This window comes from Lepus europaeus, chromosome 15, assembly GCF_033115175.1.
Source record: "Lepus europaeus isolate LE1 chromosome 15, mLepTim1.pri, whole genome shotgun sequence".
Classification (NCBI taxonomy): Eukaryota; Metazoa; Chordata; class Mammalia; order Lagomorpha; family Leporidae; genus Lepus; species Lepus europaeus.
Window position 1 is genome coordinate 52,554,232 of NC_084841.1, and position 576,716 is coordinate 53,130,947.

At 38.6% G+C, this 576,716-nt stretch overlaps 7 protein-coding genes across 28 annotated transcripts in view; 3 read left to right on the forward strand and 4 right to left on the reverse strand.

The window, feature by feature from the left end:
* Positions 1-42,474: 42,474 nt before the first annotated feature.
* On the reverse strand, positions 42,475-371,495 carry ADAMTS6 (ADAM metallopeptidase with thrombospondin type 1 motif 6). 12 transcript variants are annotated; one of them, XM_062212084.1, is made up of 25 exons: positions 371,173-371,495; positions 360,998-361,136; positions 358,091-358,455; positions 345,327-345,495; positions 336,166-336,377; positions 335,229-335,312; positions 334,561-334,706; positions 222,161-222,204; positions 217,186-217,291; positions 188,905-189,051; positions 178,897-179,038; positions 165,082-165,189; positions 153,957-154,102; positions 151,841-151,904; positions 137,538-137,640; positions 115,316-115,449; positions 113,629-113,752; positions 113,017-113,097; positions 103,895-104,058; positions 103,339-103,477; positions 85,569-85,698; positions 73,858-74,062; positions 62,239-62,415; positions 58,572-58,728; positions 42,475-45,671 (listed from the first exon to the last, which is right to left on the reverse strand). In XM_062212084.1, the coding sequence occupies exons 2-25, from the start codon at positions 361,092-361,094 to the stop codon at positions 45,562-45,564; spliced, it is 3,354 nt and encodes a 1,117-aa protein (XP_062068068.1). In that variant the 5' UTR covers positions 361,095-361,136; positions 371,173-371,495; the 3' UTR covers positions 42,475-45,561. The 12 variants fall into 12 exon arrangements, 11 of the variants coding, with proteins under 11 accessions (XP_062068068.1, XP_062068069.1, XP_062068066.1 ...); XM_062212085.1 differs by lacking the exon at positions 371,173-371,495 and adding an exon at positions 370,948-371,037; XM_062212082.1 differs by lacking the exon at positions 371,173-371,495 and adding an exon at positions 370,948-371,037 and having other exon boundaries at positions 360,998-361,376.
* Positions 371,496-399,330: 27,835 nt separating this feature from the next.
* Positions 399,331-446,536, reverse strand: CENPK (centromere protein K). 4 transcript variants are annotated; one of them, XM_062212115.1, is made up of 10 exons: positions 446,429-446,536; positions 437,370-437,510; positions 434,898-434,954; positions 420,133-420,205; positions 418,058-418,104; positions 412,283-412,365; positions 412,086-412,184; positions 411,327-411,453; positions 403,848-403,901; positions 399,331-399,938 (listed from the first exon to the last, which is right to left on the reverse strand). In XM_062212115.1, exons 2-10 carry the CDS (start codon positions 437,484-437,486, stop codon positions 399,780-399,782), a joined length of 816 nt encoding a protein of 271 aa, XP_062068099.1. In that variant the 5' UTR covers positions 437,487-437,510; positions 446,429-446,536; the 3' UTR covers positions 399,331-399,779. The 4 variants fall into 4 exon arrangements, with proteins under 4 accessions (XP_062068099.1, XP_062068100.1, XP_062068102.1 ...); XM_062212116.1 differs by having other exon boundaries at positions 446,445-446,506; XM_062212118.1 differs by lacking the exon at positions 399,331-399,938 and adding an exon at positions 403,375-403,456.
* Positions 446,537-446,623: 87 nt separating this feature from the next.
* Positions 446,624-470,272, forward strand: PPWD1 (peptidylprolyl isomerase domain and WD repeat containing 1). 3 transcript variants are annotated; one of them, XM_062212103.1, is made up of 13 exons: positions 446,788-446,856; positions 447,160-447,183; positions 447,348-447,360; positions 450,489-450,591; positions 452,396-452,496; positions 452,637-452,757; positions 456,341-456,788; positions 460,675-460,865; positions 463,425-463,614; positions 464,597-464,778; positions 466,260-466,341; positions 468,099-468,281; positions 469,600-470,270. In XM_062212103.1, the coding sequence occupies exons 1-13, from the start codon at positions 446,788-446,790 to the stop codon at positions 469,741-469,743; spliced, it is 1,851 nt and encodes a 616-aa protein (XP_062068087.1). In that variant the 3' UTR covers positions 469,744-470,270. The 3 variants fall into 3 exon arrangements, with proteins under 3 accessions (XP_062068086.1, XP_062068087.1, XP_062068088.1); XM_062212102.1 differs by lacking the exons at positions 447,160-447,183; positions 447,348-447,360 and having other exon boundaries at positions 446,624-446,856; positions 469,600-470,269; XM_062212104.1 differs by lacking the exons at positions 446,788-446,856; positions 447,160-447,183; positions 447,348-447,360 and having other exon boundaries at positions 450,540-450,591; positions 452,396-452,421; positions 452,735-452,757; positions 469,600-470,272.
* Positions 470,273-472,063: 1,791 nt separating this feature from the next.
* TRIM23 (tripartite motif containing 23) lies at positions 472,064-503,142 on the reverse strand. Of its 3 annotated transcripts, XM_062212106.1 has the most exons (11): positions 502,992-503,142; positions 498,406-498,568; positions 495,827-495,948; positions 492,966-493,244; positions 492,199-492,381; positions 489,727-489,942; positions 481,914-482,048; positions 478,721-478,850; positions 477,761-477,871; positions 475,762-475,886; positions 472,064-474,271 (listed from the first exon to the last, which is right to left on the reverse strand). In XM_062212106.1, exons 1-11 carry the CDS (start codon positions 503,070-503,072, stop codon positions 474,092-474,094), a joined length of 1,725 nt encoding a protein of 574 aa, XP_062068090.1. In that variant the 5' UTR covers positions 503,073-503,142; the 3' UTR covers positions 472,064-474,091. The 3 variants fall into 3 exon arrangements, with proteins under 3 accessions (XP_062068090.1, XP_062068092.1, XP_062068091.1); XM_062212108.1 differs by lacking the exon at positions 498,406-498,568 and having other exon boundaries at positions 502,992-503,072; XM_062212107.1 differs by lacking the exon at positions 475,762-475,886 and having other exon boundaries at positions 474,145-474,271.
* Positions 503,143-503,735: 593 nt separating this feature from the next.
* Positions 503,736-509,422, forward strand: SHLD3 (shieldin complex subunit 3). The gene is made up of 2 exons (XM_062212119.1): positions 503,736-503,822; positions 507,860-509,422. The coding sequence occupies exon 2, from the start codon at positions 507,975-507,977 to the stop codon at positions 508,719-508,721; it is 747 nt and encodes a 248-aa protein (XP_062068103.1). The 5' UTR covers positions 503,736-503,822; positions 507,860-507,974; the 3' UTR covers positions 508,722-509,422.
* TRAPPC13 (trafficking protein particle complex subunit 13) lies at positions 503,737-549,769 on the forward strand. 4 transcript variants are annotated; one of them, XM_062212109.1, is made up of 13 exons: positions 503,737-503,822; positions 517,152-517,220; positions 518,115-518,214; positions 524,155-524,239; positions 530,989-531,116; positions 534,984-535,056; positions 536,315-536,359; positions 539,425-539,442; positions 541,462-541,595; positions 543,757-543,955; positions 545,491-545,591; positions 549,264-549,414; positions 549,535-549,769. In XM_062212109.1, exons 1-13 carry the CDS (start codon positions 503,777-503,779, stop codon positions 549,640-549,642), a joined length of 1,257 nt encoding a protein of 418 aa, XP_062068093.1. In that variant the 5' UTR covers positions 503,737-503,776; the 3' UTR covers positions 549,643-549,769. The 4 variants fall into 4 exon arrangements, with proteins under 4 accessions (XP_062068093.1, XP_062068094.1, XP_062068095.1 ...); XM_062212110.1 differs by having other exon boundaries at positions 549,267-549,414; XM_062212111.1 differs by lacking the exon at positions 539,425-539,442.
* A 1,193-nt stretch (positions 549,770-550,962) lies between these two features.
* Positions 550,963-576,716, reverse strand: part of SGTB (small glutamine rich tetratricopeptide repeat co-chaperone beta) — a 53,335-nt gene continuing 27,581 nt past the window's right edge. The window contains exons 6-11 of the mRNA XM_062212113.1: positions 565,790-565,894; positions 558,640-558,778; positions 558,477-558,539; positions 555,649-555,686; positions 555,321-555,404; positions 550,963-553,855 (exon numbers count right to left, since the gene is read on the reverse strand). Of these exons, the coding sequence (XP_062068097.1) occupies positions 553,744-553,855; positions 555,321-555,404; positions 555,649-555,686; positions 558,477-558,539; positions 558,640-558,778; positions 565,790-565,894 (541 nt within the window). The 3' untranslated portion in view covers positions 550,963-553,743. The remainder of the gene's footprint in view (positions 553,856-555,320; positions 555,405-555,648; positions 555,687-558,476; positions 558,540-558,639; positions 558,779-565,789; positions 565,895-576,716) is intronic.

Consider the following 576,716-nt stretch of genomic DNA (forward strand, 5'->3'; position numbering starts at 1 on the left):
CTGCAATCCAAACATTTGGCTTTCTCAGAGGCACTTTAACCTCTGCCACCCCATCCTTAGAAGGGCCAAGGAGGGTCCTTTCCCTCCCCCAAAGGTCAAAAAGAAAGCTTTCCGAAGACCCAGGCTTCTGGGAGTTTCTCTTCACGGGGCGATAACACATCTTGAAACAGGATATTTATCATTTGTTTGGTTTTGCATTTATCCTCCCAAAGCCAAACAGTAATGGCTGAGAGCTATGAAAACACTTAGGTAAGGAGAGGGGCTAGCGCAGAGATAAAAAGAGTAATTGGAAACAGACCTGGGGCCTCGTGGTTGCCCCTTCTGGTGCGCTGTCCTGGCCGGGTAGGCCAGCGCATCCTGGGATTCTGGGCACTCCTCAGCCGCTCCTCTTCCAAGGGTGACTTACGCAAGCTTAGCGCAATTTTCCACAGATACTCGCCCTGGTCCTGGGCCACCTTTCCCAGTAAGAGACCTCCTGGGATGGGAGCTTGGGGGAAAACACGTGGTGAGCACAGGCTCCAAGCTTTGGAACAGGCCACCTGGAAACCGGGCGATAACCTGTTGAGATAAGGGATTTGTTTTAGGAGGCTGGGGTGCACTGAGGAGAAGGGAAGAGCTTGGGGTGCGGCTCCACATGTCCAGCCACGGGATGATGAAACTGGGAGGTAATATATGGGTCTGGTGAGACCACACGGGGAATAGTATGTTCCTCGTGGCCTGCCCAGGAAGATGCACAGGAGGAGCTGGCTGCCATTCAGAGAAGAGCAATTAAGATGATTAAGGGGCCAGAGGGAGTGACTCAGGAGGAGAGATTAAAAGAATTAAGCATGTATACCTTGGCTAAGCTCAAAGCAGAGGGAATGTGGAAACTCTATCAGCATCCTCAGAACATAAAGAGAAGTGGAATTGTTTCGCGTGGTCCCCGAGGGATGGAGCTGGAAGTAATAGGATGGAAGAAAAGAAAAACTTAACTACCTGTTAGAGGAAGCTTCTGAACAGTTCCAGACACCCGAGGAGTCAGAGTCACACCTCATGTTTTTTTGAAACAAAATCAACAAAGGGCGGGACGCCATGATAGCAGAGGGGAGAGTTTACACCACAGGGATGGCTCCCAAGGGGGTGCTTTGAAGGGAAGAATACCCGACACGGATGGTTTCTTTTAGGGAGTATTACACCTCCGGAGCTTCCTTACCAACTCCAGTTTATTACCAGCTCTCACGGCTTAGCGTTCCAGGCCCTCCTCCTCCGGCCCTGACCTGAGCGTGTCTCCTGACCTTTCCTATTGTCATTCCTCCTTTGGGCGGGCTGGCCTCCAACCTGTAGTTCCTCCCCCCCACTCCAGTGTCCACCTGTTCACATCGTACCCAGTTGGAGGAACTTACCTAATTCCTGCTTCTGCCCACTTCAGTCCCCCTTGCGCCCTCTTCTCTGCCTCCCTCCTGGAACCCTGTGGTACTCATCGCACGCTACTGTGTTGTTAGCAGATACGTTCTTGTGCTACTCACTTCCTACAGTACTATTCCCTCTGGGTTTCTTCTCCCTCCTGCGTCTTAGTTTCTCTCTCTCTCTCTCTCTTTGGGATGTTAATGCTCCCCAGATTTCCTCCCCAACACCATTTTTGTCATTCTCTATTTTTCCTGGAAAATTACCTCCAGTCCCAGGGCTGCCGTGACCCTGTCGATGCTCATGACTCCCACATCTCTGTCCAGCTCAGCTGCTGCTTCTACACACCAGGCCCTTACTGGGCATCTCGAATTGGATGTCCCACGTACTCTTCAACACTCCCCAGGTACCAATCTGAACTCATTATCTTCTCTTTCAAGCATGCTTCTACGCTCACATTTCCTATTTCAGAGAACGGCCCCAGCATCTCAGCATCCTTCCAGTCACCTAAGCTAGAAATCCACACGTCACGCTTGGCTCACTCCTGCCCCTCCACCACGATCAACGAAGCACCACATAAAGGTCATGCTGCTGCCTGAATATCTGCCACGCCTCTGTGTCTTCCCGGGACTGCCAGCATCTCCCCTCCACCCCGTGCTACCTCCTTGACCGCTGGTGTTGTAAGACCCCTTAAGCAGGCGTCCCACAAACCCACAAACCGGACCCCAGAAACACAAACTCCACTCCAATCGATGCAAAGGCAAAGAGGGAAGTTTATTACATTTGCAAATGGGCCGACTCAGCAGCACCCTCTGGTAGGGTGCAGAGAGAGAGCGGCCCCGAACAATAGCTTACAGAGTATTTAAAGCTTAAAACCACAGCATTAGCATACTTAATTGTGTTACAATCCTATTGGGCAAGCTACAGGTTACTAGCATTTTATTGGGTAAGCTAATGGTTGCTAGGTAAGAGGCTTGGGATGGGGGTCGCGGGCAGTTTCTTTTTATCAGCTAAAGCAAGCAAGGCAGTAGAACAGTAAAACCTTAGTATGTCACAAGATAAGGGGTTGGAGACCTTCCGTTCTTCTTTGTTCTCTAAAAATAACACATGTTTTACAAGCTTAGCCATTATACAGAAGTAAAAATTTGGTTAGTGTTAACCTTAGTTCCCCCATCTTGTCTCTTGATTAGCCCTTTCAGTCACAGAACCTTATTGTAACTCTTTTCCGGACTCCTGCAAGTGTTATCGGGTGAGACAGTTTCACAGACACAGAGCAGCTTCACAAGGCAGTTTCCCAAGGTTATTCTGCAGGCAGGTGGAGACACAGTTATCTTAAGGAATGGCTACTGTCAGCAGCCAAACTTTTTAACCCTTGCTAGAATTATTTTAATATTTACTTTTAGCAGGGGTCTTACTTTTAGCAGGGGTCTTATAGTGTGAGTGTGTCCCTTAGACCATCGAAGCACCTCTCCCCGTGGCCCCGGAGTTGAGTCCAGGCATGAGCACGATGCAAGCCTTGCCAGACATAGCTTTTCCTGGGATCCTATGCTCTGAATCTCTTCTGAATCAGAAGCTGTGAAGGTGTGATTTCAGAGTCACCAACAGGCCATATACCCTACCAGGCTGGAAAGCGTGAACAGCTAGCTTCCAGAGGCAAGCAGAGGAGAGAAGAGAAACAGAAAAAGGGATTTGACAGCACTCTACTCCACACTCCACTGAGCCAGCCACTGCAGGCCCAGCGGCTCCTTTGAGTTCCTCATTTTTAATTGAACTTTTTGGGGTGTTTTCTGTCTCTTTGAAAGAATTTTAAAATTTTGAAAGAATTAATAAAATTAGTCAAATCTTTTGTGTTCATTCCTTTTTTAAAAAAAATTATTTATTTATTTGAAAGTCAGAGTTACACAGAGAAGGAGAGGCAGAGAGAGAGAGAGAGAGGTCTTCCATCTACTGGTTCACTCCCCAATGGCTGGAGCTGCACCAATCCGAAGCCAGGAGCCAGGAGCTTCTTCCAGGTCTCCCACACAGATGCAAGGGCCCAAGGACTTGGCTATTTTATACTACTTTCCCAGGCCATAACAGAGAACTGGATAGGAAGTGGAGCAGCCAAGACTCGAACTGGCACCCATATGGGATGCCAACATTGCAGGTGGCAGCTTTACCCGCTACACCACAGCGCCGGCCCCTAGTGTTCCTTCTGTTCGTACCACCATTAGTTTCATCAAGACCACTGGAGGCCTTCTGATCTCCGCCCCGAGCCTTGCTCCATACTATAGCCTCCTCCTAGTGCAGCCACGTGACTGTTCGAGGACTCAGTCGCATTCTCAATCTAGAAGTCCCAGTTTCTTTCCAAGGGCTGTAAGGCTCCAGACATCTTTGCTCCTTCCTTCTCTCCTGTTCCAACCCTTGCATTCCCGGCTCCAGTATTTTTCCTTCAGGTCCTCCACGGGCAATGCTGTCTCACCTCTGGGCCTTTCTTCAGTGTATTCTTTCTGCCTGCTTTGCTCTTCCACAGCTAACGGCACCCCGCCTTACCGTCAAGGTGCAAAGGTCACATTGTTAAGGAGGCTTCCTCTGCCCTCTAATCCGGATGAAGGGTTCTGCGTTTCGCGGTCATGGCACGACTTATCACACTTACTGTAACTCACTTGTCACATGCCTTACCCTTCCCTACTGGTCTAGAGGTGCGGGACAGCAAGCTCATGTTGTAGCATCTCCAGAACTCAGTGCAGTACGGGATGTCGTGATCCCAGCTCCCACCTACTCAGATGGCTCGCAAGTGTGTATGAGCATCTCTAGAATCTCTCCTTTGGATTCCAACCTGGAATATCCATTAAATCCACAAGGCTTGTCAGTCATTTCTTCTGCTGTCTCTGCCAGCCCAGCCGGAATAAACATGACAGCCTGCTAACTAGTCGCTTTCATTTGTTGCCTCACTCACTTCAACCCCTTCTCCCGATCGACACCAGAGTTATCTTTATAAAAAGGCAAAGCTGAAGCAGTTGTTCCTCTTCTTAAAGTTCCTGCACGTTCTGCCCGGGACAGAGTCCTCCTTGGGAACGATCCAGCCCCTGCTGACATTCCCACCGCATCGCTGGCTCCTCTGGACGTGTGCCGCCCTGATTACCTCGGTACTGTGCTCCTGATCCTTGCTCGTCATGATCTTTCATGCCTCTGTTTGTGTACATGTGGAATTCCCTCTCTTGGCAGCCAGGTCAGTTTAAGGTAACAGATCAGGAAAGTTTGCCACAACTCCCTTTAGCAGACTCAGAGTGGCCTTCTGCTATCTCCCCGTAATGGCCAATATTTATGAGTAGTGATAATAATGCATCACACATCTACGGTGTACGAGTGCCTATGCTACGAGTGTCAAGGATCATCCTCTCGATAAGGAAGTTAGGTGCAAAGAGGTGAAGGGACTTTCCCCAGCCTTCATGGTTTACCTGTTCCATTATCTGGATTCAAAGCCAGGTGTCAGGACTTGAAGGTCTTTGTTCAAGTCCAGTATACCATGTGGCTCTCTGCACCTCTGATATTTGCCCTTATACTTTCCATGACTTGGTTATATTTCTGTCCTGTGGGGGAGCGCCTTGAGAGTGGGGCCCGTGGTTTTTGTTTTGTTTTGTTTTTTTTTGTTTTTGTTTTTTTGTTTTTTGACAGGCAGAGTTAGACAGTGAGAGAGAGAGACAGAGAGAAAGGTCTTCCTTCCGTTGGTTCACCCCCCAAATGGCCACTACAGCCGGCGCACTGCGCCGATCTGAAGCCAGGTGCCAGGTGCCTCCTCCGGGTCTCCCATGCGGGTGCAGGGCCCAAGCACTTGGGCCATCCTCCACTGCCTTCCTGGGCCACAGCAGAGAGCTGGACTGGAAGAGGGGCAACCGGGACAGAATCCGGCGCCCCGACCGGGACTAGAACCCGGAGTGCCGGCACCACAGGCAGAGGATTAGCCAAGTGAGCCGCGGCACAGGCCTCCGTGGTTTTCATATTGGATTCCCATTGCCTGGCACAAAGCAGGCAGTTGGAAATATGAGTTGAACAGATGACATCAGTGACTGTAGACTGAGATGTCAGAGTGCTCTGTGCCTTCTTCATTTGTTAAGACCGGCAACCCTGAGACCTCAGCCAGCTTTCTCTCAGCTCCCTTTGCTTACCTTTGCTTTACCGCAGAGGAATAAAGTAAAAAAATGCCTAAGAGGAGAGAGCAACAGTGCTAAAGACCGCACCCCATACCAGTGCCAGTTTGAGTCCCGGCTGCTCCACTTCCAATCCAGCTCCCTGCTAATGGCCTGGGAAAGTAGCGAAAGATGACCCAAGTGCTTGGACCCCTACCATCCATGTGGGAGACCCGGATGAAGCATGCTGGCTTCTGGCTTCAGCCTGGCCTAGTGCTGGCTGTTGTGGTCATCTGGGGAGTGGACCAACAGATGGAAGATCTCTGTCTCTCCCTCTCCCTGTAACTGCCTTTCAAATAAATAAATAAATCTTAAAGAAAGAACAAACAAAATGGAGGCCATAAAGTAATAGGAGCATATTGAAGACATGCTAGCCAGACTGAACTTTTGAGAAATTGTTCATTTTTAATTAATATTTTCTTCATTCAGAATATTAAAATGATATAATAGCAGTGGATTATTTTAGCTATGTAGAAATGTGTTAGTGCTATTATTCAATGAAAAGCAGAACATCTGATAAAATTTTGGACTTCCCTACCTATAATTTCTTCTCCTAAAGGAATGAGTAAACAGTGGGGAAGTTGCTATTTTGGACTTAATCTTAGCCAAGAAGAATTTGGTTGGTTATGGCAGGAAAAATATAAAAATCTTGAGGAAAAACTTGTAAAGGCACCCATGAAATCATATTACTGAGCATAGTTAAATGTTTACCTTCCTTTAGGAAATTAGTTTTTATTGTTGATTTCTAATTTTATTGCAGTAATTGAGATTATGGGATCAGTTTTCTGTCAATTGTTTTACATTATATTGGGACTCAGTCCTAAATATTTCCCTTTTGCCCCAAAATAATGTATCTTTATCTTTTGTATGCATGATTTAATAGATTAAATTTGTGTAATTCAAATTTTCTCTGTAAGACTAACTTATAGTCTAAGTGACTTTATCAGCTTCTGACTGATGAGTTAATATCGTTCCAATTTTCCTCACGTGTTTGTCAGGCTTTGCTTTTATGCAGCACTGTTACTTATGTATATAGGCTCAGAAATGTTATACCTTCCTAGAAAATTTTTCATAATATAAAAGTAAAATATTCATATTTTTACTGTGAGTAAATTGTATTATCATTAAGTAACTAGCTTATTTATGTCATACCAAAGTATAATATGTTTGTATTTGTTGATAATATGTTCAATAAATAGTTCATACCGTTACTAGTTTATGTTATTACATTCATCTATGTTTTATCTCAAAATCTCTGCTTTTCTAATATAATTCTTAGCACACTAGCTTTCTTTTATTTAATGTGTTCCAGGTAGTTTGTTCCATTTCTTTACTTTTCAAAATTTTTGTGTAATTAACATAATACACTTCTTGGGAACATCAAAGCAAGATTTTATTTTTATATCCATTTTGAGAAATTGCTATCATTTAGCAATCAAATTTAATTCACTTAATCTTATTGGGATTGCCATTGTATTTATTTTTTATTTTTTTATTGCCATATGGAGAAGTGACTTTACTAACTACTATCAGACTAACCCTTGTTTGTTTGGTTTTTAAAGATTTATTTAAACTCTGAAAGGCAGAGTTACACAGAGAGAGAAGGAGAGGCAGAGAGAGAGGTCATCCATCTACTGGTCCACTCCCCAGTTGGCCGCAATGGCCGGAGCTGAGCTGCACCAATCCAAAGCCAGGAGCCAGGAGCTTCCTCAGAGTCTCCCACACAGGTGCAGGGGCCCAAGGACTTGGGCCATCCTCTGCTGCATTCCCAGGCCATAGCAGTATGCTGGCTGGGAAGTGGAGCAGCCAGGACTCAAATTGGCGCCCACATGGGATGACAGCACTGTAGGCAGTGGCTTTACCTACAATACCACAGCGCCAGCCCCTGCCATTATATTTGAATTTATTTTTACCACCTAATTTTATATCATCTCTTTAAAATGATGCTTCTTTCCTTTGTAACATCTTTTTTCCACTTTCTTTTAATTGATCCAGATTTGCTCTATGTTATTTTACATTTTCATTCATCCCTTTTACTTACTTAGATGTTAAAATTCTTTTATTGTTCTTTTAGAGGTTACCTTTATATTTTTAAATCAATATTGTTGAGGGGTGTTAATGTTTACAGAAACTCTGCTAGAATTTTTATTGGGATTGTATTGAATCTACAGATCAATTTTTGGACAATTGACACCTCAACAATATTGAGTCTGTAGGTTTATTTCTCCATATTTAAATATTTAACTTAGCAAGGTTTTATAGTTTTCATTAAGCAAAGTTCATATATATCTTGTTAAATTTATCCATAGGTATTCCACTTTTGATGCAATTGTAAATGCTATTGGATTTTTTCACCACTTCAATTTCCATTTGTTTATATTAAATGTAGAAATGCAATTAACTTTTGCATATCAATATTATATCTGGAAACCTTGCTTAATTTTTTTCTATTGGCTGCTTCACTGATGTTCTGTGAAAGCAATCATATTATCCACAAATAAACAATATATATGACTTGTATTTATTTTTCTTGGCTTATTACACAGGTAGAACCACCGTTTCTGTGCTGAATAAGATTAGTAAAAACAGACATTGTTGGGGCTGACACCTTGCTACTATAGGTGAAGCACCCCCCTGTGGTACTTGAACCCATATGGGCACCAGTTTGAGTGCTAATTGCAATACTTCCAATCTAGCTCCTTGCTGATGCCTGGGAAAGAAGTAGAAGATGGCCCAAGTGCTTGGGCCCCTGCACCACATGGGAGACCGGAAGAAGCTCTTGGCTCCCAGCTTCAGATCAGCCCAACTCCAGCCATTGTGGCCATTTGGGTAGTGAATGAGCAGATGTAGATGTAACTTTCTTTCAACTCTGACTTTCAAAAAATAAATAAATCTTTAACAACAACAAAAAATAGATATTGTTGTCTTGTTGATATTAGGGGGAAAGCTTTTAGTCTTTCACCATTAAATGTAATTTTTTTTAAGATTTATTTATTTTATTTGAAAGGCAGAGTTACAGAGAAGCAGAGGCAGAGAGAGAGAGGTCTTCCGTCTGCTGGTTCACTCCCCAGATAGCCACAATGGCCTGAGCTGCACTGATCCAAAGCCAGGAGCCAGGAGCTTTCTCCAAGTTTCCCATGTGGGTTCAATGGCCCAAGGACATGGGCCATTGTCTATTGCCTTCTCAGGCCATAGCAAAGAACTGGATCAGAAGTGGAACAGCTGGGACTGGAACTGGTACCCATATAGGACAGGTGGCGGCTTTACCTGCTGCTCCACAGAGCTGGCCCCCATTAAATCTAATATTAACTAAGGTTTTTCTAGATTGTCTTTATTCAGGTTGAGAAAGTTCCCTTCTATCCTTGTTTGCTGAGAGATTTTAATCGTGAATGGTTGTAGAATTTTGTCATATACATTTTCTGTATCTATTGAAATGATCACATGATTTTTCTTTTCTAGTTCACTAATGGTGAATTACGCTCATTAATTTTCATATATTAAACAATTTTGCAGTCCTGAGATAAACCTCACTTGGTCATGATGTTTCATCCTTTTTATATATAGCTGTGCTAGATTTGCTACATTTTTTCCATCATGACATTTGTTTTTATGTTCACATATGGGATGTTGGATTTAGTTTTCTTTGCCAGTAATGTTTTTGTGTGGTCTGGTATCATAAAATGAATTTGAAGTGTTACATTAAATTCTTGACCTACTTAATCAGCTCTTAGGCTTTGAGAATAAAGCAAGAGAATCAATACTAGTCTCACTATTTTACATGACCAAGGCCATATCTCCTTGTGGTCATTAGAAACCCAGATCCGCACTTCCAATGGCCCTCAGCGTTATGTTTCATTGGCTGCCCATCCACCAAATACCGTTAATTACTGCTCTGATATTGTATCAACTTTTGTTATATTTTATTTCATTTTGCTTTTATAAAGTGGGAGAGGTCTAATCCATCAGTCTTCTGTGTTAACTAAAGTTAAGGAAAGCATATTTCAAAATGGTCAGAGAAAATATAGGCAAGATTTAATGGTTCTGGTCATAGAGGACTATACATAGCTTAAAAAGCATGAAAAGTTCTTAAGAACTGCATGCATAATAAAAGAAACTTGCATAATTACATCATCTTGATACTGACTCCTATGGTGACAAGGAAGGATGTGTTCCAGCTGCTGGAAGTGCTGTCATTGGACAGACATCAGTTGAGGGCCTCTCCAGTGATTGACTCAGAGGCACGGAGCCACATGGCCCAAGGTCTTGCACTTCTTGGGTGACTTACATCCAATGACTGATTGAGGAAGGCCAAAAGGCCTGTGTGGAAGAATTCTGATGGGTCATTTTAGCTACAAAGCTCCCTGTGGAGCTGGCCAAGGCTATTAGGCCTGCATTGCAGCTCAGCCCCTCTCTCTGGGTCTCTCTCTGTCCTATCCTGCATCCTTCCCTCTCCTTATGGGCATTGATCCCAAGGATGCTTCTTAATAAGTATCACTCTCAGTAGGCACGACAAGCTCTCTCAGTCTGTTTCCTGGAGAAGTTGGATCATCTGGAAGCACAGGTGATAAGATCAAATTTGGAAGTGATGTCACTTTCAGCCTGGTTGGTGGTCAATGGAACACAAATAAGCACCTGGCACAAGGTGGAGGTCCAAATGTTAAAAGCTTCACTATTGGCAAATTGGGATGTTTTACCAGGAAGGAAATCTAAGGGCTCTACTAGTCTATTTTCTGTTGTTAACAGTACATACCACAGACCGGGTAACTTCTAAAGAAAAGAGGCGTATTTTGGCTATGGTTCTTCTCTGAGGTCAAGGGACCACATCCAGCGATGGCCTCCTTGCTGGCAGAGTCTCAAGGTGGCACAGAGCAACACGAGCATGTAAGAGATCTAGCCAAACTGGCTCTTCTATCAGATCCACTCCTTAGATAACCCTCAACCCCAATAATGCATTAATCCATTAATCCCACAAATGGATTGATCCATTCATGAGTGCCTAGCCATATCATCTCTATAGGTCTCATCTCTTAATAATATATAATGGGGATCACACTTCATCATGAGTTTTAGAGGGGCTGAAGGAAAATAACAGATTTTTTTAAAAAAATTGTATCTATTTGCTTGAAAGATAGAGTTACAGATACAGGGAGAGACAAAGAAAGAGGTCTTCTATCCACTGGTTCACTCCCCAAATGGCTGCATCACTCCCCAAATTGTTAGAGATGGGGCAATCTGAAGCCAGAAGTCAAGAGCTTCCTCCGGGTCTCCCATGTGGGTGCAGAGGCCCAAGCACTTGGGCCATCTTCTGCTGCTTTCCCAGGCCATTGGAAGTGGAGCAGCTGGGACATGAACCAGTGCCCATATGGGATGCAGGTGCCACAGATGTATGCTGAATGTACTACACCACAGCACTAGCCCCAATACCAGACTTTTGAAGTATGCAAAGTAAGTAGTAACCATAAGACCAATGAAATTGGATGACCATTGCTAAGCTCCACAGACACAGAGAAAAGATAGTAAAAGACCAAGAGCAAATCACAGTCATCTGAAACGAAATGAGACAGCAGAGCCTTCTAGGTATCATATGAATGGAACCTCAACCCCTGCAGGATGCAGAGAACGCTAAGGACCAGGACTTAACCATCAGAGCAGCCAACTACAAAGAAATTTAGCTCCCTTTGTGGTGGGTATGCTATGCCATTGTCCAGGCCAGGCTTGGAAAACAATGGGACCTTGACACAATGGTGAGGATGGTATGGCTGATGCCTCTGCAAAATCTTGAATGTCTAGATTTCTTGAAAGTTCCTCCTGTTAAGGGAGGAAAAGGCCCATACTACAAAGGAGCTACAGGGCTGAGCTAGCATGGACCAGCAGGAGTGGGGGAGTATATATGGGTCTGGATTCTTTTTTTTTTTAAAGATTTATTTATTTATTTGAAAGTCAGAGTTACATAGAGAGAGGAGAGGCAGAGAGAGAGAGAGAGAGAGAGAGGTCTTCCGTCCGATGGTTCACTCCCCAGATGGCAGCAATGGCTGGAGCTGCGCCAATCCAAAGCCAGGAGCCAGGAGCTTCTTCCAGGTCTTCCCATGTGGATGCAGGGGCCCTAGGACTTGAGCCATCTTCTACTGCTTTCCCAGGCCATAGCAGAGAGCTGGATTGAAAGAGGAGCAGCCGGGACTAGAACCGCCACCCATATGGGATGCCAGCACTTCAAGCCAGGGCGTTAACCTGGCCCCCGGGTCTGGATTCTGAAGGCACTTAAGAAGCTAGAATATAAGCGTCAGTAAAGGGAGAGTTGTTAATTTTGATAAGGAATAACTTATTGACTGGACAAAAGAGTTTATCAATTAAATACATAATTTAATGAATTGCCAGGGACCTGATGTAAATTCACTGCTGGAAAGGCTGCTAGAAGTATGGGAAAGTGAAGGTCATGCTGGTCATGCTAAGCAAGGCTCAGCTGTCAGAAGGACTGCAGCAAATGGTGGGGGAGGGGTTAAAAGGCTCTGGGAGGGCGACGTGTTGGAGTACATATACTGTGTAAGGCTACAAAACCTCCCACATGGCTGTGTTCCATGGGAAGGGCCAGAGTGGATTTAACATTGTTACGGTCTGAATGTTTGTGTTACCCCAAAATATTGAAACCATAACCCCCAAGGGTGATGGTACTAGGGATGGAATCTTTGGGAGGTGACTAGTGACTCTCTAAATGAGGCTCAGTAGATCTTGCTCACCCTCTGCCTCCATCTCACCCTCTCCCTCCGTGTGAGGACGCAGTGAAAATACTGACATCCAGAGTAAGTGGGCCCTCATCAGATAGTGTTTGCCAGAGCATTGATCTTGCCCTTCCCAGCATCCAGAACCATGAGAAATAAATTTCTGTGATTCATAAACTATCCAGTTTGTGAGATTTTGTTACAGTGGCCCAGACCATGATAATCTTTACTAAGTCCAAGAAGAATATGCTAGTGAGGAGGGTGCCAAGAACACTAAGAAATTCAGCGGTGGTTGGTCTTTCTTCAGGCCTGATGGTAGAAGAGGTGATTATAGAACCATGTTCACTAGCAGCAATGAGAATGCTACACCCCGGAGACAAGTGAGAGAGGGGCATGTAACTCTCAGAAGCTTCACAATAATGAGACGCCAATCATTGTAACGAGCGATGGCATTCAAGGGGTTCTGCTTCTCAGATAGTTAGAGAGACAGCTGATTGAACATGAGTACATTAGTGTTCCCAAGAGAAACAGAACCCACAGAGTGTGTCTATAAAGAGGCAAAAAGATTTTAAAAGATGGGGTCACAGCCGACGCTGTGGCTCACTTGGCTAATCTCTCTCTCTCACTCACTGTTTAACTCTGTCAAATAAATAAAAATAAAAAAGATGGGGTCACGTGATTGCTCCAGGGAAGGAGATCAATGTTTGTTCTTGTAAGGCCTTCAGTTGATTGGACGAGGCTCCTCCACATGATGGAAGTTAGTCTGCTTGACTCAAAGTCCATTGACTTAAATGTTAATCACATAAAAAGAGAGTGCTTTCAGAGAAACAACCAGAATAATGTTTGACCAGATTTCTGGGCACTCTGTCCCAGCCCAAGTGACACATAAAATTAATCATCACAATGAAACAAAGTGGATGGGCAGTCAACAAGACTTGTACTACTGGAAGAGCAAAGGACAACGGGTCAGGATCCTGAAGGAAGTTGCTCCTATCAGTTGCGACCTCATCCAATTTCTAGATTTTCTAGGTTTTCTAGGTTTTCAGGTGTGTAGTCATTATAATGGGGAAGAAGTGAAAGATTCTGTAATTTGGAAATCTGTGCATAGTTTTTCCATAATGGATTTTTTTTTTTTTTGACAGGCAGAGTTAATGAGAGAGCGAGAGAGAGAGAAAGGTCTTCCTTCCATTGGTTCACTCCCCAAATGGCCGCCACGATCCGAAGCCTGGAGCCACGTGCTTCCTCCTGGTCTCCCTATGCGGGTGCAGGGCCCAAGCATTTGGGCCATCCTCCACTGCCCCCCCGGGCCACAGCAGAGAACCAGGACAGAACCGGTGCCCCAATCAGGACTAGAACCCAGAGGTGCCACAGGCAGAGGATTAGCCTAGTGAGCCGCGGCACCAGCCCCATAATGGATGTTTTATATGAACTTTTTGAATACTGGCTCCCACATATATATGATTTCAAAGTATCTCGCACCCAAATATATCTTTTTTTTTTAAGATTTATTTATTCATTTGAAAGTCAGAGTTACACAGAGAGGAGAGACAGACAGAGAGAGAGTCAGAGGTCTTCTATCTGCTGGCTCACTCCCCAATTGGCCACAATGGCAGGAGCCGTACCAATCCGAAGTCAGGAGCCAGGTGCTTCTTCTTGGTCTCCAACGCGGGTGCAGGGACCCAAATTCTTGGGCCATCTTCCACTGCTTTCCCAGGCCATAGCAGAGAGCTGAATTGGAAGTGGAGCAGCTAGGACTAGAACTGGTACCTATATGGGATGTTGGCACTTCAGGCCAGGGCATTAACTCACTGCACCACAGCGCTGCCCACCCCACCCCCACATTTACCTTTTAATTCCATGTTTCTACACACTTTCTGAATTACCCTTGTACTTGCTCATAATCCCCACAAGTACATCCTCAAAGGAATCTCCAGAAATTCAGTTTGTGACTGCACACTGGGGGAAAAATGGGATGCCCAACATTTTAGGGACTGTTGGGACATGAGGTCTGAGCTGGCATTGATGCTAGACATCCAAAACATCATCACAGCCCCCTGTTAGTGGAGGATTATGTATTTGTTTCTTAATCCTCTTGTGTGGCTGTAACCAAACCTCATCAACTGGGTAGCTCATTGAAAAACAGAAATTTTTATTACTTATTTATTTATCAGAGTTACACAGAGAGAGAGAGAGTCTTCCATCAGCTAGTTCACTCCCAAGATGGCCGCAATGGCCAGAGCTGCGCCGATCTAAAGCCAGGAGCCAGGAGCTTCTTCCAGGTCTCCCACATGGGTGCAGGGGCCCAAGGACTTGGGCCATCTTCTACTGCTTTCCCAGGCCATAGCAGAGAGCTGGATCAGAAGAGGAGCAGCTGGGACTAGAACCGGCACCCATATGGGATGCCAGCACTTCAGACCAGGGTGTTAACCTGCTGTGCCACAGCGCCGGCCCCGAAAAACAGAATTTATTTCTTGTGGTTCTGGAGGCTGAGAACTCCAACATCAGGGTGCTGGCAGATTGGTGTTGTGAGGGCACCTCATGCTGGGTCCTCGCATAGCAGAATGGACAAACAAGCACTCCCTTGGATCCCTTTTATAAGGGCACAAACCTCATCAATAGAGCTCTGCCTTTACAACCTAACCACCTCCAAAAGGCCCTACCTCTAAGTACCATCACTTGGGGGACTAGGTTTCAACGTATGAATTCAGGGGGAGGAGGTGACACAAACACTCAGGGCATAGCAACAGGGAAAGTGATCAATGGAACGTGGGCCAAGGTCCAGCTCACAGTGGCCCACTGGGTGCATGGACATTGTCCGTGTTGCTGAATGTGTAATTAGGAAAGATTTACTTGGTGGCTGGCACAACCTCAATTAAGCTTGTAGGATAGAGACTGTCTTTATAGGGAAGGCGAAGTAAAAATCTCTGAAACTTCCCCCCAAGTAGTGAATCAAAGTGCATATTGAATCCCAAGAAGATGGGAGAAGTTAGTGCTAGCCTCAAGAATGTAACTGCAAGTGTTATGTTCCCTGTCATATTTTTGATTGATTCTCCAGTCCAGCACCTGCAGAAACCAGACCAATCCTGGAAGAGACTTAGGAAAAGCTACAGCAAACTTGCCCAAGTGGTAGCTCTCAAGTGCAGCCACTGTGGCAGATGTGGTAGACTTGCTAAGACAGATTAGCATGATTCCAAGTATCTGGTGATTTGGCAAATGCATTCTTTTCTACCCCTATAAGAAAATAAGATCAGAAACAGCTTGCATACATGGAATGAATCACAGAATTATTTACAATTTTCCCCCAGGACTCTGGCCACTCATTGTCATATCAAAACCTATCAGGGGGCCGGCGCCGTGGCTCAACAGGCTCCGCCTTGCGGTGCCGGCACCCTGGGTTCTAGTCCTGGTCACGGCGCCGGATTCTGTCCCGGTTGCCCCTCTTCCAGTCCAGCTCTCTGCTATGGCCCGGGAAGGCAGTGGAGGATGGCCCAAGTGCTTGGGCCCTGCACCCCATGGGAGACCAGGAGAAGCACCTGGCTCCTGGCTTCCGATCAGCGCGGTGTGCCAGCCGCAGCGTGCCAGCCGCAGTGGCCATTGGAGGATGAACCAATGGCAAAGGAAGACCTTTCTCTCTGTGTCTCTCTCTCACTGTCCACTCTGTGGCCTGTCAAAAAATAAAATAAAATAAAATAAAATAAAAACCTATCAGGACACCCTGCCAAACCAACTACTGCCTCTGTGACATCATGCTAATCATGCACGAGCAAGAAGTGGCCAAACACCTGCACTGTGGCATGTGAGAGAGAAACACTACAGTGATTCAAGAGACCATGGCTTTAATACAGAAGTTGGAGGTCAAGTGGGAAGGGCGTGGTAGGACATCCAACACAGAGAATGGATAAAATTATTGCATCTTGCATGATGAAGAAGGAAGCAAAGTGCCTGGCAGGACATCCAGCTTCCGGGGACAACATATTCCCACCTCAGGATCATGCTCTGGGCCATGTATTGGGTGTATGAAGGACTGATTGCTCAGCGCAAAGCCTAGAGCAGAAATGTCAAGCTCGTGGTGGCGATAGTCCCGATGCTGGAGTCCAGAAGACCCTGTGGTTTAAGACTCTGCGGCATCAATGGTGGGAAAAACAGCTTTGGAATTTATATCCGACTCTGCAGAAAATCACAACACAGATCCCTGGGAGTCTGGAGCAAGGCCTTGTCATCCCCAGTGGTGCATTTAGTCTCTTTTGAAAAATAACTCCTAGCGTGCTACTGCACCCTGAATGAGTATCTAAACAACGAATACCATGTGCCCAAAACTGCTCATCGTGAGCTGGATTTTGTGACTCCCTGAGTCCAAAGGTCAGAAAAGCTCACAGTTATCCGCTCAGTGGGTGGGACCCACTAGCAGTGGCACCAGGGAGCACAGGAACTACCACCACACCAGCTCCCCCCACTCAGCTCCCGTGCATGGCTGTATGAAACAGCACTCACCCCAGCTCTCGGAGGAGGAAAAAAATAAACTTCCATCACACACAGATCAGCTCAGCCTGTGGGCAAAAGGTAACAATGGATGCACGTCTATCACAGCCTGTCTTAGGCATGGCTTGGGAGACAGTGGTGAGAGGAAATTCATCCAATAGGCATGGATTTGAGTGCTGCACCTGGTCATCCACCTTGTGTAGACAGAGAAGTGGCCTCAAGTTAGGATGTGATCTAACTCCAGCACTGGTGAAAGGCCATCACAGTGCACATGAACAAAGTGATCTCAGTGGAACAGAGGGAGGCTATAAATGGACCCACCAGTGTCGGCAGCCACTTACCAAGACGGATATGACTGTCGCAGCTGCTGCTGACAGTTTAACCTGCCAGTAACAGGGACCAATATTTAGTCACTGATAGGGTCCCATTCCTCGAGGAGACCGACCATCCACTGGGTGGCAAGTTACCTCATTGTGTGCCTTCCACTTTGGGAGGACTGAGGGTTCATTCTGCATGGAACAGATGTATAGTCTGCGTATGGATTTGCACTTTGCGCCCACGTAGCCTGCTCAGCCCCGTTATCTGAGAATTTTTGCAGCACCCAATCTGATGGCATACAAGGTATGCACAATACCACGTGAAGCCAGGGGCCCACTTTGTAGAAAGAAGATGCAGGAGTGGGTCTTTGACTATGGACCCACTGGTCCTGCCACCCACCATAGCACCCAGAAGCCCCCCAGCCCATCAAAACACTGAAAGAGCTTCCTGAATTCTGAGTTAGAAACTCAGCGTGGGGCCCCATCGTCTGTGATGCATATACCCTTTGATCAGAGCCCTTCACATGTATCTGTGGCCCAAGAGGAAAAATACAAGAGTCTGAGAATTGAGAGGTGGAAGCAGGAGTAGCCCGGTGGATCAGTGTTTTTAAAATGTTTACCTACAGCTAAATGTGATATACCAGGTGTTCTACAGGTTACAGAGAAACTCATGTATTCTTTGATTCAAACATTACCATTGTCTTCACAGAACCTGCTCTCATGTTGAGTTCAAGACCCACTTTCTTTCTCATAAAGGGATATTAAGCCATGTAACCTCCATCCTGTACTTATTTTTAATGTAAAATTTATATTTATCCATACTAAATCTCCCCTAGATGTTTCCAGTCCCTCAGTCTCTTCTTTGTATCTGCTTGTTTTGTTTGTTTGTTTGTTTGTTTGTTTGTTTTTAAAAGAGTTCAAGAGAGAGGGAGAGACAGATCTTTCATCCACTGGTTCACCCCCCAGATGGCCCCAACATTTGGGGTTGGGCCATGCCAAAGCCAGGAGCCAGGAGCTTCTTCTAGGTCTCCCACATGGGTAGCAGGGGCCCAAGCACTTAGGCCATCTTCCACTGCTTCTCCCAGGCTATTAGTGTGGAACTGGATCAGAAGTAGAGCAGATAGGACATGAACCAGCACCTATATTGGATGCCAGTGTTCAGGAGGCAGCTTTACTCATAAGGCTACAATGCCAGTTCCTCTTCTTTGTATCTTGATTCTAGTCTATAGCATTTGCTATTCTACTTGGTTTTGTCATTTTTGAATATGATAAACAGGTCTATAGAACAAATACAGAATTTGTTTATCAAAGTTTCAGCAGGGGCTGGCCTTGTGGTGTAAAATGTTAAGCCACCACTTGCAATGCCATCATCACAATCATATATCAGAGAGCTGATTTTTTTCCCAGCTGCTCCACTTCAAATCCAGCTCCCTGCTAACGTGCCTGGGAAGGCAGGAGAGAATGGCTTAAATAGTTGGGCCCCTGTCACTCATGTGGGAGACCTGGATGGGGTTCCTGGCTCCTGATTTTCCCCTGGCCCAGACTCAACTGTTGTGGCCATTTTGGGAGGGAACCAACAGATAGAAAATCTCTCTCTCTCTCTCTCTCTCTACCTTTCAAATAAATGAATAAATCTTTTTTAAAAAGTTATGGATAATAATATTGAAAAAGATATGGGTAATGCCTAATATTTGTGTCATGCCACTGGGAAGCTTCCTCCAGGGGGACTCTGTGCTCCAGATAACATCTGGAACATTGTGCTTAGTTCTGGGCACTACATTTCAAGAACACTGATCCTCTGGAGTGGGCTCAAGAATGGCAGTTAGGACATGATGGGTTTGGAAATGATACCAGGGAATGAAAGATTGAAGGGACATGGACTAAACCCTGGATAACATAGGACTGAAGGCAAAATGTAGTTATTCTTGAATACTGGAAGTATGGGGCAGGCATTTGGCTTACAGGCTACCACACCCACATTCTGTATCAGTTGCCTGACTTCTACAACTGGCTCTAGCTTCCCACTAATGCAGACCCTTGTAGGGAGCAGCAATGACTCAAAGTCATTGAGTTCCTGCCACCCTTGAGGAAAACCTAGATTGAATTCCTGGCTCCTGTCTTTGACCTGCTCCCTGGCCAATGTGGGTGCTTGGGGGTGAACTAGCAGATGGGAGTGCTCTTCCCTGTCTCTGTCTCTGTCTCTCTCCTTCTCAATTAAGTTTTTAAAAAAAATATTGGAAGGCCCTTAGGTGAAAAATAGAATAACCTGTGTTTCATTCTAAACAATAGAATTAGGAACAATATCACTTGGTGAGAGAGTTTGCTGCATTGTGGCACAGCGGATTAGGCCGCCATCTGTGACTCCAGTATCCCATCAGAGCTCTGGCTCGGCTGCTCCACTTCCTAGCCAGCTCCCTGAGAATGAGCCTGGGAAAGCAACAGAAGGCCAGAGGATGACCCAAGTCCTTGGGCCTCTGCCACCCACATGGGAGACCAGGATGGAGTTCCTGGCTCCTGGTCTCAGCCAGGGCTGAGCCAGGCCATTCTGGCCATTTGGGGAGAGAACCAGTGGATAGAAGATCTCCCTTTGTTTCTCCCTTCTTTTTCTGTAACTGCCTCTCAAATAATCTTTGGGGAGGAAAAAAGAGCTTGATGGGTTTAAGAAATAATAGACTAAAATCTGGCCCCTTTGTATATGGATTATTTTTAGCTAAAGGAACAGAAAGCTGCAGAGAGAGAAAGAGCTCTCTGACCTGATCCTGCTGTCCCTTCTCTTCTGAAGACTCGCAGGTGACAGTTGCCCAGCCCCATACATGGAGGGAAGAAATATTACAGAGTGGCCAAAAGACTCAACAAACAGGCCTTGCTGAGTTCCCCCAGCTTATTTCCATGAGGTCATGCCTTCTCTCTGTATAATCAGACTTGGATGTGCCAGTCCACTCCATCCAACCTAAGCATGAAAATAGCTGGAGGCCAGCCCTGAGGCTCAGTGGGTAAAGCCACATTCTGCAGTGCTGGCATCCCATATGGGTGTTGGGTTGAGTCCTGGCTGCTCCACTTCTGATCCGGTCTCTGCTTATGCGCCTGGGAAAGTGGCGGAGGCTGGCCCAAGTGATTGGGCCCCTGCACCTGTGTGGGATGAAGCTACTGGCTCCTGGCTTCGGCCTGGCCCAGCTCTGTCCATGGAGGCCATTTGGGGAGTGAACCAGTGGATGAAAGATCTTTCTCTTTCCCTCTGTCTCTCTCTCTCTCTCTCTCTGTCTCTGTAACTCTGACTTTGACAAAGGAAGGAAGGAAGGAAGGGAGGGAGGGAGGGAGGGAGAGAAAGAAAGAGAGAGAAAGAAAATACAGCTTCCCTGAGTCATTTAACTTTGGTGAAATAGATTTGCTGTACTTTCTCGTGTTCACCTGACTTCTGCTACAGGGCTGTCATCCAGGAACCATGTGCTGGGTGAGAAAAGAGACCACTCTTTCTCCCACAAAATTCCAAAGAACAGCCCCGCCCTGGACCCATCCCCTGGACTGACTGTGGCCCTGAGAAGCTGCCATGGGAGGGTCGGGGGTTGGGTTTGGTTTTCTCTGTGACTCTTGGCCCTAAGGATCTATATGGTTCCCTCTACCAAATTCAGACTGAGGCCTAAATGATGGCTGGTGCAGCTGTCACCTCCCATCACCGGGGTTCCCAGCCTTGAATACAGTTAAAGAGGTATACAGGGTGAGGGTGCCAGCTCTCTGCGGGAGGCAGTTCGGCCTATGGTTGAAATGCACACGGAAGGGAAGGGTCTGGAGTCCTTCCCCCATCAGGCTCAGCTCCCTCCGCTTTCCTGGCACCAGGGAGAAGCCTGCAAGAACACAGTATTTGTTGTTAAATCCTCTCTTCCAGCAAAGGCCGGCATTGCTTCCCAGGGAGCATCTTTACATCACAAAAGCGTCAGTCTCCTTTTCAAATGAATGAATGAACCAAAACGTCAAAGCTTTCATTTCCTTTCATCAAAAGCCATGCTTTACAGTAGTAAAAGACAAACCAGGGTAACTGAGTCTACATGAAAGAGGGAGGAAGTCCCTAGGACCCCTGGCGGTATAAAAGCGCCTTTGGCTGGAGGACACGCCTGTCTGGATACAAAACGGGCGTTTCAGAGCCATAGAATTGATGCACACGGTAGCCCTGGGATATTATATCTTGGTCGTGTGCACAATCTGAAAAGGGCAACCTTGCGATCCTCGAGGAGGACAACTTCCTGCTGCAGCTTTCTGGGCGATTTCTCGAGAGAGACCGCGTGTGAGGTCACCTCCTTAGGTGGCGGACACGCTGGAGCTGGTCACGCCGCCCCCGGCCCGCACCCCGTCTGCGCTCCCGCCCGCTCGCCGAGCTCTGCCGCGGCCTCCTCCCCGGCGATGGGCCTGACAGCTGTCCACACGCCATCCCGCGCCTCCAGCCTGACTGGGAATGATTAGCGCGTCTTGACGGAGCTCTCCCCCCTTGAGACTGCTGGCAAGGCTTCCTTAGGAGACAGCCCGGTGCGCTCCAGGCGCGGCGTTGGCTGTTGTCATAGACGTCTGGGGCGCCCGGCGCGAGCTGGCTGGCGGGCGGTTTACTGCGGGGCTCAGAACAAAGGCGTGGGGGAGGGGGCGCCCGGGAGGGGGTCCGTGCGCACTGGAATGCCGTGCAGGGGTGCACGGCGGCCGAGGAAGCCGAGGGCTGGGCAGAGGAGAGGGAGAGGGGAAACGTGTCCCGAGCAGGGGTAGGGCCCAACGGCCCGAGGCTCATCCCAGGGGCCTGGGGGTCACTTCGGGGAGGTTCAGGCCTTCCCAGGTCGCTCTCTCGGGGCCGGCTTCATCGGAGTTTCCCTGTGGCCTCTTAGTCTGAAAACCAGCTGGGAAGCCAGGACCACCACCGAGACCCAGCCAGGGCCTGCCAGGGCGGGACCCAGCATCCCGCTGTCTCCCTTAGCCCAAGGTGTCCTTGTCTGTCTTATCAGAAGCAACGCACTGAATCCAGGCAGGGGTGCAGCTGACTCAAGAAGGCGTTTGCTTCCCCACTAGATAAGAACCTTGATTTATTTTCTACTATAAATCAGAATAAATCCCGGTGGTTTGTTTAGGGGAATTCCAGGTCCGAAGCAGAATGCAACTCCCACCTGCAGGTCACCCCTAGACAAACTAAGCCCGCAGGGCCATCAGAAAGAAACCCATCAAAGGAAGGCCATGACATTGCTGACCAGACAGGAACTTGGGCTTCTGAGCCCCAACTTCAGGCCACAGGGAGCTTCAGCAGCTCCCGCTCCGGGAGCCTGGGCATGAAGCGAGAGCTACCTGGCTCCTTGGTGTGCATTTCACAATAAACACCTGCTTTCCTCCACCGCCAGATGTCGGCGATTGGTTTTCCACACGTTGGGTGAGCCAACCCAGCACCACCACTGAGAAAGGGTCCAGGTGGCATCCGTGGAGGGGGAGCGGGAACCGTGGGCTGGCCCTGAGGGTCAGACACACGGGGCTGGGAGGGGAGCTGCTGTGGTAATCCCAGCCCGCACTGGCTGAACAGAAGGCGTTTCTGGTTGACACATTGTTGTGGGTTTGGGAAAGTTTTGCCAGAGTTCTTGACAATTCCTTATTTCTAGTGACAGAGTGACCTAAACCACTTATCTGCCTGGCAGTCCTGAGATTCTGTCTGTCGGCTCCGTTTCACACTGCAGGGGAGGCTCCAGCAGTTTCCAGATAGTTATCTGATCTGAGGGCAAAGAAAGAAGCAACCAGAGAGAGTAAGCAATCTGGGAGCAACCTGAGCCTCTCAGAAACCCTGAATCCCTAATGACACGCAGGGCAACTTGTACGCTCATTTATGGATTCCGGAATGGTCTCTTTCTCTTGGATAGTCTTTAAAAAACAAAAAACAAAAAAACATAAATCTCTAAATGTTAGCGACTTCTTTTGAGTGCCCTGTTTTAATTGGTAAAAAACAATCTGTTGCATCATGAGGGATGAGTCATTCCAGAACCCAGACAGCCTCTCAGTGTCCAATTTCCTCCGCAAACACTGAGGTATGAAACTGGGTCAGAGGAGCCGTCACCTCAGTCATATTGTCTCTCGCGTGTTCAAGCCAACATTGTTCTGTACTTATAAGGAATTGTTACGCTAATCATCTTTTTGCCAAATTGGCCACAATATAATCCCACCTACCACTGACCAACTACAGAAGAAAAATTAAACAAACGTTTTGCTGTTGTTATCCTCTTGTTTTCTATGGGGTTAGCTTCCGAAGCCAGGAGGTCACTTGGATTATGTATACAACTTGGGTAATTGCATTCCTAGATTCTGCAAAATGCCACGGCGCTCGCTAAGATCCAAAATAGCTGCTGCAAACAATGACAGTTACTGCCCAGACATTTTCAAACACAGCAGGTTACTGGCTGAGGCTGTGATGGAAACCCTAAAAAATATATAAATATTTTGAAATGCTCTGTAAATCAAATGGATGCCCCAGACAGAGTGGATTGTCTTGAAGCCGCTGAAGTCATTTGGAGGCTGGGAGACTTTGTGGAAGGGTGTTGGAAAACTTTTGACTTGTTAATATTAAGCCCAAATGTCATCATTAAATGATTTTTAAGTTTTCTCTCTCTCCAGGAATAGCGATCGCAGTAGTATCTGGTTACCCTCACTCTGTGAAGGCCCCTACTCTGTAAAAATGAGCTTACACACCCTCTGACTGCCTGCACAGGTTCAGAAACCCCAGCATCTGAAGCATGCTGCTACTGGGGGGTGGCGGTGTGGGCCGCGCCAAGGGCCTAATGACAGGAGATGGAAGGCGCTGCCCGCGGCCATCTGTGCGGCCTTGAGGTTGACCAGTCAGGGGTCAGCGAGCAGCATGAATGGCTGCTAGTGGGGCCAAAGCCACAAGAAATCTTGCTGGAACATTTGAACAGTTCCTGCTGCCCTGGGCAGTCTGTGGAGGGGCAGTTGGCAGCGGAACCGTGGTGCTTTCTGTCTGGGATCTGGTGGGGCTCATTTTCCTGTGGCTGCGCTGGCAGGGCGGCTTCCGACATGGACACAATGGCCCAGCAGCAGGACAACCCGCTGGAAGGCCAATCCTGTCCTGGAATATGAGAGGGCCTTCTTCAGAGAGCCTCCCTGGGCAAGCTGCCCTCGGCCACCGCCCCCGGGGGGATGGGAATAAGAGGCAAGCCGAGAGTTCTTCCAGCCAAGGGCAGGACCTAGGGGATGTGTAAAATGTTCCTTTTCCTGAGTGTTCTTGTTGTGTTCCATCAGTCCCTGAAGTCAGGCAAATCACTGCCTTCAAGTGCTACAGATTATTAAAATAAACTAATTCCAATTCATTAAAAAATGTTTGTGTCAGATCCTGGGATACAGAAAAACACCAGAAAGACCCTGACTCTCAGGGAACATATGGTCTGCGAGGGGAGCCAGATAGTTAAATAAAAACGCGATGAGTAATAAATGTTAATTTAGGTGCCGGTGCTATGGTGCAGCAGATAAAGCCACATCCCATGTGGGCTCCAGTTCAAGTCCCTTCTGCTCCACTTCCTATCCAGCTCCCTGCTAATGTGCTTGGGAAAGCAGTGGATGATGGCTCAAGTGCTTGAGCCCCTGCACCCACGTGGGAGACCCAGAAGAATCTCCTGGCTGCTGGCTCCTGACTCCTGCCTATGGATTGGTCCACCTCCAGCCATTTGGAATGAACCAGCAGATGGAAGATCTGTCTGTCCCTCTCTCTCTCTCTCTCTTTTGAACCCCGCCTTTCAAATACATAAAATAAATCTTTAAAAAAGTAAATTTATTGGCATCATTTCACTACCTTTTTTTTTCCATGGCATTTACTATGCATTATGAGGGTGCTTCCAAAAATCCATGGCAAATAGAAAAATAAATTTATTTTGGTGCAAGAAATTTTTTGAAATTGTATGCAAGACAAGTCTTCAACAAGCTCACAGAAGATGAGGATGAAATGAAAACATGATACATGGGTTTCAAACCTCCTGGCATCAAAATAGACTCATCTTTTAATTCTTTTTTTCCATGAACTAATTTTTGGAGTACCCTCGGATTCTCAGCTTGCCAGTGAATAAACTGTGAAGAGACCAGCAGGTGGGGAGGGAGCAGGCCTGGGCGGAGGACACCATGTTTTTTTATTCCCCACCCCCGCCCTGCCCCGGTGCCCTGGCCAAGTGTGTGTGCTTGCCCCATGATGGGGACTCAATGCTTAGAGACTGCCTGCCCCTTGTCCGGCAGCACTTACAGGTCCTGTGCAGGGGTCTCAGTTGCTTGCAGCATGAATTCAGCTTGGCCTCAACAAAAGGGGCATTCATGGATTCCTGCACCCAACAGCAGAAAAAGCCAACGCTCAAGTTCCATCCTAAGCCCAGCCCTTGGCTTATAGGCCCATTGTTATCAAAAGAAGGAGTAGAAAACCAGACCAACTATGTCATGTTGGGACGACAATGTTGCTTGTCTGGAATGTGAAAGAATGAATTGGAGAGTTTTCTCTCCAGCTTGCAAATATTTGCACTATTTAAAGACAGGTATAAGCACTACAAAGTTGTCTTAATACATTTGGGCTACTAGAACAAAATACCATGAACTGGATGGCTAGTAAACATCAGAAATGTATTTCTCACAATGCTGGAGCCTGGGAAGTCCAACCAGGATGCTGGCAGGATGATGGCAGTCGTTCCACTGAGCCCTCACCTGGTGCAAGGGGCAAACATGCCCTCAGACGTCTCTAAGAGGCACTACTGCCACTCAGGAAAGCAGAGTGCTCATGGTTCGTCACTCCCAAAGAACCCCCTCTGAACACCAACACGCTGCGGGATAGGCTTCAGCACAGAAATCTGGGGAAGGGAGTGATGACACAAACATTCAGACCACAGCAAAGTCACTTCTGCACCAGACATCCTCATTCCTCAGTGCTGGCTCCTTTTTCTGGTATTCCTTTCTGCTCATTCCCTGCGTCTGTTGCTCTGGGGTCCCTAACACAAAGTCTCGAAATACAGAATTAAGAGAGAAGGGCTGGGGCCAGCGCCCTGGTGTAGTAGGCTAAGCCTCTGCCTGCGGCGCCGGCATCCCATATGGATGCCGGTTCATATCCCAACTGCTTCACTTCCAATCCAGTTCTCTGCTATTGCCTGGGAAAGCAGTGGAGGATAGCCCCAGTGCTTCGGCCCCTGCACCCATGTGAGAGACCTGGAGGAAGCTCCTGGCTCCTGGCTTCAGATTGGCACAGCTCCAGCCAATTGGGGAGAGAACCAGCAGATGGAAGACCTTTTTCTCTCTGGGGCCAGTGCTGTGGCGCAGCGGGTTAAAGCCCTGGCCTGAAGTGCCCAGATGAGTGCTGGTTTGTGTCCTGGCTGCTCCTCTTCCCATCCAGCTCTCTGTAGTGGCCTGGGAAAGCAGTAGAAGATGGCCCAAGTCCTTGGGCCCCCACACCCAGGTGGGAAACCCAGAGGAGGCTCCTGGCTCCTGGCTTTGGATCGGCCCTCCTTCGGCTGTTGCGGCCATCTGGGGAGTGAACCAGTGGATGGAAGATCTCTCTCTCTGTCTCTACCCCTCTCTATAACTCTGTCTTTCAAATAAATAAAATAAATCTTTTTTAAAAATTGGATTACTAAAAAAAGACCTTTCTCTCTGTCTCTCCCTCTCTCTGTCTGTAGCTCTCTCTTTCAAATAAATAATAATAAACATCTTTAAAAAATAAGAAAAAAAAAAGAAGCATTGTGAAGTGCTGTGTTGCTGGCAAGGGCATGCCCAGGGTTCCCTCCATAGTGTTTTCCTAGTGTTCGTATGTATTTGGGGACTGTCTTGTCCTGGAAATATTCTGTATCTCCATCTGTCTATAATTGCCATACATGAAAGAAGGCGCTGTTAGCATTGCCATTCCTGTAGCATCTGACACTGCTAGATGCCAGGATATTTGCTGCTACTCTCAGAAAGACACTCTACTTAAAAGAGACAGCGGCCTCCACGCCATCGCTTCCTAAGCAGCAGACCCTCTGATGGTCACGAAGGCCAGGGAGAGGCATCAGCGGTTTATTCTCTTGGCTCTGCTCTCCTTTCTGGAACCGCGGTATAGAGCCCCACACATGACTGAGCCAGGGCAGCCTGGCTTTTCACTCAAGAAGCGTCTGCTGCATGGCTCTGACGTAAAGATGGCACGCCAGATACATTTGATTATGACTTTCAAGTGGCAGCTTGGGAAGCTTCTGCTTGGCTGGGTTTCTTAGGGAATAATAATTTGATCCATGAGCTTCTTGAGTTAGCTGCAGTTCATTAGAATTGCCAACAGAAAAGAACTCAGTTTCATGGAGGTGGGGAAAGGAGAACATTGGTAATGTGGACCCTGGAGAGTCTCAGGGAACAGTAGAAGAGTTGAGTTTCACAAGAGACTGGACTCAGATCCCACGGTGCTCGCTGGAACAGGGGCAGCCAGGCTCTGTGGGGCCACATAGGCCCTCTGGCTGTTTCTGCAAGTCTGCTTTTTCTGCTCTTCCTTGAGATTGGCTTTCTCTGCACCCCTGAGATCAGCCCTCTCTATGTGTCTGCAAGCACGCATGTGGCAGAAGATGCTCATCACACATGCACAGATTTACGTGTCTCGTGGACCCAGACAGACTCAGAGGCTGGCGGCCTCCTTGAATCCAAACCCCACACCCCCAAGGCAATTCCATTGCCTCCTCACTGCCGCACAGCCACCGCAAAGTTCCACCTGACAAGCTGCAACCAAGAAGCAGAGTCACGTGATCTGAGGGCCAGGGAGGCCGTTCCCAGAGGCGAGGGGCTGGGCAGACATCCCCAGATACATTCACTCTAGGCCTTCACAATCTGACTTCGACTCACGATGTCTGTGTGTTCCACGCATTGACTCGGATTCTCTCAAACTCTTTGTCTCATTGAGTACTGCATTTCAGTTTTCAGTCCTGGCTTCTCTCAGTTCCTTGCTAAGTTCTTCGTTTCTTCTGGAGAGGCATTTCAGTTTGTTTCCCTAGCTTTGCTATCTCTTGGTTGTCCTATTTTATATTTGCACTCTTCTGCATTGAATGTATGCCTTTATTAAGCATGTGTGTTCTACAGAACACACATTCATGGAGAATTTTCTTTTCTTCTGTGGATTTTGCTTTCCTGCACACTGGATTCCTTATCTGTCTGGTTCATGCTATAGTCTGCCTCCTCCAACCCCCTGCCTATGGTTTGCATAACTTCTGTGCCATTCTGTTCACCTTACTCCATTGGACCTTTCACACACACACACACACACACTCTCTACTAGACCTCTTCCCACCGCAACAGAGATCTGTCTTCAGTTCTCAGGTGAGACCTGGATGTTGTTTTCTTTGCTTTTCTAAGATAGAGTGAGGAAGGTAAGTAAATTAGTTTCCCAAAAACTTAGCTCAAGAACATGGGCTGTGGTATGTTTTGAAAGCTTTTAAAAATGTTTGCTCCATCTTTGCTGTAGTTAGAAACCTCGGGTTGTGATTATTGCCATATTTCCTCACTGCCTGGATTCCCTTAGCCTCTGCTGAGATGAACTTGCCCTGCTCAGCCCCTCAGTCCACACCTCTCTATCAATATGGACTTAATAGACCCAATTCTTGGAATTTTGTTGCTAGCCTTCTTTAGGATTGATTCTGAGAGTCAGATTTAGGAGACACTCAAAGCCTTGCCAGCATCTTCAGTATTTTTGCTTGAAGTGGAGCAAACATTGGATTCCCACAAATGTGCTCCAGGAATAGGAAAACACCCAGGGGCACTGATGTGCTCACTATATGACAGTCATCCAAAGGGAACAGTGACCCACCCGCAAGACCATCCACAGACACAGCACACACAGGAGGCCGGAGAGTGGTGGGTCAAGTGGAAGTCCACCCTGCTGCATGTGACTAAGTGACAGGGCCACCTTGAGATCTACTGCAAACAAAGGCCCTGGGGGAATAGCCGTGGGACTCCAACAACCAGGAGAACTTACACTTTAGACACAGGATGTCATGTGAACCTCACATCAACCCATGGGGAGGGAAATAAGAGCTCCACTTCACCCAGAGGGAATGAAGCCAGCAATGGGCACCAAGGTGCCAGTGGCCAGAGTAAGAAATTGCTCTTCTGACTCCTCAGCCAGTGCTCTCCTTCTGTCACAAGGCTCACCTTGTGGCCCCTGGTTGACCTCAAAACGGTGGCCTGTGCCTCTGAGGGGATGGCAGCTAGGTTTCTAAGGCACAGCGCTGGGAACACAATGCTGTTTTAATATTCCAGGGAACAGATGTAAACAACTGTGATCAGGCCATGGCAACCCCATCCAAAGCCTGTCTCCCTGGAGGCCTGTACCCATCAACAACAATCTTTTCATGTCAGACAGCTGGTCCACCAGTCAACACGCCATGTCTCTGAGGACTGGCAACTCTTCCTGGCTTTATTGTTGACCCCATTTGGTTACTGCTAGTGAATTTTTAAAAAACGGAGTGTTTTGCCTCTTTGGTTAAACCAGTTGGTTTTCATTTGACACATACACATATTTTTAGGATAATTCAGGGTATTGTTTTTACCTTCACTAATCATTTCCTTGGCAATCTCACCTGCAGAGATGCCATCGAGTTTCCTTGTTTTAAGTCAGTTTGGACATTTCCAGCTCTCTCAGACTAGCTAAATGCAGGCAGCAGCTCCTATGGACACACACAGGAGTTTGGGGCCACAGGAACATTGTCAGAGAGGGGGTGAGCCAGCCCTATGAAGTTCTCTTTTTTTGCCAGCTGTGTTAGTTCGGGTCTCAGATGACGAGAGGGGCCAGACTCTCCCGGGGCCAGGCGTGGTCTGTGAGGGCCACACATCAGAGACGACAGGGGTGGCTGTCCATCAGCTTCTCACAAGCAGAGGACACTGAGAAGTAGAACCACACTCACCTCCTGGTCTGTGGCTCCTGAGCCTTTTTGGGACGGTCTCCATTTCATGCCATCCATCCTTTGCCAACTTGAATTCAAAGCCAAAGTCGTGCTGGGCCTTCGAATGTTTTGGATGTTTGATGGATGACACTTGTATCAGAAGAGTCCTGTGAAAGAGGCGAGAGGTCTGAAAAATGCCTTCCTTGGCTGGGATGCACGAAACCTAACTCGGGGGCTAAATGTGCTCTGGAAAAGCTGACTCATGTCCCCATAACTCAACTTGTCCTCTTCAGAAATGGGGACGATTCTGTCCATCAAATCATCCTAAGGCCACTGCGCAAGTTTGGGCCCCCTGCCTCCAAAGTACCTGGGCCTGTGGGACAAAAAGATTGCTGCTCATAAACCAGCGTGATTGTTTATCATTTTGTCCCAGCCTCTTAACTGGGCCAGACTCTGACGGTTGGCTGAATCCTACTGCTCTCCTCTTGGATGGAGAAGCTTGAACTAGTCCCAAAGCCAGTTTGTCCTTCCCTCCCAACAGTCTGCTGGCTCACCCAATAATATTAATTGGGCAACCTGGTGCCTAGGGCCTACCACTAACAACCTGGACTGTACACCCTCCGAGCTGAGACTGTTTATGACCCCATGTTGCTCGAAATTAGTGATCAACAATAAGTGGAGGTCATCATCAATGGGGGCTATTTTCTGTCTAGCAAGTGTGTAAGCCACGCCTCTCCACAAACCTTCTAGTAAAAGCCTCTGTCATTTCCTCTGTGTGTTCCAGGGCCTGGGGGGCAGAGCCTGCCTGTCGTGGGCAGCAGCAGCTCCCTTGATAGCACCTATTTTGGTCAGACACTGAGGGAACAGGCGAGAATTCCTATAGACTGACATCGGAACTAAACTGGCAAAATGGATCTGCCCAGATTTAGCAACTTCTCCATCTCAAGTGGGAAGAGTAGAAAAACCTCTGAACATTGGAATAGAAAAGAACACCAAGAACAAAGGAAGCATGTGTTTCTGTGGGCTGAAGACCAGAGTTTATGGATCAGGCTATGGTGATGAACACTCCTTCCGCTTGGGATTGGGGATCCTTCATCTCCCTGAATCACTGGCCCTTCCCACCTGGTGCTCTGACAAGACCTCCTGTGTTTTCCCAATAAAATAAGCTCACCGTGGCCTCTTTTCATTCTCCTATCAGGTGATGGGTGCCTCTTTTCTGCCAAGGGCCATTTGGATCATTTCCAGGCCATACAAAATTATCAACTTAAAAATTAGCCTGCTATAGGGTTACTGAATTTCAAGTCTCACCTGCATTGCCTTGGCAGGGCCAGCCCACATGATTTCATGGGCCTTATACGGCCCGCAGGCCAGACCTTCCTCATGCCCAAGAGTCTAGATCAATTCAGAGCAGAGTTCTCAGGATACTTACACACAGTGACCAGCACACAAGGACAAGAAAACACTATCTCCAGGGCACTGCTTTTGGGAAGCATCCCCCACCCAGGGGGATGTGAGGGAGATGGTCACAGAGGGAGGTGTGGAAAGAGGGCCTTTTTTTTTTTTTGCTCCATGGAATCCAAGCACTCAAAAGGTAAAGGTGAACATCTCAACATTTCTCTCCATTATTAGTGTGGATGTGCACTTCCAACGCACTGAAGCAAGCATCCCACATGGAGAGCATCCAAGCAGTGCTTATGTGGGACAAGCCAGTCTCACGGTAGAGGGGGAAAAGAGCCAACTACCCATGGCCAGGATGTCAAGTGATGTAGGGTACATCACAGGGGCTCGCATTCCACTGGCTAAACACAAAAACTCCTATGGCTAAGCCCAATGCCCATGGGGCAAGGAAACAGACTCTTTTCCCTAGTAGGGGTCACCTCAAGTCTTATGGCAATGGGCAAGGCTGAGCAAGGGAGGAAAAGCTAGGAACAGCGTGCATTCTGCCACAGCCCTGTTCCATGACCCACTTAGGTAGCCAGTGCCTGCCCTTCCTAAAGGCTTTGGGACTTTCCCCAAATCTTCACAGTGCGTTAGAAGGTGGCAAGTCCTTGTGGACAGACCTTCCTCCCTCTCTCTCTCTCCTATTTGCACAATATATACTTACAATATACATAACATATATTTTGCCATCTTAAAGCCTAAGTATTTTTGTGTTGTACAATTATCACCACCATCCTTCACCAGGATTTTTTCATCTTCTGGAACTAAAACTCTGTACCCATTAAACACTCACTTCCCATCTTTCCTCCCCTGCCCCCACCCCAGCCTCCGGCAACCACTACCTTACTTTCTGTCTCCATAAATTTGACTGCTCTCAATAACTCATATAAGTAGAAGCATACAACATTTGTCCTTTCCTGTCTGGCTGATTTCATTTGCATTAGGTCATCAAGGTCCATTTACGTTGCAGCATATGTCAGAGTCGCCTTCCTTTCAAAGGCAGAAGTGGGGGCAGGCATTGGGCTCAGCGGTTAAGTCGCTGCTTTGGACACATGCATCCCAGTTCCAAGTGCCTGGGTTTGACCTGAGTTCAAGTCCTTGCTCTGCTTCCAATTCTAGCTTCCTGCTGATGCTTACCTTGGGAGGTGGCAATTGATGGCTCATGTACGTGGGCTTTTGCCACCCACGTGGGAAGCTTGGATTAGGTTTCAGACTCCTGGTTTTCTTCTGGCCCAACCTTGGTCTTTCAGGCATCTGGGGAGTGAACCAATGGAAGGAAGATCTCTTTCAGTCTGCCTTTCCCTGTCTCTCTGCCTTTTGCACATAAAATGAACATAAATAAGCTAATTGATTTTAGGGGCGATGTTGTGGTGCAGCAGGTTAAACCATCATTTGCAACACTGTCATCTCATATCAACGTGCTGATTCAAGTCCAGGCTGCCCCGCTTTTAATCTAGCTCCTGATAATGCCCCTGGGAAGGCAGCAGAAGATGGCCTAAGTGCTTGAGGCTCTGCTACCCACACAGGAGACCTGGATGGATTTCCTGGCTCCAGCCTGGATCAGCCCTGGCCATTGTGGCCAGCTGGGAGAGTGAACCAGCAGACGGAAGATCTCTCTGTCTCTCTGTCTCTGTAATTCTGCCTGTCAAATAAATAAAATAGATATTAAAATTTTTTTTTGTTTAAATATAGCTGAAGTGTCCATTGTATATATGACTACCACATTGTGCTTATTCATTCATCTTTCAATGGATACTTGGGCTACCACTTTTCTGCTGTTGCCATAGAAACACGGATACCCAAATACCTCTCCAAATCTCCTCTTGGAGGTATACATGCAGAGGTGGAATTGCTGGAGCCTGTGGTCATTCTACGTTTAGTGTTTGCAGAAAGGTGCATTCTGTTATTCACAGATTGTGGCCTGTCTTGTTTTTTTTTTGTTTGTTTGTTTTTTGAGATTTATTTTATTTATTTGAAAGAATTTCAGAGAGAGGTAGAGACAGAGAGAGATGTCTTCCATCTGCTGGTTCACTCCCCAGATGGTCACAACGGCCAGAGCTGCATCGATCTGAAGCCAGGAGCCAGGAGCTTCTTCCAGGTCTCCCACATGGGTGCTGAGGCCCAAAGGCTTGGGCCATCTTCTACTGCTTTCTCCAGGCCACAGCAGAGAGCTGGATCGGAAAAGGAGCAGCTGGGACTCGAACCGGTGCCCATATGGGATGTCGGTGCTTCAGGCCAGGGCTTTAACCCGCTGAGCCACAGCCCCGGCCCACTGTCTTGTCTTCGAATTGTGGGTGATCTTTCCCTCTGTTTCTCCAAGGGCTACTTACTCCATCCCCCAGTCAGTTTCTCTCTACATTTGAAAGTATTCAGCAAAATGTTTGGGATTTTGTTAACTTCTTTTCTGGGCCCTGTTTTTCAGTGTTGACAGCAGAAGCTTATTTTTGTCTGTCTTGTTTATTTGCTGCTGGTGATATGTTCTTCCTTCTTATTCTCTTTTTTGTTTTATTTTGATATGTTACAGGAAGAGATCCTATAGTATTGCTTCCTTCTGTTATCTGGGAAATCTTTCTTTGGGTTTTGCCTAAAATTTTAAATCATCTTCTACACAATATCAGTCACTGGATGTGTCATGCTTTTAAAGCGATGGCCACTGCAGGCTACAGTGTTGTTTTAAAGGCTTTTGGGGGTTATGCCTTTTCCCTCAGCTCTTAGCGATCATACGAAGTTCATTCCTATTATATTAACCACTCTCTCCAGGAGCTGTTACGTAACACAGGAAGCCCAGTTCTGAGGGTTTGAATACCTTCGCTGTCATGAATAATTCAATAAGGTAATTAATAAAGATGAGTAACTGTTAATTTGCAATACGGGGTGAATGATGGGAGAGCAGTCAAGCTTCTCTCCACACAGCTATGATATCATTTGGCTATGTTTCCTCAGGCCCCCTTGTGATGCAAGAAGACTTTGTTAGTTCTTTACACAAATCTCTGCTCTGAACTTGGACGAAACCACATAAAGCATTTCTTCGGCTGTGGATGTGCGCTCAGCCACCGCTGCGGGCCTCGGGCTGGGACGCTCTGACCCATCAGCTCCCGGGACTGGGCTTCAGGCTCCTGCTAGTCCCAGCTGAGGCCTTCCAAGACCTGGTGTGGTCTCTTGGTCCGCGGCCATCCCCAGTCCTTGGAAGCCGAGGCTGCTTCCAGTACAGAGGCAAGAACACGGTGGACTGTCCCAGCCTCCCGCCTGTTAGCACACGGTGGTACAGCCAGTGCTGGCTACCGTGTCCTTAGGGTAGATTGGCCAGGGTCTTCTCCCTGACGGAAAGGAACACACCATCCCAAACAGCCGCTCCTTGTTGCTAGCTGCTGTCTTTTCTGCGTGTGTCCCTGGCATGGCTATTGCCACTGTACAGACGCAGGGAGCCGTGGACACATGGGGACAGGCAGTGGGAAAGGAGGCAAGAGGAACATCTGGGGCCTTCACTTGGGAACTGCTTGCCTTTAATGTTTAAGTCACTTGTTCTGTTTTCTATACTTGCCTTCCTATTTGTGAAAGACATTAAGTGGAAAAATTAGGGCAATGTAGTAACTTTCTACTAAAATGAAATATATTCACTTTTTGGTATTAAAATGTTTTAATTAGGAAGGTAACTTTTATGGTGATAGTAAATGATTTTTTTAATATCCTTACTTGGCAAAGTAAAACATTAGCAACCCCTACATCAGTCTCCAAAGTATTTTTGCCATGATACTGGTCCATGAAATCTGGAAGTCTGAGAACCACTGTTCTAACTGGAGAAAAACTCAGTCTTGGCCTAAGAATTGGTTTTAAGCCAGTGCTCTCCTTTCTGGCCACTGGTACATGAAAGACTTGTGGCTAACTCCTGCCCTTCATTTGGTTTCCTGCTCAGAAAGAAGGAAAAGAAAGAGTACTTCATTGAGTTTTAAGTTTTTTATGACCAAGGAATCAATACACCTTTGTGTTCTCTCTCCCCACCCCGGCCCCTCCACGCCTCACACGCATGCTTTCTGGGCAGATGAACTCCTTCTCCCCATGTCCTCGTTCCTATATTCACCAATTAGCAACAATTGCCACATTTGGTCTACTTCTCCATCACCACGCCCCTCCCTCCCACTGCATTGTTAAAGTCCTGGTTCCCCGCTTCTGATCCAGCTTCCTGCTAATGTGCCTAGGAAGGCAGCAGACGATGGCCCAAGTGCTTGGGTCCCTGCCACCCCTATGGGAGATCTGGCTTCTCACTTCAGCCTGGCCCACCTATGGCTCTTGTAGCCATTTGGGGACTGAACCAGAAGATGGAAAATCTCTCTCTGTCTCTCTTTCTCTTCAAATCAGTGACTAAATAATTTTGAAAAAAATGAACGAACACTATGACTGAGCTTCTGTATCAGCAAGTCAATTGCACCAGGGCAATGAAGGGTCAAAGCTGCCAGGATCCACAGGAGCCAAAGGAGGTTTTTTTTTATCAATGAGCTCTGGTGCAAAACAATAAAATATATGCAGGTACCTCAGAAAAGCTCATAGAAAAAGAAATTAATATGTTGGTGCAAAATGTTTGTTGAAATCCATTCACAGGGGCCAGTGCTGTGGCGTAGCAGGTAAAGCTGCCCCCTGCAGTGCTGGCATCCCATATGGGCGCTGGTTCGAGCCAGGTGATCCAGTTCCGATACAGCTCTCTGCTATGGCCTGGGAAAGCAGTAGAAGATGGCCCAAGTGCTTGGGCCCCTGCACCCATGTGGGAGACCAGGAGGTAGCTCCTGGCTCCTAAATTCGGATCAGCACAGCTCTGACTGTTGTAGCTATCTGGGGAGTGAACCAGCGGATGGAAGATGTCTCTCTCTCTCTCTCTCTCTCTCTCTGCCTCTCCTCTCTCTGTGTAACTCTTTCAAATAATCTTTAAAAAAATAGAAATCCATTCACAGCTGTCTCATGATATCTTTTCCATGAATTACTGAAGATCATGTATGCATGGATTTCGGAATTTTTTGCACCAAGATAAACTTATCGTTCACTTCCATTTTCCACGCCATTTTGAAATACCTGCATGTGACTATATGTTAAAACATTAACTTAAATTCCATCAAGACCCTCTGGATGCCACACACCCTGCTTATAACCCTTTCAGAAGCAGCACAAGGACTTCTACAGACTGTCTTCTCCCAAAGCTTCCTGCTTCCCTTAATCCTGCCCCTCTATAACCAATGTAAGTTCAATGTAAACAACTTAGGCGTTCCTTGCCCAAATTTTCATTACAAAAATACTTTTAGTTCTAGGTTCAGCAAACATTTTTCCAAATGCTATCTGCCTTGCTGCTGCTGGCTGCAGGAACGCGTCCCAGGACCTGGCTCTTTGCTGGCTAGCACCTGTAATGGCTCAATAAATCCTTTATTTCACAAAAGCCTCAGTTTTGGCTTAGCAACACAATTACAGTTACTTTCCCCAAGTTTGGTGACAGTTATTTCTAAAAGAGCAAACTCAATTTCACAATGAAAATATGAATATCATATTAATAACATATAGGTTTTTAAAGAATAGTCCTTATCTTTTTGGGTTGCATTGCAAAGTATTTAATAATGAGATCTAAACAAGGTTGGACATACATTGAGGAATTTGGAAACTGGGTAAAGAAGGAGGAGTCATTAAAGTAGTCTCTCTACTTTTCCAAGATTGAAATGCTTGAAAATTTTCAAGATAAATAAAAACAAAGTTGATATTTTCTTCTCTAAAGGGCACTAGTGCCTTCAATAGTGTAGGAAACACTTTTCATTTTTTAACATTCTTTTCCCTTATGAAAGATATTATTTTAACTAAATACATAATCTCTCTTTTCGTCATTAGAACTTCCCCAAGGGACTCCGTCTGTCTTACTAGTTATTGGCAATTGAATGATGAAGTGATGAAAAAGATCAATCTGGATAGAATATTTTGAGGCAGGAAAAGTTAAACAGTAGTTTTAAAGCAAAATTTTTCCTTGATCCAAAAAGACAGTTGACTCCAACAGTGTCTAGGACCTCAGCTGTCACTGCTGACTTGGGTAGAGAGGAATTCTCGGCCACCCACAGGGATTTTTTAAAGCTGTTTAGAGAGAGAGGCTGTGAATTAAAAATGATTCTATTCTTTTTTAGGAGCAGGAGAAGATACTAAAATTGTGAATTTTAAGGTAAGTTCCAGTAAAAATTCGGGAAAAAAATTTTTTTAGATTTAATTAATTGAAAGGCAGAGTTTCAGAGAGAAAGGGAGAGCCAGAGAGAGAAAGGTTTTCCATCTGCTGGTTCACTCCCAAATAGCTACAACATCTGGAACCAGGCCAGGCCGAAGTTAGGAGTCAGCCTAATTTCAGCCCAGTCTCCCACATGGATTCAGGGCCCAAGCACTTAGGCCATCTTCTGCTGCTTTCTCAGGCTATTGGCAGAGCGCTGAATCAGAAGTGGAGTAGCCCAAACTGGGACCCATACGGGATGTTGGCGCTGCAGGCGAGGCTTAACACAGCACTTGTCCCCTGGACAAAATTTCTAATTTGTGTTGAGATGGGTACAAATAAATCATGATGAAAATTCAAAATTAGATGAACAAGGGAGTAATTATCCTCTTCAAAAGATTCATACTTAGAATGCCTTACAATAATCGCATTCTCCTGCATAGGTTTAAGTGTTTGTTTACATGTAACTGACAACTTCCTGGAAAACTTTGGAATAAAGCAGGCGGAGACATCCAATGCTAGAGTGTTCCCTGGGACCCTCAGCCAATTAAGGGCCATCAAGTTAGGCTCATGGTGCAGTTACCAAGTAAGCGAATGGGTCATGCCTCAAGCTACGGAAATTGAACGCATGTAGGTTGCATGAACTGGGGCATGTCCATGTGGCCCCATCTCCCTGCCTCAGGGTGATGAGTATGAATCTTTTGACTCAGGGGTGCAGAAGCAGAACTCTGAGTCTTGCACACTAGCGGGGATGTCATTGATGTGGCCCACAGGCCTTGGTTAGTCAAGCAGTCCCTCTGAAAGGAACGAGACTGGACCCCGATAATGTAATGAAGGACCCGGGCTCTCGTCAGTCTCCCTTAGCCCAAGGTGTCCTTGCCTGTCCTTTGTCAGAGGGTAGTCACCGAACTGAGACCGTTGTGCAGCTGGTCCATCAGAGCTATAGTCACCAGGCTCAAGAAGTCAGTTGCTTCTCCAACAAATAAAACTTTATTGGTGACTATTGTCCAAAGGGGTTTGTTTAGGGGAATTCCAGGTCCAGGCAGGGACATTCCAGGTCTGGGGAAGACATGTAATCCCACCCAGACCAACTGGAGCCCACCTGGCCATCATAAATTCTCTAGGGAGCATGGCGTCCCTGACCAATCAAAGGAAGACCATGAGCACCACTGGCCAACCAGGATCTCAGACACGAGCCGATCAAGCACTTCGCAGTCCCAATTTCAACCTGTAAGAACTCTCACCCCTAACTCTTCGGGGAGCCCGGGGAATTAAGCAATCTCCCCAATAGTGTTCTTCTATGGTGGTGCTATCCAGGCTCCTGGGATGGTCTCCCAGATGGCATTTATTTGAAGTTGGGATATCATTCTTCTTTGCTTTCATATTTATTATGGATACATAACACCAGGAAAATATGTTTATTGTGATAATAATACACATGACAAACAGGAACTAAAATTCCACTGACTTATATCAGATTAATGTGAATGATTGAAAATAAAACCCCAAAGTTGATTCCACTGAAGGAAGGAGGAGACCACAGTGTGTGTTTTGCTTGCCTTGGACCACAGAACAGGTCTTATGAGTGTACATAACACCCTGGGAGTATTTCAGCTTTCCCTTTCCTCCTTAATCCCTCGAGTGACCTGGCTCAGGGAGAAGTCGGGGTAGAGGAGCAGAGGTACACACGGGCCGTCTTGCTGGGCTGAGCTAAGCCAACACAGCTGCTGGCCTGGGCAAGAGCGTGGGCGGCCACCTGTGGCTCCACAAGCAGCTGTTTGGTTGAGGGCCAGCCAAAGCCCCATTCTGGGGTGGAGGCAAGAGGCCAGTTGGGCGGCCAATACACTCTGGCCTGGGCTGAAAGAACACCTGGCTCCCCGGAGGGGAGCCACCACAGAAGGTCAAGCAGCATGCGGGCTGGCGCCAGCTGATGGCCCAAGTTTTCACGTCCCCACGGTCCTGCTGACTGAAACCGAGAAACCCACCTTGCTTCCTCAAAGCCCGCCCTGGAGTCTCCATGGGCTGCTTCTGCTCCAGCTGTCTGAAGCAGGCCTCGAGGCCCACGGGCATATCTGGACAGGGCGTGGGGGACTGTTGGGCAGACACTGCTCAGGGATTTACAATGAGGCATTTCGGGGAGGCGAGAGCCCCCTACATTGAAGAAGTCTGGCTGCTACAGGACTTTGCAGACATCTTCCATTCCAGATGCCTCGGGCCTTCCTTCTCCCTCTCCATCCCAACTCTGACTCCATGCTTAGAAACCATACTAGTCCTCTCCTGCAGCTTTGTCACCAAGCCAGTGTCTGAATGTCCATAGTGAAACACCATCACTCACTAAGGCACTCAAAGCTCACCTTTCGTAACCCTGGTTCTCTGCCAAGCCCTCAGGCCTATCGTCTCCTAGGAAGGAGAACCCCATTTTCTCTGGCAATGGTGAATCAATTTCTCTCTAGCAAAGGAGAATTATTTCTAATGACCCTGTCCCAGATGCTGTGTGCTGAACAAGTGGGTTCTGTGACCCCTGGCAGCTCACTCAACCTCTCTGATCTTCAGTCTTGGCCCTTGTAAGTGGGGATTGATAGTACTGTCCTTACTCTTATTGAAATCCACTCAATGAGCCAGCAGATGTTAAAATGCTTTGCACAGGGCCTGGTGCAGCAGGTACTCAGCAACTATTAGCTGTGGGAATGAGTGACACTCGCTGATGCCACTCTGTAGACACAGGGGCCCATATCTGGCCTGCAGTGGCCCCACACTGGGACTTCCTTCTGCCACCTTTGCTTGGGATTTCAGAGGGCTCATCTCAGAATTGTTGTTCTGCCAGCAAGAATTCCAAAGTGAGCACAGGTATGTGGACCCATAGGTTAACCTGCTACCCACAACTGTCCATGTGGTGAGCACAGACCCCGCTTCGACCTAGAACCACGTCGGCCTTGAGCCAGTAGAAGCCGGCTAGTGTTGCTCCATTGGCCTGAGCAGGGCCTTGCTCTGTGAGGCCTGGAGTTGGTAAGCCAACTTGACCTCTCTTGTGTGAACTTCTCCGGAAGGTAAGGGATCCAAGTCAAGGTCCAGGAAGAGAGCTCCTGAATGATTTTCACAAGCCTTCCGGTCCAGGTAAGAAAATGTGACACACCCAGCAGGACGTGCTGTGCCCCAGAGACATCAGGTAGAACTGGACTGTGTGTAATCACACCATGTCATTCTGTTGAAGGTAAAGCATTACTGTGGAGACTGGCTTCATTACCCACACAGCTCAAGGCTTTCAGGGAGCTAAAGGGAGCCACCAACCCAAAGAGAAAATGAACATAACCCTGGTTTTCCCCTCAAAGCACGGTTTCATTTCTGGCCTCAGACGTCATCTACGGAAGAAACGGGAAACAAAGAATGCTGGAAATACCCTCTGTGGAAGAGGTGGGGGAAAGTCCATTTTCCTTTCAAATTACAGCTTGAGGTTTTGAAGTCTGAGGTGCAAAATCATTGTGAACAGCTGTTCTTTCTAAAAATGCGGTAGTTTACTCTGCACATTCTGATGAAATGAACAAGACAGAATTCCAAGCATGGATTATCTATCACTGCTTACTCAGTGACTGATTGTTCCTCTTTCCTGTGACGACTCGTTTAGAATTTTTCAGTCTTCCTGGCTGTGACTTTTTTCTCCTTGAATTACATTTCTTTTCCCTTTTTTTTAAAAAAATAATGAGCCTTATCCCAGCCCAGCAAATGCACACGTTTGTTACTGAGGTCAACACTGGCCTTTGGGAGCATAAAGTTTTGAGGATGACGCCTCCATGGGGAGTGGCTGACTCTTCGTGGAAGGCAGATTGTTCTTGTTCTTGGAGTTGGTAAGCAGGACAGGGTCCTTTAGGTTTTTCAGAGGGACAAAAATCATTTAATTGAAAACAACTGCAGATGAAAAGAGAGACTTGAATCTAATGAATCCAAGCTAAAGCAAGCCCCTTTTTTGGTATTCCCATCTTGCCAAGTCCTGAAAGAACTATCCTCTGAAAATGGAGAGGCGAAAATGGCTGGTACCCACCGTCTTCTCATTAACTCAATATTCATGATTCTTGAGCCATTTTGGTTACTGGGAGTGACTTTGGGGCAATACTCTCCCAAGAATACCTAATCTCACTTGGTCCAATTAGATTACTGCAGTGGATAAGACTGGGTATGTGTGTATGGAACACGGGAGTGGGTAAAGTACCACCGTGCTTGAACATCCTAATCTTCTTTTATGATGATGATGTTGTCCCTACAAAAGTACTCAAACAACTAAGTATGCATATTCAAAGCTTTTCTGAGTTATCACTGCCTATTATAGTATCCCAGAAAAACTGTGCCATTAGTTTGTCTTCAAAGAGAAAATGTCTGAAGGTGGAAAATGTGCCTACCATGTTTCTATGTCCCACTGAATCTGAGTAGAAAAATCTACCCAATTTGAATTCAGTACCCTTTGCATACTGAAATATTTTGTATTCTCTACAATACTTAAGAATTTACATGGATAGGAAAGGAAGGAGGACAAAAGAGTTGTATACCCAGTGACAGGAGGTAGATGGCAGTGGCCAATCTGGACTTCCTTCCTGGCCTCATAGTAGCTGCCTGGTAAGTAGGTAGCTACTCTGGAAATAGAGTCCCACGAGAAATAGCTTAAGTCCTTGAATGTAGACAAGACTAAAATGTGTACAAATAGATGTACTCTCTGAGAAGGGTAAGAAGGATGTGACAAATTCTCTTGATCCTGATACTTCCTAGATAATTCAGATAATACAGGTATGATATCCCAAAGCATAGATTTCTTATACTGCAAGTTTAACATGAACTTTTCAGGAAACAGACAACTTCCATCTGAATCATTATTATAAGCTGAATTTTTATTTTTACTAAATTGTCTATGTCAAAAAAAAAATCTGTGCCTGGTGTGGAATTTCACTCCATCAAGTGTTACAATGACTTTTTCATTTTCATTACAAGCAGGAGAATGGATGTAGGACAAGTGTTAGGAAACATGGCAATAAATTAGAATATAATTTACAAAAGCAAAAAAAGTAACAGTGTACCACATTAATACTGAGTATAAAATAATAAGCAACAACTAATCACAATAATACAAAAGTAATTTTGTTCTGTATTATTAAGGATACCTATGTGACATTCACTCAAATAAAAAAGTTCCTAATGAAGTGGACTGTTTGGAAGTCATATATATTTCAAGGAGTTTAATCATTTGGGTACATTTTACCTTTTCTGTTTTTGGTAGTCCTTTACACCAGTGGCAGATACTGCTCCCAGGCGTGGGGCACCGTGGGGTACCTGGGGTTCCCTAAGTGGTCTGTACAGTTCCTTACTTTTGGAGAGCCTACCTTGGTGGCCCAGCTTCCATGGAGAATCCTATTGTTATTGCTTAGGAATAAAGCATCATGTAGCCATGCTGGTGGCTAGAGTGGCAATGTAGTGAAATGTGCTGTGCAATATATGTGTGTGTATATATACACACACACGCATGCACACACATACACACATATATTAACCTACTCAGGTCCATGTTCATGGCTTATTTAAAAAGTTTAAGCCTGGTACATTCTGTGCTTGGTTCCCTCTTGAAAGGTAGTCTGAGGTGCCTCAGGGGGAGCTCTTGGCATTCTGCCCTCAGTGCTGGTGCACATCCCAGAGGCTCTGCACAGTACACAAGCCCTTGCAAGGTCAGGCCCCAGGCAAAATGTAGCCTTTAGTCAATAGAGTCAGAAGTCTTTTTGAAATAAAAATATAAGCTGGTAGTTATCTTGGAGAAAATCAGCTCGTGATAGCAAACCTATGCTTAATCTACTACAGAAATCATCTACCCTTTATTTAATTTCACCAGCACATTAGCACCAAGTTAATTTTTTTTTTTAAAGGAGCACAAGAATTCAGGCCCTGCCACCCGTGGGCTGCCTTCCCTTCACTGAATGGCTAAGATGGCACTGGGGCTGGTCTGCTAAGGGAGCATAGATGGGGCTCTGGCAACATGCTTCTTCATCAACAGCTCGCTTGCTCGCTCTCTCTCTCTCTGTAAAGCTCAGGGACGGGAACCATGGTACTGAGAGAGAAGCCAGGTATAGTCGCGACTGAGCGTGGAGGAAGCAGCCCGTGCCAACCATCCGCAGCAAACCTGTGTGAATTTAGGTTGTTTTTTGGTGTCTGAGAGGCTCTCTACCTTTCAGAAAAAAACAAAACAAACGAGTCATCCACATTAGGTTGCAGTGCATATGACACATTTGACACACTGAGGTGTGGTTCAGAGCAGATGAAGGGCTTGAGCAAAACCTTTTCTTTACTGCAGGTATCATCTCTACCAAGCAGCCATTTAGTTTTGAGCTGTAGAGTTGGCGTGTTCACCGAGCGCACATGTGTACAATAAAGGAGGCATGTTGGACACAAAGCACATTCCTCAGGAACCTGCTGCAAGCCACAAGTGTTCTAGTACAAAACATCTATAGAAACAAGTACCCTTTTCAAAACAACACTGTTGTTGAGCCTTCTGATGAGAAGGATGCAAAACTCGAGGATAGGGAAAATATGAGCCAGACATTTTAATTTAGGTGGATGTGACTCTAGAATTTGACTTGCCCAAGACACTGGGTTTCACATTTAGTTGCCATTCAGAGTATCCATAAAAATAATACAAAATTCTTGGTTGAATGACTTAAAATGTATGCTTTCTGATCTCTAGTCTTCACGAGCTTTCTTCTTTGGTTGTTATCCCTTGCCTCCTTTAAAACTCAGAAATAGCACGTTTATGTGGAAGCACACTCATCTTTCCACACACTCAAAAGCGCCCGCACACACACACACTTGCTCTCATATAAATAAATGCCCTTCTACCATATCAAAGAAAGGACATCTGGAACCCATCATAATTGTCATCAAGTTGCAAAAGGGTCTGTCTGGTTGTTACCGAGCCAGTCTAGCTTTTGCATGGTATCATCTTGGTAAGCACAACACGCATGCAACAACACAACAGGGCAGGAGCTGCTCTGTACCTGGTGAGGGTGTAAACACAGCGAGTTGGGGTGACTCAAATAAGAAGTAAGGCATCCTATGTGATGGCAGCAGAGGGCCTGGTGCCTTCATCTCAGCCATGCTCCAGGTCTGGCTTCTGCATGAAATTGAAATGTTTTTCTCTTAAAGTTTTAATGGAAATCTCAGCTTCACTTGCACAATGGCAAGTTGGCCACAGTCTTTTAGCACTGAATTTATAGACTCGCACAGCTGTGGTAACTGATGCACTGCTTTACACTAAGTCCCTCATTGTTGTTCAGTTTAATATAGTTTTATATATGGCTCACAGCAGTGTTCAGAACAGGGGGATTATTCCTAAGGAAATTAGGTGAAATGAAGAAAAAATAATACAAACTCTCATTACTTTTGATTTATAATTGCTCCTTAAGTTACAGTTCAAAGCCCATTTTATAATTTAAGTTTGTGGCGCTGCTGTAGTGAGATAGAGTATAGTAAATATTTTTAAGCTATGACTTAGGAATTCTGAATCTTCTTTACTTCCATAGTTGACCAAGTCATAACAGCTACATTTTAAACAGTTTTAAATACAAATGGATTCAGTGTCATTGCTAAGTCCATAATAAAAATTATCTTAATGGTCCACGGAGGTAAACAGGCTATTGGATTTACTCGAAAGAACACAAACATTCCACAGTAAGCAAGTCTCCCCGTGTTGTTTGGATCTCTCCAATCTGGCATTCCCTCCTAATACCGTGTCCAGCACTTTGGATCAATAAATCCCACTTCACAGAAGTTAAAATAATATTGAAATCCTGTCAGCGAGGGCTGACCAGTGGTTACGTTTTCCACAGGGTAATGCATTTGCAAGGACATCAACCCTCTTCCTCTGGGTGGCTCTCTTTGATGGACGCATTTCCACGATGAAATGACAAGGTTCTCTCTCTGGCTTTCTGTGGGTCAGTGTCCTTGGCAGGTCTTACAACACATCTGTCTGAAGTATGCTCGACTGCAGAACTTGAACTTCAGCACCAGTGGGCAATAAGCCACTTTGTTCACATCTTTGCACTCTAACGAATGGGGGCAAACAATGGAAAACAATTAGAGGCACATAACCAAGTACACAAACAAGCCAATGTGCTTGGGTGTTCAGTGAGGACCCCCCCCCCCCTTCGGAGCCATCCACCTTGGCTTCCAGATCCATGTGGTTTTTGTTTTTGTTTTTAGGCATACCCTGTCTGGTACAGCCTACCAGAAACATTCTTTTGATATATTTTAACACAACATTTTTTTTTAAATGTTTGCAAGGCTTTTTTTTCTTCCAGACTTTTATAAGTATGGTGCATGCCCACTGTGTCTTGAAAGAATTACCATTTGTTGGGATAAGTGATCACTTTAGACAGCTTGGAAACATGAGTCATTTTTCTTACAGCGCTTTTATTGCTTCTTTCTCAAGGGTTATTTTATTCAGCAGTGCAAGGTTATCCAAAATCAAACATGAGTTTCATTGTTTGATACCAAAGTACACATGTCTCTCGAGAACCTCTGCATCTGGGAGGCATGGGGATGGGCCTGCGTGAATGAAAAGGATTGCTGACAGTGGCCTAGATTCAGCGACTACAGTCGATGAAGAGGAAACCTTTGAGGGGTTGGCCTCAAATGGCAGCAGTCTGTGGGTTATGGAAACATGTAGAAATGGCTTTTTTTAATTTGGAAGGGAGACATGGCCTTCTTTTTTCCTATGTGTATTTTCTCTTCCGTGCTGGAATTGCCACAGTTGCAGTCTTACAGTTCTTGCAGCCAGAAGGTGAACAAATGATTGTTTCCCCATCTCCCCTTGAGGCTGTTACAGAGGTGGGACTGAGGGGCCATTGTACAGAAGAGGGACCTGGGGCCTTTGATTCTCAATAACCTTGCCCCTGCCATATAATCCCACTGCTGCTAATAATGATATCCTTCCCCAGTATTCTGGTCACTTTTATCTGGGGATTTTAAAATACTTTGTGTAAACCTAGTAATTAAATTTTCATATGCCTCCCAGAACCAAAGTTCCACTCTCAGTTTTCCAGGTGGTTATGCTGAAGCATTCTGGGTAAATTGCTTTAGGTAATTAGGACAAGTTCAGCATAACACAACTGAGGGTTTGTTGTTGTTTGCTTGTTTTTTTCCTGGCTTCAGTAAAATTCTCAGAGACCAAATATGTAGTACATGATCAATATGATACAAATGGGAAATTACATGCAAAGAATTGGGGAAAATGTCCAATTCTTACAATTGAAAAGTAAGGTAACAGTCTTACAGATCTCATTCATTTTAAAGGCTCTTTCAATGAAAGTCTTAAAATTTGGACATGGAACTCCCAAATCCTCTGAGAACATAAGCTCTGCCACCACCAAACTTTCTCACTCTTGATTTGACTGACAAAGAGAAAAATAGTTAGAAATTGGAATAGAAATTTTTCACAGGCAATTTGATTTTCAGCTGAAAGTAGGAAGGGCAAGAAAAAGTCTTTAAACTTTGCACCAAAAAATAAAAAAGGAATCAGATGGTATTTGGTGGATCACGTTTGAATATGAGTTGAAAAGACATCCATATATTTTAATTTGGAGGTCACCTGGTATTTTTTTTTTCTTTTCAGCTCAAAGAGTCATGACCAATAAAAGTACCACAAAAAGTTTAGACTGAAAATATTTTTGTGAGAAAAAATTGATCATTGTTACCAAGAGGGACACATTGTCAGGATAATATAATCATTAAAATGATGAGAAAAGCATAACTCTGTTCAAGTACTGTCCCTCACCTTTGATTCCAAATCACCTTCCTTGGGCCACATGGGCACTGCGGTGCAGCAGTTAAGCTGATGCTGGGGATGCCTGCACCCCACGTCATAGTGCCTGGGGTGCAGTCTTGCCTCTGCTTCTGATCCAGCTTCCTGATAATGTGCTTGGGAGGTAGCAGGTGATAGCCCAAGTATTTTGGTTCCTGCCACCTTTGTGGGAGAACCAGATGCAGTTTCTTGCTCCTGGCTGTGGTCTGGCTTAACCCTGGCTGTTGCAGGCATTTAGGGGAATGAACCAGTGGATGGAAGATACCTCTCTCTCTCTCTCTTTCCCTGTCACTCTTTCAAATAGATAAATAAATGATTCTTCTACAAAACAAAATAAATTGCCCTCCTTATGGGGCAACCACTCTTGTACTCTGCAACAGGGACTAGCGGTACTGCTTAAAATACAATATAAGATTTAGCTTTGACCTTCTTTGCCAAAACATAAAAATGATTTAGTTGATAAACAGATAGAAGAGGAATGGTTGTTTTAATAGTACAAGGAAATAAAATTAGAAGCCAGACTGCCTGGATTTAATCCTAGCTTTACTGTTTATTAACTTTATGACAATACAAGCACATTCAGATTTTTCTTTTCGATTTAAACTTCAGGATCTGATAAAATAGTAACCTATAGGGAATGAAATAGTGTTTGAAAATTGCTTCTATCTCCACCTACTGCTCCCCTCCCCCCGTCAACCTTCAGGCTATTACAAATAGAGCTGGAGATTGTTTCTTAAGTCGGTGCTAGAAATGAGATTCTCTGCACAGGCCTCATCCACAGGCAGTACTCAGCCTAGCTTAGGGATGGGCTGGAGGCCAGCGGCCAGGGTGACCCTCCCTGACATTCCTCATACCCATAGTGCCCAACAAAGTTGGGTAAAAGCAGGAAGCTGTTTGGGTCCTGGAAGCAGGGTCAGGCTGAGGGAGGGAGACAGATGATGCGTGTCCCCTGGCCTGCGGCAGCAGAGCAGCACAACTCGGTCACTAGAGTGGAGATCTGTCGTCAGGTGGAGCTGGAGAGGCATTCTGGCTCTGCCTCTCCCGGCACCGTTTGTCCTGTGCCGCGTCACTGCACTTCTCTGCCTCAGACTCTTCATCTCTAAAATGGAGACCGCGAAGAGGCCTTCTGATAGGATGCCGTGAGGCTTGCGTGAGGGCACGCGTACGAAGCACGCGCTGTGGCTCTTGGCTCAGTTTATTAACTCTCATTACTCTTCCATCATCAGGGAAAATGTTACCACCGAAACATCTGCCTCTGGGAACAACCAGTCTGTGTTGCTTCTCTGGCATCCCCATTAAAATGAAGAGAGACAAGCCCTCAGAAGGGTGACATGTTTGTATAGAAAGAGCAGGTACATTGTGATAGTGACGGGGTGGGGAAAGATCCAGGACTGACAAAACTCAGAACACAGGCCTTGAGGAGATTCTGAATTAGAGACTCCTAGGCTGTAGAAGGACACTCAGCCTCGATGGACTGTGGGCGCTTCCAAGAAGGATGGGCTGTGTGGAAGAGCCACTTCCTACTCTCTCTGTTTTGCCTTCTAGGAACTGCCCTGACTGGAAGAATCAGTTAAATAAATCTTTTGACTGATAAAAATCTATTCACCAAAGGTCAACCATGGCTTATTTTTAATTCTCTGATTTTTTTTTTAACTCTGTAAGGACTTAACTTAGTAACTGCAGCACTAAAAAAATAATTTGCCAAGCATCCCTCTCTGTGTCAGGTATAATATAGACAGTTTCTATATATTTTTACATTTCATTATTTCAAGTCGGCTGTACATAGAACTTAAGCTCAGAAAGCTGCTGAAACACATACTGGGTCACATAGCTAGTTGGTCTATGAACTGGGATTGGAACTCAGATTTGTCTGACTCCAAAGCCACTCTACTTTGGTAGTATTCCTGGTCTCTAACTGCAAACAGTTTCTGCTTGTCTATGACTTTGTATTCTTGAGGCAACACAGATAAGCCAACTTGTGAGGCATCATAGTCAGGTCTTTTTTTTTTTTTTTTTTTTTTCCTGAATTGGCTCTGCATCCTTAGAGAAGGGGAAAATGTTTTTTTAAAAAAGGAGATTTCTAGATTATAGGCATTTACAATAGCCTGGTGCTGTGGCTGCTGACTGCAGTACCAGCATCTCATGTGGGCAAGGGTTCAATGTTCTTGCTGCGCCACTTCAGATCTAGCTCCCTGCTAGTAAGCCTGAGAAAGCAGTGGAGGATGGTCCAAATCTCTGGGCCCCTGCACCCAGAAGAAGTTCCTGGCTTTGGCCTTGCCCAGCTCTCTGCTGTTGTAGCCATTTGAGGAGTGAACTAGTTGATGGAAGATCTCTCTCTCTTTCTCTCTCTCTCTCTCCCTCTGTAACTGTGGAGTTCAAATAAACAAATAAAACCTTTTTTTAAAAAATTAAAAGTAAAATAAAACAGCCTGAATGACACCTTCTCTGAATTTTCTTTGCTATATCCTTCTATTTGAATTTTATAAAGCTATCTAACTGAAAACATGATTTCAACACAAAGAGTTTTAAATCCCCATTATTATAGGAAGCTGAATGTAATCTTCAAAATATTAGTACAGTTTTAAATTTTATTGGTGCATTCAACCCAACTGCCACTTTCATCTTAACTAGAGAAGATTGGTCTGTTGTGCTCTTGGATTGACTCATTGACATAATACCAATGCAGTTAAGAGGCCTTATTATAAAACTTAATCACTTCATTACTCTGCCTCATCCTCAACATCCATTGAAATTATGAAATAATCTTCTCCCTTCTACTCTTGAGCCAATACAAAATCCAATCTTCTCTTGTGAGAAAAATCATTTTGGGAAATACATGGATTAAACTATATTTTCCAGTTGAAATCAACACTATGGCACAAATGTTGTGTTCTGATTTTTGCATGATCTGCAGTTATCCTTGATTCCTAGCTAATACTTAAAATATTTAAAAATTAAAAGTTTCTCTATATTCAAGCAGTAAATTATCTGCAAATAAACAATAGTAGGAAATCTATATGGAATCTTCTGGTTTAGGAGAAACTTCTTTGTTGTAACATTTTGTTGTAACATAAACACTGTAGATGATGTGTTTCGAGGGTTGGTCTTTACTATCAGATTTTCTTCATGAAGATACACTCATACTGACTGCTCATTAAGTGGTACAATCTAAGCCAGGGGGTCAAGGATTTTAAAGTGAAGCAGCCCGATTTACTCTTCCAACATCATCATGTACCTGCAAGTACTCTCCTGGGAGTAGAACAAGCATGTTTTCTACCTTTTTTCCTCATCAAGATATCAGAAGTAAGAAGTCCTCACTGTGTGGTTTCTAGGAGACATTTTGTGGACCTAACTATTCTCCTTTCTTTTCACGTTTCACATCCCTGAAAAAAATAGTTGTACCTTCCCCAAGGCCAGAGATTTCTAGAAATGACAATTTAAGGAGTATTCCATAATTCTTCTCAGGGAGACTTGGGAACACGTCAAGGGCAAAAGCCAGGCCCTAGGCCCTGGGATGTGGACTGGATCCATTATTAGAATCTTAAGTAACTTGCCAGGTATGCTGTAGTAGTTCTTATGGGTAATTTCAGTTTTGGTAGAGTTGAAAGATAACATTAGGCAGCTTGTTTCATAGACAACACATGAATATACTTATTATTGATACTCCAATGAGCTTTTTCTCCAGGTGCTTTAATCTTTCAAAACCCTAACCTAAAAGACATGTTTTCAAAAATTCACATTGAACATAGGCTTATTAGGATACAACTGGATTCAGATTCATTGTGATTTAGTCCAAGGAATACAAAAACAACTCCTCAGATGCAGTACTCTTTTATTTATTTCATCAAATGTTGCAAAATTTGTCTACATCATATCATTAAAGGGAACTGGGCTACTCAGGGTCAGATCCCTCCACAACCAGAACCAGGCTGGATCCTTCATCTTTTTTGAGAGAATTCATACTCTCTGAGCCTGAAAGCTCTTTATGAGATTCAGAAGAACAGAGTTAAGTGGAGAATTATGACTTAATTACCTCAGAGTCTATCTTTTGGATTAAAAAAGCATAAACAGCTGTGATTCTGACAAAGTACCCTGTAAATACAGAGCCTGGTGAGAAGTGAGATGGCAAAGGCTGTGCATGTGCGTGTGTAGTATAGGAGGTGCACATGTGTGCACTCACTGTACTTTTCCTGATAAAGTTGTACTTCAGCTTAATATGTTACATATTCAGACAAGAAAAGGATGAGATGGTGTTTCGCTTGGGAATTTAACATTATTCATTGCAATGGGAACAGTCTATGGACTTCTTTTCATCCCAGAAACAAGATGATCAGTTATGGAACTTTGTTCTGATTTAATCATTTAAAGCTTTTTTTTTTTTTTTTTTTTTTTTGTATTTTACTTATTTTAAAGGCAGAGGGAGAGAATTATGGGGGGAGGGGGAGACAGAGATGGGGACAGAGGAAAGAAAGAAGGAAGAAAAGGAGGGAGGGAGGTAGGGAGGGAGGAAAAGAGTAGTGAAGAGAGAGAAGGAGACAGGAAGGAAGGAAGGAAGGAAGGAAGGAAGGAAGGAAGGAAGGAAGATATCTTCCATCTGCTGGCTTACTCCCCAGATGGTCACTATGGCCAAAGGCTAGGCTAGGCCAAAGCTGGAAGCCAGAAACTCAGCTCAGTTCTTGCATATGGGTAGCAAGGACCCAACTGCTTGAGCTATCATCTGCTGTGTCCAAGGGTGGGCATTAGCAGGAAGCTGGAATTAGGAGCAGTACCAGAACTCAAACCTAGGCATTCCAATGTGGGATGTGGGTGTTTTAAATGGCACCTTAACCTCTATACCAGACGCCTGCTTCCTGGTTTTCATCTTACCATAGACTAAACCATTCTTTTATCTCTTTGTTTTCTTAGTTTCTTTTTATTCAGTCTTCTCTTATTCTCCAGATGCTACCCCATTCAACCTCAAACTACTGTTGTCCCAACCCAAATCCATGGTTCCCTCCAACCAGACAGCCAGGAATGTGAACCTGAATGCTAAATGGATTATGAACTCTCTGAAGTGGCAAAGGAAAAACTGCCTTCTCACCTCCTGGAAATCAGTCTTCAAATGCCCTCCATTATTCCCTTCCCTGATTTTAATACATAAGATTGCACAATAAAATTTAAATTCTGTAGCTGTTTTGTTCCATTGACCTTGCTATAAGATTTTGGGAGTTGCCTTGGCATTCCCAGAGTTGTTTACATGAGAGAGACTGTGGCCCACCAAAGCTACCATTAGACTTCCTGGGCCAGTAAACCAGTGTACACTAACCACACCTTTCCTGGGTTGGTTACCAGCTCATGGCACACCATGACTCATTACCTCACAGCAATAAATACTAAATGACAGAGTGCCTTGTGCTATTGAGAAACTGAAAAGACTTACCACATAAACTATAAGAGAATTCGAAAGTGCATGAAAGATGAATAAAATGGCATTTTGGATAGAATTTCAGGTGAGCTTGAGAAAGCTAGTCCCAGTTGCCATATGCACCTTGAAAAATTATTCTGTGTAGTATTTCAAATACAGTGGTACCCAGCATATCTATAATTCACTCTGCAGCACCGTAATGTTACTCTCATCAGCGGCAGTCTGTCAAGATCACATATATAATGCTTTAACCCTTTGTTGAAGCTTTCAGACAAAAACAAAGACCAAACAACTGAAAGCAGATGTTGAGTACAGCAAATTGTGTCTCTTCTCCTCTTCCCTCTCATCACTTTAATTTCTTGATGTCCTATCTCTGATTTTCTTTCTCTTACAACTCCCCCCCCCCTTTTTTTTGTTGCCCTAACCTCCATCCATTTCTTCAGTCTCCATTTACTTTATTGTCTGTTATTTTACTTAAATTCTATTTTATTATGGCTTCAGGAGGGACTAAGGTATTTACCTTTTCTACTGATGTATGAATTTCATAGCATGATTACTGGTAATCTTACTTAAATCTGAAACTTTGGAATCATCCTAAACACCTCTGCATCTCTCATTTGCATGACTAACTGTTCATCAGATTAATTTTACTGTTTCCCACTTTAATTTTTCCCATTTCACCATCCTCCATGTCATCATTATAATATTAACCTTAGTTCAAGCCTTCTTCATTTCTGGCCTGGACTCTGAGAACACCTTTCCAGTTCACCTTGCACACAAGGCTGCTCTCTGTCTGCACCTTTACACTCCTGCTATCCTGAACATGTCACTTCCCAAGTTCCTTCACTTGGTCCTTACAATCCATAAAGTTCTAATTTCCTTCTGTTATATATAGGATCATCAAAAATCAAGTTCCTGTCTGTACCTTTGTGGCCCCATCTCCACTGCCTGCTCGTCTGACAACCCACTGCAGCCAGAGTGAGGCACATGCATGCCCCCATGACAGAATATCTTCACCCTCTGCCAGGAATGCCTTCTTGGTAAACTGTTTCCCAGTGCCTAGGTCAAGCTTTCTTTCTCTGTGATGCTTCTGCTGATCACCTACTGCTCTGTGCACTTAGGGTAGCTTCTTCTACCCATCACAATAGTGCCCACATGGTGAAAATTATTAGTTTACATGTTTCCATTTCAACCAAATTATACTCTTCCCTATAAGGATGTAACCTTGTTGTATTATAGTCTCAGTGCCTTGCACACAGTAAGTACGTTTGCTAAGAAAATGAGTTAATGGTTAAATGAATGCAGCATGTTAACTTAAACACCATAACCTTAAGGGATGGGTAAGTGGATAAACATGTGTAAAGCAAATTCAATGAAATGTTAATGACATGAGTGTCCATGGTGAAATTCTTTTCATTTTGCTGCATGTTTGAAACTTTTTGATTATTTCCATAATAAAATGTTAGGTGGAGAAGGTGTTACCAAAACCTTGGTAGTTAAAAAAATCCTCACAATTCTATTTGTGACATATTTCACTCATAGATACTCAACTGAAAGACTCTATTCTAGATCCCAGGCAGTCTCTCTGGATTGCACTGTCTTGGGTTCAGCTGAGCCGGCGTTTCAGTAGCCCTGAACCATGAGTCACAGGAACATGATTCTACTGGGGAAAGGAGAATCCTCTTCTAGTTTCTTTTCCTTCCTTCCTTCCTTCCTTCCTTCCTTCCTTCCTTCCTTCCTTCCTCTCTCTCTCTCTCTCTCTCTCTCTCTTTCTTTCTTTCTTTTATTTGACAGGTAGAGTTATAGACAGTGAGAGAGAGAAACAGAGAGAAAGGTCTTCCTTTCGTTGGTTCACTCCCCAAATGGCCACTGCGGCTGGCACTGCACCGATCCGAAGCCAGAAGCCAGGTGCTTCTTCCTGGTCTCCCATGCGGTGCAGGGCCCAAGCACTTGGGCCACTCTTGCATTATTTTCATGCAAGGGCTTCATCTCTTTTATAACCATGTTATCTGATTATTAAATATCTATATGTTTGGGACTGGCACTATTTCATAATGGGTAAAGCCTCCACAGTGGCACCCTATATGGGTACCGGTTCAAGTCCTAGCTGTTCCACTTGTGATCCAACTCCCTGCTAATGTGCCTAGAAAAGCAGTGGAAGATGATCCAAGTATGTGGGCCCCTCCACTCACGTGGGAGACCTAGATGAAGCTCCTGTCTCCTGGTTTTGGATCGGCCCAGCTCAGGCCATTGCAGCCATTTTGGGAAAGAACCAGGGATGGAAGATCTCTCTCTCTCTCTCTCCCTCTCTCTCTCTCTCTCTCCCTCCCTCTCTCTCTCTCTCTCTCTCTGCCTTTCAAATAAATAAATAAAATCTATGTGGTGGAGGACACTTAGGATTAAGCTCAAATGTTTTCTCTACTTTACCCAGGCTACAAACTGGGCTCTTCCAATGCCATGCTCCAATACAGATCACTTAGTCCATGAAGTTTGCCTTGTTCAAAACTAGTGAAGTCATCAGTCCATCATTTGAAGTCCATTAGCCCTTGCATAAACAGCTCCACATAAACACATTCCATCTTCCACTTTCAAATTAAAAATAATTGTTTTTAATTCTTATGTAAGTGTTTTCTTTGAAAGCTTACGAACTTATTAATGTATTTGAATTTTCCATAAGGAAAAGCAGAGGTTGGCCACAGGAAGAACTCAATAATTAGCTGCCAATTAAATTAACAAGTAACTTCAGGCATTTAAATCAATTTCATATATGCAACTGGGAAGTTAAGGAGAACATTAAATAGTTAGGACAGACATGTTGTTTGTACTTCAAATCCAATTTTGTAGGAGGGTGATTCTCTTCCTTTTCAATGAGTCAACTGCTTTAGGTAATAACAATTCTAACATTAGTCATATTCTGCAGAATTAATAATTTCCTAAAAGTTTCCTTCTTTACTGAGAAGTCTAAAAATATTGTCTTAACTTCTAACTTCAGATTAATATTAACAAATGATTTAGCCCGGCAGATGAAATGACCATGAGATATTTCTACAAATAATCCAAAACTTTCAGATTAACAACTATCAATTTTAAAACAATTTTTTAAGGCAGAAATAAGTACAGTTGCAAATGATGGTCTGCCCACTTTGAAAATAATATTCCATCTTCAGCTACAAAGTTTTATGTACAGTAATTATTCACTATAGAGATGCTTTTGAAGAATTTATTGAAATTATGTAAAATGACATTCTGAACTTCAATATATAAATTGTTGTGGGCATGTCAAAAGTCAATTCTTTCAGGAATGACTAAAGGCTTAATCTATTTAATGAGGCTGACACACATACCAGAGGATCATTACTTCATAACCAGAAGCTCTGTTTTCATCTCAAAATACGCCAGTTTAAAGACTGAATTAAGAATAGAATGTCTCCGGCTGGCGCCGCGGCTCACTAGGCTAATCCTCTGCCTGCGGCGCCGGCATTCTGGGTTCTAGTCCCAGTTGGGGTGCTGGTTCTGTCCTGGTTGCTCCTCTTCCAGTCCAGCTCTCTTCTTTGGCCTGGGAGGGCAGTGGAGGATGGCCCAAGTGCTTGGGCCTTGCACCCGCATGGGAGACCAGGAGGAAGCATCTGGCTCCTGGCTTCCCATCAGTGCAGTGTGCCGGCCGAAGTGGCCATTTGGGGGCTGAACCAACGGAAGGAAGACCCTTTCTCTCTGTCTCTCTCACTGTCTAACTCTGCCTGTCAAAAAAAAAAAAAAAAAAAAGAATAGCATGTCTCTGCTATGGCCTGGGAAAGCAGTGGAAAATGGCCCTAGTCCTTGGGCCCCTGTACCTGCGTGGGAGACCTGAAAGAGGCTCCTGGCTCCTAGCTTCGGATCGGCGCAGCTCCGGCTGTCACAGCCAATTGGGGAGTGAACCAGTGGATGGAAGATCTCTCTCTCTCTCTCTCACTCTCTCTGCCTCTCCTCTCTCTGTGTAACTCTGACTTGCAAATAAATAAATAAATCTTAAAAAAAAAAAAAAGAATAGCATGTAAATGTAGTTGAAATTGACACACCCATGGGCTCTGCCAAGTCTGAGTTCAAATATTGACTCTATTATTTCCTAATAGCTTTGTAATTTAGGCAGGTCACTATCCATATCTATGCTTCAGTAATTCCAACTCTCAGAAGACCATTTTTAGGATTATATAACACACACATACACACAAATATATAGAGAGAAATGAATTATTTATGTATATGAGGGCAATAAGGCAGTATACCTAATGGGTCTAATGTAGCATCCAACATAGATTATTTTAATATGACCATTATATAGCCTCTTTCCCACTTATACCTTTTGTTCCAGCTCTGAAAGAAAAACAGACCTCCAAACCAATGTTGCTAATAATTTATAATGGCTAAAAGGTACTTGTTACAGTCTTATGAAACAGAGATATTTTTAGTTAGATCACTAAGCTCTAAATTTTTTTTTCATTTATTTCATTTAAAAGATATGTCTTTTCTAAAAAAAAAAAAAAATTCCTGTTTGTCATGGATTTTGAGCCCTTCTTAAGAGAGGGAAAGCTGGATTTTCAGAGAGTCCCTTACCAAAGAGGCAAAACAAAAGTAGATGGTATCAGAGACACAGATTTTGCAAATCAAAGTGTGACTTTGAATTAATGTAGGATAAAGCTATGCTTCTTTGGAAGAGTAAAGTACATGGAAACTACATGTATTGTGCTGAGGCTCAGATATAAAAAGCAGGCCAGGTGCAAAGACGCGATGTCTCTGTGCACTAACCTAGGAGATGCTAACCACCGTCCCTAAACAAAATGCCCAAGGAAACATTTAAGAATAGTAAATATAATTTAAACACCCTTCATACTGTATAGATCTGATGAAAATGGAAAAAAAAGCTTTTTGAATTGGTTTACGAGTACATGATTTTCATATGAAAAATATTAACAAATTATTTGAATATTATATTCATTATTTTTTTAAAAGCAGGGCCTTAAAACTGGATTTCTTACATAACTTAAACTCATGGCTTCAGATATACCTCATGTGCATGTATTTCATATAAGAAGGTAGTCTGAACTTGCAGACTGAACCATATTTGTCTTTACATTTCTGATAATTTCTTGTACATACTAACATTCAAGGAATTTTGAATGAATGCCTATGGATTATTTTGTTTAAATATGAAAATTTGGATTTTGGCTGGCATCTGCCATTAATAAAGGAACTTCCCATATGTAAAAAAAAGAAAAAAAATTTTTAAATGTAAAGACTATTTTTCTATAATGAGAAAAATTTGCATTTATGACACAAATAGTTTCAAATATGTATTTTCATTATACATATAATAAGCATGAATTTAATTTTCTCAGTGACTGAAATCCATTATCATATAAAAAAAAACAGAAGTTTTCACTTTTAAGAGTAGTTCATTAGAAATCACATCTAGATTTCTAGTATAAATTAAATACAGAATATTAGGTTAGATGTGACCTTAGAGATTATCCACTTTAATCTCTTATTTTATAGATAGTAAAGTTTCCTCTAGAGAGGATAAGTGACTTTATAAGGTCAGTTATTCAGAATCATGGAAAATATTATAGATGTGTGTAAGCAACTTTCACAAATACTTTATGCAAACTATAATACAACGGGGGTGTTTATGGGACTTTGAAAATGTTGGGAACAGTATAGGTGAGTCTGTAAAAACCACAGTCCCTTTCTCCATGGAAAACTCACCTTCAGTGTTGGAAATGGGGGTACTGTCACATTTGCTTTCACACTGCTGCATCGATGGAGGCCGGGAAGTTTCTGGACAGTCGCTAGACGCCTGTCCAGTGTAGGAGAGACACTGCACAGTTCGCATTTGCTGTCCAAGGCCACACTGAGCAGAACACTAAATCCAAAAAACACAGAGAAACATAATGTGGATCTCAATAATTTTCAGAACGTAAGAGATACTATTTCAAATACCACACATACTAACTTTTAGAGCTTATATGTGGTTCCTCTTTGAGATGTGTATTATTAGGTTTACCATAGAATGGATTTGGAAATTCAAGGATATTATTACCATAGAAAATAGAAGCAATATAGTTCCCAGAAGACAGTAGCTGGGGATTTCTTGGACTATCATTCCAATGATTCCAGGGAAGGTTGGTAAACTCTGGCAGGAGTGTAATAAGAAAAGTCTTGTGATCAAGTAGGATAATTAGAGGTCCTAGAGCTAAAGCTTCACTATTGCTCCTGTTTGTTGTGGGTAAGAAGGTAAATAACCTGATGATCTATGGGGGTATACAGTGTCTGCCCAAAATATTAGTTCAGTACAACAGCTGATACAGTTGTGGGGCCTCCTTATGGGTTCAATTAAAAAAAAAGAGAGAGAGAGAAAGAAAGAGTTTAAGTAACTACTTCAAGCTTTCTTAGGTACTATCAGCCACATAAACTTGAGAAGTGGTCTGATGTTAACCAATTAGCATGTCTCCTCCTCCTTCTTCATCTACTCAGGGTTCCGTTACTTCCAGGCTAAAATTACCCTCTGAGTGGCTTAGTTTTAGCTGGGACTAATCAGATGTCCAGGCTAAAGAAGGGAGCTGGGTCTGTTCTTTGGGCCCAACACTCGCAATACCAGGGAGACTGAAATCTGGGATCAAAGATATGAGGAGCTAACTGGTGCAAAAACCAGGGCTACTGACACTTAAAATGTAAATACATTGAAGACCCATTGGATTGTCGACAAAAACTTTCAAAGCAGAATGGGCTAAAAGTTTAGCCTAGCAGTTAAAACTCTCCTGTCCCATGTCCCACACTGGAGTACCTGGGCTCAATTCCTGGCTCCAGCTCCTGACTTCAGCTTCCTGTGAATGCAGACCCTGGTGGGTAGTGGTGATAGCTTAAGTAACTGGGCTCCTGCCACTCATGTGAGAGACCTGGATAGCGTTCCTGGCTTTCCTGGCTCCTGGCTTTGGCCTTGGCCCAGCCCCACCAGGGCATTTAGGTGTCAACCCGTGGACAGGAGCTCGCTCTTTCTCTCTCTCCTCTCTTTCTCCCTCCCTCTCTCTCCTCTTCTCTCTCTCTCTCTTTTTCTCCTGCTCAGCTTAAAAAAACAGAAGCAAAATTCTGAAAGCACCCACAGAACTCAGATATTCAGAGATTTTTTCTTTTCCCACTTTCTAACAGAAAATGATAAATGCATTATCAAAATGTATTAAGGCATATTTGAAATATATTTCTGGGGCCAGCGCTGTGGAGCAGCATGTTAAGCCACCATCTGCAGTGCCAGCATCCCATATGAGCACCAGTTCTAATCCCAGCTGCTCCACTTTGGATTCCAGCTCCCTGCTAATGCACCTAGGAAAGCAGTGGAAGATGGCCCAAGTCCTTAGGCCCCTGCACACATGTGGGAGACCCAGAGGAGGCTCTTTGCGCCCGGCTTCAGCTTGGCCCAGCCCTGGCCATTGTGGTCTTTTGGGGAGTAAACCAGCAGGTGGGGAAGATCTCTCTCTCTCTCTTTCTCTCTCTCTCTCTCTGTAACTCTGCCTTTCAAGTAAATAAATAATTCCTTTTAAAAAAAAAGAAAATTCATTTTCATTGATTATTTTGAGTTTTAAAAAACTGTGTTGAATCTGTAGTTGGGAGGAAAATTATTTGATATTTAAAAACAATCATCTTGGCCAGTGCCACGGCTCACTAGGCTAATCCTCCACCTGTGGCACCGGCACCCCGGGGTTCTAGTCCCAGTTGGGACACTGATTCTGTCCCAGTTGCTCCTCTTCTAGGCCAGCTCTCTGCTGTGGCCCAGGAAGGCAGTGGAGGATGGCCCAAGTGCTTGGGCCCTGCACCCGCATGGGAGACCAGGAGGAAGCATCTGACTCCTGGCTTCCGATCAGTGCAGCGCGCAGGCTGTAGCAGCCATTTGGGGGGTGAACCATCAGAAGAAAGACCTTTCTCTCTGTCTCTCTCTCTCTCTCACTGTCTAACTCTGCCTCTGTCAAAAAAAAAAAAAAAATCATCTCAGATAGCCAATTGTAAATTTGGTCAAACTACTACTACACAAAACTTTTCTTTGATCTTTATATAATATTGCGTTGCAACAAAGAATATATAAGGAAGCAAATACCTATCTGGCTTAAAATAAAAATCATTAAAGCATGTCAATGCATATTCTTTAATATAGTATTAATTATAATTGTGAAACTATTTAGTATAGAAATAATTATTATTGTGAAACTACAGTCACATTCTACATTTTGACACTTATTGCGTGCAATGTTTAACCTTATCAAGTGGATTCCATATGAGCATTTTGTAAACTAAACCAATTATTGCTATAGAGCTATAAATTATTATTTCATGTTCATCTTCTTTTGTCTCCCCAGGGCTGAACATAGAGCAAGTGTATTTGTTTGCCTAAAGAGGTTTATCGATACTGCTACACTCCAGCAGAATTGCATTTTGGCCAGAATTTTGGTAACTACTTCTAAAATGCCACTTTTAATAGGTCATGGCAGGTCCAGAGAACAAACAACATCATACTGGCATAATTATATGCTATTATTATGATTTATTTGGGTCTCTGATATCAGAAAATGACTAGCTACATGGCCAATTAGGAGAATAATGGCATTGATTGCCTAGAAATTTACTTTTGAGGTCATTAATTTTTCAGTGTAACCTAATGGACTCTTAGAAGGATAATATTTAATTTTTCATCTATGGAAATATGTCAGCTTAGGGTTTTGTAAGTTAAAAATAGTTTTTAATTGATGGTAAAATGTGATTATCATGTACAACATGACTAAGTCTACCAAGTTAACAATATATTACCTCATATTGTTGTTTCTGTGATGAGAATCAATTTGTTTAGTAGAATTTAAAGTGGCCTATAGTAAGATATCACAACTTAAATGTATATGAGAAAGGACAAAGAAAAAAATAGGAATTGAAACATAAAATGGAAATGAACCTAATATAAAAATATATACCAAAAGCTCCATACACACTTGCTTTCTGATTCAATGTTCATCAGAAAAAAATTAGACACTGGATAGAAGGAATTTTTCTCTATTTTCCAAGTGGGCAGACACTGGTGTCAATTGATTTGTTATTGGGGAAAAGCTGGGGCTAGAATCCCAGCTTGTTCAAATCTCTGACCATCTAGACTACTTCTCATGTAAGTTTAACTTTAAATAGGAGGATCCAAAACAGAAGTAAGAGTCTGAAGCTTTTAGGTGTGGGAGAAAACATAACTGTGCATGTGTCCATGTAGCAGCTGCTGCCATTTGTGTATTCCCTCACATTCTTCGATTTCTCTGTGTTAATTGCTGCTCCTCTCTCAAACCCTTCCAGGGAACAAGTCGGGGACCTGAGATTTGTGTCTCAAGACGCTGCCTCTGGACTGCCTCACCTGGCCCCAGTCTCCAGTCACCCATCGCGGAGGAGGGCAGCGCCCCAAACTGCAGCGGATGCGGACAGGAGGCTTGCTCTCCTCTGGACACTGACCGGCTGGGAAGGTTTTAGAAAGGTCACTGCTCTTGCACAGAACAATTCGATGCTTGAATCCTGGGCCACATTTTGGAGTACACTGGAAAAAAAACAAATACTCTTTATAATGACAGCATAAAGACAAAAATTTGAGGAAACTCTTCCTGGAAGTAAATGTGCATTTGGATATACAATAAACATATACACTAAATGCTGGGCAAAATCTCTCAGATATGAAATTCCTTAAAAGTTTTTAAGCAGAAACACTTTTCCCTTTTCCCTAAGGTCTTTAAGAGCTAAATTCATTCAATGTTTGCTTTTCTTGGTTAACTTATTTTCCTCATTTATTAGGACTATGTTTATTCCTCTATTCTTCTTCATCCTTGGCTCATTCAGCTGTGTTAAGATTCTGTTTATTTTGACAATGTGGAATTCCTGATTTCCTACTTGTTGGGTGTAGTCTTATAAAAAGAATTTTTATATTATTAGTAAACCACAAGAACTTATCTCTGTCAAGCAAGTTGGGGGTCATTTAGCTAAGCTAAGAACACATGGTCACAAGGGAAGGTTTACTGCACAGAAAATCTCTGGACCTTTCCTGGCCAGTTACAAACATAATACATTTGACTGTTACTTAAAATTGTGTCTGCCCAGGGGTGGGCATTGTGGGTTAAGGTGCGGCTTGGGACACCTGAATCCCATCTGGGAATGCCTGGTCTGAGTCAAAGCTATTCAATGCTTCTAATTCAGCTGCCTGCTACTGTGCCTGGGAGGCAGATGATAATCAGATACTTGGGTTCCTACCATACAGGTATAAGAACTGGATGGAAGCCCTCTGTCACCCCTTCTCTCTCTGTCACTCTGCTATTTAAATAAATAAATAAAACCTTAAAAGAAAAAAGATTTGCTCCTCTCTGAAAAAAAAATTGTCTATTTTCATCCTAAGAAAAGATGCTTCTTCCTATGTCACAAATCCGATTATTTACTGCATCTCCAGGTGATTCTAGAAGTCATCTATTTAAATGAAGGTTGACTTAAGTCCTCCAGCTTTCTCCTGTGAATGTCTGGACCCTGCCTTAAAATTTGTACTTCCCTTAAGTCAAGTGAGAGTTTTACCAACAACATTTGGGAGCACTGCATCTGTATTTTTATTTTAAAATTTTTTCCAGATCGCCTACAGGAACCACACCAGACTGGGGAGATCTAAAAACAACTAGATAGTCTCTACTCTGAAGGACCCCATAATCTATTTTAGGTGGCAGACATCTGAATACAAAGTTCCTGTTAAGTACCATAACAGTGGATGTGGAATGTGTAGGTTCTTGTATACCTAATCGCCACTGACTTGTTTCACAATTTTTTTTTACTTACAAATCGTATCTCTGTCAGACCATAAGCTCCTTAAAATTATTTAGTTTCTGTTTCATCTTTGTATACACACACACACACACACACTGGGACCACAGGATCTACCTGAGGACTTTGGGTAAGTGTCCAATAAATATATGCTGCACTTTATTCAGAAAGATGGTTTTGATATACCAGTAGTTAAGTCAATATGTACTAGTTGTGGGATGATGATGTCTTAGTGGACATTGTACATACTTGAGTGGGTTTGTTAGAGGGTAATTCTTGAGCTTGGTAAATGCCATAAAAATATTAACATCTTTTTCAGGTGGAATCAAAGGTCCCATGGTAAACTCTTCGCAGTGAATGTAGGAATAGAATACATTTCCTCCAACATAGAGTAAGTTTCATCAGGATGTTTTTTTGTTTGTTTGTTTGTTTGTTTGTTTTGACAGGCAGAGTGGATAGTGAGAGAGAGAGAGAGAGACAGAGAGAAAGGTCTTCCTTTTTGCTGTTGGTTCACTCTCCAATGGCTGCTGCGGCCGGCGCATCGTGCTGATCCGAAGCCAGGAGCCAGGTGCTTCTCCTGGTCTCCCATGTGGGTGCAGGGCCCAAGGACTTGGGCCATCCTCCACTGCCTTCCCGGGCCATAGCAGAGAGCTGGCCTGGAAGAGGGGCAACCAGGACAGAATCCAGCGCCCCAACCGGGACTAGAACCCGGTGTGCCAGTGCCTCAAGGCGGAGGATTAGCCTGTTAAGCTACGGCGCCGGCCAAATCAGGATGTATTTTGAAGAATAACATGAACTTCTTTCCAATATGGCTCCAAAAAAGAGGCTTCATAGGGAGTTAAGATGAAGAGAGAAATTTCCGATGCTTTTCACAGCCGAACCAATATCCTTACCTCCTGCTACCTCACTGTTTCCATAGTCAATCACTACATCTTATTAATCCAACTCCTCAATCTCCTGAACATCTATGGATTCCCCTCCGTCTCTACTGCCACTAACCTTACTTCAAACAAACAAACATTTCCCACAGGAAGCTATGCATTGGCTTTTTAATAGGTCTCATGTTTCTTGTTCTAGCAGGGATCCAATCCACCCTTTAAACTTTAGCCAGAAGGATCTTCCTAAAGCAAAAATCCAATTACATTGTTTTTTGATTTAACAAAAGGGCTCACTGTGGCCTTCAAGATAAATATTTAAGCAATCTGTATGCATGCTAACTACAAAATGATAGTAAGGCTCTATTTACATCTTCAGTTTCATTTCTCTATATCCCAACCCTACTAAAGAATTCCCAGTATTTTCAATGCAAATCCAATGTCAGGTACAAGTTAACACTGTTGCTACTATTCCTACAGCCACAAGGACTATTACTTTTAGTATCACTAATAGCAGCTATCATTTAATAGACACTATATATTGAATACTGTGCTAAGTGCTATAATTTACATAGTCCTCTCCTATGAGGTAGCAAATATTCTGTTTTTATTTATTTTTAATTTTTTACTTATTTATTTGAAAGGCAAAAGAGAGAGATATAGACAAAGAGATCCCATCTGCTGATTCACTTCCCAAATGCCCACAGGCATCATAGCTGGGCCAGTCTGAAGCCAGGAGCTGAAAAAACAATCCAGGTATCCCATGTGGGTGGCAGAGAACCAGTCATCCCCTGCTGCCTGCCAGGGTAAAGGCTGGGATTAGGAGTGCAGCCAAGACCCAAACCCTGGCACTCCAATGCAGGATGCAAGAGTCTCTAGAAGTATCTTAACTGCTGCATCAAGCAGCCCTATTCTGTTTTTAAAATGAGGGAACAGATTAAATGATGGGACATTAGAATATCAACTGCTATGAAGTGTCCCTTGGATATTAGGTGCTACACTCTCTACTTTGTATATATTATGAAATTTAATCCTCACAACAACCTTATTGCTTCTCATTTCAAGAAACCAATACATGAAATAATTTCTATAGGATGAGTAAAGCCCCAATCTGTTTCCTGAGCTTGCTCTGCTTAGGTTCAGTTCACTTCCATCTCTTGAACTTGTTTTATTTGTGCTAGTCCTCTTGACTAGCACACTGAGCCTCCACTGTCCAAGCAAAAGTCAGAGGATTTCTGACACCCTGTTAATGCTTATTATTATCATTAATAATAATTACACTTCTACCTTTACTGGATTTCACAATTCACAAAATGCTTTCAAATACATTATTAAACAAGTTTTTAAAAATTATTACAGATGAGAAAAGCTTCAGTAACTTAAAGATAAAAGCAAATGGCAAAGCTAGAATTAAATGATCCTAGGCCTTGTGACTCAAATTTTAGGGTCTATTAATTATCTATTCCTCCATTATTACTGTATTCCAAGGATTCTCTTAGTATTGGCAGAAAAAGATTTATAAGAATATATAACAAGTATTAATTATTTATTGGAAAAAGTAAATTGAGATGAAATTCAAGAGGAGGGAAGGCCACTTCATACTAGAGATAGGCAGAAACGTACAGGCTCTATATGGAGCTCAGTTACTGTATTTTCAGGGTTTAATGAGTTTTTTAATTTTGGAACATTCATTTAAAAAGCACTGTGCCATTCCTTTTGCCCCATTTACATTTAAAATCATATATATGAATATTAAAGGTGGAAACATCCATCTCTTGCTTATTCTAATATCTTTCTCCAGTAGCAAGAAACTCCTGCTATTATTTTAAGAATATGGTTATACCTAGCAATCTTTCCTAAGAGTATATGCCAAGTTCTGCTTACAATTAGGGGAGGCAGACATTGCAAAGACAGACAATTCACTGATCTGTGTCTGAAAAGTCCCTGGGAAACAAAACAAAACAAATAATAAGAAGCATAATTAAATAGCACTAGTGTTTAGCTAGTGTCAGGCAGTGTTCTTTATCCTTTGCATGTAATAATCTATCTTGGCGGGCGCCACCGATCAATAGGCTAATCCTCCGCCTGCGGGGCTGGCACCCTGGGTTCTAGTCCCGGTCAGGGCGCTGGATTCTGTCTCGGTTGCTCCTCTTCCAGTCCAGCTCTCTGCTGTGGCCTGGGGGTGCAGTGGAGGATGGCCCAAGTCTTTGGGCCCTGCACCCGCATGGGAGACCAGGAGAAGCACCTGGCTCCTGGCTTCAGATCAGCATGGTGCGCCGGCCGTAGCGGCCATTGGGGGTTGAACCAATAGAAAAAGGAAGACCTTTCTCTCTGTCTCTCTCTCTCTCATTGTCCACTCTGCCTGTCAAAAAATAAATAAATAAATGAATAAAATTATCTAATGTTCACAAAAACTATTATCATATCCATTTTGCTGATGAGCAAACTGAAACACTGAGAACTACAGATAAATCCAGGTAGCACTTTAAAATGTACAAATACCCAAACCCTTTGTACGATAATGTATAAAGCTAATCATAGTATATCATCTTCTATTTGGACAAGACAATATTTTAGAAAATTATATCACTGATCCACTAACTAAGCCAAGGGTATTCTATGCTGTAGCAGTATAGGTCAAGAAACAACCAACTGCGTTCTCAAAATAGTAAATGACTGAAAATGATGGTAGTTCCTATTATTCATGATTTTACTTTCTGCAGTTTCAGTTACCCACAGTCAACCAAGGCGGAACATGCTAAATAGGAAGTTCCAAAAATAAATAATTCACCGTTTTGACATTACACACCATTCTGAGTAGTGTGATAGATTTCTGATCCACTCTGCACAGGAGGTGAATCATCCCTTTGTTCAGTGCATCTATACTGTATGTGCTACTTATCCATTAGTCACCTAGTGGCTACTGTGGTTACTGGATTGACTTGTAAGGGTAGAACAGTGCTTCTGTTCAGTAATTCTTATTTCTTATTTTACTTAATAATGGTCCCACAGTGCAAGAGTAGCCATGCTGGTAATCTGGAAGCTGTAAAGCATTTTCTTGAAGTGAAAAGGTGAAAGTACTCACCTTCATAATGAAAGGAAAAAATCATATACTGAGGTCCCTAGAACCTATGGTAGCAATGAATCTTTTATGAGCATCTGTAAAATAACAAAGAAGCAAAAAGGAAATTCCTGCTAGTTTTGCTGTCACAACTTAAACTGCAGAAGACATGGCCACAATGTGTGTTAAGTTCTTAGTTAAGATGGCATAGGCACAACATCTGTGGATGCAAGACATGAACAGAAAACATGTTCTGACTACAACATGTTGCGCCAGAAACTATTGAGCCTATATGAAGACTTCAGCAAGGGATTTCCTGAAATTAGTAACATCAAGCTTTTTATTGCAAGTAAGGGATGGTTACACAGATTCGGGAAGAGGTCTAGACTTAAAAATATAAAAATTAGTAGAGATTGTTTGCTGAAGAAGCAACCGTTATGTTTCTAGTAAAGTTGAATAAGTTGATTAAGGAGAAGAGAAACCATCCAAAGCAAATCTGTAATTATAATAAAACTGTACTCTCCTGGAGAAGATGCCCAATAGAACCTACATTTATAAAAGTGCCAATGAGAAACCAGAGCATACGTACAAGGAATGAGAGTTTAACTCTAGTGCTATGTGTAGGGCATATGATAAAGTCAGTGCAGAGTACTGAGCAAAGAAACCAAGTGCTCACAGAAATAAAAAGAAAAATTACATTTTTAGAGAGAGAGGAAGTACATTCACATGATGTTTATTACAGAATAACTTGTATTTCATTGATTGTTGTTAACATCTTATTGTGTCTACTTTATAAGTTAAAATTTATCCTAGATATGTATGTATAGGAAAAAAAATTACATACAGGGTTGATACTATATGCAGTTTCAGACATCCATTAAGGACCTTGGAACATATACCCTGCAGTTAAGTGGGAACTACCATACATTTCTGCCACATTCTCTTTTTACAAAATTACTTATTTTCATTTTATTTGAAAGAGAGAGAGAGAGGGAGAGAAAATGATCTTCTATCTACTGGGTCACTGGAACTTAACTTGTGTCTCCCACATGGGTGGCAGTGATGCAACTACTTGAACCATCACTGCTATCTCCCAGGGAGGGCATTAATAGGAAGTTGGAAGAAAAAGTGGAGCCAGATCTCAAACTCTGGCTCAAATACAGGATGTGTATATCCCAAATGATGGCTTAACAACTTAAGCCTAATCCCTACAGATCTAACCACAAACACTAAATACTTATGACCAGAATCTCAATTCTGGTAATCTACAAATATTATACTTCTCAAGGGAGTTTATAAAATTAAATGTTAAAAAAATTGCTTCTAAAAAGAAGTAAAGGCACAAGGATATCACTTAGACCAGGTTGAATCTAAGTAGAATTCTATCCAGCAAATCTTCCTGATCTTTCATATGAGATGTTCATGCAGAGATATTGTTTATTTTTATTTTTAATTCTTCTCTCTGTTTTCTTCCGCCTAAATTTCACTTCTGCCTCTTTTCAGACTGTAATAAATAAATGTTGTTGTCCATCGGGCAACCTGAGTTTTATATAATTGTCAAAAAGAATAAGACATTCTAGAAAAGCAAGATGTAGCCATGATTATATACATGAACAACAGACATTAACTTAATTGTGTATACTTCATAGCATTGTCAGATATAATTGTTTGTCTAGTCCCATGAAAAGGGTATGTTTTTGCAAATTTTTGAGTTTACAGTATAATTCATTATTAATAATTAGAAATTTGAATATTTGATTCAGTAATAAAAATGTACCATTTTCAAATTAAGGAATAGTTATATGTACAAATTCTATTCTATTCTTCCTCTAAGTATATTATTTCAGCAGACACCCCATTTTTTAGTGTGATTGTTCTCAATATTTCTCCTTATTGCAGGTAAATACCTATTTTTCATCTACAATTCATACAAATAGAATCCCACTATTATTTAAAATCTGACCAGACCATCTGTTTTTTGTTTTCATCTCCATGGGATATAAAAGATAATTTTTATGACAAATGCGTTTATGTTTTAGCTGAATGCTCCATGATTAAGAAGAAGTAAAGACGTATTTTGCAGAAAAATGTATTTGAAACCACACCAGGGAAAACAATTTGGCTCTCACTTGTAAAGGATACAAACATTAACATTTTGGGTTTAGACAGAGTTCTGTCTGGAGAGGTGAGTTTAATTTACTTAGTCAGAGGATCAGAGTAGAACTCAGGAATATACAAGGTGATGTCACAACTGTATTCTCAAACAGGACAGCATCTTGTAGCAGATTCCTCCCATCCCAATCCTTCTTAAGTAATGCCACCTAAATATAACCCCTATAAAGTCAATTGGGTATGAAGCCAGGTATTTAGTTGTCCAAGATAAAGTTCAAGAAACAGACTTTTTTCAATGGGTACTCTGTGGGAGTCAACGAAACCATTCCGATTCAACAAAAGAATGGGTTAGGACTTCTGGAGCCCATCCATAATATGCAGCAGAGCTTTCAAAACCTGCTGCCAACTGAAGCAAGTCAAAAAAGAAAATCATTTCAAATCTAATATAGCATGGGTGATCCCAAGACTGAAGATAGATGATAGGAAATGGGAAAGCTATGGCTTCACAAAAGGCTGCCAATGAGCCATTTTTCCATCAAGGTAATCTGGCTATTTTTTTTTTTTCATTAGACATAAGCACTGGGTGGGTTTAACTGATGGTGGAATGGTTGCTGGCTTTGCAACAATGGAAATTTTATATCATATTAGAGTAGTCAGCAAAACAAAGGGTCAAAGGGTAAATTCCTCTTACTGCAACATGTTTTCAACAGTTGAACCTCACCCTTGTGATTAGCAAAACTCAAACAGCTGATAGTTGGAAGTGGTGAGGAGGAAGAAAGAGGAGGGAAGTTATGGGTGTGTCTCAAAAGAAAATAGTGTGGGATATTTGCAAAAAATGAAGTGAAAGAGTCTCAACAATGCCTGGTCTGCTGCTGAGAGTTCCCCTTTTCATTAGTGGGAGGTGTTCAGTTCCTCTGGGAAGAACAGGCTCCTTGTTCTCACATTGTTCTCCAAAGCTACTCAGAGATTTATTTCACTTAATGTTATTTATCCTTATTTATTTTTAATCCATTTAGGGTGGAGGTGGGATGCCTTGCAAAGTAGGGAAATGGAAGCATGAGAGTGTGACCCCCAGTAACTGCTACTTCTAAGTTTGATTGTTTGTGCACCTCTATGTTGTTCAAAGTGTTTTATGCCTGTGATGTTTGATGACAATCACTTCCAGTGTCATCCGTGGCACCCGCTCCCCATTTCACAGCTGAGCAACAGCTCCCAGGCGCGAGCAAACACACACTCAATGTTCTTCCACACTGTACTGTCCCAGAAACATTTTCCTCTTGAACAAAGGATGATCATGGTAAAGATAGTATTCAATTATAGTCTCTGAGATGTAAACAGCAGCACCTCTTGTCCAGTGCTTCACCCCAGAATAGTCTGACTCAGTGGTCTGTGGAGACAATAGCAGCTGCCAAGTCTTGGTCAAGGTGGTAGTCCCGAGGTGTACATGCCAGCCCCTTAAACTACCCCTTTTCCCTAAGCTTTGACCTACTTATCGTAACAGAGGGGCAGGCATTTGGCTTAGTAGTCAAGACACCAGCTAAGCATATGTCCCAAAGTGAGGTACTTGGGTTCAATACTCGATTCCAGCTCCTGATTCCAGCTTCCTGCTAAAATGCTAACCCTGCAGGCAGCAGATGATAGTTCAAGTAGTTGGGTCCCTGCCACCCACATAGGAGACCTGTATTGAGCTTCTGGTTCCTGGTTTTGGTCCTGGGCATTTGAGGACTAAATCAGCAGACAGGAGTTCATTATGCCTCTCGAATTGAAAAGAAAAAAAAAAAAAGATAGCCGAAATGTAATTAAAAGCTCTCAGCTTTTATATATTTCTTCAGGCAGCCTCTAGGAATGCCTGATAGCCTTTTGGCACCATTTGAGCAAGTCACTTTGAAGACTGGATAGATAGAGTCAAAATTCTAAGAGCAGGGCAAGCACAACCTTGGTGAAGTTGAATGTAGTAGAAAATCTTAAAATGTTATTTGGAATGGAAGCATATCAATAATATACATTTGTAATTCTCAAGTTTGTTGTTGGTTGTGTTTTATTTTAAGACAAAACCACAATGATACAGACAAGTGTAAGTCAGCAGGCCAATATGAAATGAGTCTGAGTTGGTATTTTGGTAACTGGCAGAAATTCTTAGATTTTGCTTGTAAAGGATGCTGTGGTACAGAATTCTACATTCAAGCCTTCCTATTACTTAGGAACTTTATTTAATTTTATCTGTTTGTTATACCTTAAAACAAACCCTTTTCTCTTACCCTACTTTTATCTTACAATCTTTGTGTTTCTGCTCAGTTGTTTCTCTTACCAGGAATACCTTCTTTTTCAGCTTCTTGATTCTTTTCTCTGCTTCAGATTCTATACCTCAATTCCCATCAACTCAAAAAGCCTCTGATCCTACTCCAGGCTATTCTGACCTTCTCATCTCCAAATTATTACAATTTCACACTTACATCTCAAAATGCATTGTTTCATTAAAACACTGTCTTTATTATTCTCTAGCTGTTTCGTGGATATTTCTTATTTTTCAAACTTGTATAATTCTTTTGTATTATCTCTAGTGCCTATCCTGATGTGTTTATTATGCACTCATTTATACTTACCAACTTGACCTGAAACCCTAAAGCTGCTTCCTGAAAATCATGAGGTTTCCCATTATCATTTTTTAACAACAAACTTGTCATCATTATCAGCAAATATTTATAGATTCCTGTAAGAGTCTCAGGCACTAAAGTATACAATCCTGTGGAATGCCTATTATTTACCAATGGACTTTACCTTTCAAATGAACTTCAGAGTTAGTGTACCCACTGTTAGAGAACCAAAGCATCCATACCATTTTCCATAACCACGGTCTGAATAGTACAAAGAACGTCTCTACATTGGATGGAAACTACAGATAAAAGTAGGTAGGCAGAATGTAATTACTGAAGCTGGAGTATGGCCAGGAAATTTGGGAGAATGCTCCCAATTCCTGTCAGAGATTCCATGGATAACCACAACTGGTCAGAATCTACACTTCCATGTATCATCCTAAATAAAGCCTTGTGCCTATAGCAAAATAAGGCCATTCACAGGGGGAACAGTTACATTCAGAGGTTCTTGAAGAAAAATGTTTAATTTTTTCATTTGTTTTTTGGCAAACTTATGAGGTCTACTGTAAATGCCCAAAGCAAGTACCACAATGTTTCTGGCAGAGCACATTGGAATAGAATCTGAAATGTGTCCTGCTTTGCTAACTTGACAGCATTCTCTCTCTAGTTATATAGCCAGGAACTCATTCTTTTTAACACTAACTTATCCTACAGAAGGATTCAACTCTTCTTTGGGAAACGTGGAGAGTTCCATGGTGTGTTTATGTGTATGCCTCATGCATACTGAGAGGCCAAAAAACTAATTAACTACTGTTTGCCTAAACTTTCATAAAAATCTTTCTGAGTGCCTCTGGATTATATTAAGCTATTCTGTTCACACATATACCAGGAAAACATAATTTTAGTCAGGTCTTCCTCTCTGGTCAAGTAAGTGGAGAAAGTACTGGTGAATTCTGAATTCAACTTTTTGGTATATTATAGAACTCAACATCATGTTTCTTCCTCAGATATAATGGAAGCAATTTAAGCATAAAGATAAAGATATGCCAAAGATTCATACCTATGAGTTATGTAATTAGGCTGTTCCATTACTTGGAAAAAAGTTATAAAAATGTTAGGCTTTCCAACTGAGAATGTAGGTAAGAAAGGTCATTCTGAGTCTTCAAAAAGTTTGGGGGTAAGAAAGGTTCTTCACTCTCCTTGTTTTTTAATCACATACCACCAGTTCTGCGCACGTGACACTTCTCAATAGTAAGAAGGAAAAAAACCCATTTATTTGGTTACTCATTATAGAATGTTATTTCAATTCACTTTAGATTTATTTTTAATCAAATTGATGACTAGATCCTCATGGATTTCCCTAACCCCAAAACCTCCTTACTTCCTGACAAGCAGTAATAACATATAACACGTCCAAATTCACTGTTTTGCAGTCCTTACTTGTTGAGTTCTAAGATGTTCACATGCTCAGGGGTCCTTAATATTAAATGCTTTGGTACTGATATTTAAGAGAGCTCAAAACATATAGCCCCAGATTTCCTTACTTCCGACCAGTCCAAAGTCACCCACTGAGGTGGGCATGACTGGTTGTTGCAGGGCTCTTTTTCGATAGGCCGATGTGTTAAACAACCACTGTAGTCCAGTGTCTCCTCCTCAGAAGGTCCAATCTTCCTGATGCACAGCACTGCCCTTGTGCGCATTCCACCGTCACAAGTCTTGCTGCATTCCAACCAGTCCCCAATGAACCACCTGTGGCAAGTGGAAGAAACACATAAAAGCATTTCCCTCAGTGTACCCAGAGCTGTTCTGCTGAGTGAAGTCACTGTCATGGACTACATCCTTTATTCAGGAGGGTTGACATTTCGATGTTGCTCGATATGACAAATAGCAAATGAAAGAGCTGCTAAGAAAAAGATCTTTCCATGTCAATTGCCTTTTAAAGTGTAGTGTATGGGCTTTGTTGGTTCAAGCAAACAATGCACTGTGTGTTTTTAGACTTTGATTTTTCCCCTTTTTTATTAATTTATTTTTTTTAAAAAAGATTTATTTTATTTATTTGAAAGAGTTACAGAGAGAGGTAGAGACTGAGAAAGAGGTCCTCCAACCACTGGTTTACTCCCCAGATGACTGCAACGGCCAGAGCTGAGCTGATCTAAACCAGAAGCCAGGAGCTTCTTTTGGTCCTCCCATGTGGGTGCAGGGTACCAAGGACTTGGGCCATCCTCTACTGCTTTCCCAGGGCATAGCAGAGAGCTGGATTGGAAGTGGAGCAGCCGGAATTCGAACCGGCGCCCCTATGTTATGTCAGCCCTGCAGGCCGGGGCTTTAACCTGCTGTGGTACAGAAATTTTTATTAATTTCTAAAATGAGGATAACAATGATCAATCTCATAAGATTGTCATGAGGAGTAAATAAGGTAATAAATGCAAATCTCTCAATGTCTTGATAAATGTTTAACAAATGGCTCTCCATGGGAGGAAAGAGTTTTGATTCAAAATGTTTGCCAATTTTTGTAGTGTAAATACCTCACTACATTCAATTTCAAGTAAGCAGCTTGACATACTGAACATGAACAAGAGAAGATATACTAATAATAGAGTCTCATAGACCAGTATCAATTGGCTTCAGAACACAACTGAATGCTTCTAACATAGTATCTGGCATATAAAAAACAACAAGACAAGGTAGCTATTTCCATTCATATTCCACTGAGCCATATTCTCCCATAGTTGAGGATTTTATGCTCAGATAATCTTAAAGGACCTGGGAATTTGTTTTACAGCTACCAAAAATGGAATTCTATGACAATAGAAGACAAAGACAGAGAAGGCTCAAGTATGCAACCTGAAGACCTGGGAGTCTCAAAACACCCTCACCTTCCTCACAAATAGGGCCCTGAGCCAGCCCCTGAGAACATGGGAGATTCTGCTTTTAACCCTTTGCTTCTAAAAACAGATTCTACACAACTAATGTGGGAAGAAATTCAAAGGTCTTAAAAAAATGAACACATCTCACATTTGTAGGTATCTTATTCCTTTTCCCTATTCCAGGAACTTTCATATATATGATTTCAGGGTTTTTCTTGATAATACTCTCAGGACTCTCTTTCTTAGACATATTAATTGGTCCAAGGAATGTGAATCATGATTCAAATCAGGCCAATAAGAATTCTGTGTTAGGGGGCCGGCGCCGTGGCTCTCTTGGTTAATCCTCTGCCTGCGGCACCGGCATCCCATATGGGCGCCGGGTTCTAGTCCCGGTTGCTCCTCTTCCAGTCCAGCTCTCTGCTGTGGCCCAAGAAGGCAGTGGAGGATGGCCCAAGTGCTTGGGCCCTGTACCCGCATGGGAAACCAGGAAGAAGCACCTGGCTCCTGACTTCGGATCGGCGCAGTGCTGGCCGCAGCGGCCATTTGGGGAGTGAACCAACAGAAGGAAGACCTTTCTCTCTGTCCCTCTCTCACTGTCTATAACTCTACCTGTCAAATAAAAAAAAAAAAAAAAAAAGAATTCTGTGTTAGAGGAGCAGGCATTTATCCTTGTAGTTAAGATGCCCATTTCCCACATTGGAGTGTGTGGTTCAATTACTGGTTCAAACTCCTGATTCCAGTTTCCTGCCAGTGCAGACTCTGGGAGGCAGTGGTGATGTTTTATGTACCTGGGTCCTTGCCACCCACATGGGAGACCTGAACTGTGTTTACAGGTCCTGGCTTGGCTCTGCCTGGTTCCACCATTGAGAATTTGGCAGTGAACCAGCAGATGGAAGCTCTCTGTCTCTGTCTCTCTGTTCCTTTGTCTCCTCCACCAGACCCCATCTTTCAAATAAAAAGACTTCTAAGAATTCTGTGTAAGAATTTTTATATGTCAACTGGTGTTTTAAAAAGGATCACTTTTCTTTCCAGTTACAGAAATGTATAAGGAAATGAATGTGGAGATACTGGAGGCCATGTCCCCTGTTAAGTGGAAATAGCTGATTTGAAAGAATGCAGAGGCTTAGGAAATCCTGACAGTGTTTCAAGTCTTTAATTCCAGCCATTCTGCAAGGTAGGCCCACTCTTAGACTTTCTTTAGCCTTCTTACATATGTGGAAGCTAGCATCAGTTCAAGTTTTTGTTATTTGCAACCTTAGTCCTGATGATATATTATTATATTATATTATTGTATTTAATTTAATAAATATTTGCTAACTGCCCACTTTAGTCAAGATTTTGGGCTTTGCTTTTATAGAAGCAAGATCCAGTGTTAGGGAAACAAATAGCAACCATGGAACTAGGACTAGATTTCCCACCAATTGCTATTTCAACTGGATTTCATTTTTAACATTGTTGAATTGTAGAGTGTAGATCATACGCATGGAGTCACAAGACATTTCTTCAATCCATGACTATAAATCCTGCAACTATCCTCAAGGGCATGGACATGCTCAAACTCTTGAGTGAACAACTACCCAGAGAGAACATAAAAGCTTAAGACAATTTCCTCAATATTTCCAGTTTTGTATCTGGAAGATAATATTTCAGTGAAGACGGTGTACTAGTATTCCAAATTTTAGCCTGCATTTGGCCAAGTAAACTACAATGGCCTTTGTTTATTATTATTTGCACTATTTGTAATTATAGAAGAAAGCCGGGGGGCTGGTGCTGTGGCATGGTGGGTAAAGCTGTGGCCTGCAGAGTCGGCCTCCCATATAGATGCCGGTTCGAGTCTGATCCAGCTCTTTGCTATAGTCTGGGAAAGCAGTAAAAGGTGGCCCAAGTCCTTGGGCCCATGCACCTGTTTAGGAGACCCGGAAGAAGCTCCTGGTTCCTGGCTTCGGATTGTCTCAGCTCCAGCCAATGCGGGGATTTAGGGAGTGAACCAGCTGATGAAGACCTCTCTCTCTCTCTCTCGCTCTCTCTCTGTAACTCTGCCTAATAAAATAAACAAATCTTTTAAAAAAAGAAAAGAAAAAGAAAAAGGGCTTTCTCCTAGCAAGATTTTAAAAAAAGAAGAAAGCCTGCATTTAGAAATAAAAATGTCATAGTTGACCATTTTCTCAAACTTAATATATATATAAAATATATATATAAAATGTATAAAATATATAAAAATATATATATATATATATAAAATCTAAAAATTTCAGGGGCCGGCGCTGTAATGCAGCGGGTTAACGCTCTGGCTTGCAGTGCCCGCATCCCAGACCCGGCTGCTCCACTTCTAATCCTGCTCTCTGCTATGGCCTGGGAAAGTAGTGAAGGATGGCCCAAGTCCTTGGGCCCCTGCACCCACGTGGGAGACCTGGAGGAAGCTCCTGGCTCCTGGCTACAGATCAGCACAGTACCGGCCATTGTGGCCAGTTGGGGAGTGAACCAGCAGATGGAAGACCTCTCTGCCTCTCCTTCTCCCTCTTTGTAACTCCAACTTTCAAATAAATAAATAAATCTTTAAAAAAATATATAAAAATTTCAACCCAATATTCATTTAAAAAATGATAATTTAATCCTGAACTTTAAAAACCTGACATTAACTTTTTTTTTCTGTCAAGTCATTCTCCAAGGGAGATTTAAAGTGATTTTCATATTTTTTTCTGTTTTCCACAGATACACATGATCCCAAAATGTTAGTACCATTTTTGGTAAGGAGGAAAATGTATACTGAGAATAATAACTTGCATGCCAGCCATAGTGAAACTCTGATTCAATTTGCAATAGTGATTTCATCATCAAGATTAGGGAATAAAACAGAAATGTGTATAACTCAGCCACAAAAAGTTCAGTCATACCACCTCCAGCCATGATTTCATTAGGACTCATAATGTAAGAGTGATGGAGAAATTCAAATTAAACACAGGTGCCCAGAGTAAAAGCACTGATTTAGAGTTGTTGCTCTTCTTTGTCACACAGGGTCAGGGCCTTCTCTCCCTTTTTATTCTTCAACCTCTCTCTTATCGCCAACTGTCTTGCCTCAGAAACTTAGCCTAGATGTACTGCTCTAGGCTTCAACTTGGAATGTATGAAAGTAGTAGTATTAATCAGCTTCCCAATTTCCTTTCTGACTTTAACTCTGATTTTAGGCTTCATATTCAGTTCCAGTTGCGTCTTTATTGCCCATCATTTCATTCCATCCCATGTTTCTCTGAAGACTTCAATCACACCCTAGTTATCTAAATAGGTTTGCAATTTCCACTGCAACTGCTTGTCTCAGTTTCTCCATTCTCCTGTCTAGTTTAAGAAAAACAGCTTCCTTCATCTTCATTCTCCATTTTTGTAAAACTCTGATGGCATTCTTAGTTTTCTTTCCTTTAGATTCAGTGGTGAAAATATGAATACACAAGTTCTTGCTGTAAACATCAATTGCTGATTTGTTAATAGCCTGAACAATTACTGGGCTGTTTTTTACCCCCAGGCTCTTTCCAACCCCCAGTGATCGAACTGTCTTAACCCTCACCAGTGCCTTTATTTCCATTCACTGCCAATGAATAGTGGGATTCATATTTGAGTGTCTGAAATAAGAGTGTTTGCTGTAGCCTATGTAATCTGATGTCCAGTCTCAGGCTCCTATTACTACAAACAATAATATTAATTGTAGGAGGGAATAAGAGAGACACTATAGAAAAGTTTGCCATAATCTTAGTAAACCAGGATATGTTTGAAAAAGCAATCCATTATAAAACCAGAATGATATCTTTCTCTTTAAAGTGAAATAACAGATTTCCCAGCATTTGACCTGGAGTTAAGGGTATCATCATCAACTCTCTTTACAAACCCAACCCAATAAAATAATTAAAAAATCTTCAGAATTTGACAATAGTCAAAGAGATTCAATTACATAATCTATTGTCTACTTACAAAGACACAAAAAATGTTCTTTTAAAATAAATTTTAGGTAGCTTTTCAAAACAAAAAGTTGATTAAAAAAGAGATTTTGTTCATTCCTCAGCTAAACGGAAAGTGAAACCAATATTAAGGGGAATTCTCTATACCCTAAGCATTCGATAGTCAAACTTTTCTAACATTTTTTTAAAAGAATTATTTTATCTATTTGAAAGAGTTACAGAGAGAGGTCTTCCATCCACTGGTTCACTCCCTAGGTGGCCACAATGGCTGGAGCTGTGCCAATCCGAACCTAGGATCCAGGAGTTTCTTCCAGTCTCCCACGTGAGTGCAGGGGCCCAAGGACTTGGGCCATTGTCTACTGCTATCCCAGGCCATAGCAGAGAGCTAGATAGGAAGAGGATCAGCCAGGACTAGAACCAGCGCTCAAATGGGATGCCGGCGTTTCAGGCCAGGGCGTTAACCTGCTGTGCCACAGTGCTGGCCCCTCTAAATTTTTAAAAAGTAATGTAGAAGTGGGTGTTTAGCCAACTGTTTAAGATGCTTAAGACATTTGTGTCCCACTTCAGAGTGCCTGGATTTGATTCATGGCTCCTGTTTTTTGCCAATGCCCACTCTAGGAATAAGCAGTAATGGCTCAAGTAATTGGGTTCTTGTCACCCATGTGGGAGAAGGTTTGTACTCCCAGCTCCAGGCTCCAACCCTGGCCCAGCCTCAGCTGTTGTGGCATTTGAGTAGTGAACCACCAGTTGGGAGCCGTCACTTTTTCTGCCTCTCAAACAAATAAATAAATAAACAACACTTAAAAATAAAAAGCAATGTAAATAAACTCTGAAGTTGTGATGATTGGGAATATGTCAACAAATCAAGGAAAATTAAAACATTAGAAAATTCTGCCAGACATTTGACTTGTAACTCACAAAGTTAGTGGTGTTTGGGTATAATGGGAAAAACTTCTCAAGAAAGTAGCATATCCTCATGTGTAAAATGATGAGAGTTGGTCTACATGATTTCCATGATTCTTTTCAGGTCTTAAATTTTGGAATTTTTAAGAGGGTTGTGATTAATCTTTTCCTAAATTTAAAGAACTTATTATACTTGTTCATAGGTGAGGTCCAATGACTCAAAATAATTGTTAGACATTTTGCCATAAAAGATACCATTGCATAAAGCTTAGCCCAGATAAAAATTAATCTCTTCCCACTCTGTACTTCCCTCAGCACTTTTTCTTACAGCTCTCATATTGTATATAACCATATTTTGTCTTGTACTATAGTTATTTTTAAATGTATTTGCTTAATTCTGTCCTTAGGAAAAGAAACCATTTTTCCCAAAGTACAGTGCCTTTCACATTACAGTTGATTAATAAATGTTTTTAAATTTCAGCTACAGTATTATTATGATATTTAGTTCTCTACACATTTTTATCTCACTGGTTTTCATAAATTTAAAAACCACAAAATCATATAGAAATAATATTTAGTGTTCAAATATTCTTCATATGAGCTCATATGTAGAAATATTCTTGCTATTAAAACATAGCATAGTAAAAACTGAACTCTTGGCCTTTTTCTTTGGATTCCAACCCAGCATTACTTCCTTTCCTTATGATACAGCATCAGCTTCCTAACAGTCATATCCTTTAATATCAACTCTTCCCTTCCTTTTTTCCAATTATTTAAACCTATGTCATGGATTACAACATTTTCAATTCTAGTCACTTGGATACTGCACTATTTCTCACAAAAAAAGTTGCTGCTATAACGCTAACTTTCCCTACAAAGGCCAACTCTGGCCCTTCAAGGTATGCCAAACAAACACTACTGTTATTTCTTTATCAATGCTTCCTTTGATTAATCTTTCTTTTTTCTTTTTTCTTTTTTTTTTGACAGGCAGAGTTAGACAGTAAGAGAGAGAGAGAGACAGAGAGAAAGGTCTTCCTTCCATTGGTTCACCCCCCAAATGGCCGCTACGGCCGGCTTGCTGCGGCCAGTGCGTTGCGCCAATCCGAAGCCAGGAGCCGGTGTTTCCTCCTGGTCTCCCATGTGGGTACAGGGCCCAAGAACTTGGGCCATCCTCCACTGCCTTCCCGGGCCACAGCAGAGAGCTGGACTGGAAGAGGAGCAACCAGGACAGAATCTGGTGCCCCAACTGGGACTAGAACCTGGGGTGCCGGCGCCACAGGCGGAGGATTAGCCTAGTGAGCCACGGTGCTGGCCTCGACTAATCTTTCTAATCCCTTGCCATTTTATTCACACAAGGAAAATCCTACTGTCTTTTATTTTTCCATACTGCACTTATAAATTCTCTCAATATATATCTTTTCATTATTGAAAATATACTTCTGATAAAAAAAAAGACATTTTGAATTTTAAACTAATGGTATTGGGAGAACAACATTTGAAAATAAATATGGATCCCTTCCACAAATTAGGCAAATATATGAGTATTTCAGAGATATTAAAGTTTACATTAAGACAAAAAAGAAGCTTTGAAAGAATAATATTGGAGTGGGTAAGACATTTCTAAACATTATACCAATAAAAGAAATAGGGGCTAGCATTCCCATATCGAAGTGCTGGTTCAAGTTCTGGCAGCTCTGCTTCCAATTCAGCTCCCTGCCAATGTGCTTGGGAAAGCAGCAGAAGATGGGCCAAGTGCTTGATGCCATTGACATGAAAAACAAAGAGGTAGTTACTGGCTCCTGGTTTTGGCCTGGTCTAGACCTGGCTGCTGTGGCCATCTGGGGAGTAAATCATTGGATGGAAGATCTCTGTCTCTCCCTCTTTCTCTGCCTTTCAAATGAAATAAAAGTTGGATAGATTTCCTAAATAATATTTTTAAATAAGTAAACATAGGGCTGGCGCCGTGGCTCAACAGGCTAATCCTCTGCCTTGCGGCGCCGGCACACCGGGTTCTAGTCCCGGTCAGGGCGCCGGATTCTGTCCCGGTTGCCCCTCTTCCAGGCCAGCTCTTTGCTGTGGCCAGGGAGTGCAGTGGGGGATGGCCCAAGTGCTTGGGCCCTGCACCCCATGGGAGACCAGGAGAAGCACCTGGCTCCTGCCATCAGATCAGCGTGGTGCGCCGGCCGCAGCGCGCCAGCCGCGGTGGCCATTGGAGGGTGAACCAACGGCAAAGGAAGACCTTTCTCTCTGTCTCTCTCTCTCACTGTCCACTCTGCCTGTCAAAAATTAAAAAAAAAAAAAAGTAAAAAAAAAATAAGTAAACATAGATCAAAACATCATAAATAATATGGACGACATGACAAAATAGGGGAAAAATGGAACACAAAGGTTATTATACTTACTGCATCCTAAAGGGTTCTTACAAATCAATAACAAAATTATAAATATTTCAGTTAAAAAATGAGAATAGGCCAGAAAGAAGGAAAGCACAAAAGAAGTAGTATAATATGGCCACTGAACATAATTTTCAAATGGTCAGCTTTATCAGCTGAACATTTTACAACCAAGAAATGAAAAACAGGATAGTAATTAGATATATAAATAAATAAATAAAGACAAATAAAGATTATAAAGATTGGTTTTAAAATAACAATAATCAGTATTATTCAGTTTAGGGAAATGGGATTCTTATATGTTGCTGATGGGAGTGTGTATTTGAACAATCTTTTGGGGCAGCAATTTGACAAGGTGTCTCAAAGACTAACATGTGCTTCCATTTGAACCAGATATTCTATCTTTATTTCATATAAGAGCATAATTATGGACAGAAAGGCTTTAGCAGCAAAAATGATTAATGCTGTGGTATCATAGGGGATCAAAAGCTAGAATACAGCCAAAATTGTTCAATAGTAGAATACCAATTTAAATTTAAAAGTCTACTTACTAAATGCTGTCAAAGATATTTAATGTTCAAAATATGTTGAAAAGTGACTAAAAATCTTCATGAATAATATAACACTATTTTGTTGTATATATATGCCTTTATAGATGTAGAAAAAAACTAGAAATACATACATCAAAGTGTTAAAAGTGATATTATGGGTTTTTAAATTTTTCTTCTTTTTGTTTATCACATCATCATCTTAAACACACTATCACCTTCCTTCTACATTCATTTAAGGTCTTATTGAATTTAAGAGTCTGTCTATGATTTTTATCTCTATAATACCCATGTCTACTAGAAATCTTATCATATATGACAATCATTCTGAAGAACTGATTGCCTTTTTCATAGTCTGAATTTACAGGAATAAAGAAGAATTTTAAAAAGGAACAAAGAAAAATTGAACTAATAATGAGTAATATTTTAAATATGTAACTTCAGATATTTCCAAGAAAACAACCACAACAAATTTTATATCCTTCCCATTATTTATCTCTTTTGAATTCCATCCCCTTTATCTCTAAGCTTAAGTAACTTCATGTCATAGGTACAAAAGGAAAAGGGATATAAACAATTTTAATCATGGATATTACTATATTAATTATTCTTAAATCATTAAAAATGCCCTAATGTAATCATCAAATCTATAGTATATGGGATGGAATGACCAATGATTGAAATCTGTCCAAGGACACTGGACATTTAAACACTTACGATTAGACAAATTAAAAAAAAAAAAAAAAAGCTTCAAACAAAATAGGAGAGGTGTAACCAGGCTGCTCAGATGCCTTAAATGGCTGATCAAACACCAAACATAATTCTTAAAATCCTAAGTGTCAGGGAAGTCACTTGTTGGGTTAATTACATGAAGTTATTAGAAACATACGAAGGCACAAAATTAGCTTGAGGAGTTTGAATATAACTTCATTTACATCATTTGTTGGCAGAAAATAGGAAATGAAAGCAATTAAATAAAGTACCTTTGCAACACATATATAAGTCACATTTCCATACTTTCTCTTTTCTAGATTTTAAGGAATTAGTTACATAGTGATCACATTTTGAAAAGAACAGACATAAAATTACACAAAAGTCTTAGAATAAAAACTTTGGTCATGCTACATTTCTTGTGTTCATTATTTGGTAGCCACTACCCTAATCCTTTTCTGGAGAATAGTAGTGAGTCTTCCTTAAATATTCAACTGTTCTTTTTTCTGTTCCAGGTTTTTGTTACTTCACTTCACTGTGGTCATTTTTCAAAAAGGGGACTACTTCATAATAAAATTTTCCTCTCCAGTTTTACAGTTTGGATTGGGTTAGTAGCTAACCAAGGGGATAATGGTTACTACAACTTTTCAAACACGAATGAAATGCCACTCATACAGGTTTTGTCTCGCAGCTGTCAGGCAGAATCCCTACAAAAATCATTTTTGTCAAGAGGAATTCAGCATTCTGGTCTTTTTTTTTTTTTTTTCACACCTTAGCTTGCCTTTTGCTCAATCAAGAAGCTTTTTTGTTCTTATAGATTATAGTCTAGGCCGGTGCCATGGCTCACTTGGCTAATCCTCCGCCTGTGGCGCCAGCACCCTGGGTTCTAGTCCTGGTTGGGGTGCTGGATTCTGTCCTGGTTGCTCCTCTTCCAGTCCAAGTCTCTGCTGTGGCCCGGGAGGGCAGTGGAGGATAGCCCAAGTGCTTGGGTCCCTGCACCCACGTGGGAGACTGGGAGGAAGTACCTGGCTCCTGGCTTCAAATCTAGCTCCTGGCTTCGGATCGGTGCAGCGCTGGCTGTAGCGGCCATTTGGGGAGTGAACCAATGGAAGGAAGACCTTTCTCTCTGTCTCTCTCTCTCTCTCACTGTCTATAACTCTCTTTCTGTCTCTCTCTCTCACTGGCTAATTCTGTCTGGCAAAAAATAAAAAACAATTAAAAAAAGATTATAGTCTACTTTAAAGTTATCATTAAAATGATTGGGCTCTCTCTATATGCCTTCCCCTAGCAGGAGTTGTAATTGCTACATTAATCAATCCTAAGAGACTGAAATATACCCCTGTGCCTGTGCCTAACACTATGAAGATAGGATGTTTTACAATGACAGAATTAAAACTAGGTCAGCAAATGAAGGTACTAATATTTCGGAATATTTCTAAACCATTTTACAAGTCTTTAGGACTTTAGCATAAACATATAGTAATGACTTCAGTCCAAACAAATCACCATATTTTATTAAATCGAAGACACCATTACTTTACCGTACTAGTAAGAAAGTGGGAAAATGCCACTTACTATCCTAAGACATCACCAGTTCCAAGGTAAATCCTAATTTCAGGTATGTTAAAGTGTGCAGATGTATGCCTTGGAATTGAAGAAATACAACCATCCCCAGCACTGTCCGGATCAAATTCACTGAAGTTCCTGCTTTAATGAGGTTAGTAACTGAAACCTATGGAAAGGGACATAAAAATTCCACTCTCTGTGATGTTTTTTCCTTTTTCTCAGCCTCAATTACTTGTATCATATGAACGTGTTTCCAATATGAAAACTTAGTGTTTCTTTGCACTTGAAACAAGTAATTCCCACTTTTTTCTCTTACTTACTCAGGTGGGCAGGGCTCAGTGTTGCAGGTTCTTTGATTTTCAGGTGGCTTACTGTCAGGGTCACAGTAATTGTTCTGGACAATAGAGTTGTCATCCAATCTTTTACAGACCACCTCTTGTCTTTGGACACCTTGAGAAAAGGAGGATATCATTATTGAAGAGCAGTTTATTGTCCAATAAGTTAGGTCTGCATAGCTTTCCTCTGTGGGGGATCAACCTCACTGGATCGCTGCTGTCTTATTTGTTCCAGATACACTTGCCTGCTTCTCTAAAAAAAGGAGAGAAGTCCTGGTCATTACACTGAAATTTTAGGCAAAATTATTGTTCTCATATTTAGAAACATAACTGCTTTCAAGTGCAGAAAAAAGACTATTGGTAACTTTACACAATTAGTATTTCCATTTCTACATTCTTCTCCATGCTAAAAGAAAACAGGCTTCAATTTCCCAAAATATCATCAGATAAAATGAATGAATATATGTTTCAATACAAAACAATGGCTGTATGTTTATTTAAAATCAAAACAATAGGGACAGATTCACTTTTTGATATTTTATAGGACACACCCCGTCAATTTAGTCTTTGTTAGGAACACATCACATCACATCCACACATTCCATTTTTTCTTCCATGTACATCTCTGAAAGTTTAGTATTTAAAGACTGCAGTGAGCCTTTTTAAGACTGTAACTAACTAGTCTGTTTGCTCTAACAGAGTTGGCCCCTGTTGATTAAATCATTGTCAAACAATACATACATAGTTCATTCATACATTTATTCACAAAATGCTTAACTCATCCTCAGAAATGAGTCTATGTGACCTGTTGGCCACAATGAAAAATAGTCTCATTATAAAATTTTAAGTATATGTTTATTATTTATTGATGAAAATATCCATCACAGCTCTCTCACATTTCACAAAATACAAAGAGACATACAAACACACACTCTTATTTGTAAACATCCCTGGTGAACAGACTTTTTGTATACTCATATTCTCTTTAGTGTCAAAGAACTAAATGAAACAGATGAGCAATGAAACAAGATACCAAAGAGAAATAAATCACACTGTAAGATAAAACTAACCGTTTCAGATCATATAGACTCAAAGGTAACAGGTTACTCCTAGAAATGAAAATAAAAGCGAAAACTAAGCTATTCTCCCCAGTCACTCATACCATCCCTATAAACAGGGAAGTTAAATTACCCAGAAAAAGTTGTAAAAAGCAGCATGATCCAGGAAACCACAGCTTCACACCTAGCTCATCCCACATGATCCTTCAGTTGTTGTTTCTCTTTTTTTCTACTTTGCCTTTTAAAAAGAGTTGTTTTTAAATCATAGTACACTTTAAAAAAATAGTCTGATCACAATTAGAGAAATCCATGTGACATAGGATCATTAAGCAAAGGAAACTGATACCTCAAGAGCTGTACCAAATGCTTCCCCCAAGGTCCCTTAGGAGTCATAATAATTCTGCAGGTGGGGGTGTCCCAGTTATCATGTTATGCACAACTTTAACTAAGCTGTTTGAATGTAAAGATTGGCAGGAAAAACTATTAAATCCACTAACCTCATAAGACTTAAATCCTCCAGTCTCCACATAGTGGTAAATAGTTGAAAAAGATATTTTTCATCCATAAGCTGTACTTTGGAAATTTATATTCATTAAATAAAATTCTTTAAAAAAAAAGAAAAAGATATTTTTCCTTGCTTGCAATGACCCAAGGCTCTTACTGATTACATTTAAGAACAAGTTTTTACATTTTCCTAATTAAGGGGTCTAAAACAAAGACAAACAATTTACTGGTAAAACGTCTTAGAGTATGTATTGTATTCATTTCCTCTCAACTCCTAGAACAGGCCAAACAACTCAGTTTATGTGATGACAACAATTTGGAATTTTTCAGCTATTAAAATTAGATTTTTGAGGGAAGAATGATTCATATTATGCATAGCTATGATCCCTTCACAGATGTTCCATGACATTCGTTAGCTATCTCTCCACTGTGTCATTCCAGTGGGCAGATAAGTACGTTCATGTGGTCCACCTAGACAGATAGCTTTACCCTTAGTCAGGATTCAACTACCAACTGCAACAGTGGCTTAGATTATTCATTCACCCTGGTTCAATATTTTGCTTCTACCAAGGGCAACAAAAGATTGTTTTTATAGGTTACTGTACTTATTTTTTAAAGTAATTCAAATATGACTATATTTGAAACAAGAATATTGGTATCCAATAGAATATATTGGTTGTTTCACAGAAAAGAATAAAATATATTTAAGCCCACAAAATGAAACTAATGTTGTTTTGTTTCAGTGACAGAAATATTCAATTTCTACGGATTAAAATAAAATTCTACTTTCTTGAACTCTGGAAATGCTGTTTGGCTATAATCACTTGTTTTCAAAAGTAGCCTTTAAAGAGGTGATGGTGGTATAGTGGTGAGCACAGCTGCCTTCTAAAAGGAGCCTTTAATGTAAAAACAGGGCCTTTGCAATTTGAATCACAAATGAGATTAGTAGAGGTGAGATTTGCATTTCATTTTTAGATAAATTCTAGTTATATGTGACATCAAAAAATTTTGCTGTAACATTTATTGTTAAAAATTTGGAAAATACACAAAACTGATATGGAATAGTTAGTCTAGGACCATGGAGCTGAAGGTGCCTGCAAGTCACAAGCCCAGTTCCCTGTATAATGCTACCCACCTACTTATCCATCAAATAGCCCCCTTCCAGGCAGGTCTCCCTTACTGGAGACCTGACTGGGGGAGGCACCATGTGAACAGCCATTCCTCTTCTGAACTCATAAAAGAAGCCAGCAATTGGGAGAGGGTGCTTCTTTCTGAAGACCAAGAACTAGAGACAGGCTAAAGGTACCTTCTCTCTAATTACCCTCCCCAACCGCTTTCTGCCTCTGGCCCACTCCATGCCTCATCTATGCCCATACAAGTGTGTTTGCTTTCTCACCTTTTCAATAAACTTTATCACTTTGTGTCTCATATATGTGCCTGTATTTAGAATGCTTCTCTAGGTAGAAGGCAAGGACTTGGAATAAAAATTAGACCCCATTTCCTTTACTTCAAAAACACAAGGAATAAAACCAAGATTACTCATAGTACTATAGCTTTGTTCCTGACCTTTATTTTGAGGACTATTTTGCTATTTGGTAGGGTCCAGTGATTAGTTTAAAATTAAATATATACAAACCCAAACTGCCAGCTAAATGTAGTTGCAGATCATTCATTCATTCACTGATTCATTCATTAAACTGTCCTAAGCACAAGAAACGATGAGGAATTGGGTGAGTGCTAAGAAGTATAAATTGCCTTAATTTTGGTCATGCTTTCCATCATTCTTAACACTTAGGAGGAATTAAGGGTATTTGGGAATATATTTCAGCTTCGTAATTTCAGAATGTTATTTTTTATGAAGTAAAAATTTAAAATTAAAGTTCTCAAGTAGACAGCTGAAATTGTCCTATATTTTATAAAGATGCATTTTCTCTTGCTTTAATCTTTTATCACTTTTCTTCTAGAATGTTATATTATACAGCTTGGTATTTCACACTCAAGAAATAAACCTACTAGTAATCTATTTGGAAAGTAGAAAATACTGATCAACTGGAAATCACCTAAATTAAACCAACAAAAGAAATGTCCGAGTTTAGAATCTTTTTATGTGATCAAATGTCTTGTACATAGCTTCTTTTAAAGTAGTCTGTAAAATATTTCTAAGAAGTTGGTTTTTAAACCTTGTTGGAAATAATTACATCTAGGTACATAAATCCTCCATCTTTTCAAATCTAAAGACTTTCAGGTTATAACCCAAAATAAAAAGAATGTTCACATGATCAGTCAGTGTGGATCTAATAAAAAATAATATTCCAGTGGTCATATCCCTTAGAGATAGGCAGATGTTCTGTAAGATTCAATTGGTCAAACTTAAAACTGTACTATTTATATTTTAAACACCTAAAGTTACTGGCATTTAAATTCTATACTTGTTTTTAATTGCAATAAAAGTAATGGTTTCATATTATAAAAGTAAAATACAAAGATGCCATTGCCACAACATATTTACCTTAAACCCTCTAAAAGGCGAATCTTTTCAAAAGTCTTTTTATTTGCTTGTCTTTTGACTCCTTTGAATCAGACAATATGATTGTCTTATGATTCTTAACATGGAAATGTAACTCTCACTTTTTTGTCTACAAATTTGTCAGATCCTATATTTAATTTTCTGTCAATAGTTAAAAGTTAAAGATCTTTTGTCTGTCAAGGGTTCTCTTACATAGAGAGGAGTAGCAGACTTAAATTGCTCTTCTGCCTGCATATTAAGAAATGGCTTTAATTTTGAAATCATATGGGCCACCAAAAAAGAAATGAATCCTGGCAGGAATCCTTCATCTGCTATTCTTACTCCAGAGAAAGAATGCCTCATGTTCTCATGTGCTCTCATCTTTCTTCTTTTATAGAATGAAGCAATTCTCTAAGTTACATGTAACATGGTATTTGTCAGTATGTTGCTTTTCTCCAGTGGTTCACCATTTTGAGTAGAAGGAGGGCATGCCAAATGTACAGAAATTACCAGTTGAATTTAACTTGAAAGAATAATAGGTGTTAAATCAAGAGAAATGGAAGTGGGTAGTTAAGAGCAGAAGAAAAATCTTCTGGATCTTCCCAGATGTACGTACACAACCCATCATTTCAGTCCTAGACGATTCAATTGTTAAATGGGCAGTCTGTAACCACATATGACTGAGTCATTAAGGAGAAGGAATATAAATATATCCTTGGGATTGAGGAGCTAACTAACCTCTAGATAATTGACTGTAGTGGCATAGCACATCAAGTCTACCCAAGAAACCATTTTTTTTTTTCAAAGAGAAATTGAGGGAAAAATTTTTTTAAAAAGAAGTCATAACTTGTACTAAAAATGTTGCTGGTGGCTAAGGCAACAATTTGCTTAACCACAGCATCCATTCAAAGTAGCTAGCAACCAAGACAACACTATATAACCACAGTATACCCAGCATATGAGCAATAATATCAATTTAATCTAAATATTTGGTACAGATAACATCCAGAGAGTGACAAGTGCCAGGAAAAAAACAATGTCTCTGCTTTGCCTTTCACTGCTGGAATCTGGCTGTTGTGCAGTGTGATTGTTGGCCAGACACAAGTATTTTCAGAGCAGAGCAAAGCCCATCTGCCTTGGATCTAACAGCTGGCACTCAGGGTACTCATCAGCTCCACCCAGATGCTTCCTTCTTCTGAAGAGTCTCCTGTTAGTTTTTATCTTTCAAAAGCTTCCCTTCTCTGCCTTCCCTTCTAAGTAAAACTAGATGTCCTGAGAAAATATAGGATGATCAAAAGGAAAATGTTGCTCAGAAATGTTTGTCTAGAGCAACTGTGCTGAGTGATGGCAAGGCAGGGTGGGGCATACACACACCCTCTAGTTTTTGAAATCACATTATCCCAGGAGGGAATCTCTACTACTCAATAGACACTAAGAGTAATTTATTCCGTGGAAAGTGTCTAACTTAATTTAATTCACTGAGTTCCTACTGTGTCTAAGGCACAGTTTTCATTATCATAAAGGGGAAAGTGAGTAGAACAGTCTTAACCTCAAAGAGATTACATCAAAATGGGAGGTAGGTAGCATAATGCAAGTACCATTATGTTACATGATGGAAGATACCTTACCAAATAAAATTTTCAGTTCTGATATTTTCAGTTCTAATATTTTTAGTTTTATATTCCTCCTATTTTGTTAAATTGTTGTTTGATTTCTCTTTTTCGAAACCTCAATGATCTTAAGAATTCTCTTCAAAGATTATGATATCATTACCTTTTACTTTATCTTATTCTTGTTTTCTTTATCCCAGCTTCTGTCATTTTTAATTACTTCTTTTTGAGATCTAGGCAATTTAAGTAAATGACCTCAGGCAAGTTTTTAATTCTTGTCTTGAGACAATCAAGTTAGATGATTTCTAATGTTTCTTTCAGATCCAAAATTCTGTAAAAGTTGTCTCTTCTCTTCCTTCACATTTCAGTTGCTCACCATTTTTTTCCACCACTTTTCTCTCCCTTTTATGTATGCCTTTCCCCTGTATTCTAAAGAATAATAAGTCTGAAAAACAAACATCTGTTATTTTCCATTTGGTTTTGTTGTCTTGTTTCAGTGTCCGAGTTCTTACCAGTGTGAGGTTCATGTTTTGGGGGCTAGATATGTCAAATGGCAGAATACTAACTAGAAATAGGGATTTTAAAAAAAGGATTTATTTATTTATTTAAAAGGTGAAGTTACAGAGAAGCAGAGGCAGAGATAGGGAGAGAAGTCTTCCATCCTCTGGATCATTCCCCAGATGGTTGCAATGGCCAGAGTTGAGCCAATTGGAAGCCAAGGGCTTCTTCTGGGTCTCCCAGGTGGGTGCAGGGGCCCAAGGACTTGACTCATCTTCTACTGCTTTCCCATCCCATAGCAAAGAGCTGGATTGGAAGTGGAACAGCCAGGACTTGAATTGGTGGCCATGTGGGATGCCGGCACTGCAGGCACCAGCCCCAAAATAGGGATTTGAAAAAAGGCAATTTTCTTCATATAAAGAATGAACCCAGGAGACCCAGAAGAAGTTCCTGGTTCCTGGATTCGGCCTGGAGCAGCCCTGGCTGTTGTAGCCATTTGAGGAGTGAACCAGCAGATGGAAGATCTCTCTCTCTTCCTCTCTCTCACTCTCTGTAACTCAGCCTTTCAAATAAATAAAATAAATCTTAAGAAAGAATTAACTCATATTATACTAGAGAGTAACCTCCATGATCTTTAGTAAAAACTTATTTGTTTCATATATTCCATTTAAAATTTTAGAGGAAAGATGTTGAGAGTACAAGACCTTGAGTTTCTTCCATATGCTATGATGTACTTATTAACAATAGAGAAGTTTTCTATATTATATATATATATATATATATATATATATAATCAATCCCCTTTTTGGGACCAAAGAGTAAATACTTTAGGTATGATTAAGACAAGGATACAATCATAAACAAGTTGTATATCTTTTCAACTAAACTCTTCATCTTGTTTAAGTCAATATCAAAACATCCCACAAGATTAGAATGATGACAGCTACCATTATAAGAAGCTTTACTTTTTCCAAAAGTATTTTATGTATATTATCTTACAAAGATGCATAATGTTATGATTATTAAAAATGTTACTTTAAGCAATTTGGGGGTGAACATTTGGCACGGTGTTTAAGACTTTGGACACCCATATCAGAGTGCCTAGACTTGAGCCAACTCTACTTCCAATTCCAACTGCCTGCTAATGCACACCAGGAAGGCAGCAGGTTCAAATACTTGGATTCCTGCCACCCATGTGAGAAACCTGGACTTAGTTCTGGGCTCTTGGCTTTGGCTTGGTTCAGTCCCAGTTATTTGGGCATTTGGGGAGTGAACTAGAGGATGGAAGATCTCAGCCTGTCTGTGTTTACCTTTCTGCCATTCAAATAAAATGCAAATAAAATTTTTGTGAAATAAAACATCACCTATGATACATAGATTATTAACACAATTGAAATGTACGCAAAACTCTGGTTTCAGCCTTACCAAAGCTTTTCAGTTAGTGATTTTATATCCAAAGTCTGCCTCTGATAATGTTAAGGAAGAATATAATCATTAAAGCAATAGGAACAATGAAAGAGCTGAAGGAAAAGGACATTCTGAGACTGTTAGCAGAGATTTCTTGCCTTTAGCTATAATCTTAATTCTAGAGAAAACAAAAGCCACAATATGCAGAAGTAAACAATAAAAACTGTCAAGATTATCAAAGTAACCTTTCATATGTAAGATTTTTTACAAGATGTATTAAGAGGATTTTATAGGAGAAGCCATATGCTTAGGTAAAAGAATAAATGGACATAATTATTATGGACAAATAAATAAACAAACAAATTAGCTTCTATAATAGTGAGCCAGCCACGAGTATGAGTTTCATGCAAAGGAGCTACTCTTCTCTCAAGGGCCACGTTACATGAGAATAAGTCTAGTGAAGCTGATGGCTACAGAGCCAAGGATTTGGGGAACTGTGATGTTCACAGGTGCCCAGCTAGGATGTTTAGTATAACTAACCCGATACATTAAAGGACACTTTTTCTTCACAACAATGAAAATGATCTGAAAGGAAGAGATGGCAGGAGAGAGTGAATGTGGGAATGCCATGGTCAATGCTGTGATAGGTGATTAGTTCTCCATTTATCATCCTTTTCAAGGAGAAAATTAGGGAGCAATAAAAAAAGCTGAATACAAATCCTTATTCTTTCTAAACTCAAGTCACTTTTTACAGAATATTTATATTATTAAAAATATCCAGTTATCGGTTTTATGCCTAAGTTTGGTAAACACAGGAATCAAATGTAAAAGTTTCAAACAATAGTACATAGTGTAACTTCACACTGAAAATACCTTCCATAGAGAATATTTCCTAAAAACTAATCATATAACTATTTCTTCAAAGAAAAGTAAAGAGCTATGAGTAAGCTGTTTTTAAGTATTTAAAGTTTCCATCTGTAATCTTATATTTAATTTTGAAATTTTAAGATAGTAACTTTTAAGTTAAAGATAAGCAAACTTAGTTATAAGATTCAACCTTTTCATATCCATCACACTTAATTTTAATCAAGTCTATTTTGAATCTCAAAAAAGAAACAATTATATATTGTTTTCCCCTGTCTGCTCCATTTTGAGACACTTGTGCTTTGACTTCCAATGAAAATTACAGTGTATGTGTCTTTTATGAGCTGCAATATAACTGCTACTCATTATTTTTACTATTATAACTATAAAAGTCAAGACTCAAAACCCTTGTTTGTTTGAGGCACATTCTATTAGTTCACTAGTAATGTGAACTGACATCTTAGTGATGCTAAAAGTGTTCAACACAATAGGCAGAGAAATTAAAAAAATGACATTTGTGAAAAATGTAAAGCATTTTTCTCTGTTTTACTGGTACTATGAGAATTGTTCTCTTTTCATCAAGTATTATTTCTGGCCTAAAGATTGTATTATATTTTTTCTAATAATTACTTTTCAAAAATAACTTAGAAATTATTTTAGAATAGCTTTATTGTACTTTTAAGTGAATGTTATGTTTGCATTGTATCATTCTTGAAAACAGTAAAATATATAACATGAACATATGTTTCCATAGAAACAACACAGAAACATCCAAATTTTTCAAGGAACCAAGTCAATCTACTTGATAGTTTCATTAAAAATAATTTAAAAGTTATGTTATTAATAAATGGAATAATGTATATGATTTATGTGAACTTGTTAGTCACAAAGAAGAGACTGCTATCAGAAACTCTTTTAAATATATTCTTCCTTCCTTCTTTTTTGCTTTAATCACTCACCAATCTTATACAGAATTAAGAGACAAAGGAAGGAAACATATTTAGGATGCCATATGAGAAGGAACACTTACTACAGATATGAAGAGGAAATTTATATATATTTCAAGACCTCTAGTTCATTAACTGGCAATACTAAAGAATCTAATTTTTAAATTCTGACCATCACCAGGGCCCTGAATAATCAGTTTATATGCAGTTTTTTCCTCTTATGAAATTCAATATCTAGTAAAACAAAGTGAAGTGTCATTTTTATCTAACTTTACTAATACTCATTTATGGTAAATCAGAGATTCTCAGATGTTTTTGGTTAGTGGTACCCTTAATATCTCAACAGTTTTTTAAAACATTATTTATTGGGGCCAGCATGTGGTGCAGTGGGTTAAGCTTCCACCTATAATGCTGTATCCATATCCACACACAGCTGGAGTCCTTGCTGTTCTGCTTCTGATCCAGCTCCATGCTAACGTACCTGGGAGAGCAGAAGAATATGGCCCAAGTAATTAGGCCCCTGCCACCCACGTGGGAGACCTGGATGAAGTTCAGGCTCCTTGGCTTCTGCCTGGTCCAGCCCTGACTGTTGTGGGAAGTCAATCAGCAATGGAAGGCTCTTTCTCTGTTTCTCCATATCTCTCTCTGTCACTCTGATTTTCAAATAAATAAAATAAATCTAAAAGATTTACTTCCTAAAGAGAAAACAAGTATTGACTTTTGTTTATGAAATAGTTCCAAATACCTAATTGTAATAATTTGTGTGGTATCTGACCAATGTCACTGCATTTCCCTTGATAATGCAAAATCCTTTATTGCTCTGGGCAGGCTGGTGCAGTCTGAAAAATATGTCCCTAATTGAGGAAAATCTAAAATAGTAGTTGAAAATTATATAAAGCTTCTTAAAATCTCAAAGAGTAGATATCAACTCCAATATGTATAAAAATAAAAAAGTAAAATAAAAAATTGTTCTTGCTAGAAAGAAGAAATACATAGTATATCTTCCTTATTTATATGCTATACACATACATACACATGCACACACGCAAACACACACACAACTCACAAATTAGGCTTAAAATGACAGCCAGGGAAGTAAAAGAATACCAGAAGAAACTTTAGATAGGCAAGAAAAATTTAAATAGATAACGTAAATGTAAAAATAATGATATTTCAAATAGTCAATGATAATTGATCAGAAATGTTCCTGTAACAGCACATAGCATATATATATATATATATATATATATATATATAAATACATAAGCAAATATGCACACATGCATATATCACTGCTCTTTATTTCTAAATTAAATCAAAATTGTCTCTAACAGTAGTGTCTCTGTACTTCTCCTCTTCCTCAATCTAAGCATAGCTTTAATTTATATTATTTTTTTCTCTGATATGCAATGTTTAACAAAGAGATGCCTCTGTTTATCAGCAGAAAATTGACCAAACTGAGTTCTTCGGCATGCAAATCTTTTGCTTCTACACAAAGAAAAAGAACTCTAAGAAAAAGATTTTAAGAGATTATTAGAAGAACCAATGAAGTCAATGGCAGAACAAGGATTGTAATATTTAGGGTATAAATTTAAAACTATAATAACTGTAAAATAGCACAAATATTTCTGGCCATTTTTTGAACTGCAAATAAAGTATTAATAAGGTTTCTTTTGTAATAGAACAGGCACAAAGCTAAATACAGTGCTAAAGCATTAACCCTTACTTAGCTTTGGAAGGTCTTATTTTAAAGCCTAAGGGTTATATTAAATAAAAGGAGGGTTAGGGGGTTGGAAAAAGGAAATGGTTTGAACTGTAGGAAATGAGAATGCATCTAGAAAGACAGAGTAGAGAATTATTATGAATATTGATGAATTTTGCAAAGGTTCAACCCATAATGAATCAGCAATGTCCTAAAACTGCAGAAGGCTTTCTTTCATTAGAATAAATCAGACAGAAAAAAGGTGCTTATCAGTTTTCATAAATATTGAGATTAAAAAGGGGATATACACCTCTAACATATAATTTGAGATTAGAATGAAGATGTTTGAAAAATCTGTCATAGCATAATTCCAATCAGGTTTAAAGCATTAATCAGACGCCTATAAATGATGAATCAGGTAAAGAAATCATGAAAGTGAACTGAATTACAAAGAAAGGCTTTCCGTAGGCATGTCCAAGACCAATGGTCCCACTAAAAATTATAAATCAGCATCCCACTTCTAAGTCTTATTAGACTTTGCATTCAATTAGTAGCCAATTAATAACAGAGATGTATATGAGTAATGCTCCCAGAGATATTTGGATCTGAATGTTAATTTTTTGGATACTAAAACTTTCAATGAGTCTCAAAGTCAGTACTTCTTAACTTTGGCTACATATAAATTACAACTTCTTCTTCTTCTTCTTCTTCTTTTGTAAGAGAAACAATTGCTTAGATATTTGCATTTTAAAACAATAGAACTAAGAATCTTTTCAAAATATGATGCCCAAGCCCCACTCCTAACCAACTTAATAAGACTCTGGAGGTGGAGCTCAAGTCTCAGAATTAAAGTTCTCCTAGTGATTCCAATATACAGCCAAAGAACCATTACTCTAGGGAAAGCATTTGAAAAAATAAAATTTCAAGCTAGTGAAGGAGATACAGTTGAATGGGGATATATCAGATTTCTCTGTTGAGGCTGCCAACTAATCCAAAAGCTCTGCTCAAGTTAACAAACCATTTTTATTATTAGAGAAAAATTCTATATTAAATGCATCACTAGAGACTCAACAGCTAGGTCTCGATTTCAGCAAGTTACTTCACTTGAATTATATCTATAAAATAGGAATAAGAGCAGCAATTCTTATCTCATGCAGTTGCTGAGGATGATCAAATAGGCATCAGAAAACGTCTCATAACTGTAAAATTTTATTTATTATTACATAGCTAAGCAGAACCACTTGTCATTAAAAATATCAGTGGTAATGTAGATTACAACTATGCTATGAATTATTACCAAACAGATTTGTCACTTTGTTTTAATAAGTATTTACTTTAGGAAATGTGTCACGGCAGCATCACTTGAAAACTTCTTAGAAATGCAAATTCTTGGAGCCTACTTCAGACCTATTGAATCTAAAACTGAAGGCAGAACCTAAAAGTCTCTGGTTTAACAAGCCCTCCAGGTGATTTTTATGTATGCTAAAATTTGAGGGCCACACATTAGTAAAAAGAGTATGTATGACTAAAATCAAAGGATAAGGATGCCATTTTGTAGGGAGGCTCATTATGCTGCCTTTCCTCCATGCCCAGGTGTGGCTTCTGGGATGGCTCTCACAAATCCTTCCCCAGGTTAACACTCTAAATAAAATCTGTGTGTGGGGGGGTGGCTATCTAAACCTAGGACAGCTGGGGCTTGTGTCTTTGAGTTGATAGCCTGGTTGAACCAATAGTATTTAACATGAGTACTACAGTGAGCAGGCAGATTACAAGATCTACCGCCTGGCCACAATCAGTCACTCCTGGGAGTAAAGGTAAGTGCCTTTCCAACTGGACTTCTGGGTGGTTTTATTTGGAATTAATGAACATTATCTGTGAATCCTCTTGGACTCTGAGCTTCCTTAGTGTGACAAATATTTATTACTTAACCCAGGGGTGAGAAATCTTTTTTCTGCCAAGGGCTAACTGGATATTTATAACATCATTTGTGGGCCATACAAAGCTAGCAACTTAAAAATTAGTCTGCTATAGATTTATTGAATTTTAAGTCCCGCCTGCAGTTGCCTTGGAAAAGCTAGATCAAATGATTTTGTGGACTTTATAAAACCCACATGTGGGATGTTGTCCACCTTTGAATTCTTTAAAAATCACAGTGCAGGGGCCAGCATTGTGGCAAAGCAAGTTAAGCTGCTGCCTGCAATGCCAGCATCATATATGAGTACTGGTTGGGCCCCGGCCACCCATGCGGGAGACACAGATGCTGTTCCAGACTCTTGACTCTGGCCTGGCGGAGCCTGGCCCCTGTTGTTGTGGCTATTTGGGGTGAACCATCAGGCAGAAGATCTCTCTCCCTTTCTCTCCCTAGCTCTCTCCCTTTCTCTGTAACTCTGTCTTTCAGATAAATAAATCATATAAAAAGAAGTCACAGTGCAAAGATACACTGGCATAAATTACTACTAAAACAAAAACCTCCTAAAGCTTTGAATTATCAAGCAATAGGAATTTCACTACGCAGTCAAGCTTTATTAATTCACACATTACAATAGTCCCTAATTTAATGGTAGTACATAAATTTGAGAGTCAGATACATTATATAGTATAAAATGCTTTGGGTATGAAATAAAGAAACTCTAGTAGGAGTAACAATGGTTCTGAAAATAGTCAAGTTTTAATTCACTGGGCTTGGGCTTTTTTCTCAGAGGAATAGTCAAGGCTATATCTTAAAAATCACATTTATCCTGACAACAACACCCCATCGCATATCTCAAATGTTCCTAATCAGCCTAAGGAAGTGTTTCATCACTGACTCAGAAAAAAGACCATGACTTGCACTGAATCACCAACAAGGTTTCCTGCACCATTAGATTTGTCATTGGGTCTTCTAAGCAACAGAAAAACAGTCTCAAAATGCCTTATCTTAAAAGATCTCAAAGTTATTATTGCTCCCAAACTCAGAATGCAAAGGTTTTGACAAGGTAAAACATACGCAGGACCATAACAGGTGCGAACACTGAGGAATCTTGTGAGACGGCTATTGAAAGTTCTTGGAGATTTTTTTTTTTTTTTTTTTGGTTTCTCTTTCCTTTTAAAAACTGTCCTTAGCCTCAGGACACTCACTACCTCCTACGAGAGTTGAAAATAAAGTAACCCAATTAAGAACTGACTAGAATTCATCCTTAGTTTCAGAGTGAAAAGTAGGTAGAAATGACTTTGTCCTGACACCTTTCTTTACCATAGATGAAGTTTCATTTACCAATAACAGAGCAGATGACCCTGCCTCTCTCTTTGATCAAGTTTCATGACCCCTGAAGGATGTCCTTCAGTCATAAGTTTCCTGTATTTAAACAAGCTGGGGTTAAAAAAGGGGATAGATGTAGAAAAAGTAACTTCAGTAATTGATATCTGCACTCTGAATCCTAGGAAATATTTTCTACCTATTCAAAGTAAAGAAAACAGAGAGAAACTTGGTTTTGTTTGTCCACACTAAATTAAAACTATACAGTCTCTCCTTGGTGACTGTTTCATGCCATTTCATAAAATATAGCAATCTGGACTCTCATTGTTCTACACTAGAAACAGCAAGTACAAACACACAGTTAAAAAACTGATTCCTTGGCCGGTGCCGCGGCTCACTCGGCTAATCCTCCACCTGCGGCGCCGGCACCCCGGGGTTCTAGTCCCAGTTGGGGCGCCAGATTCTGTCCCAGTTGCTCCTCTTCCAGTCCAGCTCTCTGCTGTGGCCCAGGAAGGCAGTGGAGGATGGCCCAAGTGCCTGGGCCCTGCACCTGCATGGGAGACCAGGAGGAAGCACCTCGCTCTTGGCTTCGGATTGGCACAGCGTGCTGGGTGCAGCGTGCTGGCTACAGCGGCCATTCAGGGGGTGAACCAATGGCAGGAAGACCTTTCTCTCTGTCTCTCTCTTTCACTGTCTAACTTTACCTGTCCAAAACAACAACAACAACAACAACAACAAAAAAACAAAAAACACTGATTCCTTTAATTCATTCATGTATAAAGCTTTATTGAGCACTTAGTACATTGCAGATATTGTTCTAAGTGCAAAATGAGCCTACAGATACGTACAGACTTCAGTGATGAGTATGAGGATTCTTTGTTCACAGTGCTAAGTTTTAGTTTTCATGTCAGCCAAACCAGTGTACATAAATTGAACAAGCATAAGAATCACCTGGAGACTTTGCTAAAAAATATTGCTGGGCTGCACTCAGCATGTATTTTTTTTTCAGTAGGTCTAAAACAGGGCGCCCACATTAGCATTTCTACCAAGTTCCCAAGTAATGCCGATGCTGCTGTTCTGGGGACTGCACAATGATCACCACTTACCAAGACAAATGGCAGCTCTTCATACCATGACTCCCAGCTTTCAAACACTGACAATCGCTCTTCCAAAGAAGGCAATGAACCCATGAATGCTCATAATCACTCACAACTAAGGAGAACTTGTGTTCTCTACACCACCTCAGACATAGAAGATCAACAGCTCCAGAATCAAAGAAAGAAGCACAAGATACAAATAACAAAGAAGAGAAATCTCTCCTTCCAGGGACTTTTCTCCTTTCTGTTTTACTTTTATTCTCTACCACAAAACAAAACAAAAATCACTTTTTTTCCAGTACAAGTGTTATGGAAAAGAATAATACTCCTTTAGACTTTTCACACTTTCTTACTTCAATGAAATCATAGTTTTTCTTCCAAATTCAGATCTCATGCCTCCCCCCATATTTTTTTTTATTTTTCTGTGGGACTATCTCCTTCCAGAGCAAACAGAATCATAGGGTTAAAGGAACATTAAGAATTTACTTAATCCCTCCTTGGCCTCAGACAAGACTCTGTCTAAACCATCCCCAAATATAGCAATTTCAGCACAAAGAAGAACAGGCACTAAGAATTTGCCATTCAACATTCTGTCTTGAAGATCCTAATGTGCTTTCCCTCAGCCTTTTCTTCTCCAAGCTTATTCACCTCAGTTTTAGACTTTCCCTATTAGATTTGATAAACTTTATTTTGACTCATCTTTGAGTTTTTCTGCCTTACTCGGGGCCTGATTTATACATATATACATATATATACATACACATACGTAGGTGTAAATATATATATATTTCTAATGAGGAATTATTGTTTATATTCAGAAAGGGATAAATTAATTTATAGATGAATAAAAAGGACTTTAATTTTAATAAGGAAAGATGTATGCATAAATGCCAACTAAAATACAATGTGATGGCATTAATGGAACAATTAATTGTAAACATCTTATTAAAAGAAATGGGAATGTCCGATAGTTTTTCAAACTTTCATATACATATATCTTACCATCCATTTCAACATAAAATGGATGGGAATGAGAGAACTTTAAAAAATATGCCACATATTATGTATAATCATGATTCATGATATTTACACAGCACAGAACATTGATTCTTTTTGTTTTTTCCTGTTATGTAGTCTTTGTTATTAAAACAGGAGTCATTGTTAATGACTTAATCCTATACAAGCATTCACATAGTGAACCTATTACATGACAAGCATTTCTCTGATAATAATTTATCCAATTCAAGTCTTGAAAGTCAGAGGTGTTTAGAGATTCAGGACAAGAAAGGATGAAGTCTATGTGAAATCACACATTTCTGTGTAGTTTATAAAAAGAATATAGATAATACATTGGGTAATTCACTGTATTTCAACCTTGCTCATTCTAGATATCACTATTCAAAATTTAATCTTTGCTTTTGGAATGGTGAGGTGCTCTAGTCCAGCCTAGGCCTGAGGGATAAGTTTGTTTTCTTGCCTATTGGGACCAAGGTGTACGGTGGAGGCGATGCATTTAGTCTCCAGAGAGAAGGAAGATGCTGCTTGCACAGCACTTCTACTCACCAGTCCATGCAGCAGCAAGGGTGTTGGCTTTGAAGGAAGCCAACTGTCCTGCTCTCCCAGCCAGAGGTAAAGAATTGCATTGGTGGCCACTAGAGGGAGGAGGATTAGGAATAGAGTAAATTGTGGGGAAAAGGCACCCATGAAAAACGCACATGGGACAACCAACACATCACCAACCACCGCCTAGCAGCTACCTCTACCTCTCTGAGGGACTATAACGGGGTCAGTATACACCATTAACCCAGAGACCCAGACACCAGTAATTATTGTAGCATCCCAGTATACAGCCTCTTAACTTTGATGGCTGGAGAAGGGAGTTTGAATAGGATGGTGGGAAACACACATGCATACACACACAAACACACAAGCACACTGTCATACATTCTCATCCCCCATTACAAGAAGTTGCATCTGTGACGTCTGATTCTTGCTCATTTTCTTATTTAAAACACTTGATGTTCTTTACCAAGAATGTGTTCATGAAAAGCAAACAGCCCACCTTCATGTTAGTCTTGGGAGAACCACCAGCAGAGACACTCATTGTGCCAAGATGTATTTTACCAACAAATCTGTACAAATTACATGAGGTTGAAAACAAATGGAATATAATATAATTAAAGCAAAGTTTCTTTTGCTAAATTACAGTTGAAGCAAACCTGCAAGAAATGTTTCCAATTAGCTTCTTTAGCAAACACAAAACAGAGCTCAGACACGTTTTGTTCTCCATCCTGCCCTCTGCGTGGGCTGCCTAATTGGTGTCTTACCTCCAGCACAAGTAGCTGAGCAGTCTGACCAAGGCTGATAATTCCATGAAAAGCCAACCTCATTATCTCCACTGCCAGTTCGAGTGATGGGAACGTTGAACTTATACCTAATGCCCAAATTCTGTTCCTGAAGCAGAACCTGCCATTGAAAACAACTGGTGAAGACAATTAAAATACAATGAGCCTTCATTCAGATATTTATTATTTCTTTTGAAGAAGAAAATGTCATGAAGTCCTACAATACACTTAAAATACACTTTAAAACAATGGGTTTATATAAAAATTTCTCCTTCCATTTTCACAGGTAGTTTGCAGCCATTTCTGTCTTCTGTGGTTATAAAAATACTATTTAAGAAAGCAGTGAAAAAATCAAATATTCAGATGGAAAGAGCACTATGGCTTTAACTTTGCACAGATTTTATACTCTTGGGCAAATCATTTTGCCTTCCTTTAGCTTAATTTACCATCGGCAGAACAGTGATAATAAAATCTGCCCCTTCTGACTTCATAAAGGGGAATTACAAATAGTAGAAATAAAGTGGCAAAACACATTTACCATAACAATGAGATTTTCTGAGGTGGGACCTAGAGCTTCCAGAGATTCTGGTTCATCAGTTGGTCTCTTGTAGTGAAAAGCTGTCCCAGCAACATCAAACTTTCTAGGCCAGTCAATAGTCCAGGCACCATTAATATAGTAATCATCCCCTTCAGATTTTAAAGCTAAGAAAAAAAAAAGTCACAATTCACCTAAAGATGTAAAATTTCATTTATCAAATCATCACAATCCAAATGTCTACAAACCAATAAAAAACTGTGATATATACAGTACAATGGAACGTTATTCAGTCATAAATATTGTTCAACCATAAAAAGGAATGAAGTAATTATACTTCGTACTCATAGAGATGAACCTCAAAAATAATTAGGTCACAGATTATATACCTCCATTTGCATGAAAAATGCAGAATAGGTAAAAAATCCTCAAAGACAGAAAAGAGATTTGGTGGTTGTCAAGGGTTAGGGTTAAAGAGAATTGGGAGCAACTGCTTAATGAGTATGGGTTGTCCTTTTGGGATGGAATGTATTACAAACCACCGAATTGTTAGCTTTTTAAAAAACTTTCAAAATGTATTTATTTGAGGGACTGAAAGAAAAAGAGTTGTCCCATGATGTGCTGGTTCATTCTCCAAATGCCTAAATTGGCCTGAAAACCAGGAACCAGGAACTTAAACAAAGTCTTCTTTGTGGATGTCAGGAAACCAATTACCTGAACCCCTATCACTGCCTCCCAAGGTCTACTTTAGGAAGAAGCTGGGGTCAGGAGTCATAGATGGGTATCAGGCACTCCAATATGGGATGTAGATATATTAGTCACTAGTCAAATGCCTGCCCCTAAATTGTTAACTTTAAATGCTTAATTTTAAGCAATGTGGGTTTTATCTCAGAAAAAAAAAAAAAAAGGATAAATGCCAGATGGATGAATATTTAAATGAAACTATAATTAAATGATTAAATTTAAAGAGAAAATACAAGAGAACCTTTTTCTTATAATATTGGGGCCATAAAAAGGTCTAAGTATGACAAGAAACTCAGGAACCATGAAGGAAAAGATTAATACATGTGCATGCATAACCTTTTAAAAACTTTATGGGAAAAATATATTTTACAAAGTTTAAGAATATATGAATACAGAAAAGAGTTTTTAGCACTGCCATATAAACTCCTGTAAATAAATAAAACAGTGATAATCATGTCACTTTAATTTTTTATTACCTTTCTAGCTTGCTTAAAAAACTTCAACAGATCAGATAAACAAGATGAATGAGCAGAAGCAGCTCAAAAGGACTTACTGTTAATATTACAGAGCATTTTCATCTTCCCCACCTTATCTGCCTGAAAAATACACTTGCACTTGCCTCAGATATGTTGTAAAGATTTATTTAATTGCCAAAGAAAACAAAAACTAACCTTTTGAGATAGGAATATGTCAAACAAAATAAGGACTATTTGATCTTTAATTTTTCTTATAAAAATTTCCTTTAAAATTTATATTTGCAACCTCTACTTCTAGCCATTTTCTCTCTGATTTACAATATCAAAATTATTTAGGTTTTACAAGAACATCTGAGCCTGTATTATCTGAAATAGTAAAATAAAAAATAAAAACAACTCCTAGCAGCTTTAAATACTTCAATTTGAGCTTTCATCATCTATTTTCGCAAATACTAAGTGAAAGAATCCTAATTCCCTTTTGCTATCAGGAATTCCTAATTCATGGTACCAGTTCAGAAAAACACAAAGCATTAAAAAAAAACAAAAACAAAAACAAACAAACAAACAAAAAAACCAAAACACTGAATGAGAGCTAACTAATGGAGCATTCCAAACAGGAAATGATTTAAGGGAAGAAGCTGATGCTAGGACATTTTTGTTTTCAGCCTAATTGATACAGAAAAGAACTCAAAATTATGATATGAAAACAAAGGGGCTTCTTAAAAAAAGAAATCACTCACTGATACAGGTAATATGTCTGAAGATGAATTATTATTTTAAAAAGCTTTAAAGTGAGGTGGGCCCAATCCCATCTTAAAATTCCTTGGTTCAAAGGCTCCACTCCTGATTCCAGCTTCCTACTAATGTGAATCCTCAGAGGAAGCAGGTGATGGCTCAAATAGTTGGGACCCTGCCACCCATGTGTGGTACCTGAGTTGAGTTCCTAGCTCTTAGCTTCAATCTGGCCCAGCCCCAGAATGGCTCAGCCCTGGCTGTTGTAAGCAGCTGTGGAGCAAACCAGTGGATGGGGGCTCAATCTGTCTCTCAAATAAATAATACTTTTCAAAAAGCTTTAAGAGAGGGCAGGCATTTGGCCTAGCAGTTAGGCTACCAGCTAGGAAGCCTGCATCTCACATGGGAGTGCTTAGGTGTGAGCACCTGGCGCTCCTGGTGCCTGCGCCTAAGTCCAGCTTCCTGTTGATGAGAACCATGGGAGGCAGCAGTGAGGGATAAAATAGTTGAGTGGCTGCCACCCAGGTTGGAGACTTAGACTGAATTCCCACCCCTCAGCTGCAGCCCTCAAGCTGTTGCGGCCATTTGGGGAGTGAACCAGCATATGAGAGCTGTTTCACTCTGTCTGTTTCACTCTCTCACTGATTCACTGTTTCTCAATAAATAGCTTTTTTAAAGTTTTAATGGAAAAGGCGTGATTTTATAAAGAGAATGACAGCACTCGTTCTGGTCACTTACTAGGAGTTTCTAGAGAGACTAGAGGGATTAAAGCTAATTGAAAGGATCTAATATAAAATAAATAGGAACTCCCACTTATTTCCATGTTGAAAAAACTGATACTAGATTTTTCCATGGAACTGTAAGTCCTCCAGGACTCCATACCAGCACTCCCACTACTCCAGACACTGGACTGAGGGCCAACAGCCACAACCCTGGGTTCCCCTTTGTAAGCCAGCATCAAGATTCACATACCTGTTCTAGGACTGAGAGGAGCTGCCCATAACCCCACTGCTGCTGTCATCAACAGAAGAAGATACACAGAAACTGTACTACAGTGTCCAAATGGAACTAAAGACAAGTAGTTGACAAAACCATCACCCAAAGACACATCTTCAGGAAAGAATCTTTTAATATAAGAGCCATTCTTTAAAAGTGATAGTGACAAATGATGTACAAATGTCAATGCAGGGATACTGGAAGTATGAAAATCAAGTGAATGTGATGCCTGCAAAAGAATACAATACTGCTTTAGTAACAGACTCCAAAGAAAATGAAATTGACAAAATGCCTGATAAATTCAAATAATTATAAGAATGCTCAAAGAGATATGAAAGAACACAGAGGGAAAGTTTAACAAAACTAGGAAAACACATTACATGAATTAAAAACATAAGCAAAAACATAAATATTGAAAATAGACAGAAACATTAGAAATGAAGAACCCAATAAATCAAGTTAAAAATACAGATAAAAGCCTCAAAACCAGAATACATCAAGTAGAATAAAGAATACCTAAACTTGAAGACAGGTCTTTTGCAATACCCCAGACAGAACAAGATAAATGTGATAAAAAACAATAAAGTCAGCCTCTGAGATTTTGAGGATCCTATTGTATTAAAAAATATTAAAACTTGGGGAATATCTAAAGGAATAAAGAAATAAAGTCATAGAAACTTATTCAATTAAACATCACTGGAAAATGTCTCCAAGCTTGAGAAAGATATGGGCATCCAAGTATAGGAAGGCCAAAGGCTGTGAAACAGACATTTAGTCATTTAGTCAAACTCTCAAATGTATAATAAAGAGAATTTCAAAATATGTAAGAGAAATTTACTAAGTCACTTTAAAGGAGTCCATATTAGACTAATAGCAAAAACTTTATAGAGTAGGAGGGAATGGAATGATATAGTCTAAGCTCTGAAAGAAAAAACTGCCAACCAACAGTTTTATACCCAGTAACGCTGTCCTTCATAAATTAAATAGAAAGACTTTCCAAGACAAGTAAAAACTAAGGAAATTTATAACCTCCAGACTACCTTACAAAAGATGCTTAAAGAGCATCCTACAAACAAGAGCAAAGGAAACAAAATCCCTATCGTAAAACATACAAAAGTATAAAGCACAATGGAAAAAGAACAAAGGACATTCAAAAGAAATTTTTTAAATGGCAAGACTAAATAATTACTTGCCAATAATAACCTTGAATATAAATGGGCTAAATTACCCCAAATAAAATATATAGACCAGTTGAATGAGTGAAAAAAACCCACTTAACTATATGCTGCCTACAAAAAACTTACTTTAACACTATATATACAGAGACTGAAAGAGAAAGGACAAAAAATATATTCCAGAAAAACAGAAACCAAAAGTAAGCAGGGGTACCTGTTCTTATATCTGACAAAACAGACTTCAAGACAAAAACTAAAAAACTGTAAGAAGAGACTAAGAAGGTCAAGAGATAATGGTCAAGTTAACAAGAAGATATAATGATTGATAAATGTATATGCACCTAATGCTAGAGCACTGAATTTTATAAAACAAACATCGGATCTAAAGGATGAGAAAAGTTTCAATGCAATAATACCAGGAGTATTCTTGAACAAAAAGGGAAATGCAAATCAAAACCACAGTGAAGTATCACTTCACTCCAGTTAGAAAGACAATTATCAAAAAGAAAACATGTAAGTGCCGGTGTGGTGTAGCAGGTAAAGCTGCAGCCTACAACACCAGCATCCCATATGGGCATGTGTTTGAGTCCCAGCTCCTCCACTTCTGATCCAGCTCTCTGCTAATGGCCTGGAAAAATCAGCAAAGATGACCAAAGTATCTGGGCCCCTGCCACCCATGTGGGAAACCCAGAAGAAGGTCCTGGCTCCTGGCTTTGGCCTGATTCAGTTCTGTCTATTTTGGCCATTTGGGGAGTGAATCAGAAGATGGCAGATCTCTCTCTCTCTCTCTCTCCCTCTCTCTCTATCCCTTCCTCTGTAAACTCTTTCAAATAAATCTTTTTTTAAAAAGACAAATAATAGACACTAGGCATGAATGCAGAGTAAAGAGAACATTTGTATATTGTTGGTGGGAATGCAAATTAATATAGACATTATAGAGAACAGTGTGGAATCTCCTTGAAAAACTAAAAATAGATTTACCCTATGACTGAAACATCCTCCTTCTAGAACATGCCTGAAGGATATGAAAGCAGTATATAAAAGAGATGACTACAGTCTCCTATTCATTACAGCACTATTCACAATAGCCATGATATGAAATCAACCTACATGTCTGTCAATGGATGAATCAATAAAGAAAATGTGGTATACAAACACATTGGAATATTATTTAGTCATAAACAGTGAAATCTTGACATTTGCAACAAAATACAAGGAACTGGAGACCATCATGTTAAGTGAAATATGCCGGACTGAGACAAATATTGCATGCTTTCTTTCATGTGTGTAAGATTAAAAAAAGTCAACTTGAACTTAGCTTAGTGACTACTAGTGGTTGGGATGGGCAGGCTTTGGGGTATAGAGGAAGGTTTGATAACAAGTTATAAAACACAATCTGATAGAAGTAATAATTTCCAGTGTTCCACAACACAGTGAAATAGTGGATTATTTACTGTATAAATTCCTGGACGATAGAATCTGGGATACTACAAACCTTAAAAGATAAGAAAATAGATTGGTTTGATTGGTTCAAAATGAGTATATGTGTTGAAATAGTGCACTGAACTCATGAAACTGTACACGTATTATGTGTTGAAAATTTTTTTTAAATTGTTTTTAAAAAACTATGCATGGATTTCAATATTTTTGCAGTTATTTAAATAACTTATCCCTTAATTCAATTTAATCCAAACTTTATCAAGTGTTTTTGTATAAGGATAATATGACAAGATAGTTTTTTTAATCTCAAGAATACTAATGTAGATTTAACATTTGAAATCAAATCAATGCATTTACTATATTAAAAGAAGAAGAAAAGCCCACTGATCATGCAAATAGATTTAGAAAACCTCAATACCCATTCATGAATGAAACTCCAAGAAAACTAGACATAGAAGGCAACATCCACAACCTGATAAAAGGCCATATACATCAATTGTCTAACTAAAATTATGTTTAATGATAAAAATAACACTTTCCCCTTAAGATCAGTAAAAATAAAAGGATATTCAGTTTTCTCACTCCTATTCAACATTGTATTGAAGGCCCTGAACACTATTTTAAGGTACAAAAAAAAGAAAAAAATAGGCATCTAATTTGGAAAGTCGAAGACCAATTGTCTGTGTTAAAGGTTGACATGAAATCTAAATACAAAGTCCAAATTAACTATTACTTCTAATAATTGTTTTATGAGTTTTATCAGGTCTCAGGACTTGAGTGCGATATAAAAAGAGGAAATCCAAATGGCCAACAGACACATGAAAAAATGCTCAGGATCACTAGCCATCAGGGAAATGCAAATCAAAACCACAAGGAGGTTTCACCTCACCCCGGTTAGAATGGCTCACATACAGAAATCTACCAACAACAGATGCTGGCGAGGATGTGGGGAAAAAGGGACACTAACCCACTATTGGTGGGAATGCAAACTAGTAAAGCCACTATGGAAGTCAGTCTGGGGATTCCTCAAAAATCTGAATATAGCCCTACCATACAACCCAGCCATCCACTCCTTGGAATTTACCCAAAGGAAATTAAATTGGCAAATAAAAGAAATGTCTGCACCTCAATGTTTATTGCAGCTCAATTCACAATAGCTAAGCCGTGGAATCAACCTAAATGCCCATCAACAGAAGACTGGATAAAGAAATTATGGGATATGTACTCTAGAGAATACTACACAGCAGTAAAAGAAATGAAATCCGGTCATTTGCAACAAAGTGGAGGAATCTGGGAAACTTCATGCTGAGTGAAATAAGCCAATCCCAAAGGGACAAATATCATATGTTCTCCCTGACCGGTGATAACTAACTGAGCACCAAAAAGGAAACCTGTTGAAGTGAAATGGACACTATGAGAAACAAGGACTTGATCAGCCCTTGCCCTGACTGTCGAGGAACAACTTACTATTTTATCCCGGTTAGTATTTTTTTGTTTTACTTAATACCATTGGTTGAACTCTTTAACACACAATTGGCCGGCGCCGCGGCTCACTAGGCTAATCCTCCGCCTTGCGGCGCCGGCACACCGGGTTCTAGTCCCGGTCGGGGCACCGATCCTGTCCCGGTTGCCCCTCTTCCAGGCCAGCTCTCTGTGTGGCAAGGGAGTGCAGTGGAGGATGGCCCAAGTCCTTGGGCCCTGCACCCCATGGGAGACCAGGAGAAGCACCTGGCTCCTGCCATCGGAACAGCGCGGTGCGCCGGCCGCAGCGCGCTACCGCGCCGGCCATTGGAGGGTGAACCAACGGCAAAAGGAAGACCTTTCTCTCTGTCTCTCTCTCTCACTATCCACTCTGCCTGTCAAAAAAAAAAAAAAAAAAAAAAAAAAAAAAAAAAAAAACACAATTATTCTTAGGTGTTTAAATTTAAAATGAAAAGTGATCCCTGTTAAATATAAGAGTGGGAATAAGAGAGGGAGGAGATGTACAGTTTGGCACATGCTCAATCAGACTTGCCCTAAACGGTAGAGTTAGAAACATGCCAGGGGATTCCAATTCAATCCCATCAAGGTGGCAGGTACCAATGCCATCTCACTAGTCCAAGTGATCAGTTACAGTTCACAATTGATCATAATGATAGGATTAAGAGTCAAATGATCACTTAAACAAGACTAGTGTGCTAATACTAACTGATAGAATTAAAAAGGAGAGAATGATCCAACATGGGAAGCGGGATACACAGCAGACTCATAGAATGGCAGATATCCTAAACAGCACACTGGCCTCAGAATCAGCCCTTAAGGCATTCGGATCTGGCTAAAAAGCCCAGGAGAGTTTTGCAGGCATGGAAAACCAAGACACTCTGGCAAAAAAAACAAAAACAACAAACAAACCAACACCTAAATGAAAGATCTCTGTGAGATCCCAGCAGAAAGAAGGGGCCATCAAAGAAGGACAAAGAAGGAGGTACCTTTCTCTGAAGGGAGGAGAGAACTTCCACTTTGACTATGACCCTGTCTGAATAAGGTTGGAGTTGGCAAACTCAAAAGGCTTCCATAGCCTGGATCAGCCTTGGCTATTGTGGTCATTTGAGATCTCCCTCTGTGTCTCTGTCTCTCTCTCTACCTCTCAGATAATTTAATTAAACAAAAATGTTCTAAAAATTAATACAACTGTGACTGTATTAATGATATGGGAACATATATATTTATAGTCAATAACATATAATGAATTTTTAAAGTAATAAATTGGACTTCATCAGAATTAAAAGAGGTAATTTTAAAATTCATAAGCCAGATATAAGCACATATATAAGATCATTTATATGAAATTATAGAATAAATGAAAGTAATATATAAAATGTCAAAAATTAAATTATTAAGACTGGGACTGAGGGAATTTGACTGAAAAGGGAATGAAAGAGAGTTTTGGAATCATGGAAATGATCTAAATCTTGTTTGTGGATTATGTAATTGTTAGTGCTCTTTGAACTATACTCATAGTAGATGCATTTTATTACCTATAAATTGTACCCAATAAAATTTATATTAAAATTTCAAATAATCAGCCCAGTGAAGAGTCAATGATATATTAATTTTTCCATTTAGCATTTTATATGTGTTCTATAAAACTGAGAATTTCATTCATTTTAGTGTAAAAGTATTTTACCTCAAAGCAGTATGTCTTTTCTTTCATGATACTATACTGATTTTCCTAATTGTTGGAATCTAGCAAAATAGGGTTACTTGCCACAGCAGTTACTTTGCCACTTACGATGTGTCCTTCCTATACTGGAGTGCCTGGTTTGAGTTCCAGCAACTCTGCTTCTGATCCAGTCCCTTGCTAATGCACACCCTGAGAGGAAGCTGGTGATGGCCAAAGTACTTGGGTTTCTGCCACCCACATGGAAGACCAGGATGAAATTCTAGGCACCTGACTTTGGTCTGGCCCAGTCCCAGTTTTGGCAAGCATTTAGGGAGCAAACCAGCAGATGGCAGATCTCTGAGTCTCTGCCTTTTAAATAAAAGTGAAAATGAAAAAAAATTAATTAGCAGAATAACGTACCAATATAGTTCTTTGACATGGAAACTTCTCTGACTTCAATGTGAACGGAGCCTCTTGGTATCTGCACAACTTCCATGTATCCTGCAACACAAAAGACAAGCCAGTAATAAGCAGTCTCTATCATAAAATGAGTAACCATTCCATAACTATACTTTTCTTATTCTTCTATTCTTTCTTTGGCTTTGCACTTCATAAATTATGAAATTTGGGCAAATTTTCCTTTGGGTTCATGAATACATTTTAGAGAAAAAGTATTTTATAATCTTTTGCCTTAGAAATATCTCAAGATATTTTTAAAGCCTCAACATATATAATACAGGTTCTTTTTCTTTTTTTCTCAACATGTTTCTTATATCAATGTTCTGTGGGAACTCACACCTTAAAGAAACATGGCTAAATTACGTCAAGTAGAGAGGGACTATAACACTTTCTTAAAGCATCATACATGAAGCCACATTTGATACTTTAAAAACTGAAGAAAATTTTGGGAAAAAAAAACCATTTTCTGCCCAATAAAGAAATTTTAAAATAAGTGAGGGAGGGGAAATCAAGTGTTTTTGGTTATTCCAAGTACACCAGAGGTGTGAGGAAGAGTTCTCTCTACACACTCACCTCCTCTGGGCAACGAATCATTGAAGAACCCTTCAATGGCATCACATGTGCTTCCATCCCCTCCACAGACTCGACATCTATCTTCCCTAGCATCAGATCCCAAAATATTATCACAACCTACATGCTGAAAACAGAGAAGAATATTCAGTGTGTCAAAACGAGAAACTCTTGGAACCATGACTAACCAGATACATGTAACTTATTTATTTAGTTGTTTTTCCAGTAAAGGAAATAGAACTAGAAAAATACTACTTCCACTCTTCAATAAGTCACAGCTAATATTTCTCAACAGCTAAGATCAAGAAAAAAATCCTATTTCCTGGAATGTACACCTGTATTTTGATCTAAGACTTTGTCTTCACTTTTAGATATCATGCTCTAATCATGAATGAATTCTAATTTGATAGATTCTTAATTATCCCCTCCATGAAGAAATTTAAAAATGCAAGAACTAAGAAAAATGGCATATGGTTCCTATAGAGAGTTATAACAGCAAGAGTTCTGACTGAGAATTACTGTCTGCCCTTTCTAAACCACTGACTGTTTTTGGATATTGTTAGTGTTGAAAATTAGTTTTGGAATTCACATCTTGGTGACTCTTTAAAAAGGAGTATGTATCCACTAGCTGAATACAACTGCCATAAAGAAAACAGGGCTGTATGCATGCAATGTAAGAAGCTGAAATTCCACCTTTCTATTTTGCATTTAATCATAAAAATTAGGATTTTTTACATATATTAGGTACTTATTTGGTGCTTGAATTTGTACAACGGACCTTTAGCTATTGACACCTTAACTCTGAATAGAGCCTATACCTGGGTCTTTGCTATCTGAAAAAAAACTTGAATACTGTCACAAAAATAAATTTTCTTCAAGGAAAGGAAGTATCCTTTCCATATCCATACACATAAACACATATAAATACACAAACTGGATTATTGTATACACATGGAGGCACGTAGACAGAATGATAGAAACTTTCACAAGAAATTATGAGATGAAGTAAAATAGTGTTTTTTTCTCTTCTTTCTCAGTTTCACCACTTTGTTTTGTGTTTTTCTTTAAAGAAAAACAAAACCAAACAAGCAAAAACTTATAAAAACTGATTTTTGTGGCTTTTCTTATTAGATAGCATTCATATACAAGTCAAGGAAAATAATATAAATATATTCCTACAATTCCCAACTAGTCTAACTCCCTAAAGTAAATGCATTAATAAGACAAAGACTAATTCTATAATTAAAACCATTGCAAATGCTTTAAAAGAGATAAAATCGAAGGAGCATAGTTGTTTCACACTTTGGGAAAAATTACGCTATGAAATACATCAAATAGTCTTCCAACAAAAACATATGGCAGCCATACGAATAACAGCTAAATCCTTTTTCCCTTCTTTTTCCTATCATATTTTTTGTAAGCAGAAAAAAAAGATAGAAATTAAAGTCCAAAACATTTTCATACCTTTGGCAATCACTATAAACATAACTAGATCACACACTTGCATGGTGCGTGAATATGAATGGGTCATTCTACCTTTAAGTACATATATTGTATTCTAAATTGGAAACTAACTTTCTCTAAAATGTGGCTCTTTTAAAAAAATCAAAATAGTATTAATTAGGAGACATTATTTGAAAAAAAGACAAAAGTCTCAAAAATTCCAACAAAAAGCAGTAAAATATAGAACCTTGCATTCTCCATTGATACAGATATCCAGTGAATCTGCATTGCACTGGGTCCCATCAATCACCGCAGGGGCACGTTCAGTGTAGAAATTATAACCTTCAGCCAAACAGTTTAATGCACAAGGCTTTACACCACCTGGACAAATATAGTAGAAGAGAAGTAAATGGAATGTTTCTCCTGATGAACAATGCTTCATTATTATTCATAGCAACTTTATAATTCACATAGACATCATTCCCTGACTATATTTTTATTTTTTTAATTTATCTATTTTTATTTATTTGACAAGTAGAGTTATAGACAGTGAGAGAGACAGAAAGATCTTCCTTCCGTTGATTCACTCCCCAAATGGCTGCTATGGCTGGTGCTGCGCCGATCCGAAGCCAAGAGCCAGGTGCTTCCTCCTGGTCTCCCTTGTGGGTGCAGGGGTCCAAGCACTTGGGCCATCCTCCACTGCCCTCCCGAGCCACAGCAGAGAGCTGGACACGAAGAGGAGCAACTGGGACTAGAATCTGGTGCCCATATGAGATGTCGGCGCCACATGCAGAGGATTAACCAAGTGAGCCATGGCGCCGGCCCCTCGTTCCCTGACTATAAACATCTTCCCTGACTATATACCTAAATATGTAGGTTTTTTCCCTTTTCTTTTTCTTATCTAGTTTCATTACTTATATAACTTAAAGGAAGATCTACAGAACAGTTTCAAGGTTTATACTTTTGGGATATTTCCTATATATGTTTACAATATATTTTATAAGTAACAGTGGAGGCAATGGAATGTTTTTAAAAAAATAGATTAAAGAAGAATTGCTTTTGAAATTAACCAAGAAAATAGAGTTTAAGGAGGTTTGAAACACTACATTGCATAACAAATAGAAATGTCTGTTACATATATTATTGAACCAGATTTCGAAACTACCATATCAAACAGAAATATGGCAGTGGCAAAATTAAACTAAATTTGCATGTGCCTTAAATTTAAAACATTCCATAAGCTTGGTTGTAGCATGAAGATAAATTCTTAAGATATTAGGAAATCTAAGATGAAGTAAATTATAACATTAAATCTGAATTATTCTTATGAAATTTATAAATCAAAGATACATGTTAAACATAACATTAAACAAACATTTAAAACAATCTCTATTTTTACTTTGTAAATAAATGCATTTGACTACTTTCATTAGTCATTGACACTTGCATTTTTTAATATTGAAGTGAAAATAGGCATAAATAATAGCAGTGAAGAAAAACAGATTACATATCATAACTATAGTATATTACAAAAACAGCAGTAAACATGAATTTATTATATTGAAAAGCAAAACATGAAAAAGCTACTATTTATAAATATATATTATCAATTGAAATTTTTACTTAAAAACCTTTCTTTTGAATACTTATCATGAGGTTTGAAATATATGCTGACCTTATTCAAATTATGCTGATAAAAATTTCACTTCAAAATAAAGAAGACTATTTCTTTTTAAAAAGTTTTAAATTTTAATTAGTTTTTAACAAATTCAATAAAGTTCATAGTTACAATTCTAAGAATATAATGCTATTTGCTTCCTTCTTCCCTTCCTCTCAGCCTCCCCCAGAATATTATTTCTAATTAAGAAAATAAAACAATCTGATGAAATGACATGCCTAAGTCTCAGTGAAGTTCTCAGAAACCAGGTTTCTGCAGGGTTAATAAAAAGAAAGAAGCAGACAGAGGGATGGAGTCAATGAGAAAGCAGGAAGAGCCATTCCACCAAGGATCACTGTTATGGCTGCATATTGTTTGGTAAGATGATGGCCCAATATATAAGATGTAAAGATGAAAATCTAGATTTTTTTCCAATATAAACCCTTTTTTTTAAATGCTGACAACTCATTAAAGTTTTCAAACTTGTGTAGAGGCTAATATACATACACACACATACACATACACACACATACACACACACATACACACACACAAGTTTAAAATAGTCCCTGAATTACCAATTTACCACCTCTGGCTTGAGTCCATATTTTTTCCTATTTTACATGTTTATAGGCCTTAGGCTTCTATATAACTTACAATGTTATTTTTAGGCTTAAGTTAATGGTACATTTTGCTGTACTGAGAAAAGAAATAATATAATAAATACAATAATTTCTTCCTGAATTAATAATCAAACTATATTTTTATAAGATCTTCATGAATAAAATCACTCTACATTTCCATGAATCTTACAGGAATTATTTTCATTACTACTCAGTATAGTCCTTTTCTCATCTTATTGTAATATTTTAGAATTTAATGTAGCATTTTATGTAGAAAGCCTTAAAAAGAGAACCCGAGTCTTTTGCTTACCCAATTTTAACATTACATTCACCATGTAACATAATATTTGATAGGCAGGACATATACAGGTTATACTCCTCAGCTCACTACACTATATGACAGAAATAGGAATTAATTTCTTTTTTGTTTACTGCTGAAGACATGTTCAGCTTCTCCTGCTCTGATGAACTTTCCAAAGAGAAATATCAGCAAGATGGTAGAAGAGGATCTTTATAGCATTATATCTCCATATTAGTTTTGAGTTTGAAAACTACCCACAGATTAGAGTACCTTTGTGGGAGTCTGAGAGTCCAGCAGATAAGTTCCAGCACACCACTGGAGAAAAAAATATCCAAGAACGGATGCATTGAAGAGGTTTAAGAACAGTTTCATTTTATCTGTATCTTACTTTCTCAAGGCAGCACAGTTCAGTGAAAAGACAGACCTCGCCCTTGGCCTGTGATTTCTCTCACTGGGGAAAGAGCGAACACAGAGACTGAGCACCCAGCTCTCCTACCTGCTTGGGACACTGCTCAACAGGTCCATTTCTTTCATGTCCACCCCAAATACTGAGGTGACAGGCATGGCCGGATGGTTGAGAGCAAAGAAGAAAGGCTGTACACACAACTAATCATTCAGTGGCTTACATTAGGAAGACCAACCATGAGACATTTGGTATGCTTTGTCTGTGGACCCATGGATACCCCCCAAATTCTGTGCATTTCTCCTACCCTTAAACACTCCCCAAGGCATGCAGCCTAAGTGTACTCTCACGGATAACCAGTGCACGTGTCTCCTGTAGACAGCCTGCTTGACCTTTGGAGGGTTGGGAGAAGGCACACAACTTCAGCATTTTAGGGCACCACTCTAAGGAAAATAAATTGAGGCTTTCCATATCTGAACTGGCTTTGCCAGAGAGGGCATACAATCTTAAGGATTCTTCCCCAAGAGAGGACAAGAAGTGTGGAATAGGTGCATCCATAGAAAAGGTCTAAAAGAGCCTCAATTTCCCTACCTGGGCTGTTTCTCTCCAGAAACCAGTTAGCAAAAGCTGGAGGGAATAATTCCTTCTTCAAATGTGAAGATGGTAACAATACTTTAGGAAACATGAAAACATGACACCACTAATTAAATATATAATATTTGAGTAACCAAACCCAAAGAAATGGAGATACACAAATGGTCTGACAAAAATTAAAAATAATTGTTTTAAGGAGGCTATGAGAGCTACACAGGATCACAACCAAATGAGATTAGAAAAATAATACATTAACAAAATGAGTTAAATTAAGAAATAGAAATGCCAAAAAAGTTCTGGAGCCAAACAATCAACAAATAAGATGGCAAAGTACAATAGAAAGCATCAACATGTCAAGCAGAAGAAATAATCTGTAAACAGAAAGAGGAGTCATTTGAAAACATATTAAGTCAGAAGAAAGAAAAGGAAAAAAAATAAAAATGAATGAAGAAAATCTACAGGATTTATGGAATATCATCAATGGAGCCGTAACATTTATATTTTGGGAATGCCAGAAGGAGAAGAGAAAGAAGAAGAAAATTTACTCAAATAATGGCTGAAAACTTCTCAAAGCTTGGGAGAAATACAGACATCTAAGTACATGAAGGGCAAAGGTCTCTGAAAAGATTCAAACCAAAGATGACTTCACAAAGATGTATCATAATAAAACTGTCAAATATCAAAGACAAACAGAATTTTGAAAGCAGCAAGAGAAAAAAAGTTTATCACATATGAAAGAACTCCATAGGTCTATCCACAGATTTCTCAGCAGAAACTTGCAGACCAGGAGAGAACAGGATGATCTATTACAAGTGCTGAAAGAAAATAACTGCCAACCAAGAATACTTTACCTGGCAGAGCTGTCCTTCAGAAATGAAGGAGAGAGAAAGACTTTCCCAGACAAACAAAAGCTGAAGGAGTTCATCACCACTAGACCTGCCATACAAGAAATGCTAAAGGGAATTCTTCAAGCTGAAACGAAAGGATGCTAATTAGTGACATTAAAACATATGAAAGAATAAAACTCACTGGCAAAGGTCAGTATACAGTAAAATCAGAAAACTCTAAATATTGCCCAGTTTAAAGAAAAATATTAAAAATATTTAATTCTAATAATCTATTAATGGATACATAATCTAAAAAGTCATAAAATTGTATCATCAAAAATATAAAATGAGGGCTAGTAAAAGTGCAGAATTTTTGTATGTGATCAAAGATTTTTATTATCAGCTTAAAATAGAGTGCTGTAACTATAAGATGTTTTATGTAAGCCTCTTGGTAACCATAATTTAACGGGCCACCTTCTGCTGCTTTTCCCAGGCCATTAGCAAGGAGCTGGATCACAAGTGCAGCAGCTGGGACAAAACCAGAACCAATATGGGGTGTTGGCATTGCAGGCAACAGCTTTATCTGCTATGCCACAATGCAGAAGAGGAAAACAAAGTAACTAAAGCACACCACTACAGCAAATCATCAAATCACAAAGAAAGACAGCAAGAGAGGAAAAAGAATGAAGGATCTATAACTCAGCCAAAAACAACTGAGAAAATGGAAATATTAAAGTTCTTACCTACCAATAATGACTTTAAAGCTAAATGGATTAAATTTTGTCATCAAAAAACATAGAGTGGCTGAATGGATTAAAAAGACTATATAAAGTCTACTTCAGATTTAAGGGCAGACATATAATCAAAGTGAAGAGATGGAAAAAGGTATTCCATGTAAATGGAAACCGAAAGAAAGTAGGAGTGGCTATATCTATTTCAGACAAAACAGATAATAAGCCAAAAACTGTAACGAGGCAAGGTTATTTAAAAGTAAAATGTGGTCAATTTAACAATTTGTTGCATTTTTGACTTTTATTTAATAAATATAAATTTCCAAAGTACAGCTTTTGGATTACAGTGGCTTTTGCCTCCTCATAACTTCCCTTCCACCTGCAACCCTCCCATCTCCCACTCCCTCTCCCATTCCATTATCTTTATATACAGAAGATCAATTTAGCATATATTAAGTAAAGATTTCAACAGTTTGCACCCACACAGAAACACAAAGTGTAAAGTACTATTTGAGTACTAGTTATAGCATTAATTTACATTATACAACACATTAAGGACAGAGATCCTACATGGGGAGTAAGTGCACAGTGACTCCTGTTGTTGACTTAACAATTGACACTCTTATGGTGTCAGTAATCACCTGAGGCTCTTGTCATGGGTTGCCAAGGCTATGGAAGCCTTTTGAGTTTGCCAACTCCGATCTTATTTAGACAAAGTGGAAGTTCTCTCCTCCCTTCAAAGAAAGGTACCTCCTTCTTTGATGGCCTTTTCTTTCCACTGGGATCTCACTCACAGAGATCCTTCATGTAGGGTTTGTTTGTTTGTTTGTTTGTTTGTTTTTTGTTTTGTTTTGTTTTGTTTTTTTGCCAGAGTTTCTTGGCTTTCCATGCCTAAAATACTCTCATGGGCTTTTTAGCCAGATCCGAATGCCTTAAGGGCTGATTCTGAGGCCAGAGTGTTGTTTAGGACATCTGCCATTCTATGAGTCTGCTGTATATCCCGCTTCCCATGTTGGATTGTTCTTTCCTTTTTAATTCTTTCAGTTAGTATTAACAGGCATTAGTCTTGTTTATGTGATCCCTTTGACTCTTAATCCTTTCATTATGTTCAATTGTGAACTGAAACTGATCACTTTGACTAGTGAGATGGCATTGGTACATGCCACCTTGATGGGATTGCAATTCATTGCATTTTATAATTATAAATACATATACACCCAACATTGGAGTACCTCATTATATAAAGCAAACATTAACAGATCTGATGTAAGAAACAGATAGCTATATAATAGATAAAGACTTCAATATCCCACTTTCAGCAATGGAGAGGCCATTCAGATAGAAAAATCAATAAAGAAACACTGGAGTTGACCTATACAATAGATCAATAGGACCTAACATTCAGAACAGCATCAAATATATGGCTGTTACTTGGTGCAGCAGGTAAGTCACCACTGAGATGCCGGTATCCTGTATCAAAGAGTGCCTGGTTTGAGTCCCAGCTATTCTGTTTTCAATCTAGCTTCCTTTTAATGCATATCCTGGGAGGCAGCAAATGATAGCTGACATGCTTGGGTCCCTCTCCCAAACTTTCTACCCCATATAGAGACCTAGATTGATTTCAGGTTCCTGGCTTCCCCTGATCCAGTCCTGGCTGTTGTTGGCTTTTGGAGAATTAACCAGCAGATGGACGATTACTCTGCCTGTCTCTCTGTCTCTCCTCTTCTACTTTTCAAATAAGAATGGAAATAATTTTTTAAAGATTTATTTATTTATTTGGAAGTTGCGGGGGGGAGACAAAGAAAGAGAGAGAGAGAGAGAGATCTTCCATCCACAGGCTCACTAGCTAGATGGCTGCAATGGTCAGGGATGATCCGGGACAAAGCCAGGAGCCAGGAACCAGTAGCCAGGAGCCTCATTTGCGTCTCCTACATGGGTGGCAGGGGTCCAAGCACTTGGGCCACCTTTTGCTGTTTTTCCCAGGCAATTAGCAAGGAGCTGGATCAGAAGTGCAGCAGCTGGGACACAAACCAGAACCAATATGGGGTGTTGGCATTGCAGTCAGCAGTTTTACCTGCTATGCCACAATGCCAGCCAGGAACAAAAATACAGTTAAAAATATACATTCTTCTCAAGTTCACACAGAACATTCTCCAGGACATATCATATATTAGGCCACAAATAAGTCTTAACAAATTTAAGACTAAAATAATATCAATAATCTTTTCTGATTATGATAGTATGATTCAAAATCAGTAACACAAGGAAAATTAAAGGGACACTGTGTATCTACGTGGAGGGTTGGACATGCACAAATCAGGACCTCAGCTGTCAAGAGCACCAACTTTGGAGAGTGATGTGAGCCCAGACTGCAGCAGCCCAAGCCACTAGTGAGAAAGCTGTGGGAAGACTCTGGAGTGAGTCTGACTTAGAGTTCTGTGGGGGGACAGTGTACCTGCCAACCTAGAGAGAAAAACAAGTGGAGCACCAGCATCCTGTAACTAGCTGAGAGAGGGCAGAAGCCTGATCTGGCTGGGAATATTGACAGGGGGCCGGACGCTAGTGAATGTGGGAGTCTTGTGTGCTGGGACTGTGAAAACACTAAGGCTGTGTGGGAGGACACAGGGTATGGTTGAGTCTTTGGGCAGCCAATGAGGGCAGCTCCACATGCTCAGGGCCTCCTGATTTCCTGCTGAGGGTCACTGCTGTGGGATCTGTGCTTACACTGACTACACGGATCCTTTGTGTGGTTCCTGTGGCAGCATGGATGAATATTATACCCACTGGGGCTAGCGCCAGGGTTTGGTATCCTTGGAGGAGAGCAAGTGAGCTTGAGACTACAAAGAGCTGATCAAACCTTCTATCTGATTTAAAAAAAAAAAAAAAAAGGCCTGCACTGTGGGTCAATAGGCTAATCCTCTGCCTTGCGGCACCGGCACACCAGGTTCTAGTCCCAGTTGGGGCGCCAGATTCTGTCCCGGTTGCCCCTCTTCCAGGCCAGCTCTCTGCTGTGGCCAGGGAGTGCAGTGGAGGATGGCCCAAGTGGTTGTGTCCTGCACCCCATGGGAGACCAGGAGAAGCACCTGGCTCCTGCCTTCGGATCAGCGCAGTGCACCGGCCGCAGTGCGCTGGCCGCGGCGGCCATTGGAGGGTGAACCAACGGCAAAGGAAGACCTTTCTCTCTGTCTCTCTCTCTCTCACTGTCCACTCTGCCTGTCAAAAACAAAAAAAAAGAGAGAGATTTACCATGCCTAATTTGGGTGTCACCTTGGACACTCCCCTCATCCTGGAGCACTGAACAGAGCTCCATGGTCACACCCAGCACACGCCCCTGGGTATTCATTGAAGGGACACTCCACAAAACCACAGAGGCTTAGTCTAAAGATAAAAGCTATCACAGAGGAAAAAAAATGTATCTCCATAAATGTCTAATAATAAACACAGCAACTAAAGATACAAAAATAAGGAAGACAACATGATGCCCCCAAAGGAACACAACACTTCAATACTAGAATGTGAAGATGAGGAGAATGAAGAAATGCCAGAAACAGAATTCAAAAAATTGATCATAGGACTTCTTAGAAGTAATCAGAAAAAAAATCCACAAATTAAAGAAATCATACATGACTTGAATGAAAAATTTTTCACATGAAATTGAGAACCCCAGAGGCACAGGAAATCAAAGTCAAAATTGACAAATGGGATTACATCAAATTTAGAAGCTTCTGTACTGGAAAAGAAACACTCAGCTAAGTGAAGAGGCAACCAACAGAATGGGAGAAATTATGTGCTAACTATGCACCTTATAAAGGATTAATAACCAGACTATATAAAGAGCTCAAGAAACTTAACAACAACAAAACAAACAACTAAGTTAAGAATTGGGAATGGATTTAAACATGCATTTTTCATAAGAGGGACTCTAAATGACCAATAGACATATGAAAAAATGCTCAGGATCACTAGCTGTCAGGGAAACACAAATAAAAACTACAGTGAAGTTTCACTTCACTCACCCCTGTTGGAATGACTTTTTTTTTTTAAAGATTTATTTAATTATTTGAAAGAGTTACACAGAGAGGAGAGGCAGAGAGAGAGAGAAAGAGAGAGGTGCCTTCCATCCGCTGGTTCACTCTCCAATTGAACACAACAGCAGGAGCTGTGCTGATCTAAAACCAGGAGCCAGGAGCTTCTTCCAGCTCTCCCATGTGGATGCAGGGGCTCAAGGACTTGGGCCATCTTCTACTACTTTCCCAGGCCATAGCAGAGAGCTGGATTGGAACAGGAGCAGCTGAGACTAGAACTGGCGCCAATATGGGATGCCGGCGCTTCAGGCCAGGGCGTTAACTACTATATGATCCAGCAATCCTACTTATGGAAACATATCCAAAGGACATACAATTACTATCTTAAAGAGATTAGACTACTACACTCCCATATTCATGGCAACACTAATCACAATAGCCAATATATCTGTCAGTAGATGAATAAATAAATAAAGTGTGAATATATATCACAATGTTATTCTGTCAAAGAAAGAATTCCTATCATTTGAGACAACATGGATAAACCGAAAGAACATGGTGCTACATGAAATAAGTCAAACACAGAAAGACAAACAGCACATGATCTCTCTTATATAAAAGACTGAACAAGTTGACCTTATGAACATATGTAGAACACTATGTCCAATAATTGCAGAAAGTCAATGATTTTCAAGCATACACAGAACATTCCTCAAGAAAATAGAGTATTCTCTGATTTTAATAAAATTACACTACTCAGTAATAGCAAAAAGATATTTAGAATCAATATTTGGATCAAATATTTGGAAAATTAAAACAAGACAGTTATAAGTAATCTGTAAGTCATAGAAAAAAATCACAATGTTGACAAAATATTTTGAATTGAAGGAAATAAAACTTTGGAAATGTCAAAGAGCAAAATAAACTGAAAACCATGAAAAAATAATAAATTTAAAAGCAATAATTATCAAGTATTTTAGAGATGCCAAAATGGCAGATTAGAGAACAATATACTGTGCTAGGATAGGAATGAATGGTAAAAAAAAAAAAAAAAAGTGTGGGCTGGGCGCTGTGGTGCAGGAAGTTAATCCTCAGCCTATGGTGCCCGGCATCCCATGTGGGTGCCAGTTCTAGTCCCGGCTGCCCCTCTTCCAATCTAGCTCTCTGCTATGGCCTGGCAAAGCACTAGAAGATGGCCCAAGTGCTTGGGCCCCTACACCCGCATGGGAGACCAGGAGGAAACTTCTGGCTCCTTGCTTTGGATCGGCACAGCTCCGGCCATTGTGGCCATTTGGGGAGTGAACCAACAGAAGGAATACCGTTCACTCTGTCTCTCCCTCTCACTGTCTGTAACTCTACCTCTCAAATAAATAAGTAAATAAAATCTTTATAAAAAGGTGTAGGAAGTGCACTCTCAGGGTATAATTGGAGAAAAACCATACTGGAAATCCTATAAGAGGAAGAGGAATGCCATGGACATGTGTGTAAGGTGTGGACACACAGCATGAACACAATTACTAGAACAACTGCAGAGCCAAGAGCTGGAGCAGGAGGCATCTTGGAGACGGAGGTGAGATGAGACTGCAGCAACTTGTAGTAATACAGCATCTTTCAAGAGAGGAAATTCAAATGGTCTACAGATACTTGAGAAAATGCTCAGGATCACTAGCCATGAGGAAAATGCAAATTAAAGCCATGGTGTATTTCACCTCACTCCAGTTAGAATTGCTCACATAAAGAAATCAACAAATGACAAATGCTGGCCAGGATATGGGTGAAAAAGTACTCTAATCCACTGTTGGTGGGAATGTAAACTGGTGCAATCACTGTGTAAGACAGAATGGAGATACCTCAGAAAGCTGAATATAGACTTACAATGTGATCCACTCATGGGAATTTACCCAAATCAAAAGAAATCAGTATATGAAAGAATAGTCTATATCTCCACATTCTTTGCAGCACAATTCACAGTACCTAAGATATGGAATCAACCCAGATGTCCATCAACTGTTGACTAGATAAAGAAATTATGGTATGTATATACTCTGGAGTTGTTAAAAAAAATCATGAAATCCTGTTGTTTTCAACAAGATGGATGCAACTCAAAATCATTATACTTAGTGAAATAAGTCAGTCCCCAAAAGACAGATTTCAGGTTTTCCCTGATCCAAGGTAACTAATGAGTACTGAAATGTAATGTGTTGGAGTGAAATAGACATTTTGAGAAATGATGATTGTTTGTTTATAGCCCTTATCTCTTCCATTGAGGCACAGTGTTTTTGTTTGGCTGTGTTTGTTTTCTTTTTTTTTTTTTGTCAGACTATTTGTTGAGCTCTTTTACTAAGTGTAGGGTTAACTATATAATCATTAAGTAAGCTGAAAATATTTCTTGGTAAAAATTAAGAGTGGGAATGTGAGAGGAAGGAGAAGGGAGGGATGTAGCATGGGTGGGAGAGAGAGTGTGGGGGAAGTGTCACTATGCTTCTAAATCTGTATATATGAAACACATGAAACTTGTATACCTTAAATAAAATTAAAATATATATATATATAATGTTAAAATAAAATAAAAATGTTTTAAAAATTTCAGAATAATACATTTGATTATTTTAAAAGGTTAACAAAACTGATAAGCACGATCCAAGGGTGATCAAGAAAAACAGCACAAATTAATTGGTAACTGAAATGAAAGGGTATGTATCACTGCAGAGCAAATAGATAATAAACAGATAATATGAGAATGTTATGATCAGTTTTATGTCCATAAATTTAACAACATGGATATAACACAAATTTCTTAAAGACACAAGTAAAACTGAAACAAGAAATCCTTAAAAAATCTGTTACGAGGATATTATTTCTAGAAGTCAGAGTACTTCTACTACAAAAATCTGTTAAATACATATAAGAAAAAAACTCACAAATCAACATTCCTTACATATGTGTAAATATTCTTAAGAAGACATTAATGGTTAAATTTACTAATTTAATGGTTAAATTTACTAATTTAATACATCATTAATGGGTTTTATTCTGGGAATATAATAAAGTTGGTTTGACAGTGTTAAATCTATTGCATCATTTGGCATATTAAAAAAAATAAAGAAAAAATACAAATATGCACAGATTATACTGGTGGGCTGATCAAGTACACCAAGGCAAGAAAATAAAAGGCATAAAGATTGAAACAGACTGTCTCTATCTCCAGATAACATGACTCTTAAGAAAGAAAATTATAAGCAATCGATATCTTTTAACCTATGTAAATTTAGAAAGGTCACAGAACACAAAGTTAATATAAAAAATCAATTTTATTTTTGTAAACTAGAGCAAACAATTGAAAAACATAAATTACTCAGGGGTGTGTTTTTTTTTTTAAGATTTATTTATTTATTTATTTATTTATTTGAAAGTCAGAGTTAACACAGAGAGAAGGAGAGGCAGAAAGAGAGGTCTTCTATCTGCTGGTCATAGTGCCAGTTCCATATTATTATTATTATTATTATTATTAAAGTTTTGAGGAAAAAATAGCTGGATTCCAAGATGGCCATACAGGGGAAAGACATGCTTATTTTGATCAGGGCAGATAGCAGAGAAGTGTTTTCCTAGGGGAGAATTGGAGAGAAGTTTGCAGTCGAAATTCTACGAAAGAAGAGGGACACTATGGAGCAGCATGGAAAGAGCCAACATGCAACAGCAAGCGGGGACACCACACATGACTAACGTAGCCAGGGGCTGGAGGAGATGCCAACTACTGAGAGAGACAGGTGAGGACAGGCTGCAGCAGCCTGTGCCACTAGGGATATTGCATGAGGGAGAGCCTTGCAAATGACACTGACTTTGAGACTGATCTGGAGCCCTAAAGGGGGCAAGGTACCTACCGGTGAAGGAAAAGCACATTTCTTTCTCTGCATCCACCAGCAAGCACACCCAGCAACCGGCAGAGAGAAGATGCCATCTCTACAACAGTAGAGGCTATGGTGGCTCTTGCATGCATAACCAGGGGATTTTACCAGAGGGAAAATATGTGTTTCCTGTTATCTTGGAGTTTGGATTGGAGGGATGACAGCGGGCTACACATCAACTTAGAATTGTTGAGGTGCCTCCATCCTCTCAACCTATCACAAGCTCTGGAGCTAAAACTGCCAAGGCAGAGCACCCAAGGCAGCTGGTTCTGGAAATGACTCTGTCTTCTCAATGGATGGGGTAGGCTCATGAGGCAGAGAGGGGATCCTCTGTACCCCATGAATGTGAGAGCCTTGTGTCCTAAGACTGTGGGGATTCTGTGACTGCACAGTAGGGCATGGGATATAGCTAGGTTTCAGCAATCACTGTACCCACTTTCAGAGGCTCAGAGCTCCCTGACTGCCTGAGGTGGGTCATTGCAGAGAGTTCCATGCTAACACTGAGGTCTGCACAGATCCTTTGTGCAGTTCATGTACCAGCATGGCTGAAGGTTGTACCCACTATAGGCTAACTCTGGGCATTGATCACCTTGGAAGAGAGGAGGTGAGGTTGTGATTATGCCAACAGGCAAGATCATATACTCCCCCCTGCTGACAAAAGAGGAGATTAACCACACCCAACTTGGGTGTCACCTGGATTCTCACCCCATCCTTGAGTATTACAACAGAATTCCCTGGCCAAACCCAGCATACTCCTCTGGGTATTCACTGAAGGAGCTGATACTCCACTGAGCCACTGAGGCATAGTTCAAAGATAAAAGTCATTGGCGGAGGAAACAAATGTTTCCACAAATGCCTAAAAATAAATGCAAAAATAGAAGAAAAAAGAACAAAGAAGACATAATGATTCTGCTAAAGGAACATAAAAACACTTCAATATTTGAATGTGAAGATGAAGAGATTTAAGAAATTCCTGAAAAGGAATTCACTGGGAACCAAATTCATGAGATATATAAATTCATACATGACATGAAGGAAAAATTTTCCCATGAGAGAGATTTTGAAGGAAAATAAAACTGAAATATTATAAATGAATAATTCAATATGTCAAATAAAAAAAGCACAGTGGAAAGCCTTAACCAATAGACTAGGTGAGGTAGAAGAAAGAATATCCAAGCTAGAAGGCAAATCTCTGGAAAATCTAAGATAATAAAAGAAGAAATTAGAAAAATTAAAAACAATGATCAAGATTTATGGGATACTACCAAATAACCCAACATATAACCCATATGTTGGGTCATAGGAGTTCCTGAAGGTGTGGAAAGAGAGAACAGATTAGAAGGTCTATTCTTTGATTCCTTGAAATAATAACAGAAAACTTCCCCAATTTGGAGAAAGAAAGGAACATCCAAGTACAATAAGCACTGAGAACTCCTAGAAGATATGATCAGAAGAGATCTTCACCATAACACAATGTAGCCAAACTTTCAACACTAAAAGATAATGAAAAGATTCTAAAATATGCATGAGAGAAATGCCAGATTACTTTCAGAGGCTCTCCAATTAGACTGACAGCTGTTTTTCCTCAGAATCACTATAGGCTAGGAGAGAACTGGGAGATGTAGTCCAAGTCTTAAAACCATCAACTGAGAATACTGTACCCTGCAAATCTCTCATTTATGAATGAAGGTGAAATAAAGACCTTCCTTAACAAATGGAAATTGAAGGAATTTGTCACCACTTGTTCAGCCATACAAATGATGCTAAAAGATGTGCTACACACAAAAACACAGAAAGATAGTTATCACTATGAAAGAATGTGAAGGCAGAAAATCTCCTAGTAAAACTACAAAGGAAATTCAGAGGGAACAATAGGAATATTTATGGAAAAATGTAATAGCCAAGTCATTACTTACCAATAAAAACCTTGAATGTAAATGGCCCAAATTCTCCAATTAAGAGATACAGACTTGATGAATGGATTAAAAAAGAAGACCTATCTATTTGCTGACAACAAGAAATACACCTCACCAACAAAGATATACACAGGCTGAAAGTGAAAGGATGGAAAAAGATATTACATGCTAATGGAAAGCAAAAATGAGGTGTAGCCATTTTATATCAAACAAAATAGACTTTAACACAAAAACTTTTAAAAGATACAAAGAAGGGCACTATATAATGATTAAGGGATCAATACAACAGGAAGATGTGACTAGAGTATATGTATATGCACCAAATGCCAGGGTGGCTGGCTATTTAAAAGAAATCTTAATGGATCTAAAGGGAGACAGAGACTTCAAAACAAAGGTAATGGGGGGCTTCAACACTCTATTTTCATCAATGGACAGATCAACTACATAGAAAATCAACAAAAACAACAGAACTAATCTACACTATGGACCAAATGGACTTAACAGATATGTACAGAACGTTTTATCCCACAGTTGAAGAATACACCTTCTTTTCATCAGTGCATAGAACTTTCTCTAGGATAGACAATATGTTAGGCCATAAGGCAAGTCTAAGCATATTCTAAAAAATTGAAATCATACCATACAATTATCTTTTCTTTTTTCACATATTTATTTATTTGAGGGGCAGAGTTACAGAAAGAGAGAGGCAGAGAGAGAGAGAGAGAGAGAGAGAGAGAGAAAGGTCTTCCATCCGCTGTTTCACTCCCCAAATAGCCACAATGGCTAGAGCTGGACTGATCTGAAGTCAGGAGAAAGGAGCTTCTCCTGGGTCTCCCACAAGCATTTGGGTTATCTTCCACTGTTTTCCCACACCATTAGCAGGGAGCTGGATTGGAAGTGTTGCAGCCAGGACTCAATCTGGCCACATATGGGATGCTGGCACCACAGACAGAGGCTTAAATTACTATGCCACAGCGTTGGAGCAATCATGTATCTTTTGTGACAATAATGGAATGGACCTAGAAATTAACAACCCAATAATCTCTAGAGGATATGCAAACACATGGAGACTGAATAACACACTCCTGAATGTACATTGGGTCAAAGGGGAAATAAAAAAATCCCAAAAAGAATGAAGATTACAATACTACATATCAATAATTAAAGAATACAGCAAAAGTAGTGTTAAAAGAGAAAGTTTACAAAAATTAGTGCCTATATCAAAAAATTGGAAAGTTACCCAAAAATGAGCTATCAATGTTTCTGAAGGACCTAGAAACAACAGACTCAACCCAAAATTAGAAGGAAAGAAATAATTAAAATAGAGAAGAAATAAACAAAATTGAAACAAAAAAAAATACAAAAATCGGTGAAATGAAGAGCTGGTTTTTTGAAAAAAAAAAAAAAAAAAACAAAATTGATACACAATTGGTCCATCTAACCAAAAACAAAGCAAAACAAAACAAAAAAACAGAGAGAGAGGGAGAAGGGAGAAGACCCAATCCAAATCAATAAAATCAGAAATGAAAAGGGAGATGTAACAATAGGTACCACAGAAAGAAAAAGAATCATTAGGAATTACAGTGATTTGCCACCAAATTGAAAAATCAAGAAGAAATGGATATATTCCCTCACACATATAATCTACCAAAATTGGGTCATGAAGATACCAAAAACCTAAACAGACCAATAACCAAAGCAGAGACTGAATCAATAATAAAGACCCTTCCAGCAAAGAAAAGTCCAGGACCATATGGCTTCACTGATGAATTCTACCACACTTTTTAAGAACTAATTCCAATTCTACTCAAACTATTCAAAATAATTGAAAAGAAGAGAATACTCCCAAACTCTTTCTAGGAGGCCAACATCACCTTAACTCTGAGCCAGGAAAACAAAAAACAAAAAACAGAGAACCATAGACCAATACCCCTGATGAACATAGATGAAAAAATCCTCAACAAAATAATAGTTAACTGAATGCAACAACACATCAGAAAGATCATTTTTAAAAAATATTTTATTCATCTATTTGAGAAGTAGAGTTACAGACAGTGAGAGGGAGAAACAGAGAGAAATGTCTTCCATCCGCTGGTTCACTCCCCAATGGCCGCAACAGTCGGAGTTGCGCCGATCCGAAGCCAGGAGCCAGGTGCTTCTTCCCAATCTCCCATGCAGTTGCAGGGGCCCAAGCACTTGGGCCACCCTCTACTGCCTTCCCAGGCCACAGCAGAGAGCTGGATTGGAAGAGGAGCAACTGTGACCAGAACTGGCGCCCATATGGGATGCCGGCACCGCAGGTGGAGGATTAACCTACTGTGCCACAGCGCTGGCCTCCAGAAAGATCATTCTTCTGGATCAAGTGGAATTTATCCCTGGAATGCAGGGATGGTTCAAGATATGCAAATCAATAAATGTGACACAACACATGAACAAATTGATGAATAAAATCCATATAATTATTTCAATAGATCCAGAGAAAGCATTTGAATAAATGCTTTCTGTTCATGATAAAAACTTTAGGCAAATTGGGTACAGAAGGAATATTCCTCAACACTATTAAGGCAATTTATGACAAACCAACAGCCAGCATCATATTGAATGGGGAAAAGTTGGAAGGATTTACAGTAAAATCTGGAACCAGACAAGGATTTTCACCATTGCTATTCAGCAAATTCCTGGAAGGTTTAGCCAGAGCCACTAGGTAAGAAAAAGAAATCAAAGTGATACAAATTGGAAAGGAGGATGTCAAATCATCCCTGTTTGCAGATGACATGATTCTATACACAGGTGAACCGAAAGACTCCATTAAGGGACTATTGAACTCTTAAGAGAGTTTGAAAAGTTGCAAGATATAAAATTAACACACAAAAATGAATAGCCTTTGTATACATAATAAATACCATGGCTGAGAAAGAACTCGCATGATCAGTCTCATTCACAGTAACTAAAAAAGATTTTAAATACCTTGGAATAAATTTAACCAAGGTGGTGAAACATCTCTAAAATGAAAATTTAAAGATTCAAGAGATCCCAATCAATTTTTCTCAGATCTAGAAAAGAATGATGCTAAAATTTACTTGGAAACACAAGAGACCCCAAATACCTAAAGCAATCTTAGGTAACAAAAACAAAGCCAGAGGCATCACTATACTAGATTTCCAGACATACTATAGGGTAGTTATAATCAGAACAGCCTGGTACTGGCACAAAATAGACATGTAGACCAATGGAACAGAATAGAATCCCAAGAAATCAATCCACACATCTACAACCCACTAATCTTTGACAAAGGAGCTAACATCAATCCCTGGAGAAAGGATAGTCTCTTCAACAAATGGTGCTTTGAGAATTGGATCTCTACACACAGAAGTATGAAACAAGACCCCTAACCTACACCTTATAAAAAAATCAACTCAGAGTGGATCAAGGATCTAAACCTATGACTTGATACCAGCAAATGACTGGAGAAGAACATTGTAGAAACTCTGCAAGACATTTGTGTAGGCAAAAACTCCTTGGAAAAGACCCCAGAAGCACAGAAAATCAAAGCAAAAATTGACAAACGGGATTACATCAAACCAAGAAGCTTTTGTACTGTAAAGAAAACACTCAGCAAAGTGAAGAGGCAACCAACAGAATGGGAGAAAATATTTGCAACCTATACAACTGATAAATGACTAATACCCAGAATCTATAAAGAGCTCAAGAAACTCAACAACAACAAAACAAACAACCCAGTTGAGAAATGGTTAATGGACTTGAAAAGGCATTTTTCTTTTCTTTTCTCTTTTCTTTTTCTTAAAGATTTTATTTATTTATTTGAGAGGTAGTTACAGACAGTGAGAGGAAGAGACAGAGAGAAAGGTCTTCCATCTGCTGGTTCACTCCCTAAATGGCCGCAACAGCCAGAGCTGAGGTGATCCAAAGCCAGGAGCCAGCAGTTTCTTCTGGGTCTCCCACGTGGAGGCAGAAGCTCAAGGAGTTGGACCATTTTCTACTGCTTTCCCAGGCCATAGCAGAGAGCTGGATCAGAAGAAGAGCAGCTGGGACTCGAACTGGTGCCCATTTGGGATGCTAGTGCTACAGGCGGGGGACTAAGCTACTGCACCACAGCGTCAGCCCCAAACAGGCATTTTTCAAAAGAGGAAATTCAAATGGCCAACAGACATATGAAAAAATGCTCAAGATCACTAGTCATCAGAAAAATGCATATCGAAACCATAATGAGATTTCACCTCACTCCACTTAGAATGGCTCTCATACAGAAATCAACAAACAAGAAATGCTGGCAAGGATGTGGAGAAAAAGATTCTCTAATAACCATTGGTGAGAATGCAAAACAATATAGCTATTGTGGAACAGAGTATGTAGATAACTCAGAAAGCTGAAAATGGATTTACCATATGACTCAGCAATTCCACTTCTGGAACTATACCCAAATGAAATGAAATCAGCATATGGAGTTATCTGTTACCCCCATGTTTACTGAAGCTTAATTCACAATTGCCAAGATATGAAATCAAGCCCAAAAACTGATGACCGGATAAAGAATATGTGGTATATATATACACTATGGAATATTAATTAGTTGTAAAAAAGAATGAAATCTTGTCTTTTGCAACGAAATAGATGCAACTGGAAACCATTATACTTAGTGAAATAAGCCAGTCCCAAAAAGACAAATATTATGTTTTCCCTGATCTGTGGTAACAGGGTACAAAAAAATGTAATATATATGACTGAAATTGATATTTTGGAACAGTGGTTTTTTTCTTCTTACTTTTTGTTGAATTTTTTACTTAGTGGAGGGTTAATCTTATGATTATAAAATAAACTGAAAGTGTGTCATTGTGAAAGTCAATAGAGGGGACAGTGCCTTGGCAAAGTAGGTTAATCCTCAACCTGCAGTACCGGCATCCCATATGGGCATTGGTTCTAGTCCCGGCTGCTCCTGTTCCAATCCAGCTCTCTGCTATGGCCTGGGAAAGCAGTGGAAGATGGCCCAAGTCCTTGGGCCTCAGCACCCATGTGGGAGACCTGGAAGAAGCACCTGGCTCCTGGCTTTGGATTGACCCAGCTCTAGCCGCTGCGGCCATTGGAGAGTGAACCAACAGATGGAAGACCTTTCTCTCTGTCTCTCCCTCTCACGGTCAGTAACTCTATTTCTCAAATAAATAAATAAAAAGTCTTAAAAAAAAGTCAATAGAAAGAATAAGAAAGGAAGGAGGAGGGAGGGTCGGAGTGCTGGTAGGAGGGAGGGTAGAGTGAGAAGTATCACTATGCACCTAAATCTGTATATATGAACTATTTGAAATTTGTTTACCTTATGAAAATTTTAAAAATTATTTAAAAAGATAGGAAAATATCTGAAAAGAGCACAAAAGAAGATATATGAATAGCTAATAAGTATATGAAAAATGTACTCAACATAATTAATCATCAAGAAGTACAAATTAAAACCTCAGTGATACACCACTCTATTTCTATCAAAGGAAGATTGCAAACACCAAATATAATAAGGATGTGGAGCAAATAGGACTCTCATATATTGTTAGTGACAATGTAATACAGTACAATCACTTTGGGAAAATATCTCAGAGTTTCTTTTAAAACTACACTCACATCTATTGTTGGTCAGCAAATTCACCCCTAAGCTTTTACACAAGAGAAATAAAAACACATACTCAGGAAAAGACTTGTACACAATGTTAAAAGCAGCTTATCCATAACAGCTAAAACTAGAAACTACCCAAATGTCTACCAATAATAGCAAAATGGAAAAATAAGCTGGCATTACAATGGAATCCTGCTCAGCAATAAAAGGAATAAACTACTGCTACATACAAAAATAAAGCTAGGCCTCAAAAACATTACTTAAAGGATCCTTACATTAAGAGTGTATATGGCATTTGTTTATTTATATGAGGTTAAGAACAGGCAAAACTAAACTATGATGAGAGGGAAAAAATTCTGTGTCTCAGAAAGAGTTAGTATGGGCAGTTACTGATAATAAAAAAGTATGAGGAGTAATAGGGACTGAATGTGTTACCTCAAAATTCATATTCAATATGATGGTATTAAACAAATGGGACCTTTGAGAATTAATTATAGAAATGGAGCCCTTATGGATAGGATTATCAGCCTTCTAACAAGGATCCCAAAGAACTCTTTCTCCCTATTTCTGCCATGTAAGATACAATGAGAAGATAGTCAGCAACCCAGACAAGGGCCCCCACCAGAATTGAACCATGTTGGCAACTTAATCTTCATCTTCCACATTGTGAGAAATAAATTTAAGAGCCCCCATCTCTGATTTTTTTAAGTTTTAGTTATTTACTTATTTGAAAGTCATAATTACAGAGAGAGAGGGAGGGACACAGGAAGAGAGAGATCTTCCATTTGCTTGTTCATTCCCCAAAGTTCTGCAATGGCTGGGGCTGGTCCAGGCCCAAGGTAGGAGCCAGGAGCTTCCTCCGGGTCTCCCTCATGGATGCAGGGGACCAAGCACTTAAGGTATCCTCTGCTGGTTTTCACAGGCCTGAATCAGACGTGGGGCAGCCAGCAACCATATGGGATGCTGGCATTGTAGACAGCAGCCACTACACCACAACGCTGACCCCTGAATGTACTATTAAAAAAGTTATACTGTTTGTTCTTCCAATATCTTTAAATATTATATGACATACAGTATTAAGAATTTTGCAGTGACAACTGTATGTCTATCTCAAACATCCTATCATGAACATATTACTATACTTGCTCTGAACACATCTATTCATCTCTTTGACCATTTATTAATCCAGTCCATATTTTGGATGTATTTCAAATTAACTTTCATTCATTAGTATAGTTTTCTTTAAGTACTTCAAAATGTTTAACATTAAACACAATGTAAATAAAAATAAACCACAATCAATAAAAATTTAAAGAATGGTACATTCAATTTTTCTGAGAAAATTTAGCTTGAATTTGTGTTTGATATATGCTCAAATTAAAGTGCAAAAAAGGTTTCCTAACTCTGAAAAAATTATAATCATCTGCAGAAAGATCCTTGACCTCTGACTAAAACTGAACATAGATTTTCGTAGTCTCTTTAATTTGGTTTATGTTGTTATCCTTTGTTTTAAGGGTGGTAATTGTAAATATTCACTGATTATAATCTGGCTTGTCTATACCCCAAGGAAGTCTCAAGCAGAACTCAAAAATATGTTTTTAATGTACATCCTATTCTATGAATTTTGACCTTATTACATATAATTTGTTTTAAAAATAATTTCTGATAATTTGTAAAAATATATCATCTTTACTACAGTGAAACTAAAACATGAGAACTTTATAGTATTACAAGCACTTTCCTGCTTTGATTTGCAGGTACTAATTCTAATTAGTGTGAACATGAATGTATATGTGTTTTTGTATGTATTTATATACTCTGATATTTTCAAATCTCTCAAGCATGAATTTTCTGCCAGGTTATACATTACCTCCAGTATAGGGTTTCCAGTTATAATACTTTCCTCGGAAAGGCATATTGTCAAAGTCTGCACACTGTTTCTCTCGAAAATCTCGGGAACCCAAAGGGCATGGCTAAAATAAAATAGAATCATAAATGGTACCATTGTTGGAAAATACCAAACCAAGGAACAATGTCCCTCAAATTAAAATTACCTGAAGCTATCATAATAGCTTGCTACCATATTCCCTGGCAAATATTCCGGCATTTGCTTTACTGCTTTACAATTAATATTTAGTTGAAGTGTCTTAATTATAATTTTAGCTGTAGAATAACTGAAGCAATATAAACAAATATAAGTGTTAATTTCCATATAACTTTACATTCAGATACATGTCAGAGTCCATCTTGTAACCAATCCATCAGGTTATAAACACACAAAAAACTAGAAAGAAATTAAAACACCAAAATCCTTTTCATCACATTATTTGATGTCTAGTTGTCATACCTCCTCTGTTCTTTATTTTAAGGAATCAAGAGGCAGGTTTGTAGCATGACATTTAACACTATTAATTTTGGTTTAGAACCCTTTTGTTATAGCTGTTTACTGTCTAGCCCTGACAAACCCATATTTTAAATTGGAATGAAATGGACAAAATGCTAAGTCTCAAGTCTGAACACTTTCAAATTCAAGGAATTTGGATTTAGGATTTACATTTAATACATTAACACCACAGAAAGTACTAGATTGGTCAAAATAAGTACATGTATTAAGGGTGGCAAGGGCAAGAGTGTTGAGAGGGTAAAGAAAGGATTATTTATTGTTAAAAGCTTCAAATACTTCTTTATCTGAATTTTTAAAAGACAAGTATCTTGTCAATCTAGCTAACTACAGATTCTAAATACCAAAGGGTCATCCTAAATGCAATTGTTAATTTCCTACAGATTTATAACTTCTCATAGTGCCTAAGCAATGTGATTTTATTTTATTTATCTTTTAGAGTTCTGCAGCTGTAACATTTAAAACCCAATATTGCTGATTTTGAAATGCCAAGAAAACATTACTCTTAAATATGGAAAAACAAGAATATGTCATTAGATGTAATTCTTAGTTGTAAATAAATCTCAAGGATTTCAGAGATATTCTCTGAGATAATTTTGAATGCTTTTTTACTACTTTTCCTTGGATCTCTATATTTGTACAATTTTCTAAGGTCAGTACATGGTAAATCATCTTTGAAGCATGTGCAATAAGAGTGGACCACAATTTGTAAATATTTGCATGGTCATCATTACTTCCTAAATACTATACGTCAAATTTTTATACCAAGTCCAAAGCCTCAGATTCTGAAAAGAGTAGCAGCAGGTCCATACTGTGTTATGAGTCCTTAGTTTTAAAATATTCTCAACACATTAAAATAATGATTCTCCATTGCCTAATGATTTTTCTTATCAAAGTACCTTTCTTACTTGCCCTTAAGAAAAGTGAAAAATAACTATTTATCATAGGTTACATACTTCCAAGACCTTTTTTTCATGCTCCTACTAATGTTTGAATCTTTGGAACGCTTTGGATTAAAGGAATGCTTTCCTTTTTCTAGCTATTTTCAGGGAACCTTACAAAAGAAATTCTTCAGTGACTTTGCCATGCATCATGACTACATTTTTAAACAAATAACAATCATTTTTTAAAAAAAATACAAGTAATTTGAACTCTAGCTACAAGCCATCATGTAACACTCGAATATTTTTTAAAAAGTTAACACAAATATGGCTTTTAATCTAGTTGGAGAAGAAAGATATAAATGGAAAAATTATAGAACTATTTTAGGCAATATGAACAGCATTTGACAGCTTGTCATAGGGTAACTATAGTGCTATTTATAGATAAAGGATCAAAGTGTCACGTGATTAGTTAGGGAAATAATGGTTGAGAAAGAAAATCTTAAACTTGTACTAAAGTATTACAAAACTTCAGGGGCCTGCTCTGGCACAGCGGGTTAAGCCACTGTCTGCAGTGTCGGCACCCATATGGGCACTGGTTTGAGTTCCAGTTGCTCTGCTTCTGATCCATCTCCCCGCTTGTGGCCTGGGAAAGCGGTGGAAGATGGCTCAAGTGCTGGGGCCCCTGTACCACGTGGGAGACCTGAGAAGCTCCTGGCCATTTGGGAAGTAAATCAGTGATGGAAGATCTCTGTTTGTCTCTCCTCTCTCTGTAACTCTTTCAATAAATAAATAATCTAAAAAAAAAAAAATTGAGAAGTTAAGAAAGAATAAGGACTTGGTGGATTGTGGGGGACTAGTGAGAATGAAGCCAAGAGAAGCCATGAGGACAGGAAGAAAAAGGCCGTATGTTGAGAGAAAGGTTGGAAAACACCATCCTAGATGAAAGATAGTAACAATTTAGTATATAAAAGCAAATGAGACTTCATATATATAAGCACTAGTATTTACCAAAGGCATCATAGAGGGTGGAAATTATAATTTTTTTAAAGATTTATTTATTTATTTATTTGAAAGGCAGAGTTACAGACAAGCAAAATCAGAGAAAGAGAGAGGTCTTTCATCCGCTGGTTCACTGCCCAGATGGCCATAACGGCCGGAGCAATGCCAATCCAAAATCAGGAGCCAGGAGCTTCTTCCCAGTGTCCCATGCAGGTGCATCTTCTACTGCCACAGCAGAGAGCTGGATCGGAAGTGGAGCAGCTGGGACTCGAAACCTGTGCCCATATGGGGTGCCAGCACTTCAGGCGGCAGCTTTACCCACTATGCCACAGCGCCGGCCCCTTCATTATTTTCTTAAAACTGTATATATGAAATACATGAAATCTCTTCCCTTTATACAAATACATAAATAAATAAAAGTAAAAAATAAATTCAAAAAGAAAAAAGGAAACAAAACAAAATGCTATTTTTTAGTATCTTTTAGTGATTCTTCTAAACAGTAGAAAAGTACAAGACCCAACAACAGGCTATTATTGTTTAATTAAAGTATTTGAAAGCACTGTATAAAATTTCTGATTTACTCTTTTCCTGTGATAACCATTTCTAGGGTCTGCAATAATAAAAATAGTAACAACAACAGCTAGCTACGATTCCTACTCTTTGGCAAATTATTAAGAGATATTTAGATGTAATATCTATTTAATCCCTCTCAACAGTCTTATGAGGTAGTTATAACTACCTTTTAAAATAAAATAAGTTGGAATCAAAAAGTAATTTCAGGACCGGAGCCGTAGCTCACTTGATTAATCCTCTACCTGCGGCGCTGGCATCCCATATGGGCGCCGGTTCTAGTCGAGGTTGCTCCTCTTCCAGTCCAGCTCTCTGCTGTGGCCTGGGAAAGCAGTGGAGGATGGCCCAAGTGCTTGGGCCCCTGCACCTGCATGGGAGACCAGGAAGAAGCACCTGGCTCTTGGCTTTGGATTGGCATAACTCTGGCTGTAGCCATTTGGGGAGGGAACCAATGGAAGGAAGACCTTTCTCTCTCTCTCTCTCACTGTCTATCTGTCAAAAAAAAAAAAAAAAAGAAAAAGAAAAGAAAAGAAATAAAGAAAGAAAGTAATTTCAGGTACAGGAGCACCTCCATCATCCCAATAGGAGCTCCTTTGGACATTTTCTAAATGCTACAATGAACACAAATTTTTAACCCTGTTAAGATGTACAAAAACCTTGGGCCGGCGCCGTGGCTCACTTGGTTAATCCTCTGCCTGCGGTGCCGGCATCCCATATGGGTGCCAGGTTCTAGTCCCGGTTGCTCCTCTTCCAGTCCAGCTCTCTGCTGCGGCCTGGGAGGGCAGTGGAGGATGGCCCAAGTGCTTGGGCTCCTGTACCCGCATGGGAGACCAGGAGGAATCACCTGGCTCCTGACTTCGGATCGGCGCAGCGCCGGCCGTAGCGGCCATTTAGGGAGTGAACCACCGGAGTCAAGACCTTTCTCTCTGTCTCTCTCTCTCACTGTTTATAACTCTACCTGTCAAATAAAAAAAAAAAAAAAAGAGAGAGAGAGAGAGAGAGAGAGAGAGAGAGATATGTTCAAAAACCTTGTAGGAATAATTTCGGTTCTTGGTTCTTGATTTAATCAATAGCCATCTGCAAGGATTTTTATATCATCTCCAAACTACTTTAATTTATTTTGTAAAATCAGAATGCTAAAAGCTAGAGTTTTGGAGTCAAACAGTTTTGGATTCAATTCTAACTTCATCATTTATTTAATTCATAGCATTGAATAATTTACTTAGTTGTCCAGGTAAGTTTCTTCTTTTCACTGGGGATAATACTAGTATTTATGTCCTAGGTGAGGATTCATGCAAAATGTTTAGCTCTGACCTGGCATATGGTAGTACTTAGAAACTATCAGCAGCTGTGCTGGTCTCAGATATGGATGTCCTTACTCTCATTTTCCACGTCTCTGTTCTGCTGTGTATTTTAAGAGAACAAACTCTGCAAGCTGCGTTTCTCAGGCTTATGTGTCAGCTGACATATGGATAGGTTCAGGCCATGCAAGGTACTAGTTGAGAACCCAGGGTATTTTTCTCATTTCTTCTGTCTCAAGCTGCATCTCAAACAAAAGCAGAACATATTTTTTTGTGGCTCCTAATTTGGGCAATAGTTCCATTCAAGCTTCCTCAATTCCAGTCATGGCTTGGACAAAAGAACCCCTCTCTGTGTCCTGCTGATGCTGATCAATGGGTTTAATTCCTTCTTCCACCATCTATGTCACCAATTACCTGCTTTATTTAAACACAGTGGAATAAATAATTATGGTTGAATTTTTGTTGATATATCTATTAACAAAAATAATAAGAAGTACTTGAAAAACTGAATAGAGAAATATCTCTATATATTACTTCTTGCTGTTTATTACATTAGAGCAGAAGTTGAGAAACTTTTTTGTCAAGAGCTACATAGTAAATATTTTAGGCTTCATGGGCCATGCAGTCTCTGTTGCAACTACTCAACTGTGCATTATAGGGTGAAAAAAGCCATAGAAAACATGTAAATGAATAGCCATGGCTGTGTTCCAATCAAAATATTTATAAAAGGAAATGACAGGTCAGATTTGGTCTGGGAAGTACAATTTGCTAACCCATGGCAAATTATGTTAACATAAGACATAGCTGTCTGGCAAAATTTTGGAGAAGAACAAAACTAAATTATTAACTTTTTAGTCAATACAGAGTAAACCTTTTAAAACCTGATGTTAAAAGTGATAGAATCTAATTTGTACAAGATGCTTAGATTTTCTGTACAATTATTCCTGAAGTGGTCTGTATAAACATATACAGAAAGATAGATCAAATACTTTTCAGACAGCTACAACTATTAGGTCTTCCTTACCTTCATCCAACACCTGCCTTCCTATAACCCAATGGTCTTTCTTCTTTCTTCAGAATCTACATTGAACAAATCTAATCCTAAACCGAAAAGACCCTAGACCCTGATGACATTCTTATGGGTGCATCATAATAACTGATCATTAGCCCTATTCAAACAAGGCACCAAGAACTGAGCCTATATATCTTTCTTTAGCTAGGCAGGTATTTATAAAATGCTTAACATGTGCCAGATATGATTTAGGCTCTAAAGTTACAGTGGAAACACAAAGCAGACAAGGTCTCTGTTCTTATGGAGCTTACTTTATTTGGAGATAAGAAAAATGAAAAATAAAGCAGGATAAAGAGATTAACAGTGAGATAGAAGAAGAGTTGTTTTAAATAGTAGAGAAATTCTGATGATGTTGCATACAAGCAGAGCTAGAAGAAACTGAGGGAATTACTTATGCACACATCTGTGAAAAGAGTGTTCCAGGAAGCAGTACATGCATAGGCCCAGAGGCAGGAGTGTATAATGTTATCATTAGTGAAAGTTCTGAATTTGTGTTGTTTAGAAATAGGCCCAGCAGGAGCTGCATGGCATATATTGGTTCAGAGAAATGGGAATGTTCAAAAGAGATAGCGATTTCTTGAGGAAAAATTATTTTTAAAAAATTTTTTTAGTTTAGGAATAGTGGAGAGTTTAAGGACTAATGCTTTTTATATTACCTAAGGATAATGAATGCTGACACCAAACAGAAACTCTAACAGAAAACAGTTGGCATAAGCGACAGATTTTTTTATGTAAAGCTTGACAAATTTTCAGTTGCCTAACGCAAACACCAATCAAGTGTCCTCTCTTTTTAAACACTGACCAGAAGGGACCCACATAAATCCAGTGAGCAAAGCTGCAGTTCTCAGCATCTTTATCTTCTTAGTACTTCAAAGAAATTAAAAAAAAATAGTATTTTTATCACCACTTTTTTTTTCAGAGATCTATGTAGGTCAACACATTTTATAAGCTATCTTGTGCTTCCAGTAATCCTGACCATTTAGAAGCATCTCCTTTAGACTAAATTTAACTTTTTATTATTAAATAAGTTATAAACAGAGTAATTCACAGGGGCATTTAAAAGTTGCTATAGAAAGAAATCTTAGTTTCTGCTGACAAACTTTCCAGTAGCAATTCTATTAGTAGGGTTCTAATCCTGATTTTTTTTTTTTTCCCAAAAATAGGGTGACCTTGGCAAGTCCCAAATCCTTGGCAATTCCTTTCTTTCTTTCATTTACAAACATATCCCAATTGTCCTTATCTTCAAGAGAAATACATCCTAAAATGTCCTGCAAATGAGGAAAATTCTGAAAATACTATATTATGTCTTATGAGTAATAGAAGTAGACCGAGAATGAAAACTATTTTTCTGCTTTGTATTTCCTCTCCTATTCCTAAAGGAAATGGGCAGGCTAGGAAGATTTCTCTGATCTCAAAGAAAATCACAAAATGAGTAAAATTGGCATTCTGTTCTTCTACTTCCTTCCCACCTTCTGCTTCTTCCTTTCTGCTTTCACACCAAATGAACTTCTGCTTCATCCCTGTTACATTAGATCAGCCTTCAACACACCCAAGATTTAATTTTCTTCCTCTCCAGGAAAGCAACATATTCTTAGCAAGTTATATCTTGTTAAATGAGGAAGTTTGAAATCCAAACACTTCCTGCTTAGCAAGCCGTGTTGTTGACAAGGAACTATGAAGGACACATTTTTATTTGTTTACTCAGCTGGACATCTCTCTGTAAGTTATACAAAGATAACACGTGGGCTAACAGAGACCTTGCTTATGCATTCCTTTTTTACAAGGTGCAAATAAAATGCCTGAATCCCAAGTTTTCAGATACTATATGGCTATCTAATTAAAGTAATTGATAAGAAGACATTTCTAAAGCTAAATTTAGTGGTCCAAACATGTAGTGAATCATCTCAATATCAGTTTTGGTTCAACTTTCTGATATTTTTTGGCAGTTTAAGTACACATTTATTTTTAAAGTAAAATAAAATAAAGGACTAGTAATTCAGACTGTCCATACAAAATTGATTCTGGCTGTCAGGCTTGATACCATAATCTTTTATGCATATTCTTAAAATTAAAGTTATTTGTATATGTCTTTCATAACCTGAATTAAAAAAATATTTAAGGGCAGTCACATGGCACAGCAGTTAAGTCACTACTTTGGATGCCAACATCCCGTATCAGAGTGCCTAGTTCCAGTTCTGGCTATTGTACTTCTGATACAGCTTCCTGCTAATGCACACTTTATGAATCAGCAGATGATGGCTCAAGTAGTTAGATCCCTTCCTCCCATATGAGAGATCCAGATTGAATTCTAGGATCCTGGCTTTGGCCTGGTCCAATATTGGCTGTTAAGGACATTTTGGGAGTGAACCTGTGTATGGAAGATTTCTTTCCATGTCTTTCTTTCAAATAAAATAAAAATGAATACATAAAATTTTTTAAAAATGTATTTGTTTGACAATGGAAGGAGAGAGAAAAGGGGAATGCTCTTTTGGTTCACTACTCAAATGCCTGCAAGGGCTAGAGAGGAACAAGGGCCAGAACCAGGAGCCTGAAATTTAATCCAGGTCTCCCATGTGTGAGACAGGAACTCAGTTACTTGAGCCAGCACTGCTGCCTCCCCGGTGACAAGGGGGAACCAAGTAGGAAGTTAGACAGGAGTAAATGAGCCAGGTATCTCCCCACAACTCTGTCTCACAGCCCTGCACTGTGACTTCACTCTTTGTATGACAATCCAGTACACCCAATTTCCCATGATTTAACTGGGCAAGAGGAGACACCATGATGAACACATGGAAGTTATCCACATGGAGACACCAGAAAACTTCATACACACTAACTCCTGCCCAAAGTCCACTCTCTATATTAAAATGAATACCATCCCATAAAAGGAACTGTTGCTGTTGGGAGTGGCTCTTTTTTGGCTTCTTGACCTTGCTGTTGGCCCTTCACTCCCCTTCTCCTGTGTTGTCTTCTAGCAGGCATCTCTCTGGCCCTCTCATGGCAGGTTTCTCTCCCCATGGGATTATCTACACTCACATGTGAATTTATAGTCTCTCTCTTACTTTAAATAAATCTCATTTATGCACCTTACTTATGCCCCTGCTTTGAATTCTTATTTCATGCAGGGGCAAGAAACTGGAATAAAAACCAGGAAACATATTCCCGTAACACGGGGTCTGAATTGGTAGGAACATGGAATCAGCAGTCAGAGGCAAAAATAGAACCCAGGCCCTTTGATGTAGAATGCAGGTATCTTAACTGACGGGCTAAGCAACTTCTTCTACCCTGAATTTAAAATGCCATTTATCTATGGCCTAACCCTTTCTCCTAAGCCTATGAATATGCTAAGAAATAAACTTTTACTCTGTAATTTTTAAAGAAATCTTTTTTAAAACAAGATAAACAAACTCTATTATGTACTTAAAAGCCACTCCTTATTTCTCAAAACATAATATATACTATGAAATTCATAGTAACCTAAGGAAGATTACTGTTTGTGTTCTTTCCTGTAATACATATGCATGTATTGTATTTATGTTTCTAAATATATTTATAAGAACAAAGTGGTTGACACACATTTGTTTTCTAATAATACTTTGGAACAAGGCTGTAACACTCTTAGTTAATGAACAACTCTGTACCTGTTCATCACTTACCTGGCTCCTCTCCCTAGGGGTAAGACCTACAGTTTCAGAATGTTCTTAGATATCTAATTCTGCTTCAGGGCAAGGTTAGACTGGACATAAGACAATGTCAAAGATGATAAAAACTCTCAGAGAAACTGGCTTTGCCATATCTACCTCCCAAGGGCTCTATCTGTTACAAGAATACCATATATATAATCAAAAATTCCATGCCTCACTGAATCCCTTCCATGGTACTAGCCTGTTGCTGAGCCTTTCCTCATTTAAAAAATATTCTTAAAAAGCTTATCCTTCCTCTTCAAAAAAATTACTTAAAGGTTTAATGAGGTTATTTAATGAGTACATTATAACATGCAAACTATTAGATAAAAATAATTATTCTGTATTGAGTGCACATTAAGGACTAAGAATAGCACTAGATGTTTTACTTGTGTTCCTTCTTTTCATTTGCTAATAACTGCAAATCTGATACAATTATGCTCTATGTAGGAGTCAACTGAAGTTATGGTACATGTAAAGAGAGATGAGAAAAAGAGCTGGAGAAATATGTTACCACATCCCATACCAGGGTTGTGTCCGATGGCTGGCAACCAGCGATCACTATTGTGGCAAAGCTGCTGCCCAGAACTGTCACTGGCCGAAAATATCCAACATGGCTGCAGACCTCATCCCCATGATATCGGCCTACAGCCTATTATAATAAAATTATCATGGCTGACACCTCTACTCATATCAGGTACTTGATGCCATGACACTTCTGAGACTTCCTAAAAAGATCAAAAAATGAACATTACCAAATTCCTGGAAATCTCCACCTTCTCATTGCAAACTCCACCCAAAGCACCACACCCTATTTAGCCTCCAGATCACAAAAACAGATGATCCCTAACCTTATGAGGCACAGCTCACTCTCAAGCATGCCCGAACTCCCGCTTCAGTGTGTATTTTAGCTTTACTAATAAATCTTATTCCTCTGCTAACTTTATCTACATCTCATCCTCCAGTTCAGAGACAAGAAGCTGGACTCATCCATTCCATGACAGGGTACTTGCCATGGTACTAAGTATCATAGTTAGGATTCAAACTCAAGTCAATTTGACTTCCAAATGCATGTTTTTTTCATTATAATCTTACTTCCAAATAGAGGCTATAATTTCCCTGTTTACCAAAGCCTAGGTGATAATAACTTAATTACTTTAACCATGCACTGGAAAAAAAAATGCTGAATAGCATGCCTCTTTAGGAAAGTTGACTAAGAACACATACAAGTACCATACAATCTAAACTTAAATTTTAGAACACACTATGATGACTTGGAAAATCCTTTTGTTCTATACATTTTTTATAGCTTTGACACATAAAGGAGAGAAATGAGAGCAGTTCAGATGCAGGAATAACATGACTGTCTATCCCAGCCAAAGTATAGCTTAGGTACCAGAAGTTCTATCATGGTCATATTATTAAGCAGACACATAAGTCACAAATAATATGGAATAGGGGAAAACAAATATTATTTTGATTTTGGAAAGCAACTAAGTACCAGGAAACTTTTTTACAAATGTAAAAAAGTACTTTTCATAGTAGCTAATTGTACTGTACATTATGATATTCAGCTCACATTCTCCTTTTTGCTCATTTTGACCTCATGCTCTGTCACATAAGTCCCTATTATGTGTCTCTGCCTTCCTTGTACATTGAATATGATTACCCTTAGACTTCAACATGAAATATGGTTCAGAATCTCAATATAGCCATATTTTTACTCTTTAAAAAATCAAATTTTCTAGGAAAATATGTACATTGCCAACCTTTAGTTACCAGTACTTAAAAGTGGTTATAATACATATATTATTTTTTAACCTCTTAGATCATTCCACATGATAGTTTTAAGTCAACAGAATGAAAAACAGAAATGCCTATTCTTTTATGCTAGAGAAAAAGAGATTTCATACACATACCAATACTTCACTAAGGAGAAGGAGGAAGACTTCTCTCAGGATAGGAAGAGAATATGATTATAATAATATGTCTTATAAAAGGTAAGTGCTCAATAAATATTATCAGCAGTTACTTTTACTGTTAATTCTATTAGTAAAGAGGGAAATTAAAAGAGCTCTGAGGCAGTCACCTATGCCTTACCCAATATCTATCACTGCCTGCTTTCTTGCTAATAGAACTCAGATTTTTTTTTTTATTAAGAATCTCTCTTAGGAATCCATTTCAGGGACAAATCAGGATCATTCTAAATTAATTATGCCAACAACTTAGGTGGGCATGTGATCTTCTGGCAAATAAAAGGTAAAGGAGGAAATCTAAAGTCTAAAAAATTTAAAATCTAAAATCTAAAGGTAAAGGAGGAAGTCTAAAATCTGCCACTTTTATTTTTCTTTTTCCACTACTTACCATACATTATTTACATTAGATAGTCTATATGCTGTTAGAGCTTAAATGTGTATCTACTCATGCAGTTGTATAATGAAGGAAATAGTTGGGAATTGAGAGGCGGGTCTGAGTTTCTCTCTCCTAACAGTCTGTTAATATAGCATGTATTCTCTTCTTTTATTATTGTATAAAACACATATTCCTCTAAGATTCAAGCTATTATACAAATCACTATCTGGCTTAATCAGTACCTGGCCTAGCAAATGAGAGTCATTTTCCTTCATTTATTAAGGAGTTTGATACCTGGTTCATAGTCTCACTCACGCTCTTAGATTCTAATACCATCCTGAGTGACTTCTGCATCTAAATAGAAGACTCCCTAAACTCATTAACTTCAAAATCCTTTGAATTCCTTCATCTCCACTTAAAGTTGGGCCTGTAATCCCATGGCCACACTACAGATGTACCATCACTGAGAATATTCTCACCGTCATATCTCAAATTCAAATGTGCTTCATTTTCAGATCTTCTCATTTTCTATTTCTCTCAATCTGTTTTTTCCTACTACATGGGTTCTTTGATTTTTATGGTCCTTAATTCTCTCCTTGTTAGTACTCTGTGGACATTAGTTTTTCCCAGTAACTCTCAAATTATAGCCCATTACTCAGCACTTTAATCATTATCACTAATATCCTTAAATTCTTATTGATTTGTTTACTATCATGTGTTAATCATGTAAGAGATGAGTTCATAAAATCAATGAAGGCCAGACTGTGTAGAACTTGCAAACCTTTGTAAGTATTTATATTTAAGTAAAGTGAGTTGCCATTGAAGGGTTTTGAGTAAAATAAAATCTGATTCACTCTGCCTCTTATATTGAGGCTGTAAAGGACAGGAATAGTAACAGGAAATCCTCAGAAGAGACTATTAAAGTAATCCAGTGAAAGACGGTGGTACCTTATACCAGAGTAGTAGCAGTGGAAGTAGTGAGAAGTGGTCATATCTACAACATATTTTGTAGGCAAAACCAAAAGGATTTCCTGAGAGATCATCCTCTTATAAGTCAAAATAAAATTCTAGAAGTTGACATGGGAGAAAACTGTTGGGAACAAGTTTGTGGCAATGTTTTGGAGATAAATATTAGAAGTCTATTAAAAGTCTAATCTAGTAAGATATGGGCCTGCAATCTATGGAAGAAGTTTGAGCTGAATATATAAATTTGAGGATCAAATGGAATATAAATAGCATCATAAGCAACAGAACTGTATTGGATCATCAAAGAAATGAATTATTGTTAGAACAGCGAGGGAGAAAGTCAAGGACTAAGTCCTGGGTACTCTAACATTGAGAGATCAGAGAAAAGAGAAGCAAACAGCAAAGGAGAATGAAGATTGAGGAGTGATGTAAACAAGCAACCAAAAAGTTGTGTCCTGGAAGCCTGGTGAAAGCCATGTAAAATAGAAACTCAGAATTGACTACTGGATTTAGCAACACAGAAGTCATCTACAACTTGACAAGAGCATTTCAATAAAATAACGGATGCAAAAACCAGACAGGAGCAAAATTAGGGGAAAAAAAGAAGAAAGGAAAAAACTAGAAGACAGGAATTGGTTTCAATAAGTATAAGCCAGTTTTCTGAGGAATTTTGTTTCAAAGGAGAACAAAGAAAATAACTAGCAGAGGGGCCTGCATATTGGCATAGCAGGTAAAGCTGCCTCCTGTGATCCTGGCATCCCGTGTGGGTGTTGGTTTGAGTCCCAGCTGCTCAAATTCCGATCCAGCTCCCTGCTAATGGCCTGGGAAAGTAACGGAAAATGGCCCAAGTGTTTGGTCCTCTGCATCCATGTGGGAGACCTGGGAAAAGCTCCTGGCTCCTGGCTTTGGATCAGCCCAGCTCCCAAACTGTAGGCATCTGGGGAGTGAACCAGCAAATGGAAGCTCTCGCTCTCCTCTGTCTCTCCCTCTATCTCTGCAACTTCACCTTTCAAATAAATAAATCTTTTTCTTAAAAAAAGCAAATAACTTGCAGAGTGTTTTTATTAGTTTATTTTCAGACAGGAGCATGTTTGTATGCTTATGTAAAATTCCAGAAGATATGGAATAATAATAATAATATTTATTAAATCATCAAGAATTAAGGTAGGAGAATGGTTGGAGAACACAGGAGTGAGAAATAGTCGGTTAACTCTTTGATGCCATAAAATTTAAAACCATGGTTTTCAAATGGGAGTAATGAAGAATGATACGGAAGGAATAACAACATACATCAGGATAGTCAATCCTTTTCCTGGTCCCCCGTTTGGAACTACAGAAAGAGAGAGAGAGGGAGAGAGAGAGAAGTATCTTACGAGGAGAGACAGTGTCCATTAAAGCAAGAAGATAAAGGGAAGAAAAATCCAAAAAGTCAGAGGGAATAAGCAATTTTGCTGATAATGGATTGTGATTTCCTCAGAGTACACAGTAAAAGACCTTCAGAAGTTGGGCACAGATAGGAATCAGAAGGGCAGTTACACACAATTTTAAATCATTGGGTGGAAAAAAGATGAGGGATAAAAATGTGGGAGTCTGGAGCTTCTTGCAATGGCAAACATAAAGTGGGATAAAGGATAAAATAAGGTTAGTCCTGGCAGACTCAATGAAGATAGGGGTTGTGAAGTTGTAAGTTTTGTGGGGTAAGGCAGTACAGTCTCCCTTGATTGCTGCTGGGGAAGAATGTACTTGCTCCTAGTGCTGGAACTCTCTCTTGACCCTTGATGGAATTGATGAGGTTGTGATCAACTCCATTCATTAGTAGCAATTTAGAAAATTTATGTGACCCAGAGACACATAGAGTTCTGATCGAACAGTTTATAATTTTAAAAATTTCCCTGCTCTAGGGAAAAAGTAAGTTAATTTTTCATAGCAGTTTGGTTTTACTTACATCTGTGTTACAGGAGCGATATCGTTTCCTTTCCCCAAGGCAATATTTTCCACCTCCTGAAGGTCTGAAAAAACATTTTGTTTAACATGTGAATATAATATATCTTCCATTCAAAGAGTACATATATTGTTTGATGGAAACACATTAAAGTTTACTTTAAGAAAAATATTATATTTGACATTTTAATAATTATTAAAATAATAATCATGCTGTGATTGTTAGCAATGATTACAGAGTTGACAAAAAAGTTAAGGCAATATACTATGAGTAATGTACAAGACTCTTCATTGTCATGTTTTACTCTTAAGAAAATGTAATTAAATCAATATTTTTCTCACTATCTTAGTAGTACTGTCATCAGTTTTAGAATCATTTATTTATAATGAAAAGCCACTTAAATTTTTCAATGAAACCCATAGTCTGATGCTGTCTACCAGGTAGGAATGTAGTTTTTGTTTTCTGAAGACAAGAAGTGAAGAGAGGACACTAAATATCTCTGGAAATAAGCTTCAGTTCAGATAAGTAATGCAGAAGTGAATTTCCTTCTCATTTCAAATATTACATGAAGCTAAATCCAAAAATCAGATGGCTTTGCATTATATAAATTTTCATATTACTCAAATTAAATGAAAGAGGAAGATATCAAATATTTGATTTACACAGCTTAATCTTTATAATGTTTCATAGGGAAAACCATCTGCTATTATTTGGGCATGCTAGTATTAAATGTGAAAAGAAAACTTATTTCTATTTTTAAAAGAAGTCCAGGTCATTTCTTTAAATATCTGGGTACATTGTTTATCATAAGGTTTTATACTTTTGGTTTTTAATTTACAGTAGCCTGTAATTGAATTCAGGTTAAGTACTCTGTACTTGTTTAAAAATGATCAAGCCCAAATTATAATTTTGGCTCATTGCTACCAAAGGGATAAGTAAACTACATTTTGAAGATATTTTGAATGCCAGTGGGTCTAAGGAAGAGAGAAAAGTGAGTCAGCTTGAGAGAAATGGGTAGTGGGGATGGTGACAGGATGATGATTCATGAACAGGTAACAGCATGTGTTATTTTGTAGAAGGCTAATAACTGATAGAAAGTGAGAGAACGGAAACACGGAATATAAAGGAAAAACTTTTAAATTAAAAAAAGAATGAAGGAGAAAAAAAGGTACATTTAGAGAGAGGAACCAAAGAATGGAATTGTGAGTTAAAATGAGAGAAAAACAAAATAGTCCATCTTTTAACCTGGCAGGTGGGTGGAGGGTGGAGTAGAGGTGTTATCACATCATTCTTCACCAAAATACTAGCTGGGAAAGAATGCTCTCAAATAGGGTTCTAGACAAAAAAAATGGGCACTTAACGTGTAGCAGCTGAGAAGGAGTTTAGTCTGAGGGAAGACAGTAAAATATAACTAGAGCAACAGTCCACCTGCAATGGGCATTGGTGAGAAGGAGAAGCAATGGAGCTAGAGAAGAATACTGATGGGCCTGGCCTTCCGCCAGGAGAACTCTGGCTGGAGGAAAGTGGTGGGAGAGGAGCAGTCTGACCTGTATAAAACAGTCATTGGGAGAAAAGTGGTGGCAGCTAAGGAAGATGATTAATGGGGGCATGTGAATGGAAACTATTTTAACACATGGGCAATATTCTTTTCATTGTGATTTGTGATGCGAATCAAGGCGTTTCAACCCTTGAAGTGCTCTCATTGGTCCTTTTAATACTAATGTAGCAGTAATAATTTTATGTGACATGTGAAAAGACCTTAGGTTTCCTGGGAATAATGGTAATGTAGCTAAAACCAGACCTGGATTCATCCATAATTCAGTAGTGTTTGGAGGAAGATATATATCTGATTAATACTAGATTAAAAGTATGGCTTATCTGGGACAGAAACAATACTTTTCTATTTTTCATATTTTATTTTTAGTTACACGTTAAGGGGAAAGGAAGAAAAAGCAATTGTCTAACAAAGTTCCTCCACTTTCCTGTGCCTATTGCTTGTTCTGAAGACAAGCATTTGGCTCACTAGAGAAACGTTTTTACAGATAACATGTGAAACCACAGCTTTGAATCATTTCCAACTGTGTCTTTTTGTTGGCTCCGGCTTACTTTAGCTACTTACGCTGGACTGTCACAGTGTCTTAGGGATGAGGAGACGCCTCCCCCGCAGGTCCTGCTGCACTCTCCCCATAGTGACCAGGGACCCCAGCCCCCATCTACGCTCTGGGGCCAAGTGCCAAAAGGAACACAATCTCCCTGATAACACCACTGCAAGATTTCACAGAAAACACAGAATTAGCTTTTAGCAGATAGAGCTATCAGAGTAGAAATACATAAAGGTCAAGTAATGGCCAATTATAGGCATTAGCATTCTCACAATAGATAACACAGATAGCTTTCTTTAATTGTGCATAGACATTGGTGAAGGTGCATGTGGATTGCAAATTATTTTTAGCTAGATGGTGATTTATAGATCTCTACTGTGTACCAGGAGGTCTAAAATCATCGACTTTGCTTCTTTTTCCTTGTTTCTTCTCCTCCAGACTTTTAGTGTTTCTCATTATGAAGCTAGCTATATACCTCCAAATCTTTTTAGATATTTTAGTATTTTGTAAAAAAAGATTTTTATATTCCACTATTATTAGACTCATGAAATGATAACGCAATATGGAAAGTTCCCCAGAAAGGAATTTTTATGATGGTAATTGCTCTTTCTTAAAAAAAAAATAAAAAAGACTAGTTGAAGCTACAATAGTAAAAGAATGTGTTGTGGCATTTCATCTACACGAGCACTGCAGACATAATAAAAATAATGCCAAGACACAAGGGACTGAGTACAAAAAACCCTTATATACACTGACTAGCCATGTGTATGGTCCCTACATGAACATGTGTACTGGAATTCTGCTCAACTTAACTCTCTGTAATAAACCACACATACTGCACCTACACAGAAAGCCAGGAATAAATTATCAAGACACAGACATCGCATAATCAGCTCATAACTTTAGCATGATAAATCTTATTTGTAGAATATGGCAAAATGAAACTCTTAACTTTAACCAACTATTTATAGGCTTTTATTAGTACATTTTTCTGAATTATCAAACTGACAAAAACATACTGATACTATGAAAGTCATCTCCTTATATGAATAGCAATGGGGAACATGCTTATTAAGAGTTGAATAAGTGTCAACAATGTTAAGATTGTTAAATAAAAATTTAACCTTATATTAAAATGTAGAGGAATATGACAGGTGCTGCTCAGAAACTAATTAGCTTAGTAAACTACTTCTATCACCAAACTTCATTGATTTTACCTACACAATGCATCAGTTATTCTTTAACTTTTTACCTTCTTCTCTCTACCACCCTGAACCAAACTGGCAAATGGAGTGGCTTCTTACCTGATCACTCTGCCTTTACCCTTTTCTACTAGAATTTATTTTCCAGAGAACATTCAGAGAGATCTTTTAAAAACATGATATGACATCAAGTCACTTTTTGGCTAAAAGACCTTGGTGGGTTTCTACTCCTCTCAATTCTGCTCAACAGTGGAGTTAGTGGTTTAGCTCTGTTTCCTTTTCAATCATTCTCTCCCTTGCACAGACTGCTCCAAATACGTTGCTTTCTTTTTCTCTAATACCAGTATAGCTCAAAAAGTTTGTAAAAACAAGGAATTAAAAGGTAAGTTTATTTGGTGTCATAGATGTCTGAAATCCATGCACAGTTTTTTCATAATAAACATTGTCTAGGAGCTTTTCAGAGGTTCCCTCCTACACTAATCTTGTTCTTTAGAAGATTTGCATTTGTATTTGCTGGTCCTACTTGTAATGCACTACTCCCAATTCCTCATGTTACCCTCTTACCACTCAATTTCAGGCAAAGTGTCATTTCAACAGACAGGTCTTTCCTTGACCACACACTCTTACTCTGAAGCTCTGTTTCATCAGCCCTTTACTGCCATGTTCCTCCATTGTAACATGCAATAAGGATGAAATCTTCCTGGTTTAGTTCCTCTGACCACTTAAAACTGATTCAGAGGGGCCAGTGCTGTGGTGTAGCGGGCAAAGTCGTCTCCTGCAGCACCTGCATCTCATATGGACGCTGGTTGAAGTCCTGGCTGCTCTATTTCTAATCTTGATCTCTGCTGTGGCCTGGGAAAGCAGTGGACTATGGCCCAAATCCTTGGGCCCCTGCAACCGCGTGGGAGACCCAGAGGAAGCTCCTGGCTTCTGGCTTTGGATCAGCATAGCTATGGCCATTCTGGCCATCTGGGGAGTGGGCCAGTGATGGAAGACCTCTCTCTCTGCCTCAGCCTCTGCAACTGTCTTTCAAACAAAATAAATAAATCTTTAAAAAAAAAAAACTGATTCAGAGTACTTGTTTGCCTCCCCTCCTTAGTATATAAAAGACTAAAGAGCCACATGTGGCTATTTAAATTTAAATTAAAAGGAAATTTTCAGTTTCTCAGACCCACTAGCCGTATTTCAAAGGTTACACAGTCACATGTGGCTAGTGGCTACAATGTTGGACAGAGTAGATATGGAACATTTCCATCATCACAGAATATTGTATTGGAAATGATGAATGCCTAGAATAGCACTTGGCATGCACAAAATTTATTGAGTGAACACATAGTTTTTTGTTGTTTTTGTTTTTTGGGATTTTTTTTTTTTTTTTTTTTTTTTGTAGAATCCTGTATCTTGTTTTGCTTACTACGGGAAGGAACTGGAGATACTGGTGGGTAAACACAGTCAATTCATATTTATTTCCTTGGTGACTGGTACACAAATTGGCACTCAGTAAATGTTTAAGTATTTGTGAAATCATAAAGGACATTTTAGGGAGATGCTGAGCAATTACCAACTGTCTGTAAGAAATTAGTCAAAAGAAAGTCCAAATCTGGTTGGCTATAAGGAAGAACATTCTGATCCTAAACATGATACGCATTAAAGTACAATGCTGTAAGATTATAAGTTATGGATGGTGAAAAGTACCATGAGAAAAAAAGTCATCTGTCCAAAATATTGAAGAGGCAATTGGTAAAGTCAATAGCATATTAAACACTGGAATCTGGGCTGCTAACATAAATATGAAGAAAATCTTCCAGCTGCCACGTTATGACTTGTTTCATTGGTTCTGAAGACAATCCATTTTTAATTATGCTAGATTTTCACCTAAAAAATTACAACATCAGGCCAAATAATCTTGTTTTGTGTTTCAGTTACTAGAAGTGGCTGTGTGTAAGAATATTTATATCTGTATCATTTTTTCTTTGGAAATAACTGAGTAGTAATTACTGACTAGTAATCCTGACTAGTAATTACTGATGTTTTTCCTTGGTTGCAATTAGTGAAAATCGACAGCTTTCAAAAGTCAAATCTTCGGGGCTGGCGCCATGGCTCACTTGGTTAATCCTCTGCCTGTGGCACCGGCATACCATATGGGTGCTGGGTTCTAGTCCCAGTGGCTCATCTTCCAGTCCAGCTCTCTGCTGTGGCCGGGGAGGGCAGTGGAGGATGGCCCAAGTGCTTGGGCCCCTGCACCTACATGGGAGACCAGGAAGAAGCACCTGGCTCCTGGCTTCGGATCGGCGCAGCGCCAGCTGTAGCAGCCATTTGGGGAGTGAACCAAAGGAAAGAAGACCTCTCTCTCTCTCTCTCTCTCTTTCTCATTGTCTATAACTCTGTCAAATTAAAAAAAAATTCAAGTCTTCAAATTTATTTTTTCAAGATATAGATTTAACATTATTAATTTCACATAACATCCAAGCCTAGTTTTATAGTTAGTTCATATAATCACAGAGTTGCATCTAAGGCTTAAAGAAACTTCAGGATTCATGTGGTCTAAGCACTTAATTTTTTCAGATGAGGAAATCAGAACCTGAAGGAGTTGATTTGCCCAAGGTCACTTAGTGGCAGAAAAGGGATTATCTGTCTAAAAATACATAAAATCAATGAGAAAGAAATCAATTGAAGGTGCAGAGTTAGAAATTTGAAGACATTAAAGAATACTATACTGAATTTTTTAGTAAATACTATATAAAATAACACTGAAGATTAAAAACAAAGAGCTGTGCATTCACATAGTATTTCAGATTGCCTTCAGTACATGACTTGCAGAGAAAAAATTTCCTTTTTTCATTGTTCACAAGAGAAAGGGATTGAGAGGGCCACAGCATACTGAGAGATATAGGTTCTAAAATATTTAGTAATATTGGTGACCATGTTTCTAGAATGTTAACAAAATACAGCTCAGTGAGAGAACTCACATAGATCCTATTGCTTTCCTTTTCAAACAAAAAGTAAAAGATAAATATAATATTCAGTTTGTAAAGTGCTGCTTAGTTTTCACTAATATCTACATGGTAGTAGAATTTCATAAATAGTTTATTAGAAGACCTTTTACTGCATAAATTCATGCTTTGGTTATATCTCTTCCCATGGACATATAATATTACAGACAATCACAGAGGTGGGCTCTGAGGGTTAAGGTGCTTCTTGGGACAGCCATATCCTATATCAGAGTGACTTGGACTGAGTACCACCTCTGCCTCCATTCAGTTTCTTGCCATTGTGCCAGGAAGACAGCAGATGATGGTCCAAGTATTTGGGTTCCTGCCACCCATTTGGGAGGCTTGGATTGAGCCCTAGGCTCCTTGTTTCAGCCTGGCTCAACCTTAGCTGTTGCAGGTATCTGGGGAGTGAACCAGTGGATGGAAGACCTCTTTCTCTCACTTTCTCTCTCTGTCACTTCCTCTCTTGCTATTACTCTGCCTTTAGAATAAATAAATAAATCTCTTTTTTAAATAGACAACTATATAAAAAAGTTAAATTGCTTAAAAATTCATAATAATATGGATCAGTCATGCAGCAGTAAAAAAAGACTAGTTTCTAGTTTAATAACTAGTTAACAACTTAGTTGACTAACTTACAAGTTAATCTCAATCTGTATAGCAAACTTTGTTACAAACTTTAGTTATTGTAGCAGTGTCTTCAGTTCAAAGCATGTCATTTGCTTTCTTTTTTCTCCCTAACTACAAAATGGGGACTCATTTTAGCTTTTCAGATTAGGACAACTTTAAAAGTTAGTTCAATGGAGACATGCCTTCCAAGAAGTTAAAACTCTTATCAAACAACTTGTTTGATTTTAATACATGGTGGAAATGTTCTTTTATGTTTTGTTTTTCCACTTTGTATTTATAGGAAAGGATCTTGGGAATTCTTGCTAGTTCTCTCCTTTGGTAGTGAAAATCCTAATGTAGTATATGAGTTCAAGAAAAGAAATTGAGTCCTGCATTGTGCAGTGTGTCAAGCAGCTGCCTACAATGCTGGCATTCCCATATGGGAGTCAGCTCAAGTCCCTACTCTTCCATTCCAGATTTAGCTCCCTGCTAATGCACCTGGGAAAGCAGCAGAAGATAAACCAAGTATCTGGGCTCCTACTACTCAAGTTCCAGTAGAGTTCTCTTCTCTCTTTCCCTCTCCCTTTGTCTTTCCCTTTCACTCTGTAATTCTGCCTTTCAAATAAATAAAATAAATCTTTTTTTAAAAAAAGGAGAAGAAACTTCACTTAATAAAAAGAACTTTAAGAGGTCCATAAAGGAATTCACATAGATCAAGTGATTTGAGCTACTTTTCTGTATGATTGCATTGATCAACAAATGTTGATTTTAATCTGTTTAAATCACAAGTAGAATAATTAGGTTACACCAAATAAAGCAACTTGAAATATACAAATCACAAAGGTGAGTCTTCTTCGGGGCCAGTGCAGTGGCTCAGTAGGTTAATCCTTCGCCTGCAGCCTTGGCATCCCATATGGGTGCCGGTTCTAGTCCCGGTTGCTCCTCTGATCCAGCTCTCTGTTAAGGCCTGGGAAAGCAGCAGAAGATGGCCCAAGTGCTTGGGCCCCTGCACCCATGTGGGAGACTCACAAGAAGCACCTGGCTCGTGGCTTTGGATCGGCGCAGCTCCGGCCATTGCGGCCATTTGGGGAGTGAACCAATGGAAGGAAGACCTTTCTCTCTGTCTCTCTCTCTCTCATTGTCTGTAACTCTACCTCTCAAAAGAATAAAAAACAAAAGAAAAAACAAAGGCAAGTCTTCCCAGTGTTGGATCATTTTTATCCTTTTTCACATGTAGATGCTGAATTTGTAAAAGTTCTATTTCCAAAGACAGAATTCTATGAAGGGAAGTTAAATATGCAGATGGAGGAAAGTTTCTAATTTTGACTCTCAAAGGTTATATCCAACCTAGTGCCTTTGACAGTTCTAAAAATCAGTCTTACTTCTTCAGCCTAAATAATCCAGGTAGACATTAGATAAATTAGGTCTTTCTTTTGTTAATCCAGGTATATACAAACAGATTTGTAAAGATGACAAAAGGTATAAGGTGAAACAATCACATTCCAAAATTAGTAAAATCTCATATTGTTTATTCTTGCTTTTCACATTTTCTTTAAATTACTGTTCTAAACACTATTACACCATCAAGAAAGATGGTATATTCCAAGAGGCTTTAAGAGCCTTTTTATGAAATACTACCCATTATTAAACAACATCTCTTACTATTAGACTAGTTAATTTCATGACTGATAATATAGTATATGAGCAAGATGTATTTTAAATCATTCTATTTGACAACATGTCAGAATTCCACAAAGGAAAATTTCAATGTGTATTGAGCATACACATTGTTTTCAATTAATTTTTCTTATTTATTAGAATGATTTTAGGGTGTTATTATGGTATATCTTGTTAGAAACAGCACTGGGTTCTGTCAGCATTTGGAATGAGAAGATGCTAAGGAAATCCTAAGATTTTAAAGAAATACTGATGATTCAGAACATTTTCCCCAAATCAGAAGAGCTAAGGGTTGGAGCAAAGCACTATTGAAAGTCTTGTATTTTTTTCTGTGCAGGTGTGGGAATGCTAAAGCCACATTTCAGTCCAAATTTTAAATCAGAACTTGTCATCCCATTCCATTTAAAATTTTAGAGCAATTGTAACAATTTCTTTCTTTGCTTTCTATGTTTATAGTTTAGGACTCAGTCAAAACATACCATATTCTACCTTAAGTGAATTAAAAGCTAAAGCTACAAATGTTCTATTACATATCCAGTACTTGAGAAGGGCACATAATAATCCGGTTCTTATCCAGTCCTATGTTTCCCATGCAAAGAAATTAGGGATCAATGTCACTTATATGTAAGCCCAAATGGTGAGCCATATCTCTAATTGAGTCTTATAGAATAAGCAAATCAATCTTTGGCAATAAACCAAGTATTTGAAGCCTTCTTTGTGGTCACCAACAGGGATTATAAGGATTGAGTCTTGATTATCCTTAATATCCTGTTCCGTAACAATGCCAACGCTGAGAACAAAATTTTTATAATCTACATACTTATTTACCATTTCATCAAATATGGCGTCCTTCTGATTCCCATCCAAAGGATTATTTTTGTTGCTATATCTGAGGAAAGTTCTCTGGCTGAAAGTTATATTGATTGATTTGTAGGAGATTGACCCATAGACATAGTGCCAGCGTACCGTCTAGGCTCATCAAATTTCCTCCTTTGGTTAACGCTACTGTCCCTGAGCACATACATCCATTCAGCCCATATGGTTCTTATTCCGTCCTTGAATGGCTTATTCAGGCAAACATCCAATGGCTGTAATAGCGATGTCAGACCCCCCAGGACTCACGCAAAGATCAGTTTTTAATTTTTTGGCTGTATTTCTTACTCCATCTGCTAAATGTACATGGAACAGTTCCCATACTTACATGGAACGTTTGTGGAACTGTGCCCCTGGGCAGGGATCCCATAGCTTTTGCAGCCAGAATTTGACGAGATCATCATGGATCCAATGCTCTGGATATGTCTATGCTATTGCTTGAGCAATATTTCTACCCCTTTCTTTTAAAAAATTTAGTCAGAAGACTATGTGCAGCTTTGATTTTGTACTGCTGGTCAGACAGTGTGTAGGTTCTTTCTTATTTCTTCTAGTGAGAGTAGTTTTTAAGCTCACAGTTAAGATTGTGGATTGTGGTTGTTCCATTCATGTCCCTGAGACACACAAACTCATGCTCAAACTCTCTAATGCTCATTGCTGCCAGTTAAGAGTCTGGTACTAGCATCTCTGTCTACCATCATCTAAGGCTGGCAAATAATAGTGAAAAGTAATGATAATACTCTAGTAATATGTAGCAATATATCCTTAGAGGAAGCTCACAAAAAGATCACTGAGACATTATCTCATTCCATCCTCACAACATCTCTATGAAATATGTAGAAACCAATTTCTACCATTGTAGAAATTCATTTCAGCAATTGGCACACAAACATAAATTCTTAGCTCAATGTTCTACGCATATTGTTGTCTTATTGTGATTCCTGAGCTAAGAAATTGTTATAGGTATATAAATAAAAAATTCATTTAGCATTCATGAGTAAAACACATTGTCACTACCCATCTCAGGTTTTATGACCCACTTTATTCCTGTGACAATGAAAAATGGATTTTTTTCTCTGTAATATTTCCAAGTGAAGCCAAGGTAAAATTAGAGTCAGTATTGAAGGACAAAGATTTAAACTCTGGAATCAGAAAAACCTAGGCTGGAATTTCAGCTATGCCATTAAATTGCTGTGTAATCTTGTGCTCTAAGTCTTATTTTTCTCATCTGTAAAATGGAGTTAAAACAGTTCCCACGTCATAGGATTTTTATTGATATTAAACAGAAGAATGGTTGTAAAGTACCTAATAATATGTGCCTGGCACAGTGTAAGTACTTATAAAATATTCAGTCATCATCATCATTGTTACTGGGAATGTCAACTATTTTTAGATGGCAAGTTTACAGACTAACCACACAAACTTTTACAATTGAAAATTCCACTTTAATTTTGTCACAAGCTCTTTGCATGGCTGTTTTGCTCTTAGTCAAAATTCTTGGTCTGGTTAAATTTCCAAATAGATACAGCCTTAAGGGTAAAATCTGCATTTGGTAATAGTAAACATGCTTCTCTCTTAAGAAAAAAACAAAAACAAAAATGGAAATCAACAACAAATTAGACAAATTAGAAATTCATGTAAAAGATAACATGATGAGTGCATTTAACAGAAAATAAATAAAAGATAAATTAACAAATATTTAGCTTACATGTCTAGTTCTCTGGTTCTTTTGTTTGTTTTTCTTAAAAATGTAGGTTGATTAAGTTCTCTAAAAGCTCCTTCATAGATTCAAAGTTAATAATAGGAATGTTTTGAGGGTCTTCCTTGTTGCTGGAAGAATGGCTAAGATTTGTTTTGTAAATTAATTTTAGGTGGTGACATCCGTTATATTAACCTTATGACAGTATACTCTTATATAAATTACACACACACTTTGCTAGACATCAAAGTCCTTAAATAGTTTTTCATGGAGCCCAAGTTGTTCCTTGGAGGTATGTCAGGAACTGCCAACGATTCAAAGACTAGGTAAGGGGCTTGCAAAGGGCTTTAAATCAGAGTATTTTCATTTTGTCAAATGTGTATATTAGAATTCTTTAGAATTCATTTGAACAAAGAGTTGAAAACTATTAACCTATATTAATAACACTGAGTCTTTAGAAAAAGAATATTTTAATCCCATTTTATTCACTTTCTCTTGCCTGCGCTTATTCTTATTTATGCTAGTAGAGGAGAACTGTATTTCTCCTCTATTTTCTTACCTAAATTTAAATTCAATATTGTCTGCTTTAATATTACTTGAGAGTATTCTCGAAATGTCCTTCAAAACTACAATTCCAAGTAATGTGTTATCTGTATCTCACATATACACATATACTTTAAGATTTGACATTTGAGGGTTCTACTATTAAGCAAAAATGACATATTCAATACGTGATTATCATACAAATAATGGATAGGGCTGAGCTATGTGTTCACAGATAGTCACTATTCAGGGCTTATTTATTTGGAGTGATTACATAATTTATAGAATGCTTCTAGAAGGACTCTTAGGTGTCTTTTTAAAAGAATGAATTCTTTATGCTTCTTGTTTTAAAATAAAGTAAAATAAAAATCCACAGTCTTAGTGGTAGTAGTATTCTAGGTAAATAAAAATTGTGGCTCTTTAACTAGATCACAAGAATAATAATGAATCAATGGCAAATAAAGAAATAGATTCTCATTTATTATATTCCCCTGCTCATGGCAGTGTATTTCTTCTAATTACACACTGATGTAAATTGTTATTTGTCATTGACAAGGATTATTGGTTCCAAAACAAACCTAAACTGTTGTTTCAACAATGTGCTTTCTAATATTTTCTATTATTTCAATTAAAAAAAAAAAAAGAAGGAACTTTTTTGGTAATGCATGAAGGTCACTGTATTTTTATTGGTTACTTGTAAAGTCTTATAAAAATCCTTTTAAAATGACCCTATCAATTCATATATTTAGCACAATTTACCAACATTTCCATACTCAGCTTGGAAAAGCCATCACCATGGCACTAGGTCATGGATTCCAAATGAAGCCGTCAGCAAGGATTAATAAACTGTGACAGCTGCCCAAAGCTTTCATTCCTCTTATCTAAACATCAGATTGCAAGCTGAAATTCAGTGTAATCTTTGTTGAAACTTGCCCAGCTAACATGGAAGAAGTCAGAACTCAGAACAAATGATTGTAGTAGTTGTTATTATAAATTTAGTTCTTAGCAATAAAACCTAGAATTACATATATAGCAATTTTTAGAGAATTTCAGGAGTAGCACACTACTATCTCTAACTGTTTGGAATGTACTCAACAATGATATTTCTGAAAACTAGATTGATGAAACTAAAGTTATTTATTTTAATTTCTATGGTCAATAAATTGTTTACTCTTTCACTATTGATCCCTTCTCTCATATCACAATTTAAAAAGTTTATCTTGGGGTTGCATAATTTTCCTAGGGATTATAAGAAAAAAACTAGACCATCTGATATGACTACAAAACTGTTGCTGAAATTTGTATTGCACAAATACAGCTCATAGATATCTCAACAAAAAGGTGAAACTGGTCTAGAAAATGGTTACTGTAATTTCCTAAACAAGGCAGATTTGCACAGAATAAGATATGACAATCCACTAGGCTAGAATTTATTGTTTTTAAGTGCATATAAATTAATATATAATATTTCTTAGTGTTTAGATATTAGCACCAGAAATTTATCAGTTCATTCTACATGTCAAATAGCTAGCAAATCATTTGAGCTTACCCCCTTTTCAATACTCCCAGTTTGACACAGTGTCCCCTCAGCTGCTGGAATACTGTTGGTAACACAGCGGTTGCTTTTGCTGAGGCACCAGAGCTCTCTACACACTTCCTAGGAAAGAAGGCAAAAGCAAGTTGATCAGAAATACATACGAAATTCATGGCTCGTGCTTCTATAAATTACACTCACAGTCACTCAGCAATATGTTAAAGGTCTCATGCTGCTGCTGAATCCTCAAAGATAAAGATTTTAGAGGAATTCCTTATGGAAAGTGGGTCTCTCATTTTGCAGAATCATTTAAGCAATTGTCTTTATAACTCTTACTAGATAAAATATATATCTTAGCTTTTAAAATTGATTAGGATCATTTTATAATACTATATAGAAATGTCATTAATGTAGAAGAGTTAGAAGAAAATGAATATGTAAAAAGGAAATACAAGTTTATCCACTCAAGAAAATATGACAGACCAAATTTACCAATTAACAATGAAGTTTTGCCAGATAAATGACTTCCTAGATCTACCACAATATTTAAATAAAGACAATTTTAAAATATAAAAGGATGGAGAGAGAGACAGAGATAATTCCACCATAGGAATGAGTGGAGGTTTAATATATGAATTGAAGAAATCTGAAGTATGTTTGGAGTAATTTCTAATGTTCATATAAGCCTAAGAGCAGTCTAGCAGTTGTTGTTTTCAGTTCATCATTGCAGACTACTTCCATGAAAGGGAAACTTGGTTTTGAACAAATGCTAATTTTTATGGATTGTTTCAGACTTTGTTTGGGGCTGTATTACCTCCTTGATTATGAATTTTCATTATCCTACCTTAGCACTTATCAACAGACTATATATTCTGAACCATGACCAGGGTTGCACAGTGGAACAGAATTTTTTTTAACAAAATAATGACTATTACCTACGACCTCAGGCACATTATCAGGGAACTGGATCAATTTGAGCCCCAGCTTTTCTACTTCCAACCCAGCTTCCTGCTAATGTATACCATGGGAGGCAGCAGGTGATGGCTTAAGTAGTTGGGTCCCTGCCACCCACGTGTGGAGGTCTGGATTGAGTTGTGGGTTCCTAGGCTTCAGTCTGGCTGTTGCAGACTAACTCAAGTCTATGCAAACACTGACAAACCTCATAGATAATAAACATTCCTCATATACTAACAAAACTATGATGTCTGTCTCTTGGTCTTTCAGATAAAATTGAAAGTAAATAAATTTTAAAATGTTTTAAAAGGAAAAGACTGTTCATCTACATGTAGATTTAAGGCCTCAAAACCAGTGTAAGCAGCTAAATTGTTCTCATAAACTTCAGATGGCAAAAGGATATGACAACCAGACACAGTGCCTTTCATTTACATGGCACGTGGCAGACATTTCTGTTACATAACACATAAACTTTGAAATGAATGTCTAATTTCATGGGATCGGCTTGTAACTGATTAGGAGAATTGCCTGTCAATGCATAAGGGATATTATTTTCCATGTTTATTTAAAGATATTTATTGAGAATCTACTATGTATGAGGCATTATGTCAGTATTACAAATAAAAATACTATAATGCTATCACTTAGAATTCATAGTAACTTTACAGAAGGAGTTAGGATATCGACAGACACATAGTCCAAATGTCATGGATTGGCACTGCTCTGTGAAAAAGTGTTTAAATGTTCAATGACAAAATTAGAAGAATGATGTCAATTTAGTCACGTTTTAATGAGTCATTGGTACTTCTTAAGTTCATCCTTTTATTTTTTTATGTCATAATAGATTGTAAAATTCCTGAGGGTGGGATCTCTGTGTTAATGGCAGCCTTACCAAATGTTCTCCTTGGTAAAATTGGAAGGTGACATCTCTATCTTGATCTGCCAATTTTTGGAGTGAAATTTTCCTTGCCTGCCAAAATCTAAGTCAGTGAACTAACCTCTGACCAGATTTGTTTGTTTTTTAGATTTATTTATTTTATTTGAGAGAAACTCTTCAAATGCCTGAATCAAAGGACTTTTTGTAGCACTTTCAACTTTTTATAAGAGTTTTTGTATATTGTTGAAGACTTTCTCTTTAGTTGTGAGAAACCTTACCTGATAACTTCAAATCATTAATTATTATGAAATAATTGCATATGATAAAAATAAGACATGGAGTCATTCTCCAATTTGTCACTTGTTCCTATGTCTTCTCATCATAGAAATACATGTTGTAGTCAATGACTAAATATAATTGTTAGTTTTATTTTATTTAGCACCTTTGTTTTTGCACTTAAAGGAATAATTGTGTTTACTGTTTGTCAAGGTTTTGAATTGGATCTCTTTTCCTAGATTTTAGAAATTCAATGTAATTAAAGATTAGGAAAAAATATGCACATCAGCTTAAAGTCAGTTCAACTAACAGGTAAACACTAGACAGAGCAGATTGATATTACTTTAATATATATAGAAGAATCTTCAAAAAGTCAGAGCTGAACAATGATAAACTAAAACTTAATCACTGAAAATACTGTATCACATACTTCATGACAGGGATGTTCAGACAAGGAAGAAAAGAAATAATACTTTTTTAGGATTTACTGTCAACTACTACGCTAAGCATTCTGTATCTCATTTAATCATCATGGCAGTCTTTGTAGAAAGTGTGAGAAATCTGTATATATAAAATGCATTAAATTTGTTCACCTTAAACATTTTTTAAGTAATTTTTTTAAAAAATGTGAGAAACTTTAGGTTCAGAAAAATTTAGCAATTTGCTTCAATTCTAACTGAATCTAAATTTGAATCAGTTCTATCTGAGGTCAGTGCTCAAGATTCTCCACACAACTAAGTTATTTTCCCATTTCTCTCAAATGTATCAGAACTAAATTATGTCACTGGTCAATTAAGGCTTATTAGTAAGGGTTTACTAAAAACATCACTAAATAATCACAAAACCTTACTTTTATTGTAAAGGATTGTATCTCCAAATCAAAATGATTATACACAATTAGTATATATTCACTCAATATATGAGCTTAGACACCAATTTTGTCATTATTATTATTATATTTAAGTTCTGGATTTAGTATAACTACTTGTGTTTGCATTTTTAAAAGATACTGTTAATACACTTAACAATATGGATATACATAACAAAAGTATCCCACAATCCCGAAAAACAAGACAATTAATATTACTACTTATTCAACATTTTAATATGAACTCCCAGATTTCCAATCTATTTGATTTTTCAGATGCATAACACTATTTGCAAACATTAACAGTATAAAATATTATCAAGCATAAGTGATAGTAAAATATATTTAGAAAATGGAATTTTACAATAATTATCTATAAAATAATATACCCAACATACAGAAAACAACTTTGCCAACAACTGCATGAGGGCTCATTTGAGCAGAATAGATAATTATTTTATAGAGATCCTTTAAATATAACAAGAGAAGTGAAAATAACCCTTCTTAACATTACCATGCTTCTTAAGTAACTACATTCGTAAAAACAAACTAATAAAATGAGAAGTTCTTTGATTTACCTAGGAAAATTAAAATTTGTAGCTGACACAAGGGGAAAAGAAACATAAAAGCATAAAATGATTGTATAATTATATTATTAAGATTTTGTAATTATTATATTTTATTATCATATTATATATTTATTATATAAAAATAAAATGGTATACCTATTGCTAATTTTTTTTAATTTCTCTTAACAGCTGTAAAGACCAATAAAAGAAATATTTACAAATCATCTGCCATTGGGAAACCCTAACTCTATGACATCCTGGGTCCTTGACTTCAAATCTAAAACATTCTCTTTGTCCTTATTACCCTATCAGTAACATCTTCCAACAGCTGTTCACAATAAAGAATCCTGACCCTGGAGGAGGTCAGGAAAGAGCACTTGTGGTTAGAAAGGTTACTTATCATATGATCACACAAAGGAAAATTGAAAACCAACATACGGTGACCCATGGCCCAGTACCAGTTGTTCACAAGCCATGTGAAGAAAGAGAATAACGTACTGTCATTTCTGCCTTAAATAGTTTAATCCTGTTACATGGGTAATTTACATATAAGAGATCTTAGAAGGCAAAAAATAACAACAAAACAATCCTAGTCTAGAAATTCAGGTTAAATAAATAACTAACAATTTGAAGGGGTTAAAAATTATTAAATGGTTAAGAAGAAAAATATCTACAAAGCAAACCCAGAGTAAAAAACCATTGATCTTTAAGGATACGAGTGAGATGGATATATGATTTTGGCTTGGAATTTAGGAAAATTAAAATCAAATAAACCTCTTTCTAAGTATATGCCAGATACATATATCTGTATGGACTCCAAAAGAATATTGAGGTGCTAAAATATTTCCATGGTTTTTATTCCCTAAGTCCATATCAAACAGCACTGCAGAGTATTTATACTGCCTTAAAATCTTTCAGGAAAGTGATTCTATAATCTCTCTCAGTGCAACAATCCAGTATTTAATAACCTGGAATTATTTCTAATACCTAATCTACAATCTTTAAATTGTAAAAATTAAGACTACTTTGTGTTTTTAAATGTTCTTGGTAGGAAGGAGATAAATTTATTACCAGAAATCAAACTATTAAGTGTTCTAAAACCTGAGGATGGTTTTGAGGCCAAAACAAGGACATTTAACTTTCTCTTTTATAAGCTACTCTCCCTCATTTTTGTTAAACTTCTTTAATATGTACTTCTCAGTATGTAACTACTATCCTCTCTCAAGTTATCTGCACCTCTTAAAAAAATTGTCTATGTAGCTAACAGTATCTTAAGAAAGAGTAATACGAGTGAGGTCAACATATAATTATATGAAGGAATGATTCTTAATGATAAATAATGACTTGAATCTTAATTAAGTGATGGTGATTTAAAAACAGAAACAAAAGAGAGATAGCAAGAAAATATTAAAAGCTAGAATCTGAGAGACAAAATATGCAAGCCTTTATTAAGTACTCTACAGGGAAGAGTTGATCAGAGATTCAACTATCTTTTCTCTAGTAGTGATCCTGACTACAAAGAGCTAGCTTTCAAGTGGAAAGACTTTAATGGTATTATTACTACAATTATTAATATTGTTTCATGTTTTAATTCTATGCTCATTAAAAATATTTTAATAATGAATTTGCCTACTGGTAGATTTCTATAGATGAGCAATGTGCAGATTTCAGTAGATTTGACTGTTACTATATTTCCTATTATAAATCAATAAATACAATCACATCCCTATTTCTTTGATCTTTCATTTCTAATATGAGATCTAAAAATCTCTCAAATTTTGGAATAAATATGTTGCTCAACTCTTTGTAAAAAGATTGTTCTACTATTAAACATTTAATTGAGGTATGTAAAAATTTTCAAGTTTGATGATCTGTAAGTAAAGTACATTTCTTCTGGAAGGATTCAAAAATAATGTGAAGTCTTAAAGTTTGCAAAGTTATGCCACTTTTTAAATGTGTACTTTTATATTTCTACCTGACACACTGGGATTCTGTTATTTAAAAGTCAAAATTATGGAGCCCAAACAACTTTAAACATGAATTTCTCTCTATTTTATCTCAGAGTTATGCTGCATCACCTTCTAGTATAAAAAGAATGAATTTGCAGTTACCTAGAAAAGTGAGGGCATGCTGCAATGCAGGATCATCAGTGGAACAGCCATTTTAGTGTTTTATGTAGGATGTGTTGGGGTGAGAGAAGAGGGAGGAGAGAAGGGCTTATATCACTTTACAATAGCCTTTAATTTTTTTTTTTTTTTTTTTTTTTTTTTTTTTTTTTTGGACAGGCAGAGTTAGACAGTGAGAGAGAGAGATAGAGAGAAAGGTCTTCCTTTTTCTGTTGGTTCACCCCCCAATGGCCGCTACGGCCAGTGCGTTGCGGCCTGTGCGCTGCGCCGATCCGAAGCCACGAGCCAGGTGCTTCATTCTGGTCTCCCATGCGGGTGCAGGGGCCCAAGCATTTGGTCCACCCTCCATTGCCCTCCCGGGCCACAGCAGAGAGCTGGACTGGAAGAGGAGCAACCAGGACAGAATTTGGCACCCCGACAGGGACTAGAACCCGGGGTGCCGGCGCCACAGGCGGAGGATTAGCCTAGTGAGCCATGGCGCCGGCCAATAACCTTTATTTTCTAATATCATTTTTCCAGATTATTGAATGATATGCTTCCCAAGACCTAAGGTGCCTTAGAAATGTTGTGACTTTCTGAATATCAATAAGCTCCTCCAGTATCATTCATTAAAAACACTTGAATAGTTCCTCATTGCTTTTAATATAAAAATATAGAATTCTTAGCATATCTTATTAGATGCAGCCATATTTGACTTCTCCCACCTGTATATTTATGTAGTGTTTAAGAGAAAAACCACAATGTAATTTTTCAGCACTTCACAGTAGCAAGGTCTTCACAAAGGTCCTCTCCCCATTACCTCATCACCAGATGATTTTCTTCACAGACTTTGGGCTACTCATTATACAAATATCCATGAAATAGTCAGGTAGAATCCTTTTACTCATAGCAAATTACACTCTTACTACAATTATCAGTCTATTCATTCACCAAATATTTGTTGAGCCCCTACCAAGAGCTAGACAATGTGCTAGGAGCTGAGAATACAGCAGTAAATGAAATAGACAAAATATCTGCCTCCCAAGGAAAATAGAATTTGGTGGGGAAGGTAGCAATAAGCAAGATGAGCAAGTAAAATAAACTACTACAAAGTGATAAATGTTAAGGAGAAAAATAAATGACAGGAATTGTGTGTGAGCACATGCAATTTTAAGCAAGGTTGTCATGAAAGATTCATCTAGGAGATCACATCTAAATAAGTAAAAAGCAATCAAATAAGCAAAATAATTATGGACATTAATAAGTGCTATAAAGGAAATAAACAACATAATGTGAAAGAGTAATCAAAGAAGCCTTTCTATAGAAAGTGATCAGAAGGCCAGCGCCGTGGCTCAACAGGCTAATCCTCCGCCTTGCGGTGCCGGCACACCGGGTTCTAGTCCCAGTCGGGGTGCCGGAGTCTATCCCGGTTGCCCCTCTTCCAGGCCAGCTCTCTGCTATGGCCCAGGAAGGCAGTGGAGGATGGCCCAAGTCCTTGGGCCCTGCACCCGCATGGGAGACCAGAAGAAGCACCTGGCTCCTGGCTTCGGATCAGCACAATGCACCGGCCGCAGCGGCCATTGGAGGGTGAACCAACGGCAAAAAGGAAGACCTTTCTCTCTGTCTCTCTCTCTCTCACTATCCACTCTGCCTGTCCAAAAAAAAAAAAAAAAAAGTGATCAGAGAGAAATGCCTCTCTGAAGAGAACTGGAATTTGAGTTGAGATTGAAGAGATTGAGTCAGTAAGTGATTCATGGGATAGGTGTTTGGCACAGCAGTTAAGACACAGCTTGGAACACTGGCATCCCATATCAGAATGCTTGGGTTGTAGTCTTCACTCTGCTCCTGATTCCAGCTTCCTGCCAATGGGACCCTGAGGGACAGCAGATGATGGCTCAAATGCTTAGGTCTCTGACACCCACATGGGAGACCCAGACTGAGTTCCTGGCTCCTGGCTTTGGCCTGGCTTTGCCTTAGCTGCTGTGGGCATTTAAGGAATGATCCAGTGAATGGGAGATCTATCTCTGCTTTTCCAATACATACAAACATTTTTAAAATTAATAACCCTTTGAATATCTGTTTTCAAAAATATAGAAGGCTCCAATTTTCCCAAAGCAGTACCAACATATCAGCAATATAGGAGTGACATTCATAGAGGAAACACAAACAGTTGTTGAATGTCTACCATATGCCAAGTAAATGAAAGGAATTTTGTACGGCTGTTATATCCTTTCATTATTTGAGGTTTTTAAGAACAATCTGACTGCTTTTACTGGAAAAAGTGTTCTAAAACTGAGTAAAATCTATTGATGGTCAATTTGAAGTCATAGTAAATAGTGAAAAGTTGCTTTTATTTAAAAATATTCTGCTAAGACATATTTGGTTCCACTGTGTGTTAGATCATGTGTCCTTATTCATGGTTCAGAATATGTGATCTATTGGTAAGTCATTCAGTTCTACTGTAAAATAAGCTATAATAATATAAGAGGTACTATTATGTATTTTTGTACTAACTCAAGACTATGTAAATGCTGAAAAACTTCAGAGATAATAAAAAGTCCTCATAAATTAAGCAGAGCTATGACATCTATAAAATTTCATGGTTTTTAGGCCTTAAATCTACCTGTAGATAAAGAATCAAACAATCAGCTCCTTTTTAAACATTTTTTTTGGCCGGTGCCACGGCTCACTAGGCTAATCCTCCGCCTGCGGTGCTGGCACACCGGGTTCTAGTCCCGGTCAGGGCGCCGCATTCTATCCCGGTTGCTCGTCTTCCAGGCCAGCTCTCTGTTGTGGCCCGGGAGTGCAGTGGAGGATGGCCCAAGTGCTTGGGCCCTGCACCCACATGGGAGACCAGGAGAAACACCTGGCTCCTGGGACAGAGAGAGAGAGACAAAGAGAAAGGTCTCCCTTCCATTGGTTCATGCCCCCAGTGGCCGCCACGGCTGGAGCTACACCGATCTGAAGCCAGGAGCCAGATGCTTCCTCCTGGTCTCCCATGCAGGAGTGCCATCCTCCACTGCCTTCCCAGGCCACAAATGAGAGCTGGACTGGAGGAGGAGCAACCAAGGACTAGAACCCAGCACCCATATGGGATGCCGGCACCACAGGTGGGGGATTAACCAAGTGAGCCACGGTGCTGGCCCCATCCTTTTTAAACATTTTAAAAGCTTATTTATTTTCATTTTTATTTGAAAGGGAGAGAGAGAGAGAGAGAGAGAGAGAGAGAGAGAGAGAGAGAGAAAATCTTTCATCCACTATTACTCCCCAAATGCCCCAGGCAGGGTTGTGCCAGATTGAAGGCTAGGAGGCCACAATTCAATCCAGGCCTTCATGTAGCTGGCAGAGACCCAAATACTTAAGCCATCACCTGCTACCTCCCATGGCATACACTATTAAGAAGTTGGGGGTTGGAAGTGGAGGTGCTGGGGTTCAAACAGGCACTGTGATATGGGATGTGGGTGTTCCAAGCAACGTCTTAACTACTGCACCAATTATATCTTAATGGTTAACAGTAAATGATGCCCTGGATATTGTTAATCTATTCTGAACCATGAAGTGTACTGAAAACAATGTTTGGTATATGATTTGAAGTAACAGAATAAAGAAATAAGGAGGTAATTCTGAGTTGAGACCTGAATTAATACATATTTTGGGGGAAGCTGTCAAAATCACCCAGATCCCCTACATTACATAGGCCTACCAGTAGTTTCTTTCCTAAATATAAATTGTTGTTATTGAGGTAATATGCTATTTGTTAATCTAATTTTTATAAGTCTTTCCTAATAAATTTGAGAAGACTAATAGAAAGTGTTAGAGAAGTGAGACAATAGAATCTACGAAGCTTTCTAGGCAAAGAAACAGGCACAGAAAGTTTATTGGATATATTGATACTGCTGATCTATTTGCAATGTATTTTCATCCAAGAAACATCATAGGTCCCTTAGAAACCTGGTAACATAACTTAGCAGATATTTTTGAACAGTTTATTAGGGATCTAGCAATGCATGCTGCTTGTCTGTACTTGCATCTTGCTACGAAGAAATCTTATTTTTTTTATACAAGGTAAAAGAAAAAAAATCCATTGAAAGGCAAAACTTAGACATCTGAGAATTTAGGACTCCAAAGAATAATTTCAGAAAAGGTCCTCTTCTGAAGATGTCTCTATCCAAGAAACTAGGACAAGATGAGGGGTTTTGAAATTTCTAGTAACTGATATTACCTGATGTAAATGAAATTACATGGTCTTCTGAAACAAAATACATCTCCTAGTTCTATTTTATTAACATTATTATACCTAGTAGATTTAGACTTTGTTTTTTAACTGTGGAGTAGATATATCACATTCTATATTTTCAGTTTCCTCATACATGAAATATTATAGTATAGTTTTTAAGGCACTCTGAAATATCTTATAAAAAGGTACTTTATAATTCAGAAACTACATTGTACAACTAATATTCTATATATTACATTATACTGTTTTGTTCATTGTATTACCATTAAAATCTCACTATTTCTATTGGAAATTAGGAACATTAGGAAAATAAATAAAAATAGATATGCAAGGATAATAGTAGAAAACGTTGTCTCCAGAAAAGTATCCATGTAAATTCTGAAATGTAACTAACATGTTTATTAATGTGCCAGCTTAATAAGAATTCAGGCAAGATTTTTCATGACTTATAGATATAATCACTGGTAACACAGCGATGACTACATGATGACCAAAAGAGGTGAAAAACTGATCACTGCAATACTTATGGATCATTTGACAGTTTTCTAGAATCTCTGACATCATTAGAGACCTGCTAGTTGAAAAAGGAATGAGTTCATGATTCTTCAACAGTTTCCTGAAAGACCACAGTGTGGTAAGTATACAGCAGAGGGATTTAGTATTGATCTCAGCAGGCCATATTCAGACAATCCACATATTTCTACCTTCACCTGTCACCAGGAGCATAGTTTGTTTATCTGACTAAACTATCATCTTAAAGCCATTATTGCTTTGTTTTGAAAAAATTATTTATTTATTTGAAAGAGAGAGAGAGAATGAATCAATCTTCTATCTGCTGGTTCACTCCTCAAATGGCTGCAATGGACAGGGCTGGGTGAGACTAAAGCCAGAAGCCAGGAGCTCCATCCAAGTCTCCCACATGGGTGCAGGGGCCCAAGTACCTGGGCCATCTTCCACTGCCTTCGCAGGTGCATTAGCAAGGAGCTGGATCAGAATTTGAGCAGCCAGAACTCAAACTGGTGCCCAGGTGGGGTGCTGGCAGCACAGGCAGTAGTTCAAATGGCTAATCCAGGCCCACCACTATTGCTTTCTAAAGCTATTTAGAATTGTTTAAAATATTAAGGATTCACCAGATAAACCACAGTTTAGTTTTGGGTGCTATCAATTATGTAAACCCAATTTTTCAGGCATAAGTTTAGCAAGTAACAGTGATTACAAAGAATCTATTATGATTCAAGAAATTTTATTAGTAATACATATTACTTTTTAAAAATAGCATTTTTATATAGTACACAAATCTAGGGAAACCACCATTTTGCATCAAACCAGAGTGAAAAGGATTCATGATAAAATACATGAAATTGTATAGGTTTGTAAGATGCCACTGTCTTTCCCAACATCTTCCAATTTTCTATTATGACTATCAAAGAAGTTATTAAAAACAGGACCCATGAAGAATCTAAAAGCAGAATGTGAGGAATATAAACTGAAAATACACAATTTCATAATTATTGCTTATTTCATTTTGAATCAAACAATCTGAAATGAATGAGATAGACACAGTGAGGACAATCAAGTCAATTTTTAAAAGGTATGTATGTATGTATGTATTTATGTATGTATGTATTTATGTATGTATGTATGTATTTCAGAGGCAGAGAGAAAGAGTGACAGAGAGATAGAGAGACAAAGAAACAGAGAGGAAGAGCTCCTGTCTTCTGTCTCCTGGTTCATTTCCCAAATGTTCACAATAGCTGGAGCTGGTACAGGCCAAAGCCAGGAGCCTGGAACTCAAGGCAAGGCTGCTGCCTGCGCAGGAGGAACCCAACCACTTGATTCCATTACCTGCTGTCTCTCACAGTGCACATTAGCAGGAAACAGGAAATAGGAGCAGAACCAGGACTTGAACCCAGTTACTCAAATACAGGATGTGTACCGCCTAAGTGGTAACTTAACTTAAATGCCAAGTGCCTGACCCCATTTTTAAATTAATTTATTCAAGAAAGATTTAAAAATCTGTTCAGAGGTCCCATGATATTGATCATCTAAATTATCTAATATGAAAACATATAGGTGGAATTTAAACCCAATTTTCAATAGAAAATTAAAATGTAGATTAACTATTTTACTTGTGAAGAAAGAAATGAGAGACACATAGATAAAAATAATCTTAAAAAAAATCCCTAATGTCATTTGATCATGAATTCTAATTTATTAACCAACAAGTATATACAAAAGCTGTGATTAAAGTCTGACTTATTTACACATGAAGGGTAGAACAATCTAAGGACAAAGGAAACTGGAACCATATAGAAAAACAGAAGACCCTTACAATAATCAAACACCAAAGTTGTATTGAAAGTTCAACCAAGAAGTCCTTTAAAAATCACTTATTTTGTACTAGACCCAAGAAGAATAATTAGGATAGGACAGTGATGTATTGCTTAGTCTGAACTACTTTAAAACTTAATTCTTGGGGCCAGCACTGTGGTGCAGCGGGATAAGCCACTGCCCGCAACTCTGGCATCCCATATGGGCGCTAGTTTGAGTCCTGGCTGCTCTACTTCTGATCTAGCTCCCTTCTAAAGTGCATAGGAAAGCAGCAGAATATGGCCCAAGCGCTTGGGCCCCTGCACTTACATGGGAGACTGCTGGCTCCTGGCTTTGGTCTGGCTCAGCCCTGGTCTTTGGAGCCATTTGGGAAGTAAGCCAGCAGATGGAAGACTTCTCTCTCTCTGCCTCTGCCTCTCCTTCTCTGTAACTCTGTCTCTCAAATTAATAAATCCTTTTTAAAGAAAAAATTTTTTAAAAAATTTGATTCATTTGAGAGGCAGAGTGACAGATACAAAGAAGGAGAGACAGAGAGAGAGATGTGTTCCATCTGCTGGTTCACTCCCCAGATGGCTGTAACGGTTGGAGCTGGGCCGATCCAAAGCCAGGACCTTCTTCTAAGTTTCCCATGAGGATGCAGGGACTCAAGCACTTGGGCTATTTTCACTGCCTTCCCCAACTGTTGGCAAGGAGCTGGATCAGAAATAGAGCAGCCAGAACTGGAACCGGTGCCCATATGGGATGCCAGCAGGGTAGGTGGAGGCTTAAACTACTATGCCACAGCACTCAACTCCACCAAAAATTATTTTTATTGACATTACTTTTAAAAAGGATTTAAAAAATTATTTACATGAAAATAGGAATCAGGCCTTAATTTAAAGCTATTTTTGCATGTTTTTTGGCAAACAATTTGACATTTTAAAATCCATTTTTTGATTTGACATGCTTATTCTGTGATTCTACTATGAACATGTCCTATACCAGACACTGAAATATTTCTCTATGAAACTTTATACATTTTCTGGTATTGGCCCTTTAACTTTTTAAGGCAGATATAAAGAGTAAATTATGATGCCTACTTTTTTTTTTTTTCCAGAGCAATTTTCCTTGTTTCACTACTTGAGCTAATGTCATCTTGTTCCTGCTTGGTTATCATGTTGGAATGTGGGCAGTGGATGAAGCAACTTGAAATGACTCAGTTCTAGCTAGTATGAATTAAAGTGAAGGCACCTAGCCAACTTAAAAATGCCCTTTAGCTCAATGCTAAGACTATCAGAAAAGAGGATTTGGGGAGGGCTTTTAAAACCACAACACTTCAAAAGACAAAATAATGTGGCATCATAAACTCAAAACTTAAAGAATAAATACATTAGAAGTTATTAAAATTCTATTGCATCTTTTCATAAGAAATTTGAAATTTGTTTATTTTAGAACTACTCAAACATTTACAAATAGGTATTATACAAATGACGTCAGAAATACATATTTTAAAAGCCATATTTAAATTAATAATGTTATTGGATATAAATTACTTTCATAATAATTCCATCTTAACATTTGTGTCATGAAAGAACATATAAAAATGGCTAAACAAAAGGATGAAGACTTCTTACCCCATATTTACATTGGCGGGATGTTGCTCCATACTGGAAACGACATTGCTCATCAGCATCATACACCTGACCTGGAGCCACAGCTGGATAAAGAAAGTCACGCTTGGGAGGCTCATTATCAAGGCAAGTACCACGGCCTGAACTGTTCAACATAAAGGATCAAAGGAAATTAGGTACTCTATGGACTATTTCAGTCACAATTATGAAACCATGTGTTGAGCTCTTTATTTTAATAACTTGATGCATGAAAACAAGACATTCTACCAGGAAATAATCACATGGGAAATAGAATAGCTTTATTGAAACCTGAATAAGAGCCCCAGATATTTTTAACACCAAAAACACAATAAAAGCATCTCAGATAATAATGTGAAAATGTCATGCTGGCCTTTAAAAGATTGATTTAAATTAATTTCTGAAGGAAAACAGAACTTCATATTGCTCTAAACGTCTTTTTTTTTTTCCATTGAAAATATAACCACATCTGGTAGTAAAATTAAAAACATGAAATGTGGAAAGTTTTTTAAAAAATTGCGGTTGTAATTCTTAAAGACCTAATTTATATGCTTCCACCTTGGGCAGAACAATAGATGCTGCGGTAAGACATGTCCATAGGTTCTTGAAATATTTCACTAAAAAATAGGCTGAAAGACAGATGAGGCCAAGATCCAAAATCCTCCTCTCAAGTATATTAGAAGTGTTTAGTCTCTTAAAAATTTCATATTTCATCTAGGGTCATCAGAATTGGAAAAGAGAATGTTCTCCTCTCTATAATTTCTGCTTTTCAAAGTATGCCTGTACTCAAACATAATATTTTAATTCACTGGAACAAATAACATGAAGATCGCCAAAAGCCAGACAGAATACCTTAGTTTAAAGAGTTTTAAACTTTGCTAAATATAATTGTTCATTTTTATTTAGTCAGTGTGCATAAAATAGGACAGATGCTTTTTTACTTTCATTTCACATGTGAGTAAGTTAGAATTTTTAAAGAATTCCTATGCCAACATTTAAAAATTTTTTCCAACATTCCTGTTCATTGTGCCAGCACTTGCGTTTTTTTTTCCAAATCTTTTCCATCCACTTTGCCAAAGGAAAATAATTTCACAAGTAGAAGTTCCTCAACTGTTATTTAGGAAAGTACAGCTTTTCATTTATAGATAGGTAATAAAGAAACGTGTAAGAGTAGGCTTTATACTCACTTAAAAGTTTCTCATATTCTTAAAATGGAAAAGCTAAGGTATCATAGAAAAATGTATATTTGCATATCCAGTAATCAATACCTTTTAAAAATTGAACCATTCTATTGCTAAGGTGATATAGATTCAAAGACCAAAGGGATAGAAGACTTTTTTAATCCTTTTTCTTTTCATTTATATTCTTCTTAATTTTTTAATCAATAAAATATATTTAGATGAAATATAAACATGGTACTTACAGAAAAATGTAATTAATGACTATTACAGTCATTTCAGTTGTCACTTCAGAAAGCTATCCAGTTTTTGTACAGAACTTCTAAGTTTCTTTTTATTTTACTTTTAGAAATTGACATGATAATCAGCAAGAAAATCTGTTTCTAGATGAAATTTTTAAATAGTGAGGGCTGGGGCTGGCATTGTGGCACAGCAGGTTAAGCTGCTGCTTGCAACCTGGCATCCCATATGTGAATGACAGTTTGTGGACTGGCTGCTCCACTTCAAATCCAGCTTCCTGCTAATGTGCCTGGGAAGACAGCAGATGGCCCAACTAAAGGAGACCCAGATAGAGTTCCTAGCTCATGGTTTCTGCCTGGTCTTGACATGGATGTTACAGCCATTTGGGAAGTAAACAAGTCTCTCTCTCTCTTTCTCCCTCCCTCCCATCTCTTTCTCTTTTATTTGTATCTGCCTTTTAAAGAAATAAATAATGGGGCCAGCGGCTGTGGCCTAGTGGGTAAAGCTACTGCCTGCAGTGCCAGCATCCCATATGGGTGCCAGTTCGAGTCCCAGCTGCTCTTCTTCCAATCCAGCTCTCTGCTATGGCCTGCGAAAGCAGCAGAAGATGGCCCAAGTCCTTAGGCCCCTGCACCCACATGGGAGACCCGGAAGAAGCTCCTGGCTCCTGGCTTCGGATCGGTGCCGCTCCGGCCATTGTGGCCATTTGGGGAGTGAACCAGCAGATGGAAGACCTCTCTCTCTCTGCCTCTCCTTCTCTCTGTGTGTAACTCTGACTTTCAAATAAATAAAATAAATCTTAAAAAGAAATAAATAAGTGAATCTTTAAATAAGTAAATAGTAAAGACTTTTTATGTGATTATATGTAATCTTTGGGCAAATATAATTCTAGTAAATCAGAAATTATATATTAAGGTTAACAACAAAGAGATTATATTTGAATAGTATAAAGGAAAAAGAACTATTTTGATAATATAGATCATTTGTGAGATGACTGAATGAGTAGTTTAATTTCTCAATTTTCCTTCTAAAATACCAGTTTCTCCTCTATCTATAATACAGTTAAAAATATCCTTATGGAAGGAATTAAATATGTAATAAAAACAAAAGTTAAATACCACTACAAATCAACATAACATATAAAATTGTATACTGAAGTACTTAAGTACAGTATCCTATTGGCAAAAAATATTTAACAGTACCATAACCAAAAAACTAAAGGATATATTTACCTAAGTAGTTTGTCAACTCAAAATCTTTTTAAAATGATAATTTATATATTAAAAAAAATTGGCCGGTGCCGCGGCTCACTTGGCTAACCCTCGGCCTGCGGCGCTGGTACTCCGGGTTCTAGTCCCGGTTGGGGTGCTGGATTCTGTTCCGGTTGCTCCCCTTCCAGTCCAGCTCTCTGCTGTGGCCCAGGAAGGCAGCGGAGGATAGCCCAAGTCCTTGGGCCCTGCACCCACATGGAAGACCAGGAGAAGGCACCTGGCTCCTGGCTTCGGATCAGCACAGTGCGCCGGCCGTAGCGGCCCTTTGGGGAGTGAACCAACGGAAGGAAGACCTTTCTCTCTGTCTCTTTCTCTGTCTAACTCTGCCTGTCAAAAAAAAAAAATGATAATATAATATCAAATTACTTCTAGGAATACAGAAAATTGACCTAAACACTTAAAGAAAGAATTATGTAGACCCCAAAGAATTTAGAATAGACATAATTGGGACCAGTGTTGTGGCATTGTGGGTAAAGCCACAAACTGTGGTACCAGCATCCCATATGGGCACCAGTTCTAGTCCCAGCTGCTCCACTTCTGATCTAGCTCCATGCTAATGTGCTTGGGGAAGCAGCAGAAGATGGCCCAACTGCTTGGGCCCCTGCACCTACATGGGAGCTTCTGGCTCCTGGCTTCTGATGGGCCCAGCTTCAGCCATTGTAGCCATTTGGGGAGTGAACCAGTGGACAGAAGATGTCTCTCTCTCTCTCCTCTCTCTCTCTCTCTCTCTCTCTCTCTCTGTGTCTTTCTCTCTCTCTCTCTGTAACTCTGCCTTTCCAATGAATAAATAAATCTTTTTTACAAAAAGAATAGACATAATAAGGAAAACATTATTTTAAATTGAAAATTGGCTTAACTAAGGAGGAAGCAAGAATAATTATATTCTTATTTCAAGATATTAACGGTCTTCTAATCATGGTTCATATTCTTTAAAATATACTGAATCTAGGGCCTGGCATTGTAGAGTAGCACATTAAGCCAGTGATGCCAGCAACACATATGGGCAATGGTTCTAGTCCTGGTTGCTCCACTTCCCATCCAGTTCCCTGCTAATGCACCTAGGAGTAGCTGAAGATAGCCTGAGTACTTGGATCCTCACAGCCACATGGAAGACCTGGATGAAGCTCTGGCTCCTGGCTTTGGCTTGGCCCAGCCCTGGCTGGTGTGGCCATTTGGAGAGTGAGCCAGCAGATGGCTCTCTCTCTGCCTCTCTTTCTCTAAAACTCATTCAGATAAATGAATAAACAAACTATATATACACACACACACACACACACACATATATATATATATATATATGGAATCTGGGGACCACTGCAAAGCCCTTCAGACAATCAGAATATCATGCATTTGAGGGCACCTGTTGCCCAAACTCTTCTGAAAAAGTTCATTACATCAGTATATTTTTATTTAAGTTCTTTAGATTCACCCACTGCTTTGTGCTAATATGGTCTAATTAAATAGCTCCGCAATTCTTGTTTTCCTTTTCCAGTATATTTCTGCAGAAGAATAAAACATCATGTGAAATAAAATATAGAAGACAGCCATCTGGATCTATTACAAGGAACCTGTATTTAGGAATATCACATCAACAAACCAACAAAGGCCTTTTGAAATGAGTTTGGCTATATTTGTGCAAATTAACAAGGCCTTCTAGTTAAGTTCTTGCAATTCTTATCTGAAGGTTAAACAACAAAAATTTATCTGTCACTTTGCAGCCAGTTCTGTGGATTTTAATTATTATTAATTAACCCTTAGAAAATAATAGTCCTGGATATTTTCATGTCTTTTAGTCACCAATTACTATAATGAAACATCTCAGATATAGGTACAAAAGATAGAGGACATGATCAGAGAGGTGCATACTTAACCCTGGAAGTGTTTTCACTATTATTATTATTATTATTATTATTATTTTTGCTAAGAAAATTCCCAAGTGCATAACTCCAATTACAGTTTTCATTTTCTTACCCAGAGATAACTACTACTCTGGTGCTTTATAATAATAATTCCCTTTTTTTTCTTATAATTTTATGTCCCATTTATTTATCTGCCTGGTTTTAGACTTTGTATAGTAGGAATTCTGATGTAGGCTTTATTTTGTGACTTTTTTAGCTCTAGCATTATAAATGTGAGATCTGTCTATGGTCATGTGCATAACTGTAGCCTGCTAACTTTTATTTTCCTTTAATATTCTAATTAAATTATACCACAATTACTCATACATTCTTCCATTGATAAACATTTGCATTATTTCTAATTTCTGGCAATTGCAAATTATACTGATTTAAATTATACTGATTTTATACATGTTTCCTGGTGCAAATGTGTAAATGTTTTCTTGCCATAAAATATTACATATGAGCTATTGTTTTATACTTTGTAATTGTCTTATTTTTAACAAAATAGAAATTATAGGGAATTTTTATTTAATCTATGGTTCTAGCTAATTGGCATATGGCCATATAATTCTTATGATATTAAACCTAGTATTATTTTTGCTATTGTCAAAAAAATAATAGAAGTGATATTATATTAATCTTCTTGAATTTTGTCATCAATTATCACTTTTAAACATAATTGTTTTATGCCTCGGTGTCATATACAAATTTTTCCACTCAGAAAAAATAAACTTCACACATTAATAAACTAATAGTAAAATACTGTTAGTCACCATTTATGAGATGCTATTAAAAGTTACTATTGTTAGGTAAAGATATACTTTTCCTGAGTAAAACTGTATATACAAAAAGTAAAAATGTGATTATTTTCCTAGCAGCATATATTTCACAACTAAAAACCCAAGCCCAGTTAATTCTACAGCAATATAATTATTGAATACACAGACTAATTTGTGCTTCTAAGACAGAAAAAAAACATGTATTAGTTTAAGTATATGATTCTTCCTTGATTATGAAATTCATAGTACATAAAATGGTATTTACGTTTCCAGAAATCTTTGCAGCATGATGAGAAAGTCATATTTTGTATATTCTATTTCTACCTTAGAGTGGTCTTATTTACATAGTGTACTCCAGGCTTAGATAGCAGAATTGCGTGAGGAATACTCCTAGTTGTCATTTTAGGCTTATTTTTACTAAAACAATTACACTATATAGTATAAACCTTAAGTCTACAGCATAATGGGCCAGTCTGAAAACTAAATTTCTCTATATGACTCTGTATATATCTTAACAACAACAGCAGCAAGCTAACAATCACATGTCCTAGTTTTTTTTCCCCATAAAGTTATGCGGACATACATAAACTAAAGAACAATGAATCAGGCAGATACCATCTATATGGCTAGTCAAGAGTCTTACCTATTACGTTCTCATAAGCTACTTTATCAATCATCATAAAACTTACAATGTTTTACCTAAGTTTAAAGTATGAAAATACAATAATCCATTTAGATAAATGTAAGCCTAAATGTATTATCCTAAGTCACATCTTTTTCTCTCAGTATAATGGAGAACTTGAAAACAAATGAAGTTGAGGCTTCCAAGATACAAATATTCTATGGATAGTTGTTTGCACTTTATATCTGTCATATGTAATTATGATTTATCAAAAACAATGGTTAGAGCAAGGTTCCCAAAACATGTCAGGCAAACGGAAGGAGCAGAAACCTGTTTTGCCAAGCTGTTTCTTGGAATCCACATTTTTAAAAGGTCTCCCATCTATAGATTGTTTTCCATCTAATAGATTAATGTTGACCTTCAAAGTAATTACTATAGAGAAAATGAGTGCCTTGGTCATCTTGTCTATCTTATCCCTTCTTTTGCCGCTCTACTCTCATCTTCTTCACATTCAAACATAACACTGACTCTCTTAATGTGTTCAGCTTCTGCCCTTTCTATAAAAATGGCCAGGTACTTTGGATTTAATTTGGAACTGCAGGAAATTTTGCTATGGACCTTTGACAGTTCAATTTAACAGATTTTAATTTAAGTAGTGCAAAAGTTGATTCATAGATCTCCTATAATTGTTGAAAACTATATGAAAATACTCCATACTATCTTTAAGTAGTGGAGAATGTAATGAAAACTGGGCTAAATTAGTTCTGGCTGCCTTTCACTGCCTGGTAAATTAGCCCATAGTCATCGAAGAGTATGAGCTATAATACCAGGTTCATTTTTCTCTATTTTCCTAAATAAATAAGTAAGTCCCGCAGGCAGATAGGAAGAACACTACCTGCAAAGCCGTCGTCGGAAAACATCAGAAGCTGGCATAACACGTCCATTTTAACGGAAATGGGTTCTTTATTATTTAATCAGGACGGCTTCTGGGCGATTCATGAACCACTTATTGAATCACCGAGTTAAAGAAATCTGAAAAAAAATATTGGGAGTTGGTAAACACCATCTCCTGAATGATCAATAGCACCTAGGGTTTCAGAATGACACCAGAGACTATTCTATTGGCACTTAAAGGCCACGGAATTGTTTTCAGTTGACCATAGTGCGAATCCCTATAAATCATAGAAAGCTCATTGTTAAAATCCACCATAATCTTTGGCTTATACAGTCACTAAGTAGAGAAAGGTATGCATTTTGTTGGCTGGGCTGCAGTTCCTAAACAATTCATCTTTCAAGGTTTCTTTTTCTTGAGAAGAGAAGCTAAAATAAAATGTTATAAACCTTTTTGAGCCAACTATAAAACATAAATGTAACCTCATCCCTGATCAAAATATCATTGGATTTTTAAAAATATCATGCATGGCTGTTAAAGCAATTAAGTTCACTGCCTTAATAAAAAAGAAAAAAGAAACTCAAAGTTACTGTTATGTCTTTGTGCTCCAGTGAACTGACCTTTTTAAAGGTCCTGGAGTTTAAAACCCTTTATTACTTGGTCATATTATAATCAGAATTGTTTAGCTTATTATCAAAGTAAGGAGAAAAAGCCAACTTTTCTCCAAGCCTCTGCTCATTGTCTTTCATATTTATCTTCACTAATGGTCTTAATTTTGTGTGCATTCACAAGAGAAATAACTTTTTTTGCAAGAGAAATAACTTTTACAAAATATTGGATAAATAAGCCTATTAGAATTGCAGTGACACTAATCATGCTTACACATACAAAATGCCAAGAAGCAATAAAAATTAAATACTGCTTTTAATTAATTATTTTAATTAATTCAATGGAACATTTCAATGCAATTAGTAACAATTTATATCTCTCTCAACTGCATTTTACCAACAATTTAGGAATTCCCCTTTGGAGTATCTTAAAAGCCTTAATATGGTTTAATCTAGAAAGGATTTGGCAAGAGGCCAATTTTGGTCCTTGTATTCAGTGTACAGATATGGTCTAGCAAATGAGCTGTGCAATGGTCAATGGGATGGAAACAAGATATAAGAAAAAAGAAAACAATACTCTTAAAAAATAAGAGAAAGGCAAGCAACAAAAAGGTTTAAAAATCCAGAACATGTTGAACAGTTTGTCTTTTGATGATAGTAAGATTTCATTATAAAAATATGAGCCAACTTAAAGGAGAAATTCCAGATTTGGCTTGATATCTGGGGAGAGCAGATATTCAACACTGTTTAAAATTCAGGCAAATTATTTCATTAAAATCATCTTAGAAAATATTACTGATACTTTTTATTAAAACCACCAAAAGATGTCAAACAAATTCTCTGCAGTCTATTTTTATAGAACTTAATACAGCTTTGGCACTGGGCAAACACAGTGTTATAATTATCTATCACTAAGATTAAAATTTGTTTGGCTATATATTATATGATTATTCAGAAGAGCTACTTTCTAAAATGAATCTCTAATTTTTCAATTTTATTATTATATTTATTTAAAAAGATCCCATTCGAAATATTTATCTTTAGGTTTTTGAGTAAAGCTCTGTACTAGGTAATTTCAAAATATCTTGTTTGAGGCTTTTAAAAATACATAATTCTGGGGCTGGCTATGGCACAGAGAATTAAGGTGCTGCCTGTGATGCCAGCATCTCTTATTGGAGCACAGGTTCAAATACTAGATATTCCACTTCTGATCCAGCTCCCTGCCAATGCACCTGGGAAAGCAGTGGAAGATGACTGTCACCCATGTGGGAAACTCAGATAGAGTTCTAGGCTTCTGGCTTCAGCCTTGATTAACTCCAGCCAGTTGCAGCCATTTGAGGAGTGAACCAGTGGGTAGAAGATCCCCTCTCTCTCTATTTCTGTCACTCTGCCTTCCAAATAAATAAAATAAATCCTTAAAAAATAAATTATTACTTATTAGTAGATGTAAAGAACAATTTTAATGAATAATATTATCCTATATAATGTTTCTGAATTTTAAAAACTTTACAACATAATTGTGTTAATATAAACTTTCAACAAAGCCAATTGTTAAAAAGAATTTCCATTGTTCCATGTATCACTTTTTCAGAGTAACGCCTTAACCAAGAAAATAAGGCCACAAAACAGTTAAAGTAACTGTAGAGCAACAGAGCACTGAAACCTTGATACTATTTAAAATAGTAACATTTGCCAATTAATGAATGTTTTATCAAGTGTTTTATATACATCATACATCATACAAAATTTTACACGTACCACCTGATGATGTACATATTATGACTTAAACTCAGGTAACAAATTAGCACACTGAAAATCAGAAACGTTATGTAACGTCCAAGGTCACACAGAAAGTCATACCCAAGCCTAACAACTTCCAAAGTTCAATGCTGAAGCCCTAATCAGGTGAATGGAAGAATATCTCCTTTTCTCAACATAATTATATTTGAGATAATTCATATTCTTCCCATTCAGATAACCAAACTCTTGAAATATAAAGGACAGGAAAAGAAGTTCCCTAACTGTAGAAGAGATGGGTCATTTAATAAATCCTTTTCTGAAAGTGTTCAATACCTGGGTGTTTTGTTGTTGTTGTTGTTTGGTACTGTTAGATAGAATTGCACTTCTATAACACTGTTTTTTAAACTGACAAAATGAAATTTATAATAGCTGAATTAAAGTTTGGCCTTAGTGCTACTAAATCATATATATCTAAATCTTTCTAAAATTGATTTCAATTGATTGAACAATTCTAATTACTCATATCATCAGCCTCACTTACATCCTTGCTACACCTCTTCTCATCTATTCAATAAGATCTATTTGAGTATGAAGGGAAAATTTTGCCATAAAGATATATTAAAACATTTGGGAAACAGCCAGATACCTCACTGGATCCTATAAAAGTTCCTCATTATGCAAAGTTTGAAGCACTACATAGTAGGCTTCTACCAATGGCTCACTTCTGGAACAATTTATCATCACTCTCCAGAGATTACTTACTCTAGAAAGCTGGTGATATAGTCTCTACTGCAGGCAGACCAGGAAAAAGGATTGGTATTTGCAGTAATATGAGCTGCCATAAGTTTTGCTGCTTCATGACCTTTTGTCCCACAAGAATTTCCAATTCCATCATGGTTCATACCAAAACTGTTTTAATGAGAAACATAAAAGACAGAAATAAGAAAAAAATAAAACAATCTATAACATATTCTTTATTTCCTTATCCAATCATTTATTTGTTTTATCAACATTTGCCTTCTGTTAAGATAGACAGATCCTCTTAAAAAATGTAAGATTGTGGTTAAAGAGACTAATGAATAATTTCATTATACAATATATGTCTAATACTATTTAAATTTGCCATATATGCTCACATGTTATCACACATGATTACATCTTTTCTTGAGCAATAAAGGAAACATAGAATATTAATCCTCACTTTAAGAATTAGCAAAGATACATGACCTATTAAAGATCACACAATAAGTGTTGAAAATGATAGAATCTGCCTTTTAACAAAGGACTATTCTTCTTACCTTCCTATGCCCTTCTGGAAAGGGAGCTATAAAAATATGGTTATAATCCACTGAATTCTAGTTTATAGGGCAAACACGTAAGTCCTTTTACTTATTAATACTGATAAAGGAGCATTAAATACATGCGGTTTTCAACTCCTTACTTTCATCAAATTCACATGAAGTGATCCGATTAACAGCTATTAAAGTCATTTTTGATACAATCACCATGTTTTAATTAATTTATTTGAGAGGCAGGCGAAAGAGAGAAAGACAGAGAGAGAGATTGAGAAAGAGAGAGGCCAAACTGAAGCCAGGAGCTGAGAGCTCAATCCAGGTCTCCCACATTGGTGGAAGGGAAACAATTGTACTATCACTCATTGTCTTCCAGAATCTGCATTAGTAGGAAATCGGAATCATGAATGAAGGCAGGTACTGAACTCAGGCACTGCAATGTAGGATGTGGATGCCATATGCTCCAGGCTAGACACCAACCCCACTATGGTTATATTTTGACAAATAATTCAAAAGAGTTCAAAGAATTAAGTGATATTTCTATAATAAACTCCTTAAATCCATGTCTACTCACTTATATAACAAATTTTCTCAGTAGTCACATCTATAGAAACAAAATATAAAAATAAAATACGTGCTAAAATCTTGCCTCATTCTAGCAATATTCTAGCAATATAGAGATAAATGCAGTAGTTGGGAAAAATATATCTAAATAAAAATACATTTCTATAAACACTTTACTTTTACATTTATTTATCATAAAGACAAGGAAATGGAAAAGCCAATTATTTGATTTGATCATTTGTACTATATGCATGCATTGAAATACTGCAATATATTCCATAAAAATGTACAAATATTATTATTACATTAATACAAAAACTCTAAAATAATAAAATTTATAATGTGTACATGTTCTTCCAATTATCACTAATAATTATTGTAATATAGTGAATGTTCAATTCAGAAAATTTCTTTATGAATACAGGTTATGATTTTTATTGTAATTTCAATTTACAAATGTTTTTGTTGTAGAGATACATAACAATACTTTTACAGATACAACTATATTTAAAGTACATTAGGATATATACTAAGATAAAATAATGCAATGGAATGAGCATATTGAGTCAAAAGAAGAAAATAAGGATGTAAATTTTGACTGTAGAAGAACCAGTTCGGATCTGCTGCAGAAGATAGTTCACTAACAGTGACACAAAGTAAAATGGAAGTTTACATTTGACATTCTTGACATCAGCTTCAAAAAGATCTCTCTAATTGGCAGATTAGGTCTTTTACAAAATATACTGTTAAATATATTTCTTTAAAAAAAAATTCCCTCCTGAATATACTGTAACACCAAAGAGTTTGATAAGAGATGTGAAACTCATTAGAGATCAGAGAAAATACAGGAAGATGCCACTTTAAAAACAATTACAATTGTAAAAATTAGAATGTTAGCTGAGACTAAATGTTGGCACTGGTGTAGAGAATCAGCGATCCTTGTGCATCACAGACGTTCTAAGAGCTATTCAGCAGTACTTACTTAAATTTAATGGGTAAATACAATATGACCCAGCAATCCAATTCTTGGATACGTACTTAAGAAATATTCTCAAAGGGAACATTAATAAGAATGCTTATGGCGGAATTACTTTTAACAGCAAGAAGTTAAAAGCAACCTAGGTGTCTGTTACTGGAGAATGGATAAACAAACTTTGGCAGATGTATATTACAGAACACTAAGAACTCAGAAAGAACAAATAAGATTGATATTTATACATAATTACAATGAATCAAAAAAAATCAAGAGAAAAAGGTGTTTAGCACAACGTAAGTACACCAAAATGACATACTCTTAGATGATTAATAAGGGTTGAAGAGCTTTTCCAGATTAAACACTAAAGAGATACAACCAAATGCAATGGAAACTGGATTAAGGAGAAAAAAATGCTATAAATGATATTGCTAGAACAATGGTAAAATTTGCATATAGAATGCATACTACATCATTATAGTATATCAATGCTAAATTTCCAAATTGACAATTTTCCTGTGTTTATATATATAAAAGAATATCCTTTGCTCTTATGAAACATTCAAATATTTAGAACTAAGGAACATAATGTCTAAAACTTACTCTCAAAGAGTTCAAAAAATGTATTTGTACAAATGCATAAAAAGAAAGAAATAAAGTAAATGTTGCAAAATATTAAAATTTTTTGAATCTGGGTGAAGAACATATAAAACTTTCTACAAATCATTCAAAGCTTAATTGAAAATAATTATTTTAACTTACTTGAAACAACTGAAATAATTTCTAACTTGAATAGTAAATACTCATATAAAACAACAGGCAATATTTTATAAGAATATTCATGGATTCAAATGTGCATATTAAATTTCTTAGCAAAGGTATCTATGGGAGAAGATAAATTGGAACACAGTAATTTATAAAGATATACAGATATTAAACAAGAAAGGATCTTGCTGGTACTGATACTGATAATGTTGTTGTGCCATGAACTAAGTATAGAAGTATAGATGGATGGATGGATGGATGGATGGATGGATGGATAGAAAATCAACTCAATTCTCTGCTCTTGAATTTGAAAAATCAAAATTAAATTTAAAACAATAAGAATGGAAGTTTGGCAAAACTGGGGCCAATTCCAATGGGTAATCTGTAGTAATAAGAGAACTTCACCATGGTTGGTTTTATGTATTTAGTAAAACATATCAGAATACATAGGTATAGATTCTTATTTGTAGATGATTTTAGGGACACACACAGAGAGAAAGAGAGAGAGAGAGAGAGAACTTTCTTGAGCCTCCTGTCATCTTCCACATCTTGCTGTATTTTCCAAGACTAGAAGGCCTTTGCTCTTCTACTCAGGTCATTTCAAAGCATAACTTTGAGATGTGATGTAATACCTCCTCTTGAATAAAGTACAGATTAACTTATCTTTTCTTAGTTTTTATTTAATGAATGCATTTTTTCATAGATACAACTTTAGGAATATAGTGGTTCATTCCCCCTTATTCCTCCCCCAGCTCCCATCCCACCTGCCTCTCCCTCTCCCATCTCCTTCTTCATTATGGTTCATTTTAGTAAGACTTTATATACAGAGCACCAACTCCATGCTAAGCATAGACTTTAACAATTTGCACCCACGCACACACACAACACACAGATTACAGTTTGGGGAGAAAATTTGCAGTCGATTTTCATATATAAATTCATTGGGACAGAGGTCCTACATGGGGAGCAAGTGCACAGTGACTACTGTTGTTCCTTTAACAATCAACACTCTTTTTTTATGACATCATTGATCATTCGAGGCTCTTGCCATGGACTGCCAAGCCTATGGAAGCCTTTTAATCTTCATCTAATAGACTCCATCAGTATTTGGACACGCCATAAGCAAAGTGGATGTTCTCTCTTCCCTGCAGATAAGAGTGTATCCTTCTTTGATGACCCTTTTTTTCTTCTGAGGTCTCACAGAGATCGTCGGTGTAGAATATTTTTTGCCACAGAGTCTTGGCTTTCCATGCCTGAAATGCTCTCACAGGCCTTTCAGCTCGACAAGGAAGCCTTAAAGGTTGATTTTGAGGTCAGAATGTTACTTACAGCAAATGTCATTCTAGGAGTCTGCTGTGTGGACTGTTTCCCATGTTGGTCTCCCCTTCCTTTTTAATTCTATTATTTTTACTGGGTACTTGATGTTATTTATATCATCCCTTTTAAACTTAGACTGATCTACATGTTGCCTTTAACTTTTTTTTTTACTTTTTAAAAAAATTTTATTTAATAAATATAAATTTCCAAAGTACAGCTTTAGGATGATAGCAGCTTCCCCCCCCCCCATAACCTCCCTCCCACCCGCAACCATCCCATCTCCCACTCCCTCTCCCATCCCAATCACTTCAAGATTCATTTTCAATTATCTTTATATACAGAAGATTAATTTAGTATATATTAAGTAAAGATTTCAACAGTTTGCACCCACACAGAAGCACAAAGTTTAAAGTACTGTTTGAGTACTAGTCATACGGTTAATTCACATAGTACAATACATTAAGGACAGAGATCCTACATGGGGAGTATGTGCACAGCAACTCCTGTTGTTGATTTAACAACTGACACTCTTGTTTATGGCATCAGTAATCACCCGAGGCTCTTGTTATGAGCTAACAAGGCTATGGAAGCCTCTTGAGTTTGCCAACTCTGATCTTATTTAGACAAGGCCATAGTCAAAGTGGAAGTTCTCTCCTCCCTTCAGAGAAAGGTATCTCCTTCTTTGATAGCCCCTTCTTTCTGCTGGAATCTCACTCACAGAGATCTTTCATTTAGGGTTTTTTTTTTTTTGCCACAGTGTCTTGGCTTTCTATGCCTGTGAAACTCTCATGGGCTTTTTAGCCAGATCCAAATGCCTTAAGGGCTGATTCTGAGGCCAGAGTGCTTTTAGGGCATTTACCATTCTATGAAGAAGACATTGATTCTAAAAGTGACAATTTGGTTTTAACAGCTTTCATTTAGGAGCGTTTTTTTTTTTTTTTCCTGCAAATCAGGGAGAACATATGGTGTTTGTCTCTTTGGGACTGGGTCATTTCACTAAGTATGAGGTTTTCAGCTTGCTCCATTTTGTTGCAAAGGACCAGATTTCATCCTTTTTTATTGCTGTGCAGTATTCCATAGTGTACATATCCCACAATTTCTTTATCCAGTCTTCAGTTGATGGAAATTTAGGTTTCTTCCATGTCTAAGCTATTGTGAATTGAGCTGCAATAAACATGGAGGTGCAGATAGTTCTTTTGTTTACTGATTTCATTTCCCTTGGGTAAATTCTCAGGAGCAGGATGGCTGGGTCATATGGTAGGTCTATATTCAGATTTTTGAAGTATCTACATACTGTTTTGTACAGTGGCTTTACTGGATTACATTCCCATCAACAGTGGGTTAGTGTCCCTTTTTCCCCACATCCTCTCCAGTATTTGTTGTTTGTTGATTTCTTTATGAGGGCCACTGTAACTGGGGCGAGGTGAAACCTCATTGTGGTTTTGATTTGCATATCCCTGATGGCTAGAGATCCTGAGCATTTTTTCATGTGTCTGTTGGCCATTTGGATTTCCTCTTTTGAAAAATGCCTATTAAGGTCCCTGGCCCACCTTTTAATTGGGTTGTTTGTTTTGTTACTGTGGAGTTTCTTGATCTCTTTATAGATTCTTGTTAGTAATCCTTTATCAGTTTTGTAGTTTGCAAATAATTTTTCCCATTCTGTCGGTTGCCTCTTCACTTTCCTGAATGTTTCTTTTGCAGTACAGAAGCTTCTCAATTTGGGGTAATCCCAATTGTTCATTTTGGCTTTGACTACCTGTGCCTCTGGGGTCTTTTCCAGGAATTCTTTGCCTGTGCCAATGTCTTTAAAGGTTTCCCCTATACTCTCGATTAATTTGATGGTGTTGTGGCATAGATTTAGATCTTTAATCCATGTTGAGTGGATTTTTGTATAGGGTGTAAAGGTAGGGGGTCTTGCTTCATACTTAATATGTGGCCATCCAGTTTTCCCAGCACCATTTGTTAAAGAGTCTGTGCCTGTTCCAGGGGTTGGTTTTAGCTCCTCTGTTTAATATGAGTTGGTTGTAGATGCTTGAATTTATTTCCAGTGTTTCTATTCTGTTCCATTTCTCTATCCATCTGTTTTTATACCAGTACCAGGATGTTTTGATTATAACTGCCCTATAGTATGTCTTGAAGTCTGGTATTGTGCTACCTCCGGCTTTGTTTTTATTGCACAAGATTGCTTTAGCTATTTGAGGTCTCCTGTTCCTCCATATGAATTTCAGCATCATTTTTTCTAGATCTGAGAAGAATGTCTTTGGTATTTTAATTTATATAGTGTTGAATCCATAAATTGCTTTTGGAAAAATGGACATTTTGATGATATTAATTCTTCCAATCCATGAACTTGGCAGATGTTTCCATTTTTTTGTGTCTTCTATTTCTTTCTTTAACATTTTGTAATTTTCATCATAGAGATCTTTGACATCTTGGTTAAATTTATTCCAAGGTACTTGATTGTTTTTGTGGCTATTGTGAATGGGATTGATCTTAGAAGTTCTTCCTCGGCCACGGCATTGTCTGTGTATACAAAGGATGTTGATTTCTGTATATTGATTTTTGTATCCTGCTACTTTACCAAACTCTTCTATGAGTTTCAATAGTTTCTTAGTGAAGTCTCTTGGATCCCCTATATATAGAATCATGTCATCTGCAAATAGGGATAGCTTGACTTCCTCCATTCCAATTTGTATCCTTTTGATTTCTTTTTCTTGCATAATGGCTCTGGCTAAAACTTCTAGGACTATATTGAATAGCAGTGGTGAGAGTGGGCATCCCTGTCTGGTGCCACATTTCAGTGGAAATGCCTCCAACTTTTCCTCGTTCAATATAATGCTGGCAATGGGTTTTTCATAAATTGCCTTAACTGTGTTGAGGAATGTTCCTTCTAAACCAAATTTGCTAAGAGTTTTCATCATAAAAAGTTGATGTATTTTCTCAAATGCTTTCTCTGCATCTATTGAGATAATCATGTTTTTTTTTTTTCTCAATTTGTTAATGTGGTGTATCACATTGATTGATTTGCGAACATTGAACCATCCCTGCATACCAGGGATAAATCCCACTTGGTCCGGGTGAATGATCTTTCTGATGAGTAGTTGGATTCAACTGGCAGGATTTTGTTGAGTATTTTTGCATCTATGTTCATCAGGGAGATAGGTCTACAGTTTTCTTTCTCTGTTGCACCTTTTCTGGGTTTAGGAATTAAGGTGATACAGGCTTCATAAAGAATTTGGGAGAATTCCCTCCCTTTCTATTGTTTTGAATAATTTGAGAAGAACTGGTGTTAGTTCTTCTTTACATGTCTGGTAGAATTCAGCAGTGAATCCATCCGGTCTTCAGCTCTTCTTTGTTGGGAGCGCGTTTATTACTGATTCAATTTCTTTCATGATTATGGATCTGTTTAGGTTTTCTATGTTGTCATGGCTCAGTTTCGGTAAGTTGTATGGGTTCAGGAATCTATTCATTTCTTCCGGGTTTCTTTTTATTTCTGCTGTGTTTGTTGTTACATTTCCATTACCATCCTTAATTTTACTGATTTGAGTCTTCTTTTTTTGGTTAGTTGGGCCACTGGTGTGTTGATTTTGTTTATGTTTTCAAAAAAACAGCTCTTCATTTTGCTGAACTTTTATATTGTTTTGGCTTCAATTTTATTGATATCCTCTCTAATTTTAATTATTTCTTTTCTTCTACTGGATTTGAGTTTGGTTTGCTGCTGTTTTTCTAGATCCTTGAGGTGCAAAGCAAGATCGTTTATTTGGTGCCTTTCAAGTTTCTTGATGTAGGCACCAATTGCTCTAAACATTCCTCTTAGCACTGCTTTTGCTGTATCCCACAAATTTTGATATGTTGTATTATCTTCATCTGTTTCCAGAAATTTTTTGATTTCTCTTTTGATTTCTTCTATGAACCACTGTTCATTCTGAATCATGTTGTTCATTCTGTATGTGTTTGCATAAGATGCAGAGATTCTAGAGTTGTTGATTGTGAGCTTCATTGTATTGTGGTCTGAGAAGATGGCATGGTATAATTTCAATTTTTTTGAATTTTCTGAGGCTTCCTTTATGGCCTAGCACATGGTCAATCCTAGAGAAGGTTCCATGTAACAGGGAGAAATATGTGTACTCTGTGGCTGTGGGGTGAAAGGCTCTGTAGATAGCTACTTGGTCTATATGGTCTATAGTGTCAATTAGCTCTGTTGTTTCCTTGTTGGTTTTCTGTCTGGTTAATCTGGCCATTGCTGAAAGTAGGGTTTTGAAGTCCCCTGTTACTATTGTATTTGAGTCTATATTTCCCTTTAAATCCCTTAATAATTCTTTCAAATAGCCAGGTGTTCTGTAATTAGGTACATATACATTTATAATAGTAATTTCTTCGTGTTGAATTGATCCTTTAATCACTATATAGTGTCCTTCTTTTTCTCTTTTAATAGTTATTTGTGTTAAAGTCTATTTTGTCTGATATTAGCATGGCCACCAGCTCTTTTTTGGTTTCTGTTAGCTTGGAATATCTTTTTCCATCCTTTCACTTTCAGTCTGCGTACATCTTGGCTGATGAGGTGTGTTTCCTTAAGGTGACAGATAGATGGGTTTTCTTTTTTAATCAATTCAGCTAGTCTGTGTCTTTTAACTGTAGAGTTGAGACCATTTACATACAGTGTGACTATTTATTAATTACTGTCTTTTTTCTGCCATGTTTCTTTAAGTAGAGCTGTTTATGTATTTTGGCTTTTGTTTGTATTTTAACTGCGTCATTTTTTACATTTGTCTTCTTTTTAATGAAGTTCTTGTTTCTGCATTTCTGCGTGCAGCATATTCTTGAGCCAGTGTTGAAGGGTTAGGTGTGAAGATAGAAATTCTTTCAATTTCTGTTTGTCATGGAAAATCCTTATTTCACCTTGATTTAAAAATGATTGCTTTGTGAGTTACAGTATTCTGGGTTGACAGTGTTTTTCTTTTAAAACTTAGAATATATCTGAATATATCTCATCATTGTCTCCTTGCCTGTAGGGTTAGCGATGAGAATTATGAGGTGAGCCTGATTGGATTACCTCTGAATGTGATTTTTTGTTTTAAGATTTGTTCTTTGTGTTTCACTGAGCTGAGTGTTGCCACAATGTTTCCTGGTGAATTTCTTTTCTGGTTGTGTCTGTTGGGAGTTCTGTGTATTTCTTGTATTTGGACATCTCTTTCAATCTGCCTTTTGTGGAAGTTTTCTGATATTATTTCATTAAGAAGGCCTTCTAATCTGTTCTCTCTTTCCACACTTTCAGGGACTCCTATTATCTGTACATTACAATGGTTGATAGAATCTTGTAAATCTCCAACTGTGATTTTTAATTTTCTAATTTCTTCTTCCTGTGTTTGGTCTGACTTTATTGTTTCTGGAAGTTTGTCTTAGACTTCTGATATTCACTCTTCTATTTCATCTGTTCAATTTCTGAGAGATTCAACGGCATTTTTGGTCAATTGAATTTTTCATTTCCAGTATTTCATTTTGGATTCTCTTTAGAATCTCTAAATCTTGAGTGTGCTTTGCGCTCAGATCTTGAAACTGTTTCTGATTACTTCTAAGTAATCTGATTATTAATTTTCTGAATTCTTTTTCTGGCATGACTTCAATTTCCTCTTCTCCAGCCTCTATTATTGAAGGTTTAGATTGCTCCATTGGCGAGTTCATAGGTTCTTCCATATTCTTATTCAGGATTTTTCCTTTGTTCTTTGGCATTTCTGTTTGGTTTCTGTTTGGTTTAATTTTTAAATTGATTTCCCTCTGCTGCGCGCTGCTATGGGTCTGTGCCAATTGCCAGTGTAAGCAAGCAGCTCCACCTCCTAGAGCTTTGATTATTTCTGGGAGCTTAAGGAGGCATGTACTTAAAGAGGTAGGTACCCGGGCTTTGATGTTCTAAGTCCCGCCTACTGGGGGCCAGTCTCTCTGTCCCTTTGTTCACCCAAAAGCACCTGGGCCTCCATTGTTCAGCCTTTCCATTGCTGTGACCCACTGTGCAAAAAGGGGGAAGTCACTCTGAACTGTTGTGATCCTTGTTCCCGGGTGGGGTGGCCCCTGCAACTGATGTTTGTGTGCAGGAGGCAAAAGCACAACCTGTGCCTGTGCTCAAGAATGTAAACAATCAAGGTGGCTGCTCCCCTCCTGCTGCAGCTCCGGTTGGGTGTGGGGAGGAGACATGAAGGGATCCTGGCATGTTCAACTTCTCTGCTCATCCCCCAGAATCTCACCCTCTTCCCCCTTAGAGCACCAAGCACTGTCCACTATTTTTCCTCACTCATCTGTGTCTGTATCTCCATGGGTTTCCACCCTCTCACCTGGTTTTCCCAGGGTGTGACAATGGCTGCCCCCTCACTGGTTCTCCACTCTGTTCTCTTTATACTGTTTGGGCACCCCTCTATTTTCCCCAGTGTGGTTCCCAGGACTCTCTGGTGAACTCCCAGGCCACTCTGTGCCAACATTAGGTGGTTCTGTCGCCTGTTTGTATCCACTCTATTCCTTAATCACTTATCTTTCTCTGTGCGATTCAGAACATCTTGCTGCTCTACCACCATCTTCCTCTGACCTCCCACATTAACTTATGACTTGCTATAAAAGTATATAGATTCTTCATGTTCAATGTTTCTCACCTGTGATGTAAAATCACTGCATGTGCAGCAGTTATATTCGCCATATTGTATTGATCCTCTGGAATTTTGGATCAAGAACCAAAATAGTTTGCTGAACCTTATGCTCCTTACTCTGCTGTAATAAAATACTCTCAATGGCATAAATATGTCTTTTGCTAGTAGCCAAGCCACAGTAATAGGTTTAGCTTTCAGCAGTGTAAAATACAATCACAAATCCAATGAGAGGATGGGTATGTCACAGTGGATTATGATGCCACTTGGGATGCCCACATCCCATATCAGAGTGCAAGTTAGAGTCCCAGCTACTTCCTGAAAATATATGGTGGAAGGCAGGAGATGAAGGCTCAAGTGCGTGGGCCCCTAAAATGGACATGGAAGACCCAAATAAAATTCTGGGTTCTTGGCTTTTTTTTTTTTTTTTTTTTTTTGACAGGCAGAGTGGACAGTGAGAGAGAGACAGAGAGAAAGGTCTTCCTTTTGCCGTTGGTTCACCCTCCAATGGCCGCCGCGGTAGCGCGCTGCGGCCGGCGGACCGCGCTGTTCCGATGGCAGGAGCCAGGTGCTTCTCCTGGTCTCCCATGGCGTGCAGGGCCCAAGGACTTGGGCCATCCTCCACTGCACTCCCTGGCCACAGCAGAGAGCTGGCCTGGAAGAGGGGCAACCGGGACAGGATCGGTGCCCCAACCGGGACTAGAACCCGGTGTGCCGGCGCCGCAAGGCGGAGGATTAGCCTGTTGAGCCACGGCGCCGGCCGGGTTCTTGGCTTTGGTATGACCCAGCTCTGGCTGTTGTGTGCATTTGGGATGCAAACCAGTGGAAGGAAGACTTCTCTTTCTCTCTCTGCCTTTCAAGTAGATGAAACTCAATAAATAAACATCAAAAGAATCCAATGAGAGAGAGCAAGTGAGAGATAAGATTAGGATAACAAACTCAGTGTACATAAAAAGCTAAGTAAGCCAAAAAGCAAAGTACCCCAAATTAGTCTTGATTTTTTTAGACAATTAAGCCCATACTGTTTACTAAAAGTAGGTTTTTTTGTTTTGTTTCGGGACAGCTAAATTCCCTTTCTCATATCTTAGTATTCCTAGATATATCTCAAAAGTTTAAAGGACATTTTTTATTTCTAAATTGTTAAGTACAAATTTTTCTAGGGGCTGGCATTGTGGTGTAACAGGTAAACCCACCAGCTGTGACACCAGCATCCCCTGTGGGCACTGGGTTCATGTCCTAGCTGCTCCACCTCCAATCCAGCTCCCTGCTAATGTCCCTGGGAAAAGCAGTAGAAGATGGCCAAGTACTTGGGCCCCTGCCACTCACGTGATAGATGCAAATGAAGTTCCTAGGTCCCTGGTTTTATCCTGGCCCAGCCCTGACTGTTGTGACCATCCGAGGAGTGAACCAGCAGATGGAAGATCTCTGTATCTCTGTCTCTTGTCTGTCTGTCTCTCTCTCTCTCTCTCTCTTTCAAATAAATAAATAAATCTTAAAAAGAAAAGTTTTTCTGCAAGATTATCACCCAAACACAAGAACAAAAATAAACACAAACTATATATTTAATGAAAAGTAGACGGGGCTAACGCCGTGGTTCACTTGGTTAATCCTCCGCCTGCGGTGCCGGCATCCCATGTGGGCGCCGGTTCTATTCCCGGTTGCTCCTCTTCCAGTCCAGCTCTCTGCTGTGGCCCTGGAATGCAGTGGAGGGATGGCCCAAGTGCTTGGGCGCCTGTACCCACGTGGGAGACCAGGAAGAAGCACTTGGTTCCTGGCTTCGGATCGGCATAGCTCCAGCTGCAGCGGCCATTTGGGGAGTGAACCAATGGAAGGAAGACCTTTCTTTATCTCTGCCTCTCTCTCTCACTGTCTAACTCTATCTGTCAAATAAATAAATAAATAAATAAAAGTAGAGAAATTATAAAACTATGACAACTATAAACTCTTCTATTGAGATTCCAAGATAGTGGAATAGGAGGGAACAGTATATTATGCTAGGCTAGGGATAAGTAGTTAAAAAAAAAAAAAGTGTAGAAAGTACATTCTCAGGGGTGAGTTAGAGAGAAAACCACAGTGGAAATTTCAAAAGTTTTACAAAAGGAAAAAGAATGGTGTAGATCTGTGTGCAAGGTATGGACATGCAGCACGAACATGGACACAACACACAACTCCAGCAGCTGAGAGCCGGAAAAAGCACCACCTTTGGATACTGAGGTGAGCTCAGACTGCTGCAATCCTTGCCCCTGCTGATATAGCTGGAGCCAGAGCATGGTGTGAGTCTTGTCTGGAGCCCTAAGGAGGAGAGGGTACCCATGGACCCAGTAAGAAAAGGGGGAGAACATTTCTCTCTCCCCATTCCCACCCCTACAATGGTGCCCAGCAGCAGGCTGAGCGAGGGAGAGTGCCGTTGTAGGCACAAGTGGCAATCGTGGAAGCCATTCTGCATGTGACAGCAACTGGCTGAGACAAGATGCCATCTTCTCGGCAGTACTGGTGGGAGTAGCTCTGGTGAACTGGCGAGGAGAAGGCAACATTTGGCCAGAGGCTCTTGTGTACATGTGTGATCAAGAGATTCTAGCAGAGGGAAAAATCTGCATTCTCCACTGACTTGAGTCTGGCTGAGAGAATGGATGGGGGCTCGGCATCCATGTAGGACTGTGAGTTGACCCCGACTTCCCATCATATCATAGGCTCCGGGACTCAAATCACCCAGGCAGAGTACCCACAGGCAGCTGGCTTTGGGAATGTCTGCCTCTCTGTGGACTAGCTAGGCTAGAAGGGCAGACCGGATCATCTCTATGCCATGACTGTGGGAACATTGTGTGCTAAGACTGTGAGACAGCTGTGATTGCACAATAGGTCACAGGGTGTAGCTAGGTCTCTGGGCAATCACGGTATGAGGCTCCACATGGTCAGAGCTCCCTGATTTCCAGGATGGGTCACTGCTGTGGGATCCAGGATCACAGTGAGGATTGCACAGATCCTTTGTGCAGTTCATTAGACAGTATGGATGAGTATAGTACCCACTGAGGCATAACACCTAGGCATTGATTACCTTGGAAGAGAGGAGCTGAAGGTGAAACCACACCAACAGAAGTGACCATACCAGCCCTTCTGTTAACAAGAGAAGATCTACCACGCCCAACTTGGGTTTTACCTGGATACTCACCCTACACTGGAACACTGAGTAGAGCTCCCTGAACACACTGAACACATACCTCTGGCTATTCACTGAAAGTACAAGTTTTCCACTAAGTCACAGAGGCACAGTCCACAGACAAAAAACAGCAAAGAAAAAAACCAACAAGCATCCCCCGAAATGTTTAACAATAAATGTAGAAATTCCAGTGGTGTCAGCACTGTGACATAGTGGGTAAAGTCACTGCCTGCAGTGCCAGATCCCACATGGGTGCTGGTTTGAGTCCTGGCTGCTCCACTTTTGATCCATCTCTCTACTATGGCCTGGGAAACCCAGTGGAAGATGGCTCAAGTCCTTGGGCCCCTGCACCATGCGGGAGAACCAGAAGAAACTCCAGGCTCTTGGCTTTGGATTAGCCCAGCTCCAGCTGTTGTGGCCATTTGGGGACTGAACCAATGGATGGAAGATCTCTCTCTGTCTCTGTCTCTCTCTGTCTCTCTGTCTCTCTCTCTCTCTCTGATTCTGCTTGTCTGTAACTCTGCCTTTCAAATAAATAAATAAATATTTTTAAAAAGAAATTCAAGAAACAATAGCAAAGAAAACATGATGCCCCCAAAGGAACACAATAATACTTAGAATGTGAAGATGAAGAAACTGATGAAATGACTGAAATGGAATTCAAAAGAGTAATCATAGGATTACTCAGAGGCAAAAACCAGAAGAAAATTCATGAATTAAAGAAATACATACATGACATGTATGAATATTTTTCTCATGGAATTGACAGTTTAAAGAGAAATAAAATGAAATATTAGAATTCAAGAATTTAATAGATCAAATAAAAAATATGGTGGAAAGCCTTAACAACAGATTTAGATTTAGGGAGACAGAAGTAAGGATATCTGAGCTAGAAGACAAACCTTCGGAAATTTTTCAGTCAGGCCAAAAAGAAAGAAAAAAATTAGAAAAAATAAAAACAGTGTTGGAGATTTATAGGATACTATCAAATGATCAATGTATAGGTCTTAGGAGTTCCTTAAGGAATAGAAAGAGAGAATAGATTAGAAGGCCTATTTAGTGAAATAATTACAGAAAACTTTCCCAATTTGGAGAAAGAAAGGCATGTCCAAATACATGAAATTCAGAAGGAATAAGAAGTGGACATATAAATATATAAATTGAAAAAAAAACAGAAAATTATAAATAAAAGATAAAAAAGAGTTAACAGAGTTGGGGGTGAGCATTTGTCTCAGTGGATAAGATGCTGCTTGGGACTCCTGCAAAACATATATAGGACTGCCTGGTTCATGTTCTAGCTTCTCTTCCAATACAGCTGCCTGATAATGTACATTCTGGGAGGCAACAGGTAATAGCTCAAGTGTTTGGATCTCTGCCAATCACATAGGAGACCCATATTTGGTCCTGGGCTCCTGGCTTGGGCCTGGCTCAATCTCTGTTGTGAGTTTATGGGGAATAAATCACAGATAAAAGATATTTCTGTGTGTATGTGTGTGTATGTGTGTTTGTGTCTGTGGGTCTGTGTCTCTGCTTTTCAGTAGGTGAAAATAAATAAATTAATTTATAAAAGAACAAAAAAGAGCTGCCACAGAAAAGATAAAAATTGGATACATATTAACATGAAATCCAAACTTAATAAAGTTATCACTTTATAAAAATAGAATATAATGCAAATAAACAAGAAATAAGAGAAGATAAGGCAATATGGGAGATGGAAACAAAAGCTATCAGAAGAAATAGCAGGAAAAGAACAAAATCATCACAGGAAAAAGGCCACAGTGAGGTAACAAAAAAGTAGACAACTGCTAAAAACATTTTTCATAGGAGTGATAAAAACAAATAAAATGAAAGTTAAGAGAGTTTAAAAGTTTCAAAGTAAAGGTATGCAACATTTGTATTACCAATGTCTTCAAAAAAGATAACCAAAACAATTTTTCAAAATATCATGATAAACTGCAAGAAAACAAGCAAGAGATAAAATGGCTAAAGTTTGATCAAACTGATTATTTTATGGGTATGTCCAAGAAAAAAACTGATGCAATACGAATGCATACTGAGCTACATTTCAAAAAACTTATGGGGCTTCAAAAATAAAGTATCTTTTGGGTAATCAGGACCAAAAAATCGCCGGTAAAGTTAAAACAATCAGAGTATCCTCCGATTTCTTTGTGGTGATATTTAATGCCAGCAGATCATGGAGAAATTTGTGTGTCTTGCACCCAATCAAACTCAGATAAAAATCATTTGGGGCAAGAATTCAATGAATAAAAGTTTGCAAGCAATTCTTACAGAAACTTCTGAAAGATAAACTTCAGCTTGTTTTCAAGTAATGTAAATGCTTAATGGTTTACTGACATTATTTGAATTTCATAGCCCCTGAAAAGGGTGCCTGGTGACCAGGAGAGAATTTGCTATTTAAAAAAAAATTATTTATTTATTTATTTGAAAGTCAGAGTTACACAGAGAGAGGAGAGGCAGAGAGAGACAGAGAGAGACAGAGAGAGAGAGGTCTTCCATCTGCTGGGTCACTCCCCAATCGGCCTGAACTGTGCCAATATGAACCCAGAAGCCAGGAGCCTCTTCTGGGTCTCCCACGTGGGTACAGGGGCCCAAGGATTTGGGCCATCTTCCACTGCTTTCCCAGGCCATAGCAGAGAGCTGGATCAGAAGTGGAGTAGCCAGGTCTCGAACTGGCACCCATATAGGATGCAAGGGCTTCAGGCCAGGGCGTTAACCTGGTGCACCACAACTGCATCCCCGAAACTGGTATTTTAACACAAGCAGAAGCTACAGAGTCTCACATCCATTCACCAACCACTAAAGGGGTTTCATTAGAGGAATAAATCTTCATTACCTACTGAATATTTTATATGCTTAGTAATTTCTTTATTTTCTCCTGTTTTTCATTTGTATATATAATTATATATATTTTATTTAAGGTATACAAATTTCATGTATTTCATATATACAGATTTAGGAACATAGTGATTCTTCTCACCCTACCCTCCCTTCTGCCCACACTTACTCCTCTTCTTTCTCCTAATTTTGACAAAGATTTATTTTTTAAGTTTCTTTATACTCATAAGATTAACCCTTTATTAAATAAAGAGTTCAACAAATGGCATGAAGGAAAAAAAACTTTTCCTCAACAGTAGAGACAAGAGTTGCAAACAATCATGGAAAGTCAAAATGTCAATTTCACTACTGTACACTACATTTTAGGTACTCTATTAATTACCAGAAATCAGGGAAAACATGGTACTTGTCTTTTTGGTACTGGCTTATTTCACTAAGTATAATTGATTCCAGTTGCATTTATTTTATAGCAAGAGAGAGGATTTAATTCTTTTAATTTCTGAGTAATATTCCATAATGTATGTGTGTGTATATATATATATACACACATATATATGTATCTCCATCTATCTATCTATCATAATTTGTTTATCCAGTCATAAGTTGATGGCTATATGGGTTGATTCCATGTCTTACCTATTATGAATTCAGCTGCAATGAACATGGGGTTACAGATAACTCTTTCATATGCTGATCATTTCATCTGGGTAAATTCCAAGTGGTAGGATTGCTGGATCATATGGTAGATCTATTTTCAGTTCTCTGAGGAATCTCCATATTGTCTTTCACAGGGGCCGCATCAGTTTACATTCCCACCAACAGTGAATTAGGGTACCTTTTCCCTACATCCTTGCCAGCATTTACTGTTTGTAGATTTCTACATGAAAGCCATTCTAAATGGGGTGAGGTAAAATTTAATAGTGATTTTGATTTGCATTGCTCTGATGGCTAGTGATCCCGAGCATTTTTAAAAAGTGTCTATGGCCATTTGAATTTCTTCTCTTGAAAAATGCCTGTTCAAGTCCTTTGCCCAATTCTTAACTGGGTAGTTTGTTTTGTTGTTGTTGAGTTTCTTGAGCTCTTTATAGCTTCTGGATATTAAACCTTTATCAGTTTCATAGTTTGCAAATATTTTCTCCCATTCTGCCAGCTGCCTCTTAACTTTGCTGAGTTTTCTTTTGCAGTGCAGAAGCTTCTCAGCTTGATGTAATCTCATTTGTCAATACTGGCTTTGATAGTCTGTTCTTCTGGGGTCTTTCCCAATACATCTTTGCCTATGCCAATGTCTTGCATAGTTCTCCCAATTTGTTCTAGGTATTTGCTACTACTGAGTTATAGAATGAGATCCTTGATAGACTTTGAGTTGATTTTTGTATAAAGTATATGGTAGATATCTGGTTTCATACTTTTTACACACTGAGATCCAGTTTTCCAAGCAATATTTGTTGACGAGACTGTCCTCTCTCCAGGGATTGATTTTAGTTCCTTTGTCAAAGACAGCTTGGTTGTAGTTGCATGGACTGATTTCTGGAGTTTCTATTCTGTTCCAAAGGGCTATATGTCTATTTTTTTGCCAGTAGCTGGCAGTTTTGATTATAAATGCCTTCTTGTATGTCTTGAAATCTGGTATTGTGATGCCTTCTGCTTTGTTTTTGTTTGTATAACATTGTTTTTGCTATCCTGGTCTGTGTGTTCACATATGAATTTTCACATCAATATATTTCTAGAACATAGAAAAATGTTATTGGTGTTTTGATTGGGATCATAATGAATCTGTAATTTTCTTTTGGTAGAATGGATATTTTGATGATATTAATTCCTCTGATCCAAGAACATGGAAGTTTCTTACATTTTTTGTGTCTTCCATTTCTTTCTTCAAAGTTTTGTAATTTTCATCATAGAGATCTTTGACCTCCCTGGTTAATTTATGCCCAAGTATATAGTTTTTCTGTGGTTATTATGAATGAGAATGACCTTAGAAGTTCTTTCTTACCCATGGCATTGTTTGTGTATACAAAGACTATTGATTCTTATGTGTTAATTTTATATACTGTCACCTTACCAAACTCTTTAATGAGTTCCAATAGTCTCATAGTGAAGTCTTTCAGTTCCTTTATGTATAGAATCATGTCATTTGCAAATAGGAATATTTTAGCTTCCTCATTTCTAATTTGTATCCTGTTGATTTCTTTTTCTTGCCTGATAACTCTAGTTCCATATCTTTGTGAGAATGCTTCCAACTTTTCCACATTGAATAAGATACTGGCTGTGGTATTGTCATAAATTGCCTTGATTGTGTTGAGGAATGTTCTTTTGAAACACAATTTCCTTACGGTTTTTTATTATGAAAGGATGTTATATTTTGTCAAAAGCCTTCTCTGCCATCTATTGAAATAATTATATGATTTTTGCTTTTCAGTTTGTTAATGTGATGTATCACACTGATTTGCAAACAATGAACCATCCCTGCATAATGGATAAATCCCAAATGCTCCAGGTGAATGATTTTCTGATATGTTTTTGGATTTTATTATAAAGTACTTTGTTGAGGATTTCTGCATCTATTTTCATCATTTACATTGGTAGATAGTTCTCTTTCTCTATTGCTTCTTTTTCTGATTTAGGAATTAAGGTGATTCTGGCTTCATTGAAGGAGTTTGGGAGGATTCTCTCCCTTTCAATTGTTTTGAATAGCTTAAAAAGAATTGCAATTAGTTCTTTAAATATCTGGTAGAATTCAACTGTGAAGCCATCTGGTCCTGGGTTTTTTTTTTGTTGTTGTTGTTGAAAGGGTCTACTACTGACAATCTCCATCTTGGTTATTGGTCTGTTTAGATATATCTATGTATTCATAGTGAAATTTTGGTAGATTGTATGTGTCCAGGAATCTAACCATTTCATCCAGAATTTATGATATGTTCACATAGCTCTTTGTAGTAATTCCTGATGATTCTTTTATTTCTGTGGCATCTGTTACTATATTTCCTTTTTCATCTCTGATTTTATTCTTCCCCTCTTTTTATTTTTGGTTTGTTAGGTCAATGGTATATTACTTTTGTTTAATTTTTCAAAAGCCTGGCTCATCATGTTACTGAAATTTTGTAATTTTTTGTTTCAATTCTGTTTATTTCTTCTTTAATTTTATTTTTTAAAGATTTATCTATTTATTTGAAAGGCACAGTTACAAAAAGGCAGAGGCAGAGGCAGAGAGAGAGAGAGAAAGATCTTCAATTTGCTGCTGGTTCATTCCCCAAGTGGCCGCAATGACCAGTGCTGGGCCCATCTGAAGCCAGGAGCCAGGAGCTTCTTCTGGATCTTCCACACAGGTGCAGGGGCCCAAGGACTTGGGCCATCTTCTACTGCTTTCCCAGGCCATAGCAGAGAACTAGATCAGAAGTGGAGCAGCTGGGTCTCAAACCTGCACCCATATGAGATGTTGGCACTGCAGGCGGCAACTTTACCCACTACGCCACAGCACTGGCCCTCTCTAATTTTAATTAATTCTTTCTACCTACTAATTTTGGGTTTGATTTGTTGTTTTTCTAGATCCTTGAGATACTTGGATAGCTGCTTTATTTGGTGCCTTTTCAATTTCTTGATGTAAGTACCAATTGCTATGTACTTCCCTATTAACACTGCTTTTGCATATCCTATAAGTTTTTGATATAATGTATTATAATCTTCATTCATTTTAAGAAATTTTTTATTTTTCTTTTGATGTTTTTCTATGACCCACTGTTTATTTAGGAGTATGTTCAGTTTCCATGTGTATGCATATCTTCTAGAGATTCTTGAGTGGTTGTTAATTTCCAACTTCATTCCATTGTGGTCAGAAAAGATGGTGGTATGATTTTGAACTTTGTTGGAGAGACATGTTTTATGGCCTAGGATATGGTCTATCCTAGATAAAGTTCCACGCACTGATGAAAAGTATGTGTATTCTGAAACTATGGGATGAAAGGTTCTGTAGATGACAGTTAGGTGCATTTGGTCCATAGTGTCAATTAGTTTTATTGTTTCTTTGTTGATTTTCTGTCTAGTTGATCTGTCCATTGATGAAAGTTTCCCACTGACTTTGACTCTCATCTGGAGGATTGGCACTGGGCTGGGAACCAAGTGCTTCCATCCCCTCACTTTATTAGACTCTGGAACTAAGAACTGACAAGGTGGAGCACTCAAAGGCAGTTGGCTCTGGGAACGCCACTGCTCTCTACATGGACATGCAGCCTTGGAGGGCTGAGAGTGGATCCCTGTACCCTGTGACTGCGGAAGCCTTGCACACTATCACTGTGGGAATTCTGTGACTGCACAATAGGGCATGTGATGTAGCTAGTCTATGTACAATCGCTGTGTCTGGCTTCAGAGGCTCAGAATGCTCTGATTGGCTGGGGTAGGTCATTGCAAAGGGTTCCACGTTCATAATGAGCACCACATAGATCCATTTTGAAAATTATGCTCTTATATGGTTGCAGGTTGTAGCCACTGTGGGCTAACCCCAGGCTTTGATTACCTTGTAAGAGAAGAGGTGAGGGTGAGATTACACCAGTAGAGATGTAATTACATCAGCACACACCAGGTTTGATTACAACGGCATACCCTCCCTCCTGCTGACAACAGAGAATATCTATCACACACAACATGTGTCACCCTGGACTTCTGATCGACCCTTGAGCATTTACTAGAGTTCTTTGGCCCAATATGGCCCACAGCTATGGATATCTACTGAAGAATCACAACCTCCACTAAGTCATAGAGGCAAAGTTCAAATATATAAGCCATCATAGGAGAAAACCAACAAATGTTTCCACAAATCCCTAAAAGTAAATGCAGAAATACAACAAGAACAAGGAAGGTAATATGAATCCCTGAAAGGAACAAAACAATGGTTCAATATTAGAAGATAAAGAGACTGGTGAAATGCCTGAAAAGTAATTCAAAAGAATGACCATAAGATTACTCAAAAACACAGAGTAACAAATTCTTGAAATAAAGAAATTAATATATAATATGGATAAAAAAAATTTTACTGAGATAGAGATATTGAAGAGAAATCAAACAAATATTAAAAATGAAAAATTCAATATGTCAAATAGAAAATACAATGGAAAGCCTTAACAACAGACTTGGTGAAGAAGAAAAGATATCAGAGCAGGAACACAAATTCTTCGAAAAATCTAACTCAGTCCCCCTCCCCAAAAAATGAAGAAACAGAAACACTGAAAACAGTGTTAGAGATTTCTGAGATACTATCAAAAGACAAAACATACATGTCTTAGGAGGTGCTGAAGGTGAGGAAAGACAAAATACATTAGAAGGTGTATTCAGTGAAATAAAAGCAAAAAACTTTCCTAACTTTGAGAAAGAAAGGGACATCCAACTATAGGAAGCACATAGAATTCCTAATAGGCACAATCAGAAAAGATGACACATCATAGTCAAACTTTGAATACAAATAAAGATTCTAAAATATTCACAAGAGAAAGGAGAGCCTACGTTCAGACAATTGCCAATTAGACTAACAGTTGATTTCTCATTAGAAAAACTGCAGGCTACAAGATAATTGAGAGACATAATTCAAATCCTAAAAGAAACTGTCAACCCAGAATACTGTGCCCAGCAAAGCACTCATTTATAAAAGAATATATATAATAATATATATAACATATATTATATTATATTATATTATATTATATATATTATATTATATTATATTCACATATAACATATTCATAAAACAGACTTAAGAATCAGTTGTAAGGCTGGACAAGTGGTGACAAATTCAATTTTTGTGTTTTGGAGATCTTTATTTCTTTTATAAATTCTTTTATATATAATATATATAAATATACATATATAATATATATAAATATAATATATATAACATATATATATGTTATATATATATATATAAATTCTTTTATATATAATATATATAAATATAATATATATAACATATATATATGTTATATATGTTATATATATTATTATATATATTATATATATAAAAGAATTTATAAATATATTTTATATATATAATATTTATTTTATATATATATTTTATATATAATATTTATTTATATATATTTTATATATATAATATATATTATTATATATATTATATATAATAATATATATAACATATATAACATATATATGTTATATATATTATATTTATATATATTATATATATAAAAGAATTTATAAAAGAAATAAAGATCTCCAAAACACAAAAATTGAATTTGTCACCACTTGTCCAGCCTTACAACTGATTCTTAAGTCTGTTTTATGAACAGAGAATGATAGTCATCATTATGAACAAAATAAGGGAAGAAAATCTGCTAGTAAAATTAAAAAGGAAATTCACAGCAAATAAAAAGAATATCTATGAATATCACATTAACAGATTGAAGAATAAAAACCATATGATTATCTCAGCAGATGCAGACAAGGCATTTGATAAACTACAAAAACCTTTCATAATAAAAACCTTAAGCCAAATGGGTTTAGAAGGAACAATCCTCAATTCAATCAAGACAATTTATGACAAACCCATAGCCAGCATCATATTGAATGTGGAAAAGTTGGGAGCATTTCCACTAAAATAAGGAGGCCCAATTTCACCATTGTTGTTCAATATAGTTGTAGAAGTTTTAGCCAGGGCCATTAGGCAAGAAAAATGAACTGAAGAGACATAAATTGGAAGGAGAAAGTCAAATTATCCCTATTTGCAGATGCCATGATCCCACATGTAGAGGAACCAAAAGACTCCACTAAGAGACTATTGGAACTCATAAAAGAGTTTGGTAAAGTGGCAGGATGTAAAATCAACACACAAAAAGTAATAGCCTTTGATTACACAAACAATTCCATGGCTGAGAATGAACTTGTAAGATCAGTCGTATTCACAATTTCTATAACCAAGACAAAATTTAAATGCCTTGGAATAAATTTAACCAAGAATGTGAACTATCTCTATGATGAAAATTATAAAACAATAAGGATAGAAATAGAAAAAGACACCAAAAAAAAGTAAAAATCTTCTATGTTCGTGGATTGGAAGAAGTAAAACCATCAAAATGTCTATACTATAGAAAGCCATTTACAGATTCAATGAAATCCCCTACAAAATACAATCACATTCTTTTCTGATTTAGAAAAAATGATGCTAAAATCCATATGGAAACATAAGATACACGAATTGTTAAAGCAATCTTTTTTGTTTAAGATTTATTTATTTATTTATTTATTTGAAAAGCAGAGTTACAGAGAGGCAGAGGAAGAGAGAGAAGAGAGGTCTTCCATTTGCTGGTTCACGTCTAAGATGGCCACAATGGCCATACCTGCACTGATCTGAGCCAGGGGCCCCGAGCTTCTTCTGGGTCTCATATGGGTACAGGGGCCTAAGGACTTGAGCCATCCTCTACTGCTTTCCCAGGCCATATCAGATAGCTGGATCAGAAGTGGAACAGCCAGTACTTGAACGGGTGCCCATATGGGATGCCGGCATTGCAGGCAGCGGCCCTACCCGCTATGCCACAGAACTGGCCCTGCCAAAGCAATCTTAAGCAACAAATATAAAGCCAGAGTCCAAGACATACTACAAGGCAGGTATAATCAAAACAGCCTGATAGTGGCATGACAGTAGACAAATGGAACATAATAGAAACATAAAAGAAACCCCAGAAATCAACTGATGCATTTACAACCAACTGATCTTTGACAAAAAGCTGAAATCAATCCCTGATTCAGCAAATGGTGCAGGGAAAACTGGATCTGCACATTCCAGTGATATTGGACATGGGAAGACCCGGAAGAAGTTCCTGGCTTCAGGCTTCAGATTGGCGCAGCTCCTGTTGCTGCGGCCAGTTGGGGAGTGAACCAGCAGATGAACGACTTCTTTCTCTGCCTCTCCTTCTCTCTCTGTGTAACTCGGACTTTCAAACAAATAATAAATCTTTAAAAAAAAAAAAACCTAGCCAAACAAAAATTATTCCACAGTTATTTCAAATGGATATTATTCATCTCTACACAAGAATATACTGTGTGTAAAAACATATTGTACACAATTTATAGAAAGATAGAAAATGTTCATAGAGTATAGTATAGGGGTGCTCTGCTCAGGAACTCATTGTCAAATAATCATCAGTGATCAACCAACATAAATCATCACTTTATCCAATCAACTAAACAATAAATGTAACAAAAAATCAGAACCTTTTATCTGAAAAATCTACTTGATATATTTTCTATGATTATTGCATTGTTCCAGGAAGAACAGAGATCACTGTATTTTAATGACAACATGAGTTGTGCCAGGGGTGATCTGCTATGTTCTAAAAGCTGAATCCTAAGATCCCAAATCCAAGTAATGGTATCTTCATCTGTGAAACAGATTTTCCTTGACTGATCAAATAAAACTTTGACATATTAAAAAATAACATATATTGAGGCCGGTGCTGTGGCGTAGTGGGTAAAGCCTCCACCTGCAGTGCCAGCATCCCATATGGGTGCCGGTTCGAGACCCGGCGGCTCCACTGCCCATCCAGCTCTCTACTATGGCTTGAGAAAGCAGTAGAATTGGGCCCTTGTGCCCACATGGGAGAACTGGAAGAAGCTCCTGGCTCCTGGCTTCAGATCAGCACAGCTCCAGCCATTATGGCCAACTGGGGAGTGAACCAGCAGATGAAAGATCTCTCTCTCTCTCTCTCTCTCTCTCTCTCTTTCTCTCTCTCTCTCTCTCTCTCTCTCTCTCTCTCTGCCTCTCCTCTCTCTGTGTAACTCTGACTTTCAAATAAATCAATAAATCTTTAAAAAATAAAATATATTAAACACACCCTGCCTACCTAAGGACAAAGGGATATGTGGAAAACAATATAGTTATCAACTGGACCTCGGTAAAAAGCTATTGGGGAGGGGGAAGTGAACATGAAGGTTTGTCAAATAATATTTTTGAATGAAAGCATTCTTCTAGGTCTTAGTCTAAAGAATCTTGTGGAATTTTCCCCCACTTTTTAACACTCAAACTTCCGAACAAGAATTAACTCTGAAATATTCTATGGAACATAAAATTTCAGAGGTATATTCTACTCCTTTCACAATTTTTGTACATAAGATAAAAAGTATTCACCTATGTTTCCAGCCCAGCTTCATGCTAATATGCTTGGTAAGGCAGTGGATGTTGGTCCAACTATTGTGTTCCTGCTACCTACCTATATGGGAGACCCAGTTGGAGTTCCAGGTTATTGGCTTTAGCCTGGATCAGCCTCAGCTGTTGCAGCCAATTGGGAAATGAATCAGCAAATGGAAGATCATTCTTTGTCTCTCCCTCTCTCTGTATCACTCTGCCTTTCCAATAAGTAAAGAAATAAATCTTTAAGAATTCAAAGGATTGGGGCAGCATTGTGGCACAGCAGATTATGCAATACCAGTATCCCATATGGATGCTGTTGGTGTCCCAGCTGCTCCTCTTCTGATCAGCTCTCTGCTAATGAGCCTCAGAAAACAGTGAAAGATGGACCAAATGCTTGGGCCCAGGATACCCATGAGGAAGACCCAGATGGAGTTCCAGGCTCCTGGTTTCAGTTTGGTCCAGCCCTGGCCATTGTAGCCATGTAGGGGGTTAACCAGTGCATGGAAGATCTCTCTTTCTCTTTCTGCCTCTCCCTCTCTCTTGGTAACTCAGCTTTTCAAGTAAGATACATTTTTAAGGGAATTTTTTAAAAAAAGAATTCAAAGTATTTATACAGAAGGCCAAGAAAAAAAAAAGTTTAGAATCTTTAACAATGAAAAATGGGACTGGGAATGGGAGAGGGAGGAGGTGAACGGGTGGGAGAGCTCGTATGGTGGGAAGAATCACTACATTCCTAAAGTTGTACTTATGAAATGCATGAAGTCTATATTACTTAAAAACAAGGTTTATTTGGGGGGGGGAGGAAATAAATTTTTAAAAAAGATAGAGAGATTAACATTCACCTCAGCTATTTTAAATATATTCTAGAATGTGACATTAACTAACATGAGATAATAGCACATCCATATATACACATTATCCACCCATTGTATGTTACTTGCCCTAGCATTCAATTAAATACAATCTACAAAGCCTATTAAATTCAGTATGGAGGCATAAGATTATGACAGCCATTAGGTTTTTAAGTGAGTTAAAGATAGACTGGTTAGGAGGCCTTTTTCCTTTTGTTTCTCTGCCATTGATTGCAATGGAAACTAGAATACCAATATTTTTAAGATTTCATTAAAAGTGTGATACTGACTTCCTGTGTGTAAGTCACATCAGGTTTGAAACTTGTTGGTTACTTGAATTTACACTTAAAGCAATATCCATTTGATGAAAAGTTTTTAAGAAAAGCAACAGATTGACCCATTTTTCTCTCCACTTAAAAAAGAAAAACTTAACTACAGATTTATTTCAGGAATTACCTCTAAGGCAACTGTATAATAAATATTCATTTTTCTTTTTTCCTTTTCCCCATCTGTTTCTCCACCAAAACAGTATATTGTAAAATTTAAGTCATACAAATGACAGTTCTTGCAAATAGACTGGTGCCCTAGCTTTATTTTTTTAGTTTTCTCTCATTTTCTTGCGACCAGATGTAATTGGTCATTTACTAACTGAAATGTTTCTATTTTACAGGAAAAGGGCTTTTCTGTTTAAAAAATATAATGAATTAGAAGCTGTCTTGTTTGGTTTTACCATTATCATAGCATTTGAATCACATTAAAATTTGACTAATTAAGAATAAGTTATCTTTGAATCTTAGAAATACAAATATTTGAAATAAGGGAAAATATTGTCAAACCTGTCTCCCTTCATATGAATAGGCTTTTACATTTAATATTGCCTGTTGGAAATAAAGAAAGGAATTTATTGCCTTTGAGGGTAGGGAAAGCCAAAAGACAGTTTATCCATTGGCATAGATTTATCTAAAGAAAGTATTAAAAATTCAAGCCCTTCCTAAAAAGGAGTGAGGATGATACCTCACTACACTTTTTAAAAACAATTTTGGTTTTTCAATAACATATAAGTACACCTGAAAATGTAAGTTACATAGCAATGGTTGCACAAATATGCCTAGAAAGGTAAGTGAAAACTAAAAGTACGTTTTGTGGCAGTGGCGTCAACAATTTTAAAGGATGTATATATTGTCACTTGAGGAAGAGCAAGATCATTTGTGAGGATGTTGGGGAGACAGCTAAAGCTACAGCATCTCAGATGTATGTAACAAACTTTACTGGGTTGCATTCACCACTGAGGGTACCCAGTCACTGAATCACAAAGATTATTTCACAAGTCTCCAGTTCTTAAGATGACTTATCCTGTTGCGGAACAACCAAAAATGATAACATTCTCTTTTGAAAACAGACCAAAAGACAGTAAAATATGGTTGAGCCAGGGCTTTCCACACAGTAGTTAGGAGTTGCTCAAAAGAGTGGAGTTCTAAAATTCACTTTGATTTTCTTAAACTTACTCACTTGTGACCAATCTCATGTGCAATGGTAAAAGCTGAACCCAGGCCAATGTCTTCATTAATGCTGCAGCTCCTTTCAGGCTCACACATTCCAGCCACAGAGGCCAAGCCTGAATAAACAGAAAGAGACACAAAGGGTCAAGCCAAGGTGTTTCAGTCTTAAAAAGCCCATACTTATAAATGCCTGGATTCTTTTTAATAACCTCCATGCACAGAAGGAGCAGTTGGCAAAAGGTTAACTTTCTAGTCATTTGCAAAATCACTGGGGGGAATTTCACTTTGCCGGCTAGACATTAATATTTTTTGAACTGCAGTCAGTGCTGGAAAATGTCTAGACTAGGGGTTAGATTTATAAATTTTACTTCTGGTAACTTGGGACCACCTAGTAACTTGAGCCAGAAGAGGGAATTCAAGAAAGCATTTCTATTTTAACATTCTTCAGGCTGTAGAAAGCAAAATATATCCACATTATTTTTCTAAAGAGATCTGTTTAAATTTAGTGGGTTCATAAAAATACATGAGCAACTTTTTAGTTGCAAAACAGGGGGATCCCAAATCATTTTTAAAAATGACATTTTTATAAAAACAAAAAGGAGAACTGCTGAAGATGGGACAATGCATACTTTTAAAAAATCTTTTGAAATCAGTCCTGATAGTGATGCAACAATTTCTCTTCATATTTAAATGGAAGAAAAGTCATTCACACTTTGAGTGTAGTTTCCCTCTCTCCCATTCCCCTAAAATGCATTGGAGTTTTGCTAAAAAGCAACAACTACTGTGTTAATTCACTGACTCCAGTGAAATGCTATGTTACTCCAGGTATTCTCCCCTTGGGAATTTCAGTATGTAAAAACTTCAATATTTACTTCCAAATGAATGTTAGGCTCTGTGAAGTAGTAAAGAACTTTAAAACAGTGCTTAAAAAAAGAATTTTTGTGCAAAAGGACTGTCATCTGTTATAAGGAAACAGATAACAAATCCTACTCCACACATATAGAGACAAGAAGTTACTTAGAAGAAGTTAAAGGAAAAGTAGGAAAAACGTTTTATATATTAGTAGTCTACTACTGTCACCCAAATATTAAGAAATACCTTCTACCAAAAGTGATTTCAATTCAATTCAATGAATATTTACTGCATGCAAGAAACAATGTTCTGTTGTAGGTACAATTTCTCCATGGCACTAGTTTGGAACAGTAAATGCTATTCAATTTGTGTTTTTACTGATGAGAAAGCTCTAGGCATTGTGTTTCTCTATATTTCCTAATATAAAAGTCAAAATAATTACAGTATACTGGAACAGAGGCAAAGTTAGTGCTGGTTTGCTAATAGATTTCTTTGCCTACTGTTTTATATGGGAGGAGACCCAAGTTGGGAAGGGAGTTGAATTCCACCCTGCTGAGTTTTTAGAAATACTGATGATACTCTTGTGCTGCCCTTCCATTCATGTAGAGGTCTTGGGAACAGAAAAAGGAGATGTGAAAATAGGAAATTATTAAGGAGAGATGATTTTTTTTATTAATAGAAAATAATGAATACCACTTCCAATCTCCACGAAAAGAAACACACACACACACACACATACAAAAATCAGAATTAAAAATATTGTAGTTTATCTGATTTTAAGCTATTGGAGTCCATATGGCTCATCACATGGGAAGAAGAAAGCTACACTGAACACTTTCTCTTTTGAGGTCATGAAACGTAGTTTAAAAAAAATTACTAAGAATTATCGTTAAACTAATATTTCTCCTATTTCCCAAAACATATTATTCCATGAGTTAGCTGTTTTAGTTTTGCTGTTGCTGTTGTGCTGTTTTTGGTACATGCCATGTGGCTGTATTTTCAAGTAAGAATTCTCAACAATTCCCTGAGATGTATATAGAAGCACATATTTATTTCTGATATCTGATAAAATGGTTAACTCTCCTAAAATATAAGACAGAATATATTTAGAAATAACTACTAATTATTGAAACACAAATGTAAATCTTAACTAGAATAAGGAAATATTTTAAATGTTAATGTATTTTCACAACCCCCCTCATTTTCTGTATCCCTATAAAATTAAAGCTGTCAAAGTTCTTATGTGTGATTGTGTTAATAGGGGTTTGATTACTATTTGAGTCATTTAGATTTCCTCAGTTTGATGGCCATAGTTTGCACCCTTAAGCCAACTTAATCAATTGATCATAGAGTTACTAAACAAAAAATATGCAAAAATCAGTATAAAAGTCAAAATGAAAGTTACTAGAATGACAACTCAAAAAGTAACAGCCTGATCAATTTTGTACTGATATATATTTTCCACACAGGAAATTAGCACATACATGAAATTTACTCAGCTTTCATTATAAGGGATACTATAAAATAATATATAACTGTTCATATTTTTAAAATAATTTATGCTGCACTTGAAAAATAAAGTATTGATTCCAGAAATTAATAAACTATCAAAGTTGGAACACACTATTTGAAAAAAAAAAAGTAGCAAAGGAAAACTCTTCAATTTCTTGGTAACAATAACAAAAGCACTATATAGTAGTATTACTAATGTCACAATGAAAGATACATTCACTATTAATAATCTATCCTCAAAAAGAAGAATAGACTACACATGCACATACATACATATTCACACACACACAGAGGTATATATGAGTACACTTCAAAAATGTTCATGGAAAGTTGAAGTAAAAGGTAAGTTTCTTTTGGCATAAATTTGGAAATTCATGAACATGAAAGGACTTCAAAAAGTTCATGGAAAATGTATTCCATGAAAAAATTAATGAATTTCAAAAATTTTTACAACTAAAATAAATGTATATGCTAATTATATTTTCTACAAACTTTTTGAAGTACCCTATTGTATATACACATATGCAGTCACATGCTACATAACACTTCAATTCACAATTGACTGCATATACCACAGTGATTCCATCCTGATTATACTGCCTAGTGACACAGCCATCTTAGTGTGTGTCAATACATTATATGATGTTAGCACAACAATGAAATAGCCTAAAGACACATCTTTAAGCAGCATGTGACTATATACATATTATTGAAAAATACCAGCTCTAATTCATATGTGTATTTTCTTTGGAGCTTAGTATTTACTGTATCTAAACCAGATTAAGCACTTAGTAATATTTACGGATACATAGAAATTCAACATTTACAGAATTTGAATGGTAAATACAGGAGTTGAGGTAAATAGTATAGATAATTTCTACATTAAACACTACCAGTTCCTCCTTACAGTACTTCTTTACTAAATATCTTTATATTTTCTTCTTTAAATGACTTTAACAATATCCCTGTAACAAAAAGGCAGGCAATATTTGCACTTTTCAGGTAAGAAAATTGAGAAACAAAGAGCTTAAATAATCTGTAAAAGGCAATGCACTGAAACTGTCAACAGCAGTTGTAGGCTCCCAGTTGGATTATGTTGGTCTTACTAACCTAAACACTATGAAGAAAATCTTTTTGAGGTGCGCTGTCTCAGCAAAAAGAGCACTTTCTGTGTTACAGATTTTAACTAATTTGTCCACCCATAATACTCAGAACTGGCTAATTGGAATTTCCTCTATAGCTATAATTCCTGAGAGCAATGGGATAAGAGAACCTGAGAAGGCAGGTACAATCATCATGAGACGTTTTAATTATGGAAGAGAAGGAAATTGAATAACACTTTTTCTCCTACATCTGGAGGCACATAGGAATTAACTTCATAATTGTATTTACAGGTAAGAAAATTGAAACTTGTCATAGAGACTAGAACATTTACCTCTGGTTGCTTAACTTCTGAGTCTGTAAAAAGCCTCTATGAGACCAAAAAAAAAAAAAAATCTATCATAGGAAAAAAGTTCCTGCTCCTTTAAAGAACCCTAACTGTGTAATAATTTAGTCTATTGGAAAACTAGCATTTTCTCCCTTGTATTTGCAGTTGACTTTCAACCAATATGAAACTGCATTTTATAACAAAACATTATTTTTACAATATAGAATACTACAGAAATGCATTTTAAGAAGCAAATGATACTGGGGTGGGCATTTGGCATAGTGACTTCAGTTGCTGCTTGGAATGCCCATATCCCATATCAGAGTGCTGGGAACAGGCCTAGCTACTTTGCTTTCAATGCAGATTTCTGTTAATGCACAGATGACGGCTCAAGTACTTGGGTCCCCGCCATCCACATGGGAGACCCGGATGGAGTTCCAGGCTTTTGGCTTCAGCCAGGCCCAGCCCTGGCTGTTACAGGCATTTGAAAAGTGGGCAAGCAGATGGAAGCTCTCTCCCCTGCCTCTCCACCCCCTCCGCCTGTCAAATAAAGTGAAAATTAAACAAACAAATAAGAAAATAAATAAAGCAAGTGATTTTTAGGGAGCATAAAAAGAAAATTCTGTTCTATTCCTCTCCTTCTGGTTATATTTTATAAAATTGCTTCCTTTTTTGGTTGGGATACTAAAAATTTACAATAATGTATTTATAAGGCTATATTCTTTCCATAAAATTGCACCAAAGGAAATACTGTACTTGAGAGATCCCTTTTAAAAATCCCCAGATTTTTGTTTTCCTTTTCTTGTCTAGCCTTTGATTTGAAGATGCTGGTTGCTTTCAATTGCTCTCAAATTCCTTGATATTTTATGGAAAATATATGACAGAGATGAATTATATGAAAATGAGTAATAAGTTATAATTTTTATTTGATGATTTTAATCATTTTCTAAGTTGTTTTTAATCATTATTCCAGTTTTCAGGGGAATAAAGCCAGTAAAATTTAGATAGTATTTATTATAAGGATAAATATTTGTTTCCTAGTAAATGGCATACCCAAAAAGGTCAGATTTAACAATTTTAAGGGGTAATTTCAGGTGTGCAAGAGAGGATAATGACCAGGTTAATAATAAAGAGTAAAGTCATTGATCCAAAAAGACAATCTGAACTATCCTTCCTTTATTAAAAAACTTACCCAGTGTTCCACAGGGCTTATTTTTATAAGTGCAGATATCATATCTAAGGAGGAGAAAAAAAGAGAGATGAAATTTGTAATCTGATCAAATTTTGTAAAATAATTTTTGTATATTCATCACATTTCTTTCTTGGAGCTCTGGTTGTCAAACCACAATCAATGCAATTATGAGCAGCCAGCTGGAGTGTCAGCATTGTCAGCACTCTGGGGGACACCGCAGGCTGCACTGCACTCACAGCCTCTGGCTGCAAGCCAATAGGACACCTGCCAGTAAGAAAGAAAGGTTAAAGTGGATTTTTGTAATCGTGAGTTCCATAAAACCATCTACCAGACTGTTTTGAAGCTAGAAGAGCCTGTCTGCAGATTGCTACTGCTTCTACAAGAGCAAATAAGTGGCTTTTTATTTCCAGTCTTTTCTGAATCTGCTGAGATGTTTTCTTGCTATAGCCACTGACTGTATTTTATACGTCTGAGTTATAAGCACTTCTTGGAGTTCCTTCAACCCCAGCACAGATTGTTGTTGTTGTTTTAAACAGTAAAACACAGCACTGATAATAAAATTTCTATATTTTTTCCTAGTTGGATGCTAGCAATTTAATTTAGAATGTTTAAAATACAAATATTTTAAGTGACTTTTACAATCAGCCAAAGGCATGGCTCAATAGAAAGTTTTTCTAATATTGGCCAGATACTCCAATGTTGTACAGCAGTATAAATCAGTAAAAATTGGGTCCATAAAGCATTGTTGCATTTTAAAAATATATGCTATTATATTTAGAATGCTGTCAATATTTATTTGAATGTTTAAATTCAGCATTTTAATGATATCCTTATAAACTAATCTTTTTAAAACCAAAAGTATTTGCCTAAGTTAAGTGTTAGAAATAAAAAGATTTTTAGGTTAAAAAATAAAGTTTCATAAACTGCAGGGAAACCCAAGTTCATTTTTGTTGCGTGTAAATATTGGTTAGTCAGTACTACCAGGGTAGGATGTTAATAATTTATATCATTCTGATGCATCAGTCAACAGGCCAAAATGCATTTTCAAGAAACAAATAATGCAATCAATCATACCAGTAATATTTCTGAAACTCATTAATATCCCTAGAGATTCCCTCTGCCTATTTTTAGATTTTGAAATTTTTCATCTTATTTGTTTTATATTTGGGGACAGGAATCTTTATTTCTTTTTAAATAACCTCTTCAAGCTCTTCGTGTATTCATCCCCTCTCTTTCCTTTCTCGTGATTGATAAGCCATGGGACTGCAGTGTCCAGAACATTCTGGAATGTAAGATACAGAGAGTGTACTAGGGTGCCAGAAAGTATATTCTAAGGATCACAATTATCTTGTGATCATGATGTGTTACACCTATTATGTTACATAGTCACAAACCATTCCAGCAGTCTTCAAGAAAACATAAACAAAGGCTTTTCTTGGGTAATGCAGATATAAATGTTTAAATAGACTCTATTCCCAAATCCTCATGTGCCTTATGTGCTTTTTCTAAAACTGATCTGCCTGAGAATGCATTTGCAATCCAGTAGTCTTCCTTCTCTTTTGCCATTCACTATATGCCCATTTCTGTTTTACAAAAAAAAAAAAAAAATCATATCTTTCAGCCATCCTAAACCTGTTATTTGCATTGTCCCATATGTAAACATCTCTAGAACACAAAGGGACAGAATAATTGAACAAACATTGATACTGATCCTGAGGGATAATATCTAAGTAGTAAAGCAAGAAAATTTTAAATAAATGATACTTATTTCACGCTGGAAAGGCTTTACACTTTTCTGCCAGTCTGTCTATTTATAAATCAATCTGTATATTTACCTCACAATTAGAAGGCAGAAATGGGATTGGAAGTCACGGAGAGCATTGCCAAGTTCATTTAATGTAAAAAAAATGAAGTCAGACTTGATATTGACAGACACTAAGTCTGACTTAGCTAAGTAGTTGGCAATGAAAATTGATTTAAACTATTAGATTATATGGTGAACATTTTTGATAACTGAATGAGCTAAATATATTGCTCCAAAGTTTTGACAAAACTCATTTAAAGTACACACACACAAACACACAGAGTTTTTCTATGTTCTCTGAAGCTACATCAATTTGTGATTAAAATTGTTTTAGATATTAACTTCAAAATGTGCAAAGTGGTACATCATTTTCCAAAATGGATTTAGGAAGTGAATTAAACTAAAAGATTGAAGACCATAGACAATTAGAACTTTTTCTTCAAGCTTATAGCAATCTTCTCATCTTACTTTACCTGCATATTTTATGTTACACTCAGGAGGTATATATTTCATTCTGTCACATTGCCCTAAATAACCCAGTAGATTATAGTCATCAACTAATAATCAAGCTAAAACATTATAGACCAAGATGATGTCATTTGCATTTTCTTCACATTTCCAAATCTTCTAACACAGATACAGAATTCTATATAACATATTTTAAAAAAGGAAAAGACAAGTCTCTCCCTCATGGTTTTTAGACTTCTATTCCCTCTGAAAACTTCAATATTCTCTATTCACAGAGAGTAATTTTGACTGATCTGCTATCTTTAACATATCAATACTGAATAGCAATTTTTTATTCATTCTTTCATACATGGATTTGCTGAGCACTTATTTGCCTAGCTACAATGTCATACACAAGGAATTGAAAGATGGTAAACTAGTTGGGATGTATTTCGAGAAAAAAAACAGAAGCAGGTAGGTTACAAAATAATGTGGAAATAAGATTAAATAAACTAAGTGTAAAAATTAGTTACACATGGGGCTGGTGATGTGGCGTAGTGGGTAAAACCACCACCTGCAGTGCCCGCATCCCATATAGGCGCCGATTAGAGTCCCGGCTGCTCCACTTCCTATCCAGCTCTCTGCTGTGACCTGAGAAAGCAGTAGAAGATGACCCAAGTCCTTGGGCCCCTGCACTCACATGGGAGACCTGGAAGAAGCTCCTGGCTCCTGGTTTAGGATTGGTGCAGTTCAGGCCGGTTGCAACCATCTGGAGAGAGAACCAGAGAATGGAGGGCTTTCTCTCTCTCCCCCTCTCTCCCTCTCTCCCTCTCTCTCTCTCTCTCTGCCTCTCCTTCTCTCTCTGTGTAACTCTGACTTTCAAATAAATAAATAAATCTTTTTAAAAAATTAAAATTCAATGACTTGATTAGCCCTTGTCCTGACTGTCGAGGAACAACCTAATACTTTGTCCCATTTAGTATTTTTTTTGTTCTACTTAATACTATTGGTTGAACTATTTAATTAACACACAATTATTCTTAGGTGTTTAAATTTAACTGAAAAGTGATCCCTGTTAAATATAAGAGTGGGAATAAGAGAGGGAGGAGATGTACAGTTCAGCACATGCTCAATCGAACTTTCCCCAAATAGTAGAGTTAGAAACGGGCCAGGGGATTCCAATTCAATCCCATCAACGTGGCATGTACCAATGCCATCTCACTAGTCCAAGTGATCAGTTTCAGGTCATAATTGATCATAATGAAAGGATTAAGAGTCAAAGGGATCACATAAACAAGACTAGTGTCTGCTAATACTAACTGATAGAATTAAAAAGGAGAGAACTATCCAACATGGGAAGCAGGATACACAGCAGACTCATAGAATGGCAGATGTCCTAAACAGCACTCTGGCCTCAGAATCAGCCCTTAAGGCATTTGGATCCGGCTAAAAAGCCCATGAGAATATTTCAGGCATGGAAAGCCAAGACACTCTGGCAAAAAAAAAAAAAAAAAAATCTAAATGAAAGATCTCTGAGAGTGAGATCCCAGCAGAAAGAAGGGGCCATCAAAAAAGGAGGTGCCTTTCTCTGAAGGGAGGAGAGAACTTCCACTTTGACTATGGTCTTGTCTGAATAAGACTGGAGTAGGCAAACTCAAAAGGCTTCCATAGCCTTGGCAACTCATGACAAGAGCCTCGGGTGATTACTGATGCCATAAACAAGAGTGTCAATTGTTAAATCAACAACAGGAATCACAGTGCACTTACTCCCCATGTAGAATCTCTGTCCTTAATGTGTAGTACTATGTGAATTAACAGTATGACTAGTACTCAAACAGTACTTTACACTTTGTGCTGCTGTGTGGGTGCAAACTGTTGAAATCTTTACTTAGTATATACTAAATTGATCTTCCGTATAGAAAGATAATTGAAAATGAATCTTGAAATGAATGGGATGGGAGAGGGAGCAGAGATGGTATGGTTGCGGGTGCGAGGGAGGTTATGGGGGGAAAAAGCCAGTGTAATCCAAAAGCTGTACTTTGAAAATTTATATTTATTAAATAAAAGTTTAAAAATAAAATAAATAAAAATAATGTATTCATGGAAAGCAAAGTAAATAAAGTATTACAAAGTAAAAAAATTAAACTTATACAATATAATCAATATTCTTTTAGTTATTGTTAGTATGACTACTGTCATAATCAAGTTATATACAAAATGCCATAGATACTATAGGTGTGCAGAGGAAGGAGTGATTCCACACAGAAAAGTGGGAAACAAATTCATACAGAACATAACATTGAAACAGATCTTACAAAATTCAGCAGAGAAAAAGGAAAAGTAATGGCATTCCAGGCAGAGAACAGAACATTCAATGGAATAGAGTCTAGAAAGAGCATGGCATACTGAGAGAAATTCAGAGAGATTGAAACATTGAGTATGTGTCATGAAATATCAGAAAATGAATTCAGAGAAGGTGAGGAAGATTATTAAGTATTTTGAATACCAAACCAGTTTGGTTTTTTTGTTCTACAGGTAAAAATAACCTAGAAAACTTGCATAGTAGGAAAGACTTTTTACATTTGTTTATGTGACTGTATATAGAGATTGACTATGTAGATATAAATCTGTGAGGACAACAGTGAGTAAGGGAAAGATGGGAGAGTAGGGAGAATATATTGATCCTGCTATATTCATTTCTAAATAACTAACATTGAATCAGAAAGTGTTTCATATATGCCTATCTTTGATGACTAATACAAGGGAAATTTGAGAATTGGTCTAAAAATTGGTTAATAAATGTTTGAAATGTGTTTCTCATTGAAGAAAAAATTAGCTATGTTTCAGACCTGTAGATTGGCCAAAATATTCCCAAGGCACTGCCCCACTCTGCATGTGCGCATATAAGAATCAAGCAAGCTTCACAGGCTGTAAACTTAGGTAAATATCTGGGATACTGTCCTGTTTGGCAACTCACTCGTTTGGAAGATTATGGAGTGGGTGATCAAGATGAGGGAAACAAAATTCTGTCCCTAAAATACTTTCATATACATATACACATTGAGTACATGTTTCAGACAAAATGTTGTCAAAGTGTCTACATAACATGGAGCTGAAATACCATCAAGTTTGTAAAATAAGGACTACAAACTACTTTGTGCCTTCTTAATAAATATTTATGTGTGCAATAGAAGTTTATTATAACTGATAACAACACTCATCCACCAAACAGTAAGAGTTGGCCTGAACGTATTAGCTCAAGTCAGTTTGCAACAATAAAAATTCCTGATTAATGGAGGCAAGAAATAATAGGGTAATAATAAAAACAATTTTATATGGCTTTATCAAGTTCTTTTTTTTTTTTTTTTTGACAGGCAGAGTTAGATAGAGAGAGAGAGAGACAGAGAGAAAGGTCTTCCTTTTTCCGTTGGTTCACCCCCAAATGGCTGCTACAGCCGGCGCACTGAGCCAATCCGAAGCCAGGAGCCAGGTGCTTCCTCTTGGTCTAAGCACTTGGGCCATCCTCCACTGCCTTCCCAGGCCACAGCAGAGAGCTGGCCTGGAAGAGGGGCAACCGGGACAGAATCCAGCGCCCCAACCGGGACTAGAATCCAGGGTGCTGGTGCCACAGGCGGAGGATTAGCCAAGTGAGCCACGGTGCCAGCCAATAGCTAGTTCTAATACAGTTATCTTCCTTAAGCTATTCTTATCATTGCCTTCCCTGAATATGTGTAACAGAATTGTAGAAACAGACTGAGTAGAAGGACAATTTCAGTCATGGGTCATGGCTAAAAGACTATCTTTTATATGAATCATATAATATAGAATCAAGCTGTCTTTGTACTACAATTTGAAAGTAACAAACCTGAAAAACCAAAGTTTCTAATCAAAGTAAATTTTCTCAACTACATTGAATGCAATTATTCAATGTAGTTGAATTATTCAATTACACTGAATTATTTTCATGTCAATACACAATTGAGGAATACAAATATATTTTTCCAGTTTCACTATGCATTTTGCTCAATATTATATTGCTTGCACATAACAAAATAATTAGCATAAGTGCAAAGTATTTATTGGAGATAGTTCTTAAAAATTTTAACTACTGTAATTCTATTACCTTCATATTTTATAAATTTGTAATTATTTTATATTTTATCTTTGTAATTTCTTTTTGTGGGTTATTTTCTAGTCTATCCATTCTCTTATTCTGATTTTGTTTCTTCTTCATGTATAATATCCTGATTTTTTCCTTTCCTGCAAACTACTCTCATTGTTATCAACCCCATACTTCTACCAATATGAATAATCTTGAGAAGTCATCTAATTCAAGCTGTACTACATTTAAAGCACTGTTTCTCAAATTACACCAAATATGAACCAGTTTATTTCAGTTCCTTGAAGCATCACTCAGTCTTCTCCCATCTTACCTTTAAATATCATTATTTTCAACATCATGCCATGATGATGATTCTCAGAAACTTCACATTGCTCCCCTTCTTTCTTTCTCCTGACTTTCTCATTTTTACCTTGTATCACATTTCATTCTATATCTCATCAACTCTTCTCTATCATAGTTTGGGCTTGTCTTATTTTCCTCCAGACCTAAACTTCTTTGAGATAATTTGCAAGGAAAAATAGCACAAGAAATCTTGCTTTATCTCAAAGATATAATTGCATGCTTTCAGGACTTATCTTCTTCAATACGAACTGTAGGAAGGAAAGACTGAGGAAAAGTAGTTCCCATTGCCTATCAGCACCCTTTATACAAGTCAATCATAGTGAATCTTGATTAGCCATATGTGGCAGGAACCCTAAACTTAGAGCTGTGACCTAAATTTCAGGCTACTCTAAAAAGTACAGTAGAAGTCTAAAAAGTAAGAGATAACCTGAAGTACAATTAGAAATGGTTCTCTGAAGTCTGAATTTGGATAGAAAAATAATACCTGATCACTATGGTATTTTTATTTTGTTTTGTTTTCTATTTTTTCCTGAGAGAATGATAAACGTTTAAAAGTAGATGAATAAGATTCAAGAAACATGGTCTGAGGGAATCTACATAAATCCCTGTACTTAAAAGAAATCAGGGTTCTATTTTTGGATTAGTAGATGAATGTACATGTTGTCATCTCCTCACCCTAAATTCATGAGGAGGTTGGACTGATTAAGCTCAAAATCAGAGAATTCGGTAATATCTGTGACTATCTCACTGGCACGCTTTTCTGTTGTGGATACTTTGAATTCTTTAATCTCCTAATCTGTTTGGGCTAGGCATGGCTATCAAAAGAAAATGACCAAAATATAATTGAGTTCTATAATATGCTGTGGGGAACCGCAGGCTGGCCACCTGTGAGAACCTCCTCATCTGCATAGCTTGCAGCAATCGGTCCACCACAAGGCCCACGAAAACAGCCAGGTGAAACAGATGAAACAGAATGGACTCTGCATAAACAACTAGGAGGAACCCGGTGAAACAGATGAAGTTGAGGCAGGACGGACTCTGCATAAACAACTAGGAAGAACCAGGTGAAACAGATGAACTTTCGACCTGAGACTATACGCGCCCTTTCATCTGATTGGACGATACCAACGTGAACTGCACGTGAAGAGAGCCGCTATTGGCTGTGGAGCAGATGCTCCACGGGACTTGGGGTATAAAGGGACATTGGGAATTGGGCTTGGAGCTCCTCCTTCTCTTTTCTTCTCTCCCCCCACCCCACTCTTTCCTTCTGCCCCCACAAGTAAAAGTTCCTTGAGAACCGAGAAACAGTGACCGTGTCGTGATTGCGTTGGACCCTTGCTGGCGAGGGTCCGACAATATATACTGCACTATCTTATAATAAAGAAACACCTTGATGGGTTCTTAAAACTTTTCCCCAAAACTACATCCTATTTGTTATGTAAGGAAAATACATATATAGAAGAGTTCTTTTTAGTTACTTAGTTCTGAAAATGGAATGACTCAAGATCTAGACTGTAATGAACCTCTTCTGTAAAACATTGAGTCATGGACTCACTCCCAGTCAGTATGTCCTATCTAATGTGTTGTCTCATTTAGTTCTCTTAAATGAGGTGGTGATGAGGGTTCAGAACATGCTACTCCAAAATACGGCACTTCGGCATATTGAGTATTTTAAGCTGAAGGAACCTGAGAAGACAGCAGAACAAGGCTGGTATGCCCTTTTCCTCACCCTGTTCTCATGAGGCAAGTCATAAAACCTAGCAAGGATATTTGGACCTGCCCCAGAAGCAGGTAATGAGCCCCTCGTGTGAGCAGTGCATCACTATATTGGGAGTGAGAAACACCTTATCTTTGAACATGAAGGGATATGGAGATAATGAACCAAATGGCCTTTTTAAGTTTTCACTAGTTTAAATCATTAGGGCACACACTCTTTTCCATATTGTATTTCTCCACAACTATACATTCTTCATCAAACCTACTGTTGAAAACACTCAGATTTAATAAATGTTTCTTCAAGTCTTCAATTCATTACGAAGGCTCCCACGTCACATAAAACACATTAAATATATTTGCACAAGTTTCACTTGGCGGCTTATCTTTATTATAAGGGCCTTAGCCATGAACCTAGGACATAGAAGAAAAGATAATTTTTCTTTTCTACAGTATTGAACATTAAGTGATGGTGTCACAGCTTTTTTCTGCTTTCTTTATATAAACCAAGGGGGTAGCATTACACAATTGACATCAGTTGCAAAGAAAATTACAATAAAACAATGAAGAGAAAAAATTATTTTAACCCAATATAGGCAAGAATACATACCACTATCTACAACAAACAAAAAAGATTATAGTGATTTTAAATTACCTACAGATTGGGAGAAAATATGTGGGAACCAGATGTCTGGTAAGAGGTACATACCCCCCAAAAACAAGTAACACATACAACTCATTAGCAAGAAAATAAATCACCCAATTTTAAAATTGGGCCAAGGATCTATGTAGATATTTCTCAAAAAAGAAAAAAAAAAAAGGAAAGAAAAGACATACAAGTGACCCACAAGTATATGTAAAAAAAATCCTTAACATTACTAACCACCAGGGAAATGCAAATTAAAAACAATGAAAAATCACCTCACACAAGTTATGACAGCTATTATAAAAAAGATGAAGGATGACAAATGTTGGTGAGGATGTGAAGAAAGAGAACCGTACAAGTTAGTACAACCATAATGAAAAACTGTGGAGGTCCTTCAAAAAATTAAAAAGAGTCACTATAGGATCCAGTAATTCCACTTCTGGAAATAAAATCTGTATGTTGAATAAATATCTGCAGCATTGCAGCATTATTCACAATAGCCAAAATATGGAACCAATCTAAGCATCCATTAATAAACAATGAATAGACAATGAAATACAACCCTTTGAAAAAGAAGGAAATCTTGTCACTTAAAACAACACACATTGAATCTGGAAGTCATAGAGCTCAGTGAAATAAGCCAGGTAACGAAAGACAAATATTGTATGATCCCAATTATAAGTGGAATCTAAAAAAATCAAACTAATTTAAGTTGAGAGATTAATGATTATCAGAGAGTAGGAAGGAAGAAGAGAGAAAAATAGGGAGATATTGACCAGAAGATACAATGTTTGGGGCCAGCATTGTGGTACAGTGGGTTAAGTTGCCAACTGCATAATGAGCATCCACTAGAGCAGCACCAGTTCAAGTCTGGGTTGCTCCACTTCCTATCCAGCTCTTTGCTAACATGCCTAGAAAAGCAGAGGAAGATGGCCCAAGTGCTTGGGCCTATGCCACCCATTTGGGAGACTTAGAAGAAGCTCCTGGCTTCTGGGTTCAGCGTGGCCCAGCCCTGGCTGTTGTGACCATCTGGGGAGCGAACCAGAGAAGATCTCTCTCTCTCTGTAACTTTGCCTTTCAAATGAATACATAATAAACCTTTAAAAAAAGATAAAATGTTTGACAAGGGGAATAGGTTTTTGATATCTATAGCCCCACAAGAGCATAGATATTAAATTTTCATATGACAAAAAGAAAAGTAGTGAGGTGCTGGTTATTTTTGTTAGATTGATTCAACCATTCATATTATATCCATATCAAAGGATCATATCTTATCCCATAAATACATATAATTATTTTCAATTAAATTATTAGGAGGGAATGAGATATTTATTTACATTAACATATAATGGAAGTGGTTTGTAAACTGATATGCCCACTTTTATTTATAACACAAAGACAGTTTATACAAATAACTTTACACACTTTACTATAACATTTTTTCTTTCTAAATTTTTTACTACAGCATCTTTTTGGTTCTTCAGAACATGGTAGACCACAATAGTTCTTTGCCTTAAAATAAAGTACACAGCCTATTTTTTCTTCTTCCTCAAAAACCTCAAAACCAAAGAAGCTATTTAAATCAAAAAAGGAAAAGCATAATATACATGTTAACATTGCTCAATAAGGAAAAGAATTTTTCTATTGTTAGTATATGAGTCTTTTAAATCTAGCCACAAGCAAACAATAGTCTAATTCTGCTAGGTACTACTTTGTTGGTTTGCAAATGTACATAATTTTTATACACAGGCAAACCATTCAACAACATTGATTTTGAAAGCCCAACTTCATTTTAAAAATGCATATGAAAGGACTATGCTTAGAAAAAAACTACCACAGGCTTTAAAACTTGTAAGTATACAACTGTATCTTAAAGTCTAGAAAATAACTATATTAAAAATTCAATCATTTATCTTTTTATTGATATTTACTATCAAACCAATTAATAAGCAATAGCTATCATGTGTGTTCTAAAGTGTGGTCAAGTTAAAATCAGGTGGGTTTAAAAATGACTTTGAGGTCAGACTGACTACTCTTCTGATTTAATGGAACATGGTACTACATTATCTTATACACGGAATTGACTTATAATTTGCTTTAACAGAGTATCTATCAAGTCTGACACATTTTCCATACGGACTGATTTTTAAGTCAGAATTCTCATATCAACTACTAATTTTCCTCACTCAGAAATAAAGAATGCTAAAAACGTAAGCTTATCTAATGAGTTACTGGAATAATAAATATTTCAAGTGTCCTTTTAGCTGTTTGATGTTATCAATAATCATCTACACTTTTATAAAAGATTTCACATGTCCCATAGTTAAATAGTCTAACATACTAAATGTGAAATTTGCCTCATATTTAACTGAAATTTATGCTTCAGGTTGATTCCTTTTTTTTTTTTTTTTTTGACCTTCAGAGAAATTGAAAACATCTGGTCTCCATCCTTTATGCATAAGTTAAATACCTCTAAGTATTCTCTGAAATAATAATCCCTGTAACTTTAAAATTTTTCTTTTGAATTTCTTTTTCAACCCTTTAATCATCTTTGTGGTCCTCCTCTGAACTTTCTCCAAGTTCTCCATGTCCTTCTTTAGTGGTAGAACTGAGAATTAGAAACAATGCTCTCATAAGGGTCTGACCAGTGGGAAGTACAAGGGCAAAATAGTCTCAAGTTTCCTTTATCCTGGATTCCTTTTTGTTACCAAGTATTGTGTTGGCTTTCATCAGAACACTATATTGTTACTTCATGTTTATCTTATAATTGCTTTAATACTAAGGGGGTTTCCAACTTTATTTAAATACAATCAGTTATTCATCCTCTTGAAATCAAGCCCTTATCATTAATGCCTTTGATGTATACTTTATCAGGCCCTAATTTCTCTCCTTGAGCATGAAGTTCCTTTGCAAAGCTTTGATGACTATACGTCAACTTCTTACTAATGTTTAACTCAATGAGTTAAGGGAGTGACATATGGGTTCCAGCTAGCCCTACAGTGTTCTGTATCACAAAAATCCATTATTTCGTTTATTTCCTATATGGAAAACATCTAGATATTACAGGAACTTCAGGTTCTAAACAAACAGAATAGCAGCCATCTACAAATGGCCCCCAGACCAGACAAAGCCTACTTGGGCAGAACCAAAATTTCTAAAAGACCATAATGGCTGTACTATCTCTGACCTGTCAAAGGAGAACCAGGAGCATAACAAAACAAGAGACCTGCACCCCAAACTTCAATCTATAAAATTCCTTATTTGAAACCCTTTGAGGGAATTAAGCACTAGCTGCCATTATCCATACACTGGGATTTGTAAAATAAATACTTCCTTCCATCTCCCCCAAGTCAATAAGTAACTTGCTACATGTTGGGAAAAAACTAAGAGTTTTGAAAGGGTTCTGACACTCTGGATTTTATGTTATTTTTCCTCTATAACCATCCTGCTTTATGTTTTTCCACTTCTATATTTCATTTTTCTCAATATTCCTATTGGCAAGTTATTTTAGTGTAATTCTATTCTCTATCACGACTTAGGTATTGATGCCATTCACTATATTTCTCTCCAACTGCAACTGCTGTAGTAGGCATTGGCCAAGTGATTAAGATATCATGTGGGATGCCCACATTCCACATTGGGGTTCCTGGAGTTAGATTCCTGGCTCCAGCGCCTGACTCAAGTTTTCTGATGATGCAGACCCTGAGAAGAAAAGCTGACAACTCAAGTAATTAGGATCTTGCTAACTGTGTTAAACTTTCTCTTTTCCAGGTTTGTTTGTTTGTTTGTTTGTTTATTTATTTATTTATTTGACAGGCAGAGTTAGACAGTGAGAGAGAGAGAGACAGAGACAAAGGTCTTCCTTCCATGGGTTCACCCCCCCAACTACAGCTGCTATGGCCGGCTCAATGCGCCAATCCGAAGCCAGGAGCCAGGTGCTTCCTCCTGGTCTCCCATGTGGGTGCAGGGCCCAAGCACTTGGACCATCCTCCATTGCCTTCCCAGGCCACAGCAGAGAGCTGGCCTGGAAGAGGGGTAACTGGGACAGAATCCGGCACCCCAACTGGGACTAGAACCCAGGGTGCCGGCACTGCAGGTGGAGGATTAACCAAGTGAGCCACAGCACTGGCCACTTTCCCAGTTTTAGACTGCCCTACCAACAGCTATTCAAGGCTTTGAAGAGTGAACCAGCATATAGAGGTCTGTCTCTGTCTCTCTACTTCTCAAATTAAAAATATGAAATTGAATCACCACTTGTCCACAGAGGTGTTTGTTTAAAAGTACTAAAAGACTCAATGAAAGAATTCATAGTTTGGCCACCGCCACAGCTCACTCGGCTAATCCTCCGCCTGAGGCACCGGCACACTGGGTTCTAGACCCGGTTGGGGTGCCTGATTCTGTCCCTGTTGCCCCTCTTCCAGGCCAGCTCTCTGCTGTGGCCTGGGAAGGCAGTGGAGGATGGCCCAAATGCTTGGGCCCTGCACCCGCATGGGAGACCAGGAGGAAGCACCTGGCTCCTGGTTTCAGATCGGCGCAGTGCGCCGGCCATAGCGGCCATAGTTGGGGGGGTGAACCCATGGAAGGAAGACCTTTCTCTCTGTCTTTCTCTCACTGTCTAACTCTGCATGCCAAAAAAAAAAAAAAAAAAAGAATTCATAGTTCTCTGAAAAAAGTGTGATTATGGAGGCCTTGTTGAATTTGCTTTATCAACTGGAAGTTCCAACTCAACACTGTTTCAGGAGATACACAAAGTATAAAGTCTAAAAAATGAACATGTTATTAAAACTTTATAAAGTCTCAAGAGCTAGACTAGAAATTTCCCAATATAATAATTAATTTCTCTTGCAGAAAACAGTGAAAGGCTTGGAGGAACACATTATTTTATAACTACTTGGGTTACCTTACTGAACTAGGCATTCTATTCTGTCATTAACTGAATTTGATCTGTCTGAATAAATTAGTTTACTGCTAAATAATCTGAAAAAGAATTTCCATAATGACCTTAATAAATGTGAGGCTATTCCAGATAAAATATTTAAAAAATAATTAAACAGACCTTTTCCCCACTAAGTTTCAAGAAACCTAGATATTTAAATAACAGTAAAATGGAAGTAAAATACATAGCCAGATAAAATACTTCAATTCATTTACTGCTATCATATATAAACCATAAAATCCAAAACAAGATAAATTATATATTATACACAGTTCAGAAGTAAATATACTTAAGATATGGAAAACCTAATCAGTACTTAATTGCCATGGAGAAGGAAAAGTAATCATGGTGCTCTATGGTCTATCTGAACAAAGATGTTCTAGACAACTTTTTTTTTTTAATGCAGTTTTCTAGATACGCATTTCTTAGGTTTTTTTTGAGATTTATTTTATTTATTATTATTTATATATTTTTTTATTATTTGAAAGCCAGAGTTACAAGGAAAGGGATAGGGAGAGAGGGAGGGAGGAGGAGGGAGGGAGAAAAGGGAGGGGGAGGGAGAGAGAATCTTCCATCTGCTGGTTCACTCCTCAAATGTCTGCAACATTCCAGGCTGGGTCAGGCCAAAGCCAGGAGCCTGGAACCCCATCCAGGTCTCCTACATGGGTGCAGGGACTTAAGGACTTGAGCCATCTTCTGCTGCTTTCCCAGGCACATTATCAGAGAGATAAATCAGAAGAGGAACAGCCAGGACTCTAACCTGTACCCATATGGGATGCTGGCACTGCAGGAGGTGGTTTAACCTGCTTGTGCTACAGCCTTGGTCTCTCTAGTCAACTTTTAAGAGGGAAGTATGGTTACCTTCTTAGAATTGTATCTATGAAATCTGTTCTCTTTATATAAATAAAAAATTTTTAAAGTCTAGTAGGCATTAATATCATTCCCTTCAAAGTGTAGATATAAACTATGTTTATAAGTAATAAAACAAGAAAGAAAATGAATTTATATCTTAAATTTCATTGGTAGCCAAAAAAGGCATTAAAATTATTAAGTATATTAGGAAGATGGGCATATAGTCAGTTGTAGTTTTCATTTGAAGAGTATTGTATTTCAAATATGACATATAACACTTACAAAAAAATCAAACTACCTATCATGGCTGATGAAGCCCTAATGATTTGACTGCCTTGCTCTGCAGTACTAAGTTCCTTCTCACCCTCTATGAACTGACCACATTCTTCCCCAAACATAAATAAACAGGTTGCTTCTCCTTTAAAATTCTTCCTTAGATTGTCATATGATTGAATCTTACCCTCTTGGTATATACTTGCATTCTGAAATTAATACCATAGTGATACTTCCCACCCTATCCTCCCTCCTGCCCACACTCAACCCTTCTTCCTCCTATCTTTCCCATTCCACTCTTAATTTTTACAAAGATCTGCTTTCAGTTTACTTAAGGATTGTAAAGTTAGCCCTACACTAAGTAAAAGAGTTCAATAAACAGTATGAAGGGGAGAAAAACAAAACCACTGGGAAGTATCACTATGTTCCTAAATCTGTATATATGAAATACATGCAACTTAAATAAAATTTTTAAAAATACCATAGTAATAAAAGGTCAACATTGCTTATTGTAAGTATGTGTTGGTCAGAAACATTAATAATAATAATAATCAAAACTACTTGAAACAGATGAAATGCACAATATGTTAATAGTTTCCACCTAAATTTTCTCAACTGGACCCTGCAAAAACTTTCACAGTGTAGGAAGTGAGAGGTATTATTTTCAATATGTGATTAAGCAAACTGAGATTTATAGGAGTTGAGTAACTCACCCAAGAGCAAAAGGCTAGTAAATGGTAAAATATGGTGAAATTCTAACTCAGTAATTTTGAAAACAGTCTAGTGTTCTTAGCATTTGTTGAAGGCAAAACAATGAAAACTTTTACTTCTGTAGGGAGGAAAGATAAGATTCTTGTCCCCAGTATTGAACCACTGTGGAACACTGGGTAAACATTAACTCTCACTATTCTTTAGTTTCTTATTAAATAAGATGACTGTGACTAGAGGCAGGGAGGGGTAAGAAGTGTATAAAAACTATAGAGTAAGTTGGGTGTGGTTCATTAATTGTAACAAATATATTATAGTAACAAGAGATGGTAATAGGGGAAAATAGATAAGTAAAATTCAATATTAAAAAAATGAGTATGATATTTGCCAGTGGTTAACATTTGGAAAATACCTTCATTTTCTCAGATTAAAATCTTTGATGTTATTCACAAATTCTGTATGTTTAAATATGCATTCATTTATTCAATGATAATTAATGAGAACTTAATCATGTATAGGCCCCCTGTTAGAGATTCTTTGAATATAGCAGTGTACAAGTTATATAAAATTTCTGTTTCTTTGTTTCTTCTAAAGAGAATTAGACCTCTCTAACAGGTTTGAATCTTAGTGAATATGGACATTATTGCAAAAACATATGCACAAAAAACTTCTTTCTAGAAGGATATTTAAAACTTTCATTCCACTATATTATTAAGTTGTTATAGAACTAATGACTAACGTATATATACTCAGTGTATTGTTCGTTATGGATTGGTCTCAAATGCAATGCTCAGAACATTTTCTATGTACGTTCTTACTTTGTTTCCCTTATCTCTTCTACCATCTTTCTATATAAATCATGTGTCACTTGACCACAGGGATGCATTCCGAGAAATGTGTTCTTAGACAATTTTGCCACTGTGCAAACATCATAGAAAGTACTTATACAAATCTAGATGACATAGCCCAGTACAAACCTAGACTGTATGGTATAGCCACCATCTTAAAGCAAGTCTATCATTGACTGAAACATCATGAGGCAGTTCATAACTATATAATATACTCAAAATTCATCTCATCCATTAATCATTTTCTGCTGATTCTTCTGTTGATTTCTCCTTTGAGCTCCTGCTGCACTTAAATTATACATTATCATACATTATTAATTATATACTATCCCATATTATTTAATTATTCTTTTTTTCTATTTAATTTCATCTCTCCTACTAGTTTACATGCTTATTGATTACAAGGGCAAATATTCATTGCATTCCTCTATTCTCCATAACTAAGTTCCATCATATGTTCTACTCCAAGAACCACCATGTCCCTTACTATATAACATCAATTTTCTCATCTATAAAATGGGAAAATAATAAGAACTACAGATGCTGATTGCTTTGTGGATCAATTCAGATAATATATATATATATATATGTATATAATATATATACTGTTCATATTAGCCTAAAACGTGTTACCAATGTTTTAATTATTATTGCTTTTATTTTATGAATAAATATTTGTGAACTGATTAAGTAGTTCAATACAGCAGTTAATGGGAATCGGCCTTTTGAAATTATGGTTGATAATATATTAGCAATTTTTTGTGTCATTCACTTCTTTACTAAAACCTTGGGGCAGGTGTTGTGGTGCAATGGGTTAAGCCACTCCTTGGAACTTCCACATTCCATATCAGACTGCCAGTTTGAATCTTGGCTCCTTCAGTTCCAGTTCAATTTCCTGCTAATGTGCCTGAGAATGCAGTTGTTGATGATCCAAGTACTTAAATCCCTGTCACCCATGTGGGATACAAAGAGTTCTGGGCTCCTGTTTTCAGTCTGGCCCAGCCCTGGCTATCTCAGGCATTTGGGGAGTGGACTTATGGATGGAAGATCTCTGTCTCCTTCTCCTTCTCCCTCTTTCATTCTCTCTCTGTCCCCTCTCTCTTTCCCTTTCTGTCACTCTGCCTTACAAATAAATATATTTTTAAAAATAAAACCCTATGGTAGATTATAAATTTCACATCCATAAACTGCTAAAATTAGGAATAATAACCTCCTTACTAAATATTATAAAGATATTAACAATATCCTAATGTTTGCAGATTCTCATTTAATTGAAATCACAGAACAGACACCACAAGATGGTATTTGAGGTATTATAAGGTAACCAGTTATGTCCAACAAGGTTTTCCTTCAAATTGCCAACTGAAAGTCTTATTAGCCCTAATATTGTTAAGTTAAATGAAGTGTCAGGAAAGGTACTGTAGCAACTATGAAGGAATATTTGGCTTGTAAATTTTCTCCATCTGCCAACTTAAATAGTCTTCATCCTTTCTTCCAAAAAGACTATTCTGTCAGTCCCGTGAGCACTGTAAAAGTAGTCAACTTTTTTTTAAACAGTTATAAATTACACTTGAAATTCCCAAAGTGCTCACGGCTATTTGTTGGCGAAAACTACTATATCTCCTAACTTTTTCCTCTAGTTCCTTGACACTCAAATTGCTTCCAACACTAAAAGTTTTTCTGAGTAAAAGTATGAGTGGCCACTTTTGTGGATTCATCATAATCTAAAGGTATGCAGCAATATAATGCAGTGATGATCTATCACAAAATCATATTAGTGTGAATATCAACATGAACATCAAATGAAAATGAGCCACTGTGTGAATAGTTAAAAGTAGTCATGATAATAATATGTTGGAACTATACAAAAACAAAGCAATAACACAATTCTCTCACCAACAAATCATGGCAAAAGGGAAATTTAACTCTGACATTGATAGACAAAGAAAAAAAACTGATCATAACAAAGATAGCCTTTTTCTCACAAAAATCAAATTCCTTCTCTAACTCCATATTTAGCCTCTCATGGCACTAAATCTTTTAGGTTTCAAACTCAAGAGATAAAACATAAAGCCAACTTGGATAAAGAGAAGTAATTAACAAAGGAAATCAACACCCCATCTAAGGTTTAACCAAGAAAAATAATACAGAACCAAATTTTTAATTCTAGTACTATTATCAGTCTCATTTAAATTAATTTATTAGGGTTTGTACTGGTATTACAGCAGGATTATGAATATGTTTTATAAAACTTTAGGCATAAAATTATTTCAGATTAAAAATTATTATTATAACATTGACTTGTATATTCTAATTCTGGTTTTTCAATTTTTTAAACTGTATTCTGCCAACCTTTAATTTCAATAATCGTTCCTGTATTCCTATTTCAAGCACAAACACACACATTTACATAATAAAGAAATCATTCACATTCAAAGGAGATTCACTTTCACTATCAGGTTCCAATGTTTGATAGGTATATTCTAGGCTTATAATTGGGTGATTAAGAATTTGCATTTTAATTTTTAAAAATATATTTCATATATCCAATTTATCAGTATGATGATTATTTTATAAGCTTAATACCACAAAAAATCATAAAGATATCAAATCAAGACAACATTTCTAATAATAAAAATCCACTGAAATGTTTTCAGTTGTAAATATTTTATCTTGAAAATAAAATATTTTTATGAGTCTCTGGAGAACTAGTTGTCCTCAGCAGCAAGGGCCTAGTCCTGGTTGTGGTGTGTTACTGAAACTCCCCACAACTATGCCAAGTGAGGGCTGAAATTCTTTCTCTCTGTTTATCTCAAAAACATATCTCATAAGAATGGAAGGCATGCAATATAAAAGGAAGAACCAAACAACAGACCCAGAAAGCAGCTGGCCAGCCTACAAAGAGAAACATTTTTCTTCTAGTCTTTTCTTAAGGAAAATATTCTGTGCCTTTTCTTGTTTAGTATTTAATATCTCTTGTTTATATGTATTATCATCACTGCCAAGGATCTCCTCTAATATGTTTCTTCAAATTAAATTAAACCAATAGCAAAATGCAAACATTTATCACTTTGCTTGAGCTATCTTGCTAAGAAGTTGGATTTTATTGTAGATTTTAAATTCCAACCAAATATTGATGCAGCTGATGTGTGTGTAGTATTAGAGCATGTTAAAATTGTGGTTTGGAATATAAACATTGAAGGTGCTCAGCTGTTTATCTCTGTTTCCAACCATACCTTAATTCAGTTTTATTTAGATACTTATTTTAAATGAAGGTGTTACACATTTTTCAGTAGTGATAATATCAATAAAATAATCTCTAGTGTACACAAGGGTAGATTAATTTGGTTTGACATTGAGCTTTTCAGTGGGGTAATGTAGGGGTAGAGGCAAAGGAGGAGAGGAGAATAAAACAAATAATAAAAGCATAATTAATAGGTTTTTACTAGACTCAAAAATTGTGCACAAAACTACTAATGTGTATCAATGGTATGAGGTTAGAAGCAAGTGACAGAAAAAAAATTGGAAAATTCAAAAATATATGGACATCAAACAACACATTCCTGAATCAACAAATGGGTCAAAGAAGAACCAAAGGGAATAAAAGTAATCCAGAGACAAATGAAAATGGAAACACAACATGCAAAAACTTATGAGAGTCAGCAAAAGCAGTTCTAAGAGGGACATTTTTGTAATAAATTACTACATTAAAAAAGAGAAAGATTCCAAATAAGTAATCTTACTTTACACCTAAAGAAACTAGAAAAAGCAGAAGAAACTAAGCTAGAGTCACCAGAAGAAAAATACCAGAGCAAAAATTAATGTAACAGAGTCTAGAAAAACAACAGAAAAGATCAATGAAACAAAGAGTTGGTCTTTGGAAAACAAAACTGACAAATCTTTAGTTGGATGTAGGAAAAAAGAGAGAAGACAAATAATTATAATGAAAGAGAACATTATAATTGATACTACAGAAATACAAAAGATGATAAAAGAATACCATATGCCAACAAATTGGACAACCTTGAAACAAACGGACAAGTCATTAGATAGATAAAACTTATCATGACTAAAGAATCTCCTGAAGAAGAAACAAGACAATCTGAACAGAATCAAAACAAGTAAGGAGATTGAATCAGCAATCAAAGAATTCCCAAGAATGAAAAGGCCAGGACCTGATGGCTTCACTCATAAATTCTACCAAATATCTAAATAAGAATTAACAATAATCCTTCACAGACTCTTCAGAAAAATTGAAGAACAGAGAATACTTCCAAACTTACTTTATGAGGCTAAAATTACCATGATACCAAAGTCAGACAAGGACATTAGAAGAAAAAAAAAATCTACATTCCAGTATCATTGATGAACAAAGATACAAATATCCCACAATAAAGTGTTAGTAAACCAAATACAACTGTACATGAAGAGGATCATACATCATGATCATATTGAATTAATCCAGGAAACCAAGGATGATTCAACATATGCATCAAGATGCGATACATGACATTATAAGAATGGAAGACACTGGAGCCTGTGTTGTGGGGCAACAGGTCAACGCTTTACCTGCATCCCATATGAGCACCAGTTAAAATCCTGGTTGCTCCACTTACTATCCAACTCCCTGATACTGTGCCTGGAAAAGCAGCAGAAGATGGCCCGAGTACTTGGGACCTTGCCACCCACAAGGGATGAACAGATAAAGTTCCTAGCTCCTGGCTTTGGCCATCTCAGTCCCAGTTCATTGCAGCCATTTGTGGAGTGAACCAACAGATGGAAGATCTCTATCTTTCTGTCAACCTCTGTAACACTGCCATTCAAATGAATAAAAAAAAAATCTTAAAAAAAGGAATGAAAGACAAAAAAATATATAAGCATCTCAATAAATCAGAAAAAGCATGTGACCAAATTCAGAAACATTTAATTATAAAAATTCTCAACACATTAGATATAAAAGGAATGTACCTCAACACAACAAAGATCATAAAGATCAGCCCACAGAAGACACAATACTCAATGTGAAAAAGTTAAAAGCTTTTCCTCTAAGATCAGGAACAATACAAGGATGCCCAATCTCACCACTTCTGCCTAACATGTGCATTAGTTGGCTTTTCATTGCTACATAAAATAACTGAGACAAGCTACTTTGAAGGAAAGAGGCTTGTTTTGGCTTATAGTTTTGGTGCTTCAGAATACAGAATGAAGCAGGCCCCCAGTGATGGTATCTTTGTTGGCAGAGTCCCTAAGCAGCAGAGAACATCACCTGCTAAGATGTGGTTCCTTACAAAGCCACAAGGATTTAATCATGGTGGCCCTACTTAAGGGGCTCAATCTAATCCAACTATTGCTCAGAGGTCCCACCTTCAAACAACATAATTAAAATTTGTTTCCATCATTTTAGTACCATTAACACAAGGTTTTTAGGACCCATCTTTAACACACAGGTCTTTGGAAAACATTTAACAACCAAATTAACATCCAAACCATACTACTAAAAATCCTAGTCAGAGCAATTTGTCAGAAATAAATAAATAAATAAATAAATAAATGGCATCAAAAGTGGAAGAAAATTAAATAGTCTCTGACAGCATATTATAGTTAGAAAATCCTGAAGAGTCTACTAAAAATCTGTTAAAACTAAGAAACAAATTCAGTAAATAAAGAATACAAAATCAACATACAAAAAATCAATAACATTTCTATATACTAATAATAAACTACACAAAAAAATAAATTTAGAAAATCTATCATGTTAAAAACTCTGACCAAGTAATTAGAAGGAAAATATCTCAACATAGCAAATGCCATATATAACACACCACTAGCTAACATCATATTGAATGGGGGTAAGACTGAAGGCTTTCTGACCAATGTTTGGGACAAGATAGGGATTCCCACTTTGACAAAGTACTAGAGGGCCTAGCTAGAGCAATTCAGCAAAAGAAAGAAATAAAGGGCATTCAGATTGAAAAGGAAGAAGTCAAATTGTTGTTTTTTGTAGATGACAGGATCTTATATATAGAAACCCCAAAGACTTCACCCAGAAGCTGTTAGAACTAATACACAAATTCAGTAAAGTTACAAGACACAAAATCAATGTGCAAAAATCAGCAGCACTGGGGTCAGCATTGTGATGCAGTAGGTTATACCACTGCCTGCAACACCTACATCCCAAATGGGCATCTGTTCAAGTCCCAGCTTTTCCATTTGCAATCCAGCTGCCTGCTAACATACCTGGGAAAACAGTAGAAAATGGCCCAAGTACTTGGGGCCCTGCCACCCATGTGGGAGACCGGGAAGAAGCTCCTGGCTACAAGTTTCAGCCTGACCCAGTCCTAGCTATTACAGCCATACAGCCATTTGGGGAGTGAACAGTAGATAGAAGATATCTCTCCCAGCACTCCTCCTTCTCCCCCTCCCCCCATAACTCTGCTTTTCAAATAAATCAATCTTCTAAATAAAATCATTCACAGGCTACAGAAAATTATAAACTTAAAAATTAGTTTGTTGTAGATCTACTGAATTTCAACTCCCAGCTATAGTTGCCTTGGCAGAGCCAGACCAAATTTTGGGGGTTTGATATGGTTCACAGGCCATATCAACCCACCAATGGAACAGAATAAAGACCCTAGAAGTAAACTCACACATCTGCAGTCAATTGATCTATGACAAATGTACTAAAAACATGTATTAGAAAAAGAAGGCCGGCACCGTGGCTCACTTGGTTAATCCTCCAACTGCAGCGTTGGCATTGCACGTGGGCACCGGGTTCTAGTCCCGGTTGCTCATCATCCAGTCCAGCTCTCTGCTGTGGCCTGGGAAGGCAGTAGAGGATGGCCCAAGTGCTCGGGCCCTGAACCCGCATGGGAGACCAGGAAGAAGCATCTGGCTCCTGGCTTCAGATCAGCACAGCGGCAGCCATAGTGGTCATTTGGGGGTTAACCAACGGAAGGAAGACCTTTCTCTCTGTCTCTTCCTCTCACTGTCTATAACTCTACCTGTCAAATAAATTAAAAAAAAAAAATCAGTGAAATGACAAGCTGGTTTGAGGAAAAGATAAAAAAAATTGATAAACCATTGAACCAATTAACCGAAAGAAAAAGAGGGGGGAAAGTGGGGTGTGGAGAAGATCTAGATTAATAAAATAAGATATGAAAAAGGAGACGTTACAATTAATGCCACAGAAATTAAAATAATCATCAGGAACTATTTTATTTATTTATTTGTATTTTTAAAATGAAATGAGTGATTTTATATGAGACATATAAAACATAAATAAAACAGGTATGGGTAATCCCAATTTCTTTGCCAATATGATCATCAGGAACTATTATAAATAGCTAGCTATATGGCAACAAATTGGAAAATCCAGAAGAAATGGATAGATTTCTTGACACATACAATTTACCAAAATTGAGGCATGAAGACATAGAAAACCTAAATACATCAACAGTTAAGAAGAAGAATGAATCAGTAATAGACTCTTCCAACAAAGAAAAGCCCAGGACCAGATGACTTCACTGCTGAATTTTACCACACTTTTTAAGAAGAACTAATCCAAATTCTTCTTAAACTATTCAAAACCAATGAAAGGGAGGGAATCCTCACAAACTCCTTTTACAAAGCCAGCATCACCTTAATTCCCAAAGTAGAAAAAATACAACAAAAAAAAAGAGAACTATAGACCAATATTCCAGAAGAACATACGTGTAAAAATCTTCAACAAAATTCTAGTTAATCAAATCCAACAACATATCTGAAAGAATATCAACCCAGACCAACAGGGACTTATACCTAATATGCAAGGATGATTCACAAATGCAACTCAATAAACATGACACATCACATTAGCAGACTGAACAATAAAAACCACACGATTATCTCAATAGATGTAGAGAAAGCATTTGATAAAAATAAACCATCCATTCATGATTTAAAAAAAAAAACATAATCAAATTGTGTATAGAAGAAACAATCCTCAATTTGATCAAAGCAATATATGACAAATCCACAACCAGCATTAAATTGAATGGGGAAAAGTTGGAAGCATTTCCACTAAGATCCAGAACCAGACAAGGATGCCCACTTTCACCCTTGCTATTCAACACAGTCTGGAATTTTTAGCCACAGCCATTAGGTTTAAAAAAAAAAATTCAAAAGGATAGAAATTGGAAGGAAGAAGTCAAATTATCCCTGTTACCCCCGTATTCAGATGACATGATTCTGTATGTAGGGAAGCCAAAAGACTCCATTAATAAACTAATGGAAGTCATGAGAGAGTTTGGTAAAATGGCAGGATATAAAATCAATATGTAAAAATCAAAAGTCTGGGGCTGATGCTGAGGCATAGTGGGCAAAGCCACTCGCTGCCTGTAGTGCTGGCATCCCACATAGGTGCCAGTTTGAGTCCTGGCTGCTCTACTTGTGATCCAACTCTCTTTTATGGCCTGAGAAAGCAGTAGAAGATGGTCCAGGTCCTTGGGCCCCTGTACCCATGTGGGAGACCTGGAAGAAGCTCCTAGATCCTGGATCCTAGCTCCTTGTTCTTGGCTCCTGGCTTCAGATCAGCACAGTTCTGGATGTTGTGGCCATTTGGGGAGTGAGCCAGGAGATGGAAGACCTCTCTCATTCTCTCTCTGCCTCTGCCGCTCTGTAACTCAGCCTTTCAAATAAATGAATAAACCTTTAAAAGAAATCAATACCCTTTGTATACACAAACAATGTCATGGCTGAGAAAGAACTTGTAAGATCAGTTCCATTCACAATAACTAAAAAAAGTAAATATCTTGGAATAAATTTAACCAAGGAGGAGAAAGATCTCTACAATAAAAATTACAAAATATTAAATAAATAGAAGATAACAAAAAATCGAAAAATCTTCCATTCTCATGGATTGGAAAAATTAGTATCATCAAAATGTCAATATCCATACTACTGAAAGAAATTTACAGATTCAATGCAATCCCAATCAAAATACCAAGGACATTCTTCTCAGAACTAAAAAAAAAAATGATCATAAAATTCATATAGGAGCACAAGAGACACTAAATAGCTAAAAACAATATTAAAGAATAAAAAAACGAAGCTTGAGGCATCACAATATCAGATTTCAAAACATACTACAGGGTAGTTAAAATCAAAACAGCCTAGTACTGGCACAAAAAGAGATATGTTAACCAATGGAACAGAATTGAAACCCCAGAATTAATCCATGTATCTACAACCAACTTGTCTTTGACAAAGGAGCTAAAATCACTGATTGGCAAAGGACAGTCTCTTCAACAAATGGTGGTGGTAAAACTGTATTAATTAAATAATGGACTTAAGAAAATATTATGTATATAATCAAAAATTCAAACTTTTTCTTATTTTCACTTTTTAAAAAAAAAAGATTTATTTATTTATTTGAAAGGCAGAGTTACAGAGAGGCACAGCCACAGAAAGAGAGAGACAGAGACAGAGACAGAGAGATCTTCCTTCCACTGGTTCACTATTCAAATGGCTGCACCAGCTGGAGCTGGGCTGATCCAAAGCCAGGAGCCAGGAGCCAGGAGCCTCTTCCGGGTCTCCCACGTAAGTGCAGGGGCCCATGGACTTCGATCCTCTTCTACTGCTTTCCCAGGCCATAACAGAGAGCTGAACTGGAAGTGGAGCAGCTGGGACTTGAACTGCTGCCCATATGGGATGACAGCACTGCATGCAACGACTTTACCCACCATGCCACAGCACCAGCCCCAAACTTTTTTTCCTTCATAACACACTGAGAATTTGGTATTACAAAGCACAGTGATCTAGCTAGTTCTTTTACTCACAGTTCTAAAAGAGAGATTAAAAGCTATGAAAGAGGAAGTAGAATATGTCCTCAAAACAACTCCGAATTTATCTGCTTCATGTAAGTTGTTAAAAATACAATCTTAATGTTGTATCTTTTTTTCTAAAGTTAAGAAAATTTTTAATAGTTTACAATGTGATCTTATGCCCCTTTAATACCTTTTGGAAGGTGTTGATCCTATTTTCTATGTATCATGTCAGCTCTTCTAAAAACATAGTAAATTCAGTGGACCCTCAATAATTATTTGTAAATAAATATTGCAATGCATTTAATCTAGCAGAATACCACGAAATTCTCTTGGTACCAGTCTAGAACTGACTCAGCAAGTCAGCTGAATATGAATCCCATGGTGAAAAGGGGAAAGTTGGCCTTATGTACAAAAACTACAGAGTACAGAACAAAATTTTTGGAGATCAAGAGGACTTAAAATAGTTTATACAAACATGAAATGAGTTTTGATTGGATTCTAAATTTGGATTCAATTTACAACCCATCTTGCTCCAAAATACTTCTTTATAAGATGTACAATTATGCTGAATGCCTCACTATTCCAAAGACACTCAAATAACCACAACTACCATCCACCTTAAAAATGTTTTAAATATATACATAAGTCTGGTAATCAAAGTTCAGTACCAATACCACTTCATAGAACCAGGCACCTCAGTTTCAACCTACAACTCCCAAATTGCTTCCGTTTCTACACCACCGCAACCAACAATTCTGCCAGACAACACAAAACGATTCAGTGGTTTTTGTCTGATGTGGAAAAAGTCCATGTGGGACTAGGACATGCCATCAAATTCATGCCAGGATGAAGATCTAAATTGGTTGGGCTAGAAATCGGTGCATTAATCCAATCCATCACTCTATTTCCATTCTATACCTTTTTGAGTAAAAATTATTTTTATCATAATAACCTTTTATCACTTAAAAAAAACAGTTTCAAATGAAATAATGATAGTATACCTGAAGGATTTATTTGGGTAGATTTTTAAAATAGGTACTCAGTTCCACATTAAAATTTTGGCTGCTTAATGATCCTTAGGTAATAGACTGTGGATAACTTAAAAGAATATGCAGAAAGTTTGTCAGGAAATCCACTCCCATTCTGTGGAATCTGAGTAATGATCTCACAACACCCTGCAACACCAAAACTGTAACAATTATTTCTAAATACCTCAGTCCTACTGTACTCTATCTGGTGAATGTCGGGAAGAACCTGTCAGAATGCCATCACTCTGGACTCATACCCGCCAGAGCAAAATCTCCTCTGTACCTTGTACACACCCTGTAGGACTGGACCAGGGTTCAGTTCACATTCCCTAGTCTGAGGACAAGGGCTCTTGGTGTTATAAGCCACAACACCAGTTGGGCTTTCATAACAGTACCTGAGGAAGGGCCATTCTGCATCGCACAATTTTAGAGCCACAGCAATTACTGCCACCAGCTCTGGGATCACTGAGGTTTGCCAGTGCGACAAGGAAACAGACCCCTTCAGCACCAAGAACAAGGCCCTGTCACCAAACTCTTGGTGGACCAAAGAAACACACCCTAGGAAACAAGTATTTATCTCAAAGTGACACTTTCATTCCTATAACTTCAGCAGTCTAGACCACTATGTCATTTACAGACGTTCGTTAAGACAAAAGTAATGACTCAGAAACTATTCCCTAGGAATACATAGAACCAAAGCCAAAGCAAGAAGCCAAGTGATAAACAGCATTCCAGTTAAAGAATAAACTCTTTTCCAAAAAATTCTACTTCATAAAGAAGGGACAATTACACTGCAAGGGTAGAAATCAACATAGGGACACAGGAGACAAGAAGCAGCAAGGTAGCGCCGGCACTGTGGCTCAATAGGCTAATCCTCTGCCTTGCGGCGCCGGCACACCAGGTTCTAGTGCCGGTTGGGGCGCCGGATTCTGTCCCGGTTGCCCCTCTTCCAGTCCAGCTCTCCGCTGTGGCCTGGGAGTGCAGTGGAGGATGGCCCAAGTGCTTGGGCCCTGCACCCGCTTGGGAGACCAGGAGAAGCACCTGGCTTCAGATCAGCATGATGCGCAGGCCGCAGCGGTCATTGAGGGGTGAACTAACGGAAAAAAGAAGACCTTTCTCTCTCTCTCTCACTGGCCACCCTACCTGTCCAAAAACAAAAAACAAAAAAACAAAAACAAAAGCAAGGTAGCATATGTCTCCCAAAGAACAAAATAATCCTCTAGAATTTGATCCTGAATTGAAGGAAATCTATTAAATGCCAGATATAGGATTCAAACATTGAAAGAAACTCAATGTGATGCAAGAGAATATAGATAGATTAAAGAAATGAGGAAATCAATGAGTGGCATGAATATAAATCATTAACAAGAACAAACTGGAAATTTTGGAGATCTTCAGTCAGTAAAATAAAAAATATGATTGAGAGATTCTTTTTTCCCAGAGACCTTTTACTTAAGATATACAAACTCCATACATTTCATAAATACAACTTTGGAAACATAGTGATTCTTCTCACCACACACATCTGCACTCCTGCACTTCTTCCTCCCTCTCTTCCTATTCCTATTCTTATTTTTTACTAAGGCGTATTTTTCAATTAACTTTATGCACATAAGATTAACACTATACTAAGTAAATACTTCAACAAATAGTCAAGACAAGGGCTATACAAGGCTATTGCATCTCAAAGCATCAATTTAACTTCTAGAGATTAATTTTAGGTGCTCCATTAGTTATCACAGATCAGGAAGAACAAACGGTATTTTTCATTTTGATATTGTGATGCCTCCAGCTGTTTTCATTGTATACGATTTCTTTAGCTATTCAGAGTCTCTTGTGTTTCCATATGAATTGCAGCATCATTGTTTCTTTTTTCTTTCTTTCTTTTTTTTTTTTTTTTGACAGGCAGAGTGGACAGTGAAAGAGAGAGAGAGAGAGAGAAAGAAAGGTCTTCCTTTGCCGTTGGTTCACCCTCCAATGGCTGCCGCGGCCGGCGCACTGTGGCCGGCGCACCACGCTGATCCAATGGCAGGATCCAGGTGCTTCTCCTGGTCTCCCATGGGGTGCAGGGCCCAAGCACTGGGGCCATCCTCCACTGCACTCCCTGGCCACAGCAGAGAGCTGGCCTGGAAGAGGGGCAACCGGGACAGAATCCGGCGCCCTGACCGGGACTAGAACCCGGTGTGCCGGCGCCGCAAGGCGGAGGATTAGCCTGTTGAGCCACAGTGCCGGCCAAGCATCATTTTTTTCTATAATGGGAAGAAAGTCCTTGGTATTTTGATTGGTATTACAATTCTCATCACAGAGATCTTTGACATCTTTGGTTAAACTTAATCCAAGATATTTGATTTTTGAGTAGATACCATGAATGGGATTGGTCTTAAAAGTTCTTTCTCATCTGTGGCATTGTCTGTATATACAAAGGCTATTGATTATTGTGTGTTGATCTTATATCTTGCCACTTTACCAAACTATTATGTGGTCCAACAGTCTCTTGGTGGAGTCTTTTGGATTCCTTATATATAGAATCATGTCATCTGCAAATAGGGATAGATTGACTTCCTCCTTTCCTATTGGTATCTCTTTCTTTTTTATGCCTAATGGCTCTGGCTAAAACTTTCAGGACTTTACTGAATAGCAATAGTGAGAGTGGGCATCCTCAGCTGGATCTGGATTTTAGTGGAAATTCTTCCAATTTTCCACATTCAATAGGACGCTAGCTGTGGGTTTGTCATAAATTGCTTTGATTGTGTTGAGGAATGCATGTTCTATACCTAACTTCCTTAGAGTTTTCATCCTGAACGAATGTTTTACTTTATCAAATGTTTTCTCTCATCTATTGAGGTAATCATATGGTTTTTGTACTTCAGTTTGTTAATGTGATGTATCAGATTGATTTGTGAATGTTGAACCATCCCTGAATACCTGGGATAAGTCCCAGTTGGTCCAGGTGAATGATCATTCTGATGTGTGGATTCAATTGGCTAGTATTTTGTTGAAGATTGTTGTGTCTATGTTCATCAGGGAAACTGGTCTGTAGTTCTCTTTCTCTGTTGTAATTTTTTCAGGTTTATGAATTAAGGTGATACTGGCTTCATAGAAGGAGTTGGGGGATTCCCTCCCATTCAATTGTTTTGAATAGCTTAAGAAGAATTAGAATTAGTTGTTCTTTAAATGTCTGCTAGAATTCAGCAGTGAAGCTGTCCAGTCCTGAGACTATCTTTGTTGAGAGAGTCTTTATTACTGATTCAATTTCTGTCTTGGTTATTGGACTGTTTAGGTTTTTAATATCATCATGGTTCATTTTAGGTAGGTTGTATGTATCCAGTAATCTATTCACTTCTTCTAGGTTTCCCAATTTGTTGACATACAGATCTTTGTAATATTATTTTTTATTTTATTTTTTTCAAAAGCAATCATTTTTCAGTGGGCATTCAATTCATATTTAGCATTTATTGAGTAAGCACCGCCTGTTAGGCACTGCTGTGAGCAGAGAAAACTCAAGCTGAATGCTTTCTTTTTTATTTGTATTTATTTGAAAGACAGTTACAGAGAGAGGTAGAGACAGAGAGGTCTTCCATCTGCTGGTTCACTCTCCAGATGGCCGCAACAGCCAGAGCCACACAGATCCAAAGTCAGGAACCAGGAGCTTCTTCTGGGTCTCCCATGTGGATGCAGGGTCCCAAGCACTTGGGCCACCTTCTGCTGCTTTTCCAGGCCATAGCAGAGAGCTGGATTGGAAGAGGAACAGCCGGGACTAGAACCAGCACCCATATCAAATGCGGGCACTTCAGGCCAGGGTTTTAACCCACTGCACCACAGCGCCGGGCCCAGCTCTTTGTAATAATTTCTGATGATTCTTCTTATTTCTATCATGTCTGTTGTCACATTTCATTTTTCATTTCTAATTTTATTGATTTAGGTCTTCTCTCTCTATTTTTGGTTAGTTAGAACAATGGTGTTTCAATTTTGTTTAATTTTGTTTATTTTTTCAAAAAATCAGCTCATAATTGCATTGATCATTTATATTGTTTTTTGGTTTCAATTTTGTTTATTTCTTCTCTAATTTTAATAATTTCTTTGCTCCTACTAATTTTGGGTTTGGTTTGCTGTTGTTTTTCTAGATCCTTGAGATACATTGATAGCTCATATATTTGGTGCCTTTCTTATTTGTTGATGTAGCCATCAGTTGCTATAAATTTTCTTCTTAACACTGCTTTTGTTATATCACATAAGTTTTGATATGCTGTACTGTCATCTTCATTCATTTCCAGAAATTTTTTTATTTCTCTTTTGATTTTTGATTTTTTTCTATGACTCACTGTTAATTCAGGAGCATGTTGCTCAGTCTCCATATGTTTCCATATGTTCTAGAGATTCTTGAGTTGCTGATTTCCAGCTTCATTATGTTGTGGTCAAAGAAGACGCATGGTATATTTGTTTGAATTTGCTGAGACTTGCTTTATGGCCTAGCATATGGTCTATCTTAGAGAAGTCCCATGCATTCGTGAGACGAATGTGTACTCTGCAGCTGTAGGATGAAAAGTTCTATAGATAAATGTTGGATCCAATGGTATAGTGTTGAGTAATTCTGCTGTTTCTTTGCTGATTTTCTGTCTTGTTGATCTGTCCATTGCTGAAAGTGGGGTACTGAAGTCCCCCATTACTATTGTATTAGAGTCTATATCTCCCTTTAGAACCATTAATATTAATTACATACCCAGGTGCCCTGAATTAGGTGCATATACATTTATTATAGTCTCATCTTCCTGTTTAATTGATCCCTTAATCATTACATAATGCCCTTCTTTGTCTCTTTTAACAGTTTTTCTGTTAAAGTCTATTTTGTCTGATATTAGGATTGCCATGCCAGCTTTTATTTTTTTTTTTTCTATTAGCATGAAATATCTTTTCCCATCCTTTCACTTTCAGACTACATGTATCTTTGTTGGTGAGATGTATTTCTTGTAGGCAGCAAATAGATGAGTCTTGTTTTTGAATCCATTCAGCCTGTCTGTATCTTTTAACTGGAGAGTTGAGGCCATTTACATTCAAGGTGACTACTGATAAGTAACAACTTGGCCCTGCATTTTTCCATAAATATTCCTATTTTTTATTTTGGATTTCCTTTATATTTTTACTGGGAGATTCTCTCCCTTTGCCTTCTTTCATAGTGATGACCATGATTCTCTGTTTCTGTGGTAGCACATCCTTTAGCATCTTTTTGTAAAACTGGACAAGTGGTGACAAATATGGGATGCTGGCATTGCAGGCAGAGGATTAACCTAATGAATCACAGCACCAACCCCGTCAATATTTCATTTTGATTTCCCTTCAAAATCTCAATTTCATGGGAAAATTTTTCATTCATGTCATGTATTGATTTCTTTCATTTGTGGATTTGCTTCTGATTACTTCCATGTAATCCTAGGATCAATTTTTTGAATTCCATTTCTGGCATTTCTTCAATCTCTTCATCTTCACATTCTAGTATTGAAGCATTGTTGTATTCCTTTGGAGGCATAATATTGTCTTCCTTATTCTTGTTTCTTGAATTGCTGTGTTTATCATTAGACATTTGTGGAGATACTTGTTTGTTTTTGCCCTGTGATAGGTTTTACCTTTGCACTATGCCTTCATGGCTTAGTGGAGTGTCTGCTCCTTTAGTGAATACTCTGAGACATTTGCTGGATGTGGCCAAGGAGTTCTATTCAGTGCTTCAGGATGAAGGAAATGTCCAAAGTGACATAGTAAATCTCTTGCTTCCCCACCTCTCTAATCAGATGGGAGGTTTGATTAGCCTGTCAGTATAGTCTAACTCTCACCTCCTCTACTCCAAGGAGACCAATGCCTGGGCACTAGCCCCAGTGAGTACAATATACAGCCATGCTGCCACAAGAACCATGCAAAGGATCCATACAGTCCTTAGTGTGAGCATGGATCCCACATCAATGATCCCCAAAGGGAACCAGGCAACCCTGAGGGTGTGGAGCTGCCCACAGTAGCTGCCCAAATACCCAGGAACACCCTACACCCTCCCAGGCAGCCACAGTGTTTTCACAGTCCCAGCATGCAAGGCCCCCACAGTCATGAGCACCCAGCTCCCTGTCAATTCTACTAGCCAGACTCAGGTGTCTCCTATCTGCTGGTTGCTGGACGCACGGACACAAGCTGGTGCAACTGTTACATATGTCCAAAATGGTGCCTGTCCTCTCTCAGCTCATCACAGGATGCCACTGCTTGTTGGCCAGAGAGAGAGAAATGTGTTCCCTTTATTTCCCTCTAGGTTGGCAGGTACACTGTCCCACAGGGATCCAAGCCAAAAATCATGCCAGGCTCTTCCCACAGCTATATTGCCAGTGGCTTGAGCTGCTACAGTCTGTTCTCACCTCATTCTCCAAAGCTGATGCTGAGGATCTTGGCTGCTGGGGTCCTGAGTTGTGTGCATCCACACCCTCCACAGAGATCCATAAAGTCCCTCTGATTGATTTCACTCTCTCCACTTTCTTTTAACTATCTTCCCCTAGACTAGAGCAGTAAGCTCCCTCCCTGTTCTGTCATCCTGGAGTCCTTCCGATTGAGAGCTTTAACAGCATAATAGACCAGGCAGAGGAAAGAATTTCTGCACTTGATAAAAGAATTTTGAAATAACCTAATCAGACAAAAATAAAGAGAAAAGATTTAAAATTTTAAGGAAGTCTACATGGAATATGGGATACCATTAAATGACCAAATTTGTGTATTATAGGTATTCCTGAAGGAGAAGAATGGGAAAAAGGCATTGAGAGCCTGCTAAATGAAATAACATTTGAAAATTTCCCAGGTCTTAAAAGAGACATGAACACCAAATACAAGAATTTCAAAGGACTGCAAGCAGACACAATCAAAAAAAGATATTCTCCAAGGCATATGTTAATAAAGCTGTCAAAAGTTAAGGACAAGAAGAGAAATCCAAAGACAGTAAGAGAAAAACATCAAGTTACATATAAATGAAAACCAATTAGATTAAATCAGATTTCTCAGCGGAAACCCAACAGGCCAAAGTATAGTGGGATAATATATTCAAGGTCTTAAATAAAAAAACTTCCAAGCAAGAATATTATATCCAGTAAAGCTATCCTTTAAAAATGAAGGAGAAATAAGGTATTTTTCAAGTAAGCAATAACAGAGAATTCATCATCATCAGATCAAAACAAAAAAATAAATTAAAAGGAAATTTTAAAACTAACATTAATTTTGAAAATACTTATGTTTTCCTCTAAAATGATACTTTCTAGTATAAGATATAAAGTTTATTGTTAATCCATTTCAGTTAATACTTACTCTCTCTGGCAGTGAGAAAAATATTCTTTATATTAACTGAACAACACAATGGTAAGCAAGTTATCCGGAACAAAATACTCAGGTTCTATCCTAAGAAGCCTACATAAGGGGCCAACGCAGTGGCATAGCAGGTAAAGCTGCCACCTGCACTGCCAGCATCCCATATGGGCACCCGAGACTCAGCTGCTCCACTTCTTCTCCAGATCTCTACTACAGCTTGGAAAAGCAGCAGAAGATAGCCCAGATCCTTGGGCCCCTGCTCCCTCATGAGAGACCTGGAGGAATTTCCTGGCTCCTGGCTTTGGTTCGGCCCAGCACCAGCCATTGTGGCCATTTGGGGAGTGAAACAACGGATGGAAGATCTCTCTCTCTCTCTGCCTCTATGTAGCTCTGCCTTTCAAATAAATTAATAAGTCTTAACAAAAAAAAAAAAACTGAACACCAATGCTTAAAAAAAAGAAGCCTACTTAAGATACCTTTTGTAGATTAATCATTTTTCTTATATAAAATTAGCTCAAATATAAATTGGAGAAGCATCCAGTATTATTGTTTTCTACAAGGTAAAATAAAAACTACTGAGGTGACGCTGTGGTATAGTAGGCTAAGCCTCAGCCTCCAGTGCTAGCATCCATGTTGGGCAACAACGGTTTGTGTCCTGGCTGCTCATCTTCTGATCCAGCTCTCTGCTTATGGCATGGGAAAGCAGTAGAAGATGGCCCAAGTCCTTGGGCCCCTGCATCTGTGTGTGGGACCTAGAGGAAGCTGCTGGCTCCTGGCTTCAGATCAGTGCAGCTCTGGTCATTGTGGCCAATAGAGGAGTGAACCATAGGATGGAAGACCTCTCTCTCTCCTCCTCTCTCCCTCTGCCTCTCCTCTCTTTGTGTAACTCTGACATAAAAATAAATAAATAAAATCTTTAAAAAGAAAAAGAACATGGGGGAGCTGGGGCTGTGGCATAGTGGATAAAGCTGCCACTTGCAGTGCCAGGATCCCATATGGGCGCTGGTTCAAGTCCTCGCTGCTCCACTTCTGATCCAGCTCTCCGTTATGTCCTGGGAAAGCAGTAGAAGATGGCTCAAGTCCTTGGGTCCCTGCACTCATATGGGAAGCACAGAAGAAGCTCCTGGCTCTGGGCTTCGGATTGGCCCAGCTCTGGCCATTGTGGCCAATTGGGGTCATTGTGGCCAATTGGGGAGTGAACCACCAGATGGAAGACCTCTCTCTCTCTCTCTCTGCCTCTGCCTCTCCGTTACTCTGTCTTTCAAATAAATACATGAATCTTTAAAAAATATAGAGAAATATAAAATAAAAATATAGGGAAAGAGAACATGGAAAAGTGATTTGGTATTCTTATAGAGAGACTTAAGAGAGATGGCTCTGAAGCGTTCAGAGAGATAACCTGTGACTGGGCTCTTACTCTCTCTCCCAATCTCCCTCTCAGATAAATTTTAAAAACCAAACAGAAAGAATTGAATTGATAAGTAAACTAAGTGAAATAAAAAAAAAAAAACAATAGAATGTACCAATGGCAGAATAGATCAAACAGAAGAATTACTGAACTTGAAGACAGATTATTAGAAAATACATAGTCAGAGGAGGGGGAAATAAAGAATGAAGAAATGTTACAAGAACTTTGGGACAGCATGAAAAGAGCAAATACTAGAGTTAACTGAGGTTCAAGAGGGACTTGAGAATATTAAAGGAATAGAAAGCATACTCAGAGAGATAGTAAAAGAAAACTTCCAAAATCTAGAGAAAGATACAACTGTTGGGTACAGGAAGGTCATAGGTCATTAATCAGATTCAACTTGACAAAAACCCAAGACATACTATAATCAAGGTCTTCAAGGTGAAACATGAAGAGAAATCTCAAAGCTGCAATACAAAAGAAACACATAAAGAGGTTTTCCAATTTGGCTAACTGCAGACTACTTATCAGAAACCTTATAGGCCAGCACAAAGTGGTATGAGATTTTTGAAGTATTCAAGAAAAAAAAATGCTCACGGAGATGGCACTGCATGGATGCTGCCATGGTTTTCCATCTGTGCCTTATGGAGAGGTGGCCTGAGCCACAATCTGGTTTGCCAATTGTGATGGAGGAAGTGAAGCCTTGAAATTGTTTTGCCTCCAAAGCCCTGTCGCTCTGGGCCTATATATTAGAGGAAAGTCAGTCCCATTTCCCTTTCCCCCAAATCACTGAAATGCCTTTAGACTAATTTTTCCATTGTCTTGATCAATAGCATCCAGCTTCCTCATATCTACACTAATCTCCTTAAAAATTGATGGCTTAGCTATGCCCTTAGTGTTTTCTCCCAATTGCACTTTCTCACACTTTTTTTCTTTTAATAGGACTGGGCTGAGAATTTTTCAAATCTTAAGGTTCTGCTCCCTTTTGATTATAAATTCCATCTTTAATTTGTTTCTCTTTCACCCATTTTACTATAAGCAATCAACAGAAGCCATGTTATACCCTCAATACTTCGCTTAGACATTTCTTTTCCCTAATGTTCTATTCCATTTTGCAGAAGTTCTACTTTCCAGGAAGCGCTAGCTAGAATACAAATACAATACAGCCAAGCACTTTGGTATTTTATTACAAGATTGTCTTCCCTCCAGTTTCTAATAACATTGCACACTTCTTTCTGAAGCTGCATTAGAATGGCTTTCACTGTCCATATTTCTATGACATATATAACCTCTGAGATTATCGAGGCTTTCTCTACAGTCCTCTTACTCTTCTGAGCCCTCACTAAAACTATCTAATGGGCTCCTTACATGGCAATGTACAAGAAAACTTCCAGCTACTACTCATTACCCAGGAACAAAGCTGCATACATGTTTCTGGTTTTGTTATAGAAACACTCCAGGGGCTGGCGCTGTGGCGCAGCAGGTTAAAGACCTGGCCTGAAGGGCCGGCATCCCATATGGGCAATGGTTCTAATTCTGGCTGCTCCTCTTCTGATCCAGCTCTCTGCTATGGCCTGGGGTAGCAGTAGAAGATGGCCCAAGTCCTTGGGCTCCTACACCCATGTGGGAGACTGGAAGAAGTTTCTGGCTCCTGGCTTCGGATTGGTGCAGCTCCAGCCATTGCGGCCATCTGGGGAGTAAACAACGGATGAAAGACCTCTTTTTCTCTGTCTCTACCTCTCTCTGTAACTCTGTCTTTCAAATAAATATAATAAATCTTTAAAAAAAAAAACCACTCCATTTCTTAGTACCAATTTCCGTCTTAGTCTATTCATGCTATTATAACAAAATACTTCAGGTATTTTATAAACAGATATTATTTATTGCAGTTTTGGAGACTGGGAAGTCAAAGATCAAAGCACAAGATCAGTCTCATTCACAATAGTTACAAAAAAATTAAATAGCTTAGAATAAATTTAACCAAGATGGTGAAATATTTCTATGGTGAAAATTATGAAACATTAACAAAAGAAGTAAAAGACACCAAAAACTGGAAAAATATTCTATGCTTGAGGATTGGAAAATTAATATCAACAAAATGGCCACACTACAGAAAGCAATTTACAGATTCAATATGATCCCAAATAAATGCCAAAAACATTCTTCTCAGATCTAGAAAAAATTATGTTAAGATTCATATGGAAACACAAGAGACCCTGACTAGCTAAAAGAAATCTTAAATAACAAAAATAAATATGGAGGTATCACAATACCAGATTTCAAGACATATTAAATGGCGGTTATAATCAAAACATACTGGTTCTGGCACAAAATTAGACATGTAGTCCAATGGACTAGAACAGAGGCCAAAGAAATCAATCCATGCTTCTAAAGCCAATTCTGACAAAGGTGCTAAAATCACTTCCTGGGGAAATGACAGTCTCTTCAAAAAATTGTTCTGGAAAAATTGGATCTTCACGTGCAGAATTAGGAAGCAAGAATCCTACCTAAAACCTTACATAAAAATCAACTCAAAATTGATCAAGGATCTAAATCTAACACCCTGATATCATCAAATTACTATAGGAGAACATTGTGGAAACTCTGCAAGACATTGGCATAAGCAAAGACTTCTTGGAAAAAACCCCAGAAGCACTGGTAATCAAAGGAAAAATAGACAAGTTGGATTACATCAAGCTAAGAAGCTTCTGTACTGCAAAGGAAACAATAAAGTCAAGAGGCAACTGACAGAATGGAAGAAACTATTTGCAAACTGTGCAACACATAAAGAATTTATATCTAGAATCCATAGAGCTCAAGAAACTCAACAACAAACAATACAATAAGAAATGGGCTACGGATTTGAACAGGTACTTTTCAAAAGATGAAATTCAAATGGCCAAGAAACACATGAACAAATGCTCAGGATCACTAGCCATCAAGAAAATCAAATAAAAATCATAATGAGGTTTTATCCCACTCCAGTTAAAATAGCTATCATCTAAAAATCAAAAAATATTATATGCTGGTGAGGATATGTGGAAAAAGGTAAACTAATCCAGTGTTGGTGGGATGTAAACTAGTATAACCATTATGGAAGAAAGTGTGGAGATTCCCCAGAAATCTGAAAATAGATCTACTGTATGACCTAGCCATCCCACTCCTGGGAATTTATCCAAACTAAATGAAATCAATGTATGAGGGAGAGCGGCAAGATGGCGGAATAGGCAGGGAGCACACTATTAGTCCGGGGGGAGAGAAAGTTTAATATAAGTGGAGATACTGCAGGGTCAAGGAAGAGTAGGGGAAGAAACAGCAGAGGAAACTCTTCCAGAACTAGTGATTCACAGTGGACCTGCGTGGAGAGCGTGGGAGCCCAAGTTCGGGACACCAGCGGCAGACTCAACACACCAGTGCTGGAAAGCGAGGTGAGCCGAACCTCAATAGCCCGAGACACCAGCGGGCAAGCGGAAAGAGGAGGCTAGAGGGAACAAGGCTTGAAACTCCGTGGGGAAAAGTTCACCAGGCTAACTAGAAGAGAGAGAGGAAAAAAATAAAAAAAGTGACCGATACGGACACAAGTTTCTCTCTCTCGGCTCACCTCTCAAAGGCGAGCAAGACAGAGCAGGCGCCATTTTGGACATACGTCATAAGCAGGGCGACCTCAGGTCTGCACCAGCCCTGAGCCTAGCAGAAAAACCTGACTCTGGGGGGAGGGGTGAAATAACAGGAGATTAGCATCTAACTTGGCAACCCAGTGGGAGACTGCAGGAGAATTGGAGCCCACACTGAGGGCAGCAGAGATTCCCTGTGTGGTCCTTGGGAAAGAGCTTCCAATCTCTGGCTCCTGTGGGTATATCATTTGCCTGCTAACTACCTCCAATTACGTTCAGCTGTGTGGAATTACTTCCCTTTTAAATCAAAAAAAGAACGAGAGATTTACCACACCTAACCTGGGAGTGTCATCTTTGACACACCCTCAACCCTGAGGAACCAAACACAGCTCTCAGTCCACACTCATCTCAAGCCTCAAAGGCTCCACTGAAAGCAGACAGTCCACTTAATATAGAGCCATAGCGTAACAAGAAAAAACACCACAGTGAAGAAACCAAATATCTCCAACATGCCAAACAACAAACGCAAAAACCAAGCTAACAAGAACAAGGAAGACACTATGATGCACCCAAATGAAAAAGACACCCCAATTCAAGATTATGAAGATGATGAGATCGAAGAAATGCAAGAAGTGGATCTCAAAAAATTGATAAGAACATTAAGAAGTTCTCAAAAACAAATTCTTGAACTACAGAAATCCTTAATGGACAAGATAGAAAATCTCTCTCGTGAAAGTGAAATATTAAGGGGGAATCAAAATGAAATGAAACAACTAGTGGAACAAGAAACTCTGATAGTGACTAGAAATCATAATGAAATGAAGAATTCAATAGATCAAATGACAAACACATTAGAGAGCCTTAAAAACAGAATGGGCGAAGCAGAAGAGAGAATATCAGACTTAGAAGACAGAGAACAGGAAAGGAAACAGGCAAACCAAAGAAAAGAAGAAGAAATTAGAAATCTAAAAAATATTGTTGGGAATCTACAGGACACTATTAAAAAACCCAACATTCGGGTTCTAGGAGTTCCTGAAGGCATGGAGAGGGAGAAAGGATTAGAAGGCATTTTCAGTGAGATACTAGCAGAAAATTTCCCAGGTTTGGAGAAGGACAGAGGCATCTTAGTACAGGAAGCTTATAGAACCCCTAATAAACATGACCAAAAGAGATCCTCACCATGACATGTTGTAATCAAACTCACCACAGTGAAACATAAAGAAAAGATCCTAAAAGGTGCAAGAGAGAAACGTCAGATCACTCTTAGAGGATCTCCAATTAAACTCACAGCAGACTTCTCATCAGAAACCCTACAAGCTAGAAGGGAATGGCGAGACATAGCCCAGGTACTAAGAGAGAAAAACTGCCAGCCCAGAATACTATATCCTGCAAAGCTCTCATTTGTGAATGAAGGTGAAATTAAGACTTTTCATAGCAAGCAGAAACTGAAAGAATTTGTTGCCACTCATCCTGCCCTGCAAAAGATGCTTAAAGATGTGTTACACACAGAAACACAGAAACATGGTCACCAATATGAAAGAAGGTAAAGGAAGGAAACCTCACAGCAAAAGATCACAGGAAGCTCAATTTCTCTTTGACATAGAATTAAACTCTGATGCTCTGTTAAAGCAATGTGTTAAAGTAATCTATTATGTTCTCTTGATGTCTGTTAAATTCTAATTGTTCAAAAACAGCTGAATTTTTATTAAGAGCTATGGGTTATTTAAATATGTGCTTTTTTCAAAAATTTGAATAATCACCTGGTAACAATGATCAAATTTGGTCTATGTTATGTCATGATTTTAAGGAATCTTATTTCAACCAGATATTTTGGATTTTGAGCCTTCTTGGCATTCTTGACAGGCATTCAAAAAATCAAAGTTTCAAACAATCTGGTCTCTAAAATTTCCAGTAAATCCTGGACTTTGGTTTTTCCAGTTTGGGCCCAACTGAAAAAATCGAAGGACCTATGTCTCTCATCTTATAGAGACACCAACTAATCAGTCTATTTGGAGTATATTAGAAGAACTGTCAAGATGTGATGTGGTACCAGACTTTAAGTTTCTATAATGGAAAATGCTATTAATACAAATGTTTGAGAATTAAAAAGTCTAATGATCTTGTGTTACTAGACATGATAGTTATCTTAATGAGAAAGCCCCAGAGGCCTAAAGGGTTAAATACTTGTAAAATCCTACAGGTGCTTTCAAAAATACTGTGAAGTAAGCAAGTGCCTCTTGTTGGTTGATGAGTTTATAATTTTAAACATGGCGACTTAAAGTCTTTTGTCATCCACAGTTATATATGATATGCTGCTCATAAAACTAAAGCGTTGTTGGTTCTGTGTTTAGCTGTCCTCCTATAGGTTCCTATGGACTTTTTCCAGCCACTTTTATTGTATTCAGTACTTTGGGATGGCTCTGTAAACAGATGAAGCCAATAATGTATTAACAGTACCAACTGAGAGAAAGTATGGTTAACTGAGGTTACTAAAAACAAAAAGCAATTCAAATCAATTGGCAATCTACAAAAAGAGTTAAAGATTTTAAAAGCTATTATTAAAATTGCTATATTGGTCTATTATGCTATATTATATGTGTGTACATATTGTATGTCCACATGGGGAAATTTTATTAAGAGTTTTATTTTAAATGGCTTATAGATAAGATTGTCCATAAATTTAAGCTGCTAAAATCAATCAAAGATACATTTTAATTTGTGGGACCTGAATCTGTGTATCATATGTTTTAAACGTGTTGGTAGAAAGAAACTAAAAACATTTTAGATGGTTGTGCTTAAGTTTACTGGCTAAACAAACTACACCATGTTAGATATTTAAGAGGTGTTTTCAAATACATGATTCTTAAAATTTATAGAAGGCATTGGACCTTCTGGTAAATGTTTTCTTAAGTTGTTATCTAATGGTTGAAACGGTTTGCTAAGTATTCATGTGATATTGCTATTGTCAGCAAGCGATCTAGGACTTGCTCCCTCATTTCTCTATTCTAAGCCCAACTTGTTCTTTCATTTCTCTATTTTCTTCAAGGTAGGAAACTAATTCTATTGTGAAGGAATCTGTAGGATGCACAATTTAATCTTTAGACCTTATAAAAGAGATGGCTAACATTTTTCTGTAATAGCATAGCCAAAATAAGAACTTAAATAATAATCTCATAGCTAGATTCACTTCGCCATCAGCGAAGTATACAGTAAGTAGAAAAAACCTCCCTTTCAGACCAAAGGGAAAGAGAGTTTTAAAGTGAGAATATAATTTTCCTCATGGGCATTGTCTACCTTAGAAACACTACTACAGAACATGCCTGTGACTATAGACTTGTAGTTCAGGCCACCGAAGATTAGAGATGGGATACAGGCACACCCTTGACTTGCATCCTCTGGTCTGCTTTAACACAAACCAGGAGGAAAAGAAAGCTCGGCATCAGAAGCAATGAGTGGCAGGCCTATTAATGGCTGATCTGTACAGTGATCTGCCCTCAAGGAGACCCAACAGGCCAGTCCACTGCAGTGGCTTTCAATGTGGTAAGCCTGGGCTTCAGCAGAAGTCAGCTTGTGAAGAGCCCTGGCAGCTCTGCCAAGAGTTGGATCACTGGAAATGGACCTGCCCTGGAGTCGAAGGATGCCCAGGTCAGAGCCACAGATCTTATTGGCTCTAAGCTGAAAAGCCCTTCACTCAGCCCAACTTCCAAAGTGACCACTGCAGCTGAGGGGATGGTCAAGTAGGGTCAGCAACATTGCAGGCAGAACTGTAAATTTCTTGTTAGAGATGCCACCTGCCTTTACCTGGCCAGCTCTCCTCCCAGGCCAGCCAAGTCATGAAAGTCAACAGAGTGCCTTCCCCTAGGAGGTTCACACCTCCCTTAGGATATACCCCATGTGAAGAGATAGATAGGTCTGGGCCTCTGAATTTACAAGGCCTAAAGCCCACCAGATTATTATCAAGCCCCTTCTATCAGGTTCTATTTGCCTCTCAATCAGAAAAATTACTTGTAGCTTAGACAGCACCTTTCTTAGCTCCTCTAATAATGACTCTGTCCTTTGTTCTAGGCCCTGTCTAGTGCACTTGGGCCTCATTCCTTTGTAATCATAACCTCTACTCTACCACCAATGGCTCTACTCCCAACCTGTGTGTACTGATGGTCCTCTTCCCCACTTAATGCTGTATAATTGTTCAAACCTGGTAAATGCCACTCTTAGGATCATTGGTTACTATCCTCACTCTGTCTTTTATGACCTTGTCTAAATATGATCAGAGTCGGCAAACTTGGAAGGCTTCCATAGCCTTGGCAACTCATGACGACAGCCTAGGATGGTTACTGGCGCCATAAACTAGAGTGTCAATTTGTTGGGTCAACAACAGGAGCCACTGTGCACTTGCTCCTCATGTGGGATCTCTGTCCTTAATGTGCTGTACATTGTGTTTTAATGCTATAACTAGTACTCAAACAGTATGTTTCACTTTGTGTTTCTATGTGGGTGCAAACTATTGAAATCTTTATACTAAATTGATCTTCTGTATATAAAGAGAATTGAAAATGAATCTTGATGGAAATGGAAGGGGAGAGGGAGCGGGAGAGGGGAGGGTTGCGGGTGGGAGGGAAGTTATGGGAGGGGGAAGCCATTGTAATCCATAAGCTGTACACTGGAAATTTATATTCATTAAAGAAAAGTTAAAAAAAAAAGAAATCAATGTATGAAAGAGTTATTTGTACTCCCATGTTCATTGCAGCTCAATTTATAATAGTTAAGATATGAAATCAACCCAGATGTTCATCAACTGATGACTGGAAAAAGAAAATGTGGTATATATACACTATAGAATATTATTCAGCCATAAAAAAGAATGAAGTCTTGTCTTTTGCAACAGAATAGACGCAACTGGAAACCATTATGCTTAGTGAAATAAGCCAGTCTCAAAAATACAAATATCATATTTTTTCTCTGATAAATGACAATTAAAATAGAATACCAATAAATGTATAGGAATGACATGGTCATTGTGGAACATGATTGCCATTTTTAGCCCATGCTTATACTCCTCTTGAACTGTGGTCTTCCTACTTTTACTTGCTGAATATTATAATCAATGGTGCTTGTGAATGTAAAGTGGATTAAAATTACGGCTTTGCAAAAACTGATGAGAAGGGAGAGAGGGAGGGGGGTTGGAGGAGAGCAAGTGAATGAGGGAAATATGATTGTCTTCTTGAAACTGTACCTACGGAATGCCTAAAATCTGTTCTGTTTATATTAATAAAGTATTTTTAAAATATTTTACGAACTTTGAAGTGAGGTTATATAATAATTATTTTTTTAAATTTATTTGACAGGTAGAGTTACAGACAGTGAGAGAGAGAGAGACAGAGAGAAAGGTCTTCCTGCCGTTGGTTCACTCCCTAAATGGCCGCTACGGCCGGTGCTGCACCGATCCGAAGCCAGGAGCCAGGTGTTTCCTCTTGGTCTCCCAAGCAGGTGCAGGAGCCCAAGCACTTGGGCCATCCTCCACTGCCCTCCTGGGCCACAGCAGAGAGCTGGAGTGGAAGAGGAGCAACTGGGACTAGAAACCAGCATCCATATGGGATGCTGGCGCTGCAGGTGGAGGATTAACCAAGTGAGCCACAGCGCCGGCTCCAAGGTTATATAATAATCATATAAACTACAAAAATGGTTACAAAGTTTAAATTAATTATTGTATATAAAATGTTTAGCAGAGCCAAGTTCTTACACCAATCAATAAAAAATCAACTATTTCATCACTTCTTGTTATTTATATTTTAGACTTTATTTTATGTTTATTTTGAGTTACTCTATAAAGAAAAGTTCATTTTTATTCCAAATAAATTTTTAAAGCATCAGGATAGAAATACACTTATTCTTCCTTTGTATGGCTTAATATGTCTCAGATTATTGAGTACTTTACAAAGAAAGGGGAAAATACTGCCATTTTTATAATATCTAATAAGAAGCAATTGCAAGAACTTAAAATTACCAAAAAGAATAATGCATTATATGAAGTATCTCATAAAGTACTGGCACTACCCAAATATAGGGTTCAGTGCAGTCATTACAGTTTACCAGGACATATTGTCTGAGCCCTGGAGAAGGGACTAAGAATTGAGAGGCAATGATAACCTCTATAGTCAGAGAAAAGAGAAGCTATTTATAGCAAATAAATTTTAGTTTTCAAAATCTCTTCAGCCTGATACTGAACATTTGAATAATATTTATTATTATGTCGTGGCTGATATTGAAAATATATCATTTTTTTCTTTTTTTTATTAAAGATTTACTTATTTATTTGAAAGTTAGAGTTACAGAGAGAGAAAGACAGGGAGGGAGAGATAGAGACAGAGACAAAGGGAAAGAGAGATCTTCCATCAGTTGGTTCCCTCCACAAATGACTGCAGCAACATGGATAAGGCCAGGCTGAAGCCAGGAGTCAGGAGCTTCTTCCAGGTCTGCCATGTGGGCGCGGGAGCCCAAGTACTTGGTCCATCTTTCTGAATTTTCCCAGGTGTATTAGCAGGGAGCTGGATCAAGAGTGGTGCACCAAGACTTGAACTGGCACCCACATGGAATGCAGGTGCTGCAGGTATCAGCTTTACCTCCTATGCAACAGCACCAGCCGTCACATTTTTCTTTATAAAAATGTACCTTGTCAAAATCAGGTGATGGGTGTATCTATTTTATTATTGTATAGATTTGAAAATTTATGTGCAGACACTGCCTTTTACTGGATATTTAATATGCATCCAATTGTTCTCTATAATAAATATGGTAATAAATATCTTTACATACAAATCTTTGATGACATTTTTGTTTCAGTCCTTAGAATGGATCCCTAGAAACATACTGGATGGATCAGAGGCATGCAAATGTTTAAAAATATTGACTTACATTGAAAAAAAATGCCTTTAAGAAATGTTATATAACTTATACTTCTAAAGACAGGGCTTATCTGGATCTGTGACAAAACATCTTAACAAGCATTCACTCTTAACTGCTTTAATACACACCTTAGCAAGTATTGATTGTTAACTTTTTGTCCATGATGAATTAAAAATGATTACTGGGAAACAAAGGTGAATTCACTGGATTTGTTATGAAAGGAAGAGTAATAATGCCAGTTTATGCTTTAGTTACTTGGAAATTGTACAATGCCAAAAGTAGCTCGTGTTGACCTTCCATAGAACCTAAAATTCCATCAGTAGAGTTATACTTCGGTTCAAAATATGTAGTAGGGGGGTTGGCACTGTGGCATACAGGGAAAGCCACCTCCTGCAGTGCCAGAATCCTATATGCCTGCCAGTTGAATCCCTGCTGCTCCACTTCCGATCCAACTATCTGCTTAGGCCTGCAAAAGCAGTGGCAGATGGCCCAAGTCCTTGGGCCCCTGCACCTACATGGGAGTCCTGGAAGATGCTCGGGGTTCCTGGCTTCAGACTGGCCCAGCTCTGGCTATTGTGGCCATTTGTGAAGTAAACCAGAGGATAGAAGACCTCTCTTTCTTTGCTTCTGCCTCTCTGTAACTCTGTCTTCAAATAAATAAATAAGTCTTTTTTTTAAAAAAAAAGTAGTAGTACTGTGATAAATGTTATTTATTAATATCAAAATAGGTAGTCTTATTAAAAACATTCAGTATTAAAAAACCAAATGTGGAGCTGGCACTGTGGTGTAGCAGTTAAAGTCACCACCTACAGTGCTGGCATCCCATATATGCACTCGTTCTTGTCTCGGCTACTCCTCTTCCGATCCAGCTCTCTGCTATGGCCTGGGAAAGCAGTAAAGGATGGCCCATGTCCTTGGACCCCTGCATCCATGTGGGAGACCCAGAAAAAGCTCCCGGCTCCTGGGTTCAGATCCACCCAGCTCCCATCATTGCGGCCTTCTAGGGAGTGAGCCAGCAGGTAAAAGATCTTTCCCTCTATAGATCCCCCTTTGTGTCTGTAACTCTACCTCTGAAATAAATAAATAAAATATTAAAAAAAAAAAAAATAGGCCAGCGCCGTGGCTTAACAGGCTAATCCTCCGCCTTGCGGCGCCTCCACACCGGGTTCTAGTCCCGGTGAGGGTGCCGGATTCTATCCCGGTTGCCCCTCTTCCAGGCCAGCTCTCTGCTATGGCCCGGGAAGGCAGTGGAGGATGGCCCAAGTCCTTGAGCCCTGCACCCGCATGGGAGACCAGGAGAAGCACCTGGCTCCTGGCTTCGGATCAGCGAGATGCGCTGGCCACAGTGGCCATTGGAGGGTGAACCAACGGCAAAAAGGAAGACCTTTCTCTCTGTCTCTCTCTCTCACTATCCACTCTGCCTGTCAAAAAAAAACACACACACACACACACAAATATACACTGTTAATCTGATGTTTAACTTGAAAGCTAGAAAATCAGCTTTATAAACAATTACCTTAAATGCAAAAATGCATTCATAATTCATTTCATTTAAAATATATATTCAAAATAAGAAATAAAATATGCCCCATAGATTATTCATGCATCCTTCAGTCATTAAACTACTATAGTTATATGTTTAATATCACATTTTTTAAAAGTTTGCAATTTGATATCCGACAAAGGACTAGACTTCACATTTACATGTAGTTACAGTGTGCCTTTTAAATCAAAGGTTTAAAATGTCTGACCTTACTGGTCATTGTAAACTCCAGATTCATGGTTAAGTCAACCCAACCTGATATCTGAGTGATAGAACAGGGCCACTGAAATGCATGAATAAGTTTCTTGCTCTCCAAGTAGGCAATAATCATCAGTTTTACAGTGGTGACATTTATGGTCTAAGTATGGGGAAGAAGAAAAGCATCAATAACTCACTTGATATACATCTCTGGTAGATTAAACTTGTGTCACCCTGGAAATTTCCATAGTGAGGTCTGTTAGCTAACCTTCTGGTCAAAAAGCATAGATTATTATGTACCACTACTTATAAAAGACTTCAGTGAACTTGAACAACAGTATCCAATAATACCATAGAATTTTCATTTCTTATGACACCTACCTAAGGTACAAGATCAAAGAAGAAAATAAATGAATGATAGAATTTGTAAAAAAGTTTTGAAAGACTGTTACACTAAATATATCATGGGACCCAACTTTATCACTCCAACTACCATTCTTCTGTAACTCATTGCATCTGAGTTATAATCCTGAAACCTTCAACATAAATTAAATTTAACTCCTAAACTTTTAGTTTAGACAACTTCTTTTTTTTTTTTTTAAAGGATGTAGGGAAAAAGATACCCTAATCCACTACTGGTGAGAAAATAAACTGGTGCAGCCACTGTGGAAGACAGTATGGAGATACCTCAGAAATATGAAAATAGATCTACCATATGACCTACCATTCCTGGGAATTTACCCAAGGGAAAGGAAATCAGCACATGAAAGAGTGATCTGTACCCCCATGTTTCTTGCAGTTCAATTCACAATAGCTAAGATAAGGAACAAACCTAATGTCCATCAACTGATGACTGCATAAAGAAATTATGGCATATTACACTATGGAATACTACTCAGCCACAGAAAGGAATCAAGTCCTATCTTTTGCAATAAAATGGATGCAACTAGAAACCATTTTACTTAGTGAAATAAGCCAGTCCCAACAAGACAGAGATCATATATTTTTTCTGACCTGTGGTAACTAGTATAGTACCTAAAAATAATCTATAGGAGTGAAATTAACACTTTGAGATGTGGTGATTTTGAACAGCCCTTACATCTACTGCTGAGGAACAGGAGGAACAGTATTTTTTGTTTTCTTCTTATTATTTGTTGAACTCTTTATTTAGTGTATGGTTAGTTTTATGAGTATTAAGTTAGCTGAAAATAGATCTTTGTAAAAAATAAGAATGAGAGTAGGAGATAAAGGAAGAAGAAAGGTGGGAGTGTGGGCAAGATGGAGGGTAGGGTGGGAAGAATCACTATATTCCTAAATCTGTATATATGAAATGCATGAAGTTTGTATATTTTCAATAGAATTTTTAAAATAGAAATGGGAAGAAAATGGAGGAAAATTTTTATTTAGTTAGTTTTAACTTCTTTCCATAAATAAATTGATACAAGCTTATTAAGATTAATGAAGTCATAAAAACATGACAAGTTTCAATATAGGTCAAGCCCTCTTAGGTGAGATTTTATCTGATGTGTGACGTGCTAAGTCAAGCACTTTAAATTGTTTGAATCGTCAAGAATCTTCCTGATTAAATAGTCCACCAGAGGAACTCTATCACAGGATCAAAGAGAGGAGGAAAAAATAAATAAGGCATTGATAGAGTAGGCTCCAGAGCTGGTAAAAACTAGAGTAGATTAGAGGATTAATGAATCTAATTATAGTGCTGCAGGAAAGAAGAGAGTTTTCAAAGCAAGATGAAAACAAAGGAATTGTTAATATTAACAGCAGAGGTCAGGGACTGCTTTCATGAGTAACAGTATAACTTTATAGCCTTTCAGGTCATTAAAAAATGTACTCTGTTTCTTCTCTAAAGCAACATATATTCTAAAAAGGAAGGGGAATAGTTTGGGGTCTTTTTTTCTTACTTACACATATTAATACTCTAAAATAATAGAAATAATAATTTAGGAGATTATCAATAAATTCATTGTTATTTTTATCTTTACTACAACCACTGTTTCTTTCCTTACATCCTTGGATATAACCATTGCAAAAATCACAAAGAATCACAGATGCCAGAGGTAATTACATCCTATTGTTCACTTTGGTACCCAAAAGGAATCTCTTTCACACCTTCCTGTGATATATTTGTTTCAACTATCTCAAAGTAATGAACCTCCTATTAGGATTATCAAATTATTAATTTGATTCAAATTTTTGCTTCAACTCTCTCAAAGTAATGAACTTCCTATTAAATTATCAAATTATTTCTTGCCAAGTTTTTTGTTTCTTTTTTTTTCAAATTCCAACAGATAAGTGCTTTCAGGTCCCTTAAACATGTTTATATGAAAACAATTTTTAATTTATTTCAAGTTGCAAAAAGGAAAACACATGCAAAAAACACCCATATACATTTTATTCAGACCAAGATTTACCTGTTGCCATTGCAAACATTTTACGTTATTTACATTTTCATCTGCAACTATGCTCTCCCTCAACACACACATACACGTGTACATACAGACACACATTTTTGTCTGAGCCATTTAACATAATGGTCCTTTACCACTAAGTATTTCTTTATGGATTCCCTAAGAAATCAACCTAGAAATATTCTCTTACACAACCAGAGAATATTACTGCATAAATTTAAATTATAATATTTTTACCTAATCCATCATCTATATTTCCATTTTGTCAGTTGAGCTAATAACATATTTTAATTTTTATGGCTTATTTATTTGAAAGGAAAAGAGAGAAAGACAGAGAGAGAAGCATCTTATTCGTATTTATTCTTTTCACCTCTAATATAGGTTCAGTCTAGCTAGAGTCAGATATTACATTTACTTGTCATGTCTCTTTGGTGTCTTACTAAGAAACACTTCCATAGCTTTTCTATGTCTTTTATGATACTGTCATTTTTAAAGGTCCATTCCTCCCTTAATCTTTTAAAGAAACATTCCTAATTTGCATTTGTCTGATGTGATCAGGTTGAGGTTAGACAATCTTGGCAGAATATCATATCTGGAGTCATTTCAGGTCTATCTTTTATTCATTCTATAAACTTTAACACCTGGTCAAGCTGTTGCCTACTTTCTCCAGTGCATAATTAATAATGATTTTTTTTCCACTCTTACATAAATCAATAAGCAGTCTGACACTTGAAGTCAAGCAAGCATTTTGCTTCTTACCAGAATTCTCCGTAGACTTATATCCGTATGTCATCCTTACATGATCTAATCTTCATCTTGATTTTGTGACTCTAGATCTCTATAGTTACAAGTCAACTCTCAGCATTCCATACAAGAAGAACTCTTCTTCTCTCCCTGTTTACGGACTCATCAATTCCTAGTTGTTCAATGGTTTATAATTTGTCACTATATTTCTTTTTGGTGCTTAATTGGTTGGCCAGTTGGGAAAACCTTCAGTTTGGCTCTTCTGTTCTTCTTAGGTTTTATATATATATATATATATATATATATATATATATATATATATATATATATATATTTTAAGCACTGACACTAACCTATTCCTGAAACAAACCATTTCTCTGAGGAGTCTCTAGATCTACCTTTTCTTTGGCAATTAGAATATTTTTAAATCAGAATTTAAAGTTGACTTTCAGCAGGATCTAAAATTTTGGAAAAGTTCACATCATAAAACTGCATAGGGATTTAGAATAAAACATTTCAAGACTACTTCCGGCACAACGGGTTAAGCCACTCCTTGTAATGTCAGGATCCCATGTTGGAGTGCTGATGCAAGTCCTGGCTGCTCTGCTTCTGATACAGCTTATACTAATGTGCCTGCAAAGCCAACAGAAGATGACCCAGGCACTTGGGCCCCTGCCATCCACAGGGGAGACCTCAATGGAATTCCTGACTCCTGGCTTCAGCCTAGCCCAGTCCTGGATGTTGCAACCCTTTGGGGAGTAAAGGAACAGATGAAAGATTCTCTTTCTCTCACTCTGCCTTCCAAATAAATATATAGGTAAATTAAAAAAAAAAAAGAACCTCAAAGTATTTTTAAAATAAAACAAAATAAGAAACGCTCTCCAACTTTTTAAAAATTTAACTGTCTTAAAAGGGATGAGTACTTAGCCTAGCAGTTAGGATGCTGGATGGGTTGTGTAGATCCCACTCAGGATTACCTGAGTTCACAAGGATCCAGCTCTTAATTCCAGCTTCATACCAATGTGAACAGTGAGAGGCAGTGGTGATAACTCAAGTAGTTGGAATCCTTCCATTCACTTGGGAGACCTGGATTGAGTTCCAACCACTCAGCTTCTTCCCAGTTCTGTTCTGGTCCCTGAATGTATTTAAGGAGTGAACCAGCACATGGGAGCTCTCACTCTGTCTCTGTTTCTCTCATTCTCCCTGTCTCTCTAATAAATAAATTGCTTCTAAAGATTCAATAAGCAAACTTATAACCATCTAAAACATGTTAATCATGAAAGATTAAAATACTACATTTTATATTTCTTTCTTACTTACCTAGAATCTCAGAATCTTACTAGTGTATTCCAAATGGCCAGTTTTGCCAAATTTTCTCAACATTTCAAATGGGCAATGCTTTTATTTTTTAATTAAATTTTTATTTTCAAAATGTGCCTAGTAAATCTCATTTTTCAATCATTTGGTTCAAGCTAACCTTAAAAATTAGTTCAAACATGAAATCCAAAAAGGTTATTTAACAAACTACCTTTCCTCCAAAGAATACATGGTATTGAATTTACAAGAAGGTATTCTTTTCATTATTCTCCAGGTTTAAAACATTACCAGTTTTAAATATATGGATTATTGACAATTTGTAAGATTGCCCTCAGTTTTTAGGAAATACATGTCACTTCAAAATCCTTTTTAAAATGTGTACCCCTAGGGCCGGCGCTGCGGCTCAATAGGCTAATCCTCTGCCTTGCGGCGCCAGCACACCAGGTTCTAGTCCCAGTCGGGGCGCCAGATTCTGTCCCGGTTGCTCCTCTTCCAGGCCAGCTCTCCGCTGTGGCCAGGGAGTGCAGTGGAGGATGGCCCAGGACCTTGGGCCCTGCACCCCATGGGAGACTAGGAGAAGCACCTGGCTTCTGCCTTCGGATCAGCGCAGTGCGCCGGCCGCGGCGGCCATTGGAGGGTGAACCAACGACAAAGGAAGACCTTTCTCTCTGTCTCTCTCTCTCTCACTGTCCACTCTGCCTGTCCAAAAAAAAAAAAAAAAAAAAAAAGTGTACCCCTAAAACTGTTTTATTCCAGTCATATTACTTTAACATAATCTTTCTGTGAATATGTCTCAACTTGAGCATATTAATGCATATTTATATACATGTAGCATATATGCAGGTCAGCATTACCAGCTATCTTGCCATTTCTCCAACTGGCTGAATCACCATCTGAAAATTTAGTTCCATAAGGTGCATTAGGAAATTGCATTATCTAGGCAGATCTCAACAACTTTTGAAATCTCTTTTACACAGACTCACTCTATCAATGCCATGAGTAAGAATGAACATCCTCACTATCTGTCAGAGCACAAATGGTTCTCAAAGCATGAATTTATGGAGTTTTAAAGCATGTTAGCAGAAATTGATTTTTATGAGCTTTTCAAACCAATATTTAGGATCACATTTTTTAAACTATGACTCCAGAAAAACTGATGTTTTTTTCTTTGCATTTTATGTCAAATAATCTTTCCAAACAGGTTGATTTTAGATTTAAGTGGATTTTTTTTAGGGTCCAGAGCTGTGGTGCAGTGGGTTAATGCCCTGGCCTGAAGTGTTGGCATCCCATATGTCGCCAGTTCTAGTCCTGGCTGCTCCACTTCTGATCCAACTCTCTGCTATGGCCTGGGAAAGCAGAAGATGGGCCAAGGACTTGGGCCCCTGTACCCACTTGGGATACCTAGAAGAAGCTCCTTGCTCCTGGCTTCGGAATGGCGCAGCTCCAGCTGTTGCAGCCAATTGGGGAGTGAACCAGAGGATGGAAGACCTCTGCCTCTCCTCTCTCTGTGTACTCGGACTTTCAAATAAATAAATAAATCTTTAAAAAAAATAAAAAGAGGATTTTTTTATGAAAGCAATCCTATTACTTTGAGTTAGCTCTAATTTGTTCCTTTTTCATAAGCAGTTGAGAAAGTGTGCAGTTGCAAAAGAAAAAGGAAATTAAAATATTTTTCTTTACAAACTTTTTTATTTTAAATTCTAATTAGTTTTTAACAGATTCATTACAGTTTATAGATACAATCCTGAGAATATAATGATATTCCCTTCTCCCATTTCTTCCCTCCCTCCCTCCAAGAAAAAACTATTCATATTGTGGCCCTACAAAGGTCAGGTTAACAGAGAAATGATGCGATTAATCACCATTCACGTGGCAGATTGTTTTTTATAAAGCTGGTCACTCTAATATTATCCCACTCACTTACAGACTTTGTGGAATCTTGTTTCTTCCCACTTGAATCTTGGTAGGCTTGTGACATCAGAGACCAAGTCCTCATCACAGACTACTTCCATTTGATTCCCTTAGGACACTGGCCTTTGAAGTCTCCATGTAAGCAGGCTAATTGCCTTGAAGCTAGGACACTGGGTCAAAGTTCAAACCAGGACACATAGAGAATTCACTTTAAGAGAGAAATAAATCCATGCAGCCCCTAGATGCTTCAGTCTCCTGATGTCTGGGCTCTCACCATAGTGTAAGGGCAACTGCATGAGAGTTGCAACCATTCCTGCCCAGCTGAGCACTTCCCTAAATCCCTATCCAGAGAAACTGAGAAATAATAATGTTTGTTCTTATTTTAAGCCAATAAGTGTTGGGTGATTTGTTGTGCAGTAACAGATAATTTGAACACATCAGCATTCCAAAGAGCAAATACTACGTAATATATCATAGACTGGGTTGAAGATGAATTTTCAGATAAGGAATTAGAGCTGTGGAAGTCATACTGGATATTTGTTGTAATGTCACTGAAGTTTCCAGGGCTCCCAATTTAGTTCAAATTCTATTTAATAATACCACTCTAACACAAGACCCAAAGTAAAAATTTCATGAGGCATATGAGGAAGGCCAACTTTGGACAACTGAAAAGAGTTTTGGAGCTAAGTTTCCAATATTTGGGCCTTATCTACAAAGTTTCGGGGTGTTAGCATCTGACTTACCTATTCTAATCTAATTAATAATAGTATATATACTAAGTTTATCACTTGATCATTTACAAAGTGCTTGGATGTACGTGTTTCATTTGATCTTAGAAATAATTCTGTGAAGTAGCAGTGCCTCAAAAAGAGAAATTTAAGTCTCAGAAAAGTTACCTAAATTGCACAGAATTTAAGTTGAGGAAAAAAGTATTTAATCCAAGTAAAAGACTAGGTCTGATTCTCTTGAGAGCCGGAAGAAAAGAACTAAGCATGTGTATGGAACACACATGATATATTAGACCTGTTACTGACTACGTGATACACAGTGTAAGCATGCTACTCTCCAAGGAGCCAAGATTCAAGAGTATATCTAGTACTACGCTCCTAAGTGTTACATTATTTTGCTTTTCAAATACACTCTTCTGAAAATATTACATTTTTATTATACTCTGGATAATAACTAAAGACTATTCCAAGACTTGTCTCAGGAGCCTTGTAATTTTTTAAATGCTAAACAAAGTAGGCACTATTTCAAAGTTCTTTAAGGTTTGAGTTAATGAATGCCAAGCATCATTCAAAACCACAGGAAATTTTTTTAATGTAACTCTGCTGGTTATATCCTGAAAAGGAAAGTTAACATACACACTAAATGGAATTTTCATTGACCTCCAAGTAAGTACTCCTTATCAAGACAGAAGAGATTGTTGATGTTATTATTGAGTGTACCAAACCTTGAATATTATTTGTAGGAAAAACAAGTTTTAAGTTCTCTGCCCTGTTCTTTTGCCACTAACCACGCCTCCCCAACCACTGGAATGGTTCCATCTCCTTTTAACAACTTCCCATTAAACCTCATGAACCATATCCTGTACTTAATGGGCTGTTAATATTTTAAAACTTCTGTAGTTCTACTGTAAATCCCTGGTCCCTTTCCCAACATTGAAAAGATATACCAAAAAAATTCTTCCCAGCTGATGATACAAAGAAACCTCACAACTTACATTATGAAAGTTGAACAATAGGCTGTGCTATTACAACAGACACAATCATAACTGTATGGCAGGCACAGTCATTCTGACAGCTATATATCTGAAAACATTAAGTATGTTTGGGAACACGCAGACATTTCATTGGCTTCAAGCCACAGACTTGTCACATTAGCCTGTAGAGGCCCCAGTGCACTTGTTTAATAATCACTAACATGGCACGTAAGTGCTTAAAAATAATAAATAAAATTAAGGTAATATGTCAAGAAAGTTTAACCTAATTACTTATTTCACTTTAGAAAATTTAAACAGGCAAAAAAAAAAAAAAAGATGAGATAAACTAGTTAATTAATAAAGTAAACCAGAACTCTAAAAACATTTTGAACACTCCGCCTTTTTTGGAATAAGTGAAATAACAATTCAGGTGATGTCATTTCCAGTTTCTATCACCATTTTTATGCATGTATATACCATTTTGATACTTTTTGCTGAGAATTAGAATGAGATAACAGACTTTTATGTAAATAAAAACAAAAGTTAAGAAAAACAATAAAATAAAATTTTTGGAACTGAAAATGTCTTGATCATGAGAAAACAAAGAAAACTACATTACAATCTGACAGATACTCTTACTTCCCATCTGTAGCCACCCAGCTTCCAACCTTGAAGCTGCTCACCAGACCCATCTCACACTTGCTGTCAAGTCATCCCCTCTTTCCCTCTCCAGCTGTGTCGTTCTGCTCTACAACAATCAGAGGTTTCACATAAAGATGTGTCACATTGCCCATTGGATAAGCACGATCAGAAAAATCAGACTTCAATGACTCTATCTTTAGAAAACACTAAAATATATTTAAAATACTTTTCCCAATGACCAGAAAAATGTACCTGTTAAAACAAAAGGCTTAACAGTGGCAGTGTTCCATATTTTCTGTTAAACCAATCCTAAATTCTTATTCTGATAAATTACACCAATTTACCCTCTTTCTCAGCAGAATTTGGCCATATGTCCTCTGGTTTCTTTTGCCCAGTTCCATCACTCTGTAGGTTCTCCCAGTTACTAACTACCTGTTGGCCTTTCTTTATCTTTCCTGGCTCTGGTGTCTCTGTCTCTAAGAGGCTTAGAAATCATTTTGTTTATTACAGAGATATGCCCTCTTTTGCATTTAACTACTGTTTTTTTACTTTCACCACAACTTTTAACGTGTGCTTTCAGAAGTCCAATTTACTGCTAGCTATTGGTATCTCACTTACCTTAAAAGTCAACAGATCTTTTTTAATGCTCCACAATCACTCTTGACATTAACTGCAGCTTTGTTTTTATTTTATTCCCTCTTGGTTTTCTTATTTTCCTACTCCATTAGGTCTATCCAAGATTTATAGTATTTTCTTTTCTTAATTGACTACTACATAAATGAGCTACACTATCCATGCCACCACAAATTTTAAGAGAGTGTAATGTTTTCCTGTATGCTTGATGAGCACATTCTCTGATTACATAATTCACCTCTGGGAAATCATTCGAACAATTCCTTTTTCAGAAGTTCCTTGTATGAGTTCAAAATGACTTCCTCAATGCCACAAAGTAAAACGTATCACTTTATTTCATGATGTCTAAATATTTCAATTAAATTCCAAATTGTTTATATTAGCATCTGGATCAAATTCCTTTTTTTTTTTTCTTTCTAAATTCTCACCATTAAAATGAAAAACTGGGAAGGAAATTTCTAATAGCTTTCCTGATACTAAACTCCCATAAAAAGATGTCTCTAACAGGGATAAAGTATCAAGTTGTTCCTCGACAGTCAGGACAATGGTTGATCAAGTCATCGTTTCTCATAGTGTTTATTTCACTTCAACAGGTTTCCTTTTTGGTGCTTGGTTAGTTGTCACTGATCAGGGAGAACATATGATAGATATTTGTCCCTTTGGGACTGGCTTAATTCACTCAGCATGATATTTTCCAGATTCCTCCATTTTGTTGCAAATGACCAGATTTCATTTTTTTTTTTACTGCTGTATAGTATTCTTTAGAGTACATATCCCATATTTTCTTTATCCAGTCTACTGTTGATGGGCATTTAGGTTGATTCCAGGTCTTAGCTATTGTGAATTGAGCTGCAATAAACATTAAGGTGCAGACCGCTTCTTTGTTTTCCAATTTAATTTCCTTTGGGTAAATTCCAAGGAGTGGGATGGCTGGGTTGTATGGTAGGGTTATATTCAGGTTTCTGAGGAATCCTCAGACTGACATCCATAGTGGCTTTACTAGTTTGCATTCCCACCAACAGTGGGATAGTGTCCCTTTTTCCCCACATCCTCACCAGCATCTGTTGTTGGTAGATTTCTGTATGTGAGCCATTCTAACCGGGGTGAGGTGAAACCTCATTGTGGTTTTGATTTGCATTTCCCTGATGGCTAGTGATCCTGAACATTTTTTCTTGTGTCTGTTGGCCATTTGGATTTCTTCTTTTGAAAAATATCTATTGAGGTCCTTGGCCCCTTTCTTAAGTGGGTTGTTTGTTTTGTTGTTGTGAAGTTTCTTGATCTCTTTATAGATTCTGGTTATTAATCCTTTATCAGTTGCATAGTTTGCAAATATTTTTTCCCATTCTGTTGTTTACCTCTTCACTTTACTGTTTCTTTTGCAGTACAGAAACTTCTCAATTTAATATAAGTCCAATTGTTAATTTGGGCTTTGACTGCTGTGCCTCCGGGGTCTTTTCCAAGAAGTCTTTGCCTGTGCCTATATCTTGCAGGGTTTCTCCAATGTTCTCTAATAAGCTTTATCCCTTTTAGTATTTTTTTTGTTCTACTTAATACTATTGATTGAACTATTTAATTAAAACAAAATTATTCTTAGGTGTTTAAATTTAACTGAAGAGTATTCCCTGTTAAATATAAGAGTGGGATTAAGAGAGGGAGGAGATGTACAGTCCAGCACATGCTCAATTGAACTTGCCCCAAACAGTAGAATTAGAAACAGGCCAGGGATACCAATTCAATCCCATCAAGGTGGCATGTACCAGTGCCATCTCACTAGTCCAAGTGATTAGTTTCAGGTCATAATTGATCATACTGATAGGATTAAGAGTCAAAGGGATCACATAAACAAGACTAGTGTCTGCTAATACTAACTGATAGAATTAAAAAGGAGAGAACTATCCAACATGGGAAGCAGGATACACAGCAGACTCATAGAATGGTAGATGTCCTAAATAGCACTCTGGCCTCAGAATCAGCCCTTAAGGCATTCGGATCTGGCTGAAGAGCCCATGAAAGTATTTTAGGCATGGAAAGCCAAGACACTCTGGAAAGAAAAAAAATAGAGGACCTAAATGAAAGATCTCTGAGAGTGAGATCCCAGCAGAAAGAAGGGGCCATCAAAGAAGGAGGTACCTTTCTCTGAAGTTTGAAGGGAGGAGAGAACTTCCACTTTGACTATGGCCTTGTCTGAATAAGATTGGAGTTGGCGAACTCAAAAGGCTTCCATAGCCTTGGCAACTCATGACAAGAGCCTCGGGTGATTACTGATGCCATAAACAAGAGTGTCAATTGTTAAATCAACAACAGGAGTCACTGTGTACTTACTCCCCATGTAGGATCTCTGTCCTTAATGTGTTGTACTATGTGTAGTACTCAAACAGTACTTAACATTTTTTCTATGTGGTTGCAAACTGTTGAAATCTTTACTAAATATATGCTAAATTGATCTTCTGTATATAAGATAATTGAAAATGAATCTTTATGTGAATGGGATTGGAGAGGAAGCGGGAGATGGGATGGTTGTGGGTGGGAGGGAGGTTATGGAGGGAAAAAGCCACTGTAATCCAAAAGCTGTACTTTGGAAATTTATATTTATTAAATAAAAGATTTTAAAAAAGATGTCTCTAATAATGGAGGTAGTACTTCCAAAGAAGGAAAAAGTGGGGCAGATAAACATCTTAAAACCTCAAAGTTCTAAGTTCATCATGGGTCAAATTCTTACAAGCTTTTCAGGCATATTTTAAGATGGAGGATTTCTATAGACAACAAATTATGAGGCTAAAGGTAACTTAGAAAAGCTCTCCTAATATAATCCAATAGTTTATAGGATCTCTTTTTGTTCTTTGCAGTTTCTTTATAAAAAATGTTTCCCACTCATTAAAACCTTTGAACTCACTCTGAAGGTGTTTCTAAAACAGCAAATTCTTCATTTTTCTCTACCATAAACCTGAGTCCGAACTCATAATGTGTTAGATAATTTCTACTCATATTTATACAAAAAAAAACTATTTTTTTCAAAAGATTATTCTAATCTCTTCCATTTATTCTCATAGAAACTTTATGTTCTCCATATGGAAGATATATTAAACAGTAATTAGCTAAAAATCTCCTTTTTTACAAGATGCAAAAGAGTAAAAATACATAATATTTTAATGCTTTCTTACAGGAACCATGACTGCATTAGAGCAGAATTATCAGAATTAGGCACCATAAATGCATTCCATTCTCTGTGGAAATAGAAAATAACTGCTCAGCATCCCACATTCAAACAGAATTTGCAAGGACAGCATTTTGGCACAGTGTGTTAAGCTACAGTCTGTTATGCCAGCCTTCCATATGAGTGCTAGCTCAAGTCCCTGCTATTCCACTTCAAATTCAGATCCCTGCTAATGCACTTGGGAAAGCAGCAGAAGATGGCCCAAGCAGTTGGGCCCCTACCACCCACACGGGTGACCTGAATGGAGTTCCAAGCTCTTGGCTTTGGTCTGGCCCCGTCCCAGTAATTATGGCCATTTGGGGAGTGAACCAGCCAATCAAAGGTCACTCGCTCTCTCACTCTCCACACCCCCTTTCCTTGTCTCTGTAGCTCTGCCTTTCAAATAAATAAACCTTTTTTAAAAAAACAGAATTTGCATACTTAAAGACAATTAACTAAACCAGTATTTACTTAATTTTTCTCTAGAACAACCCGAAATCTTCATCTTTTCTCCTCTTTGACCAAATACTTTTTATGAGAATCTACCCTCCAGATTCCCATATGATTCATTTTTCTGCAATCACCAATCAAAATAATTTTCTCAGAAATGATATCCTTTCCAAGTTATTCCATCATTCCTTATTTCTTTTTCTTAGAGTTAAGCATTTTGTTATTCAAGGTTTTTAAAAACTATTTCTCAAGAGGAATTTTTGGTTCATAGTAAAATTAAGAGGAAGGTACACTAGGACCAACATTGTGGTATAGTGGGTGGAGCTGCTGCCTGCAATGCCAGCATCCCATATGATGCCAGTTCAGGCCCCCACCTGCTTCACTTCTGATCTAGCTCTGTGCTGGTGTGCCTGGGAAAGCAATGGAGGATGGCCCAAGTGCTTGGGCTCTTGCCACCTATGTGGGAGACCATGAGGAGCCTTTTGGCTCTGGACTGACCCAGATTTAGCCCTTGCAGCCATTTGGAGAGTGAACCAGTGGATGGAATATCTCTGTCTCTGTCTCTGTCTCTGTCTCTGCCTCTTCTCTCTCTCTCTCTCTCTCTCTCTCTCTCTCTCTCTCTGTGTGTGTGTGTGTGTGTAAGCTCTGCCTTCCAAATAAATAAGTAAATATTTAAAAACAAAAAGCAAAAAGGAAGGTACATGGTCTTCCCATATACTCCCTGCCCTCACTCACATACAGACACCCCCACTATCAACATCCCCCGTTATAGTAGTACATTTGTTACTGTCAAAGAAACTATCTCGATACATCATTATAACCCATTAGGATTCACTCTCAATGTTTTATATACTATGGATTCAGACAAATTTACAATGACAAGTATCCATTATTATAGTATCATACTGGGTAGTTTTACTGCTTTAAAAAAGCTTTGTGTTCTTCCTATTCATTACTTCTGCTCCCCAATGCCTGGCAACCACTAATCTTTCTACTGACAACATAGTTTTTCCTTTTCCAGAATGTCATTGACTTGGACTTATATAGTATATGTAGTCTTTTAAGATTGGCTGCTTTTAGTGGGTAATATGAATTCGAGAGTTTTCCATGTCTTTCTAAACCTTAACAGTCCATTTCTTCTTAGCACCAAATAATATCCCATTGGCTAGAGGTACCATCATTTATCCATTCGCATAGTGAAGAACTTCTTGGTTGCTTGGCAATTATGGCTAAAACTATTATAAATATCTGTGTACATCTTTTGTGTAGACATAATTTTTCAGCTCTGTTGGGTAAATATCAAGGGGGATAATTACAGGATCATCTAGTAACAGAATGTTTAGTTTTGTAACAAGCTGCCAAATTGTCTTTCAAAAGTCTCATTTTTATCTTCACCACCAATGAATGAGAGTTTCTGTGGCTGCACATCTGCAGTAACATTTTGTGTTGTCATTGCTCTGGACTTTGGCCGTTCTAATAGGTGTGTAGTGATAGCTCATTGCTATACTAGTCTGCATTTCCCTAATGATATATAAGACAGAGTAACTTTCCATATGCTTATTTGTACATTTTCTTTGGTGAGGTTTTGTCCCATTTTTAAATTGGGTTGTTTGGCCGGTGCCAGGCTCACTAGGCTAATCCTCCACCTTGCGGCACCGGCACACCGGGTTCTAGTCCCGGTCGGGGTGCCAGATTCTGTCCTGGTTGCCCCTCTTCCAGGCCAGCTCTCTGCTGTGGCCAGGGAGTGTAGTGGAGGATGGCCCAAGTGCTTGGACCCTGTACCCCATGGGAGACCAGGAGAAGCACCTGGCTCCTGCCACCGGATCAGCGCGGTGCACCGGCCGCAGCATGCCAGCCACGGCGGCCATTGGAGGGTGAACCAACGGCAAAGGAAGACCTTTCTCTCTGTCTCTCTCTCTCACTGTCCACTCTGCCTGTCAAATAATAAATAAATAAATAAATAGATAAATAAATAAATTGGGTTGTTCATTTTCTTGTTGATGAGTTTTAAGGTTTCTTTGTATACATAGGAAAAGTCACTTCTTAATGATGCATTTTATTTTCTCCCAGTTCATAGTTTGTCTTCATTCTCTTGACAGTGTTTTCACAAAGAACAAATATTTAATGTTTTTGAAGTCTGGGTCACCAATTATTCTTTCATAGTTTGTGCCTTTGGAGTCATTTCTTTAAAAACCATCACCAAATCCAAGAGTCAACTAGATTTTTTTCCTACACTATTCTCCAGGAGTTTTATAGCTTTTATTTTACATTTAGACCTGTAATCAATTTTTAGTAAATTTTTGTGAAGGGTAAAAGGTCTGTGTCTAGATTCATTTTTTTTTAATGTGGATGTCCAGCTGGAAAAACATCATTAGTTGAAAAGGCTGTATTTTCTCCATTTTATTGCCTTTTTTTTTCTGTCAAAGAACAATTGACTTATGTGAATCTATTTCTGGTCTCTATTGATATCACTGGTATATTTGTCTACTATTTCATTAATACTACATTGTCTTGGCTATTGTAGAAGTGTAGTGAGTCTTGAATTAATTTGGTCAGTCCTCCAATTTTGCTCTTCTGCTTCGATATTATGTTAGCTATCTCAAGTCTTTTGCCTCTACATAAAACATTTAGAATTAGCTTCTCAGAACTCACAAAGTAACTTTTGCGGTTTTGACTGGGGTTGCATTGGATCTATAGATCAGGTGGGAAATAACTGACATCTTGACAATACTGAACATGGAATAAAAAGTCTATTTCTTGAGCTCTTCTTTGACTTTTTTCATTGATTTAGTAGCTGTCCTTATAAAGATCTTACACATATTTTGTTAGATTTAGACCTAAATGTCTCATTTTGGAGATATTAGTATGAATAATATTGTGTTTAATTTTTTTTTTATTTATTTGACATATAGAGTTAGACAGTGAGAGAGACAGACAGCGAGAAAGGTCTTCCCTCCACTGGTTCACCCCCCAAATGGCCGCTACAGCTGGAACAACGCCGACCCGAAGCCAGGAGCCAGGTGCTTCCTCCTGGTCTCCCACGCGGTACAGGGTCCCAAGCACTTGGGCCATCCTCCACTGCCCTCCCAGGCCACAGCAGAGAGCTGGACTGGAAGAGGAGCAACCGGGACTAGAACCTGCTGCCCATATGGGGTGCCGGCGCCGCAGGCAGAGGATTAACCAAGTGAGCCACGGCGCCGGCCCCTGTGTTTAACTTCAAATTCTACTTGTTCACTGCTTTTGTATGAGAAAGCAAAGGAATTTTACATATTAACTTTATATCCTGCAAACTTAATATACTCCCTTATTATCTCCAGAATTTTTTTATTCTGTTAGATTGCCTACTTAGACAATCATGTCATCTGTAAACAGTTTTACTTCTTCTTTTTCCAAGAGTTAAGTTTTTAGTTCCTTTTCTTGTTTTAATACACTACCTAACACTTCCAGGAGAATGTTGTGAAGGAGCAGTAAAAGGAAATATTCTGCCTATTTACTGATCTCAGTGCAAAGTTTATATTATCTCACCATTAAATATAATGTTATCTGTATGTATTTTGTAGATGTACTTTATCAAGGTGAGGATGGTTTCCTCTGTTCATATAATTAGCATTTTTATCATTGTGTGTTAGATTTTGCCAAGTGCTTTTCCCTTAGCTATTAATAATAAGGCCTTGTGATTTATCCATTTTAAACAGTTGATGTAAAGGATTTCATTAACTGATTTTTGAAGGTTTTACCAGCCTTGCATACCAAAGATCTATCTTACTTGGTCATGGTTTGTAATACTTTTTATACCCTGTGGTGTTCCACTTTCTAATATTTTATTATGGATTTTTAGTTTATTATATGTGTCTACAGTTTTCCAGTAATGTCTTTGTTGGTTATGGCATTATAAGGTTGGCCTCATAGACAGGGTTAGAAAGCATTCCTTTTACTTGTGTCTTCTGAGATATTATAGAAAATTGATATAATTTCTTCCTTAAATGTTTGGCAGAATTTACCAGTGAATGCAACAGGGTTTGCTGCTTTCTGTTGTGGAACTGTCAATTCAATTTCTTTAATACTTATATGTCAATTTGATTACTTATGTCTTCTTAACTGAGTTTTTTTAAAGAGTGTGTCTTCAAGGAGTTAGTCTATTTTGTCTAGTTATCAAATTTGAAGGATATAACTGTTCCCAGTATTCCATTATTACATTTTAATGTCCCATGGGAGAGGATCTGTAGTGATGTCACCTTTTATATTTCTGACAACAGTAATTTTTGTCTTTTCTCTGTTCTTAGGTTGGCTAGGGGCTTATCAATTTTATTTTTCTGTTCAAATAACCAGTTTCTTCACTGACATCTTATTTTCAGTTTCATTGATTTCTGCTCTAATTTTTACTATTCCTCTACTTACTTAGGATTTTCTCTCCTTTATTTAATTTCCTAAAGTGAAAGTTTACATTATTGATTTTAGATTATTCCTCTTTCCAAATATGTGCACACAATGCTATAATTTTCTTTGTAAGTACTGCTTTAGCTGTATCCCCCAGATTTGATGCTATGCTTTCATTTTCATTTGCTTCAAAATATTTCTAAATTTTTATTGACATTTTTGTTTTGATCCACATGCTATTTTGAAGTAGGTTGTTTAATCTCCAAACATTTGGGAATTTCCTGGTTATCTTTCTGTGACTGATTTCTGGTTTCTTTCCATTGTTTATCTGAAAACATACATTGTATGATTTCTATTCTCTTAAATTTGTTAAGATGTTTTTTATGGCACAGAATGTGATCTATCTTGGTAAATATTGTGTGTGAGCTGGAAAGGAATGTGAATTCTATTGTTGGATAAAGCAGTCTATAGATGTCAATTATATTCAGTTAACTGATGGTATTGTTGGAATTCAACAATATCCTTATTGATATTCTGCATGCTGAATCTGTCCACTTCTGATAGAAGCGTGGTGAAGCCTCTAACAATATATTAATTTCTTTCTCTTTATAGTTCTGTCAGCTTTTGCATTATATACTTTGATTTGTTGCCACCTATCTACATATTAAGCACTGTTAGGGCTTCTTTATGACGTCTTGAAGAATTAACTACTTTATCATTATGTAATTTTCTTATTCTTAACTTATTTAGCAGATAATTGTGCAAAAAGATAGTAGCAAAAATTTAATTATGTATGCTATGTACATCATAGGTATGTAGGTATGTATGTATACATGTACCCATCTACTGTTTTTATGTAAGTGAAATGAATGACATCAATGATATTAGGGAAAAAAGCAGGAATTAGTATCATTTTGTTATAAAGTAGTCTACCTGTGAAGTGGAATAGTATTATTTGAAAGCAGATTTGGATTCATACTAAATGTATCTTGCAAATGCTAGGGCAGGCACTAAAAATATTTCAAAAGAAGTATAACGGATAGGCTATGAAAGGAGAGAAATGAAATCATACAAATTACTCAATTAAAGTAACATAAGGCAGGAAAAGAGTAGAAAGAAAAAAAGGAAAACAGAAAATGGTAAGAAATTAAGAACAGTTATGGTAGATATTAATCCACAAATATCAATAATCATTTTAAACAACAATGCTCTTAATATAAAAATTAATAGATTTTTAGAGTGGATCAAAAAATAAGTTCTAATTATGTGTTGTCAATAAGAAATCCACTTTAGGGGCCGGTGTGGTGGCATAGCAGGTCAAGCCATGGCCTGCAGTATCAGCTTCCCGTATGTGTACCAGTTTGAGTCCCAGCTGCTCCACTTCTAATCCAGTTCTCTGCAATGGCCTAGGAAAGCAGTAGAACATAGCCCTGCACCTGTGAGGGAGATGTGGAAGAAGCTCCTGGCTCCTGGCTTCAGATCAGCCCACCTCCAGCCATTGCGGCTACTGGGGAGTGAACCAGAAGATGGAAGACTCCTCTAACTCCTTTCTCTCTCTCTCTGCCTCTGTCTTTCTGTAACTCTGTCTTTCAAATAAATAAATAAATCTTTAAAAAAAGAAACCCACTTTATATGTAAATACACTTATGATTAAAAGTAAATGCATGGGCCGGCGCCGCGGCTCAATAGGCTAATCCTCCACCTGCAGCGCCAGCACACAGGGTTCTAGTCCTGGTCGGGGCGCCGGATTCTGTCCCGGTCGCTCCTCTTCCTGTCCAGCTCTCTGCCGTGGCCCGGGAGTACAGTGGAGGATGGCCCAAGTCTTTGAGCCCTGCACCCACATGGGAGACCAGGAGGAAGCACCTGGCTCCTGGCTTCGGATCAGCACAGTGCGCGGGCTGCAGTGCGCCGGCTGCAGCGGCCATTGGGGGGTGAACCAACAGAAAAAAGGAAGACCTTTCTCTCTCTCTCTCTCACTGTCCACTCTGCCTGTCAAAAAAAAAAAAAGTAAATGCATGGAGAAAGATACACAATGCTAACACTAACCAAAACAAAGTAGGACTTACTATATTAATTCCTGATACAGCATAATTCAAAGCAAGGAAAGTTATCAGGGATAGTAAAGAGCTTATTAGTAGACTGAATATGACTAACACAACTCTCTCTTGGTTCTTCTTCCTTCTCTGATTGCTTTTACACAGTCTCTTTTCTCATTTTTTCCTCTTCTTTCTGACCTTTAAACAATGAAGTAATCTGGTTGCAATCTTCTGAACGCTTCATTTCTCAACATATACTTACTTCCTGTGTGATCTCACTCAATTCAGTGCTTTCATATATTGATATGTCCTGAATTTTTAACTCTAGTGTGATCCTCCCTACGGAAATTCAGGTTCAGGTATCCACTTGTCTACCTGACATTTCCTGTTGGGTTTCTAATATGCATTTTTTTAAATGGCAGAGTTACAGAGAGAGAGACAGACAGACAGAGAGACATAGAGAGATCTTCCATCCACTGGTTCACTCCCCAAATGGCTGTAACAGCCAGAGCCAGGCTGGTCTAAAGCCAGGAGCCAAAAGCTTCTCTGGGTCCTCAAGGTGGATACAGGGGCCTGTGCACTTGAGCCATCTTCTGCTGCTTTCCCAGTTGCATTAGCAGAATACTGGATAGGAAGTGGAGCACCCAGGATTCAAAGTGATGCCCATATAGGATGCCAGTGTTACAGATAGAGGCTTTACCTGTCATGCGACACAGCTAGCTCTACATCTAATATGCATCTTTTTTTTTTTAACAGGCAGAGTGGATAGTGAGAGAGAGAGAGACAGAGAGAAAGGTCTTCCTTTGCCGTTGGTTCATCCTCCAATGGTGGCCGCGGCTGGCGCGCTGCAGCCAGCGCACCGCGCTGATCTGATGGCAGGAGCCAGGTGCTTATCCTGGTCTCCCATGGGGTGCAGGGCCCAAGCACTTGGGCCATCCTCCACTGCCTTCCCGGGCCATAGCAGAGAGCTGGCCTGGAAGAGGGGCAACCGGGACAGAATCCAGCGCCCCGACCGGGACTAGAACCCGGTGTGCCGGCACCTAATATGCATCTTAAAATGAATAAGATCAAAATAAAAAGCCCTTGATTTTCCCCAATAAGTTTGTTCCTCCAACATACTTTTCCACCTCTTGTAAAAAGCAACAATGTTTAGGGGCAGGCCATTGGTTAGCAGTTAAGAAGCCTGCATCCAGCCGGTTCTGTGGTTCACTTGGTTAATCCTCCACCTGCGGCGCTGGCTTCCCTTATGGGTGCCAGGTTCTAGTCCCAGTTGCTCCTCTTCCACTCCAGCTCTCTGCTGTGACCTGGAGGGCAGTGAAGGATGGCCCAGGTGCTTGGGCCCCTGCACCCACATGGGAGACCAGGAAGAAGCACCTGCCTTCTGGCTCTGGGAGTGCAGTGGAGGATGCCCAGGTACTTGAGCCCCTGCACCTGGATGGGAGACCAGGAAGAAGCACCTGGCTCCTGGCTCCAGGAGGGCAGTGGAGGATGGCCCAGGTGCTTGGGCCCCTGCACCCACATGGGAGACCAGGAAGAAACATCTGGCATCTGGCTCCTGGCTTCAGATTGGCTCAGCGCCAGCTGTAGTGGCCATTTGGGGAGTGAACCAGCAGTTGGAAGACCTTTCTCTGTCTGTCTCTCTCACTGTCTATAACTCTACCTGTCAAATAAGTTTAAAAAAAAAAAAAAAAGATGCCTGCATCCCATATCAGAAAGCATGGGTTTGATTCCTGGCTCCAGTTCCTGATTGCAGCTTCCTACCAATGGAGACCCTGGAAGACAGCGGTGAAGGCTCAAATAATTGCATTCCTGCCACCAAGACTGAGAACCCAGCTCCCAGTTACAGTCAGGCCCAGGCCTGGACTGTTAAGGGGATTTGAGGAGTGAAGCAGCAGATGAGAGATATCTGTCTCTCTTTCAAATTTATTAAAAAAAAATGATTTAAATTAACAAAAACAAAAAAAAAAAGCAAGTCCATTCAAATCATTAGTCAGTTCTAAAACTTTGAGATTTTCATTTACTCCTTTTTCTGTCCATTCATTATATTGTTAAAAATTCTGCCAGCTCTGCATTCCAAGTATATATTTAGAATCTGATAACAAGTTACCACTTCTATTACCACCACATTGGTCCAAACAGCTATAATTTCTGAGTGAAAATAGTAAATTTTTACCTAACAACCTCTAATTTTACCTTTGTTCCAACACAATACATTACTCATCAAGAAGCCAAAATAGTATTGTCCTGCCTTTCTCTCTTACCTAGATTAAAATATAGTCTCCAAGGTCATAAATGATCCAGAACCTAAACCTCTATGCTCTTATCTTCTATTACATTCCCATTGTGTAGATTCTGCCACTCTGCTCTCTTTGTTGCTCCTTGAATGTGTTGTGCTCGCTCCTTACTCAAGGCTTTTATTCTTCCTATTCTCATTACTCAGAATGCCTTTCCCCCAATATCCCACATGACTTAGTTACTCCATCACTTCAACTGAGTTCTAAAATGCAAACTTGGGAGTGCCAAGGACAAAGTTGGCCATGTCACAAATGCTTAAGTCCTAGACATTGTAAATAATCAACCATCCAACATGTCAACATATAATGAAAAATAATACCTCTACTTATATCAATTATTAATTCAATCATGTTCTATTTAGTGTAACTGAGCTACTCATAACTCATTAAGTTTAATAAATTACAGATAGAAGTTATAGCTAATAATATTTGTTAGCTTTTATTAATTGACAAGTTTAAACTATAGGATATACTACATGATATATAATATAGGTATGAGGGCTTGTCAAGAGTTTGTGGAAAATGTGTATTAGCTTTCAATTCCATTTTCCATTAATTTTTAAAGTATATAGTAGTTATATTTTTAATTTTTTGGAGTAATTTCCATATTTTTCTCATAATAGCTGTACAGTGTTTTTTTCTTGATAATTTTTGAAAAAAGTTTCTAATGAGAAAAAAATGTTTAAAAGCCGAATTTCTACAAGCGACTCTAAGAACCTCAGTATCTCTTTCATTAGCATTTTATTCCTACTCCAGTTGCCTCCTGTGTTTTGCTGCCAACTTTTCCGCCATAGTCTATGTGATCTCTCTGCTTCTCAGATTGGATTATGAGTAAGTAGAGAAGTTTGACAGGTTGTCACAAGGTAAGGAAAACCATAAGATAAATATAGCGTATCTTCACGCTGGTTCAATTCTACTCAAAGATTGTATATAATTGTGAAGAAAAACTAATAGAAAAACAAACTGGTAACTGAAAATATTTATATTAAAATAACCATAAGGGCAAGCATTTAGTTTAGTGGTTAAGACATTCCCACACTGGAGTACCAGAGCTTGACACCCAAATCCAGTTCCTTTCTCTAGCTTCCTCCTAATGCAGACCCAGGGAGGCACTGATGCCCACCCAAGTAACTGGATTCCTGCCACACATGGAGACCTGGATTGAGCCCACTTTGTTCCCAGCCCTAACCATTGTGGGCATTTGGGGATGCAGGAAATGAACTAGTACATGGGACTCTCTCTCTCCCTCATAAATAAACAGTAAACAGATTTGTGGAAGGTTGTCACTACCTAAGCTTCTAAGTTCCTCTTTAGTTCACTTTACTATGCCCTTACGTATGGGGAAGTAGGAAATTAGACATTCCCTATTAAGTCTCCTACCAAGCCATTAGTTCAATGATGGTGCTAAATATTAATATCAGTAATCATTTGTTGAGTACCAATTTAAACATGTTCTAAGAAATTTATATGCATTATTTAATCTTTGCAACCACAGTATGAGGTTGGTTATTTTTATAATCTTCATTTTATAAGTAAAGAAATGTAAGCACAATGAAGTAACATGCTAAAGGTCATATGATTAGGACAGCAATAAAACAAAGAAAGATATTGAATGTGATAAATGCTTAATATGTTATATATTCTGCAAGAATATATGAAAATAGGAATGTTAAATACTAAAATACTTCAAGAAACAAAAATTTAAATTGTAATAATAGGATGACAAATAATAAGACAGTCCTATCTGGGGCCGGTTCTGTGGCGCAGCACGTTAACACCCTGGCCTGATTCGCCAGCATCCCATATGGGCACTGGTTCAAGACCCAGCTGCTTCACTTGCGACCCAGCTCTCTGCTATGGCCTGGGAAGGCAGTGGAGGATGGCCCAAGTCTTTGGGCCCCTGCACCCACGCGGGAGACCCAGAAGAAGCTCCTGGCTCCTGGCTTCAGATCAGCGCAGCTCTAGCCGTTGTGGCCAAAGGGCAGTGGACCAATTGGAAGACCTCTCTCTCTCTCTCTCTGTGACTCTCCTCTCTCTGTGTAACTCTGACTTTCAAATAAAAATATAAATCTTAAAAAAAAAAAAAGTTAGCTCTTGGAAGAACAGATTAGGACTATACAGTCACATATACTTTTTTGTGACAACACATGCACATACACACAGGTACTTGTACATACAATACATGCACACACACACACATAGTACTTGACCAATATACATGATTTTATAAAACACATTTTTTAAAATTTGTTTGACAGGTAGAGTTACAGACAGTGAGAGAAAGAGACAGAGAGAAAGGTCTTCCTTCTGTTGGTTCATCTCCTAAATGGCTGCTAAGGCCAGCGCTGCGCTGATCTGAAGCCAGGAGCCAGGTGCTTCCTCCTGGTCTTCCATGTGGGTGCAGGGGCACAAGCACCTGGGCCATCCTCCACTGCCCTCCCAGGCCACAGCAGAGAGCTGGAGTGGAAGAGGAGCAACTGGGACTAGAACCTGGCGCCCAGTGAAACACATTTTTAAAGCAGTAATATTACTACTCTTACCTTGATAGTGTGTTACAAGGTAAATACACATTATATATTTATAGACACAAATCACCAATAATATGTCCTCACACAAGTAAACTTGGAAAAGAGAGCATTTTGTATATATTTGTTTTAGCTATAAGATTATGAATGATTATGTGATAGGTTATTAGAAATTTTGGGTCAAAAAATGAAAAAGACTACCTAGGAAACTTTATTTTTGTCAAGCAAAAACTAAAAATAAAATAAATGATGATAAAATAGTAATATAATTGAAATCAACAATTTAAGTAATAGAAATATGTGACTAATTCAAAATAATACTGATAAGGTTTTTTCTGGAAATTCAAAAATTTGCAGCTGAAATATTAGTTGATAAAACCACAGGCAGGCTCAGTGAGACATCTACTCATAAGACAATGGAACTTTGTGTTAAGACTGTATTTTTCTAAGTCTTTCTCCACTTTCAAGAAAGTGAACAAATGAAGATTTGGCATGATACCTATTCAAGACTGCAAATCTCAACATACACTGTCAGTCACAGTTTCCCAGGCAATTTTCTTTTGTAAGGCAATGTATTATTCAGCTTTTCCAAAAACATTTCCAATAATGAGCACAGCAGGGATTTTTTTTAAGTACCTTTTCTCTATATTATTTATAAATATCCAATTGTAAAAGAAATTTAATATTTAAAATAACACTTCGAATAAAATCTACATTATTCATTCCTAATTGATTAAATTATATAATATAGTATTCCTCTCTATCCCCAAAGAATATTTTTATCTGATATCTAACATTTCTAATTCAATCAAAAATTATAAACATAGTGCCAACTTTGTGGCTCAGCGGGTTAAAGCCCTGGCCTAAAGCGCCGGCATCCCATATGGTTGCCAGTTCTGGTTCCAGCTACTCCTTTTCCAATCCAGCTCTCTGCTATGGCCTGGGAAAGCAGTAGAAGATGGCGGAAGTCCTTGGGCCCCTGAATCTACATGGGAGACCCAGAAGAAGCTCCTGGCTCTTGCCTTTGGGTCAGCTCAGCTCTGGCGGTTGAGGCCATCTGGGGAGTGAACCAGCGGTTGGAAGACTGACCTCTCTGTCTTTACCTCTCTATATAACTCTTTCAAATAAATAAAATAAATCTTAGAAAAAATATAAACATAATTCAATATCATAATTGTAAAATCACTTTCTAATAAAAGTATATCCTTGGGATACCCACATCCCATTATGAGTGCCTGGGATCAAATACTGTTTCCACTTCCAATCCAGTTTCCTACTAAAACACCTGGGAGAGAGAAAATAGACTAAGTACTTGGATTCCTGACACCAACTTGAAGACCCAGATGAACTCCTGGCCCCTGGCTTTACCTTGGGCCAAACCCTGGCTGCTGTGGGCATTTGGGGAGTGAACCTGCAGATGGAAGTTCTTTGTCTCTTTCTCCCTCTCTGTCACTCTGTCTTTCAAGTAAATAATTAAATCATTTAAAAAAAAAAAAAGGGGCAGGAAAAGAGAGTCTTCTGAAGGCAATACAAAGCATTAGGTATAGAGGGAGAAAAAGTAGTTAGCAAGGTGGAATAAAGTAAATGGTAAAATTTTTTAGTTTAAAGCTTGAACATCATTTAAAAAGCAAAAGAGTACTACTGAATATCATAGCAAGGAGGAATAATTACGGGAAGAAATAGTCAATAGGCTATTTTTAAAAGTTGACTTTAAGAAAGTATCAAATAATTTGGTGATTTACTGGACTAAAAATAAAACTTCTATTTAAGTTCTTCAATTTTCATTAATGGTAATAAAATAACATAATCTGGGGCCAGTGCTGTGGAATAGCAGATAAAGCCACCACTTGCAGTGCTGGCATCCCATATGGGCACCAGTTCGTGTCTCAGCTCCTCTCTTCTGATCCAGCTCTCTGCTAAGGCCTGGGAAAGCAGTGGAAGATGGCCCAAGTCCTTGGGCGCCTGCGCCCATGGGGGAAACCTGAAGAAGCTCCTGGCTCTAGCTTCCGAACATCTCAGCTCTGGTGAGTGCAGTGATTTGGGGAGTGAACCAGTGGATCAAAGACTTTCTCTCTCTCTCTCTCTCTCTCTCTCTCTCTCTCTGCCTCTGCCTCTCTGTAACTCTGCCTTTCAAATAAATAAATAAATAAATCTTTAAAGGAAAATAACATAATCTGTATGAAAATTCAACTAATATGGCAGTTGGTAACTACATTAAAATAATTCTAATCCATTTTAGTATTTTTTTGAAGTTAAGAACTTAATGCAAAGCATAAGTGCTCTCTCTCACTCTCTCTTTTTAAAGATTTATTTATTTATTTGAAAGTCAGAGTTACACAGAGAAGGAGAGGCAGAGAGAGAGAGAGGTCTTCCATCTGCTGGTTCACTCCCCAGTTGGCTGCAATGGCCAGAGCTGCACCAATCCAAAGCCAGGAGCCAAGAGCTTCTTCTGGGTCTCCCACAAGGGTGCAGGGTCCCAAGGACTTGGGCCATCATCTACTGCTTTCCCAGACCATAGCAGACAGCTGGATCGGAAATGGAGCAGCCAGGACTCGAACTGGCGCCTATATGGGATGCCGGTACTGCAGGTGGCAGCTTCACTCGCTACGCCACAGTGCCAGTCCCCATTTTAGTATCGTTAACTTGTAATTTTAGATTTAAATATTTGATAACCTCACCCTGATAATAGTAATTAAAAACAGCCTATATAAAATATATTCTGTATGATAAAATATATTCTTTTTTTTTTGTTCTAGGAAAACTAATCCTAAATTAATATTAGGATGAAACTCTTCAAAGTATAAACAAAAGTATGACATCTATGCAAGAAGTTATACATCTTTTTTTGATTACTGCCCATTTTAAATACAAAATAAACTATATTATCAGTCTTATTTTACTATTTATTTTATACTTCAATAGCTACCACTTTAAAAAAAAAAAGACTCTAAAAGCCCATTATTTAGAATCATTCCGCATTTTTTATCTAAGAAGCAAAAGTGTGCATAACACATCAGTCATGTACTGACCATTCACTTTAATTTGTTCTTTCCTAAATATTAAGATTTTAAAAAATCAGCAGTAGTTATAAGAAATAAGCAGTTCACCAGGAATTACTTCATCAAAGGGCTTAGCTGAAATAATGTAAAACTAAAGAGGTCAAATTTTTTTTTGAGGCCAAGGCCGCTTTTTTTCTTTTCTCTTTCCTTTCAAAAACATAGCTTACTTTGATTTCCCTCCTTCGTCATCATTTCCTTACCCTAAGTGTAATCAAGCAAGAAAAATTCCACTTTGAAGCACGGATCATGAAAAGAGAATAAATCAAAGCTTTTCCGAAGCCTTCTGCTTCCCAATAGATCTACCACAGAACTCATGAAGTAGGCAATTAAATGGGTAACTTAATTAGTTGGAAAATGAAATAACTCTAACACTACAATTAGCAGTAATATACATTCAAAAACATTCATAGTCATTTATTCAAATAATAAATCTATGAGCCTAAAAGTTTCAAGTATGGTGTTCATTTCTCTCACTCATGCAAGCATGCATGAATTCATACACTCTTATTTCTCATATTCATTCAAACATGTATTTGTCAAACAGCTACTGAAATTCCTTCGTGCCAACCTTCTCTGAGATTCACTTATCTCTGTGTAAGTAAAACCATGGTCCTTATCTTCAAGAAGATTTTAGTACAAAATTGAGTAATTAATTGTGCATTAGGAATCAAGACTACTTGAACCCCAAAACAAAATTCTCTCATGGTTAGCCAATATTCAGAAACAGGTCACTGTCACTGTAGTTGCCAAGAATTTAAATCCTGCCTACTGAAACTACTGATTCTATAATTAAATTTGAGGAAGTCTGTATACTTAAGATAATCATAGCATATAAAAATATCACTTCAAAATTATTAGCAATTTGTCATGCCTATATAACTGCACTGATTAGCAACATAACTGTGTAATTTTTCTGCTTTTAATTTTATCCTGTCACTTTACTTTCTGTCAAATTAGTATGCTAAATCAACCACTCCATTTATCCAGCTGTTCAATCTTTTCTATATTTGGTTTGAGATTCATTCAGCCAAACTCCAACAGATAACTATGTTTTGATTTGCTCTAGTAATGCACAGATCCTGAAACTAGGACTGATTACAAGTAGCAAACATAACTGACTCACACAAAGTACAAAAATAAGAGGTAAAAAGGAGAGTTTACTAAAACTATAAATATATATTGGGTATACAGACAAACTCAAGGGGTTAGAATTAAAGTATAGAGATAACAAGTTCAATTAATGCCAGTCTGACTCAAAATAATGTTTGGAAAATATATATTTTTATTTTTATTTATATAAAGGGAGCAAATTTCATGTATTTCATAAATACAGCTTTAAGAACATAATGATACTTCCCACTCTATCCTCTCTCCCTCCTCTGCTCCCACTCTCCCTCTTCCCATCTTATTTTTCTTTTAATTTTTGCAATGGCATACTTTCAATTTACTTCATAATCACAAGCTTAACCCTCCACTAAATAAAGACTTCAACAAGCAGTAAGTAGAAAAACCACTATTCCTCAGGAGTATTGACAAGGGCTATAAACCATAATCAAATTAAATCGAAAAATGTCAATTTTGCTGATACATATTACTTTTTGTGTACTCTGTATATTAATTGCCACAAATCAAGGAAAAACACATGATATTTGTCTTTTTGAGATTCACTTATTGAAAATATTTTAAATTGATTTTAAGCTATATTTGTAGTAAAAAGAAGCAAGTTTTGCAAACAAGACAGTATAACCAGAATTTTTTTGTTAGATTTAATTACCTATTTGAATGGCAGAGTGACAGAGAGAGAGAGAAAGACAGAAGGAGATCCTTCATCTCTTTTAATGGTTTATTCCCTAAGTGGCCACAAAATCTCAGGCTGGGCAAGGCTGAAACTCGGAGTCAGGAACTCCATTGCGATCTCCCACCTGGGTGGCAGGAACTCTCGTACTTGAGCATTATTTGCTGCTTTCCAGGTGCATTAACATGTACATCAGAAGCAGAGTAGCCAGGACTAGAACCGGCACTCTGATGTGGGATCCAAGCATTACAAGCGATGTCTTAATCTGCTGCACCGAAAGCACACCACAGTATAAACAGAATTCTAATCATTAAATAAATTAAAAATTTTTAATTACATTTCCCTTGGTTTAAGAAATGATTTTTTAAAAAATTATTTCAAGTCATCTTTAAAAAAACATTATTTCAGTGGCCAGCGCCATGGCTCACTTGATTAATCCTCCGCCTGCAGTGCCGGCATCCCATATGGGCGTAGAGTTCTAGTTCCAGCTGCTCCTCTTCCAGTCCAGCTCTCTGCTGTGGCCCGTGAGGGCAGTGGAGGATGGCCCAAGTGCTTGGGCGCCTGCACCCGTGTGGGAGACCAGGAAGAAGCACCTGGCTCCTGGCTTTGGATCAGCGCAGTGCCAGCTGTGGCAGCCATTTGGGGGGTGAACCAACAGAAGGAAGGCCTTTCTCTCTGTCTCTCTCTCTCTCACTGTCTAACTCTATCTGTCAAATAAATAAATATTAAAAAATAATTAGTTTTTTTAACTTTTATTTAGTAAATATAAACTTTCAAAGTACAGTTTATGGATTACAATGGCTTTTTCCCCCTCATAACTTCCCTCCCACCAGCAACCATCCTATCTCCTGTTCCCTCTCCCATCCCATTCACATCAAGAATCATTTTCAATTATCTTATATACAGAAGATCAATTTAGTATATATTAAGTAAAGATTTCATCAGTTTGCACCCACACAGAACATAAAGTGTAAAATACTGTTTGAGTACTAGTTATAGCATTAATTCACATTAAACAACACATTAAGGACAGAGATCCTATGTGGGGAGTAAGTACACAGTGACTCCTGTTGTTGACTTGACAATTTGACACTCTTGTTTATGGTGTCAGTAATCTCCCTAGGCTCTAGTCATGAGTTGCCAAGGCTATGGAAGCATCTTGAGTTCACTGATTTGATCTTATTTAGACAAGGTCATAGTCAAAGTGGAAGTTCTCTCCTCCCTTCAGAGAAAGGTATCTCCTTCTTTGATGGCCCCGTTCTTTCTACTGGGATCTCACTCGCAGAGATCTTTCATTTAGGTCCTCTATTTTTGCCAGAGTTTCTTGGCTTTCCATGTCTAAAATACTCTCATGGGCTCTTCAGCCAGATCCAAATACCTTAAGGGCTGATTCTGAGGCCAGAGTGCTGTTTAGGACATCTGCCATTCTATGAGTCTGCTGTGTATCCCACTTCCCATGTTGGATAGTTCTCTCCTTTTTAATTCTATCAGTTAGTATTAGCAGACACTAGTCTTGTTTATGTGATCCCTTTGACTCTTAGACCTATCAGTATGATCAATTTTGAACTGAAATTGATCACTTGGATTAGTGAGATGGCATTGGTACATGCAACCTTGATGTGATTGTATTGGAATCCCCTGCCACATTTCTAACTCCACCATTTGGGGCAAGTTTGATTGAGCATGTCCCAAACTGTACATCTCCTCCCTCTCTTATTCCCACTCTTATATTTAACAGGGATCACTTTTCAGTTAAATTTAAACACCAAAGAATAATTGTGTGTTAATTACAGAGTTCAAACAATAGTATTAACTAGAACAAAAAAATACTAAAAGTGATAAAGTATTAAATTGTACAAAAATAATTATTAAAAAAAACATTATTTCAAAGGAAATTCAGTTGTTGCCTCTGTTCACACTAGTAAGGGTTCACTAAACATATACTAAAAAGTGTTACTATTTTCACTTTTCATTTAATAACACTGAGACTCATTATTATAATCACCATTCTTTATTATTATTTATTTATTTATTTGACAGAGTTAGACAGTGTGAGAGAGAGAGAGACAGAGAGAAAGGTCTTCCTCTGTGGGTTCACTCCCTAAATGGCCACTATGGCTGGAGCTACGCCGATCCGAAGCCAGGAGCCAGGTGCTTCTTCCTGGTCTCCCATGCGGGTGCATGCGCCCAAGCACTTGGGCCATCCTCCACTGCCCTCCCGGGCCACAGGAGAGAGCTGGACTGGAAGATGAGCAACCGGGACTAGAACCCGGTGAACATATGGGATGCCAGCGCAGCAGGCGGAGGATTGAGCCATGGCACCAGCCCCATCACCATCTTCTACAACTCTATTATAAAGTAAAGATACCTAAATGCCAAAGGAGTAGAGCAAGAGCAGATGTAAAGGATGACAGGGCCTGGTGTTTGGCCTAGGGATTAAATCACCGGTTTAGACACCTGCATCCCAAATTGGAATATCTGGGTTACACATTCAAGTCTGGTTCCTGATTCCAGCACTCCTGTTAATACTGACCTTGGGAAGCTGTGGTGATGGGTCAAGTGATTGGGTTCCAGCTACCCACAGGGATGACCTGGGATGTATTCCCAGATCCCAGTTTTTATCTGGTCTATCCTTGGCCATTGAAGGCCTTTAGAGAGCAAACCAGTGGATGGCAGTAGTCTCTCTTTTTCTCTCTCTCCCTCTCACTCTCCCTGTCTCTCAAACAAATAAGTAAATAAATTTAAAGGACCTCAAGGATCTCAATTTTTCTGCTGTGCACCAAAATGGCTTCTTGATTTACATGGTATACCCAAATTGGGTAGATAATATGTTTATCCTTTTTTGGTTTGTAAACCATTAAGAAACATATTTTACAATCTTTACTTAGTATATACTGAATCGATCTTCTGTATATAAAGATAATTGAAAATGAAAAAAAAACTTGGTGTTAAATTGGAAATTGCATAGAAAATTAATCAATTTTCAAAAAAAAAATCATGTAGGATCTCTGTCCTTAATGTGCTGTACATTGTGATTTAATACTATAACTAGTACTCCAACAGTATTTTTCACTTTGTGTTGCTATGTGAGGGCAAACTGTTGAAATCTTTTCTTAATATATACTAAACTGATCTTCTGTATATAAAAAGAATTGAAAATGAATCTTGATGTGAATGGAAGCGGAGAGGGAGTTGGAAAGGGGAGAGTTGCGGGTGGGAGGGAAGTTATGGTGGGGGGAGCCATTGTAATCCATAAATTGCACTTTGGAAATTTATATTCATTAAATAAAAGTTTAAAAAAAAAAGAAACATTTTACATACAATTTTCCTAGTTATCCTGCTATACAACAAAATACTTTGTTATCTGGCAATTCTGATGACATCCTAGAGAAGTCATCTTCTTAGACAGAATTTTTTTAATAAAAGATTTATTTTATTTTATTGAAAGGTAGAATTACAGAGAGAGAGAGAGAGAGAGAGAGAGAGAGAGAGAGGTCTTCCATCTGCTGGCTCACTCCCCAAATAGCCACAATAGCTGGGGCTGGGCCAGGCTGAAGCCAGGAGCCAGGAGCTTCTCCCAGCTCTCCTATTTGGTGCAGGGGCTCAAGCACTTGGTCCATTCTCTGCTACATTCCCAGGCACATTAGTAGAGATCTGGATTGGAAGTAGAACAGCTGGACATGAACCATTGCCCATATGGGATGCTAGCATTGCAGTAGCAGCTTTACCCACTATGCCACAGCGCCAGCCCCCTAGAGAAGATTTTTCCTGGGAAAAATCCAAGGGGTTGTATATCAGTCATAGACAAAAAGTAAGAAATAAATAAATATTTTCTTCTGACCTAGACTAAGGATCACAACAAAAATACTAAAGAGAGATACTTCAGTAGTTGACATTGTAGCATAACAGGTTAAGCTGCTGCTTGCGTCACCATATGGGCATGAGTTTGAGTCTTGCCTGCTCTACTTCAAATCCAGGTCCCTATTAATGCACCTGAGAAAGCAGAAGATGCTCCAGGTACTTGGGTTCCTGCCACCAGTGTGAGAGATCCGGATGAAGTTCCTGGCTCCTGGCTTCAGCCTGGCCTAGCCCTGGTTGTTGCAGCCATCTGAGGGAACAAACCAGTGGGTGAAAGATCTCTCTCTCTCTCTATATATATATATATAGATAGATAGATAGATATAGATATAGATATAGATATAGATATAGATATAGATATCTGTCTCTCTCCCTCTGCTTCTCCCTGTCTCTGTAACTCTGTCTTTCAAAAAATAAATAAAATCTAAAAAAAGAAAGAAAATTAGTTGAGAAAATAAGGAATTGCATTGGGAAGAAAAAAGATCATTTGAAAAAGAAAGAGTAAAAATAAACTTACCATTGACGCTACCCCAAAATATGGCATCTAGGCATACTGAGTATTTTCAGTTGAAGAAAACTGAGAAAACCATAGAAGGTCTCTCTGACTTTCTTCCAAATTGTTCTTTCCTAAAGCAGGTCATAGAAACCAGAAAGAATTCTCTATGCCTCTTCTCTCCTGAAGTAGGTCACAAAAATCTAAATAACATTCTCCCAAAAATAGATCAGAAGACCTTTACTCCAGACCAGTCAACCCTATACCCAGAAAAAAAGGAATGTCTTTATCTCTGAAAAAAGAGTCACAAAGAAGAATCGAAACAAACATGCCTTGCTGAGTTTCCCTTTCGTCTAATCATTTTTCTCCACAACTATACACTTCTTCATCAGACATAACACAAAATCTCCAAGTTTTCTCTCTTTCTTTGAATACTCATTTCTGAAGATTCTCATGCAATGAAAAACTTACAGTAAATGAACTTGGAGGGAATTAAGTCCAGGCCTTAGTACAAATATCAAATCTCCAATATCAAATCTCCAATATCAAAACTCCACAATGAAACCCGTGCCAGGCATATACCCACAGCCCCTGCCCCCAGGGCAGTACTCAAAGACTGAACCTCTGGAACCATCTTAGCCAGGCGGCCAAGGGGCTGTCTCCATCACCTCTCCTCTAACTAGGCCAACACAGCATGGAAACTGAATACAGCACTAGACATTTTACAGCATGGAGATATATAATGGCCTTATAAAAAAGGAAATGAAGTACACAGCATCTACTGTTCCATCTCTCAAGATCAAGTCTGAACCAAGAGGGACCTTCACTCATTAGGGAAAGGGGGGAGCAAGAGGCCCCTGGTACTTCCCATTCATGCCACAGAAATCTGAGGCATTTACAGCTAAAGAATCCTACAGCCCTTGCAGATCCTGAGGTCCTCAAATTCCTGGCTTCTTGAGAAGCAGCCAGGCAACTGCACCCAGCAGCTCTGCTCACCAGCCCTGTGAACCAGAGAGAAAGCCGCTTTTCTTCCCACATCCCTGGGAAGAACCTATATAGCACACTATGAGCAGCTCAACCTGCAGGACTCCCAAGAATACAGTCAGGCAGCTCCACTCACCTCCAGGTGCTCCAGAAGCACTTAGGGTGCCTTGTCCATACATTCTTGACCCCAAGAAGCAGCCATAAAACCAAACCTGTGCGGCTCAGCACTGGAAAGAGCCTTTTCTGAGTAATGCCCTGGCCATCATGCTTAGGCATCAAGAAGGAATTGAACAATCTATTCTCATAAGTTCATACCAGAAAGACCCAGAGAAGGAGACACCAGGCCCTGCTTACCCACCCTCAGTCACAATAGGCTTCCATGAGCAGGTCAGCTCCCAGAGACCCAGCAAAATCAACTGTGCAGAACGTAGATGCTGACAGACACCCCACTTTGCTACAAGTCATGCTGCACTGTACCCACCTGGGTGCACAGAGTGGCCTTACAATCACATGACCTGCAGAAAATGTCAGATGGCCCATACATGTACCTAGTGCACCACAGCCAGAGCTTCCAGTGAACCCAGCCCACATAAAGAAAGAAAGATCCCAACCAGGAACATAATTCCACACACCTTCAGCATAAGCTACTGCTACAACCCCAGATGTCACTCATGTTGAGTATATCTGAAGAAACTATAGAGATACTAAAGTGCCCCCTAGAACCAAAAAGACATTGCAGCATATCCAACAATGCCTTAGGACACAGTCCCACTAGAAAGCCTTTTACTACAGAAGACAGCCTATGAAATCGGTAGAAGCACCTGCACACCAGATGCATAAAAGCCAACATAGGAACACAATAGGCATGAAAAACTGAGTAATATTATACCTTCAAAGGAAAACAATAACTCTGTAGCAAGAGACAAAAAAAGAAATAAAAATCAAAGCATTGCCTGATAAGTAATTTAAAAGAATGGTTTTAAGGAAACTTAATGACATACAAGAGAATATAGAAAACTTAATGAAATTAGAAAGAGAATTCATGATATGGATGAAAAATTCATCAGCAATAGAGATTATAAATTTATCAGAAATACAAGGGCTAAAGAATCCAGTAAACAAACACTTAAAAAATACTTGAGAACTTCAACAGCAAAACTGAGCAGGGAGAAGAAACAATTTCTGAGCTTGAAGATTGGAATTTTGACACAATCCAGTCAGACAAAAAAAAAAACCTTCAGGACTTACGGAATACCAATATGTGAACAAACATTTACATTCTGTGTATTCCAAAAGGAAAAGAGAAGGAAAATCTACAGAAAATCTTTTCAATGAAATCATTACTGAAAACTTCCCAAACCTTGGGAAGGACATATCCAGCTCCAGAAAACCCAAAATACCCCTAATAGATTCAACTAAATAGGATCCTTTCTAAGATGTGTTATACTCAAACTGTCAAAAATGTAAGACAAAAAGAGAATTTAAAAAGCAGCGAAAGAATCAAGTACTTATAATGGAATCCTCATTAGATTAATGGCAAACTTATTGGCAGGAACCTTACAGACCAAGAGAAAACAGTATGAAATATTTAAAGTTCTGAAAGAAAATTGCCAGCCAAAATATTATACCCACAAAAACTATACTTTGAGTGTGATGAAGAAATGAAAACTTTTCTAGACAAACAAAAACTGAAGGAAATTATCACCACCAGATCAGCACTATAAGAAATGCTTTAAGGAGTCCTTCATTAGAAATGAAAGAATGAGGGCACCAGTGTTATGGTGCAATGGGTTAAGCCGCCATTTACAATGCCATCATCCCATATTGGAGTGGTGGCAAGTCCTCAGTTGCTCTGCTTCTGATACAGCTTCCTGTTGATGTGCCTGGGAGGACAGTGAATGATCACCCAAGTACTGGTGTCCCTGTAACCCATGGAAAGGGAGGCAGATGGAGTTCCTGGGTTCAACCTGGCCCAGCCCAGGTTATTGCAGGCATCTGGAGAGTGAACTAGCAAATGAAGATCTCTGATTCTCTGTATCTGCCTCTCCCTGTCACTACGCCTTTTGAATAAATAAGTAAGTGTTTAAAAAACAAGAAGTGAAAGAATGAGAACTATCATCATGAAAACATGCAAAAGTACAAATCTCAACACAGAACAGATAAAAAAGAGTCAAATCCTATCAATACAACAAACCACCAAACTGCAAAGATGAACAAAAGATAAAGGGAGGAACAAAGGACATACAAAACAGTGAAGAAGAAATGAAGGAGGAGGAGGAGGGGGACAGGGAGGAGAAGGAGGAGAAAGGAGAGAAGAGGGGAGGAGAGGGAGGGGGAGAAGAGGAAGGGGGAAGGAGAGGGGGAGAAGGGGAGGGGAAGCGGAGGAGGGTAGAGAGGGGGAGGGGAGGAGGGGGAGGAGAAGGAGGGAGAAGAGGAGGGAGAAGGAGGAGGAGAAGAGGAAAATAATCCATGACAGGATTATTAAATATCAATAAAAATTTGACTATAAATGGATTAAATCATTAAATTAAAAGTCACATATGCATTGAATGAATAAAAAACAAGACCCAACGATATGCTACAAAAAATGCACTTCACATAGACACACATAGACTGAAAAGGAAAGTATAGGAAAAGATATAGTATACAAATGGAAACCCAAAACTACCAAGAGTAGCTATACTAATTTCAGAAAAAAACAGACTTTAATTCAAAAACTGTAAAAATGAGACACACAAAGTCATTATATAGTGCTCAAGTAAATCAACAAGAAAACAAACATACTGCATAAATATATATACAACAAATACTGGAATACGTAATTATATAAAACAAAGATCTAAAAGGAGAGATAGATTCTAATATAAGAATAGTTGGTAACCTCAACACTACAAGTTAATCAACGGACAGATCATTTAGACAAAAAAAACCAAGAAAGATACATCAGAGTTAAATTATACTATAGACAAAATGGACTATATTTGCAGAACATTTTCATCCAGGAGCTACAGAATTTACATTCTTTTCATTATAACATAAAACATTTTCCATGACACATAATAAGTATGGACACAAAGCAAATCTCAACAAGCTAAAAAAAAAAATTGAGGCCAGCGCCGTGGCTTAACAGGCTAATCCTCCGCCTTGAGGCGCCAGCACACCGGGTTCTAGTCCCGGTTGGGGCGCCGGATTCTATCCCGGTTGCCCCTCTTCCAGGCCAGCTCTCTGCTATGGCCCGGGAAGGCAGTGGAGGATGGCCCAAGTCCTTGGGCCCTGCACCCGCATGGAAGACCAGGAGAAGCACCTGGCTCCTGGCTTCGGATCAGCGAGATGCGCCCGCCGCAGTGGCCATTGGAGGGTGAACCAACAGCAAAAAGGAAGACCTTTCTCTCTGTCTCTCTCTCTCACTATCCACTCTGCCTGTCCAAAAAAAAAAAAAATTGAAATTACAACATCTATCTTCTCACATCAAAATGAAATAAAAATAGAACTTAATAATAAGAGTTTTGGAAAGTGAACAAACACATGAAAATTTAAAAGCTTAAATTACTAATATGGTAATGAAGAAATCAAAAAGGAAATTTTAAAATTTGTTGAAATTTTCTAAAAGAAAAACACAGCATACCAAAACCATGGAATATAGCAAAATCAGTAATAACAAGGAACTTTATAATAGTAAATGCCTAAGTTTAAAAAAATTTGAAACATTTCAAATAAACAACCTACTGGTACAAATCACAGAACTAGAAAATCAAGAATAGATCAAACGGCTGGTGTTGTGACTGAGCAGGTAAAGCTGCCACCTGCAGTGCCAACATTCCATGTGGGCACCAGTTTCAGTCTAGGCTGCTCCACTTGCAAACCAACTTCCTGCTAATGCACCAGGAAAAGCAAATGAAGATGGTTCATGTACTCGGGCCCCTGGACCCATATGAGAAACTCAGCAGAAGCCCCTGGTTCCTGACTTTGGATTGGCCTAGCTCTGGCTGTTGTGGCCATTTGGGGAGTGAACAAGCAGATGCAAAATCTCTCTCTCTGTCTCTCTATCTCTCTGTCTCTGTCTCCCTCTCTTCTCTCTCTGTGCCTTTCAAATAAATACATAAATATTTTAAAAAAGAGAATAGCTCAAACTCAAAATGAGGGGAGGAAGGAAATAACAAAGAAGTGGGCAAAACCAGATGAAGAAGAGATTAAAAATTGTTATTTTCTGGGAGTGGCAAGATGGCGGAATAGGAAGGGAGCACATTGATATTCTTCGGCAAGACACAGGTTAATAAAAGTGGAGATACTGCAGGGTCAAGGAAGAGTAGGGGAAGAAACAGCAGAGGAAACTCTTCCGGAACTAGTGATTCACAGTGGACCTGCGTGGAGAGCGTGGGAGCCCAAGTTCAGGACACCAGCAGCAGACTCAACGCACCAGCGCTGGAACGCGAGGTGAGCCGAACCTCCATAGCCCGAGACACCAGCGGGCAAGCGGGAAGAGGAGGCTAGAGGGAACGAGGCTTGAAACTCCGTGGGGAAAAGTTCACCAGGCTAACTAGAAGAGAGAGAGGGAAAAAAAAAAGTGACCGAAACGGACACGAGTTTCTCTCTCTCCCCTCACCCCTCAAGGGCGAGCAAGACAAAGAGCAGGCGCCATTTTGGACATACGTCATAAGCAGGGCGACCTCAGGTCTGCACCGGCCCTGAGCCTAGCAGAAAAACCTGACTCTGGGGGGAGGGGTGAAATAACAGGAGATTAGGATCTAACTTGGCAATCCAGTGGGAGACTGCAGGAGAATTGGAGCCCACACCGAGGGCAGCAGAGATTCCCTGTGTGGTCCTTGGGAAAGAGCTTCCGATCTCTGGCTCCTGTGGGTATATCATTTGCCTGCTAACTACCTCCAATTACATTCAGCTGTGCGGAATTACTTCCCTTTTGAATCAACAAAAGAAAGAGAGATTTACCACACCTAACCTGGGAGTGTCATCTTGACACACCCTCAACCCTGAGGAACCAAACACAGCTCTCAGTCCACACCCATCTCAAGCCTCTAAGGCTCCACCAAAAGCAGACAGTCCACTTAATCTAGAGCCATAGTATAACAAGAAAAAAAAAAAAAACACCACAGTGAAGAAACCAAATATCTCCAACATGCCATACAACAAACGCAAAAACCGAGGTAACAAGAACAAGGAAGACACTATGACGCCCCCAAATGAAAAAGACACCCCAACTCAAGATTATGAAGATGATGAGATAGAAGAAATGCAAGAAGCAGATCTCAAAAAATTGATAAGAACATTAAGAAGTTCTCAAAAACAAATTCTTGAACTACAGAAATCCTTCATGCACAAGATAGAAAATCTCTCTCGTGAAAGTGAAATATTAAGGAGGAATCAAAATGAAATGAAACAACTAGTGGAACAAGAAATGGTGATTGTGATGAGAAATCATAATGAAATGAAGAATTCAATAGATCAAATGACAAACACATTAGAGAGCCTTAAAAACAGAATGGGCGAAGCAGAAGAGAGAATATCAGACTTAGAAGACAGAGAACAGGAAAGGAAACAGGCAAACCAAAGAAAAGAAGAAGAAATTAGAAATCTAAAAAATATTGTCGGGAATCTACAGGATACTATTAAAAATCTAACATTCGGGTTCTAGGAGTTCCTGAAGGAATGGAGAGGGAGAAAGGATTAGAAGGCATTTTCAATGAGATACTAGCAGAAAATTTCCCAGGTTTGGAGGACAGAGGCATCTTAGTACAGGAAGCTTATAGAACCCCTAATAAACATGACCAAAAGAGATCCTCACCACGACACGTCATAATCAAACTCACCACAGTGAAACATAAAGAAAAGATTCTAAAAGGTGCAAGAGAGAAACGCCAGATTACTCTCAGAGGATCTCCAATTAAACTCACAGCAGACTTCTCATCAGAAACCCTACAAGCTAGAAGGGAATGGCGAGACATAGCCCAGGTACTAAGAGAGAAAAACTGCCAGCCCAGAATACTATATCCTGCAAAGCTCTCATTTGTGAATGAAGGTGAAATTAAGACTTTTCATAGCAAACAGAAACTGAAAGAATTTGTTGCCACTCATCCTGCCCTGCAAAAGATGCTTAAAGATGTGTTACACACAGAAACACAGAAACATGGTCACCAATATGAAAGAAGGTAAAGGAAGGAAACCTCACAGCAAAAGATCACAGGAAGCTCAATTTCTCTTTGACATAGAATTAAACTCTGATGCACTGTTAGAGCAATGTGTTAAAGTAATCTATTATGTTCTCTTGATGTCTGTTAAATTCTAATTGTTCAAAAACAGCCGAATTTTTATTAAGAGCTATGGGTTATTTAACTATGTGCTTATTTTCAAAGACTTGAATAATCACCTTGTAACAATGATCAAATTTGGTCTATGTTATGTCATGATTTTAAGGAATCTTAGTTCAACCAGATATTTTGGATTTTGATATTGGTCTATTATGCTATGTTATATGTGCGTACATATTGTATGTCCACATGGGGAAATTTTATTAAGAGTTTTATTTTAAATGGCTTATAGATAAGATTGTCCATAAATTTAAGCTGCTAAAATCAATCAAAGATACATTTTAATTTGTGTGACCTGAATCTGTGTATCATATGTTTTAAACTTGTTGGTAGAAAGAAACTAAAAACATTTTATATGGTTGTGCTTCAGTTTACTGGTTAAACAAACTACACCATCTTAGATATTTGAGAGGTGTTTTCAAATACATGATTCTTAAAATTTATAGAAGGCATTGGACCTTCTGGTAAATGTTTTCTTAAGTTGTTATCTAATGGTTGAAACGGTTTGCTAAGTATTCATGTAATATTGCTATTGTCAGCAAGTGATCTAGGACTTGCTCCCTCATTTCTCTATTCTAAGCCCAACTTGTTCTTTCATTTCTCTATTCTCTTCAAGGTAGGGAACTAATTCTATTATGAAGGAATCTGTAGGACGCACAATTTAATCTTTAGACCTTATAAGAGATGGCTAACATTTTTCTGTAATAGCATAGCCAAAATAAGAGCTTAAATAATAATCTCATAGCTAGATTCACATCGCCATCAGCGAAGTATACAGTAAGTAGAAAAAAAAAAAAACCTCCCTTTCAGACCAAAGGGAAAGAAAGTTTTAAAGTGAGAATATAATTTTCCTCATGGGCATTGTCTACCTTAGAAAAACTACTACAGAACATGCCTGTGACTATAGACTTGTAGTTCAGGCCACCGAAGATTAGAGATGGGACATGGGCACTCCCTTGACTTGCATCCTCTGGTCTGCTTTAACACAAACCAGGAGGAAAAGAAAGCTAGGCATCAGAAGCAATGGGTGGCAGGCCTATTAATGGCTGATCTGCACGGTGATCTGCCCTCAAGGAGACCCAACAGGCCAGTCCACTGCAGTGGCTTTCAATGTGGTAAGTCTGGGCTTCAGCAGAAGTCAGCTTGTGAAGAGCCCTGGCAGCGCTGCCAAGAGTTGGGTCACTGGAAATGGACCTGCCCTGGAGTCGAAGGATGCCCAGGTCAGAGCCACAGATCTTATTGGCTCCAAGCTGAAAAGCCCTTCACTCAGCCCAACTTCCAAAGTGACCACTGCAGCTGAGGGGATGGTCAAGTAGGGTCAGCAACATTGCAGGCAGAACTGTAAATTTCTTGTTAGAGATGCCACCTGCCTTTACCTGGCCAGCTCTCCTCCCAGGCCAGCCAAGTAATGAAAGTCAACAGAGTGCCTTCCCCTAGGAGGTTCACACCTCCCTTAGGATATACCCCATGTGAAGAGATAGATAGGTCTGGGCCTCTTAACTTACAAGGCCTAAAGCCCACCAGATTATTATCAAGCCCCTTCTATCAGGTTCTATTTGCCTCTCAATCAGAAAACATAATTGTAGCTTAGACAGCACCTTTCTTAGCTCCTCTAATAATGACTCTGTCCATTGTTCTAGACCCTGTCTAGTGCACTTGGGCCCCATTCCTTTGTAATCATAACCTCTACTCTACCACCAATGGCTCTACTCCCAACCTGTGTGTACTGATGGTCCTCTTCCCCACTTAATGCTGTATAATAGTTCAGACCTGGTAAATGCCACTCTTAGGATCATTGGTTACTATCCTCACCCTGTCTTTTATGACCTTGTCTAAATATGATCAGAGTCGGGGAACTTGGAAGGCTTCCATAGCCTTGGCAACTCATGATGACAGCCTAGGGTGGTTACTGGCGCCATAAACTAGAGTGTCAATTTGTTGGGTCAACAACAGGAGCCACTGTGCGCTTGCTCCTGATGTGGGATCTCTGTCCTTAATGTACTGTACATTTTGATTTAATGCTATAACTAGTACTCAAACAGTATGTTTCACTTTGTGTTTCTATGTGGGTGCAAACTGTTGAAATCTTTACTTAATGTATACTAAATTGATCTTCTGTATATAAAGAGAATTGAAAATGAATCTTAATGTGAATGGAAGGGGAGAGGGAGCGGGAGAGGGGAGGGTTGCGGGTGGGAGGGAAATTATGGGAAGGGGAAGCCATTGTAATCCATAAGCTGTATACTGGAAATTTATATTCATTAAATAAAAGTTAAAAAAAATTGTTATTTTCTGAAACAGTAAATTAATTTGATAAATTTAGCTTGACTAACTTAGAAAAAAAAGAGAAAAGTCCTGAACAAATAAAATTCAGGATGAGAAAAGAAACAAAGAGACATTACAACTCATACCATGAAAATGTATAGGATAATTAGGAACTACAATGAACATTTATAAGAAATTCATAAATTTCTGGACACATATAACAGGAAATTGAACTGTAAAATCCTACAAAACTTGAAAAGACCAATTATGAATAATAAATAATGAAACTGAGTCAGTAACAGTCTCCCAATGAAGAAAAGTCGAAGACTGGATGGCTTCATTAATACTATCAAACTTTTATTCTAATTTTTTATTTAATTTATTTGAAAGGCAGAATGATAGAGAGAGAGAGAGAGAGAGACCTTCCATCTACCTGTTAACTCTCCAAATTGCAGCAAAGGCTAGGGCTGGTCCAGGCAGAAGCCAGGAGCCCAGAATTTCCTGTAGATCTCCCAGTTGAATACCAGGAAGCCAAACATTTAGGCTGCTTTCACAGGAACGTTACAGGAAGCTGAGCCACAAGCAGGGCAGCTCTGATATGGGATGCAGGCACTACAGGTGGAAGCTTAGCCAGCTACACCACAACACCAACTCCTAGGAAACTTTTAAACAAATAGCATCAAATTCTTCCTGATCTATTCCAAAAAATTCAGAAGGAAGACTCTGTTCCAACTATGAGGCTACCATTACCCTGATACAAAAACCACCAAAAAGAGATACCACATTTTAAAAAAAGGAAACAATAGAGTATATAGAACAATATACTGATGAACATGTACAAAAATTCTCAACGAAATACTAGCAAATTGCATCCAGCTGCATGTCAAAAAGGTCATAAACAATAATCAAGTGAGATTATCCCAGAGATGGCAGGATGATTCAATATATGCAAATCAAAAATGTAACACAGCACATCAACAGAATTAAGGACAAAAAGGTCACATGGTCATCTCAATAGATGAAGAAAAAACATTCAATAAAATTCAATATTCCTTCATGATAAAAACTCGGAACAAATTAGGTGAAGAAGAAACATATTTCAACAAAATAAAGGCTATAAATGACAAATCTACTGCCAATATCATACGAATCTGAGAAAAGCTGATAGCATTTCCTAAAAGATCTGAAACATGAAAAGGATATTAATTAACTTTTTTTTTGGGGGGGGGGGACAGGCAGAGTGGACAGTGAGAGAGAGACAGACAGACAGAAAGGTCTTCCTTTTACCATTGGTTCACCCTCCAATGGCTGCTAAGGTCGGATCCGAAGCCAGGAGCCAGGTGCTTCTCCTGGTCTCCCAAGCGGGTGCAGGACCTGGGCCATCCTCCACTGCACTCCTGGGCCACAGCAGAGAGCTGGCCTGGAAGAGGGGCAACCGGGACAGAATCTCTGGATTCCCAACCGGGAATAGAACCTGGTATGCCAGCGTTGCAGGCGGAGGATTGGCCTATTGAGCCGCAGCACCAGCTGGATATTACTTAACTTTTACCACTCTTTTCTAACACAGTACTGGACAACCTAGCCAAAGCAGTGAGGCAAGAGAAAGAAATGGAGGTCAAATTATCCATGTTTTCAGATAATGTGATTCCATATATATAAAATCCTAAGGACTCCACCAGAGTTGGAACTGATAAATGAATTCAGTAAAGTTGCAAAAACAAAACCAACATACAAAGATCAGTAATTAACTTGTTGAGAAAGAAAGAGTCAGGGAGGGAAGGAAGGAGAAAAGGAGAAAGGAAAGTATCATATTCTTAGAATCAATGAAGTACATGGAATCTGTCTCTGTACCACTACCACATTAACCTGAAAATTGATTTTAAAAATAAAATTACCTTATGTTTTTAAAAACAATAACTATAAAAAACTGAGAATAAACTGAATTAAGAAAGTGAATTATCTCTACGATAAAGATTACAAAACACTGATTAGGGGCCAGCACTGTGGCGCAGAGGGTTATGCCCTGGCCTGAAACACCAGCATCCCATATGGGCGCCAGTTTGAGACCTGGCTGCTCCTCTTCCGATCCAGTTCTCTGCTATGGCCTGGGAAAGCAGTGGAGGATGGCCCAAGTCCTTGGGCCCCTGCACCCACATGGGAGACCCAAAGGAACCTCCTGGCTTCTGGCTTCAGATCGGCTCAGCTCCAGCCATTGCGGTCAACTGGGGAATGAACCAGCAGATGGAAGACATCTCTCTCTCTCTCTGTTTCTCTCTGTCTCTTCTCTGTGTAATTCTGACTTTCACATAAATAAATAAATCTTTAAAAAAAAACACTGATTAAAGAAATTGAATATACAAAAAATGAACTGAAGAAGACAAAAATTGGGAAGACTACCCATGTATACTAAATGGATGAATTAACATTGTTAAAATGTCCATATTACCAAAAATGATCAACAGATCTAATGCAATTCTATCAAGACACCAATGGCATTCTTCACAAAAATAAAAAAAGGAATCCTAAAAGTGAAGCACAAAAGACCCCAAATAGCCAAAACAACCTTAAACAAAAAGAATAAACCTGAAGACATCACAATGCCTGATCTCAACATATACTACAGGGATATAATAACCAATACAACATGGTACTGGCAGAAAAAAATTACATAAACCAAAAGAACAGAATAGAGATCCAACTAAAAACAAAAAATCAACCTATCAATGTCCAACTAATTCTTGAGAAAGGTGTCAAAAACACATGGGAGGAAAGACAGACTCTCCAAAAAAGGATGCTGAGGAAACTGGATATCCACATGCAGAATAATAAAACTTGACCCTATATCTTACCATATTAAAAAAAAAAAAACAACTCAAAATCAAATTAAAAGGGAAGGAACTTTTCCAAACTCATTCTATGAGTTCAGAAATTATGAAACTAAATCTAATACTTGAAACTATTAAACAAATGGAAGAAAACACATGAGTGTAAAGAATGGCTTTTTGGACAACATTCCTAAAGGCAATAAAAGCAAAGCAAAATTAAGGCATGGGATTGATTATATCAAAGTAAGATGCTTCTGCACAGCAAAGGAACAAGCAACAGAGTGAAGAGATACCTACAGAATGGGAGACGATAAGTGCAAACAAAATATCCGATGAGGAATTACTATTCAGAACACATAAGGGGCCGCCGCTGTGGCTCAATAGGCTAATCCTCCGCCTTGAGGCGCCGGCACACCTGGTTCTATTCCCAGTTGGGGCGCCAGATTCTGTCCTGGTTGCCCCTCTTCCAGGCCAGCTCTCTGCTATGGCCCGGGAGTGCAGTGGAGGATGGCCCAAGTGCTTGAGCCCTGCACCCGCATGGGAGACCAGGGGAAGCACCTGGCTCCCAGCTTCGGATCAGCGTGATGCGCTGGTCACAGTGCGCCAGCCGCAGCGGCCATTGGAGGGTGAACCAACGGCAAAGGAAGACCTTCCTCTCTGTCTCTCTCTCTCTCTCTCACTTTCCACTCTGCCTGTAATAATAATAAAAAAAAAAAACATAAGGAACTAAAAAACTTCAACAACAAAGAAATCCACTTTCAAAATGAGCAAATGATCTAAACAGATTTTTCTCAAAAAAAGAATTACCAAAGGCCAACATTTATAAGAAAAAATACTCAACATCACTAGCCATTTGAAAAATGCAAATCAAAACCACAATAAGACATCATCTCAACCCAGTCAGAATTGCTACTCTCAAAAAAAGAAAAAAAAATAGTAAATGCCTGTGAGAGTGTAGAGAACAGGGAACCCTACTGGTAGTAATTTAACCTAGTACAAAAATTGTGGAAAATAATACAAATTTTCTTCAAAATGCAAAAAAAAAAAAAAAGATCTAATGTATAGTCCAGTCTTCCCATTTCTGGGTATTTATCCAACGAAAATAAAATCAATCTGTCAAAGAAACATCTGCATACCCATGCTTATGGAACCATCCTAGGTGTCCATCATTGAATGAGTAAGCAAAATGTAGTATATATAAAATGGAATACTAAGCAGCCAGAGAGAGAGAGAGAGAGAGAGAGAACTAAATCCTGTCATTCAAAGCAGTATGGATGGAACTGGATATCATTATGTTAAGTGAGATAAGCCAGACACAGAAAGACAAATATCACATGTTCTCCCTCATATATGGAAGCTAAAAACATTGACCACAAAGTTCAAGAGAGTAGAAGAGTAATTAGAGACTAACAAAGAAAATGTGAAGGGGCAGAGAGGGAAGCTGGATAATGGGTACCAAAATACAATCGGAGAAGAATAAATTCTAGCACTCTGCAGCAATGGTTGTATGATTATATTTCAAAACAACTATTATGAAGAACTAGAAGAATGGAGCTCACAGGCTCCAAACACAAAGAAATGATAAGTAGATAGAAATGTTAATTAGCCTGATTTGATCAATACATATTGTGTATGTGTTTGTATAAACACACATATATATAGATAGATATCACTGTATCCCATAAATATGTACAATTATTATGTGTTCATTTAAAAAGAAATATCAGATCATTAAATTACAGAAATTTTAAAAGTCAATGAGGGGTCAGCGCTGTGGCATAGCAGGTAGTCTTATATAGGTACCAGTTCAAGTCCCGGCTGCTTCACTTCTGATCCAGCTATATGCTGTGGCCTAGGAAAGCAGTGGAAGATGGCTCAAGTACTTGGGCCCCTGCACCCTCGTGGGAGACCCAGAAGAAGCTCTTGGCTCCTGGCTTTAGATCAGTGCATCTCTGGCCATTGTGGCCAACGGGGGAGTGAACCAGTAGATGGAAGACCTCTCTCACTCTCTCTGCCTCTGCCTCTCCTTTTCTCTCTGTGTAACTCTGACTTTCAAATAAATAAATAAATCTTAAAAAAAAAGTCAATGTAGGGGCCTGCGTTATGGCATAGTGGGTAAAGTTGCTACTTGCAGTGCCAGCATCCCATATGGGTACCGGTTCAGCTGCTCCACTTTCAATCCAGCTCCCTGCTAATGTGCCTAGGAAAGCAGTGGAATACGTCCTTGGGCCCCTACACCTGCATGGAAGACCCAGGAAAAACTCTTAGCTACTGGCTTTGGCCTGGCCCATTCCCAGCTGTTGCAGCCTTTAGGGGAGTGAACCAGCAGATGGAAGACCTCTCTCTCTCTCTCCCTCTCTCTCTGCAACTCTGCCTTTCAAATAAATACAATAAATCTTTTTTTAAAAGTCAATCAACACAAGTCAAGTAACATATCTGGCTAAAGAAATATGTATAATAATTCTAATTGAATAAGAGTTCATAAAATTAGAAATTATTACATAGTATGCACTCTAATCATCTGCAGCTTTACAGGCAGTATTTTAAGTATTCTAACAACAGTCAACAATTAATCTGTTACCAGAGTACATTTCATGAAGTCCCTAAAATTATATTTACTAATTTGTCTTAAGTTCAACAAAATTGTATCTGTTCTAACAGCTTCATTATCATTTCAGCTGATAATTACGACTACTATAATAACTGATAGTATCAGCTTTCATTATCAACATTAGTTTTATATTTCTGAGTGAAGGCAAAAGTAACTTAAATGGCTTAAAAATTATCTTCGCTAAAATGAAATAGAGGGGCCGGTGCTGTGGCATAGCAGGTAAAGTCGCCGCTTGCAGTGCCAGCATCCCATATGGGCATCGGTTCTAGTCCCAGCTGCTCCACTTCCAATCCAGCTCTCTGCTATGGCCTGGAAAAGCAGTAGAAGATGGCCCAAGACCTTGGGCCCCTGCACCCACGTGGGAGACCCGGAATAAGCTCCTCACTCCTGGCTTTGGATCTGCACAGCTCCAGCAGTTGCGGCCAATTGGGGAGTGAATCAGAGGATGGAAGTGTCTCTCTCTCTCTGCCTCTCCATCTCTCTCGGTGTAACTCTGCCTTTCAAATAAAAAAATACATCTTTTAAAAAAATCTTAAAAAAGGAAATGGAAAATCATTAGCAGGCATGGAAAGCCAAGATATCATGGAAAAAAAAAAAAAGACCTAAATGAATGATCTCTGTGAGTGAGATCCCAGTGGAAAGAACGGGACATCAAAGAAGGAGGTACCCTTCTCCGAAGGGAGGAGAGAACCTCCACTTTGACTATGACCCTATCGGAATAAGATCAAAGTCAGCGAACTCTAAAGGCTTCCATAGCCCTGGCAACTCATGACTAGAGTCTAGGGAGATTACTGACACCATGAACAGGAGTGTCAAATTGTTAATTAACCACTTTTGAAAGCTATGAGCTATGCAATTGGAATTGCCCCAAATGGTGGAGTTAGAAATGTGGCAGGGGATTCCAACACAATCCCTCAAGATGGCATGTACCAATGCCATCACACTAGTCCAAGTGATCAATTTCAGCTCACAATTGATAGCTCTGATAGGTCTAAGAGTCAAAGAGATCACACAAATAAGACAAGTATCTGCTAATACTAACTGATAGAATCAAAAAGGGAGAGAAAGATCCAACATGGGAAGCGGGATACACAGCAGACTCATAGAATGGCAGATGTCCTAAACAACACTCTGGCCTCAGAATCAGCCCTCAAGGCATTCGGATCTGGCAGAAGAGCCCATGAGAGTATAGCAGGCATGGAAAGCCAAGATATCATGGAAAAAAAAAAAAAAAGACCTAAATGAATGATCTCTGTGAGTGAGATCCCAGTGGAAAGAACGGGGCCATCAAAGAAGGAGGTACCCTTCTCCGAAGGGAGGAGAGAACTTCCACTTTGACTATGACCCTATCGGAATAAGATCAAAGTCAGCGAACTCTAAAGGCTTCCATAGCCCTGGCAACTCATGACTAGAGCCTAGGGAGATTACTGACGCCATGAACAGGAGTGTCAAATTGTTAAATCAGCAACAGGAGTCACTGTGTACTTACACCCCATGTGGGATCTGTCCCTAATGTGTCGTCTAAAGCCAAGTGATGCTATAACTAGTACTGAAACAGTATTTTTATACTTTGCGTTTCTGTGTGGGCACAAACTGATGAGGTCTTTACTAATTATATACTGAAGTGATCTTCTGTATATAAAGAGAATTGGAAATGAAAAAAAAACAACCTGGTGTTAAAATGGAAATGGCATAGAAAATTAATTAATTTGAAAAAAAAAATTATGTAGGATCTCTGTCTTTAATGTGCTGTACATTGCTATTTAATGCTATAATTAGTAATCCAATGGTAGTTCTTTCACTTTATGTTGCTATATGGGCAAAATGTTGAAATCTTTACCTAATATATACTAAACTGATCTTCTGTATACAAAGAGAATTGAAAATGAATCTTTACATGAATGGAAGGGGAAAGGGAGCGGGAAAGGGGAGGGTTGCGGGCGGGAGGGAAGTTATGGGAGGGGGGAAGCCATTGTAACCCATAAGCTATACTTTGGAAATTTATATTCATTAAATAAAAGTTTAATAAATAAAATAAATAAAATAAATAAAAAAAAAGAAAGCTATGAGCTATGAGGCTAAAAACATGGATTGGTTCAAAGTCTAAATATAAATGATTAGGTACCCCTGTGTGGGGAATCCCACAGGAATCCAAAAAGACTTACAGATCACCACTAATCCAAGAAAAAGCAAAACCCAAAATGGAGTCACTTATGCTAAGCACTGAAAGCTTCTGCCAGACACAAGCTTCTGCCATTATGAAGATAAACGCATCCATGAGCATAGCATCTGCTGCCGTGCAGATAAGGCTTGAACAGCATTAGTGCATCCTCTAATATGCTAATTAGGCTCTGCAGCTCCAGCGATAGAAGGGTACTGGCTCGTGATTGGTCACACACAAAGACTGCTAGCACAGGATTGGTGACACCCAAACACACCCAAGTATGCTAATATGGGATTGGTGGCACCCAACAACTCAACCTGTCACAGAAACTGACTAAAAAGCAAGCCTCACAGACGCTCTTAATCCTCTCGGGGAACCATGGTTCACTGCAAGTAACGGCAGAGTGGATCCACCCCATTTTGCCAAGACTCTGCCAAGATTCTCTGCTGGACAGACTATGCTCGCTACTCCGCTGGACAAAACCTTGCTGCCTGAATCCCTACCGAGGTGACATCGAAGCCTTGCTGAATTTCTACACCTCTGCATCCAACCTAGAGGATGGCTTCACAACATCCCTGATCATTCCACGAGGACTATGTGTACGTGACTGAGATTCAGTCTCTCTGAGTGGTAACAGAGAACAACAGACTCTGAACTTTGGACTTTAGCTTCCATTTTCGTGACTGCAATTTGAACCTTGAGAACACAGCACTTTAGTCATGTGTGATTAGATTGAATATGCTTTTTATGCTTCATGCATATTATCATTGCTGGATATTGCATAAGATTGCTTCATTCTCAGATGTGTGTTATGACCCGTGGACTAATGATATATGGAGTGGTGTTGGCCCTTAGATGTGTGCACTGAATATATATTGCATGGTACTGAATAATAAAATATATTGAAAAGGCTATCATGATTCTGTGTGATTCTTCCCCACGCTCCAACACGTCCCATTAGCCTTATCGAGCTGCATGACAAGTGACACTCGCGACACCCTGGAAGCCAAGAAAACTGCTCTCTTCCTCACACCTGTCTCTGAGTTCTATTCTCTGGGGAAATCAAATGAAACAGTCTCATTTTTTTTCTTTTCTTTTTTTTTTTTTTATTTTTGACAGGCAGAGTGGACAGTGAGAGAGACAGAGAGAAAGGTCTTCCTTTTGCCGTTGGTTCACCCTCCAATAGCCGCCTCCGATGGCAGGAGCCAGGTGCTTCTCCTGGTCTCCCATGGCGTGCAGGGCCCAAGCACTTGGGCCATCCTCCACTGCCTTCCTGGGCCACAGCAGAGAGCTGGCCTGGAAGAGGGGCAACCGGGACAGAATCCGAATCCGGCACCCCGACTGGGACTAGAACCCGGTGTGCCGGCGCTGCAAGGCAGAGGATTAGCCTAGTGAGCCACGGCGCCGGCAGAAACAGTCTCATTTTTAAGGATACTTTACCCAGGATGTAGTTTCTGTCACTGGCATCAGCCTGGCACAACCTTGGCTGTGGGACCATTTGGGGAGTTAACCAACAAGTGGAATATCAATCTCTCTCTCTTTCTCTCTCTGCCTTTCAAATCAGTAAAGAAACAACTTAAAAAAGAGAGAAAAAAAAAAAAAACAGATGAAAGAAACTATAATAGAGTGGTTAAGCTACCGCCTGCAATGCCAGCATCCCAGATGACTACTGGTTGTAGTTCCTACTGTTCCACTTCCAGTGCAGCTCCTTGCTACCATCTGGGAAAGCAGCAGGAGACTGCCAGAGTGCTTTGGCACTTGCTCCCATGTGGAACACCCAGATGGATTTCCAGGCTCCTGGCTAGGCCATTTGTGGAGTGAACAGCAGATAAAAGATCTCTCTCTCTCTCTCTCTCTCTCTCTGTAATTCTGCCTTTCAAATAAATAAATAAAATCATTTTTAAAAAGCTAATAGAACTAGATCTACTCTTGATCTCTTGATTTTATTCATCTATAATATGGGTGAACAAAGTACATTATAATGAGCAATAACTAAAATGAAGTAAATAGCAAGCCAAATTCATAATATACAAACACAGAAATACTTCTCTAAATCTTTTCCTATTTACTAGAACTAGTAAATATTTTAAATAATAAAATTGCATCAACTTGGGACCAATAATAATATGAACTAATTACTAATACTGATTGATTACATATAAGGTATTAAGAATTAAGAGGCAAATTGGAATAAGTTACAACTCCCCTACAATTCTTTAGAGTATGTAAATTAGCAAAACCACGTTGTAGAGCATTTAGTCAATGCTTAGGAGAATTAAAAATGATTATCCCTTATGATCCAACAATTCCATTTCTAGATATTTGCTCTAGAAAACTCTTTACTATAACTAGAAATATTTGGTGAACTTGAAGATATAGCAATAGAAGTTACCCAAAATGAAAAACAGATAGAAAAGAAAATTTAAAATAATAAACAGAACATCAGTGAGCTCACTTCAAGCAACTGAGAATATGTGCAATTGGTATCACCAAAGGAAGGGAAGAAGGGGTAAAAATAAAAAATACATTGAAGAAATAATGGCTAAATTTTTCAAAATTTGGTTAAAGTAGATCTACAAATCTTGACAACTTAAAATATGAAAACAACTAGTCAAAACACCTCATAATCAAATAATTCACATTAACATGAGCATGATCATCCAAATTAATCTAATGATATTTATAGACAATTCCATCCAATAAAAATAAGAATGCACATTATTTTTTAGTGCACCTTGACTATTGTTTTTTCTTTTTTTATTATTATTATTTGACAGGTAGAGTTATAGACAGTGAGAGAGAGAGACAGAGAGAAAGGTCTTCCTTCCATTGGTTCACTTCCCAAATGGCCACCATGGCCAGCGCTGCACCAATCCGAAGCCAGGAGCCAGGTGCTTCTTCCTGGTCGCCCATGTGGGTGCCGGGGCCCAAGCACTTGGGCCATCCTCCACTGTCTTCCCGGGCCACAGGAGAGAGCTGGACTGGAAGAGGAGCAACCGGAACTAGAACCCGGGGCCACATGCGATGCCAGCGCCACAGGCGGAGGATTAATCAAGTGAGCCTCGGCGCACCTTGAATATTAACACCCAAAGACCATATTCCAGATCACAAAAAAGTCCCAATAAACTGAAAAGCATTCAAGTTACACAAAGTATATCCCCTGGCTACATTGGAACTAAATTAGAAACAAATAACAGAATGATCAATGGGTAAAAAAAAAATTCAGAAGCAAACAGCATAATACCACAATTCCAAACAGTTCATAGATCAAAGATGAAATATCCTAAAGGCAAACTATGAAGTATTTTGAAACTGAATGGAAAACACAACATATCCAAATTTATGAGATATGATAAAGCTTTAGGAGAAAATTTTATAACATTAAATATTAATACTAGAAATGTCTATATTAGAAAAGCAGAAAGGTTTCAAATTAAAAGGTCTCAAATTAACCACAACTTCCACCATAAGAAACTAAAGAAAGAAGAGCAAATTAAACTTGAAGCAAGTAGAAGAATGGAAATAATAAAAGCAATCCAAAAATCAATAAGCTAACAAACAGAAAATAAGACAGAAAATCATTGAAAATAAATTTGAGATCATTAAAAGCTCTTGCCAATACAGTCCATGGCTTAGATAAAATAAATACATTCCTTGAAAAGACTTAAACTAACCCAAACCGTCCTATATCTATTAAATAATTTTAATTAGTAGTTTTAAAAAAGTCATTGCACAAAGAAGACTCCCAGTACAGATGGCTTCACTTACAAATTCCACAAAACATTTGAGGAAGAAATAATATCAATTCTATACAAACTCTTCCAAAAGATTGAAAAGTGGGAAATATTCTCTAATTCTGTGAGCTAAATAGTACTCTATACCTAAAATAAAGACATTATATAGAAAAAGAAAACTGTAGAACACTATCTTCCAAACACAAACATTTCTAAAAAAATTAAAAATCCTGGCAAATCATATCTAACTATATTAAAATAATATATCATGATCAAATTAGTTTTATTCCAAGAATGCAAGTTAGCTTAACATCTAAAACAATCAATGTAATTAATTGTATTAGAAAACTAGAAGGGGGGCCGGCACCGTGGCTCACTTGGTTAGTCCTCCGCCTGTGGCGCCGGCATCCCTTGTGAGCGCCGGGTTCTAGTCCCGGTTGCTCCTCTTCCAGTCCAGCTCTCTCCTGTGGCCCGGGAGGGCATTGGAGGGTGGCCCAAGTGCTTGGGCCCCTGCACCCACATGGGCGACCAGGAAGAAGCACCTGGCTCCTGGCTTCACATCGGCATAGCTCCAGCCGTGGTGGCCACTTGAGGGGTAAACCAATGGAAGGAAGACTTTTCTCTCTGTCTCTCTCTCTCTCACTGTCAAACTCTATCTGTAAAAAAAACTAAAAGGGGCCTGCACTATAGCTCAGCAGGTTAAAGCCCTGGCCTGAAGCAATGGCATCCCAAATGGGCGCTGGTTCTAGTCCTGGATGCTCCACTTCTGATTCATCTCTCTGCCATGGCCTGGGAAAGCAGGGGAAGATGGCCCAAGTCCTTTGGCCCCTGCATCCATGTGGGAGACCCAGAAGAAGCTCCTGGCTCCTAGCTTCAGATAGGTGCAGCTCCGGCCTTTGCGGCTATATAGGGAGTGAACCAGCGGATGGAAGGATGGAAGACTTCTCTCTCTGTCTCTACCTCTCTCTGTAACTCTGTCTTTCAAATAAATAAAATAATAAAATCTTTTAAAATTTTTAAAAAAAGAAAACTAAAAGAAAGAAAAACTGTATGATCATCTCAAAGGATGCAGAAAAAAACTGACAAAATCTAAAAATCTTGCTTGATAAAAAGAACTCTTACTAATGAGAAGAACCTTTCTCTACCTGTTTTGCTCTACATCATGAGCAAAATGGAATATACAGCTAACATCACACTCATGGTGAAAAATGGAAGACCTTCCCCTTTAACATCAGAAATAAAATAAGGTAGAGGCCAGTGCTGTGGCATAGCAGGCTAAGTTGCCTGTTGCAGCATTGGCATCCTAAACTGATGATGGTTGGAGTCTCAGCTGTTCCACTTCCAATCCAGTTATCCACTAATGCACCTGGTAAAGTAGCGGAAGATGGTTCAAGTCCGTGGGCCCCTGCACTCATGTGGAAGACCCAGAAGAAGCTCCTGGCTCCTGGCTTCAAACTGGTCCAGCTCCATTATCTGGGAGGTGAACCAGCAGATGGAAGACTCTCTCTCTCTCCGCGCCTCTGTCTCTCCCTCTCTGTAACTCCACCTTTCAAATAAATAAATAAATCTTTTGAAAAAAAAGAAGGGTGTCTACTCTCATCACCTTTATTGCACAATGTACTAAAGGTTCTAGTGAGTACAATAAGGCAAGAAAAAGAAATAAAATTAATTATTGATTTTTTTTTTAGAGATTTATTTTATTGATTTGAAAGAGTTACAGAGAGAGGTAGAGAGAGAGAGAGGTCTTCCATCTGCTTGTTCACTCCCCAGATGAACGCAACAGCCGGAGCTGCACCAATCCGAAGCCAGGAGCCAGGAGCCTCCTCTGGGTCTCCCACAAGGGTGGGTGGACTTGGGCCATCTTCTACTGCTTTCCCAGGCCTTAGCAGAGAGCTGGATTGGAAGAGGAGCAGCCGGGACTAGAACCAGCGCCCATATGGTATATCAGCCTTTCAGGCCAGGGCCTTAACCCACTGTGCCACAGCGCCAGCCCCAAAATTAATTATTGATTAAAAGGAAGAAGTAAAACTGTCTTTAATCTCAGATGACACAATCATCTTTGTACAAAATCCAATAATATATATTAAAAAGCTACTGAAACTAATAAATGAGCTAATCAATGAGGCAGTAGGATATAAATCAATATGTAAGAATCCACTGTATTTTTATACACAAGTCATTAAAATTATAAGAACTGTATCATTGACAATAACATAAAAAATGACCAAAATTATAAAAACTCTGAAGACCACAAAACACTGATGAAAGAAATTAAAGAGACCTAAATAAATGGAGATTTATTTTGTTCATGGGGAGGAAGACTTTGTGTTGTTAGGATATCAATTCACTAGGTCTAGCCCACACAAGAAAAGAGTATTATATAAGGTCATGAAGATCATTGGGAACCACCTTAGAAATCTGTCTACCAAGGCACCAATTTTAAAGAATCTCCACTTTATTTTTTGTTGAACACTTTCATAATTGCTCTGAAAATACTCCACACACAGAATACTGGTTCTACTAATTACTGTGTTACCTTGCCATCATTTAACTTTCCTGTGCCTCAGTTTCCTCATCTATAAAATGGAGATAAGAACAGTGTCTATCCCATGCAGTTATTTAAGGTTTAATTATAAAAGAATCTGTAAAGCATTTAATTACATGGCACATGACAAGAATTTTCTTGTATGTATACATCAGTACATTCACATAACTAATATAAGTACTAAAGGTATTATTCCTTAAAGTGTTCATTATAGCACATCTTTCCTTTCCTTAACGGTGCCTTCTACAAATAAGGCACAAACGTTAGTAAATGTGTACAACGATAATTTACTAAATTGCATGTATTTTATCAACCTTAGGCATTGATGGCAAAGCATCTCCTTATCTACACTTTTAGTTGAAGTTTAACAAACATAGATATGCTTGAGATGACCATAATTACGTTTTGCTAAGTCCTGGTCTGTGCTTGCTCTCCAGGCACAACTGTCAATGGCACTTACTTGCACTCTTAGAAGTACTCCAGGAGAAGGAGTTGTGGTGCAGCATGTTAAGTCACAGCTTGGACACCCATATCCCATATCAGAGTGCCAATTTGAGTCCTGGCTACTCCCCTTCTGACCCAGATCCCAGCTAATGTGCCTGGGAAGTAGCAAATGACAGCTCAAGCTCAAGTACTTGAGTTCTTGTCACCCATGTGGGAGATCTGGATGGAGTTCCTGGCTCCTGGCTTCCTCCTGGCCCAGCTCCAGATGTTACAGCCATCTGGGGAGTAAAGTAGCAGAGGGAAGATCTCTCTCTCTCTCTCTCTCTCTCTGTTTCTGCTTTCAAATAAATAAACTTTTTTTTAAAAAAAGTTTTCCAGTTTACACAAAAAGATATTGACCCTCTAATCTGTCATAGTTGTAGATTGAAATGGAAACAGAATGTAGATAAACACTTTTGAGTAAGGAACCAGTAAGTCAGGGATGAAAGGGAAAGAATGTAAGAGGAGGGGTACAGGCAATGGGGATGGATAGGAATGGTGGGACCAGAGTGGTAAGAGAGTAGTATTTCAGAATGCTCCAGTATCAAATCAATTAATCACAATCTGGATTCATGCTTCACATGATGCTATAAACCTAAAATTCCTTAAAAGCTTGGTAATAAGTCATAAAAAATTTAACTGGCATTTCCTTAAGGATAAAAATCCATAAATGAATATCAAATAATGTCCACATTTAATTTACCTTTCCTCTATCTGTTCTAATATATAATCATGAAGCCAATATATAATCCAGATAGATATACTCTAAAAATAAGAAAATTTGGGGCTGGCTCAATGACATAGTAAGTTAAACTTCTGCCTGCAGCATTGGCATCCCACATGGACACTGGTTCAAGTCCCAGATGATCCACTTTCAATCCAGCTCTCTGCAACAGCTAGGGAAAGCAGTAGAAGACAGCCCAAGTACTTGGGCCCCTGTACCACATGGAAGACCCGGAAAAAGCTCCTGGCTCTTGGCTTTGGATTGGCCCGGTTCCCACCATTGTGGCCATTTGGGAAGTGAACCAGCAGATGGAAGACCTCTCTCGCTGTCTCTCTCTATCTCTGTAACTCTGCCTCTCAAATAAAACATAAATCTTTAAAAAAATAAAATAAAATTTGTCAAATCTATGCATTACGGGCCAAGTTTTGCCTAGAAATAATTTTTATAGCTATTTTTAAACTCTCACCTGAAAACATTAGTTGATTTTGGAAATTCTAATTTCTTTATAATCCATCAGTACCAAAGCATAGTCATGACCTCTTCAGAGAATACATTTACTTTAAAAAAAGAATAAATTGCTTAAATTAATTGAATTGGTGTGCAATATTTGCATATACATTTTGAGATGTATTTTTTTTAAGTCCTATGCTTTTCACTAGTGAAAAATTAGAAAGGTATAATAAAGAACAGCCTATAAACATAGGCATTCTTAAAAAAAAAAAAAAGTATCTTTGATTTTAAAGAAGAGGGGACAGCACTGTGGCACAGTGGGTTAAAACCACAGCCTACAGTGCTGGCATCCCATGTGGGTGCAGGTTTGAGACCCCGCTACTCCACTTCCAACCTAGCTCCCTGCTAATGCGCCTGGGAAAGCAGCAGAGGATGGCCCAAGTCCTTGAGTCCATGCAATGACATAGAGACCTGGAAGAAACTCCTGGCTCCTGGCTCTGGTCTGGCTTGGCCCAGGCCTGGCCATTGCAGCCATTTGGGAAGTGAACCAGAGGATGGAAGCGTGATCTCTCTCTCTTTCTCTCTCTCTCTCCCTCTCTCTCTCCTTCTCTGTAACTCTGCCTTTCAAATAAACAAATAAATCTTTTTTTAAAAAAGAATTAAGGAGAATGAACTACCAACATATGACACAATGTGCACAAGCCTTGAAAACATGCTAAATAGAAAAAGCAGACCACGTTATGATTTCATTGATACAAATGGTTCAAAATAGGAAATCTATAAAGAAGGGGCTGGAGCAAAGGTAAGGCAGGGAATGAAGATAATGGGGGAATGATATCCTTTGGGAATGATGGTATATTCTAGAATGGCTTACAGTGAATGCTACACAACACTGTCATTATACTAAAAACCACTGAATTATATGTTAAATGTAAAAATGTTATTACCTATGAATTATATATCAATAAAGCTGTTATCAAAAAAACCTGGACTATAATTCATACCCTTGATATGTAAAATGTTATGTATTAATATCTTAAAAGTAGAAAAATACTTTAGAGAAGAGAAAGCTAAAAATGTAGGTATTAGTGTAGTCATGCTAATTGTCAGACATTGATGGTAATACATTAAATTCCTACTGTTTTTCAGGCTATAAATGCATTTCTTGAATACTTCTCCATAAAATATATTTAGAAATTGGCTTGACTTTAATCTTGCGGTGGATGTTTCCTGACTTCAAGTGGAAATAAAAATAACTTAAATAATCTGTCAAATTATAGGTTGTTATTCCTAAGTAGCTATTAATTTGCAGTTTGTCAATACAAAGCTTATCAAGCTAGTGTTTTATTTAGTCATACTACAATGCAAACATATATCAGAATATCAGGCTGTATATAATAAACACATACAATTTTTAATTTAACAATTTAAAAATAAATAATTGGGGTAGGCATTTGGTCTAGCAGTTAAGCCACCAGGTAGAATGTGCGTATCCCATATTAGAGTGCCAGCTCCATTCAAGTTCTAGATTCCTGCTAGTATTCACCATGGGAGGCAGTAGGTGATGGCTCAAGTAGCTGTATCCCTGCCAATGACATGGGCGACCTAGACAGTTTCTAGCTTCTACTTGGGTTAGCCCTGGCCACTGCAGGTATTTGAGGAATTAACCAGCAGATGAAAGCTCTCTCATTCTCAAAATAAAGTATGAAGTCCAAAAGTAACTAAAGCAAAAATACGAAGTTTAATAAAATAATTTAAAATATTTATAACAAGTTAAATATATATGTAGAATCCTATAGCATCTTCTTAAATTATAATTCTAGAATTTCAAGTACAAAGTGTTAATCATTTCTTACCCTAGTTAAATGGTGTTATATTCCACTACTTAAAGTGTCATTAAATGTCAAGCTGACTTAGGTGAGCACTACTAATCATCAAATAATTCTAGCAGATTTAGTCTATGGAAGCAATCAATAAAAATTACTAATATGAGTATATTAATAAAAATAAACAATATAGTAAACATACATATATACACACATACTTATATAAAAATACGAATGATACACATAATCTTAAAATATTCTTTGGCATTAATTCAATATTATTGCTACCAGACAAACTAAAAATGTTCTAAATTCATATGTTTTGCTTTCTTTCTTTCTTTCTTTTTTTAATTAGGGCTTATCTTTTTTTTTTTTTTTTTTTCCGACAGGCAGAGTGGACAGTGAGAGAGAGAAAGGTCTTCCTTTTGCTGTTGGTTCACCCTCCAACGGCCACCGTGGTTGGCGCGCTGCGGCAGGCGCACTGCGCTGATGCGATGGCAGGAGCCAGGGGCTTATCCTGGTCTCCCATGCGGGTGCAGGGCCCAAGCACTTGGGCCATCCTCCACTGCACTCCCTGGCCACAGCAGAGAGCTGGCCTGGAAGAGGGGCAAGCAGGACAGAATCCGGTGCCCCGACCAGGACTAGAACCCGGTGTGCCGGCGCCGCAAGGCAGAGGATTAGCCTAGTGAGCCGCGGCTCCGGCCTTGCTTTCTTTCTATATAATGAGGGAGAGCTGCTGACTTTGCAAACCAGTTTGAAATTTAAATCAATTAAAAGAACAATAAGATTCATTTGTTAAAGAGAAGTAACATTTTGAGCTTGTAAAAGTAATGATTGTTGCCTAAGTTACTATAATTCCCAATGGTTTTCTGCTTAAAACATTTAAGTTCCTGGGACAAAATTTGGCTTAGCAGAGATAAATATGTCCATTAGTTTTCCTCTGGAAATCTCAATAAACACATTACACATTCTCCCTACTGAGCAGACATTTCAAGCAAACATAAATCATGTTATTACCTATAAACAGTAGGGTCACAACCTGATATGTTAATACATGGGTTATATGACATTATTTTCAACATCAATATAAAATCATTTGTGGGAATTCTTGTAATTATTTTTACTAAAAGTAGCAATATAGTTTAAACATATGTTCAATTTCACAAATCAAAGATATAAAAAGGAGAGTAATTACTGACAACTCCCCTCCTCTCCCTGTAAAATAACTAACTATATCTATATATTAAAGATAATAGTCATCTCATTTTGATTAGTCACTTTGTGGCCCTAGTAATTCAAATATAATTGTGGACTTGAAAATAGGCTAAAAGTTATTTTGAGACTTTAATAATTCCAAAAAAAATTCCCTCTTGTTTCAAAGAGACTTTTTCTAAGTTCTAGTACATTAGCTAATATAAAGTCACATGAGATATGAAATCTTTAAACTATATCCCTATTAAATCCTGAGATCAGTTCTAGTACTAGCCTGATCATTAGAGACAAATTCTAAGAGAAAAATTTACATTCGAATCTAAGACATCAAAGACACTCAAAGTAGCTTACAAAAGCAAAGAGGAACTCTGCAGAGGATCAGAAAAATATCTGGGCCAATTCAGAGTAATAAGTTGAAAGCTGAATGTTATAGTCAGTACAAAGTAAGGGTAGCTACCTGCCCAGATGTATTCCACTGTTTGAATGCTTATCAAAGTGTACTTTTGATGTAACTTCTATCATTTGATGCAAAAGGTAAAAATCTTGGGAGACCAGAATGCAGTTCCTGGCTCCTGGCTTCAGCCTGGCCCAGCTCTGGCTGTTGCAGCCATTAGGGAATGAACCAGTGGATGTAAGGTATCTCTCACTCACTCCACCCCCACCCCCACCCCACCCCCAGCCATCCCAGCTCTGTTTCTCCCTCCCTTCATGACTCTATCTTTAAAATAAGTAAATAATTATTTTTAAATGCCAATGCAGGGGCCAGCGCTGTGGTGCTGGGGGTTAATGCCCTGGCCTGAAGCGCTGGCATCCCATATGGGCTCTGGTTCAAGACCCAGCTGCTCCACATCCGATCCAGCTCTCTGCTATGGCCAGGGAGGCAGTGGAGGATGGCCCAAGTCTTTGGGCCCCTGCACCCACGCGGGAGACCCAGAAGAAGCTCCTGGCTCCTGGCTTCAGATCAGTGCAGCTCTAGTCGTTGTGGCCAAAGGGCAGTGGACCAATTGGAAGACCTCTCTCTCTCTCTCTCTCTGTGACTCTCCTCTCTCTGTGTAACTCTGACTTTCAAATAAAAATATAAATCTTAAAAAAAAAAAAAGTTAGCTCTTGGAAGAACAGATTAGGACTATACAGTCACATATACTTTTTTGTGACAACACATGCACATACACACAGGTACTTGTACATACAATACATGCACACACACACACACATAGTACTTGAACAATATACATGATTTTATGAAACAGATTTTTAAAGCAGTAATATTACTACTCTTACCTTGATAATGTGTTACAAGGTAAATACACATTATATATTTATAGACACAAATCACCAATAATAAGTAAATTTGGAAAAAGAGCATTTTGTATACATTTGCTTTAGCTATAAGATTATGAATGATTATATGATAGGTTATTAGAAATTTTGGGTCAAAAAAATGAAAAATGATAAAGACTGCCTAGGAAACTTTATTTAATGTCAAGCAAAAATTAAAAATAAAATAAATGATGATAGGATAGTAATATAATTGAAATCAATAATTTAAGTAATAGAAATATATGACTAATTCAAAATAACACTGATAAGGTTTTTTCTGGAAATTCAAAAATTTGCAGCTGAAATATTAGTTGATAAAACCATAGGCAGGCTCAGTGAGACATCTACTCACAAGACAATGGAACTTTGTGTTAAGACTGTATTTTTCTAAGTCTTTCTCCACTTTCAAGAAAGTGAACAAATGAAACCTATTTGATATGATACCTATTCAAGACTGCAAATCTCAACATATACTGTCAGTCACAGTTTTCCCAGGCAATTTTCTTTTGTAAGGCAATGTACTATTCAGCTTTTCCAAAAATATTCTCCTACCTTTTAATAAACTTTAACACAACTTGGAGGCAATAATAGTTAATATATTTTATAGTCAAGATCAACAACTTTATTTTTAAATATATATATTTCTCATATTTTTAATCTTCCCTTTAGTATGTATTTTGTTCAAATAACAAATATTATTTGTGCCTCCAATTAAATATCATGTACAAATCTATAAGCAAAAGAGAGGTTATTATTAAATTCCTAAGTCAAATCTTAACTTCTTTTTTTCTTATTTGGTTCACTTAAGGCAAACAAAACGATAGTGTAATAGAGTCTTTCTCAGTAGCAAAAAGTAAATTACAATAATTTTGCTTTGTCTATACCGAAATGAGTCTTAAAATAGAACCAAATATAGTTACAATATCAAACACATAAGAATTGGAAAAATACTTGGAATAAGCCATACCTAGTAATAAGGACTGCATTATCGTGGTGGGCAATCCCATTTTCTGGAATGGTGTTTCCATCACTTTGGTGAGAGAGAATGGATTTCTGCCATTTACAGAAGCTATCGAGGGACTTGTCTGCATGGTGGTTTATCTCCAAGTTTGGCTGTAATACAACATGCATACCAGAAATGTTCCAAACAAATTACTAAGATTGGTTGTTAAAATTTTTGAAGACTAAAATGGGACTATAATTAGAAGCAGTGGTTTCTAGGAATAATCTCTTGCCAATTTTTATCTCTGTAATACCTGATCTAGAGTTCACTTAGTATATAATTGAACATTCTTCCTAGTTCAAGCTTTAATGATAATGTGAAAATATGAGATTGTCAGCAATCAAAAACAACCAAAGCCATTACTATAAAATATGCCATGCAAATGTTCATCTTTAGACTGAAACATATAGCTAATACACACATACTTATTTATATATATAAATAGCTTTAACATGATAAGAGATATATTCTTCTAAAGTATTTCTAATTTGCTTACATTTTAATATTCAGAGCAAAAACTCATATTCAACTAGAACTTCTTAAGAAGAGCAACAATAAAATGTATCATCTTATAATTAACAATTCCATAGCAGGTCTAACACTTTTAAATTTATAAGGTAACTCATTCTTACCTGATCTTCTGTGAGAACAATCAAGCGGGCCACTATAATATTCACAACGTTTCCTAGACTGGAATCACGGTAAAGTTTGGCAACCTGACCTCCAGAAAATAAGAAAAGACACAAAGTCAGACAAAGTTCACAGGGTGACAGTTTGGTGCTTTTTTAAAAAGTGGTAAACAACTTTCTACAATGTTAACCGTTGTATATATAAAAAGGTATTCTTTTTCCCCAAATCATTTAGAACTCTACACTCAAAATGCCTTGGCAAAAAGTTTCTATGCAAAGTCTACCTCAAGAAATATTTTTGGCCGGCACTGTGGCTCACTTGGCTAATCCTCCACTTACGGCGCCAGCACCCTGGGTTCTAGTCCCAGTTGGGACGCCGGATTCTGTCCCGGTTGCTCCTCTTCCAGTCCAGCTCTCTGCTGTGGCCCGGGAGGGCAGTGGAGGATGGCCCAAGTGCTTGAGCCCTGCACCCGCATAGGAGACCAAGAGGAGGCACCTGGCTCCTGGATTCAGATCAGCGCAGTGCGCTGGCCGTAGTGGCCATTAGGGGAGTGAACCAACGGAAGGAAGACCTTTCTCTCTCTCTCTCTCTCTCTCTCTCTCTCTCTCACTGTCTAACTCTGCCTGTCAAAAAAAAATTTTTTTTTCTCCCAGAATTGAACTATAACATAGCAAGTAGAGGGTGAGCTGATGTTTAAAGTTAAAGAAAACCCCTTAAACAAGATTTAACAACTTATTTTTTAAAATCATATCTGAAAATGAACCATAGGATCACATTTAAATTTAATTTCTATGTAACAGAAACATTAATAGATTAATTCTTTAACATTTTAGACAAGTGACTTCTAATCATTATTTATTTCAAAGTAAAAATCCATGACCTTATTCAAAAACACAACAAACTACTAAGTAAAATATTATATAGAGGGATCAAACTTACAATATTCATCACACTCAAAATGTAATGTTCAATGTCTTTGCGGCCATGGTAGCCCACCATCATTTTGTCTGCCACTACCAATGTCTCCACAAACCGCTCAATGCTCACTGATCTCTTATGTCTGTGGCGGATATGTGTGTCATTAATTGGTAAGGAAGAAGGAAAAGTAGATGTGTCATTCAGCCACCAAGGTATGCCACTTCTTGTGAGGTCTACAATAAAAACAATTAACCAATTCAGATAGGCTCACTAATTAAACCTATTTAATAATAGATTTTTGATGGAGCTTTGTTTTTGACAAATTCTCTAACATATTAAGATTTTTCCAAGTAAGGGAAGGGGATGAGGAAATGCAGCAACGAGAAAATTAAACTCTTAAAATTTTTGAAAATAATCATGATAATATATGAAAAAAAAAAACCTAAACATTAATGGCATCCAATGCTCATGAAAATAAAACCCAAGAAATCTATGAAATGAATTACTTAAAAGAAAAAACTTTCAAATGGTCATTTCATATTATTTCAGTGAGTAATTATAACATAATATTTTCATATTTAAAATACATACTTTAAGGAATCCTTTAAAGTTGTTTAAAAAGAAACTATGGCATGAATTTTTGAATCAGCCTAAGACAATTCTGATAAACAATTAAGTTGCAAAAATATACTCCTAAAATGCTATTTATTTTAAAGTAAGATGCTTTTACTAAATTATCTTAATTATGAATAATTCCATTGTTCTAGAAATCTCCATTCTAAAAGGCTGCCAGTTACTGTTTTCACTTAGTTTTGCAATCTACAACTATCTGTATTTTCAGAGTATTACTTTTTCAAAGTCTAGAGATAAAGCACATTAAAATGAGAGTTGAAGATCATCATCCCAGCACAGTTTTCTTTAAATCAAATTTAGTATGGATGATAGCATACCCTTTGTTTTCTGAACATTTGGTCTTTCACTACTGAGGAAACACTTTTGTACCATAATTTTATTACATATTTTAGCACCTTTAGCATTTGTAACTGTGCCTCATTTATCTTCATCTTCATTAAATAAATGAGAGCAGGTAGAGATCCTCCACACAGTTTACTTCTATATCTTTATAATGAACATAAAATCTTTCTCACCTTCACTTATCAAAAAGTTTAGTGATGAAAAATTAAATTAATATTACACACTTGACAGAATGTAGCACTATTCTCATTTTTCTAAAATCTTTAGCCTTTTCCTTTTCAAAAATTATATGGGCAAGATTGATAAATTTTAAGAAGAGGTGGAAATAACCATGACAAGTACCAGTGAAGTACATTTCTCTAAAGATTTATTTATTTATTTGAAAGGCAGAGTGACAGAGAAGAAGAGTTAGAGAGGGACAGAAAGCTTCCATCTGCTTGTTCACTCCCTGAATAACCAGAACAGCCAGGTCTTGGCCAAGCCAAAGTCAGGACCCAGGAAGTCCATTCTGGTCTCCCACATGAGTGGCAGTGGCCACAAGTATTTGGGCCATCTTTCAGTGCCTTCCCAGGCACATTAGCAGGAAGTTTGAGTGGAAGCAGCATACACAGGTCTTGAATCAGTCCTAGGATATGAGACATTGGCATCAAAAGCTGCCGCTTAACATGCTGCACAACAGTGCTGGCCCCCCAAAGAAATACTTTTGAAATTCATATAAATTGAGTGTCTAATTCCTAAAAGTCAATAGAGGCAGAGACATTTCACTTCCTAGTTCAACATAACAATAGTCAGTGTTTTCCCATGTCTAAATATGGCAGTCTCTTAAGGTGAACCCCATGACTTCTGCCTCCTGATATTCACATTCTTTTGTGATCTCCTCCCTTTGAGGATGAATAGGAACTGTGACCTGCTTCCAACCAATAGAATTTCTCAAAGATGATGGGACAAATGTGATTACATGTATATAAATATGTAATTCTATTATGTAATTGTAGCATTTGCCTTACTATCATCTTCCTTGGTGGCTTAGAGAAAACATGCTTCTCCCTACTGGAGAAACCTATATGACAAGGAACACAGATGGCCTCTGACAGACACCCAGCCAAAAACTAAGCTACCTATATCCACAAAGAACTGAATGCTGCCAACAACAAATGAGAATCTGTCCCCATCCCAGCTCCAGGCTGAGGCTAAGAAAATGATATACCTTTGCAAACTAACCCACAAACTGTGACATGATAGAAGTAGGTCACTTAAAGCACTGAGTTGGTGGTAATGTTGTTATGAAATGACCAAAATCTTTTCTGGATCAATATAACACCAATTTCTCCTGCTCAATACTCTGTGATCATAAAATCTTTCATGCATTTAAGTTATGCCTGGGGCCGGCGCTGAGGCGCAGCGAGTTAAAGCCCTGGCCTGAAGCGCCAGGATCCCATATGGGTTCTAGTCCCAGCTGCCCCTCTTCCAATCCAGCTCTATGGCCTGGGATAGCAGTGGAGGATGGCCCAAGTCCTTGGGCCCCTGCACCCACATGGGAGACCCAGAAGAAGCTCCTGGCTTTGGATCGGCATAGCTCTGGTCATTGCGGCCATCTGGGGAGTGAACCAGCGGATGGAAGACCTCTCTCTCTGTCTCTACCTCTCTCTGTAACTCTGTCTTTCAAATAAAATAAAATTTAAAAAATGCCTGGGAAAGCAACAGAAGATGGCCCAAGTGTTTAAAAAAAAAAAAAGTTATGCCTAATCGTCCCTCCTTTCTTTGGCTGGATACTTTCAATGTCTAAATAGAGGATTTAATTTCCATTCTTTTCAACACTTTCACTTTGTTGATTCATTCAATTTCTCCTTATTTTTACTTAAAGTATGGTAAAAAGAATTAGACATGATTGAGCACTAAGTATTAAGCAACTGCTTTCATCATTTTATAAGTATTCAGTTTAAGGTAATTGCTATAATCATCAACATCCCATTGCCATAATTCTTAACCTGCTAGCTTTAAAAATGTTTAGTTTGTTTGGGTATCACTCCATCAGACTACAGATGCTTTGAATATAAATATATCTTGTAACAGGCATTGTGGCTCAACTGGTTAAGTTGTTGCTAAGAAGTCCCTCATCCTATATCAGAGTGCCTGGATTTGAGTTTTAGCTACAATTTCAATCCAGCTTACAGATAATACATACCTGGGAGGCAGTTGATGATGGCTCAAGTAATTGGGTCCCTGCTACCCTCATGGGAGACCCAGATGGAATTCTGAGCTCTGCCTCACCATGGCCCAACCCTGGCTATTGAGGCTATTTGGGGAGTGAACCAGTGAATAAAAAAATTTCTTGCTCTCTCTCTCTCTCTCTCTCTCTCTCTCTAACTCTTTCATTCTCGCCCTCTCAAGCATTTCAAATAAACATTATTTCAAAATAAAAATATATGTACCTATAACATATTTTAAAAACACTAGGTCTTTTTATTCATCAATGTCCATCAAAAGAATTATATATACATGTAAAATGTATATATAATGTAATGTATATATATGTGTGTGTATATATACATATATAATATATACTGAATAAATAAAATCAAGAGAGATACCATCTTGTTTCATTGAAAGATGAAATTAAGCTAACATGACTGACTCATTATAAAACTAAATCCACATTCTATAATTGTCAACTGACTGGTTAATGTTAAGCTTAATGATCTGTAACTAAAACATCTGCTCATCTAAAATGAAGTAGGATCTTCAAAAAAGTTCATGGAAAATGCATATGAAAAAACTATACTTAGATTTCAAAATTTCTGCAACAAAATAAACTACCTTTCTTTAAAAATTTTATATATTCAATTGAAAGTCAGAGTTAGGCCAGCGCCGTGGCTCAACAGCCTAATCCTCCGCCTTGCGGCGACGGCACACCAGGTTCTAGTCCCAGTTGGGGCACCAGATTCTATCCCGGTTGCCCCTCTTCCAGGCCAGCTCTCTGCTATGGCCCGGGAAGGCAGTGGAGGATGGCCCAAGTGCTTGGGCCCTGCACCCGCATGGGAGACCAGGAGAAGCACCTGGCTCCTGGCTTTGGATCAGCGTGCGATGCGCCGGCCCCAGCGGCCATTGGAGGGTGAACCAATGGTAAAAGGAAGACCTTTCTCTCTGTCTCTCTCACTATCCACTCTGCCTGTCAAATAAATAAATAAAAAGAAAGAAAGAGTTACAGAGAGAGGGAGAGACAGAGTGGTCTTCAACCCACTGGTTCACTCCCCAAAGTGACCATAACAGCCAGGCTCAGCCAGGCCAGAACCAGAAACCAGAAAATTTATCCAAGTCTCCCACGTGGCTGGCAGGGGCCCAAACAGTTGGGCCGTTTTCTGCTGCATTCCCAGGCCATTAGTATGGAGCTGGATAGTTAAGTGGAGTAGCCAGGTGTGAACCGGCACCCATATGGGATGCCAAGGCCCAGCGAGCAGCTTTAACCACTAGGTCACAACACCTGCCCCTAAACACATCTTTTACTTATATTTTTCCTCAAACTTGTAGACACATCCTCCTATAAGAATGACTAATTTTGTTTCAAAATAAACATTAGTTCTTTAAATGACACTTGCGGCAAATGCTTTGTTCCATTTAATTTTGGACAGATTATAGAATGTTAAAAAAACAAAACAGTGGGGCCAGTGCTGTGGCATATCAGGTAAACTCTCCACTTGGCTGCTCCACTTCCAATCCAGCTCTCTGCTATGGCCTGCGAAGCAGCAGAAGATGGCCCAAGTCCATGGGCCCCTGCACCTGCATGGTAGACCCAGAAGAAGCTCCTGGCCCCTGGCTTCAGATTGGCCCAACTCTGGCCATTGTGGCTATTTGGGGAATGAACCAGCAGATGGTAGATTTCTCTCTCTGTGTCTCTGCCTCTGCCTCTGTAACTCTGCCTTTCAAATAAATAAATAAATCTTCAAAAAAAATACTCTATAAACAGACAATATAATAACTTTTTCCTAAACCAATATATGAATCAGATTGCTACATGAAACAACATATACAGACATTCATGACTATATCATTGACCTATTCTATTTTTGTTCTTGGCACTTACTACTTCTTGACAGCTATGTATTTATTTCTTTGTTTGCTTATTTAGTTAACTCTTTAACTTTCCTCACTAGAATATAAGCTTCATGATAGAAGAACCTTTTCTGCTTTATTTATTTTTGCATCTCCAGCACCTAGAACAGTTTTAAATACAGGTGATAAATGAACCTATAAGTAACTAATGCAAATATAAAGGTATAAAGATAATATCTATGTCACTGGGTCAGAAGAATACTAAATTATCTCTGGGTGCTAGAATAACAGTGATTTTCATTTTCTTTTATTCTTATAGTTCCTAAGTTTTATATAAGAACAGATACTACTTTCATAACTTTTTAAAAAATACTTAGTTTAAACCTAGAATGGGAAATTTTATGTCTGAATATGAGGCAAATACACCCAGTGTTAAAAGGGTGTTTTAAAATTATTTTTCATGGGTCCAGCATTGTGGTATAGTGGTTTAAACCGCTGCCTTTGACACCTGCATCCCATGTGAGCAAAGGTTCAAGTCCCAGTTATTATACTTCCTATCCAGCTCCCTGCTAATACACCTGGAAAAGCAATGGAAGCTGGCCCAAGTCCTTGTGTACCCATGTAGGAGATCCAATGGAGTTCTAGGCTCCTGGCTTTGGACTGGTCCAGCTGTAGCAGTAGCAGCCATTTGGGCAGTGAACTAGCAGGGGGAAGAGTCTCTGTCTCTCTCTCTCTCTCTCTCTGTCTCTCCCTCTCTGAAACTCTGCCTTTCAAATAAATATTTTTAAATAAATTTTTTATTTATTTGAGAGGCAGACAGAGATGTCTCATCTTCTGATTCATTCTCCAAATGCCTACAACAATGGCTCTACCAGAGCCAAAGCCAGGAGACAGGAGCACAAACCATATCTCCCATGTGAGTGGCAAGAATCCACTTGTTTGAGCCATGACCATTGCTTCTCAAGGGCTGCATTGTTGAGGGAAGCTGCAGTCAGGAGTGGAGCCAGGAACCAAATTTAGGCATTCCAATGTGGGAACCACTAGACTAAACACCCACACTCAAAAGGGCTTTTACGTTGTACATTTTGATACAAACTGGCAATATGTGTCAACAAATTCATATCTCACTTATTCTATACAATTGAAACCTTATCACAGTTAAGTTCTTAGCCAGACATTTCCCAAACTTACTAAACATAAAATACTGTGCCAACAACATCCAGTAACATTTTCTCAGAACTGGAGAACTATTACTATATCCCTACTAATGGGAAACCAGTGAGGGGTGTATGAAGGTATATAATACAGGTAAACAGATTTAGGGGACAGATTTGACTAAAAACAAAAAGACAACCTGGAGAGAGAAAAAGCAGGAAATACAGTGTTCTAGGCCAGTGATAAGGACCTAAACTAAATGGATTGGTTTATGAGTAGCAGAAATGGCTAGTGGATGAAATGTATTGAAAGGGAAGACTAGGGGTAGGTGCTGTAGTGCAGTAAGTAAGCCTCTGCCTTCAGTGTCAGCATCCCATATGGGCGCCATTTGGAGAGTGAACCAGCAGATGGAAGACCTTTCTCTTTCTATCTCTCCCTCTCTCAATCTGTAACTCTGCCTCTCAAATAAATAAATAAATAAATAAATCTTTAAAAAAGAAAGGAAAGGGAGGGAGGGAGGGAAGACTGTTCAGGAAATCATTTTAATAATACAAATAGTAGAAGAAAATCTTCTCCAAAAAAGGATAGAATTTTATGACTGAAATAAAAAGGGGTTTGGAGATGTGTTTGAATCATGCCTAAAACATTAAAAATTATGCACAAATTTGCCTCAGTTAAAATAATCTGATTAGGCCCTTTAAAATAGAATAATTTGAATACCAAAGGATTAATAGATACCTTTCATAATATGATAAAATCTTTAAATATTTTCTACAAAGAGTGAATTTCACCAGCATAAAGTAAAGGAAAAATACCAGGAAAATTATATCATAAAAAATAAGTATTTAAATCCTAGTTTTAAAGAATTTATATATAGTTGTACTTTGAGCCTAAACTTTGTTAAAAGTAAGATAAGTTTATTACATATTTAATTTTATCATACAATATTAATAACCAATCAAACATTAAAAAATATTTACTAAGGAATTCTATATCATGCTTTAAGTGGATTCACTTAAAGTGGCCTTTATCTAGTATCAACTATCCTTGATCATCGTAGAGCTTCCATAATTAATAAAGAGATTTTTAAAGCCTTTCGCAAAAAGAAATCGTGCAGAATGAGAACATTCAGTGGAACAAGGAACTCCAAAAGCCCTTAACACTTGGGACAGAAAAAAAAGGACCCATGAAGGATACAGGAAAAAAAACTAAAGAATGAGCCATTCATTAAATCATAAGGCAACCCATCTCATTTTTTACTAAATCTACTTGTTAGTGAACTCCTTGCATTAAGCTGAAATCTTCATTTGAAACATTTTGCCACAGGAAAATTTCTGAAAACTTTATCTTGAAATGTTGTAGCTCTTTAAATACTGGAAACAGTCATCCTAATAATAACGACATCTACAATTTGACTGAATAACTAATGTGTACTCAGATGAGCATTCAAGAGAGGTTGGGTAATCTGACCAAAGCTACACCAAGGCCTATCTTCTTTCTACTATACTATGTACATACAAGATTTTTCTAAGTTTTCCCATTTTTAGACTTCTCATCTGCCTAACTGCCTAGCTCTAGTCTTGCTCTCATCTAATTTAATCATCACACTATTGCCACAGTGGTCTTTCTAAAACACAAATCTGAGTATGTCACTCCTTCTGCTTAAAATCTCTTAATGGGTGTCCAGTGCACTCAGGATAAATAAACTTTAATACACTTTACAACCCCTTCATGATTTGGCCCTTTTTTACCTCCCCAGTTTCATCTCTCACAACCTCTCTCCCTGGCAACTATGTACCTGACCTCTATCTCTCCAATCCACATTCTAATATCTCATTACATAAACTCTCTATTTCTGGAATGTGGCTCAGGACCTTTGTAAATGCTATTTCCTCTATCTAGAATGCTCCAGTCATTGTTCTCAGCACTTTTGCACACCAAACTTCTTTTTTCCCTCAAGCCTCAGCATAGATGTCACTTCTTTCATGAAGTTTCTCTTGATCACTGAAGTCTAGGTTTGTTGTATCTACTTTGTATTATAATAGTTATCTAGTTCAACGCTATTACTGTCTTTGAATACTACCTTATTCAAGTATCTAGATTCCTGCAATTAGCATGAAACTAGCCTGATACAAGTATTAGGCTAACAGAACAGTACTATGGAATACCAGCTTATCCATTACCTGGATAAAATAAGGCAAGTTCTTTTTTTTTCTTTTCAAAGAAAAACATGTCAAATTCTAAATAGTTTTATATTGGGGCCGGTGTTGTGGAGTAGCCGGTGAGGCTGCCGCCTGCGTTGCTGGCATCCCATGTGGGCTCTGGTTCATCTCAGCTGCTCTACTTCAGATCAAGCTCTCTGCTGTGGCCTGGGAAAGCAGCAGAGGGTGGCACTAGGTCCCTGGGCCCCTACACTGGAAAGCCCAGCTCCTACTGCTGTGGACATCTGGGGAATAGGCCAGCAGATGGATGAACTCTCTCTCTCTCTCTCTTTCTCTCCCTCTGCCTCTCTTTAAATTTGCTTTTCAAATAAATCTTAAAAAAAAAAAAAAAGAAATACATAGTTTTATATTTATAAGGACTTCTCCAGAAGCTTCCAAATTGACTTAAAACTACTGAAAGGGAAATTCTTAACATTTATTTATTTATATAATCTTCCATCCACTAATTCACTCCTTAAATGGCAACAACAGCCACGTCTGGGCCAGGCTAAAGTCAGGAACCAGGAACTCTATCCTGGTCTCCCACATGGGTGGCAGGGGCCCAACTACTTGAGCTAACCTTTGTTCCTTCCCAGGTGCAATAGCAAAAAGCTGGATGGGAAGCAAAGTAGCAAGGATTTGAACCAGCCCTCTGCTGTGGGATGCCCACATTGTAAGCAACAACCACTGCACCACAATGCTAGCCCTCCACTTATGTTTATTATCAATCTTACTATACTTGTCAGAACAAACAGAAAGCAGTGATACAATATGCTTTGTAAAAGCTGCACATTCACTTACCTGAAACCCCACAATGAGAGTGATCATACAGATGCCGCTGTTGAAGGGTAGATTTTTTGTAGATAACATGAGGGTGGCCATTTTCATAACTAAAATTCTTGGAATCCTCTGTGGTATTCTTTAAAGGTTCAATAAAATATTCTTCATCTTCTGTAGCAATAACACCATGCTAAAAGAAAAACAAAGAAAGAATTCACCAAGAAGAATCATTTTAAATTTGAGCTATCACTATTACCAAGAGTCAAAAGTAAATTATACCTTTCTAAAAAGGAGGTTAAACATGTTAATATAAAATTTGGTCTATTACCTATACTCAGAAAGGCATTATACAAATTTCCCTATTGAGGAGGGTGTTACGGCATAGCATGTTAAGCTAATGCCTGCAATGCCAGCATCCCATATGGGTGGCAGTTTGTGTCCTAGATGCTCCACTTCTGATCCAGCTACCTGTTAATATGCCTAGGAAAGCAGTAAAAGATGGCCTAAATGCTTGGGTCCCTGCACCCACGTGGGAGACCCAGAAAAAGCTCCTGACTGGGCCTGGCTCAGCCTGGGCCATTGTAGCGATTTGGGTAGTAAACCAGCAGATGGAAGATCTCTCTCTCACTCACTCTCTCTGTAACTCTGCCTTTCAAATAAATAAATAAATATTTTTTAAAAGTCCCTATTGTCTAGAAAGGATGTTTAAATACTTCCACAGGCCATGTTGTGTACTAAGCCTGTCTCATACATTATTTCCTCCAATCTTCCTAACAACTCTGTGAGGTAAAATTGATTTCCTCTCTAAATTATGAATTATATCCTCTGTGCTTAGCTTTATTTTTAGGTTATGATCAATAAAAATAAGCAGGAGAAAGACCAGCATTGTGGTGTGATAAGTTAAGCCACAACTTGCAATGTTGGCATTCCACATCAGAATGCTGGCTCAGAATCCCCACTACTACACTTTGGATCCAATTTATGCTAATGTGCCTGGGAAAGCATCGGAATATGGATCAAGTTCAGAGGCCCCTCCCATCCATGTGGAAGGCAGGATGGAATTCCTGGATCTTGGCTAACATGGCCATTTGGGAAGTAAACCAGCAGATGGAAGTTCTTTTCCTCTCTCTGTCTCACTCCTCTCTGTTACTCTGCCTTTCAAATAAATGAATAAATCCTTAAAACAAAAATAGGCAGAATATTTATACAACTTTCAGGCCCAGCACATGAACACCTCCCCTTAATCTCCATACTCTGTTTTCCTACTGTCAACTGAATGAAAAGGACTCCATAGATCTAGGAGGGGTGGAAGCCATAAAAAGTAGGAACCTGGGTCCTTGTGTGACACAATACAGAAAAGATGTCTGTATTGTGAACTCAAGAGGCTTCCATAACCTTGGCAACTCATGACAAGAGCTTTGGGAGATTACTGACATTATAAGTAAGTGTCAATTGTTGAACCAACAACAGGAGTCACTGTGCACTTGCTCCCCATGCAGGGCCTCTGTCCTTAATGTGTTGTACTATGAGAATTAACGGTAAAACTAGTCTTCAAACAGCACTTTATATTTTGTGTGTCTGTGTGGCTGCAAACTGTTGAAATCTTTATTCAGTATAGAATTGATCTTCTGTATATAAAGATAATTAAAAATGAATCTTAGTGAAGAATGGGGTGGGAAAGGGAGTAGGAGATGGGATGGTTTGGGGGTGGGAGGGTGGTTATGAGGGGAAGAACCACTATAATCCAAAAGCTGTACTTTGGAAATTTATATTTATTAAATAAAAATTTTCTATTAAAAAAAAGAATGTCTTTAAAAAAAAAAAATTGGGGCTGGCGCTGTGGCATAGCAGGTAGAGCAGCCACAGCCTGCAGTGCCTGCATCCCATTTGGATGCCAGTTCAAGTCCCAGCTACTATTCTTCCAATCCTGCTCTCTGCTATGGCCTGGGAAAGCAGCAGAAGATGGCCCAAGTATGGGAGACCTGGAAGAAGCTCCTGGTGCCCGGCTTCGGATCAGCCCAGCTCTGGCCGGTGCAACCATTTGAAGAGTGAACCAGCAGATGGAATACTTCCCTCCGTCTCTCCCTCTCTCTGTCTATAACTCTACCTCTTAAATAAATAAATCTTAAAAAAAGAAAGATGTCTGATGTAGACACTAACATGAGAGAATAAGCTTCTACTGTGATAAACACTGACGTATTAAGGCTTATATTAAACCAAATAATATGTCCTTAATTAACATGCATTACATACCTCCTCAGTTTTCAGATGAAGTAACAGGTTCAGAGGTAAAGGACATGCTCAATATTATAGAGGCTAGTAAAGGAGTTGGAATGAAACCAAAGCTCTGCTGTTATCCATAGTATTATATCCCTTACTCCTATTTACTTATTCAATTCCTGTTCATAATAGTCATACTATCTCTCTAGCCCATACAGAGTACCTTCACCCTCCTTGAAGCTCCAGTAGAGCTTATTAATATATTTTATTTTCAATTAATTCCACACTGTTTTGGTACATCTCATCTGCAAGAAACTATTTCCCCAACTAAACTACTTGTTTTCTTAAAGCAAAGAGATTATATCTTAAATTTCTTTGAATCAGTTACAACTATAGAAAGTGTCTCAGATATAACAGGTACAAATCAGTTTTTTCATAAAAATAAATAAGATGGTGTTATCTGCATCAAAATTAAGAAATTCTACCCTTATCTAATAGTGCTTTCCTAAGTATAGTATGTGTGAAGACCACGTTTAATCCAACTAATTTACCCTGTGGATAAAACACAAACTCTCGGCCGGCGCCGTGGCTCACTAGGCTAATCCTCCGCCTTGCGGCGCCGGCACACCAGGTTCTAGTCCCGGTCGGGGCGCCAGATTCTGTCCCGGTTGCCCCTCTTCCAGGCCAGCTCTCTGCTGTGGCCAGGGAGTGCAGTGGAGGATGGCCCAGGTGCTTGGGCCCTGCACTCCATGGGAGACCAGGAGAAGCACCTGGCTCCTGCCATCGGATCAGCGTGGTGCGCTGGCCGCAGCGCGCCAACCACGGCGGCCATCGGAGGGTGAACCAACGGCAAAGGAAGACCTTTCTCTCTGTCTCTCTCTCTCTCACTGTCCACTCTGCCTGTCAAAAAAAAAAAAAAAAAAACACAAACTCTCTTGACATATTTCCTCAGCTGGAAAAATAAAAGGGTCAGTCTTAATTAGAGGTTTGGAAACAGCACTCTGGATAATCTTAGGGGTTCAATGGACGAGCCCTCAGGATATTGTACTAGACAACAAAGGGAAACCTACATGGCTTGGATTCCTGGATAGAAATCGACTGAGGTTTGTTAATCTACATATTAAGCTTCCATATAACATTTTATCATTTTAAAAGAAAAAAAAAATTGAAAACTTCTGGTCTAGATAATCTCCAAAGTCTCTTTGCCTTCTAAACCTCTATGATGCTGCTAAGGGAAATTCAAGATATGGTTGGAAAGAAAGATAAGACATAATCTGAGCTCCTCTAAGTTACAGATGAAGTTGGTAGTCACCTATGAGCTAAGAAAGGCAAAAACAAAGAAAATATTGAAAAAAGCAACCCTTAGTCACCTCATATTATTTTCACTATCCGTTGTCTTAGTTTAAGAATAATAAGTTCCTGGGGCCAGCATTGTGGCAAAGCAGTTTAAGCTGCCACCTGCAATGCTGGCATCCCATATGGTGCCAGTTCATTTCCCAGGTGCTCCACTTCCGACTCAGCTCCCTGCTAATGACCTGGGAAAAGTAGCAGAAGATGACTCAATTACTTCGGCCACTGTACCCACATAGGAGATCTGGATGAAGCTCCTGGCTCCTGGGCTGGGACTGGCCAAGCTCTGGACATTGCAACCATTTGAAAGCAAACCAGAAAATGGAAGATTCTCTCTCTATCTCTCTCTCTCGTCTGTCTCTCTCTCTCTCTGTGTGTATGTGCGTGTGTATGTCTCCCTCTCTCTCTGCCTTTCAAATAAATAAATTTTTTTAAAAGGGGGTGGGGAGTGTGCAGTGATGTGGCATAGCAGGTTAAGCCACTGCCTGCAGCACCAGCATCACTCCCCTCATTCCTTAAAGATTTTAGCTTCTCTATCACTCACTCTCTGCAATATCATTCCTGAAGTAATCGATGGACACTGGAGTCCCATATGGGTGCCTATTCCAGTCCTGGCTGCTCCATTTCCAATCCAGCTCCCTACTAATGTGTGTGAGAAAGGGGCCCAAGTGGTTGGGCCCCTGCACCAAGTGAAAGATCCAGAGGAGGCTCCTGGCTCCTGGCTTTGGCTTGGCCCAACCGTGGCCATTGCCACCATTTGGGGAGTGAACCAGAAGATGGAGGATTTCTTGCTTGCTCTTTCTCTCTCCCCCACTCTCTCAGTAACTTTGCCTTTCAAATAAAAAAATTAATAAAATGGGTGTATATGTGCCCTAAATCCTTTTAGAAGTCTAGAGGAGAAACCTAAGAACTCCTTCTCAGAATAATATTTTAAAGGTGGAAATAATATGTATTTCATTATAAATAAATTTAAGATTTCAACAGTTTGCACCCACATAAAAACACAAAGTGAAACATACTGTTTGAGTACTATAAATAAAATTTTGTAATTTCATGGTAGTGAAGCATATTTATCAAAATATTCTTAAAATATTATACATGTGACTTCAACACTGTAAATCAGAATATCTTAAGTGGCTCTAATAACTACAATAAATTCACAACAGTATTGAATAAAAATAGAATCTTGAAAAACATGCAAAAATTCTAACTTGATTTAAACGAACTGGTTTGTATTGATGCAAAGCCATGGGTACTGCAATTATTAAATATTGGTGTATTACATGTACTTATAATTGAAGGAAATGTTAAATTTCAGTTAAGAATTAGTAAAGTTGTAATTTTCCCCATTCCAGTTCACAGACTTCCTAAATTCCATGCAAGCACCCAGATTAAGAACTACCAGCAACAAATGGTCTCTGTAATCCCTTCCTTCCCAATGCTTTGACTTCCTCTCCTTCAAATACCTTGTCCTTCTTATCTTAGTCACTCATGCCCACAAACTCTAGACTATAGCATTATCAATATTTGCAACCTTCTACAATCTTGCTTTCAAGTATCCCATTCGCTTATCTTTTCAGTATATATGTCTAAATTTCAACTTCAAAAAACAGCCCTTATACACCCACTAGAACCCACACCTGTTCACTGTACCCACCTCATGTTCTCACTTCTCTCACAACCCAGCTTTAATTCCTTTGCCTCTTTCTCACTTCATTGAATTCATTTGGCTAAACTACAATCTTGATAAATTCAACTTTGCTGCGCTTGCATCTTTGCAGCTACATTTAGCCTGGAAAATACACACCAATATGCTGACCAGTTTCATTTTAAATTCATCATCACAGGCTGAGAATGTGGCCTAGTGTCTGAAATGTTGGTTAAGATACCAGTTGGGACACCTACATCACATATCAGAGTACATACATTCAAGTCCCTACTCCACTCTTGATTAGCTTCCTGCTAATGCACACCCCGGGAGGCAAGAGGTAATGGCTTAAGTGATTGGGTCCCTGCCACCCATGTGGGAGTCTTAGATTGAGTTTCCAGATTTTGGAAAATGAAAACTGGCCAATAGGAGCACTCCCTCGAGCTCACTTGCTTGCTCTCTAACTGAAATAAATAAAATCAATCAATGAAAAATTTTGTTTAAAATTGATCGCTACTAATTTCAAGTCTGCCCTTAATTCTCTTTATTTTTATTTATTTTTTTAAGATTTATTTTTAGCTGGCGCCACCATAGCTCAATAGGCTAATCCTCCGCCTGTGGCGCCGGCATACCGAGTTCTAGTCCCGGTCGGGGCGCCGGATTCTGTCCTGGTTGCCCCTCTTCCAGGCCAGCTCTCTGCTGTGGCCCGGGAGTGCAGTGGAGGATGGCCCAGGTCCTTGGGCCCTGCACCCGCATGGGAGACCAGGAGAAGCACCTGGCTCCTGGCTTTGGATCAGCGTGATGCGCCAGCTGCAGCAGCCATTGAGGGGTGAACCAACGGAAAAAAGGAAGACCTTTCTCTCTGTCTCTCTCTCTCTCACTGTCCACTCTGCCTGTCCAAAAAAAAAAAAGATTTATTTTTAGCCGGCGCCGTGGCTCAATAGGCTAATCCTCTGCCTTGCGGCGCTGGCACACCAGGTTCTAGTCCCGGTCGGGGCGCCGGATTCTGTCCCGGTTGCCCCTCTTCCAAGGCCAGCTCTCTGCTGTGGCCCAGGAGTGCAGTGGAGGATGGCCCAAGTGCTTGGGCCCTGCACCCCATGGGAGACCAGGAGAAGCACCTGGCTCTTGGCTTCGGATCAGCGCGGTGCGCAGGCCACGGCGCACCGGCCGCGGTGGCCATTTGGAGGGTGAACCAACGGCAAAAGAAGACCTTTCTCTCTGTCTCTCTCTCACTGTCCACTCTGCCTGTCAAAAAAAAAAAAAAAAGATTTATTTTTATTTATTTGACAGAGTTTCAGAGAGAGGTAGAGACAGAGAGAGGAGGAGGAGGAGGGGAGAGAGAGAGAGTCTTCCATACACTGGTTCACTCCTCCAAATGGCCACAATGGCCGGAACTGAGCCAATTTGAAGCCAGGAGCCAGGAGCTTCTTCCAGTTCTCATACGTGGGTGCAGGGGCCCAAGGACTTGGGCCATCTTCTGCTGCTTTCCCAGGCTCAATAGCAGGGAGCTGGATTGGAAGTAGAGCAGCTGGGACTCAAACAGGTGCCCATACAGGGATACCAGTGCTGCAGGTCGGGGCGTTAACCCACTGCACCATGCGCTGGCCCCATCTGCCCTTAATTCTTCCTCATAATTATACTATCCTTCTCTAGTTCATTCCTTATTCTACTCCCCTGGTGGGGTATTTTGTGCTTTCTGCCCTCTTCTTTTTTTTTTTTTTTTTTTTTTTTTTTTGACAGGCAGAGTGGACAGTGAGAGAGAGAGACAGAGAGACAGAGAGAAAGGTCTTCCTTTGCCGTTGGTTCACCCTCCAATGGCCGCCGCGGTAAGCGCGCTGTGGCTGGCGCACCGCGCTGATCCGATGGCAGGAGCCAGGTGCTTCTCCTGGTCTCCCATGGGGTGCAGGGCCCAAGGACTTGGGCCATCCTCCACTGCATTCCAGGGCCACAGCAGAGAGCTGGCCTGGAAGAGGGGCAACCGGGACAGAATCCGGCGCCCCGACTGGGACTAGAACCCGGTGTGCCGGCGCCGCAAGGCAGAGGATTAGCCTATTGAGGTGCGGCGCCGGCCACCCTCTTCTTAATCCACTAAAAGTTCATCCTTCCAACAACAATGGAAAACCTCCTACAAAAACCTAAATCACAAGTACCACCAACTTGTGTTTCATATCCAATCTATTTTTTCCTAATATTATGGATGAACTTTCTAGTCTCCTAGCTAATAACAATAATCCTATTATTTTAAAGATTTATTTATTTGAAAGGTGGTTACAAAGGCAGAAGCAGAGGCAGAGAGAGATTGGTCTTCCATATGCTGGTTCACTCTCCAAACAGACACAAAAGCCAGAGTTGAGCTAGCTGATCCAGCACTAGGAGCCTAGAGCCTCTTCTGGGTCTTCCTCATGGGTGCAGGGGCCCAAGCACTTGGGCCATCTTCTACTGCTTTCCCAGGCCATAGCAGAGAGCTGGAAACAGAGCAGCCAGGCTTCAAACCGACACCTATGTGGGATGTCAGCACTGAAGGTGGCAGCTTTACCCACTACACCAATGTTCTGGCCCCAAAAGTAATTCTATTTGTGCAAAGGATTCCATCCCTTCTTACCTAATAAGGACTTAACTCCAGCAGTCTCCCCTCTTTCTACATAATCAGTCCCATCTCAAAGAAACAAAAAAGCAAAACACCCAAAATATCCTCTTACTCCACTACTCAGCTACTGAATTTTTCTTCCTTTTCCAAATGTCCTCGAAATAACCAATTGTGTAATCTTTTGTCTAATTCTCTCTTAACCCTACTACAATGAGGTTTTTGTTTTTCTACTAAACTGCAACAAGATTTTATCAAAACTGCTTTCGTCAAAGTTACTAATAACCTCCTCACTGAAAAACTGAATAGCTAGTTTTCAGTCCAACTCAACTATTATTTTGACTAATCAGCAACACTTTCCTCTTGAAATACTTCCTTCTCTTGGCTTCCAGGATACTTGCCTGGTTTTCCTTCAATCTCTCTCTTTTTTTTTTTTTAAACTATTCTGTTCTTTGCTCTTTCTTGCATATTTCCCTGGCCTCCCTGACCTCTTGAAATATACAAAGGTTCAGTCCTTAGAACTAGCAGTAGGTACAAGGGGCTACGGAACTGGATACTATTGATCACCTGATAAAGAAATTATGCTTTTCTCAATATGAAAAAATAAAAGTAATTAGAAACTAAAAAAAAAAAAAAAATCTGGATCAGAAAACTGTGTCCAGAAAATTACATTGTGACATTACTGAGAATAACTGGTAGTCAGTAATACTAGGAACTTTTTCCTTTGTTACAAGGCTTGTAACAGTGAAACTATGGGTAAGGAAATATGCTTAAGAAATACTAATAATCTGTGTATTGGGAACTTTTTTTTTAATTTATTTAACAGGTAGAGATATAGATAGTGAGAGAGAGAGACAAGAGAAAGGTCTTCCTTCCGTTGGTGCACCCCCCAAATGGCCACTACGCCCGGAGCTGCGCTGATCCGAAGCCAGGAACCAGGTGCTTCTTCCTGGCCTCCCATGCAGGTGCAGGGGCCCAAGGACTTGGGCCATCCTCCACTGCCTTCCCGGGCCACAGCAGAGAGCTGGACTGGAAGAGGGGCAACCAGGACAGAATCTGGCACCCTGACCGGGACTAGAACCTGGGTGCTGGTGCCGCAGGCGGGGTATTAGCCTATTGAGCCACGGCACCGGCCTAAGAGGGCTCCACTTCTGATCTAGCTCTCTGCTATGTCCTGGGAAAGCAGTAGAAGATGGCCCAAGTCTTTGGGCTCCTGCACCTGAGTAGGAGACCCAAAGGAAGCTCCTGGCTCCTGGCTCCTGGCTTTGGATCAGCACAGCTCTGGCTGTTGTGGCCAAGTGAGGAGTGAACCAGTGAATGCAGGACCTCTCTCTCTCTCTCTCTCTCTCTCTCTCTCTCTGCCTCTTCTTCTCTCTCTGTGTAACTCTGCCTTTCAAATAAATCTTTGACAAATATAAAGCATTTAGTCAATGACTAGGAACAGTAGTCTTCCAAGATAATTAACAGCAAGTATCATTTTAACACATGGTAAATTTTAGACCACATTTATTTTCAATAATTTACTTCAAAAAGATTAATCTATTTTATATAAAAAGTCCTAACATTGCTTACAGAGAAAGAAATTAGCAATAAATGTACTCATGTGTCTATTTATATGAATTAAACCTAAAACCTATGATCTATAATAATTCATTTTATTTAATAGTTATAGAAAGTGGATAATCTGAGCAAACTTTTAAATATACCTACAAAGAAAATTTCTCCATTGTGCATTTCCTTTTGTAAAAAAGTGCATTTTTTAGTGAACATATTTATTTGATATAGAGAAAGAGACAGAGAGCGTGCATGCTCCCATCTGCTGGTTCACTCCTCAAACACCTGCAACTGCTGGGGGACCAAAGCTTGAAGCCAGGAACTCAGTTCAGCTCTCCCACGTAGATGGCAGGAATCCCACAACTTGAACCAAAACCAGTGCCTCTGAGGGTCCTCGTTAGCAGGAAGCTGGACGTAGGAGCTAGAACTGGAAATCAAACCCAGTCACTCCAATGTGGAACATGGGCATACTAACCGCCAGGCCAAATTCCCCCATTGTGTATTTCCTTTTTGGTCCCTTATGTCTTCACTGGAGTTACTGATATTTAATAGAAAAACAAGGACATTCAAAGCTCAAAATAGCAAACAACCACAATTTCTCTGACAACATTGGGAAATTTTTTCCTTTATATATATTAATACAAAAGTCCAACTTAATTTTCCAACATCTTTAATCTAATTTCACACATGCTGATGGAGTTCTATTAATGTCCTTTCCAAATGCTATAGCATCAGGGAATCACTATTTAATTCTAAAATGATTCATTTGCTATTTGTTAACAAAAACTGGCACAAAGCACAGAAACTGTACCCTTATCTTTTGGATTACAATGATTAAGTTTCAAAACAATGGATTAACATTTTATAAATCATTAGTTATACTTAAAAGCACCTACAAAATTTCACAAAAGATTCATAGTGTACTACACCTTGGAATATAAAAACATATCAAAAGTTAATACAAAGACACAAAATATAATAAAGTCCACACAACCACTTTGCTCACTGAGCTTGTTACAATGCAGCACTCAGCAGAAATACTGCATACCCCACACACCCCTTTATCCTCACTTGTTTTCCTCAAGCCACACCATAATTTCTCAAAGAAGCAATCTACTTCTGTGCTAAGCACGGCCTCTCCCAAGGTAACCTGAACACTGAGGAGGAAGAAGCACAGCAAGTGCACAGCAAACAGGAAAGTCGTACTTGTACATTCCCTGCATAGTGCAGTTACACCACACAGCTATAGTTCTCCACATAGCTTACTACAAATTGTCAAAAGAGCTAGAGCGCCACGGCTCAATAGGCTAATCCTCTGCCTGTGGTGCCGGCACTCCGGGTTCTAGTCCCAGTTGGGGCACCGGATTCTGTCCCGGTTGCCCCTCTTCCAGGCCAGCTCTCTGCTGTGGCCCGGGAGTGCAGTGGAGGATGGCCCAAGTGCTTGGGTCCTGCACTCTCATGGGAGACCAGGAGAAGCACCTGGTTCCTGGCTTCAGATCAGCATGGTGCACCGGTCACAGTGTGCCGGCCGCAGCAGCCACTTGGGGGATGAACCAACGGCAAAGGAAGACCTTTCTTTCTGTCTCTCTCTCTCTCTCTCTCACTGTCCACTCTGCCTGTCAAAAAAAAAAAAAAAAAAAAAGAGCTAGAAGCCTACTGTGTCATAATTGCACCCCAGTAATACCCTTTTTTTATTCCACAGTACTTTAAGTGAAGCAGCACAGCAGCAAGAACAATAACTGTAGTTAGGTTGGTTCTTGAAAAGGCCCAACACCATTAGAGGTCCATGGTGTAGTTCTTTTTTTTTTTTTTTTTGGACAGGCAGAGTTAGACAGTGAGAGAGAGAGAGAGACAGAGACAGATAGAGACAGAGAGAAAGGTCTTCCTTCCGTTGGTTCACTTCCCAAATGGCCACCATGGCCAGCGCTGCACCAATCCGAAGCCAGGAGCCAGGTGCTTCTTCCTGGTCGCCCATGTGGGTGCAGGGGCCCAAGCACTTGGGCCATCCTCCACTGTCTTCCCGGGCCACAGCAGAGAGCTGGACTGGAAGAGGAGCAACCAGGACAGAATCAGTGCCCCAACCGGGACTACAACCTGGAGTTCCAGCGCCGCAGGTGGAGGATTAGCCAAGTGAGCTGCGGCACTGGCCAGTGGTGTAGTTCTTGATAGTCCTTGCAGAATAAAAACTTATTTAAACTCCAATCTTATTATATAGTTATTTAATATTGATATAAAAATAAGAATATCAGCATTGTAGTAAAGAATAAAAACAGTTTCTTTTTTTTCTTTTTTTTTCTTTTTTTTTTTTTTTTTTTTTGACAGGCAGAGTGGACAGTGAGAGAGAGAGAGAGACAGAGAGAAAGGTCTTCCTTTGCCGTTGGTTCACCCTCCAATGGCCGCCGCGGTAGGCGCGCTGCGGACGGCGCACCACGCTGATCCGATGGCAGGAGCCAGGTGCTTCTCCTGGTCTCCCATGGGGTGCAGAGCCCAAACACTTGGGCCATCCTCCACTGCACTCCCTGGCCACAGCAGAGAGCTGGCCTGGAAGAGGGGCAACCGGGACAGGATCGGTGCCCCGACCGGGACTAGAACCTGGTGTGCCGGCGCTGCAAGGCGGAGGATTAGCCTACTGAGCTGCGGCGCCGGCCAAAACAGTTTCTAAAAATACTACTTGGGCATCAAAATGCACTCTTTTACATGGGTAAATCTGTAGTGGAATATCTACATTAACCTGAACAGGATAGAAGCAGAAGAGGAATTACACAAATATACTTCAATCTGCAACTATTACTATGTGCAACTTTAAACTGTGTATTTACCATTAGACTAGAATGTATTCAAATGCCTGTACTCTTGAACCCATTTTCAGGGTAACATAAGATTTATTAGCAATCTTCATATAAATATTTGGAAAAATTGTTTCATACCTATTGGTATTAAGGACTATGCCTTAAGAACTTGTAACCTAGATAAACAATAAGTAATTTTAAGCTATGCTATATATCATAGAAAGATATAGAAAGAAACCTAATAACAGGCATCACTGTGACGGTCTCCTGCCATAATACACGCATGCATACAAATAACCTTGCAAAGTCTTCACCAATGACTGAGCATTGCTTATACATAAAAAATATCTGATTTGAACAGAAAAACTTAAGCCTAAAAAGAAACCTAAGATTTTATTGATTCCTTTACTATTAATAGTTTCAAAGACTGTTATTTGAAAAGTAAATAAAAATATTATTTTAAAAGATAATTAAAAATAAAGGCAGCAGAAATGAAAAATTTTGGACTATTACGTTCCTACTTAAACCATACCCTCCATATTCCCCACCCCACCACATACACACATACTCATTTTGAGCAGACATACACATTGTAAGCCTATTTTCTCATCAGAAATTTAAAATTACAGGATCTACTTACCAACCCAACACAGTTGCTTAAAGCCACTTTAGTTGTGCTACGTTGATCTTGCAAGTATCCTGTGTAATGACAGTTGTCTAAAAAATCATGTTTCCACTGGGGTCCATCTTTTCCCCAATATTCTACTGTAAAATGTTTGGACACAAAATCTGTATTGAGAGTCAAGTTTAGGTGAAAGTGCTTCCCATAGGCTGAAAGTTTAAAAAATAACTTAGATACTGCCTTCTGTGGATCAATAGGGTCCATACTCCGTCTTCTCCTTGAGTGTTTATCATTTTTCACAGTAAAGCTGAGAAAAGCTCCATTTTGATCAACTCTTATTGGAATAGTTAGCTGGTAGTGTTCAAGATAAGTCAGGAATTCCTCTTTTTAATCACAAGGCAGAGAATACAGAAAAAACACATGGGAGAAAAGAAAATTTAGCAGAACAAAGCAGCAATACAAACAACAACTCTCAGTTAAAACTATGTATCATTTTACGCAAGATATAGACCAAAAAAATTGAAAATAGACAAAAATGAAAGAGCAAAAGTTTAAAATATGAATATTAATTTTAATTATTTCACTCCCCAAAATACTATTTTATTTGTAGACTATTTTTCTTCATTAAATTTAATTTCAAAAACATAGAATCTATGAGCTAAATTCTATCACAAGTACAATGAAAAGTATAAATATATAAAAGAATTTAGCTCAGATAAAATCTATTTTTGAAAGTTATCCAAAAGAGTTTATGTAGAATTTCTATAGTCTTATAGAAACTATTTTTTTAAATCATCAGTGGGAATGTAAAACATTGTATCCACTTTGGATAACTGTCTGACAGTTCCTCAAAATGTTAAACATGATATTATCATTTGATTCAGTAATCCCTCCTATAGGTAGGTGTATGAGAGAAATAAAAACACATCCATGCAAAAATCTGCACATGAATGTCCATACCAGTACTATTCATAATAGTGAAAAAGAGAAATAACTCAAATTTATAATAACTGATAAAACAGAATGTGGCATACACTTACACTATATTATTATCCTGCAATAAAAAGGAAAGTAGTATTGATACATGTTATGATGTGAATGATCCTTTATAACTGTCATTGCAAAGTACATTTTCTAATATTATAAAAATATCATATTAAGTAAAAGGAGCCAGTCATAAAAGACACATTCTATCATAGAATAAACATATCCTATTATTCCATTTATATGAAATATTCAGAATGGGCAAATCTCTAGTTATAGAAATCTGAAGGTTAAGAAGTTGCCTAGATTGGGGGTGGGGTAGTTTGGAGGGAATTTAAAAGCTATGCAATGGGTACAGAATTTCCTTTTGTAGTGATGAAAATATTCTAAAATTGACATGGCAATGATGACAACTCTGAAAATATAAAAAACTATCAAATTTGTATACTTCAAATTGGTGAACTGTAGGCCAGTGCTGTGGCTCACTAGGCTAATCCTCCACCTGCGGCACCGGCACTCCGGATTCTAGTCCTAGTTGGGGCACCGGGTACTAGTCCTGGTTGCTCCTCTTCCAGTCCAGCTCTCTGCTGTGGCCCGGGAAGGCAGTGGAGGATGGCCCAAGTGCTTGGGTCCTTGCACCCGCATGGGAGACCTGGAGGAAGCACCTGGCTCCTGGCTTCGGATCAGCATAGCAACGGCCGTGGCGGCCATTAGGGGAGTGAACCAACAGAAGGAAGACCTTTCTCTCTGTCTCTTTCTCACTGTCTATAACCTCTCTGTCTCTCTCTCTCTCTCTCACTGTCTAACTCTGCCTGTCAAAAAATTTTTAAAAAATAGGTGAATTGTACATTATGTATATTTTATCTAAATAAAGCTGTTAAAAATTATCAGACTGGATAAAAATTCAGAAAACTATTGAACATATTTTCCTCACTTAGATGCACTAAATATTACCCTTCTACCATTTTATGCAAACCTTCCTTCAACTATATTTACCACTGAGGGAAACCAAATGTTTTCCTCTTGCCTCACTGTCCATACATGGAGTTTACTCACACATATAAACTTCCATGAAACCATAACCAAATGGAAATAAAACACAATTTATTTTACTCCTTATAAACTTATTTTTTTGGAAGAGTTCATATTAATCACCATAGCTTTGATAATCTACTTTGAGAACCACACTTTTTAATATGGACTTTTAGTCATATACATCAATCTTTAATAATATTCGAAATCTGGCTCAGCAACACCAAAAACCAATCTATTACTATGCTTTCAAGGGAAGGGAATACAAAGGCATGCCTTCAATAATTCTATAAGGATTGGATTGGTCCATGGAAAACAAAACAGTATTTACTCTTAGGACTTTTATTTTTAAGACCATTTCTATAATATAAAGTTCAATTCTATATATTAAAATTATAAGATTTAGGATTTGAAAAGTTAAACATTTTACAACACTCACTCTTTTACTCAGATTCTAATCCTTAGATCAGAATTTTTAATTTTGAAGAACTATTTTCTCATGAAAGGTCCCTATAAAAAGTGTCCTATATAAGGATTTATCTGTTTCTTCCTCTTTTACAATATCGCCTTGATTTTCTTTTAACATGACCTTGCCCAAAAACCCTAGCAAGGAATAAATCTACTTAAATGTAGGTTTCAGAAGAAGAAACTGTCTGGGATCTATCATTTTCCAAGAAAGACCAGTCAACTCTTAAACTCCCTGGACATTAACAGACTCAGTAGGACAAGTTTAAAAGATGCTTATAGTCCCTTTACATTTATGAAACTAGCACTGAACTAATACAGTAGGCCTCTGTTCCAACCACTACATATTCCAAAGAAGGTGCTCACCCAAACTAAGTACTAAGAATTTTTTTTTTAGCTAATAATTAACAACATTCTTGTCAGTTTCAAAATCAGGAATCCTACCTTGAGAACTGTATGAAAGTCTGTGGTCATTATGAAATTCCGATGAAGCCATGATGAGGCTCAGAATCCATGTTAACGTCTTCCACAAAATTTCCATAATTTAGAAAACTGGATGATATTTTGGAGGGCTACCTATGTGCTAGAGAGTCAATACCATACCAAAATCGAAGCATAACAGTTTTATTTCTCTGAAACTTCTTGAAAATTGTTATTAGATATTCCACTGTTTAACAAGTAATTTTTTCCAACATCCCGTACTTTCTTCTATATCTGGATTCATTTTCTCAATCCAAAATGAAAAAAAAAAAATAGTGATGGTAAAAATTTCAAAAGCAAAGCATTAGGCTGATTAGTTACTAGAGTATGGCCATTTTTTAACCTAGAGGGAAAAAATTTAAGTTAATCAAAAAATACTCTCAAAGGACAGACCTACTACATATCACTGAATGTTTGCCAAAGAATATAAATATAAAATAATACAACATTTAAAAAACATTGTAACATTGTTCTTTTTAGTCTAAATAAACTTTCAGAAGACTAAACACAGAATTAGAAACCTAAATAAGGAAACTGGCGCAGTTTTAGCCAGGTGGCCGCATGGCCCAGCTACCTGAGCCAGGCTCCACCCGGATCCTAATGGGATTCGCTGCTCCTGCTTCCCTGCCCGCCCTCAGGCAAAGTTTTAAAAGGGCCTGTTCCTGAACATGTGCTCTCTTGGGTCTCTCTCTCAGCTCTCCTCTCCTGCTCTCCTCTCTCCTCTGCTCTATCTTCTCTCCTTGCTGGCTCCTCTCCTCTCTGTTTCTTTCTTATATTCTCTTTCTCTCTTTTTCCTTTGCCACCCCTTCACTCCGGTCTGTAGAGTGTTCCCAATAAACCCTTTCCCTTAAAAAAAAAAAAAAAAAAAGAAAGAAAGAAAGAAAGAAACCTAAATAGCAGAATAATGCCACAGTGACTTAATAATCAAAGAAATCTGAAGAAGAATCACAATTCTTTTTAATAAACCCTTAAGATAAGTCAGCTAACCTCCTTTTGATAAAATAAAAAGCAGACTTACTTCATAATCTAAGTTAATTGTATGTGACAGTAAAAGATCCAATCCTTTAAAAAAAAAAATTATTTATTTGTAAGGCAGAGTTAGAGAGAGAAAGACAGAGATCTTCAATCTGCTGGTTCATTGCCCAAATGGCTGCAATGGCCAGGACAGAGCCAGGCTGAAACCAGGAGCCAGGAGCTTCTTCCAGGTCTCCCACACGGGTGCCAGGGCCTAAGGACTTGGGTCATCTGCTGCTTTTCCAGATGCATTCACAGGGAGCTGAATTGGCAGTGGAGCAGCTGGAACTCAAACCAGTGCCCATATGGACGCTGGCACCCCATGCGGCAGCTTTACCTGCTATGCCACAGTGCCAACCACCGCTTATTCTTTTTTTTAAAACAGAAACTACATGTGTAAAGACAGAAAGAGAGAGAGAGCGAGAGAACAAGAGCAAGAGAGAGAGAAAGTCTTCCATCTGCTGGTTCACTCCTCAAATGGCTGCAACAGCCAATTCTGGGTCAGGCCAAAGTCAGGAACAGAGTTCCATCCTGAGTTCCTGTGTGCATGGCAGTGGCCCAAGAAAGGTCTGATGCCCTGGGATAAGTTGTCACTTGAAACACCAGTACCCTGTATCTAAGTGCTAGTTCAAGTCCTGGCTACTCTGCTTCTGATCCAGCTTCCTGCTAATGCGCCTGGGGAAGCTGCAGAAGATAACATTCTTGAAGACACCTGTGAGTCCACTCATACCCAAAAATTGCTATGTTGCTTTATGAGGCACCTATCATTGCACCTATCATTTTTTTCTGACAAAGTAGATCTACAAATTTGGAGTGACACTTAGCAACCATCTGAACACTCAGTATCACAAATTCAACTTCTAAAAAGTTAAGCCATATTTACTATAACTCTTGACTTTATCTGTAAGTCTTATATGACTTATAAAGCAATTTAAATGAAGTAATTTTAACTCTCTAGATTGTAACTAAAAAGAAACTTTTAAAATCTTATTTTAGGTACCACAAGAGATTTCACATCCTATCTCATATTCTTTACTTTCAGCTGACAACCTCACTCACAGAGGCCATCTACTCACATTTTATACATAACACCAGCATACTTGGTCACCTGACTTCTCAGGAACTACGATCTAGCTTACTAACAGCAAAAAACTGACCAAATAAGAATCAAAAAACTAAAGAATTGCTTTAGAACACTAAAGTAACAGTTGGGGATAGAGGCAAGTTGTTCTTATACAGTTTAATAGTTCCTACTGTGTATATAACTGTGTTATAGCTCAATAGCTGAAATTCACAATATTATGCCTAAGACAGGGATAAAAAGTCAATGACTTTTAATGACTAAATACTATTAATAAGATATTAGAAAGATTTTATGCCAAGTCTCCAATACATGCAATTATCATCCAATAAGTATTTATTACATATTTGTTGATTGAAAAATTGATTTAAAAAATGAACAGCAGCTAAAATAAAATTACCTTAGGCAAATAAAAGAATATTTGTAGTTAACTGGAAAATTAATTTATGTGAAATACTTTATCCCCTATGGTGCTAGAAATAGTGGTTATTACAACATTTAAAACAACCACAACTATTTAAAATTTCTCACATCTGCCTCCACAAGTTATTAAACTGTTAAGGCTTGGCAAAACTAATTCATTAATCAACAAATATGGTCTTACCATGATTAAAAGGTGATGTTACAACAACTCAGAATACAGACAGGATTAAGGGATACAGAAAAGATTAAGATAAAATCCTTGCTCTTAGGAAGCTCTAAATTTAAATAATGAAGAAAAAATCAAGATAGACTGATAATACCACAATAAAGTTATGAAAAATTGTTTCAAGAGATTCGATAAGGGACATGATCTCTAAGTCAGAGAAGCATGAATCAAATAAGGTTTGTAGGAAAAGAGTATTTTGTGATAAGGCCTGGAAGATTAATAGAATTTCACAAGTCAGACTGCTTTAGGACATCATTACATACACAGTATGCATTCTACAAAATCTAGATGGCAAGCAAAAGAGAAAAATAGTAAACAGTATTAGAATAGCAGTAATAATAAATTAGGTTCCTATGCAGAAGACTAAGGTAAGAAGAAGGTAAGGTAGTTAAAGGTCAGACCAAAAATAAAGAACTTTAAATCAATATTACTTCTTCTAATCTTCAAGACAATCTTGTGAGGCAGTTATTATTGCCCCATCAGCAAGGCACTCTGATGGTCCCAATGATTCCATCTCCTAATATCAATACCCCTATAAAATCCCCTCCCACTGAATCATTTAATTCTAACCAAGACAATATATCTCAATACTGAAGGGATGTCACTTCCATGACTAAATTACAAAATACTCTTGACTTCCATTTTGCTAGCAGGCTCTCTCGTTGGTTTGGAAGAAGCAGGCTGCCATATGAAGATGCCTACATGGCAAAGAACAGAGAATAGCTTCCAAATATCATCAACAGGAAATGAGGTCCTCAGTCCAACAGTATTCAAGAAACTGAATCCTGCCCACTAATATGTGCACTTAGAAGCACATTCTTGGCCGGCGCTGCAGCTCAATAGGCTAATACTCCACCTGCGGCGCCGGCACACCAGGTTCTAGTCCCAGTCGGGGCGCCGGATTCTGTCCCGGTTGCCCCTCTTCCAGGCCAGCTCTCTGCTGTGGCCAGGGAGTGCAGTGGAGGATGGCCCAAGTCCTTGGGCCCTGCACCCGCATGGGAGACCAGCAGAAGCACCTGGCTCCTGCCATTGGATCAGCGCGGTGCGCCGGCCGCAGCGCGCTGGCCGTGGCGGCCATTGGAGGGTGAACCAATGGCAAAAGGAAGACCTTTCTCTCTCTCACTGTCCACTCTGCCTGTCAAAAAAAAATAAAATAAAATAAACACATTCTTCCCAGAGTGGGTTTCCATGAAGACCCCAGTCCTAACCATCACTTTGTAAGCTTATGAGAGATCCTTTGTAAGCTTATGAAAGAAGCAGGAGGACTTAGCCATGTCATGGCTGAATTCTTAACACACAGAAACTGTGAGATAATAAATGTATGTTATGTTAAACTGCTGAGTTTGGGGGCCAGCGCTGTGGCATAGTATGCTAAGCCTCTGCCTGCAGTGCCAGCTTCCTATATGGGTGCAGTTTTGTGTTCTGGCTGTCCCTCTTCTGATCCAGCTCTCTGCTAATGGCCTGGGAAAGCAGTGAAAGATGGCCCAAGTGCTTGGGCACCTGCACCCGCATGGGAGACCCAGAAGAAGCTCCTGGCTCCTGGCTTCGGATGGGCCCAGCTCTGGCCATTGTGGCCATAGGGCAATGAGCCAGCAGAAGAAAGACCTTTCTCTCTGTCTCTCCATCTCTCTGTAATTCTATCTCTCAAATAAATACATTTTCTAAAAAAAAAAAAAAAATTGCTTAGTTTGTGGTAAGTTCTTATGGAGCAATTGATAACTAATATTGCCATCAATTTCAGATACTGCTGATGCTTACAGAGGTCAGATAGATAGAAAACAGTGGAGCCCAGATTCAGGTACAAGGCTTCTGGCTCTAAAGCCTAAATTCTCTGTATTTGGGCAGATGCTGTGATACAGTGGCTTAGGTTGCCTCTTTGAACACCACATCCCACATCAGAGTGCTAGTTTGAGTCCCAGTTACTCTGTTTCTGATCTAGCTCCCTGCTAATGCACCTGAGTAGTTAATGGCTCAAGTACTTATGTCCCTGCTCCCACATGGGGGATCCTGATGGAGTTCCTGGCTCCTAACTTCAGCCTGGCCCTGCGCCATCTATTATAGCTACTTAAAGAATAAATCAGAAGATGAAAGATAACTCTCTGGCTCTACAAATCTCTGTCAGTTTACATAATTTATTACTTAAGAATAAATTCTATGTATTATATCATACTTCCAGTAAACTGAAACTTAAATATTCAAAATCAGTTACATATAATCAACATCAGTATATTCATAAATGGCATTGGTTAGTTAATGTAAACACATTTTAGCAACTTTACATATAACAATTATTTCACCTCAAAATTATTTTTACAATGATTTAGGCAAGACAGCAGACACTATATATCCTTTCTCAAGGAAAAATCTATAAAGACTAAATGATACCTCTGTTCAATAATATTACTTATCTTTTAAAATATATTTTATTTATTTATTTATTTATTTATTTGAGAGGTAGAGTTATAGACAGAGAAGGAGAGACAGAGAAAGATTCTCTATCCACAGTTCACTCCCCAAATGGCCACAATGGCCAGAGCTGCGCAGATCTGAAGCCAGGAGTCAGGAGCCTCCTCCAGGTCTCCCATGCGGGTGCAGGGGCCCAAGCACTTGGGCCATCCTCCACTGCCCTCCCACACCACAAGCAGAGAGCTGAATTGGAAAAGGAGCAGCTAGGACCCAAATGGTGCCCACATAGGATTCTGACACCACAGGCAGAGGCCTGACACACTATACCACACAATCAGCCCAATATTCATTTTCTTTATATCTAGTCTACTTATATATAATTTTAATATTCTAAAACTTCCCATGAAACATTAAAGTATCATTGTTGCTACATGAACAATATTCATTCTCATTATTTTATTTTCAAATCACTAAAATGTTTTGAGTAAAAATGTCTGACATTCAGTGAGAACCCCATATACTTTACTTTGTAATCTTCCTTTAAAGAGTAATACAATTAGGGCCAGCGCTGTAGCATAATGGGTTAAGTGCCTGCATCCCACATGGGTGCCAGTTCAATACCCAGCTGCTTCACTTCTGATCCAGCTCTCTGCTATGGCCAGGGGAAGCAGTGGAGGAAGGCCCAAGTCCTTGGGCCCCTGCACCGATGTGGGAGACCCAGATTGGTGCAGCTCTGACCATTGCAGCCATTTGGGGAGTGAACCAGCAGTTGGAAGACTTTCTCTCTCTCTCTCTTTCTCTCTTTCTTTCTCTCTCTGCCTCCATGACTCTGCCTTTCAAATAAATAAATAAACCCTTAAAAAAAAAAGAGAGAGCAATATAATTAGCACATTTAAGTTAACTTTATACTGAATCATTCCTTCTTTTCTTCCTGTTTTCCTAGACTGAAAATAATGGCAAACTGAAAATACATTTGGTTGGTTTAGGGGAAAACAATTTTTCCTCCTTGACAAATATCCTGCTTTTCAGAGTTTTGTAACCTTCACTCCTACTCATACTAATATCATTCTATAAACACCCAAGTTGACTAAGGCAGTAACATTGAGGTGAAAAAAAAAAGTAGTAAGTTACTATTTGGTCAGAAGTAGACTAATGATTTAAGGATTTGCAACACACACACACACAAAAAAAAAAAGCGGGGAGAGGTTTGTGGTGCATGGTAGAAAGAACAGGAGCTCTGAATTGAAACAAATCAGAGTTACAATTACAATCTTGGATCTACCGCTCGATACATACAGTATCTGGCACATGGGCACTCAACAAATTTGATGTTTTTACTCATTTTTCACTCTCTCACTGCACAAGCCCAGTGCTCAGTGAAGGAACATTAAGTAAATGATTGGCTAGAACTCAACTAAAAACAACACAACTAACAAAACTTAACACTCTTAGTCACCAACATGGTAAAAGCGAATGAGTTAACCTACTTTCTGACACCTGCTGAGGAGGTTAATCTGGATCCCATAAACAAATCTGTAACAGGCTCAGATTTTTCCAGATACAGTTTCTAAAGTTCAGACTAACATTAAAATACCAGACAATTGTCGAGAAATCATTATGCATAATGCACAATGCATTTAAGTTATATAGCAGAAACATTATGTTATGGAAAATACAAAAGCCTAGAGGTCTGGCTTGACCCCAAGTTACCACACCTCTCTGGATCTGTTTACTCATCTACAAAATCATGATAATGATACTTACTTTCAAAAACTTGTTGAGAGATTACATTGGATTACACATGATTTAAAATCCTGCACACTTTACTTTAAGGACTGCTAGCCCTCCTTCCCTCATTATCTAAATCATATTTCAAAGGTCTTCCTTCAAAAAGTTTCATATTCCTCCTTCCCTCAGAAATATGGAATAGTTGGATATGATGATCAACTGGGATATGAGTCGATCAACTAGGTTATACTGTATAAAAGCAAACAGTATCAGGGTCTTCCAAAAGTTCACAAAAATTCATATTATGAAAAACTGCACTGATTTTTTGGTACCAAATTAAACTTATCTTTTAATTTCATTTTCCATGAACTTTCTGAAGTATCCTGTTAAAGATGATTATTGTATTTATAAGTATTTAAAATTTGAAAACAGAATAAAAAATTCCATTGTACTTTAATTTCAGATGTCTTTTTTTAATGTAAATGCACCAGCCAGTAAAGTTAGGGGATCATTTACATATTTCCATGAATCAAAACAACACTAGTTAAATAGAAGTAAAGCCAGACAACTTGCACTACAATGATTCCCCCAGTAATCTGTCCTGGTCAAAGGGTTATTACTTGTCTTTTTCCTCTATCATCTTTACTTCCCACTCAAGTGATCTGAGTGTAGCCAAGGTAATAATTTCCTCTCATGAACTATTATTATGGAGCTAAAGAACATGTATAAATCCCTCTCCACTTCTTTCATCCATCTTGACTCCTGTTGTTTATTTTAAGGCTGATTTGGTCTCCAAGCAAGAAGCAAAAATTCCATGCCCCCTTTGAATATTTAACTTCTACACATGAAAATTAACTTTTCATTTCAATTCCCATTTACTCTCTCAGTAAATGTTTCTCATCGCCAACTAATTGCCAAGAACATGACTAGGTTTCTAAGAACAAAGGTCATTTATAAACTTTCTGAGATTAGTCTCCAAGGCAATATATAATTAAACACAAATTACTCAAAATTTACCTATCAATAAAAGCAAAGGAGTCAAAAGTTAAAATATAAAATACAACTTACAAAAGTCAAGGCCTAAATTAATATAAACCCAAAATTTTTATAGATAACAAGGTAAATATATGTTATCTGTATCAGAACTTCTTTCCTGGGAAAGAAAATGAACATTTTTTTCTCTTGGGGCTATTCAATATGTTGATAACCATGTCTTTTGGGGGAACTAAGAGAGCTATCTACTTTCTCTCCTCTTTTTCTCCCCTAAAAATATTCCAAATATGCTTTTAACTCTGTTAATTCATTAATTTTATTAATTCTCACTAAAGTCACAGAGTAAGATCTGGCAGACAGGCCCATACTAAACCACGAGTAGCTGCTAGTGGTTGCTAAGGAAATGAAGAGGAAGTAGTAACAGTAGACAACAGTAGGAATTAGTCTTACAGGTATTGGACCAAACATGAAAATACTATAATATTTTAGGTCTTAACGCTGTAGGTTTTCCTCTTGGGGTTCACAAAAATAGAAATAACATAATACTGATATTTGTTGCCAACTGTGGCAAATGAATGAATTTTATTTGTTTGAAATTACTTATTTGCCTCTATGTGCTGTTCTTCAAAAATCCAAAATATCAATGATCACATTTAAGCACTAAATTGAGATAAATCAAATTGCAGCTACCACTTTGTGAAACACAGAAAAACAATGATCTCTAAAATTAATTTTCTTAATTTCCCTCAACTATACCAGTTTTATGTTACCTTTCTTTCCCTGACATGAATTCTAAGAACTGTCATTTCCACATATAAAAAGTTTCAGTCAAATCAATGTAAGCTAAAGAAAGAAGAAAAAAGAAAATTAGTCCAAAAAATTTGATCATAAAAGAATATGCTGCAAATCACATACTCCAGTGTCTTTTTAAAAAGTTCCAAGCCATGCTTCAATTTTTTCTTCCCCCTCCACTGCACACCCTGGCCTTCGGCCCCCCTCCTCCTATTCCACTTCACCCAGACAGAGGGTAACAGTCTGAGCTGCCCTGTTTGAGTTGTGATCCTAACGTTAACATCCAGCAGCCCATTTCCAGACAGCAGCGCTAAATCTATTTGGATAAAACGCGTGTGACCCAGACAGTTGGCATTTGGCCCAAACGCGTTGCACCGGCAGCTCAAATAAAAACAAGAGTAAGAAAACTCACTCTTGTTCTCTCTCAGTGCGCTTTCTCACTCTCTTGCTCTCTTTGCCTCTAGTACAAGGACAGAAATTATCAGACGGGAATTGAAGCACACACTATCAGGAAAAGGTTTTCCAATACTCCATCCAGCATTCTAGCTTCCCCCTCCCACATCCCTGAACTTTGGTCCCATACACCAGATATACAGACATACCGCGATAAACAAGGCTCCGGAGGGCTATGAGTCTAGCACGTCCCAAGTGGCCAAAAGTAAATCAAAAACACACGCTTCCATCTCTTTGATTAGCCTATTAAGAGCTTAACAGATCCTAGAGCATCAGGGTTGCAGCTCGCACATTATTGCTACTCCCTGAGCCCACACATAAAATATGCACTTGTCTGAATACTTAAGACACTGACATGAAACTATAAAATGCAGAAGATTGTTCTTGAGGAAAACTGAAAATCGATTTAAAACACACACATCATCATTACTTTCCTGATGACTATTTGGTGATCAGTTAAAAGACCACAATAATCATAATAAGTCCGCTGCACAAAACATGTATATTCATGAAATAATCATATTTTTTGCATCATAAAATACTTGCAAGTCCCAGAATTCTACAACCCCCGACTAGTCTGGAGTTAAAAAGATTTCTATCTGTAAAATGAGTTCAGTCAAGCTCACTCATTGCCATAAAACACACATACACTCACACACACACACACACACATACACAGAGAGAGGGAGGGAGAGAGAGAGAGGGAAAGAGAGAGGTTTTCTAAGCGTTATTCCGAAGACAAGCAAAGCACAAGTTTTTTAAAAAAGGTTTCATTGAATATTGTGAAGTCTTCCTTACCGTTTTCATCTTCAAATTCTGATTAAAAAGTAAGTTTCAAACAATAGAGATTGCACTGGACGACTCACGTACTCCCTCTCTTTTTTTTTTTTTTTTGCCCCCCCCCCCCCTTGCAAAGCCACACCAGTTATTCTGCAGTTATTCTGCAGCCAGAATAAAACCCTATAGTCTGGCTAACCCAGGCTTTAGAAAACAGACTTTACAATTTGGCAGAAAAAGAGATACCTTCAATACAAGCAGGCTATCACCCTGAGATGCTGCCTTTGCAAACCTTCTTTCTCCACCCCCCCCACCACCACTTTCAAAAAAAAAAAAAAAAAAGAAGGAAAGAAAGAAAGAAAGGGAAAAAGACTTATTGGGGGTGGAAGTGGTGCCCTCTCTTCCTGGACAGCTTAGTGCCTTTGCTATGCAAATAACATGTGCAGAGCATCAAAAGGTATCAGGAGAAAAGAAGACAAGAGGAGCAGGAAGGGCAGCAAAGTTTTGTTGAAGTAGCCCTAGATCTCACTACCGGCCCCCAGCCAACTTGAATTGCAGCAGGAGAAAATTTTGGCAGCTTTTCCTCGGAGGCAGAGCACACTGACGTCAGTCTGCAGATGTGCCTTGGCTGCGTCGGGTGCGCATGTGTCCTGGGTCGTCACGTGGAGGGGGAGGGGAAGTAGAGGTACAATCAGGGTAACCAACTACCAGCCATTCAGAAGGGCTTAGACAATGTCAACTTTTCCACCCTGTGAATGAGAGAAATTCTGGCCCCTCTAACCTCTCTCCCCTAACCTACTCCGCCTCTTTTCCTCCTCCTTTTCTAACCTCTTTCAGAAACTCTAGCCTGGTTTGTTATTAGTAGTTTCTTGGAAAAAGGAAGGGAGGAGGTAGATGAATGACTTTAGATGGACTAATGTCACTGTTAAGATCTCCTGTGTCATTCTCCGTGCATTTTTTTTAAGTGTACACAATAAAAATGTTAAAAGCTGCACATAAACAGTACCCTGAGGAAACTTTAGAGATCAATGGAGTATGCAGATTTCAAGACGCGGTAGGTAGCTACGTGTGTACAAAATGCCTGTGTGTTTTATATACATTTCAACAAGTAAAGGTACCACCAAAAGGAAAAGTAAACGAAGACCAGCACAGTTTCCATCTGATTATTGACTTCAGGTTATGTGGGGCTTTAAAAAAAAAAAAAGAAAGAAAGAAAAGTGGGGAGGAGGGAGCGGAGGAAGAGACAAGCTTGCATTATTTCCAGATGAGGGTGAGACTGGATGGTGTTTTAAAGTGCAACCACGAAAAGCTGCAAGTGGAATTCATTTTTTATTAAGTACATTGAATGAAACTTCAGTGACTGCCCAAATGAAAATAAATCCGCAGTCAGCCCACCTCCCCACCAAAAAGGAAAAAAACAGGAACCCTGCTTCGATCTTAACATAAACAAACAAAACCTCAGAACTGGTTCTTCAAGCTTCCCAGTCCTACCTCCCCCCCCCCCCACCCCCCATCCCCATAGGTTCACACACCAGCTGCCAGTCCAGTCTTTAAGGATAAAATACCACTACAATGTAGCACTTTCACTTTCATTTGCTGGGAGAAAGCCACTGGCATTAAACTGCGGAGAATATGCCCAATATGTTTTCCATGTCCTGAGCAAGCAAACAAAGTCTGGCACACAAATCGGAAACAGGAAAAAATGTGAAAATAGCTCAGGACAAACGCTGCCTTTCAGTGGTGTAATCTGCTGCATCATTTATCTGTCTCTACCGCTGAGTGTAGGGTTTAAAAGTTTCTGAGACTGGGGGAGGGGAAAATTGACGCCTTGAAAGTCCGGTCCTAGGTTAACGCCAAGTCAATTTCCGATGGCCACAACCAAAAAGCGGAATTGGACCTGAAGGAAGGGGGTAGGAAGGAGGACCTTTCTGAATACCAATTCTTAAATTTCAAGTTTCTGCTAACATTATTGCCCACTTGATTTTTTTTTTTTCTTCCTAAACCGGAGGTAGTAGGTGTAATTCTTCTGGTGAATAGTTGGCTAAAAGAAAGCATGAATCAGACTGAGAATGTCCAAGAATAAAGTTATTTCAATGCTTCATTGAGGTTTGAAAGAGGAAAGCATCTGTCCACAGAATCGATAGCCCTCATCTTAATCAGAGGGTATTTGGCTAAATGCCATTAAAATATAGAAACAGGTCTTGTGGTTGGCATTGAACTGATAGAATTAAATTAAGATAATTCGTGTGTGTGTGTGTGTGTGTGTAAAATACACGAAGTGGCTAAATCTCAGACCAATAATACCAAAAAAAAAAAAAAAAAAAGAGTGGACACAAAGCAAGTTTTGTGTCATACCACTTTTTAAACAGTCATGAACTTTAAAACCTTCCTTAATTTTTCAAATAGGTACATAGGGACAGCCAGCACAGAAAAATAAGGTTGAGCAGTAATCACCTGTATATTCTACCTGAAAAGTTTTTGCCCTCAGCTAAAACAAACTGCCCTAGGAAGGAGCAGAACTGTAGAGGAACTGACTCACTTTGGCTAATTACTTATTCAAAGAGTGCCATCCTGCGTCTAAACAGAGTAATGAAAAATTTCCAACAGATTCCTTGTCTCTTCCTAACAATTAAGAACATTATGAGTAAGAGTAAAAAATTATGAGAATGAGAAATGAAATGTTGATTTAACTTCATACTTATACATATGTAAATGTTTTAATATTACAGAAAATTTCAAACATAGGCAAAAGGAAAAAAATGGTACAATGAACCCCAATGTAGCTATCATTTCGTTTTACCAAGTGCCAAAGATTGTTGGATTTTGTTTCACCTATATTTCTACGATTTGTTCTACTTCATGGGATTATTTTAAAGCCCATCTCAGATATCATTTTATTGCATTCATTATTTCTCTGCATTTCTAAAATATAAGGACACTCTCTTTGTCTCCGTCTTTGATCTCTCTCTCTCTCTCTCTTTTGCTCTCCTTCTCCCTCTTTTCCTTCTTTGCCCCTTCCCTCCAGTCTGTAGGGTTTCCCCCAATAAACTCTTTCCCTTAAAAAAAATACCTTAAAAAAAACCTACCATACCACTATTACTTTTAAAACATTAAGAACTCCTTTATGTCATCAAATGTCAGATTCCCCAAAGAAAATAAAGATTATGCATTCTACACAAATCTGCATTATGTCACATACTTATATTTTTATGATGGGAACACTTTTTTCAGTAATTATCAAGTACTCAAGATATTGTTACCAACCATAATCACCATGATGTAAAATAGAATTTATTCCTCCTATATAATTGAAATTTTATGTCCTTTGACCAACATCTTCCCAATTCCTCTTTTCCCCTTAAATTTATTTTAATCTATTGGTTCATTTTCATTTCTTCTATTTTTATAAAATATTTTTTGATTAACATATAATACTTGTAATTTTTACAGATTTTTTTTATCTATTTGAAAAGCATAGTGACAGAAAGAGAGGAAGAGACAGAGAAAGGAGAGACAAACAACATTCCATCTGGTGGTTTACTCCCCCAGTACCTTCAATGGCTAGGATGGAAAAGGTGGAAGCCAGGAGCCTAGAATTCCATCCAGGTCTGCCACATGGGTGAGAGGGACTCAATTATGTTTACCATCATCCACTGTTTCCCCAGGCTCATTAGCAGAGAGCTGTATCAGAAAGGAAGCACATGGAACTTGAACTGGCACTCACATACGGGATGCTAGCATTCAAGAGTTAGCCTAATCTACTTCACCATAATGCTAGCTCCATAATTTCATCTTTTTCTTGCAAAACAAATCCTTTATTAATTTCTTGTCATATGAATACTATATTCAGCACTTCAGTTAGCATGGAAATATTTTAGTACAATATTCTTTCATATTATATTTATTTGAAATATATGAAACAAACCCTAAATAAATTTCATTTGATATAGAAATTCTTAAAAATTGTTACAGAAAACAATCTTTTTCTCTTTCAAAACATTTTGTTGTTATTTCTCCATTTAAATGCAGCTTCAAAATGGGTAAGAGAATTGATAGCAAATCCCCTGGTTAGTCCTTAAAAAAAAAAAAAGAAAGAAAAGGTTTGCTAGTAATCTTTATTTTTTTTTTCTTTATCTTTATTTATTTGAAAGAGACAGAAACAGAAACACACAGAGATCCTTCCTTCTCAGGTTCACTCCTCAAGTGCCTGCAACACCATCACAAGTGGCATCTCAACAGCTGGGCCAAATGCCCACCCCTGCTAGTAGTCTTTAGAGGCCTATTAGACTTAAGTGAACAGAGCCCATTCAAAAATCCAAAGATGGGAGCCTGTGCTATGGCACAGCAGGTTAGGCCACAGCCTGCAGTGCTGGATCCCTTATGGGTGCCGGCTCAAGTCCCCAGTGCTCCACTTCAGAACCAGCTCCCTAGTAATGGGCCTGGGAAAGCAGGGGAGGATAGCCCAAGTCCTTGGGCCCCTACACCCATGTGGGAGACCCAGAAGAAGCTCCTGACTTCGGCCTGGTCCAGCTCCGTGCATTGCATCTATTTGGGGAGTGAACCAGTGGATGGAAGATCACTTTCTCTCTCTGTGTCTCTCCCTTTCTCTCTCTCTAATTCTACTTTTCAAATAAATAAATTTTTTAAAAAGAAAAAATCAAAGATGGAATAAATGGAAATTGAAGAGACAAGGGAACATATATATATTTGGATATGGATGTACATATATATGTACATACATATATATACAAACATACATATTTCAAAGAATAAAAAAATAGAAGCAAAGGCAAAAGAGTTTGAGATTAAAAGAATAGGGACTGAGGAGTTTTTAAACAGAAGTCCAGAGACTTGGGACAGAATATTTGGGACATCCTCTATCAGAGCACCTGGGTTTGAGTTCTGGCTCCACTTCCAATTCCAACTTTCCACTAAAGTGAACACTGGAAGGCAGTAGGTGAGATTCAATTTCTTGGGTCACTGCCACTCACATAAGAGACATGGATTGAGTTCTGATCTCCTGGCTTTAGCCTGGCCCAGCCTCAGCTGTTATTGGCTTTGGTGAGTGGACCAACAAATGGAAGATCTATGTCTCTGTCTCTATACTTTTTTTTCTAAGATTTATTCATTTTTCATTTATGTGAAAGTCGGAGTTACAGATTGAGACAGAGAGAGAGAGGATCTTCCATCTGCTATTTTACTCACCAAATGGCCGCAACAGCTAGGACTAGACCAGGAGGAAGCTAGGAGCCTGGAGCATCATCCCAGTCTCCAAAACAGGAAGGGGCCCAAGCACTCGGGCCATCTTCTGCTGCTTTCCCAGGCCATTAGCAGGGAGCTGGATAGGAAGTGCAGCAGCCAGGACATGAACTAACACCTATATGGAATGCTGGCATCTCAGATGGCAGCTTTATCTGCTGCACCACAACACCAGCCCCCTGTATCTCTACTTTTCAAAAAAAAAAAAATGTTTAAATAACAAAGATCTTTTGAAGATTCATAGTAATGAATTAAATTAAAATTTTAAGCTAAAAACCCAAGGCATTTCTTAAAATTAGATTGCTTATAGCTTCATAAAAACTAAAAGAAAATTTCTGATTTTATGCTTGCTTATTAACCTGAAACAGGTATTTCTGAATGTTATATGAATTATGAATTCTTCCTTTGAGACTTAAAACTAGATCCAACACATTAGGACCAAATTCCAGATAGTTTCTACACATATAATTCCTTCAATGAGACTTTAATTTGATATGGTGAAAATAAATATTTTCTAATCTTTAAAAAGACTATTGGGAGGGGTCATTGGCAGCACTGTAGTACAATGGGTTAAGGCGCCACCTGCAGCACAGGCATCCTTACATGCATTCAAGTTGGAGTCCTGGCTGCTCCACCACCTTCCCTGCTAATTGTTTGGGAAAGTAGCAGAAAATGGCCCAAGCGGTTGGGCTTCTGTTGCCCACATAGGAGACCCAGAAGATGCTTCTGGCTCCTAGCTTCATCCTAGCTCAGCCTCTGTCGTTGTGGCCATCTGAGGAGTGAACCAGAGGATGGGAGACCTCTCTCTGTAAACTCTTTCAAATAAATAAATAAATCTTAAAAAAAAGAAAAAAAGTTATGGAAAGACTATGGGGCACTCGGTGACACAATAGGTTAAGCTGACATTTGTGACATTCCCATCCCATATCGCAGTTCAAGTCCTGGTTACAGTCCTGCTCCACTTCTGATGCAGTTTCCTGCTAAAGCAATCTGGGAAGAAATGAATAATAGATCAAGTGCTTGAGCTCCTGTCAGCCATGTGGAAGACCTTGATGGTAAAAATATTTCCTCCCAGGATTATCTCTTAAATTATAAGTGTAATTCACAAAGTAATAGTTCTAAACATTGATAAACTCTAATTTACCAACTTTTTAAAAAAAATTATGTTTTTTGTATTGTTGCTAAAAAGACATCACCAACATCACTCCTCCAACTCTGTTCTTCAATATTTTGGCAGATATTTTGGGTCTTCTCCATATGAATTTTAGAATCAGTTTGTCAATACCTACAAAGTAACTATCAAGGATTTTAATTTTATTTTATTATTATTTTCTTTTTACAAATTTAAGGGCTGGTGATATGGCGCAGGTTGTTAAGTCACTGCCTGTGATACTGATATCCCATATCAAAGCTTTAGCTCAGATTCTGGCTATTCTGTTTCCAATCCAGCTCCCTTCTAATGCTCCTGAGATAGCAGCAGAAGATGGCCCAAAATGCTTGGGCCCCTGCCACCCATGTGGAAACCTGGATGATGTTCCTGGCTCCTGGCTTCTGAATGATCCAACCCAAGTTTTGTAGCAATTTGGGGAGTGAACCAGTGGATGGAAGATCTCTCTTTCTCTCTCTGTCTCTTCTCTCTCATTCTGCCTTTCCAAATAATAAAAGATTTTTAAATTTAAATCAACACATAATAACTGTACATATTAATTGGTGACACTGGGATGTTTCAATACATGTATACAATGTTTGATGATTAGTTCAGGGTGATTGGTATAAAATATTTATCATTTCTTTTCTGTTGGGAATATTCAACATCCTTTGTACTAGCTATCTTGAAATACATAATTAAGAAAGATCCAAGATGGCTGAATAGGGTAGAGCCACACTAACTGAAGCTACTCTGGGATATGAAAAGAACAAAGTAAAGTTTACATTTCCAGGGGTCTGACAAATGGAAATTTTCAATGATGAAGTAGAAAAAAACAAAAAACAGGAACAAAAACAAGGACTCTGTGGGACAAGAGGAGAGAAGACAGAGATACCACTGCAGGCAGCCATGCTGGTCCCAGCCAGCTGCCATCTGTGAGCTGCCATTTTACTGTGCCAAAGTAGGAAGAAATCACCACACACCCTGCTGCTCACAATTTTAGCTGAGAGGGAATTCCACAGTCACCCAATGACTCTTACTTCAGCCTGGAGAGCTGACTGGGGTCTGAGCAACTGCCAGGCTTGTAGTAAGGAAGCCACCTTGCTTCCTTCCCCTTCCCCAGTGCTGAAGAGTTCATCATCACAGTGAGAATCAGGACAATGTGTGGGGCAAAGAACAGAGCCCTTGTATCCTGCAACAGTGGGAGATTTGGGGCATTAGTCCCAGAGCTACACTCACACAGTGTACGTGAGTAAAGGCGATTCACCTTAGCTTCTGGGGACTAATGCCAGAACCAGCCCATAAAAAAAAATCTCCCACCTGGGAGATCTGGGTAATGATCCCACTATACCCTGAAATACTAGGACTGGAACAATTCATTCTAAAATTCTCAGCACCACTGGAATCTACCTGGTGGGCAAATGGAAGAATCTACCTGCATTCCACCTATCTGGACTCTTACCCTCCAGAGTAAAATCTCCTGTATACCTTGTAGTCACACTGTAAGACTGGAACAGGGTCTGGTTCACATTCCCAAGTCCTAGAACTAGGGCTGTTGGCATTATAAGTCACAGTTCCAGTTAAACTTTGCCAACAGGACATGAGGAAGGGTCTATCCATATGAGGAAGGGTAACTAGTATGACACAATCCTAGAGCCACAAACCCCAGCATCACTCAGGCTTGTCAGTAGGGCAAGGGGACAGCCATCCCTGCTCTCCCTTAGCACATAGAACAAAGCCCTGGTTATCACATTCATCATGGAAACTTACATTGAACTCTCTGTGAATAAAAGATACATACCCAAGGAAACTCATTCATCTCAAAGTCACACTTCTATCTCTATGAACAGCAGCACACTAGACCTCTATGTCATTTATAGACACAGCTGACATTGACTAAGAAAAAAGAAATCACTCAGAGACTACAGTGTTGGGCTCACCTAGAACCAAAGCCAAAGCAACAAGCCACGTGATAAGTTGCATATCTGCTAAACCATAAACACTTTTAAAATAAACCCTACTCTATGAAGAAAAACACACAAATACAGCAGATGTAGACATCAATGTAGGGATACAGGAGACATGGAGAACCAAGATAGCATGATGCCTCTAAAAGAACACAATTTCTGGGGGATTCCAAGATGGCAGAATAGCGACAGGGCAGTTTGCTCTAGGCAAGGTGAAGCTCTGCCAAGAGTTGGATCACTGGAAATGGACCTGCCCTGGAGTCGAAGGATGCCCAGGTCAGAGCCACAGATCTTATTGGCTCTAAGCTGAAAAGCCCTTCACTCAGCCCAACTTCCAAAGTGACCACTGCAGCTGAGGGGATGGTCAAGTAGGGTCAGCAACATTGCAGGCAGAACTGTACATTTCTTGTTAGAGATGCCCCCTGCCTTTACCTGGCCAGCTCTCCTCCCAGGCCAGCCAAGTAATGAAAGTCAACAGAGTGCCTTCCCCTAGGAGGTTCACACCTCCCTTAGGATATACCCCATGTGAAGAGATAGATAGGTCTGGGCCTCTGAATTTACAAGGCCTAAAGCCCACCAGATTATTATCAAGCCGCTTCTGTCAGGTTCTATTTGCCTCTCAATCAGAAAACTTAATTGTAGCTTAGCACCTTTCTTAGCTCCTCTAATAATGACTCTGTCCTTTGTTCTAGGCCCTGTCTAGTGCACTTGGGCCTCATTCCTTTGTAATCATAACCTCTACTCTACCACCAATGGCTCTACTCCCAACATGTGTGTACTGATGGTCCTCTTCCCCACTTAATGCTGTATAATTGTTCAAACCTGGTAAATGCCACTCTTAGGATCATTGGTTACTATCCTCACTCTGTCTTTTATGACCTTGTCTAAATATGATCAGAGTCGGAAAACTTGGAAGGCTTCCATAGCCTTGGCAACTCATGACGACAGCCTAAGATGGTTACTGGCGCCATAAACTAGAGTGTCAATTTGTTGGGTCAACAACAGGAGTCACTGTGCACTTGCTCCTCATGTGGGATCTCTGTCCTTAATGTGCTGTACATTGTGATTTAATGCTATAACTAGTACTCAAACAGTATGTTTCACTTTGTGTTTCTATGTGGGTGCAAACTGTTGAAATCTTTATACTAAATTGATCTTCTGTATATAAAGAGAATTGAAAATGAATCTTGATGCAAATGGAAGGGGAGAGGGAGCGGGAGGGGGGAGGGTTGCGGGTGGGAGGGAAGTTATGGGGGGGGGGAAGCCATTGTAATCCATAAGCTGTACACTGGAAATTTATATTCATTAAATAAAAGTTAAAAAAAAAAAAAAGAAAATAGTTTAAAAAAAAAAAAGGAGAAAGTGCATTCTCAGGGGAAAGTTGCAGGGAAAACTGCAGTGGAGATTCTGCAGAAGCAGAAGAGACACCATAGATCTGTGCAGAAGGTGCAGGCACACCTGAATATGAGGAATCCCAACCTCTCCACAAATCACAGGCTCCAGGGGTCCAGGCTCAATCCACCTAGGTGGAGCACCCACAGCAGCAGGCTCTGGGAACCTCTCAGCCTCTCTGTGGATGGGACGGCTAACAGGGCAGAGTGGATCCTCTTGCAGCCCAGCCCGTGACTGTGGAAGCCCTCAGTGCTGAGACAGTGAGAACATTGTGACTGCTGGAGAGGGTACATGGGGTAGCTGGGTCTCCGGGAAATCACTGAGAGCAGCTCCATATGCTCAGAGCTCTCTGACTGCCTGGGGTAGGTCACTGCAGTGGGATACAGGCTCACACCGAGGGGTTCACAGATCCTTTGTGCAGTCCATGTGGAAGCACAGTTGCATATGATACCCACTGAGGGCTCACACCCAGGCATTAATCACCTTGGAAGAGGGGAGGTAAGGGAGTGATCAAGACAACAGAAGTGACCAAGCCCACCTCCTTCTGTTAACAAGAAGAGATCTACCACGCCCAACTTGGGTGTCACCCAGATACTCACCCCAGCCTGAAGCACTGACTAGAGCTCCCTAGCCACAACAGCACATACCTCTGAGTATTCACTGAAAGAGCAGACACTCCATTAAACCATAGAGGCACAGCTCAAAGATAAAAGCCATGAGAGGAAAAAACCAACAACTATCTCCACAAACACCAAAAATAAATGAAGAAACTCAAGAAACAATATTAAGGAAGGAGCACCGGAAGCTGCTCCCCTACGAGGCTGCAGATCCTGAAAGGCAGCCGCAGGGCCAGGTGCTATGGCTGCAGAACGGACCCGGCCGCTGTGAGGCTCTGGCAGCCTGAGCGCACCTAATCGGTGTGAACCCGGCACGAGGTCCCAGGCCCTGGGCCACTGGCTCAGGTAAATTTTTCCATAACCTTTCTCTGATGGACTTGCAGAAAAATGAAACTCGGGATCACCTGATTAGTCTGAGTGGGGCAGTCCAGCTCAGGCATCTCTCCAATAACCTGGAGACCCTCCTTAAGCGGGACCTCCTCAAACTCCTTCCCTTGGAGCTCAGTTTTTATTTGTAAAAATGGCTCGATCCTCAGACTTTACTCACATACTTTCTCGTCTCTAAACAGTGGAATAAGGTGATAAGTGCCTGTATAGAGGTGTGGCAGACTGCATGTAAAAATTTGGGCTGGCAGATAGGTGATTCTGTTCAGGATGCTTTGCACTGGAAGAAGGTTTGTTTGAAGGCTGTTTTAAGAATGAAGCAACTGGGCCAGCGCCGTGGCTTAACAGGCTAATCCTCTGCCTTGCGGTGCCAGCACACCGGGTTCTAGTCCTGGTTGGGGCGCCGGACTCTATCCCGGTTGCCCCTCTTCCAGGCCAGCTCTCTGCTATGGCCCGGGAAGGCAGTGGAGGATGGCCCAAGTGCTTGGGCCCTGCACCCCATGGGAGACCGGGAGAAGCGCCTGGTTCCTGGCTTCGGATCAGCAAGATGCGCTGGTCCCAGCGGCCATTGGAGGGTGAACCAATGGCAAAAAGGAAGACCTTTCTCTCTGTCTCTCTCTCTCTCTCACTATCCACTCTGCCTGTCAAAAAAAAAAAAAAAAGAATGAAGCAACTGGAGGACCATGAAGCCTTTGAGACCTCATCATTAATTGGACACAGTGCCAGAGTGTATGCACTTTACTACAAAGATGGACTTCTCTGTACAGGTGAGAGCCACTGGAGCTTTTGTTGTTTGACTTTGTATACTTTTAAAAGCAAACATTATATAACGTGTGTAATAACTATTAAAATTTAGAATTCAGTATGTGATCTTATAATTAGAATGGACATGTGTTTCTATATATAATCAGTGCCCACATTTTAGGCAATATATTTGACAGGCAATGTAAGTAATTCTTTAGCAATGTTTAGAATAGTCCTAGGCAGTTTTATCAATGATCCCAAAGCCTATTTACTTGCATCAAATATATAGAGGTATGTGGTATTCTTTTTTCATACAAGATAATTTCTAGTAAATGTTTGTGTGTTACCTAAACTGCATAGTTATCATTTAAAATAAATGTAAACTATTCCTTTGTGTAAATATATCATCATGATTTACCCATTTCCATATTAGTACATATTCAAGTTATTTGTATTTTTATGAATACTTTCGTTTATATTCCTCTTTTCTCCTCTTAAATTATTTATTTGAGTCAGATGCCTAAAAATAGAATCACCAGATCCAGAAAGTGAATGGTTTTATCTGTAGCAGCCTTTCCAGGTAGACTGAATTGATGCCATGCCCATAGCAAGCTCGTAAATAACTTGTTTCTCCCTTAGAGTGTCCCACTAGTCTTAATCTTTTTAATTAAGATATGTGTGATTTCTCAACATTGTTTAAAAATTGCATTTCCTTGTTCATAAATTGTACAATTTCCCATATGGTAGTATATTCTCTGAAATGCTACACATTTTACCAGTTTTCTTAAACAAATATTTATCAGAGGCAAAAAACAAAAAAAAACAGTATTAAGGAAGACAACATGATCTTGTGAAAGGAAAACAACAACAATTCAAGGTTAGAATGTGAACATGATTGGTCAAATGTCTAAAACAGAATTCAAAAGATTAATCACAGGATTACTGAGAAGCAACCAGAAGCAAATCCACAAATTAAAGAAATCCATACATAACATGAATGAAAATTTTTCCCATGAAATTGAGATTTTAAAGAGAAATTAAACAGAAATGTCATTAAACAAATCTATTTTATTTAAATAGATCAAGTAAAAAATGTGGTGAAAAGCCTTAACAACAGACTCAGTGAGGCAGAAGAAAGAATATCCAAGTTAGAAAAAAAAACTTTGGGAATTTCTCAGTTAGACCAAAAAGAAGAAGAAATTAGAAAACTTAAAAACAGGCCAGCACTGTGGCTCAACAGGCTAATCCTCCGCCTAGCGGCGCCAGCACACCAGGTTCTAGTCCCGGTCGGGGCGCCGGATTCTGTCCCAGTTGCCCCTCTTCCAGGCCAGCTCTCTGCTGTGGCCAGGGAGTGCAGTGGAGGATGGCCCAAGTCCTTGGGCCCTGCACCCCATGGGAGACCAGGAGAAGCACCTGGCTCCTGCCTTCAGATCAGCGTGGTGTGCTGGCCGCAGTGTGCTGCCCGCAGCGGCCATTGGAGGGCGAACCAATGGCAAAAAGGAAGACCTTTCTCTCTGTCTCTCTCTCTCACTGTCCACTCTGCCTATCAAAATAAAAGAAAAATTAAAAACAGTATTGGAGATTTATGGGATACTATTAAATGACCCAATACAGGTCCTAGTAATTCCTGAAGGCATAAGAGTGAATGGATTAGGAGGCCTATTTAGTGAAATAATTACAGTAAACTTCCCTAATGTGGAGAAAGAAAGGGACTCCCAAGTACAAGAAGCATATAGAACTCCTAATAGATATGACCAGAAAAGATCCTCATCACAACACATTGTAGTCAAACTTCCCACAGTAAAACATAAAGAAAATATTATAAAATGTGCACAAGAAAAATGCCAGATTACTTTCAGAAGATCTCCAATTAGACTCACAGCAGACTTCTCATCAGAAACTCTACAGGCTAGGAGAGAATGGAAAGACATTGTTCAACAATTAAGAGGGAGAAAAAAAAAAAAAAAAAACAGCCAACCCTGCAAAGTTCTCATTTATGAATGAAGGTGAAATAAAGACCTGCCATAACAAAAAGAAATAGAAAGAATTTGTCACCACTCATCTGGCTTTATAAAAGATGCTTAAAGATGTGCTACACACAGAAACACAGAAAGATAGTCATCATTATGAAAGAATGTGAAGGAAGAAAACTCCCAGAAAAAGTACAAAGGAAAACCAAATTAAACAATAAAAATATTTATGGAAATGGGAAAATGGCAGGGCCGAGTCATTACTTATCAATAGTCACCTGAATGTAAATGGTCTCAACTCTCCAGTTAAAACATATAGACTGGCTGAATGGATTCAAAAAAAAGACCCATCTATGTGCTGCCTACAAGAAGCATGCCTCACAAAGAAAGATACAAACAGACTGAAAGTGAAAGGATGGAAAAAGATATTCCATGCTAACAGAAAGCAAAAAAGAGCTGCTGTAGCCATCCTACTATCAGAGAAAATAGACTTTAACACAAAAATTGTTAAAAAGAGACAGAGAAGAACATTATGGAATGATTAAAGGATCAATTCAACAGGAAGATGTGATTATAATAAATGTGTATGCACCCAATTATTGAGAGCCTGGTTATTTAAAAGAATGTTAACATTTCAAAAGTGAGACATAGACTCTAATACATTTATAATGGGGGACTTAAACACTGCATTTCCATCAATGAACTGATCAACCAGACAAAAAATCAGCAAAGAAACAACAGAGGTAATCAACACTATGGACCAAATGGACCTCATTGGTATCTACAGAACTTTTCATTCCACAATTGTAGAATACACATTCTTCTCATCACTGCATGAAATGTTCTCTGGGATAGACCATATGCTAGGCAAAAAACAAGTCTCAGCAAATTCAAAAACATCAGAATTATACCATGCATCTTCTCCAACCACAACAGAATGAAGCTGGAAATCAACAACTCAAGAATCTCTAGAATATTTGAAAACACATGGAGACTGAACAACATCTCCTGAGTGAGCAGTTGGTCACAGAAGAAATCAAAATAGAAATCAAAAAATTTCTGGAAATGAATGAATATGACAATACAATATATTAAAACATATGGGAATCAGCCAGCACCTGGCTCACTTGGCTAATCCTCTGACTGCAGCGCCAGCACCCTGGGTTCTAGTCCCAGTTGGGGCACCAGATTCTGTCCCGGTTGCTCCTCTTCCAGTCCAGCTCTCTGCTGCGGCCCAGGAAGGCAGTGGAGGATGGCACAAGTGCTTGGGCCCTGCACCTGCATGGGAGACCAGGAGGAAGCACCTGGCTCCTGGCTTTGGATCTGCGCAGCATGCTGGCCATTTGGGGGGTGAAACAATGGAAAAAAGGAAGACCTCCCTCTCTGTCTCTCTCTCTGTGTCTAACTCTGCCTGTCAAAAAAAAAAAAAAAACTTATGGGAATCAACAAAAGCAGTATTAAGAGGGAAGTGTGCAGGCTGGCACTGCGGCAGATAAAGGTACCACCTGTGGTGCCAGCATCCCATATGGGTGCTGATTTCAGTCCCACTTGCTCCACTTCCAACCCAGCTCTCTGCTAATAGCTTAAGGAGGCAGTAGAAAATGGCTCGAGTGTGTGGGCTCTGCATCTACGTTGGGGATCAAGTGGAAGCACCTGACTCCTGGGCTTCAGATCTGCCCATCTCCAGCCATTGCAGCCATTTGGGGAGTGAATCAGGGAATGAAAAAGTCTCTCTCTCTTTCTCTCTCTCTCTCTTTCTTTCTCTCTGTGTCTCTGTGTGTGTGCCTCTGCCTCTCTGTAATTGATTTTCAAATTAATAAATAAATCTAAAAAAAAAAAGAGAAGCATATAGCAATCAGTGCCTAGATCAAAAAATTGGAGGGGCTGGTGCTGTGACTTAGCAGGTAAAACTGCCACCTGCAGTGCCAGCATCCCATATAGGCACCAGTTCAAGTCCAGCTGTTCCATTTCCAATCCAGCTCTCTGCTATGGCCTAGAAATAGTGGTAAATGGCCCAAGTCTTTTGGCCACTCTACCTGCATGGCAGAACTAAAGAAGCTCCTGGCTCCTGACTTTGGATGAGCACAGCTCGCTCCTTCCTTCCTTCCTTCCTTCCTTCTTTCCTTCTTTCCTTCCTCCCTCCCTCCCTCCCCTCCCTTCCTTCCTTCCTTCCTTCCTCCCTCCCTGCCTGCCTCCCTGCCTCCCTGCCTCTGCCTCTGCCTCTGCCTCTCTGTAACTGCCTTTCAAATAAATAGTCAAAAAAAAAAAAAGAGGAAATTGGAAAGGCACCAAATAAATGAGCTATCAATTCATCTCAAGTACCTAGGAAAACAACAAACCAAATCCAAAATTAGTAGATGGAAAGAAATAATTAAAATCAGAGAAGAAAACAGACAAAATTGAAACCAAAGAAAAGAATATAATAGATCAGTGAAGTGAAAAGCTGGTTTTCTAAAAAAATAAACAAAATTTACACACCATAGGTCCAACTAACCAAAAAAAAAAAGGACAGAGACCCAAATTAATAAAATCAGAAATGAAAAAGGAAGTATAACAGATAACCACAGGAATAAAAAGAATTATCAAGAATTACTGCAAGGAGCTGTACGCCAACAAATCGAGAAATCTAAAAGAAACAGATATGTTACTGGAAACATACAATCTACTGAAATTGAGTCATGAAAACACAGAACACCTATACAGACCAATAACCCAGATGGAGATTGAATCAGTAATAAAGACACTCCCAACAACAACCAAAAAAAAAGCCCAAATCAATGGCTTCACTGCTGAATTCTAGCAGACTTTTAAAGAATTCCAATTCCTTTCAAGCTATTCAAAACAACTGAAAGGGAGGGAATACTCTCAACCTCCTCCTATGAAGCCAGCATCACTTTAATTCCTAAATCATAAAAAGAAACAACAGAAAAAGAGAACTATAGACCAATGTCCTTTATGAATACACATGCAAAAAACCCAAACAAAATACTAGCTAATTGAATCCAACAACACATCAGAAAGATCATTCACTCAGACCAAGTAGGATTTATCCCTGGTATGCAGGAGTGGTTCAACTTTCACAAATCAATACATTGAAACACCACATTAACAAACTAAAGAAAAAGCCATATGATTATCTCAATAGATGCAAAGAAAGCATTTGATAAAAGGCAACATCATTTCATGATGAAAACCTGAAGCAAATGGCTTATAGAAGGTACATTCCTCAATACAGTCAAGGCAATCTATGACAAACCCAAGCCAGCATCTTATTGGATGGGAAAAATATGGAAGCATTCCCACTAAGATCCAGATCTCTCCCTATGGTCTAGGAAAGCAGTGCAAAATAGTCCAAGTGCTTGGGCCCCTGTACCCACATGGGAGATGCAGAAGAAGCTCCTTGTTCCTGCTTCCTGGCTTCAGATTGGCCTAGCTCCAGTTATTATGGCCATTTGGGGAGTGAACCAGTGGGTGGAAGACCTTTCTCTCTGTCTCTCCCTCTCTCTGAAATAAATAAGTAAAATATTTTTTAAAAAATAAACTACTATGAAGAACTATATGCTAATAAGCTGGAAACTTCAAAGAAATGGATAAATTCCTGCATTCATATAACCTACCAATACTAAATCAAGAAGATTAGACAATCTAAAGAGTCCTATAAAAAGCATTTAGATTGAAGCAGTAATCGAAAGTCTTCCATAAAGGAAAACGCTGTGTGGCTTCATTATTATTATTTTTTAAGATTTTTTATTTATCTACTTGAAAGTCAGAGTTACACACACACACACACACACACACACGGGGTTCACTCCCCAAGTTGGCCACAATGGCCAGAACTGTACCAATCCAAAGCCAGGAGCCAGGAGCTTCCTCCAGGTCTCCCACGCAGGTGCAGGGGCCCAAGGACTTGGGCCAACTTCAACTGCCTTCCCAGGCCACAGCAGAGAGCCAGATCGGAAGTGGAGCTCTTGTTAAACTAGACTCAAACCAGCGTCCAAATGGGATGCCAGCAGTTCAGGCGATTGCTTTATCTGCAACGCCACAGTGCCAACCCCAATGTGGCTTTATTATTGAATTCTACAAAACATTTAAAGAGGAAGTAACTCCACTAGTCTTCAAACTATTCCAAAATATTGAACAAAATGAAATTCTGCCAAAGTCTTTTTATGAGGCCAGCATCATTTTAACACCTAAACCAAAGACACGCCACAAAAAGGAAACTACAGACCCATGTCTATAGTTTGAACATAGATGCAAAGATTCCCAACAAACCACTAGCAATCTGAATCCAAAGGCACATCACAAAGATCATACATAAAGATCAACTAGGATTTATCCCAGAAATGCAAGGGCGGTTCAATGTTGGCAAATGCATATATGTCATAAATCCCATCAATAGAATGAAGAACAAAACCAATGTGATCATCTCAATAGATGTAGAGAGCATTTGTTAAGACTCAACAACCCTTCATGATAAAAACCTTTCATAACTTAGGTATAGAAGGAATATTTCTCAAAATTATAAAGGATATATATCCTAAACCAAAAGCCAATATACTGAATGGGGGAAAAACTGAAGGCATTTCCTCTCAGATATGGAATAAGACAAGAATGTCCACTTTCACTGTTCTTATTCAATATTGTGCTGGAAGTTTCAGCAAGAGAAATTAGGGAGGAGAAAGAACTAAATGGCATCAAAATTGGAGAAAGGGAAGTCAGTTATCCATGTTTGCAGATGACATGATGTTATACATGGAAAAACCTAAACACTCCACCAAAAAAGCTGTTAGAATTGATAAACCAATTCAGTAAAATTTCAGGTTACAAAATAAACATACAAAAAACAGTAACTTTTTATAGGCTAATGATGAACTCAGAAAGAGAAATTACGAGAGAAATTCCATTCACAATGGCCACAAAAACAAATATCTAGAATAAATTTAACCAAAGTGAAAGATCTCCATGATGAAAATTATCACACATTGATGAAAAAAATGAAAGACACAAAAAAAGGAAGCATATTCCTTGCTCATGGATCAAAACAATCAATATCATTAAAATGTCTATACTACCTAAAGTAATTTACAGATTCAGTGAAATCCCTATCAAAACACCAATGGCATTCCTCATGGAGTTAGAAAAAACAATCCTAAAATTAATCTGGAATCACAAAAGACCCTGAATAACCAAAATGATCTTGAGCAAGAAAAACCGAGCTGGAGGCATCACAGTCCCTGATTTCAAAGCATACAACAGGCCGGCGCCGCGGCTCACTAAGCTAATCCTCTGCCTGCGGCACTGACACCCCAGGTTCTAGTCCCAGTTGGGGCGCCAGATTCTGTCCCAGTTGCTCCTCTTCCAGTCACCCTCTCTGCTGTGGCCCGGGAAGGCAGTGGAGGATGGCCAAAATGCTTGGGCCCTGCACCCGCATGGGAGACCAGGAAGAAGCACCTGGTTCCTGGCCGGCCGAAGCGGCCATTTCGGGGATGAACCAAGAGAAGGAAGACCTGTCTCTCTGTCTCTCTCTCTCTGTCTAACTGCGTGTCAAAAAAAAAAAAAAAAGCATACAACAAACCTATACTAATTGTAACACCGTGGTACTGGCATAAAGGGAAGGAGAATGGGAATATCATTAAGTTCTTGAAATTTTAGCTATAAGTCACATTGAATATCTTAAAAACAAAAATTAAAATTAAAAAGATATATAAAAAGAAATACATAACTAGTTTTTCTAGCCATAGTTATCTTAGAACATTAGAAGCCATTCCTCTTATCCAACTGTACCCCTTTACCCATTGCCGACTTTCCCATTGCCTTGACATCTGTTATCTGTGCCACTCTCCCGAAAACTACTATTCTTTTTTCTACCTCTATGAAATCAATTTTTCAACTTCCACATTTACAGAGAACATGTAGTATTTCTCTTTCTGTGCCTGACCTATTTCACTTAACATAATGTCCATGGTTCCATCCATGTTTCTTTCTTTTTTATTAAACTTTTATTTAATGAATATAAATTTCCAAAGTACAGCTTATGGGTTACAATGGCTTCCCCCTCCCAAAATTTCCCTCCCAACCACAACCCTCCCCTTTCCCGCTCCCTCTCCCCTTCCAATCACATCATGATTCATTTTCAATTCTCTTTATATACAGAAGATCAGTTTAGTATATATTAGGTAACGATTTCAACAGTTTGCCCCCATATAGCAACACAAAATGAAAAAAAATACTGTTGGAGTACTAGTTATAGCATTAAATAAGAATGTACAGCACATTAAAGACAGAGATCCTACATAATATTTTTTTAAAATTAATTAATTTTCTATGCCATTTCCAATTTAACACCAGGTTTTTTTTTTTTTCATTTCCAATCATCTTTATATACAGAAGATCGATTCAGTATATAATTAGTAAAGATCTCATCAGTTTGTACCCACACAGAAACACAAAGTGTAAAAATACTATTCAGTACTAGTTATAGCATCACTGCACATTAGACAACACATTAAGGACAGATCCCACATGGGATGTAAGTACCCAGTGACTCCTGTTGCTGACTTAACAATTTGACACTCCTGTTCATGGCGTCAGTAATCTCCCTAGGTTCTAGTCATGAGTCGCCAGGGCTACGGAAGCCTTTAGAGTTCGCTGACTTTGATCTTATTCCGATAGGGTCATAGTCAAAGTGGAAGTTCTCTCCTCCCTTCAGAGAAAGGTACCTCCTTCTTTGATGGCCCCGTTCTTTCCACTGGGATCTCACTCACAGAGATCTTTCATTTAGGGATTTGTTTTTTGTTTTGTTTTGTTTTTTTGTTTTTGCCAGAGTGTCTTGGCTTTCCATGTCTAAAATACTCTCATGGGCTCTTCAGCCAGATCCAAATGCCTTAAGGGCTGATTCTGAGGCCAGAGTGTTATTTAGGACGTCTGCCATTCTATGAGCCTGCTGTGTATCCCACTTCCCATGTTGGACCTTTCTCTCCCTTTTTGATTCTATCAGTTAGTATTAGCAGACACTTGTCTTGTCTGTGTGATCCCTTTGATTCTTAGACCTATCAGAGCCATCGACTGTGAACTGAAATTGATCACTTGGACTAGTGAGATGGCATTGGTACATGCCACCTTGATGGGATTGTATTGGAATCCCCTGGCACATTTCTAACTCCACCATTTGGGGCAAGTCTGATTGTGCATGTCCCAAATTGTACATCTCCTGCCTCTCTTTTTCCATTCTTAAATTTAACAGGGATCACTTTTCAGTTAAAATTTAAACACCTAAGAATAATTGTGTGTTAATTACAGAGTTCAACCACTAGTACTAGAACAACAACAACAACAACAAATACTAAAAAGGATAAAGTATTACATTGTACATCTAGAGTCAGGACAAGAGCTGATCAGGTCATTGTTTCTTATAGTGTCCATTTCACTTAACAGGTTTCCCCTTTGGTGCTCAGTTGTCACCAATCAGGGAAAACAAATGATATTTGTCTCTTTGGGACTGGCTTAATTCACTCAGCATGATGTTTTTATTTATTTTTTTGACAGACAGAGTGGATAGTGAGAGAGAGAGACAGAGAGAAAGGTCTTCCTTTTTGCCGCTGGTTCACCCTCCAATGGCTGCTGCGGCCAGTGCATCTCGCTGATCCGAAGGCAGGAGCCAGGTGCTTCTCCTGGTCTCCCATGCGGGTGCAGGGCCCAAGGACTTGGACCATCCTCCACTGCCTTCCCGGGCCATAGCAGAGAGCTGGCCTGGAAGAGGGGCAACCGGGATAGAATCTGGTGCCCCGACCGGGACTAGAACCCAGTGTGCCGGCGCCGCAAGGTGGAGGATTAGCCTGTTAAGCCACGGCGCCGACCCATCCATGTTTCTACAATGATAAGACATCATTCCTTTTTATGGCTGAAGAAAATTCCATTTTGTTTATATATCACATTTTCTTTATCCATTCATGCATCAATGGATACCTAGATAGGCTGTTGTGAATAGTGTTGCAATAAACATGAGTGCTGATGACATTTTTACACACTAATTTTATTTCCTTTGGATATGTATCCAGTAGGGGGATTGCTAAAAAATGTGGGGGGTCTATTTCTAGTTTTTTCATACTTCAATATTTGTACTAATTTACATTCCTAACAGTGTATGAGAGTCCCCCTTTCTCCATATTCTTACCAGGATTTAATTTTTGTCTTTTTAGTAGTAAGCATTCTAACTAGATGAGATATCTATTTTGGTTTTTTATTTGCATTTTCCTGATGTTTAGTGATTTTGAGCATTTTTTCTGATACTCTTTGGAATGTTAAATATCTCAAGAAACATCTATTTAGTATATTTGCTTATTTTTTAATTGAATTAAGTTATGTATCTGTTTGCTGTTGAGTTCCTTGTGTATTCTATATACTAATTATTTGTTGGATGAGTACTTTGTGAATATTCTCACATGGATTCTTTTGCTCTGCAGGAGCTTTTCAATTTGCCTTAATTCTTTGTTGATTTTTGCTTTTATTGCCTGAACATTTAGGGTGGTAACCAAAAAAGCCTATGCTCAGAACAATATCATAGGACTTTTCCTCTGTTTTCTTCTAGTAGTTTCATAGTTTCAGGTATAATATTTGTCTTTGATACATTTTTATTTTGATTTTTGTGTTTGATGTGATAGGAGTCTAGGTTCATTCTTTTATACATGAACATAAAGTTTTTCCAGCACCATTAATAGAAATAATCACCTTTTCTCCAGTGGGTGTACTTGGTACCTTTCTTGAAAATCAGTTGGCTATAAAATTGTGGATTCATTTCTAGGTCCTCTATTCCATTCTACTTTTTGTTGATTATGTGATTTTGTATTATTGCAAGAGCAAGAATATCTACTATGACATTAAATAGAAATGATGAGAAGGGACATCCTTGCCATGGTCTTCATTTTAGAGGAAAACCATCTAATTTTCCCACCAAGAATTGTGGGCTTATTTTAAAAATGTTATATTCATTTATCTTATTTTTTTAATTCTATATAATTTTTAATTTTATAATAACATTATTATAACCATGATATTCAACAAGTAAAAAGTATAAAGACCATGGTTCTGTAGGCATATAAATAAGGACCTAAAGAAAAATCAAATCACAAGATGTCCATTTTGTTCCTATACATTTCTTTGTATTCTATAGAATACATATGATATTTGTCTTTTGGGGGACTGGCTTATTTCAATAAGCATAATCATTTCCAGTTCCATCCATTTTGTTGCAAAAGAAACCATTCATCTTTTTTTATGGCTGAGTAGTATTCCATGGTGTATATATACCACATTTATTCTATCCAGTCATCAGTAGATCGACATGTGGGTTGATTCCATCTTAGCTATTATGAAGCTGCAATTAACATGGGGTACAAATAACTCTTTCTTATGCTGATTTCTTTTCTCTTGGGTAAATTCCCAGAACTGGGATGGCTGGGTCATGTGGTAGATCTATTTTCAGATCTCTGAAGACTCTCCATACTGCCTTCCATAATGGCTGTACTACTTTACATTTCCACCAACAGCAGATTAGAGTACCTTTTTCCTCACATCCTCACCAGCAATTATTTTTTGATTTTTGAGTAATGCCCATTTTTAACTGGGGTAAGGTAAAACTTTTATTTGCATTTCCCTGATGGCTAGAGATCCTGAGCATATTTTCATGTGTTTGTTAGCCATTTGTATTTCATCTTTTGAAAAAATGTTTGTTCGGCTGGCGCCGTGGCTCAATAGGCTAATCCTCCGCCTTGCGGTGCCAGCACACCAGGTTCTAGTCCCAGTTGGGGCGCCGGATTCTGTCCCAGTTGCCCCTCTTCCAGTCCAACTTTCTGCTGTGGCCAGGGAGTGCAGTGGAGGATGGCCCACGTGCTTGGGCCCTGCACCCCATGGGAGACCAGGAGAAGCACCTGGCTCCTGCCTTCAGATCAGCGGCGGCCATTGGAGGGTGAACCAACGGCAAAAGGAAGACCTTTCTGTCTGTCTCTCTCACTGTCTACTCTGCCTGTCAAAAAAAAAAAAAAAGAAAAAAAAGAAAAGAAAAAATGCTTGTTCGTGTCCTTTGCCCATTTCTTAACTGAATTGTTTGTTTTCTTTTTGTTGAGTTTCTGGAGTTCTTTAAAGATCCTGGATGTTAATCCTTTATCAGTTACATATTTTGCAAATATTTTCTCCCATTCTGTCACTTGCCTCTTCACTTTCTGAAGTGTTTCCTTTCCTCCACACTTATTGATTTAGGTATGTTGAACCATCCCTCCATACCAGGGATCAATCCTACTTGGTTAGGGTAAATTATCTTTGTAATGTTTTCTTGGACTCTATTAGCTAGTGTTCTGTTGAGGATTTGTGCATCTATGTTTATCAGAGATGTTGGTCTATATTTCTTTGTTGCATTTTCTTCTGTTTTTGGGATTAAGGTGATGCTGGCCTCATAAAGTTTGGGAGGATTTCCTCCCTTTCAATTATTTTTGAATAGTTTGAGAATGGAATTAGTTCCTCTTTAAAAGTTTGGTATAATTCAACAGTGCAGCCATCTGGCCATAGGCTTCTCTTTGTAGGGAGAGTCTTTATTACTGATTCAGTCTCCATCTTGACTATGGGTCTATTGGGTTTTCTATGTCTTAGCGACTCATTTTTGGAAGATTTCATGTGTCCGGAAATCTATCCATTTCTTATAGATTTTTCAATTTGTTGGCATATAGCTGATAAATTCCTGATGATCTTTTCTGTGGTATCTGTTGTAACATTTCCTTTTTCATCTCTGATTTTATTAATTTCATCCTTCTTTTTTAATTTTTATTTATTTAGGTTAGTTGGGCTGATAGTGTATCAACTGTTCTTTTTTTAAAAAAATAGTTCTCCAATTTGCTGAGCTTTTGTGTCTATTTATTCTCTAATTTTAATTATTTCTTTCTTCCTAATTTTGGGTTTTGTTTGCCTCTTGTTTTTCTAGGTGAACTGCGAGGTTTTTGTAGATAATGCTTTATCAAGTTGAGGAAGTTCCCTTATATTCCTAACTTGCTGAGAGTTTTTGTTTTAAACATGAATGGAGGTTTGATTTCAGCAAATATGTCTTTTTCATTTATTGCTATAATCATATGATTTTTCTGCTTTAGTCTGCTCATATGATGGATTATATCTTTTTTAAAGATTTATTTATTTATTTAAAAGGCAGAGAGATCTTCCATCCACTTGTTCACTCCCTAAATGGCTGCAACAGCCAAAGCTGGGCCGATCCAAAGCCAGGAGGTAGGAGCTTCTTCCAGGTCTCCCACACGGGAGTAGGGGCCCAAAAACTTGGGCCATCTTCTACTGCTTTCCCAGCCACAGCAGAGAGCTGGATCAGAAGTGGAGCAGCTGGGTCTAGAACCAGCGCCCATATGGTGGCTTTACCTGCTACACAACAGTGCTGACCCCAGATTATATTTTTGAATGACAAACCAGCTCTGCATACCAGAATAAATGTTGTTTGGCTATACTATAGTCTTTTTTGTACATTATTTTTGGATCAATTTTCTAATATCTTTTTTTTTTAAATTTATTTTTTTTTTAATTTTTTTTTACAGGCAGAGTGGACTTCTGAGTTGTGTTGATAAAACTGGTTGCTGCTCTTTCCTGTTAGGTATCTACTTTCAGAATCAGAATAATGCTGGGCTCACAGAATTAGTTACAAAGTGTTTCCTCTGCTTCTATTTTCTGGAACAGATTGTGCAAAACTGGCATCACATACTCCATGAATATTGGGTAGAATTCACTTGGTGAAACCATCTGTGGTGGAGGCAGCCTTGTGGTGGAGCAGGTTAAGCCACTGCCCACAATGCCAAGCATCCCATATGGGTACCAGTTCCATTCAGTTGCTCTGCTTCTGATCCAGCCCCTTGCTTATACACCTGGAAAGGCAGATGTGTCCCTGCCATCCACTTGAGAGATTTGGATGGGGTTCCTGGGGCCTGGTTTTGGCCTGGCCCAGCCCTGACTATTGAGGCCATTTGGGGAGTGAACCAGTGGAGGAACTCTCTGTCTCTCCTACTCTTTGTAACTCTTTCAAGTAAATAAACAAACAAATAACTAAATAAATAGGAAGGGAGGGAGGGAGGAAGAAATAGTGGGAAGGAACGAAGGGAGGGATGGAAGGAAGGAAGGAAAGAGAGAAAAAGAAAAGAAAACCATTTTGGACCAGTATTTTAATTTGGAAGCTCATTGTTTATTTTATAAAGCCTGGTATATAGTAGTTATTTCTCCTGTACGTTTATTAATTATGTCTCTCACAGATTTGGTTTACTTCATCTAAGTATATCAAATCTGTGGGTATAGAGTTGTTCATAACATCTTTATATTATCCTTTCAATGTTCATGTAATCAATAGTGATGGCACTTTTCACTTCTGGTATTAATAGGTTTGTCTTCTTTCTCAGTCAGTGTGGCAAGATTTATTAGTTTTATTTTCATTGAATTTCACTCTGGTTTCTCTGAATTTCTTCATTTTCCTGTTTTCAGTTTAATTAATTTCCTCTGTGATTTCATTTCTTCTTACTTTGGATTAACTTGTTCTCCTTTTTCTAATTTCCTATGATGGATGATTATTGATTTTAGGTCTCTTGTGTTTTCTAATCAATGTATTATATTCCATAAATTCTTTTAGCAATGTTTTTATTGTATCTCACAAAGTCTGGTAAGTTAATTCTATCAATTTATTTTGCTTATGATACGATGAAAAGTGATCAAGTAATCTTGCTATGCAAGAAGTATTCATTAATGAATAAAAGCAGGATGCAATCATCATGTAAAACAAAAACTTACCATGTAAATCAAGAAAATTGTATAATACTTTTGTCAATCCTTTCTGTAATCTGTAACACAGAGGACTTCATATACAACAGTGGCATCTCCTGTGAAGAATTACTATCAGTCTTATACTACCAAAACCATTTTTTGTGTCTCCAGTATCTTGAAAAATAAGAAAAACTGCTCACTCCTTTGATGACCACTTGAAGTATTCCAGGAAGGGACTTTCTATGTCATCTTTCCCTTAAAGTTATAAAATTTAAAATATAACAGTATTGGCCGGCGCTGTGGCTTAACAGGCTAATCCTCCGCCTCGCGGTGCCAGCATACCAGGTTCTAGTCCCGGTCGGGGCGCCAGATTCTGTCCCGGTTGCCCCTCTTCCAGGCCAGCTCTCTGCTATGGCCCAGGAAGGCAGTGGAGGATGGCCCAAGTGCTTGGGCCCTGCACCCGTATGGGAGACCAGAAGCACCTGGCTCCTTGGCTTCAGATCAGCACGATGCGCCGGCCGCAGCGGCCATCGGGGGGTGAACCAACGGCAAAGGAAGACCTTTCTCTCTGTCTCTCTCTCTCACTATCCACTCTGCCTGTCAAAAAAATAAAATAAAATAAAAAATAAAATAAAATAAAATATAACGGTATTTCTGTTCTCTACAGAAGGACATGGTATATGTAGACTATCATTTGCTTACTTTAAAAATTATGAAAAGTAATTCAGACAAGCAAAAAACTTGATGATATATAAGGTACATCAAAAAGTTCATGAGAGAGGCCAGTGTTGCACAGCAGGTTAAGCCACCACCTAGGACACTGGTATCTCACATGGGTGCTGGTTTGAGTCCTGATTGCTCCATTTCTAATCCAGCTCCCTGCCTGGGAAAGCAAGAGAGGATGGCCCAAGTACTTGTGACCCCACCACCCACATAGGAGACACAGATGATGTTCCTGGCTCCTGGCTTCACCCTGGCCCAGCCCTATCCATTGTGAACCAGTGAACGAAGAGCTCTCTGGATGTCTCTCCTCTCTCTGTAACTTTGCCTTTCAAAATAAATATATAAAACTTTAAAAAAAAAAAAAAACTCATGGAAACTGTAATTAGAAGATACATTTGTTTTGATGCAAAATATTTTGAAATCCATGTATAGTTTTTTATAAACTGCATTTCCATTAACTTTTCAAAGATCCTTCATATAATAGAAAGCATGTTCAAGTATAAAAGTACATACAGACCGGCGCCGCGGCTCACTAGGCTAATCCTCCACCTGCAGCGCTGGCACCCTGGGTTCTAGTCCCGGTTGGGGCACTGGATTCTGTCCCAGTTGCTCCTCTTCCAGTCCAGCTCTCTGCTGTAGCCTGGGAAGGCAGTGGAGGATGGCCCAAGTGCTTGGACCCTGCACCCGCATGGGAGACCAGAAGCACCTGGCTCCTGGCTTCGGATCAGCGCAGCACGCCGGCCGTGGCAGCCATTGGAGGGTGAACCAACGGCAAAGGAAGACCTTTCTCTCTGTCTCTCTCTCTCTCTCTCTCACTGTCCACTCTGCCTGTCAAAAATGAAATAAATAAATAAATAAAAGAATTGGGGCTGGCGCCTTGGTGCAGTAGGTTAATCCTCCACCTGCAGCGCTGGCATCCCATGCACCATTTAGGGGGTGAACCAACGGAAAGGTAGACCTTTCTCTCTCTCTCTCTCTCTCTCTCATTGTCTAACTCTGGCTGTCCAAAAAAAAAAAAAAAAAACAAAAACTACAAATCTGTTAGAAAACAAATGATATTAAATAGGTTTATAATTCTGTATGTTAGAGTGTATGTAATCCTGAATGTGTGCCATGTGATATCTTAATTAATCTACCTTAGAAATGTCTTTTCCATTTTAAAAAATACTCCACACAATAGCTAGAGATATTAAGAATTTTATTTACAGAAAATTAACAAAATATTATGAACATAATTTTGTTGGTAATAATTAGTAGAATCAAGAGTGGATTAATTTATGTCATTTGAGATACAATATACATTAAAATACAGTTTTTAGGCTACCTTTACCCATTAGTTTTTATATTCCAATTTTTAACAAATCTAGAAAAAAAAAGCAGTAGACGTGAAACAAATTTACTAAATATTTAAAATTATGTAGCCTTCTACAAATATTACTCCAACTTAAAAACCATCTGCAAATTAAATCACTTTTGCATTACAATTGCTAAATATAAAGGAGTTAAGTACCAGGTAGAGCTCAAAATACACACATAAATTTTAAAAGAAAAATCTCACATTAGCAATATCATAAATTAACAAAGATTTTCTGAAGAATATTGCATGATATAAAGCATATTAAATGTTTTATGAGTCTAGGATATTTTTTATTTACAATTTTGCCCATACAGTTTAAAACACCAAAGCACTAAGCAAGGACCATTTAACAATGAGTGATGGGTTGCAGCATGTATCATTTAAGGATAAAAGGAAGATGGACTATGTGTTTCCACTTGCAAATAATATTTTTTATAGAAATGCCCTGTGTTTCTATTATCCATGAATGACAAGAATCTGTACTGTGTGAAAGAGACCATTATATTACTGATGGAAGGCTTCTAATCTTATTTGGGTTGGATCTTCTGGATGTCTCAGGGCAATTCCATTACGCAGCAGCAGTTCAATATAAGGAGGCCAAAAGGAATCACTAATTTTGACATATGGATCATGTGGAACATCAAATAATCTATTTATAAGAGTCTAGAAAAAAATCATTTAAAATATATTTTGTTACAGCTATAATTAAACAGAGAAGTTTTCCACCAAAGAATGTTTTCTTTTCTCCTTGAATAACTGTTTATGTCATAATTTTTATTTACTAACTTAACTGTTTTAAAGAATAAGAAAAGCCTTAAAATGGTCTGCACCTTATCTTAAAAATATTTCCTAAAATGTGCTAGAAAACATTTAAAAATCCCTTTTCTTAGGATTAATAATTTCTTATATAAAAAAGTTTGAAAAAATTAACATTCTACAAACTATGTATAAAACTCAAAAGAAAGCAAGTCTGCTGTATATTTAGGACAAAAGTAGGACAAAATAATCACTTTTGCCCTCTCCTAAAACATCTATTCTTCTGATAAATCTTTAAAGCAGAGGCTGGCATGGGATAGCAGATTAAGCTGAAGCTTGTGATGCAGACATCCTGTATGGGTGCCAATTCAATTCCTGGCTGCTCCACTTCCAATCCAGTTCCATGTTAATGTGCCTGGGAAAAGAGTACTTGGGCCCCTGCAACCCATTTGGGATACAAGGATAAAGCTCCTGGCTCCTGGCTTCAGTCTGGCCCAGCTTTGGCCACTGTGGCCACTTCAGGAATGAACCAACAGATGGAAGACCTCTCTTCCTGTCTATCCTTCTCTTTAACTGCATATCCAATAAATAAGTAAATCTTTTTTTAAAAAAATCTTCAAAACAATTTTATCATCCTGAATATCTTTGCTTTTTAAAATGTCTACTAATTCATCTTTGTTTATTTGAAAGGAAAAGCAAGAGAAAGAGAGAGAGCAAGAGAACATCTTCCATTCTCTGATTCACTCCCTAAAAGCCTGTAACAGCTAGAGCTGGGCTAGGCCAAACCCAGGAGCCAGGAATTCCCATCCAGGTCTCCCACATGAGTGACAGAGTATTTGAGCCATCATCTGCTGCCTCCCAAGCACATTAGCAGGAAGCTGGATTAGAAGCCAAGCCCGGGCCGGCGCCGCGGCTCACTAGGCTAATCCTCCGCCTTGCGGCGCCAGCACACTGGGTTCTAGTCCCAGTCGGGGCACCGATCCTGTCCCAGTTGTCCCTCTTCCAGGCCAGCTCTCTGCTGTGGCCAGGGAGTGCAGTGGAGGATGGCCCAAGTGCTTGGGCCCTGCACCCCATGGGAGACCAGGAGAAGCACCTGGCTCCTGCCATCGGATCAGCACGGTGCGCCGGCCGCAGCGTGCCGGCCGCAGCGGCCATTGGAGGGTGAACCAACGGCAAAGGAAGACCTTTCTCTCTGTCTCTCTCTCTCTCTCACTGTCCACTCTGCCTGCCAAAAGAAAAAAAAAAAAAAGAAGCCAAGCCCAAAACCAGGCACTCTGAAATGGGATGCAGGCATCCCAAGTTGCAGCTTAACCTGCTGCTCCACAGTACCCACCCCGAATATCTTTGATTTTTTTTAAAGTCTTATTTATTTGGCTGCAACACCATGGCTGTGCCAAGCCAAAGCGGGAATTCCATTCAGGTCTCATTCGAGCCATCATCCACTGCCTTACCAGGAGCATTAGCAGGGAAATAGATGGGAGGCAGAGCAGCTGGGACTTGAACCAGTGTTCCAATATGAGATCCCAGCATTGTGGGTGTCAGCTTACTGTACCACCCATCAGTTCTGATTTCTTAATCATAGATGTTGAGGGGTTACAATCAAAACTGAAAAGATTTGTGTAACCTGTATTAATTTTCCAAACTACATTCTAAGAAATTGGTCCACATGATTTGGTTCTTATCTTGAAAAACAGGGTAGTCTAATAAGTTTAGGGAAGGTTGCTAATGTGAATGATAATCATCTGTCTATCTCAAATCCAATGGCATTAAGAACATTTTTTTCAAGAAAATATTTACAATTCTTTAAATATTAATTTTCTATAAAACATAGTGAATATTTTTACTATATTTTTTCCTCAGCTACCTTACAATGTTTTCACAAATTAAAAAATCAGAACTCAGAGAAGTTAAGGAATTCCTCAGTAACAAAAAATTAGTAGCAGGTCTTGGATTAGACTACCTCTGAACTGCCAAGCTATAGATTTAATTGAAAGATGTTTTTATTTTAAGGAACACAGAAAAGACATAATTTACACAAATATAAAGTATCACTGAAATGAATAAAATTAACCTACCAAGCTCTAATGGCAATCATATTTCATAATAATATCAATATAATAATTATTTTTAAAAAGATTTATTTATATTTATTTATTTATTTGAGAGGCAGAGTGACAGAGAGCAAGAGAGGGAGAGAGACTGAGAAAGAGGGAAGGTGGGAGGGAAAGAGACAGAGAGGGAGAGAAAAAGAGAGATATCTTCCATCACTGGTTTATTTCCCAAATGGCTGCATCAGCCAGGTCTGGGCCAGGCCAAAGCCAGGAGCCCAGATCTCATTCTGAGTCTCCCATGAAGGTAGAAGGGACTCAAACACTTGGACTATCAAATACTGCTTTCTCAGGCATATTAGCAGGGAGCTGGATCAGAAGCAGAGAAGCCACAGACTTAAACTAGCACTCTGATTAAGGGATGAACTGCCAAGTGGCAGTTTAAGCCATTGCACCACAATATTAGCCCAGTATCACAATTCCAGATAAAATATTTTCAACTAGCATTAACTTTACCTACTTCAAGACCCAAATCTTGGGGAAAAAAACTTTTGGACTCATTTCTCTTAGGTATCACAATAAAGAATTAAATATATTTCTACTTTGTAGTAAGTATTCATTTTAGTACAACATAAAATCATTTCTTTTCATTTCTAATTTTAATTGTATTAACTAAAATTCTAGTAGATGCCAGAAATCGTTAAAAACAAAAAATTCAAATTTAAAGTGAGTATGTATATTACATTTTATTTTTCATCAAGTTGCTGTTTAAGTATTGGTGATTTTTAATACTGATAATGAGAATCTAAAAGACAAAGTTAGGTTTCAAATTGTTTTATACAGTATCCTATAGTACACTGTTTAAAAATTATATTTGAATTTCTAGTTTATGCCTTTCAAAATTTGTCAAATGAAAAACTATTTAAAAAATTTATCATGAGAAAAAACAGCCTTATTTCAGTAAAAGCTGAAATAGCTAGAAATGTTCAAAGATTATAAATCTAACAAATACCTATATTTTGCTTTTCAAAGCAATAAAATTTTGTATTAAGATATCTTGAGTCACAAAAACTGGTTAGTTGGACAAAAAAGAGACGTTAGCTCCCGATTCATTAAATGACAGTGAAACGTGTTTTCTGAAGTTGTTCTTTCTTCTAAATTTACTAATGATCTTTAAACACTTGCCACAAATTGTCATTATCAAGATTTCTAAAGTAATTAATAATACACCTTATAATCTGGTTCAATTTCAAAACAATTTTTAAAAACAAGAATACTTACAAAGCAAAGTAAATGTCAGAAAGAGTTGGAATTACTCAGTTCTTAGAATAATAAGAGACTGATGTCATTCATTTAAGGGAAATTCTGTAGAAATATCTATAATTTTAAGGAAAGACTCTTAAAACTCACTTACATATTTCATATAGAGCAGAAAACTTCCAACTAAAGATTCTATCAATGTAACAGCACAGGATTTCACTATGAATATTAAATAGCAGCACTTAAAATACTTTAAGCATTTATCCGTAATAAATCTCTTAAAGATCAAGGGTTAGACTTTAATTTCATGTTGATTTTTTAAATTATTATATTTTTCCTAATACTGTAGAGAAGATGGACACTAATTTTCAACTAAAGTTTAATTATTATATATTTAATAAACATTGACATATTCCTTAAAAATTAAAGTTTTTCTTTTTAAGCCTGACTCCAACTGTTCAAAAATTACTATGAGACAGCTTCAAGACAAACTAAAAAGAAAACTTACCTCTAATATTTCATGTAGTGTTATCAGCTGTGCAGTTGATTCTTGAATGCTTTTCTTTGAGAAAAATAAAGAAATTAACATTTCAATTCTGCTAATGGCAGAATATTAGGATTTATTATGAAAAAAAAAATTTTTTTGACAGGATAGTGAGAGAGAGAGACAGAGAGAAAGGTCTTCCTTTTTGCTGTTGGCTCACCCTCCAATGGCCGCTGCGGCCGGCGCGCCGCGCTAATCCGAAGCTTCTCCTGGTCTCCCATGGGGTGCAGGGCCCAAGGACTTGGGCCATCCTCCACTGCCTTCCCGGGCCATAGCAGAGAGCTGGCCTGGAAGAGGGGCAACCGGGACAGAATCCGGTGCCCCGACTGGGACTAGAACCCGGTGTGCCGGCGCCGCAAGGCGGAGGATTAGCCTGTTAAGCCACGGCGCCGGCCTATTATGGAATTTTTAAAGTTAGTATTTCTTTTTTTATTTATTTTTTATTTTATTTTTGACAGGCAGAGTGGACAGTGAGAGAGAGACAGAGAAAGGTCTTCCTTTTGCTGTTAGTTCATTCTCCAATGGCCGCCGCGGTAGGCGCGCTGCGGCCGGCGCACCGCGCTGATCCGATGGCAGGAGCCAGGTGCTTCTCCTGGTCTCCCATGGGGTGCAGGGCCCAAGCACTTGGGCCATCCTCCACTGCACTCCCTGGCCACAGCAGAGAGCTGGCCTGGAAGAGGGGCAACCGGGACAGGATTGGTGCCCCGACCAGGACTAGAACCCGGTGTGCCGGCGCCGCAAGGCGGAGGATTAGCCTAGTGAGCCGCGGCGCCAGCTAAAGTTAGTATTTCTTAACTTCAATGATACAAACTAACATTCATAATACGGTGATTTAAAAACAACTATGAAAATAGATGTTATTGTACTAAATAAAGTCAAATTCATAAAAATATAGTTGGAACATTTTCTGTAAATTTTGTAATTTTTATGAAATTTTTGCAATTTTTGTGAAAATCTTATAATTACTAGAAGAAATAATTCAAACTATTTATAAACATAAAATAAATTGCATTATACATATTATTATATAACCATATAAAAAGAAAGTCTAATGTTTAACTTCCCAACAAACTTCCCCAAACAAATGACCTTCCAGAGTATATTCATACAGTGTCAGGACAGGGGAACTAGTTTTCAAGAGAACATCCTCATCTTTCTACAGCTCTTGATAGCTATTCATGTTAACTCAAAGGAGAATAAGTCTCATCCCAATTCCACACAAGACTTCCTCAAACATTTGATGACAGCTATTAGAAGATCAAAAGTCGTCTACATATTAATTATCATGAGTTACTTCAATTATTTTCCAAATGTATAATTTGAAACCCTCAATACCATGGTTGTTCTCTGAATGTGCTGTAATTTGTCTTAAAGAGATGTAGATATTACATGAATATATATATATATTATCTTCTGAAATTCACCTATTTGCCAATACACCTTCTTGATAGATCATTAAAGGAAGAAGAGATACAAAAAAATTGAGTCTTCCACAATGAAATAAGTGTGATTAAATCACTAAAGGAAAAAAGAATGCTCACTTTAATAATTATAGTTTAAAATTTCATCAGCTCTAAACAACCATTTCATCCTGGTAACTTCTGGGTATACTATCATCTAAAATGCCAAAGTGTTTTTCACACATCAAGCCAAGATATATCTCCCTAAATGTTTTAAATCCAAGAAGTATATGTATATCCCTACTAAAAATCTGCCTATTTTATTTGGCTTAGTTCCTAACCACCTGAAAAATACAGGATTAATTCTGTTATCCAATATATTTACTATTTTACCCAGTTTCATACTGCTGTAAATGTAGATAATCATGTATTCTATTTTCTTATTGAAATTACTGTCCAAAACACTTAACAAGACAAGACTCTAATGTAAACTGCTAGAGACCTCCTTATAACAGTAGCTCTACTCAGAAGGTTTTGGGTTCAATTAATTACACACTCATATACCATACTAGCTCTAGTACCTTTCTTTTTTTGTTTGTTTTTTATTTTTGACAGGCAGAGTGGACAGTGAGAGAGAGAGAGACAGAGAGGAGAAAGGTCTTCCTTTATCATTGGTTCATCCTCCAATGGCCGTTGTGGCTGGCGCGCCGCGCTGATCCAAAGCCAGGAGCCAGGTGTTGCTCCTGGTCTCCCATACCGGTGCAGGGCCCAAGCACTTGGGCCATCCTCCACTGCACTCCTGGGCCACAGCAGAGAGCTGGCCTGGAAGAGGGGCAACCAGGACACAATCTGGCGCCCCGACCAGGACTAGAACTTGGTGTGCCGGCGCCGCAAGGTGGAGGATTAGCCTATTGAGCCATGGCGCTGGCCAGCTCTAGTACCTTTCTAAAACCAGCCAAGGATTGCCATGGAGTCCTAATAAAACTTTGTGAAAATACAAATATGTCAAAGACATAGTAAAATAATACTAACAAAAACAAAAATGATTCTGAAGTACATATAGTAAAATCAAATCTCAAAGTTTTTTCTTATTAAACATTAAAAGAGTGGTGGTAAAAATAAGCACATGATTCACTATAGTGAAAGCAACACAAATATAGAATTAATAAACAAAAAGCAATGCATAGATTAAAATATAAATGAGACAATCAAAGGAAATTCAGAGGGAAAACATGAGGAAATGAAACAATGAAAGGAAAAAGTTTCAATAGACAATAAACATTAGGTATAATAAAAGAAAATTTTCATGCATGAAATGTAAACTAAATCTGGCCACATAAAGAACATGCCTTGTTCAATGTTAAACTGATACTGAATAATCAATTCTGTGACAACCTGATTTTAAATTAACTGAAGGTCAATGAAAATGAGGTTCATCATTTCATAGTCCAAAATAGCAAGTTATCTATAATCTGGCCTCAGACTTCTCCCAGGAACTTTCCATTTTAAGACATGAAGAAATGTCTTCCAAATCTTGAGGATTTAAAAAATAATTTGGAGCTGGTTTTGAGGAACAGTGGGTTAAGAACCTACTAGTGATGATGACATCCCATATGAGTGCCAGTTAAGAGTCTCAGATTTCCACTTCTGATACAGTTCCCTGGTAATGCATCTAGGAAAGCAGCAGAAGACAGCCCAAGTACTTGGGCCCCTGCCATTCCTGCAGGAGATTTGGACAGAATTATGGGCTCCTGGCATCAGCCTTTCCTGGCAGTTGTGGCCATCTGGAGAGTGAACCAGCAGTTGGAAGATATCTCTGTCTGTCTCTCTCTCCCCCTCTCTGCATTCTCTCCTCTTTCTAATTCTGCCTTTCAAGTAAATAAATAAATCTTAAAAAAAAAAATAAAGTGCTGAAGATTTATCTTTTGAGTATACAGGTAAAGAAAATACTTTCATCATTCAACAATTAAAATAGCATTCAATCCAATACAGTATAGAATGAAGGCTAAACATATACATGAATGATACTTTCTGAGCACATAACATAAGTGGTATAATGTAAAACTAACACAAAAAATACAAAATTGTAAGAGGGTAGCAGGAAGTCAATACTACATAAAACTGAGAGATGAAGTTAAATTTTAAAATCTTTTAAGTTTTTCATGATTTGTTTTCTTCATATCAGAGGGATCTCTCCCGAACTAAAACCATTTGAAACAAAGAAATATTTATGTGACCCTGGTGTGACACAAAGCAGCTGCTTGCATTGCCAGCATCTCATATCAGAACTCTGGTTCACGTTCCAGCTACTCTGCTTACAATCCACCTCCTTGCTAATTTGCCTAGAAAAAAATAGCCCAATGGAGCCAGCACTGTGGTGTTGCCATTAAAGCCTCTGCCTACAGTGCCAGCACCTTATATGGGCACCGGTTCAAGTCCTGGCTACTCTACTTCCTATCCAGCTCTCTGCTATAGCCTGGGAAAGCAGTAGAGGATGGCCCAAGTAGTTAGACCCCTGCATCCGTTGGACCCCTGCATCTGCGTGGGAGACTTGGAAGCTCCTGGCTACTGGTATCGCATCAGCACAGATCCGGCTGTCGTGGCCACTTGGGGAGTGAACCAGCAGAGGGAGACCTCTCTCTCTCTCTCTTTGCCTCTGCCTCTCTGTAACTCTGCCATTCAAACAAACAGAAAAAAGAATGGCTCAACTGCCAGGGACTAGAGCACATGGGGAACCTGGATGGATTCCTGGCTCCTGACTTTGGCTTAGCCCATCCCCAGCTGAACATGGCCATTTGAAGAGTGAACCAGCAGATAGAAGATCTAGGTCTTTCCACATGGGTGCAGGGTCCCATCTTCTACTGCTTTCCCAGGCCACAGCAGAGAGCTGGAACAAAAGTGGAGCAGCCAGCACTTGAATCGGCGCCCATATAAGATGCATGCACTGCAGGCGGCGGCTTTATCTACCACACGACAGCGCCAGCCCCAAAACATCTCTTTCTCACTGTCTCTTCTCTTTATCTCTGGCACCCTGCCTTTCAGATAAATAAAATCTTTTTTGTAAAAAATAAATATTTATCTGAATTCAATATCACTTTTTCTATCAAATTTAAATAAAAATTACATTTAATATTAAATTTATATTAGCATGTACAATATCTTCCATCCATCATTCCATCTGTTGACATACCTTTATAGTCAATGTGTTTAGGAAGATGGTTCAAATAATGTCAATGATCTGATGGAGGAATTTTGATAGTCTTTAGCTTTCTTCTTTGTAGACCTCACCAGACACCAATCTAGAGAGTATCTTGATCCTGGACTTCTAGTATCCAGACTGTTACAAAAGAAGTATCTGGGGGCCGGCATTGTGGTGCAGTGGGTTAACGCCCTGGCCTGAAGTGCTGGCATCCCATATGGGCACCGGTTCTAGTCCTGGCAGCTCCAATTCTCATCTACCTCTCTGCTATGGCCTGGGATCACAGTGGAGGATGGCCCAAGTCTTTGGGCCCTTGCACCCGCGTGGGCAACCTGGAAGAAGCTCCTGGCTTCAGATCGGCGCAGCTCCGGTAGTTGCGGCCATCTAGGGAGTGAACCAGTGGATGGAACACCTCTCTCTGTGACTCCTGTAACTCTTTAAAATAAATAAAATAAATCTTTAAAAAAAAAGTATCTGTTATTGAAACCAACTAGTCTGTGGTATTTTGTTATGGCAGTCTGCAGACTAACAGTATTATCCAGTATTACTGCTGGCCAAAGAGAGAAAGACAGAGACACTTATAATTTTATACCATGTATCAATAGTTCTTATATTTAATTTTTAAAAAGTGAGTTAGCAAATACAACTTAGTGAACATATGATGGCTTCCGGTAATTAACACTTCTTTTTTAGGATGTCTCAAACCCCTGGTTCTATTAGTGGAGAAGCTTAAAAAGAAAGCTGAGATAAATAGAGAAGACTGGAGCCAGAAAATAAACCAATGAGTTGTTAGAAGATTAAGACCATTAAATGCCAAGCTATCATGACCTTAATGAAATGGCCAATAGAAGACTATAAATAACTTCAGAAATAAATAAGAAATATAAATAACAAAGGACAGAATGGAAGAGACAGTTTATAACAAGCATAAAGCCTACAGATAAAGAAAAAGGGAAGAAAAAACAACACACTGTTAAGAAAAAAGAACCTTTTCTCCTTTTCCAAGCGTACTATATATATATAAATATGAGTGGTCAATTAGCCTGGTGCATAAGACTCCTTTCTCACATCACAATACCTGGGTTCATTTCCTGGCTCTGGCTCTTTATTCCAGCTTCCTGCCAGTACACCCTGGAGGCCAGTGGTGACAGCTCAAGTAACTGGGTGAGTCCCTGCCACTCATATGGGAGACCTGGGTTGTTTCCAGCTCCTGGCTCAGAATCTTGACTAGTTCAGCAGTAGTAAGCATTTACTCACTCACTTGCTCTCTTTCTCTCTCTGACTCTCCCTAACTCAGCCTTTCAAATAAATAAATCTTTAAAAAGAAAAAAACGAACTCAGAGGATACTATAAAAGATACACAGATATAAGAGATACAAAGATGAATTAAACACTTCAAGTAGCTCACAGTGCATCCTGAGGAAAGAGGGAGATACAAATGATAATTACAAAATCATTTGACAAATGCTAACAAAGGACCCCGACCCCTAAATTTATAGCGCTTCACACAAAAAATGCTTGAGTTATCTTAAAGTAAGAATTTACTACCTTCATTGACAGGAAGGGTTTTCTGGATAAAAGAAATAGGATGTATAAGGCACAAAAACAAGAGAGAAGTCATCATATATTTATTGAAGCTACAGTAGTATAGTTGAATAGATTTGTGGATGAAATGGATAAAGAACAATGGAAATCAGGCCGGCGCCGTGGCTTAACAGGCTAATCCTCCGCCTTGCGGCGCCGGCACACCGGGTTCTAGTCCCGGTTGGGGTGCCGGATTCTGTCCCGGTTGCCCCTCTTCCAGGCCAGCTCTCTGCTATGGCCAGGGAGTGCAGTGGAGGATGTCCCAAGTCCTTGGGCCCTGCACCTGCAAGGGAGACCAGGAGAAGCACCTGGCTCCTGCCTTCGCATCAGCACGATGCGCTGGCCGCAGCGGCCATTGGAGGGTGAACCAACGGCAAAAAGGAAGACCTTTCTCTCTATCTCTCTCCTTCACTATCCACTCTGCCTGTGGAAAAAAAAAAAAAAAAGAACAATGGAAATCAGGTTGAAGAAATACTGAAAGCCCAGAGTATAAATTCATTATTCTAAGTTGTGGACAGATTCCATGCCATAGGGAACCATCAAGGGTTTTATGACAAAAAGTGATTAAACTATATATAGGTATTTTAGAGAAATCATTTTGATGCCTGTTTCAAAGACAATTCCAACTTCAGACATTTTCATTATTTATATTATATCATGTATAAAAAAAGGAATTAAAGCAGTTGTTCATCATCTTTCTGTCACCAAATGAGAGCTAATTGCTTTTTTGGAAAATGTTTATTTCACCATAAGTACTACCCAAATAGTGATTAACTTATGATAAAATAACAAATTTTAAACAATATTCTTCTGATTTAAAAAGTTACATATATTTATCATGAAAAATTTGGAAAATAATGAAAAGAAAAAGTAATCCCACCTACAATCCTAGCCCTCAGATACACATACTATTGCATTTGTTCATAAAAATTAGATTCTACACTTTAGTGATCTGTGTTTTATTCATTTAACAGCAAAATGTAAGTATTTCATCAACTCCTTCTATGTTGTTCAATACATTACTTTTAAAAGCTGAATCATCCCAACATATGGATACAACATAAAAAATGTATTTAACTTATCACATTTTATTGCACAACTAAGCAGTTTCTAATTTTTCAATAAATACATAATGATAGCACACTTCTTCTGCACATGTGTGTGTGTCTGTATTTGAATTATATAAGAAAATTTGCTTTGGGACCTACTTAAACTAATTCAAATATGATTATCAAAATGAATGTCTTCTCCAAAATTTACCTTTTTCTTTTTAACACTTCCATCAGGCAGAGGAAAGTGGTCTTCTAGAAATTCACCCAAGGTAATCAAGAGTTTCTTCTTATACTTTTTTACATTAAGCATTTTAGTTTTCAGCTCAGTAAAGATTCTAATAAATTAAAAACATTAAGGGAAACATTTAATGTAAAATAATATGCACATGCATCTGCTTATTCATAAAGTTGATCAAAAGCTTTGCTGAAACTTCAAACCAAATAACTACCTTTATGAAAGTAACATTTTTTTAATGTAACATGTAGGGAAATTAAAGGTACAACAAAAGGTTATGCAACAGGGGCAAGCATTTGGACAAGTAAGATGCTGATTGTAGCTTCTGCATCCCATATTAGGGTGCCCAGATTGAGTCCTAGTTCCACTCCTGTACCAGCTTCCTGCAAATGGTGCACCCCAGGAGAGAGTAGGTGATGGCTGAACAAGTTGGTTCCCTGCCACTGACACGAGAGACCTGGGTTGAGTTCTGGCTCACAGCTTCAGCCCATCCCCATTTAGACTACTGTGGGCATTTGGGGAGTAAACAAGCAGATTTGAGCTCTCTGCCTCCAAAATTTTAGAAAATGAAAACTAACAAGAACAAAGAACATCATGTAAATAACAGTTGGCAAAAGTCAGAGCACAACTCATGATTCCTGGTAAAATTTACCTTCTTTCAACTACATTTCATGTAAGATCAAAAAGAAAACACTTTCTCTTATTTTAAAAACTTGAACACAAAATTAGTACCTTGATTCAGAAAATGTCACAACCTGATTTTTCAATTCACTGTGTAGTACATTAAGAGATTCCATTATCTGTTGCTGTTCATCCAACCACTGCTGCTCTCTTTACACATGGAAAAACAAAACAATTAGCCAGATAAAATTTTAAAATGCCAACTCAACATATATGAACAATTAATACTACCTGTAACATAAATATACCTTTGTAAGTCTTCCTTTAACTTTTCATTCTTTGACTGAATAGTAGATAGCACCATTTCAAGATCATGCTGCAATTTCTGGAACTAGAACAAAATAATTCAAATTAATTGCTTAGTTTTAATCATATAGTTTATTTCTGAATGATGTGAAGTTTACATATTGGGCTAGTATACTTCAGTTTAGGAATTAATAGCTTTTTAAAAAAGCATAGCAGAAAGCATTTGAAAGGATAAATACAAAACTAAGTTTCTGGTAGCATTCCATTTTAAAAATATAAGAATATGCAACCAATATATTTTACTTTTATGCTGAAAAACAAATGCTGTGTTTTTAATAATCACACAGATTAGGTCTCTTTTCTAAGGACACTATAAAACATACAAATGAACATAATTTATTAATTATTGATCAGTTATTGACTATTAGGCATTGCTAAAGTAGGCAGTGATGCAAAGATGAACAAAACAACAAAAAGAAGAATCCTGACAACTCCAGCAAGTGATTAAGTGCCACAAAGAACAAATAACCCAAAATAAGAGTAAAGCCTTGAAAAATGGCTACTTTAGGTTGTGTAATAGGGAAAGAATGCTCCAATCAGGTCACATCTTAAGAGCAGAGAAAGAGCCAGCGGTGCTGGCACACCGGGTTCTAGTCCCGGTCGGGGCACTGGATTCTGTCCTGGTTGCTCCTCTTCCAGGCCAGCTCTCTGCTATGGCCCGGGAGTGCAGTGGAGGATGGCCCAAGTGCTTGGGCCCTGCACCTGCATGGGAGACCAGGAGAAGCACCTGGCTGCTGGCTTCGGATCAGCGCGATGTGCCGGCCGCAGTGGCCACTGGAGGGTGAACCAACAGCAAAAGGAAGACCTTTCTCCTCTCTGTCTCTCTCTCTCTCTCTTACTGTCCACTCTTCCCGTCACAAAAAAAAAAAAAAAAAAAAAAAAACTTTAAAAAAAAAAGAGCAGAGAAAGAATACAAAGTCTAAACCAAGTTACTATCTAGCAAAATAATGTTCTAGGAAGAGAAAATAATAAACACCAGGGAAGTGAAACAGGAATGTTTCTTAGGCATTTCAGGAATAAGAAGCTATGTCACTAAAGTGAATCACAATAAACACTGGATTTTATGTAGTATCCTTTTGCTTCTGGAATGCATTAGCCAAGGGTTTCCATTAGTTTTTTTTTTTTTTTTTTTTTTTTAAGATTTATTTTATTTATTTGAAAGACAGAATTACAGAGAGAGGTAGAGACAGGGAGGTGTTCCATACGCTGGTTCATTCCCCAGATGGCCGCAACTGCCGGAGCTGCGCCGATCTGAAGCCAGGAGCTTCTTCCGGGTCTCCCACATGGCTGCAGGGGCCCAAGCACTGGGCCATCTACTACCGCTATCCCAGGCCATAGCAGAAAGCTGGATCAGAAGAGGAGCAGCAGTCTGAGACTAGAACCGGCATCCATATGGGATGCCAGCGCTTCAGGCCAGGGCGTTAACCCGCTGCGCCACAGTGCTGGGCCCTCCATTAGCTTTTATAAATCAAATCAGTAAATATATTAAAGTATATATAAGTATATATTAAAGATGTATATTATAAACCTTAAATCCACTATGGGGAGAAAGAAGAAATAATAAGACAACAGTAATTTTAAATGGGTCTATTTTCAAAAATATACAATCTAAGAAAGTGGGAAAAGAAAAATCAGGAACAGATATTTTATAGGACAATCAGGGCCGGCACTGTGGCGTGAGTAAAGCCGCTGCCTGCAGAGCAGGCATCCCATATAGCCACAGGTTCGAGTCCCAGCTGCTCCACTTCCAATACAGTTCTCTGCGGTGGCCTGGGAAAATGGTAGAAGATGGCCCAAGTCCCTGGACCCTTGTACTCGCATTGGAGACCTAGAGGAGATCCTGGCTCCTGGCTTTGGACTGGCACAGCTCCAGCCGTTGAGGCCAGTTGGGGAGTGAGCCAGCGGATGGAAGACCACTCTCTGCCTCTCCTTCTCTCTCTGTATAACTCTAACTTTCAAATTAATTGATAAACCTTAAAAAAAAAAAAAAAAAGATAAATCAAGAATGTAGATTTTGGGGCCAGCACTGTGACATAGCGAGTAAAGCTGCCATCTGCAGTGCTAGAGTCCCATATGGGCGTCGGTTCAAGACCCAGCTGGCTACTCCTTTTCCAATCCAGCTCTCTGGTATGGCCTTGGAAAACAGTAGAAGATGGCCAAGTGCTTCGGCCCCTGAACTCACATGGGAGATCCAAAAGAAACTCCCGGCTCCTGGCTTAATATCAGCTCACTCTGGCCATTGTGAACATTGTAAACATTTGGGGAGTGAAACAGAGGATGTAAGATCACACTCCACTCACTCCCCCCCGCCCCGCCCTGCCTCTGCCTCTCTGTAACTCTGCTTTTCAAATAAATAAATAAATCTTTATTAAAAAAAAGAATGTAAATTTCAATGTACTCATTAATTTTATGTTAAATATAATCAAATAATGAAATTAAATTAGAAAAAAATAGAAAAGTATCTAGAAAACTTTGCAAACGACATACTTGTATATAATCCATTGGTCAAAGAAGCAATGGGAAAATAATATATTATAATTGACTGAAAATAAAAACAACAAAATTTCTGGGAAGAGACTGCAAAAAACAATCTAATAAAAAATTTAAATCAATGAACTAGAAGGAAAAAAATCAAAGAAACAAATTAACAACATCAGGAAAGAGGTAATATCATAACAAATCTTAAAATGAGAGTGAGGGGGCCAGCACTGTGGCGTAGTGGGTAAAGCCGCAGCCTGCAGTGCCAGCATCCCATGTGGGCACTGATTCAAGTCCTGGCTGCTCCACTTCTGATCTAGCTCTCTGCTATGGTCTGGGAAAGCAGTAGAGGATGGCCCAAGCACTTGGGCCCCTGCACCCATGTGGGAGATCTGGAAGAAGCTCTTGGCCCAGGCTTCAGATTGGTCCAGCTCCGGCAGGTGCAGCCATTTAGGGAGTGAACCAGCGGATGAAGACCTCTTGCTCTCGCTTTCTGCCTCTCTGTAACTCTGACTTTCAAGTAAAGTAAATACATTTTTAAAAAAAAATGAGAATGCTAAGAAAACTTTTATGTCTATAAATTTGACAAATTAGATGAGATGGATACATTTTTTTGAAAGATACAAATGGAGATATTTTGAGACAAATAGAAAATCCGACTAGATCTAAGAAACTGAATTCCTAGTTAAAATTTTTTCCAGAAGAAAATTATTATTCAATATCTTTGAATTTTTATTCAATTTACTGGAAAGCTCCAGGCCGAGACAACTCTACCTCTGAATGGAAATAGACGCTTAAGAAAAATATAACACTAATTATACACCAACTCTTTTGAAGAGAAGAGGATATTTCTCAGGTTATTTCATGAAGCTAGTATTACCCTTTTATTAAAGCCTGATAAGGATATAACAAGAAAACCACAGAAATTTCAGAAACACAGATGCAAAAATCATAATAAAGTTCTAGCAAGATTAAATCCAGCAACAAATAAAACAGATTAATATACCCAAGCAGAATAGGTTTGATCTCAGGAAAGCAGTTAATTAAGCAGTGGAAATCATTTTTAAAAATCAATGTTCTCAGGCCGGCGCCATGGCTCAATAGGCTAATCCTCTGCCTTGCGGCGCCAGCACACTGGGTTATAGTCCCGGTCGGGGCACCGGATTGTGTCCCAGTTGCCCCTCTTCCAGGCCAGCTCTCTGCTATGGCCCGGGAGTGCAGTGGAGGATGGCCATGTCCTTGAGCCCTGCACCCGCATGGGAGATCAGAAGCACCTGGCTCCTGGCTTCGGATCAGCACGATGCGCCGGCTGCAATGCGACGGCCATTGAAGGGTGAACCAACGGCAAAAAGGAAGACCTTTCTCTCTGTCTCTCTCTCTCTATCCACTCTGCCTGTCCAAAAAAAAAAAAAAAATCAATGTTCTCGCTAGCGCTGCCGTGGCTCAATAGGCTAATCCTCCGCCTGCAGCGCTGGTACACCAGGTTCTAGAACCAGTCGGGGCGCCAGATTCTGTCCCGGTTGCCCCTCTTCCAGGCCAGCTCTCTGCTGTGGCCCGGGAGTGCAGTGGAGGATGGCCCCAGTGCTTGGGCCCTGCACCTGCATGGGAGACCAGGAGAAGTACCTGGCTACTGGCTTCGGATCAGCGCGGTGCGCTGGCCGCAGCGGCCATTGTGGGGTGAACCAACGGTAAAGGAAGACCTTTCTCTCTGTCTCTCTCTCTCACTGTCCACTCTGCCTGTCAAAAAAATTAAAAAAAAAAAAAAAATCAATGTTCTCCATGCTGCTTCCGGCTCATGACTCTAGCATCCTGCTAATACAGTCCCTGGGAGGTAGCAGGTGATGGCTCAGATACTTAGGTCCCTGTCACCCACATGTGAAATCTGGACTGAGTTCCTGGTACCCAGCTTTGGTCCTTACACAACCTCAGCCATTTGGGGAATGAATCCACAGACAGGAACATGCTCTTTTAAATACATTAAAAAATTATTTTTAAAAATTCTGTTCAGGAGCCAGCACTGTGATACAATGGGTGAAGCCAACACATACAGCACCGGCATCCCATATAGGTGGCTGGTTGGAATCCTGGCTGCTTCACTTCTGATCCAGCTCCCTTGTTTTGTATTTTTTTTTTTTTTGACAGGCAGAGTGGACAGAGAGAGAGACAGAGAGAAAGGTCTTCCTTTTGCCGTTGGTTCACCCTCCAATGGCCGCCGCGGTAGCGCGCTGCGGCCGGCGCACCGCGCTGATCCGATGGCAGGAGCCAGGTGCTTCTCCTGGTCTCCCATGGGGTGCAGGGCCCAAGAACTTGGGCCATCCTCCACTGCACTCCCTGGCCACAGCAGAGAGCTGGCCTGGAAGAGGGGCAACCGGGACAGGATCGGTGCCCCAACCGGGACTAGAACCCGGGGTGCCGGCGCCGCAAGGCGGAGGATTAGCCTAGTGATCCAGCTCCCTTGTAACATGCCTGAGAAAGCAGTGGAGGACGGCCCAAGTGCTGGGACCCCTGCACCCAAGTGGGAGAACTGGATGAAGCTCCTCACTCTTGGCTTCAATCTGGCCCAGTCCTGGCTGTTGTAGCCATTTGGGGAGTACACCACAATGAAAGATCGCTCGCTAGCTCTCTCTCTCTCTCTCTCTCTCTCTCTCTCTCTCTCCCCCTCATTCTTTTGCTCTCCCTCTCTGTCTCCCCTCACCTCTGTAATTCTGCCTTTCAAATAAGTAAATCAATCTTTAAAGAAAAAAAAATAAAATTCTGGGGCAGGCATTGTGGCATAGCAGATAAAGCTGCCACCTGTAACGCTGATATCCCATGTGGGCCCCCATTCATATCTCAGCTGCTCTTTTTCCAATCCAGCTCCCTGCTAATATCCTGGGAAAAGCAACAGAAGATGGCTCAGTTGTTTGAGCCCCTGCCACCCACGTGGGTAACTGTGGCAAGAAGTATCTGCAACAAGAAGCTCCTGGCTCCTGGACCAGCCCTAGCATCATGGTCACTTGGGGAGTGAACCAGTGTGTAGAAGATCTCGCTTACTCTGTCTCTCCCCTTCTCTCTATGACTCTGCTTTTCAAACAAATCTTTAAAAAAAGAAAAAAAATTCTATCCAATAAAACAACAAAAAAGGAAAATTTAATATGATTTCAGAGTGGTTTCATCCTATTTCTTATGGCATGAACTTACCTAAAACAGTTCTAATTATAAATTACTAGGGATTAGTACAAATTCATTAACTAACTTACCTCTTCTTTTCCCAATGTTACCAGAACATCATCATTTAAGGGAGCTACTACAAAGAGCAAAACAAAACAAAATTATATATAGGCTTAGTTAATTCTCAATAATTCAATTTTGTGACTTTTTAAGAAAACCTTTTCCATTTCTTTATATATCATACAACTTTTTATGAAATGTATGCATTTTATAAAATTTTATTTACTATCTTGCATATATAACCAGCTACATGTAATTTTAGATATATTTGGCCATATTTATACATTTTGCTCTTTCTTCTTTTCCTCTTTTTTTTACAAGTTTAAAAGTAAACTTGATTTACAGTGTTCTCAAACATCTGTCTCTGCACTCCCAGGATCCTATGCATATATATACATATAGACATACACACACATATAAATGTAAAAAGGTTATTACTTTTATCATTGCTGACTTTATAAGGACAGTATATCATATATATTATTCTCATCTTGTTTTCACTCAACAAAACTCCCACAGAAATCTTTTATATCCATCAGATATATATTTAATTCATAATTTTAACACTACATAATATTCCAATGTGCATGTATCACAACAAACTGATTCCCTGACAGAGCATTAACTTTGTGTTTATAGTCTCTAGCCACAACAAACAAGGATGTAGTAAACATCTTTTTTATGTCTTCATGTACTAGTGCTTTCATTTCCATGGAACAGTTTTCCAGAGATGAAATTTTGCAGAATGAAATAAGCATTTGAATTTTAATAGAAGATGCCAGATGGAATGAACAAATATTATAAACTCTTGTAAAATTTTTGCTAGTCTGATAAGTAGAAATGAATATTTAAGATGGGAACTCACTTTTTTTTTTTTTTTTTTTTGACAGAGTTAGACAGTGAGAGAGAGAGACAGAGAGAAAGGTATTCCTTCCGTTGGTTCACTCCCCAAATGGCCGCTATGGCCGGCACGCTGCGCCGATCTGAATCCAGAAGCCAGGTGCTTCTTCCTGGTCTCCATGCGGGTGCAGGGCCCAGGCACTTGGGCCATCCTCTACTGCCTTCCCGGGCCACAGCAGAGAGCTGGATTCGACGAGGAGCAACCGAGACTAGAACCCAGCCCCATGTGGGATGCCGGGCACCACAGGCAGAGGATTAACCTAGTGAGCCACGGCACCGGCCCCGGAACTCACTTTCTTTGTTTCTTTTTCTTTCTTTTTTTTTTTTTTTTCTTAATTTGACAGAGTTAGACAGTGAGAGAGAGATACAAAGAGAAAGGTCTTCCTTCCGTTGTTTCACTCCCCAAATGGCCACTACGGCCGGAACTATGCTGATTCGAAGCCAGGAGCCAGGTGCTTCCTCCTGGTCTCCACGCGGGTGCAGGTGCCCAAGCACTTGGGCCATCCTCCACTGCCTTTCCAGGCTACAGCAGAGAGCTGGACTAGAAGAGGAGCAACCAGAACTAGAACTTGGTGCCCATATGGGATGCTGGCGTCACAGGTGGAGTATTAGCCAAGTGAGCCACGGTGCCAGCCCCAGAACTCACTTTCTATCTTATTGTCACTCTGCCTTTCAAATAAGTAAATAAATAAATCTTTAAAAATGGAAAAATCAAGATATGCTCAAAGAAAAATAAAGAGAAACAGTCATCAGCAGACCAACCATACAAGAATGGCTAAAAGAAATTTTTGAAATAGAAACAAGAGGGACTAGTGTTGTGGCACACAGCAGGTTAAGCTGCCACCTGTGATGCCAGCATCCCATATGAGTGCTGGTTCAAGTTGCTTCACTTCCAGTCCAGCTTTCTGCTAATATGCCTGGGAAAGCAGGGGAAGATGGCTCAAGTGCTTGCCTCTGCCATGCATGTAGGAGACCTGTATGGAGTTCTCGTCTCCTGGCTTCAGCCTGGCCAACCCCTGGACAATGTGGTCATTCAGGGAGTGAATAAAATAATGCATAGAAAGAAAGGAAAATGGAATAGCTTCCTGATATCAATGTAATGTAAACAATTTCAGAAAGTCTGAATCTTATAATTCTTTTGTAATCATTAAATTAATTTCTCATTAATTTGCTCACAAAAATACAAACTTAAAATGAATCTTACTTTTAGGTGTTTCTTTTTGCCATTGACTGAGTTCAGCAGTCAAACATTTCACTTGCATAATTAATAGTGAAAGCTTTAAAAGAAGAATAAGAGAATAAAACAAAGTTAGTTCTTATGAAATATGCATGGCTATTCATTGATAAAAATGAAGACAATCTCAATATTGTAACATGAGTTCCTAATATAAATAGCTAATAAAATAGCACACCCAAACTGTAAATAAATTATCACTACACTTTAAAAATGATTATATAACCTAATTATAGCTATTAAATTCACTTTATGCTCCTAATATAGTACTAAATGATAAATTCTGCTTTATCACTCAAAAGAAACTATGCATGTTAAGTTTATTTCATAAACACACTTTACAGCAAAAGAATAAATATCTCTTTCTTACCAATATTTTTAAAAACAAATTTGCTTAACATTCATTCTTTTTCCTCTCAATGCCTTTTCGGAAAAAGGCCACATTTAGGTGAGTAGCTAGAAATAAATTTAAATGCACATATGGAGACAATTATAAAACCTAGTTCTACAAGCTGCACATAAAAATCACTTTTCTACACAAGAGCATGTAAATTATGTATCCCTTAGTCAAAGGTAAAATAGATGAGTATGTTTTTGGTTTTAGTTATCTTCAGTCATTCTAATTTTTTTTTAAACTTTTATTTAATGAATATAAATTTCCAATGTACAGCTTATGGATTACAATGGCTTCCCCCTCCCGTAACTTCCCTCCCACCCGCAACCCTCCCCTCTCCCGCTCCCTCTCTCCTTCCATTCACATCAAGATTCATTTTCATTCTCTTTATATACAGAAGATCAATTTAGTATACATTAAGTAAAGATTTCAACAGTTTGCACCCACATAGAAACACAAAGTGAAACATACTGTTTGAGTACTAGTTATAGCATTAAATCAAAATGTGCAGTACATTAAGGACAGAGATCCCACATGAGGAGCAAGTGCACAGTGACTCCTGTTGTTGACCCAACAAATTGACACTCTAGTTTATGGCGCCAGTAACCACCCTAGACTCTTGTCATGAGTTGCCAAGGCTATGGAAGCCTTCCAAGTTCACTGACTCTGATCATATTTAGACAAGGTCATAAAAGATAGAGGGAGGATAGTAACCAATGATCCTAAGAGTGGCATTAACCAGGTCTGAACAATTATACAGCATTAAGTGGGGAAGAGGACCATCAGTACACACAGGTTGGGAGTAGAGCCATTGGAGGTAGAGTAGAGGTTATGATTACAAAGGAATGAGCCCCAAGTGTGCTAGACATGGTCTAGAACAAAGGACAGAGTCATTATTAGAGGAGCTAAGAAAGGTGCTGTCTAAGCTACAATTAAGTTTTCTGATTGAGAGGCAAATAGAACCTGACAGAAGGGGCTTGATAATAATCTGTTGGGCTTTAGGCCTTGTAAGTTAAGAGGCCCAGACCTATCTATCTCTTCACATGGGGTACATCCTAAGGGAGGTGTGAACCTCCTAGGGGAAGGCACTCTGTTGACTTTCATTACTTGGCTGGCCTGGGAGGAGAGCTGGCCAGGTAAAGGCAAGGGGCATCTCTAACAAGAAATTTACAGTTCTGCCTGCAATGTTGCTGACCCTAAAGATTTATTTATTTGGGGCCGGCGCTATGGCACAGCAATTTAAAGCCCTAGCCTGAAGCGCTGGTATCCCATATGGGCAATGGTTCTAATCCCAGCTGCTCCTCATCCAATCCAGCTCTCTGCTATGGCCTGGGATAGTAGAAGAAGATGGCCCAAGTGCTTGGGCCCCTGTACCCATATGGGAGACCCGGAAGAAGCTCCTGGCTTCAGATTGGCGCAGCTCTGGCCGTTGCGGCCATCTGGGGAGTAAACCAGCAGATAGAAGACTTCTCTCTCTGCCTACCTCTCTCTGTAACTCTGTCAAATAAATAAAATAAATCTTAAAAAAAAAGATTTATTTATTTGAAAGCCAGTCAGAGAGAGCGGAAGAGACAGAGAAAGAGAGAAAGAGATCTTCCATCTACTGGTCTATACCCCAAGATGGCTGCAAGCGGGCCAGGCCAAAGCCAGGAGCTCCATCTGCGTCTTCCATATCGGTGGCAGAAGCCCAAGTACTTGGGTCATCCTCCACAGCATTTTCCCAGGTACATTAGCAGAGAATTGGATCAGAAGTGGAGCAGTGGGGACTCAAACCAGCATTCATGCGGGATGCCAGCACCACAGGAGGTGCTGTACACTACAATGCAGGCTCCAGTCATTCTAATTCTGATCATTACAAATGGATGTATAATTTCTTGACTGATTAAGACCATAAGAGTAAGATACAGGGCTGGCACTGTGCGTAGTAGGCTAGGCCTCTGCCTGCAGCATCAGTATCCCATATGGGTGCCAGTTTATGTCCCAGCTGCTCCTCTTCTGGTTCGGCTCTCTGCTATGGCCTGTGAGAGCAGTGTAAGTGCTTGGGCCCTGTACCCATGTGGGAGACCTTGAAGAAGCTGCTGGATCCTGGATTCAGATCAGCTGTTGCAGCCATATGGGGAGTGAACCAACAGATGCAAGACAAGCCCCTCCCCACTGTGTCTCCCTCTTTACCTGTCTGTAACTCTGCCTCTCAAATAAATAAAATCTTAAAAAACAGAGAGAAAAATTCAATAGTGCTTTAAAAAAAACCTACTTATTTGAAAAGTAAAACATCAAAGAGAGAAGAGACAGGAAAAGAGAGAGAAAAAGAACAGAGAGAAAGAGAGAACAAGCATCCATCACTAGTTCACTTCCCAAATGCCTACAGCAGCCAGGTCTGGGCCAGGCTGAAGACAGGAGTCAGGAACTCCATCTTGATCTCCCACATAGATGGCAGGGGCCCAAGCACTTGAATCATCATCCACTGCCTTCCCAGGGAGCAGGAAGCTGGATTGGAAGCAGAACTGCCAAGACACAAATCAGCACTTTGATAAGGGTTTCCAACATTGAAAGCATTTGGGGAGTGAACCAGCAGATAGAGGATATTTCCATACCCATCTTCATATCTCTCTCTCTCTCTCTCTCTCTCTCTCATCATTGCGGCCATTTGGGGAGTGAACCAATAGATGTAGGATATCTGTATCACTCTCTCTCTCTCCGTAGCTCTGCCTTTCAAATAAATAAATATAGTTTAAAAAAAAAAAAAAAGGCAGCAGAAGCAGCAAGGCAAGATTTGAACCTAGCCACTTTGATGTGGAATGTAATATCCCAACATGAGACTTAATCACTAGCTCAAACACCTGCCCCAAAGTATATTTTTATTTTCTATTTATAATTTTTAATGTTACCTATTCAGATCAAAAACTGGCATTTCAAAAATGTAATAGGTATTAGAAGTGCTCTAAAGTGAGCACAAAAAAATGAAATAGGGATTTTTTTTAAAGGTGGAGTTAGAGAGGGAGACAGAGATCTTTTAAGATTTATTTATGTATATGAAAGGCAGAGTTACAGAGACAGAGAGAAGAGACAGAGAGGTCTTCCATCTGCTGGTTCATTCCTCAAATGGCCACAACAGCTGGAGTTGAGCTGGTCAAAGTCAGGAGCCAAGAGTTTCTGCCGGGTCTCCCACATGGGTGCAGGGGCCCAAGCACTTGGGCTATCTTCTGCTGCTTTCCCAGGAGCATTAGCAGGGAGCTGGAATGGAAGTGGAGCAGCTCGAACTGACACCCTTAGGGGATGCTGGTGCCACGAGCGGTGGCTCTACCCATTATACCACAATGCTGGCCCTGAACAGGTTATTTTTTTTTTTTTTTAACAAGGGATTTACTGATTTATTTGAAAGTTAGAGAAGGAGACAGAGATCTTCCATCCATCAGTTCATTCCCCAGATGGCCACAAAAGCCATGGCTGGGCTAGAACAAAGCCAGGAGCCAGAAGTTTCATCTTGCTCTTCCACAAGGGCAATAGGGGCCCAAACACCTAGGCTATCAACTATTGCTTTTCCTAGGCCATTAGCAGAAAACTGGATGAGAAGTAATCGGAATGGGAATGCAGCCCTTATGGGCTGCTGCCAGCCCCCAAAACAGGTATTATGGCACTCTGGAGAAATTTTAAAAGTTCATGAAAATTTTGCATTATTAAAAAACTATGCCTGGGGTACCAGTGTTGTGGCACATTGGGTTAGGCCACAGTCTGTGACACCAGCAATCCATAAGGGTGCAGGTTGGTTCAAGTCCTGGCTGCTCTACTTCTAATCCAGAAGACCCGGATAGGGTTCTAAACTCCTAGCTTCAGGCTGGCGTAGTCCCAGCCATTTGGGGAATGAACCAACAGATGGAAGATCTCTGTTTCTCTCTCTCTCTCTACCTCTGCTATTCCAATAAAATAAATAAATCTTTTTTTTATTTAAAACATTTTTTAAAGATTTGAAAGGAATTAGAGAGGGAAGGAGAGACAGAGAGAAAGAAAGATCCTACATCCACTGATTCACTCCTCAAATGGCCTCAACGGCCGGAGCTGGACCCATCCAAAGCCAGGAGCCAAGAGCTTCTTCCAGGTCTCCCACATAGGTACAGGGGGCTAAGGGATTAGGCTGCTTTCCCAGGAGCATCTGCAGGGAGCTAGATCAGAAGTAGAGCAGCCTGGACTTGAACCAGCACTGATATGAAATGCCAGCATTGCAGGCGGTGGCTAGACCCGCTATGCTATAGTGCTGACCCCAATAAATAAATCTCTTTTTTTTTTTTAAAGATTTTATTTATTTATTTGAGAGGTAGAGTTATAGACAGTGAAAGAGAGAGAGAGAAAGCTCTTTCTTCCATTGGTTCACTCCCCAAATGGCCGTAACGGCCGGAGATACGCCGATCCGAAGCCAGGAGCCAGGTGCCAGGTGCTTCTTCCTGGTCTCCCACGCAGGTGCAGGGGCCCAACCACTTGGGCCATCCTCCACTGCCTTCCCAGGCCACAGCAGAGAGCTGAACTGGAAGAGAAGCAACCAGGACTAGAACCAGCGCGGGATGCCGGCGCTGCAGGTGGAGGATTAACCTAGTGTGCCACGGCGCCAGCCACTCCAATAAATAAATCTTAAAAAAAAAAAAAGAAAAAAGAAAAAACTATGCATGGAGCAAGTATTCTTATATTTACTCTACAAGAGCACCACAGTAGCTCAAAGGCCGTTTTATATTCTACATTACCTACTGAAATAAGAAAAAAAAAATCCAATTGTCCCTTTGAAAACTACATAAATTATATAAAAATGTATTTACAATTACTCAAAATTTTTACCAAGAGAATTTTTTCAATAAGAATGTGAAAAGTTTTTGTAAACTATAAAGTGAGTTATAAGTTTTTTGTTGCTGTTAGTTCATATCTTTTATCAACTCCTTATACACATTTACTTGTGTTCTGCTTTACTAAAGCAATAGGTCAGCCAACATTTGCCACAATAATGTAGCTAGCAATAAAACTCCAGCATCATATCTACGTATGGGCTCTCCTGACAAAGGCAAGTAATTATGCCATTCTAGTCCACCTTATAGTACTTCCAAACAGTCATCCTAATCTTCTTTATCTAACACTTACTATTCTTGGCAGTGGTGTAAGATTTTTTAGCACCACCAAGAAGTTTCAACACATGAAGAGTAGTTTCCGCTTAAACATTATAGTCAGATAACATATTTTGGTGATCAGGAAGAATTCCTTCCTTATCCTGGATCTTGGCTTCTGCATTTTCTTTTGCATCCAAAGTTTCAAACTCAAGAATGATGATATTTCCCATAATGGTTTTTATGAAAATCTGCTTCTTGGTGGCAGTACCACTGTACATGCCAATCAGAGAGGGCTATAAATGTTTTATTATTACTAAGAAAGAATCACAAATTTTAAAAGTAGCATTTAAAATAGATACAATTACTATTTATAAAGGTATTCATTTAATTTCTATTCATATAGGTCAAAACATGGAACTACTGACACTCATTTCTAACCTATAAAAAACTAGTACAACCTCATACTATAACAACAAAGCACAACTCTCAGTCTGCCAAAGCCTGACAAGGCAAAATATTCAAATTATTTATCATGCTGTAAAATCAATGATTCTTCTAAAATATAAAATAACAGTATTACTTCATTTAAATATAAACACTTAATAAATTTACCATTTTCTCAGTTAAAATATCTAACTTCTTGCTCTAGAAAGTATTTCAAGTTGAAATATGAATGTTTTAAAGTTAATAGGCATGCAGAAAAGAGTGAACAAAGCAAGCCTAAGACTGCTATGATTGTTTTAAAGATATAGTTCTTGTATTTATTTATTGCATTTTATTTGAAAAGCAGAGCAACAGATTGAGAGTGACAGTGAGAGAGAGAGAGACAGAGAATTCTATCTGCTGGTTCCCTCCCCAAATGGCCACCGCAACAGCCTGGGACTCAACTGGGGCCTCTCTAATGAGTGACAGAACCCAAGAACTTGAGCCATCATCTGCTTCCTCTCAGGGTACACATTAGTAGAAAGATTGATTGGAGGGCCAGCGCTGTGGCATAGCAGGTAAAGCCACCACCTGCAGTGCCGGCATTCCATATGGTCGTAAGGTTTGAGTCCTGGCTGCTCCACTTCCAATCCAGCTCTCTGCTATGGCCTGATAGCAGTAAAAGATGGCCTGTGTCCTTGGGCCCCTGCACCCACGTGGGAGATCCGGAAGAAGCTCCTGGCTCCTGGCTTCAGATTGATGCAGCTCCAGCCATTGAGGTCAAATGGGGAGTGAACCAGCAGATGGAAGACCTCTCTCTCTCTCTGCCTCTCCTTCCCTCTCTATGTAACTCTGACTTCCAAATAAATAAATAAATCTTAAAAAAAAAAAGAAAGAATGATGGATTGGAAAGAGATGAAACTTGAATCCAGACACTCAGATATGGGATGCAGTATACCAAGCAGTAGAATAACCTCCTGAGCCACAACGCCCACCCTAACTGCTACCCTTGGAAAGGCCAACTTGGCAAGGCAGGCAAAAGCTTGGTATATGGCAACTTGGATTTCAAGACAGTTCCCACCAACAAATTGTTAAGAACAACTCAACATGCAAAAATTGTTTGTGCAAAGAGTTTATGCTGAGCTCTGCTTTCCTTCTGGTAGTCTGGTACTTCCATACTTGCCAGGCAGAGGGTGCTTATATGACCTGTTTCCACTAAAAACATTAGGGACTGAGTATCTAACAGAGTCAATGATACAAAATATCTCAAGTTTCAGAAACTTGCTATTGGAAGAATTAAGTAGGCTTTGTATGACTCTACTGGGAGAGAAATTCTGCAAGTGCTTGGTTTCCTCCAAACTTTATCCCATTACTCTTCCTTGCTGATTTTACTCTGCATCATTTTACTGAATAAATCTTAGCCATGAGAACACTATATACTGAGTCCAGTGACTCTTCCTAAAGAATCATCAAATCTGAGAGATCTTGGGATCCTCAACAAAATAGGAAAAGCCACATACTATGGCTGCTTTGCATACTGTTACTATCGACCATTTCAGGACACTGCACATTTACAACTACGTAAGTACTCCCCTCAAAGCCTGTGATTGGCTTACTACATACATGAAAACCATTCAGGATGCTTGTAGTACAAGCCTTAGTGATTTTCACAGTTTCTACCAAACAGAAACCACATTTCCCAAGGAAACTAGATCATATTTTACTGAGGATACTTTCATAATGCTTTTCCAAATACAATATTCAGTTTTACTCTAAGTAACACAGCTGTATATTTATTTACAGATTCTAAGTATTTTTACAGGCACAAAAGATGACTTAATTCTTTATCACCAATTTTTAGAGTAAGAATCTATATATGTACTTCCAAAAGTGAAAAATCTATTTTCTCCTCCTTTATCTCTTATTTCTTATTGAGTATGTTTATCAATTTTTCCATATCTTAATAATCAATTAAAGGAACTATTCTTGACACCAAACTTGGATAACAGGACTATTTAAAAAAAAAAAAAAAAAAAAAAAAACCCTGTGAAGTAGGCATTGTGATTGCTTCCTTTAAAAAAAAAAAAAAAGACTTATTTATTTGAAAGGCAGAATTACGGGGCAGGGAGTGAGGCAAGGAGAGGGAAGGGAATACAAAGAGAGAGTTCTTCCATCTGCTGGTTCACTCCCCAAATGGCCACAATGCCAGGCTGGGCCAGACCAAAGCCAGAAGCCAGGAGCTTCACCTGAGTCACCCACATGGCTGTAGGGACCCAAGTTCCTGGGCCATCTTCTGCTGCTTTCCCAGGCACCTATATGGGATGCCAGCCCTGCAGACAGCAGCTTTACCTGCTACTCCACTGCTCTGGCTCCAAGAGGAGTATCTTCAACTTGGTTCTTTTGTCTTTTGACATGACTTCATTAGTGATGGAGAATTTATATTGGAATCACCTATGTTTCAACTTTGTCCTTAGAATCTCTATCACTAAAATTTTTAACTTTTTCTATGGTGAAATGCATCTAACTTTTCTTTATAATGCCTAATTTCTATTATTAACTAAGAAGTTTTACCCTCTCCCTCCCTAACTTCCATAAATACTCTCCAAGCTTTCCTTACAAGTTTTGATAATCCATTTGAAATTTCCAATATATGTAATAAAGGACAGAGGTCCAATTTCATTTTCTTCCATATGAAAACCTAGCTGTATCACTGCCACTTAACTAATTCACCCCTTTCTCACTATCTGAACTATCATCTTTTTCCAATTTTAAACTCTTAATCTGTTCTATTGATCCAGTGATCTGTTCTTAAACCAATTCTACAACTGTGATTGCTAAAATGATACTTTAATCCTTTTTTCAAAGCCTGAGGTAAAACCAATTAAGAATCTATAAACTGATTCCAAGATGGCAGAATAGGGAAGGAACTTACTACTCTAGTCTAGGGGAAGATAGTTATAAAAAAAAAAAAAAGAAGAAGAAGAAGAAGAAGAGAGTGCTATCTCTGAATCTCTGAGAAGAGTTAAGGAGAAAATTGCAGAGGAAACTCCACACAAATTAGAGGGACACCATGGATTTACATGGAGTGTGTGGACGTGCACAATTCAGGACCCCAGCAGCCAAGAACCTCAGCACCAGCTTTGGAGAACGAGGTGAGACCAGACTGCAGCAATCCCAATCACTGGTAATAAAACTGCAGGAAAAGCCTGGCATGAAGCCTGCTTAGAGCACATTGGGTGACAGAGTACCAGCCAACATTGAGGGGAAAAAGGAGCGGGGAGCACATTTCTCTCTACCTGACCACTTGGCATCAGCATCCTGTAACTAGCTGAGAGAGGGTGGGCACCATTATGGACATGCATAACAGCTACACAGCAACCAGCTGAGAGGAGACAACTGAGTCTGGCTAGGAGAACTGACAGGGGGATGGGCACACGTGATTGTGAGAGCCCTGTGTGTTGTGACTGTGAAAACACTAGGCTGTGTGGGAGGGCACAGGGTGTGGCTGGGTCTCTGAGAAGTCAATGTGGGTGGCTCCACACTCTCAGATCCATTGTGTGGTCCTTGTGGCAGTGTGGATGAATACTGTACCTACTGGGGCTAATGCCCGGGCATTGATATCCTTGGAGGAGAGGAGGCAAGTGAAAGACTATGCCAACAAAGCTGATCAAACCCTTCCCTCTGGAAAAAAAAAAAACACCAGATTTATCATGCGTAAGTTGGGTATCACCTTGGACACTCCCCTCAATCTGGAGCACTGAACAGAGCTCCCTGGCAACACCAGTGACAAACCTCTAGGTATTCACTATAAGAGCAGACACTCCACTAAGCCACAGAGGATTATGTCAAAGATAAAAGTCATCACAGGGGGAAAAAAATGACCAAGAAGTAACTTCATACATGCTTAAAAATAAATAAAGAAATTCAAGAAATAATAAGGAAGACAATGACACTTCCAAAGGAACACAACACTTCAATACTAGAATGAGAGGATGAAGAGTCTGAAGAAATGCCAGAAATGGAATTCAAAAAAATTGACCACAGGATTACATAGAAGTAATCAGAAGCAAATCCATGAATTAAAGAAATGCAAACATAACATGAATGAAAAATTTTGCCATGAAATTGAGATTTTAAAGAGAAATCAAAATAAAATATTAGAAATGAAGAATTCAATAGATCAAATAAAAAATGTGTGGGAAAGCCTAACAGCAGACTTGGTGAGGCAGAAGAAAGAATATCTGAGTTAGAAGACAAATCTGTGGAAATTTTACACTCAGATCAAAACAAAAAAAAAAAAAAAAAAGGAAAAAGGAAAAAGAAAAGAATAGAAAAGAAAAAAAATCCACAGACAAGAAATTAGAAAACTTAAAAACAGTGTTAGAACTATGAAATGACCCAACATACAGGTCTTAGGAGTTCCTGAAGATGCTGAAAGAGAGAATGAATTAGAAAGCCTTTTTAGCACAGAAAACTTTCCTAATTTGGAGAAGGAAAGGGACATCCAAGTACAGGAAGCACACATAATGCCTAATAGAAATGACCAGAAAAGATCTTTACCATGACACGCTGTAGTAAAACTCTCTACAGTAAAACATAAAGAAAAGATTCAAAAATGTGCATGAGAGAAACACCAAATTACTTTCAGAAGATCACGAATTAGACTAACAGACTAACAGCGGATTTCTCATCAGAAACCCTCCAGGCTAGGAGAGAATGAAGAGACATATTCCAAATCTTAAGAAAGAAAAATTGTCAACCCAGAATACTGTACGCTGCAAATCTCTCATTTATGAATGAAGGTGACATAGAGACCTACCATAATAAACAGAAATTTAAAGAATTTGTCATCACTCAGCCTTACAAAAGATGCTTAAGGGTATGCTACATACAGAAACACAGAAACATAGTCATCACTATGAAAGAAGGAGGAGGCAAAAATTTCTCCCACTAAAAGCACAAAGGAAATATGGGAATATTTATGGAAATGGAAAAATGGCAGGGCCAATTCATGACTTATCATTAGTCACCTTGAATATAAATGGCCTAAACTCTCCAGTTAAAAGACACATTGGCTCAATGGATTCACAAACAAAACCCATCTATTTGCTGCCTACAAGAAACACATCTCACCAAAGAAACACACAGAATGAAAGTGAAAGGGTGGAAAAAGATATTCCATGGTAACAGAAAGCAAAAAAGAGCTGGTGTAGCCATCTTAATATCAGACAAACTAGACTTTAATACAAAAACTATTAAAAGAGACAAAGACATTACGAAATGATTAAGGGATCAGTTCAAAAGATATGATTTTTGTAAATGTATATGCACATACAAAAGGTCACATGTTATTAAAAGAAATGTTAGGGGCTGGTGCTGTGGCCTAGCAAGTAAAGCCGCCACCCGCAGTGCCAGCATCCCATGTGGGCACCAGTTCAAGTCCCTGCTGCTCCTCTTCCATTCCAGCTCTCTGCTATGGCCCAGGAAAGCAGCAGAAGATGGCCCAAGTCCTTGGGTCCCTGCACCCACGTGGAAGACCTGGAAGAAGCACTTGGTTCCTGGCTTTGGAACGGCGCAGCTCCAGCCGTTACAGCCAACTCGGGAGTGAACCAGTGGATGGAAGGCCTTTCTCTCTCCCTGCCTCTCCTTCTCTCTCTGTGTAATTCTGCCTTTCAAGTAAATAAATAAATCTTTAAAAAAAAAATAAATTTAAATGGTTCTAAAAGCAGATATAGACTCCAATACAAGAGTAATAGGGGACATCAATACTCCATTTTCAGCAAAGAACAATCAACCAGACAGAAAACCAGAAAAAGAAACAACAGAATTAATCAACACTATAGACTAAATGGATGTAATGGAATTTTTCATCCTACAGTTGCAGAATATACATTCTTCTCACCAGTGCATGGAGCTTTCTCTAGCATAGACTATATGCTAGGCCTTAAAGCAAGTCTCAGCAAATTCAAACAAATCAAAATCATACCATGCATCTTTCATAACCACAATGGAATGAAGCTAGAAATCAATAACTCAACACAGAACATATGTAAACACATAGACTGACCAACATGCTCCTAAATGAACAGTGGGTCATTGAAGAAATAAAAAAATTTCTGGAAACGAATGAAGCTGATAATACAATATATCAAAATTTATGGGATACAGCAAAAGCAGTGTTAACAGGAAAGTTTATAGCAACTGGTGCCTATATCAACAAATTAGAAAGGCATCAAATAAATGAGTTATCAATGCATCTCAAGGACCTAGAAAAACAAAAGCAAACCAAATCCAAAACTAGTAGAGAAAAGAAATAATTAAAATTAGAGAAGAAATCAGCAAAATTGAAACAAAAATATAGAAGATCAGCAAAAAGGCTGAGTTTTTGAAAAAATAAACAAAATTAACACACCATTGGCCCAACTTATCAAAAAAAAATGAAGTAGCAGACCAAAATCAATAAAATCAGAGATGAAAAAGGAAATTAACAACAGATACCACAGAAATAAAAAGAATCATCAGAAATTACTACAAAGAGCTGTATGCCAACAAATCAGGAAACATGGAAGAAATGGATAGATTTCTGGACACATACAACAAACAAAACCAGATTTCAAGACATATTACAGGACAGTTATAATCAAAACAGCCTGGTACTGGTACAAAAACAGATTGATAGAACAATGAAATTGAATAGAAATGCCAGAAATCAACCCATGCATCTACAACCAAATTATCTTTGACAAAGGAGCTAAAATCAGTCCCTGGAGTAGTCTCTCAATAAATGGTGCTAGGAAAACAGGATTTCCACATGCATAGGTATGAAGCAAGACCCCTACCTTTCACCTTACACAAAAATCCACTCAAAATCGATCAAAGACCTAAATCTATGACCCAATACCATTAAATTATTAGAGAACATTGGGGGAATCCTGCAAGACATTGGCATAGGCAGAGTTCGTGGAAAAGACCCCAATGGCACAGGCAATCTAAGCCAAAATTGACAAGTTGGATTATATCAAATTGAGAAGCTTCTGCACTACAAAAGAAATATTCAGTAAAGTGAAGAGGCAACTGGCATAACAGAAGAAATTATTTGCAAATTGCACAACTGATAAACAATTAATAATCAGCCGGTGCCACGGCTCAATAGGCTAATCCTCCACCTTGCGGCACCGGCACACCGAGTTCTAGTCCTGGTTGGGGCGCCAGATTCTGCCCCGGTTGCCCCTCTTCCAGGCCAGCTCTCTGCTATGGCCCGGGAGTGCAGTGGAGGATGGCCCAAGTGCTTAGGCCCTGCACCGGTATGGGAGACCAGGAGAAGCACCTGGCTCCTGCCTTCGGATCGGCGCAGTGCGCCGGCCATAGCACACTGGCCACGGCGGCCATTGGAGGGTGAACCAACGGCAAAAGGAAGACCTTTCTCTCTGTCTCTCTCTCTCTGTCCATTCTGCCTGTCAAAAAAAAAAAAAAAAAGAATTAATAATCAGACTATATAAAGAGCTCAAGAAAGTCAACAACAAAACAAACAACCCAGTTAGGAATGAACAAAGGACTTAAACAGACATTTTTCAAAAGAGGAAATCCAAGTGGCCAACAGCACATGAAAAAATGCTCAGGATCACTAACCATCAGGGAAATGTAAATCAAAACCACAATGAGATTTCACCTCATCCCCAGTACAGGCTTTCATACCAAAATCAACAAAGAACAAATGCTGGCAGGAATGTGGGTAAAAAGGTACCCTAATACACTGTTGGTGGGAATGCAAACTGGTACAGCCATTGTGGAAGACTTTATGGAGATATTTCAGCAATCTGAACATAGACCTTTGATATGATTGAGCCATCCCACAACTGGGAATTTACCCAAAACAAATGAAATCAGCATATGAAAGAGTTACCTATACCCCCATGTTTATTGCAGCTCAATTCACAATCGCTAAGATAAGGAATCAACCCAAATGTCCATCTACTTAGATGTGATAAAGAAATTATCGGATACGTATACCATGAGATACTACACAGCAGTAAAAACAGAAAATGAAATCCTATTGTTTGCAACAAAATGGATTGGAAAACATTCTTGGTGAAATAAGCTAGTTCCAGAAGGACAAACGCTACATGTTCTCTCTGACCTGTGGTAACTAATAAAGTACCTAAAAAGTAATCTATAGAAGTGAAATTGATACTTTAAGATGCAATGTGTTACAACAGAACTTGTCTTGATTGTTGAGGAACAGCTTTGTTTTTTTCATACTATTTGTTGAACTCTTAGTATAGAGCTAATCATATTTGAAAATAGATCTTAGTTAAAAAATAAGAATACGAAAAGTGAGGAGGAAGTAGGGTGGCACTGCAGGTAGGGTAGGAAAAATCACTATATTTCTAAAGTTGTATTCATGAAAAGCATGAAGTTTGTATACCTTTTATAAAAGGTTCCTTGGAAAAATGCTAAAGATAGATATGAAAAGAAAATTTAAAAATAGATTCTATAGAAATAGTAAAGTATGGATGGATATTATATCTACAACAAAGTAGGATCATCTTGCTCTAAATTTTAAAATAGCAAAGAACAAGCAATTCACATCAGTGTTAAATGTATGTTATGTTAAAAGAAAATAATAAAGAAAATGCTCTCTATTGATAGCTTGTTCTAAAAACTTTTTAGAATATTTCTTCTAACTCTTAAATCAGAAACAGGGAATTTTCCAAATGATGAAGCATCTCAATATTAACAAAGCTTTTATATTGGGATAAATATAGACAGAAACAGCTCTTTTCCAAAAAACAATGAATTCTACTTAACTTAGGAAGAAAAAATATTCATACCTGAGCATTTGAATCAGTGAGTGTCTCAGCTCCAATAAGCGATAATTTATTCTGACACTTGATTTAAAAAATAAAGAAAAACAATATTGTTATGACTCACAATTTCCTTCCCCTCCCCTTTGCATACTATAACTCAGAGACAATTTTCTTTCCTCACCTTTATAGCACTCCAATGTAATGTTCCTCTAAAATAGTAGTCAAACATTTAAGAAAAGAGTTTGTTTATATTCTTTGTAAGCAAGAGGACCGGAAAACAGTCCAACAGGTTACAAAGCAAACATATCAGAAGAAAAAAGGGATAAAAAAATGAAGGAAAAAGAACAAAAACTAATAGCTATGGTGAGTTAGAAGACAGAGTAGAAAAAAATTGAAGACAAAGATATTGAAAGGGAAAGAAATATAGAAAAATGGCAAAATAGAAAATAATGATAGGACTGGCAACGTGGTGTACAAGGCTAAGCCCTTGCCTGCAACACTGGCATCCCATATGGGCTCTGGTTCATGTCCCAACTGCTCTTCTGATCCAGCTCTCTGCTTGTGGCCTGGAAAAGCAGTACAATACAGCCCAAGTGCTTGGGCTCCTGCACCTGCATGGGAAACTGAGAACAAGCTCCTAGTTCCTGGCTTCAGATTGACCCAATTTCAGTTGTTGGGGCCATTTAAGGAGTGAACCAGCAGATGAAAGATCTTTCTCTCTGTTTCTCCTCTCTCTGTCTGTAATTCCCTCTCAAATAAATCTTAAAAAAAAAATAAGATAATTAAGATCGTAAGAGAACAATGCCTCAAAGAGACACTGCTTCTGTGCCATTAAAATAAATTCTAAAAGTGTTAATAATGATGATATCTGAGAGGTAAAAATATGGATAATTTGAATTTTATCTGTTTTAGTCTAGTTGCAATGTTTTTCAATAAAAATTTTTAATTTTTTTTTGACAGGCAGAGTTAGACAGTGAGACAGAGAGAAAGGTCTTCCTTCTATTGACTTACCCCCCAAATGGTTGCCATGGCTGGCGCGCTGCGCCGATCCGAAGCCAGGAACCAGGTACTTCCTCCTGGTCTCCCATGCTGGTGCAAGTCCCAAGCACTTGGGCCATCCTCCACTGCCCTCCTGGGTCACAGCAGAGAGCTGGACTGGAAGAGGAGCAACCGGGACTAGAACCCAGCGCCCATATGGGACACCGGCGCTGCAGGCGGAGGATTAACCAAGTGCGCCATGGCGCTGGCCCCTTTAATATTTTTAAACCCCAAATTCTATCCTGATAAAATACCCAAAGCAAAAAAAGTTAACATACATTATGTCAAAAATAAAGATATAGAATACCAAGGATTTTTGTAAGAAATGACTTTTTAAAAAATTTATTTTATTTATTTGAAAGGCAGAGCTACTAGAAGAGGGAGAGCCTGAGAGAAAATCTTCCATCTGCTGGTTCATTATCCAAATGGCTGCAAGGCCAGGGTTGCACCAGACCAAAGTCAGGAGTCAGGAGCCTCATCTAGGTCTCCCATGTGGGACAGAGGCCCAAGCACTTGGGCCACCCTCCCATGCACATCAGCAGGGAACTAGATGGGTAGCACGGCAGCTGGGACTCAAACAGGCACCCACACGGGATGCCAACATCACAGGTAGTGGCTCAACCTGCTGCACTAAAGCAGGCTCCAAAAATTATTTTTAAAAAAAAGGAAAACAGAAAAAACTCCACTAATCTGCACTATTCCAGGACTACCCTATGCTAAACATGTTTATAATACATCTTATATGACTTTAAGAAGAATAAATCTTTATCGACATACTACATTCACTATTTTAGGGAATAACCCCACAACCCTCCAATGGTTCAAACAAGTAACTTGAAACTATCCATGATAATCCACTCTCATTTCATATTAAACTTCTAAGTCCTTTTGATCTCACCTCCTTAACTTCTCTTGAATCACCTCTATTTGCAATGACAGTATTTAGGTCATCATTACTTTTTACCAAGACTACTGGTAGAACTTTTAAAATGTTCTTTCTACCTGTAATCTCACTCTACTCCATTTTCTTCAAAGCCAACAAACTGTGTACATGATCATGTCACTTCTGTGCTTATAACCCTTTAATGGCTCTCCATATTACACACTGAAAAAAATCCTTCATATTCTTGACCCTAACTCTCCAGTCTTACCCAAAATCCTTCTTCCCATAGTTTACATATCTACAATATTCTACTTAGAGCTCTTCATTCTGCCAATCTTTATAAATCTTGTTCTTTCTGCTTTGTATACTTCTCCTACTTCCACAGGCTGATTCCTATTTTCTAATAGAAATGAAATCAGTTATTGCTTCTTTTAGAAAGCTATCTTTGACCTTTTCTGCCTGGGTAAATATTTAATATATAAAAAATGAGAACTAACACAACTATTTCTTTTCTATTATTGAATTTTATTTGAATCTTATATCAACTGATATATTACTTTTATCTTGATACTTACTTCTTCCATATCTTTCCACATTTCTTCACATTCTTTAATAAGTTCTTCTTCAGTATCTGTAACAACTTCCACATCTGTTGTACTATCTGGATCTAGATCTTGCTGATTCACTGACATGTGCTTTGTGATTTTCTTAATTCTCTGATAAGAAAAATTAAAATAAAAAATATTTATTCATTCAATAAAACATTTTGAACACTTATTAACTGTCACACAGATAACACATCTATGTGCTATGGATACAGCTGTGAACAAAAACTCTCCCTACCATGGAGCTTACTATAGTTAAGGAAAATGGATAATAAACCAAAAAATAAAACGCATATACATACTATAGTATATCAAACTATTTATAGATTCCATGGAGAAAAGCAAGGCAGGGAAGAAATGCAGGAAGTACTAGGGCAGAGATAATGTAATTAATTATATGAATTAATTAATTGAGGTGGTCATGAAAGGTAACTGAAAAGCAGACAACTGAGTAAAAAGATATGAAGGACATAAAGGAGAGTGACCTATAGGGATATAGAAAGAAAGAAATCCATTCAGAGGTTCTGAAAATGCAAAGGCATTGGGAAAGGAATTTGATTTAGTTGTCATGATCTTTGAGCAGCAAAATAGCCTATGTGACCAGAACAGATTAAATAAACCAGATAGTGGAAGATGAGGTCAGAGAGACAAAAAGGTGAAATCATGTGAGTTTTGAGAGCTGTTTTAAGGACTTAGGTTGAAATAACAAGCAATTAGAGAGTTTTAAGGACTGAAATCATTTGAATCACATTTCAACTGTACAACTGTGGTGAGCTACAACTAATCAGTACAGAAGCAAGAAAACCAATGAGAGAGGCCGGCGCCATGGCGCACTAGGTTAATCTTCCGCCTGTGGCGCTGGCATCCCATGTGAGCACCAGTTCTAGTCCTGGTTGCTCCTTTTCCAGTCCAGTCTCTGCTGTGGCCCAGGAAGGCAGTGGAGGATGGCCCAAGTGCTTGGGCCCCTGGACCCACATGGGAGACCAGGAAGAGGCATCTGGCTCCTGGCTTTGGATCTGTGTAGCTCCCTCCATTGCGACCATTTGGGGGTGAACCAACGGAGGAAAGACCTTTCTGTCTGTCTGTCTCTCTCTCACTGTCTGTAAAATGACAGAGGCAGAATAACATTTCCAATTCTTTTTTCAAAAAAGATTTTATGTATTTACTTGAGAGGTAGAGTTACAGTGAGAGGGAGAGACAGAGAGAAAGGTCTGTCCTTCCATTGGTCCACTCCCCAGGTGGTCACAAGCCAAAGCTAGGAGCTAGGTGCTTCCTCCCGGTCTCCCATGAGGGTGCAGGAGCCCAAGCACTTGGGCCATCTTCTACTGCTTTCCCAGGCCATAGCAGAGAGCTGGATTGGAAGAGGAGCAGCCGAGACTGGAACTGGCACCCACATGGGATGCCGGCGCTGCAGGCGGAGGATTAACCTACTGCACCCAGGCACCAGCCCCAATTCTTTTATTTATTTATTTATTTTTTCATTTTTGACATGCAGAGTGGACAGTGAGAGAGAGAGACAGAGAGAAAGGTCTTCCTTTGCCGTTGGTTCACCCTCCAATGGCCGCCGCGGCCAGCGCACCAGGGCGGCGCATCGCGCTGATCCGAAGGCAGGTGCTTCTCCTGGTCTCCCATGCAGGTGCAGGGCCCAAGCACTTGGGCCATCCTCCACTGCACTCCTGGGCCATAGCAGAGAGCTGGACTGCAAGAGGGGCAACCGGGACAGAATCCGGCGACCCGACTGGGACTAGAACCCGGTGTGCCAGCGCCGCAGGCAGAGGATTAGCCTATTGAGCCGTGGCACTGGCCCCAATTCTCTTATTTTCAAGATAGAGCCAACAGATTTTTAAGAGTCTGTAAATGGACTGTCAATGAAAGAGAGGAGTCAATTACTACTAAAAAAAAAAAGTCTGACCTAACTTTCTGGGAGGAATGTATATAAGGATATTAAAATCAATAAGCATTATGACAGCTTATGACAGTGTATACTGAAAAGGGTAGTGATCAAGGACCTAAAAATCTTCAAAGAATGATGGGAAGAGAAACAACCTTGCTAGATGGTGCACCACAGTCTGGTGGCATGAGATTCAAAGTTGCCCACTTTTAAGAATGTAGACAGAGCTGGGCCAGTGCTGTGGCTCATTCGGTTAATCCTCCACCTGTGGCACTGGCATCTCATATGGGCGCAGGGTTCTAGTCCTAGTTGCTCCTCTTCCAGTCCAGCTCTCTGCTGTGGCCCGGGAGCCCTGGAATCTGAATGTGACCTTGTGATTACCTTTATAAACAGAATACAATGGAAGTGACACCACTACACGACTTTTCAGATTAAGTCATAAAACAATGTAACTTACAAACATGTGGCTCTTGCTATCATTCTCTGGCTATCACATCTTTGCAACTCTGCCAGCTATTTAGAAGCCCAAATAACACAAAATGAAGAGACCACATGATGAAGTTTATGTGGAAAGGAATCGAGGCTCCCAGCAGAAAGCAGACACACACACCCCTGAACAAGTGTCCTGATGTTTCAGTGCCAGGACTTTGAGTCTTCTAGCCAAAGTCTCAGGTATTTCAGAGCAGATAAAAGCTGTGCGTGGTATGTCCTGTCTGGATTCCTAATTTAAAGAATTCATGAGCATAATAAATGACTCTTTTATGCTCAAGTTTTGGAGTTAGAATCATTTCACCAGAATATGTATAAAAATCGAGACTACTGCCAACTTTTTATAAGAGTAGTTTTGGTAGAACAGCGAAAACCTCATTACATGAATTCAAAGGAGAATGGGAGGCAAGGAACTGGAGATATCTTGTATTTAAAATATTCTAAAAAATTTTTTCTCTAAAAGAAAAGAAAATAATAAGATGATTATCTAAAGGATATATAGGACTAAGAGGGCATTTTCTTAAAGATGGGAGAAAATACATCTTTATATACTACAGTAAAAAAGGAAAGTATTCCTGATACAGGAGAAGGGGAGAATGGTATCTAATAGATAAGTAGAGAGGCTGGCTTAAGACAAATGTACTTACATTTTAATGGAAGGGTCAGCAGATTATTAAGAGTACAGATGTGGGTAAGTGACTAGATATGTTTATGAAAATTTGTGGAAGTACTGTGTGAATTGCTTCTTCTTTCTCAATCATTGGTAATGGGGAGAAACTATTAGAGATTTAAGAACAGAGAACAAAACAGAAATGGGAGAGAACAGAGTAGGATTACTAAGTAACATTACAAGCCCACCTAAAATTAATAATCATAAATTTAAAGTAAAACCGGTATAATTTTCTCTGTAGTGTAACAGCATAGTTGCAGACACAATGTGAAAAAAATGACCCTATGAATGAGTAACTAAGACAAGATGGAAATAAAAGTCACTACAGGACAGGAGGCCAAGACAGAGAAATAAATTTTTGGAAGGATTACTTATTAGGACCTTAAAATCACTAAACATTATGATACATACTAAAACGGGTGACAGTCCACCAAGAGCTAAAAATCTTCAAGTAATGTGGGGAAAGATAAAATTTTGTGAGATTGTACATAAATGCTGCAAAGAGCATATATGGTGACATGGATTCAAAGTTGGACAATTTTAAGGAGGTGGACAGAGCAGTAAAGCATGATTAGGATATCTACCCTGCAACATCAAATGCAAAACCAGAATAAACACTCCACCCAAAATATTTTTATTCACATGAGACTTTTAAGTTTTATATTACTTTATCAAGAACATATCAATAAAGATCTACATAAATGGAAAGATAGATCACATTCCCAAACTGGAGGACTCAATATTGTAAGGATGTTAATCCCCCCTAAATTTATCCAATAAATTTTAATCAAAATACTCAAAGTTTTTTTTTGTTTCTGTGGCACTTGACAAGTAAATTCTAAAATGTATATGGAAGTGTAAAGGGCCATAAACAGTCAAGACCCTCATGAAAATAAGTTGGGAGAATTTTCTCTATCATATATTAAACTTATTACATATAAACATACTAATTACCATAGTGTGGAACTGGTACATGAATAGACAATCAAATAATGGAATAAATGGGGCTGGCGCTGTGACGCAGTGGGTTAACACCCTGGCCTGAACTGGAAAATGAACCATCAGATGGAAGACCTCCATTTCTTTCTCTCTCCCTCTCTCTCTCTCTCTTTCTGCCTCTCCTCTCTCTGTGTAACTCTGACTTTTGAATAAATAAATCTTTTTTTAAAAATGGAATACAACACAAAGGCTTTCTTGAAATTCAAGACTTGCATATACATAACAGATGAAAATGCAAATGAAGAATCCAAATGGGCACGTATTTTATATAATACTGCATCTTCCCCTATGTATATACCAGCCCATATAGATCTTCCTCATTCTTTTTTTTTTTTTTAATTTGACAGAGTTAGACAGTGAGAGAGAGAGAGAGACAGAGAGAAAAGTCTTCCTTCCGTTGGTTCACCCCCCCAAATGGCCGCCACAGCCGGCGCTGCGCCGATCCAAAGCCAGGAGCCAGGTGCTTAATCCTGGTCTCCCATGCAGGTGCAGGGGCCCAAGCACTTGGGCCATCCTCCACTGCCTTTCTGGGCCACAGCAGAGAGCTGGACTGGAAGAGGAGCAACCAGGACTAGAATCCGGCGCCCACATGGGATGCCAGCGCCGCAGGAGGAAGATTAACCTAGTGAGTCACGGCGCGGATCCCCTCCTCATTCTTTTTGACAAACTAAATAGAATTTGGGGGAGGTCGTAGGAGAGAAATAAGCCTAGATTCATATGTCAATCTTTAAACCCTCTTCTCGCCTTCAAAAAATTAAAAACCCAATATCATAAATAAGAACAAGAAGAAAAGATGGAGACATTTTTAAAAACTTACATTAGGAAAAGTATATCTAAGCAAAATGAAGTGAAATCTTTATATAAAGATGTTTAAAATTCTGCATGGACAAAGTTAAAATTCAAAACCAATAAACTTAGGAAAAATATTTGTAATAAATATGACAACCAAAGACCTAATTTCCTTAATGTATAATGAGTACCTACAAACTAAATTACACCATAAAACAATTTCTCAAAAAAATGACTACCGTAAGTAAGGACACCAATTACTTTTGGAAGGAAAGGAAGAAAAACGTGATTGGGATGGCCCAAATGGAGAGGCTTCCAAGGGGATTTCAAAGTTTTACTTATTGACTTGCATGAAGGTAAGGGTGTTCACCTTATGGTAATTCATAGGCTTTACATTTATTTCATGTGGGTTTCTTTGTGTTGGCATTTTATTTTAAAATAGAGGTAAACAACGGAAATGCACAAATACACTAGAGATATCAAAGAAAAATACCTCTTAAATACAGAAAATAAATTCATTCTTAACCTCACATATAATTCATAAGAATGCTAATTAAATGAGCATTTTTCATTCAGATTAGCAATAATGTAAAATTTGATAAGAAACAAATTGGTGAGCACACTAAACAAAGGGCATGCAGTCAGGATTAACCATTGTGTAGGATACCAAAAAATAGCAATCAAAAAAATTTTTAAGATTATTTATTTATTTGAAAGGCAGAGTTATAAAAAGAGAGGGAGAAGAGCCAGTACTGTGGCACAGAGGGTTAACACCCTGGCCTGAAGTGCGGACATCCCAAATGGGCACCGGTTCTACTCCCGGCTGTTCCTCTTCCGATCCAGCTCTCTGCTATGGCCTGGGAAAACAGTAAAAGGCCCAAGACTTTGGGCCCCTGCACCCACATGGGAGACCCAGAAGAAGTTCCTGGCTCTTGGCTTCAAACTGGCGCAGCTCCGGCCACTGCAGCCAATTGGGGAGTGAACCATCGGATGGAAGACCTCTCTCTCTCTCTGCCTCTCCTCTCTCTGGTAACTCTTGACTTTCAAATAAATAAAAATAAATCTTTAAAAATAAATAAAAAGAGAGGGAGAGACAAATTTCCATCTGCTGCTTCACTCCCCAAGTGGTGAAAAGGGCTGGGGCCAGGCCAGGTCAAAGTCAGAGCCAGGAGCTTCTTTCTGGTTTCCTACATGGGTGCAAAGGCCCAAACACTTGGACCATCTTCTGCTGCTTTCCCAGGCACATTAGCAGGAGCTGTCCATCAAAATTTTACATGAATTTTTCTTGTGACCCAGAATTCTACTCCTAGAAATGACCTTACAGATGGATATGCTTACACAAGTCTATACAAGTAAGTTTACCACAGCATTATCTATATATAAAATAAAACAAATTTTTAAAGTATGAAATCTATAAGCAGACCATCTAGTTGAAATTACAGCTTTCAAAAGGAAATCACTTAAACCTTCCATTCCTCAGTTTTCCTTACCAGTAAAATGAAGATAATAAGTATCACATACCTCATAGGGCTGTTACCACAGTTAACTGAGTTAATACACACAAAGCTTTTAGAACTGTATCTAGCATATAAAGAGCTATATCACTGTTAGCTATTAACATTACTATTAACAATCTAAATGTTAACTAGAAGGCTTTTTAAAATTTTAATTTTCTACTTAAGAAGCAGATAGGCAAAGAGAGCTCCCATCCACGGTTAACTCCCCAAATGCCCACAGTGCCCCAGGGCTGGACCAGGCCAAAGTTGTGTGTAGGGAAAAAAGTTCAGGTTTCCCATGTGGGCAGCAGAAAGTGACAATATCACTCTTTCCCCAGGTCCACATTAGCAGGAAGGTGGCATCAAGACCTGGGATTTGAACCCAGTTACACCAATGTAGGATGCCAGTTTCCTAACTGGCTGCTTATCCAGACCAAATGCCCACTCCAGGAGGTTATTTAATGCCTAAATCTTATACAAAACTGTCAATGCTAAACATCTTATAGCTTTACACATAAAATATAAGTTCACAAAGCCAGTCATTAACAATTTTAAAATGCTTCAAGCAAAAAATTCAACATTTTATACACGTCTATTTTAGGGGCTGGTGCTGCGGCATAGCAGGAAAAGCCGCTGCCTGCAGTACTAGCATCCCATATGGGCACCAGTTCGAGTCCCGGCTGCTCCACTTCAGATCCAGCTCTCTGCTATGGCCTGGGAAAGCAGTGGAAGATGGCCCAAGTCCTTGGGCCCCTGCACCCATGTGGGAGACCTGGAAGAAGCTCCTGGCTCCTGGCTTCCGATCGGCGCAGCTCTGACCATTGCAGTCACCTGGGGAGTGAACCAGCATATGGAAGACTCTCTTTCTCTCTGCCTCTGCCTCTCTGTAACTCTGCCTTTCAAATAAACAAATAAATCTTAAAAAATAAGTAAATAAATGTCTATTTTAAATAGAAACTTAGAAACTGAGTGTAAATTGATCTTTCACCACTTTGTAGAATACTGACCATTAAAATATATTATCAGTATGTAAAAGTAATACAAAACATTGTGTGTATGTGTATGAAAGAGTGTGTTTGAGTATGTGGATAAACATTCAACCAATTAGTTGGCTTGGCAACTAAATGCATATTTGAATATAAATAAATCAACACATTTATGAATTTGCTCTTTCCCTCTTCCCACCATGCCAGGATACATGGAGAAGTAAGCTATCTGCAATGTGAAAGAAGGTTCTCAACAGAACAAGAAAATTCTTCAAAAAAAAAAAAAATACCTAAGAGTTGTTTCACTTTATCCTTTTTCTATGTTTTGTAACCTTAAACCTATCTTTCTGGAAAAAGATCAAGTCAACGTTTTGAGATTTCCCAGTTAGGAATAAAATATCCAATCATTCATTGAAAAACAACAAAATCACTGTATTTAGAGATAACACTGTCATATCTACTTAATGAAACTCATGTTATTAATTGGGAAAATACTAATACATATGAACTATAAAATACTGACATTCAGGTATATTCATTTATTCAACAACATGTTCTTAATGTGTGTGCCATTTGTCAGATACTGTGGCTACAGCTGTCTGTACTCACATAGAGGTAATTTTCACAAAGGTGAAACAATAAATGGACAGAAAAATAAATATATGATATGATTTCAGATAGTTAGCCTTGACCTGAAGTGGTACATTAGACATCCAGACTGCAAGTGCTTTCGGAATTCAGGAAAGTGAAGGGTAGAGAAATAAACCTGGAAAAATAAAGGGACTGGTACACAATAACGTTTAATAAATGTTCTCTAGCTCCCTACCATTACCACTAGCATCTTCACCCTCAGTTATTATTTCCATGAAAGATGAAAAACTGCAAAAGGTCAAGGCTGGATGGCCGTGGTGATGCTTTCAAGGCATAAAAACATAAGACAGGGCAGCAAGAATGGGTAGAGCAAATCTGTAGGACCTTAGAGCCAAAGGCAGTGAAGAAACGGCCCTCAGTAAGCAGGATGTGTCTAATGAAAGCCTCTGGGCGGGGAGGAGAGACTTTAAGAAAGTGCCTTCCAGGGGCGGTTCCACCTCAGTTTCTGGCGTCCACCCTCAGGCAAGAGAGATTTGAAAGTAGTGTTAAAGCTGAAAGGCATGGACGGTGTTTTTAAAAGTTGTAGTTAATAAATTAAAAAAAAAAACAGACTAAAATGATAAATGTTATGTTCTACCACAATAAAAATATAAAGACGACAGGAAGGGAACGGAGAAGGGGGCAGCCTGACGTCCAGAAAAGAGACCAAAGACGACATCAGGGTGAAGACCAAAGGGTGTGTGGCTCTGTGCGGGTCCCCTGGGGCGCTGCTCCCTCCACCCCGAAACTGTGACAGGCACTCTCCATCTCCAGAAAGTGTGCTAGAGAACAAAGCAGCTTAGGCGAGAAGACAAAAGTGAAGCCCATAAAGGGAAACCCGCGAACCAACCCGTTCCTTCCTTCCCCGCCCCTCTGTCTTCGGTAACCGCCGGGAGTTTGGCGGCCGGCGCTGTCGCCGGGGGCGGGGACGGGCCGGACTCGAAGCCCAGCCGGCCTCCACGCATCCAGTTTTCCCCACATAGGGATACCTCCCTCGGGCCTGGCATCCCTAGCCTGCGAGCTGCCAGCGCCGTGCCAAGCTTCCACCGCTTCGGCACTCTCCGAAGCGCATCTCTTACCGCTACAAGGCCACACCTGCAGGTCCCGCTGCCGTCAGATCGCCTCAGCGTCGCGTAGTCAGCTTCCCGGGCCTGGATCAGTGCGCGCGCTGCTTCCTGATTGGATCTGCCCCTGCTCACCCCAGCCAATCCCGATAGTCACGGAGACTCTGACGGAAGGCTGCGCCGCTGCCGTTTGATTGGTAGCCCAGCTGTGCGTCTGCGTCGCGCCTCTTCTGACGATACGGACAAGATGGCGGCGGACAGTGGCAGCGATTCGCAATTGCGGAGGAGAAGGCGCCGAGATGCGGGGGACCCGGAAAAAACGGAACTCAGTGGCAGAGACCTGACAACGGCGGTGGCCGTAGATCAAGAAAACAATGAGGAGAGTGAAGAGCGTTGGGTTGGGCCTTTACCTGTGGAGGCAACATTGGCCAAGAAGAGAAAAGGTAGCTGTAGAGAAGCCCAGGGCAAATTGGAATGCTGCGTCCGCCGAGTGGGAGGGTTAAATTCAAGCAAGACCTGAAAAGGGATCTTCTGTGATTGCATGGTTTGTGCTCTCAGAATAGAAAGGTCGTCCTCTTACTTCTGGCCACTCTACTTGCACATCTACCAGTAATAGTGGTTTGGGATTAGTGCAGCGTCTTTTTGATAATAGCTAACACTGTTGACCACTGGTTTATTATAGATGCTAGAGCTGACGTTTTCCTATACTTATTATGCAATTGCCGCCTCTCATTTAATTCCCGCAGCAGCCATGTAAAGTTGGAGTTCATGTCTGCATTTCGCAGGAGCGAAAAATGATCTAGTTCTCTTTACGGCTTTAGTTCAGGAATGATGTGTTTTGGGGTGCGGGAGAAAAACGATACCCATAAGAATCAAGAGTAGGTTAAGAGAATTTCAACCTTGAGTCTTGAATTAATGAATTTTCAGACTTAAGGGAAGTTACTTAAGCATCTGAGTCAGAAATTGTTTTCATCCAGAGCCAAAGGTCTATGGGTTTCAAACATACTCGGGATATCATGGGCCAAAGCATTTTGCCAATAACGTGAAATAATGACAAATTTTTTTAACAAATAAAAGAAGTGGAGAAACTAATAGATTAAATTGTCTTGGTTTTCCAGTTTGTGAAATGTTCCCCTTATACATTTAAGACAATTAAAATGTAATCTAAGTTCACTCTCCCCTACTTAGAACTCTTAAGTAATTTTATTTTCAAAACAAAGCATTTTATGATATGATTGCTCCTTACCTCCCAAGTACATTGTCCATTACTCTCCTTTCCCAGACCCTTACTTTGAGTTTCAACCATAGTAAACCACTTGAGAATGCCCATGTATTCTTTCTCCCCAGGCTACCCACCGGGCGTATTAGGGTGTCTGTCTGGAATAATTTCCCTCACCCCTTTCACTGGATTAACTTTTGTACAGACTTTGGCACTGAATCTGTCATCTCCTGTGAGAAGCCTTGTGACGTCTCCAGCCTAGACTTCATTTCTGAAGCATATTGATTGTAATCCTTAATGTTTATTTTATGAATTTATGATTAAAATCCCCTCCTTTTTTTGTTTGTTTTTTGTTGTTTTGTTTGAAATGTGAAGAGACAGAAATCTTCCGTCCACTGGTTCACTCTCCAAATGCTCACAACAACCAGGGCTAGGCCATGCTGAAGCCAGGAGCCCAGCAGTCAATTCCATTCTCCTATGTGGGTGGCAAGGACCCAAATACTTAAATCATCAAGTACTTGTTGCTACCTACTGGGCTGTGCATTAGCAGGGAGCTGGGTGTCTCAAATAGGGACTTAATTTAAGCAACTTAACTGCTTAGCCACAGGCCAGTCCCTGAAGCCACGTGTTTGAACATTATTTACTAACACACTTAGACTTCCTTGTCTTTTTTTACTGCTTGGTCTTCCTATTAAATGTTCCAAAGCAAGAGCTGGTATTGTGACAAAGTGGGTTAAATGTTCCATGGAAAACTTTTCCTTCGTGGCACTTGTTACAGTTTGTGTGTTTATTTGTGTTACCTGGTTACTGCTATAAGTATAGACTGTAAAAACAAGGATCATGCTGTTTTGCTCCAATTTGATAGAGTGATTTTCATATAGCAGGTACTCATAAATATTTAGTAATGAATGAGTATTAAAATGCATGTGCTAATACTTAATTATTTTATATTGTTAATGAAATAAATGAGGGTAAGCAGAACAGTCCAACAATATTGAGATGCTGATAGTAGTGTTAGGAAACAGGTATCTTATAAACTTAACATAATAGAGACAGAGATAGAAATTACTAGGTGTGAAAATTTTTACCTTAAGTTAGAAGCTTTTTTTTTTTTTTTTGACAGAGCTGGTGAGAGAGAGAGACAGAGAGAAAGGTCTTCCTTTTTCCATTGGTTCACTCCCCAAATGGTCACTACAGCCGGAGCTATGCTGAGCCGAAGCCAGGAGCCAGGTGCTTCCTCCTGGTCTCCAACGCAGGTGCAGGCACCCATGCATTTGGACCATCCTCTACTGCCCTCCCCGGGCCACAGCAGAGAGCTGGACTGGAAGAGGAACAACCAGGACCAGAACCCGATGCCCGGCCTGCGCCGTGGCTTAACAGGCTAATCCTCCGCCTTGCGGCCAGGCCAGCACACTGGGTTCTAGTCCTGGTTGGGGCGGCGGATTCTATCCTGGTTGCCCCTCTTCCAGGCCAGCTCTCTGCTATGGCCCGGGAAGGCAGTGGAGGATGGCCCAAGTGCTTGGGCCCTGCACCTGCATGGGAGACCAGGAGAAGCACCTGGCTCCTGGCTTCGGATCAGCGTGGTGCGCTGGCCACAGCGGCCATTGGAGGGTGAACCAACGGCAAAAAGGAAGACCTTTCTCCTCTCTGTCTCTCTCTCTCTCACTATCCACTCTGCCTGTCAAAAAAAAAAGAACCAGGTGCCCTTATGGGATGCCGGTGCCGCAGGCGGAGGATTAGCCAAGTGAGCCATGGCACCAGCCCCCAGAAGCTTATTGTTTTTAAGCCCGCCAATAATGCCTTCAGTTTGAAGACAAAGTTGAAACTAAATAACTTTGAAACATTAGAAGAATATCATTGAAAATTTATCTAAAAGGACAGCTGTTTAATAATTTTAACTTACCAGAGATGGAACTATGGTGTTTAACATGTTCTACATACATTTTGAAGAAGACATATGGCACTAGTTTTAATTAAACTGTTTTAGGACAGGAACTTTCATACTCTTACTCTGTATTCCCATGAAACTTATTTTGTTCTCAGTAAATATTTAAGAGTGAACTAATAAGCAAAAAAAAGGAATCTGAATCAGGATTAAATTTAGCTGCATATTACAGAAAAACAGAAATAATGTTAAAAAATAATAAAGGTATTTTAAGTGTAGAAGTCACAAAGTAGGCAGTCCAGGATTAGTATGGAGACTTAAAAGACTCCTAAGCTCTTTCTAACTTCCTACCATAATATAACCCTCATCTTGAAGCACTAATAATTGGTTGGACAAGGTTAGGAAGATAATTATTACATTTTCGTGAAATTTCATAAGTTCTGTTTTTTGTTGTTGTGTATATGTTATTTTTTTTTAAAGAATTGATAGACTGGCTGGCGCCGTGGCTCACTAGGCTAATCCTCTGCCTGTGGCGCCGGCACCCCATGTTCTAGTCCCGGTTGAGGTGTCAGTTCTGTCCCTGTTGCTCCTCTTCCATTCCATCTCTCTGCTGTGTCCCGGGAAGGCAGTGGAGGATGGCCCAGGTCCTTGGGCCCTACACCCACATGGGAGACCAGGAGGAAGCACCTGGCTCCTGGCTTCAGGTCGGCGCAGCGCGCCAGCCGCAACTCACCAGCCATAGTGACCACTTGGGGGGTGAACCAACGGAAAAAGGAAGACCTTTCTCTGTCTCTCTCTCTCTCTCTCACTGTCTAACTGCCTGTCAAAAAAAAAAAAAAAAAAAGAATTGATAGACTGCACTTCATTTCATGTTAAAGGAGAGAAATACAAATAGAACATGGAAAATTCTAAGTGAAGAAATTACAAAATAATATTTAATTTATTCATTTGTTAAACTTTTTTCCCCTCAGTTCTAGAGTTTGAAAGAGTTTATCTTGATAATCTCCCCAGTGCAAGCATGTATGAACGGAGTTACATGCATAGAGATGTTATCACCCATGTGGTGTGTACCAAGTAAGTCTGTCACTTTTTTTTTTTTCCTGAGCAGGTTATTAAAAAAAAATTCTACTTTCAGATTGATATGGATTTGTTAAAGTAATTTTGGATTTTACAGATCTCTATTTAATTCCACAGATTCTGTGATAGTTCGTGTTAAAGGTCTGTGTGTTCTTCCAATGTTATATGATGAATGCATTCTGTAAAACAAAACTCCCTAGCTTATGGATATGTTTTCTGAAGCTAAAAGCCAAGAGGTGGTGTCTGAGATTCCCTGAAGAAGAGGGGTCATTACTTAAAATGGAATTCATTGGCTTATTTCTCTAATAAAGAAAATGATAAGAACTGAGACATTTGTAAATATTAAAGGATTTTCAGAATGGATGAATGAGGGATTTGGGGAAGGAGAATAGTAGTAACATTTTACTGTTTGTTGAGCTCATAGTATGTACTGTGCCAAGGCTTTTTCCTAAGTTACTTAAGAACAATCTTGTGAAGTAGTATATGATCTTCATTTAAAGATGAAGAAACTGAAGTTTAGAGAGGTTGAATGACAGATGAGGCTGAAGAAGAAATAAAAGGGCTAAATGCTATAAGGATTTCTATTCTTTAACAGATTTTGAACATGTGAGCAGGACAGAGATTTAAGATTCAATTTTTTTTTGAAGGACCACTCTGGCTGTAGTGAGATGAATGGATTGAAATAAGTCAAGAATAGATACAAGGAGAGCAGTTAGGAGACTAATGTAGAAATCTGAATGAGCGATATGATGGTAGCTTGGAGGATATTAGCCATGAGTATGGATAGTAGATCTATTGGTCTCTTGAAGAAAAATTTCATTTCAGATATAAAATGTATAGGATAAATCTGACCAAATATTAGCACCATTCCTGATTCAAAGATACCAGCCTATAGATACTGCCATTGCTGTTACTTTCTCCTCAAGTTTGTTTTGTTTTTTAATCCAAGGTATTGGAGTATAATAGAAAGATTGTAGGTTTTGTGGCTAGGTAAATCTAAAAACCATTCACTAGCCATGGATCTGGGGTATGTAAATCTTAACATTTCAAAACTACTTCCTAAATTGGATGTGGTTTATTGATTGTGAGAAATATATCATTTAAATATAAGATGTTATTAGTAGGGAAAACTGGGTGTACTACTTCACAATTTTTGTTTTGAAAACTTAAAACTATCCTGAAATAAAAAGTAAAAAAAAAATTAGAAAACTATCCCAATTTGGATAATAATAAAAATACCCATCTAAAAGGGTTACTGTAAAGATTAAGGAAATATGTGTAAAGTACCTGGCATACACTTTCAGTAAACAGAAGTAAATAAGTAAAAATCTGTAAAACCACATGTACTTTATAGAGAAGACTATTGTTTTTAAATCCTTGTGATACTTAACATAGCCAAAATACTTTCAGAAGGATATAAAAGAAACTTATGTTGAATTTGAGGTTTATTTATAAACTTCTGAAAAATAGTGTACATTTTCTCATGAAAAGGCTGTTAATAGGGTAGTTTTATCAGTAAGAAATCCTGAATTCTAGTTAATTCCTAGCAGACTTTCTTTTTAATGTCATATCCTAGTTCAAATCTGATCCTAATTCATGGGGAATTTAACACAGCAGCAACTGAAAGTAGCGAAAAAAGAGCTTCAAAATTTGTAATGTTCTATTTATCCTACTAGTGGTCTGCATAAAGGAAGATTAAAAACCTATTATGAAAGAGTCAAAGATTTTCAGTGAATGATTTCTTTTATAGTGACTCATAGATCTATTTTAGTAATTAATACTTCAATTTTTATATATGCAGGACAGATTTTATTATTACTGCCAGTCATGATGGACATGTTAAGTTCTGGAAAAAAATAGAAGAGGGAATTGAATTTGTTAAACATTTTCGTAGTCATCTAGGTAAGAATTTTACCTTTTTATTTGTAGTTCTCGTTTAAACTGTACTAGTCAATGTTTCATTAATCTTTGGGTTTTTTTCTTTGAATCATGCATATTTCTTTATTAGTATTTACCAGAATGTTTTAATTTGATTTAAATAGGCATTATTGAAAGTATTGCAGTTAGCTCTGAGGGAGCATTGTTCTGCTCTGTGGGTGATGATAAAGCAATGAAGGTGTTTGACGTGGTGAACTTTGACATGATCAATATGCTGAAGCTTGGGTAAGTCTTTTGTAAAGTCTGTATTTTTTTTAAAGTTAGTGAAACAATTTTTAAACCAAACTTCACCATTTCACAGGTTGTTTTTAAAAAGAATAACACTATATCAATGCAAGAATGCACTTTTGGGTTCTACTTGTGAAAATGGATAGGATGATTCATTGTTACTATATTATTTTGAGGCTTGCGCTGTGTTTTTTCTCATTTATAACAGAGATTCCAAAGTGCATTTTTTTTAAAGATTTATTTTATTTTACTTGAAAGAGTTACACAGAGAGGGAAGGAGAGGCAGAGGGAGAGAGAGAGAGAGGTCTTCCATCTGCTGGTTCACTCCCCAGTTGACCACAACCACAACAGCCGGAGCTGTGCCAATCCAAAGACAGGAGCCAGGAGCCTGGAGCCTCTTCCAGGTCCCCCACACAGGTGCAGGGGCCCAAGGACCTGAGCCATCTTCCAAGCGGGTGCAGGGGCCTAAGTACTTAGGCTATCTTCTACTGCTTTCTCAGGCCACAGCAGAGAGCTGGATCGGAAGTGGAGCAGCCAGGATCGAACCAACACCCATATGGGATGCCAGCACTGCAGGCAGCAGCCTTACCCACTAAGCCGCAGCATCAGCCCCCCAGAGTGTAACTTAACAAGGATTTGTTATATCTGATTAACAGTATGTAGTAAATTGATTGACATCCATTATGTTTAATGGATCCATTATGTCTAAGAATTAACTTCTTTTCTGGAGTGTAGTTATTTCAGTAATAGGGAATTGTGTTTTATGCTTCAAAAAGTTAATGGATCTTTGGAATTAAATGGTAAGATAGGTGCAAAAATATTTTTGAAATCTTTATGTAATATGTATTTTCCATTTACTTTTTGAAGATCCATAGTGTAAGATTTATATATGTGTTTGGAATTCATCAGTAATGTTAAGTTTTGGAGTATGTTGAAAGTCAAATACTTTTTTTAAAGCATGTCCTTTTTAAGATACCATACTGTGTTTGTGCACATCTAGGTGAATGTCAGCTTTAAAGTCAAAAAGTTTTGGAACTTGCCTTAGTGTGCTTGGATGCCGTAACAGAAGGCCACAGACTATGTGACTGAAACAATAGAAATTTGTTTTCTCACATGTTTGGAGTCTGGAAAGTTCAAGATTGATATTCCAGCAGCTTTTGGTTTCTGATAAGGTCCAGATTGAGAGACTCAGAGAGACTGACCCTTCTAACCGCCTCCATGATCCCATTTAGCCTTAATTACCTCCTAAAGACTTTATGTCTAGAAAGTCCTATTATGGACTAAATTGTGTCCATAATTCAAATAATTCCATATTTTAGAATTTCCTTCAAAATCAGTTTATGGTTTTATGAACCACTAAAGGAAGTGTTATTTTTACTGTTGGAACTTACTTTTTGACCACAAATAGAATTATCTAACTTGATTATCTGCCTTATTCTCCAGCTTTGTTTTCTAAGATGTTAGCTTTTTTAAAAATAAAGTCTATTTAGAAATGTTGAACACTGGCCCCTTGAAGATAGTCAAATCCATGTATTTCAGGTTTTGTTAGCAATGCTAAAAGAAAGTTCCTGCATTGCAGCATAGTGGACTAAGCCACTGCCTGAGTTGGGGATGTCCTGGCTACTCTGCTTCTGATCCAGCTCCATGTTAATGAACCTAGGAAATCAGCAGAAGATAGCCCAAGTACTTGGGCCCCTGCGCGCATGTGGGAAACTCAGGTGAAGCTCCTGGCTTCAGCCTGACCCAGACTTCACTGTTGTGGCGATTTGAAGGGTGAACCCATAAACGGAAGAGCTCTCTCACTGTAACTCTCTGTCTCTCCCTCTTTGTATAACTCTGCCTTTCAGATAAATAAGTCTTTAAAAAGAAATAAATGCAAAAAGAAGAGTTCCAAAAAGATTTTGAGCATTACTATCATGGCTGGAATAATCTTTTTAGCTTCTCAGAATACTAATTTGAATCAGACAATATTCATTTGAGGATATAAGTTTGATATAATGATTAATTCTGTTCTTTTTAGTTCTTTTATATTTGTTTACCAGGCAGCCTATTCAAAGTTTATAGTTTATTATATAAAAACTAATTAATGATGAGTATAATAGGATAATGTTTTCTTTTGAGCATAGTCATAACTAAAATATTTTTATTTTAAATATTTTGAAAATAGGTTTTTAAAAAAGATTTGTTTATTTACTTGAAAGGCAGAGTTACAGAGAGATAGAATCTTCCATCTACTGGTTCACTCCCCAAATGGCTGCAACGGCTGGGGCTGGGCCAGGCCAAAGCTGGGAGCCAGGAGCTTCTGCTGGGTCACCCATGTGGGTGCAGGGGCCCAAGAAATTGGGCCATCCTACTTTCCCAGGTGCACTAGCAGGAAGCTGGATAAGAAATGGAGCAGCCAGGACTTGAACCCATGCCCAAATGGGATGCCAGCATCGCAAGTCACAGCTTTACCTGCTATGCGACAACACCGGCCCCTGAAAATGGATTTATAAAGTATACTGTTACATGCTAAGTTATTTAAAAGAAAGTTATACCTGGACTTTTATAGAGATCCAAAGATAATGTCCCAGAGCATCTTAAGGCTGAGTTCTGATTAGGTTTCCTTATCTACTCAAGAGAAATAAGTGGTCTGCTATCTGCAGTTCTCTTCTTGTGGCTTGAAAGATCTTTAGATGTTATTCTCATCACATTGATGAGGTCATAAGGGGCCAGTGCTGTGGCGTAGTGGGTAAAACCGCCGCCTGCAGTGTCAACATCCCACATGGGGGTGCCAGTTCAATTCCCGGCTACTCTGTTTCCAATCCAGCTCTCTGCTATGGACTGGGAAAGCAGTGGAAGATGGTCTGAGTCCTTGGACCCCTGCACCTGCATGGGAGACCCAAAGAAGCTCTTGGCTCCTGGCTCCACATCAGCCTGGCTCTAGCCAGTGTGGCCAACTGGGGAGTGAACCAGCAGATGGAAGACCTCTTTCTCTCTCTCTGCCTCTCCTTCTCTCTCTGTGTAACTCTGCTTTTCAAATAAATAAATCTTAAAAAAAAAAAAAAAAAAATAGGCTGGCGCTGTGGCTCAACAGGCTAATCTTCCACCTAGCGGCGCTGGCACACCGGGTTCTAGTCCAGGTCAGGGCGCCAGATTCTGTCCCAGTTGCCCCTCTTCCATGCCAGCTCTCTGCTGTGGCCCGGGAGTGCAGTAGAGGATGGCCCAAGTGCTTGGGCCCTGCACCCCATGGGAGACCAGGAGAAGCACCTGGCTCCTGGCTTCAGATCAGCGTGGTGCGCCTGCCGCAGCACGCCAACCGTGGCGGCCATTGGAGGGTGAACCAACGGCAAAGGAAGACCTTTCTCTCTGTCTCTCTGTCCACTCTGCCTGTCCAAAAAAAAAAAAAAGAAAGAAAGAAAGAAAGAAGGATAATAAGGTAGCTATTCTTGGCTGCTTTTCCCCATTGTGTATCTCTGCTACCTTTCAGCAAAGAATCCAGGTCTAAATCACTAGCCATGACATTTTGGTAGTAGTGCAAGGAAGTTGCTTACTTGTTGTACTGACCTTTTTTTCCTCCCTCAATTTTTTACTCTTTTAGCTACTTTCCTGGACAATGTGAGTGGATCTATTGCCCAGGAGATGCCATATCTTCTGTTGCCGCTTCTGAGAAAAGTACAGGAAAAATTTTCATTTATGATGGTCGAGGAGATAACCAGCCACTTCATATTTTTGACAAGCTCCATACATCACCTCTTACTCAAATACGACTAAACCCAGTTTACAAAGCAGTAGTGTCTTCTGACAAATCTGGAATGATTGAATACTGGACTGGACCTCCTCATGAATATAAATTTCCTAAAAATGTGAACTGGGAATATAAAACTGACACAGATTTATATGAATTTGCCAAGTGTAAGGCATATCCAACCAGCATATGTTTTTCACCTGATGGGAAGAAGATAGCTACTATTGGTTCCGACAGAAAAGTTAGAATTTTCAGGTTTTTAACTGGAAAACTCATGCGTGTCTTTGATGAATCATTAAGTGTAAGTGCAATTGAATCACATTTTATTCTTAAAATGTCTGTTTTGTGTGGTTTCTTGAGAGATGTTTTTTCAGGAAATAGATGTTTAGATTGATCATTATTTTCTTTTAGCTATCTTCTATCTTGCATTGTAACTCTATTACTTAGGTATATTATGTGATATTTACCAAGCCAGTTATTCCCTATTTATGTGGTTGGGTATTATTTTCCAGTTTTGTTTGCAAGTTCATCCTTTGATGATCCTCAAAATCCATTCTAGGCCACCTTCTGTTCTCTCTATTCACTGCTATATTCTCCCAAATTTATTTATGTAGCTTTCTATTATGAACAAATCTGGTTGTTGTCTTCGTAAATAACACCACTATCCATCTGAATGCATAAGCCAGCAACCTTAGTCAGCCTTAACTCTTTCTCCTTACCTATTTTTCATGTCCCGCCAATTTTACTTTCTAAATATACTTTAAATCACCCCATTTCTTTTCAGCACAGCTATCATTACCCTAGTACATAATCTTTTGCCTGACCTAATGCATAGCCTACTGCCTGAATCTACCCTGGATTCCTCCTGCCATTGCACTCTGCACCAGAGCAGCCTTTTAGATCCACATATCTGGTCATGTCATTCCTTTGCCTAGACTCTTTCAGTGATTTCCTGTTCTTAGAATCAACAACAAAATAGTGGCCTACCATACAGCCTCTGTCTACTACCATTCCAGCCTGCTGTCAAGCCTCCTTTCCTCTACCTTAGCCTAGCAGTTTGGACCTTCTTTCAGTTTCTTAAACATGTCCACTGCCGCCGCTACCACTTGTATATGCTGTTTCTTTTCCCTGGAGTGAAACCTCCCTACACACATGACTCCATTGTCATTTTCCACTTTTCAACTGAAGGTTCACTTGTCTAAGTAGCTTTTGGAATGTGACTGATTATCACTTCTCGGCCTTTTGGCTAAGATCGAGTGTGGAATGTGACTGATTATTACTTTGTTTGGTATGATTATATTTGGTTACTGTGTTATCAGCCAATGAGGATTAAGCTCCATGTGATGTTTAGCCTCACAATTCTTTATCACTAAAAACAGCTCTTGACACAGAATTACTCAAGTGACTCTAGCCTTCTCTTATTAGACTGCTACAACAATTTATTTTAGAGTATATATAGTTGTAGATTGTTTTTACCCATTCAGAGTTAAGTGGTTTCTGTGGATACTTGAATCTCATCAACTGTTTTCTATCAGAAGGTTTTCTGACTGCTTAAGGTGTGTTGAATCCTCCAATAATCTATGGGTTGAACCTTTCTAACAATAATGCTTATTGTATGACAGTGTCAATTCTACAGTCTTTGGCAGTGACCACTTCAAATTGTATTCTTTGCATTAAGCACTTCAAAAATTGTTATCAACTGATATTAGTGGCTCTCTTTTTTTTGAAGTCATTTAGTAATGAGTTCTGTGTCTGCTTTAAGTAATATAAAACCAGACAAATACGAAGATCTGTTTGCTAGCCAAGTGATCATCATAACAGATTTTCTTGTTGAAAAAAAGTAGATTTCCACTCTGATTTAAGGAGAAACCTTTCTTGATGTTTTCTTCTTTAATGGTGGCCAAAACTCAGGTATCACTTTTAAAACTCTACCAAATTGCAGTTCTTCCAGATTGCTCAGGAAAAAAAAAATTCAGAAAATAGAGACACTCTATATATAGATAATCTTAAAACACACATTCTGTAATGTTTAGTCCATTCTGTTTCTTCATTGTTGTCTTAAATATTTGTTAAAGTGATAGGAATGAGATGGCAACAGGAGGTTAGGAGGAAAACTCATGAAAGAAGTTGAAATTCAGAATGAAAATTTACCAAAAAGCCAGTATCAGTTTAATTAGTTCTTTACAATGCTAGTGACCAAGGATGCCTGGAATCTCACAGTTCCATGTTGGAAAGTGGGGGAGCTTCTAACAGATTAGAATCCTAGTTTAAGAAATTGAATGGGATGATGTGATATTGTATCTTTCAGTATTTATTAACTAAAATACAGATTCTGTGTACCCATGCAATTGTATATTACAGAAGTTCTGCTATGAAAGTTATAATACTTTAAAGGGATTTCTGATCAGGTGTTTATGAGATTGGATTAAATTATGAAATAATTGCATGTGAACAGGTGGCTACTTGTAAACCTTATTTATGTCTTTAAGATTTATTTATTATTTTTGAATGTCAGAGTTACACATAGACAGAAGGAGAGGCAAAGAGAGATCGTCCATCTGCTGGTTCACTCCCCAACTGGCCGCAACGGCCGGAGCTGCGCCGATCTGAAGTCAGGAGCTAGGAGCCTTCTCAGGATCTCCAATACGGGTAAAAGGCCCAAGGACTTAGGCTATCTTCTGCTGCTTTCCCAGGCCACAGCAGAGAGCTGGATTGGAAGTGGAGCAGCGGGGACTTGAACCAGCACCCATATGGGATGCCAGCACTACAGGTGGCGACTTTACCCGCTATACCACAGCGCTGGCCCCAAACCTTATGTCTTGAAAACTGAGTCATCTCTAGCAATTCCTGGGATACAAATAGGCAATATAATACTTGTATGTATTTATAGGTAGATGTAGATATAGATATCAGTCTGTCTGAGATTGGAGACAAGAAAACCTAACAACTAGGTCTTTTAACTATTTTATAAGACCTTGGCTTCCTGCTTGTACTCTAGCAAATATACCTGCTTTTGACATTTAATATCTTATATTATTTTGACCACATCAAGAAAAATTGTAGATTTTCAGTTAATATAAGCATGAAAGAAAGATGGAAGTAAGTGGGACATATCTGGTTTATTTTCACCTGCAATGGAGAGCTACTTTTGAATTCTCTTTGGAACCCTGTCTGAAAAATTGACTATAACGATCATCATACCTTTTAGAAGGCTTATGTAAGTGTACTAATATAATTGAAATGTGACCCCGAACATAAAAATTGTATATTAAGTGTCAAAAGAAAAGTAAGCAAATTTCCAAAGTATATAGGACACTCAGAAAACTCATTTCTCCTAAGTCACACTTACCTTAAGTAATCTAACTTCTCCCTGTTAAAATAACCTGAAATATTTTCTGAAGTATGATGAATTTGTTATAAATTGTGAGATAATAAGACATCATCATACAAAAAATTGAATTTTGCACAAGGATCTCATAGTTTATACCTGCAATGGCCATTATAAGTAGCCTTTAGCCACATGTGGCAACTGAGCACTGATGTCTGTAGTTCAAATTAAGATGTGCTGAAAGTAAACCACCTGCACGGTTTGAAAAGCTTAATTTTGCAAAGACTAAGTTTTTTTTTTTTATATTATTGCTGAAATAATACTTTGGATATATCAAGTTGAATAAAACATTAAGATGAATATCACTTTTTTCTGTAGCTGCTGGGTAATTTTACATGTGTGGTGTGCATTATATTTCACTAGAAAGTGCTTGTCTGAGGCTTTTAAAAGGCAGCAGTCTTGTTCTATAGAAAAGGTATTATATTAACCAGTTGAATTTTTCTTTTTAATTAAAAGAAATACCACTTAGTGTAAAATACTTTATGTTTAAACTTACTAATGTCTTTTAATTTCTACTTAGACTATTTAGAGTGTCTGTTAAGAAGATTATTAGTATACAGACTGTCAATGGCTCTTAATGTGTATTCTGCTTCTCTTCAGATCTTGCTGCCTTTTTTTTTAATATTGTCATACTTCAAAAATTCATGGAAGATGTATATTGTGGATTTCAAAAAAATTTTTGTACCAAAATAAACTTATGTTTTAATTTCATTTTTCCACAGCTTTTAAACACTTGTTTGGGGAGAGGTGTGGAGAGTATGTATGTAACATTTTTGTTAATACATGGTTTGTTTCCTAGATGTTTACTGAACTGCAGCAAATGAGGCAACAGCTACCAGACATGGAATTTGGCCGACGAATGGCTGTAGAACGTGAGTTGGAGAAGGTGGATGCTGTAAGGTTAATTAATATAGTTTTTGATGAAACTGGACACTTCGTACTATATGGAACAATGCTGGGCATTAAAGTTATAAACGTAGAGACAAACCGGTAAGCTTCATTGTGTGTGTTTTTAAAAATGCCCTTATGAGGGACCAGTTCCTCCATCAAGGAAACAATGGGAGTTTTGTTTGTTCCAAGACAAGTGGCATGGTCCCAAATGTCTAAACTTAACCAAATGTTTTGACTGGATTTTCTGTGGTCTCTTGGTTGTTTATAATCTTATGTAAAAAGTTTCCACTTGTGTTTGTAAAAGAAACAGAAAGAAGATATGCATAGTTTCAAGCTTTTTTTTTTTTTTTTAACAAGTTTCAGTCTGTCTTTTGCTTATTGATTTAGCCTGATTCATGTTAAATGTTGCCAACTATTTTAACCACAGAATTCGGCATTACATCCTGCTAGACATAAAATCAGAAGTTAAAATGCATGAAACCACAATAAGCTTTTTGTGAAAACAGTCCATTTGGTCTTAGTACAAAATAGCTACAATCAGATATTGTCACTGAATATAAATGAAAGGAACTTAAAGAATATTTTAAGGACAAAAAAAAAAGCCTTTGTGGTCTACATTCAAACACTTATGCAGACATTCATATTGTAGTTCTTGGTGATATAAAATCTTTGAAAGTTTGCAGAAAGATTGAAATAATAAGAATAGATTAAAATTTTATGTTCAGCTCTCAGTATCTATAAGGGAGATTGGTTCCAGGACACCCATGGATACCAAACTGTGGATGTTCAAGTCTCTTATGTAAAATTTCATAGCATTTGCAAATAACCTATGGCCATCCACTCATTTACTTTAAATCATCTATAGATTACTTCCGATATTTAAGACAATGTAAATGTATGTAAATAGTTATTATACTGTGTAGTTTAGGAAATACTGACAGGGAAAAAAGTGTACATGTTCACAATGACAGGTTTTCTTTATTAAATATTTTTGATCAAAATATTTGCTTGAAGCCATGGATGAGGAACCTGCAGATACAGAAGACTGGCCATATAAATGCATGTTTTGTTTTTATTCTAATAGACTTAACTTTTTAGAAAAATTTTACATTCAAAGCAAAATTGAGAAGAAGGCTTCAGATTTTTCCCATATGCCCTCTGCCCCACCACCACCATGCATAACCCCCATTATCAACATCCTCCACCAGAGTGATACATTTGTTACAACTAATGATCCTGTATTGACATATCATGGTCACTCAGAATCCATAGTTTATGTTAGGGTTCACTCCTAGTGTTGTACATTCTTTGGGTTTGAACAAATGTAACATCAAACAGAATAGTTTCACTGCCCTAAAAAAATCCTCTCTGCTCAGATTGTTTGTCCTAACCTACTTTGTAACTCTTGGCAACTACTAATCTTTATTTTCTCCATAGTTTTGCTCTTTTCTAGAATGTCATATACTTGGAATCCTATAGTATGTAGCTTTGTCAGATTGGCTTCTTTCAGTTAATAATATGCATTTAAGGTTTCTCCTTGTTTTTCTATACTTTAATAGCTCATTTCCTTTTAGAACTGAATAATTATCCATTGGATGTACTACAGTTTATTCCAGTTACCTACTGAAAACATCTTGGTTGCTTCCACATTTTGGCAATTCTGAATAAAACTGATGTAGACACACACATACAGATCTTTTGTGGGTATAACTTTTCAACTCCTTTGGGTAAAAGCCAGGGAACACTATTGCTGAATCCTATGATAACTGTATACATTTTTTAAAGATTTATTTATTTATTTACTTATTTGAAAGAATTAGAGACAAGGAAAAACAGATCTTCCATTCGCTCATTCACTCCCCAAAAGGCTACGATGGCCAGCCTGGGCCAGGCAGAAGCGTGGAGCTTCATCCTGGTCTTCCATGTGGGATGCCAGGGGCCAAGCACTTGGGCCTTCTTCTGTGGCTTTCTCAAGGAGCTGGAACAGAAGTGCAGAAGCCAGAACACAAACTAGCACCCATATGGGATGCCAGTGTCAGCAACCCGTTATACCACAATACCAGCCCCAGGTATATTTTGTTTTTAAAGAAACCACAAAATGTTCCAAAGGGCTGTAGCTTTTACATTGCCATTAGCAATGAGTGAGAGTTCCTATTGCTCCATATACTTGCCAGTATTTCATATTTTCAATGTTCTGATAGGTGTGTGATAGTGTCTTATTTTAGTTTGGAATTTCCCTGATGGCATATGATGTGGAACATCTTTTCATATGCTTATTTGCCATCTGTGTATCTTCTCTGGTGTATTTGTTAAGATGTTTTGTCTATTTTTAAAGTGGATTGTTTATGTTCTTAATGTTGACTTTATGAGTTCTTTATTATTTGGTAATTGTATGTTATCAGGTCTTTTGAAATTATTTTTCTGTTAATCTGTGGCTTTTTATTTTCTTAATGATTTTATTTAATCTGAAAATTATAACTGCCTACCAATGTAAAATGATACTTTGGGGAACAGTAAGAGAAAACACTTTTCAAAGACTTTCACTGGTTTTGTAGATAACAGATAATAGATAATGGATTCCTAGCTTTTATTTGTAAAGTCGTCATTATTAGAATTAATTCTGGCCATGTTATCATGTAAAACATTGTTATTTTCCAGGTGTGTACGGATTTTAGGCAAGCAAGAAAATATTAGAGTGATGCAACTGGCTTTGTTTCAGGGAATAGCCAAAAAGCATCGTGCTGCAACTACTATAGAGATGAAAGCCTCTGAAAACCCTGTTCTTCAGAATATTCAAGCTGACCCAACAATAGTCTGTACATCTTTCAAAAAGAATAGATTTTATATGGTATGTGGAAGTACTAGGAAGTACTAGGAGATAGACCTTAATGTTAGGAATTTTATTTTCTTGGCTTATTAGCCTTCAAATGAAGGTTCTCCTTGGCAGTAACTGTAGACTTTCTAAACAGCCAAAATACAATAGTACATTAGTACTGTAGGATTTTTAACTAGAAGTTTATTTTAATTATTTCTGTACTGTTTTCCATTATGTCTTAAAATTTTTCAGTCTGGCTCCCACAGTTATTTATGCTAAGGTGATAGGAAGTTGGTGGATATGGTCATAATTGCATTCAAAATAGTTTTCAATGTGTGGTTTTTGCAATTTTAATGTTTTTATCATTTTTTCAGGTTTTCTCAAACATAATTTATCTCCTCTAAAACTGTATGACTTCATTCTCTAAATGCATTTTATCTTTTCACTTCATTGTAATGGTGCTACCTTGGAATTATATATTCCCAAGGAAAGTTTTTCCTCTGGAGAATTAAAAGTAATTATGTGTTAGGCATTGTTCTCTCAGCATTTCATATCCATTCATTTAATCTTTAAAATCACCTTTATTGAGAGCTAGGTACTATTATTTCCCACTACAGATGAGGAAAATATTAACAATTCACTTTTCCAGAGTCACATAACTAGTAAATTCAAACCTAGGCAATGAAAAGTAAGCAAAAGATAGCAGGCTGGAGCATACTTAGAAGGCATAAGCAGTACCACAAGTATAGCTGTTACTTTGATAAATGTGTACCCAAGACATTTTGTATCCAAAGGAAATTAAATCTCATTTTAAATTATACATGTTCATTACATGGATTATTTTCATATTAAATAAGTTAGCTGACTTACTTATGATGGGAAGTAATTAAAAAAAAATAGGATTTATTCTGACATGAATTCTTCAAGTATTTCATCAGAAATTAAATTTCCCTGTTAATATAATTTTTTCCAGCTATAAACTTTAATTCACTCACTTTTTTCTCTCCTTTTTCAGTTTACCAAACGAGAACCAGAAGATACAAAAAGTGCAGATTCTGACCGTGATGTTTTTAATGAGAAGCCTTCTAAAGAAGAAGTCATGGCAGCTACTCAAGCTGAAGGACCTAAACGAGTTTCAGACAGTGCCATTATCCACACAAGCATGGGAGACATTCACATCAAACTTTTTCCTGTTGAGTACGTACTGTTTTGCGCTTGTGTAAATAACTATTTAAATGTGTGTGAAGAATCTTAAAATTGTTATTTTGACTTAAGGAATTTTGAAGAATTCAAATGTTTGCTAGAGTACCTATTCCTGGGCTTAATAACTATTCTGCTAGACAGTGGGAAAATTGTATACTTCCTTGTATACACAGGTTCATTTTGAGGACAAAATGTTTTGGCTATGAAGGTACTGAATGTAAACTCAAATGATACACAGTGTGTATCATTATTATCATTAATGATACAACTAAACTCTAGGTTTTGTGCCTGCCTTGTAATTGGCATTTCTCTCAAAACAGATCCTTCAGAGAAGGATAATTATTTTTCCTTTCTGAAATTTGTTCGCCATTTACCACCTCTTCTTTAGTCTCAGTAGTTATCTGCTTTAAAAATGAATTCCAACAAAAAATAAGAGCTTTCATTGGAAAAAAAAAAAACTGAAAAGCACTCTAAACACTTTAAAAGATAGTAAAACACTGGACTGAACACAGTAGAATTATCTATGGCCATTCTTGACCCAAAAGAAGACATCTTTTGTAATACCTTTATTTTAAAGTATGTACTTACAAATATGAGTCATACCGTGTCTTGGTACTGAATAAAGAATGAGACAATTTAAGACCCTTGGATAGTTTAATTTCAAGTGCTCAGAACCCATGCGTCCTTAAGTCCATTTCGTGAGAACTTGGTGTGAGTTTCTCTTGATACTCTACCTTCTAATCTCTGCTGTCAGCCATTTCAGGATAATTTACCATGTGCAACCATTTCATATGATTAGTTATTATTGAGAGGGCTTCATGTTTTTGAGTGTAGTTGTCATTCATTGCCGATTACATTTAGGCGATGTTATTTCTGTGAGTAAGTACTTGATCAGGAATGTGTTACTTTAAAAAAAATTAAAATATACTACTTGGGGCCTGCGCCGTGGCTCACTTAGTTAATCCTCTGCCTGCGGCGCCAGTATCCCATATGGGTGCCGGGTTCTAGTCCCGGTTGCTCCTCTTCCAGTCCAGCTCTCTGCTGTGGCCCGGGAAGGCAGTGGAGGATGGCCCAGGCGCTTGGGCCCCTGCACCTGCATGGGAGACCAGGAGGAAGCACCTGGCTCCTGGCTTCGGATCGGCGTAGCTCCAGCCGTGGCGGCCATTTGGGGAGTGAACCAACGGAAGGAAGACCTTTCTCTCTGTCTCTCTCTCACTGTCTAACTCTATCTGTCAAATAAATAAATAAATTATTAAAAAAAAAACCAAGTTCCTACTTTTAAAAATACATGTACTACTACTTATATGCCCTTTCAACTCCTGCTTATCCTGAGATTAAAAGAGGTTAGGAAAAAAATACTGCCCTTCTAAAAACTCACAAGACATTGACAGTATCATTTAGGAAGTAGACCTACAAAGAAATTTGTCTTAAGATGCTCTGAATCAGTTTCATATTTTTAATGTACATCTTACTAGGTGCCCTAAGACAGTGGAAAACTTCTGTGTTCACAGCAGGAATGGTTATTATAATGGACATACATTTCACCGTATAATTAAGGTAAGTTACACAAATTTCATGTGATTTAACAAATAGTATATTATTGTATAACAAGAGATTTCAGTCAAAGGAATCATCTTTTTCACATTTATTAGTGAGTTAAGGAAAAAGGAAACATGGTCTATTGAAGCCAAAACAAGAATGGATAGTCATGAATACCTGAGATCAAGCATAGGAAAGAGAGACATGGCTACCTTTTGCAGTATTTTGTCAGCAGCCAAGTAAAGAGTAAGATAATGGGCAAATGGCCATGCTGAGATAAAACCTATAACCAAAGTTAACCTATTCTTAGTAGGTGCATAGGTCTAGATCTAGAAAGTAAGATTTTTAAATCAAACAAGAGTCACAATGTCTTCTGTTCAATGAGAATCACTATTAGAGAAGCATAGTGGGCTCAGCCCCAGAATTCTGAGCAGCATTCCATAAAGTGCATGGGGCAGTGATATAGTTCTTGGTTATTAGCAGGTCAGAAATGACACATGGAAAAATCAGATCTCAGTGTCCTGAAGAAATTAGTGGAATGGCTTTTCAAGAAACCCAGAGTATTTGGGGAAAGGGAGGAGAGATGAGGGTAATTATAGAAAATGTAAAATAATGTACAATTCTAAAATGTAATTATAGTATTGACTAATTGAATTTAGACTGTTAGAAAATATAGTTCATATCTGTAAATTGGGAGATCTTTGTATTTTGTTTGAAACACTGATTAAGAAATAGAAGTACACCATCAAAATATATCTTAATAAGGTTTTGATCAAACCACTTTATAGGGTGATTGTTAAGGAAGTGAAGATTTAAATACAAAGCAGTTTTGGCAGAAATGCTTAAAACTGCAAAGAACACAGACACAGGTACTTCAAAACATTATGGGAAATCAAATTAAAAGACTAGTTTAGGGACAGGTGTTTGGCCTAATAGTTAAGATACTGGTTGGGATGCTGCTTCCCACATTAGAGTACATGGCTTTGACTCCCTGCTGGGGATCCTGATTCCAGCTTGTTGCCAATGTAGACTCTTGGAGGTAGTAAAGTAATAGCTTAAGTAGTTGGGTTTCCACCACCCATGTGGGATACCTGGATTGAATTCCTGCTGGCTTCGGTCCAGCCCAGTCCTGGCCATGGTGGGCATTTGGGGAGTGAACTAGTAGATAGGACTTCTGTCTCTTGTCTTTGTCTCTCTTGTCTCTGCCTCTCAAATTTGAAATTGATATTTAAATTTTTAAAACAAAAAGTTAATGGAAAATGTGGATTGTGAAAAACCTAGGCGTGGATTTCAAGATTTTTTTGGCACCAAAGTAAACTTATCTATTAATTCTGTTTTGCCACAAAACTTTCTGGAATACTATTTGTATGTACAGACATGGAGTATGTATATATAGAAAAGGACAAGGGCCAGCGCTATGGTGCAGCAGGTTAAGCCACTGTCTGCAGTGCCAGCATCTCCTATGGGCTCCAGTTCCAGTCCTGGCTGCTCCGTTTCTGAATCAGCTCCCTACTAATGCGCCTGGGAAAGCAGTGGAGGATGCCCCAAGTCTTTGGGCCCCTGCACCCACATGGGAGACCCAGAAGTTCCTGGCTCCTGGCTTCAGCCTGGCTCAGCCCTGGCCGTTGTGGCCATTTGAGGAGTGAACCAGCAGATGGAAGATCTCTCTGTCTCTCCTCTCTGTAACTCTGACTTTAAAATAAATAAATCTTTAAAAAAAGAAGAAGAAGAAAATAAAGGATAATATAATCTGCTTTTGTATTCTTTCTGTTAAGGGCTTCATGATTCAGACAGGAGATCCAACAGGTACTGGTATGGGAGGAGAAAGCATCTGGGGAGGAGAATTTGAAGATGAATTTCATTCAACATTACGGCATGACAGACCTTACACACTCAGCATGGCCAATGCTGGATCAAATACTAATGGATCACAGTTTTTCATAACAGTAGTACCAACGGTAAGTACAACAATCATTATCTAGAACCTACAGGTTCAGAGGTTATGATCTAAGAGAATTAATTCAGTGGAACAGAGAGCTGCATTATTCTCTGTTCTCTGCTTTATTTATATCTGCCAGGTTAAACTATCCTAAGCTGCCTCTTAGTTATTTAGGTAAGATTTCTGCAGAGGGCAGGTGTTTGGTCTAGCAACTAAGATGCCAGTTAGAATGCCTGTGTCCCACATTGGAACTCCACTGGATTCAGTTCCCAGTTCCTAGCTTCAGCATCCCTCAGCTGTTGCAGGCATTTGGGGAGCAAACCAGCAGATGGGAGCTCGCTCTCTGTTTTCTGCCTCTCAACTATAAATAATTTTTTTAAAAATATAAGTGTACAAACTTAATAGGTTTTTGTAGAGAACTTTTAAAGTCTTAACCATAGTTTGTTTAAGCCATGCAGAGTAAACTACCTTTAGGAAACATCTTCTGGCTCCCTTTGGTCTGAATGATGTAGATGCTAAAACTTATATTACACCCTCTTAACTCTAAAGGTTCTAGATCCATTGATCAAACCAACCTCAGATCAAAAATACTTGAAAAAAAACTGCTAACATGTATGGACTTTTTTCATCATTATTCCCTGAATAATAGTAGTTTATCTGTTTACATAAAATGTACATTGCACTAGGTATTACAGATAATCTAGAGATGATTTAAATTATGTGGAGGATATGATTAGGTTATATGCAATGACATGCCATTTTATATAAAAGAACTTGATCATCCATGGATCTGGTATCTGCAGGGGGTCCTATCTAATCCCCTGTAAATATCAAGGGACAACTTCATTAAGTTTTATTGTTAAGGGGCCAATTGTGGCATAGAGGGTAAAACCACTCCTTGGGACACTGGCATTCCATATAGGTGCCATCTGAGTCCTAGCTGCTCTATTCCGATCTGGCTCTCTGCTAATGGCCTGAGAAAAGCAGCAGCAGATGGCCCAAGAGTTTGAGCCTCTGCCCCACCATGTGGGAGACCCAGATGAAGCTCCTGGCTTTTGGCTTTGGCCCGGCCCAGCTCTGGCTATTAAGGCCATTTAGGGAGTAAGCCAGCAGATGGGATCTCTCCTCTCCTCTCCTCCCTCCCACACCACCACTCTCTAACTCTGACATTTGAATAAATGAATCTTTAAAAAGAAACAAAAATGGAACTTTTTTAAAAAAATAGTAAAATGAAGCATAAATTATAAATTTAGGTTTTCTTTAGTTTGCTCACCCACAGAGTGTGATTTTAAAAAATCCAGATGTACTAAAGTTTTTCCATTTGTTCTCCAACACAGCCTTGGCTTGATAATAAGCACACAGTATTCGGACGAGTGACTAAAGGAATGGAAGTTGTTCAGAGGATCTCCAATGTAAAGGTCAATCCCAAAACAGATAAGCCTTATGAGGATGTCAGTATCATAAATATTACTGTCAAATAAAAGACTTTTTTATTTGTAAATAAAAATGCACAAAATTAAACACAAGATTATTTTACATAAGAAAGCTTAAGATTTGCTGAACTTACAAATCATGTTTCAAAGATGCAATGCTGTATTTTTGTATTTTTTATTAAAGGACATTTTTTAAAAACTATCTTTGATTTTACTTGCTGTATTTCTAATTCGGGGATATGTTAAATTTAAATGGACTAAACTCAGGCAAATAGCACTCCTTGTAGGTAGTTTCTCACGAGATTCAAATAATCATTAAACAGAGGAATGTATTCAAAAACATATCAGGTAGTCTGCCCTTGTATGATGAAAAGAGGACAAGACCACTGTGAGTCGATCACCAGGATCCAATTTTATATACCATTTCTTCTGTAAGGTTTCATTTCATGCCAAACAGTTTTGTCTTTTGAACATTGTTAAGGAGTAGTGATAAGTAAAGCCTCAACAAATAAATAAAAACTCTCCAGTTAAAAATATTATTGTATCTTTTCACATATAAGAACCAGAATAAATGAATACCTGAATCCTTGGTTTTATGTGGAAGTTCATTTACTATTCTTTCTATCCTCAAGTTATAGTAAAAATTTTGGTATCTAATAATAGATTAGTAAAAATTGTAAGTCTTGTACTGATATCATTTCCTTACCTATCCATAAAGTAACTATTAAGGGCCACTGCTTCTCATTTCCAGGGAATGTGCTCAACAGACCTGTTTAGGGAATTATATTCTTATGTTTTAAATCTAAGCTTATACTTACATTTGATCAGCAGGAATATTTCATTCATTTTATATCACAGACTCTTATGAGATGGAAGAATATGCAAAATTATGATTTTTAAATTAATATTTTGTCCTTTTAAAAGTAGATCATAAAACGGAACTTAAAATGACTTTTCACTCTGATATTTACTTTTTTTAATTTTAAGTATTTAGACTTAACCACCTAGCTTTACTCTTAATCTAACTTTTGGTACTACTGCCACCAAGTGGTAACGATGCTTTATTTCTCAAAAATACAGTTATTTTGCTTTGATTGAAGATTTTTGACTAGGGGCCGGTACTGTGGCATAGCTGGTAAAGCCGCCATATGAGTGCTAGCATCCTATATGGGTGCCAGTTCAAGTCCCAGCTGCTTCACTTCCGATCCAGCTCTCTGCTATGGCTGGGAAAGCAGAAGATGACTCAAGTTCTTGGGCTCTTGCACATGCCTGGGAGACCCAGAAGAAGCTCCTGGCTCCTGGTTTCAGATTGGCACAGCTCCAGCTGTTGTGGCCACTTGGGGAGTTGAACCAGCAGTCTCTCTCTCTCTCCCTCCCTCCCTCCCTCTCTCTGCCTCTGCCTTTCAAATAAATAAATCTTTAAAAAAAAAAAAAAGATTTTTGACTAATGAATTTTTCCATTCCATCTCACAAATTTAGCCTATTTAATAGACCTAAAAACATACATGGCCTCATCTATTTTTAAAGCCTTTTAAATCTTTTAAATTATCAAGATACAGTCTCATGCTTATTCAACAGTCCATTCAACAGTCCATTCATCCTTACACTGTTTTAAAGCTATTTTTCCAAACTGAGAACTATCCCAACATGACATAAACTTTCTCTTAGCAATATTAGTGCATAGACTATGGCTACATTTTAAAATGACCATTTGAAATGCTACATTCTCATATGAAACAGTAAATATAAAATTTAAAAAGCAATAGAAATTTAATTTTCCTCAATGCCAAGTTTTAGCTCCTCCAAAATGCTGCATTTGTATTACTTAAATGAGATCTTGGGGCCGGCGCCATGGCTCACTTGGCTAATCATCTGCCTGAGGCGCCAGCACCCCATATGGGTACTGGGTTCTAGTCTCGGTTGCTCCTCTTCCAGTCCAGCTCTCTTCTGTGGCCTGGGAAGGCAGTGGAGAATGGCCCAAGTGCTTGGGCGCCTGCACCCGCGTGGGAGACCAGGAGGAAGCACCTGGCTCCTGGCTTTGGATCAGCGTAGCTCTGGCCATAGTGGCCATTTGGGGGTGGATCAATGGAAGGAAGACCTTTCTCTCTGTCTCTCTCTCTCACTGTCTAACTCTTATCTGTCAAATTAAAAAAAAAAAAAATGAGATCTATGTTGCAAACACAAAATAAACTACTTCTAAATCTTTCTTATCAAATAAACTACCTCTTAGATAAGCAAGTCAATCCCCACAACTTTTTTATTGTCTCTCTTAACTACAGCACAAATAATGACTTTTTAAGTTATTTACTAATAGATAGATGGTTCAAGAAACACCTTTTAGAGTAATGAGAGCAATTCTCATTTCAAATGATTTTAACATTTTTATTGCTGTCTGTACTGATCATAAATGTACTTCAAATAAGGGTTTCTGGTGGTTATAAAGCATTCCTGAATTAGAGAACAGGGCTATATACTTGACAACTTGGCTTTATGTATATCATACAATAATACTTAGGCTTAATACAGAAATCATCTAGCTGGCAAATCCTAATATATTGTATTTTAAAACATGAAATTCTTAAATTTTATATTTCCCAGGGGAAACTGCACAATTTAAATTAATCAGTAGTGAAAAAATACAACCACAAACAGTAATAGGAGCCTGAGAAAAATATTTCTTTAAGAAAAATCACAAACACACTTTCTTGATATATACACTATCATCAAGCCTAAGAACAAGTTTTAAATTGAACATCTTCACTTACATGCTAAGAATGAGAATTACAAAATTGGTGAAATAATTTACAAGAATGTTCACATGTTAGTGTTACACTTTTTCAATTACCTAGTAGAGAAAACAGTTCAAGGGCTCACAGGCAAATGCAATACTATTTTACTTTTCACAGTTAATTGAAATCAGTCACTTATTAAATAATTTAATCCCAAATTACTATTTATGCACACAAACTACACTTATAACAGCATGACCTTTTAAATGAAAAATAAAGGACAAAATAGATTTACTTATTTACATGTTGCCCATAACACTGATGGGATTTTTAATGCTTTGCTTTTTTAAAGTTTTGTTTAAAAAATTTTTTTTTGAAAAGACTGAACCAAAACACTGTCACCCAAAAGTAACATCTTGTCATCTGACATTACCACACTTAACAACAGTTCCAACTGATAAGTTTAAATATCCAATTCATCTTGGATTATGAAGAGCATTTAAAAAAAAAATCTCAGTGTAGCTCATTTAAATATAATAAATCGTGCTTCCCTAAGAGAATATCTTTTGAAAATGAAAATGAAGAGAATAAAATATCTTTAATCACAACACTGCATACTAAATGTAAACTCTTGGAATATTTTTTTTCCTTTAGACCTATTTTTCCTCTTAAATAACTTTTCAAAGCCTCGTCATGAGCCTTGATCACATTTTATTATTGAGATAAATGTGCTCATTTGGGGAAATATTCTAAAGTAAGAAGCATTTCTCACTGCTTATATAATTTTTCTTAAAAAGTAGTTTTCTATAATTCTCTACATTGTGTATAAAGCTGACACTGATCTTCTGTGTGACTTACTATGTTTTATCTATAGTCAATCCCACAAAGGATCTGATATTATTCTAAAAAATTTTATTTTAAATATGTTGAAAAATAGAAGGACCAAGTTAGAACTCTGACCTAGGATGTACCACATAAGCCCAGGTTCAGTCCTGGAAATGAGTCTTTCATAAGTGAAGATCAGATGACTTTCACAGTTTCTTATTTCAATATAGTACTAATCTGACCATCAGGTCTAGTTAAATAACATTTCACTCTGTCTCACTGTTTCATATAAAATGCTTTAGGAGAATGTTTTAATAAAACACTATATAAAATATCTTAAATCTTTAGCTTATAGTTTTTAGCATTAAAGGTGTTCTGTTACATGGAACATAAAAGTAATCATATTACCCAAAGGTGCAGTTTGCCTACTATCTCATTTCTAATTACTGCCACAAGTCAGTGAAAAGGCAGGCTAAGGAAGAAGCTGTACCTCCATTCTTCACACAGAGGTTCTACTAGACAGCTATTCCTTTTTCACTGAAAGAATAAACCTTCACTTATTCTTTCTCTGACTACTTCTTTCCCAATATGTGAGTCACCACTCTGAAAAATTTAAATTACATGTACTTTTTAAATGTATACTCAAGAAATCTCTATTTAACACAAACTGCTCAGATACTTAAATTTGGCCACAAAATAACTTTTTTTAAGCAATAGTGTACTTAATTCCCAGTTTAAGATTCCTTTTGCTAATCATCTTTGAGGTGTAGAATTTCTTATAACATATAACGTGAAAAATAACTCTTAAAACACAAAACTTTACAGAACTGCTACATTTTAAATCAAGCAACATCCAGTACTCCTGCGGCCACAAGTTGCCGTGAGAGCCAGTCTAACCCTTCGTACAGCCCCATACCACTTCGAGCATCACAGCCCTGAATATACCAGCTACGGCCACAGCACAGTTTATGGAGACTGAGCAGTTCAGTGATTTCTTCTACTGATAGTGCTCCAGCAACATCCTGAAAGATATGCACACATCATGTTTTATCAGTTTATCCAAATTAACATTTTTCTACTTAATACTATTTACATAAAAATGTGTTGAAGCATACTAACAGAAGCCCAAACAAAAGTTAAAACCTAGACCCATCTTTCAATAATTACTCTGAGATTAATATGAACAGAAAAAATTAAAGCTTTGTTTACAATGAGTATTTTGTAACAGCAGCCTTACCATGAAACAATAAAAGCCATGAAACCTAAAGGAAAGATATGACCTAAGTAACACAAGTATACCACAAAATATGCTATAAAGAGAGAGTATATAATGAAGAGTTACAGCATTCTCACTCCAAACATCTCCTACACTGACAGTAACAATATGTATTTTTCCAGAAAATTTGCAGCTCATGCAAATAAACACAATAGAACATTTTCATCATTAACAGTCTGAGAGGTGGACAATGGTATTTCAGTATGTCTTACTCAAATGTCTTCAGTCATAAGTAAATATATCAATTCTTAATAGCTTAGCTGTTTTTATTATGGGGGAAAATTCCTTATTCATCATACTGTTCCCCTTCTATGACATTGACTCTACTCCACCTGTCTTCTCTTCACAGCTTAAAAGCATTCTAAAAGCTTAGGTTCAGGATTGAGGAATCTTCAGCTACTCTCAGTGTGTCATCTTCCCCATTCAATCAACAAATTCTAAAAATTTTGCCAAAAAAACATGTCTTCCATTGGCTTCTACTTTTCTGTTCCCCTAATTCATACTCTTGTTAACTCTCAGTTGAATTATATCAGCAGTTTACTGCATCTCCCTATCCTCACTCTCTTGCCCTGATTTCATTCTACATTCTAACCCCCGAACCACAATCTTAAAATCTGGGTATATCTTACAACCCACTAGTCAAAAACATTTTGATGGTTCTCTTTTGCTAAATCTCAGTCCAGCCCAGGCAGGCCTTCAAATGTGATCACCTCTGTTACTCTAGCTTTTCTCTTGATCTTCTTGCATCTCTCATACAGGTCTGCTTGCTGCTCCTAAAAATCACTCAGATTACTATTTTCTCTGCCTGGAATGTTCTTTCCTTCAAATACTTAAATTCTTATCCATAATATCAACTCATCATAATTTCAACCTAAATTCTACTTTTTAAAAATCTTTCAAGATACCATCTTTAGAATCTCTCCCAATTATCCATAATACTTTTAAAGTATTATTGAAGTTATTTACCGGTTTTCTTTGTATTAGAATCTCACATATGTATTAACATACATACATAGGAATGTCTGGTATCAACTATTTTGTTTTTTTGTATTCCAAACTATCCAGCATAGCACTTTCCACAGGGAATGTACTTGAAATACACGGTAGAAATGTTGTAACTCTATTGAATTGATTCTCTTTTGAAATCTTTCTACTTGCCTTATGATATGGAATGCATGACTACTAAGGAATACTAAATACTAGAATGATAAATATTCAGAAATAAAATTGCATTACCTGTTTATTAGCAAAAATCAGTAGCAAAGCATCTCGGAGTTCTTTTTCCGTTAACAACTTTGCAAGTTCACTATGTGCTTCACTAATTCTGTCTCTATGACTGCTATCAACAACAAATACAACAGCTTCCAAAAAACAAAAGCCACAAAAATATTCAGTTAGTCATTTGTCAAGTTTCAATGAATTAAAAAATGTTTATTTAATTCTCTAATTATTATATTATAGTTAGAGTCTATCTACCATCACTATTTTCACATAATGACTGCCTTAAATTACAGTAGTTCATATAAATTGTCAGGTTTGGTTTTCCCTATCAATGATGGATTTACAATACTTGCTCCATCAAACACAAGTTGCTATGTATATTAATGTTTTTCTCTTGACTAGTGAAAATTATGCCTCTTAGGATTTTCTACCTACTGATGGCACTTGTTTTCTGAAGACTATGTTATTTACGAAAAGATAATCTTTAAAATAAAAAATCAGAATCTTTCTTCAAAGATCTCTTTATCTCAGCTAAATATCCCCAGACTTTCAAGCATTCCTCATATTCAAGATTTTATTTTCTATTAACTATGATTCATAGTAAACTTAATATCAAAAATTTCAATGTAAAAAGTTACCTAGTCTACCATCTATGTGGAAGATAGGATGACACAGGGAATAGGTAGCATGAACATAAGCCTCACAGTGGGGTATAAGAGGTGCTATGCTTAGGACCTTGTTTAGGTGGTTCCCCTCAAAAGTTCCTGTGTTGGAAGCTTGGTCCCCAGTGTCCTGATGTTAACAGATGGTAGGATGTTTAAAAAGTAGGGCATTAGGGGGATGTTGTAAGAAAACTGAATGCATGCCACTGGGAAGAAATAGCACAGTTATGAGACCACATTTGCTTACTGGCTTCCTGTCTCTCACACACTCCCAACACTTCTACAATAATGTGATGCACCTGAGGGGTTCTTCCCAGAGCCAACATTATGCTACAAAGACTTTCTACCTGCAAACTGTGGGCTAAATAAACCTTTTTTTTTTTCTTTATATATTACCCAGCCACGAGTATTTTGGTATAATAACAGAAAACAGACTAATACAAGAGGCTAAAGTGTAGAGTAGGGCCCAAATGTGAACACAAGTGGAGCATATGTTTGGTCAAAAGCAAATCACTGTAGGTTTCTCAGCAGGTTGAACCAACTTGAGCAGCAAAACCATACATCACAAATTCAAATTATTACCACCATTTTCCCAGAGATTATATCTGTATGAAGAATACTGAAATATACATTAATTGATAACAGCACAAAAGGCAAATAGTCTTAACCATCTATATAGCTAAGTATGGCCTCTATTCTCTAATGATGGGTTATCATGAATAAACCAAAAAAGTATACATCCCCATCTTACCATAATCATTTGCTTAAAATAAGGACCTGGTCACTGATATTTAATTGTATAAAAAATATTTAATCAATTTTTAGAAATTTAGACTAGAGGGGCTTGTGCCATGGCATAGTAAGTTAGGCTTCTGCCTGAAGCGCCAGCATCCCATATGGATGCCGGTTGAAGTCCTGGCTGCTCCACTTCCAATCCAGCTCTCTGTTGGTGGCCTGGGAAAGCAGCAGAGGATGGCCCAAACACTTGGGCCCCTGCACCCATGTGGGAGACCGGAGGAAGCTTCTGTTTCCTGTCTTCAGATCAGCACAGCTCTGGCCATTGTGGCCATTTGGGGAATGAACCAGTGGGTGGAAGACCCCTCTTTCTTTCTCTCTCTCTCTCTCTCTCTCTCTCTCTCTCTTTCTCTCTCTCTCTCTGTGTGTGTGTGTGTCTCCCTCTCTCTGTAACTCTGCCTCTCAAATAAATCTTAAAAAAAAAAGAAATAAAAAGAAATTTAGAATAGAATTCAACAGAATTACAATCAAATTTTAGCTAATTTCACTTGAACCAGTATACTAAAGACTGTTACCCTAAAATTTTGTAAAGTTAAGATGTTATTTGTGACTCTTACCTTGGGTATTAAGGTAATAATGTTTCCACAATGGTCTTAACTTGTGTTTTCCACCTACATCCCAAATAGTGAATTTCAGATTTTTATATTCAACGGTTTCCACATTAAAACCTGTTTTAAAAAGAGTTCCTTTATATTGTACTTCTACTTACAATGAGTGACATACCACAGGCAACCCTCTGTTTATAATAATGACTTACAAAGTATCTGCATGCAGCAATATTTACTGAAGTCCACCTAACTCCTCTCCAAATCCTACATTGGGAATGAATACCTTTAACAGCTGCTAACCATCTAATCCTGGACCAGAGTCCTTAGGACATTGAAATCCATCAATCTGTCAAGTACGTACCCTACTATCCTGTCACCACTAACCCTCAGCCTGAGTCACCATCCTCTATTCTTTTCAACTGTCCTATCAATAGTTTGTTCCTTCTCACTATCCCACCATCCACATTTTAATCCCATGGTCACTGAACCCTGCATTTTTCTGTGAAATGCTGGTATCTCAGAGATAAAAGAGAGCCCAATTGCACAATACAGCAGTATCAAATAAGACCCCAAGAACTAAGCTGTAAGCTAGAGTTTGTCTACAAAATGTACGTTAAGGTAAATAGCAATAATTGATGCTGGTATCAAGTCAAAACCCTGCCTGCATCCCATGTGAGTGTCAGTTTCAGTCCATGCTGCTCCACTTTCTGATTCTGCTCCCTGTAAAGCACTTGGGAAAGTAGCAGAAGATGGCCCAAGTACTGAAGCCCTTGCTAGCCATGTGGGAGACCTGCATGGAGTTCCAGGATCTAGGCTTCGCCCAGACCAGCCCATTGCAGCCATTTCAGGAGTGAACCAGCAAATAGAAATGGAAGATTTCTCTCTCCTTCTCTCACTGTAACTCTGCCTTTCAAATAAATAAATATATAAACCTCAAAAAAAAAAAATAAGGCAATACCTGTAACTTACCAATTGTTGGAATGGGCTGCATAAATTCATCCTGTTTCAATTTAAACAAAATAGTAGTTTTTCCAGCACCATCCAATCCTAATGTGACAACTCGAATTTCCATTTTTGGTCCAATGTGAACTCTATTGTCCTGCAATTTAAAATCTTTTTATTTGTATACACTTAGCAAGCAATAGCATTTATATTTTATCTTTATAAAGCACCTCTGTTAATTATTTCCATGTCTCCTTAACCCACTGCAATTCAAGTTGTATTTCTCAAAATCCCCTGAATCCAATCTCAAGAAACTGAATTCTCTCTCATAGCTAAATGTCTCCTTAGTAAAACTGGCCACATTCTCTTGCTACAAAAAACACAAAACAATACCCACTTCATTGTCCTACATTTTCCAGCTCAAATGAATCTTCTTTCAATAATCTATTTTTTTTAAATTCAAAATAATTAAATAAAAATAGAAACTGCTGCAAACTTTCCAGAAGTGTCATATACGATTAGTCTGGTATATTCATAACTGCTTCTGGATACTTCCGTGTGCACACACTGGCCAACATACTCAAATAAAACAGACACACTTTTAAAAAACACCCTATGGGGAGATTCCAAGATGGCTGAACAGAGAAAAGATACTGCTGATTTCAAGGAGTGGAAGACAGCAGAAAAGCAGAGGAAGCACATTCCCAGGGGAAGAGATGGAGAGAGGTTTGCAGGAGAAATTCTACAGAAAGAAGGACACCATGCAGCAGCATGGGAACAGCTGACACACAGCAGCCAGTGGAGACACAGCTTCTGAGAGCGAGGTAAGAGCAGACTGTAGCAGCCTATGCCACTGGTGATACTGCATGAGGGAGATCCTCCCAGACACTGACTTTGACTCCAGTCTGGAGCCCTAGCTGAGGGGAGGGTAACCCACATTTCTTTCACTCCACAAAAGTGCCCGGCAACCAGCAGGGAGAAGACACCATCCTGACACCAGTAGAGGCTGCTGTGGCTCACGCATGTGACCAAGGGATTTTACCAGAGGGAAAAATCCATGTTTCCCACTGACTCCAAAAATTTTTCATCTTCTAAAACTGAAACTCTGTACTTTTTCTTTCTTTTTTTTTGACAGGCAGAGTGGATAGTGAGAGAGAGAGACAGAGAGAAAGGTCTTCGTTTGCTGTTGGTTCACCCTCCAATGGCTGCTGCAGCCGGCACACTGCGTTGATCCGAAGCCAGGAGCCAGGTGCTTCTCCTGGTCTCCCATGCGGGTGCAGGGCCCAAGGACTTGGGCCATCCTCCACTGCACTCCCGGGCCACAGCAGAGAGCTGGCCTGGAAGAGGGGCAACCAGGACAGAAGCCGGCGCCCTGACCGGGACTAGAACCTCGTGTACTGGCACCACAGGCGGAGAATTAGCCTATTGAGCCACCACGCCGGCAGAAACTCAGTACTTTTTAAACAACAGTTTCCCCTTCTTCCCTATCCTCAGCCCCTGGTAATCACTATTCTATTTTCTGTTTCTACAAAACTGATTCGTTACAGACTTCATATATTTGGAATCATATAAAATTTGTCTTTTTGTAGATTGCTTATTTTACTTAGCACAATGTCCCCAAAGTTCATTCATGTTGTATCATGTCCCTTTAAAGCTAAGTAATACTTCTTTGTGTGTGGTATATTCATAAATGGTATACCATATACATATTTGTTTAAACTGTTTAAATTCTGATGTCTTAATGGTTGGTTGATTAAGGATGGAAACTTGATCCAATGATGGCATCTGCGGGAGGGAGGGCAGTGGATGTCTTTGGGTCACTGGGGGTATTCACTTGGAGGGTGGTTCTCTGGAGAGGTTTTGATTATTTCAGTTCAAGTTCAGCCTAGGTGATCTTACTTGTTTCCTGGCACGTAATTATTGCCACCATACCCTCAATAACCAGCTTCCACCAAATGCAGGACAACGGGGATAACACCAGATCCTGCAAGCTCCACTGAAGGCTGAAATAAATCTTCTGTTTCCTAAAAAGCTCCTCTCAAGGTTTTTTTTTTTTTTTTTTTTGACAGGCAGAGTGGATAGTGAGAGAGAGAGACAGAGAGAAAGGTCTTCCTTTTTGCCGTTGGTTCACCCTCCAATGGCCACTGCGGCCGGCGCATCTCGCTGATCCGAAGCCAGGAGCCAGGTGCTTCTCCTGGTCTCCAATGCGGGTGCAGGGCCCAAGGACTTGGGCCATCCTCCACTGCCTTCCCGGGCCATAGCAGAGAGCTGGCCTGGAAGAGGGGCAACTGGGATAGAACCCGGCGCCCCCACTGGGACTAGAACCCGGTGTGCCGGCGCCGCAAGGCGGAGGATTAGCCTGTTGAGCCATTGCGCCGGCTATCTCAAGGTATTTTAAACTAACAAAAAGTAGACTGATAAAGGCATTGTTTAGATTGTCTCAAAAAAACTACTAAAAAAATTGTTTTAGAAACAATCTTGGAAATTTGAAAATATTAGTGAACATATTAAAGATTATTAAACCTTTTTGGGTATGATAATGGTATCTGGTTACGTTTTATAAAACAGACCTTATCTTGCGGCCTGTGCATGGCGTAGAATGTTAAACTTCGGCTTGCGGTGCCAACATCCCATATGGGCACTGGTTTGAGTCCCAGCTGCTCCACTTCTGATCCAGCTCCCTGCTAATGTGCCTGGAAGAGCAGTGGAGGAAGGCCCAAGTATTTTGGCCCCTGCATCCACATGGGAGACCTGGAAGAAACTCCTGACTCCTGGGTCTGACCCCGCCCTGGCCACTGCAGCCATTTGGGGAATGAACCAGTGGATGGAAGATATCTCTTTCCCTCTCTTTCTCTCTCTCCTTTTTCTACCTTTCAAATAAATACATATTTTTTATAAATAGACCTTATCTTTTAGAGATAATCTCATAGATGAAAAGACATTGGCAAAAAATGATATAATATTAAGATTTGCTTCAAAATTTGTGGGAGACTATTGGAAAAAGGGGATGAAATAAAAAGTTTATAATTGTTAAACCACAGTGATGGACACAGAAAGATTCAATGTATCATTCTTTTTTAATTTTTCACTGATAAAAGTTTTTCTTAATAATCCTGTAATTTATGAAATTCCAGGCTGTCTCTTCAGCTGATTATTATGAAATGTAAATATAATGTAATATGTCACAAAATATACCTAAAAATAAACTGCAACCCATTACCTTTGTAAAAGTGACAGGGATGCTGGCATCCAATTGAATGTGATCTGCAACTTCTGTAAACTGCTGTTGCTGCTTCTGCAGTGTTTCCAGTAACCTTGTAATTTCTTGTTTTGCCAAGACAACTCTGCAATCATCCTAAAAAGGGAAATACAGTATTTCTTGTAAAGTTTTTGTTAAAGAAATAAAGAAAAGAGACAAAAAATTAAATTACAATATTCAAAGTTAAATGTAAAAATTGACTAAAATAATAACTGGCATTAATAAGTTATTTAACGTCCTGTCAACATTTTAATGTATAAGTTTTGATATAGTCAGAAAGGGAATGCTGAATTGCAATAAGGATAAACCACAACCACATATGAATTTGTTTGTGAATTTCACAAAGTGTGGAATGAAAGCAGATGTGACATGGAGAGTTTGTATTGCGTGATTCCATTTGTATTAATTTCTAAAACAAGAACTCAGGATAACGGTAAGTTTTTGGGGAAAGCAGGTAATGACCAGAAGGGAGAATGATGGACTTCTGCGATACTAAAAATGTTCCAGGGGCTGGTGCTCTGACCTAGCAGGTAAAACCACCTCCTGCAGGGCCAGCATCCCATATGGATGTCAGTTTGAGTCCCTTATACTCCACTTCTGATCCAGCTCTCTGCTATGCCCTGGGAAAGCAACAGAAGATGGCCAGAGTTCTTGGGCCTCTGCACCCATGTGGTAAACACAAAAGAAGCTCCAGGTTCCTGGTTTTCTACTGATACAGCTCTGGCCATTGCGACCATTTGGGGAGTGAACCAGTGGATGGAAGACCTCTCTCTTTCTGCCTCTGCCTCTCTGTAACTCTGCCTTTCAAATAAATAAATAAATCTTTTTTTTTAATGTTCTGTTCATATATGCAAAAATCCTCAGCAAAATACTAGCTAATCAAACCCAACAACACATCAGAAAGATTACTCACTTGGACAAAGTGGGATTTATCCCTGGTATGCAGGACAGTTGAACATTCAAATTAACAAATGTGATACACCACATGAACAAATTGAAGAATAAAAACCATATGATTATCTCCATAGATGCAGAGAAAGCTTTTGAAAAATACATCCTTTTGGCCGGCGCCATGGCTTAACAGGCTAATCCTCCACCTTGCGGCACCGGCACACCGGGTTCTAGTCCCAGTTGGGGTGCCGGATTCTATCCCGGTTGCCCCTCTTCCAGGCCAGCTCTCTGCTATGGCCCGGGAAGGCAGTGGAGGATGGCCCAAGTCCTTGGGCCCTGCACCTGCATGGGAGACCAGGAGAAGCACCTGGCTCCTGGCTTCGGATCAGCGCGATGAGCTGGCCGCAGCGGCCATTGGACGGTGAACCAATGGCAAAAAGGAAGACCTTTCTCTCTGTCTCTCTCTCTCATTATCCACTCTGCCTTTAAAAAAAGAAAAAGAAAAATACATCCTTTCATGATGAAAACCTTACGCAACTGGGGACAGAAGGAACATTCCTCAATACAATGTATAACAAACCCATTGCCAACATCTTACTGAATGTGGAAAAGTTGGAAGCATTTCCTCTAAAATCTGGAACCAGACAAGGAAACCCACTCTCACCTTTGCTATTCAATATAGTCCTGGAAGTTTTAGCCAGAACAATAAGGCACAAAAAAGAAATCAAAGGGATATAAATTGGAAAGGAAGAAATCAAATTATCCCTAATTGCAGATGACATGATTTTATATATAGGGGATGCAAAAGACTCTATAGAGAGACTCTTGGAACTCATAAAAGAGTTTGGTAAAGTGGCAGGATACAAAATTCAATAGCCTTTGTATACCCAGAGAATGCCACAGCTGAGAAAGAACTTCTAAGATCAATCCTACTCACAATATCTACAGAAAATATTAAATACCTTGGAATACATTTAACTAAGGAAGTGAAAGATCTCTATGATGAAAATTAGACAACATTAAAGAAAAAAGTAGAAGAAGACACCAAGAAATGGAAAAATCTTCCATGCTCGTGGACTGGAAGAACTAGTATCATCAAAATGTCCATACTACCAAAAGCAACTTACAGATTCAACACAATCCCAATAAAAATACCAACGATAATCTTCTCAGATCCACAAGCTAAAATTCATATGCAAACACAAGAGCCATGAATAGCTAAAGCAATCTTACATAACAAAAACAAAGCTGGAAGCATCACAATACCAGATTTCAAGAAATACTACAGGGCTGTTAAAATCATAGCAGCCTGGTACTGGTACAATCAAACAGAATAGAAATGCCAGAAATCAATCCATGCATCTACAACCAACTTATCTTTGACAAAGGAGCTAAAATCAATCCCTGGAGCCAGGACAGCCAACAAATGATGCTGGGAAAACTGGATCGCCACAGTAGAAGTATGAAACAAGATGTCTACCTTACACTTCATGCAAAAATCAAATCAAAATGGAATAAGGATCTGAATCAATGACATGATACCATCAAATTACCAGAGGAAAACATTGGGGAAACTAAGCAAGACACTGGCATAGGCAAAGACTTCTTGAAAAAGACCCAGAGGTACAGGCAATCAAAGCCAAAATAGATAAATGGGATTACATAAAGATCAGAAGCTTCTGCACTGCAAAGGAAACACACAGCAAGATGAAGAGGCAACTGACAGAATAGGAGAAATTCTTTGCAAACCATGAAACTGATAGAAGATTAATATCCAGAATCTATAAAGAGCTCAAGAAACTCATCAACAATGAAAGAAACAATCCAGTTAAGAAATGAGCAAAGGATTTCAACAGGCATTTTTCAAAGGAGGAAATTCAAATGGCCAACACACATGAAAAAATGCTCTGGATTACTAGCCATCAGGGAAATGCAAATCAAAACCACAGTGAGGTTTCATCTCACCCCAGTTAGAATGGCTCTCATATAGAAAACAACAAACAATAAATGCTGGTGAGGATGTGGGGAAAAGGTACCCCAACCCTCTGTTGGTGGGAATGTAAACTGGTGCAGCCACTATGGAAGACAGTATGGAGATACATCACAGATCTGATAATAAATCTAACATATGACCCAGCCATGCCATTTCTGGGATTTTACCTAGGGGAAATGAAATCTGCACATGAAAGAGTGATCTGTACCCCCATGTTTATTGCAGCTCAATTCACAGTAGCTAACACTGGGACAAATCCAAATGTCTTTCAAGTAATGACTGGATAAGAAATTATGGCATATATATACACTATGGAATACTACTCAGCCATAAAAAGAACCAAGTTCTACCTTTTGCAACAAAACAGATGCAACTGGAAACCATTATACTTAGTGAAATAAGCCAGTCCAAAAGACAAATACCATATGTTTTCCCTGATCTGTGGTAACTAACAGAGTACCAAAAATGTAATGTATAGGAGTAAAACTGACATTTTTGAGCTTCCATGATTTTTTACAGCCCTTGTCTCTATTGTTCTGGAAAAAAGTGTTTTTTTCTTCTTAATGTTTTTTGAACTCTATATTTAGTGTAGGGTTAATTTTATGAGTACAAAGTAAACTGAAAGTAGATCATTGTAAAAATTAAGAGAGGGAATAGGAGAAGGAGGAGCAGGAAGGGTAGGAGCATGGGTGGGAGGGAGAATAAGGTAGGAAGTATCACTATGTTCCTAAATCTGTATAAATAAAGTACCTGAATTTGTATAGCTTAAATAATTTTTTTAAAAAAATCAAAAAACATGTTCTGTTACTTTATCTGGGTGCTGGCTACGTACTAATGATTAATTACTGACATTAATTAATTGAAAATTTAGCCTGCTCAACACTTATGCACATATTTTTATATGTATGTCCTGCTTTATAAAAATAAAAATAAAAATAATTTAAGATATACATGTGGTGGTTAAAAAAATAAAGATAAAACTGTGAAAAGTTGACCTGACTTAAAAACACACAAGGTGGGGCTGGCGCTGTGACACAGTAGTCTAAGCCCCCACATGGACTACAGCTGTGTCCCTGCGGCTCCTCTTCCAATCCAGCTCTCTGCTTATTCTGTAGGAAAGCAGTGGAAGATGGCCCAAGTGCCCAGGCCCCTGCACCCATATGAGAGACCTGGAAGAAACTCCTGGTTCCTGGTTTCAGATTGGCCCAGCTCCAGCCATTGCAGCCATTTGGAGAGTGAAGCAGTGGATAGAAGATCTTTCTCTCTGTCTCTTCCTCTCTCTGACTGTAACTCTGCCTCTCAAATAAATAAATAAAATCTTAAAAAAAAATGAAGCAACAATAATGAAAATAGCACAAAAATAGATACATATACCAAAGGCACACAATGGAGAACCCAAACATAAATTCATGTATTTATAACTAACTGATTTTCATGAAATACATTAAGAACATACACTGAAGAAAGGACAATGTCTTTAATAAATGGTGCTGGGAAAAGAGGATATCCATAAGCAGAAGAATAAAACAACCCCTATCTCTTACCACATACAAAAACCAACTAAAAATGTATCAAATGTGAGACCCAAAACTATCAAGCTACTAGAAAGAAACATAGGGGGAAAGTCCCATGACACTAGTCTAGGAAAAGATTTTTTGGATATGACCCCTAACAAGCACCAGCAACAAAAGCAAACAATTAGTAAATGAGATCGCATCAAATCAAAAAGCAAATGACCCAATCAAGAGAGTGAAAAGGCAACCTATAGAATGGTAGAAAATATTTACAAACTTCATCAAATAAAGAATTAATATCCAAATAAGACAGATAAATGGCCAATAAGTAAATGAAAAAATGTTCAACATCATTAATCATCGAGGAAACGCTAATCAAAACCATAATGAGATACCAGCTCACCTCAGTTAGAATGGTTATTATCAAAAAACACACAAAAAACAAATACTGATAAGGATGTAGGAATGGAGAACTCTTGTATGCTGTTTCTAGGAATGTTATAGTACAGTCATTATGAAAAACATTATTGAGGCTTCTCGATAAACTAAAAAAGAGAACTACCGTATAATGAAGCAATTTCACTACTAGGTATGTTTCCTCAAGAATGGAACTCACTATGTTGAAGAGATATCTGCATTCCTATGCTTATTGCAGTACTATTCATAATAGCAAGATATAGAATCAAAATAGGTATTCATCCATGGATGGGTGGATAAAGAAAACATGATATATATATATATATAATGGACTATTATTCAGTCATAAAAAAGGAAATTCTGTCACTTGCACCAACATGGATAGAACTAAAGGACATATTATATGAATTTAATCAGTCACAAAAACCACATGTTCTCACTATATGAATGAAAACTGAAAATGTGACATCAAAGAAGTAAAGAATAGGGAAGATGGGAGCTAACACAGTTAAAGAGTACACGGTGGGGGGCCAGCGCTGTGGTGCAGTGGGTTAACGCCCTGGCCTAAAGCGCGAGCAGCCCATATGGCTGCTGGTTTGAGTTCGGCTGCTCCTCTTCTGATCCAGCTCTCTGCTATGGCCTGGGAAAGCAGTGGAAGATGGCCCAAGTCCTTGGGCCCCTGCACCCACGTGGGAGACCTGGAGGAAGCTCCTGGCTGCTGGCTTCAGATGGGCGCAGCTCCAGCTGTTGCGGCCAATTGGGGAGTGAACCACTGGGTGAAAGACCTCTCTCTCTCTCTCTCTCTGCCTCTCCTCTCTCTGTGTAACTCTGACTTTCAAATAAATAAATAAATCTTTTAAAAAAAGAGTACATGGTGGGGGTGACAACACTATGGTGTAGTAAGTTAAGCCTCCGCCTGCAGTGCCGGCATTCTATATGGGCACCAGTTCAAATCCCAGCTGCTCCACTTCCAATTCAGCTCCTGGGTAATGGCCTAGGAAAGCACCAAAAGATGGTCCAAGTTCTGGGGCTCCTGAAGCCACAGGAGAGACCCAAAGGAAGCTCCTGACTCCAGATCGACTTAGCTCTAGCCATTGCGGCCATTTGGGGAGTGAACCAGCAAATGGAAGACCTTTCTCTCTGCCTTTCCTTCTCTCTCTGTAACTCTGCCTCTCAAATAAATAGATAAATCTTTAAAAAAAAAAAAAAAGAGTACATGGATACAGCTGGATAGGAGGAAGAACTTCTAATGTCTTAAGTATGGCTGACAATAATTGTATATTCACATAGCTAGGAGATAGGATTTTGAAAGTCCCAAAAACAAAGAATTGATAAATGTTGGAGCTGATATATTTGCGCATTATACACTGCATATTATATGCACATATTGAAATACCACATGGTATCCCATATGTGTCCACAATTATTATCAATTTTAAAATCAGTGAATTAAAAAATTAATAAATCATCTGCAAATTTGTAACAAAGTCTTACGACACTTCAACCATTATGAAACACAGATTTGTCATTAGACTGAAGTTAAGAACCACTGAATTAGAACAGAGTAGCACATGCTGGAGAGGTACCCAGTGAAAGAACAAGGTGGAAAGCAGGCATTTGGTACAGTGGGACACCAGTACCCCATGTCAGAGTGCTTGTAATTAAAACCCCACTCTGTCTCTAATTCCAGCTTCCTGCTACTGCAAACTCTAAGAAAACAGCATGTGACAGCTCAAGTGGTGAGGGCCCGAGCACCATGTGGGAGAACAGACTTATGGCAACAGTCTGACCCAGCCCTGGCTGTTAATGCAGGCATCTGGAGAAGTGAACCAGCAGATAGAAAATCTCCTTCTTTGTAATTCTTTCAAATAATTCTTTAAAGTTTTATATATTTATTTTTTATTTACTTTTATCTGAAAGGCAGACAGAAAGAGAGAGTGAACTTTCATCTGCTGGTTCAGTCCCCAAATGCCCGCAACAGCCTGGACTGGGCTAGGCCAGAGGCTAGAGCCAGAACAACATTCATGTCTCCCACATGCATGGCAGGGACTCAAGTGCTGCTGCCTCTCAGGTTGTGCATCAGCAGGAAGCCAGATGAAAAACGCAGACAGGAACTGGTCCCAGGGCCTCTGATATGGGATACAGGTGATCCCAAGCAGGAGCTGTGTCTCAGCATCCACCTCTCAAATAAATTTTTAAATAATAAAAAAAAAAGGAAAGAAAGAAAGAAGAAGTTACAAAGAACAGCAAACATTTGTGCTAGACCTTGAAGGAAGAGGATTTTCACTATCAGAAAAGACAGAGGCGGCCGGTGCCGTGGCTCAATAGACTAATCCTCCGCCTGCAGCACTGGCACATCGGGTTCTAGTCCCGGTTGGGGCGCCGGATTCTGTCTCAGTTGCCCCTCTTCCAGGCCAGCTCTCTGCTGTGGCCCAGGAGTACAGTGCAGGATGGCCCACGTGCTTGGGCCCTGCACCTGCATGGGAGACCAGGAGAAACACCTGGCTCCTGCCATCAGATCAGCGCAGTGCGCCGGCCGCAGTAGCCATTGAGGGGTGAACCAACAGAAAAAGGAAGACCTTTCTCTCTGTCTCTCTCTCTGTCTACTCTGCCTGTCAAAAAAGAAAAAAGAAAGAAAAAGAAAAGAAAAGACAGAGGCACTCCAAGCAGAAAGAACAGTATACACCTGACATGAAAAGTATGAAAGGGCTTGGCAGCACTGAAGAATGAATGAAGCTAGAGGGCTTCTGGAATCCGTAACGTTATGGTGAGGAAGGTACTGAAGGAAAGGATGCTGATATGCTTGGTGTAGCAATTTCAAATTAGAGATCATGTCCTAAGCACAATGTTAAAGCATGTGACAGAACACATTAAGTTAACAAAATAGACTAGTGTGTAGTTTTTGTAATTATCTACTTAATGTTACAACAAAGAGCCTAACAACATTTAACCTACCTACCTGTTGTAAAGTCTTTTCACAATGGAGGCAGGCTGTTGAAACCTGAGACAACAAAATAGTCATATCTTCCTGTTGCTGCCTGAGCCAAATTAGCTTTTCACGAACATGAGCATCAACAACACTTAGAGCCATTTCTTCTTGTCGACACAGAGTTTCATGTAGATCAGAAAAATAAGCTCGGACACATGATCGAGCATTCTCTGCAGTACCTGGTACCTAAAGAAATACAATTTTCAACAACTGTAATATTAACAAAGATTTTATAACTGAAATGATGAAATAAGTTACATAGCATCTATACCCTCAAAAATTCCAAGTTTTAAATCTCCATGTTACTTTGGAAATTTATATTTATTAAATAAAAGTTAAAAAACAATCTCCATGTTAGATTTTTCTCCTTAACTATAGACTGTGGCCATACAATTATCTACAAATGGCATCTCCAGCAAAATGTTACACCTAATCTACCCCCAAATCCTTGTTACTTTCATCTCAGTAAATGGCATTTCCATCCTCCAGGTTTTTGAAATCAAAAACAATTGGAGTTAACCTTAACATCTCCCTTTAATGTACCACAACTCATCCCTTGGCAAATTCTTTAAAACTTCTTTAAGGAGCCAGCATTGCTGCAAAGTAGGTTTGAGACCGGCTGCTCCACTTCCAATTCAACTCCCTGTTAATGTGCCTACAAAGGCAGTGGAAGATGGCCCTACTGCTTGGGCTCCTGCACTCATGTGGGAGATAAGGAAGAAGCTCCTGGCTCCTGGCTTTGGCCTGGCCCAGACCTGGCCGTTGAGGCTATTTGGGGAGTGAACCAGTAAACTGAAGTTCTCTCTCTCTGTTCTCCTTTCTCTGTAACTCTACCTTTCAAATAAATAAAAATAAATAAATCTTTAAAATATTTATTATATGTATATATTATACATTGCAATAATACATATTATATATTAATAGTATATTAAATATTAATTATATTTATATTTATTAATATTATATTATTATAATTATTAGTTATATATTATGTATAATATATTACATATTATATATTATATAAATATGTAATATATTATATTTTATATATTATATACAATATATAATATATATTATATATTACATTATTGTTAATATATTATATAATACTATATAATATAATATAGTATTATATAATATTATATACTATATATTATATATAATATTAAATGATTAATAATTAAATGATAATAAATATAATAATAATATAATAATAAATAATATAAATATAATTGATGATTATATTGATTATATATAATTGTATATAATTAATATTATATATTATATACAATTAATAGTTATAATAATATTAAAAATTAAAATAAATATAATTAGATATTAAATATGATGTGCAAATGTTATGTATTATATATATATAATATATCGTGTATAATTATATAAAATATTATATATGAAATATATATGACATAATACATAAAATATATTACATATTATATATTGTATATAATATGCATAATATATATTATAGTAAATAATTATATAAAACATTATATAATATATATCAGTTTATATAGATTATATAGACTGTATAATATATTATTTTATTATTATATATTATATTATATTATTATATTATATTATTTATTTTATTATTATAGTGTATATTATGTATTGTTATATATATTACATAATATATTTAATATATATTATATCATCTTATATCCATGATGATAGATATATATATATGACTTCTTTAAAGTCTCAAATCCATGTACTTCTGTCCATTTTCACTACCATAGTATCATAGGACAGAAGCACTTCTGAACTGGGCATTTCAACATCTTCATGCTTCCAATCTTGTTGCTCCTCCACTTCATCTTCTACATTTCAGAGCAACCTTTATGCAGATCTGATTGTGCCATTTCTCTGTCAATTCTTCAGGGGCTCATCATTGCCCTTAAGCTAAGTTCTGAACCCTTGAATATGGCTGACAAAATCATGGATGATTTAGTCTTTAATTCTCCAAACTCTACTTGCCATGCTCCATTCAATATTCAGAAGTTCCAATCACAGTGAACTTGTGTTTCAACAGGAAGCCTAACCCTCACTGCCAGGCATTTTAATATACTGTTCCTCTCCAGAGCAACTCACTCCCTATCCTGCTCATTCTCTTGACTGTATTCCTGCAAATTTCAGTTCAGAATCACTACTAGGAAGCTTTTCCTGACACACAAAAATTGTTGTCCTTGTTATACATGTCAAGGAACCCTGTAGTTCCCACCCACAAAACAGTTACCACACTTAAAACTATCTTTCTTCCATGATGAATTACACATTCCATTAAAACAGAGGTTTTTTAAACTTATTTCCAGTGACTGATGCAGTACAGAATTCATGTTAACTGTTCAATAAATACTTACTAGAAGATGGAAAGATGTGAACAAAAAAGGATAAGGAAAGAGGGAAGAAAGAAATCCATACATGTTCTGTGTGAGCCATTCCAATTCCATCTTCAACTATTTGTTCTCCACCTTCAATGTGCTGAACAATTCCAACTAGTTTTCTGGAATAATCTGCTATTTCCTCAGTGAACGTCCGTATGCAGTGAGCCATATCTAAAATTGATGCTCGAATCTGATTAGCTTCTGGTTCCAGTACTGAATGCTATAAAATGCAACAAAATCATAGGAAAAAACTCACAGCTTTGGCTAATGATACTAAAAAATTATTTAAGACCTTCCTATTAAAACAAAAAAGATCAGTCTCAAGTGGCCTTTTTAACACATTTAGAAATGTATATAAGAAGTTAAACAATATGAATTCATTTTAACTCCTTCATGAAAAAAGAAAACTTTCCTGCACATAATTTAAAATTTGGAAGTCCATCTATCACTCAACAAGAAACCGAGAGATAATCTCTAAAATTATCCTATAAGAAATGTTCATCAATAAACTTACATCCTGTCAAAACAACCCAGTACATTATGAAAACACAAACTCAAAGAAGAGAATTTTTCCTTCTTGCTAGAAAGCTATTTTTCAGTAGAGAAAGAATCATGATGCCTCTCTGACATTTTTCTGACATTCAGAAATAAAGATCTCTCATTTCTTTATATACTGCAAAGCCTAACACATTCCTCCCTTATCTCTTCTTCAACCTCTACTTTTAGGATAAAGATCCAGGTAGATGAAAACAAATGCTGGGCTGGTAAACTAGCTAGAGGCATTCAGTTTAATTAGATTCATACCTTGTGACCTTGGTGTTTTCCGTATTCTTTGCAGACACAGCACATGAGTGGGCTACTTTGACAACCTTCTTCCAAACAAACAAACTCAATGGCATGCACCTGGTGCTGAGAGCACATGGTTTTCTCATGAGGTTTATCAGCTAGAGGCACTCGCCTGTGCTTTGCTAAAGTCTTTGTAGAATGAGTACCTTGGGAACACTCTGAGCACAAGTGAGTTGCACATACAGTGCAGTATACAGATGCAACATGAGCTTCATCTTCATCACAACGAATAATGCTCTGACAAACAAAAAAGTAATGTCTTAAAACTGAATTCAATCATTATAACATGACAAATTTTAAAATACAAAAGCCCATGATCTTTTTTAACAAATCAGACTTTTATATGAAAATATACTGATAATTATGTACAAGAGTCATTAGTTACTCATCTAAGAAAGCATTCATTTCTACAGGTAAGTGAGAAGCTATTTCCAGGATAGATTACCAATACCTATTATGAATTTGAGGCCAAAAATAGTCTACCACATATTCTCACAAATATCATAGTCAGTACAGTACAGACAGTACAGATCTCTTCCATCAAATATCTTCACTTTACACATAAGAAACTAGGCCACAGAAAGGTTAAAGTTTTTTTAAGATTAAACAAAAAAAATCTGACATTAAATATATCTCCATGATGTAAGTATAAGCACTACTTGTCATGATGATGGATAGGAAGGAAAAACACATCAATACTATTCTATTTAACCTGGGAGTACACATCCAAGTCAACTGTAAAGGTTTTAAAAACACAGATGCACAGGTTCCAAACTGGGACATTATTCCAACAGGCTATAGGTGAAGCATGGACCTGTGTATTTTTTTTGTAAATATACACAAGTATATTCTAGTAGCTCCACAGATGAGTCTATCATACATTCATGGTTGGAAACCACTGATCTGAGCAAATAAAAATAATAGAACACCATTTATGCATCTAAATATTATTTCTAATTTTCTTAAAAAAGCACTTCAAGTGGGTAAAAAATTGTTATGTCAAACTCAATAATGATTTCAAAACTTTGGCTGAATACTGAAAGGACATAATTAGAAGGCTTTTAACTAAATGTACTATACATTTTTCCAGGAATAAAAATTAGAAAATACATCAATGGTGTTGTGTTCATTATCACATTAAACAAAAAAAAAAGAATCCAAAATTGGCAAGCTTTGTTTATAATTATAAGAAATGTATATTGTAACAAAAAAATCCACATCTTCTGTTATCCAGACCTGAAGTTGAGAAAGCAAACCTCAGATGACACTAAAAGCCTTTCGAAATAAAGATTAAAAAAAAAAATCATATGAAAGACTGCAAAAATCACAGAAAAAGGAGTGCTTCAGTTTGAAATTCATTTCACTGACTCACTTTAATGTGAAGAATTATAATCTAGTAGAAGGAAAATAGAAATCTAACTTTTTTTTTGATACAAAATACTTGACTTTAAAGTCAGTCACCAAAATCACTGACAATTACTTAATACAAATATTCTCCTATCTAGAACAGTCTAAGCAAGCCACATCTTGTACTATATAAGGTATGCGGACAATTCCTTAAGTGCTAATAATGTATTTTAACATTGTTAAAATCAATGTTAGTGAATTTTTTCTAGTATTTAGTAGACATCTGCCTGTCTGCACAAAGAGAATATGTCTACACATAATTCTTGAATATATTTAGTAATAATTTCCTCAGAAGCTATTGCTACTTAAAGGGACTTTGCATTGGGACTGGCAAGCCACCACCTGCAATACTGGCATCCCATATGGGCACCAGCTTGAGTACCAGCTGTTTCATTTCTGATCCAACTCCCTGTTAATGCACCTGGAAAAGTAGTGAGAGATGGCTCAAGTGCTTAGAATCTTGCCACCCACATGGGAGATCAGATGGAGTTTCAGGTGCTGGCTTCTGCCTGGCCCAGCTCCAGCCATTGCAGTCATTTGAGGAGTGAACCAGCAAATGGAAGATGCTCTCTCTAATTCTGCCTTTCAAATAAAATAAGTAAATCTTTAAAAAAAAAAAAAAAAAGGGAGGGGGGCGCGGGGAATTTTGTCTTAACATTAAAAGGCCTCTGGTGGGAGTTTCTCTTTCTTTTGTGGTGCTTTATTTTTGACCACTTTTGTTCTCTCTGCTCCAGTGTAGCTGACACAACCTTTTTACTCTTCTATCATCTTCTTAATCTTTTTCACTTTATCCATGGGTAGAATTAAATTATGATAAGGAGAAAAATTTCACACAAAAAATATGTTAGTCTTAGTTATCTTCAAAGAATTCAATTCAAAGGTTGGTACTGTGGCATACTATGTTAGGCTTCCGCCTATGGTACCGGCATCTCATATGGGTGCCAGTTCACATCCCAGCTGCTCCTCTTCTTATCCAGCTGTCTGTGAATGGCCTGGGAAAGCAATGGAAGATGGCCCAAGTGCTTGGGGCCCTGCACCCACATGGGAGACCCAGAAGAAACTCCTGGATCCTGGCTTCCAATCAGCCCAACTCTGGCCATTGTGGTCATTTGTGGAGTGAACCAGCGGAGCAAAGAACTTCCTGTCTCTCCTTCTGTCTGTAACTCTGCCTCTCAAATAAATAAATAAAATGTTTTTTAAAAAAATTCAATTCAAGTAATTCAAGTTTCAGTGTTAGTTCTGTTCTGTTGGGAATGATACTGCCTTCAGAACTGTAATGTAATGAAAAGTTGTGTTTCTAGAAATCTACCTGTTGAAGCAAATGAGGTAATATTGTTTAATAATGGCAAACATTTTTAATTCAAAGAAAAATTCATATTCACAACAAATATTTCACCAAGTTCAATCAATACCTCTCCAGATATCCCAATGGCTTCTTCTGCAGCTCCATACTGACCAATATGTCCATTCTGCAGTCGTTCCAAGAGCTCCAATAAAGCAAAATTTTTTTTCAATCCCCAGACTCCGGAATCTCCTAGAAATAGAAAAAAAAAAAAAACCTAAATCTAAAAAAATGGAATATTAATCACTCTATATCTAACCTCAAAGCAATTTTCACATTTTATAGTTTAGTCATTAATAATGTCAAATTTGTAAAATCCAGTATTTCCATTTTCTTTTTAGGCCAGAAAAACTGTCCTGTTAATGCTTTTTTTATTCTTGTTTATCTATTTTTAATGCTCACTTACAAAAAACAGAAGAATGGGGCTGGCATTGTGGCATAGAGGGTTAAGCCACCATCTACAGCACAGCACACAAGTATCCCATGTGGGTGCTGGTTCGGGTCCCCATTGCTCCACTTCAGATCCAGCTCCCTGCTAATGGCCTGGGATGGGCAGAGGAAGACAGCCCAAATGCTTGGGCCTCTGCACTCACATGGGGGACTCAAAAGCAATCTTTTTAAAAGAAGGACTTCCAACTACATCAACAGTCACTAACATGTATTACAAAGCTAGAATCACAGTAAAAATCTAACATACAAGTTATAGTAATTACAATTTCTATCCATTTTGATGTGATAACAGTCATGTTTGATCTCAAGGTAAGATATAGCTAATCATGCCCTGACATAAATTTCTCACTTAAACAATGAGGATGGTTAACACTCTATATGGCAGTATTCATGTAAAAAAGGTACAGTACTCCAAAAAGATAAAAGAAAGGTTCTATCCTCCATTTGCAAAACACTGTCATTTCTGTAACTATAGTATTATATAAAAAAGTAGTATGATATATGTATAATCTATGAAATACTAGTCAAATAAAAGAACCTCAAAATACTGACACCTTCCCCAAGCCTGCTTTTTGATTAACATTAAGTTAAAGCTATCTATAATAATACTATCACTGTCCTATATTAAGTATCTAGCAAACATACTAATACATACATTAAAGACCACCAAAACTTAAGGAATCTATTCTTTCCCTAGAATAAAACATTTTAAAACATGTTTCTCTGTATTTTAAAACTAACTTTATCTGTGTATGGATAAATTGTTTGTATTGTTTTCCACTTGACATATACTATTTACATATTAAAACAGTTTTCAATAGTGCTACTGACCTGGAAAAAGAGATAATAAACTTGTTATTCTGGAGAAAACGCCCTAAAGAAAAAAGTATAAACTCAGAGAATTTATATTGTGTCTATAAAATAATTATTCAAATGTTAATGTTACTATTTCCAAATCTGTATCTCCAGCGCTATGGCATATTAGGCTAAGCCTCTGCCTGCAGTGCCAGCATCCTGTACGGGTACCGTTTCATGTTCTGGCTGCCCCTCTTCAGATCCAGCTCTCTGCTATGGCCTGGGAAAGCAGTAAAGGTGGGCCAAGTCCTTGGGCTCCTGCACCCATGTGGGAGACCTGGAAGAAGCTCCTGGCTCCTGGCTTTTGATTGGCCCAGCTCTGGATGTTGCTGCCATTTGGGGAGTGAACCAGGGGATGGAAGACATTTCTCCTTGTCTTTTTTTTTTTTTTTTTTTGACAGGCAGAGTGGATAGTGAGAGAGAGAGAGACAGAGAGAAAGGTCTTCCTTTTTGCCGTTGGTTCACCCTCCAATGGCCGCTGCGACCAGCGCATCTCGCTGATCCGAAGCCAGGAGCTAGGTGCTTCTCCCGGTCTCCCATGCGGGTGCAGGGCCCAAGGACTTGGGCCATCCTCCACTGCCTTCCCGGGCCATAGCAGAGAGCTGGCCTGGAAGAGGGGCAACCGGGACAGAATCCGGCGCCCCGACTGGGACTAGAACACGGTGTGCCAGCGCCGCAAGGCGGAGGGTTAGCCTGTTAAGCCACGGTGCCGTCCTTCTCTTTGTCTTTCCCTCTCTGTCTGTAACTCTATCTCCCAAATAAATAAATAAAAATCTTAAAAAAAAAAAAACAGTATGCAGGAAACTGAAAAAAATCTGTGATGCCTTTAAACTAATTTTAACAGAAAAGAAGTAGTTATCGTAACTATAAATATTTCTGTCTCTGATATTATTAAATAAAAACATGCTAAGACTGAAATGAATTATCTGTATTTTCATACTTGGTTTAATTTGTAAAGAACAAATTATTTTAATAGTGTTTTATTAATTAACATTCTAATATTTATGATTGATGGTAAACAGTGTTTATCGATATTAATATTTTATTAATTTTGTTTTATTAATGGCTTCAGGCAAATTACTCTGTGATCTATATTCTTATTTGAGGGGCAGCATGTTTTTATTAGGTACCTTAAAGCTCTTCATGAGTAAGTACTGAATACAAACACCTCAGAAGATAAATTCAGAGGGGGTTAGTTTATGTTTAGAAGACCACTGATTTTAATAGAAACTCAGACTTTTCTGAACCTTTTATAATTTTAAAAATGAATAGAAACAAATTGTTTTCTAAGGCATCTGTATTACATGAATAATTTTCTGCCTTAAATCCAAATAATTTCCCCACCGAGGTCTGTTACTTGGCGATCAAACGGGCAGCGGATTGCTCTCCCATGAAGAGGGAGGCGGGTGAGGCAGTCGTGACAGACAGTGTGGCCGCACAGCAGAAGGCGAGGTACTTTGTCTCCTTGTAAGGAAAAGACATCTTCACAAACTCCACACTCCAGCACCTAACATTTGCAAAGGAAACGTGCTCTTTAAACAATGTTAAAAACATACATATTTTAGGTTTAAATAAAAACTGACCTAAAACATAAAAAAGTCAATGGAAAAATGGGATTAAATGTTTATTTGGGGGCACAAATTTAGAAACCCATGAAATGGATCTTCAAAAAGTTAATAGAAAAACGTATATTATGAAAAAAAACCATGCATGGATTTCAATAAAATTTCACACCAAAATAAAGTTATCTTTCAGTTCCATTTTCCATCAACTTGTTGAAGTACTCTCATAGACTGAATCATTCCTATTATTTTTAATCTTCCATGAAAAACTGTTGAAGCCGTAAAACCTTAAATCACTTTTTAGCCATTCCATCAGAACAGATCCTGCCAAAATCATGTCATACTGAAAGCCCCCTCAAGTACTGTTAGTCATCAAGATAATGTTGTAAATTAACATCATTTTTATCTTTTCTTATTTTAAAGATTTATGTATTTATCTGAAAGTCAGAGTTACACAGAGAGGAGAGGTAGAGAGAGAGAGATATCTTCCTTCCGATGGTTCACTCCCCAATTGGCCACAATGGCTGCAGCTGCGCCGATCCGAAGCCAGGAGCCAGGAGCTTCTTTCGGGTTTCCCACACAGGTGCAGGGGCCCAAGGACTTGGGCCATCCTCCACTGCTTTCCCAGGCCATAGCTGAGAGCTGGCTTGGAAGTGGAGCAGCCCGGTCTCAAACCAGGCCCATATGGGATGCCGGCACTTCAGGCCAGGGTGTTAACCCGCTGCGCCATAGCGCTGGCCCCTATTTTTATCTTTTTTTAAAGCTTCATTTTATCACACGTACCAAATATATATCATAAAGCATATCAACAATGCAACTTAACTGCCACTTTACAACAAAACTGGACAAGGCAATTGTTTTTATTTAAAAAGTTTTCAATACAGCCAGAGGGCAGTGGAGGATGGCCCAAGTGCTTGGGCCCCTGCACCCTCATGGAAGACCAGGAAGAAGCACCTGGCTCCTGGCTTCGGATTGGCTCAGTGCCAGTCGTGGCAGCCATTTGAGGAGTGATCCAACGGAAGGAAGACCTTTCTCTCTGTCTCTCTCTCTCACCGTCTATAACTCTACCTGTCAAATAAAAAAAAAAAAAAAAAAAAAAAAAACCGCAGTGTTCATACTTTTCCAATATAAAGGAAAGTGAAAAATAAAAGGTCTTTGCTACTTAGCAACAAAAGTTTAAGACTAGAACAATTTTAAAAATGTAAGGATCTAAGAAAACAACTTTTTGATATCGACAAAACATCCACATTTATAGTTTACTCTCTTTTTAAAGTTATTTATTATCCTTGAAAGGCAGAGTTACAGAGAGAGGGAGAGAGAGGAGAAAAAGGAGAGAGAGAGAGAGAGAGAGATCTTCCATCTCTTGGTTCACGCCCCAAATGGCAGCAATAGCCAGGGCTAGGCCAGATCTAAGCCTGGAATTCAACTGTTTCCCTGTTAGAACAAAAAGCTCTCAGGTACAGGATATTCCAAATACAAAACACCTATGTGCTTATATAAATAAAATCTAACTAAATAAAAGCTTAAAGACAATTCAATTCTCCACCGTCAAACACACAAAACAAGGTTAAAAATAGACAACCCAGTTGGAAATTAACTACATCCATTATAATTTCAAACTCTGCAAATAATTTGCACTTTATGCTTGAGATGCAAATATCATTTATTATAAACAAACTGATAATACATAATTGCCTTGCAGCATGCTTCAAAAGAAACTTAAATGTAACACAATCCACAAAAGGAAATAAAAACCATTCTCTCTCTCCCTCTCTCTCTCCCTCCCTCCTTCCCTCTCTCCCTCCCTCCCTATCTCCCTCCCTCTCTCTTTCCAAGAAGTTCTCGCTTCCCTTCAGAGAAAAGTACCTCCTTCTTTGATGACCACTTCTTTGCACTGGTAGTCTATATCTTTTTAAAAAGGAAGACAAAAGCTCCACTTCATCAAATTTAATACAGAAAAGATATTCACAATAGAATTAGGCAGTATAAAATAAATCTAAGATTTTAATAAATGCTCTCATTATTGAATACTGCATGTTAAATTTATTTCTGACAATAACCTCAAAAGAATAAAATTATAACTTTGCTTGGGGTCGGCATTGTGGCTCAGCAGGTTAAGCCCTGGCCCGCAGCATCAGCATCCATATGGGTGCTAGTTCGAGTTCTAGGTGCTCCACTTCTGATTCAGCTCTCTGCGATGGCCTGGGAAAGCAGTGGAGGATGGCCCAAGTCCTTGGGCCACTGCACCCGTGTGGGAGACCTGGAAGAGGCTCCTGGCTCCTAGCTTCAGATCAGCTCAGCTCTGGCCATTGCGGTCATCTGGGGAGTGAACCAGCGATGGAAGACCTTTCTCTCTCTCTGGCTCTACCTCTCTCTGTAACTCTGTCTTTCAAATAAATAAAGTAAACCTTAAAAAAAAAAAAAAAAAAACATTTCTTAGTTCATTCACACTTATACCTCTGACCCATCACTAAACAAGGTAACTTGTTCATGTTGTTACCATAGATTTTTTTTTCAAAAACAATTAGCATAATTCCATTTAGTAAGCCAACCACAGGTCCAAAAATAACTCAGGTATCAAGTTAGTAGATAGTCTTTCCTCAGTATCTATGAACAGTTATTGAAGAGAACAGTGTATGAAATTAAATCCTAGATGGGGGGTGGTAAATTTCATACTTCACAAGAAAACTTCAACTTATTACATGTAAATCAAATTTGAACAAACTAGATCATACTTTAAAAGGACTATAAGAAAGCTTAGGAAACAAAAGAAACTTCGAGATTAATTTTAAAATGTAAATTATTTTGCAATATCAGATTTTGTATCTTTGTTTTTCCTAACAATAAAAACCCTGCCATTGGTCACTAAACAAGACAGCATTTTACAAAGCATTAGCATTATAAATGCCAGTTTTCACTTTCTGATGAATTTCTTCTTTCATCAAAAAGGACTATCTTATTGCACAGTTCAGAACATTTTACATGTTAAAATAAAAATGAACATGCTAAAAATGCTTCTAATATATCAAATTCTGTTACAAATTCTGCATCACATTTTGGTACTTTTTTTTTTCAGATTATAAAGCAAACAAGGTAACAGAAATGTAAATGATACTCCAATTATGGAATTAAACTTCAAGTCAATTCACAAATCATCTTCAGGTATTCTCTATTTATCAAAAGCACAATTCAATAAATAAAATCTCACCCATACAACATGCCTAATAATAAGGGCTCCTCTGTATCTCAGATATGCTGCTCTATATATTCAGAATAACTTAATTACTACATAAAGGTCAGCTGAATCAACAACAATAATAATGACTGATACTAAGTAGTGGGCAGAAATGAGTGACTTGCTGTTATATAAAACCAACAGTAGGTGAGAAAACATAAGTGCCTATTAAGCAAAAGGTCAAAAGAACTTTAGATATTATCTGGTTCAACAATTCTCAACCCTGGTTGAACATTAAAGTCACTTCGGGAACTGAACTATGTATAGTAACTGCAGAAGCGCATCACTCCTCCACAAAAGGCCTCAGCGATCCTGACATGCAGTCAGGAATGAGAATTACCAATTGCTTATAATATTGACAATCCCGAAGGTTAGCATGAACCATTCAGATCAGTTCTCTCTGTCAAATCCTCCGATATTTTCAGAGTACAGGGAAAATGAGTTCCATGTATTTCAATTGACTTTTCAGTAAATGCATTTTTGGAGCATTATACATGGTAGAATCCCAAACTTCCAGCATAGGGCAAGTTAGACACCCTAGAGTTAAGACTCAACTATATTGCCATTAGAGACTTCTCAACCATGTTGACAGATTGTACGACTAAGCGGGAAAGGCTCAACTCAACCAATAACAAATGTCTAATTACAGAAGCTGTGCCGTAGTGGAAACCGCAGGCTTTAAAGTCACACACCATGTTAACCTAAACCTGGGTTTCCCTCCTGTAAAATGAGAGCTAGCATCCACCTCATAAGTAGATACTAACCAGCTAAAACTCCTAACATAGTACCTGGAGATTATAATGGCTCGAGTCAACAAAACCAAGCGAGTTAACGCCTACTAAGCTCAACTAAGAGAGAGAGTCTACAGAAAGACCGGTCCAGGTCACTCCCACAGGCCCACAAGCTCCTTCTCACAAACGTCCCCGCTGTCCATGTTGGCATCTGCAAGAGAAGATCAGGCAGCTTCAGGCCCCCGGGGATCCAGGTCGCGGATCGGCGGCCAAGACCTGTCAAGCAGACAGGGCCGCGCATCCCGCCCACCGGAGCCTGGGCCCCAGGGATGCCGCGCCAAGTCTCCCGGATGACCCGAAGGACGGCCGAAAGTGGGGAGCACAGTCCGCAGAGTCCCTCACCTTCACCACGGCCGTCCCCCGGCTGCCTTGCCGGCCACTGTCTAGTCCAGCTCCAGGCTTGTTTACAAGCAGAGCAGCCATCCCGGGGAGAGCAGCGGCGCAGAAGCAGCCTTCGCAGCCTTCACTTGGGAGGCGGGGTTGAGCCACCTACCCAGAGGCCTCCGCGCACGCCGCTGGTGCACAGACCCAGTACGACGCGGGGCGCCGCCCTCGTGGCTCCGCCTCCCGTCAGTTGTTTGGACGCACAGTCCTGCCCGTGTTGTTTTTGTTACTAAGAAGCCTGCAATTGCTGAAAGAAAAAAGTGAAAGGAAAAAAATGGATAACGCATAATTAAAGTTTAAAGGTGAAATTCCCGGCCCGGTTATGAGTTCTGCTCTCCAATGGCAAACTAGCCAAGGGGGAAACTACATCTCCCTTCATGCAACGCGACTTTTGCATGCACTACAAATCCCGGCATGCCACGCTTGCACCCTTTTTTTTAATCTCTAAGTACGTACTTAGGAGGCCGCCTGTTGTTACAGTGGTTGCGTCCAGTCGCAATGTGTGATCGTAGACGGAAAAAGCCGTATTTTATGTGCAGATCTCCAAGAGCCAAAGGATGGCTTTGGTGAAAAGAAGCCGTTGGGTCCGTAAAGGACGTAGTGAAAGGAGAATTTAAGGTACAAAGAAGCTGTTGGGAGGACGTTTGACGCCTGCTCTTCCCAGACGTACGCTTTTTTTTTCTTCCGGGCCAAGTTGAACCTCTTCAGCCGCCGTAGGCCTTGAGTCAGAAGTGCCGGTCAAAATGGAAGTGAATCCCCCCAAACAGGAGCACCTGCTGGCGCTAAAAGGTAAATTTTTGCCGAGGTACCGTTGTTTTGTTTCATTCCCTTCTCTCACAGTTTCCCGAAGGCCTTTGCCACATAGGCCCGACCGCTGTAACAGAGGCCAAGTCTTAAAACACTGTCGGTGCCCGCCGTCCTGCGCTGTGTCCGGCGCGAGCGGGAGGAAGTGACTTGGCCTCTTCGCGTTTTCGCTTTGAGAGCTGCTTTCTAGAATGAAATAGACACCGGGTCGTTCTCCCTGACCTGTGCTGCTGCAGTCACCAAACTTTTGGGTGCAGAGCCGAGGTCGCGGCCCTACTGGGGAGACCTCTGTGAACCGGGATGCAATAAAGCAAACATCCAAAATGGTTCTTCCTTCCGTCTCTCGTCTCTTAGTGGGCACTGGGGACGTTACCAGGTTTATCTGGAGTGATAGTACTGCATAGCAACTGTGCGAAGGATTTAGCAATACATAGCCCTGCTACATGTAACTTAGATTGTTCAAATGTACGGTTGACCGCACCTCATTGGGTTCCTAATCTTAGCCGCAGATCACAAATATTTGAGTCGAATTATGTCTGTACTGAACGTGTACAAGCTTTTCCTCCTATCAGTATTTTCTGAACCAGCATAACCACTGTTTATTACAAAGTACCTGCCACCCACGTGGGAGACCCGGTGAAGTTCCGGGGTCCTGGCTTCAGCTCTGGTCCAGCCCTACCTGTTAGGGGACATTTGGGAAATAAAGTAGCAGATGGAAGCTCTCTCCCTCTGTCCCTCTCCACATTTCGATTTAAAAAAGTCAAAATTTTAAAAAATAATTACCTTGTATTCAGTATTGTAAGTTATCCAGACATGATTTAAAGTGTAGGGGAATATGTTCTTAGGTTGTATGCAAATAAGACACCATTTTACATAAGGAACCTAAGCATCCTTGCTTTATGGTGTCCAAGGGTGATCCGGAGGCGCTCCTCAGGGAATACCAAGGGATCACTATTGGGTATGTTGGAAACTTGCCCAAAACTTCACGGCAGTTTTAATAAGTCTGATAATTGTATTATTTAAAAAGAAACAGCAAGGCATAATTTTCTTGAATTACTGTTGTTTTCTGAAACTCATATTTGAAATGCTTTGAGTTTTGTTTCTTATGTTTTCTGCTATCACAAATGCGTATTTCTTGGATGCTTCTAAACTTTGGTTAACAAGGCCTTTTTGGACTGAGTTGAGGAAGTGCTCAGCAAATATTTGAATTCTGTTGAATTTCACTTGCCTTCCTTATTGCATCTATTTGGATTCATCCTTATGCCCACCCACTCCAGGTTAAGATGTAGACATCAAGCATGATTGGAAGCTTGCCAGTCCCCTTTGTAACAATAATTCTGCTGCCTAGAGTTAACAAGGCTATCTCTGACTGCAGAAATAAGAAACTTCACAGTGTTAAGTATAATCACAGTGAACAAATGATCTAGACTAAAATGAGGTTAGTCATGGTAAACTGGAAAAAACGAGAAAAAAAACTGTTTATGTCTCTTATTTTTCAATATCACATCAAGTAGTGGAATAGTTATTACTTTGCTCTCAGAAGTTAAGCAGTCTGGTGAGTAATTAAGGCAGTATTTCAACACAAGGCCTGCCTCCATCTTTCCAAGGTGCCATGTTGTTTCCTAAAGAATGAAACAGCATTTTCAAAGATTATTCCTTTACCAATTACTTCGATGGGAATTTGCAACAGTTCTGTTCACTGCTAGGTGTGGTTTTTCTACAAATCAAAAGCTTGTAAATACAGTTAAATTCTGGTGATAGGGAGACTGACTGCCATTAGAGATTTTTAGTTTTCTTTCTTTATTTCCCAAAACAGAATTTACATAGCAAAGAGTGTTTAACTGGCTTAAAAAGGATTTGCCTTAATCTTTGTAACATTTCCTGATAGTTTCAGCTTCATGAAAACTTTGGTACTGTTCTTTGGTACTGTTATCCTAGTGAATCAAGATTTTCCACAAATTTTAATTTTATTGATGTTGAATGCTAAATATATCAACCTAAATGATCATTTAAGTTTATTTTCTTGTACTTTAGTATGTGAAAGGTTAAGATAATACCTTGTTAATCTTGAAATGAGAAAAATTTTGTTTAACAGGAGCTCTTAAAACTTCAGTTTTCTCCTGAGTACAATATTGAATAACTTCAAATAACAACAAAGAAAAGATTTTTAGTGCCATATTTTAGAGTATGGAAGTGTAAGAAAGAATGAAAGGAAAAGAAATCATTACTAATTCTTGAAAGAATATATTGTCATAAAATTATGAATCTATGTTAAAATTATGGATGTAAAGAACTATAGTCATTGTGAATTAGAGAGTTGTCAGCTCTGTTAGTGGACATTAATAGTATGTAAAAGAACCATTATGAAATTGGTTACTTTTAGGCCGGCGCCGCGGCTCACTAGGCTAATCCTCTGCCTTGCGCACACCGGGTTCTAGTCCCAGTCGGGGCACCGATCCTGTCCTGGTTGCCCCTCTTCCAGGCCAGCTCTCTGCTGTGGCCCGGGAGTGCAGTGGAGGATGGCCCAAGTGCTTGGGCCCTGCACCCCATGGGAGACCAGGAGAAGCACCTGGCTCCTGCCATCGGATCAGCGGTGCGTGGTGCGCCGGCCGCGGCGGCCATTGGAGGGTGAACCAACGGCAAAGGAAGACCTTTCTCTCTGTCTCTCACTGTCCACTCTGCCTGTCAAAAAAAAAAAAAATTGGTTACTTTTGACTTTTTAGAATCAAACAGTGGTTCTGTTATGACATCATGACAGTAATCTCCACTCAGGCTAGCAATGGCAAAAGCCTCATTAAGTAATTCTGTAGTAAGCTTTGTGGCAAAGGGATTCTAGTTTTCTTAAAGTAGTAGAGCCTGCATATGACTTTGGATCTGGTTAAGAACCGTAATCTGCAGCTGGAAGACTCCATTCTTGAGCCTGTGCACTACATGCTGGAATTTATTATTGATTGCTTTATTTGGGGCAACCTGCGGACTTCTGTGTTCTAAGAGAATACAATAAGAATCTAAACATCTTGTTCCTGCTTCAGATTGGAATTCAGAAGCTGTGGTTCTAGGGCCTTGATACTGTGTAAGTGCTCTGGTTGTAACAGAAGAATCTGACAAAACCAGTTCCTAGTCTGGTTAAAATGCAAAATTAAGCTATATTCCTATTTTGGGTGATAACTGAGAATGAGCTAAAATTATTAAATATTCTATGTATTTTTGGTGGAATTCATTTAATTTTAAAATATAAAATGATTTGTTTTCACCCATATAGATTAAAAATTACAGTGATTTTATTGTCCTCAATTCAGATGTCTCAAATTTTTACGTATTACATTTCTGTTATTGTCATTATGAATGTGATAATTTATTTTTTTTAAAGATTTATTTATTTATTTGAAAGGCAGAGTTACTGAGAGGGAGAGGCAGAGAAAGAGGTCTTCCATCTACTGTTTCACTCCCCAAATGGCTGCAGTGGCCGAGCTGGGCCAATACAAAGCCAGGATCCAGGAGTTTCTACCAAGTCTCCCACATGGGTGGCAGGGGCCCAAGCACTTGGGACATACTCCACTGCTTTTCCAGGTCATAGCAGAGAGGTGGATTGAAAGTGGAGCATCCAGATCTCGAACCGGCGCCCATATGGGATGCTGGCACTTCAAGTAGCTACTTTATCCACTATGCCATAGCACCGGCCCCAGAATGTGATATTTTTAAGAATCATTACTTTACTCTGTTTTTGCTGTAGTCTTAGAACTATTATTACTTAATAGATACTTCCAAATCCTTTATATCTGTTGATTTAAACATCTGGACTCCCGGCATTTTTAGCCTAAAAGTGATCTTGAAGGACATCTAGTTTAGATTCATTATTTTGGTGAGAGGATTTTCAAATTTGATTCACATTTATCAAAGTAGCACTTTGATAAAATATCATGTTGGGATTGATTTTTTGTGTGTGTTTTTCTTTTTCTCCCTGCCTGTTTGTATGCAGGCTATTCCTACCATATCTTATTCTTGCAATACTTCTACTTTAGGTCCTGTTTCCCTCTGATTGGGCAAGAAAGTCTTGTAATAATAAATTACATTCTAGTTCTGAGGAGTTCAGCTAAGAAATTTTCTCTTCATTAAGAGTAACTGGATTACTGCAGAATGACTACAGAAATAATATTACATTATCGACCATATGAGAGTGATCCCACACAGCTGCCAAAAATTGCAGAAAAAGCAATTCAAGACTTTCCTACTCGTCCACTATCAAGATTTATTCCTTGGTTCCCATATGATGGGTCCAAATTTCCAGTCAAACCTAAAAGATCACCACCTGTGATTTCTGGAGAGGCCATTGAAGATGTGAAACAATCCTTAACCAGTTCAGAACAAGACGTTAAATCACAGAGTTACGATTGCACAGTAGATCTATTGGAATTTCAACCTAGATTGAAAAAGCAGCACTTAATGCAGTCATACACACTGGATGGGCAGACTGATTCTGGAAATCTGGATAAACAATCAGAAGAACGGCACAAGAGGCGATCTTGGAGTGTTTCACTTCCCAACAGTAATTGCACTGGAAAGATTTTGCCTTTGTCTAAAAAATTGCAAGATAGTTTAAAGGCATTAAATTTGCATTCACTTTATAGAGCAAGATGGACAATAGAACATACCATTTGTGACCATCAAACTCTGGAAGACATCTGGGCAAAACTCAATCAAATTATTAGGCACAATGAACTTCCATCTTGTAATGCTACAATTCAGAGACATTTAGGCCAAATATGGGTGTTCTGTGATATTATGTACTGTGAATATGTGGGAAATCTTATTAAAAGGAGATTAGCTCTTACTGGAAAAATTAATTTATTTGTACATAAATATGGTGTTATTTTTAGTATGTAGTGAATTGCGCTGCTTGACCAAAAGAGGAATGTTCTGAGTGAACTGAATATGGAGTAAAATAGTTAACTGAATAAATTTTTTCTGATTTTTAAACTTTTAATGACTATTTTTTGTTTGATGCTTCTCTGATATGGTCTATTTATTAATATTGTTGAAAACTAATTTTATGATAATACGTGTTATGACTTGTGTTCCAGAAATGAATAAGTACCAGATAAATTCCTAGGCTTGTCAAATTTAAATTGAAAACTTTCTAGCAGCTTTCTTTTAAATGAATTGTGATGGATTACTTATATTGAATTCGAAAGTAAAATGCGGTGTTCCTTTTGTTATGTTACCTTCACTGTGTTTGAACTAGGTATTCCTATTAATTGAAATGAGTAATTTGGATTTTGATGAATCCTTAAAATCTAATTTTTCTGTATTTTTTTCTTTATTCACCTGAAGTATAGTGATTTTTTAAAACAATACTAAAAGCTATTCTGTTAGCAATGCTATTCTGTTAGCAATGCTACATGAATGTAGTTCAAAGTGGGAGACCAGCCCAGATTCTTAAGATTCCCAGATATGTGATGGATGGTACAATTTGCCTAAGACCATAATGTATCTTTAAAGTTCTAACCTGTTTGGAAGGAAAGTATCAAATATAGATAGGAGATCAAATTCTTTAATTACTCTAATACAGGTAATTCAATCCATGTGACTGTTAATATTTATTATTAATGTGAATGATTATTGTAAGTCATTATAAGTTTGTCATAAGCAAAATCTTACAAATTGGTTTCATACATCACATGAAAATAGCCAGAGTGATTAATAGAATAAAAGTTTTGTAAAAGCATGTAAGCATGTCTTTATTCAACCAATGTAAATGTGTACTTGGCGCTGTGATATAGTAGAGAAGGAAACAGACATGGTCCCTGTCCTCATAGAGTTTATGTGGGATTCCTACAATTAACTCAAACCAGCTCCCTGAGTAAAATGAATAATACAGTACTCATTGGGAAGACAGAGACATACTTGCGTTATAGCAAAATGCCTGCCATGGTAGGAACTCAATAATGCATGATAAATGTACCTGTTGATGGGATTCTTCATGGCCTGAGCTGACTAACAATGCCTAGAATGCACTAATTTTTAACTAACGAGATCATCTTTTCCTAATAGGTTTCTCTCTGACCAAACTGATTTACTTTTAAATTATATTTAGCACCTTTTCACTCTTTCAAATGAGATTCCTGTCTAGAAAATAATCATGTGCATGAAAGTTTCCAAAAGTCATTAACTAAAAATATACAAGGGAGGAGGAGGAGTTTTCAAGACAACTTCAGTAATTTCTTCTTTTATTTAATTAAATTCTTACTCTTAATCAAGACTTCAAGAAGTTATTCAGTATTGCCAGTGAGCTTAAATTAAAGGATGGTTGATATTATTAGACAGTCTTGAAACAGTACATTTGATTTGATTTTTCAAGTTCAGCTAATCAAGAGTTAAAAGTTGGGGCTGGTGTTGTGGCATAGCAGTTTAAGCCGCCACATGGGATACCAGCATCCCCCATTGGACTCCAGCTGCTCCACTTCTGTTCCAGCTCCCTGCTAATGTGCCTAGGAAAGCAGCAGAGAATGCCCAAGTACTTGGGCTCTTGCAACCTGGAGGAAGTTCCGAGCTCCTGGCACTGGCCTAGCACAGCTCTGGTTGTTGTGGCCATTTGAGGGATTGAACCAGCATATGAAGATCAATCTCAATCTTTCTCTCTTTCTCTCTCTCTCTCTCTCTCTGCCTTTCAAATAAATAAATCTTTAAAAAAACAAATAAGAGTTAATAGTTCCAGCCAGTGGTGTGGTGTGGGTGGCTTAGGCCGCTGCCTACAATGGCAGGCATCCCTTATGGGTGCTCCACTTCCAGTCCATCTCCTTGCTAATGCACGTGGGAAAGCAGTGGAAGATGGTCCATGTGCTTGGGCCTCTGCACCCACATGGGAGACCCAGATGGAGCTCCTAGCTCCTGGCTTCTGCTTGGCCTAGCCATGGCTGTTAACAGCCATTTTGAGAGTAAACCAGCAGATGGAAAATCTCTATTTCTCCCTCTCTCTGACTGTACCTTTCAAATAAATAAATCCATTTTTTAAAAAGTTAAAAGTCATACCATTGTCTTTTTATACTAATCTTACTATTTTGACATGATTGTACACAGAACTAAAAAAATGTATAGGGTATAGTCAGTGTTCATAGGTTTCTTATGAGTAGTTTTCGAATTCCACAATCACACATTAAAAGGAGCATCTTTGTGGCAGATTTAAAATATTCTAATTTATATAAATTACTTTCTCCTGTGAGAACCAGTGAACTCCAAAAGTGGGAAACTGAAGATTGAGTTTTACTTCAAATAATGCTAGAATTTTAAAAGAAGAAACAATTTATTTCTCATCTACCTGAACAATACTTAGTAGTCAGGACCTAACAATTTAGAACCCATTATTATTTCTTTAAAGATTTTTTAGGGTATGTAGAACCGTAGCACTGGTTATTCTTGCAGCAGCTAATGGTAGGGCGCAGCAATGTTTCCGGATTCCACCGTTAAGTCATAGAAATGAAGATAAACTTGGGAGGCAAGTGTGTACAGAGGTGTATCTGTTAGGGCATTTGGTAAAATATCATGGGTATTTATAAGAAAGTAGCAGCAGTACCATAATTTTATTTTTCCCTGACTGACAAGCTGCTCTTTAAATAATGTTAAGTCAAATTTAAAAGAAAAAGATAAGATGTAGATGGCATCCAAATTATGAATTTTTTTTTCTTTTTGTCCTTATCCTAGACAAATCTAACTTAAGTTGTGAACTTGTCAAGTAACTTGAAGGCCATCATTTGGTAAATTTTCAAATAATAAATGATCAGACTATCTGCACAAAATGCTGAAAATTAATCCAAGGTTCACAAACTTGAATGCCCTCAAACAGGCATTCAAACCATGTACTCTGCACATGAAAAAGAGTTTACCTAATTTTTAATATTCTGGCCAGCAAAAATGGAAATGGAAATTCAAGTTAGTCGCATTTGCTACTTTGTGACCTCTCATTGATCTTTCTCTGAATTTTCTGAAGACTAACAAAAGGTTTTTTTTTTTTTTTTTGCATATCAGTTTCACAGATGAAATGTGTATGTTTAGTGGTTTCACTTGATAGTCTCTAGACATGGTTCTACCCAATGTATGCAGAGAATATTTGATGCTTGACTTACGAATCATATTTTCCTCTTAATTTAAGAGGCCAAAATGAATAACTTTTTGACCAAAAATCTGCTTTAACAATTAAGACTGGGTACAAAATTAATATTTGATAACCAGTGTCTCCTTCAGTTCTTCTGTCATTTTTTTTAAGATTGATTTATTTATTTGAAAGAGTTGCATAGAGAGAGGAGAGACAGAGACAGAGAGAGGTCTTCCATCCGAAGGTTCATTCCCCAGTTGGCCGCAACGGCCAGAGCTGTGCCCATCCGAAGCCAGGAGCCAGGAGCTTCTTCCATGTCTCCCACGCGGGTGCAGCGGCCCAAGGACATGGGCCATCTTCTACTGCTTTCACAGGCCATAGCAGAGAGCTGGATCAGAAGTGGAGTAGCCGGTCTCGAACCAGCGCCCAAATGAGATGCTGGCGCTTCAGGCCAGGGTGTTAACCCCAGGCTGCACCACAGCGCTGGCCCCTCTTCTGTCATCCTTTACTTTGTTTTTATATGGACAGTATTTTCTCTTTTCCGGCTAATATTTTTAATTCTTGAGATCCATTCATTCATTTTAAATATGTGTTAATAGCAGCATATTTTGGATTGTCTTTTAGACATGTACAGTGAAACCCTAATTGGTTTAAAAGTTCAAGAAATGAGATAATTGTACTCTAGAGTGATAATGTCACTAACTTGTTTGTGTTTGTTGTTTAAGAACCTGCAATATAATGAATTGTGGTTTATAGTAATTTTTAAATCCCCAATGTGATATCAACTGCTTAGCCTTCTGTTGATTTCTTTCCTTTTGTTTTTGAAAAGTCAAAGAAAATTGGTGCTTTTAATACCAATTTAGCATCTTATTTATATAATTTTTAAATTTTATTTGATTTGGAATGCAGGGAGAGTGAGCTAGAGGGAGAGAGAGAGAATGTCTTCCATCTGCTAGTTCACTCCCCAAATGCCCACAACAGCTAAACCAGGAGCTGAGAACACAATCCAAGTTTCCCACAGGGGTGGTAGGACCCAACCGCTTGAGCCATCACCTGCTGCTCCCCTACCCTCCCAGAGTACACATTAATAGGAAATTGAAATCAGAAGCAGAGGGCCAAGACTCAAACTCAGGCCCTACAACAGTGGATGCCTGCCCCATATTTTTATTTTCAATGGGGAATTGTTCCTTATCCACTGTCTATTAAATCACAAGAATCAGGAAAAACTACGGGACTTGTGGATCTCACAGTAAGCAAATAAGTTACACATTGAGTTCACTTAAATATTTATTTGAAAGAGTTTTGGTTTTTGTGTTTTGTTTTGTTTTTTTACAATTTATTTATTTGAAAAGCAGAGGTACAGAGAGGCAGAGGCAGAGAGACAGAGAAAGAGAACCTCCATCTGCTGGTTCACTCCCTAAATGGCCGCAACAGTTAGAGCTAGGCTGATCCAAAGCCAGGAGCTAGGAGCTTCATCTGGTCTCCCATGCAGCTGCACAGCAGAGAGCTGGATTGGAAGTGGAGCAGCCGGGACTCAAACCAGCTCCCATGTGGGATGCTGGCACTGCAGGTAGCAGCTTAACCTGATGAAAGGGCACCGGCCCCTGAAAGAGTTACACACAGAGAGGGAGAGAGAGAGAATCTTCCATTCACTGGTTTATCCCCGAATGGCCACATCAGGGCTGGGCCAACTGAAGCCAGGAACTAGGAGCTTCCTCCAGGTCTCCCGTGTGGGTACAGAGGCCCAAGTACTTAGTCCATCTTCTGTTGCTTTCCTGGGCAGATGAGCAGGGAACTAAATCGGAAGTGGAGCAGCTGGGACTCAAATAGGCACTCATATGGGATGCCAACGCTGCAGGTGGCAGCTTTACCCACTGGGCCACAACGCCAGCCCTGAGTGAATTCACTTTTTAAAAAAGAGTGTTCTAGGATCCCTTTGAGAGTGTGTTAACTTCCTTGTGTAAGATTTGGTTTCTAATGAAATAAAAATAATTAGTGGGAAAGAAATAGAGAACACCAAATGGTATTCAAAGTGAGCTTAGAATCCTAGGTATTTACATTGCATCCTGTGTATCACTTTGAAGGCACCATTTTATGATCTTCATATTCTGTTTAATGATTATCTCTTCCTAGTTAAAAGTGAGAGGGACCACCACTGTGCTGTGTGTTGAGCTGCTGCTTGTGGCACCAGAATCCCATAGGTTCAGCTCCTAGCTGCTCTGCTTCCAATCCATTTCCCTGCTAATGCACCTGGAAGGCAGCAGATGGCCCAAATGTTTGGGCCCTTGCCACCCATGTATAAGACCAGGATGGAGTTCCTGGCTCTTGGCTTCAGCCTGGTGCAGCCCTGGTCAGTGTGGCCATTTGGGTAGTAAACAAGCTGATGGAAGATCTCTGTCGTCTCCTGTACTAGTTGATACTCTGTTTGGGGGCCAGTGTTGTGGCATAGCAGGTTAAGCCTCCACCTGCAGCACCAGCATCCCATATGGGTGCCATTTCAAGTTGAAGCTGCTCCACTTCCAATCCAGCTCCCTGCTAATGTACCTGGGAAAGCAGTGGAAGATGGCCCAAGTCCTTAGGCTTCTGAACCCGTGTGGGAGACCTGGAAGAATTTGCTCCAGGCTCCTGTCTTCCACCTGGCCCAGCCCTGGCTGTTGTGGCCATTTGGGGAGTGAACAAGCAGATGGAAGATTTCTCCCTCTCTCTCTCTCTCTCTCTCTCTCTCTAACTCTGCCTTTCAAGTAAATAAAAAATAAATTTAAAAAAATACTGTACAGATACTGTCCTACTTCTCATTCGCCTAGGATGTTTCAGATGAAGTGTGACATTCCAGGTTTATGCTCTTACACTTATAGTTAATAATTAATTATAGAGCATTATTTTTGAACAGAGCAAACACATTTCAGTTCAAATCTAGGTTCTGCGACTTATCTGCTGTATAATACTTTGTTTGCAAACTACTCCCTCTCTAGGTATTGTCAGTGCCCTTTCTGTATAATGGGAATATTAATATCAACCTTGTAGTACATTTAGGAGAATTAAATGGGTTAATACGTGTGTTTCAAATAATGCCTGGCACTAATAAATACTCAGTAAATGCAAGCTATACAAAGTGATTTAAGAAATTTAAAGTAAGTATTTGTTGACTGTTTCAAAAGCCAACTACACAATATACTCAATGTACTTCAGTTCATGAAACTTACACGTTCAAAATAAAGGCAGTTACCTGGAGACTTCAATGAAGTGTGAATCCTTTCATTTAGATTCTGCAGAACTTTGCTAAATGAGAGGATTTACCCTCACTGTGCCAGAACCAATATCAAACATGGCTGTTTCAGAACTGAACATGGTATGTAAGAGCCTAGACCTCATGAAGTTTGGAAAGAAGTGCTAGAAACAAAAAAGGAAAAATATTGTTTATGGTAAATATAAGATACTATATATAAGAATAACAGCCTGATGTTTTTTGTTTTTTAAAAAATTATGACATTTAAGCTGAGATCAAGATGAAAAAGTCACTAAATTTTTAAAGATTTTATTTTTATTTCTTATTTATTTGAAAGGCAAAGACAGCTTCCATTTGCTGGTTCACTCCCCAAATGCCTGCAACAGTCAGGAGTGGGCCAGGCTGAAGCTAACAGCCAGGAGTTCAGTCTGAGTCTCCCACTTGGGTGGCAGGAACCCAACTTATTTGAGCCATCACAGCTGCCTCTCAGGATCAGCATTAGCAGGAAGCTGGAGTCAGGAGCCAGAGTAGGTTATCAAGCCAGGCATTTTGATGTGGGACATGAGTATCTTAAATGCTAGGCTAAATGGTTGCCTCTAGTTTTAATTAATTTTATGTTGTCTTTTTTTTATATGGTCAAATGACAGTCTTCAGATATTATTTTAAATTTTTATTAATCAAAATATTCTGTTGCTGAAACTACATTGAATAAATATTTACTTTTTCTAGCTGTCAATGTCTTAGTTTTTTTCTGTGTACCTATTTGAACATATGCAATTTACTTGACACCTGAGATGAATGTATAAATTAAATTTTATTTTTTCTAGGTAGCTTACTAGTTATCTTATTGCATAATAATGAATAAGCCTTTTCCTTTTTGGTTATTTTTTCCCCTACATTCTAATAATTTTTTTAAGTATCTAATATAGCTGAATGGTCTCGTTAATAAGCCAGTTAGTTTAATATGGACCTAAATATATTTTTAGGTATAGTATGTCCTGTTCTTCATTTTTTCTCATCTAGTTTCCTTAAGTTATTTTCATTTATTTGTTTTCCTAGATAAATTTTAGAAACATTCTGTCTTGTCCCAAAAAGAAATTTTTTTTTTTTTTTGACAGGCAGAGTTAGTGAGAGAGAGAGAGAGTTATACGAGAGAGAGACAGAGAGAAAGATCTTCCTTCCATTGGTTTACTCCCCTAATGGCCACTACGGCTGGCACTGTGCCAATCCGAAACCAGGAGCCAGGTGCTTCCTCCCAGTCTCCCATGTGGGTGCAGGGCCCAAACACTTGGGCCGTCCTCCACTGCCCTCCTGGGCCACAGCAGAGAGCTGGACTAGAAGAGGAGCAACTGGGACTAGAACCCAGGGTGCCGGCGCTGCAGTTGGAGGATTAGCCAAGTGAGCCACGGCGCTGGCCCCAAAAAGAAATCTTAGACTTGGTGGGAATTATATAGACTTATACATTAACAGACATTTTCATAATTTTATGCACAATTGATATTATTTAAAGAATATTATTTAAAGAAGCACTTACTAAACTTCCGACACTTATATATATAATTGAGAGACTTACAGTTTAGAGACAGAGGGCACAAAGATCTTTTTGCCATAAAATTATTGTTTCATATTGAAAATGCTAGATGAATATAAGCTAATATTTTGTTGACATTGTATACAGTGAAGTCACTCAAGATTTTTTAAGCTGTGTGTTCATAATAAACCATCAGCTTTAAAATTATTTTCCAATAATCAAAATATATTTACATTTTTATAATTTATAGATTAGAAATAAAATATTTTCTCACTCAAAATTCTTTGTGTCACATAGTGTCATTTTTAGTAAATCATTGATGTGATAATCTTAGGAAATATTTAATGTCATATTTAGGGAATATGTAGGTTATAGTTTGTGTTAGTATAAGATTGAATACCATACATTTGAAAATATTAGCCCAAAGAAATATTAAATGTTTGTTTTGTTTACTTTCTTAATTCACAGTGATGCGATTGACTAAGCCTACTTTATTCACCAATATTCCAGTAACATGTGAAGAGAAAGACTTACCTGGTATGTATGATATGTGCTTTACTGTATAATCACCTTAAGGAGACATAGGGTTGCCTCTGTTGTCTTGGAATTAAGCCTAGCCTTACCAGTCTTCTGCCAACGCTAACCCTGTGTTGGACTCCTTATTGCCTACTTTTGTACCTTGTGAATGGTGGGTAGCTGAGTAATTTTTACTTTTAATCTATATGTCACAGTACTATTAATATCTGCCAACATGACAGTTTAGTTTAAGGAAAGATATGTTCATATTCATGACACTATTAAAATTGCCTTTATCCTCAATTGGTACATCAATGTATGCACTAGTATTCCTTTTATTGAGAAGTATTGATGCTTTGTACTTTTTATATCATGACCTGCATTTTCATTTGTTTCTAAAGTGTTTGTTCTCTGTGTGGCCAGAGGATTTTTACTTGCCTTTGTTGTATTAAAGATTAGAAATTAGGCTTTTTAAGATATAGCTTTTGGGCCGGCGCTGCAGCTCAATAGGCTAATCCTCCACCTGCGGTGCCGGCACACCGGGTTCTAGTCCTGGTCGGGGCGCCAGATTCTGTCCCAGTTGCACCTCTTCCAGTCCAGCTCTCTGCTGTGGCCCAGGAGTGCAGTGGAGGATAGCCCAAGTGCTTGGGCCCTGCACCCGCATGGGAGACCAGGAGAGGCACCTGGCTCCTGGCTTCAGATCAGCATGGTGCGCTGGCCACAGTGTGCCTGCCACAGCAGCCATTGTGGGGTGAACCAACAGAAAAAGGAAGACCTTTCTCTCTGTGTGTCTCTCCACTCTGCCTGTCAAAAAAAAGATATAGCTTTTGTCAAGAGATAAACTTTTGATGTATCTCTGCCAACTATTTATGTAAGCAAAACTTATTAGAATTTCATGTTTTTCTGTTGCTGCAGGAGATCTCTTTAACCAACTAATGAGAGATGATCCTTCAACTGTAAATGGTGCAGAAATTTTGATGTTAGGAGAAATGTTGACTTTACCACAAAATTTTGGGTAAGAATGATATATTCACATAGGAAATGCAACAATACCTTTCTTTTCCTTTTTTAAAAATTTTATTTAAAGTATACAAATTTCATGTATACAAATTTAGGAACATAGTGATACTTCCCCCCCTACCCTTCCTCCCAGCTACACTCTCACCCTTCTTCCTCCTTCCTCTCCTATTCTCTCTCTTAACTTTTACAATGATCTACTTTCAGTCTGCTTTATACTCATAAGATGAACCCTACACTAAGAGTTCAGGAGATAGTAAGAAGAAAACGACACTGTTCCTCAACAGTAAAGACAGGGACTGTAAACAATCATGGAAGCTCAAAATGTCAATTTCATTCCTATACATTACATTTTGGTCTCTATTAGCACAGATCAGAGAAAACAAATGGTATTTGTTGTTTTGGGACTGGCTTATTTCACTAAGAATAATGATTTCCAGTTGTGCCTATTTTGTTGCAAAAGACAGGATTTCATTCTGTTTTATGGCTGAGTGGTATTCCATATTATATGTATACACCATAATTTCTTTATCCAGTCATCACTTGATGGACATTTGGGTTGATTCCATATCTTAGTTATTATGAATTGAGCTGCAATAAACAGGGGAGTGCAGATTATTCTTTCATATGCTAATTTCATTTCCCTTGGGTAAATTCTGGGGAGTGGGATAGCTGGGGCATATGGTAAATCTATTTCAGCTTTCTGAGATATCTCCATACTGTCTTCCACCATGGCTGCACCAATTTACATTCCCACTAACAGTGTATTTCCCCACACCCTCACCAGAATTTATTGTTTATGGATTTTTCTTTGAGAGCCATTCTTACTGGGATGAGGTGAAACCTCACTCTGGTTTTGATTTGCATTTCCTTGATAGTGATCTTGAACATTTTTTCCATATGTCTCGGCCATTTGAATTTCCTCTTTTGAAAAATGATTTTCAAATCCTTTGCCCATTTCTTAACTGGATTGTTTGTTATGCTGTTGTTGAGTTTCTTGAGCTCTTTATAGATTCTGGATATTAATCCTTTAGCAGTTGCATAGTTTGCAAACAATTTCTCCCATTTTTTCAGTTGCCTTTTCACCTTGCTGAGTGTTTCCTTTGCAGTCAGAAGCTTCTCATCTTTATGTAATCCCATTTATCTATTTTGGCTTTGATTGGCTGTGTTTATGGGATCTTTTCCAAGAACTCTTTGCCTATGCCAGCGTATTGCAGCATTTCCCCAAATTTCTCCTCTAGAAATTTGATGATATCTGGTCCTAGATTTAGATCCTTGCTCCATTTTTTTTTTTTTTAAAGATTTATGTATTTATTTGAAAGGCAGAGTTACAGAGAGAGAGAGAGAGAGAAATCTTCCATCTGCTAGTTCATCCTCCTAAATGGCCACATCAGCCAGGAGCCAGGAGTTTCTTCCAGGTCTCAGTACTTGAGTCATCTTCTGCTGCTTTCCCAGACACATTAGCAAGGAGCTGGCCTTGATCCATTGTGAGTTGGTTTGTTTTTTTTTTTTTTTTTTTTTTTTTTAAGATGTAAGGTAGGGTTGTTTTTTTATACTTCTGTTTATGAAAATCCAATTTTCTCAGCACCATTTGTTAAAGAGACTATCCTTTCTCTAGGGATTGATTTTACTTCCTTTGACAAAGATTAGTTGTTTGTAGATATGTGGATTGATTTCTTGGAATCTACTCTGTTCCATTCATTTACATGTCTATTTTTGTGCCAATACCAGGCTGTTTGAATGTAATTCCCCTGTAGTATGTCTTGACATCTAGTATTGTGTTGTCTGTCTCTGCCTTTGTTTTTGTTGTATAAGATTGTTTTGGCTATTTGGGGTCTCTTGTGTTTCTCTGAATTTTAGCATTGTTTTTTCTAGATCTGAGAAGAATGTCATTGGTATTTTGATTGAGATCGCATTGAATCTGTAAATTGCTTTTAGCAGTATGGACATTTTGATGATGTTAATTCTTGCAATTCATGAACATGGAAGATTTTTTTCCTTTTTTGTGTGTGTTTTCATCTTTCTTTCTTTAATGTTTTGTCATTTTCATTGTGGAGATCTTTCACCTCCTTGGTTAAATATATTCCATGGTATTTAATTTTTTCTGTAGCTATTGTGAATGAGATTGATCTTAGAATTTTTTTCTTTGCCTTGGAATTGTTTGTGCATACAAAGACTATTGATTTTTGTGTGTTAATTTTATATCCTACTACTTTACTAGATCTTTTACGAGTTCCAGTAGTCTCTGAGTAGAGTCTTTTGGATCTCCTATATAAATAGAATCATGTCATCTACAAATAGGGATAATTTGACTTCCTCCTTTCCAATTTATATCCCTTTGATTTCTATTTCTCACCTAATACCCTCTAGCTAAAACTTCCAGGACTGGATTGAATATAAATGGTGAAAGACGAGCTTCTTGTCTGGTTCTGGATCTCAGTGGGAATGCTTCCAACTTTTCCCCATTCAGTAAAATGCTGGCTGTGAGTTTGTCATAAATTGCCTTGATTGTGTTGAGGAATATTCCTTCTGTACCCAATTTGCTTAAGGTTTTCATCAAGAAAGTATTATGAATTTATCAAATGCTTTCTCTGTATCTATCGAGATAATCATATGGTTTTTGTTCTTCAGTTTGTTCTTCAGGTTTTTGTTCTGATGTGATCTATCACATTTATTGATTTGCAGATTTTGAACCCTCTCTGCATACCAGGGATAGCTCCCACTTGGTCCGGTTGAATGATCTTTCTGATATGTTGTGTTGTTGGACTCTATCAGCTAAAATTTTGTTGAGAATTTTTGTAACTACATTCATCAGGGATGTTGGTCTATAGTTCTGTTTCTCTGTTGTTATCTTTTTCTGGTGTAGGAACTGAAGTGTTGCTGGCCTCATAAAAGGAGTTTGGGAGGATTCTCTCCCTTTTAATTGTTTTGAATAGCTTGAGAGGAATTGGAATTAATTCTTCTTTAAAAGTCTGGTAGAATTCAGCAGTGAAGGCATCTGGTGCTGGGCTTTTCTTTGTTGGGAGGGACTTACTTTATTACTGATTTAATCTCCATCTTGGTTATTGATCTGTTTAGGTTTTCTGTGTCTTCATGACTCAGTGTTAGCATATCATAGGTGTCTAAGAATCTTATCCATTTCTTCTAGACTTAGCAATTTGTTGGCATATAGCTCTTTGTAGTTATTCCTGGTGACTCTTTTTATTTCTGTGGTATCTGTTGTTACACTTCCTTTTTCATCTCTAATTTTATTAATTTCAGTTTTCTTCTCTTTTCTTTTTTCTTTTTTTCTTTTTTTTTTTTTTTTTGGTTGGTTGGGCCAATGATATTATCAATTTTGTTTATTTCTTTCAAAAAACCAGCTCTTCATCTTTTGTATAATTTTTATGGTTTCAATTTTGTTTATTTCTTCCCTAATTTTAATTTTTCTTCTACTAATTTTGGATTTGGTTTGTTGTTTTTCTAGGTCATTGAGATGCATTGATAGCTCATTTATTTTATGCTTTTCTAATTGCTTAATATAGGCACCAGTTACTCTGAACTTACCTCTTAACACAGTTGTGAAATGCGACAATGCCATAAAGCTGTTGCAGATCCATTTGTTCAGAAACTAACCATGGAATCGGAACATGCTTGTGATAGATATAGGTGATAAACAGTTATACAAATTATACTGTGTGACTCTGGTTTTTATTTAAAAATGAAATTATACATTCCAAAATAAAATATTAATAGTAATTCCTATTTCCTTGTTTTGATTTTCTTCTTTTAGGTTCAATTATATTTATTTTTATAATTATTTTTTAGAGTTGCTTACATTTATTTTTATATTTTTAGTGGCCACATATTTTTATTTTAACTAATATAATATAAATGTCTTTCTCAAAAGGGTCTCTTTTGTTTAGCCTCACAGTCCTCTCCCAGCATAAGTCATTAGACTTGTCAGCTAATTAGGAATTATAAATTTTTTGTTTCTTCTCTTGTTCTTAGGTATTATCTCATTTTTTAGACTTTTAAAAAAGATATATTTATTTATTTGAAAGTCACTGTGAGAGAGGGAGAGACAGAGATTCCCCCATCTGCTGATTTACTCCCCAGATGCTTGCAATAGCCTAGACTGGGTCAGGCTGAAGTCAGGAGCCATGATCTTCATTTGGGTTTTCCACATGGGTGGGAGAGGCCCATGTACTCGTACCATCTTCCACTGCTTTTTGTAGGCCATTAGCAGGCTGCTAGATCGGAAGTGGAGCAGCCAAACGCCAACCAACACCCATATGGGATGCCTGCATCACAGGCGCAGCTTTACCTATTATGCCACAATGCCACACAAAGGATCTGTATAGTCCTCAGTATAAGCACAGATCCTGGGGCCGGTGCTGTGTCGCAGCGGGTTAACGCCCTGGCCTGAAGTACAACATCCCATATGGGTGCAGGTTCTAGTCCTGGCTGCTCCTCTTCCAATCCAGCTCTCTGCTATGGCCTGGGAAAGCAGTGGAAGATGGCCCAAGTCTTTGAGCCCCTGCACCCACATGGGAGAACTGGAGGAAGCTCCTGGCTCCTGGTTTCAGATTGGTGCAACTTCGGCCATTGTAGCCATCTGGAGAGTGAACCAGCAGATGGAAGACCTCTCTCTCTGTCTCTACCTCTCTCTGTAACTCTGCCTTTCAAATAAATAAAATAAATCTTTTTTTTTTTTTTTTTTTTTTTTACAGGCAGAGTGGATAGTGAGAGAGAGAGAGACAGAGAGAAAGGTCTTCCTTTGCCGTTGGTTCACCCTCCAATGGCTGCTGCGGCCGGCACATCTCGCTGATCCGAAGCCAGGAGCCAGGTGCTTCTCCTGGTCTCCCATGCGGGTGCAGGGCCCAAGCACTTGGGCCATCCTCTACTGCCTTCCCGGGCCATAGCAGAGGGCTGGCCTGGAAGAGGGGCAACCAGGATAGAATCCGGCGCCCCAACTGGGACTAGAACCCGGTGTGCCGGCGCCGCAAGGCGGAGGATTAGCCTATTAAGCCATGGCGCCAGCCAATAAAATAAATTTCTAAAAAAAAAAAAAAAACACAGATCCTGCAGCAGTGACCCTCACCAGGGTATCAGGCAGCTCAGAGCATGTGGAGCTGCCCACAGTGACTGCCCAACATCCCAGACACACCATGTACCCTCCCAAACAGCCACAGTATTTTCATAGTCTAGGCACACAAGGCTCCCACAGTCACCAGCACCCACCCCCACCCCCCTGTCTGTTCTCCCAGCCAGACTCGGGCGGCTCCGCTCGGTTGGTTGCTGGGCACAGCTATTACGTATGTCCAAAACAGCTCCCGCTGTCTCTCGGCTTATTACAGAATGTCACTGCAGTGAGGTTGGGGAGACAGAAGTGTTCCCCCTTTTCTTCTCCTCTGGGTTGGCAGGTACACTGTCCCCCACAGGGCTCCAAGCCAGATTTGAGCTAGGCTCTTCCCACAGCTTTATTGCCAGTGGCTTGGGCTGCTCCAGCCTCATCTCTCCTCACGCGCCAAAGCTGGTGCTGAGGCTGTCTGCTGCTGGTGTCCTCAGTTGTACGTGTCCACACCCTCCATGTGGGTCCACAGTGTCCCTCTAATTTGCCTGGAATTTCCTCTGCCGTTTTCTCCCTAACTCTTCCCTGAGACTGCACTCTCTCCCCTTTTTGTAAGCTATCTTCCCCTAGACTAGAGCAGTAAGCTCCTTCCCTATTCCACCATCTTGGGTCTCTCCTCTCTAATTATTCCCATATTTACATTTGTATTTTGAACTATACGAGGCAGTGAGTGAGCAGCCTGGTATAAATAAAGGGATGTTGAAGTGGTATTTCACCAAATCTCTATCTTTCCCTAAATTTTTCTGCATTTGAAGTTGTTAGTCATACTGAAACAGAATATTTATAACACCTGAATGAATTTCTGTATTTTATTTTATTTCACAGGAATATATTCCTGGGAGAGACCTTTTCCAGTTACATCAGCGTTCATAATGATAGCAATCAAGTTGTAAAAGATATATTGGTAAAAGTAAGTAACATTCTTGTTTGGGATATATTTTACTAAGAAATATATAATTCTGTTATGTTTTTGAAACATTATTAAAATGGATGTTTGATACTGGGCTGTTTAATTGTCATTAACAAGTTTTAATGGAATGTCAAAAGGTATAAGATATTTTTGCTAAACCCAAAAACATTTTTTCTTATCCTCAAGGTTTGTGACTACCCTTGGTAAGAAATTGTACTAGTCAAATGTGTGTGACTGTTTCAACTTTTATTAATATTAAACTTTTATTAATATATGTGACTGTTTAAACTTTTATTAATAAACTTTTTATAAAAATTAATAAAAATTTTAAAGAACGAAGTGGAAATATCACTAAGGATTACATCAGTCAGGAAGGCTTATTGGAGGAAAAGGAATGCAAGATCATCCTGACATGGAGAAACAGTCAAGAGGGACATGGTCATCAGAGGAAGAGCCATAGGAATAACCAGTGTTCCTTATAGCCATGTACAAAATTCACTTGCTAAGAGTAGATGGAGTTGTAGAAGATGTGTATTGACCATACACTGGAGCATCTTGAAAATCAGGCCAAATTTGTAGTCTTTTAAGTTTATTTTAAAAACATTTGGTAATCAGTGTAGGCTTTGGAGCAGATTTCTCTGTGCTGTGTGTTGGGAAGACTGATAGAAACGCATTATGTGGGGTGGTTTGTAGGAAATAGACCAGTTGGGAGATTCATGAAGTAGTTCAGAAATCAAGAAAGAATATACTAACTCAGTTAACAACCTGAAACTGATTATAAAGAGAAAAAAAACAAAAAGAAAGTAAAAATTCATTATATGGCAGGGAGAACTTGTTATCAAAACTGTCTCTGAGTGGTGAGTTTAGAGTTTTGGAGCATTACCAGGAGGGCTGTAGACTAGGTACAATGGGTTTGCAGATGATCATAGAAATTTAGAATTCAAAAAGACTTCAGAAGGACTGGTGTTTAGCTAGCAGTTAAGACACTCGATTCCCAGCACCATCTCTCTCTCTCTCTTTCTCTCTCTCTCTTTTTTATATGATTTATTTATTTATTTGAAAGGCAGACATTCAGAGAGAGAGAGAGAGGCAGAAATCTTCATTTATGTGGTTATTCCCCAAGTGGCTGCAACAGCCAGGAGCCAGGAACTTCATCCTAGGTCTCCCTCATGGATGTAAGGGCCCAAGCACTTGGGCCCTCCTCCGCTACATTCCCAGGCACAATCACAGGGAGCTGGATCAGAAGTGGAGCAGCCAGTACTCAAACCAGAGCCCATATATGGGAGGCTAGCACTGGAAACCAGGACTCTACAACACAGCACTGCCTGCGCCTGCCCCAGCTCCAGCTCTTGACCCCACTTCTTGCTAATACAGAATCTGGGAAGCAGTTGTGATGACTCAAGTGATCAGGTACCTGCCACCCACATAGGAGCTCCTGGGTTGAATCCCCAGCTCCATCTTCAGCCCAGCCCAGCCCAGCCCTTGCAGGCATCTGGGGAGTGAACCAGCCAACAGATAGAATCAGTCTCTCTCTCTGTCTTTCCTCTCTTCGCTGCCCTCCCTCCTTCTCATGAATTTTTAAAAAATAGACTTTAGAATGCAAATGTTTGAAATTGTATATATATGATCCAATTTCCAGAATCCAGAAGCAGATTTTTGCAGGCAACTTCCTGTGTTTGTCATATACGAATGAAATTTCTCTTTTTTTTTATTAGATCAGGGTTTACAAGCTATAGCCTGTAAACCAAATTGGCTCTATGGCCTGTTTTTATAAGGCTTTTGGACAAAGAATAGTTTTTCATTTTAAAATGATTGGAAAGAAACAAAAGAATATTTCTTGAGGTGGAAATTATATGAAATTCAGATTCAGATGGCTCAAGTAGTTGAGTCCCTGGCACTAACGTGGGAGACCTGGATTGAGTTCCCGGTTCCCATTGGTGGCCTGGCTCAGCTCAGCTGTTACAAGCACTTGTGGAGTGAAGCAGGCAAAGAGAGCTCTCTTTCTGTCTCATAGATGGATGGATGGATAAACAGTTTTTAAAACACTGTTAAGTCCTTTCCATGTACACAGCTCTCATCTTCCAGTACTATCCTTTCTCAGTTTATTTTCACACTTGGACTTTGACTGTTTGGCATTGCTTTAAATCATTCTTTGGTCTGACATTACTCTCTTCTTAACTTCAGCTCCATTTTTCATGCATTTCTCTTATTCTTTGGAAAGGCTTATGCAAAAGCTTGAGAATTTGTCTACTTACCCATAATTGGAAGTTTGGGCATTTGTTGCCTTCTATTCACACTAACATAGGTTTTGAATTGTTTTATCCTTCCTTCCTTCCTTCCCTCCCTCCCTCCCTTCCTCCTTTCTATTCACGCTAACATGAGATTTTGAATTGTTTTATCCTTCCTTCCTTCCCTCCCTCTCTCTCCCTTCCTAACTCCCTCCCTCCCTCCTTCCTTCCCTTCTTTTCACACTAACATGAGGTTTTGAATTGTTTTATCCTTCCTTCTCTCCTTGTCTCCTTCCTTTCTTCCTTCTCTCTTTCCCTCCCTCCTCCCTCCCTTCCTTCCTACCTTGGAAGAGTCACAGTTATAGTTCAGCTACCGAGAAGTCTGTCTTCAAAACTTTAGTTTGTCTATAACTCCTTGAATTTTGGAATCCCAGAAAAAAGATGGTGGAACGTTCTCCTTTTATTTCTTTACTATTATCTTAATGTTATTTTGGATAATACAAATGCTTATAGATACTATACTATGTTTAATTAGAAATTACTAGTTTTTTGTTTTTTTAATTTAAAAAAAATCTCAGCAGTTAAGTCTATAAACCTTATCGTGCTACCATAAGTATTTTATAATTTAAAGTTTGTAATAAATGTGCTATAAAGAATAGTAAATAACTCTTATGCTTTATGCTAGTTGTTCTCAAACATTAAAAGGCATTGAAGCCATCTGGTGGCTTGTAAAGCCTCTGATTGCTAGGCCCCATTCCCATAGTTTCTGATTCACTTCATCTTAAATGGTGCCCAAGCATTTATAAGTCCAGTGTTTTCCCAGGTGATACTAATTTGTGTTGTTCTGGGATCCATGCTTTGAGAACTACTGGTCTATACTAATCATTCACACATTGATTCAAATATATATACACCAGTCATGACTTTAGAAACTAGGTTTTAGCAAGAAACAAAACAGACAAGCCTACTGTATTCTCTTGAAGCCTGCTCTACATGTTTTTAAGTATATTTCTCCATTCCTGAACATGAACACCTTAACTCTACCAAACTCTTGATGGCCCCTGAAAACTAGAGCTTTCACACTTGTCCTGATTTTCTACCTCTGTTTAATTTGCTAGGAATTATTACCCCAACACCCTCTCCTCTCTGCCTATTCAAATTCTATTTATCCAAAAACCAATTTGCAGCCTGAAGCCCACCTTGCAATTTTCATTGCATTATCCTATCTCAAGCCAATCCTTCTTCACCACTTTACTCTGCTGCTTTTCCCTCAATACATGCTCTGGCCTCTAACATCTGTAATAATATGCTTATTTACTACGAGTTGTCTTCCCTGCCGTTTTCCTCAGAGAACAGAAATTTCCCAGGGGCAGAGATTTGATCTGTTTTGTTCAACTGATGTACAACTCTTTCAACAAGCCCTGGCATATCCTAGGTAATCAGGAAGTACTCAGTGTAGCATTATTTATAATGGTAAAAAGGAGAAGGGCAAAAGTATTGTGTAATCTGTACACTGTACTTACAATTAACATCTACAGAAATGACATAGAACACACTGGGAGAACTCAGGAGAACATATTACACAGAATACTGATGGGTTTGAGTATTTTTTTCTCTCTTCTAATTTTAAAAATAATTAAGAAATTTTGAATCTCAGCTCCATTAATAATTATGTAACCTTGGGACAGTTGTTACTTTTATCTTTTTTAAAAAAGATTTATTTAATTATTTGAAAGAGTTTTCAGAGAAGGAGAGGCAAAGAGAGAGAGAGAGAGACAGAGATCTTCTCTCTGCTCATTCACTCCCCAAGTGGCTGCACCAGCCAGGACTTAGGTCAGGCCAAAGCCAGGAGCTTCATCCAGGTCTCTCACATGGGTACAGGTGCTTTCTCAGGTACATTAGCAGGGAGCTGGATTGGAAGTGGGGCAGCCAGGACTTGAACTGGCGTCCATATGGGATCCTAGCATTGCAGGCAGTTGCTTAACTCTACACCACAGCACCAGCCCGTTACCTTCTATGCCTGAGTTTCATTGTATGTAAAATAGGGATAATACACCTACTTCAGGCTTATAAGAAGGAAATGAGTAAGGTACTTAAAACAATGTCTTGCACATGATAGGTACTTGATAAATGTGAGCTACTATTTTATGACTGAATATAGTAGTGAATGAGATGGCATTAGTAAATATCCTACTTCAAAATGACTCACATTAAGAATGTTGTATTAGTTGGCTTTTTAAAGCTTTGTAAAGTTGGCTTTTTAAAAGAAAGAAAAGCTTAGCTGGCGCCGTGACTCACTAGGTTAATCCTCCGCCTGCGGTGCCGGCATCCCATATGGGCGCCGGGTTCTGGTCCCGGTTGCTCCTCTTCCAGGCCAGCTCTCTGCTGTGGCTTGGGAGGGCAGAGGAGGACGGCCCAGGTGCTTGGCGCCTGCACCCGTGTGGGAGACCAGGAAGAGGCACCTGGCTCCTGGCTTCAGGTTGGCATAGCTCTGGCCATGGTGGCCATTTGGGGAGTGAACCAATGGAAGGAAGACCTTTCTGTCTGTCTCTCTCACTGTCTAACTCTGTCAAATTAAAAAAAAAAAAAAGAAGAAGAAGAAGAAGAAAGAAAGAAAAGCTTAGACTCCTGGCTCTTATGTAAAAACCTTCATCAGTCCCATGAGCTAATGTGATCTTTGCTTTCTCTAAATTTTTCTTGACATTTGCTTTTAAGTTTTATCATAACTTCATCCATATATTCAGTATTCAACAAATGTGTGTTAATTGCCTATTATATGCCAGCCTCCATGGTATAGTGATGAGCAAGAGAAGACAAGAGGTTCCTGACTCCATAGACTTTTTCCATAGGGGAGACAGAAACAGGTAAATAGTGTGTTTGTAGATTATGATAAGTGTTGCAAAGGAAGTAGAAGTCAAATGTGATAGAGTGAGATTAAAGGAGGATGCCATTTATGACAGGGTGATAAATGTTCAAAGGGACTTACAAAGAGCAATATAAAATTAACTGGGTGGGAAGGAAACTATTACTATAGAGAAGGTAGTACTTTCTTTTTAAAAAAATGATTTATTTACTTGAAAGGCAGAGTTTGAGAGAGATGGTAAGAAAGAGAAAGGGAGAGAGATCATCTAGCCACACATTCACTCCTCCAAATGACCACAAAAGCCAGGACTGGACAGGCCCAGACCAGGAGCCAGGAGCTTCATCCAGGTTTCCCATGTAGGGGCAGGATTTGGCCCCCACTTGAGCCATCTTCCGCTGCTTTCCCAGACATATTAGCAGGCAGCTGGATTAGAAGTGAAGCAGTTGGGACTGAAACCAGTGCCCGTATGAGATCCCAGCATCACAGGCAGGGCCTTAGCCTGCTGCACTACCATGCCAGCCCCAGGAGCTAGACTTTCTTAGTTGATGATTTTAATATCGTTCTTTCATCAACTAACTAAGGTCTCTGACATTTTAACATTATTGTTTTGAATTTATTTTTCAGTGTTCTATACTAACACATACATGGATATCTATATATATATTTGTTTCAGTAAAGTCCATCTATGTGAATATATGTTTAAATATAAATGTGTATGTGTATAAGCATAAACCATATGCCTAAGGTTCAGATTCAACACCAAAGTTTTGGGTTAGCCTCCCCCATTTTCTTTATTTTTTAAAGATTTATTTACTTATTTAAAAGGCAGAAATACAGAGAGAGTGAGAGAGGAAGAGAAGAGAGAGAGTAAGAGAGATCTTCCATCCACTGGTTCATTCCCCAAATGGCCACTACAGCCAGGGCTGAGCAAGGCCAGAGCCAGGAGCTTCTTCCGGATCTCCCACATGGGTGCAGGAGCCCAAGGACTTGGGACATCTGCTGCTTTCCCATACACATTAGCAGGGAGCTAGAGTGGAAGTGGAGAAGCCGAGACCCAAACTGGCTCCCATATGGGTTGCCAGCGCCTCAGGCAGAGGCTTAACTTACACCACAGCACTGGCCCCTAGTTTTCTTATTTGTACCTTTTTTCATGGAAGGTAAGAAGCCTATCTCATTATCCATAATTCTTTGATTTGTTTCCTAGTACACACATAATCTTTTCAGAATTGCTACCCATATCCCTTGAGAAAACAAATGTACTAACTAGGGTACATTTGTGTACCATTCCTTTTGATTTTAGCCTTTGATTGTGGTAAGACTGTTTTCCAGACTTAATTAGGTTAGTTCTTTTTTCCCCTTTTCTTCTCTCTAGTGTGGTTGTGTTTTTCATTTGAAATACAGTTAGATTCATCTGTTATTGTTTGCATTCCATTTTGGACTCTCTCTACCTCTTGGTTAATTTTATATCTTTATTTTCGAGGCATCCATGTGTGTATGAACCACTACCATGTTCTAAGTTCTAAGCTTTGTTTAGAGAAATGTAGTTCCCCCTTCATCTCCACTTCTTTGTTCCTTTTCCCCTGCTGTTTCCACCCATACTCATCCATACTCTGTAGAAAAACAATCTCATCTGGATTTTTTTTATGTTTTATTTCAAGGCTGATCTTCAAACAAGTTCTCAGCGTTTAAATCTTTCAGCCTCGAATGCTGCAGTGGCTGAACTTAAGCCTGATTGTTGTATTGATGATGTCATACACCATGAAGTAAAAGAAATTGGAACACATATGTAAGGATTAATTTTACTATTTCTCAGTGTCCTTTACTTATATAGGCCTTTATTTGAAATATTTGCTTTCTGCTTATCATTACGCCTAAGAGCCTATTGTAAAAGAAATTTTACATTCCATATTTACTTGCTTACCAGAAACAAACTAAATGTAATATTTATCTTACAGGAAAATAATCTTAACTCATCATTTATCTCTAGTTTCAGTTTTGTATCTACAGTTTTATCTAAAAAAGGAAGTTATATCAGTGTTTAAAACTCAGATGTCTAAACATATTATTTTTTGAAATGGTAGCAACTGACATTCATAGCATTTAGTGTTTTTGTTTTTGTTTTTCATAGCAAGAGTTAGGACCTTGGGATCTCTTTCATTTTGGCTAACTAGATCACTGATTACTTTTTAAATTCACAATTTTCTAGTTCTATAATTAAGTACATACATTATGTTCTTAGAAACATAGAACAAAACTAAAGACAAACTTTCAAAAAAAAGTCTCAAATTTTGTATTTCTGGCCTTTGTATGCAACTCAACATGAATACTCTATTTTTCTTTTAGTATGAGTAGCAAATATGAAATTTTCAGCCTTCTTGAGTAACTTTAGACTTTTTCATCTTCCGAAGCACTCCCACATCCATCATGGCTCAAAATCCTGTTAATTCTTCTAACTGTATATCCTTTATCTCTTTTTGTCTCTACTTCCATCACTACTTTTCTTTCTCCTGTGCCCATTAAAACTTACTGTATTAGCTTTATTTAGTCAGTTAGTTTTGATGACAAGCTCTATTATAGGCACTTTTTGATATATATTCTGTGATTCATATAAGCTTTAGAGACAAATTTCTTGGAGTTCAAGTTTCAGCTCCATCGTTTATGAATTATGTGATCTTGTCAAAGTTATGTAACTGGATGGGCACTGTGGCACAACAGACTAACCCGCCACCGGGACAAACACTCACATTCCATATTGGAGTGCCTGGGATTGGATCGAGTCTTGCCTCAGCTTCTGCTTCTAGTCCAGCTTCCTGATAACGCACCTGCAAGGCAGTGGTTGATGACTCATATGAGTCCCTTGCTCCTGGCTACAGCCTGGCCCAGCCCTGGCTCTTGTGGGCATTTGACTAGTGAACCAACAGATGAAATCTCTCTCCCTTTCTCTTTCTCTCTCTCGCTCTTGTTCTAGCTCCCTTTGTCACTCTGGATTTCAAATAAATAAAGTTGAATAAGTAAATATTCTTTTTAAAAAGTCACATAACTGTTTAGTGATCTCCCATTCCCCTTAGGACATTCTGTCTGTGTTTTATAAAGCTCTCCGCAACCTAATCCTTACCAGTCACTCTGAGGTCTTACCTTTTGTCACTTCTCCCTCCCTGTCTACACTGCAGTCATTTTGGCCATTTTGGTTTTGTGTGTGTGTGTGTTTGTCTCTGAACTCCATGGTTCAACATGTGTTCAAAGGAATGAATGTCAATGGAATTTTATTTCATTGGCAACTGCTTTTTTTTCACATCTCAGATTCAGCCTGACTTCCTCAAAAAAGGCTTTCCTAACCTCCTGCTACAGGCGGAGGATTAGCCTATTGAGCTACGGCAGCGCCGGCTTCAAACAATTAGTTTATAAGACAAAACAATTTTGTTTCAAAATCTGTGCCTTCCTGTACTATTTTACTGTGGATACTTTGAGGGCATATTGTATTCTGATCAAACTCTTTCCAGCTCCAGGCTTAGTACAAGGCTCAAGTATAAAGGCGAAATAAATTACATGATAATATTACTAGTTAGTTTAACCACTGTCAAAATATTGATATATTTCTTTCCAATCGTTTTATGTGCATCTATATAACAAATGTCTATAAATGATATTTCATAAAATTTTAGTATTATTCATGGTTTTATCCTTTTCTTTTTAAGGTTATTTTTAATTTGGAAGGCAGAGTTACAGATAGAGAGGGAGAGACAGAGAGAGATCTTGCATCCCCTGGTTCACTCTCCAGATGGCCACAACGACTAGGGCTGTGCCAGGCCAAAGCCAGGAGCCCGGAGCCTCTGGGTCTCCCACATGGATTTAGGAACACAAGCACTTGGGCCATCTTCAACTGCTTTCCCAGGCCATTAGCAGGGACCTGGATTGGAAGTGGAGCAGCTGGGTCTTGATCTGGCACCCAATTCAGTGTGAATGCTTTTTCACCTCAGTCAGTATTCTTTCAAGGCAGTATTTTTTTTTAACTTTCATTTAATGAATATAAATTTCCAAAGTACAGCTTATGGATTACAATGGCTTCCCCCGCCCCCATAACTTCCCTCCCACCCGCAACCCTCCCATCTCCTGCTCCCTCTCCCATTCCATTCACATCAAGATTCATTTTCAATTCTCTTTGTATACAGAAGATCAATTTCATATATATTAAGTAAAGATTTCAACAGTTTGCACCTACACAGAAACATAAAGTGTAAAATGCTGTTTGAGTACAAGTTATAGCATTAATTCACATTGAACAACACATTAAGGACAGAGGTACTACATGAGGAATAAGTGCACAGTGACTCCTGTTGTTGACTTAACAAATTGACACTCTTGTTTATGGCATCAAGGCAGTATTTTTTAAAAGACTGTATCTTATACATTTGGACAGTACAGTTTGTTTATCCTATGTTTAGATTATTTTTAGTTTTCCACTGTTAAAAATAGGACAATGAGGAACACTTTCGGATTTTTATGATATATTAATTGAAGTAAGCTTACTTCAATATCGGAATTTTACTTCAATATGGGAACATATAATTTTTATTTTTTTAAGATTTATTTATTTATTTGAAAGAGTTACACAGAGAGAGGAGAGGCAGAGAGAGAGAGAGGTCTTCCTTTTTCCATTGGTTCACCCCCCAAGTGGCCACCACGGCTGGTGTGTTGCGGCCGACGCGCTGCGCCGATCCGAAGCCAGGAGCCAGGTGCTTCCCCCTGGTCTCCCATGGGGTGCAGGGCCCAAGCACTTGGGCCATCCTCCACTGCACTCCCGGGCCACAGCAGAGAGCTGGCCTGGAAGAGGGGCAACCGGGACAGAATCCGGTGCCCCAACCAGGACTAGAACCCAGGGTGCCAGTGCTGCAGGCAGAGGATTAGCCTAGTGAGTGGCGGCACTGGCCCTCCACATCCTGATAGATGGAGAAATCTTGCCTTATTACTGTAATTTTTTCTTACCTCATTATTGTAATTCTTTTCTTGGACTACTCACAAGGCCAAACATTCTTGTTAGCAAGCTGTGGTGCTGTGATTTATGTGATCCTCTCCTCATATTTTGAGTGATACATTGATGTTTTGTTTATTGACTCACAGGAGCCCTTTGTATGTTAGAAACCTAATTATTGTCACATACTTTTCTAGGGATTTTATCCCAGTTTCTTGTCTGCTCTTCAGTTGTTTTAGTGTTTTTGATTTATTCAGTCTGAAATTTTTACATAATAATTTTTGTTTTTCATCACATTTATTTTAAGAAGTCTGTCCTGGAGTTGATTCCTAATCCTTTTTTTTTTTTTTTTTTTTACTTTATATGAACTTATTTTTTATATCCAACTGTTTGGTTATTCTGAGACTTATTTTGGAATGCATTACACTTTTCAAAGGAAAAGTTTCTGACTTCCTGCTCCAGAAATACTAAATCTCATCTTACTAATCAGAGCTCACTTGGTCTTCATGCAATTATGTCCAAATCTGTTAGAACTTTTTTTCCCTATCTCTAATGCCATTTGGCTATACTTTCACATAATTAATAGAAATGTTTTTGAAGGTTGCGAGTAAATTCAGGTATGTTAGTTTTATTATTAATAAATAGAAAATGATGTAGATTCATTAAGACATCTTTCTATTTCAGCTTGGTGTGTGCTGTGAGTTATACAACTCAGGGTGGAGAAAAAATGTATTTTAGGAAATTCTTCAAATTTCAGGTATTGAAAATGATGACCTTCAGTAGTTTTAATTCTTATTTTAATGAAAGGATAAAGTTATTCCTGTTTATCTGCAGAAAAACAAGATCCACATGAAGTGAAGAGCTCAATATTTTTGGTTTTATCACATTATTGTCAGCCCTTCACATGTGCAGATTCTGTGTGCACAGATTCAACCAAGCACAGAATTGAAATCATTCCAAAAGAATTTCATCTGTATCAAATATGTACAATCTTTTTATTCTCTTTTATTCCCTAAACATTGTAGTAGAGAATAGCAGCGATTTGTGTAACATTTATGTTGTTTTACATATTATAAGTAATATTGAGATGATTTAAATATACAGGAGTGTTATATAAGTTATTTGCAAACCTACACCATTTTATATAAAGGATTTGAGCATTCTTTGATTTTGGTAGCTGTCTGGGTTTAGTTGATACTAAGGAATGACTGTTACAGCAATCTAAAGTCAGACTACACTAAGGTAAATAATAGCAGAGAAATTATCCTTGCCAATGTAATGTTTATAATGAAATTTAAAGATTTTCATCCCTCAAAAAATACCTTTTCTTTGGACAAAACACAAAAGAATTCCAAAAGAGGGAAAAAGTAAGTATAAATAGTTTGAAATATGTAAAGAAAATTTTAAAGGAGAAATTCCTAACTTGGGTTATATTGAGCAATCTTCCTTTAAGAACTCCACAATTCACTGAGATTTAGAATATGTATTACTATATATTTTTCAAAGACCATCAAAAATAATTAAAAGGAACTGGTTTAACACTTGTATATGTAGGCGGTAAGATGAGAGTAATCTATAAAAATAGATCTAGAAATGATACTATGGATACATTTTTCATTTCTCCATAAGTGGAAGAAAAATACTGTCAATAGGGAAAAAACCTTGCCACTATTTTATTATATCACTCATTTGCAAACCTTTTAAAAGAAAATAAAGGAAAGTGCAATTGCTTTTTTGAAAACAGTGTTTGTTAAATATACTGTTGATCCTGAAAATTCATAAAATGTGTATTCAGCTTAACAAAATGTTATGAAATAAACACCAATATTACTTTCACCCAGTTAAGAAATGAGGATAGCCTTTCAAAAAATACACAAGATTTTTCTTTTTTCTGCAAGGGTATTGATATTTGAAAATGGCTATGACAAATTTAAACCTTGTAATTTAAACCAAATAAACAAAAATAAATTGTTAAATGGTAAGAATCTGCTGATTGGCATGCTTTATTTAACCAGGTTCTCAAACCACTGGATGTGAAAACCAAATTTTACAATGCAGAGGTAAGTAAGTGTTGCACTCCCAATAGGATTTCAAATTAAATGTTAAAATATTGACTGAAATTCTGATCATTACATTTATTATCATATTGAAGTAAATTAACAATGTGACTGAATTATTTCTGAAAAATGAGCATGAAGTTCAATTAAAAGTGAATAATTTCATTGTAGATCTCTTTTAATCTACTGTTTCCAACCTACATAGAATCACTGTCTTGATTTTTATTCTCACTGTTAATTTTGTTAAGCGTCTCAACACCTTTCCTTAAATGATTGTCATACAATTCCATTTCATGGTCATTGTTACTCCTTAAAAACACTATCAATCTGTTGAATTTTTATAATATGATTGTAGATATTATAGAAATTGAAGGAGTAGATCTAGATTTAATATTTACATGGAAAAATATTGACCAGCAAAGCTCAGCACACTTCTTGAAAGGGCAATATGCCAGCCAGAGTTAGCCTGTTAAGGCAGTAAATAGCTTGAAAAGTTTCTTGGAGGAAGTAAGTTCTAAAATAGAAGACAACATATCTTTTCTCTTAATGAAACAGATAAACTAGAATTTTCCATAGAAGAAAGAAAGGTTTTACTGCTTGTTGCACGGTTGGGAGGTCCCAAAAATTCAAAATCTTGGCTTAGAGCTGTAGAAAAATCAGATCTCTCAATAGCCCCCTTACTCCCCCAGAATCATATGTTTCATACTGCACTGATAAATTGAAAAGTATCCAAATACAGTGTTTTGAAATGAAGATTATATCTCTGTTACTCTTAAGAAAAAGATGATGAACAGAAATTTGAAATAACATGTCATTTAATACATATTTTTACCATCAACAATCTATGCTTTTACTCAGTATAAAGTTTATTTTATAATTACTAATATGTCAAAGTTAAGGAACCTGATTTGCAGCAGACATACTAGGAGAAAAGAAAAAATGTATATAATATAACAACAGAATTGCCCAAATAAAATATAGCAAGTCAAAAATGAGAATTACTAAAAGATGTGCTACAGGAACTTTGGAGATGATGTCTTGGAGTATTCTAAAGAGTCTTCAAGAAAGAGAGGGGAACTAGAATGGAGTCTAGAATGGATGTTGGTTGGAAAGTGTCAGAGCAGTGAAGGGATTCCAAGCAGAATTACAAAGGCACGTAGAATAGTAAGTTCATAGTGAGGAGCATACATATTTGATGAGAGGATTCGGCCTCAGCAAGGAGGTTACTAGATGTATAAAGAGTTGATAATGTGTTGAGGTACTGCATATTTAATCTACCTTTTCTGTTATTAATAGCATACTGTTACTTGATTACACTATCCTAAGTGATTGGTGAATTTTAAATAGTCTATCATTTTTTGGGAAAGTTTTCATTCATACTATGAGGGAGGAATGTTACCTATTTTATAATACATGTTAGAAAGCTAGAAAGAAATAGGGCCTGGGGAGATATGTTTATTTTATTTTTTTTTTTATAATTGGCTCTTTGGAAGCACATGTTAAGACATTTTAAATTTTCTTTGTTAAAAATGTAGCAATACAGTAAGATAATTGCCAAGTAGTTTTATAACACTAATACTCAAAGTAATTTGCAAATGTTTTAAATTGCTTGTTATTCCATAAATATTACACAAATTACATGCTTCCTATAAAGAAAGAATAAAATCCACATTTCCACCACACTAACAAATTATTGATTTTTCATTAATCTGTATTCTCTTGGAGTCTTTATTCATTTATATGTAATCTATTTTTATAATCACAGTGACAATTTTGTTTGCTGCCTTTTTCAGTTAACATCATATATAGTCAGAATCTTTAAACTTTGCCAACAAATTTCAACTAAAAAGTTTTTAGTAAAATTCTAACCTTTTGAAAATAGACATCTCTTAAAAGACAGTAGTGAGCAAATACCATTTAGAGTTTCTCTTATCTACTCAATATTACTTAGGCAAACAAATCTGTTCAGTCAGTAGCATGAGGTAGATTCTGTTGACCCTAAGTAGGAATTTAAAACAGATTATATAAGTTAGTAAACCACACCAGTGTTAGTATATGAATGCTTTGTGCTCTCTACTATAGTCCTTGATCTCAGTCTGTGGTACAGTGACCACTGTTAGCCCACATCTGTCTCAAATGTTTTTGGTATGATTGTAGTAACGCTATTACTATGTGAATCACCTTAAAGAAACCGGTTCCATGAAAAACTTTATTACAGTCTTCTAAGATAAGAAAGCCTTGCAAGAGGTTTGGTAAGATTAAGAGCAAGGTTTCAAACATTCTGCTGATACAGAATCCCATGCCAGATGCTGAAGAGAAATAAATATACACTGAGCATCTTCCCAGTTCTCAAGGAACTTAAATCTGAGGGAGGAGGCTGAAATGACATACCTGCAGTGTAAGGCCCTCCCTTCCACTCCCTGCAAATAATGAAGCAACTCTGGGAACATGAAGAGGTCAAAAATGATCTCCAGCTATGCATTTGATAAAGGAGATGCTCTTTGACATTGCCCTTAAGAAATATATAGAAAAAAAGACAATGAGATCTATTAAAAAGAGGAGAATAAATTGTCCATTGATAGAAGTACTATATCCCAGCATTCCCTGAAATGTGATCCAGGGAACTGTAATCAACCAAGATGTTCCTTAAAACAGGATTCTGTTATCAGATAAATTTAGGAGAAGCAATACCATGTATATTCTAAATGTGGAAGATAGTGTATAACAGTTCTAAGTATCATTTAATTATAACACTAAAGGTAAAAAATGTATAGCACTAGAAAGTCATGAAATAAACTTCTTTGCTGCCAAATGTGCCTGTAACTGTTTGCTTGTTTTGTTGTTCAGCCGTCGTGTTCTTCTCTGTTCCATTGTAATTAACCTTAGCAATTTTACCTTTTTAGAAAAATAGCCTCTCATATTTCTTCATGTTGCTTTCTGTTTACTTTCTTGTTAACTAATGCTGTCTTACATAGTAAGTTTTTAGAATGCAGAAATGCATTTTATTTTAAAATTATTCTTTTCCTTTAACATTTAACTCTGATTTTTCTTTTTTATTTTTCCATTAGAGTGACCTCAGTTCTGTGGTAATTTGATTTTTTATTATAAATTTGTATACTTTTCTTACTTACCACTTTTTGACTCTGCCTAATTAATCTCTCTTTACAAAACATAGTGGAAAAACAGTTAGTTGTGAATACCACCTATGAAATATATAATTTGAATGTGCTATTTATATTTTATCTATTATCTTATTTTCTGGGAAAAAAAAAATTAGACCAAATGTTAAATTGTCAATTTTGGTGTTTCTATTTAGGTATTTTTAAAAAGAAGCATGTTAGCCCTATTTAAAATAGCCTTGAGATTTTCAATATCTTACTATAAAATACCCTATTATCCATCAATTCTTTGAAGTTGAAATTCATTTTCACATAGATGCACAGTGATTTTAGTTTCAGGTCAGGTAGCAATGACCTTTTGACAGAAGTAAGCAGAAAAACATATTTTCCCAAGCAGACAAAAATCATACTTTCAAATTTCTATTTACAATAAACAGCATTTGCTTATATCACATCACATATGTAATAACAACTGCTTTAGCACTAAATTCTTACCTTAATTTTTCGATGTCATATTATTTTATACTAACTGTTCAAACTAACTTGATTTTTCCATTATGCTGCTTATTTATCTTTCATTTTATATAAGCTCTTCCTAAATTTATGCAGAAAGTTGCATTTAAATTTGAAATGTGGGTCTGTGGTTATTTTTATAGAAGCAATGGATTGATGGGATATATTTTTTTAAGCAAAAGTAACAGAATAATGCCCTTATATGGTACGTTGTTTTGAACTGATATGGTACGTTGTTCTATTTTCACTTGAGCACATGGCCCAAAGACTAAAGAATCTATTGTATTTTAGATAATAATGCATTAAATTATAGTCTCATCATTATACTTTGGCAAATTATATTCATCTTTCTGGCTTTGGTGTTAAAACTCATAAATGCCAAAAATTTTTGGTTATGATTTATTTTAGGTGATGTTTATATTTAGATATATTATTATGAGGCTTTTGAAAAAAATTAGTTCTTGACACCCCTAATATAACATTTTTTATCTTTTTTTAAGATTATTTATTTATTTGAAAGTTAGAGTTACAGAGAGGGAGAGAGAGAGAGAGAGAGATCTTCCATCCATTGGTTCACTCCTCAAATGTAACTTCCAGGGCTGGGCCAGGCTGAAACCAAGAGCCTGGAGTTTCTTCCGGGTCTCTCACTTGTGTGCATGGGTCCAAGTACTTGAGCCATTTTCTGCTGTTTTCCCAGGTACATTAGCATGGAGTAGGATCAGAAGTGGAACAGTTCAGATTCCAACCAGCACCCATTTGGGAAGCTGGTGTCATAGCCACCAGCTTAACCAGCTGCACCACAATGCCAGCCCCGAGGTTCATTTGAAAGATAAACCAAAGTTAGTATGTAATCCTTCAGTTACGCCAAAAAAAAAAATAATAATACCCAAGTAGCAGAAAAAAAGACAAGGGGGTAAAATATTTATATGAAGTATTTAAATTACACAGTGACTGAAATATTGCCCAGTAACATCAGTTTCAGATCTATTACTAAGGCCACAAAATACCTTTTGTTGATTTAAATTAAATTATACCTGATGGTCAGGTATAATTCACATATTCTTTTTTTAGCCCTAAGTCTACATTTAAAATAAAACAGGAAATCATTAATGACTATTCAAAGTTACTTAATTTAAAAATTTAAGTCTTATAAAATTATAAAATAGTTTACTCATAGTGCATAAAATTTCAGTTAAATAGATATTTTGGGATGTACAAAACCTAGTTATCCCCCATCCATTGTTTGACAAGGTTTCAGTTGACTAACACTTGACTTTGCTCCTGTTAATTATGTTAGGGTGAAGATTTCTTTTCCTACATTAATTATGATAACTTTGATTTGCAGGCATGAACTAATCACATTTGTGGTTAATATTTTTTCTTCATATAGATAAGATATTTTTGTGGAGGTAAATATTTTAAATACCATCACACTTTGGTGGGTTTTTTTTTTTTTTTTTTTCATATCTTCAGACTGATGAAGTATTCTTGGAAGCCCAGATTCAGAATATTACAACTTCACCCATGTTTATGGAGAAAGTTTCATTGGAACCGTCTATAATGTACAATGTAACAGAATTGAATTCAGTCAGCCAAGCTGGAGAGTGGTAAATATTCATTATGAACTGATTGTTGTTGTTTTGAGAGATGTTTGTTTCTCTAACATCCATCACTCTTGAGTTGTTTATAAGAGACTTTTTTTTTTTTTAAGATTTACTTATTTATTTGAAAGGCAGAGTTACAGAGAGGCAGAGAGAGAGAGAGAGAGAGATCTTCCATCCATTGGTTGACTCCCCAAGTGGCTGCAATGGCCGGAGCTGGGCTAAGAGACTTTTTAACAGAAGTTTTAGGTTCACAGAAAAGTTCATCAGAAATTAGAGTTGCACATACCCACTTCCCTCCTCACAGTTTCTCCTACCACTTACATCTTGTTTTAATGTGGCACTTTGAAATAACTGGTGAACAATATTGACCTATTATTAACTAAAATCCATGCCTTACATTAGGACTCCTCTTCATATGGTACATTCTAAAGCTTTGGGCAAATATATAATGATAGACATCCACCATTACTGTATCATACAAAATAGTCTCACTTTCCTAAAAATCTCTTGTGCTCTTCCTGTTCTTTCCTCCCTCTGCATTTAAAAAAAAAAAAAAAAAAAAAAAAAAAAAAAAAAAAAAAAAAAAAAAAGTAGGTCCTAGTTATTTGCAGTGTATGTTTTTCTGTTCAAAGCACTTGGTCTGAATTCTCATGACAATTCAGTGAGGTAAACCTGTCATTGCTATCCTGCAAATGATAAAACTCAGGTATAGCAAATTTAGAGGAGGAATAAATTATGGTTAATTTTAACATAATTAAGAAGGTTAGGGGGACTGGCGCCACGGCTCACTAGACTAATCCTCCGCCTGCAGCTCTGGCACCCCGAGTTCTAGTCCCACTTGGGGCGCCGGATTCTGTCCCGGTTGCTCTTCCTGTCCAGCTCTCTGCTGTGGCCCAGGAGTGCAGTGGAGGATGGCCCAGGTCCTTGGGCCCTGCACCTGCATGGGAGACCAGGGGGAAGCACCTGGCTCCTGGCTTCAGATCGGCGCCAGCCGTAGCGGCCATTTTGGGGGTGAACCAACGGAAAAAGGAAGACTTTTTTGTCTCTCTCTCTCTCTCTCACTGTCACTCTCACTGTCTGACTCTGCCTGTCAAAAAAAAAAAAGAAGGTTGGGGCCAGCACCATGGCGCAGTAGGTTAATCCTCCACCTGCCTTGCTGGTATCCCATATGGGTGCAGGTTCTAGTCCTGGCTGCTCCTCTTCCAATCCAGCTCTCTGCTGTGGCCTGAGAAACCAGTGGAAGGTGGCCCAAGTGCTTGGCCCTGCAGCCAAGTGGGAGACCCAGAAGAAGCTCCTGGCTCCTGGCTTTGAATTGGCTCAACTCCAGCTGTTGTGGCCCTTTCAGGAGTGAACCAGCAGATAGAAGACCTTTCTCTCTGTCTTGCCCTCTCTTTGTCTGTAACTCTGCCTCTCAAATAAATAAATAAAATTAAAAAAAAAAAAGGTTATAACTGGGGAAAATACCTGCTTTTCTTCATCAAGAATGAAAGTTTACTTTTGTATCATTTGGTGATTACAAACAAAAATTAATAGCCTCCTTTACCATTATTTTCTAAATCTTTCAGTTTGTTTTAGAAATGATTAGTTTTTGAAGGATATCCAACTTTTTAATTTTTTTTTTGAAACTTATTTGAAAGGCAGATTTACAGAGAAAGAAGGAGAAACAGAGAGATCTTCCATCCACTGGTTCATTCCCCAAATGGCCACAATAACCAAGGCAGGGCCAGGCTGAAGCCAGCAGCCAGGAACTTCATCTGGGTCTCCCGCATGGATGCAGGGATGCAAGCTTTTGGGCAGTCCTCCGCTGCTTTCCAAGGAGCATTAGCAGGGAGGTGGATCAGAAGTGGAGCAACTGAGACTCAAACTGGCATCCACATGGGATGCCAGTGTTGCTGTCAGTGGTTTTACCTGCCATGTCACAGCACTGGCCCCACATGTATCCTATTATAAAGAATCTCAGGATTGTCCATGTTGATTGAAAACATAAAAGAATAAATTCTCTCAGTGTAAGTCCTCTTCTTTGAGGTTGAAACCTCTAACCTATTCTAGATCTTTGGGTGGTAATCATTAGGTTCCTGCCCAAAAGGAGCAAATCGCACTATGTTTTTTCTTTTAAAAAATGCTAGAGAATTCTCTGTACATCTGTCTATTTCTACCGTCTCAGTTTATCTACGTTTGGGTCGAGAGCATATTTGCAGCCAATGGATACACGCCAGTACTTATACTGCCTAAAGCCCAAAAAGGAGTTTGCAGAAAAAGCAGGCATCATTAAAGGAGTTACAGTCATCGGAAAATTGGATATAGTATGGAAAACAAATCTAGGTGAGAGGGGAAGGTTACAGACCAGCCAGCTTCAGAGAATGGTAAGTCTGGAAAATTTCAGTGGGGATTTTGGACGTGGGGTGAAGGAACACACAGTTGGCACAACTTAAATTTTCCTAGCCATCAGAGCCCTATATGATAATTGAGAAGAATAGACTAACAGTTTTACTGGTCTCCAGGTAGGATACTAGTATTGAGGTGAATGAAAAATGTTCACATGTTAATTTGTCCTTGATACATTTTTTTTTCACTTTACCAAGAAGAAATTAAACTGTTTATCAGTTGTCCCCTCCTTCGTGAATTTATGCTCACTCATCTCACAACAAGGTTTTCTTTTTTGCAATGTCCCGAGACTTTCAGATTTACTACATTCACCTACTCAGAGTATATCTTTTGTAAGATGTTAAAAATCTGAGGCATTGGCCAGCGCCGCGGCTTACTAGGCTAATCCTCCGCCTTGCGGCGCCAGCACACCGGGTTCTAGTCCCGGTCGGGGCGCCGGATTCTATCCCGGTTGCCCCTCTTCCAGGCCAGCTCTCTGCTGTTGCCAGGGAGTGCAGTGGAGGATGGCCCAAGTGCTTGGCCCCTGCACCCCATGGGAGACCAGGAGAAGCACCTGGCTCCTGCCATCGGATCAGCGCGGTGCGCCGGTCGCAGCACGCCAGCCGCGGCGGCCATTGGAGGGTGAACCAACGGCAAACAAAGACCTTTCTCTCTGTCTCTCTCTCTCTCTCACTGTCCACTCTGCCTGTCAAAAAAAAAAAAAAAATCTGAGGCATCTGAAATTCAGAAATGAGTCCTACTAAGTTTAGTTTATAAGCATTAGTTAGATATTTTAGCTAATTTCTTCTCTGAAAGTAGGGATAGCTTCCAGCTACTAGTTATCTTTCTCTTGTTCTAGTGAGAATTCCTACAGGATCCTCCCTTTGTGCTGAATATCCCCTGTCCCCTGTTCTCACATACTCTAAAAGTTACTTTCTTTTACCATTCTAAGCTATAACTTGGGGGGAAAAAAGATGATGACGACCTATCATTACCATCAACATCAACATCATCATCATCACTGGGCCCAATTTAAAATATAGCAATGAATTATCGTCCCTACATGGCATGTCCTAAACCTTGATGTTTCTATAATCTGTCCTTTCCCATGTGTCTTGTGAAAAAACACAACTTTCTGCCTGACTCATTTCAAAGTTCCTTCTCTCTCTTTAGGCAGTAGTAACCTTACCTACTTAACGTTTTCTATGTAGATGCTATATTATCTCTGGAAAGCATCCTTTTAAGATCAAACACCCTGAGATTACCTTACTGCTACTTCCCTATGAGATTGGTCTTAACTGTATGGATATGTAACAATTATAACAAAAAATCAAACAAGTCTGCAAGGCTGTCCCACAGGTAGTGGCAGTGAATGAGGTAGAATGGGGAACAGTAGAAGGAATAAGAAGCATTTTCTCAGAACATGAGCATGGAGACCCAGAGTATATTGAGTGAATGTGGCTGGTCTGGCAGCATCATTAAAATGGAAAGGTTTTTAAAAGATGTATATTAACTGTGTTTCTAATTCTCTTAGGCTCCAGGTTACGGAGATGTTAGGTTGTCTTTGGAGGCAATCCCAGATACTGTGAACCTAGAAGAACCCTTTCACATTACCTGTAAAATAACAAACTGCAGGTAATGCCAGTTTTTATGGATAGATGTCTTTGCTGCCTCACCCAACTGGAAAAGAACTACTAAATGTTTTGAATATGTTGTCTTATTTTATATTTTCTGTTGACAAAAAGGCTTCTCTGATGTTGAATACACGAGGCCTTCAGAAAGTGCATAGAAAATGTGATTTATGAAAAAATTATGTGTAGATTTCTTAATTGTTTATATCAAGCTAAACTTGTCCTTTTCTTTTTTAAAAAGTTTTATTTATGTATTCATTTATTTGTTTGAAAAGCAGAGAAACAGAGAGACAGAGATTTTTCCACCTGCTGTTTGACTCCCAAGATACCCACCACAGCTGGGACTGGACTAGACAGAAGCTGAGACCCAGGAACTCCATCCAGGTCTCCCTTGTGGGTGGCAGGAAACCTGGTACTTGAGCCTTCATTGGTAGTGGAGCCAGAACTTGAACTGAGGCATCCAGTATGGGATACAGGTGTCCCAAGCAGCAATGTTAGCTGCTACACCAAATGCCCACCCCCGTATATTATATATTTGTGAGATCTTACTGTATTAGGTATTTTCTACTTTTCATTTATGCATCACTTATTTCATTTATCCATCTTTTATCCAAGAAAAAACAGCTCATGGAGGTTAAATCACTTTTTCAAACTCAGCGAACTAGACAAGATAGTGCCAGAAAGTGAAACCAGGTGTTTTTGACTTCAGAGTCTATGTTCTTTTCAGGTTTATACTTCTTGAACACTTCAGATTATTAAAGCATAAACTACTAGGTTTGTTAGTATGTTATTGATATGTTATTGATTTAAAGTTGTAAGATAGGTTTTTCTGAGGCATGCTTATAGATGAGCTATATATTTAGTATTAAGAAACCAAAAATTGATTATGAATTTAATATCAGGGATAATCATAGTTTGAAAAACATGTTTTGGTAATAAAGAGTATAGTCTAGTTACTGGGATACAAAAAGCACATGGCTTTGAAACCTGAAAAGTCTAGAATTGTAGCCCAGTACTTTTGCTACTGTTTGTATCACGACTTGGCATGTATCATTGAGTTGGAGTATTTTAATAGTAGTTCAGTGGCCGGCACCGCGGCTCAATAGGCTAATCTTCTGCCTTGCAGCGCCTGCACACCGGGTTCTAGTCCCGATTGGGGCTCCAGATTCTGTCCCGGTTGCCCCTCTTCCAGGCCAGCTCTCTGCTGTGGCCCAGGAGTGCAGTGGAGGATGGCCCAAGTGCTTGGGCCCTGCACCCGCATGGGAAACCAGGAGAAGCACCTGGCTCCTGCCTTCGGATCAGCGCGGTGCGCCGGCCGCAGTGCGCCAGCCACGGCAGCCATTGGAGGGTGAACCAACGGCAAAGGAAGACCTTTCTCTCTGTCTCTCTCTCTGTCCACTCTGCCTGTCAAAAAAAAAAAAAAATAGTAGTTCAGTGATGGATCCCAACCGTTGTAGTGTGACTGTATAATCCTTTTAGTTCCATATCCATACCAGCTTTTTCTTATTGGGAAAATGGGAAATATTCATCCTTCACAATTACAGAGAAAACTGCCTTCGCTGTGATGCTACCAAGAGCCTCCCAAGCTGCTAATCATTCCTTCTGTGTCATAGCAAATTTTGGCTTAATTTCTTAGTGGTACTCATATATTACTATAACTATTAGTCTCTGCACCACTGGATTGAGATTCAAAAGAAGGGACCTGGGGCTGGATTTGTGGCACAGCAGATTAAGCTGCCACTTGCGATGCCAACATACTATGAGTACAGGCATCCTGTGTGAGTGCCAATTCAAGTCCCAACTGCTCCACTTCCAATCTAACTCCTGCTAATGCCCCTGGAAAGGCAGTGAAAGATGGCCAAAGTGCTTGAGCCCCTGCCTTCCATGTGGGAGACCTGAATGGAAATTGTGGTTCCTGCCTCAGCCTTGCCCAGCCCCTACCATTGCAGCAATCTGGGGGCTGAATCAATGGATGGAAGATCTGTCTCTTCCTCTCTATAACTCTGCCTGTCAAGTAAATAAATCTTTAAAATTAAAAAAAAAAAAAAAAAGTGAGAGAAGAGACTCGGCCTACTTAACTTTGCAAAAGCAGTGCCTGCCACATTGTAAAATCTCAGAAAAGAACAGTACACCAAAGCAAAGACCCTATGTATATGAATTTTGTTAGATGTTTTCATTTGAGTTTTTTCAGGTTTAGCAAATCAGTTTACTGAACTGACAAAGTACTGTTAAAAAAAAACTTTTTTTTTTTGGTGTTCACTTTAAGTTCTGGTAACTCAAGTCTTCTAAAAGGCACTTATTTATTAGATCTTCAGTTCTTTCAACTCTAAAAATAAGAGTTCCCCTGCAACATACATATACAAATCTATTGGATTTTAATGGTAAAATTCATGTAGTACATCTACCCTGGTCTCTGGAACATCCTGGGCATTTCAAATATTTGATAAAGGGACAGAGACATATAAAAGCTAATATCATAAAGTCAATATGCCTAAAACATCATTGAGTTAAAATTTAAATAAGTTTTGAAATATGGAGCCAGGGCAGGCACTTGTCACAGTGGTTAAGATGCTGTTTGGGGTGCCTGCCTTTGAGTCCTAATCTGTCTGACACAGCTTCCTGCTAATGCACACCCTGAGAGGCAGCAGGCGATAGCTCCGTAGCTCAAATGCTCAGATCCCTGTCAGCCTTGTGGTAGACCTGGACGAGTTCCCAGCTCCTAGCTTCAGCCTGGACCAATCCTGCTATTGTAGGAATTTGGGAAGGGCACCAGCAGTTGAAAGATCTCTTTCTTCCTCTTTTCCTCCTTTTCCTCTCTCTCTCTCTCTCTCTCTCACACACACACACACACTCATACACACACACAAACACACTTTAAAATACAATGAAAACAAATTTAAATTTTTTAGCCAAGTATGAAGATGAAAAATCTAAACAAGTTGAAAATAGCCATGAATAGTAGGAGATTAGAAGGCTATTTTTCATTGTAAGCCTTTTGATTATTTAAGTTAAAAAAAAAGGCAGATATTTAACAAGGTTAAAAACCCTTGTGTTTATCATATTTTGGTTCATATCATACTTTGTTTATCATTTATCATAATCATACCTGAATTTGGTACCTGGCTCCAGCTCCTGACTCCAACTCATTGCTAATGCATATCGGCTATAAGCAGAAAATCTTTAAAAGTGGTAATACAATGAGCAAACCTGAATAATATTTACTCCTTTTGAATCTTACCATTTTCTTAGCTTTCTGCATGGCTAAGCAACATAGATTAATTAGTAAAAACACTAGACCAAATTCAGTTTCTTTCCTTAGAGTAACCTGTCAAGTAAGAATACAGAAAATATTAGACACAAATGTCTGAAGTTCCGAAAAAATGGCAAAGCTCTTCACAGATCAGAATAAGGAAGCAGGGTTAAATAACAGAACTAGATGGCCAACCTCCAGTAGGCAGATAGTCTAAGACCATTTTAAGCCCTAGAAGATGCCATCATCATTCATTTTCATGAATTCTATCTTAAGTGAAATAAAAATGATATAATAGCTTTTCTCTTTTTGGTTTTTATTTTCCTGGCACCTGCAAAACAAATTTAATGGCATAAATGGAAGAAATATTGTAGCATCTCTTTGTGAAATGAACAAGATTTATTCTTGTTTTTCTAACTCCTCCAGCAGTGAAAGGACTATGGACCTGGTTTTGGAAATGTGCAATACCAATTCTATCCACTGGTGTGGGATTTCAGGAAGACAGCTTGGAAAGTTGCATCCAAGTTCCTCTCTCTGCCTCGCCCTTACTCTACTATCTTCAGTACAGGGACTACAAGTATGTTGCTTGCAAAAACTTCAATACTTGGGGGCTAATTGATAATTATTTGCTGTATCCATATTTTTTCTAATAATTACCAATTATAGAAAACTTAGACCCATATCTTTCTCTCAACAGAGCGTCTCCGGCTTAAGACTAACAGACACATTCTTAAAGAGAACATATGAATATGATGACATTGCACAAGTCTGTGTGGTATCTTCGGCCATTAAAGTAGAAAGCTGAAGAAAATTACACTTTTTGTTTCTGTATTTCCATCATCTCTGTAAAATAATCAAGTCAACGGCAAAAATAAGTATATTATTTAAATTTGTTTCTTGTAAGAAAATATTAAATAATTGTTTTGAACAGATCTACCGATTTTATCTTGTGAGTTACATGCTCAGTGAACATTTGTACATTTTCTACTCATATTTTGTTTCATTGTAGATATCGCTTGTACTTTGTTCTCCAAAATCTCTGTATTTGACGCCATTTGTCCCAAGTTTCTAGAGCTGCAGTCAGTGAAGTTTTTATGTGAAAGACAGAATGGTTTCTACCACAAATACTAAACTCTGCAATTGTAGTGCAAGAGCAGCCAGTAGGCCGAAAAGTGCACTGGTGTTTACAAACCAGGTGGCTGGCAGGATTTGGCCTGTAAGCCATGGTTTGCTGACCTCAGCATAGAAGATACAATTGTTTCTTACAACTTTAGAACTCTCTCAGTACCTTATTTAGAAATAGGGAGCTCCAGGTTTTTTTCTTAGGTCCTTAGTCAACATAAAAGGTTTGTTTACAACTGGGGTAGTCCTCCTGGTACTGGCTAACACAGTATGAAGTTTGCTAGTTATTTTCAAAATTATTATATTGGTATGTATGTGTCACCTGCTCATCTAACTTTAAGGTACTGAACAGCAGATCAGAATTGGTTTTCTCTCCTAGGCTGTTGATTATTCAGTTAATTTTTAACTGACAGGCCTAGTAATTATATAATTCAAAGTCAAAAACTACTGGGTTTTTTTTTTCCCATTGAAAAATAAGACATTTATTTTCATAAGGCATATTTGAAGGCCTCCCAGCATCTGATATTTGATTGTAAATTTTAAATCATGTTTTAGTAGTTTGTAACTTTGTGTCTTTCCATTTAATCACACTAATTTACACATGCTATGAGCAAAACAATGGGAAAGTTAGGTTGTAAACTTTGCAATGTGAATGTAACAACAAGTTTCAATATTTTGTGAAGAAAACAAAAAATTATGCTGTTAGATAAAAGCTATCCTGTTTGGTAAGTTGAAATTCAAGAATGTATATATAATTTCTTAAATGTAAAAGCACATCAAGTCAAATACAAAAATTGTTTTTTTCTTAATTGCATAATTATTTATTGCTGTGACAAACTGGTCCCAAATGAAAGCTATAATCAGAAGGGTTGCCCTTCAAATTTGAGTAATAGAGAAATATCTGTGCAAAATAAATTATAAGCAGTGTAAAACTGAAGTCTATCTTTCTTCCAAAATGATTAAGGTTGATCAGATAATGAAATAAGACTTTATAGCCATTGCACTGAGTATTCTGATTTTTTTCGAACATCTCATGATTGAACTTTCTGTTTCACTGTTTCAGATTGAAGAGGTAACATATAATTGTGCATATACATATATATTTCTATTTAATTACAAAATCTCTTATGTTTCTAAACAATAACCTAGATGCATGTCGTTCACACTTCTAAGTAAAGGTTAGATAATGCCATCTTAGAAAGGATCTATTTAAACTATTGTATAAAAATTAACACTTTGGTACAATAAAAGGACATGGTCAGTTTTATGCAACATTGTAGCAGCTGTAGCTACTACAATGAAATGTGATTAATGGAGGACAAACATTCCTAAGTATAATGCATATAAAATTAACATTAATGCCTTCTTGTTTCTATAGTTAGATAGCAACCATATTTTTCTGAGATTACTATTTGGACATTTCATATAATTTTAAGAGTAGCTAGCACAATCTATCTACATAAAGCTTTTGGAAATAACTTGCAGTACAATTATTCCAAAGTGATGAAAGTAAATGAAGAGCAAAACTAACTTGAATGGAATGAAAATCCAGGTAAATGGATAAGATAGCAACTACATTGAATTTGTTGTAGGTGGTGGATTAGCAAAGAAACTAGACAAGTGAAATGGAAGAAATATATCAGTTTTCATTTATCTAAAAAGAATAGCTACCATAACTACAGATAATACCACAAGAAGGCATTATTTTAAAGTGTGTTTCTTACGATATTTTTTATTTTATTATCATGGTACTACTGGCCACACAAGGAGCTGGGAGTGTTTCCTCCTAGAAGAGACTGTCTAGCGTGGCTATTATTTCTCCATCCTGCAGTGCACTCACCTTTCACTTCTGATCCTGTTTATATTTTCTACTTTCCTCATCAGTCAGCTAAAGGCTTATCAATTCTTCTGAAAGCATTTTTAATGCACTCAAGGTAGTTATGCTAGACTTGAACTTGTTATGCAACACTGTTTAAGAGAATTAAGGATCACCTTTGCTTTTTTGATCAATCATAACTTAGATATGATTAGTTAGTACTTCATTCTTTGTAACACTTAAACACTAGGAGCTGATTGTAACTTTATGAAAAATTAAGATGGTTTGGGTTAAATATAGATTTAATTTCAAAGGTCCAAAGATTTAAGCCCTACTCTTCTCTGTCCAGCTCTGTAAGTTCATTTAGGTCTCATGTTACCTGAAGCCAAGTGCTTCAGTATTTGCTGGTCACACTGCAGAGCAACTTCTAACCTAGTGTTGTTCTAAGTTGGAATCCTTGGACCTGCATCAGAACTTCCTGTTGTGCTGTTTAAAATGGTAATCTCTAGGCCTTATTATAGGACCAACTAAGTCAAAATTGAAGGTGTGGCCCTGAACCTGTATTTTTAATGAATTCCCCACGTGATTCCTACAGTGAAATTAGAGAACTCATTTAATCTCACAAAAAGAAAAAAAAAAAAAAGGTTGGGTAACTTTAGTCTACCAAAAATTAGTCTTTTGAGAACTGTTATGGTTAGTCTCCAATCATCATCATTTTTACTGATTTAATTTTATACTACTCTTTTTCAGTTTTCCCTCTCAACACTTGTGAAATCACTCCATCAGCCCCACTTCACCAATTTCATGATTAATAAACAAAAAGTAAATTCCATTTGGAATTAGAACTGAGTCATCCATCAATGTAATTAGAGCCATGCTATTAACACCTAATGCAATTTTTCTCCACTAACCATTGTGACATCCAGTTTATAATAAATATGTTGTCTCCTGTTTAAATTGTTTCAAATTAAACTTAAGACTAACATGCCAAGTCATAACAGAATTGCATAAACAAGCAAAGTTAGTGATAGATACTTCTCGCTAACCTAAGTTTAAAAAAAAAAAAAGTTTATGGGCACATAATTAAATTCCACTTAGAAAATCCTTAGGGCCAGAGCATTGGCTTATTTAAATATAGGTATATAAAAATTTGATAATTTCCAAGGTAAAGTCACCACCAGGGAAATTGTGATAATTATGTTGAGCAGTTATATTACTGATTAAACCAGTACCAGTAAGGATTTCTAAATGTATTTTATTATGTACTTAGCAAAACTGGCCATGCGAATGTTGTCAACACCAGAATGTAGACAGGATTAGTTAAGAGCTAAGCAGATAACCTGGGAAATCCTCCCTTCACTTTCTATACATTCACCTTCTCTGGGCTGTTTCCTTTCTAAAACATTCCTTACACCAATGCTGCTTTCTACCAGCTCTAAAGATACCCTGCACTCATCAGAACAAACAGCATTGGAGATAGCACTAGCACCTAGGATAAATACTTACTGAGAGTACTTAGCAAGGCTAACCCTAGATAACAAGTGTCTTCTCTCCTGAAGTGCTGCTCAGTAACAAATACTTCTTCTAAACCAGCATGGGAAATGATTCTCTTAATCCTCTCCCCTCTCAAAAAACTGACACTTAATGGAATTTGGAGCTATGGAACTCACCATGAACAGCCCCACTGTCAAATAAATATACTCTGCTATTCAGTCTAATATACAAATATAATGGTAAAAGTTTGAAGATGGAACCTTGTCCCAGGACTATAGGATTCATTTCCAAAGGAGTCATGTGATGTTCAAGTGTGTTTGTGATAAATCTATTGTCTAAACAGATTTATTCTTTACGAATATACACAAGAGGTTTTCCTCCATTATTTTCAAACATCAGATATGGTGCTTGAGGGATAGAGCACTATCTACAGAAAATATGTCAGTTGCACTCTGAGCTTGGGTCACTGTCACATCAGGAATGTTCTTCAGTGCTGCTGCTGAATGATCTGCTCCGGATGTGATTTCTCAGTTGCTCTATAAGTTCAGGGTTTTGTTGTTGTATCTGCTGTGCAAACTGCTGTCCCCTGCAGTAACAAAGCAAAGTGAGGAGGATTAGGGCATTGCCAGTCACATAATATCCATGTCTAAAAAAATTCAGAAGATGTGGGGAATACTCAAAGTATACTTTTCCTATAAAGACAAGTTTTAGAACCATGACTGTTTAACCTGCAAGCTAACCAATACCTCCATATTCAGCATTTTTATAATGCACTGATCTTGATGACAAAACACCCATTGCTTCTAAAACTTTTGGTTAAATCAAGTGAAGAAACAAAAACCCAAGCTAAAAAATGAGTGCCTGAATTGGGTGAAATCTATACCTCTAATGCTTAATCACAAATAAGCAAACGGCTAAGAAGTATATGCTCTTATTATGTATGCTCAAATATAATGCTCTTATGCTCAAGTCTTATTGGTCTCTGATGGAAAGAGGATGTAACACCCAGTGTGGGATGCTTATAGGGGTTACTTAACAGCTGATTCTTTGAAAGACAAAGAATTTGAACATAAATTCCTCAGCATATGACCACAAATGCAAGTGTTGGACATCACTATAATTGTGCTATTTAAAGATCACTCTAAAAATACAGTATTTTAAATGGTTACACAGTCATGATCTTGAACAGCAAAGTATCTTAAGCAATTTGGGTGGAAGTGAAGATAATACAATCAAGTACTGAGAAAATGCAAAGGAGTTCCTCTGGTCATCAGAGGTACTGAAAAAGTTTGGATAAAATCATTTCTTAACTTGAACATAAATATACATAATGTGATTTTAACTTAGGTATTTGTACCTAAATTAATACATGTTTTAAGTACATAATTGACTTTCATCTACATCCCTGAGTAGGTATTCAAGTCTGCTGAAAAACTTTCTCTTGGGAAAAAAATTTTTCTTGAAAAAAATTGCTTTATGTAAGCAATAAAAATATATTTAGACATATGATTTTTAATGCTTCCTTCCATGCCCTCAAAAGTCCCAGGTCACCAGGACAGGTATTGGGGCACAGCAGGTTAAGCTGCTGCTTGGATACCCACATCACATGCTGGAGTGCCAGTTCGAGTCCTGGCTCCACCACTTCTAATACAGCTTCCTGCTAATGCACCTGGGAAGGCAGAAGATGGCCCAAGTACTTGAGTTCCTGTACCCTAGGTAGAGACCTGGCTCCTGGCTTCAGCTTGGCCCAGCCATTGTTCCTCACCTGCCTTACTGAGATGATACAAAAAAAAAAAAAAAAGAAAAAGAAAAAGACTCTGCTGGTACTTAAAGGCTTTTTTTAAAACATGTTGAAAGCACATGGTAGCTTTTCTTCAGACAGAGCTGGCCAGACAACCCACGTCTTCTGGATTCCTGCCTTCTAGTCTGAAAAGTGATTCCAGTTTATGAAATTCTTTCTGATTTTAAGGAGGCCAGTGCTATGAACAATAACAGATAAACATTTAAAAAGAAAGCCCTGATCCCCCACCTTACAAACAAGCAACACTTACGCTTGGATGAGGCTAGACAGGTCGGTTAGGCCCCCAACTCCAGCAGCAGGTCCCCCAATGGCATTTGTCATCATTCCTGACATTCTAGAGTATGCAAGAGATACAATACTGAAATTATATTGTTAACAATTAGGATAACTAGGCCAAGGAAAAGTCAGTTAAATACAAGTATACCCATATCGTGTAAGAGGTAAGATCCTATATGTGTGGTTTTAATTTTAACTGACCAGCATTTGGGGCAATTTTTATCATTTTTGAGTGACAGTGCTCAAATAAGTTCCAGCAAGTAGAAGAAGGAAATTGAAATAAGCCCTTTCTATATACTTACAGTTGTTGAACTTGAGGGTTCTGCATTAAACTTGCTGCCTGGAATTAAAAGATAGCATTTAAGTGTAAAAGTGATCCTATAAATCACATCAAGTGCCTGGTAATAATAATAGAATGAAAAAGGAAGGAAAGTCCAACATGGGAAACAGTCCACACAGCAGACTCCCAGGATGACATTCGCTGTAAATAACACTCTGACCTCAGAATCAACCCTTGAGGCTTCCTGGTCAGGCTGAAAGGCCTGTGAGAGCATTTCAGGCATGGAAAGCCAAATATCCTACATGGAGGATCTCTGTGAGACCCCAGTGGGAAGAAGGGATCATCAAAGAAGGATGTATTCTTCTCTGAAGGGAGGAGAGAACACTTTGCTTATGGCCATGTCCAAATACTGATTGAGTCTATGGTCATAGAAAGCTTCCATGGCAGCCCATGGCAAGAGCCTCTGGTTATCACTGACGTCATAAATAAGAGTGTTAATTGTTAAAGGAACAACAGAAGTCACAGTGCACTTACTCCCCATATAGGATCTCCGTCCCTAATGAGTTGTACTATGAGAATTAACTGCAAATTTTGTTCCCAAACTACTCTATATGTTGTGTGGGGGGTGCAAACTGTTGAAGTCTATGCTTATCATGGATAGAGTTGGTCCTCTATATGTAAGTCAAACTAAAAATGAACCATAATGAAGAAGGAGATGGGAGAGGGAGAGGAAGGTGGGATGGGAATGCGGGGAGGGGGGATGTGGGTACGGGGGAAAGAACCACGGTATTCCTAAAGCTATATCTATGAAAAAAAGTCATTAATTAAATAAAAACTTTAAAAAAGATAGCATCTTCCATCAAAGGCAGTTAATATTTAACAATTTTTTTTTTTTAAGTAGAGGAATGAAAGCTAACTCACGTATGTGTACTAGAATGTTGTTGAGATTTAATGTGCTTACAAAGTTGAAGGGAATGTAAAAAAGGAAGATACTAGAAAATGTGGCATTAAAAAGTCATTGCAGGGGCCAGTGTTGTGGCACAGTGGGTAAAGCCGCAGCCTTGGATGCCTGCATCATTTTTGAACACCAGGTTGTGTCCCAGCTGCTCTTTCCACTTCCAATCCAGCTCCCTGCTAATGTACCTGGGAAGCAGTGGGTGATGGCCCAAGTACTTGGGCTCTTGCTACTCACTTGGGAGACCCAGATTAAGCTCCTGACTCCTGGCTTCTGTCTGGGCCAGCCTCAGCTTTTGTGGAGTGAACCAGCAGATGGAAGATCTCTCTTTCCCCCACCCTGACTCTTTAACTCTGCCCTTCAAATAAATAATAAATCTTTAAAAATATATATCATTGCAAGGATAAAGAGATTACTGACAGCACTATTAACCCTATAAACTAAGGATATTGACAGTAGTTTACTTACTACTGCTGATCAAATCAATTAAACAAAAAGATTAAATAGAAACTTTACAAACGTAATTACAGAACCTCTCACACTTGAGAGGGTCCACTCCAAAACAGTACTTTTGTAAAGAAGTGGCTATGCTGCATGGGCTCTGAGTGGACCAGGAAAGCCCTTTCTCAGTGGGCTGGACATGACGGCGGCCCTTTCCACTTCCTTCACACATGCAGCTCTGCCCAAAAACTCATTGTTAATCTCTACCAGCCTGTTGAAAAGTCACAAAAAATGTTTTCAACCCCCTGCCTTTACAACTCCTCCATGGTGGCCACACACCTTATTTGGGTACTTAGCAGCATGCATCCTAACTCACAGTAACAAGTCTGAAACTAAAGGAATTCCCTTTTCATATCCTGTGACAATAGCATAACTTGGGCCCTGGAGATGAGTAACCATGTTGGAAAAATGTCATAAAACTTAACAAAGAGACAGATTTTCCAGCATGTAGGTGGAAAGCTGACAAATTTGACTGGGGGTGGGGGAAACCTACCAATTCCTCAAAAGACTTTCTCTCTCTTGGACTGAGTCATCTGCAGATTTCAATTCAGCTGAAAGTTTAATGGATGCAAGACATTTCTTGAAGGAAACAAATATGAAAAGGAACGGAATTCTGCTTTCCAAATATATATCAGATGGTAGAATGGCTCAGCCACAGCACACAGTCACCCAAGGAGCATTATATGCCAAGGCAACACCCTAGATGCACTAAATCAAAGGTACCACACAGCATGAATATTTTCAAAAGATCCATAAGTTATTTTCTTGGTTTGAAGAACAGAGTACATACACAAAGGATGTTCCAAAAAGTTCATGGAAAATGACTGTTATAAAAAATTATGCATGGGTTTCAAATTTTTTTTGCACTGAAATAGTTCCATTTTTCCATGAATTTTGTGAAGTCCCCTTGTACACTGAGACTTATATGAACGATTATGTATTTTATATTGAGACTTACAAAAACTCTTCAGATATAAAATAAGGTAGAAAATGCCAGGGAGCAAGTAAAAGAAACCACTGTAACCAAAATCCTGAGACCTCAATTGTTAAGCTACCTTCCTAGGATCACTTCAGGTAAGACAGGTCTTTATCTTTTCATATATTAGTAGACTCCTATGCCAATCTGTGAAAAATATGGTTCCCTTCGTAGATAATGAACACATATATGTACACAAATGATTACAATTTGGGGAATCCATGGACTTCCTGTAGTCCATCCATAACTTTCCCATGGAGGTACGTGGACAGGTGAGGAACCTTTGCCATAGCCTGGCATCCACACTCCACCAACCACTACCACCACCACAAAATCTCCCTTACTTGTTTCTAAAAACTTTCAGAAATAATAACTATGGAAAACAGAGGCAGTAGAACAGAAAAAGAAATACACTCACCATACTAATGAAAGCCGGATTATTTATCAAGCTAGCCATGTCAAAGCTCAATCCAGTTCCTGTCTGTAAAACAATTATATCTGAGAATCATTTAACCACTTCATTTTAATTATAATAAATCGTAAGTGAACAAGTCTTCACTCATTTGGCATTAATGACTTACAGGACTGGATACCTCTCTCAATTTCTGCTCTGCTATTTTCAGATTTGACTTATAGGAATCGTTTTCAGGGTCAAGATCTAATGCCTTTTGATAACTTGTGACTGCTTCTTCAAATTTATTCATGGCAGTGAGGGCCAGCCTGAAAGAAATACAGAGTATAAAACATTAAGATACATGATTAAAGAACAGCAGAACCTCACAGTCAAATGTCCGTCTTGGTATTCAGCGCCAGTCCAGCTTACACTTAATGTATTCATTTTACAACTAAACATGGGAATATCACCAAAATGCTCTCTGATTCCAAGATTCTGTGTCTGAATTCTCTCCATTCTGCCTGCTGACAGCCTAGGTGGTTCTGTATGGATCGTGAACTTAATATGTGGAGATGAACCCTACCTACTCTTTCATTTTTTTAAAGCCTATATATGTGAAATAATTTGCTTTATTATGAGAGTGAGCTCCACAAAGATTTGTGCTAAGGATCCTATGGTCACGTAAATCCATGAGGCTCCTGCCATTTTTAAGGACTTTTAACTATATTTGTGCTTCCAAATGTCTCCATCCTTCCTTCTTACTAGCAGACACTAAAGCAGCAGGAAGCATTGAAGTTGCTGTTCCGGGGCCAGCATTGTGGCACAGCAGGTTAAGCCACCGCCTGCAACACTGGCGTCCCACATGGGAGCCAGTTCGAGTCCTAACTCCTTCTGATCTAACTCCTTACTAGTGCTCTGGGAATATCAATAGAAGATGGCCCAAGTGATCAGGGCCCTGCACCCAAGTGGAAGACCTGGAAGAAGCTCCTGGCTCCTGGCTTCAGCCTGGCCAAGTCCTGGCTGTTGTGGCCACTAGGGGAGTGAATCAGCAGATGGAAGATCTCTGTCTCTCCCTCTCTTTCTCTGTAACACTGCCTTTTAAATAAATTAATCTTTTAAAAAAAAAAAAACTGCCATTTTTCAAAGCAGGCTGGGGCAGAGAGCAGCAGATGACTTCCTAAACTAGACGTGTTACCTGTCAAATAAAGTTAGCATCAGTTACCATTCATTTAACAAATTATTATTCCAGATACAAGTCAGAGTTGGTTATAAAATTTTAATGTTTATCTCTACCTAGTTTTAATTTATTGGAAAATTACTTCAGAATTAACAATAATATGTATTTATTTTTTGACAGGCAGAGTTAGACAGTGAGAGAGAAAGGTCTTCCTTCCATTGGTTCACCCCCCAAATCCGAAGCCAGGAGCCAGGTGCTTCCTCCTGGTCTCCCATGCGGGTGCAGGGCCCAAGCACTTGGGCCATCCTCCACTGCACTCCCAGGCCACAGCAGAGAGCTGGCCTGGAAGAGGAGCAACCGGGACAGAACTGGCGCCTCAACCGGGACTAGAACCCAGAGTACCAGCACCGCAGGCGGAGGATTTGCCTAGTGAGCCGCAGCAACGGCAATAATATGTATTTTTTTAAAGATTTATTTATTGGCCCTTTCTGCCCTTTTTCTCTCTGCTCTTCGTCCTGGCTGCCCTGCACCTCCGGGCGCCTGGCCTTTGGGTGACCTGCCCCATGCTTCCTGGCCTGCATGCCCCTCCACGTGACTGGCTCCTAGTTCTCAGGATGATTCCAGATCTCTCTCTCTCTTAGATAGAGCCCTCACTCTCCTATGCATTTATCTCACTTAATAAAAAGCTTAACAACTTTTAAAAAGGTGGGGGAGGGCTGGCACTGTGGCGCAGCAGGGTGAAGCCCTGGCCTGAGGCACTGGCATCCCATATGGGCACCAGTTCAAGCCCCAGCTGCTCCACTTCTGATCCAGCCTCCTTCTAATGCACCTGGGAAAGCAGTAGAAGATGGCCCAAGTGCTTGGGCCCCTGCACCCATGTGGGAGACCTGGAAGAAGCTCCTGGCTCCTGATTCATCCTGGCCCAGCCTGGCTGCTCTAGCCATTTGGGGAGTGAACCAGCATATGGAAGCTCTCTCTCTCTCTCTCTCTCTGTGTGTGTGTGTGTAACTCTTCTTTTCAAATAAACAAAAAATAAAAATACTTCACCAAATACTTGCCCCTCTGGGTTTACTTTTAAGCAATGAATCCAATTATTTTCTGATTTGCATCAAAGACTTTTGATTTGGGTAAAATACAGTGCCCAGTGACAAAAAAGTTCTTACAGTCTAATTTGTTTTCTGCCAGTCAACCATGAAAGCTACTTTACCAGAATGCCCAATTAATCAACAATTAATAAATATTTACTGAAACTCTACTATGTAATAGATATTTTAGATAGTGAGGTTTCCACAGTGAAAAAGATAAAGTTCCGAACTTTAAGAAAATTTCATTCAACTTGGGGAAGACAGGCCAACAAACTTGCAAACAAGAAGGGTAACAACATTAAGAGAAAGACTAGGGGAACTGCTCAAAAGAGGACACAAGGAGAAGACAGAATGACATGAAGAAAGCACCAGTAAACACAAAGTCCTGAGAAAGATGCAAGCTTGCTGTGCTTACGGTATAAAACAAAGACAGGTGAAGGGGGAGTACAGAAAACAGCATGGGAAGATGATGTCAGAGAGCAGTCAGGTGCCAGATCATATAGGACCAGTGGAGCATGGACTTCAGTTTAGTTGCAATGGAGTGACATGATCTGAGTTATGCTTTAGAAAACTTATTCCTAATTCTGTGTAGAAGATCAACATGGGCAGCCTTGGGTGGAGGTGGTGTGGAGTGGAGGCAAGACCAGGAAGCTTGTGCAGTAACCTAAGTAAGAGATGATAGTTTGACTAGGGGTATAAGGAAGAGAATGCTCAACACCTCAATTCAAAATACACATAGAAGAGGCCAGTGCTGTGGCACAGTGGGTAAAGCCACGTCTTGCAGTGCCGGCATTCCATATGGGCAATGGTTCAAGACCCAGCTGTTCCACTTCTGATCCAACTCCCACCTAATGCTCCTGGAAAAGCAGTGGAAGATGGCCCAAGTGCTTAGGCCCCTAAACCCATTTGTGGGAGACCCAAAACAAACTCCTGGCTCCTGGCTTCAGATCAGCCCAGTTTCAGCCATTGCAGCCATCTGGGGAGTGAACCAGCAGATGGAAGATTTCTCTCTCTCTCTCTCTCTCTCTGCCTCTCTCTTTCTTTCTGTAACTTTACCTTTCAAGTAAATAAATAAATATTTAAATACACACACACACACAAGACTTGCTAAAAGATTGGATGTGCCACATATAATAATGTAGGATGATTCCTTAGCTTTTGATCTGAGAACTGGGTAGAATGGTGATGGTGCAATTAGCTCAGGTGGGAAAGATTTAAGAAGGGAAACAAGAATTCTGTTTGGGGCATGTTGAGTTCAAAATGTTTATTAAATATTTAAATACGGAGATGAAAATAGTTGAATATATTAGAATGGAATTCATACAAATACCTTAAGAGCCCCAACAACATATACAGTCAATTCTCATTCACAGCAGTTGCATTTTATGAAATCACCATGACCAGTTGTTTCTAAGGAAAATACAGGATCAGGTTCCTGCAAACCTCTGGTCAAATTTACTTCAACTAGAATGGAATGGGAGAGGGAATAGGAGATGGGACGGGAGTGGAGGTACAAGGACGGGTATGGGGGGAAGAACCGCTATATTCCTAAAGCTGTACCTATGAAATTTGTATTTATTAAATAAATCTTTCTAAAAAAAAGTTCATGAGGACATCCTTGAGCCGCAGCTCAATAGGCTAATCCTCCGCCTGCGGCGCTGGCACACCGGGTTCTAGTCCCGGTCGGGGCGCCGGATTCTGTCCTGGTTGCTCCTCTTCCAGGCCAGCTCTCCGCTGTGGCCTGGGAGTGCAGTGGAAGATGGCCCAAGTGCTTGGGCCCTGCACCTGCATGGGAGACCAGGATAAGTACCTGGCTCCTGGCTTCAGATCAGCGCGGTGCTCTGGCCGCAGCATGCTGGCCGCAGCGGCCATTGGAGGGTGAACCAACAGACAAAGGAAGACCTTTCTCTCTCTCTCTCTCTCTCACTGTCCACTCTGCCTGTCAAAAAAAAAAAAAGAAAAGAAAAGAAAAAACTGTACATGGATTTATAAACTTTAAAAAATACTTTCATATGTATAAATAAATATCTTTCGTAAGTATAAAAAACAAATTTACTTCAACTAATCAATATATAACCTTGTTTTCTATGTGTTTCTGTTTAAATACACTTCATTTAATATATATTTTCTTTCATTAGTGTTGAACCCTTAGCACTAACTCATGCCTGAATGTATTTTCCCCATAAAGCATTTTTGCATTTCTTAAAAACACCGACAATACTTTGGCCTATATTTTGGGACGACTATAAATGGTGAAATCAAACAAAAGTCATAAAAATACCATGTAGCATTAAATCAACTGATCCAGAATGAGATCTAAAGCAAGAAAGCTGGCTATCACCACCTTATTCAGCTTCAGTTGACATCATGTACCCCAGGAGACAAATTTTCACCATTTCTCATTGTCCATGAATGACCACATAAGGGCAATAAATATTAATTTGAGAGTTACAAATAAATTCTAGCCAATAGGTTAATTCATAAATGCAGCATCTTAAAATAATGAGCATCAACTTCAGATGGAGTAGGATGTAATCAGAAGAGAAATACAGACACAGCAGCAACAGAGGATTCAACCCTGCAATGCACCACTTTTAGAAGTAGCAGAAGAGGAGGAGCCAGAAAGGAGACGCAAGAGAGTTCCCAAGGAAGTCGCAGGCAAATAAGGCAAGTATGATGTCACAGAATCCTAGGGGATGAGGTATTTTGAGAAGAAGTTAACTGCACCAAATATAAAAGATGAGGTAGGATGAGGATAGAGAATGGAACACTAGCCTAGTAAAATATAGACAACTGATGACTTTGAATAGAGCTGTTTCAGTACAGTGATTGCAAGATCCAGGGTACTCAAGTGAAACAGAACCAATGGTACATGGGGAGAGACATAAAGAGATTTATTATGAGGGATCGGCTCACACAATTATGGAAGATGAGGAGTCCCATGACCTACAGTCGGCAAGCTAAAGGCCTAGAAAAACAAGTGTTGTGATTCTAGTCCTAACCCTAAGACTTGGAAGTCAATGGTTTGTCAGGTCCACTTCCAAAGGCTAAGGACCAGGAATGCTGAGGTCCAAGGACTGGGGAAGATAGATGCCCTAGCTCAGAGAAAGGGAAGAAATTCCTCCTCCCTTCACCTTTTTCTTATATATGGATCATCAAAGAATTGCACGAGGCCCACACACATTGTAGAGCATGCTCTGTCCTCATTATCATGTGGCTTAGGGAGGGAGTCAGTGAGGGATAAGGAGCTAAGCCAACACCCAAGCCATGTGTACTACCCAAATCCCATCAGCTTCTATTTTGAACTCAGTATGGCTGAAGTACACCCCCTCCTCATCATGTGGCTAGGCCTCACTTCCCATCATGCACCAGATACTTTGCAGACCGCATCCGACCTTCTTGGAGACCACTTTGTCTGTTGCAGCTCCATCCCAAAGCCTCCCTCCTTTGAATACTCAATCATCCAGGCCAGAGCACTACCCCTTATCCTATAAAAAGGTCACCCCCAGTCTAGGTGAGGACAATTCTATTTCTTGAGGTTACTCACACTCAAGTTCAAGGGGGTATTACCCCTTTGGCTTTCAATAAATCCAGCTTTTCTACTCACCTTTATATATGCTTCCTGGTTGTATACTCACAAGTGGGAAGATAAGAGCCTGGGCTACATTTGGCCAGGGGGTTGCCCTCAGCCCAGCCGGGGCTTTGATCTTAAGAACACAACTTGAGGGTCCCCATCCCTATACTATACCCATGTCCCACATCAGAATACTTGGGTTTGATTCCTAGCCCTGGCTCCTGATTCCAATTTCCTGTGTATACAAACAGTATATCAGCACTGGGAGACAGTGGTGATGGTTCAACTAATTGGGTTGCTGCCACATATATGGGAGACCTAGACTGGGTTCCCAGTTCCCAGCTTCAGCCACGGCACAGTCCAGGCATTTGGGGATTGAACAAGTGGGAAGGAACACTTTCTGTCTCTCTATCCTTGTCTCTGTCTCTCTTTGCCACTCAATTTTTTTTAAAAAAAATTAAAATTAAATTATTAGGGCCTTATTATTCCATGGTAATCTGTTTTACTTGCTACTTAGCTTTGGTGTAACATAACTCCTCCTTGCAAGTTTTCCCATAAATGAAAACATTGCAGAATACCAAAGAGAGCAATGTATGCAACATGGTACTTTCGTTTATTATTAACATCAATTAATGAGAACTTGAAACTTGTGAAGTGTATCTTGTTGCTTATGTCTTACTTCAGGATCACTGAAAGGTTTTGGAATTCAGAGTTCTTTAGTGTTTTTTGTCTCAAGTTCCCCTTTCTGTGACCTAAAAACTGCCAGCTATTCTTCTCTTTGTAGCCTCTATAATATGCCTGAGAGAAAGCATTTAACAAAACTGTTCAAATATTTTGCTTTTTTGTACACTGTATTTGTAAATATTTATTGTACTAAGTTTTTGAGTTTTTCTTCTGGACTTAAAATTAGAGGCAGCTTTTAGTGTGTGGAGATTGATAATTATATTGCACTGCTCATAATGGTATATAACTGTGAGTCTATTTAATGTGTGTAAGGATTGTGGGGCTGGCGCCATGGCGCAGTAGGTTAATCCTCCACCTGCAGCACCAACATCCCATATGGGTGCCGATTCTAGTCCTAGCTGCCCCTCTTCCGATCCAGCTCTCTGCTGTGGCCTGGGAAAGCGGTGGAAGATGGCCTGGGTTCTTTGGCCCCTGCACCTGCACGGGAGACCAGGAAGAAGCACCTTATTCCTGCCTTCGGATTGGCACAGCTCCGGCCGTTGCAGCTGTCTGGGGAGTGAACCAGTGGATGGAGGATCTCTCTGTCCCTCCCTCTCATTGTCTGTAGCTCTACCTATCAAATAAATAAATTTTTTTAAAAATCTAAAAAAAAAAAAAAAAGGATTGTAGGACCAATAAAAACAAAAATGGTGTTCAGGGTAGTGGAGTTACTAAAATTTACTAAACATACAAATTTACAATTAAAAATTGCATACTTTAAAAATATTTAAATTAAACAGCTGCTTGGTACTACTTTGAACATTCTTCCAGAACTTACCCCATTCTCCCATAGGCCTTGCTGTACTTTGAATCAATTGCTATTGCTTTTTCACAATCCTTTATTGCATCTGTGTAGTGACTTAATTTGCTTTGAGCAGCAGCCCTAAGAAAAAGACAAGAAATTTTCTTATAAGCAGTTTCCAAGGCACCAATTTAGATTTCCAGGTACTAAGAAATGACATTTTCCTTGTCTCACTTTGTAGATGACTCCCAGGAAATTTCTAAGCAAAACTGTCTAAGATAATTATTTAATCAAACAAAAATTATGTATTAGAACAAAGAGTTCAGAGACTTCTGTTCAGAAAAAAATATATATGCAAGCTGAACTATTTGCATTCCTGCCCAGACAAGACAAATGTGCAAATCATACAACTGATCTACCATGGGACCGGTGCTGTGGTTCACTTGGTTAATCCTCTGCCTGCAACGCCGGCATCCCATATGGGCGCCAGGTTCTAGTCCCGGTTGCTCCTCTTCCAGTCCAGCTCTCTGCTGTGGCTCGGGAGGGCAGTGGAGGATGGCCCAAGTCCTTGGGCCCCTGCACCCACATGGGAGACCCGGAAGAAGCTTCTGGCTCCTGGCTTCGGATCAGCGCAGCGCTGGTCGTAGTGGCCATTTTGGGGGTGAACCAACAGAAGGAAAACCTTTCTCTCTGTCTCTCTCTGTCTATAACTCTACCTGCCAAATAAATCAATAAAAACCTGATCTACCTGCTTACTGCCTTAAAGGGAGGCACACAGTGTGTGATTGCTGTGAATGGCTGCAGAGTGCTCTCCTGTTAGCTATAATCATGGCAGAGTGAAAGCCCAAGTAAAATACCCTGGCACTTTACTTCTCTGGCAGACTGGACCTACATTTATTTATTTCAGTCTCCCAGAAGTTCTCATCATCTTGTTCCACAACAAAAGGCTGCAAAAGCCAACTCTGGAAAAAGAACATTTGTTTAGATCAAGTCCTTATAATTGTGACCTCTTTTCAATAATGTTTCTGAGTAGGAAGAATGATCACAGAAGAGGACCAGGAAAGAGAGAGAGAATTTCTCAGTCAGACTTTCAGAAGCCGATGTGGAGTGCCAGCAGCCTTAGGTCAGGCAGATCAGTTCTTCAATTTCATACCACACTGGAGAACACTAGGCTGCAGCCCCTGTCTTAAACACTGGAGTCCCGAGACCTGGTACTTCTCAATTAATCAAGGTAAAGTAAAGGCTAATTTTTCTCCCACTGAAAAATGTTGTTTCCTAAGCCCAGAAACTGACTTATGTCCTTTCCTGTCCTTGGGGCTGTAGGTGAAAGTTCTCTACAAATGCCCCGCGCTATCCCAGACTCTGGCCTCTTGGTCCTCTCCACTGCTTTTGGAGAAGCACCTCTTTCATCTTTGCTACCTTTATTCTCCCTTTGCCTACATTTGTTGTCTAATTGTGCTAAAAATCTTTCTGTTAACCATCCAGTAAATCATCTCTCTACCTTGAAATTAGTCAATGATCACTCTAGTAAGTACACATTAAAAGCAATATAACTGATTAAAACATCATCTATCTCTGATGAGTTTCACTCCTCGCTGATCCTCAGCAGGCGGCAGTTTTACCCGCTATACCACAGCACCAGCCCCAAAATGTCTTCTAACTTGGGGCCAATACTGTGGCATTGTGGGCTAAGCCTCCGCCTGCGATGCCGGCACCCCATATAGGTGCTGATTCAAGTCCTGGCTGCTCCACTTCCAATCCAGCTCTCTGCTAATGTCCTGGGAAAGCAGTGGAAGATGGTCCAAGTGCTTGGGTTCCTGCATCCTTGTAGGAGAGCCGATGGAATTCTAGGCTCCTGCCTTTGGATGGGCCCAATTCCAGCCATTGTGGCCATTTGGGGAGTTAACCAGTAGATGGAAGGCATCACTCTCTGTCTCTCCCTCTCTCTGTCTGTAACTCTGCCTCTCAAATAAATAAATCTTTAAATAAATAAGTATTTTAAAACTATATCTATCTTCTAACAACCTCTGACAATCAAACTGTAGATTAGGATTATCTAATACTACTTTCAATATCACATCAAGTCTATTATTATACTCCATAAATACTGAAAGTGCATAACAGATCAATTATTTGTTAGATATCTATGAACAGAATGTGCTATACAAAACCAATCCCGGGGTGGCAGTGCAGTTGCATAGTGGGTAAAACTGCCAACTGTGATCATAACATCCCATTTGAGAGCCAATTCATGTCCCAGCTGCTACACTTCTGATCCAGCTCCCTGCTAATATGCTTAGGAAAGCAGCAGAAGATGGCCCACGTGCTTTTGCCCCTGCTACCCATGTGGGAGACCTGGAAGAAGTTCCTGGGTCCCATCTTTTGCCCCTAGCTGTTGTGGTCTCTGAAGAATAAATCAGAGGATGGAAGATATCTTTCCATTCTCTCTCTCTCTCTCTCTCTCTCTCTCTCTCTCTTTCTCTCTCTCCTTCTCTCTGACTTTAAAATAAATGAATAAACCTTTAATAAATATATAAAACCAATCCAAGATGGAAATAGTTCTGGAAGTTGAACCTGGGAATGTACACATAGTGAAATGTCTCTGAGAATGAGCCGCATTTAGTAGGAAGAACAAGAAGGAGAAATAGGAGTTTAGTTCTAGTCAACAAGAAAATGCTGTGGGGTGGGAGGGCAGGTGTTCAGTGCAACATTTAAGATGCCACATGGCGCCCTGGTGTGATTCTGTCCTGTGTGGCCGTTCTTTGCAGCAGTGGGCATCCAACCTCCGTCTGCCTTCTCTTCCACCTAAATTCATCCCACTGCCCCACGGAAGATTCGATGGACATGGACATGAGACCCTGAGGCCCCAGAAATATCTTTTAGGTTTTAAAGCTAAAGGCCAATGGAAATGATCACTTTAAAGTGGACAATGATAAAAGTGAGCAGTTATCTTTATGAAAGGTTAGTCTAGACACTGGTACAAAGGCTGCATGGCACATTGCTGAAGCAGAGGCAGTTATGAAGGCAGTCCAATTAAAGCAACACGGGCAACTTTGAAAACGTCTGTATAGCCAACAGTTTCCCTTGGGGGCTTTCAAATAACACCACCTGGGGTCTTAAGACTGAAGTAGTTCAGTGCCTGAGCATATTAGTGGACAGTACCTAATAGCTGTGGAGGACAAAGCAGAGTCAGAAGATGAAGAGGAGGAGGATGTGAAGTTATTAAGAATATCTGGAAAGTGATCTGCCCCTGGAGGTGGCAGCAAGGTCCCAACAAAAAAGTAAAGCTTGCTATTAATGAAGATGATGATGATGATGATGATGACGACAATGATGATGACGATTCTGATGAGGATGAAACTGAAGAAAAACCTCCAGTGAAGAAATATGTATGAGACATCCCAGGCAAAAGTGCACAGAAATCAAATCAGAGTTGAAAAGACTCAAAACAATCAACAACAAGATCAAAAGATCAAGAATCCTTTAAAAAACAGGAAAAATCTAAACCACAAGAAGGACCTCATTCTGTAGAAGACATTAAAGCAAACATGCAAGAAAGTATAGAAAAAAGTGGGGGCTGGCACTTGGTGCAGCAGGTTAAAGCCCCAACCTGCAGCACTGGCATCCCATATGGGCGCCGGTTCAAGTACCGGCTGCTCTACTTCCAATCCAGCTCTCTGCTATGGCCCGGGAAAGCAGTAAAAGATGGCCCAACTCCTTGGGCCCCTGCACCCACGTGAGAGACCTGGAAGAAGCTCCTGGCTCCTGGCTTTGGATCAGCTCAGCTCTGGCCATTGTGATCATTTGGGGAGTGAACCAGTGGAATGGAAGACCTCTCTCCTTCTCTGGCTCCACCTCTCTCTGTAACTCTGTCTTTCAAACAAAATAAAGTAATTCATTAAAAAAAAAAAAGGGAAGAAAAAGGTGGTTCTCTTCCCAAAGAGAATCAATTCATCAATTATGTAAAGAATTCTTCTAGATGTCTGATCAGAAAGCTATTCAAGATCTCTGGCAATGGAGGAAGTATCTTTTACTATCCTCACTCTGTCTTTTATGACCTTGTCTAAATATGATCAGAGTCGGCAAACTTGGAAGGCTTCCATAGCCTTGGCAACTCATGACGACAGCCTAGGATGGTTACTGGCACCATAAACTAGAGTGTCAATTTGTTGGGTCAACAACAGGAGCCACTGTGCACTTGCTCCCCATATGGGATCTCTGTCCTTAATGTGCTGTACATTTTGATTTAATGCTATAACTAGTACTCAAACAGTATGTTTCACTTTGTGTTTCTATGTGGGTGCAAACTGTTGAAATCTTTATACTAAATTGATCTTGTGTATATAAAGAGAATTGAAAATGAATCTTGATGCAAATAGAAGGGGAGAAGGGGCGGGAGAGGGGAGGGTTGTGGGTGGGAGGGAAGTTATGGGAGGGGGAAGCCATTGTAATCCATAAGCTGTACACTGGAAATTTATATTCATTAAATAAAAGTTAAAAAAAATTAAAAAAAAATAGTTTAAACAGTTTGTTAAAATTTTCTATCTTAATTCATTTCTGTAACAGTTGATATCTGGCTGTCCTTTTTATAATGCAGAGTGAGAACTTTCCCTACCATGTTTGATAAATGTTGCCCTGGTTCCATTGCCAAGTGTGTTGTCCAAAATGTCTGCTTAGTTTTTAAAGAAGGAACTCCACCCTTTGCTTGGTTTTAAGTATGTATGGAATGTTGTGATAGAACAGTAGTAGCAGTGGTCAGACGTGGAAATGGTGGGGAGATAAAAAAAAAACATGTGAAATTAACTCAATATTTCAATAAAGTAAAAAAAAAAAAAAAAAAAGACAGCATTAGCTGCTGTACTTATTTGAAGAACAAACCAAAAGATGAAAGGTAGATCTTGATCTCTCTCTCAGCTTTTCAAATAAATAAACAAACTGGGAATTTTTTAAAAATTAAATTCACTGAATCAGTTCAACTCAATAATTCATTTCAACATCCATAATATTCAAGGCCCTGAGCTCAAAACCACTATATAGAGTTGAAGAAGATATTTCCCTACCCGCCAACCTTTTATAACCTAACAGGAAAACAAATTTGTAAATAAATAGTCTGATAATGCAACAACGGAAGTATCAAAGGAAAGGCAACATAGAGAAGGGTGTGGTTAACCCTATGCAGAACTTTCAGTGATAGAAAAGTTCTTTATCTATGCTATGCGATCCACAGCCCTAGCCACATATAACAATGAGTACTCAAAATGTGCCAGTACAACTGAAGAACTACATTTTTAGTTTTATTACATTTTAGTGATTTGCTCAACAGTCACGTGTGGCTGGAAGTTATCATACTGGAAAGTATCACTTCAAGGACACAGAGGGGAAGGGGCATGAGAAAGTTGGGAAGAAGAGAAATTAAGAAAGTCTTCCCCAAAGAAGCAACTGTGAACAGTTTTTGAAAGATGGCTAGCAAGCAACAAATTAGATTAGATAGAAAAATATTCTAGGCAAAGGCAAGGGCACACAAAGCAGGAAGAGATGACTCCACATGATATTTTTAAGAAATCAGTAAGATTCACATCTCATGTGCACAGATAGTAGAAAGAAGAGGAATGGGGTAGAACAAGTAAAGATAATAAAGTTAAGACAAAGAAAGAGCCCAGATTATAAAGCTCATTTATATCGAGATGAGTGATGAGTAGCTTTAATTTGATCATGTAAGTATTTAGAACTGGTGAACAGAAGAGTCAGATGACGAATTTCATACTGTAAAAAGATCCTTTTACAGATGACCGGAGTGAGGAGTGCAAGCTGTAATGGGAGGCCACTTTAACTCCTTACTCGTGCACTAGTTTAGCAAAAACTAAGAACATGGACTAACAGAACAGGGAACAAATTAGCTGCTTGAGATGTAATATGCAAAAAGGACGTATAGAGGAAGAGGCCCAATCTCTGGCTTTGATACTAACAGTAAGAAACGGAATAAAGAAGGGAGAACCAGACTCAAAGACACGGGGGTGGGAGGAGAGAGGATGATTGTTTGAGTCTTGACAGCTTTAGATCACAAACTGCAACCTCAGAAGAAGGCAGATTTGCACAACTCACAAAAGGAAAAGGACAGGAATCTGAGCCTCAAAGGCCAGGCAAGGAAAGGAAAGGCAGCTTGCAGCGGAATCTTCTGAGAGACAAAGCCAAACATGTCAACGTCTCAACAATGCAGTCAGTGCTCTCTGCCTTTGCTGGCTGGTTATTGGGGCATAACTAATGAATTCCAGTGAACAAGCCAGGCAGAGGCACTGTGTTTTCAGACATCCTTGCTCTTCTTAGCTTTTTCACCTTAACAGAACAAAAGCATAAATATGTGTTTTATTTTTCAAGAAAGTAAGACAGTAATAAATCACAGCTGCCACATAACTCCCATATGATGCATGTATAAATTATAGCAAAAGCCTATTCCTACGATTTAGAAAGTCTTATCTTGTTTTTGAAAGAAACAAATATTAAAGGCCTAGGACTAAGCTAGGGACTCTGTATGTATTATCACCCCTCACAACTATCCTTTTAAAAAAATATTTATTTATTTGAGAGAGACTTTCCATCTACAGGTTCACTCCCTAAATGCCTACCTCAGGACAGGCCTAACTGAAACCAGGAGTCTGGAACTCAATCCAATGTGGATGGCAAACACTCAACTACCTTAAGCCACTAGCTCTACCTCCAGGGGCTGGAGTCCAAAGCAGAGCCTGGACTTGAACCCAGGCACTCCAATATAGGATATAGGTGTCTCAAGTCAGGTGTTAAGCCCTGTGCCAAATACCTACCTCTATCCTTATTTTACAAGTGAGGAAATTAGGACTTAATAAGGTTAAGTGACTACCCAAGTTCGCATACCCAGTGAGGGGCAGAACTGAGATTCAGCTCTAACCTTAACACATCAAGTTCAGTTCCCAGTGAACTGACTGGCTGCATGCTCCTCATACAGGAGCATGAAAACAAAATGCAGGCCAGCACCGTGGCTCAACAGGCTAATCCTCCGCCTAGTGGTGCCAGCACACCGGGTTCTAGTCCCGGTTGGGGCACCGGATTCTGTCCCAGTTGCCCCTCTTCCAGGCCAGCTCTCTGCTGTGGCTCGGGAGTGCAGTGGAGGATGGCCCAAGTGCTTGGGCCCTGCACCCCATGGGAGACCAGGAGAAGAACCTGGCTCCTGGCTTCAGATCAGCGAGATGCACTGGCCGCAGTGTGTTGGCTGCTGTGGCCATTGGAGGGTGAACCAATGGCAAAGGAAGACCTTTCTCTCTGTCTCTCTCACTATCCACTCTGCCTGTCAAAAAAAAAAAAAAATGCAAAACAATGACAACTCTGTTTCCACCTTTCTCAGAGTTAAGAACGTTACAGGTCCATTGGCAAGATTCCACATTACAAAACTTTGTCACTTCCTGATTTTGCCTTTTAAATGTTGTTCTCCAGTGCCACCCCCTCTCTCTTCTCTGTCTATCCAAGTACTACTGCCTGTCCTCTAACTCCATGTCCAGTTGAAGTTCCCTAAAACCTAATAGGTCTTCTAGACAAATTCCTCCTAATCATGCTGTCTCTCTACCATGTATCTTTTACTTCATTTATTGCCTAAAATCATTCAAATAGCCATCCAATCCCAGCAACATGGGCCTGTTATGGGTAAAAGTAATATACTCAGAGCTAAAGTTGTACAAAAGAAGTAACCAAGTTTGTGTAGGAACAGAAGACGTAGAAAACTGCTCCTACGCTGTGGCATAGTAGGCTAAGCCTCTGCTTGTGATGCCAGCATTCCATGTGGGTACCAGTTCATGTCCCAGCTGCTCCTCTTCTGATCCAGCTGTCTGCTTATTGCCTGAAAAAGCAGTAGAAGATGGCCCAAGTGCTTGCACCTATGCACCCATGTAGGAGACTTGGAAGAAGCTCTTGGCTCCTGACTTTTGATCAGCTCAGTTCCAGTCATCTGGGGAATGAACCAGCTGATGAAGACCTTTCTCTCTGTCTCTCCCTCTGCCTATAACTCTACCTCTCAAATAAATAAATAAATCTTAAAAAAAAAAAAAACTTAAATCATATTTGCATTAGGACTACACAAATAAATTAAAACATTATAAAAAATGCTGCTCATTTCATACTATAAATTACTTGGACGTATTTTTGACAAGGGTTAATGCAACTGGTTAATATAACTGAAAATTCCTTACATTCCTTCTATATACCTCCATTCATCCAACGAAACTTGGCTGAACTCCTGTAAGACAGAGTGTTAAGTGCTACTTTGATATAAATAAATACAAGCCATCATCTCTGCCCTTCACCTAAAGAAGTGAAACAAGTATGTGTGTAAGATAAGGCAGAACATATGACAACATTAAACATTGTTTTAAGTCCTAGAAATTGAAGTGGGAGAACAGAAATACTCATATATCATAGGTTTCAAGGAAGGACTTGAGTTTTCCTTGCTTCTAAGCAGAACCCAAATCATCATCCTTCAAGCTCAAAATAGAAGATAAATATTTGCAAAGAAAGATTCTTGCTAGAAAAAGTGCCAACTGATCATTTCCAACAAAAAGTCACTCTTCATTAAGTGAACTTTATGAATTTATAACTTTAGTTCATTGGTTTAGTGAGTTTAGTGTGTGAAAAATAGTTTGATTTGAAATAAAATTGTGGGGGCCAGCGCTGTGGCAAAACAGGTTAAAGCCCCAGCTTGTTGGGGCCGGCCCTGTGGTTCAGCGGGTTAACGACCCGGCCTGAAGCACCAGCATCCCATATGGGCACCGGTTCGAGACCCAGCTGCTCCACTTCTGATCCAGCTCTCTGCTGTGGCCTAGGAAAGCAGTAGAAGATGGCCCAAGTCCTTGGGCCCCTGCACCCACATGGGAGACCCGGAAGAAGCTCCTGGCTCCTGGCTTCAGATTGGCTCAGCTCTGGTTGTTGTGGCCATTTAGGGAGTGAACCAGCAGATAGGAGATCTCTCGCTCTCTGTCTCTCCCTCTCTTTGTAATTCTGCCTTTCAAATAAATAAAAATAAATCTTCAAAAGAAAGAAGAGAGAAAGAAAGAAAAGAGAAAGAGAAAGAAAGAGAGAAGGAGAGTAAGAGAGATAGAGAAGGAGAGAGAGAGAAAGAAAGAGAAGGAAGGAAGGAAGGAGGAAAGGAGGGAAGGAGGGAAGGAGGGAAGGAAGGAAGGAAGGATGGAAGGAAGGAAGGAAGGGAGAGAGAGAGAGAAAGAAAGAAAGAAAACAAAGTAAAAGAAAAAACACAGAAGTAAATCTGTGGTGGTCCTTGAACTGGCATCCCATATGAGCACCAGTTCGAGGACCAGTTGTTCCATGTCCAATGCAGCCCCTTGCTAATACACCTGAGAAAGCAGCAGAAGATGGCTCAAGTACTTGGGCCCCTGAAACCTACATGGAAGAACCAGGTGGAATTCCAGGTTCCTGACTTTGGCCAGGCCTAGCCCCAGCCACTGTAGCCATTTGGGGAGTGAACCAGCAGATGGAGGATCTCTCTGTCTCTCTTTCTCTGTAACACTGTAACACTGTTACACTGCCTTTCAAGTAAATAAATAAATCTTTTTAAAAAAGAAAACTGTGAAAATGAATCTTGTCTGTAAGGTTTAGATCTGCTATTCTGAGCTTCCAATGCTTGACACACAGTTGCCTAAGAAAAATGGCAAGGGGGGCCGGCGCCATGGCTTAACAGGCTAATCCTCCGCCTTGCGGCAACGGCACACCAGGTTCTAGTCCCGGTTGGGGCGCCAGATTCTATCCTGGTTGCCCCTCTTCCAGGCCAGCTCTCTGCTATGGCCCGGGAGTGCAATGGAGGATGGCCCAAGTGTTTGGGCCCTGCACCCGCATGGGAGACCAGGAGAAGCACCTGGCTCCTGGCTTCGGATCGGCGCGATGCGCCGGCCGCAGCAGCCATTGGAGGGTGAACCAGCGGCAAAAAGGAAGACCTTTCTCTGTCTCTCTCTCACTATCCACTCTGCCTGTAAAACAAATAAATAAATAAATAAAATCTTAAAAAAAAAAAAAAAGAAAAAGAAAAATGGCAAGGGGTAGCTGGCTGGCAAGGTTACTGGTTATTGAGATTGTTATAGCTACTAGTCCCAAAAACACCCCCACATAACCCTAAAGCTTTATCTAGTATTTGTACTAAATATGCAAATAAATTTTTCTAATTATTCAATATTAAGTAGTATGCTCTATTATTGATCTCCTCAGGGAAAAACATATTATATAACTGCAAAAGAAAAGCATAATTATCAATCTGTTTAAGAAAAATAAAATAAAAAGTATGTATAGGTATTGCCAAGAATCTCTTCCAATATAGAACTAGTAGACATAAGACTATTTGTGAACTCTAAGCACATTAAAAATAAATTATTTAGAATCACATATTCATAGTTAAAATTACTTGGCTTACTGTGGTCTATAAGAATTTTCTGATAGCATTTACATTTGGTCATAATATTTTTGTGATGCTCTTAACTGCATTTATTTATTTTAAGATTTCACATGCTAAATTAAAACAATATGCATATTCATGGGATTATGCAGAATAAAATGCAAACAACAAACCACAACTTGGGGAATTCATTCTCTGCAACTTGTTTGGATTTTCTATTTTTCTGGGCCAGTGTGTTGAAAACAGATTAATAAAAGGATTTGGGTGTGTGTGTGAAGGAAAAACATAAATATATCCTGGATGAATGAACAACTAAATTCTTTATGTTTCTAACTTTTCCACAATTAACAACTATAAATTCTGGACAAACAAAAAAAAAATGCAAAACATTAGAAGCAGTCCAAACCATAGCAATGAAAAAGAATGAACTAATGATATATTCAACAACATGGTTGAATCTCAAAACTATTATGTTGAAGAAAAAATCTTATAAAGAAAAGCATATATGATTCCCTTCATTTGAAATTCTAGAAGGGACAAATA

Coding starts and splice junctions, on each gene's coding strand:
- CENPK (XM_062212115.1), bottom strand. CDS start 437,486: ATGTCAGTGAATCAGCAAGATCTAGATCCAGATAGTACAACAGATGTG. Junction 420,206..434,897: donor TCACTGATTCAAATGCTCAG/GTATGAATATTT, acceptor CTTCTTTTAAAG/CTTTCACTATTAATTATGCA. Junction 411,454..412,085: donor GTGACATTTTCTGAATCAAG/GTACTAATTTTG, acceptor TTAATTTATTAG/AATCTTTACTGAGCTGAAAA.
- TRAPPC13 (XM_062212109.1), top strand. CDS start 503,777: ATGGAAGTGAATCCCCCCAAACAGGAGCACCTGCTGGCGCTAAAAG. Junction 524,240..530,988: donor TAAAAGATATATTGGTAAAA/GTAAGTAACATT, acceptor TTTTATTTCAAG/GCTGATCTTCAAACAAGTTC. Junction 549,415..549,534: donor CTTCAGTACAGGGACTACAA/GTATGTTGCTTG, acceptor TTCTCTCAACAG/AGCGTCTCCGGCTTAAGACT.
- TRIM23 (XM_062212106.1), bottom strand. CDS start 503,072: ATGGCTGCTCTGCTTGTAAACAAGCCTGGAGCTGGACTAGACAGTGGC. Junction 498,569..502,991: donor GGGGGACGGCCGTGGTGAAG/GTGAGGGACTCT, acceptor TGCAAATGTTAG/GTGCTGGAGTGTGGAGTTTG. Junction 495,949..498,405: donor TCGCCAAGTAACAGACCTCG/GTGGGGAAATTA, acceptor TTCTATTTCTAG/GAGATTCCGGAGTCTGGGGA.
- PPWD1 (XM_062212102.1), top strand. CDS start 446,661: ATGGCGGCGGACAGTGGCAGCGATTCGCAATTGCGGAGGAGAAGGCGC. Junction 452,497..452,636: donor ACATTTTCGTAGTCATCTAG/GTAAGAATTTTA, acceptor TGATTTAAATAG/GCATTATTGAAAGTATTGCA. Junction 466,342..468,098: donor CATTTCACCGTATAATTAAG/GTAAGTTACACA, acceptor CTTTCTGTTAAG/GGCTTCATGATTCAGACAGG.
- ADAMTS6 (XM_062212084.1), bottom strand. CDS start 361,094: ATGGAAATTTTGTGGAAGACGTTAACATGGATTCTGAGCCTCATCATG. Junction 165,190..178,896: donor CCCGCCAATGTAAATATGGG/GTAAGAAGTCTT, acceptor CTTCTTTCCTAG/GAAGTGTGTAGAGAGCTCTG. Junction 58,729..62,238: donor TGACTGGAGACTGGGGCCAG/GTGAGGCAGTCC, acceptor TTTTGGATTTAG/TGTTCTGCTCAGTGTGGCCT.
- SHLD3 (XM_062212119.1), top strand. CDS start 507,975: ATGACTACAGAAATAATATTACATTATCGACCATATGAGAGTGATCCC.